Raw genomic sequence first — 520865 nt, 5'->3', positions numbered from 1 at the left:
ACATTTCTTTTTCCAGCAGAATTCAAAAGGTAGATTCAAAACTGAACTGACCCTTAAAAAATGCAATTAAGTACATTGTTTTTCTATTATCGTTCTCGCTGCTTTTAAGCACTAAGAGGCCCACAGCTTCACAGATGTTGAGGCTTTCAAAATGGGCACGTCAATAGTCAGGAAGCTGAGGCCATTTTCTTGGTGTTGAAGCTCTTCTTCAATTCAGCAAGCTCTGAATCCAGTCTGCAATGTGTGTGTTAGCAGTAACGCCAGGAGAATGAGAGAATTGTATTTTATCCATACCTATTTCTGGTCTAGAGAAATACGGAAAATGGAAAGTTCAGAAATATTTCAGGTTTTCTACTTGGTTTCTATATAACATTTTAGAGCTTATAGGAATATGCAAAATGGTGATTAAAAAAACCCAAACCAACCAGATGCACAACAACTTTGATACGTTTTTCCAACAAGCAGCATCACCTCATATCACAGGGAGGGACGATGTCGTTAGACATGGCTGAGTTTAGCAAAACCGGCTGGGGATGCACCTGTAATATCCCTGGAAGGAATGGGTGAATGGCGGGGTGTCTCTGCTGGAACTCATCATTATGACAAGTCTATGCTGTTACAAATATGTTAACATCCTAACCCCAGGATCCAGAGGGGACTGTTCCCCAAAATTATCCCATTTACCTCTTCCAGTTCCTTCCCATTTCCAAATCCTCTCACAGGCTAGGCAGCCATGGTTATTAGTTCTGTTTTCTAACACAGGTTTCTCTTTTGCTGTTTGACATGGTTTATGTGTGATACTCTAAGAAATGTTCATGGCTCGATGTTTCCAAGTGAAAGAAACCCTTCAACTATTTATGAGTGAGATGTAAAGCACTGCTGTTTTTCTCAGGCAAGGTCTGAGGACCCATTGGGGTACGCAACTAAAACTGATAAAGTAAGAGAGAGCCCCAGAGAGCTTTTAAAAAGGTTTTAGAAGGCCATAGACTACCCATAGGCTATGTCTCTCTATACTAGAAAGTAGAACAGAACCAGGGCACTGGTCTGCAATCATGTGTCTTGTTCAATTGTTGCAATGCTCCGTGGCACAGATTTGGTCCATGCCAGCTAGCAAAATTGCTGGAAACAAAAAGGATTGGATGCCTCAGACCTTTCCTAATGGGTGGTTCAGATATGACCATCGTGTCTGGAGGCAAAAGGGAACAGTTTAGATTTGTGTACGTGTGCCAGGCCATGCTGCGTTGCTTCAGGTTATGGAAAAGTGTCTAGCCTGTTTTATTTACTACTAGAGATGTAGCCTTGGACTTTTATTCTTAGTGCTGCCACTTATTTTACAGAATAGCATCACCGTGGGACTCTGCACCTCTGTCATGCTGTTCCTAGGCTGCTGGCAACTTTTAATGCTAGGTTAGATGCATCTGCAAAATATACAGTCACAGCAATGCCTGTGGTGTGGACTTAGCCTGCTGGTAACCTTCAAAAAGTCACCTTTTTTTTTTTAATTTTTTTTTTTTTGCATTGTTTTCTTTATTTTAAACCTCCTTGTAACTGTAAATGCCTTGGTAGCACTCTGCTGTAATTCGGTCAGGCTGGTGAAGAGACTCCCCATGCAGGAACAGCAAGTCTGCAGACAGCAGTGCTGCCCCCACCATTTGTTGCAGACAGACCTGCCAGGAATCAGGCAGTTTGTCCTTGTTCGGTAGCTTTACCAAAAACCAAGGAAATCTGTTAAAGAATTTATATTAGTAAAACATTGGTAAAACATTGTCAACTACTCACTTATCTAGTAGTGAAGAAAAAATACCTCTACTAACTAAGGTGCCACAGAGAGAAGGGTACTCACGTGAGAGGTTCCCTGGGTTACAATATGGAGATTTCAGATTTGTGAAACATCTCTGATAACATTCAGCATTATTTTCCCGTCAGAACCTTAAAGGGGAGGGTTTTAAAAATTGTTATACCAAAGTTATTGTGAAAAATGTTTTATTTTGTGCCTCAGGAGAGGCTAAGATTGTGGATTTTTGAAATACACAAGAAGGGCATGAATCACTTAACGCCTGTTGCCTGGTGGTTTACTCCCTGGGAGAGAGATGTGTGAGTAGAACTCTGGCAGAGCATTCTCCACCTCCTGCAATGCCCCTGCATTCAGGGCTGCCGGTCACATGGATATGTCCCTTATTGGAGTCCTCAGCAATGAGATAAAAGAGGTTTCAGAGGGAAGTTTTTCAGCCTTGCCCAGCCATGCTCCTTGGCACACATCCCTTCCTCCTGGGGAAGGGCAGCCAACTGGATCCCCAACAAAGGCACCACTTCCAAAGTGGTTTATAGGAGTGCCAAAGAGAAGCACAGTTTTTAGCAGACGTGCTGGGAGAGACTGAAGAAAACAAAGGCCACAATTTGTGTACCCCTTCTTTCCTTGTTGTAACAGCTTGCAGGTATGCAGGGACAGAATGAAGGGACCTGGAAGGGTCAGGGACAGACATGCATTAAAGCAGTGATGGAGGACCTGGCCAAAGGCATATCTAGCCCAGGTTTTGTGTGTCAGTGAGCTGAACAAGGCCATTACAGAATGAGTAGATGCTGCAGAAAAATGGAAAACCACGAGAGGGGAAATAGTTGCAAGATGTCAACAAGATGTCCTGAGGTGGTAGTGAGAGCTCTCAGTGCAAGTGCTTGCTCCAACAGGCAGAGACCGAGGCTGACGTGTTGTGGGAGGACCAGAATGCGGGGGACCCCAAAATGGATCTGCTTAGGCCAGGAGAGGGTCCTGCAGTGGCAGGAAGCAAATGAACTGGAAGTACTCCTCTGGAGAGAAGCAGATGAGAGGTTCATAAGGTCACAAACAAAGGACTGGACATGGGTCTCCATCAGATGCTGAACAAGCTCAAGACCAGCATAAAGAAAGGCTGATGGGGCAGGATAAGGACAGGGAAAGATCACTCACCAGTAACCATCACAGGCAAAACAGAGCAGCTTTGGTGTACACCCAGCACCCAGACAGGTTCAACCCACCACAGAAATATTGTTGCTCTTGTGATTAAAAGAAACTTTGCACCACAAATAAAAAACCTGATGCGCAGAAAAAGAAAAAAAAAATTCTACCTGTTTTTTTTGGTGTTTGTTTGTAATGGCATAATGACCATCTGCTTCCCAGAAGCTGTAAAAAAGTTTTCTGTGGACATGTTTTTATTGCAAAGAATGTCAATGTGTTATCTTTCCTGTTATCATGGCATTGGATTCTATTATCAGTTACTACTGCAAACTGATTGGTTCCTAATAATAGAAAATAGGTCATAAATGAATGTCCTAATTTTTTTCTGAATTGGGGACCAAAAAAGTGGAGCAGATTTAAAAATACTCATGAGGTTTATATCCTACAGGGAAAGATGGCGATGATCGTTTTTTGGGCCAAAGCTGCCTTAAAATGTTTGTGAGCATGTGAAAATTTTCACTGCTACTAATAAATGGCTAAAAATCTGATTTTCCTTGTTTAAAGTAAGAAAATAAAGAGGTTTTGATTAAATATTAGAAAAAGGTTCTTCACCCAGAGGGTGGTTGAGCACTGGAACAGGCTCCCCAGGCAAGTGGAAGTGGTCACAGTACCAAGTGTAACAGAGTTCAAGAAGTGTTTGGACAATGCTCTCAGGCACATGTGATTCTTGGGGTGTCCTGTGCAGGGCCAGCAGTTGGACTTCAATGATCCATGTGGGTCCCTCCAACTCACCATGTTCTGATTCTATGATACAAAAAGTGGTTCAACTTTTAGGCTGGTTGTATGGCTGTGGTCACCAGGCTGTGCACAAGGTTTTGCTTGTTTCTCAGACATCAGGACTTAAATGTCACACAGCAAAGTAGCAGCCTCTGAAGCCCAGTCAAATTGAAGTTTTGTGCATGAAGAAACACTAAATTGTTTGAGACTTTACTGTCCCTCATTACTGACTAGATTAATGTCAAATAGCAGCCCACTGCTTACCAAGGTTTTGTTAAACATTATCGTGTTTTTTTAATAAAGTGGAAATCTACTCTTTAGAAAATCAATAATGGTAATTGTCAAGAGGAAAAAGAGTATTTACAAGAGCATGTAGTAACAAAACAAGGCGGAATAGCTTCAGAATGAAAGAGGGCAGGTTTAGATTAGATATTAGGAGAAAAATCTTTACTGTGAGGGCAGTGAGGCACTGGAACAGGTTGCTCAGAGAAGCTGTGGATGCCCCATCTGTGTAAGTGCTCAAGGCCAGGTTGAATGGAGCTCTGAGCAAGGTTGTCTAGTGGAAGGTGTCCCTGCCCACAACAGGAGCGTTGGAATTGGATGATCTTCAAGGTCCCGTCCAACCCAGGTCATTCTATGATTCTACGATAAATGGCCACCCCAGAATTTCAGGCTCTCCTTCTCCTGTGCTGATGCAGAGGCAAGGAAAGCAACAGACAACATGTAGCAGCTGAAGCCCCGTCAAGGTATTTGTATATGGAGAAGTATCACTGTTCAGTAAAACAAATGTTTGTTTCCACCTTCCTTTAAAATCACAGAGCAGGGACAACACTGCTGTTCCTCTCAGTGCCTGCAGGCACAGAGCACAGTGGAGATGTCTGTGAAGAGCCAGGAGGCTGCTGGGGTGCAGTTCTGTGTTGAAGTTCAGTGCGAGGACCTTGCTGCTTTGGTACAATCACTTTGAAAAAGAATCCTGGATGAATGGTGTCCTTTTCATAAGCCCCTTTTCCTGCCCATATTTCACAGGCAGGTTTTTCAGCCATTTGTGTTAGTCTGAAGCTGTTTTCTTGTTCTTTGGTTTCCTTCCAAGTATGATCTCTGAAAGCTCTTTGCTAGCTCCCATTTGTAGGCTGTGAAATGCATGGCAGGTAGTGGGGAAAACAGGAAGTTTCAACGTAATTCCCAGAGGTGATGTGTGGGATTGAAACCAAAAACTGCTTTATGTTTGTTTTGGCCAATGTAGCTGGAACCTTGTGCTGTGGAGATATTAATGTGCAGCAAAACATTCCAGTGTGTATGCACCCATGAACCTGCTGACTTCTTGTTACTGTATTTAAAGCGATGCTGTAGAAAATAAAACCTAGTTTATCCAGTGAACTTTAACAGCACTGCATCTGTTCAGATGACGCATTTTCTAAGAATATGCTTTTTTTAGAGCTCCTGTTACTTATCTGATCACTCCATGGGCCAGGACATAGAATCCTTCATGCAAATACAGTTTCCTACATTCCCTGCTACTCATTTATCTGACAGGAGGAAAAGGAAGAGTAACAACTCTATGAATTCACCCTCTTCAGCACACTGAAGGTTTTTCTCCATGGAGTTCTTCCTGGAGTTACTTCCTGCAGTACAGCACAGGCTGCACTCCAGCATGGTGGGATTTTGTATATGTCCTTTCATCCATTTTGGGCCTCTCTTTGCAAATCCTTTTGTCTGCCTCACCTCCTCTTGACCTATACTCTAATTTCTGGCTTTGGTCTTAAACGAGAAAACAGGAGTCAGTATCTTGCATGTGTTCACTGTTCAGCTCTGTGGCCAGCATGAGGAAAACAGGATTGGAAAAAAAAAGGACATTAGCCAACATCAAAGGCAAAACTCACTCTGATCTGTAATGAAATAATCTCTAGAAGTTCCCTCCATCCCCAGAATTAGTCTGGACTGTGTTCTGAAGCATGAGGAGGCAGAGGTATAATCCTAAAGTTATTCTGATACTGCTATGAATTTGGGTCTTCCTAGAACTGCACAATGCATGTCAGCAGTTTGCTCCTGTTGGAGAGTAGCAATGTCTTGTGCCTGTCCAATGGAATTTCTGTGGCTAAAACATCATAGTTGATTTTTAACATTTTTTTCAGCGATGATCACCTGAAACTGTACCCATTACATATAACAACTAGCACTCATTCTGCTACCCTCTCAAGCATTTAGAGCTGGAAGCCCAACTAGAACTTGGCAGCCCAGTTTGGAACGGCAGCAATGCATTATGGAAGAATGTATTTTCATCCTTCCTGTTCAAGAAACGACTGGATGTGGCACTTAGTGCTATGGTTTAGTTGGTATGGTGGTGTTCTGTCAAAGCTTGGACTTGATGATCTTGGAAGTCTTTTCCAACCTTAATGGTTCTGTGATTCATATTTTTTCCCTCAGCTCTATACTAATGTCCTGGGAAGGTGTGGGAGATAATTGATTTTTGGTAGGGGGTGGCTAGAAACTGGGGGAGGAGGGTGTTCTTTCATCTTCACTGTACACTGCACAGTTATAAATAGTAATTTGTATGAACAGTTCAAACCAAAAAAAGATATGCCCTACCACAGCTTACCTTAAGGTTTTTACCTGCTAATTGAAATTTATCTTCCACTTAACTGCCTTTCAAAGTCATTAGCATTGCTCAGCTGGGGAAATAGCGAAATTGTAGCTGAGACAGGTGGACATAAGAGACAAGCATAAAAAGCAATCAAGTTCTTTTCGGTAACAGAATATCCCAGGTTTGCAGCACAGTTTAAATATGTGCTGGGATATCCAATGCTGGCTGATGAAAATGTTTAATAGATTCCTGAGGTAAAGGGCAGAAGGACTTATTATGTTCTGTGAAAACAAGCAGGATACTATCAAAAGGAGAATAAGCAGGACTGTGACAAAATACATTGTTATTGTAGTTAATGTAGGCATGCCAAAGCCATCTTAAAACTAACAGCTTGGCAACTTTATTGAGCTCCTCAGGTAGATGTTGCAGCACACATTGGTTTCTGCACTTACACAGCTGTCCTGCTAACAGCATGCAATATCTAGCTTAAAACCAGCTCTATCATGGCCATGGGACTCAAACTTTGAGTACAAACACAGTGCTGGTTTCCCCAGACAACTAAAATGACCCCCTAAACCTTCAAAACTAGTTTAGATGTCAGGACAGAAAGAGATTCTAGTCCATACACGTTTGTGGGCACTCTTCCTGCTGCCACCAAAAGTGGGAGCTCCATACCAGACTGACTAAGTCTTCCCTTCTTAGCATTGCTATGTATTTTGAAGAAGGAAAGTCCCCATGATGTACCTTGCCAAAGCCACAGAACATCATAGCCACTTCTAGACTGGCAGGAGACAATGCTGGTATGGCCCATCCTTTATTCCTATCATGACCCTCGACCCGGTTCAGAGAGCTGGTCCTGTGTCAGTCACTTATGACAGTGAGACCCAACTTCCTTTGTGCGGATGCTCAGAGAATCCAGTCTGAGGGTCGCCTGGGCTGCAGCATTTCTGAGTGTCTCCGGTGCCACTCTATCTGCTCTTCCAGCTCACGGAGTCCAGTGTTGGAGCATGTGTCATTTCTAAAAGTCATAAAATACTTGTTTGTGGATGTGCAGGTAGCACATTCCTAGCTTCTGATAAGGATACTGATGCTTTTCATAATCTTAAAATCAAGTATCAAACACAGTTAGAAGGGAAAAAGGGATTTTACCTCGGTATTTATTTTAAGGATCCTTAGGTGCACCATGTCCAGGTGGAACACCCCAAAATGCACACAATCCATCGGGCATAACATTATAGGTTTTACTAATTAGCATATCTATCAAAGATTCCCCAATGAGAGGCTCAAGTGAGCCCCCCTCCCTAAAGAACCTTCCCCTGGATGGTTCTATCTCAGTTTACAAAATGTGTTCTGGAGAGGACCTTGGGGTCTGGGGCTTTCTGATCCCTAACTACGAGGCTTCTAAGATGTTTAGTCTCCTAGATTGACAAATAAGTCTAAGAATGTAGGCTAAAAAACACTAAGAATATAAAAGTTATAAAAAGGGGTATAAAAGAAAAGGCAAAAAATCATCATGGCATCAATACCTACTTTTCAACTTTCTACCAGGAAATCCCCTAAACTGCTGCAGAGACTATAGTTTGAAGACTTCCGTTTGCTTACAAAAAGATGAGAGTGGGGGCTGGTGGTGTAGAAGTTATTATTTTTGCTCCAAGACAGGAAACCAAGCTTTTCTTGTAGTCTGATTCCATCCAGTTGAGCTTGCTGCTGTCCTCACCTTATTGCAGGTTTGTCTGAATAGTGTCAATTCTTGTCCTGGTTAGAGATATCCTCGTAGTTCTGTCACCGGTTACAACTCTGGTCATAACCACAGGGGAAACTACAGTGGAGACACTGCACACAGCTGCTGGTCTGTTACATACAAGCCCATCTAGCCATGTTCCAAGACCATGATCCAGTGCTTCTGCCTCAGCTTCCCCCAATGGACATGAACAGCAGCATTTATTTGCATCACTGGCATATAGCTTCTTGTGGTGGCTTGAGTCCCCTCATCTCCTTTCTTTCCCTGTTGTTCATATTCTCCCTTCATTTGTTCACACTTTTCTACTTGTTTCAGGTAAGCCAGCACCATAATGGTCTACACAAAAGAATTTTCAGATTGCAAGCTCCCCAAATGTGACAGCTGTTAATGATACGTCCTCCTAAAAATCCATTCTTAAATCCATACACCCTTAGACATTCAACCAAATGCTGGAAAGTTTTGCTTCAACATGTATGTTTCAGTTCATGTACGTTTCCCAGAGCATCTGCAAGTTCTCTAAATGTATGGGATTTTAAAACACTCTGCTCTGTTTTGTGCATTTTATCTGTAGATCTTGAACTATTTTAGCATTTTTTCTCTCCTCCAACACTTTTTTCCTATGCTTAGGAATGAGAACTGAGGGCAAACTGCTTGGCTGATGAGTTATGGGAGAGAGTGAAAGAGCAGAATGGGAGTAATTTTGAGGGGTTCAGATGACCTACGTGCATGTGCCTTGAATAATCTGGGCTTATGGATGCTTCCAATGTACCCCTTCTTGCTCTGTCCCTCTAAAATGAACAAAATGCAGCTTCATAATGTAATTACCAATATGTGGCTGAGCTGTTAAAGGAGTAAAGCTTCAATATACTTTGCATCATTTGCATCTTTTCATGCCAGGAACAAAATCTAATTATACAACCTCATTTATAAAACCTGTTCATCCCTACATAGGAAAAAAACCCCAAACAAACCACTTTTCATTTCTGTGGATTGCAATAAATGACACTCAGAAAGGAATTTTAAAACTGCACACCAAATTCGGGTGCCATGTATGCATTACTTCTTCCAAAGCACCAGAGCATGGATTTACATAAGTAAATCCTGTCCCTATGTGGCTGAGTTTGGCCAGAGACCTCTGCAGCATCTTTTAGGTCATTAGTTCAGGTTATGCAGAGGCTTTGGAGATCACACCAGTGAAGTGTGAGCAGCAGCAACGAACTCTGTGCTCCAGTTTTACACAGCCACATAAAGCAGCAGGGGAAGCAAAGATGACAAATCACACTTGCTGTCACTTCAGTGAAAAGATTAGTATTAATGGATTAGGAATCCAATTAGCCACTCCTTTTAGGAAAAGCTGGCATGTTAAAGGTTGCTGTCTCTCAAGAGAATAGTGGGGTGCAGATGGTGGAAAATCCTGACATGCTTTGATGCAAAATAAAATTTTGGCCCCATCATTTTGTTTCCAGCTTTGGACCTCCTGAGGAAAGCAACTCTGTCACTGGCTGGCTGGGCTCCTCCACACAGCCACTTCCATCTGTAGCCATCTTTCCACACTAATCGAACAGATTTCTTATCCAGATTGGTATCTGTTTGCCAGACAGTGTTACAGGCCTGTCAACAAATGGACTGCAAATCAGCTTTATATTTGTTTAAATGAAGTTTCTTCTCTTGTCTTTCACACGTCTTCACTGAAGCTCAAGGTCAGCAGTTAAGAGGGTTTTTAAAAAAGAAAAGAAGATGTGTTTCTTTTCCACTTTCTGTCTGCTTGTAGAAATTTATCAGTTTATTTTTTTTCAGATGCAATTTAATGCTGGACTACTTTCAATATTGTATCTGTTACATATCAGTATTTCCTATTCATCTTCTGAGAATTCCCTTGTACCCTTTAATGAGGAATTCAGAAGGCTTTGTATTTTGTTAAGTATGTGCTAGACCAATAGTGACCGGAAAATTTGCAGAATTCCTAGATATTAATCTGGCCTCTGCTGGGCTTTGCAGTGGTTGCAGAGGGATTTGTCAGAGAAAATTAGTGCTTTAGTCTGCCACACAGTGCCTCTGGCATCTTGGCACTCCAGAAGACAATGGACATTTCTTCCCCATTGTAGATCCTGTCCCATTCCACAAAATGCCCAATTCACTGCAGATTTTTCTCCAGGTCTTAAGGGTGACCAGCAGTGATATTTGATTGGTGGTGGCAAGGAAGAAAGTTTCTTTCTCCTTCCCTCTTTTTTTCCTCCTGCTTATATTGCCCATATACTACAGGAGTCTTTGCAGAGTACCTACCTGGATTTGCCAGCTGTTGCCAAAGTACTTTGAATCATGGCTTGTGTGACATTACTGATATAGGGGGGTATAGGAAGGAACCTAGAGAAATCTAGATGAGTCCTTTTAATCCCTCTACAGAGAACAAAATTTGTGGAGGCATTCTCCAGGAGTTCAGAAGGGAATTAATAGGCATATCACAGAAGCATTTCATAGGCAAAAACCCCTCCCAAACTTGCCATGGAAGACCACCAAGTGTTTACTGTTACTTTAACCTCAGATCCAGGTATGAAACAGGGTGTCTAGCATGGTCCTTGATGGCTGCCAGCTGATCCCAGGCTCACCAAGGAGATCGGCTTTCAGATTGTCTGATTGATCATTTTTGCACACAACAGATGAAAGGCACTGTCAGAGGGTGCTGTTCTTGGGAGCAGCTACAGTGCCTTATTCTCCTTCCATTTTCTCAGGGTCAAAAGAAGATAAAGCACTGAAAATTCAATCCCTGAATGTCTCATTCGTTCTGATCTTTATTCAACTGTACTATAATGAGGTGCTTAAGAATTCCTTAAGTCTGACCAGTTTGTTTCCTATACCTGATATTAAATACTGACATTGACTTTTGTGGAACCAGATGCAGACTGCTGTTGGTCTGCCTCAAAATAAAATAATATAATGCCATTAAAAAGAGAGCTATTATTTTAATCAAAATGGGATCAATTTTCTAAATACCAGGCATCCATGTACTCCACAACATTCTATGACCATGGAAGTGCTATGGAGCAGAATGGATCCACACAAGCTGTGCTGCCTAAAGCTTCCTAGGCCCCAGAGATCAGTATCCAGAGACCTAACAATGCCTTTTTCCTGACGGTCATGACCAAAGACTATCAGGTTTGTAAAAGTGGTAGAAAAATAAATGTTTAGTTGATGGCTGGGGTTAAACCATGACAGCAGTGCATGGAAATATGTAAACAGGTCCTCCAAGGTAGTTAAAAATGAAAAGCACTAGACAAAATAATTTAAGATGAAAGATAATAATTTATGTAATTTTTAAATTGTTTTGGTTAAATAACCTGTGCTGTAAATTGAACAAATTCTGTATTGAACAGCCAGTAAATCCTTCTTATAGTCTCTAGAACTGATATAATTATATATTCTTGTAATTATAATTCAATATCTGTTAGCTTGTTACACTGTCTTTGGACAACCCAGACAAGAATTAATAATGTCTATTTAAAACCTAATTTAATTTTCAGTGATTAAAAAATAATTAACACCAGTTCAGGCAATCTGCACATCACATTTCTTGCCATCACTTTAGTTTTCTTGGAACTGAGAAAAATAACAGCTTTTAAAATTAAATAAAACAAATGTTGCTTTGGTCTTTCCAGGCTGTTCATGGAAAATCCCACTATCTTTATGTTTGTAATTAGTTGCAATAGTTTCAGTGAAATCCCTCACTTCATATTTAAGTGGAAATGGAACACAGAACTGCAGGAGGAAGTAGGAAGGAGGCTGTTGGGGATCTTTGCCGGGTCTGGCACAGCCAGGTATTCCTGCCAGCTGTGCTGCACCATTGCCATCCCATGCTCTGCACTGGGGTCGTCAGCTCCTCCTGGGCAGAGCCCAGCAGCTGGAATACATGGACACACAAGTTCAATATTGATATTTTTGCCCTTTTTTACAAGCAGAGGATTTGGTCTCTGGTTTATCTTTTTGGTTCCTTTCTTGTCTGGCTCCAGCGTTTCCTACTTTCAAATATGGGTGTTATGATAACCACTTTCCTTTGATGTATGATTTCTCCTTCCTTCCTTCTTTTCTCTTTCTTCTCTCTCTCTTCCTTTCTGTTTTTCTGTTTGGGCTATGTGTGATTGCAACCAAGTTTCTGCTTACAATGATTAGGTTAAACCACGCCACTGCCCCACACATCAGCCCAATTTACTGCAAAAGCTAAATTCTGATTTGAAGCATGTCTTTGATTCCAGCAAGTTTAATGCAATTCTCATCAGTACAAGAGGAGAGACCTGTGGCTGTCCCAGCAGCCTCCCACCCTGAAATCCCTGGGACAGCAGACTATGTCCTGCAGAGCCCTTTCACACCAGAGAGTAGCAACATGGACCTTGAGAGCAGAAGGGGGCAATTGCTACGGGATCCTCCAGAGAGAATTACCTTCTCATTTTGTGCCATACAAATGTAACTCTTTTCGGCAGCACAGAGTTGGTACACTTTAAGCAGCTGATAGATTTTCTAAAGGAGTCAGCACTAATAATTGCTCTGCAAGCAAATACCTTTGGTAATAAATCTTTCTATTCACATGCTCTAGAAAACAGAGAAGGAAAGGGACGAGCAGACCTGATTCCTGTCACAGTTGCTTTTATCACTGCCCTGCTAAATAATCTCTGGTAAGTTGTTTCATGGTTGTTTTCTGATCAAATCTTTGTCAGTGTAGAATAAGAATTCCCAAATGGCACAGTTTTACTTATAATACTGCTAGTAAAATTGTTTACAGAGAAGGTTCTCAGGGGATTCATTAAGCAATAAATGTGGCTTTCACAGCAGTTAGGTATGGGCTTTTTGTCATCTGGCCATTAAACCAGATGATGAAAGGAGTTCACCAATGTGGGACTCTCTTTAGAAGTAACTTGCATTTCAGTTTGATGGTCTTCCCTGGCCATACATAGAAATAATGGTCGTTCATTACATACAAATGGGTATGTTTGGAAATGTGGAGTGAACATATTTGATGTGGTTTAACCCCAGCCAAAAACCAAGCCCCACAAATCTCCAGTGGGATGGGAGAGAGAATCAGAGGAATAAAAGTGAGAACAACTTGTGGATTGACATAAAGTTTAATAGATAAAACAAAAGCTGTGCACACACAACCAAAGCAAAACAAGGAATTCGGCCACCACTTCCCGTGGGCAGGAAGGTGTTCTGACATCCCCAGGAAAACAGGGCCCCATCATGTGTAATGGCTACTTGGGAAGACAAACACCATCAGTTGGAATGTGTCCCCTGCCCCTTCTTTCTTCTTTCCTTTTTTTAAAATTTGCTTGCCATGATGCCATGGAATAACCCTTTGGTCATTTGGGGTGAGCTGTCCCAGCTGTGTCCCTTCCCCACTGCTTGTCCACCCTCAGCCCCCTTGCTGGTGGAGTGAAAGGCAGAAAGGTCTTTATTCTCTGTAAGCCCAGCTCAGCAATAACAAAAACATTCCTCTATCATCAACACTGATTCCAGCACAAATCCAAAACACAGCCTCATACCAGCTACTATGAAGGAAACTAACTCTACCCCAGCCAAAACCATCACATTCTCCACCCCTTATTCCATACTGTTTACATCATGGTCAGATCCGACATTATCCAATACAACGTCATTAACCACCATGCCCCTTTATATCCTTTGGTATAATAAATAGGTACCATTCCTTTAGTTTGTAGATGACCCCTGTAAAATGTCCGTAAAATGTCCACAAATGGCCACTGAGTTTGTTTGGTTCATGGCTTTGGGCTCCCTTGGCTATGGTGATCCCTCAGGGTGGGGGAGGTGGTGTGGCTTTGTTGTGTGGAGTGGCTGGGCACCAAAGTCAGCTTGGGTTGGGTCACTGCTGCGCTTGCACTGCTTCTTGTAAGGCTTCTCCTGCATTGGTTCAGGTGGATTTTGATACAGTAATTCCTATAACAACAATTTAAAGGTATATCTATTACAATTTCCATTCCTGGTCCCCTTGCACCACATTATAGGGCTTAACATTGCAGTGAACAGTGACTAGTAAAGCACAAAAGTAAATGTCCAGTAGTTAAAAGTAGTTAATTTTCCTGTCTTTCTTTGTATCTATAATTAGTCTCTGAGGACTTTATTGCCCTCAGGCAGAGTGCCTGTCTCCAGCAGTTGCACATAGAGTCACAGAACTATTTAGGTTGGAAAGGACGTTTAAGATCATCAGGTGCAACCATTAACTGAGTCTGACTGACTCCAACATGCACATTTCTTACCGTTCCCACATCCTGCACTTTTTAGTTTCTTTCCATGGCCCATTGCTTAGCAATTGATTTTACTTCACACAGTGAATTCTCCATAAATAAAAGGTCGGCAATAACACTTTAACATAAACACTCAGTTATTGTGATTCTCTATTTAGTCATTCAATCAATAACTTACAGTTGGTAAAAACATCCATCGACTCTGAGACAGGAAGTTCCTGCACTCCCAGCCTGAATCGTTTCCCAGCAGTTGCAAGAAGACCCTACAGCCAAGTGTCAGCAGTGGGAGTTACCAGTGGGTGTCACAGCACCCTGTGTTTCTTTCTTTCTGAATTACTTCTACCTTGAAATATCAACTGGCAGGCCCAAAGTGAATTGTCCTGGATAGGCGTTCCTGTATTCATTTCTACTGATACCAGAGAAATTATCATTTCAAAAGCCAGTCTCTTACTTAGGCAAAACTACCACAGTAGACAATACTGGCATACCATGTACTGGGGTGTTGGCAGAGAGAAGCTGCTTCAGGCTGCAGCAAGACTGCTTTTTAAGTGAATTGCTTCACTTCTGCCACTGCAGGATCATGCACAGCACTTTATGCCATTATTTTGTGTTGGTTATTAGTACCAAAACCTTTTGTCACTTTAATAACTTTGACTTAATTTGAAGCATACGCTGTGAGTCTGGAATGCAAAGTATATCTTTAAAAAACAGAAATTACTGTCACTGGGTGTTAGTGGATGAGAGAGACGATATTGATGCCAAAATGCCAATGATCTGTGCTTTAAATGCTTGGTGTGATCACTTATTAATATTTAAAGTACCTCACTTGGTTTTGAAGCAATATTGTCCAATGCTAAGAATCTCAAGGAACAATGATAAAGAGAATGTGACTGAAAAAATGAATGAAAGATAACAAGCAAAACATCAGAATAGTTTATAAGCATATGACTTTGGGGAGGAAATTTTATCTGATACTGTTAACTGTCAAAAAGGTATCTGAAGCCCTGATTCTGCAAAAGCCATGTAGTCCTTCAATAGAGAAAAGAAATACAGAATAAATCTGGATTTAGAAATACAAAATGTATTTTTTAATGTTTGAAATACGTTGTAGTGTTGAGATTCTCTATGCCTGTAAATATTTTTGCTATGTCTCTTCAGAGACCTAAGTTCTGACAAAAGTAGTGGGTTCAGAGAAAGAGTGGGTTTAATTGGAGCATAAGCTTTTCACATTAAATTCACACTTCACATTAAATTCTGCATTTTCTAGAAAGAAGCTTTTATATATATGGTAGTAGAGCCTATGTATATTTTCGTTGGACATCCTACACCATAAAAAAAATTCCAGCACCTAAATATGTCTTATAGGTAACATTTTGTCATCAGCTGAAGTGGATATGCATGTTGAAACAAATTTGATGTCCATGTCTGATGTTACTGCATCAATTCAAAACCATTTCGTAAGTCCTTAAGGAAATCCATACATTAAAAACCCCTCATATATGAATAAAAGAGTGCTATTTAATATACATACCTTCTCTGAATCATTACTCTACAACTTTAGGTTCTGTGTTTGCCTCCCACTAAAAGGGAGTTTATTCTACTGAATCAAATATTATAGGAAGAAACACAAGCATAAGCTGCCAAAACAATTTGGTAACTGAATTTTCAATGAGTTTTCACAAATTTCCCATAACAACCAAATATGTCTTTCAAGTGAAGTTATACTCGAAAGAAACCTGGGGAATACTGTGACTTGCACTGGTTTCTGTAAATTGCAAGTGAAAAGGACCAAATTAACAATTTTTTCATCACAGAAAATGTGGAGTAGGATCAATGGTTCCTTATGTCTCTTGCGGTCTCCACTGGTCTCAAGAAATTCAGAAAAGCACAGAAACTTACGTTGTCAGTGAAAACAATGCCATTAACAGCAAGTCTGCAAAGAGCAAAACCACAGAAGTGTGGCCCGTCCTGACAACTTTCTGTATAAAACATGTTTTAAATCAATGGAATTTGAACTTGTGCTTAGGCTGAAAAGGGTCAAGATGAACAGATATGGAACCGGCAAAGTGAAATAACAGAAATATAACAACCTGACATTCCACATTTTGTGTTCTTGCTGAGGTCAGCAAAAGAAGTGGGATTTATTTTCTTTGTATCGTACACATTTTTGCATCACAATGTCAGTATGGCTGCATTTCTAAAAGTCACTGTAATTTTTTAACCATTCCTTTACAATGGTCTGAACTATTCTAGTGAGACAAGCCTTTCTGCTTTTCTTTCTTTTTTTTTTTTTTTTCCCTGTAAGATGTACTGTGGGGATTTCTGCTGAATGAGTGATTATTTCCAGCTGTGTTAATAAATTTTCTGAAAAGATGACGAGGAATTGTTTGGATGTTGTCTTTTAACTGTCCAAAAATCAATTTTGAATTTGAAAGGAGGTGTCTTTTGTTGTTTGCAAAGAACTAGCAATTATACAGTGGGAAACAAATCTTTATGAGGAATGGAGGAGGAGCAGCCCTGAAACATTTCTGTGAATCATATCTTCTTCAAAAGTTTTTCCTTAAGAAGGGTGCAGGACTTGATGCCATGTTTGGTTTATACTTACCCTTGTCTCCTCCCCCACAGGGAAGCCACATGGTTTGAATTAAAGAAACAAAGTACAAAGCAATAACTGTATTTTAAAATGTTGCTCAGGAATGTGTCCATTAGTGAGAATAGCTAATGTAAAGGAAGAGCTTTATATAACAAAAAGGCTGAACTCCAAAACCATTCCTTGTCCATTCAAAAATGAAACTTGCATAAACATCTATTTACTATAGATAGTACTATCAGCTCTGGAGAGCCAAGATTTTAATATGAATTCCTGTGGTTTGCTTTTATTTCAGGCAGTGTTTATCAAAACAGACTGTTTAGAGTAATTATTTAGTCCACAGATATTTGTCTCTGCATCCAATGAACCTCTACAGTCTCCACTTTCAGATGTAAATTATAGACCTGAGGTACAGATCTGGTTTAGCTGATCTGATCATACTGAGAATGGTTATAATTTTTTCCGAAGAAAAGTTTATTCCAAAGAATTTGTTCCATTTGTTCTGGTTGTATTTGCAGTAGTCTTTACTTGGGTGAGGACAACAAGGTGTCTCACCAAGTGAAAAAGAGTTGTATAAATGCAGTGGAGGGATTCACACGCAGGTAATGTCTTAACATTACTCAAATGCAATCAGTGGTAGCAAGATTAATATTTATTTTAACAAAAATTATCTGAACAATTGTCTGGATCCCAAGAGAAAGTGGCAGTGGGTAAACCCCATTAATCCCGTGAGGAGATGTACATCCTAGCAAGGAAACATATTTCAGTGTTTCATTTAGCCACAAGAGTATTGCATCAGAAAAACAAAGACTTGGGTATCAAAGTTAAAAATTTATGTCTTCAAAACCCCTGAAGTACTTCTGTTTAGAGAAAAAGGGAGTTTCTCTGTGCCAATTTTCCAGCAGTGAAGTTCCCTCGGGAGTTAAGTGTATGTTTTGTGTACAGTCTGTTGCTACCTAGCGCATGTAGCTAAGCTACATTGAGATCTCTATTTTAAGCAAATACCTACTGAACTCAGTGGTAAGACCAGGTACATTCGGTATTCAATGAATCTGGTTCAATGTACAAGATAATTTGCCCTTTAAACAATAGTTCAAACACCTGAGTAAGTTCAAGTTTTCTGTTCATGAGTTTTTGAACTCACCTCTATTATGAATGCTTAAATTAGCTACATAATGCTATAGGAGGTAGTTTTAACCTTTTCATTACAAAATGGGATGGCTTTATGAAGTAATTAGAGAAAGGCAATAACTTAATGACTAGACCACTTGTCTAGATTGGGGGAGGAAAAGAAGACTTAGGTTCTTCCATCTACTCTTGTGAATCTTTAAATATCCAAAAAGTAAATGGGTTCCCCAAACCCAGGTGAATGCTTACACATCAAGAGCGGGAAGAGACACAGCATAAATGTGTAAATATTCAATGCAAAGATCAACACTTCCAACACAAGGAATTAAGAGAACCCCATCCCATGCTGAGGCCAAAGGTGGTACCTCTTCTGCAGCTGTGTTGGCAGCTCTTCCCTGTGAACTGAACTGCTTGTAACAGTTCAGGTGCCTTTTTCCTTTAGCTGTTGTGGGTTTCATGCAAGGATTAGGTCTCAGAAGTTAAATAGAAAGCCAGTAATTTAAAAGCCAGGATTATTTTTGGAAGCTCGTCCCTAGTACGTTGCAGCTGGATCCTCTTTCCCCTCTCACACTGCAGGTCAGTTACATTCCTGCAGTACAGCTAAAATACTGGTAATCCTTGGCCAGAGTGATGGGGGGAGAGAGAGGACAGGACAGCTGGATGAACTTGCACAGAGGAGTCAGCAATGTTAAACTGAAGAAAGAGAAACCATAGCTGTACCTGAAAAAGCTGGGGGACAAGGAGAGAAGGGAGAGAGCAATCACAAGAGTTGCATTATACAGTCCATTCTGAAGGAAAGAATATGGGGAGAAAGAGAAACGATCAAAATGTAAAACGGCCTTTAATTGTTTTTTAAAATTTGTATATTTACTTACTCAAAGTCTTCTTAGTAAGAGGAGGTCATGCAGTCAAACTTTTTAGAAGGGCCTGTTGCAATAGGACAAGGAGTAATGGTTTTAAACTGAAAGAGGATAGATTTAGATTACATATAAGGAACAATTTTTTAATGGTGAAACACTGGCACGGGTTACTTTGAGAGGTGGTGGATGCGCCAGGGGGAAATATTCAAGGTCAGGTTGGACAGAGCTCTGAGCAACCTGGTCTAGTGGAAGATGTCCCTGCTCACTTCAGGAGGTTTGGACTACATGACTTTTGAAGGTGCATTCCAACCAAAACCATTGTGAGATTCTAGGAATAAGAGAGAAGGGAGGAAGCTGGAAAGTGACGAGTTGCTTGAAAAGGAAAGAGAGGGTTAAGGCAGTAAGAAGAACCTAGACTGGAAATGAAAGATGAAACTCAGGGACAAAAGGACCTTTAGTTCTGGATCAATTACAGAGGTGTCTGACTTGCCAGGGGACAGCCTTTTCACTTCAGTCAGCAAGTAATATCCAACACTCTTGTCAAATCATCTGCTACAGTTAGCTGCTGATAAGGTGATAGTAGAGGTGGGGGAAAATTCTATTTTTTGTCTGCATTTGCAGGTTCTTCAAAAAGTGGCAAAATTACCTAGGATGTCAAATAACCCACACAGCAGGTGCGCTTGGTGCAGGCAGGGGTTCTACGGAAGTTCAAACCATGTTTCTTCCAGGCACTGCTGCTCAGACTATCTGTAGATGGAGCAAGGAAAGACTGCCTATGTTTAATGGGAAAAATGCAAAGAAACCAGATGGATTTCACCAAAGCTAGGTAAAACTTCTCCTTCCATGCCCTTTGACTTGTGTTGTGCAAGACAGCATTGCGAACTTGCTGGCACAGATGTTTCCTTTTACATGTGTGTCTCCAGTGATTTTCAGTCTGACATGAAGCTGTGTAAGCAGGACCTGCTGGAGCCCATGTCACAGAGCTGACTCAGCTTGCAAACAAACACTTTTCCCTATTCACCAACCCTGCAGAATTAGATGGCGTTCCTGGAGGAATTCTGCAAGTTTCTTGACTCGTGCCCAGAAACACAGGTTCTGCAGGCTAGATCTGCCCTTCAGCAGTGCTGTACAACTGGTCTTTTCTGTAATTCTGCCATCTTTTCCAACCACAACATCTCTGCGAGATTTTTCACCTGTTCTTGCAGTTATAACTTAGTTATAAACATTTCATCCACTTGCATGAATAGTTTGTTGCTCTGCTGCTAATCTCTACCTTATCTAACCATTCAGTGGGTACTAAACTGATCAACAAAAACGCAGCGCTGAAAGTATAAACCCTGGTGAGGCAATCCAGATATTAAAGACATGCCACATGCCTGCAGCATCTGATGCTATCAGAGCTTTTCCATGAGTTCCCAGTCTTACATGCATATTTCTGTGAGCTGGATATTAGTGGCAGCTTTCTGCATCTGTCAGATGTTAATTCAGAAACAAAAAAGAGATTGTAGTTCCTGTCTAAAAGGCTGTGGGACACTGGCACGGATTCAGTGAGCAGTCTGCCCTACCATGAAACCCTGTTGTAAGAAGGTAGGAGCAGGGTCCTGATTCACTTATGGACAAAGTTCTGCCTCAGCAGAGAATGCAAGGGCATGTAGAGATGTCTTTGGACCTATTCAACCTGTAAGTGTGCACATCTCTACCACACCACAACAAAAGGCAGGGCAAGAGAGGTCCAAGTTCATTCCTGTGTGCTGAAGAGGAACTAAAGGTCAGTATTGCCTTTAATAAAGGCAGTGAACACCTGTCCAGATAAACTCAGTGTTAAATGGTAGCAGGCCTAGAATGCTTTTCATCTATACGTCTCGGAGCACTTCAAGAGGTAAGCACTGCAATTCTGAGCACAGAGCTTTGAGTAATAAAGCCTTTTCACAGACATATTTCTTGTAGATCTTTGCTGAAGTCACTTCTCTCCACATGGCGTCAGTTTAAGATTTACATGCAAAGTACAAGAAGAAGGGGAGGCGGCTGCCTGTTGTTGTTACCAATCCTGTGCTGACTGCCTCTGCACTTTGCAGCGTGTGGTTTGAGCTGCAGTCGTGCAGCTCTCCTGTAATCACCACAATTTCCTGTTGCACTCATTTGAAAAGACAATGTTCCTGAGGAAGTTATGAAGACGGCAAGTAAGTTGCTGCCCTAATTTCTGCGTGTTTGATTAAGAGTGCTTTCTTATTTATGCTGGTTAGAGCTTATTTACAGTGCTTCTCAAACATTTGGAGGGATGAGAAGGTTTGTGCTTCCAGAGAACATATGGGCAAAACTGTGTATTTTGCAGTCCCCTCAGCATGTTGCCCAGAAACAGCTGCAGAAGATTCAAGGCAGCTCTTTTTTTACTGGTGCTGAAACTGTGAGGGAGGTAACTTAAACACTGAGTTGCCAGACACTGCTGCAGTTGGGATGTCAGATAAGAAAATGTAACTATTAGTAAATCTGCTGTATGACTGCAAATGTTTCTTAAAGGCAGTAACTGAAAAAGCAATTTCACATGTTCAAGCCAGCGCTATTTTTTTAAAGGGCTGAATTATTTATGCCTTCAGATGGACTCTCCCGGCAGTTGTGAAGTGTGTGCCAGAGAGCTCCCTCGCAGTTCACAAAACAGGGTTCTCAATAGGAAGGATGTCTGTACCTTTTTGCTGACAGCCACGGCTTCCTGCCTTTGTTTGGGGAGATGCAGTGGAGAGAAGCAGCAAGTTTTCTGTCTGTCTCATGAGCAGATAACCTGCACAGCTTGCAGCAGGGATCAGGGGACTGGTTTGACTTTGCCTGCCCTCTCTGTCTGATAACAGTTGCCTTGCTGGTTACAGCTCCCATGTGTACAGAGGGCTGGATACAGCTCTCAAGTAAGGGGATTATCCAGAGAGAATATTAGGTGCTATCCTTTTTTTCTGGGCACACAGGAAGTGTTGTGGGAAAAGCTGAGTTGCTAGGCAGTTGTTTTGCTGGTAATGTGGGAACTAAGCCAACACAGAGCAAGCCACAGAGGGGCTGTTCTTTTCAGGCCGCAGAAGAGCAGAGCCTCAGCCTGTTCTTTGCACTCTGAGTTTTCCTCTGTGTCTGAATGTCTGGAAGCCCTTGGTGCCATGTACCACCACTTCTAAAACTGATAAATCAATTGTGGCACTCTTCTTTCCACTCACCCAAAAAGTTTTAATTTCTTTAACATGTCTCTGATCAGTTGGTAAGTTTCAGTTTACTCAAGCAAATTTTCTGTTGTTACTTCTAGAAAAAGTGAGATTTAGAAAAGAAAAGAAAGCCATTAACTTGAAAAGTAGCAAATGCAAAAAAAAAAAAAGAGAGTAAAAATTATTATGATTTAGTGTGTGAAATGAATAACAGAGAAAATAAATTCTTTAGCTGTATGCTCATCAGTGATACTTCAGGGTTTTTTTGCAGCATCACTTTAAGGATTCATTCTGCTTAAGGTCAAGTAAAGTAATAGACTCCCCTATACACTTAGACTAATTTAAATCATGAAGTGACATGTGAAGGCCCAAGACAATCCCCGTAGTTTATGTGAAGAATTGCAAAATCCAGACACTTATAATGGTAGCCTTAGTAATAGGGACGAATTTCCATTTCTGAGACCAAGTAGAGAGAAATGTACAGCCCTTGGGCATCACACTGTATTTCAGAGAACTGTGAGAGTTAGGTACTTCAGCTGCAAAATTAGGAATACAATGCCAGACAATGGGAAGCCAGAAAGCTGGTCTCCAGGAGAGACACAGACACTGTATGGACACTCTGATGTAAAGAAGAAAGAGGGCATTTTTCAATGCCACTATTCATCTTGTCTCCCCTGTCTCTTGTGAGTCTCCAAAAGGCTTTGTGTCACAGAAACTACCACTAGATTTGGTGCTCATGGGCATCACCACTGACAGTGCCAGCAGGGTCTCACAATCAGACAAGTGTGGAGAACAGGATCTTGCACTCTGAGTCACTTTCTTGCTGCCTGGTGGCAAATTTTATTTTAAAGGATTATTGTAGCTTAGCATTGGTGGTGCCAACCCAAATCTGCCAGTGCCAAGCCTGGCATTGATGTGAATGGTTTGCCATGAATGCTCAGGAGGAGAATGGGTTTCATGCAAAAGGGAGCTCTCATTCCTGCTGCCTTTAATGCACAAGCTCTTTGGCAGCCTGAGAAACCAGAAGCTGGGTGTCATCTTTCACCATTACTAAATGCAACTTCCTTCATTTGCTTTGATGGGCTTCAGTCAATATTTCCTAAGCAGTGGCTAAGAATATTATGGCATCTCTTCAGCTCATGTTTGTTAGTTTCAATTTTTGCTGGCATAGTAGCTGAATATAAAACCTCATTTTCTTCACACAATAATTCAATTTCTTTCTTACTGCACTTCATGAATAAATCAATGTATGGAATTGTATTACAGAAGCCCTACTAAATAATAAATAATGCATTTGGTCTGCCACATGATTCTGTGCTTGTCTCTTTGCCCAGTGCTCCTCTAATTCACAAAATGGGTTTTGTATCATAGTGCATGTAAGTTAAGATTAGATCCTTTGCTGTACCTTTCACAAAACGCATGCTGACTCTGAACTAGATGCTTTTGCTAAGAGTTTATACAGAGCAGTATTATACAGAGCAAAAATATTTATTTATTTTACAAAGTCTCTGTGAAGTTTTAGTTATGTTACGTTTTTGGGGGTTTTTTTTTTGGTACGAGCTAGTGAAGTTTGGAGTCAGCAAGCCCCCTGACTCTGTCACATAGATTCTGTTTTGTAAGAACTTGCAAAGGTACTAGAGGAGCTAAGAGTTTAACTGTTCTGTGTCTGTTGTGTGCCTCATCTATATGAAATCCATTCATATTATCTGTATGCTTCAGGAGACCAAACAGCTCTGCTGCAAGGGGTCTAGGGAGAAGTTTGAGAGAAATGCTTGTGTCCCAAGTGCTGTTTGGACTATCCAGGTCCTGAGAGCTTGCAGGGGTAACTGCAGCCAAAACCAAAACCCAATAAGGGAATGATTGTTTCTCTTCAAAATCTTCCACTACATCATCTACATGTGCATTATTACGCTCAAGCTAAATAGAAAATTGACCTGAAAAAATCCATCTGGTATTGACAGTATCATGAGTGATTCTTCCCTAAAACTCACTTGCCTCTTGTTTATCTCAGTGACAAATGTTCCACCAAATCTCCTGTTTCTTCACAGCAGCATAAGCAGTGAAGGGAAATCAAGGCATTAGTAGAACATGCCAGAGATACCTATGGCAAAACTGGACTGTGAGAAAATGGTGAGCCACAAGCTTTTGGCACAAAGCCAGAACAAAATGCAGAGGAACATCTACAGGTCCTTAAAAAGTTCTGTCTTGAATATGCCATGAAAGGGGTTAAGGTACCCTTGATAGTAGAAAATCTCCTGACCTGTGAAAAAGCAGAGGCAGGGAACGCTGTGAAGGGGCGTGCACACTATGAGTGGGAAAACCCCCAAAACTTTGCAGAAAGTGCAAGCAAACAGATAAAGTGGAAATAAAGCGTTTTCTGAGGAACTTTGAAATTGCAGAATTATCTTCAGATTTTTCAAGGTGAGAGAGATATTCAAAGTAGTAAGGACTAAGAAGGAAGCACTACATGGCAGACTCTGAGCTGAACATCTTATGATCTCAGGAAAAGACACTCTAAAGACAAGGTAATATTCAAAATATAGACGTCTACAAGAAGAATTATGATGATGAGGATTGCATTGTAGCAGAGAAAGTTAAGAATGCCATCCATAAATCAGTGAAAACAAAAGGTCCAAAGAGTGGATGGCTCTGAGCAAAATGATCCAGAGGAAGAGGAGCTGGTCTGTTCGGGAAGTTACATGTGCTGTATAATACACAGAAAGAAAATAAATATTCTTAAATAAAGAATGAGGGAAGTAAATTCTGCTGTTAGTGCCTAAGAAAGGTGAGCTGCTAAGCTGCAGAAGCCACGAGAGATGGCTGATCAGTGAAATCAGGGCCTTTTCCAACAGCTGTGAGCTGTTAGGTCTGCCTTAGTAAAGCACTATGTGGTTCACAAAGCACTGATATGGAATCGGTGGAGGCAGGTGAGGTTGGTTCCCAAAAACTTCTCAGGTGTGGTAAGATCAGGGGTCTTGACAAACAACACCAGCTAAACAATTGGTCCAAAGTGGTAACTGGCAGTAGATAGGATGTCTGTTATCACCTAGCACTTTCCTAGCCTTTCTGGAGAAACTCATTAATGGAATTATAATTGCAGAAAGAGTCACAGCAAGAAGATTTGTTTTGCGAACACAGAGAATAGAGGTTTGAAGAGTAAAGGTAACAGCTTCTGCAGACTGGTGAGTTGAAGTGCTGATCAGTGAGTAGAAAGCTTGGCAAAAACAGTGGCAGTGGAGAAATGAGAATTACATGGATAGTAACAAGGCAGTGCTGTGGCTGATGTGGATCATCTTTTGTGCAAAGGCAGCTTGATCACAGAGGACAGAAACTGTTTAAGGAAACCATGAGGGACTGTGCAGTGGAGGTGCTCTTGGCTTATGCAAGGTCTCTACAGAGGGAGAGGTTAACAACTTTCAACCTGTGATTTACAAGTCTCTGGTAATGCATGGACTAATGGGCACTGGAACAGGGAAGGGGTCACAGCATCAAGCCTGCCAGAGTTCAAGAAGCGTTTGGACAATGCTGTCAGGCACATGGTATGATCCTTGGGGTGTCTTGTGCAGGGCCAGGAGTTGGATTTGGTGATCCCAATGGGTCACTTCCAACTCAGCTTATTCTGCAGTTCTATGAGTCTAAGTCTATTGCAAAACCTGTAAAAAAGCAAGTTTCACTGTCAGTGTTTGTGAATAGTCTTGAGCAAACAGAGCAGAGGATTAACAAAAAAGGATAGAAAGAGTGGCATGTGTTCCAATTTAGTTCCATCTATGAATGACTGGAGCAGATCTGTTAAATCTTGCAACTCTCCCTGGACCCTGTAACAGAAGAGCTCTAATAATAAAGATCTAGTGTTTGCCTTTAATCAAAAATGTTGTTACCAAAGTTTTTAAAGAGACGGTATTTTCCAATGTACATCATCAGTTCCTAACTTGGAGCTGGACTAAACAATGCCTTTATCACCCTCCAAGCCATTTCAGGCATTGGTTTTGCCTCCATCTCCTTCTCAACAGCCTGCCAGGAGGCAGAGGATCTTATCCAAGAACCATCACATCTACTGCTGACTCTGATGGAAATACAATAGCATTATCATTAAAATAGTGCTGAGTTGTGTGACAGGATAGCATTTGTTAAAATATTCCTCTGCCTTATTTAATTAACTTGTATCTCTTAGTGTCATCATAGTTTTAATTTTTCCATCTGCTGCCCTTAGATTTATGGGCAACAGCATGGTGTCCCTGCTGAAAGAATTCCTTGGAATAGTTTGTGCAGTGATGTTTTGTGAGGGACAAGGACACAGGGCATTGAAATCTTGTTAGTCCTCACTTAAGCTGAAGTGTCTTCTGAGAGGTTCTTAAAAGCAATAAAATGTCCATAAAGCAGATTGGTAGGAGGAGCACACAATGGATGAAATGCACAGGGGAGAAGAGGTTGTGCAATAAAGACCTCAGTAAAGTCCTAAGAATTAAGTGGAGGTAGCTACCTTCCTTTTAAGCTTCTCACTTTCATAACTCCCTCTTCAAGCAGAGGTGTAGTTTTGCTCCCTTTGTCCATCACCATCTACATTCAGAGCTGCTTGGTGGTTGTCTGTGCTGTAACTTCCCTTTCAAATGCTGATGACACATTTCTGCTCTCATTTCCTCCTCTGCACACACACGTAGGTCACACAAGCACCCCACAGTTGTATTCTAGGGAATCCTCTGAGATAAAAATAACAGGAGCTACCCAGGGGAAGGGATGAAGTAAATGAGTCCAAGGATTGGAGCCTAAAGTTCTAAACAACAATAAGAATTTTAAAAGTGATGCTCTAGGGAAGTAAAGACACTTTAGAAAATGAGAAACTGAGCCTTCATTTCTGACTGTGGTTTTCAAAGCAATAGTGGTTTCCTTCCCCCACTCTTCCCATCACATTAGCATGTATTTCCCTCAAAATAGCAAATTATGATGACTAGAGTACAGAGGCAGAGCCAAAAGATTTACTAATATATATTCTATGCATACCAGTGGTGGTGATGTCATAGAGAAAAAATGTCTGGGATTATTTTTCCAGTTTTTATAGCAATAACCAACAGAGGTCAGGGCATTTCTTAAAGATTTAGTGACTGTTTGGAGTTAATATCCTTCACCTTACTTATGGACCACCATTTGCTCCCATCCAGCCATTAATCTGCTGGAAACACTCTGCACAACAGTCAAAATTTCCTATGGAATAGCAGCACAAATCAGTGGAAATGGTGTTTGGAGAGCTACCCTGTACCTAAAATGCACGTCACGTGCAAGAATAAGGGCAGGAAACAAAACTCTCCCGGACACAGGACTGGCCTGATTTTTGTGGGACACAACCCTGTCCTTCTGCTGGACATTCAGGGAAACAGGTTGACCTTTTCTGACCCCCTCTTACACGGTAGCCTTGTCACTCAGATCCAAGTTCCAGCAGGAAACACTGCTTGACACAGCAGCACCTCAAGATATCATGGGGTAGGTAAGAGGTCTTTGCTGTCACTGTTGACACTTTCTGCACGTTTTGCCCCACACAAGTATCAGATATTGCAATAACTTAGCTAAATGTGTCCTCATGGATGAGTGATGTTTCTTTCTGCTTGTAGTTTGTTCAGTCAAAATTATGAACCAAATCCCTCTCTTATCCCTGAAAAGTCACAGGCAGAGAGTAAATGCAGTGTAAGGAAGATGGTCTCAGGCAAAGCACAGATGGAGTCTGACAGAGGAGAGCCATGGAAACTACATAAATATAGGCAGAATTGTTTATAAATCTTTCCCTTTCTTGGGTGTGGGTGTGAGCAATTGCATTATTTGGAGACCTTTCTCTTTCATAACACTTTTTTATACCCAGCCGTGCAGTAGGTTCCTAGGGAAATGTGGCAGTGGGTAATGTGATTTAGCTACTGGCAGCAACCAAAACAGCCCTCCTAATGTTGCCAGCTGACTTTGTAGCCAGTCCCATTCCATCATTCAAGTGGTTGCAATTGGAGCTTTCAGCACATAATTCAAAGCTGGTGTGATGTGGAGGGTGTTAGTTTCAAATAACAGAATTCAGTTTTATCGTAATTTACAGAAGAGAGCATTATAAAAGGTTAAGCACAATAACTCTCGTAAAAGAGCTCTGTTTTCAGGCCAAGAGTTGTCTTTACTCCTGCAGAGATTTTGATCCTATAAAAGTGCATCTTTCCATCTTATGTAAACTGCCTGTCACCTTTCAAAATGACGCTGTCCACACTTGTTAATTCAGTTTTCGAAAGCTCCCAGGGGTAGAGCTGGAGGGGAGCAGACAGGGCCATCAGTTCAGAGGTCCCATTGCAAGAAAAGCTTCTCTGAGCAAACACCCAAGCAAGGCAGATGGTGAGAAGGTAAAGGCATGAACCTAGAAGAGGACATCCAAGTAGAGTGAGGAGGAAGCAGCAAAGAGAATGTGATTAACCACATAGGGGCAGGGAATGAGGAAAAACCAGCCATGCTCATGAGGGAAGCTGAGCAGAAAAAAATATGAGCAAAGAGTTAGTCTCAGAAAACCTCCCACAAAATATGTGCCCAAATGATAGAACTTCTGGTATTGCCTGAAAATTTTGAGCAATTGTTTCTTAGAGTTTTGAATAAATATTTCTAAAACACAATGGTATGACTTTGCTATTATTATCTTATTATTTAAAAGGCTTTTGTTCTTCTGGACAGAATCCATATAAGATTAGCAATGTGTATTTAAATCCTTTGTTTTGGAAATTATCTTACACATGTGAAAGAAACACATCTCTGGTGAGCAGTATTGCTGGAGATGGTGAGGAAGAGTAACCCTGTGTTGGTATTCCTGCTGGCACTACTCCAGAGGTCCCAGCCAAGAGACTGAGATTATACAGACACAGGGTGTCAGAAAGAGCCTGCTTTGGAGAGGGGCTTTTATTCTTCTTTCATTCCCTGCTTTTAAGCCTGGGAAGCAGAGCAGATGCCATAAAGGCCACACTTCCTGCATCAGGACTCATGGCCTGGCACTGGCATCTGGAGAAGCACATATCCCGGGCCGGAGGCCAAGTGATGTGTAACACCTCCACAGGGTTCTGTGACTTGGTGTGGGGCACCCTACTCATCCTCGTCCCACAGGGCCAGGAACCAGTGAGATCCCATGGCTGTGGCTTGGGGAGATGGGGAAAAATTGCATATTGTGAGTTAGAATATGGCAGAAAATAGTATTATGAAAACTTCAAGCAGCATGCTCTAACATGGCAATGTGTTCTGGGACTGTCCTGGCTGGACACTCTATCTGTGTGTCTAGCCAGCACAAGTGTCCACTCAGACTCTCCTTGGGTTTAACCGAACATTTCCTGGAATTTCACATTAGTTGCATCAGGAGGAAAAGCTTTTGACAAGCATTAAATCAAAGATAATTAAACCCTCTAAACTGGAAATTGTTTTATTTGTTTAACTGTGATGACCACAGGGCAGTTCAGTGGAAAGTCAGGAGGCAGGCAGGAAACAGTCTGCTCTGCTGGCCCAGGCTGGGGCCATCACTGGGCAGCAGTAAGCCCTGAAGAAGCAGGGAAATGAGTGGCCAAACCAGGGAACAGGGCTGGACACCTGAGCCATGGGGCAGGACAGCGAGCCTTGGTGCAGGGGAGAGCAGAGGGAGAAGCTGGGTGGGAGAACTGAGTGCTGGTCCTCGTGTGGATTACTGGAGTACAAGTCCCTCCTCTCCTGTTGGTACCTTAACCTATCAGTGCCTCTGGTTTTATTTCTGCTGTAGCACAAAAGGAAACATGGGTTTCACCAACTCATATGGTTTCTAATTTAGGTTGCAAATTAATGCATGGAACAAATAAGTGGATATTTAGGCAGGATGTGAATATATAGTTCATTAGCTACTTTGAAGTATATTCTTTATGGGTGTCCTTAGTACACTATATATATATCAGTGACTTACGCTGCTTTCCCAGGGACCATTCAAAACCCTTGTGCAGATGAGTTGGTGGGCTGCAAATTCACACTCTGGCTACTGCACACTGAGTTACTCACTGCAGACAGACCCCAACTAAAAGCATCCACACTCCTTTGCATAGATTAAGTTAATTTGCTTGAGCTTGTAGTTCCTCTATGATCAGGCATCAACTGCAGTGGGTAGCTCTAAGTGATTTCAAAATAGAAGCAGAAAAATAGCAATAACTAATTGAAATGGAATCAATTTCCATTGATGGTCTTGGCAAGGTTAGGTTTATGGTGGTGCTTGATCTCAAAGGTATTTTTCAACCTAAAGGATTCTGTGGTTCTGCATTAGTTGTGTCATTGTAGACATCCTGTCAGATGAGCTTGGTCAGCTCTTGAGTGGACACACACAAAGGCCAAGTTCCAAGTCTTTCTTAACTCACATTCAGGACACCTGTCACATGTGAGACACAGTTCTTTCACCAATGTTTGAGCAGTATTTTGTGCTTTGGCTGGAGCAATCTGCCATTTATGTTTCCTAAACCTTTCTTGCTTCTTGTGTGTCAGGGAGCTTTTGGCTCACATTGCCAGGACTTGAGGAAGTAACTGTGAAGCTGAGATAGGAGGCATCTTTCTGTGGGTACAAAAATGCTGCTAGCAAGGATTTTCTTGCTATTTTCTCTGAGAGACTTTTCTCTCTCACAGAAGAGGTAACAGAGTTATCTAAACAACCAAACACCTGCAGCCTTGAAAAGTCTTGTTTATGGTACAGCAGAAAATATTTTGACAATGGATGTTTTAGGATTTTAGCCAGTCACCCCCAAGGGCTGGCTGATCCTTTGTCCAATTAGACTATGAAGAAAAAAGTCTATAAAAGAGTTTGTAAAATAATTAAATAAATCAATCATGCTGCACAATTCCTGCCTGCTGGATCTTCTCTCCTCCTCCTCCTCCCTGCGGCTGCGGGACACGGTGATGTACCCTAGGGCCTAGGCCTGTGGTAATATCTTTCTTCAGCCTATTCCCTGTTTAGCCCAAGCTCCTGGATTTTGAGAGCTTGCAGAGATAGAGAGCCAAGAAGATTCTGTGGAGACAACCAGTCCCTCTTTCCTTAAACTTATGGAGAGCCATTGCTTGGAGGCAGTGTTCAGGGAGAGCAGTTTTAGTGGGATAAACAAGCACTCAAAGCAGTTCCCTGTACTGAACACAGAAGGCAAATAATGGTTAACTTCTTTGAATTAATCATGGTTATAAAGGCAGAGATAATTGACTCTGTGTTTAATTAGGAGATCATATCTGCGAAAAGGGAGGTTTCATGTGTTTATAGTTTCCTGTAGTGCATAAATGCCGAGACCAAATCGAATAGCTTGGTAAAAGTAAATGCTGAGGTGAAGGGGTAAAAACACACAGTATGTAATGCACATGAGCTTGTGGTAGCAGGAATTTATTTTGCCATGGAAAAAGACTGAAAGCGCTTGTGATTGATGCTGTGTAGGGCTGGGAGTGGGACTCAATGATCTTTGAGGGTCCGTTCCAACACAGATTATTCTGTGATTCTGATGAGTCGAACTTGATCAGTAGCATGAATAGAAGTGTAACATAGTGAGTAATTCCTTTTCCATGTAGCCAAAAGGACTTCCCAAGTCCAAAATATGTTCCATGCAGATTGAAAAATTGCTAGCAATAACTGACCAGAAAGAAAAAAAGAGAGTCAGAGTGTTCAGTATGTACTTACATTTATGAATTAATGATCTTTCTGGTCTCCACTCTCTATATTCGTGTTGCAAACCTTGTTCTGTGCAACCTCTGCTTGAATGCACCACCCCAGCATGATTACAGTGATACTGCAAAACTCCACATCAGAACTGCTCCCAGTTGTGGATGAGTTGTACAGGTGTGGTGTCAAAAATAAGCCAGATTTCATGAGCTTCCCATCCTGTTAGGAATGTTTGGTGGGTCTAACATCACCTAGTGAAGCAATTAGATGGATTCAGTGCTCCATGACAGAGGCTATGGAGAGTGCTTTCCAGAGGGAAAACATTTGGGGTAGTGCAAAGGAATAAAATTCCTGAGGGAGTGTTGGTGGTATTGTCTCAGGTAGATCTCAAGGGCTTGATCTTGGTCTAGGGTTTGGGGTTTGCCTTACTCCATTCCTACTTTTTTACTACTAAGAGAGAGATACTGCCCTGGACTGTGGTGTTATTTCACAGTCCCCTGGTCAGCATACTGAGATCCTGGAGAGACTGTAGACTAGTTTCCTGACAAGTGCTAGAAGCTGTATTCTTTGGGACATTTGAGAGGATGCTGAAGAAAATAATGTTAAATAAAAAAAACCATGATATTTTGCAGGGAATTAACTATGTCACCAAGTAAGTTGTTTCTAGATGTACCTTTTGTGTTTCTTTGAGCCACAGAAGAAAATCAGAAGTGAAAATAATATTGTAGAGCTTTCAAAAAAAGGAAGTGTTTTTTTTTAGTTCCAGCAGTACTAAAGAAGATTGAAGAAGGAGAAACTGTATTGTTGCCATCATTGTTTTTTAACTGAAGTCATACTGTACCTAGCAAGGCACTTAGGTAACACTGTCTAAATTGTCTTTGTACTCAGAAAAGGTCATAAGTAAATTACTTTGAAGCTTAATCAGTGGAAGTATGGACAATTTCTGAATTTCATTATAAATCCAGTTTAAATCCAATGAGGTCAGCAGTTACTTGGGATTTACAGTAGAGTAAGTGTGTGCAGAATATGGCTCTGTGATTTTAAATGCTTCATTTCCACTGTGCAGGTATTATACACTTGTCAGCAACTTGCAGAGAATAATTTTAAAGAAGAGACTCAGAATGCAAACTCATAAAATACTAGCTATAGGACAAAAATTGAAAACTTTAACGTTGTTTGATATACAAAATGTTTTCTAGTGTTTCTACAAGTGTCTAAAGCTAGTGAATGTTTCATGTAGGGATTACAGTGAATAGTTTTGTATGTAGGACATTTTAGAATAGGATGTAAGAGTACATACTTGTTTTCTTTATAGTTGTGGTTATCTTCTTGATCCATTATATACTTTTGTGATCTGTAGAGAAAGCCATAAATCCTTTGGAGGAACAGCAGCTCTCCACGGGAGCCTGGTTTTTTAAGTTCCTTTTGAGCTAGTCTAGATCCCTGGGTTTGCTGGCTTTGGGGTTTTTGCCAATTGGATAACAGAAAGCACTTTCACCACCTCAGATGGCACAGAAGAACTGGCAGGGCCCTTTGAATCAGGATATAAACGTGCCATCGATGATGCCAGAGAAACAAAGGCAGCAGGAGGAGATGACTTTCAGCACAAGTGGTCTGTTCCTTTTCTGAAGCAGCTGAGAATGAAATTTGATTTGAGGTGTAAAACAAATCCTGCACTTCTTCATAACTGCTTATGAAGAACACAGTAAAAGGTGAGAACTGAACATAGAATAAAAACCATAAAACCATAGAAGAGAAATCACATTTGGCTTCACAAGACTTACATGCAGGTCTGCGTCAAAACTTTCACAGAAATCTCAAGATTTAGATCCTAAGCCTGATTTTTTTCAGTACTAAGAGGAATGTTGTAAAATATAGAAGAGGGTAAAGAAACCAGAAAGTTACTGGGGCAATAGGCATGTAGCTCATGTAAAATAACATCCCTTTCTTGGGATTCCTGCCTGGCTTTCTCTAGGTTGGGCCTATAGAGACTTACTGCTACTGAACAGACTGCAGCTCCTGCCTGTCTGCACTTCCTGCACTGGAGCTCCTTACTGATTCATGTATAAGAAATGCTCCAAACCTGGCCCTGGAAGTAAAAAATAAAATGACAGAAAGGTTTTGTTCAGTGTCCTTATTTTGAGAGATACTTTAGGCTGTGCAAAATTCAAAGGGGTGGGTTTTCCTGTTTATTTTCTAATGATGAACTTTACAGTGTGCAAATATGGGAGATGAAAATACATGAGGTAATTTTTCCTGCAGAAGCATCATGGAACAGGCAGATAAAACAGTACAGGAGTATTTAGGAATGTTATTTAAAGGTAAAGAGTTGAACAACGCAAGTGACTGTCAAATTCATTGCCAAACATATCAGCTTTTGCGCATGCTCCAGAAAAATAATCATAGAAGTATTTTTGTGAAATCTCTTCTGTTTGTATGTTTTGCTATCTCACTACAAATAAAAAGAATGCTCTTCCTCCTGGGAGAAATTAGTGTGACAATCACTTTTTGAGCCAGACTGCTTTGGAAGACAAGGTGCAGCTGTGCAGCCTAAGGAGGAAAGGACACTGGGCGTTTCCTGGCCCAGGAGCAGTATGACTCCCATCAAAAAGCCCACTGCCCCGAGGGTAAAGTTCGTCTGTCTTTTGGCTGCACAGCTTTCTACACCACAGCGGCTCTGCCAGGCAGCAGGAGCAGTGCTGGGGTGCTTCCTGGCAGGCCTCTCCATCCAGCAGATCATCACTTGATGCACTGGCATTGAGGTTTTCCACAGCAAGATGTCCATTCTGCTTTCAAGTTCAGCAAAGGAGCAAGTGAGGAGGCAGCCTGGCTCAGAGCTGGCTTTACACGTGATGTGGCTCTCTGCCTGCTGGCTCAGTCTGCTGCCAGGCCATCCACGTGGACTTCCAGGCAGCACAGGGGGCAACTCTTCCCCTGGAAGATGAGTCTGGGAGGCAGCTGTGGGGGAAGCTTTGGGGCCAGGGACTTTGCCAGGAGCCAGGCTTTCCAGGACCCAGTGCAGCTCAGGGAACAGGTTATCTGCTAGGACACCCGGGGATCCACCTATCTCAACTGAGAGCAAGGCCATATCCAAACTGATCCTGATTTATTTTCTTCAGCAAAAAACATAAAAAAGTGTTATTGCACTGATGCTAGGCATCAGTAAGGGCACTAATAATGCAAATCTAGGAATGGTGGGTTGAAAATTTATCCCTCACTTCTCTAAGATTAGTCTAGTCCTCCTACACACGTAACACTTCCTATCAGTTTCTTCATAACCTATCATTATGAATTACCCAGTGATTTGTTGATTTGGCATGTATGCAGTGATTCCTCTGGTAAAGCAAGCCAAGAGAATTCATTTTTGACAGGAAGTTTCTGAAGAACTAGAGATGGAGTGTCATTAGAGATGTATTCAGATGTATTTCCTTGTGAAATGGGCAGATACATTTTAAAAAGTCTTATTTGACTAGGCTTAATGCTGTATTGTCAGTGCTGACATAGCTTGTGGAAATCAGTTTAAATTTCATTTAGAGGTCTGAGAGATTTGTTGATAGTGGCTCTTCGTTTTAATTGCAAGAACGTCAATCTACATAAGTATATGAAATTACTGAAAACAAAATAAAGCATAAGAGCATCAGATGCTTGGGTCTCATCTGCATGTTCTGGTGGCAGGTCTGGGTATAGCGTGAAGAACATGACCAGAGCAGCTGGTTTCCATCAAATGGCATCATGATGGCATAAAGGAAGGTGCACTGGGCCCTGCTGGCTCTATCGTTTATGCTCTGCAGCTCAGCTGATGTAATTTTCTCTGATGGCTCTCTCTCCTCTCCGCAGTGTCCTGGGGAGCTGCACGGCATTGCCCATTCACGCTGCACTTGATGGATAGCACAGCAAACACGAGTGCACCATCCAAAAAGGCAGCAGTGCTGGCTTCCCGTTAGTATTCCAGTGTATCCTTTTGGGGAGTTCTAGGGGTAAAAATCACCAAGTCTGGAATCTGTTACCTATTAGGGAGTTGTTATTTACAGGTGTGGCAATGTTGATGTAAGACCTTGTGATACCAGAGGCTTTGCAAAATGATGCCATCTGTCCACTGGAAATCAGGTTAAGATTAAACACACGTCTCTCTTTATAGACCAGTGACTATGTGTCAAGGGCAACATCTTTTGTTCACTGACCTGTAACATGATCTGTAAATGCATTTGTCTCATCTTATGTTCCTGTGTGTCCTTTGTGGGTTTTTTTAGTGTACTAGCACCCATGTAAATACACTTCATGAAGCAAGCACCTTGATTAGATTTAGGCTTGTGTAAATATTTTATTTATCCTAAATTATATCTTTCAAATAACCACATTTTCTTGCTTGTGCAATATAAAAACTTGCCAAGTGCCTCACACACTGCTGCTCTGGTGCCAAATTATTACAGTTTTAACTTCCCCACAGAAATATTTGTGTGCGGAATTGATTTTGTGCATGTTTTAAAACTGCATCATGTGGTAAACACACTGTTCAGTGACTACTAGAATTTATTTAGCAAAACTGTGTGAAAAAAATGTAAATATTAAACAATTGTGTATCATTTAAGAGCCAAAGCTATACCTCATCCAGATTTACCAGAAAAAATTTGTCTAACAAAAAGCCCATATGTAATAATGACATAAAGGAACTAGAGAAACTTTTATTCATTCTTAACATAAATGAAAATAACAATTTCTGAAAGTCAAATCCTTGATTGCTTCTGCTTAAGTTTAGTCTTCTTTAAGAACTGCAAAAATATTTCATTAAATCCCTCCCTCTCTTTCCCTGAGTTCTTGAAACCCTGAAGGAAGCAGATTTTAGACATGTTGTTAGATCATTTTTCCACAACCAAATAATTATCTTTTGTTATAATCTGTAAACAACTGAAATGTGGGTTCTTTTTTAATCTATGTAGCCAGGATGAAGTCAAATACAGCTGCTGTAAGTAACATTTATAATGGATGGTACTGCAAAAAGAACAACATTGAGTGTCACCTTGACTGTCTGGATATATTCCCTATTTTTTGGTATGAATAAATTGAGAAAATACAGGGCATAAATGCTCAACATGTTTTTTAGACAGTAGATTTCAGTCTAATTGCATTAATAATTATATGCAAAAGATCATTACACAACACATCAGTCAGAAGAGCATCATCCTCATGGCATTGCTGAGGGCGGGGAGATTACAACAACTGTCTTGTGCCTTGTCTAAGCTCTTTCTTTTTATTTGGCTCTGGCTTGAAAGATACAAATTCTAGATTAGAAATCCAGTGTATTGTAGGCTTTTGTGAGTAACCCAGGTTAGTTTTAAATTACATAGGTTCTGTGGCTTATTCTGTACATCCTCAGATTGTTACCTACAAAGCCACTGCAGGGAAAAAAGCTGTGGACCCCTGTGCATGCATCAGATCTAGGGGGAGTCCGTGGCAGGCAGAGCATGGAGCTGGCTCCAGTCCCCTTGTGGTGCCAGTCTGTGCACACAGTGGCCAGGCACACACAGTGCTTGGGATGTGACCCAGGCTGTGAATTACTTTTTAAAAGGTTGCATGGTGGGAATTGTCTTCAGCTAGAAAAGGGTTTGCTGTCTCAGCTGAGGACACTGATCCAGATAGAAAAGCATACTCAGGTGACGTCGGTAAGTGATATAAACCTGGTGAAATAGTAAGGGAATGCAAAGCCTTAGAGCCGTACCTGTACAAAGAGCTCGTGTTGTCTCCTGGGAATCCAGTCAGACACAGACCATGGACACCATTCTCAAGGGAGGTTATAAAAAAATGGGGAACTTCTGGTTCAGATGACACTATACTTTCCACCCAGTTGACTGTGTCTTCTTGCTGCAGGCTATAAAGCTGCATCTAAATCCAAATTAGTCAGAGCAATTGGATTTTTCCTTACAACCTGAAAACATGCATCCCAATTCACTTTCCTATGTGGAAAACTGCACCCTTCCCAAATAAACCCTAGCTGGGTTGCTGGAACTCTGCTATCAGGAAGGTTTTTATTGGTGTGCCCTGAAAATCTGGAGCCTGTTGTGCTCAGTGCCCATATTCTGTTTTATAGCAGGATTTTTCTTTCTTCAGACAGAGTTGGGAACACTGACATTCACCCAGCGTGTTTCCTCTGTGCTGAATTCCTCTACGTTGAATGACTAACAAGAGACCAAGGAACACTCTGAAGATATCTTTTCATTGCTAATGCTCAGATTTTCCATTCACTGCCAAGACACAGCATCCATTTCCAGCAGTAAATGTCATGGACACAATAGCTCTGCTGTCGGTGTGAAAACCTAACTTAACTAAAGGGGGAGGCATAAAAGATCAGAGCATATCCTCTGTGTGCAAAACGATACAGTCCAAAGTATGCTGCAAACTCCCAATTTGAAATAGATTAATTAGACAGGGTTGTGTCCTAAGGCTTCATTATCTGCCTGCATCAAATGTAACCTTTTTTTTATTATTATTATTTGAATCATCTTTACATGCTGAGGCACTAAAGCTGATTATGGTCCTTACTTGGCCAAAAGAAGGCAGCATTTGTAGGAAGATTTGCAGGCTACAGACCTGGCTGCACAGTCTTCACTTGGATGAACAGGTGTTGGGTGAATGTTAAGAGATACTTCTTAGCTTGCAGAAGACAGCATTCCAGAGGCCGTGTTCAAGCAAGCAGGAGATAGTATAGGACAAAGGAAAGCAGAGCCAACAAAGTCTCAGTGAATGACAATGTGGAAAACAAATGTTGGGGATCATGTCTGAGGTCAGTCACTGAACCAGGAGCAAGATCCAAATCAAAATCTGAATCTGCCTTGTAGATTGACCTCCAATGCATAGCCTGTAAATTCATTTCAGAGTGGTGTAATTCCTCAGTGCAGAAGTGTTCCATGTGTATGAGAATGTTTCCCCAGCTTTATATAGTAAGGGACAGATAAAATCTGATTTGAAAATAATGTAGCGTGCAGTGAATAAATTATATGCTCCGGCATTTGGTGGTGTTTGTGAGATATAATTCTATTCCTAGTGCAGTGTAGGCTTAAATAGCCAAATGGTGTTTATAGGAGATGGGCTGCTGCATTCCTTTTCAGTTTGCTAATATGCACAAGTCTGCTGAAGTAAACCAGCCCTGCACCAAATAAACACATGGGACTCTCTTCATCTGTGGGATGATGTGAATAAACCATCATATCTTCAATGGAGATTTATGCATCATATCTTAAATTGTGAACAAAAATCAATTTAAACTGACTATGCTAATTGAAACACTTTCAGTCTGTATGCCTTAGCTTACTGAGTTGAAACTTGACCTAAATCCGTAGCTGGAAAATGTTTGTGATGGACACTGTAAAATTCTGGCAAAATAGTTGAGAAGTACAGTTTGTTTTTGTAAAGACTTTAGGATCTTTGTTTTAAGAGTGTTTAAACCATAAATGCTATTAAGTGTTTGTTTTACTTCTGTTCAGCACTTTCAGGGTTGCATTAAGAAATGGGGACATCACTTTGATTTGATTATCATGGAAAATTTTATTTCATACAGTCCTCCAGGCAGAGCACAAAAACATGAGTTCTCTGTGCTGGTGAATATACTACAGAAGTGGGGCTACCATGCTGTGTAGTGCCACCACCAAGTAGTAAAGAGGTAGGGAAAATATCATCTTTTATGACTGAGCTGATGACACTAGGTCACTGGAAAAAAAAATAAAGCTAAGGCAATGGAGCAAATGTTTGTGATTCTTCCTGTTTAACGTAATTTTGACTGCTACTAATTCTAAATCCAAAGCACTTTGGGAGACTGTGATAAAGATTTGCTCTCAATTTTACAGTGGTTCTCTTTCTCTACAGTGACCTGAACAACCCTCCCAAAACCAATGTCTGAACTTGTGTAGCTGCAGTTCTTGCAGTTTTAGGAGGCATCAGGCTTTATTGAGAATCTTGCTTTCAGTCTCCAAAAATTCAAATTCTGTCTGGATAAGGAAGGCGTTGAGCCAAAGCCCTTGATCCTTTCTTCTTGGATCTTGCTAGGGTAGTAGCTCAGTGTAAAGCTTCACCCAGTTCTGCTCAAACAGCTCCTCCCTACCCTTTTACTGAGAATCATTTTAGCTGAGATTGTTGGTGTGATCAGCTAATTAAGCCAGACAGAAGCAGGCAGAAAGCCAAGGCATGATTTTTCACTTGCAGCATCTTGGTCTTGAGAAGGAAATTGTTAACATGTGGTTGCTATCTTGCCACTTGGAAATACATAGTTGTGCTTGAACACTGTTTCACTATGGAGGGGGACAATGTAAATGGAATTGCAAGACCTCCTAACGGGAACAAGGACAGATCACAAAAAAGGTAACTGAAATAGCTGCTTGATTGTTTCTATTAATGCCCAGAAGGGAATATGTCCATTATTTTTTTTCTTTGGCTTTCTATTTTATCTTTCATTTAACAATGATCCATATACAAGTAAGAGTAAGGACAATGCAAATTGAAGGAAGGAAATAAGTGTCTTTAAGCAATGTCCTTTTGCTTTCAGACTAGCTGGGATTGTTTTTCATCTCTTTCAGAAATCCCTATGTATAGACAGTGAGCAGGGTTGGCTGCTTGGTTTGAATTTCTCTTTGTTTACTGTGACAAAAAAGACCTCAGCTTGTAAGCAAGCTGCAAAGCACTGAGCAAGGATGTGTCCTGAAGGACAAGAACAGCTGGGCCCTCTGGAGGCTCTGCAGTCTGCTGGGTTGTGTGGTCTCCAGGCCAATTACGCTTACAGTTCTATGTATGTGAATTATCTGCATATCCAATTTTATAAATTATTCCGAAGAGGAATTAGTATAATGTTACTCTCCAAACTTCCCTCCTACCGTCTCCAAGATGAAGACATTTTCTCTCCAAATCCTCAGGTTTTCAGAGCTTTCTTCTCACCCTTTTTCTCTTTTTCTCCTTTCTTTCTACGGACTGCCCAGATTTCATGAAAGCAAGCAAGAAAAGACTTATCAATCCACTTATTTTTCTGCCTAAAACTTTTGCATCAAAGAAAGTTGGAACAGTTTCTGAACTAAAGAGTTTTTGAAGAGAACATGAAAACTCTAAAACCTGATACTGTCACATTCCTACTACTTCATGGTACATGTATATGTTTCTGTGTAGCACCCAGAACATTATACTTGACTGTAGCTATTTAGTGAGAACTGACAGAATGCTTCATGCTGTTCAAGAGGCAAACAAAAATTCAGACCTCCTACCAGGAGCCTGTTTCTTATTTCTGAAAAACTAACTGTGCCTCAATTTTGGTCTGGAAGTTAATGTTATTTCACAATTGTCTTCTTAATTTCCATCATTCCTATTCTGCAGATGTGGAAAATCACCTTCTTAACTATATCTCCCATGACTCCCTTCATTACCATTTGCTAAGGTTGCAGAATCTGTTATGAGCTTGCTGCTAATTTCAACTCCCCTTTTTTTTCCTTTTGGGAAAAAAAAAACCAAAACCAAACACAAATTACCCCCTGCGCCCCCCCCCCCCCCCCCCAACAACCCCAAAAAACAACCCAAACAAAAAACCAGTCCATCTGTATAGCTGCTGAACAACTTACCAGCAGTATGAAAGAACTCCTTTCAGAGACCCAAGCCAATACTTCTGCTTAGGTCAGCCAAGAGGAATTGTCTTTTCTTAGGTACATCCTATACCAGTCTCTTCTTTCCAAGGGAAAACAGTTTTCACTAGTCAAGCTGATTCTCTGCCAGCCAGAAAAACCTGGGCTGTTTGAAAAACTAAAGCTGTCCTTAATAAAAATCTTCTGTCTAATATAACCATTCTTTCTCTACTAGCCATCTGGGTAGTATTAAAAGGTTCAGACAATAGTATTTAATTGCATTAAGAAAACACTAATTTTCTAAAAAGTGCATTCATTTTTAATTTTATCTATTCTTTGAGACTTTTTCTAACAGCCATGCACAGCATAGAGGTAACTGAACTGCTTGGATTCTCCCTGTTTATTTTTAAAGGAATTGAAACTGGTTAATAATAGTGACAGCACTGTTGCAACAAAATCAATTTTAATCAAAACTTCAGTTCATTGAGCTATGAATAAACAAATCTATGGGTGGCAAGCACATTTAGCACTGTCTAACAAGGAAACATTAAAACTGGAGAGCCCTGGACTCCCTCCCCAACTCCATAGTGAGCTGCTGTGTGCTCAGTTTTCCTCATCTTTGAAATGGCCACAACAGGACTCACTCCCACGAGTTTGGAAACGCTGTCTGAAAGTGCAAGGCAGAATAAGAGTGAGACATTTTGCGGAGAGGCTGTATACCATGAAGGCCTGAAGGAACAGATATTTTACACCGTCTCTTTGAAAGCCTCAACACACACCCACACACGGATTGTCATGAATAACTGATGATGCACTTGCCAGCTATTCTGCAGATACAAGCAAGCCAGTAAATGAGTTGCCTACTCATTTGCAGTAGTTGAGCAGGGCTAAAGCTGTTGGCAGTGCCTGCATCAAAGCTGAAATACGATGAAAGGATTTGTGTTGTGTGTCCTGAACAGGGCAGGACTGCATCATGCTCATTTGCCGTCCAGCAAATGCTACTTCCTGACACCATGACATGTCTCAGGGGCAGGTCTCCCTCTTTGCTGTGCCGAGCAGTAAGTCCAGCCAAGTCTGCCTCTCTTCTGTTTAATCTGTAACAGTGTGACCAACTGTCAAATCTCAGGAAATTCTATGGAGCTGGTTTTGTATTTAAAAATAGAGCTGATAAGGGTGTGGGTGGGGAAAGAGCACATTCAGAAATCTGGCTTTTTGTTCTTTGTGAGAACTCTCTCTCTCTCCCTGACAGATTTTGCAAAGAGCTTACCATATGGGGGATGAGGGCTTGGGAAAACCTTACCCTGATCCTTCAAAACTGTCCTCTGCTGGGATGGTAAACTGTATGATTTAAGTTGTACAACTAACTGGACATTCTGTTCTATGGTCCTAATGTGCTTATTCATCCTTCATACAATCATTAGAGTCTTTACTGAGGTCCGGTCAGTCAAATTTATAGGACAAGAGGTGATGGCTTTAAACTGACAGAGGGTAGCTTTAGATTAGATATTAGGAAGTGGTGGGTGCCCCATCCCTGGCAGTGTTTGAGGCCAGGTTGGACAGGGCTTTCAGCAACCCAGTCTAGTGCAAAGTGTCCCTGCCCATGGCAGGAGGGTTGGAACCAGGTGATCTTTAAGGTCCCTTCCAACCCAAACCATTCTGTGATTCTACGGTTCTATGAAATTACTTTTCAAGCCTTTGCAACTGGCTTTGCAAGCCCTGCATATGTATCAAGCAGAGCTTCCCCACAGACCAGTGCCACAAGGACCTTGAGCCCTTGTTCTCTCCAACACTGAACTAGTAACTCTTGCATCTGCCCCTTTTTTCCTGGTAAATCCAACCACAGAACTTCTAAGTCCATATTGTGCTGCATGGAATTCTGTATGGAATCACCACCAGGAAGGGAGGATCTGTAGTATGCAGCAGCCTGAGGCCTATGCTGTGGAAATATTTGATGTGGCTGAGTTTCAGGGGCTGTAAAACCCTATCTTGCAGTCACTGTTTGGGACAGTAAAAAGAATTTCTGTGAGAAATCCTTGCAGCTGGAGATATGGTTGATCAGGTCTCTACAAAAACCATCCATCTTGGTGACAGTTCACTAATATTTTAAATAAATGAGCCTTTAGCAAAGAGTCTTTTACCATATGGTCCAGTTTGAGTATCTATATAGACTTCATGTAAAATTATATTTGAAAGTCATATGAAAAATTATGCTAAAAAAACAGTGGGGGAAAATAAGGGACTCCATTAGATAAGGAAACAATTCACAGCCTCTCAAACTAGATATCTGGATCTGCTTATACAACTTGGCTCACTTGCTAGCTCAATGGAAGTTACTGTATTTACTAACTTATCTGCTCTTTTTAAAGAAGGAGCTAATCTTCCAACATTTTCTTTTCCTCTCTGTTCATAAAAATTTGAACTCCCAATTCTGTTCTGTTTTGTTCATGATGGTGAGCTCCAAGAGGGTTTCGGTATATTTTTGTTCTTTGCAATTTTTACATTGGGAGCATGTGCCTGATGGAAACAAAATGTTGATGATTCATCCACATTTTAGAACTTCTCTGTGCTTCAGAACTGATGTGTATATTTTTCAAGGTGAAATTTTGTTCTGAACATTCAATGTGCCTCATAATGGCATTTTTTTCTGGTGATTTTTTTATGCTTTTGTAGAGGCAGTTTCAGCAATTAAAGCATGACACAGCAAATGCTAAATATAGATTTGAGTGGAATGGTTGGTAGTTTTTGTTTTACACAGCTTGGTTTTCTTATCTCTGTGCAAGGGAGACTGGTTTACTTAAATTGGAATGTATAAGCTCAAAGATATATAGCACTGAGTACATATGGTTATGTTGTAGAGCCTTTAGAGTTTGCAACGTACTTCTAGGGCTTTAGATATTTCAGTTTACTCTAGAGGTCTGTTAGAGTCAGCTTTCAGAGGTTATGCGTTCCTGCCTACCAGGAACATCTGAAAACAGTAACATAAAAATGCAGCAAATGTGTTTTGGGAAGATGTGATTCAATTTATCATTTTTTAAATTAGCACTTGAGTTCTACCTTAATACAATGCAAAATGCATGGTTTTCTTTTATTTTAATCCAAATTTTGAGAGTTTATCATTGCTGCAATTATCTTCAAACATGGAAGTGAAAGACAAGTAGTATTTGCATGTATTTCAAGATACTTCATTGTAGCTGTCTTCTTATGATTTCTTATTTTTCTTGTTCTATCTGTTAACTGCAGTGACTGTGCTAAGTAAAGATCTTGTTACGGTGACTCCTGGAGATGTGCTCCAGCAGGGCCAACACCACGAAAGGCTCAGTTAACATATTGTCAATGGTGTCATTGAGCAAGGACTTCCATGAATGAACTGGTTTCATGGAGCATTTGCTGGGGTAGTGTGCAGATGGGAGTCGTGTATGACTGCCTCTTGCACTTTCTTATTGCATTTTTGTTGCTCTCTGTTTTGGCTTCCTGACTGCTTGTCATCTCCTGTTTCAGTATATTTTTTTTTGTAATTTTCATATCGGAAGCATGTGCATAATGGTGTTTTGGAAGGATGCAGCCAGATCCAGATTTTTAGTTAAGCTATTTATCTCTTCCTATTAATGCATTTTGTTTGGGTCTTTCAAGCTTCTTACTTTGTGAACAGATGGCAATTACTTTTCCTTCAGAAGCCCTGGAGACAATCCCATGTTCTGGGTTGACCTTCTGATGCTTGGCGCAGAAGATAGCAACACCAAGAACTAAATGGTCAAAATATAGAGCATATTTGTGTCATACTCTCCTGCATTAACCAGAAAATTGCAACTGTGATTCTTCAGTTTCATTTTAATTCATTTAACCAGATATTCTTACTCACAATATTAGAATGGTACAGCAATGCACCACATGATGTGCACTTCTTAAACCATGGGATTCCTAAATGAGTGGGACTGTCCCCAAGAAATCAAGCAGCAATACTTAAACTTCTATGCTTCTTTTACTCATATATATTGAAAGTTACATGCTCACTTAGGAGCTTGATTTTTTTCTTGTTTTCTAAGTGACCAAAGATCAGGTTACATGTTTACGCCTCCCAGATCAATTTGGTCACTCAAGTAATGTGTTAAAAGTAGAATGATCTTACAGCCAAGCCAGAGCTGCAAAGTTACTTTTAATAAGCACTCTTCTCCGTGTTAATTTTAAGTCAAAAGCAAAACAGTCTAAGGATACTGTGGTGGTTTGTATGTATGTCATATACTAACCCTGAGGTCCCATAAAACAAATCTGGCAGGCACTGTGGTCAGTACAAATCAGTACAGCCCAATTTGTGCATTTCAGTCATTTTCCACCTTCTTGGGTAAAAAGGGTTTATCTAAAAATGTGTGTTCTATACATTTATTAGTTTACTGTGAGAAGGATACAAAGCACAAGACATAAGCAAATAATGCTTTACAGTGCCAGGCATACCAAAACCAGAGTGTTTTCTAAGGCTGCCTGTCCTGCACACAGGGCAGTTCCCAGCAGTGCCATGGCTGATGGCTGCTGGTCCTTCAGCGTTGTACAGGGAGCAGGCTGGTTCTGAGACATCTGCAGGGGTTGTGCTGGCTGGTATAAAAGTGCCCAATTAAACTGGATATTATTCTACCAGCATAGAATACCTTGTCATTTTAGTTGTGGAATTCTCACTGCTGAGAGAAAAAAAAAGTATTATAATAGTGATACACTATTCTAGCATACAGTATGTAAGGAATTATTGTAGAATTCATGTCAGTGATATTTGTAGAATAAAAGTCAATGGAGAAAAAATGGAGTAGGGAGATTCATTAAGTTATAGTATTTATAGTTACAGCATGAAATAAATTTTTCCATCCAACTTTTACGTATGGGCATATGACAGTACAGAGCTGACTAAACTAAGCACTGGCATAACTCCATTGACTTTACTGAAATTTCATCCCTTTGCAGCAATATTGGGTTTGGCTCAAACACAAGAGACCAGATAATTTTCTGACTGGTAATGTTCATAGGTTGTATTTCTGACTTGGAATAAACAAACAACATATTTCAGGCTATAAGCAGATAATGACGGCCACTAGGAAGAAATTTCCATTTTCAAGTATTCATACAATGTTGCACTGCTGGCTCGTTGCGCTGTAGTGTGTTTGGCCTTCCTGTAACAGTTACTTGTAATTTAAAATTCTGATTTATTGCAAAGTTATATAATTCATCAGGGATGCTTGTTGCAAAAGGAAAACAGGATTTACTCCTTCCAACACTGAGGTGGAAAAAGGCCACCCAAAAAACAGAACCCGAACTACATGGTCTGATCCTTTGTTTCAGTGACTGCATACAAGGGGGTGCTTTTTTATTAACCTTTAAAGCAGGTAGGTTTAAACAGGTCAGGCTAAATGCTGTTTTAGTGCTTCTAATACAGCAGTTACCTCACATTTGAGGTGGAGCTTAACATACATAAAGAAGCTTTGAAAACCCTGCAAATTATTGTGCAGTGATATCATCCAGTTTTGGATGCGTTATCCTTGTGCACTCGTTTGTCTGTGTGTAACATGGAGTCAAACAAGTCTGCCTTGAAGTAAAATGCCTGCTATAAAAACCTGAACATTGTCAGTGGCAGCTGGATCAAAAACCTGAACTGCAGCACTGCTGAGGCCTCCTGGGCTTTAGTGTTTTAGCACAGAGAAGCAAATACAAAAAAGTATTGATGCTCCTAAAATCAGACAGGGTGTTCACAGAAAGTGAAGGTCACTCAAGTGGGCTCAAGAACAAGAGAACTGGAGATTCTGGGAAAAAGTCGTGCAACAGAGTAGGAGAAACAATTTTTTAAAAATATTTTTTGTGAAAGCATAATGTCTTGAGAAGAAGCTGGATATGTTAGTGAGTCCTGGTGGGGACAGGGGAAGAGGCTCTCCCCTGTTCTGGTACAGGCACTTAAACTTTATAGGAACCAACCCTAGAAGCCTGGGAAAAGACCTGCCTCTGGCCTGTAGGTTTTTACATATTCTCTTCATCTCCTCCCAAACCATTTATATTTCCTCTTCTTCTCTACTGCTTTTGGGAAGAGGAGAGGATGGAGACAAGGGAAGACAGAATAGCAGAACTCAAAAAATTTTGCCTTGAGAAAAATGTACCTGGGAAATTCCTGTTTATCTTCATAAGTTACTGGTTAGGTACCACTGGATGCCACTCCTACATATGTTCTTCCTGCACTATCTGAGTTGATAACACAAAGTTGATTTAATTCTCTGTGACTTATTTTAAGTTAATATGACACACAGAGAGAAAAAAAGGTGAAAAATTCCTGACTCCAAAGGGTCTTTTAGCAACGACACAAATAATTTCTCAGGTGAAAATACGACTCTGAAAGCTGGAATAATAATAAGAATCTGCAATTTCAGGAAGTTGGTAAGAACCATATCTACGGTTTATTAGCTATGTTTATAGGTATGGTAACAACGAGCCGTTTGGTTTGACTCTCTCCCATGGTGTAAGCTGTTTGTGAAAGCGCAGTGCAAAGCAGACTCAAACAGTATCAACTCGTGCTCCCCTGTGCAACGTGCACTCCCATTCACTTGTAGAAAAAGCAAAAATAAGAACATTGTATACACCGTGTTATTTCAAGATGCCTACTTCACAGATATTAGGTGACACAATTTATTGTTAATTCTGTGCAGTGCACTGCATGTACTTTGAGGAAAACATTTCACTCTTTTGTAGGCCAGCATGCCCCTACCAGCAGGTGTGCAGTTCCATAGGTAAGCTAATCTGTTCTTAATTATAGTGACAGCCAATAGAGTCTAACATCTTGCTTTGTAACATACATAGTTATTTTTTTGGAAAACAGGAGGAATTGCTCTAAGGCTTCTTAAAGGCTGCTAAGACTTTGTTAGGATGCAATGTTCAACCGAAACAGTTGTGGGCGGAGGGAAAGAATTGCTGTACTTAGTGAAGCAACTCAATAGCTGAAAATCTGTGATTTTAATTTCAAAGTAATTTACAATGTAGATGTGCTTGCAGAAATACCGCTGTTGTTTTTTGATAGAATGCACACATGCTTGATGTCTTAATTCGATAGGGGAAATGGTCTGCATTCTCTTAGAACCACGTTTAGGTATTAGCATTTGGGATTTTTTAGTAATATTTTAATTTTATTAAATGTGAAAGCAAGTGTGTAGAATAAGCATTTAACTTATTTTTGGCTTTAATCAAAGGAAAATGCTGTTTTCACAGGTTATGCTTCAGCTTAATTCCACTTCGAGCATTATGTTTTCACAGAGGGGGGAAAAAAATGATGGGATTTCTGAACCTGGAGACAGATCACAAACCCTTGGATAAGACATGCTCCAATTGACCTTAATGAGACGGCATCTGCCAAGTACCAATGCTTAAGCTGTTACTTTCTATTGTCACTTTCCTTTGTTCATTCTGCCAAGAAGGTGGAGTTTGTGTCAGAAAAAAAGAGGTGGGGAGAAGGCTTTTCAGACTCTAAGAAATTGAGTCCATTCATAGTCTGGAGCATCACATTTCACAATAATTACCTGGGGATGCAGGCTGTTTCCACTTACAGTTTTATTCAAATGTAAGGTTACATGAGTTTTCCTTCATACCAAACTGCTGTTTTCCATGAGTATCAGCAGTGAGGCAGCACTGGAACACAGATTGTCACACTCCTAATTCTTATCAACCCAGGAGATGTAAGAGGTGACAAGCTTGAACTCGATGGTCTTAGAGGTCTTTTCCAACCTTAATGACTCCATGTTTCTACGCTCATGCAAGTCACGTTAGTGTAGGTGCGCTCCCTTGGGCACAGAGGGACAAAGGCATGAGAAGTGGACCAGAGCCACTACTGCCCACCCCTCCACACGGCTGGGCCTCGCAGGTGGGACAACAGAGAGTTGTTAAGAAGAGCAGCTTGGGATGTCTTCAGGGCCCACTGCATTTCCAAGCTGAGATCCACATGAAAATAGGGGATTGCTTCAGCAACATTAAATTGCACAAGCTCTTTTTTTTTTTTTTTTTGCAGGAGGTCCAAACCAGTGATCACACTTTTTCAAGAGATTTTTGAAAGTCTATAACAAATACTGCTCCAGGTCTAGAACTGTATACAGAAGCAGACTGCAGATGTAAAACATTGCTGGATAGAGAATAAAGCATTAACCAGCTAACATTTATATAGAGAGTTAAACTACTGGCTTCAGTTTGGCCTGGTTTCCAGACAGATACACTGTGGTCATTTGTAGTGAAAAAGTTTTACTAATTACATTTAGTTTCTATAAAAATAACTTAAAATCCAATCATAACAATGAAAGTGTCTCAGGTTTTGTTATCTGACTGCTTAAACTTAAGCACAGTTATTTTTTTCTTTCTGCTCTGAGCAGTAGCACTGTCAAAGCACAGATGTCCCAGTGGAGACACCTTGGAAGACACAGCCCTGTGGTCGGAGGGGATTCAGCCAGACTACCTGGTTGTGTTCTCCCACCCTCATTTTGGCCTTTTTATCTTTTTTTTTTTTTTTCCTTCTGTAGTATTGTTCATGACTAGACAGGAGATACATAGGAAACTGTAAAGCTTCCATGAACAGCAATACAAATTACATAAAACCACTGCAGTGACATTTATTAGAAGACAGAAGAACAGTTACCACACCTTTTCCAGGCATGCAGCTTTCTGCAGCCATGATACGCCTCTGGATTCTTGCAGCTGCATTTCAGGACAGCACCACAAACTCCAAAGCTAAGCAGTCATGAGGTAATTTTTCTTCTTGCCTGCAGCTAGATACCTTCCCCTTCTTAATATTCAGCTTCCTTACAGCTCACTGCATCCTTCTGCAAATATGCTAAGTACTCGCTCTAATCCAACAAAATAGTATGCTACAAATGTTACATGCAGTCAAGTCTTTTAAAGAGGTCTTAAACTAAGCTGTTTTTGTGTTTCATTGTCTTCAATGTTTTGCAAGACACTTTAGCTTTTATGCTTCCTTCTAAAATTCATGTTTACCTACCATGCATCTGTCTCACAAATATTCTTCAGTATTGATGTTGGCTTCAGGATTGAAGGCTGGATGTTTCATTGAGGTGTTGTCAACAGTAATTTAGTTCCTGCTTTGGTGTTCTACTGTAAAGCAGTATTTGTGGCTTCTTGAAAATGCTTCTGACCTTTTACCATTCAAGGACTTCTAGCAACAGTCTGAAGGTTTTGACAAGATCTCCTGCAGTTTTACTATTTGGGATTTTTATTCAGTATTTGGTAACATTTGAAGTCTGTGTTTCTACAACTCTACCTACAGAACACCCACTGACAGTTACACTCTGAAGTTAAACAAGCTGGTGAGGAATGCATCATGTCAGGTCTTCGGTGAGTGCGCAAGGGCTTTACACAGATAAGAAAGAGGATGAAATAACAACATGCAGCATTTCTATATGCTCATGCCAGTACTTCTGAGGCCTCTTTTTGACTGAGTACATTATGAATACCAAGCTAGGCATAAATAAAACATGACTTGTGCTGAAATAAAACATATAACTTTCAGAATAGATAAAAGCTATTCTGTGATCATCAGCTACTAATTAAAAATGCATTGGGTCAGCAGGAAATGTTTGAACACAATTTTATTTATTGATTGCAAATGTCTCCACACAAACACAGAACTGATCCTGTTTCACCTCACTTCCCTAAACTATAATGTCCATCATAATCTACAATGCTGTCTGAAGCATTGCTTTTCTTCTTTTGGTGGGTGTGTGTTTTGTAATCTTGGTATGGCTATGCTGAAGTTAGAAGCTATCCAAATGTTTTCTCCTTCTCTTTTCGTCTGATGACATGGATTGCTGATTGAGTCAGGGTACACTAGTTCAGAAAGTAGTTTATAATGGGGACCGCTGGGCTGCAGTTGCAAGCAACAGTAACAGTAAGGCTACTATTGCAGGATTATCTTTTGAAGTATTTGGAGCAGACTCAAAGCAGCGTGGAGAAGGGATGCACCTCTCACTGGGTTTGAATTATTGCTGACAGGAGCATTTTGTTCCCAGTCCTGTGGCTGAAACTTTATGATGCTACTGTGGATCTTTTGGTGGAACTGACCGTTCAAATGGATGTTACGATTGTTCTTTATTTCCACATCGTCTTCTTACTAAAACAAAAATAAGTAGAGGTAAATTGTGATTTTATTATGAACTCTACTTGCTAAAGTCTGCGCATACTGGCCTTGGGTATTTCCATGCCGCAACTCTGAAGTCAGGCGTTTCACTTTCCTTGACCGATTACCTTTACACCACGCTAAGCGCTGTCAGTTCAGTGCTTTCCCCGGGGACGGGCACACGCCGCTGCCCACCAGCCCCTTCCCCGAGCCCAGGGCGAGCGGGCGGCGAATAAGTGACCTAACCCGACTCCAAACACACCTCCGCGGCCCGGCGGGGCCTGAGCTGGGCGGGATGGGCCGGCCCGTGGCGGCCCGTGCGGGCTCGCCCCCCGCCGCAGCCCCTCGCTGCAGCTCGCCCCGTGGGCCGGGTTATGTAAGCAGTTCGTCCCCGAGCAGCAGCCGCCGCATCTGCGGCGCTCCCGCCCCTGTCCCCGCCCCGCTGCCAGCGCCGGAGAGGCAGGAGGCGGCGGCCGCAGCGCAATAGAGCAAGTTTTGTCTCCGGCGAGGGGGCGGCCAGGTCCCACCGCGCTCGGCAGCGCCGGCAGCATGGCCGCGGTGCCCCTGGGGCGGGCGGCAGCCCCCGCCGCGGCGGCAGCGCCCCGCTGAGCTCCCCGGGCAGCGGCAGCCGGAGCGGCCGCCTCCGCCGCCCATCCGGGCCGCTCTCCTGCCCGCCGGAGAGCGGCGGTCCCCCGGCCCGGCCCGGCGCGGCACCATGTGGGGCGGGCTGCACCCCCAGCCCGGCTTGCGCGGCTACAAGGCGGGTAAGGAACGCTAAGGAGGGAAGGGGCTGGGGCGGGGGGGAGGCACAGGGGCCCGCGCCGCTTCCCCTCCCCCGGCCCGGCCCGGCTCCCTCCCGGGTCCCCCGGGGAACGCCGGAGGAAGCGGCTGTGTCCCCCCCGCGCGCGGGAAGCGGCGCGGCCCCTTCCCCACGCCCGGCGCCCGGAGGAGGACGTGGCGCCCGGAGGGGGCGCGGGGGCCGGCCCGGTGCCGCTGGCGCCGAATCGGCCCCAGCCGGGGGCTCAGCGTTTCCTTAGCTGGACCTTGCAGCAGATGACAAAAGCCGAGCTTAACCTACATAATCTGTTTCTATGTTTTGGGCTTTCTCTTCCGTCCCCGGTTTGTGTTAGCGTACCACCGTTAAGCAGAGGCTGCAAGCGTGCTGCTCTTGATGCTTTTTCGTTTTAAATTTAGACCGCAACAAATGGGTCGAGTCCTGTTTTTTTTTTTTTTTCATCCACGACTTTTCTGGCTGTGGATTAATTAGAACCTAGTTCCTGCAGGCTGGCAGGGATGCGTTGAAATGTTAATGCTTGGAGTTAGGTTGTTCCACGGGCAACACCTCTGTGCAAGCGATGGGCTGACTTCCCCTGTCAAGGCTGTCAAAGTGGCAAACTGATGAATTGGCTGCAGAGCCGTGTGAGCATTGCTTTTGGGCAGGTAAGGCAAGGTACCGGCTCTTTAGGATCCCCTTTTCAAATCCTTTTCAGGATTTGAAAATACTACCGACTGTATCACCTGTCTTGCTCTGGCAGGACTTCTGCAAATATTTTGTCATGTTTTGATTTATTGAAGCAATTGATCACAAGTGGAGGTCTGTGGTTTGGCTCTGCCATTGCAAGTGCAAAGTAGTGCTGTTGGAGTAATTTTTCTCGCTTAGAAATTTGGATTTATGTTTTAATTTTGGGTTCGCAAAAGATGACTGTATAATATGTATACAGTTAGCTGACATATTTAAATGGTGAGATTGTTTTGCTTTCGGCTGACAGGGTTTTTCTTGCAAATACAAGAGCTGCTAAGACATTCTCAGCAGCTGCCTGAATCTCTACAAGTAGGCTAATGTTCATCCCTATAAGGTGAAAGAAGACATTGTTCTTTTTTTTCTGTACTGTGATTAAGTTATGAATTTCTATGTATAACACGTTTGCCTTGTTGAAGCATTTTTAAAAATTATTTAGTGTTTCCTGCAAAAGAATGGAGTTACATTATCTTTGTGCTACAGCTCACAAAGATAGTGGGTATTCTGAACAATAGGTGTGGAGATTTCAGTTAATTTGATGGAAACTGCAGGAATTTAGAGTGTTTCAGTTCTTGATTATTTGTGTTTGGGACAGGAATATTAAAAGGTTACATCACCATGTACTCTGAAACTATCTTCAGACTGTTGCAAAGGTTGTTGGTGTTCATTTTTCACTTGTTTCAGAAAACTTTAAATTGTGACATTTTATACATTGCTTTTTCCCTTTTGTTTGGGATCAAATAAGGTGTCTTAGTACGGTGTTGAATTTATCAGCAAGTCTGATCAGTGAATTATTGGATTAATGTTTTGCTTTGCTTGTTTGTCAGAATTGTCTTTATGACTCGAGAACACATTTTGTGTATTGCTTCTAGTTCCTCCACCCATCCCTTCTTCTCCTTTGAACTTTTATTAACCCTGAGTGTTTATGTTTCTCTGTCAGCAGTAGAAGTATAAGGTAGCAAAACTGGTATAAAAAAGATCTCATTTGATATAAGATAAACTAGCAGAAAGTGGTGGTTAGTTAGAAAGCAAGTAGATAGAGGTTTAACCTTGAGAGATGATGTGTACATTATAATTTCCAACCCAGAAGTGCCCTCCTTCATCTGTCCTACTGGGAAACAGTTGAGAAGCTGTTTTGTGAGGTTTGTAATCTATCTGAAGATGTGGAAGTTAATTAGCTCCATGCCGGTATTTTATTGAAGGAATGACAGCTACTAAGATCCTGTGTTATTGTTACTGCCATGTTAGATTTTTTTTTTAAGGAAGCTGTTAATGGGAAAAGTATTTTGTAGTACAACAGTAGTGTCCTGCTAGGAAGCAGGAGTTTAAGCACTTATTTCTTAAGTTGAAGGAACCTTTCTTCTGTCAAGATATGTTTAATACTTCAATGGCAACTACTTGCTGTAGATTCTGATTGGTGTGGGAGCATAATAGTTAATGACTTGATAATTCTTGGTAAACCGTATTTTTTACACTGAAAAGCCTTCTATTTTGCTAGTTGTACTTTAGTTATCTGTGGACATGGGTATTTAGAAGTCTTACTTTTGAAAATCATTGAAAATCATACAATTCCCTTACAAAGCTAGGTGCTTACTGAGTTATTCTATTTACCAAGTGGAATTACCAGTTTTTTAGTAATAGATGCAATTTAATTCTGGTTATCTTACAATGTAACAGGCAAGGACACTTCTGGAGCATATTTAATTTGTGACCTTCAGTTTTATTCTTTCTTCTCACTTCCAAATGGTACTTGCTTTTTGGTTCAATAGGAGTGCCTTCTCTGAAGAAAATTTTGCTGTCTTGTTTGCATCCCACTGAGATTTTTTTTTTTAGAGAGGTCCTTCTTGTTTAATCAGTAAATTTAAGAACAAAGTTTGCTGCCCATGCAAAATAATTTCAGCTCCTTACAGTCCCAGTGCCTGTCCTGAAAATTAAATTGCTGTTTTTGAAATGTGTATGATTGACTTAAGTCTTTCAGTCTTCTTGTACATGTGACTGTTTATGAAACCCTTGCAGCGTAGTTTGTACCTCTATAAAGACAGCAGTTACCCATGTGCTGTAGGAATTTAACTGCAGTGAAGGGTACACAGCATTTTAATCCCTTTGCTTATTTATCTAGACCAGCCTTTGAAATGCACATTTGGTTAATAACTCTTTCAAGACTATGAAAGTGTTCATCTAGATGTGTTGTTCCTCTGAGGCATGCAGTCAGGCCGTGTGTGTCCCAACAGATGCCTGTGGAAAGTGAAAGAAGCGCTCTTTAAAATGAAATAACACATATTTATTACTTTTAGTAAGCTGTGCCACCATTAGTCAAGCTTCTTTCCACTGTCCAGTATGGCTTATTGGTAGTATTGGACATCAGAAGGATGTGGTCTTTTCCAACCTTAATGACTCTACTAAAAATAGTAGCCTACACCCCTCTGCTCCTGGGGCCCTGGCAGTGTGATTTGCCCTACATTCTTGTACTTGAGCCTCACTGGCAGCATGACACACGTGGGTCTGAAAGATTGTTTAATGATGTCACAAAGTGTCAGCAGCAATAAGGTCCCAACACCTTCTAAGGCCTGTGGGGCACTGCCTTCTTGGGGTACCCATGGGCTTCACGGGCTTCCTAACCCAGCTGGGGTGGGGAGAATGGGGCTGATGACACTTGTTTTCATCCTTTGAGGTGGAGGAAGAGACAGAAATCTGGTGGTTTCGTTTCTGTAACAAGTTTTCTTGGTCTGCTATTAGAGATCTGCAGCCAGGGATGTTACAGCTCACGAAGTATATTGAAAAGGCAGGTTTATCTTTACAGACTAGGCAAGGCAATAAATGGTGAGTTAGTCGAAGCATACATTTCAAATTGGTTACCAGTTATAAGTGTATAAATGTGTTTGTATGTGGTGCATTCTAAAGATTGTTCACCCAAACTTAAAAATATAATGTTCCAGCTGCAAGACTGGCTGCTAGAATGGCCTCTGCTGTCTTTCACAGATCACTATGAGGTCAAATGACATTCTGTGTTTGAGTGATGGTGAACAGGAGCTACTTACTTCCCTTCAAAAACAATACCTTTTTTTTCCCCCTCCCTCCAGGTAACTCACTTTTATGGATAGAGCATCCACTCTTTTAATGTGTGCAGAACACTTACGTCTTAACTGTTTGGCAAGAGAAGAATGATAGATGTGAGGGTGTATCGTAGTGTTGGGTTTGGAGGTTAGCAGTTGTTCTGATCTCCTGTATGTTACACTTTAAATGACTGAATATAGACTTGTGGTTGCAGTAATTCTGTGCTTTTAAATTTTTAATTAAAGGAAGCAGTTATTACTTAAATAATTTTGAGAAGAATGCATTTGTTTTAAGGGGTTTTACAGAAAAAGTATGTAGTAAAAAGCAGCCTGAGGCATTCCATCTGCCCTAGGGGGAGGTGGTGAGGGAAGTGCTAGTAGGAAAATAACACCTGTAGATTCTCCAAATAATATCTAGAAGTTATGTCAATCAAATACTGATTCTTACACTGCAAAATTATTTATGCTAAGATTTTAGCCAGGCATTTAATACCTGTTAAAGAACCTATGTGTTTCATGCATGGTAAGAATACCTGAAAGCCACCCAAATTGCATGACTTGAGGTTGTAGCCAGAGGTGATGATCTACCATTGTTGAAAGCAAAGCTTGTTTGTTGTAGACAAGTTAGTTAAGGGGAAGAGGCATAGTGCTATACTTGTTCAATATCAACTGCTCTGTCTTCTGTACTCTTTGGATGCTTATTTTTGTCATACGACTTGCCCGTGGTTTAATAGTTAGAGAGTTAAACTAATTGTCATTTCCTGTGCTGGTGGTTCTTTGGCTGAAAAAGTGCTGACTTGGTTGTAGTTGTTAGTAATCTCTTGGATGGCCAAATGTGTCTTAAAATTGTACACTGACTATGAAACAGTCTCATTGTGGTTGTGATTAGCTTTAAAACACATTCAGGCGTATTTACTGTGATTCAAAAAGTAGCTTTCTTACTGGCTTCTGCCACGGGTTAGCCTTGGCTGACTGCTCAGTTGCTTGCTGCTCCCAACCCTCAGTGAGACAGGAGAGAAAATAGGAGGGGAAAAGCTGGAGTTGAGATGAAGACAGAGAGATTGCTTGCCAGCTACTGTTACAGGCAGAACAGACTTGGCCATGGTGTCAGTCCATGTTGACTCCTCACACTCCTTCCTTGTGCTGTTGCCCTGCTCCAGCCTTGTCTCTCTGGGGCCCTATAGGGTGCCTCTGCTCAGAGCCTCCTGCTCCTCTGCTCCTGCTCTTGCCTCTGGGTGCAAAGGGCTGTTTCTCACACTCTCATTCATTGCTCACAGGGAGTGTTTTGCTCTTTCTGAACAAATGCTTTCCGTGAGGCACTGCCGTCATGGCAGCGGGGCTCAGCTGAGCCCTGCTGTGGCTGCCTTGGAGCTGTCTGGAACCAGCTGTGTCCATTGCCCAGCAGCCCTGGACACTCCTCATGCAGGCCTTCCGGCAGCCCCCACCAGCATCTGGGCAGCTGCACCCCATAAAACTTCTTCAGGAGGAAGCCATTATGTTTTGACGTTTCTTTTCTGGAATAATACTAAGTATAGTGTCCTGAAGTTTATTCCTGCCAACACTGAGGGAAGGTATACTGAAGTATAATAAGGTTCTGGCTCCTGCCTTAGGCTCCTCCATGAAGTTTCTTGCTGTCTAGGGTAAGTTGAGGAGGCACTAAATGTGGCCTGTGGGACGCTGCAAATCAGCTGCAGAGGCCCAGAGGTGGCTGGCTGGGGAGGAGGAGGAGAACATACAGCAGGGAATAACTCATGTAAATATGCTCACAAGTGTGTTAGTCCTGACACATCATCCCTTATATTCCCAGAAACTGCTGACCCTTGTGGAATTGCCCCTGAGGATGCTAGCTTTCCCTGGGCACTGTGCTCCACAGCATCTGGCTCGGCTGCCTGAGTGCGAACATCCTATTGATTGCACAGCCACGCTCAAGTGACCTATTTCTCTGCAGCCGGCCGTGCTGTAAATGACACTGCATCTTTCTGTTCCTCATTCCCCAGGGATCTCTGCTGTTTTTTGAGATTCAAAAGGCCCATCTGTAAAAGGAGTCAGTAACACAAAGAAAGGAAGGTTGAGTTGTGAGAATTTTTTATTCTTTTTTCTTTAAAGGTGTGATAGTTTCTGAAATGTGGGGGAATATGGCAGGTAAACTCCTCATTTTGGCTGAGGGCTTGCATGCAGGTGGATTGCAGGGCATGATTTCATTTTGCAGCTAAGATAATCTAGTGAGTAATTGCTCCCACCTTTCTGTGTACCTCCACTCATATATCCTTAGTGCATCCAATGTGCCAGCTCCAGCACTTGTTCAACCTTACAGCAAACTAATTGGGGAAGTTGGACCAGGAAAATACTGAAGTTAGATACTGAAGGGGGTGTTTACAGTTGTCTGACCCTGGTGTCAGGCAACTGACAGGAATCTGTCCATTCCACTGCAGGAAGTATCTATCCTGATGTCTGGCAGGTGTGGGATATTTAGAGTCAAATAGACTAGCTCTTCAATCGGCTGGTGGACAGTGGAAAAATCTCCCAGCACAGTCTTGGTTTGCTGCTGCAGATGCCATCAGGAAGTATATAGGTAATCCCCCAGACTTACAAGGTAGGCCAAGGAAGGTTAAGTGAGGATCAGGAAAAAGTGACATTAATTACATTGGACAGTGTAACTTCCACCAATTAGTGGACTGACAGGTTTAAGCAAGTCCAGAATAATGGATAATGACTGCAGAGGTGGTAGGAGACTCTCTCAGTCTTGCTGAGGAAGGGCCAGTGCAAGTAGTGTCAAATAAAAGTCATAACTCCCTCTTCATTTGTTAAAATAACTGAAGTAGACTTAGCAAATACAAGTAAAAAAGGAAAAGATGCTTTTCAAGCTTTCAGCTTCCTGATATGTTAGTGACCAGTGATGTGGTATTCAGACAAGAAACATTCTTGAATGATCCTGGAGTCAGATCTGAGATTCCTTATAAGGTATCCTTAATGTTTGTTTTACTCCTTTTGTAGCATAGTTTCCAGATGGTGTGGAAAGCTGCAACTTTTTTGAATGTTTCGAACCAAATTAACCTTTTTTTTTTTTTCAGGTCTGTCTTTCTTATAAGATGGTGTCTTCTCTCCCAAATGCCTACTCTTCCGTGAAGCCATTTAACTTTCTGGCAATTCTCAATGCCTTTGGAGTTATTCTTATAGTTGAGAATTAGTGCTTTGTATAAAAGGTCAGTGGCTAACACTGACCAAAGGCCTGATGGTTCTGCACGTAATAAAAAAACAAAGTACGAAGTATAGTGACCTTACTAAAAGCACAAAAACACATTGAAATACCATTGCTTAAAACTTTATCATTTTTGCTACTTAGCAAAACCAAAGCTAACCATTGCAGTCTTAACTTCTTTCTGTTCTCTTCATCATCTGAAATACCAAACTGAACAAAGGCTTTTGTGTGGTTGGTAGAATTATTGTAATGCAAAGCTTTACATCAAATTTGGTTGTAGTTGTGAAGACAGAAACACAAGAAGTGCTGGTTTTGAGTGAAAGTATCCTGAGTAGAGTTGATGGTGTATTGTGTGAAGGATTTTTTTTTAACTACTACTTTTCAATTTCCAGGGTATTGTCCTTCCTTATATTGAATAGGTGTGAGAGGAAACTGTAAAGCTAAGTGTGGGGAAAAGTTGTGCTCTGTGACATGGGCACTGGAAGTTTGTAAGGAAGCTCTCCTAATGTCTTACATGAAGACAGAATTTCATCCTTTCCACTGAAATTGTAATAATATGGGAGCTCCCTTGTATAGTTCTGTTACTCAGTGCATACTTCTGTTAGCATGCACTAAAACTGTAGCCTGGAGGCTCAGTTTTCTGATACTTGGACATTAAAGTAGGTGCTGTTGTGTTTATAATGCACATTAGACCTCTTTAACAGTGCTAGGATTTTTTCCTTCATTTTTCATACTTGGGCAAAATATTTCAGTAAAATTTTATTTTGGGGGAGTCTCTGTTTTCTCCATTTAATTTAGTGTCAGGTATATCTTTAGAACTGATATTAAACTACAAAGAGGAGAAGAATGATGATGCGCTTTTCTTTTTTAAAGTAAGACTGCTAGACTCTTATTTGTTCCACTTTGCAAAGTGTGGGAGCTACTTAAAACCATTTAGTATTTTTTGACTCATTTCAGCAGTTAGGATTACTTCACTTTTCCCTACGCACAGAGGAGATTGAATTAAGCCTTTAAACAGAGAGAGAGGACAAAGGTAATTCTGTAAGAAAAGTGTTAGAATGACAAACAGCTTGGAGAAAAACGTAGCTGCTTTTGAATACCAATAAAGCTAAGATGTAAGAAGGGGTGAAACAGATGATGACCTGTGATTATCAGGTTTTTTTTGACAGCAGGATTCAGCTGATCAACTACAAACACACAGCTTTTTTAACAGACCATAGGAACTGGCTGCATGTCCTGAGGGCTTGGTGTTCAAAATTTATATTAACTTTGAACATAACTTAGTGTGTTTATTTTCTTAGACTTTGCTCTCTTCATACTGCAGTTGACAAACTTTCCAAATTTAACAGGTAGCCTTCTCTTCTGCAGTTGCTATATGGAAGTGAATGGAAACTAGGAATATCGTTTTGTGTTTCCGTGGGGTGAATAGTGCATTGAGTCCAAAAACAAAGAGGCAAACCAGCATAGCAGGCATGAGGTAATAGTTGTAGTCTGTGTGCCAAACATGAAATAAGAAACATCTGCAGTTTGTATTTTGAAGTTCTGTTTTATGCAAATGTTCTATCTGGAAGCAAAAATCTCACAGGAGTGCCATCAACAATTGGACTGAGTTTTTGGTCTTGTTCCTGTCAATGATGAAATAAAAGCAAACCTCTTTCTTTCCTGGCATGGTTTGGAATTTAATCATTGGTTTGATGCTAAATAACTACAGCTAAATGTTGTCTGTGTTTGAATTTTAAAGTGTGCTATGAATTTGAGTTTGGTTTACATACTTTCTAGAGTAGAAATCAGGAAGGCAGAGCCCAGTATTACATTCTTGTGTCAGTTGAAGGATTTTGCCACCTTTTTAGTTAACAGTTGAACACAACTCTCTCTTAGCTGAACAGATTTTGTCCTCCTCAGTGAAGGCAGCCAGAGATTTATGCCTGTCTCGCTCCAGTTTAGAATCTGCCTTAATGTGCAGTTTGGCAGTAGGATAAAGCCTGGTTGCTGCTAGGCATCAGACCTGTACGTTCCTGCTCCCTCCTTGGCCCTACTTCTTGTCTGACCCCTTGCTGAGCAAGTTTAGACGGTCAAATTAGCAGATAACCTTTTCCATAAGTGAGGATAGTTTGTTCCTGAACCGCTTTCTGTAGGCTCTGGAGTGGCAGGGCTTATGCTGGCAAGGCAGGACGAGTGTGTGTCTGGGCAGGGGGAGCAGCATTTGCGTAGCAGCTGACCAGTAGATCCAATTAGCTCTGATGTCGAACAGCATTCCCAGCTCAGACCCATTTTAGCCAGCGGCATAAGCTGGTCAGCTGGACTCCTTGATGGAAAGACAGAGCTGTTCGCCTTACTTTCTGTAGACCCTGGTGGAGAGTTATAGAGACTGAGCTACCTGATTGTGTCTTTAAACTGCCATGGCAAGGTTCTCAGAAGCTCATCCGTCAAATTGTCTTATTTATTACTTTTAGTTGCCCTTGTTTCTTCTAAATTGCATACTTTCCTGCACATGATACCTTGCACCTTGTTGTTGCACAGTCCTGTACACATTTGTAAAGTCATAAAAATCAGACTTTGTGAAGGTTCACTCTGAAATACTGTTTTCTATAGAAGACAGATGTTTTATAGTTGTAATTATCTATGATGAGAGATTGTGCATTTAGCCACTTACGTTGGAGAGAAAAACCAAAACTGTTTAACCTTTATTAAGGAATTTGAAAAGCAAAAGAAGCTGGAGGTTTGGTGACAATCTACTTGAAATTTAGCTCTCAAGAAACTGAGGCAGAAGTTTATATTCCTTAAAATATGACTATAGTCTTTTTTTGTAAGTGATACTGCCTGTCAGGTCTATGTGTACTTTGAGGATTGTATTTTGAGTATTTTCTTCAGGTTTCTTTCTTCTGTTTTTTTTCCTCTACTATTCTATGTTTTTCTCTCTCTCTAGTAAGTGAATTCTTTTGCACATTAATAATACAGAGGACAGGCATTAGCCTTTGTATAGCAAGCAGCGTTATCAGCCTCTACAAGTAAAAACGTCAGTAAAAAGGTCTCTCTCAATATTCTTCTGTTTGAACTCTCACATTCCTATTTTTCTTCCCCTGCTTCGCTCTATATCTGTACATTTTTATCTTTCTTCATGCTTAGAATTGTTCTAATCAGTTTCTAACAGGAAGACTATGAGAACTTAGTTACTTGCAGGCTCTCTCAAGAAAGCACACTAATAAAGGATGTGAGTCCTTAGGATGAATCATACTTTAGCTGACACTGTAAAGTACTTTTGAGAAACTGAAATGTAAAAATTTAATAGTTCAGGCTGTCATTTCATCCCACTTTGCTTCTTATTGCGCTTTGATTAAACTGCATCATCCACCTACTCTCAGCTGCATTTGTGTGAGAGGAGGAACTAGGACCTTCTGGTATCTTAGTTCATGGCCAACTGGTAGAGCTGCGAGTTTCCACCACCTCCAGAGTGTTTGTAAAAAAAGGATCCTGAAACTGTCATCTGGCCACCTTCCCTGAATGCATTGGAAACCTCTCTTTCCAGTGTTCTGCTCACCTTGGAAGAGAAAAGGTGCATTGTAGACCTGGAGCTTGTTTTGGACATTTGTATTAATAAAAGTTGTAATTTGCTTTGCAGAAGGACCATGGAGATGAAGTGCACCTGGGAAGTATGTGTCTAGGAGGTTAAGGTTGGGATGCGATTTTTTAAACATTATTTTCAAATGAATTTATGAAGTAGTTATTTGTTGAAGTAAGGTTTTTCTTGCCTGTGTCTGGAAGGAACACTTACATGCCAGGATCTTTTTATTGTGTCAGGATATCGGATTGAATGACTGCACCTTATCATTCGCTTCACCTTAGACTGAGGGAGGCTGCTGTCACACCATTCTATTGCTGACTCTCAGCTTTTTTTAAAGCCCTATATAAATGTGTTAAAGTATGACATCTGCTCTTGTGTCTTTTGGAAAGGCTTTTTAGCATTTTGGGTTCCCCTGCCTCCATTGCCTTTTCTCACTGTGTTGTCTTTTCAGCAGTTAAAAAAAAATAGAATATTATCCATGAAGACTTGCTGTGCGTGAGGCAGACCCTAGAGTGAGATTTTCTTTAATCTTGTGGCAGTAAGGATCTTGCAGGTATGATGAGTAAACAAACATTTTCCAACTGAAGTAAGTTTTTTCCTACAATACAGCAAATGGGTCACTGAGAGACCATTTGTGGGTTTCTTTGTAGACTTTTCCTTCTGAAAAATGTGTGGTTATGCAGCCCTATGGGACAGGAGGGAGAGCCAAAGAGAGGCTATGGCACTTTAAGGAACTTATTGAGAAGGGAGGTGTGTGTAGAAGATGCAACCGGAATAAGTTCAGCAATGTCAGGCGTTTATATGAGTGGGTGTTGGGAGAACTGGCTTGAAGGTGGGTTGACTTCTTTCAAAATACTGTCATGGGATCTTTCAGCATAATTATCAGGGTTTTGGGTAAAGGTACAGATGGTGAGGGTAAACTAATTAACTTTGGCAGTGTCTTTGGGCTGAATGCTGACTCTTCCCTTGAAAGGGCTTCAGGCAGACTTCAGTGCCATGCAGGCGTGAAATACGATTGTACAGCCTGGTCACATCCATGGTGGCTAGAATGAGCTTTGCATAGTTAGGTTTGATAGTGCTGTAGTGAGATCTTCTTCAGAGTCCTTTATATAAATCTGCACTGGCTGTCATGAGTGATTCATTTCTGGTCACAATCCATTTCAGTCACAGTGTGGAATAGAAAAATCAGTATTCTTAATTTCGTATGTATCTGGTGTGAAACCCAGTTAAGTCTTTTGCTGTTGCTTTCCATTCAGTGTCTAGGTAAAGTAACAGTATCATAGCTGTCACTTAAAATAATAATCTTTACATTCAAGCATGTTAGAGGTATTTTAGGAACCAAATGTAAAGACAGTGATGTTATTATTTTGTGTATGTATATCATAGGGGATCTGTGCATGCCACTGAAATTAGGAGTGGTAACAATCCAGAATTAACTGGGAGCCTTTCAGACAGCAATAGATGACAGCATTCTGTAACACACAGAAAAAGATTCATGTTTTTGTGGAGTAAAATTTTGACAACTGTTTCCTTTTAATAAATAATCTACTTCCTGCACTTTATATACTTAGTTGTAAAGAGATCTGTTTTAAAAGCCTAGGCTGGAAACAGAGGACTGTGTTGGTATTTTTAACTGACCAAATTTAAGGAGGCATTTAACTGTTTGTATAAAGAAGGCTTCTTTTGAGATTTTTTTGTGATCTTACGTGTATTTTGTCATGTTTGTTGGTGGAAATTGCAGCCCGGTAGGATGACACTACATTTTTCTCTTCTAGTGAATCCTGTGAAAGGTAGATTTTTCTAACCCAGTGAAGAATGATCATAGACAGATGCTAATATACAATTCAGCAGCACAAATACTGATTAGAAATTTTTGCTTGCTTCTTTACCCCACTCTGTATTTTGGGCAGATGGACACTGGCTGCTGATTGGCAGGTTTGAGATTAGAGCAGCAGGGTGAGGCAGGTGTGCTGGCTGAGTGGTTCGGGGACTGCTGTGTATCTTCCCCTTTTACACTTGGTTCTTTTAATGTAGGCTGTTTGCTGAAAGATGATGCATTTGCAGAGAGCTGCTCAAAAAGGAGATGGGGAGCATAGAACAGGGTGCATAGTGATTGGGGATTCCTCAGGACTTGGCTCAGAAGGTGAGTTTCAAATAATGAAAGTAATATGTTAATTTTTAAACAATGTCTTGGACTAATGAGCTCTATAAGGTCCTATTTTATGGGTTACTTAGTGTTGAGGCTTAATTATTGGGTTTGTTTCTACTGTCTTGGTGCTTGTATTTGGTTGTTTATGATACAGCTTTTCAAAGCTGATTGAACTCACCTTCTCATGCAGACACTTGTATATTTGTAATGGCCTTCTATGAAATAGAATCTCCATTAGGCCTGCAAGATATGGATATCCCGTGGAACATTAAAGACTGTAGACTCCTGGGTTATGTCATTAGCTATCCTTTTTAGAAGAAGAAAAGGAGTATGTTTAATGTCAGGGGTGCCAAAGAGAAAGTATTTCTTGAAGTGATCATGTGCAACTGTGCTGTGGGGATACTGCAACATGCATATTTCAAACCAGGAGTCCCGTGGAAACGAAGTATATATGGACAGATTCTTGGTAGATGTTTCTGAGATGTTTATTTCTCCCGCCGCATGGCTGGGGCTCTGCTCAGGAACTCCGCAGTCACGGGACCCAAGGGTCCTTGGCCACCCTGGGGAACACAAACCAACCAATGGGGAATGAGACTGACCAGGGGCAGGGAGACCCCGTGCCTCCCCCCCACGGCCCATCTCCCAGGGCTTCATGGCAGGGGAGGGACCCCAACATCTCACCCATTTTATTTTAATAAAAGGAGAATGAAAACAACTGGATAAACATAACAAGAACAGTTTCAAGACAAAACAAGCCACCCTCCTGAGTCTTTAAATGTCCAAACAGATTCTCTGGAACATCTTAGGGCTGACTGAAGGGAGACAGAACTCTCCGGGCATGCTTTGTGGGGAAACTGAGGCAGGAGAGGGTTTAATTTCTTCCCTCCCCCTTTTTATCTCCCCCTCGGCATGGGAGAGGAGTTGTAGGGAAAGGGAATTGTATAGGGAAGCCATGGGGTGAAAAACGGATTAGGAATACACTGGGGATGGGGTAAACTTAGGAAAGGGTTCATATTGGGTATAGGGTAAAAGGGGAAAGTAGGCTGTGAGTAGGGAAATTGCTGGGATGGATATTGTTTATAATTTTGTGCATAACGGCTGCCTTTGACGGGAATACCTCCAGGCCCAGTAACATTCGCTGCTTGTAAACCCTTCTTTCCTTGCACTATATCAAACTGTACAACTTCTCCATCTCCTACACTTTGCAGGTAATTTTTAGGGTTATTCCTTTTAATGGCAGTTCTATGGATGAATAGATTTCCCCCTGTATCATCTCGTGTTATAAATCCATAGTTGTTTTTTACATTGTACCATTTCACAGTTCCTGTGACTTTCGTGGCTACAACTTGTCCTATCCCGTGCTTGCGTGTTTGTCGTGGCTGCTGGTCCCGCGTGGCCGCCGCCTCGCCGACTCCGACGTCTCGGCCGGGCCCCCGCGTTGCGGCTGCTCCGCGCTCTCCGAGCGGCGCAGCTCCGGTGCGTGTCTGGGCTCTGCACGGCCCCGCGTTGCCATCGCTGCTGGCTCCGTGGCCTGTAAGTGGTTCCGCTCCACAAACTCCACGCTGCTTTGAGAGTGGCCCCGTTCCAGCTCGGCGCTGCGCGGCTTCTCATGTCGCTGTGGAAACCGCCGCTTCTCCCTCCGCAGGGCTCTCCGAGCCGTGTGCTCAGAGCGGGCTGCCACGCCGATGCCCGGTTCCTGGCTGCTCGTGGCCCACGGCACCCGCGGCGCCTGCGGCATCGCTCCCTCACTCGCGGTCGCGTGGCCGGGGACCCCGAGACAGGGATGGGGTCCGCGATAAGGCGCGCGCTCCCGAGGGGGCCGGGCGCATCCAGCGCAGGCAGCTCCATGGGCACGGCTGCAGTCTCGTGCTCCCGGGATGGCGGCCGCGCAGCCTCGGCCACGGGACTAGTATGATCCTCTGCTTTAGGGGTAATGGGACCGTACAAATGCTCCTCAAGAGCTTCCCTGATTATAAGGTATGCACGGAAAGCTTCTCTTTGATCCCATACTTTATCCCAGATCTCGTCCCAGAAACACCCCTCACAAGATACAGGAGGTTCGATATTAAAAAGTAAGTCTCGAGAAATATAGGAGAACCTTTTGAAAAGCCAGATGAAGAAATGTTCTAGATCTCCCAGTTGCACTACTTTTTTGTTTTGTTGTTCAAGGATTCCTTTTACTTCTAGATACATTTTTTTCTGTGGCTCAGAGAGCCCCATTTCCCACGATTCTTCCATAGTCCAGAGAGAATATCCAAACCAAGATGAGAAGAGAGAGGTCTAGAGTGGTTATTTTACTCACGAATCTTCTTCAGGGATCGGTATCTTGCCCGCATTCCTCCACCAGTTGTGCTGTGGGGATACTGCAACATGCATATTTCAAACCACGAGTCCCGTGGAAACGAAGTATATATGGAGAGATTCTTGGTAGATGTTTCTGAGATGTTTATTTCTCCTGCCGCATGGCCGGGGCTCTGCTCAGGAGCTCCGCAGTCATGGGACCCGAGGGTCCTTGGCCACCCCGGGGAACACAAACCAACCAATGGGGAATGAGACTGACCAGGGGCAGGGAAACCCCGTGCCTCCCCCCCACGGCCCATCTCCCAGGGCTCCATGGCAGGGGAGGGACCCCAACATGCAACCATGATCTGTTGACATGTATAAATAGGTTGAAACCCACATATTATTTACCTACTAAAAATCTAAACCAAGTGTCTTTCTTGGGACATACTGCTTTTAAATGCAGAGGCTTCTCCTCAACAGTAGAAATCCAGTGAAAAAATGGCTGTTCCACCTCACCCCAGCCCATGTGCATGCCTCTGTGTGCAGGATGGCTGTAAGGAAAAGGCATAATCCTGGTGATGGCACTGTGGGTGTACTCCTGCTGCTGTTTGCAGCCAACTGTGCATCCCAGGGGAAGTGAGAGGGGAGTGCCTGAGTGAAGAGACCCTTCTGGAGCTCAGAGCACAGTGCAGGTAGACGTGTATATTTCCCTGGAAAGCCAGGTGGGATCTGGCTGGCCTGTGCTGAGCCAAAGCTTGGAAAGTCTTGCTGGCCTCATGCTGGTGTGTGTGTAGCTATGGATGTGTACCGGCACTTACCTCTTCAGGCCTACCAGCTCAAGGATCAGGCTTCACGAGTTAACGTAGAGATGCTGAACTGCCCTTGAGTGCAAAGAAAGCATTCGTTCTGTGATGTGCCAGCATGTCCTCCTGGACCTGTGCTTCAGCACCACACCCAGGGCTTGGTGTGTCCGCAGGCTGGCTGTGTGTAGGTGTAAAACTGAGAATACATTATAGCAGGTGTTTTGTGGTGCCTGTTATTTTCTCTCCTTACAGTACCTGCAGAGATCCTGGTGGGAATGACTGTCTGCCCCCTCTAGTATGTTAACCCTGTTTGTTAACTGAGTCTAGTTGCACTGGGTTGTTGCATATTTTGGGATATATTGCAACACTATGTTTGGAACATGAGAGACTCTTGAGATGTTTGGAAAATTTTTTTGGAATGGAAGGTGGTAAAATGCTGGAAGAACCAGAGAGGTTGTGGAATCAGTGTCCGTGGAGGTGTTCAAGACTCAGCTGGATGGGGCCCTGAGTAGTCTGATCTAATTACCTTGCTTTTAGTTGAAGGTTAGAGAAGGTGACTTCTGGAAGTCCTTTCTTAAATTACTCTCGTTCTGTGGTATTTTTAGCTCTTGTTCCTCAAAGTTCCACCGGAGTGAAAAGTATCTCTCCCTTTTGGGGGTTTGTGTATGGATGGTTGTAGGTTCACATGCTGAGCATTTGTCTGACCAAGAGATCTGAGGGGTTTGACACTTAATGCTGTGTTAATGCTACCACTACTGCATATTAAATAATCAGCTGCATTTCTTTTAACACCTGTGTAATGCCATAAAAGCTGAAATGTTACCAGAGAGTTGTATAGTGGAAAACAGCATAATAAAGGGTAAATCAATCTAAATTTCTCTTCTATAAATGTATTTTAAATGTCTCCTAAATCAGAACTGTCTCTGATTTAATTAGCTTGGCCTTCTATAACTCAGTTTTACTCTTGCTGGAATAGCTAGATGCTTCTTGAGAAGGATGAAGTGGAATTCTTGTGGAAAGTAGCCCTGTGTCAGAGGGAGGGATGGTAAAATTATTGTTCCCAAAGCAGCCAGAGTATTAGTGAAAAATGTGCTGGATGGTAGGAGAAGAAGAAATGTCCCAGTTTCCCACTAGCTGTGTGCAAAACTGTCACACTTCAGTACATTAGCTGATGACACAGAGAGGGTGGCATGAAAGATGACACCTGGAGTGGTATTCCCTTAGAATCTTGGCTGGGACCTCTTTACGGGGTATGACTGATGAGCCATGGGCACGTGTGTTCATGTCTGGCTCCTCTGGTCTTCCCCCTCACCCTTGGACTTGAAAGATACTGGAATAGTTAAGAGACTTTTGGAGAGGAAAAACTAAGTTTAAGGAAGAGAAGGAAATACATTGCACAAGGTATGGCTGAAGTGGAATGAAGGGGAAGGAGAACTGGGTGATTCTGAATCACTAGGAGAAAAGGTAGGCAAATGTGCTAAAGGGAAGAAGAGGCAGTAACCTCAATGGAGAATGAAGTTGAGGAAAATGAGATGGACAGGCATATTTAAGGCCTTCAAGGACCAACCTACAAAAAAGTAGACTGTTTTAGATGTCATGTTGCAGTTAAATAGTGCATGCAGTAAGGAATTTGTAAGTATTTACTGTGTTCCTCAATTTTCAAGTGGCTTGGCAAGCAGCTGTTACCACTCTGGCTAGTAGGTCTAGTGATTTGGCTGCTATATGGGGAGCATGTATGTATTCATATGTGTGGGGGCAGGATTATATATACACCCACATATATTAATTTTTACATCATTTTCTGAACTATTTAATTTACTGGAAAACAAGTACAGCTGGAAATAGCAGATATCATTGCAGAGGTAAATTGCTGTTATGACTTTGGATGGACACTGCTCTAAGTGTTTAAATGATCTAAAAATAATGGCACATAGCATAAGAGACATTATATGTGAGCTGATACTTCTTCATGAGTCATTTCCTGCTGAAAGTGCTATACAAAGCTAACTGCTAGAGGGGGTGTATGTATGTATGTGATTATATATAATGAAGAGCAGCCGTGCTTTTTTCCGAGATTCTTTATGTGCCTCTGCTGGTTCAGAGTATGAATGTGGTGATCAGTACTCTGCCTTTGAACAATGCTCAGATTTAGATATTGGCTATTGGAAATTGTAATGGTCTTCTGGGATTGTACTCTGTGATAAGTTTTCCCTTGAGGTTGACTGTGAGAGTATGTGGCCTACTTTAAAAACTCCTTGAACAGATGAACTAGTTGCTGCTCTGAATTGTGTTTTCAAATGTGATATTTTAACGATTATTTAAATTAAAAAATAACCAAAATGAAACAAAGCACTAGATGGATACACGTCTCACAAAGGTGGCTTGTGTGCAGCTATATAAGGAATTACTTTAGATATCAGTGTTGGTGATTCCATTGCCGGCTTTATCACCTAGGTCAGTGGTTTATTCACAATACAAAGTGATTGTATCTCAGTGGCCAAGTCGTCAACTGGTTTCTGTCCTAACATTAATTCATTTCTTTGTATTTGAAGGCTTGCAATGCAAAATTCTGCTGTGAATTGAGAATCAGTTCTAGGATAGGAATCGTATGATAAGTGTCTTGGCACAGAGTACAAAATAGTTTAAGGATCATGTTTCTAAATAGTAAAAATACATATGTTGGAATTTTGAGGAAGCTTTCATCTAGCAAAATGATTAATTAACAAAAAAAACCCCTCCAAGACACAGACACAGTCTGGCTCAAGTTTGATCTATGAAACATAGGATTCAGTTTTCATCTTGGCAGGTATTTTGTTGCTGACATTTGTATTGTATCTCTAATGACAGACTTCTGGCTTTTTTTTTTCATAGGCTCAGATTATTCCTCAGTGGGATGGTTACCTGGTACTGAATCCCTGTGGCAGTCCTCAGCGATTTCATCAAGCAGTCAAAACAATCCTGTGAGAAGACACAGCATAGCTTCTGACAGCGGGGACACTGGGATTGGTACCTCCTGTTCTGACAGTGTGGAAGGTGAGTTGATACTGCTAAGTTTTGGATGTTTCTGAGAGAGAAACAATCCAAAATGTTTTAAAGGCGTTTTTCACAAGCTAACTGTACTTTTGCAAAGCTGTTGAGTGCTTGCAGTTTCTCCCTTGCTCGAGCCAAGTAATTGTTTTGGTGAGGGTTGATTGATTTAGTTCTACATGAGTTGTGTGCATTAACTTGCATCTCTGCCACAAAGGCGGTACTTGTCTTACATGTTTTGGTAATTGCAGTTACAAGAACTGCCAGATTATACAGAAAAGTAATGTCCTGTACTACAGCACTTGATAAACAAGAGGGGAAAAAGCAGAAACTTTTGAGGGAGTTGATAAAAGGACAATGCTTTCTGGTATTCATTGTGTGTGTCACATAGTGTGTGTCAGCAAAGAAAGTTTGCTCATTGTGCCGTGAGGAAGATGGGGCGTGTTGTGTCTTCTCATGTCCATTTCTGGTGGGAAGGAATTTCCATTTTATTGCACGGCATTTGAGGCATAGTCAAGGATCTTTGAGAAGAATCAACAGTACCTAAAGATTGTCAGAGCTTAGTTTGGATTAAATCATGATTACTCAAAGGTCATCTTATCAGGGAGGGTTACAGCCTCTAAGGTGGCAGTGTCTCCGTAACATCGGCACTCTCCTTATGCAACGTGTCACTGGAATTAAGCCTGAATGAGAGAGAGCAAGGCTGTAGTAAGACTTGAGGTTTCCTGCTTGCATTGACTTATTTTCCAGTAAGATTTTCAAGACAGGTAATGAATGATGGGACTGTGATATACTTTTCTCCAGCATCTTTCTATGCCTGAAATTTTTCAAAGGGGGTAGCTGGAATGAGGAAAAACAGAAAGAATTAGTAGAAATGAAGTAAGGAATGCTGAATCAGTGTAAGAAGTCTCCGTGGAGGACTGAGCATTCCTGAGAAAAGGTCCAACTGCCTCAGTTAAGTCTATCAGGCCTCTTTTGCACATGAGAAAATCCTTTCCGCGCTCTTTCTGTTGCATCTGTCAGTTGGAAAGGAACTCATAACTTGCTTTCTGCTTCCTTTCATTTCTAAACCTTTCTAAAGTTGTTGGCTTTGGCGAAATCAAGGTTTTGCTCAGATATTCAAATTCTTGGGTGTAAAACTGAAATAGTAAATGGGTATTAATGCAGAAGCTTTTTTTTTTTTCTTTTCCCCAAGGAATATAGGGGGGATAAAGCACTCTCATGGTGTGTATTTATATATAGATTTAATCGCTCTCAGCCAAATGCTACACAATAGTATTTTAAGACGCAGCATTTGAATTAAAACCATGCTCTCCCCTCCCCCCTTTTGAGGGCTTCCCCATTTGAGGGCTGGGATGAAGGAGAGGAAGTGAAATGGCAGCTCCTCATTAGATGTTCTGTTCACCTCTGTAGGCAAGAGAATAATCTGTTCAGGGCTGGGTGGGGGGAGACTGTGCTGAGGGAGAGGAAAATACAGAGGAGAAAGGTTGCAACAACAGATAATTCATGACGTTTGTCTTTGGCAATGCTTGACAATGGCCAGTTCTACTGTATCCTCAATGTTATGCATTTCCTGCCACCTTGTTTGAAAAACTTTTAAGTGGCAGAAAAGACAGTGTTAAAGAAAAAAGGAGGGAAGCCTAATGGTGAAACGAAGATTAATGAGTAATTGTATGACAGGCTTGCAAATTGATTGTATGTGTATATTTTTACTGGAAGAGGTCATTGCCTGTGGTACCAAGTTGTCTGCATCTATCAAGCTGACCCCTCGACACATCCACAAAAAGAAAAGAGTATCACTGTCATCTGTGGGACTGTCAGGCCAGACTGGTAATTGCAGACTTGATGCTGGCCATCTGCTCTCAATGTGGTGCTTGGGAAGAAGCTCCTGGGGATTTTTCAGAGGGGAATTTTTTCACAAGTTGGCAGATTATTACACTTCTTAACAATGCTCAGAGAAAGAATTGTGGCCTTGCTATTTCCTTTCTATTATGCTCACAAAAATTAAAAACTTAATTTAAGAATTACCATTAACATCTCCTTTAATTCTGAAGATTGCACCTGAGTTTGTTTGTACAGATATGTAGTTGCTAGTAAATACACTTATGCAGGAAATGGACCTCAGGTGCACTTAAAATACATTTTTACTGGAATTTTTTCGTCCTATCTTAAATGTTCTTTCAAATTCATCTTCTTACTCATACTAATTTCAGGAGCATTCATTCTTTTTGAAAATGCAGGGTTTAAAGAATAGTGACAAGTACCTCCAGTGTTTGACTCAAACCTGCGTGATTTGGAGGGGAGATGGGTTTTGGCAAAGACAGGAGAAAGAAACCTTTTATGTTAAAATGTGTACAATTGATTGTATATTATGTTGTGCAAAGGCAGGAAAATGAGGAAATGAAATAAGCAGTGGAGTTTCACTGTTGAAATTGCACAATGTTGATGTGCACTGTGGGAGCTGAGGAGAGAAATTTATAAACCCTAAATGTGGGGATGCTAGTTTGGGTAGATCTGACACTCGATTCAGAGTGCTCTTAAAGATTAAAAGGTGTTTTATCTCTATTTAAACTACAGTTAATGTGTTTGGGGTTTTTATTTGTTTCCTGTCAGTAAGTTGTTCTGGATTCACATGAGCTTTTGGACTTCATTGTGATACCTCTGTATAACTGTTCTTTGAGTGCCACTTACAGAAGAAATATGAAGTGTATATTTTAAGTGTTTTTGAGACTGTTTTTATTTGGGTTACCTAATTACAGAATCAGGGACTTGGCAGAAATTAAATGGTCAGTAGATGCCAGAAGAGCTCTTTCCATTGAGCATATTCTGAGTTTTGCCTTTTGGACGGGAGGGACAAGAACTAGATACTGATGTGGTAAGATACAAGGCCCATGATTCTTGCAGACCAAAACAGTTTCCTTCATCAGATAAACTTGTTGTGCAGCAGAAAGTGCCTTATAAAGCAGATCTTTCTCCCTTATTTTGACATGCAGTTCATGATTTAACGTTTCTGGTTGCAAATTAATGGCGTGAAAATTTATAGAATGGAAGAGAGATTGGATGCAGAGAATCAGAGTTACTTTTTTAGGAGTTGATGTTCTGCTAGTTTACTTTAATAAACCTCCTTTTTTAACAATCCTCCTACAACTTCTCTGGAACACTTAGCTGATAAAATAGAAACTTGTTTTAATGCTATGAGACCCAGAGTAGTCTCTTGCCTACCATTTTTAAGGGAATGTATTTTCTTTTTAAGGGATTAAAAAACCCTGATTACTTCAGTTGAATTGAACTGAATTGGGAACATGGTAAAGCCAGCATCAAAGTTATTTGGTTTTGCTGTTTTAAGCATTCTTTCTTCCAGCAGGTCCCAAGCACGGTATTCTAGCGCCTTTTTTTTTTTTTTTTTATTTTTTTTAAATTAAGGAGAAACAGAAAAGTTAATAAATATAACTATTCAATACAGTGAAAGGCTGAACAGAATTTCAGGAGGCAAAACCTAATTATGAAGTATCTTGAGGGGTTTTCTTCTGCTGCTAGAGATAACGGAACTCACAATGTGTAGGTCAAGCATGTAGATTGTGCTGTCAGTTTGGGTATCACAAAAGTGCAATAGCACAAGGATCCTAGATCTTGATTGCTGGCAGTGGTCACTGTCTGCTGTGTTCTGTGATTTTGGAAGATGATTTATGTTCAGAGAAGTTCTTGATCTTAATTGAGTTGAGGTTAATCTCTATGCCCTTGGATCCTGGCAAGTATTGGCATATATTTGGTGAAGTAACTTGATTATTTGGAGGGTAGAAAATAATTATCTTTGAGGCATTTTTCCTCGTTTCCTTCCTCTGTGCGTGCCAAGTCTCATGTTATGAAGCAGTGTCCAGCCCTCTGTGAGTCAGAGTTACTGTGTTCCTTGGATATTATCTACCCTGACAATCAGAAATGTGCACTTCACTTAAGCCTGTGTTAGACTCTAGTCCTTGTAAGTGATATTACCATTGCTTGCTAGAATGAAGCGTCTGTATAGGTGATGGGAATATAAATATTAATGCTTAGAGTTTGGCTGTTTATTTTTGGGGGGTTTTAGGATTTAAAAAAAAAAAGAAAGGGCTATTTCAGATTCTAGTAGACTATTCCCAGGATTTAACGATTAGGAAAGAATTATACTAATAATTTTCCACTAAAATAAGATGGAAAAATTGCTTCAAGTGACAGTGATGTACTCCGTGTGAACTTGGGTACTCTGAATTTGAAGCTGGCTTGAACTAAACTAAAGGCACTTATTAGTTTCATATATGAATGTTCTGCAGAGAGAAACAGCTGCTGCTTTAACTTCATGCTTTGCCTTCTTTTGTGATAGTTTCTCCATAGGAACAAGCCCTCACAGTATGCTCAGTTTTCCTCACATAAAAAATGCCAGCAGGATTTTCCTCTGGCTAGTGGGAGTGTTCTGCGCAGTGAACTTGGTGCATTTTGCCTTCAGCTAACATCAGTAGTTGTTTTTCAGAAAAATTACTTCTGTTGTTCTAATTGGAAATAACTCAGTGAAAATAAGTTCTGCTTACTTAGAATTTAGTGGCATTCACTTGGTTACTGTGCGAAAAGTTATTTCTGTCATACGTATTTTGGAGCTATGTCATTGAGTTGTACCAGAATGTATAGGATGGTGGGATGGGGGAGAGGATCAGAAGAGCAAAAAACAAGAAAAAAACCCCCAAACTTCAGGGTTGAGATAAATACAGTTTAATAATGAAAAAAAAAAGCAAATGAACGTTGTGATGTAAAAGCACCATCAGGAGACTGATGCCTAGCCAGTCTCTGAGCAACAAATACTTTGGAAAAAACCTGCCCCTCAGTTTCATTGCTGAGCATGACATTATATAGTATGGAATCTCTTCGGTATTTCAGGTCAGCTGTCCCAGCTGTGTCCTCTCCCAACCTCTTGTGCACCCCTCACTGGGGTGGCAGCGGCTGTGGTGCTGTGTAAGTGCTTCTCAGCAAAAGCTGAGACAGTGCTATGTTACCAAAACACAGCACCATAGGGGCTGCTGTGAAGGAAATTACCTCTCTCCCGGCCACTGTACAATTTCTGCCTCTTTTTCCATGTCATTTGCATCATGCTTAGGTGAAATATCAGGTAGTTGTTTTTAATGTCCTCTTATCTGTATTTTTGGTGGTAGGTATCTGGCATTCTGATGAGAAAACAAGGAACATCATACAATTATCTCACCTATATTTAGGTTAATGTAATGAGACCTGGGCATGCCAATCATTATGCATTCTTTGTTGTGGGATTTCAGGGAGGACTTTTCACTTTTCCTTGCTACTATAATGTCAAAGAAAACTCTCTGGCCAGCATTCAACAGCTCTGTAGCTCAAGGGGAGCAGGAGTGAGATCAGTTTCAGAAGAGCAATGGAGAGGAACAGTTGTAGCCTTAGACTTTTTCTGTGAACACCAGAAACATTCTGTAGCTAGTCAGTACTTAATGTACGTATTCAAGTAGCCTTTGCAGCCTTATCTGAAGAAATCACAGGACTCATTTTTAATCCTTTCCACTATGGACAGAATAGTGCACTTAGTGACAGACTGTAGGCATTTGGGATGTAGGCTGCAAGTTCCTTGTAGCCAGAAAAAACTTGTTGCTACTGCCTGGAGTTCTAGCCTGGGGCTTGGCAGAGAAGACTGGTTATATTCCCCCTAGAAAAGTTTGTAAAACTCTGGTTTTTTTAACAGTGTTACAAGACTACCCATTTCTGGAGGGCTTATACTTTGCTATTAGTCATTACTCAGCAGACCTGTTTCTACTATAATGTACGCACAGATTAAACTTTCTTTTAGTGTAAAGTCCAGTTAATGTATTTAATGTCATCCTTTATTTTAGCCATGATTTCAGTGTACTGATAATAAGTAATTTCTGTAAAAGTACCCTTTGAAGTAGAACATAAAAGCTCACTGTTACAGAGAACCTTTTTCAGGGCTTTGCTTGTGTTTCTGTGAGCTTCTGTGATAAGTCACATGGAGTTTTTACATCAGTTTTGGCAGTATAAAAGCAGCAGAGAGGAAGAACAATGTGCAGAGACCACTTGTGCATGAAGCATGGTTACTCCATCTCACTTCCTTCATCTCTGACTTTCTTCACGTTAGGGGAATTAGGTATCTGTAAGAGGAAGTGAGAAATACGCAGCAAATGACAAGTCTGATTAGTTAGCCCAGGTTTGGGGTAGAATGAAACAGTTTGAATAGTGGGGACTGGTAATGGAGGGGCAAGGGGGTAAAGGCTCAAAAACGCTTGCCTGTGTGCTCATGGGGTATTTGTTTGCAGTAACCTCACTTGAGTGGTAGTTGTTAATAGCTGGCCTGTTTTTTTTCAGGCAGAATATGTGCAAGTTTGTTGCTTTTGATATGTTAAATTCCTTGGAGAAGTGTGATAGTTTTTTTTTAAAAGCAAAGATTATTTTTATACCTGTGCTTTTTTTTTTCCTTTTTACCATCTTAAATGCTTCTTACCCCATCAAATTTAGAAGGAAAACTGGTGTGTGTTTTTCCCAATGTGAAACATGGTAAAAGAAATCTCTTGGGGTTTTTGTTTCCTTCCTCTTAGAGGGCTGAAAGCTAAGATTTTGCTATGACAATGACTGCATTTGTGTCAGCAGCAGTTGTGAAAGTCAGCCTTGTAGAAGTGTTGTCAGCTACAGAGAGGTCACTTCTTTGCCCCTGGAGCATGTTCTTCTAGTATAGTTATCCTGTACAATAGGTTAAAAAAGTTTATGCCTAATTCAGCTTATATAAGTAAATACAACTTATGCAACGAATAGCTCTGTAGTGAATACTCAAGCTTTTTCTGCAGAAAAACACTTCTGAGGCATCCTAAGTAGGAAATGTTGTTTATATACATCTAAACAGTATTTTCTGTGTATGTGTATATTGTTTTTAAAATGTCTATTAAGTAGCAAGATCAGAAAAAACCCAGAAGGCAACATAGGTGTCTATGTAGGAATAAAATGAAGTCTGTCCTTAAAGGCAGAAAGATGATTGGCAGGAAAAAATGCAGTGTTCTATTACCTCTAATGCAAAAAATGTCTCTGACATCAGTCCTCTTTGCAGCTTTTTCTAAGTTTTTTGTAATAACAATGAAAACCAGAAAATATACAGGAGTAACTTTTCTAATTTTATGTCAATTTCTCCCTAGGTAGTTTCCAGAATTCCTGTGATGTTCAGGAATTGCACCCTCTTCTCTTCCCTGTTCTCTGTGCTGCTGTTCTTCCTGGTGCTTAATCCTTGTAATAGAAAAAGTGGTAGCAATGAAATATGTTTGCAAGGAATTAATTACATTTCTGAATGACATAAACATAAATTAGTATCTCCCTCCTTGTTAACTGTTCTTACATTACAATTCGTGCCTTGTTCTTCAATATGACTGGATTATTTTTTTTTAAACTCTTACGGCATTGAACAGAAAGTTTATATTAGGATGTTGCTAACAAATTGAATGGATTGCAGAGGTTCCTGGGGTTTTTTTCCCAATGAGCTTAGTGTCCCGGAAGAAATTACATTCCCATTTTGAGATCACAGCATACTGCCTTTGGCGGTATGGCCCTGAAAAAGGGATGGAAGTGGAAAAAAATTTGCTTTCATCTTGCCAGATAATAATACAGGTGTGACATGGCAGTCATCTCTTAAATAAATGACACACCCGGTCCTGAATGCTAGTGTCAAATTCTACCTGGTTGTAGATTGGCTCCTTGCAACTCAACTCGTACTTGGTAATTTAAATGGCACTGCCTAGCTCATGGGAAGATAGGAAGCAAATGGTTTAGTTCAGATGTTTTTAATGCAAAATTAATAAGAATTTTAGCCTCCTTTGAGAAAGAATTTATGCTGGGTATTTTCATGCTATTGAATTATAGAAATGTGGTTTGGAAAAGACTGCAGGAGGTCTCTGTTTCCAGCCCTATGCTCAGAGCAGGATCATCACCGACACGAGACCAGGTCAGCCCTGACTTTGTCTTGCTGATTCTTGAAAACCTTCCCAGGTACCTCAACCTCTTTGAATAACCTGTTCCAGTGTTATAATAAGATGTCCTTGTGAAGGATTTTTCTCTGATGTCCAGCCTGAACCTACCAAGCTGTAGTTTTTCTATTGTTGGCCCTTATTTTGTCTGCTACTACCAGGAACAGTGTGGCAAATAAATTTAACTAATTTAACTACCTGACATTTATGTATTTTTGGGGGGAAGGGGGCGTGGTGGAGTGGGAGTGGGTTGTTACCATTTTGGGTTTTTCTTCTGGCCAAAACTGTGTACTACTTTGTATTATCTGCTGTAGGTTTTGGCAAGTCTGAAGGCTATAAAACAGAGTTTAAACATCTTTCATTGAATGTGTCCCTGTTTTTGGGCTGCTATTCTTAAGCATACAGGATGATTTTAGTCTTGATGTCGGTGAATCAGAAGACTGTATTATGTGCATTTTTCTTAAGTTGTATAATTATGATAAACTCTTAGTGGCACAACCTTTTTCCATCAGGGATTAGTCTATCTGTGTCAAAGGCTAAAAATATTTTTTATTTTCAAAAATAGAATAGTCTTTCTTGGTTGATGTAAACAATGACATTTATTGTATGAAGTGGCAAGAGGTTTTCAGTTTTCCTGTTTGTAAGTTTTATTCTGTAGGAGCACCTAGAGATTTGGGACAGGATTATAGTTTATTGTTCTATCTTACATAAATTCTAAAGAAACAAACACTTTTTAACTGGGTGAGAGGTATTCCTGGAGTAAGCTTTTCTTTAGAGAGATGATATGGTTAAAAGTACCCCTTTCTTTCTCATTGCATCAGCCGTCTGCATGCAGTCATACTTTGCTGTTGAGAGTGATGGCAAGGTTTTAATTTCAATTAGCTCAGCTAGAAAATTGAACTAAAAATATGTTCAGAGTGCATAGAAAGGGAATTGGATTCGCTAGGGCATCCATAATGGGGTTGTGGTTCTCCTCATGTGTTAGAGAAATCTTAAAAGCCAAAAGAAGTCTCGTTGAAAAAATTTTAGAGACTGTTGGGAATTCAAATAAGATGCGCAGAATTTTTGCTTTTTACTATTTTGCCCTATTTAGACAAGGAGAAAAAATGCTCATGATCAAAAAAGAATCCCATGTGAAGAAAACACACTTCAGAGGGGTTGGAACAAGATCATCTTTGAGGCCCTTTAAACCCAAGCCATTCTCTGATTCTGTGAAAATAGCTCAATTTTTTGTGGCGGTTGCTTGGATGTCTGTTGTCTAATACAGCTTCTGAAAGGTTCTGAGTAAAATGATTCATGGCTTCTGTAAAACTGGAAGCGTGCTCTCCCTGGAACACATGGTCTGAATGGGATCTTAAGTTACTTTCTCACTCCTTTCAATTGATGTCGATGTCCCCAGGTTCAGTATTCCTTTTCAGATCTCGTTACTCCTCCATCTTCTCTCTCCTAGTGGAGTTCAGGGAGAAGAGGGGGGAAAACAAGTTTGACTTCAAGCAGCCCACAGGATAGATATGCTTTCCACATTCAGGCCTTTACATGAAATCTTTCTCACCTTGATCAGGTATTCACATGATCTTACTAGTTGACACTGAAGAGAGCGTGACAGAGGACTTCAGTACAGGAGGTCCAAATGGGTTAGTTTTACGTACACAACTGCTCCAGTTTGTTGCTTTTCTATTATTTCAGTGTCAGTCCCTGTTGTCCATTCCCCCCCACCCCAAAAAAAAAAAGGTAATTCTGGCCAAATTTCCTGTTTTAGAGTCTGTAACTTCTGCTGTTCCAAATGGCTCAATTCTTGTAGCCCTGGGTCTTCACTTAAAAAGAGCAGTATGTTATATAAATAAGAGAAGGAACAGTCCATGATTTATACTGGTAGTATTTCAGCTCTTAGAATATCTTTATGAGATAGTGCAGTAGTATTTTCTTCCTTCTGTTCCTGATGATTTTTTTCCTTGCTTTCCTTTGTGAAATGAGGTCTGGAATAGTTGTATTGTTTTTGTACATGTTAAGACTGATATCAGTAAGTGATGTAACCAGACTTTTGTGGAATACAAGGATATGGTATATGTGTAGACATGATGAGTGCATAACAAAAATTGAAGGTTTGTGTTTACCCATGAGTAGAATTTAATTTTTTAATGGAAATTAGCATTTATTTAATCCGTAATGGAAATTGTAATGGATTCTTTTGGAAGGAGGTGAGGAATGTGAAAAATTCAGAGTCTATTAATTATATACTTCTAAAGTTTTGGAATGAAATGGGAATTTGAAAGTAGGTAGGAATATTATGGCTATATATGAATATTTACTTTAGTTAGTTCTGGCAGGTAGCATAGTCTAGTAGAATTAATAATACATGTGACTTACTGCCAGAAGTTCATGTTTAAATGGTTCTGGGAGTACTGTACTCCCATGAGAATAGTATACCCTTAATTTACTGTAAAAATTAAAGAATGTTAATTAGATTGGTGCTTACATGGGTGGGTGTTATTCCAGCTGTTGAGAAGTAAGTGTGGGACTTGATGGAGCAGGATATACATGGAGTTCTGTGTTTCAGAAGTCTGATACCAGACTTGGAGAAGCATGGATTCTTTTTTTTTCCTTTTCTTCTGAAGCTTGCTGATTTGTAAGGCTGGTTAAATCAGTTTATTTTATTACACGTGCTTATATAAACAGATTTATTCATATGCATTATGCAAGAGTTTCTATGTGGATATCTCTCTCTCTCTCTATATATGTATATGTACACACACAACAGTTACCATACTTGTTTGTCCAACATCATTAGTGTTTTTGGCCTTAATAACTGAGAATATAAATTAAAATCTAGAAATAATGTGCATTACAAAAGATAGGGTAAATAGAGATATTATGATTTTTCTGTTAAGAAGCTGTTCTTGCATTCAGTGTTTATAATTGTTATTGATACAGTTGTTTCCACTGCTTCATTATTTCAATATTGTAATCATGTCTAACTTGCCTGTAAGTGTTAGCCCAAGATGCAAAAGGGAATTTAGCAGTGTGTGGTTATAAAAATATTCTGTGCCAGGTGAAGCATGGTAGTTTTGATTATGAAAAATCATTTGTGTTGACCTCTCTTCTGAAGCTGAAGCACATCAATAACCTTGCACCACTTGAGTGGGGATGTGAAGATCTGTATGTAGCTTCTAAAATTGCTACCCTTTGCAGAGTTTCAGATTTCATCCTGGTAGCTAGGATGTGGGCTGAATGCCATTACAGTTTGCTATGTTAGGGATTTACTGGTGCTATTGGGTAACCCCGAAGAACACTGTGGATACCGCATTGCACAAAATTGCTGTCTTGTGTTTCTCTGGGGTGGAAGATGACTTCAGCTATTAACATAATTAGACAGATTTAATTTTTTAATTTTTTTAAAAATTCAAATGCTTTCTGTAAGTATGCAATTCAGACTTTCTGAGCTAGTTGTTATGGAACCAACTTAATTTCAGAGCCAGAGATCGGGTCTCAAGTTTACCGCACCAACTTTTATGACAGACTTTGTTTGGTCCATGTTTGTTCCAATCAAAAAATAAGATCTGAAATTGAGTGTACCTTTTGAAAAGAGTTCTGTTTTTAATTTCTGGAATGTGCTGTCCTAGTAATACCTTAACTGAGGTGTTTCTTAATAGGCTGGAGAGTGGAGAAGAAACAATTTTGTTTTGGTTTTTTTGTGGGGATCAGAGCACTGCTAATGTGCTTGGATGCCATAGTGATAAGCACTGTAAATACCCAAATGTATGAGCCAACAACTGGAAATAAATTTATAAACACTAAATTCTTTCCATTATCAAAGTCAGCAATTGAAACATTTTCTGCTCTCCCACCTCTTGCTCTGTACTTTTAACTGTGCACATCAGAAAACAAAAAGGACATACAAACTCTGTCTTCCAATTTTCCTGGGGAGCAGAGAGAAATGATCACTAAACCCTCTGAAGGAAAATGTAATTCAGATTGTTTGTGTTCAAGCTTGTTGTCTATAAACAGTGAACCACTCTTCTGTTGAAATAAAGTCTAAAACCAGGTGGCAATGCAGGTAGTAGCACTTAAAATAACCACAGTTTTTATGTCATGTGTTATGCTTTGTGTAAGCATGATGGGCTGTGTGCAATAGTGCTGGAGATTCTGTGGCTATTCAGGGAGGTGTGTTGGCAGTGAACCAGCATCCCATTCAGGTGCCAGGTAAATCTTACGGTTGGGAATTGAGATGCCACATTGATTTCTAGAATTATGGTGATCAAATCCCAAAACTTGCACCTAGGAAGGACTTCTTTTTGTGTGTGTGTGTAGTGCCTTCTTTTTGTTTTGAATACTTTAGCATGTTGTATCTTAAATGACTACAGAAATCATCTCACATATGCAAGTTGGAGTTGGGTTAGGGTTCTGTTATCTGCAGTAGATCAAGTCCTTTAATCTGTGGCTGCTGATATAATTCATAGCAAGTGTGTTTCATTCCAGGGAGGATGAATTCAGTGGACCAAATGGTGCCTGACATATATACAATTTGGCAAAGGAACTTCTGGTCTTTCAGGATGAGAAACATTCTGTTAAAGCATTTTTCATAATTAATTACTTACATTTTCTTGCTTTTATGATTTAGTTGGATTTATTGCTTTCATTTAATTAGTGTGCTAATCATAAAATTTTCTAGACTTGTAATGTCTGGGCACTAAACTATCTTTTCTCTGGCATAGGAAGTGGGGGAGAAAAAACAACTTTAGAAATGGATTGCCAGTGAAAGAATGGGGAAATTCTAAACTGCTGTTAATTTTTTAAAAATTTATTTTAGAAATTATTTACAAAGCTAAATATTTTCATTAGGAAAGCTGGGATAAAAGACTCTACTGGTCATTATGCATTTCTCTCCTGATTCAGTCTCAGTTTATTTAAGCATTGGTTATAGTTAAAATCAGATCTTTCAGCCAGTCTTGTCAAAGGGCACAAATGACCTTTAATTTTCAAGATACTTCTAAAAGAAAGTGACATACAGGTTCATTTTAATAGTGTGTAACTGTCATTATGTTACAGACAAACTGCTAGCAGGTGAAAAAAACACTCCTAAGAATTAATGTGTGCATGAAGTTTGGGGTTTTTTTCCTCCAGCCTTTAAAACTGTCCTTCACAGCTTCTTTGATGGTGGACATATAAGGAAGTAATATTCCCTTCTGGAGTGGAGGCTTGTTTTTTACAATACAGAAATCCTCCAAGGAGTGTGAGATTTGGTTCTAAATACACCCTCAGAATTAACACTCCTAATTTTACCTGTGTAATATTTCACATTTGCTCAAACTATTAACTGTCCTCCAAAAAACCTCTGCAGTTAAGTCCTCAGAGTGTGTGAAGGTTGGGGGTCCTGGAAGAAGACTTGTTTATGGGCAGTACAGAACTGTGAATGCCTCTCCTATGTTTTGTGTTGTAGGTAAATTGTGTATTAGAATTGGAACAACTCTATGTTATTAATAGTCTTAGTATCATGGCTTCACAAGTGTGCCTGAAAAAGATAATGTTAAAAGTTGGAGTCAAAATGGTGAAAGCCAGATGGTGCACAAAAGCAAAGGGCTTTCCACATCTGTTTATTATCCTGTAATGAGTTTTGTGGGATGGAATCCAGTAACTCTTCCATATCTTCTTGTTGCTGCTGTTGCTTTCAGAAATATTTCTGTTAGTAGTAGGAATGTTGCTGTAGGAAAATGCTGAGGATTCCATGTGGGTCTTATCCTCCTTTCCCCTGACTTTATTACTACATAGTTTTTCTTGAATTTGTGAAATTTAAAAAGGTTACCAGGGTAGTCAGTACTGCTTAGTGTAAAGAGCAGTGGGAGGAAGCAGGTAAAGTTTACTAAGTGACATTAGACTAGTTGTTGTAAGAGTTTGTCTCCTGTTCTTCATTTGGAAAGTGCGGATAATGGCGCTTAATTTTTCGAGTATAAAAAGTGACTTCTTCTGTAGGATATAGAGCTGTGCTAAAATCCAATTTAAAGTTAATCCTCTGTGACCTGAGCTGGGTTCCAGATGGTGACCTACATGTGGAGTAGGCTGTTAATTTGTTATCAAAGCCCTCTGATGTGTCCAAGAAACTTTAAGGGAAGGTGAGATTATTGTATGGTAAATAAAGGTTAGAGTAGCAAAGCTAAGAATATAAATGTTAGAAAATAGAGTGCTAAAGCTACTTCGGCAACATTGTATTTTACTTCTTTCTGTATTTACTTCATGGGGTTTTACTAACATTTGTTTTCTTTTTGTTTTCTTTTTTTTCCAATATTGTATTTAAATATTGCGGTTTTTCCCAAATCTTGTTAAGTAATTATGTAGGCTGCTAGGTCTGCAACAGACCTACTCCAGTTGAATATTAGCTACTGTTAACATATTACCATCTCTTACCATTTGGGGAGCAGCATCTGAAGGGGAGAGACTTCGTCCCAGTGAGTTAAGTTATTCTTGAGGCAACAGTTGAATTTTTGGGATTGCTGGGGATGATTTCTGGCCCTTGGAAGGGATTACTGCTTGATATGGGCCTTCCCAAAGTGTATTAAGTAAATTGCTTGTCGCCCATTAAGTGCTTCCAAGAGGTGCGCAGCAGTGGCAGTGCTGCAGCAAGGCAGGCTGGCTGCGCTTGGCGACCTGGCCTGACCTTGGTCTGCAGCAGGAGGAAGGAGTCAGACAGGGACAGTCTTGCTGTGAAGCAGTGAAAGCCATCAAGCAGTATCCTCCTGCCTCACTGGGCCCATGGCAGCCTCGCTGCTGTGGCTGCCCACAGCACCTGCTGCTGCCTGTAAAAGGATTTCTTTTTCCATCTGGGTAATGTACCTGTGTTCTAATTGTACAGAAGTCTGTGTGATACTTGGAAGAGTTACCAGTTAAAGGGCTGTCAAATATTGGAACAGACTACCCCGGGAAGTGTTTGAGTCACCATCCCGGGCGGTTTTCAAAAGATAACATGCAGATGTGGTGCTTGAGGCCATGGTTTTAGTGTGGGACTTGGTAGTGCCAGGTTAATGGTTGGACTCAATGATCTTGAAGGTCTTTTCCAACTTAAATGATTCTGTTCTATGATTATGGATTCAGGATGGAGGTCCCAAAGTGAGAATACAGAAGTAAGTGAGGAGGATGACTACTATGTGCAAGGCTCAGCTGGGGGAGACCAGTGGAAGAAACGAGGTTGAAGTGTGAGACTGGGAGAAAAAATGAAGGCACGTTCTGTCTTCCCCACTTGCATAGCCTGGCGTAAAACTGGAGGGTGCTGGTCCTGTTAGAGCTATTCCTGGTGGGCTGTGAACCAAGAGATCCACTGCTCTGTGGTGTGCAGAACAGGTACCAGTTGAATCTAAATATTTTAGTATTAAATTAATTTTTAATGATTTATTTCAATATAAAGACAGTCTTAGTAGGAACAGGGATTAAACTGTCATTAGTTGATAATTATCTCAAAAACACAGCCAGAAACTCCAGTCTCCTTGAAAGTGGGATTTAACCTTCTAAAGTTACTTGACATTGAATTGAGGGCTCTGTTTCTACCTGTAGTTATGAAGAAAATGTGAGGTATTGATGCACACCTTGGTCAACCACAGAGTTTTAACTCTCTGAAATGACCGTGCTCTCTGGGAGCCCTCAGGTTTTGCTCTGGTCCCGTGTGTTAGAGGGCATCTCTTAACTCTCCTTGTGTGAGTCTTCACGTGCAGGTCCTTTGCCCTTCACGTCTTAGGTGAGGTAGTTTTGCTGCTGAAAGGTGTCAGCCTAGCTAATCAGGGAATCCTGTTGTAGGAGATGGCAACAGAGGTAGGTTAGAGAGTTGGGATAAAACAAAGTTTCCTGTGGAGACTGAGAAAGCACAACTTGCATTTGTCTTGGTATAGGAAGGGGGTAGGTATGTATCTGGTACTGGGTGTTCTCTTACAGAGAACAAAAATACCTTGAATTATCCCCCTCTGGAGGGCAGGGATGGATTTCTGTTCTGATGGGTTAAGTTACTCCAGTTTTTTTGAGTCATTCCTAGCTGGGGATGAAAAAGTAATGCCAGCGAGAGGGGGTATCTGGAGGCTGTTGAAGTAGATGGTATTTGTGGCGTGGGTATTGGTATCTCGCAGATACAGAAAGGAAGGAGAACAGATACATTGTGACATCCAGAGTATTTTTCCCCTTTAGCCATTACTTTTAAAGAAGGTCTTGGGGGGATATTTGATTTCTTCATGTCTTCACTGTTAAGTGCTTGTTGTTGGAAAATGGAATTGGAAGCTGTAGATGACCTTCATAAAAGGGCAAATGCAAGTTAAGATCTACACTTGTGAAAAATGAGACAACCAACCACAAAAGAAATTCCCTGTGGCAGTATAGGTTCTCACTCATACTTTCATTTCAACGAAATCAAGTTGCATGTTTGCGTGACTGCTGTTCTGGAATATTGCTTTATCCTCTTATCTGGGGGGGTGAAAATAGAGCCCATTAATCTAAAAATTGTTCTACTTAGTTATATAACTGTTTCTTAAAAATAGCTCTAGATGGCTGGAGAAGATAGATGCTGTGGGATACAAATTTCTCTTTCGCTTGGCTTGTGCTCTTTTGCATAGAGCATCCATATTGCATGCATAATGTTTTTGACTATTTTGTGGTGGCCAGCTGCATGTAACTCACATGTACTCCACAGCAGCCTGTGAACATCCTGTAGCACAGTTTTCTCTCAGGTGCTGTACTGAGGATGGGGCATTTTTTTGTGTGTGTGGCACTTACTGCTGGGAAAGTTTAACTTTTTGAAAGTGGTTGTTCAGAGCATTCTTTATTCTGTTGTACTTCTAGAAATCGCTATTATGTTTGGCCGTGGGTTTGTGATATCCTTGGTTAAAGAGGCAAAATATAAAATCAAAAGGTTTATTGTATTCTGGTAAAAATGAGTTCATTCTTTTAAGACATACTTCTATCTTAACATGCTCAGTTTTCTCATCTAAAGAGATTTTTGTGTAAGTTAGGTTAGCCTTTTTCTTTACAGATTAGTTTAGCAGATGGCCATTGCAAGCTTGGACCAATAGCAGTCATAAATAACTTTTTTTCAGTGACTGATATGGAGTAGAAATTTGCTCTTGGGCTTACCTGCTGTTTACTTTAGACTATTTGCTCAGATAAAATCTGTGAAATATTTTCTGCTTCAGTTAAATATCCCATGGTATTGTATTTGTCGCTTGTTCTTTTAATGAATCTGTACTTTCAGATTTCTCTAACATTGGCATCTGGAATAACTGAGTAGAGGAAGGAAAATAAGAATAGAATCTTGCAGTAGTTGACTTTGCTGTGATTTATTTTTCTCTGCTGAATAATCTTTTCCTGTAAAACAAGTTTTGCCTGCTGCTTTTTCAGCTGTGTGCCTGTTCATTAGAGCTGCCCTTGTTGCACAGGACCGATGTCTGACTTCATTTTGGAGTGGCAGCATCCCACCTCTATACACTGCTACTTTCCTTTACAGTCCCCTGTTACATCATCTTCTGAATCTGGGTTTCATGTGAGTGAGCTAAGTTGACCCAGATCTGGCTCAAGAGTAGAAGTTACTAAATTTTTTCGAAGACGCTTCTCTTTTGGAGTTGCGGATTCCCCATCTGAGTATTATTAGCCTAGATATTGCTGGGTAAATTGGCACTTCACAGAAATATTAATAGGCAGTACTCTTTTTTTGTGTCCTAAAATATCAGTTAGGCTAAGATCCCTTGGGCAGGACAGATATACTTGGTGTGTATCTGATATGTTGGGGGCATAGGGGTTTTCTTTTTCCTCTCTGCATGTATATACCTAATGAGTATTAGGACCTCAGGTTTACTGTACCACTCACGTATACTTGCCTTTTTCTGTTTGTGGAGTTTGTATTTGTTTTCCCCTATCAAAAATTGTTGCACTGCCTTGGTGCAGTCTCCTTGAAGTCAACTGTTGCAAAAAACAAAGTACTGTTAAGCGTTTCTGTTAAGCTTTATTAGTTGAAATACATGTAAAATTTTATTGAGTCTTATAATAATTGATACTGCCAAACAGCTAGTTTAAAGAAATTTTTTTAAAGCAAAATGTGGATCATTTTACCCAGTATTTTCTTGCACAAAAAAACCCCAGCTATATATTTCAAGGGAATGTGTGAACTTTTAACAAGGAGTGTTTTGGATGACAGGTCATTCTACCAAATGTATTTTTAACTTCAGTTAGTATTGGGAACTTTGGCCTCAGATCTGGCTGCTGTGGCACATAGGAGAAAACTAACACTTTCTACAGAGCTTGTCTCGTGTGTAATGGTTTCTTAACTGATCATGCATGATCAAAAAAGAAAATGTATGATCTCTGTGTGCTTCGTTTTGGCACTAATTGTGGTTTGATCTCTCCTGTGCAATTTTCTGGGAAGATGCTCAGATTGCCTCTTAAATTAGATGACAAGTGATGGAATTAAGAACTTGGCACTTGAAATGGGATGTGGAACGCAGAGATTGATTCGTAGTGCTAAGGTGAGTTCATGTGAAGGTGTGGCCCACTGTGTCACTTAGTTGTGTGTTCTTGCTGCTAGAATCTTAAGAACTTCACTACTGAGGTTTTTGCCAGGTCTGCTGTCTCAGAAGGCTTGGTGGGAACCTGATGTTAATGCACAGGGATGACCTCTCAAGCATGGGACAGCACTCTTTAAATAAATCAAAGCTGGTGAGTGTTGGCTGTGACCTCATGAGACTTGGTCAAAGAGCAGACTTGTGAAAGAGTATTTCAGTACCAGAAATACTAAAACTTAAGTAGTAGCTCGTAGAGCGTTTGTTCCTTGTCAGTACTGTGTTCTAGGGAAAATACTGAATTTTCAGGTAAATCTAAGTGAATCAAGACAACCTTTCCCATGGTAAGCTGAAAACAGGATGTGAATAATGTGAAAATAGGGAAATACGAGTAATTTTCTTTGAGTAAATACTTTTCCTTTGCTCAGTAAAGAGGTATAATTTTGTTGTATTCAATGACAGTCAGTTTCTGTGTTAAGCTTTAATAAACTTTAGAATATACTTGTTTCCCCCTTCCTCTTTTTTCATATTATTTGCAGATGGACACTGTTGTCCTCATTACTTGTCTGAGTAGGATTGTTGCTACCTTATCACCTCTCTAGCAAACAAGGGAGAAGGTGTGTTTGCCTGAAGGGCATGGAAAAGAATGAGAAATCACAGATGGGGGAAATGTTAAGTTCATGAGCCATAGAGGAGGAGGATAATGAAGATGGATACCAAGTGGCCAGGTCTTTAGTAAATTAGATGGGGTATGTTTGGCAAGTTTCTGTTCAAGTATGTTCATATGTATGTAGCATTCCTTTTGTTCGTAAGGATGTCTAAGAAGCTGTTTGCCATTTGCTGGAACTCAGTGTTACCTCTGCGTTTCTTTCCTTGCATAAGTGTCTATGCCATCCTGGTACTTACGTGTGCAGCTTTTACTCTTACTAGCATGGCTTTCTGCTCTACTTACTAAAAGTCCTTTAAACTTGCCTTGTAGTATTTTTTGATTTCTCTACATTGTAGGAGGCCTGTGAGGCTGTCCTATCATTTATTCCTTCTTCCATCTCTCTGCAGTAGCACTGCTCAGGGATAGTAGCTTTACCAGTATTTGACCTGAAGGAAAGTCCTAAAAGCAACAAAATTGCTTCACATTTTTGAAATCCTGTCTCAGCTGCAACCTTATAAGTTCACATTCATATTATTCAGTGTCGTACTGTTCAAATTCTTGGTGAATTATATAGTTTTTTAATTCCTTCAACTTCTAAACCTAGCGAGGTTTTAGGTAGAACTTGCATTCATTTGGTGTGCAACGCAGTAGATAACGGAAAATCCCACACAATTAATGTGAAACAAAGTAGAACTGACTTGGAGTTTGCAATCCACATCTTATGTAAAAGAGTTCTGATTGATACTGGCAGTACAGTGATGGTGATGGTGGAAAGCAGTGAACTTCCTTCTTTTTTCCAATTGACATTAATTGGACTTGCTTCTGAATACCACATGACTGTTTCTGCTTTGAAGCCATAGATGTGACACCACCATCTCAGTTTACTGGCAGTAAGTATTTTAGTATTTAATATTATTTTAAATTAGCATTAGTTAGTATTGTTTTGCCTCTAGTAAGTTTTTTGTTATTCTTTTATAGTTCCTTTTTGTTTAAACACAGAATTTTATAAACAAGCAATATTTAAGAATTCTTTCTCATACAAAACTTGTTAAGTGTCTGACCAGTTCTCTGCTGTGTCTGCAGAGCTTCCTTCTGTGCTTCTGCCACAGCCTTCTCTGATGCATGTTCTTATTTATCCTTTGGAAAAGAGTTATTTGCAGAGATTTCCTTCCTTCATTCACCTCCTATTTTGGCATAGTAAACTTGAAGGAATATGAAGAGGGCTTGTAAAAAGAATGGTGAAGAATCTGGACAGTACCAAAAAAACCCCCAACAAACCAACCAAGCCCCAACCATTCCTGTGACTGCTGCTGCACCCTGGAAAGGCATGCTTTTGCTTCCGGAGAATGATGAGTCAGTGTGCTTAGGGCTTTTTGCTAGGACTGTCCTCCTGCCTGACCACTTTGAAATGTCTCACTTGGCTCATCTGATTATCTCTGCTGCATTAAGGCTGGTCCAGTCTATGAATAGGTAGGCAGGGAGCAACACACATGTAGCATCAATACTGCTGTCATGGTACATCATCCTACTGTGTTTCAACCAACTCCCAGGAGAGTCAGACATTTCTGTTGTTGAAAGCCACTGTTTTGGAGATTTCTGGGAAGCAGCCACATGCTTGTGTGGTAGATGGAAGACTCATGGCCCCTTCAGTCTTGTGTTGAATGCTGGAATTGTCTGTGGCTTGTTGCTGGGGTCCATGCAGTTAAGAGCTACAGAACAGTTCAGAGGAACGGACATCATATAATGAATGTCAGAGCTTTTGTTCACTAAACTGCAGCGAGATTCAAGACCTTAAATGTGTATAATGGAGGCTTGACATCCCCTGTTTACCTTCTTCTTAGTTAATAAGAACAATTTAGTTTCTTTTCCTGGACTGGGATAAACTATGTTAGTGTTTTGGGGGGTGGGCGGGAAGGGAGGACAGGAAGAGAAGGTCAGCTGTTTTTAATACTGGTGTTTCTCTCCATGATCAGGGCATTCTAATTATACCTTGGATAAAATATCAAATTTCAAAGTCCTTCACACGAGGAAGGTTCTCTGTTTTCAATGGCATTAGATGAATGTGCATCCCATAAACACATGTATCAAATGCATTTTGGTTTTGATTAATATTGGGTAACTATATTGGCTGATTACTCTGCTCCTGTTTGATAATATCTTATTGGGACCAGTGAAGAATTTGTCCCATGCAGAAGCATATCTTAGATGGGAGCTCTCATAGCACTGTTTTCATTTTGCAGCTTAAGAAGTTGTTTAGGGTTACAGTGAACCTTTTCTGACTTGTGTGTTTTGACTGACTGTTGGGCAACAGATAAGGATTTTAAGTAGCTGAATGAGGCTGGTGTGTCTGGCCTGAGAAATTACTTCAGGGGTTTTTCTTTCAGTAATTTAAAAAGCATAGAACAGGAAAATGCAAATGAGTAGGAGGTGGTCATTAACTTTATATTGAAGAGTTTCTTTCTTCTACCCCTCCTTCAGAAGAAAGTGCCTGCTGTGCTTTCTCTTTGTGATTAGTTTTTTTATTAAGACCAAAATTGACTCTATTACATTATTTTCTATGCCAGATAAGCAGTAATTAAATATTTCAGAAGTTTAACACAAGATGGTAAGAAAGCCATATGAAATGTTCTTCAGTTTTTTATTCCATCTGCTCCTGTTATGTGGTAGAAATCTTGTAATGTGTTTCTAAAATAGCGTATTTCAATTCTCTTATTTATGTGGCTTTGGAAGTGCTGGATCAGGTATTAAAATGTCATGCCTGTTAGAAAAGTACTCCAGGGAGTTTTGTGGTGGGCCCCAAAAAAAGTTATTAGGATAATTGAAATGAAAAATTTGTCATATAATCGTACTTCTGCTGAAAGGAAAACCAGTAGCATCTAGCTACTTTTTTATCCTCCTGTCTCTTTCGGTTTTCAATAATGAGACCAGTTTTAAGCTTTGAAAGACTCTGGAGACACACAAGCCATGTTTAAGAGTGTTTGTAATCTTCAGATAAATACCAGATGAGTGAAGTATACCCCAAGTAATCCCAAAGAGAGAGTGCTTTCAGTTCTGAACTGGCATTTGCTTACCCCTGCCTGTATGGAAGGGAAAAACCTGCTGCTTGAATAAAGTAGTCTTTGGCAGGATTTGGCCAGATGGAGCTTATTCCTGTGTCTACAGAAGAAGTAATGTCTCTTAAGTTTCATGATGCTTTCTGTATTCTCTCCTATTTTCAATGAAATCTACAAATTTCCTGCTTTTTGTGTTGAGGGATGTTTCTGAATTGCAGACTGGTTCTCTTTCCAGCTGAGCCTGCAGGCAAGGCAGACTTAAGCAATATGCTCTTAAGAAAATGTGTGAATTTTCTCATATGTTTCAGTGAGCGTTAATGGGAAGACTAATTAGGACAACTTGAAGCCAAAATTACTGTGTTTCTTTTTGAGACAAATTATTAGAGACATCCATCAGCTGTACTTGGATATAAGTGGCATTCCAAATTCAAATCTGATGGAAGAGTTTAGAATTGGAAGTGAGGAAAAGAAGTTTAAATCTTAACTAAAAATTAATTAATTTTTAATTTAATTAAATTTAGAGTAGAAAATGTAAAAATAAAAATGTACCACATGTTAATAACTCTAATAAATGAAGGAGATAATGCATTTACAATTATTAATGGTTTTAATTTTTGTTTGAAGATCATGTATGGGTAACATTAAGTCAGTATTTTAGACTGAAAATGCTGTATTACATAGTACTATATATATTTTATTATTTTAAGTTTTATAGATACATGTGTAGAGGATTTATTTCTCCTTTCTCTTGAAGATGTAACATTTCTAGTCCTAGAAATCTGCATAGCCTAAAACATAGATCAGTTCTTTTTGAATTCTAATATACTCTTATTTTCTTCGGCTATAAAAAGGCCTGGGACTGCTGCTGGACTGACTTTGTGCTGTGTCAGATTCAGCTTCTAGGTAAGGCTCAATACAAGTTAGTTTTCTTGAGTGTTACAAAGCCAGCAGCATCAAGATAAGGAGTTACCTGTACATGAGGAGATGCATTTCTTTCTGCTTTGCATTTCCATCCCTGCTTTTAACTGAGAAGGTAGGAGGGAAGAGCAGGAGTCTCTTCCTGCTCTTCTGCTGCATATTCTCCAAAAGCAGGACTCCAACCTGCACTTTCCATCTCATGATATATATGTTTGAGACTCCAGCTCCATCAGGTCACATACCTTTCTTGCTTTCTTGTCACAGCTTTGACATCCTCAGACAGAGGTGGCCATGTATCTTTATTTCCATAGCAGGGCTGGACGGGAAGCTGCAACCCCTGCTACACAGCAGAGCCAGATGTACCCAATTTGTAGTGGCTTCTGATGCAAGTGTCTGATGTGCCATGAGAGAAGACAGGAGGCAGAGCTGAAAGAAGCCGATACTGTACCTGGCACAGGCAAATAGGTTACATGTGGTGGACATATCACAATTTGGAAATGAATAGTGCTGCAGTGTCACCATCGCTGCTGTTGCAATATCTGTGGGCACTGTTGTGTTTGGTCAGAAGACTGTGATTCCATCTGCTTGAAATGGGTTGTGTGGCCTTCTGTCTTTCTCTGTAACATGTCCCACCTCTTGAGCAATATCAAGACAGAACAGCCAATAGAAATGATTCTCTCTGCAGTATAGAATTTTTAAGGAAGAAGTGCAGGGAGGAAGGAAGGTCTTTTGTCTTGCATGCAAAAAATGTTACCTCCACATAAAGTAGCAGCATGATTAATCAGGTAGCAAGCTGGTCCATTTAACTTTATCATAGAATCAGAGAGTATCCTGAGTTGGAAGGGACCCACAAGGATTGTCGAAGTCCCACTCCTGGCCTTGCACAGGACAGCCCCTGAATGTGTTCTCTGGCCGCCATCAGCACCCTATAAATAGCTCTTAAACTTGGTCCACTTCAACCAGCACTGACAGTTCTGCCAAGTCTTCTTACAGAGAGTGATGTTCTGTAACTACCATGAAAGTAGGCAGCTGGGTAGAAGCAAGAAACTGTGTGGTGTGAGCTTATGCACTGAAACGAGAGGGTACGTGGTGAGGCAGGGACTCATTGGGAGGCAGGAGGGCTTCAGCAAGATTTGCTGCCTTTCTAGGAGTCCTGGCATTAACTATGTAATAAATAGGTATCAATCAAGGAACTGTTTATTCTTTTGTGGGCTATAATGCATTTTTCTCATAAAGAGTGTGACTGTAGGACTGTATTAATTTGTATTGGGCTGCAAGTGCAAAAAGTGAAGGAAGTCTGATCCCAAATAGGGAGGAATATTCAAGTTGCAGGTAAGGATATTTTTACTTGGATACATGGAAAAAGAAGTGCTACCATTTTTGAAAGTTGTTGCGCTGTTGGAAGCTCTCTTCCTTTTCCTCTCTATGGTGTGGTATATTGAGTCAAATACGTGCTTTCACAGTATGCTTAATTAATAATAATGTGTTCTGGCTTTCACCAAATCACATTAACCTAGTGTAGCCATTGAACTGGTTATGCCAGTTGTACTTGTAGAGCAATTTTTTTTTACTTTTAAATTATCACAGTATGAATTCATATAGTAGCTGACAAATCTCAAAGAAAGAGGTTCTCTCTAGGTTAGCATAGAAGAAATAGGGAGAATGTATCTGTCTTGCTTTTTGGCAAAAGGGAGACTAAAAGAATCTTTTAATTAGAGCAATTTCATTCTGTCTGTCTGCCATGAACCTGACTTCGTGGGAGCTGATCCTCTAATGAGAGAATTAGGTGTTTATTTCTGGTTGCCCACAGCCTGTGATGCTAAGCACATGTTGGTGGGTGTGTGAGAGCTCTCAGCCAGTCCCCAGTAATCTCTCCTTTTCCTCTCATATCTTTGTTCTGCTGTTCCCTCCTGAATATCATCTTCCTGATATTTTGACTTGGGAAAGATCTTATAAACTGATACACATTTTCTCTGTGGTGTTGTATTTTGGTGTGTAAGTATACAGACATTCACTCCTCCTGCCCCCACGCCTGGTGGGATGGGGAGAAGAATTGGAAGTGTATAAGTGAAAAACCTCATGGGTTGAGGTAAAAACAGTTTAATAATTGAAAAGAAGAAAAAAATTGTAAGGAAAGTAGTAGAGAAATAAGAAGCAAGAAAGGCTGCAAATGAAAACAGTTGCTCACCACCAGCTGACTGTTGCCTGAGCAGCAGCCCCCCAAACCACCCTTCCCTGAAGTTTTATTGCTGAGCATGGTTCCATAGGATATGGAATATCCATCTGGTCACTTGGGGTCAGCTCTTCCAGCTGTGTCCCCTCCCAGCTCCTTGTGCACCTCTGGCACCTTTGCTGGTGTGGTGGGGTGAGAAGGTGAGAAGCAGAAAAGACCTTGACTATGTGTAAGGACTGCTCAGCAGGCACTAAAATATCCCTAAATCACCAACACAGTCTCCAGAACAAATCCAAAACATAGCCCCATATCAGCTACTGTGGAGGAAATTAACTCCTTCCCAGTCAAACACAGCACAGGAAGCATACTTGGAAATTGGTGAGATCCAGAAGGGATGAATAACTCTGTCCAAGTGACCATTATTAAACTGGCTTGTCTCCAGCACTGCCATTTTACAAAGTGCATTTATTGAATTGTTTTGCCTTTAAAAAATGAGAAGAGGGGTGATGGAAGAGGAACCAGTCTTGGGGCTCCTGAACACCTCTACCATTTGTGGTATAGAAGCTCCTTAGTATTATGTGGGGTGGGTGAGAAATCCAGCCTGGCAGCTTAAAGCTGGGAAATGAGCAATGGTTTCTTTGGCTCACAGGCTGAGAATTCTATCTGGAGCTGCTGTTTCCAGTGCTTAGTGCACTTTTCTTTTTGTAATCATGACACCTGAACAAAAGATACTTAAAAATCTCTCACTTTAATTAGTTTCCATTCTCATGGTTTGGAATGGTCTAGAAAGCCCTATTTTGTCAAGAAACCTCTTTCCTTCCATTTTGAATTTCACCTTGAATTTGATATTTTATCCTATCTGAATGAATGTTAATGAGCTCAGTGTTGTACTTATTTACGTGATAAATTTCTCTTCACAGATCATTCAACTTCAAGTGGTACATCATCATTTAAGCCCAGCCGATCACTGGTTTCTATTCCCACTGCCCATGTGATGCTGTCTAGTGCCAGCTCTTCACTTTCCAAACACAGGGAAGCTTTCAAGTCTGATGGCTCAAAATGGAGTACAAGCTTTGTGCGGTCAGGAGGAGGCAGAAATCAGGGAGCCCTGGACAATTCTCTTGACATGAAAGATACAAGACCTGTAAGAAAATGGTCCTCCTTGTCTAAACTCAGCTCACCAAATAACTTCAGCCAAGATGGAAGTAGTCATTCAGTGGAATACAGAGCTGGTACGGACAAAGCCGTGCCACCTCAATTAAGGACAAATGGGCCAAGTTGTTTGCATGACAGCATGGAGTTGCTAAAAATTGAGGACAAAGAAATGGGGAAAAAACGATCTTCTCTACTGGACTGCAAATACAAATTTGAAACGTGCAGCAAAGATGACTTTGTTTCAGATTCCCCAAGTAGGAGACATGCCTTAGACTTGACCTACAGTGCCTTACCTGAAAGCAAACCTATGGCAGGCGGCTGTGAAGCTTTTGGCCAGAGATACGCGACGCTGGGACAGCAGGCTGTGAGCGGAGCTCCCATACAGCCGGCAGTGAGGACTCAGATGTGGCTCAAGGAGCAGTTACGGGCAAATCCCCTGGACTGCAGGCCTGCTGAGGAGCCCTATGGCGTGGCTGCGTGGCACAGGCAGCAGCTTGAAGACTTCAGAGTAGCAGGTGACCAGCCTGTGCAGGTAAGCCTAAAGCTTGGTGTTTGCTGCCATCATGTGGCATCCTGTGTTATACCTGAGGAGTAACAGGCAGTTTTTAATGAAACAGGAAAGGAAACAGGTCCTCCTAACCAGGTGATGGTATTTTTAAGCTTTGATTGGGTATGTTGCTGCTTGTTTCTCAGTAGTGGTTGTTTGTTGGGTTTTCTTTTATTTCTGCTGTCTGCTTACAGTTTACTCTGATTCATTGTGCCTGTCTGCATGGGGCTAACATCTTTATCTGAAGCTGGATGTGGGAAGAGGCTCATCAAGTAGCCTTTTCATTAGTTTTAGAGTAACTGCATAGTGGGGGAAATATGAATGTATTTTGATCTGAATGAGCTTACAAAGATGCTGCATTTATATATTCAGGAAAACAAGAATGACTTTTGTGTACTGCAAGGATGAATGAATATTCAGTCTCATTATGCCTAGCACTTAAAAACTGAATTCAGTTTAGTATTAATGCTTCTTTTTTAACAAACTAAAATCAACTAACAGTAGCCAACAAATCTGGTTTATTTAAATAAAGTAATATATGGGGTTGATGCATCATACTTGAAATATTTTCATATTGAGAATATCAAGCACATAGTTTTAAGAGATAGGTAACCCTTTTCTAACATGGCAATTCACAGTCTTTGTTTCCAGCTCTTCCCCTAATGGGGAAGTACAGTTTGTGAATGAAGGCAGTATTTAAAATCTACATGTTCTTGTTTACCTGTGTTGGTAAGTTTGGCTTGGCTTGAGAAAAAAAATCCTGAGCAGTTTACTGTATGTAAATTTGTGTGAAAGGCATCTTAGAGTTAGACTAGGATGTTACCTGAGCAGAGATAATCTAGCTGTATGTCAGATTTCCTGTTTTCTTCAGCCTGAAGTACTTTAAGTGATTTACAAAGAGTTGTGCTCAAATTTTGATGTTCCTTCTGCTCTATATTGAAGGAAAGAATGACAAGTTTAGAGATTCTTAACATCCAGTTTTGCTCTTAATGGTGATCTGGTTTTGTTTTTTGGTGGTGTGGTGAATTTTTGTTGTGTTTTTTGGTGGTGTGGTGAATTTTTGTTGTGTTGGGGTTTTTTGGGTTTGTTTTTTGCTGGTTTGTTGGGGTCTTTTTTAACTTCAGAAAATTGAAGCCAACTAATATGGCCAAACCAGTTTAGTAAGCCCTAAGGGTTTCTCTAAATACCTGACATTTTTACAGGTAGCCAGCCTTTACCTTTATTGCTGCAGAAACGCTCATCTTTCTCTAAGCATTTTAAAGATTTTGGTGCTGATAAACTCCCCAGGTAGAGAGCAGAGGCTGATGGGTTCCTCTCAGAGCCAAAGGGACAGAGACTGGCTCAGTGCTGAGGCTGGGTCCAGGGCACTGCCAGCTGGGCTCCTGGCAGTTGGCAGCTGCTGGTGGCTTTGAGGAGCACATGAGGGGTTTGGGAAGTGACAGCAGGGTACTGTGAGGGAGCTTGGGCTATCCATTCATGCAGGTCTTCCCAAACACCTGAGACGCGCAGCTGGCTGCAGCCACCAGTGGTGCTGTCTGTGAGATTTGTGATCGGATTGCTGTGCCTGGTGGTTCTCTTCTTGAATTTAAATATACAGAATGACAGAATGTTAAGGGTTGGAAAGGACCTTAAAGATCATCTAGTCTCAACCCCCTCTGCCATGGGCAGGAACACCTACTAGACCAGACGGCCCAAGGCCTTGTCCAGCCTGGCCTTGGACACTGCCAGGGTTGTGGCATCCACTGCTTCCCTGAGCAACCTATTTCTCTGTCTTCCCACCTTCACAGTAAAGAATTTCTTCCTAATATTCAGCCTTAAATTTCCCGTTTTTCAGTTTGTACCCATTACTACTCCTTGTCCTATCACTACAGTTCCTGTGAAGGAATTCCAGTAGGCTTCCCTCAGATACTGGAAGGTTGCTGTGAGGTCTCCAAGCAACCTTCTCTTCTCCAGGCTGAACAACTCCAACTTCTTCAGCTTGTTTCCATAGGGCAGGTGCTCCAGTCCTCTTACCAACTTCGTGGTCTCCTTTGAACGTGCTCCAACAGTTTGATATTCTTCTTTATGTTGGGGACACCAGACCCAGATGGGGTCTCACAAGAGCAGAGTAAGCTTTATTTACTTATTTACTTCATTTAGGTATGTGTCTCTTCATCATGTTGTACGTGCCTTTACAACACTTTGTTTAGGATGGGTGTTTTAGAAATTTATTTTTTGTTTATATCAAAGCAACTCCCAGCTTTTGTCCTTCATTTCTCACTCTGGTCATGTTTAAATACAGTATGAAGGCAAAGTTAAATGTTTGAAACAAATGAAGCCCTGTATGTGTTACCACAGTTACTTAAAAAGCTGTGTTTGGAGGACAGAGCCAGCAGGGGGAACACGAGTGTTATTTTTCTTTGACTTCGATTCAAAAACGGTGCTGCACCTTTCTGGGTTTTTGAGATTTGATACTTTGCCAAAAACTGGCTTGTTTGTTTGTTTGTTTCACCTGTAGCTTTTACATCTCCGTGGAGGAAATTCCTGATGGCCTTAGCAAACACTTTGATTGGTACAATCTGGAGTTGTGTTGCTGACCTTGAAATAGGATCTGTTTTATATCCTCAAGTGAGATGTGGTTGTGAAATAGAACCCAGAGAAGGTTAAAGCATGTGCAAGAGCAGTGAGCCTTTGGGCTCTTAGAGGCATCACCTGCTGTCCCTCCCTGCCCTCTGTGTCTTTCTGACAGAGGTTACAGCTGTAAGGAGGATAGATGCCAGAAACAAGAAACGAGAATGGTTCTTCCTGTCTTGGCACCTGTTTTCTAAAGAAACCTCAGCATCATTCTGCTGTGGCCTTTTTTCAGAGATCACATGTGTACCTGGAAACTGGTATTTTATTATTTCTGAGAAACCAAGAAAACTACAATCCTAAGTGGAATATATATGTAAGAGAGTAGAAGGCATAAGAGGAAGCTGATAATTTATAAAAGGGGCAGAAGCCACAGCTCTATAGAAATTTTTTAATTTTTCTTTTCCTTTTAGTGAGGATCACTTTTGCTGTTTTGCTTTTAACACATATATATGCTGATGGAAGTGGTTTTTCTAGGACTGTAGTGGTTTTTCTAGGACTGAAAAAAATTAGTTTATCATTATTTTGCTTTAAAACTATTATTGCCATGAACAGAGAATACAACAACCTTTGCTTTAACACACAGCAGCATTTCCCATTTACTGAACTAGGAGGCCGTAAAAATCTAAATTAAAAGGCTCTATGCTTTCAAGCAATGGCATTTCTTTAAGTCTGATCATATTATATATCCTGCTATGTGAATGCATGGTGCTAGTCCAAAAATTAGGTTTAAAATAAAAACATGCCTTTAAAATTGTTGGAGATCATATAATAAGAAGGAAAGCTTCAGAAGGTTGCATATCTACATATTAAATTTTCACAGTGTTTTAAGTATCACAGGATGAATCTCTTTTTTTTCTAGTGTACAGAGCATCTGTATAATTTCTTCATGGTGCGCTAAATTGTGTCAGAATATTGCAGAGATAATAGGTGGAAATTGCTTAAGTGCATCTTTTCCCTTTAATGTACCAGGTTTAGTGGGGTTTTTTAATGAGGAAAACACTGGACTGATCATACCACGTATACAAAAGTTGCTGGTAATTAAGTTTTAATGCAATGAGAAATTTAGAGTTATTATAACAGTTTTCACTGGAAAACAGAAAAGGAAGAAAGTGAACTGCATGCATATCAAAACATTGGTAAACAAAGCTATAAAACTTCAATTGAAAAAAAAAGTCATAGCATTTTTCAGATAACAGTGTTGCCACATAAAACTTTATTCTTAAATGTCAACTCAAAGCTGGGGTTTTTTACAATCCTGTCAGATCAGAAAATTAAAAATTATTAATATCAACATTTTTCCTGTATCACATTTTGATGAAACCATATTTCTTAGGAATATAAAACTTTTTAACATGAGAGATTATCACTTTTAGCTAGCAGAGTGAGCTCCTTTACTGTGAGCCATAACTAAGGTTTTATGGTCTCTTCCTTTTGCTGTGAAGTTGGTAGCCCAACAAATGGGATTCCATTCATAATAATGTGCTTGTAGGTTCAGTCTGGAGTAAGTGCTAGCAGATGATGAGAAACCAAACTTGGACTGTGCTTGACTGCAAAAAGAGCCTTGGCACTGGTTAGCTGATAACTTTGCCAGCTTTATATGTCATCTCAGGAAAACGCATGTTTCAGTTTCAGCAGCGTATTTCAGCATTTGTTGGGGATTCTGTCATGTTCATTGCTGGCTGAGAGGAGGCTACTGGGATTGTATCTGGGAGTTGTTTCCCCATACTTTAATGGCAAAGTTTCTCACAGACTTCCTTGGTACGTAATTTTTGATCTGGAAATACATGATAGTTCGTGGCAGTAGGCTCATCTTCCTCAATTTATTAAAAAGGAATAAGTGATTTTATTGTTTTGTCAGGACCAACTGTTGTCACCATGGTTTCCCTAAGAAAAGGAAACTTCTGAATATACAGAAGGTCATGTAGACAATAAGCTTTTGTAGCCTCAAGCAGTATGTCAGTGAATAACCATTTTGTTGGGAAAACTGTTCGTACTCTGCTTTGGACTAGAGTGGGTTTCCTGTTTGTTTCTGTGTTTTTGGTGTGCTTTGAGCCATCTATGTCAAGCATCAGTGGGAATTCTCCTAAGTAGTACACAACTATGTAACCATTACCACATATATCTCTTGTATAGAAATTCACAGATTTTTTTTTAAAGCGGAATATTTCAAGATTATCAAAATAAATGATGAAGTGCTTATGGTGATGTAGCTGTGCAAAGTTTTCTGCTTTAAGGGTAAACAGATTGGAATTCATACTACTATAACTACTATCAACATTAGAAAACTATGGGTATATAGTTTGCAGAAGCTATTTCAAATGTTTATTGCGCGTATTTCAGAGCAGGTGAGAAAAGCGCTTTCATTTTAACTATCTGTGCTGCTCTAGGCCATTGTGCTGGTTTGGCTGGGGCAGAGGGAATTTCCTTCATAGTAGCTGGTATGGAGCTATGCTTTGGACTTGCACCAAACCGTAGTCCCATGCTAACTACTATACTGTGAAGAAAATTAACTTTATTCCAGACAAAACCAGCACACTAATGCTCTGTAAGCTTTGGAGCAGGTAGCCTAGAGTGGAATGTGCATACCTATTAATGGTAGGACTCCCTTAAGCTTTTGGGTTTGCTGGGCCTTTTCCTGTGAAAAGTCTATTCATAGATCCAGTTTAGATGAGTCTCCTGCAGATAACTGAACCACCCCACAACAACAGTGATCATATGGAAATTCTGAGTGTGAACATGTACGGATCAGCTCTGTAATATACTCAGCACTCAGCAGTGTATGTGCTGAATCAGGGATGTGCCTTTGGCAATAGGAAGCTGGAGCTGGGGCTTCCCCCACCCATGAAACATCATCTGCCTCTTTTGCACGTGTTAATATGCATATGGCAATAAATTTACTGTTCAATATGTATTTGTTGGTGCACACTGTTCCCATGTTTCACTTGGGGAAGTGAGATGCTGAGAGGAAGTTGTTTGGCTCCAATATAATGTATGAAAATCTGCTTCTGGTCCCCTCCTTTCCCAGCACTTCTCATGTATTTAGAGCTACCTCCTGGCAAATCATTCCAACAGAAGTGTGCTCTTGTTGGTCACTCTCCTTCCCAGGACCCTGTGGGGAAACTACATCATCCTGTAAAGAGCCACAAAAGAAGGTCGTGTAAGAAGTTTTTGCTGCATGCCTAGAGGTGAGGACAGGCTATGGACTGATGATTGCACTGGCAAGTAACAAGTGGTCTGTCAAATACCGCTGGAGGGCCCTCACACTGCTCACTTGACCTGTGCATAAGTGGTAAATCCTCTTACTGAGGCTGTAACGCATCTTGGGTCTGTGCAGATGCACTTACTGCTGGTGTATGTGCTGGTGTTAAGGGTTTTCTGGGCAGAGTTACGATAACCTTGGGTAATGGCCCTTTGTTTTTCAGTTGTTTTGACAGCTGCTTGTTCTGATATGCTGGATAACAGAAGGCTTCTGGCTTTTTGGTGTTGCAGTGAACCACAGGTGGTCAAAAAAGGTCTAACCAATAATTATGTTTTCATATTTAACTTTCACTTATCCCCATCTCTGCTACTGCAAGCTGCTTTGCAGGGATATCTTCGTTTCCATTTACAGCATCTGTGCTTTTCTCTCCACGTGTTCTGTCAGCTCAATGCTGGCATTTTGGTTTGCCTTTCTTGCTGTCATTTCCTATTAAGTGTATGTTCTACAGAAATCCCATTCTAAAAATGTGATATCTGCTGTCCCCTTTTTGCAGAAATTACATTCCTTGAATGCTGCAAATAATTTGTAGATCTTTAAATAACAAGCAGCTGTAGCAATGAGAAACTACAGTAGCTGCTGATGTATTCTTGGATTTCTTCAGGTACTCAGCAAGGCTCTAGATGCTTTCTTCACTCGGTGGCAGATAGACACTTGTGCACAGCTCTTGGGATTGCTTTCTGATAAATTTAGGGTGTGAACACATTCTCTTACTGTCAGATATTTCAGCCTTTGCAGTCTTTGCATACTTATATTCAGGTAGTCTAAAGTGTCTACATTATCATTGCAAAATCCTCAAGGCAAAATCTGAGAAGGAAGCAGAGCCTTACAAAGGTTCACATCAGCTTCACAAGGATAAATGCAAGCACTAGAACCAAGACAATGAGCAGAAAGTTGAGTAGCAGGTTGAGACCTCTGTTGTTGGCAAGATCCATAATGTGTATCAGTCTGCCCTCTTGTGCCTGCAGCAGACTCTTAGCTGTAGATTAGGGTTGCTCCTTCAGTACAAAGCCATGTAGGTTCACATGAATTTCATTGTGTCCACAGCTCTTTACCTGGTTTTACTTTCTGCCACTTAAGGAAAAAAGTATGCTTACAATTGCTAGTTGTTTGGGTTTTTTTCTGGAAAAGGATTCTGGATGCTCCTACAAGCCTTTTTTCTCAAATACCTTAAAAATAAAATGAAATGAAATTAAGGTTAATGATAACTTTCAATCCAGTATTGAAGAATTTCTGAAGAACTAATAATTGGAGGAAGGACTTGAATTTTTTCATGGAATTTGGCACTTCATTGACTTTTTTAATGTGTGTGGTACTTTTCAGGCCTATTGAATTTTCAAAAGAATGACTGTTCTGAAGACTTTGTCTGTTTCAGTAATAGGACTGTTGAAAATTACTTCCTTCTAAAATACCTCTATAGGTACAACATGCCTCTCCCCCCCCCCCCCCCCCCTCCCCCTTTCTTATCTGGGCAAAATGTTTCTCTGTTAATAGAAGTATTTCCTACCCTTCTGGGGTTTGGCATCGTGCAGTGCAGTCGTGTTTAGCCAGCAATGTGCTGTGTAAGGTCCACTGCACTTTTGCAAACACCTTATGAAGAATCTGGATGGAACTGGCAGAGGATGCATCCTTGGTGCTTTTATAGCACATATGCAATTACTTATTTTATGTTAGCATTAATAACTTAACAATTGAGTTTTATTTATAGAAATATATATACATAAATGAAAGTAACCTATAGACCCACTCAGCCCTAACACTGCAAACAGTTGCCAAAACTTCATTTTAGTAATCAGCTACATTTTTAGGGACGATCACAAGAGGGCAGTGTTTTATAGTTTTATACTGATACAAAGATGTAACTTCTGTCATTATTTTACCTTTAAAAAAAAAGACTTATAAAGCAATCAGTCAGATATTACAGTAAATATAGGGCCTATGTTAAATAATTTAAATTACCAGGGTTCATATTGAGGTGAGTATCAATTTTTAAAGGAATACTTATAAATATGTTCTGGTTTTTTGTGTGGCTTTTTTCTCTTTTTTTCCCCCTATCATGGAGGTCAAAGCTAAAAGGACTACATTTGTTTTAAAATAAGATATCTCTGGATCTTGCAGGATTGCACAAATAATTTTCCAGTTGTATTCTGTGAGGCACTACTCATTAATAGCCATACAAATACAGGTATCTGGTCTGTAACCTATAGTGTATTAGTATGCTTCCAAATATAAACAAAAACACTCTCTAAATTAATGTGTTCAATTACTCTGCTCTAATTTTGGCAGAGAGGATATAGATAAAGTATGTTTCAGCATACTTTAAACAGTATATACATTTTTCATGATTATTGTTTTCTATGTATCCCAGAACGGATAAGGTTGGAAGGCACTACAGTCTCCCGGCTCAGACAGAATCATCCTAGAGGACATGGCACAGGATTGTGTCCAGGTGGTGTCTGAACATCTCCCTCTCCACAGCCTCTCTGGGCAACCTGTTCTAGTGCACAGTCACCTGCACAGTAAAGAAGTTCTTCCTCACATTCTTGTGGAACTTCCTGTGCATCAGTTTCTGCCCATTGCCTCTTGTCCCATTGCTTGGCACCACTGAGCAGAGCCCGGCTCCATCCTCTTGGCACCCCCCTTCAGATACTGATGGGCATTGATGATGTCCCCTCTCAGTCACTTCTTCTTGAGGCTGAACAGGCCCAGCTCTCTTGGCCTTTCCTCTTAAGAGAAATACTCCAGTGCCTTAATGATCTTTGTCATCCTCTGCTGGACCTGCTCCAGGAGCTCCATGTCTCTCTTGTACTGAGGAGCCCAGAACTGGACACAGCATTCCAGGTACAGCCTCACTGGGGCTGCGTAGAGGAGAAGGATCATCTCCCTTGACCTGCTGGGAATGCTCTTCCTAGTGCGTCCTAGGATACCACTGGCCTAGTTGTACCATTGGCCATTGGTGTAGCTGTAGCAAAACTTACAAAAAAATTCTTTGTGCTAGGTGGGTGACAAACATTTTGTGTATGGTATGTGAATAATTTTGTTTAAGGCTGTTTTACTCTTGTCTTTCCACTGAGTTCTTCGGTTCTGCTCGGAAGGGAATTTGTTGCTTAATTGATAAAGAAACATGAGTATCTGCTGCCTTCTAAAATACTTTACTGACTAGTTTTGGTCAGAGCAAAGTTTCAATTTTTAAGTGGGTTGTGTTTTCACTTAGAGAATAATATCAATTATTCAATTACTGAATCACTTATTATATCAATTTTTGCTGAGGATCTGGCTGAGGAAACACATCTTTAAAACCAGCATATTTTGGTTCCTGATTCAGCTACTTCTCAGTATAAAATTGCCATGGAAGTTGGTCACTATTGTTTTTTGGATGAAAGGTAATAGCAGATTGTTGCCTGTTTAGCTGTCTTTATTCACTATTAGCGTGTAAGATGACCTTTGGAAAAAGATTTAGGCTTGGGTGGAGTGGAACAGAGAACTGAAAACTTAATCCAAGGTACATGCTGTACATATTTGCAATTTTTATTATGGGTCATAAAAGTGGTGAACTTTTTGATTACACTTGCATAAAATTCATTGGGAATACTTACAAACTTAAAAGCTCTACCTACTGAGTGGGAATCAGGTGCGTGTAAGTGACCTGGAGATCGCAAAACAGCGAAGACTACTCTTGAAAACCAAAACAGAATAAACAGAGATGTAGAGAATTAGAAAGCTGTGTGATGACTAGATTTTTTTCACATAACTGTAATAAGTAAGTAATAGAATGGATGCTTCTTTCTAAACAGAACTGGATATATTTTATGCATTAATATTTTTCAAGCAGTCCTTTTATTAAATAAAAATACAGTAGATATTATTTTTAAAGCTTATATAAGTCTACAAAGAAGATTGTACTATGTACAAAAGGGGATTTTTTTTAAATCTCTGGGTTCAGTTGACAATTGGTGATATCGAGGATAGTAGCAGATTTTCTGATCAACAGAAGCCTAAGACAAATGAACAGTATAGGCAATATATCTGCATTGCTGTAAAATTGCATAGGGCTTCCAGTTTATTGATAATTTGGCTTTATTCTTGTTTGGTTATTGTTTTAAAATAAGTTACGGGTTTTCAGGTACATAGGAGGAGGGTGGAGGGTTTGTTTATATTGAGCTATGTTTTTTAGCAATGCTTTACTCTGACTCCTTTTTATTATTGGCTTGTGAAACCTATAATCCAAACATGTCCTCAGAATATAAAAGCTGATGCTTTACTCTTAACACTTTTTTCTTCAGCAAATGTTCAGTACTGTTCAAAACTGTTGTCTATTTCCAGTTGAAGTCTCTTGAAACACATCCAAAGCAAGCTGAAGCTAGAAACTCTATCCATCACAAAAATACAGATTTGAGAAAACAAGAAAATGAAGTAGGATTAAAAGGGGAAATACGCTTGCTAAAATCTCATGTGTTTGTGAGAGTGGTCAGAATGTATGAAATGGAAATTGAGATTTACACTGACAGTTCAAATCAGTAATGCTCATATACTATCTTGCAAGTGTGGGGATGTGTTGCCAGTCTCACCAGTGCTTGCCCTAATCGTCATGCAGTAACTATCCTAATTTCCCCTAGCTGTTAACCTTATTTCGGAGTCTGGTCTCAACATACCTACTCACCAGATAGGAAATTCATCACCACTGGATTTGCTTGCATTTCAATGAATACAGAATTCTTTCAAAGATTTCTTCCCTTCCTACTCAGCTGTTCATTGTCAACTTCTACTGATGAAATACTAAGTCTTAAAAGCAGAGTACAAGATAAGCTTGTTTTGATTTTCTGTATTCGTCAGTAAGAATGTTTACATAGAATGGAATAGAAGGCTATCTCTTTTAAAAATGGATGTCTGTCTGACCTTGGTCTGTTGATTCTTGAGCTTTCTTTAAATTTGAAAAGTGTATCAAATTTCTAGGAATTTTACTTGTAATAGGGTTGGAAGTTTTCTCCTCAGTCTTGTTACTCACAATTGCTGGAGTAGAAGTGTCGTCTTTTATGTATATAGCCTATGGTTTACGTGTTGGAAAGATGTTTCTGCAGTGGTTTCCCCTCCTGTGCATCATTCTTTATAACTTACTTTTTTATCTGTCATTTATTTTAGGAAGCTACTTGCATGTTCTCTAGCAGGAATTTGCAGCGGAAGGTGGAGATGTTACTTGTATTTGTATGGATGCACTTCAGTCACAGCAGTAATAGTGATCTAGGCTTTTCTCTTTGCCACATTAGATATAAGTCACCTCATGTGACATTGGCATATTCCAAGGTTTTTGTCGTTTTAAACTAAGGAAATTATTACATAAATTAGAACAGGCCTTAATTAAGTTGTCTAAAGGCAAATATTAAGAACTCTGAGAATCCAAGTTGTGCCAGTTGTCATGTCAGTTAAATGACTGTGGAAAACAGAATTTTTGATATCAGTTACAGTAGTGTCAATTTTTTTCTGCAAAACATAATGAAAAATCTTTCCAGATGTCACATATATAAGATCCCTTAAATAGGGAGAAAAACATATGAAATAGTTTTTCTTTCTGGATTAGAAGAGATTTTTGGTTTATTTTCATATTCCTTTGAAAAACACTTAAACAATTTGAATGCCTTCAGGTGATAATGCGGAAATGCAGCACCTTGAACTAAGCAGAGCAGAAATTTTCCCAAGATGTGTTGAGGGCCGTGTACCTGTAAGCTCCTCTTTGAGCAGGAATGGTCCAAATTTGGAACCCTTCCAAGCGCTTAAAAATTTTTAGAGAAGCCTGAAAACACTTAGGCCCCCAAAAAGTGGTGGTGCTGTTTATCTAACTAAAACACTGAATTTACCAGCTGCTGGCTGTTACTGATGGGAGCAGATAATCTGATTTGCCCATACTTTACCCCACGCTCTTGATTGAGACTGACAAATTGAGTCATGCACAGCTTTGTAACTACAGGCTCTAAACACTGTTCTGCACAGAAAACGTGGCTTTAATACATGTAGCAGGCAGTAAGATAGCAGGGCACCGGTTGGCACACCCTCTAGTCCAAGTGCTAGCCCCTGTCACATGAGGATCCTTGCACTGGGAGTTGCAGGTGTAGGTCTCTCTTCCCCCTGGGGTGACTTTCCTAGAGGACAGTGCAGAGAAGCGCTGGAACTTCAGATAAGCATCACAATGATACAGATCAGCAAGAGGCAAATTAAAATCAGGCAGAAATTCACAAAGAGCTCTTGGAGCCTTTGTCGTGCTTGTGGGTTGACCTCAATAGTTGAGGCTCTCCTCAGAGCAGAGCGGGTTATGTGTTGAACCTTCTCCATGGCAACAAGAAAGCAGAGGGGACAAATCAGAGGTTTTAGGAGTGCAGGAAAGAAGAGCAGTGGTCAGGAGCAGTGCGAAGTGCCTAATATCTTCTCTTTTTGTTTTAGACAGCCTTTGCGGAGCTGGAAAGCAGGAAAGCAGAGAATTAGAAGTGCAGAAGTGTTTTTACAAGTGCAAATGGAGATTGTTTTACAGTTCTAAAAAGTCTGAAACAAATAGATTGCCTTTACAGTGTTTTTAGGTAAAAACAGGATTTTAAAAATTTGGGGTTTTAAGTTTAGATTTGTGCTGTATTGTGCTTCTCCTGAAGGCTACTGAGCACCTGCTTCTTAGCAGTGTTGAGTAACTGTACTGTGGAAATTGTGGGTATCTGGGTTTTGCCCAGATTATTGCATTAGATCCTAAACTCTCTATCTCACACAGTCTATGAAAAGGCCATGGCTGATTGCCGTCCCACACACACCCCTCTGCTTTATTTGTTCATGCACACGTGAAAGCTTGATGATAAGAGTAAGGTCACAGACCTTTCAGTCAGGAGATATGGATAGTCCTGCTGGCTGGTCCTGACAGGGCAGATAATCTGATTTACCAGTACCTTTTTCTGGAAGGGAGGAAAAGAAATCTTGTTGAAATACATCCATTCAAAGTAAAAGTTCTGTATGGTGGGCAATTAAAAGCTGTTGCATCACTGCTGTAGGGAATTTTAGTAGCATAGTTCTCAACAGACAAGACAGAGTGAGGGCTAAATCTTTTTTTATGCATGTAGGACAATGTGTTACAAATGTGGGTGCAAAGGCAGAGGACTGCTATGAGGAACAAAACAAAGAATTTACACAACTTTTTCTCTTAAGTGAGTGTTACATTTAAAGTGCATTTTCCTCTTCTTTAATGGCAGATGGAAGGACCGGGTATCAGTTGTTTTAAAACTCCAAGTAAGTAGTTGCATTGTAAAACCCTTCTGTACCCTTCCGTGGCAAGAAGCTAGCTTTGTTATATGCTTGTTTAGCTCATGGTGAGTTGGATTCTGAATGTAGGTGGTGTCACAATGTGAAAACTTGGTTTTTAAAATAATGCTGATATATGCATCTGTCAAACTTTGTTCCTAAAGCTGCGCTTGCCCCTAAGTGTTTTATGAATTTACGTTGTGTTCGTATTTTTCACAGAAGGCCTCTCCTTGTCACCGCTTTAGTTTTTTTGCTTTGCAATCAGTGAAATTATGTATGCAACATAAGGGAAAATAATTGCTTAGATGTCTGCTGCCCAAATTACATGATGATCCTGACTGAATCAGAGATACTTTGTTACCTATGAATTTGTCTTTATATGTGGCTAAAATCTAAAAACCTTACAAGGAAACAAAAGTGTCTTTCAGGCTCTTCCTTTTTTAATCCCTCCATATTGGGCTGTAGAGTCAAATGGTACTGTATGAACAGAATACATGTGTTTTCAGTGGCAGTGGTGGTATTTAAGAGAGACTTTCAAAAGCAATCAGATTGCACATGGTTATTTTAATACCTTTAGAGGATTCCATGTGATGACATCTCCTTCTAAAACTGAACTTCAGATTTTGTTATGATCTTTTGAGCTGTAGTTGATCTTAACTTCATTGCGAACAAAACATACACCAGGAATGTACTCTTGTAGTGACTATAATTTTTCATCTTTGTTTGACTTTTTGCTGTACCTGTTTTCATCTATTTAAGCAGTTAAAGTGCTTGCCAAGTATATCCTGCTTAGCTCTTTGCTGGTCACAGTCTATCCCAAGTGCTGTAAAAGCAAGACATGCACAGGAATTCTCAAGTCTCTTGGCCGAATTCACATTCATTCTCCCAGGCCAGTACAGGCTGGAGAGCATTAGACTGTTTATCTTCTTGCAGACATGTCCTGGTAGATGAACCACTAATGGATTTACACGGATAGAGGAGAGTTCCTGTAACCAGCTTGTGTGACAGACACTGCCCAGAGAACAGCATTTCCTGCGGGTGACTTCATCACAGCATCTTATGGCATTTTTTCAATGCCAGGTGTGTGCAACTCTCGGTCTTTGAGCTGTGTGTGACCTGCTGCAGCAACATTTATCTTTCCTGATTGGTATTTTTCCTTGGGGTCCAAAGAAGGATTGGAACAGCATTGATGTGTACCTGTGTACATGCACAATAAATGTACATTCCATTTCATGTGCACTGCATTAGGTGTAACTGCAGTGGTGCTGGCACCTGCACTGCTGTGTTGCTGCATATGTTTCACTTGCATGACTCAAGGGGCAAGGCCCTGGGGCTCTGAAGTGCTTCCATAAAAAGCAGTATTAGCTGGTTGGGCATCACAGATGCAAGATCAAAATAGGTATTTGGACATAGGTGACCAGACAGCTGATACAAAGGGATCTTAAAAAATGGAACGTAGCGTAAGTTAAAATCTGTATACCTATTACAGCTAGAAAAAGCTGTAGAGAAGGAAGGAAGGACAAAATAGACTAATTTGAGTTTCTTGATTTAATAGTTTATATGTTTTTGGAAGTTTTTGAAACATCTATGTGTTGTTTAACTTAATGCGCCTATCTGTGTGGTAAGTTTTTTTGTAAGCAAGGGAAGCCAATTCTGTGTCTGTATTTCAACAAGTTTATCTTTACAAGTGCTCAAGTTCAACTAATAAACACATACCTTGCTTATTAATCCTCCATGGCTCTGTCACCCACCTAAAGTCTGCAGAAAGAGAAACAGATTCAGTAACACAGCTGCATATGGGTGGCTATCAAGGTCAAAATGGACAGCTTGGAAAATAATTACACAGGAACAAAGACTGATCATTGTCACAAATAGTAGCTGCTCTCTGCTGTTCAATCCCCCGTGTTTTAGGCCAATATAAAGAAGAGTTGTGCATATGCACACACCACTTCTTGAAGCAAAAGTGCAGCAAAAGGGCAAGTTATATTTGATATTTTAGAAGTCACAAATGTTACTTGTGCGACAAGGCTGAGCATCACACAAGAGGAGCAGTTGGCTGCATTGCTGTGCAGTTGTGTTTTATCAGTGCTGTTAATGCATGTGCAAGGCTTGTCTTAGGCACAGAGTGAATCTGCAGGAAGAGGTCTGGTGGCTGACCCTGTATGTTACTATGTAGGGAATTCCCTATACCTCATACTTTAGAATGAGTCACTGATCACAGTTATTGCTTCCCACTTCACTGACATGTGACTGTTTCCCTGATTTGTATTAGGTTATTTTTATCTCTGTTCCTGGGTGCCCTTCACAATGAGAGGGGGTATGTGACCAGAGTGAGAACTGTGGGCCACGCTCATTCCTGGTGCAACTGCGTTATCCTTTGAAGTCACACAGGATAAATTTGGCTCCCTTGGAAATGCCACAGCCTGTTTCCTGTCATATGTTCACTAAATGCAGCAGTGATATCAGTGGAATAGAAGAGGTCTGACTTATTTGAATTCTTGCAGTTCCACATGACCAAGTGAAGCCCTGAGGAACACTGTTAAAAAGTTATGTTGCATAAGTCTATTGCATAGATATTTACAATGACATGTCCCAAAACCCCAGTAATTCACTTTTATCCATTGAAAAGACATCTTACTAACCATAAACATACTGATGGAAAAAGTACTATAAAGTTATGTTGATTGAAGATTTAGACACTGACTTGTGGCATATAATGTCATTTTTCAATCGTAGGGAGAAAACATTTCCTTGGAATGGGGAAAGAAGCAACAGTTCAGCTCATAGTTTGATAGGTGCTGGTAACAGGAAAGCAAACTCACGTCTGTTTTGTACTGAAGTGTCATCTGTGTTTCAGAGAGCATAGGGGAAGGCTCACACTTGAGATGCTTTTTTCCCCTCCCCCTCTTACAAATTGTTTATACAGTCTTCGTTCTGAGTAGCTTTGATGTTCTTAGTGTTCCAAGAAGCAAGACCAACAGTAAGAACCTCTACTTGTATTTCAAGTCCATGAGAATGTGAATGGTGTAGGTAGTAACAAGGAATTACATTGGTCAATAGCTGAACACACCAGTCATTTTGTGTTTTGGAATTTATCCATATATCTTGTGGATAACTGGGACTTCTATGTGTGCTGGTCCATTAGAGTAGCCTGGGAGCTAGTGCTTTGGGCTAGTTTTAAAGTTGGTTAAATTCCCTGCAGCTGCTGCAGGACCACGCAGTGGGATCTTGGGCAGGTGCTTTGGTCTCCATACTCATGGGCTCCCCTCATCAAAATAAGACATAAAATAACTGTATACCATTACCAGTCTGTTGGTGTGATTTGCCTTTTACGCAGTAAATTTATTCTGGGAAATGAACTCCATACTCTGCTGCCTTCACTGAGTACCTAACAAGTTGTTTTCATGCTGAGTTTTAGCTTTGGTTGTTCATAATGTCCCTTTAACAGGGAATGGTCTAAGTGCAGTCTGAATTAAAGTAAAAATTGAAATACATCTAGCATGTATAAAAGGTAGAAGGAGAAGGGGATGTTCCAAATTTTTTTTACCTTCTAGCAGCTCAGGAAACAATGACGTGGCATTGATTGAGAAGGATAAAATAAATAAATTCAACTTCCGAGAAGTTACTTGATGCCAGGAAAGTCTTGTTAAGGCTTTTTTCAATCTCCAGAAACCAAAAGCAATTTTCAGTTCTAACGTGTCTTGTAGTTTTAGGGAACAGAACTTTACTTCCCTGCGGGATTTTTTATTTCTCCACCTGGGGTACTTTTCTATTCCTAAATCAAATTATTCTTAAAGCAAATAAAAAGTTGCTTTTGTAGTTCTGTGGATGTATCCCATACATTTTTGTTTGATGATGGTCTAAAAAAGTAGTGACAATCACCTGTACGCTACCAGTTACAAACTGATTTCAGTGAGTTTCCTGCTGTATGATGGAGGCACTATATTCCTAACTTCCTCAGAGGATGAGAAATAAATGCAGCTTTTAAAAATAGAAATGTGGTATATACATAAATCTTAATCTCTCTTAAATACAAATAAAAATAGCATCGTCATCTTGACAAATAAGTAGCAAAAAAAGAACAAGAAAGAAAAGTGTCTGCTGTAAATTAAATGCCTAATTTCACATTGATTTGTAATACTTATCACCTGCCCTGTAGCACATGCTTCTGTCATGACTGTAGGTTCTTGTTTTTCAGGGTTTGGATGTCTGTGACATGGGATGTTATAAGTGTGAAATTCTAAAATTTAATTTAACAGCTGAGCCACTCTCTCATCTACATTAAATTACTGAACTCTGACAGGATAAAATTGAGATGATGGGGCAGCTAACCTGCTGTAGCCATGGGATGCATTCCAGCTGAAGAGCTGCCTACAGCAGTTAAGTGTCTGTGTCTATGTTTAATCTATGAGTGTATGCATAAAGTCTGTATCTTTAAAGATCTGTATATGCAATATTTGTGGTAGAAGAGAAAGATTCTCTGGGTGGTACAATAAACCTTAACGCTTCTCTTCACTTGAAAATACATTTTATGTATAACTTCAGCCTTGAAAAAAAATCTGTCTTGAAATCTTCTTGCACCTTGTAGGCACTGGGAGCTCTGAAGTGCTGCTTCTGCCTACTGAAACCAGCTTCTAGAGAGCTCTGTAACAGATTGTTTGCCTTAGGAGTAACAGCATGTCCAGACATTTCTATCACTTGAATATTCAAAACTGGCGCAGAACTGCTGAGCACAAAACCAAGCACCTGCATGTATCTTTGCCTGATGCCTACCAGTCACTAATAGGAAAAGGAATTAGGTGTATCTCTTCACTAACAGGGAAAACACACCTCACAAAATTAAAGTCTATATTAAGTTTGTCTCTTCTATAACCAGAACCATATAGATGTGAGTAGTAAGGTGTGAATTGATGAAAGGGGGGAATGTGATTGGAAAGAGCATAAGTACCTTAGAGACATACATATTAATGAATCATATTTCTTTTAAAAATATTTGTAAATGTAAATATTAAATGTTCTCTATGTGACATATTTCTGTGTGAGATGCACTTTTTTGTCAGTGATTTTAAAGCTGGGATTGTATTTCATTGTACAACACATCTGTGCTTCCCTTAGAAATAAATGGGTTATTTTCTGCATTTGAAACTCAGTTCATGATGTTACAAGTCCTAGCTAAATTATTTATCTGTTATTAGAAGCAATCTAGGATAAGTGTGTTAGTTACAATGAACAACAGGAGAAAATAAACTTTTAATGGATGTCAAAGCAAAAATATTACGTGGATTCTGTAGCTTGAACTGCACTTAGAGTAACATGGTATAATTTTAGTTGTAGTGCTACTATAAATCACTTAAATTTTTAAATTAAGGGTAATTTTTCATCATACAGCAAAAAAAAGGTTTGCTCTCTCAATGTGTTAGATCAGAAAAATGTTTTTCCGAGTTAATGGTGGAAGGGCTTCTTTACCCTTGCTGGACTGTGAATAGGCAGCTTTGGGAAAAGAAAAGCCTCTACAAAACTTTTAAGTGAATTATTCTCTTTGTAGATTTTGGATTAAAAACCAAAAACCAAACAGACAAAAGAAAAAACAATCAAAAGGTATTAAATTTAAAAGGAAAGACAAAGGTGTGAGAAACATGATGAAACCTTCTCACCTTCTTGTGTAATACCACCTGTATAAATCATCTACCCAAGGACAGCCGGTGTCTCATGAACATGTAGGAAATTCTGTTGCCTTTAGTGTTGCTGAAAGACTCCCCCCACACAGCAGTACATTTTTGACTTAGAGCTGTAATGCCTACATTTTCATATTTTTGATAAACAGTTAAAACCAGCTGTTAGTTTGAGTAGAGGAGTTTTTTGTAGAAAAGTACAGCTACAGCATGCCTTCCTGCAAGAATTAAAAGCATTACACAGAAGAGAGGTTCCTTACCCCAGGTGTGACTTAGTGAAGCGCAGAGGAGCTTGCTCCGGGCTGTGGGACGTGCTTGTAGATCTCTGGCAACTTGTCCGAGTCTGTGACCAAGTTGTGGAAACAATTGAAGTAGGTTGAGGGGAAAAAATAACAAAAGTCTCAGAGGCAGGACTCATGGTGTCACTCAGCAGCTCACGAGTTGATTGGTCCCATGTGCCTTCTGACACAGGCAGTGGCTCCTCTAAACTTGTTCCTAGCAGCACCTTTCCTTTTGTGAAAGGATCTGAGTGCCAGGGAGATCACCTGCTCAACCACAGGATGAGGGAATCTGGCAAGTGGCATGCTTCAGTGGGGTAGTGAAGGGAGCTGCTTGCTGACTCCCTGCCTTTTTTTAAACAGGAACTTAAATGGGAACTTATTCAGGCAGCTGCTTTGGATGTGTCACTTTTGCTACAGCAATGTTTCTTCGTCGTAAAAAAACCCAAATAGCGAGGGCTGTCATATTTCTTGTGGGTGTTTGACTTGGAATGATTTTCTTTTGTACAAGGTATTTTTAAAACTACACTTTCAATATATATGGTTTTGATAATTCTGTTACACAGCTGGTATTCAGTTTATAGTGTATGATGAGTGCTTTCCAATATCATCTTTCTTCTCAGTGCTTAAACTGAAATAAATTTTCTGTATTTCAAGTCTCTCCCAACCTTTAATATGTGGGTTAGAGGATTTTTTTTTTCCCAAATAAGATCTGGCATATATAAGTTCATCTCTGAAATTTATCATTACGATATATTTTGAAGTATTTATCTTTCATTTGAAACACAATTCCACATTTTTTCTTCCCCTCCCACTTTTTGTGGCTGGAAACTATTTAAGTGAATTTTTTGAGAACGCTTTCTCTTTGTTTGGATAAGAGTAGCAGCTTGATGCTACTTTACAGGTTATCTTATGTATACTCTCCTGTGTTGAGAAATGACAACATAGTGCATATACAGAGTAGGTTCTGTGCATCCAGGAAGTGAAGGATTTACTGGATGTGAAAGGATTAAGCTGTCAAGTGTACGAGCATCCAGCATCAGGCTTTCTGTGTGGATGCAACTGACAGCATGTGCTTTTTCCTGATTTGGAAATTGCAAGCAGAAATACAGAAGCTCAGCCTAACTGAACACTTATGTGTGATTCAGTTTTGACAATAATTGTTTAGCATAGATGAGTGCTTGGCTTTAAGCAGGACCCCAGACAGGGAGAGTTTTTTGGCTTAGTTTGGTTTTTTTTTTCCCTGGAAGCCCTGCTGTGGTACATCGTTCAAACCAGAGACAGAAGGGCGTTGGTGGTGATGCACCACCCTGTTTCAAATGGAGCTCTATTTTTATTTTTGTGAGTACAGTTTAGCTCTTTTGCAAATTGGTTATATCATAGTTGAAGTTAGCAACTTGGTTTTAGTATAATAAATCTGCCTGCTTTCAGTTGTCCTTTAATATCAAACCCAGGAAGTCTGGGGTCACATATTTCAGTTGAAAGTTAATTGAATATCTTCACAGTGAGGAGTGATGGTTCTTTACTGGTGTAAAGTGTTTCATAATTTACTTATAATGGCATTATTAACATTATAAATCTCTCACAGTCAAGCAAACTATTTGGCTTTTTTATGAGGGATGTTTCATGTTTTTATTGCATGCTGTCAGCCAAGAAAAGTGCTAGTATTGGATCGTTTGCTTTTTCTAAGATGTACTATGAAACTTGTACCATTGAAATTCACCCTCTGTATTTTGTTATGAAGTCCAACACCCAGCACTGCAGCAGCTGCAATGCCGTTCCACCCTTTTACCAAACTGATGTAGAATTATCATGTTATTTAGTTACACTACCCCAAATTTTTGGCTCTTTTTGTTAATGAATTGGAGCTTTTTAGAAATGAGATACATTAAAAGAATTTGGTTTTGTGTGTGAGCTGCTGACACAGTCATAGCTTGGTCTCCATTTTAAAGACTGATACTTTAATGTACAAATTAAGGCACTGAAAAAATACTAGGCTCTCATCAGCAATATAATACACATCTTCTCTAAATGTCTAACTCTGATAAGAATTTTAAGATGGAAAATGTATTTGCCAAATAGCAATAACATGTACAAGTTCAGACCCCATGAGGGTTGTAGATCTTGTATTGATGTTGGTTCTCTGAAAACACGCTTGTTTAGGAACAGTCTCTTGAGAACATTTTTGTAGTTCAGGTTAGTATCATTCCCTTGTGTAACTCATGGAGGTTTTGGTGTGATTCTGAGGCAGATGCCAAAGTACTGCTTATGGGACATGTCAAGTCTGACAAGTACAGACACAATATATGAGCACGTCATTGTGCTGTTTTCATTCACTCCTGGGTGAACAGGTCCAGACACCCGTGGATATCAGAAAGGAAAGGCTTTAAAAAAGGAATCTGTTCTGGAGGTTTTGGTCTGCTGCATTTTGTTCTGGGGAACAAAAATGTGCAGCTGTTGCCTGCTTGACCTTAAATGGAGATGATCTGGGCTTTCTCCAGGGGGATTAGGAATCTACCACTAGAACATGTTTCTTCTCAGAAATTATTTAGAGATCTGGTTGATGTTTGGGATAACGTCTAAAAAGAGACGTGCTGTACTTCAGCATACCAGCTGCTATATTTAAATAATAATCGTAAGACTTCTATTCACATTGGTAATAATTTCCTGGATTATTTTTGCCTTTCTTGTGCTAGTTTTCAAAATTTGAGCTGTAGACACTGGCCACCTCTATAATCTGTAAAGAGTTTGAGGTGTCACTGTCTGGTCCACTGATAATCATGACTCTACATAGAAATGGGCTGCGACCCAAGTCCAATTATTTATAATATACAAGTAAAGAAATTCAACAGTAAGTCTGAGTAGTCTGGTTAGTGAGTTGTTTCATGACTCTGCTGCTGTTTTCTCTCACACTGCAAAAGTACCTCTGTGATCTCACGTGGCAGAGGTTCTTGTGTTGCACATTTGGTTTAACAGTAACGCAAAACAGAGAGAAGGAAGAAGTGAATGCTCCCACAGATGTGCACTAGTTTGTGTGTATGTGGGACGGAGTAGCAGATGTTGGTATTGAAGCTGAACTCTAAAATAAGATCTTTCCTTTTTGTAAGCAGTAGTTTTCTGGCCTGATTCTGCGATGGGTAATTGCTTGTAGCCATCCAGATCTCAGCAAATATGGCTTACAGGACCCTTTTTCCTGTTCTCTAAGAGAAAGGACCCAGCTAATGTATCCTTCCCCTTTGTGCTGCAAGCCTAATACAGCCTAAAGGGAAATGTGAGTTTTTCCTTCCTTCGAAAGTGCAGGAAAATCAACATTTTCAGTGCTGATGTGAATAGCATTCCAGAATCACACCAGATAAGGCAACAGCCTCATCAATTCAGAGATAATAGGTTTTTTTAATGCATTTGAGGTTTTTTACTTGAATTTGATAGACTTACGGCCCTTTTGCTTGTATGTTTTACCTGATGCCTCCTTTAATGATTATCGGACTTCAGTGAATCTCACATCTGTAATCTCAGTATCTTCTGGATTTATGTGGAGGAAGTTGCCTTTCTGAGACTGCAGATGCTCCTGCTTTTCTATAGTGAGACTTACAGTCTTTATTAGTGTTACAGGAAAGAGCTCTGCTGAGAAATCTAGGCTTTGCATCATGTTATTCTCCTCTGGGACAAGATGTATTTACATTTCCTAACCATTGGATAGACATTAAATTAGTTCGATCTTCATGGTTTTTTTCATCTCTACAAACAAGATGAAATTACTTTTTGAGGCTGCAGCTTTTAAAGCATACCGTTGCAAAGTGATGTAAAAAAAAGTACAAAATAAATCATTAGAAAACTATACAACTTAGTCTGAAACATTTCTCTTTTTGGGAGTGGTGAAGGCTCTGGTAGTCGTCTGATTTTTTACTGACCAAAGACATTTTTTGGAAAGGTCATCTTGAATGTTTTTGTTTCAGTTGCTGTTACTGGCATGAACCTTAAACCATTAAAGTAAATCACAGTGTGCAGAAGTGTGTCACGCCTGTTTATTGTCTTTGGTGCTTTGACCCAGTGTTAGAAGCGAAGGGAAACAAAAAGTTTTGCCTGGCTCTTGCTCTGAAAGTTGACTGTGTCCTTCCTCTTCCTATACCACCTTAGGAAGCACTTATTTCACATGGAGACAATACTATTAGCACAGACTTGACCCATGTAGATGTTTGTTTTGCAACAAAATATTGACAACACAAAAACCTCTGTTCTTGTAAGTACTTGGTGGCTTTCACAGCAATGAAGTGTACCTTTTCACTAGGTTAATGAAGGTCATATAATTTACTAGTAGCAGGTATCTGCAGTGATGCCAAGTGTCTTCAAAATAGCAACATGAGACAGGATAGGAAATTCAGTGATCTTCATTACAGTGAAGGATCTTCATTTCTGTGAAACGCCTGGGAAAACTGTGTTTTAGTGCTTATTGGTAAGGCTGAACAATGTGCTTTAGGTGGTGTGCCGAGATCCTTATACCTAAGAAACTGTGTTGAGTGTCTTTCAGATAAACTGTTCTGGGAAGCACAGAGATTAGTTGTGTTATTTGACATGTTGTGAGTGATAGATGAACAGCGGGACAAAGGCACATGAAGGAGAGATAAAGTTGGAAGACCGTGTTTCAGTTGCCAAGTGGTGGTGCTGGATTATCTCCACTTGAAAGGGTAACTTCAGAACTGAGGAGAAATGATTGGGCTTTAGCTTTTGCTGCTACCTGTTTTCAGCTGAAAGTTGTCCTAACAGAAATGCATAAATATTACCCAAACGATGAATGCTTTGGCAGCATTAAGAAGCTGAAGGATTCGCTTGTGCAGAGTATTGCAGTGATCACCCTCAGGTAGTGTGGAGGGGCAGCAAGTAGACCAGTGGCCTCCACATCTTGCCTCACTGGGATCTTCATTCAGATCAACATGGAAATGGCATTAAATCAACCTTTTAAAGAGTTTTCAGGCTGATTTTCAGGTGTCCCTGCTTTGAGAAGTGGGAACCAGAAACACCTTTCTTTCTCTTGCTTGGTGTTACATTCTGGTGTTACAGAATGGTGTGTGTCTTTTCTTCGTTTCTTCTGTCCGTTGCTCTGCAGTTTAGTTTTTTTTTCCCCTTCCCTCTACGGAGTGACTATAAATAAGACTAGCACAATTCCCATGGTGAACAGCTATCTGTTGCTTCATATCTTTGTTTCATGCAATTCATAGCTAAAACACTAAGGGTTTTTTTTACTTCTTCAGAAATCACTGAAGTCTATTTAAGAAGCAGAATGTCTTTTCTCTGTTTGGAAGTGGAGTGCTGATTCAAAATTACTTTTGCAGGAAAAAAGCATTCAGCAAAAAAGCACCCCAGAAAATTAAGATCCTGAATTTCATTACCTGAGAATTTGAGGTACAAAACTTCGTATTTTTCTTTATTCTGTTGCAGAATGTACCAAATAAAAACATGGGTCCACTCCTTGGTTCAGACTAGCTCTGAATAGCAAGAAGAGATTTCCTGGTCTTGCAGATATTTTCTGACTGTGTATTTTGTTTCAGGCAGCTGCTTCCTCATGGAAGTTCTGCTGTAAGTCACTGGAGCATGGAAGCTTTGTCAAGTGTGGTCTCACAGATTGTTTTGGCTGTAGCTGCCTGACCACTGAGGTCATGTGGAGAGCTTTTGTCCTGCTTTTATGACTTTGTTCTTACAAAAGAAACTATTTGCTTTCCTCTTTTTGTGGCCTTTATTGAAAATGAATTGGTTCTATGATTTTGAAATACAGTCCTCTGTATCAATTGGTTATGTGAGTACTTGGTATAACATTATCGTTGACATCTCTTGAATTAGAAAATGAAAACAAAGGTAGTTCATTCTGAAACATGAATTTTCCCACCTTCTAAATGAGCCTACTTCAATCAACACATTTTGTTTTCTTTAGGTAGAGATAGTCTCATTTGTGTCTGTTAAAACCAGTATTTGGTTTACAAAATGGTTTCCACACTAGAGAATCTACTGTGTTTTGGTGCTCTTTGAAGAGACATGGACAAATTGTCTTTGTTCTTGTCTCAATTTCCTCTCTGTAGAATGAGAATAATAAGTCTAGTTTCTTTTTAAGAAACTTGGAGACCTACAGGTGACCTACAGGTACAAGTACTAATTGCTAGTCTTGAAAGTGATACTTATTTTTTTTTAGTGTGAACTTCTAGCCTTTCTGCTTATATAAAGAAGGTGCTAGGGCTCCCCATGAGTTTATCTTGCAAGGAAGGAAAACACCTTCACACACTGACACGGATGTTTGGATGCACCCTTACATCATACTGCTGCTTTTGCTAGAGACAAGTGTGTTTCAAGTACCCCTCATAAACTCAAGTGGAAAAGGTTCAATCTGGATTGAAGCCAAACAGTTCAAATATCTGTCGCTTACTTCACACACGAATTATGGGACTACCTTCCATGGTTGTGTGGTTCCTGGTTTCACACACAGTCCAGTGTTACATTGGCAACATTTCTTCTGTTTATCAGTGATGCAGAAGTTTCAGGCTAGGATTTTCAAATGTCTGACTTCTGAGATTCCAGGGCCTGATTTGTCAGAGGTGCAGAGCCTCTGTAAATGCATCTGAAATTGAGACAGTCATGCAAGTACATGGTGTCTCCTTGTGAGCCTTAAAAAAAAAAAAAAAACAAAACAAAAAAAACAGGTTTTTTTTTTTATTTTTCAAAATTCTGGGGCAAGTGACTGAAATATTTATGTGATGATATATCATATATGTGATGCTGTACAGGGATGGTGGTAAAATCCCTGCTTGAAGCAATTTAATCTTCACGGTAGATCCATGTGCTGTTCTGCTTGGTTTGCTGGCTGAAACAGCTAATTCCTTCTGGGAAGAATTCCTGCAGTTGGGACAGAAAACATGAGTATGGCTCTGATTTTCCCACCCATGGAAGTTTTTCAAGGTAGTCACCAATAAATGTAAACGAGTACTGTACTCAACGTTGTGCAGAGCTCTGATGTCTACAGATCTTATTAACTCTGCACGAGACTGTTTTAGTAGAGAACTCGGTTTGCTCTGCCAGTCCCTGGTAAGGCAACTTTACTAAATCCCTCACTTGCCATTGTTTATAGAGTATTCTTGTCTTTTTTGCCTTGTTTTTTAAATCTGTGTTTGTGGTAATAAGAGCTGGAGAAGAACAAAGGTGTGTGTGTGAGAGGATGTCTTTGTTACTGCTAACAATTTTGGTTTATCAGCCTAAAAGGAAGTGGAAAAGTGTATTACCTAATCATTCCTTCCCCATTAGCTATAACATGTGCAGAAGTTGCATCTGCAAAACTTGAAGTGCACGTGTTCCAGTAATTTCACTCCATTCTTTCTGCAAGTGCTCATAGAGACCAGTCCTGGATTATTGTTTTTAAATAAAATGTACTTTTCTTGAGTTTGTGGGAATACTTGGATTTGTTCTAATACAAATATTTTTAACGTTTCTGCTTTATTTTTGTGGGATTCTTTTGTTTCTTTTAAACTTTAATTTTCTTTTAAACTTCTTTTAAAGTTAATTGTGCTGAGTGTTACAGACATGGCTCATGTTTCTTGTAAAGTCATGAAAAGCTAAAGCAAATGGAACACAGGAAAGAAGAGGCTCAGTTTTCTCATTTAGGGGCCAACACCCTTCACAGAATCTAGACATCTGCCATTTGAGAAATCCAGACACTTGATAAAGAAATTGCAGAGCATCACTTTTCCCCAAATGTATGCTCCTGCTTCACATTAAATTCATAGTGGCTTCCCTCTCTTCCAATATGTTTGCATGTTTCATTAAGAAAATTTGGTGCTCTGTGCTTATAAGATTTTTCTAAGTTTCCGTTTCCAGTAGGGTAAGTGTGGGTTGTGGCTTTTTTTCTCTTATATTCACCCAGGTTGCACTCCCTTTTTGTTACTTTTTTGTTGCAGGAGGACTCCTGTTAGTTTCTGTGCAAGATTGATGGCCAGCTCTGCTCATCCTTACAAAGTTTGTGCAGGCAGGCAAAAACCAGATGCTTTTTAAATTGCTTTCTAGGTCACTTTTTACATCCACCTTAGCCATGAGCAAGCATGGTAAGTGAGCAATCAAGACTGGCACTCAGTAAACTGGTGTTTGTATGTATTAGCAATGGACATTTAATGATCAGAACTTGGTTGAGGATTTCTGAGATACTTTACGGGTCCTTCATGGTTATTTGTGACAATTATTTCTTTTTTTTAAGCTACTTCTGCCTTACGTGTACAGTTCATGATTTTTTGTAGTGAATAACATGTCCTGTATTTATGCAGCGTGTAAAACAGTGGTCTTTTTGAATAACTGTAGTCACTTTTTGGTCATGCTGCTTTTCAGGACAGAGTAAGAAACAAAAAGAAATAATGAATTTAACAGAAACTTCAACTAAAAGCTTTAAAAAAAAAAGTTGTTCTTGTGGAAACTCCCTTTCATCTCCAGATGTTTAAATTTTTTCAATAGTAAAGAGCATTTGAATTTAAATGCAGTGGGAAGATAAAATGAACACTTAATAAAACAAGTGCTTCTATACTTAGGAAAAACCCAGTCGTTATCAGTGGAAAATTCCAGGCACTGTTGCTTTTAACGTCATATTAAGTAGCACCTAGAAGTGTTTTGTGTTCAAAACATTTGCCAGAATATAAATGGAAAGGATTTATGACAAAAATAATATTGGTGTTGCATGGAGTATGAAAGAATGTTATAACAACACATAAAAGCAAACCAAGTGTGGTTGTTCAGGGGAAGATAAGCAGAGGAGGGCGTATCATATCCTGTGTGCAGCTCCGAGAGTGCCAGTGTCACCCTTCAGGAGCATAGTAACTTAGGGGGCAGAGATGAGAGTCAGGAAAGTCAGGGAGGAGTGCTGGGTGGCTGCAGCCTCCTCTAGGAGACTGCCCTTGTCTCTGCGCTAACAACATGCATCCCTAGGGATCTTGCAAAGTCTTTTCAGAGTTAATCTATTGACTTCTTTGTCGTTGGAGGCTTTTGCACAGTACCATCAGGGATGGTAAGAGGAACAAAACCTTGCCAGTTAAGCAATGACCAGAATTTCAGTTCCCTTCCCTCACTAGTCCCCTGTTATATTTCTGCTTTATTCAGGATCCCCTGCTGAATGCAGGTTCTGAACACAGAGATCTTACACGGGCACTCTCTGACTGTAGGCTAGGACTATACTGCTGGTCCTGTGTGTGCTCTCATAATTCATATAGACGACACAGAAAGGACTATTTTGAAAGGTAATAAAGTGCAGAAGACTTTTAATCTGTTATGCCATCTTGATGTGCAAGTTCCTTTTCTTGAACTGATGGCTTATCTAAACACCAGGTCTTGGCCAGCAACTTGACAATGTCATAGCAACTGCATTGTAGGGTTTTTTTCAGAAGTTTAGAAAATATTCAATCTATACACTGGTACTTTGGGAGGGTTTGGCAGTGCCTGGAGTTGAGATAATTCAGCTTGTGGTCATGTTCGTACTAATTCAGCACAAAGCTGTGCCACTGCAAAATGTGTTGTCTTGTATACTGCTTTCCTGCTTAAGAGTATGTGCCAGTGCTGGATCTCACATGGCCTTGTGCAATGAATCTGATAAGAGTCTGACTGAGATACAAATAACCTTCATGTGTGTGGGATGGAGGGAAGAGTGTAGGACTGGGGCTGTCAGGAGGGAGCTGAAAGGTATGAACATTTGAAGTGGTGAGAAGAGGCAGGAGAACAGGCCCCCTCCCTTTGATAGCAGTGTACATTTATGCCACATTTAAGTGACCACGCAGTTGCTATCAAAACCCTGTAACTATGCCATCAGTAGAAAATCTCTGCTTGTTTTCTATTTATTTAAAATTTTTTCCTCCATGGTGAATAGCTATCTGACCTTAGCCTTTGTTTTCTCCCATCTCTTGTAGTATCCCAGCAACCGTGTACTTGCTATGCTTTGCTCTTAATTCATTTGGAAGCTACTGTGCCAAGGGACCATGTCTTCCTCCCTTGTTGTGGTTATCAGACCTAACCTTGATAAAGTTCAGAAGCCTCAGCTGCAGTATAAACAATGTTGGGGAAGAAGTAAATATACAAATAACAGTGACTTGTAGGACTGTCATGTTCCTCCCAGGGTTATGAGAGTAGAATCTGTGAGGTTTGAATTAAGTGTGTTGCCCTGTGTGCAATGGGGATTTCATTTGTGAAGGAAGTTCGAAGAAACGTGCTTGTGAAAGTGTAATGACTAGAGCGAGTGCTGCTTTTAGGAGGCATGTGAATGCTATTACTGTTTATTCTTCTCCATTTTGAAAACTTTCCATTTTCTAAAAGTTTATGATGATGGTGGTGTCTGTAAATAGCATTAGTATTTTAATTTTTCATTGGAAAAGCTTTAAAAAGTCATATAACAGATGTAGCATCCATGCAGTTCAGGTCTGGCTATGTATCTTTGAGGTGATCCCTTTTAAAATGAATTTTGATTCTTGAATTTTTGTCTGTTTGGTGCCTAACTGTGATTATTCTGCTCTTGGCATAGTGTAGGCAGTGTGTCTTTAGTCACATGTATGCATAATTTAACCCTAACACTGAAAGGAAGTCCTGATGTGCAAGTAAGGACTGGCTTGCCCCTTTATTTCTAAACTTAATCCAGTGCAGATTCTAAAATTCTAAAATTCTAAAATTTGTATCTTCTCTCAGTTGTTTGTAATATGCTTTTGCTACTTTTCTCCATCTCTTTAGTTGGTTTGATGAGGTTTTTTGTTATTGTTTGCTGGTTTCTGTTTGTTTGTTTGTTTTCTCCTGATACTCTTACCCCAAATTACCATATCTCAATTTTCATTCCATCAACCTTAGTTTACATGGACTCTCAACCTAGGAAACAAGGTATTTACTGTCTGATTTCATGTCTCTTCAGCCTTCATGATATTTAGCTTTTTATCATAAATCACTCTTCCTAAGATTTTTAGTCATGAAAGTTTCTCTTTGAACATGTTTTACCATTTCAGTGACTTTCTGGTTCTGGGCACTGTACTTACAGACATACTCTTGCAACTGGGTTTATGCCAGAGCTGTTTAAAGTCACTATTTTATCCTTCCCTCACCCCCTTTTTGTGTGCCCTGTCACACCATATATATGCAATCATGACTTGCATTAAGCTGATTTTCAGGCAGGTTAAATTGTGAACTCCTGTCAAGTTTATTCTCCGCGTTAATTTTGGTCCCTCTTATATTAACTACTTTGCAGGTTGCATGTCTGTATAAAGTATGTGTTCGGGATTTTTTTTTCCAAGCCTTATTGATTTTTGTGTTGCTGTTGGCAGTGCTAACCTCTCTACAATACACCTGTATTTCCTAGTACCTCACCATTTGATGGTGTTTCAATTTTGATTTTAACGATGTTTTCCTCATTAAAAAAATTCCCCAAAGAACACCACATGTACCATGGCTGAAATAAAAGTGCAAGGGCATGATTAGATGTTCTTTCCCCCGTGACTGCTGGAAATTTGTGAAAGCATAGCAAAATGTGATACAGCCTAGATGTTGCTGCCAAGAAATGTAGTGATTATATCCTGCTGAACAGAAACACTATCTTCCCTAAAAGGCAAAGATAGAGCAGAGTTATGCAGTAGATAGGTGGTGGTGAGATACAGATACCACAAATTAGGGATTCTTGTCTGTAGTCTTGTTTTTACCCAGCTCAGAATCTGTTATATTGTGGAGGATTCAGCTTTGTAGCTGTTTTTCTAGTGCATTTCTGCAAGGCATAGCCTTTCTGTATAAATGATTCCTTAAAATTAGGGCCTTATTCCATGGTTGCAGCCTTCTGTTGCTTTTCCTGCATGAGAGCCACTATCCCTGTCATGTTTTGCCTGCAGAAGGATGGACGATCTTTTGAGATTGTCTAAATTATGGGAGCTGTTGTGAGCTGAAACACTCTGCCTGATGTAAGGAAGAAATCTGAGTGGAGAGGAAGGGATGGGTAAATAATTTTTTCCTTACCCAGGGTGGGGAGCAGTTACGGAGCTCCTCAGTGACTGCTGCAGTCACTGTGCCTTTTCCTATCGCAGGTGACCCATACGCAAGAGGCACCTCTGTGACAGTAGTGCATTTGAGCTTACTGCTGCCACATCCACCTCTTCTTTCTCCCACATCATCCATCCAGTGATGTCCCTGAGGTACAGCCTGAGGGGTCACCCTTATGTGTTCCCTCAACTGTCAGTCAAAAGGGGAATCCTTAGCTCCTGCTAACATTGGTTGTGTTTATTCTTTGCCTTGGATTAGCTGTGGATGCAAGGAATTCTCCTTCTGTTGGGTAATGCCTGTAAAATGCAGCAAGAGAAGAATGATCCCTATGGACAGGAGTTTATGATAGTGTAAGGCAGTGTAAGCAGTTGTCCAGAAGGGATCACTCACTTGGCATAATTCTTGATGCTCTGCTAGTTGTTAGTAATGGACTGTGAAAACTTTACAGTTGTAGTATGGACAGCACTAAATTATTTAACCTGCAACTTTCACAAAAAAACCCTCTTTCAAATACGTTGATTTTTTGTGGGTTTTTTCCTTGAGCTTAACTATTATATTGACATTTTTGGACTTCGCCTTTACTTTGTGATGTAGTAAATGACATCATTTGAAGTGCTACAGCATGTTACACATGGAATGCTGGGCTGCTCTGTGTGCTGAGACACTGATCTGCTTCAAGCAGAAACTATGGGCATATTTGAGAAGATAATTTTAATTAGCCCAGTTAAAAACCCAGCCATATTTGACCTAAGCTGTCTAAATGATGTTACACTCTGTTCACAGAAAAATTGTTTTTCCACTGATAAATAAACATGAAATTATCAGTCAGCAATGTCTCTTCCAGCAGTAAGTATTTGCATCTAGGTTAGTACAGCAAAGATTTTTTTTTTTTTTTTCCCCAGCAGCTGACTTTCCCTCTGCAGTGACTTGAAGGCTTGCCAAGCCTTTGTCACAAAACAAGCTAGTGAGGACCTTTGGATGTCACTGTGCAAAGGATTCTGTTCTAACTGAACAGATGTTTTCAGGACAAGGGTGATACTCTCAGAAGAGGTGCCAGGTGACAAAAATAGTTGTATTTTGTAGGACAGATAGAAAAGAATGCTGTCTTTCCAGATGGTATTTTGTTTTGTAGCTGTGGACGATTCAGGTTAAGGGCTTGGAGTTGTGGCTGGCTTTCTAAATATGACTCCTGGAAGTGTATCTGGTCTCACTATTTGGTTTGATATCCTTAGGAGACAAGGTACTCAAATGTAAGCGGGCTGCTTGTGTGTTACCACACAATTCAAAGCAGTTAGAAAGCTGTCTGTAGTAGTCAACACCATGTGCTCATAAATGAGTGAAGTGTCTTGTTATTTTGGGAAGTGCTAAGAGGTATTTTTAGTGTATTCTTTTTTTTTTTTTTATTGGATGAAACATGATATCAGAATCAAACATTTTTGTTCTGAGTGAAAAATTGAAGCACACAATATAATACAAAGTAATATTTCATTTGTTGTTATGTATATATATACAGCATGTATATACTCTATAGGATTGGGTATGTTCCAAAGTTAAAGCATCTCAGTGAGTCATCTATGGAGGCTTTATGTTTCAGATTTAACAAAAACCCTAAACTAACACTCTATTGTTGGCATCTATGTCACGAAAAATTACTCTGTTCTTAACTTTGCAAAACTCATTGCATTGCTTTTCAGCAGCCACAGTATTTGACTTGTATAGTTACTTACTGTACCAAATTTGAAGAGTTTTTTTCCAACTTCAGTGCAAATTACAAAGTTTGTAGAGGTGCTAGATTGTAAGGGGCTTGCATTGAAGAACTCTCCTAGAGAAACCACCAGTGACTTCCAGAATGTCGTCACTTAAGATAGGTTCACATTTAAATAGTTGTCTTTAATCTCTTCATTTTTATAGTTCAGTCTTGAAGAGAAAATTCATCTTGCTCATTAAGTTGATTTGGCTTTAGAAAATCATATATTTCCTGTTCATCATGTCAAATGCTTGTGAGTTTCCTTTGGAGTAGAGAAGGACTGTGGCTCTGAAAAGTAAAGATCTAATCCCAGCTGCAATAAGGACTGTTTCTTTCTTCTTTTTTGACTTCAGTGTAATGGTGTTGAAGTGGATGTAAGAAAGCATTCATCAGCAGTGTAGTGGGAAAAGCAAAGGAAAAAAATTCATAACATGAAGTCCAGTGATAGTTCCTGATGTTGTCACTTTGTACTACATGTCATGGCATGGGTCACTAAGAGACTTTCACTGGAATAGGTTTGTGCTGGTGCCTCTTAATTTAGCCAGTCATATGTATAACTAATACAGAACAGTATGTGACAATCCCAAGGTATTCTGTAAGCACCAATGATGACTTTGAAATGATGTGGTCTGGATGGAGCAACCCAGGCAAAATAAACTTTAGATTCCTTAAGCCATAAAGACTCTACATGTATGTTACTTACAGGAAGAATCATGACTAAGTGTCTTGAGTTTTATTAGATCACTGCCCAAACAAAAAAAAAGATTACCATTTTAGACTTCTTTTAATTGGCATGCAGTATTTAACGTGTAGGACTATTGATGTTCTTTGGGTTTGGTTTTTGGCTTTTTCTTTTTTTTTTTAATCATTCATAACTGATCTTACTATTGAAGCTATCCAGTTTGTTAAGCAAAAGAAATATTCTCTGAAGCAGATAAATGGGACCTGAGGGCATGAGAGATGAGGTGGGGGTGTAACAGTCTTGAGAGATTTTTAGAAATGGTAAGTCTTGTCATCTTACCTGGTTTTAAGTTTTAAATTAGAATAAATGGGCAGAAATACATCAGCAGGCAAGCTAGGGATTGAACTGAACTAGACTGAATGGGAAAAAATACTTTTTAAAGTTACAGAAGAGATGTTGTGAGGAGTTGGCTCCTGACTTAAGTACCTCATGATATTGGGGTTTAAGCAATGAATTCTTTCCATTCAGTGTTACAATTCACTTACAAACTTCTTGACCAGAAGCAGGGAGCACGACTGTTTAACTTACTTTAATTGTTGATGATATGTCTTGGTCTTAATACGGTTTTTTGTAATTTCAGATGAAATTTAAAACATTGTAGAGCTATAAAAGAAAAAATAGCCTAAAGTCTATTTTTTTTTTTTTAATAGCCATGTTTTTTCGCTTTTTTTCCTTCTGCTCTTTTTCAAAAACATAGAAAGACAGCATAGTCCAGGATACTTCTCAGATAATAAAAAGAGTTATCCTTTTTCAGTGATTCAGAAAACTGGTAAAAGATTAAATGGTACTTCATGGCAGTTGATGCTGGGATCCCTGTTTGATCACAGAAGCTCTACCTTAAACCTTACCTTATGTGAATTCCTGATGCAAATATTTGTAATAAATTTGTAATAAATGCTTTCTTGATTGAACATCCCAGTTAGTTTTTTCTTTTCTTCCAAACCATGATGTTGTTGGTTCACGTTCATTTCAGTTGTTGCAAGACACAGAGTATGGTTTTTATGAAAATGAATAGAAAGCCTGAAACCTGTTACTTGTGAAACTTTTATTGTCAGAAACAGTTAAAATTTAGCCAGAATTATATTCCCATATTCTGCATTTTAAGTGCACGCACATCAAGGGAAATTTCTCTTTCTCTGTGTGCCGTTGTTACAGGTGGGAGTTGACCGGGTCAGTGGCAAGTGTCACCTGCAGTTACCAGCAGGTTTAAAGTTATCCAGCAATGTCTTTGAAGTGCTACAAGGATTGCAATAGGATATGAACATTTTATGGTCTTCCTCTTGACGATGTAGTTAAATTCTTAACGAGGTATTAATTCCAAACTGCTTTCAGAGCTATGAATTGTTTACTAGAGAAATTATAAAATCAGTGACACTGAGCTGAAGTTTGTTTCAAGAAATTTGTTTATAAATCCAGTTGTTTTATACAAAGCAAATCTGAATTTAACTGAAAAACAGTCCTTAGGTTTCTGTGAGAGCAAACCACTTTGTAAATGCTGTAATATGTAGGACATTATTTACCTTCACTGTTTTGGGGGCTAATCCTACAATTATTTTATGCAGGTTTCACCTGGAACATCTCGTTCAAGTTACCCAGCTACCAGCTATCAGGACTCCAGCAACTGGGAATCTCTAATGAAAATTAAAGAGGGGCTGCTAAGACAGAAGGAGTTTGTGATTGATCGGTAAGTACTCTGCTCCTGCTGCATTCATTAGACTAGGTTAAGTAAAAGCTATGGTGTAAAAGCTGGCTTTCAGGAGAACTACTTACTCAGTAAAGTTGTTAGGTTTCAGTCCAGCTACTATTTATGCACAAATATGTAGGAGCTAGTTCTGCTAGGAGAGAAGACTGGCAGCTGGCCTAAAGTCTTACAGAAAGTTGGAAATGTATTTAGGAGGTTTAATGCCTCTGGAGTGGAAAAGGAACAGTGGGCCCAACAGCCAGTTCTGCTGTCAGATTCCCCTCTTAGCTTCTTACTGGGCTGCAGATTTGTATAGGACATCTTTCTGCTTTTATGGTCTTGGAAGTGACTTGCAAGATGAAAATTGGTCAGCTACATCGTGCTGACTTTCTTTCCATGACAAGTACAGAAATGCAGTGTATTTGAAGCCAGTTGATAAAGCTTTGAGAAACTGGCCTTTGTAGTAATATTCAGTGGTAAAATCCTATTCAAATCCTCATACAAATTGTTCAGATAAAAAAAAAATACTAAATCCAGAATCTTTATGTCAATAAATACATAACTTTTTATTAAAATTGCTGTCAATGTGAATGGGCCTTAATAGCAATTCACCACTGTTAAGTTTTTAGTACTGGGAAGATTATGCTTGTGCAAGATCTGTTCATTCCTCTATTGCGACAGAGTGAGGAATTGCAGTGGTTGAAGGTGTTTCTGTCCCTTGGCAGTCTGGCCAGCACCTCTGGAGGCATTTCAGTGGTGGAAGTTGGCATTGGGTTGCCTGGTTTGATGTGGGATGTCAGTGTGTGTTTACCTGCTGCTGCAGCAATGATGGGACTCAGTTAGGAACTGGGCTCACCATTCCACTCTGCCAGCTCTCCTTCGGAGGTGATGATCTCCCAAGGGGGTAAGCAGTTAAAATGGAAACATCCTTGGCTGTTGTTTACATCTCCTCTGTCAGAGCCTTTTGATCAGCTGCTTGAAGGCCATCTAAATTACGGTGTTTTTTTCCGGCTTGCTATGTCAGTTAGTAAAGCTGTAGTAGGAAACCTGCAGCCCACCTCCTGGGCCCTAAGCTGTCAGCAGTGTTTGTGAGTACATTGCTCTTGATGCCTGGGATGGCCTTCAGTGCCTCTGCTGGGGCTTATCATCCTCTGCACTCCACATGAAGGCTTGTTATACACTGGCAGCTAAAAATGCAGTTGGTGTTGCTCTTCTCACACTGGAAATGTGTTTACAGTCAAGGGAGAAGTTTCTGAAGGGACTGCTTTTAAGCTGGCTGCCTGCTAATGTTGCTTGATACTGTCCATGTGGAATAAGAAAAGCTATTTCTTGACATCCAGTGATGGTGTGCTAGTTCTTTTTTTTTTTAGAAGTAATTTCTTTTGTGTGACTTAATGATAGTGAATACAGTTCTTTCAATATTTCTCACCAGAAGTCTGCTTAGATAATTTCTTTTCATTCAGCTGAAAAGGCAAAATACACTCAGTAAGCTATCGAAGTGCGACAGACCACTTAGTGATGTTACATACTTAAGCAGATACTTGGTGTTAATGTTGTAATTTGTAATAATGCAGTGTAACAATACTTCACAGAACAGGCTCTTTTTCGAATATTGAATTTCCATTTGAGCAAAATATTTGCCTGAAAAGTTATTTTAAAATGAAATAGAAACATTTAAAATAGATGGTTTGTATTTTTAAGATTAGTACAAATCAGTGTTGCATATTTACAAAGTTTTTACAACAGATTGCTTAATTTTTTATTTTTTTAAGAGCAGGTAGTGCTTTCTGTGAAAAATAAAAGTACTTTTGGTTTCATTCATGAAGAAAATGGTACATATCTACTGTGCAAAAACCTTGAAATAGAACTCCGTTAAAAAGCACTAGTGTTACATTTCATATTAGATGGGGTGTTAAGGCTAAAGTGTGAAAACTACCTTTCTTCAAGGCCCAAAGTGGCACTGGGTGAAAACGTGATATTACCTATATTTAACACATGGGAACAAGAACTTCCAGCTCTTGATCTTCCTGAACTTAAATTAAACTTCTTTTCAGAGTTTGAATTTATTTGGGAATAGTGACCTAAAATAAAAAATACGAAGTTTGCTAAAGTGTAGTTAATTCAGCATGGTGGTAGTTAAATTACAGAATTTATGCGTTGGTGAAATGGAGGAGGAATTAATTTGTTGACTGAGGTTAGGTAGTAGGTGTTTGAGAGGGCCTTTGTACCTGTGGTTTTCGTGGAGTTTTAAAAGGTGTAATCTCCTTAAGACGTATACTGAATTTACAGACTGGTGGTTGAGGGGACAGAAGCTCCGGAGAGATGGGTTAACCTCCTGCTGCCTGGTAGCCAGAGGAGTGGGACAGCAGCTGGCACGGTGCTCCAGACCCAGCTTTTTGCTGCTGGCAAGTACAAGGAACAGCCGGATGAAAAGATGCACACCAGGAACATCCCCCTCTTGCCCTTGTCACCAGCCTCCCCTTCATCCACAGGGTCATTAACCATCTTTTTAAGGTTAAACACTCTTTTGTTGGGAATTGTACTGGTGTCCCACTTACTGAGGAAGTGGAGGAGATTAATATCACACACCTTGTTCTGCGTAGTAGTGCTTAAATCTGTTGATAAGTAGGAAGTGGATGCTCTGTACAGGGTAGTATTTTTAAGCTGTTCTAGCTTTATCTTGTTAAAAAAGGGAAGAAGAGCAGATGAAGGAAAGTGAAACGTGCTGCCTGCTTTCCTTCTTTCCACACCAAGACAAAAAGGCAAAAAATTCAGCCCTTCCAGATTAGATTATTAAATTTCCTTGTTTTGCATTGGAAATTTAACAGATAGGAATAGTTGCAAGTAAGTTTCCAGTAGTTATGAAAACAATTCAAGGCATAATGCTTAACAGTGTAAATCCATATTATTTGGATACTTTGGTGTGTCACTAGAAATTCAAGTATTTTTAAGTTTTTAATATCCCAAACAGTCACTTGAGCCTGTGAATAGAGCAAGTAGCTTGATTTTTGATCTGTATGCTGTGTTCAACAGTAGATTTAATAATGGATAAATGAAATTGATTTATTTTGTATAGTCTGTTCAGCATTTATTTAAGTAATACACAGCATAATTGAGTGGGTTTAAAAGTGGTTCTGGTTTGCTTTTTAAAACTACTCTAGGAGTCACTGCTAGTTTAATCACTAAAAACTTGAAATGCTTTTTAATTCTGCTCTTAAGAAAATGAGGAGGAGCCTGTACTTTTAGGAAGAGAAAACCTGGTGCGAGGAAGCCAGCCTGCACTGTATGTGCATACCAGAACACAGTGGCACTTCTTCAAGGTGTGTGTCTTGTTTTCTCCACATAAGAACTGTTGGTACAGGCCATGAATGAGGACTTAAGGATTTAGTCTGTAAGAGGAAATCTGCTGCTGTAACACTTATTACTATAATGTTTGTCACCTACTGTACAAAATAATTGGATTATATCATTGCCTTACTTCTCTGGCAGCTTAGTATAATGGCAGCATTATATTTAGCACCAGAGGGAGCCAAGAGTGTTTGTATTGGTTTAGAAAATTACTATGTCACATTTTAATTCTTCATGTTGCTCCTCTGTTCAGTACAATAACACCACTAAAATTACAGTGTTTGGTGCAATGCTGAGTGTCTCTTGAGACTGACCTGCCACTGTAGATGTCTCTAGTGTCATCCTGGCAGAGTTTGCCTGGCAGGGGCAGCATGTAGTAGGTACGTGAATAAATGCCAAATATCTGGACATATGACACAAGCTGCTGAGAATAACACTGGGCATGCAGTGTTCTCTTGCAGGCAGCATAAGAGCATTTGAACAGCTTTTTAAGGAAAGGTAGGTTTGGAAGTACAATTTTAGTGAATAGCTGTTATCTCTCAGAGCAGAACAACATTTAGATTCTTAAAACAGTTGCAAAATCATTAATTTTTTAATCCGTATCTGAATTAGGATTAGATGTTTTCACTGAGCCAGGAGAATTAGATTTTCTTTGCTTTGTATTAAATTGTCCTGATTTCAGTAGATGACATCAAACTGTATATGCTCTGACAGTGATCATTCTAATGCTAGTATAAAGCTGTAGTTCTTTTAATTTCAATTGGCTTGTTAAGATCTTCATATCCACTTAAGTGATAATTTGATGCCATTTTTGAGGAACCTGAAGCTTTATACTGCCCAGGTGGTGAGTGTGTAACAGGGAGTCCTGTGCAGGGAGTGGGGCTGTGAGGAACCTCCTCAGAGTGCTCTGCTGTGTAAAATACACTTTGCTTCCAATAAAAGTGTGAAAAAGATGCTTTTATCTTTTTCCAATACCACTAGTCACCCAGGTAACTTGTGGATGAGACTTCTGTGTATCTTGAGCTGGTAAACTTTCAGGAAGGTTTTGCTACAGAGTAATTATTTTAGCTGTTTTAAAAGGTCACTTTTTCAGATGTGAATGCTAGTAACATTGATGAAAGTAGTTTCATCTAATAGCCTAGATCTTAGCAATAATGAGAGGATGTAGGGTTAGAAAGGACCTGTTTAACCTGACTGCCAGGCCATAGGGAAGACAAGTTGTAGTGCTGTCACTAAATGCTTACACTACTGCAGTATCTGCAATACCAGATGTTCTACAGCCTTTCTGTGTTGAGCAGTCTGATGTTTATGTAGGTCAAATGCTAGAAAATTTTTCCTAATATGATTTAGTCTTTCCTCCTAGGTAATGTTTTCTAGGCATGAAGTAGTTTTTGTTATTCTTTGAGATCTCTCCAGCTGATGAGCACATCTTCCCTGAAGTGTCCAAACTGGCCATTGAGGCCTCCCTCGGGCTGAGCACTTGTCTCTCACAGGCCATGGTTGTGTAATGTTTACTTTTTGTGGTACAACATTGTGGAGTTTTGGTCAGCTGCAGTCCCAGATACTTCTCTGATGAGCTGGTGCTAAACTATTTTATATTGTGTAGATTCAAGTATTTTTAGGAAGTTCTAGTATTTTGCAAAGCTGAGAACAGCAGGGGAGGTGCATGAGTTGCTCTGTGTTTGTCCTGTCAGGAGACTGCAGAAGTTGAAGAGCTCCTACCATGGGAAGGAGAGTGCAGTCCTCTCTCTGAAGAGACATTTTGTCTGTGTCCCTCTCATTCCTCACCCCCTTAATTAAGTAGCTCAAAGCTTTTGAGAAAGTAGAGTTGCTGTCTGTGCTCTTGCCTGCCTTGCTTCAGCACTAGTTCACCTCCTGTGGGTCAGGCAAGCATTTCAAACTTTATGCAATTCAGAAAAGTCATTAAAAAATACCACACAAACCAATCCATCCAGATCAGAGATTCATGTCTTGACTCCCAAAGGTAGTGTTCCCATCTTCCTTCAAGGTAAGTTCTGCTGTGACTGGAAGAAAGGTTCACTGGTAACAATTTTACAAAAAAAGGAGACTTTATTGCATAGGAAATTTGAGATCTTTTCTCATAAGCTTTGCTGATGTTGGAGTTCTTTGGCATTATCTTCCAAATTCCGGAAAACGTAGTCACATTGTTTTTAGGACTTTGTGTACTAAGGATCTCTTTCCCTATCAGTATTCTGCACGTCTGGACTTGGGGTCCCAAGAGATTGTGCCTCTAAAACAAAGGGATATAATGATTTGTATCCAACTTCTTAAGCAACAAAACAAAGCAGTGTATGTCCAGCTGCAGTATGGAATAAATTATAGTACAGAGAGATCCATGTTGTATTTTGCTTTGCATCCTGATTCTGAAGAAATCCGCTCAGACATTTGCACCTAAAGCAGCAAATTCTTGTAAACTTGTGACTTTTGAAGGTAAGCATCAATTGTCATTTGGTTTCTTAAGAAGTTACTAATGACCCTTCTGTGGTGCAGGAAGCTCTGTTCTAAAGTCCCTGAATTGTTTGAAGTTACTGGATCTGGTGCCTTGATTTGGGGTATGGGACTTAGATTTATGCTAATTTAAGAATTAAAGTTAAAAAGCATAACTTGGAAGTTGCGGGAAGGAAGTGCTTCTCAGACAGATGTGTGTTTCTTTCTAAAGGCTCTTTCAATGTTAGAGTAAGTTAGAGTAAGTAAGGGGTAAGATGGGCTTATGGTGAATGGGTGAGCTGGTCCCAGATTCAAGAAATACGGTTTATTTCCAGACAAATGCATGTATGAGTGTCTGTATAAGTATGTGTCCACACTTGTCCTGTGTGAATGTGAGAAAATCATGTGAATGTCAGTTACGTCACACAAATATTTTTGACACTTAAGGAGAAGCAGTTTGTATATTAAGCAGTTTATTAGTGCTGGTCTCTGAAAACAGTCCAGGCTTGTGCACATTTTGTGTGTGTGTGTTCTCTGCTATCCGACATCTTCTGTGCTGTCTTGAGTTTTCAAAGGCAATTTTTTGAGCTAAAGGACAGAACTGCAATTGAATCAAAATAGAGACTTCCCCCTCTTCCCATTGATACTTCATTCTTATGGCTCTAACTTTCTTTGTTCATTTCAATGGGTGCAGTTAGGGTCAAGTAGCATCAGAAGTTTTCCTCTGAGTTCTAGACAGCTTTGTAAGTAGAGCCATAGAACGGGGGGATTACGAATGGAAGTATCTGTGGCAGGCAGAAAGACAGATAAGGAATACTACTCTCTTTCAGTACCAAGGAAATAGTTACACAGAATCAGCATCTTTGGTAGCCTAGTCTCTAGTGTCTCTATCCTACATGCGGATTTCATGTAGGAATGGTAGCTGGTAATTCTGGGAAAGGCAAGAGAATGGTACAATCTGCCATAACAGGTTTTTCACTTTTCCTTCCTAACAAAATATCATCGATCTGCAGTAGTGAAACATGGCTGAAGCCTTGAAATTTTGTTTACAAAAATAAAGAATGTTCGAGGTAATAGAAGAAAAGGGAGCAAAATATGTGTTTACAAGACCTGGAAATAAGCCAAAGTCATTACTTTGTGCAAATATAGGGCTTTCTGTAAATAATCTAGCTAGAATGTAAATAGCTAGCATGTAGGAACTGGGACAAAATAGCTGGTTTAGGAGACCATAGAGCAACACATAGCCACCACTTGAGTCTTATATGTTGGATAACCTGTCACTTCTGCTGAGCTCCCTCAGAAAGAATGTACCCGGGAGCAGCACAGGGAGGATTTGATCTCAAGTTATTTATAAATGGCTGGAGGTTCAAAAAATGGGGTGAAAAGGCATGGTCCAGGGTATCAGTGAAATTAAAAAAAAAAAAAAAAAAGAAAATATAGCAAGCAGGTAGCTTCTGAAAGAAAAAACCCACCTTTAAATCATTATACCTGGAGAAAAAGACAAGATTTCTTCAGTGCAGAACTCTTCTGGGTAATTGCAACAGTCTTCTGTGTACCAGGTGGTCTTTTCCTGTCTCAAGAGGAGTTCAGATTCTCTTTTTGTCTGTTTGTTTCTGCACTGCCACCCCCAGTTTCTGGAGACACCTTGAGGGACAGCTGGAAAGATTTGTGTCAGAAGAGTTTGTGAAAACAATATTATTAGTCTCATGTTTGTATTAATTGATTGGATAGAATATTTACAGTTTGTACATATTTAAATGCCATTTCCTTTTGATCAGTTTAAATAAGGAAAACTAAAATGTCCCTTGCAAAAGGATGTTTTTTATTTTAATTTTGCCTTCTGTGACTTTTTTTTTTTTTTTAACTTTTATTTATTTTTTTTTAAACAAACTTCTCAGCTCTGAGTCCTTTTGGCTGGTTGATGACTTTGGATCAGGGTACTGCCTTCTCTTCTACTTCAGTCTGAGTGTAAGGGAAGGGATGGGTCAAGACAGACACTTTAAGTAAAATAGTGTTTTTTTCCTTTTGGACAAAGGACCTGAATGAAACCGTATGAAAAGTGCCATGACACTTACATAATACATCAGTAAGCCTTCCTTTGCTGTCAACATAAAATTGTAACAGTTATGGGGAAAAAAATGAGGAGATTGTGAAGGAAAGTAGTTTCTGGGGTACCTAGGTACAGTACTTTCACTGAACCTGGTTGTGTGAGGTAGGGTCTGGTTTCTGTGCACTGAAGTCTCAAGGCTGGGATCCTGTCAGATTCCCCCATGCCCTGAGCTCAGGGCACAGCCTGCTCCCACTTGCACTCGGATGGCTTCTGGAAGCACTAAAGGTTGAGGAGCTCGACAGAAACTTGGAGGCACCTAAATGCTAAAGGCTGATTGTATTTAATTTTGTTTTTTTAAAGTGCTGGGCTGATAGATTGGTAACAGGGAGGCTTGTGGGGTCAGCGTTCCCACTGTAATAGGCAACCTGTGTTTTTGAGAGCAACTGAACTTTATAAATTCCCTTTAAATAAAGCTCAGAGTATCTGGTTATGCAGCAAAATTTTTGTTTCTGGGTGCCATGAGGCTAATGCTGTTTTCAGAGAGGCAGTTACGTAAAGAAGTCGTGGCATCTACACAACCTTAAAATATTTCTAGAGTGTGTTTTGTTGGCAAGGTTATATAATGATGGAGAGTCTCATGCTTTGCAGAGTGAAAAGAAGCAAGCTAGTTAAACTCTGTATTCTGTCTCATCTCAGATTGACTTATCTCACCTTTTTTTCCAACAGGGACTTGGTAGGGTAGGGAAAGGATTATTAAAGGAAATACGGTAGCATAGTTCAAACTACACTGGTAGTTTAAAAATATTTTAAAAATTTTTTAAAATACTCCAGGCTGTAGCGTCCAGGCTCTTGAAATCCTGCCTGGGAAGGAAGGCACTGCTAAGTTAAAATCAGCCATAAACAGAAAATCATATCGTGCTTTCAAGGGGTATGTGACAAGTGGATAAATAATTTTAAAACGCGTGGGACAACAAAATTTTAATAGTTCTGTCTAGGAAGTAATAAGGTGATGAAAAATGAAAATTTGCTTCAGTTCATAGGTTTGGATAACTCATACTAAATAGTTTTGGTCTCTGTGATCGGGCATGCACAGACATTATCAAGGTTTTATATTTTCTCATATGATAATACAAACTCTTGGGCTTTTTTAAGGTCTGTTACAAGTTAAGAGCATATTCTTTTACCTAATCTTCCAAAACAAGTTGGAAGCTTTTTGTTTGTAGTGCCATCTTACAGATGACAACCAGAACTGCACACAGTCTTCCAGTATCGCATACTCCTTCTGTGTTTGTACAAGCTTGTTCCATCTAGATAGTAGAGGGAACAGGGGAAGCCTCAAAATCACTTGTGCTGATACAAAGTATTTTAAGGCTTGCTATGGAGTCACATAGATACATTCCCTTGCTCTCTTCTTATTCATTCACGTTGAATGAATTTTTCTAAGGTACCAACAAATGGCAACTTATATATACACTGGTTTTCCATTCATTACTGTTCTTTATAGATACAAAAATAGGGAAATAGAAAAAACACATGTTACCATGTCTTCTTTTTTCTAGCTGAGAAATGTGTAACTTCTACTACATTCAATATTTTTCAAATATGAAATTCCTCTTGTAAACCAAATAATAGGGGTACAGTTGGCTAGGAGAATATGAGTAGCTAAAATGGTCCCTTTAACTGTGTTTTGGCATCCTATTAAAATTTGCAGTTGGCATCTTTTCAACTAACATATAATTCATGTTGGTTTATAGGTTGTAGAATGCGTATTTTGTATGCACATGCTAATGTTTCCAAGATGCTTTTCCTAAACTCAACCCTTCCAAATTTTAAAAAAAGCAACAGATTTTGATAGTTTTCTGTATACTTTGCAAGATTTGCTTTTCCAGTATGTGCACAGGCAGGTCTTTTCCCTTGAAGTTAACCTGTATTTGCTGTTTATCTCCTTCTAAGGTTGGGTTTAGTCATCTGGGTTCAGTGTCATTGTTTCCAGAAAAGCCAGTCATCCTCCATGCTTGGAAGTGAAACTCTGAGAAGAAAATTTCATGCTTGCACGCTGATATATCCTAGGATAAAAAAGAAGGAAAAGTGAAAATTAGCAGAGTGCACAATGCTGGTTTTAAGTTGAGTGAGACGGTCTCTGTGTGTTTCTGGTGGGTGCTGACAGCTCCACTGTGGGGTCAGGTTTTGAGGTGCCTGTTGCTCCATGGAGAGTCACCGCACACCTTGTGGGGCTGTGACTTGGATTGGGGCAGGAGCTGGCAGGTGTTTGCCCTGCAGTTGTGCCTAGTTCAAATGCAGTCATGATTTAAACAGTGATATAATTTGTGTTATAATTAAATAATGATACAATGCTGATACTGTTTCTGCTGTACACTGGCCAGGCAGTTGGTGCATGGTACTTGTTTTAGCACACAGTGCAGTATTTTGCCCCAGGGGAAGTTACATCTTATGTAAAGCAGTTGACTGAGAAAGTCTTAAGCAAAAAGCGAGACCTTGCAGGAAAGCTGTGCTGACTGTCTTGTATAGTGGCCTTTTCTTCTTAAGTTCTTTCTGTTCCCCTTAATTTGTAAATCTCTTCAACTTTTGTCAGAAGTCAGCTCTGGTAAAGAGAGGAGCCAAGCAGGAGAAGTCCAAGTAAAATGAAGGTGCCATTTTTGTTTGGTTTTGTTCTGCTTTCTGTATTCTTTTCCGTGCTTAGACTTCCAACCCTAGCAGCAAATGGCAACAGAAGCCTCCCTCAACCCCCACAAAATTGATAAGAGTTTTCAAATCATATTTCTACAGCTGCAGTCTGGCTGCAGTGGGAAAAAGCCCACAGCTAGTGTGGATCCAGGATAGCTGGATACCATTGTTAATGTATTCTTCAGTATAAGTCTTAAGATCTGTGTTTTTCTAATCTCTCTTCCATTCCTTTTTTTTTTTTTTTCCAAATTAAATTTGTGTATTACAGGCAAAATCAGCAAATTAACAATTTACATCAGAAGATAAGGGAGAATGAAATACGAGCTCAACATGCAAGACTGAGCCATCTTGTGAACTATGAAGAACCATACATGACTAACTTACAGGTAGGATGAATACTTTCATTTCTGCAAAGCTTTCCACTGCCCAGTAAATGGCACCTAGAAGCATGCTCACAATTTTCTGCAGGCCAAAGTGTAGAGCTTTTGTGACTGTTGATGGCTGTGTAATTGCATAGCTGTGAATTGTACAGAGAATACCCTCTAAGTGTTGTAGTTTACCTTATATTTGCAGAAATCTGAAGTTACATTAAAATTTTGTACATACTCAATTTGAAGTCTGATAAAAATGAGATAGCAGTGAGGGATTGTGACCCTGCAAGAGTAAGGGTTTAATAGCATGCATGTATGGTAGTCCTGCAGGGAGATAGTAGGAGAGAAAATAGTTTGATAGGAGAGTATCTGAAAATAACTAATGAGAGGTTTTCTGAAGTGGAGGAGGTACTGCCCAAAGGATGGTTAGACTTTATGGATAAAATAGATGGAGGAGATGTGAGAAGGCAGACAGACTGGTGGAATACCTCTTGACAAGACACCTGAAAAGGATATGGACTAGTGCTCCTAGGGAACACAAAGGGAATGTCTGGTGGTGTTTTGAGTATACTTGGCCTAATTTTCATCTAACTAACACAGGTATCAAGTAGCATAAGGATGACATAGCAAAGGTTCGCCAAGAAATGCAGATCAGTATGAGGGCTGTGGCTGCTTATAGCACACAAATTCCATCTCCAGGCCTTGGCATATCTAAAAGGCAATGCAGCTAGAGAGTGTGAAAGGCAGATATGCAGCGAGAAATAGCTTTTCTGTCCCTCTTTTATTGTGTTATCTTTTTCTGTCACAAACACTGCACTAGGATCTCAGCTAGGGTACTTCAGCATGACATTATTTGTGTACTTGGAATAACACAGCTGTACATCAGGTGAGAATGTGGTTTGTGTGTCAGCAGAGGAATTCAAGTGGAGCCTCACTGTGAACTTAGGTATACAGAGACTTTTTGAGACATGTAGGAATGTGGCTTTTGATGCTTCCAGATCTTCTTATACAAAATACTTCAAAATCTGTCTAGATTAAGAATTCTTATTTTTTGGGGGGGCAGGGGAGAAGATGCAAACAAAAAGCCCAGACAAACAAACAAACAAAAGAAACAATATTGCAGAAACTGAACTTTTAGTGCACATCTTAGTATGTTATGCTTCAAATAAAGCAGCAGGTGCATTCCTCTTCCGTAATTTAAAGAGACTTGAAAGTTTGAAAGGTATTTGGGTTTCTGCTTGATTTGTGTGCCTTCTGTAAGACAAATTTATAAAAGGAAATCTAATGACGGTTTTAATCTCTAAATACTTTGCTGAAGGAATGTCACTAGTTAAAGAAGAATACAGACAGTATTTTTAAAGGTAACCAATTTATGTTATTAAAAGAATATTGAAACTGAAAGCCTAATGGGATGCATCTCATTTTTCATCCCACATGCAACCGACTTCCATTTTGTGCTTGTCTGTCTCTGGGCAGTGGAGATGGGAGTTTTGGTATACAGAACAAAAGATAGGAGACCTGCCTTCTGACTGTAGCTCTAGTCTCAGGATTGTTCCTGCACCATTCTCACCCCAGGAGTGATAGCTCTAAGGTTTGACTAGTACTGATATTCTGCTTTAGGAGGGTCTTGAGATTGAAGCATCTCTTACTACAATATATTCATAGGCATTTTCTTGTGTGTTTCTTCCCAGGAAGTGGTATGATAATGCAGTGGCAGTGATTTGTTTTGAAAATGCTTTTTATCTGCATTTATAGGGATTTATTTTAGGAGAAAAATCACATCTTCCATAAACCTGAGAGGGAAAGTGGCCACACAATGTTCTTATGCATTTGTTATGAGTGTAAAGGTGTCCATCTCCTTTGTCTTTTTGCTCCAGATTCCTGAAAGACATGCTGTTGCCATGTATTTTAACGTTTAAAAAATCAAACCCCACCCTTCCTGACAGCAAAAACAATGCAGGACTGTTTTCTGCTCTGCAGTTCAAGCGTCCAGTGTGTGTTCATTTGTGTGATTATTTTATTTCTTTTCATAAGCAACCACAGTATGAGAGCACACCACTGCAACCTCACATTTCAGAAAGATCAGCATCCCACCTCGAGGAGCTTGAGCGAAAGATCGCAGCAGCTGAGAACAAGGAATTACAACTCAGTGAAATTGTGAAACAACTTTCAAACAAATCTAGTGAGGAGAAAAAGAAGATGGAGGAGAAAGTAAGTGTCTTTCCGTTCCACTTTTCTTTTTGTCACTGTTACAGCAGCATATGTTATGTTTGCTAGAAAGCAACTTGGTACGTGGGTGTCTGAGTTATTTTCAAAAGGTAGCTAAACTATCTGTGATAGAAAAAGAGGATTAATGATTTCAGGTGTTGTTAATGGATAAATCTGGACTTGCAGAGAATATAGCCTAAAAAGTGAAACTAGGTAAAATGGTAATCATGGTAACAGTTTTAACCAGGTATCAGTTAAGCTTTTGGAAATAGAAGAGCCACTCATTCTTGTAGCTTGAAGTGTTTATTAGAGTAAATAAAACATCATTGAAAAACACAGATTGTGAAAATTAAATCCTTATTTTTAGCATGGTTTGTAAATGTGGTGCTCAAGCTTTGAGATGCACTTACTAGCCTGTATATGCCTATTTTGCAGGAGTGCTTCTCTTGTAGTTTTCTTAGGATGTACAGAGTGGACTTTAGTCTGAGAAAAAGACAGCTGTGTTCTTGGAACTGTTTTGACAAAGGGTTTCTTTCCAGGCCGAAGCAATTCCCAGGGGTAGTTTTGAATGTACTCACAGCCTTCCTTTATTGCAAGCAGGAATGTGCCATTGACCAAGGGGTTCCTAATAAATGTTTTAGAGATGCATTGTCACTGTTACCCTCATCTTCTTTAATTACTGGGCTTAAATTATATTAAATCAGGTTAAAGGAATACAAGCAATATGATACCATCAGGTGTCAGGTGGGAAGACAAAGAAGAATGCATAATTCATCTCAAAATTCTCCCTTACCATTTCCTGTGAACACTCAATATGCTTTTCACTGAGGCAGGAAGGGCAGAAGTTGGATACTGCTGCTTCCTCCTGTCTGAGCTTTTCCTGCCTGTGTTCCTCACTGTGTGGGAACTGGCAGGCAGTGGCAGTGGTGAGGACCTGTGCAGCAGTACTTGTGCCAGCAGAGTGGTCTGTAGGTCCCAATTCACTGCACAGTCTTGATTTGCCTGTTAACCTGTCCATTCTGTTCACTGAACAAAAAGCTCTCAAGGAGAGAGAGGGCAGGGAGGGACAGTGGAAAATACTCTTTTTTTCCTGCCTTTCTTTCCACTTTTTTGACCTAGGTAATAAAGCAAAAGAAGGATCAGGAATATGAACAAAGGTAACATAGGACAAAAAGTGTTTTCCAGACTTATGGAAAATCAAGGTGCCTGTAGAAAAGGTATTTAAGAAAGCAGCTATTCTGATGCCTTCTGATGTGATTGTCAGACTGCATCAAAGTCAGGGTTTTGGCTTCCATTTTTGGTAGGTTAAGTTCTTGGTCCTTGTGTTTTAAGTTGTTTTCCTAGTCCAGAGGAACTAAAATATATCCTGATTGTTTGTTGCACATGAACATCTCAGTGGGTGAAAGAATTAACAGTATTTTAAATGTTGAGCTGTTCGTGTTTTCAGTTCATAAGGCACATGGATGGTTCTGGGCAGAGGTGAAGCAGCTGTAGTTTGAGATCACATGTGGGCCTGTAACTTGAAGCTGTTGGGATTAATAATTTTTGGGTTTGTTTTCTGCTCTTAGCCAACCCTTTCATGCAGGTGAGAGTACAATTCTTGGAGAGTCAACAGCCTCTGCTTCCAAAGCAGGTTTATGTTTTACTGTTATCCTAAAGCATGTACTCTTTCTTTGTTCTAGCTTAAAACTAGAGACCGATATATTAATAGCCTGAAAAAGAAATGCCAGAAAGAGTCTGAGCAAAACAAAGAAAAACAAAGACGAATTGAAACCTTAGAAAAATACCTGGCTGACCTTCCAACACTGGATGATATAGAAGGGCAGACTAAACAGGTAAGGTAAAGGGGGTTTGTTTTACATTTTAAAAATTTAAGTAAGCTCCTTAGTGCCTGTTCTCAAGTCTTTTACTGTTTCAAAATCTCTTTTTTTTTCACCTTTACATTTAGGAAGAGAAGTATTTCAATCTTTTAGAAAGCTGTAGGTATTAGGATTTCTCACGGTCAGATAAGCAACATGGGTGTGAAACTATGCAGCAGGTCACTGCAAGGCTGTGGTCTGCCGCAAGGCCTTCTGCTGGTGTGACACTATGTCTGACTAATGTAACCTTGTGTTAGCTGCAAATTCTAGAAGAGAAGAACAAGCAACTTCAAGAAACCATGGCTGAGTTGGAAAAGAAGCTCGGAGAGGCCCGGTCACAGTGCAGAGAGAGAGAATTACAGCTGGTGGCTCAGAAGAAAAAAGAAAAGGAGCTGGTCACAACAGTGCAGAGGTATGAACAGCAGCTCAGGCTGTGCCCTGGAATGGGTGTGCTTCCCCACCTGATGTCAAGACCTAATGCTATTTACAATCTTAATCTATTACAAGGCTAATGATTTTTCATGGCAAGGGTTTTACAATTTGCTGTGTGGCAAGTTGTAATTCATACCACAGAGAAGTTACCTCAGGGCATTCTTTGCTATCTGTCTTTAAGGATGTGGGACACGCCAGCAATGGCATCATAGCCTGCTGGCACATAGAAGATGGAATAAACCTGTGTAGCAAAAGGATGTTATATAGAAGCTGTCAGTAAGGCTATAACTGATCCTGTCATGAACTGTGGGAAAACTCCCTGGATATTGGCTGATGGGTATATGAGGGAAGGGTCAAAGATTTCAAGAAATTCCAGCTGTTTCTTATCTTTTCATCGAGGGTACAGGTATTTACAAGGAGATTTAGCTGTAGTTAGTATGTTGTCATTGAACTTGCCTAAGTATGAAAAAACAAATGGGAAAGATATCCAAGACTATCCAGGTAAGGCATGGAGACTTTGTTACTATGTTCCATTTTAGATCAGGGGAGCTACTTAAACAATTTTTTTATTTAAAGGGAAGAGGGAAGCAGGAGAGAATCACTTTTGAGTATGTGTGGATGTTCCTGCAGTTGGTTGCCCCTCCATTGGGTAAAGCTGCATGCCACAGGAGTCTGAAAGGTTTCCATGATGAAAGGCGAGCTGGCTGGGACACCTTGCCAGCCAAATTGTTGACACATTTTTTCCATCTTACCAATGGAAGGCGTTCGTGCTCTCATAATCTGGAGGGGGATCATTCTGTCTTTTTTGAAAGCCTACAGATATTTGGGGTGACCTCTGGTTTCTAAATTAGACAGCAAGATTAGCACTAATAAAATGTATTTCCTTTCTGAGAGAAGGTGAGCTGACAGAGGCTGTAGCTACACGTATGAGCTTGAGTTGAGCAATGAAGGGTCTGAAGGCCATGCCCTCCTGTGGGTGCATTCCTGGCAGGAATGGCCTTGTGCCCTTACAAGTCACAAAGGGCATGACGGGTGAGGACACCAGCACTGGGCACAGCCTCTGATTCTGGACTCCACTTCGAGTTGTATGTGCCCCGGTGAGACAATCTGATTTAAAAGCTCCCAAAGCTTTGAAGGTTCACAGATGCCTCTGATCTATGCTGGAGCTGTGCTTTTTGGGAGACCCAGCACAGAATATGGTGCATAAAACCTGCATTCATCTGCATGAATCTGTCCTTGTCAGGGCCATGGCAACTTGAGTAGTTTAGAATTTTTGCATCATTCGTGCACTGTTGGTGCATGAATTACATGCTCATTGATAAGACTGGATTCTCCTAGGTGTAGTTTTACAGTTCTGGTTGGAAGATGGCTCAAGTTTCTAATTTTTCCCTAGAACACACAACCCTCTGGTTTGTATTAGCCCACTTAATCTTTCTTTCATGTTGAATGGCAGTTTACAACAGAAAGTAGAAAAATGCCTGGAAGATGGTATCCGGCTTCCTATGTTGGACACAAAACAGCTTCAGAGTGAGAATGAATGTCTCAAAGAGAAGAATGAGAAAGCTAGTAAGGTTAGTCTGCAGATAATCTGCTGATGGCATCTTTAATCTTAAATCCTGCACTTCTTTCTTTTTTTTTCACTTTAGAAATAAATATCTCACTGAAGAATTACATATTTGTTGCTAATTCAGATGACTTTTCAATACCTGTCTGTCTCTGTTCAGTACATTTATTTTGCATGAATTTTGTGTTAGTTGAACAGTTGAACTGTCTTGTCATTTGTGTTTTTAAAGATGCTATTTAAAATCTATGGCTACACGTAGGCTGATTTTTAGACAAGGATCTGAAGAGATTCAAGCCTTCTAAATTACTCTATTTTATATTCTAGGTCATAGACAATCAACAAAATCAGATAACTGGACTGATTTTGGACATGCAGGTAAGGAAAAGTGTATATTCTCTTGTTTACTGTGTGCATTTTTAGTTCATAAGAATAATATTGCTAAAGTTGAGTTTTATTTTTTTTATCTCTCTGAATAGGAGTCAAAGGGAGAAATTCCAAAAACTTAAGTCTTACGGATGGTAGTCGACCCATGCTCTCTTGCAGGCTCGCATTGTAGTCATTGTGTTTTTGTGGTTTAGCACTTAACTGATACTCATCAAAAAGTGAAAAACTGTTGCTATTCTGCTGGTCTAGTGTATCATCCAAAGTACAAAAGCGATGTTGCTTAGGGGCTTCATTGTTCAGTTTGTTAGAAAAGACAGGTGCCTTTCTAAATCATCCCACTTCACATTTGACATCATTTAGGCAAATTGAACCCTGTTCAACTGGTTTCTGACACTTAGATACCTTAACTGTCTCCGTGGATCTTGGGCACCTAGCTTGGAGCCAGAGATTTTTCTAGACAGCAGAGGTTGTCAGTAAGGAGTCAGCTGCAGCTTTCTAGATCTGATTAACAGAGTGTTAAGTTACTCATTGACCACTGTTTGTTGTGGAGAAAAAGAAACATTATCTAGCTTTTAGGGAGAAAGTATTACTTGCCATAGAAAAAGCTGAGCATTTAAAAAAGCCCAAACATCTACTTTCAGCAAATCTTGAAGCCAAACTCTAGTTTCCACATTCCTCTTCTAGAATGTCATTTGCCTATTAAAAGTTGTCTTCCACCGTTAAATTGCTTCCTTTCTCTGCCACAGTAAATAGGAGGCCTGATTCCTGTCAACAGCCATGTATTTGTTTGATTAGATTGCAGTGTATGAAGTGTATTTGTAGAGAAGCAGTAGGAGAATTAAAGTTGCAACATGATGTATGTATGTTAACTGAAAAGGAAATGGAATCATTTAAGCTTCTCAAGGTTTGAGAAGACTAATTTTATCAAACTGAGGTGGAGCAGACTGGTATATGCAAAAATTGTGACACAGGCAAATGTTGTTTCAGGTGTTACATAGTTAAAAAGAAATTCAGCTTGAACTTCATAACCTTTCTGAGGTTCTCTGTCCCTTTTTGTTAAGATTATTTACAGATGTACTCCATATATATGTTGTGCTTATCAGAAGTACACGCAACTTGCTAAATGTATTATCATCAACCTAAATCTTTTCCCATTTCCTAAACTTTCTGGTCTTTTTCTCACCAACACCTTTATCTTGAGACTAGTGATCTTCAGTGTTTTGTGTGTTTAGCGTGACATGACTTTAGGGAGCTGGATTGGGAAATGCTGAATGTGACTGTCTGTGAACAGGGTACTGTTCTGTTCTCCAGGACTTTCTCTTACTTTTCCTCTTGAGGTATTTTATATAAGGACAGAAAATAAGATTTGGAAATGGTGTCAGCCCTCAAATTACTTGTAGATTATAGCAGCTTCTTTGTATCCTTGATCTCCCTGGCCTTCCATACTTGTGACTTGGGAATCATTGAAAATTAGTTCATTAGAAATTGAAATCCCTTATCAGCACAGAGGTGCAATTTATCTTCAGCTAAGATGATCTCATTTTATTCCCTGTCTTCTGCCACATTGTAAACTTATGTTTGAGAATGTATTTCAGTTCACTCTTTTTAACTTGCAAGCTGAAAACAAATTCTGTTTCAGACAGCAGTTGTATAAAGAAGTATTAGTTTCTATTTGCTCATAATCATGGTGAAATTATTTTGATCTTCCTTGTATGGTTTTTCTTCATTGATTTGTTGTTCCGAGTGAGAGGGATTAAAATTCCGGTTGGTCTTGACAAGATGCTGTACTGCACATATAGTGCATCTTTAGAAAGGGAAAAATTGTAGATGGCAGAGGTGTTTTAAAAAAGAAATTCGTATTTACATGATTAATTTAGATATCACAAAACTACTACCAAAAAAGAGAGTAGAAGTAAGTCAGATTGTACAATGCCTATGTTACCCGAAGTACATCTGTCAATCTTGTCAGTCACAATAAACCCCCAACTGTGCCAGGCTGGGAATATTACCACCAAGTTGTAACTTTGGAAAGCATATGGAGAAATTAAGGGTGAAGTACGGAGAATTCATAGCACCATGAGGAACGTGGAAATCCTAGCACTATAGGTTCAGCCAAGCTGTTAAGCACATGTGCTTTTTCTGAGCTTTATGATGAGGGTAACAGAGAATGAAAGATCTTAGGTGTATCTCTTAAAAATAAACACTGATTTCTACTTCTAGTAGTTCCCAGTACATGGAGCTCAGTTCTTGAGCTGAACATGTGCACATTGCTTAGAATATTCTAAAAGTTGTTTTTTGCTTAGTTTGCAGAGTCATGCAAATTTAATGGCAGACGTAGTTCTGCAAATACACTGGGGAAGGTTAATAGTTCTCACCCTGTCTTCCCTACCACCTCCTACCCTCCAGAAGGCTGCACAGTCAAACTTTTTTGTCTGTTGTTGATGGGAACATGAAACGTGTAAGTGGTTGTACTAATGCATCTATCCCAGCTGGGGCTCTGGGTGTCCCTGAACTTGATCTTCATCAAAGACTGTTAAAATTGGAAGATATTTGGAAGCTGGGAGGGTGTTTTGGGCAACTGCATTACCCTGTTCACTTCATGCTTCTTAAGTATGACATCTGTATGCCACAGATGAAGCTAGAAGGACCTTCAGTCTAACCTAGTGATGGCTGTTTTTCTCAGTAGATAATGTTTCTAAAAAGCAATGATTCAACACCACTACAGGTTCTGCTCATCTGCAAGCACGTAAAGGAAATGCCTGAAGCAGTTATTTCCTTCCCTCTCCTGACCCGGGGTTTCCTTTGCCTCCTTCCCCCCACTGGCGTGTGTAGCTGTGCTTTCTCAAAGAGCTTATCTTTAGGATACACATTACTTCAGCACTTCCTTTAGAGGGACATGCTGTGGGTGAAAAGAGCAGCAGGTCAAGTGTATGAAAATGGTTTTAAAAACGAGTAGTCATTTCTGGGTTCTGTCTGCTCATTCTTAATGCTGACATGAAAAGAAAGTGTTGAGGGTTTTTTAGTCCATATTAAGTCTGTAACTGTTATCACCATTGTTTTCCAGTTTTGCAAAGAGTATCACAGAGTACTGACTCCCCACTGCTTATGTGGTGTCAAGCGGAATGTGCAGGGAAATTTTGTCAATGCAACACCTCCTGTGACCAGCCAGGCCTTTAAAAACTTGATTTAGTGTTGGCCTTGCCTTGCCTCTCATTACTCCCTGCCTTCTCGTCAGCACTGGTAAATCTTACAGGTGGCAAGTCGCAGCTGAAGAGATCTCTCTGAAAGCATCAGGAGTTTATATAGTCTCTATTCATTGTTAGTATTCAGATAAGATGGCTTGAATATTCCTCTTTCTGAATTTTTCCAGATGACCTGGAAAGACTTATCTACAGATTTAAAAGCCAAGTAGTGGAATAAATATGAGTACTTTCAAGAGTAAAGACACCTGTGGTCATGCTGCATTCACTCTGAAAGTTCCATTTTGGCAGTATCTCATGATTTCTCAGTTTGGACTCTGTGGTTGAAAACTGGGGAATTGACAGTGGGTGATTCCATATTTTAGTGGTTTCTTTATTTGTTGTTATTTAAGATCATTAACCTGTGTTTTCATTCATTTCAGTCTATGCAAGAGAAGCTTTCACAAGAAAAGCTGATAATTCAGAAGATGACAAATGAGCTTGAGGAAAAAGACAGACATATAGAGCAATTGAATAAAACTCTCTCTGAAGTAAGTAAAATAGCACCAGTAACCCAATCCCTGACCACACCAAAGCCAGGAAGAACCTTACAGAATGATTAGAAGATCCCTTGGTAGGGCTTTATGAGCTTAATTACATACTTGACTGTCCTGGCTCCCATACAGATATATAATGCATACCACCGCTACCTCAAGAAGTGAGAACTTAAAGGGTGAAGATGGCTAAGTAATGGTAACATGAAATAGCCATGTAAAAGCTGTCTGTATGCTGTTCTTTGGAGGAGTACAGAAATACCCATTATATGTTTGGAAATTAATCATTTTGAATTGTACTATTTGTGGTTTGAAACTTTCTGCTACAGTGAATGCTGCAGACTGACTTTACCATTTTTTCTATTTGCTTTTCACAAAGAACCAAAGACTGATGGAAGAGAATGCCTGCCTGAAGGAGCAGATGCGGCTGGTGGAGCAGTCCAGGCAGCCGGTGTCTGAGAAGATGCCTGTAGCAGACCAGTTGTTCAAGGAAATGTCCCATTGCTTGTTTGACTTGAAAGCACTGTGCAGTATTCTTACCCAGAGAGCTCAGGGCAAGGAGCCTAACCTTTCCTTACTGCTGGGAATCAGATGTAAGTGGTGTTGGCTTTCCACTGTTTAATAAATGTTTTGACACAAAGGAATAACAGTTTAGCTAACGTGACGCTTGGACTTGCCAGCTGGACAAGCTTGTGTCCCCTTGCTATGCAGATGGAGCAGTAGTGCATGAACTCATGGAGCTCCTGGGAAAAGCTGGGCTCCTGTGCCTCTAGGCCACTAATTGCATGTGACTACACAGGGCCTTGCCAAGTCAGGAGAGCAGGTAGCTGGCTCTTCGTGTGCACCCAATCATGGATATGTTTACTGCTCTAGAAAAGAAAGGTGTGCAGCCAGGTGTCTGTCCCTCCTGAGACACACTGCAGCTGCTGTGAGGGTTAAGAGATACTAAACACATCTTGTGCTTTTGTTTTAAAGCCCTTGGGGTCAAGTGATAGCAATATCCATCTTCTGTTTGAATATGTATATGTCTGGTTTGGGAGTGGGGGTGTCCAGGTGTTTTAAATAAGCCTTCTGCCTGATAACTTCATCTTTAGTGCTGTTCATCTAGTCTTCAGCATTTACTAGGCTGTTAAATTTAACCAGGAAATGAGAAGCATGCCCTAAAACCAGTCAGACAAAGTTTCTGTTAGGCCTTTCCTTCTAACAAGCTGGTTTTGACCTGAATGTATCATATTCTAATGTTTTCTGAATGTTAATTAGAATTCATCAGGTGGACAGGTTGCTGAACTGAACCATCACAAGGTAGAAAGGTAAAGTTCAGTGCTTGTGCAACAAGAGCTGCTATACACCTGCTAGCCCTCTTTTCTGGTTGACTACAGCAGCGCCCAAAGTCTCTAGAAAATGGTTGCTCTATCCATTATTTTCCACTGGTGCTCTGATTCCTCAGACTTCAGCAAGTCTAGCTCTTGGTGCAAACAGAAAAGCATGTCTTTCAGAGAAACACTGATGGGCTCTGAATTAGGTTCACAGCCTACATTTTGTAGGCTTTTAAGCACACTGAAGCATGCTGTAGTTAAAATGACCTGCTGCTTATTTCCAAGTGGTGACTAGTTGCAGTATTCACAGGACACAGCTGCTGGAGCTTTAACCTTGGGTGTTGTTTTTCGTAGCACTGAGCTGTTCATCTGAAGAGAGTGAAAATTACCACAGCACAGAGACCCTTTCGAAGAAACTCTTGGACGTTTGTCAGCTGCGGAAGGATATTGATGAGTTAAGGACTATAATGTCGGACCGTTATGCTCAGGACATGGGGGACAACTGCATCACTCAATGACAACACTCCAGCTAGTAGCAAATGACTTACTGAGTCCTGCTGTGTCACAGGTCTTTGCATTTCCATTAAGGAGCCATATGGGAAGGCTGCAAATAGCACCAGACACGCATCTCTGAGGGCTGTGTGTGATTGATCTCGGGAGTCTGGTGTGCAGGGGGCAGTCATTGTGTGAACAGTGGTACAAACTGCAAGAAACCTTTCTCCAAACTACTGAATGTAGGAACAAGCTGTGAAGAATGATTCAGTTGGACACTCTGTTTCCTTCATTTGGGCTCATCTTATTACTTCTCCTAGTTTTTGGAATCAGAGCTTCAAAACAGCCATGCTGCTACAATGCTCAGTCCTTTCCTTCATCAAGGGTTTGTGTGGCATTATCTGTGTTCAGATCTTAAGGGAGAGGGTCAAAGAACCCATAGCTGTACATGGTGAAGCCCGAGGCTTCTGCCACTGCACTTCACTCTAAGAATTGCAATTGGAACAATCTTGAAGCACTCAAAAAGTACTTTCTGTCCTAATTGTCAAAAATTAGCATATAAGAAAAATGTTTTTAGTAATAGATGTCTACCTTTTTTGTCCAGTAGCAGAAAAACACCAAGTTTAACTCCTTTATGCAAACAAGTCCCTAAAATGTAGATTATTTGAAACACCCTCATGTTGCTCTAAGGAATTTCAATAGTACAAAGTCTGTGACAAACCCAGAGAAGCTCTAAGGCATAAAACTGCAGCATACTCCATGGCTGCAAGAAAAAAAACCCAAAACAACCAACAACTGTATTTTAGCATTTGTACTTATTTTTCCCCTTAGGTCTTTTCCATTTCAAAATGTTGCTGGTCTGTGTTCTGTTCCTGAAGGCCTCTGGTAAGATTGTGCACCACCTCAGCCATTTTTACCACAGCTACAAAAAGGGTATTTGACCCTTGGCAAAATTAAGGCTCAAAACAGAATGTTTCCAGTTAGCAGTATAAAGTACTTGGTTATCTGAGGACTGAAAAATTTTCCACATTGTTGGGGAATTCTTGATTTCTCCATTTTTGTAGGAAGTAATTACATAAAATAGTAACCTCATGTTTCACAGCTTATTCAGTGAGTGTCACTTGGCAGTGCTGTTTAGCTCCCATGAGACAGATGACATTTCCTGGAACATCACTGCAAGTTAGCTGCACAGTTATGCATGGTGGAAAATTGTATTTAACTGAAGGAAACAAAAACTTGCGAAGAGCAAAACCACTTTTAAATTACACTGTTAAGAAAAATACATGCATCACTTACTCATATGGTATTACAAGAAGGTTTCAGATGCCTTAAGGTGCAAGTCAGTCATCTGATCTGGAGTGGGGATAACAGCAGAAATCTCTTGGAAAGCATAGCAATTCGAACCAAGTTAATTCTAAGGTAACATTTTTATGGCAAAAGTGAGTATCTTCAGTTTTCTGATTTGGTGATGTTTTGCTTTCTGTTCATTGTTTAACAGTTACTGTTCATGTTGTTTTTATAATTTAGTGGTTTAATTGTTTTTAGCTGTATGGATTTATTTATTTGACAGTTTTCTCTATTCTGAAACTAGACTTGGACTAATTTGTGAACAGTAGTGTTGCTATTTATATTACTGTTACAGGGAGTCATCAGATGGATTAATCTGACTGGTTCAGCTCCTGTGAGCACTAAAACAGTGTCTAGATGAAATCTCAAGTGATGTTATCTCGTGTCTACTTCGAGGAAAAAAAATGAGGCCATTTTATTTTAAATTTCTGTGCTGTTTCTGTAGGCACACTGCTGTCTCTCCACCAGGGCATGATTTTCTGCAGTTTTCCTTATGCGTCTCAGTGGTGTGATGCAGGTGCACTTGGAAGTATAATTGTGCTCTTCTCATTGGTAGGACATGTTCTGCTAGGAGTGGGGAAAAGATCTGAACTAATCTCCATTCTTAGACTGCAAACAGTTATCTGGTTGTTATCTGAAGGAATGATTCATTCCGGTAGCTCATTAGCAATATTAATTCCATATTAATACACACCTGCTGCATCGAAGGTGTACTTTTATACTAGTGCAAAACTGAAAACAAGGATCTTTGTACCAATGGGCTTGCACAGTTTGCTGTGCCTCTTGACAGTGCTGGCTTTTGTGACTAAGGCCTCAGCTTGTTCCTTGGGTGTGGTTGGTTGGGTTTGTCCCTGCAGTGAAGTAGTCTTCAGTTTATGGCATCTGTCTCCTATCAGAATTCAACAATAGCATTTCACATAATAAATAAAAAATATTAGGGAGAGAGGAAACACCCAAGTTACACATTATTGCTTCCTTAGATGGCAGTGTTGTACCTATAAAAAATTACCAAAACCCACATTTTTCTACATTTGATAGAAATAACAAGGAGTTTAATAGAGCAATTAGAGGGGAGCAGGAGATCTTTTGAGTCACTTTGAACTATTAAGCTTGTCACTTGGCTGGTGTGCCTCCACTGTCCCTCCTGCTAAATGGTGATACTGTACTGCAAAGTTGAGATCAGTAGTTTATATTTGCAAAGCACTTCAGAGCTTTTATGCTCTTCAAGTATTAGTTGAAAGTCCCTCTGGGAGGAGATCCCATTTTATTCATAATACTTTGACTGCAGTGCTGTAATCTTGTGTTCTAATGTTTTTGTTACAGAACCTGTAATGTTTATGTTGACTTGAAAGCACTTGATTTTAAAACCCCCTGAGTTTATCTGCCTCAGTCAACTTAAAATAGGGAGGTAAATGATGGATGTATGAGCCAAAGATGTAGACTACCAATTGACTATTCACAGCGATACAGTATTTTGCTTTGATTTCTTAAAATTTGGCCTGTTGTAGTGGTAGCAATTACTATATATGCATCAGTTTACAGATGCCTCTAAATGGAATAAGCTTTGTCTAAGATATGCATGACTGTTTAATTGGTTAAAATGTAGTGTGTGTGGTCTCATTCAGCATATTTAATACAGAGGTGATTAACGAATGTTAACATTGGAATTGCTTCGATTTAGTCATGACAACTTTTTGCTGTAGCTATTAGACAATCCCAAGGGCTGAAAAACAGCTGCAGATGAATGGGTACTGTACCATTCTGGCTGTCAGCAAACTGTACAGTAACATTTTGTACAGTTTCAGATTGAATTTATATGATCCTCTAGAAGATATTTACAGTAACTACTGTATTTAAGAATGTATTTTGAAAAAGACATGGAAAGTAACCGTCTTCAGACAAGCTATAGATGATGTATTCACTATATAGAAGTATTTACTATATAGAAGTAATGCAGCTCAGTCATGTAAATGTGATTTAGGTTGCTGAACTCCGCTGTGCAGCTTTGTGGTATGACAGGTGTGTGAAATTGTGGAGATTTGCTGTAACCACCCACTTGGGCTCCAGCATTTGAAACTGATGATGGGTGGTGAAGTCATTCAAGAGCTGAAGTTCTGTCCTTTTCACTTCAAAAGGTTTCCTTCCTTCTTTTGCCCTCACTACCTGTCTTTTGTTTCAAACATTTTTTTGGACATTTTTCTTGGGAAGGGTAGGAGCACAGGGAAAGGAAGAAAGCAAACTCTTTCCTCCACGACCTGCTGCCATAGCATGGGCAGTGACAGCACACTGCGGTCTCTCCACCAGGGCATGATTTGTTCCAGTTTTCCTTGTCCTTCTCAGTGGTGTGATGCAGGTGCAGTTGGAAGTATAATTGTGCTCTTCTCATTGATATGACGAGTTCTGCTATGAGTGGAGAAAAGATCTTCTGAACTAATCTGCATTCTTAGACTCCAAACAGATCAGTGGTTGTTATCTAAAGGGATGATTTATTCTGGTAGCTCATTAGCAATATTAATTCCACAGCAGTATACCTTTGTGCCTTTTTAGCCTGAAGTAAATGTATATTCCCTTTGAACTTCAGATAAGTTGTTAGGATGCTGATGACTGCACCTTGTTTTCTTCTCACTTGCCATTACTTTGTTAATAAGCTTTTGTAGTAAGAACTCTTGCATAATGTCTAGAAACAGAAGTACTGAAACTAGGTACTAGGTGTACACTTCGAATGTTAGGCTGGTTGTAGTATGCAGCTTCTTTGAATATGATGTGTGAGCAGGAAACACAAATCATAATGTGTTCTTTCTGTGTATATTAATTACAGTATATCATTGGTTCAGTGGGGAGGAGTGTCTGGAGCTCTCTTTTTAAAGCACAGCTGACATATGTACTGGATCAGTCCCTGAAGACTGGTAGTTTTGTAAATTGGGTTCAATTTTTGAACTGCTCAGAATACCTCATATGTAAATAGAGTTGTCATGACTTAATCACAATGTGTTCATTGTAAAAAGTAAAGGAGCCACTGGCTGGCTCAGCTTTAGGCTTGTTGTTCTTGCCTCTTTTTGTAATTTTTTTTAAAGTAGGGTTTACAGCTAGAATTTTGAATGCCAAAGTTCTATTTATTAAATAATAATAAAAGTTTTCATTGTTAATGACTGGTATTTTTCCACTGGAATTTGTTTGTTGATGTTTGGGATTTGTATCCACAGAGCAGAAATAAATTTTGTTACAAAAGTGAATTTTTCATGGTTCTTTTTTGTCCAGTATCTGGCATGTGACAGAAGTGACCAAAGCTGGAGGCAAGAAAGGAATCATGAAACATCTTCCCAACATCCACGCCAGCTTCCCTGAGTGGTCTGTTCTGCTGTAATACCAGCTGCTCAAAGTCAGGTTTAGTTTCAAAGTACCACGACTAAAGCACTGCTGACAACGGTAGTAGTGGATGTTCTGTTGCCTTTAATTCAACAAACAAAATACGATTCCACAGGTGGGTAAAAATGAAGCCTTAAACAATAATGCTGCAAATAACACCGCAGCATCTTGAATGAGCACAATTTACAGCAGGTAAATCTGCAGTAGATTGCCTTCTTTATGTAAATTAAGTCTGCAGGATGTGCTAACGATGCTGGGTCGTTTGTTTTGTAAATGAATGGGTTCAGTATACTTGGAAAATTTCCAAATGGCAAGGGAAAGTGGATAGTATGAACAACGGTATTTAATTACATTTTAGTATGTGCATATTTCTTTTCATGCTTTGTCTCAGTTACTCCCCCTTTAGGGGCAGCTGCTGCTTTTCTCCTCCTTTTCTTGGTGTCGAAGGTCTGAATTTTGTGGAGATAAAGGCATGCTTCAAGTCATGGAGACTGCTCTGTTTGTTGAACATTAGGTTCAGCTAATGTTTTGTGGCGCCTTGATGAGCAGTTTGGCAGCTCCCCTGAAGAATGCAACCTTTGGGTATTAATAGACCAGAAAACTGATTTAATGGTCTGTGTACCTGTGAAAGCGTTTGCCTCAAGGAAGGCAAAAGGAAACCATTGTCTGGTTCTGGTTTAGAAAAAAAAAGTCTCCTGCTGAGAGACTAAATTGTAATGCTGAAGGTGGAAACCCCTCCCAGGCCAAATGGGTTGTATTGAGCTTTGAGGTTCCAAAGGAGGGTGTTTCAGAGCCCCACTGCTGTCAGGCTATATTGGGGTGGGGCCCCAGCCATATCCTGTCCCAGTGCTGGGCCAGCTCGCTGCCAGCCTGGCTCCCAGGGCCGAGCTCTGCCTTGGGGGAGCGTCAGGGGCCAGCTCCCAGCCCCAAAACTGGTCAGTGTTTCAGTGTGGGCTGAGTCAGAAGCCGGATTTTCCTGGTTTCTCAAGAAGCTGACGCGCGCTTTGCAGCCCTGCTGAGATGCATTCCCAGGAGCCAGGCAGTGTGTGGACAACAGGACTTAATGGACCAATGCATTTCCTAACCTTCTGCTATTTTTGATCTCGTAATGGTGAAATGAGATGATGCCTAATTTATTGTAAGTTAATTGGGGGCAATCCAGCAAACAGGGAGGGAGAGGACTGATCAGAGTGAGTGATGACACAACTTTGAGATGATCCATCTTCCCTCAATGCAGAGACACTTGAGCTGTTCAAAAAGCTCTGTTTTAAGGTGGTCTGAAAGTAATGCTGGTGCCTGGGGCAAGTCCAGACCTGCAGGGCAGCCTGCAGCAGGACAGGATGGGCTGCTGAGGACCTCTGTCCTGCTACAAACATACCCTGGATGTGAGACAGGCTCTGGAGTCTGACACACCCCACTCTGGTCCTTGAAAGTCCCATTCAGGCACTGTGGTGGCCGTCATGCCTTGAGCACAACCACCCAAGTCTGCATTCAGCTGAGCTACTTGAAAGCTCCCACGGGGTTTTCAAACTGAGCTTTCTCCTCAGGAAGCTCAGGTGTGCCACAGCAAGTTGATGGCTGTCACCCTCCTGTTAATATAGGCAACACCTGCTTGACCTCTACATCAGAGTTGGGGTGGTAGGACCCAGTTCGTGGAGCCTTCTTTGATCAGCAACTTTTGCAATAAGTGGTTTATTGGCAGGTTAAAGCCACAAAACAGCCACCTCCCAGCAAAATCATCCCTGAAGCACTATAACCATGTGCTTCAGCAGTTTTCATCCCAACTTCTGCACCCTGGAGGGGATTTCATCACTTTGGGGAGAGACAATAAAGGTCACAGCTGGGAGGGAGCTGTGCAGTGGGAGCTCTGCTGGAGGAAGGAGCGCTGCAAAGGGCCTTGATTGATGGCATAATCCCATCAGCCCCCAGACACACCTCATTATCCAAGCCAGTGACAATCAGATCATTAGTTACATTATCACCCACTGCCTTGGTGCCCGGGAAATAGCGAGGATAAGTAATGGGATATTTTTAGTTTAAATTGTGGTTTGAACATTTTAATTAAAAGCTTATTATAATCAATCTGTTTCTAACATCCTTTCCTTCACCCTCATTCATAAAAATAAATTATCACTGTGGAAAGCCAGTGTGTGAGTATATCCTGCTCCTGGCCAGTGGCAGCTTCAGAGCCTGGGTTTACTCTCCATGTGGCTACGTGCACTGGGCCAGCCCACATTGCGTGCACAGGCAAAGCTGGTCGCTGGGGCAGTTCACCAGCCTTCCCATGCTGGCCCAGTATGAGGGATGTTGCAAGTCACTTAAGCAAAAGTGATGATCTGCTCAGACATCCATTTATATCTTGGAGGTGAGAAGAGCTGGAAACACATAGACTTTCACCAATCCTAAAAGAAAATTGTCTTCTCAAAGTGCTAGCATTTTTTAAATGTCCCAAATCTTCCCCAAAGTTCTGCTGCAGTGGCTGTAAAGGTCAGCACAAAAGGTAACCCCCAAATGGCTGAGAGAGCAGTTAACAACATGGGGGTACCAGGCAGCTTAACACTCAGTATTTGCAGTGTTTTACTCCGAAACACATTGAGAGTGTAAGAATAAATACAAAGTTAATCATAAAAAAAAATTTAAAATAATTAAGTCATTGGCTAGACTTTGCCTTGACCTTCTCAAGGCTCATCACTGGTCCCAGCCTGCATAAACAAAAGGAGACTTAGGCTTTTAGATGCTTCATTTGGGCATTAAACTTTTTCCAGCAGTTCTGGAGTTCAAAGCAGTAATACTTCCCCTGCCAAAGAGAAATCAACAGTTTTAACTGAGGAATTTTCTTAATTGTTTAAAAAAAAAAAAAAGTATTTGTAGTAATTATCTCATCGGAAATCCACACTGTGTGATGTATCAATCAGCAGGGCTAATACACTTGCAAACTCTACAGTTTTCTGAAGTCCCAGTAGGTGATTTGTGCAATGTGGAGTTGGCAACAAACTATTTCCACAAATCAAACAAACTTGGTTTGTAACATACATTGCAAGTGGTGACTTAACAAAGCAAAAGAGTAAGTCCAAGACCTTGACCTTGATAAAGTAAGAACATCCAGTTCAGGAAAGAAATAGAGTCTCTTTTCCAACTATGGAAACAACTGCACTGTTACAGGCTTCCAGATAAATTAACCGACAGCTGCAATAGGATCCATAATTCATCTTGTCTGTGAGGATGATACAGGAGACAGTGCTGGAAGGCTCCCTAAGCTCAAGGTGCTATCATCCCCCACTCTCCCCTTCGCCACCAAGCAAATGATTTTGTTGTAGAAGTCTGTCAAGTCAGTCATACGTTTTCCCCTTCATAAATCCATGCTGATTACTCCCAATCACTTTCTTGTCTTTAATGTGTTCAGAAACAGTTTTCAGCATAACTTGTTCCATCCCCTTCCCAGGGATCAAGGTGAGACTGACCAGCCTGTGGTTCCCTGCAGCCCTCTTCCTTTCCCTCCTTGAAGATGCCAGTGACATTTGCTTTCTTCCTGTCTTCAGGATCCTCAGTGCCGTGGCTATACAAAGATTATAAGGAGTGGCTTCGCAATGACATCAGGCAGCTCCCTCAGTGCTCATGGGTACTTCCCATTGGACCCAAAGATTTGTGCATGCCCAGACCTTACCTGGGCTTCCTCCATAGTGGGTAAATCGTCATTGCTCCATAATTCCAAGCCTGGGAGATGATCTGGTCTCTGCTGGCTGCATTTAGTGCTGCTGCTCCCTTTTTTTGTGTGTACACCTTTCATTTACTCAAAAGTAAGAGTCTTTCCCTGACTCTTGAGGGTTGCAGATGCTGCTTGCTCAATTAAGGGAGTTAAAACTTCAATGAGTTTAGTAGGTGATGATGCTAACATGATTTTTTTCCATCTTTCAAACAACTTGACCCCCAAAAATGAAGTACAACACTCTGAAATTTCACTGTTATTCTGAACTTAAGCACATGTCCAGCAAAAAACCACTAAATCCAAAGAGCTGTGGAGGCTGGATGGGCCATTTCTGCACTTACGCGCTTTTCCCTCCCCATTTGCCAGCTGCCTCTTTGCCCCTCTGTTCACGGTTCAACACTGGAGCAAAGCCTTCCCAAACCTTTGAAGGGGGCATACCGTGTTGTGGGGCACTCCTGACATGATTTGCAGCAACTGTGTCTCTCCAAGGAACTTTTCTTCTTCTAAAGGATGGGAGTTGGGCAGCATAAGACAAAGAAACCCCAGTGTCACCTTCCACTGCTGGGCGCTCACAGCAGGCAGCCCAGCCTGCTAGGCTGGATACAGAGGAAAAAGATGAGTTGTTGCTTCTCTCCCCCAGCCTGGGGTGGAGTGATTAAGGAAGCAGTGAATTGAGTGTTCCAAGCACATTTGATTGCTTGTCATGACCTTGTTACACAGGTCCTTTTGGAACATCACTTGTTGGCTAGAAGCCACACACACACGCAGATGTATACAAACACACAGAGCCTGCTTTGCAGCTGGATTCCCTACAGTACTTGAATTATTTGCATTTTGGTGGTGCTTAAGCCAACATTTCTCCGTTGTCATCTATGGTAGGCTGACAGAAGTCCCTCATCCTGTGTGGCAGGGAACAGGAGGCTTGGATAGATGCCAAAACACAGAGCCAGGGGAGCGCAGAGGAGCTGGCAGGGTCCTTACCCGAGGAGAAAAGGGACAGGGAGAAGCCTTCACCCATGATAGATGGGTTCCACGAGAGCAGCATGGCAAGAAATCAGAGCTGAGCCCTGCCTTGGACATTTGGAAACAAACCATTTATGTGGCAAGCCAGTCTCCAATTATTAAAATGGGGATAAAAGGAGCTCTCATGGAGAAGCAGTCTGAGGCAGCAGTAGTGACATTTTCTGTGTCTTAGGTCTAGGGTTTCACACAGATGTCCAGAAAGAATATCTAAAAATATCACACCACCATAGTACAATTATTTATGTGCACATTAATACAGAACACCACATGGTCTCTGTCTAATTAAAGCAAAAAAATCTATTACATAAGCTGACCTTCAAATAAAAAGAAATTTATTACCTCTGCACTTACATGCTCTAAATCTGACTTTGGAATGCTTTGAATTGTTTCAGTGTACCTAGTGAAGCATTTGTTTCTTCTTGACACAAACTAACCAAGAAGAGGTCAACCTTGCATCTATGGCATGCCTGAAATATGTTTCAGAGGCACCATGTCCTGGAAAATAGGCACAAAATGCCCAAATGCGGTGCTGGCTGTTCTGTTTGGGCTGAGCTGGACAGTTCTGGGCAAGTAGCTCCTCTCAGTGTCTCAGTGTATGTGTATGTCAAGTGGAAATTACACAGGCTCCCTTGGAAAGCATCTTGACACCCCTGGATGAGAATTTCCACAAGAACGAAACAGCGTCTCCTCCAATCAGCATTCACATACAAGTCTGTGTAAGTAAAATGCTAAAAAATTAGTTGCTAAAAAAATTAGTGCTTTTCAATCTGATCACAAAACTGAGATACTACATCTCCTGTCTTGAGTCCCCTACCACCCCATCTCAGCTGTCCCACTTCCAGAATTGAGATTAGGGGAACTGCACAAAACTAAATCCATTCCTTATACAATAAGTGGGGGAAAAACCCCAGACTTTAAAAACGTTCCTAACTAGTACCTGAAGGACCTAATTCAACCAAAAAGTTGTAGTTTCATTTACATACAGCATGATTTCCCTGGATCCACAGGTTCTTCTGCAAGAAGGCCTGGGATTTTTTTTCTCTCCTTCTGTAGAGCTAGCACAATACTCAAGTTTTCTTTCATCAAGTACCAGACCAGCCTGTTAATCATAAAAATCTCTGCTGGATTCCCCGCATCAGCATCTGCTAAGCTGTGGTTTGGAGATTGTCACCTTGTGCTTGTGCACCATGGTGGAGTGTTGCTGCCTCATGTGCCTGCAGAGGAATGGCCAAGGGAGTGGAAAAAGCTACTGCTTTGCTCAGGCATCTGGCTTTTTTGGGAACTGGCCCGTTGGGATGTCGAGGGAGAGCATCACTCAGCATCTCGGGGCTGTGTTGCAGGGATTTGCTTCCCGCCCACTGCAGGCAGCTGACACTGCCTTGCCTGCCCTTCCTTTCTCTCCATCCACCCCTGAATTTACAGAGCAGCAGCTCCCAGCACCCCTTCCCAACCATACCACGATGGTTTTTCCTCCCCACCCTGCAATGCTGGTGCCAGCAGCTCCCAGTGCCAATGGTCGCTAAGGCACGGACACAGCAGGGAGTACCACCGCAGCCACGGCTGCTGCTGCCCACTGGTGTTGTCTGTGATTTAATTCCTCTGACTGAAAAGCCCCTGCTCATGTGTTCAGTGGTCTGACAGTGCTTCAGGCTGTGTATGTGTAAATGGAAAATGAATTAGAAGATATTATGAACAACTTCAAAAGCTCAGGCACAGGTGTTTGATCCTTGACAAAGAGTGGACAGATTATACTCTTTCATTACCAACCAGGAGAAGAAACATCAGGATTGCAGAAGAACATGCAGGAGGAGTCCTGGCCAAGCAGACAGAGATCTGCAGTGCTGATGAGAACAGAACAAAATATACAGGATTAGTTTAAGTGTACAGATCTTGGATCATGACAATCACAAGTGTTTTATTTGCAGTTCTATTTATTTCCTTCAGATAAAAAAAAGAAAAAAGCAGTTGCCTTCGTCCCTTTGCTTCACACCTGAACACCAGCAGCTTGGGATATTATCCCACTGTCAGTGCATAAGGTCTAGCAGGAGGTCCTTCTACCTGTGTATCTTACTCCATTTTAGGGTCCAGTCTTTATCTGTGGCAAATGAAGAATTCCATCCCTGTTATGAGCTAGACTTCCTGCACTCCCCATGTGAATGATATCTGATGCACCTCAGCAGCAGCAGATGCTCCCATGCATCAGTGATCCTTCACTGTGCAGGAGCATCATGGAAACAGGGGTTTGGCCTCAGTGCGGGCAGGCAGCACCACTCAGTCCAACAGCCACAGTGAAAATATTCCTCAGCCATGACTCAAATTTTCATTAGTACTTAGTAATGCTTTTCCTAAGAATTGACAACCTTCCTCTAACTCCTTACCTTTGCAGTACAAGGGAGCAGAGCAAAGCCTGAAAGCCTGAGTGCACATCCCGTGTCTCACCTCCTGTGATCCTCCTCAGTGCCTGTCAGGCCCTGGTTGTACCATCAGTGTGTCCATTGCCTCTGCTGCACCCACTGCAGGAGCTACAGGGACATGACTCAATCTGGCTTGAGGCAAGGAATGGAAAGGAGCTGTGTGAGCTCTTGTTGCCCATACTTGGCACAGACAAACTGAAAGCAAGGGTCAAAACCAATCCTGACTTAAATCCCTGTGCATTTTGCTCCTGTGCACCTTTCTCTTGACCTATCAATTACTCTTCCCACCACTTGACATTTTGCTAGCTAATGAAAAATGTGTCTGGTCTTCTCCTAAGGCAGACTCAATAGCACAACCCTTTCCATCTTCCATATGCAGAGGGAAAAGGTCACAGCCATTTTAGAAACATCCAAGTGTCTCTGGCTGAAGTGTCCCATCAAAGAGGGATAGCCTTGAGGAGAACACCTTTTATTGGCTAATCTAGCCATGAACTGCATCTTCAAAATGGAGGTTTTTATTTTTGAATGCTTTTGGTTCAGCATCCAGCATGTGCTGCCCAGCAAGGAGTCTGTCTTCACTGCAGACCACACTTCTACCATTGCTTATTGAAATGGTGTGAGTACTGACCAGGAAGAAGAAAACTTCTTCTACAAGTGAACTATCAAGTTATTGCAAAAGAGAACCTGGAGAAATGACTGTGAAGTCTTGAAGACTCATGTCAGTTTGTTAGTATGTAAGCATCTGTAACTAACAAGATCATTGTGAACTCATGGTACTGCTCTTTCAGTCAGTACTACAAAGTCTCTTTAAAGCAAAACAAAATTAGACTGGAGAAAAACATTCAACTGTACTACTAGTAAAATACTGTATTGGATTCATGAGGAAATAAAGTGAATTCACCTGAGGAATAAAGACTATCCACTCGTGCCAAGAAAATCCTGTGCAGTACAGCTTCCTCATCCAAAATGCAGGTGGTACATTTCTAACAATCAGATCCTGTTCTTGCACCAAAGGGAGAAGGGAAAGGCCTACAGACATTTCAACAAAAGCATCACTAACACAGATGCAGCCGGTTCAGTGCATGTCAGGAGTGCTTGTGCCTGGGTGCCTCACTACGGCTCATGGAGAGCTTTGAAGGACAAGGGACCTCCTTGAGATGTCCTCTGCCATTCACAGAGTTGTCACCTGCAAATGAACACACTGCAGGACAGGAAGGGAGATTAAACAAAGGGAAGAAAACCCCAAAACACCCAACTTCAAGAAAAACCTTGAAAATTAAAAACCTGGATATTATGGGTCTGGTGCTTGGAAAACCCTAGACTAAGGCAGGATGTGTGTATGTAGCTTCCTTTCTGCCCAGCAGTTTTCTCTGAATACCCAGTAAAACTGTTTAGAGGCCTGGACTCTACAGTAAGAAAAAGAGGGATTGGATCACCTTTTTTGTTGGGTAAACCTTTAGATCCTGGGACGGTTCGAGCTCTCCTCCATTACACTTCTGCAGACAAATATTTGGAAAGAAAGCCACACTGGCCTCGGGAGACCATGGAGAGGGCAGGAGCTGAACATCCCACCTATGGCTTGTGTAGCTTCTCCTCATGCTGCCCTATTCCCCACTGTCCCAGCCATCCTGCCCACCCCCGGGCTGAAGGGCAGAGCCCAAGTCCCCATCACTCCTGCCCACACCACCACTGTGCTCTGGGAGACACCGTACCTGGCTCTGGCAGCAGCCTGACTTCTGCTTTTTGTCAGGAGGGAGTGGGAAGAAGGGAAGAGAAGCAGCTTGTCAGGAGCAGGCACAGCTCATACACATTTGTATAGCAAACACTGCTTCTCCCTCACTCAATTTTTGTCCCCTCTGATGAGGGAGGTGATAAAGAAGGATGGTCAAGGACACAAAGTTGTTCCTCCCTTGGGGGCAAGCACAGTGCGCTGCTCATTCTCCAAAAAAAAAAAAAAAGAAAATAAATTCAACATTTGTGCAGGATGACCCAAATTTCTCTTTTAAAATATGCATGAAGCTTTAATCTTGTTCTTTCCTCTGACATATAATTTAAATTCAGAGCAATGAAGGTGTCTATATCCTGGCAGACACTCAGCCCATTTCATTTAAGGCATTCATAAAATATTTCACTCACTGAGGATGGCTGACACTACAAAGAGCAATTCCTACATAACTGTAGAAGGTATTATGATACCATTGACATATATATATATTATTTGGCAATAATTTTTTTTTTTTATTGCCAGGGCAGAAGATGATAAAAGAAAAAAAATGTAATATCGAACAGGAGTACAAACAAGTTCACGTGAAGTGCCTAAGCCTTCACCCTGTAAGCTACTGACAAAATATAATCTGTTTGCTCTACACATTCATGCCAGACATTTCTCTTTTTCAGGCACCACTTGAACAGCTCTAGATGTAGGCACTGGGTTTGCAGTAGCCCACGTTGCCTGTCTCAAAGCACCGTCAAGGCCACAGAAAGAACTTGCCATAAGATAGATAAGCCACCACAGCGGGAATGTGAGATAAGCACAGAAGGGAGGAATTTGCAAGAGGCAGGTGCAGATTCCAGGTCTGATGGTGAGATCTGAGAACATGAGGCTCTCCATCACTCCTCATAGCTTCCAAGAACTCTTAATTTTTTCCATGTATTGCACACATTACCTGGGCAGCATCCACATTTTTAAAGCAGTGGAGAGAGGAGCTCTGAATTGGTAAGTCTGTCTTGACAGGTCTAAGTCCAGTCCATCTAGGCCCCATAACCATGATTAAAAAAGGCATCTGAAATCCATTAATATAAAATCTGCTTGCTTGCCTCAGTGTAATTGAAATGCAAATCTCAGCAAAACATCATGGCTAAACTAATGGTTTCCTCTTTCAATCACACAATGATGCCATTCTTAGAGAACAATTTGTGTGACACAAAGCACCCAGGCTCTGGATACCCCAAAATCTACCAGCACTTAAGCTTACAAATGTTAAAATTATCACATCAGAACATGAGAAATTAATTGCTGATAACAGCAGGACTTATCTGATGCACTCAATTTAAAACATGCTTCTTTGTAAATGTAATGAATTTCCCATTTAACAGACTTTTACATGGGACACAATTGTAGCAACACCTTTATCACAGCAAACATTTGCAAGCGCTTCAGAAAAAACCACACTAGTGCTGAAATAATGTTTGGGACAGCAGAGAATTCATGAGATGGAATAATTTTAAACAAAATTTCCAGTCCAAACAGAACCAGAAACAGCATATTATTTCATTTTTTAATGCATGACACCAAAAAATTGAAGAGTCTGACTCGCTAAATATCAGTATTTCAGAAAGTTCACTGCAAATCAGAATTTAAAAATCTGGCATATGTAGTACATTCACAAGTGTAATATATTATGTACAAATATGTAATGTAAGTGCATGTATATATACACATATATTGCAGTAATTATGTAGGCACAAAAATGTCAAATTTAAAAAAAACCCAAACCAGCCAGAGATTTTTGGCAAAAAATGTAAAGATGCTTGAGTACCTATATAAAAAGCACATTCGAATTCAGTCTTGGATCATTCTGTATTTGTTATCTATATGCTTATATCTAATAGGTTTTTTCTTGTTTTAGGGCCAGCTCTTCTAATACTCTTCAGTTTCTTCAATGCAAGTTCTTTGCACCTTAGTTCATAAAGGACTGAACCACATGGATAGAAAAACTGAAACAAAGGCCCTAACCCAGAGTGGTTCTTATTAGTGAGGGCCTTGGAGTTTCAGTAAGATATTAGAGTGTTAGAAAGCACTATGAATGTGTCCTACAAGAAGGTTGTCTGCTTGACCTAATGCCCACAGTCACTTTTTGTGAGGACAGGGATGAAGCAGACAACTGCAATTCCAACCTGCCAGTAACAACCTGCCACAGCGATGGAGAGCTTCTGTGTGGAGCTGTGACAGTGCTAAGGAAATACGGAACAAGACCAGTGAAAAGTTGCCATAGAGTTCCCAGCCAATGCCACCTGTGTTCCAAGAAGAACAGGACAGCTGTCAATCTCTGAGTAACGACATCGCACATCAGAAGCACGGTGTAATTCTTCAAGTTCTACTTCAAAACTTCTGGGACTTTTTTTGACCTCTGAAAAGCAGGAAGTAGATCAGGGCAAATTCACCTGCGGCATAAACCTATTTATTTCACTCGATTTAGATTAGATATGAAATTGGTTCCTACCAGGATTTTAAATGATGATTAGATTTGAAATGTCACTATCAGGCTTCAAAAAACGAGTAGAAAGGAAGTGGTGTTGAGCCACCTGGAGAGCAGCCATCCATCTTCCTGAAAGAAAATCATTAAATTCTTCGACCAGAAACCTATCAAGGTAGAGGACTTCTAACAGAAGGACTTCTAACCTTCTGGGTGTTGTACTTTCTCTCGCTGAGAGTTGCAGAACTTGCCCAATTTCATTATGGTCAGGATTCAAACCCTGTGTCCAAAGATCTGCGGCATCTGTACAAGACCTGTAACAGCTGCTGCTCGAAGGAGGGCAGTAATTTCTCTCTTATGTGCTGCAGCTGGCTGACAAGTTTGTGACACCATTCCAGTTGCTGGCAGACAGCTGTTCAGCAACTCTGCAAGTAATATAAAATGTGCAGAGGTTCTTGTGACTTGAACATCTTCAGCCCTCATGTCAGCCTTTGTCCAATTTAGCCAGGCAGATCTCACCACTTCAGTGGTGCTCATCAGTGGCACAGGTGGGAAACAAATGCAGTTTTGACTTATTTTGAGAGTTGCTCAGCATGATCTAGACTGAAACATCTTTGCATTGTAAATGAATCATTATGGGGGGAAGCAAGTATTAAGACCTAATGACTGCCTCCCTGTACCCCTGAACCTTGTCTGCAAACATATTCTACTTTAACAGCAAACAAAAACAATGATAAATCTTTAAAAATTTGATAAACCTCCTACCTTTAAAGCCCTATGAAATCACTACCCACCCTAAGCTTTTCTGACAGGCAGTATTGGAAACTTGGTTTCAGCAACTCCTTTGACAAAAATCAAAATTAATTGCCTTTCTTGTGCCAGCAGACACATGTTTCCCTCCCACTGAAGAAGATTAGAGGTGCTTTGGTGTGGATGCCTTTCCCCCAGGTGATGTCATTGTGGATTTGTGCTAAGCTCCATGTTTCATTGCCTGTACCCAGCCTCACTCACAGTGTAAAATACACAAGTGCTCAGCCATGATCCACCTCCCCTTTCCCACAAAACTGCAGCCTGTGTTGCAGAGCAGGTTAATGAACTGTGGATTCAGCTCTAAGCTTACTCACAAATTCCTTGTGAGCAACAACAGAGATGTTTTTCTTGCCTGAATGCTATTTTAACCTTGCAGAGTGCTGTTCGGTGTGTGTGCATCTTCTCCAAGTGCTGTGTGGATGGTAGTGAAATGTTTTGGAGGCACAACTGCCCCAGAAGGCCCCCGGTGCAAAATGGGTTGTCTGGGAAAGAGTGCACAGTGGGCACATGGGAATGCTGGGGAAATAGCAGTAAAAGGGGAAACACTGTTCCATCAAAGTTTGGGTGAGTAAGTTTTCAAAACATATTTAGGGACTGACAAATTATAGGATCAATATTTGGACCAGAGGTTTTTAAAAATTGCTTCAAAGTTGTTCAAATTTGGCCCTCATAAAAATGAAACCTTTACCATAATCTATGATAGGAGAAAACTTTGAGGTCAGTGCTTGGTTCCTATTGAAACAGTCCAGCAGCAATATCTAGTATGCTGAAACAGTATTATCATACTCTCTCAAATACAGTTATGAAATAGGTAAAAAGCAGGGATAAATTAATATCTGGAGTCATATCCAGCTTTCCGAGGTGGCAAGGAGATCACTAGGAATGTTAAAATCAAATCCACAGACAAAAGGCAACACTGTTCTATCTCATTACACTTATTTTAAAGGATTAGAATACAGACATTCACCCAAAGAGTCAATCTTGTTGAGAAAATAAGGTGGAAAGGGTAACTGCAACGAGTTAAATTTTTAGAGAGGCATTGAAACTATTTAGATTTTTCTCTTTGGGTGCACAGAGCAAATTAAAAAATCACAAAATAGTAGAAGAAAATCAGGAACATGGAAAGGAAATCTGCATGTCTGTATGCCAAGGTAAAAGGTATTAATAAAAGAAAGGAAGTATCTTTATGAACAAACAAAGCATGGTGTCCTTCTAATGAGGACTGCAAACTCTGCAGCGCACAGACAAAAAATGTGCAAGAAACAGCTTGTAAATGGTATTAAAAATAAACAAAAACCCCCGATGACCTACCCAACACTTTTTTGAACTCATTAAGGTTAGAATCTAGAGGACATACAGATGACCAACATGTGATAGAATTTTCTGGAGAAAATAAACCATGGTCAAACACCTCAGCGAGTCTTTACATCTGCAATTATCATTAAGTAGTTTGAAGAGGTTCCAGTGCTAGACCTACTCCCTCTTTTTGAGTAGAAGACATGGGAGATCTTTCTCCAGATGCAAAATTGGCAGAAGGACTATGGAATAATGGACAAAGTGAAGAGAAAGTGAAGATGGGGCAAAAGGACAGAATAAGCAGTAGCAAATGGCCAGGACCTAATTGAATGTGCCCTGGATCTTTCCAGAAACTCTGAGATACAGTAGCTGAACAGCTCTAAGTGGTGTGCACCCTCTCTCCTGGCACGGAAAGGAAGGGGAAGGTGGAGACATGATAACAATATTCCTAGGAGGTGCCAGGGCCACCACAGAGCAGGGATTATCAGATAACAGGAAAAACGTTCTGTGCTGCAAAGAAGAGCAGAGCTGATATTTCCCATCCTTTCCAATACAAGTAAATGGGGCATCAAGTGATGCTAGTGAGTGTCAAGTTCAAAATGAAAAAAGTGAAGAGGTTGATTCCCACAGAGGACAGAGAGAAGATGATAAATTCCTGGTTGAATGACATTATGGAGGCTAAAAATGCTATATGGGCTCAAAGGAGCACCTGGAAGACTTTATGAAAGAAAAATCCATCACAACCTATTACACAAAAGTTACTATCTCTGTCTTGAAGTTCTCCTATGGCATTTCTGCCTGCAGCTAAAAACGTGGGTTTGGAATTACTGCTCTCGGTTTACCTTGACCTTATCCTCTCCTTTAGGCATCTGCTGCTAAAAGCAGGAAACCTGGCTATGTGTGTCTTTGCTCTTTTGCCAAGAAAAGCCTCTCTTTTTCTCTGATTACTCTAGCCAACAGGAAGCAGAGTACAGACCTGTCCTAAGAGGAGAATTAGAAAAATACTACGTGAAGTTAAAGAAATCTTTTATCAAAGTGCAAGACCAAAGTTCCTATTGCACCTGTGTATGAAACACTGTGTAGGCAGTTTCTGTTTGCTTTTAATCAGATCCATTTTCATCTTTCACTTTGGAGTCTCAAACCCATTACTAAATTTCAGACAGAGTGCTAATCACTGGAACCAGGCACATGTGAGCTTTTTTCCTCAAAAGAGATCAGAAATGAGCACAAGAAGGCTAGAAGTTGAGATGTATTAATTAGTCCTTCCAGTGGCAACCTTATCCAGAAGATGTCACCAAAGCACAAGTAGTGCTCAGAGTCCCTAGAACAAGGAACATAAATGGAAGGACTTCAGACTTGTATAAAAACCACTGAAAAATCAAAAAGGATGTTGAGAGAACACCTCAAAACGTTGTGTGATAGCTGACCCCAAGCCACAGCAAAAACCAGGTGGTTGGTCAGGGTGAAACCAGTGCCTGGAGCAAAGGCTCTCAGTGCTTCAGAGAGCTTGGTCTAGCATGGCAGAAATGTGGATACTACTGCAACCTCAAGCGGATCAGCAATTAACAGATGATATCTGAGAGGTTAATATCATTTCACTTCTTTGTGACAGCTGAGTGCAGGTATGAGCCAGCACGACTCATCCTGATTAATGCACTGTTGTTCAGAACAGATCCTATTGCGGGGAAAAGTTCAACATAAAGAACACAGACCAGGACATCAACCAGCAGGAACTGTCCTGAGCCCTGAGCCTTGTGTTCAAGGGTTTTCTTGACCCTCTCTGGCAGCAGGAGACGAGCCCCATTCCATCACATTTATCCTGCTCTAAGAAGAAACCAAAACAAATCTACCTGATAATGGTAAAATCCACAGGTGCTTTAGGACTGACAGTGTGTTAGAGCGTATCACCACCTGCGTACCACTCTCCACAGACCTCCCTGACTAATGTGTTCTAGGAGCAATTAGAGTATGAATAACAGAGCTTTTAAACTCAACACACCTTTATTCAGATCTTGTTTATGACTGCCCAGTTTGCACCATTTTGAGCAGAAGGTTAAAAATAAGACTTGCTCCAGTGGTATTTGCACTATTATGGGAAAAGATTTTGTAAGAGGTGCTCCTAGGAAATGATGCATAATAGTGACATATTATGAGAAATCACATTCTCCTGATATCATTTGGCAGGTTAAGCCTTATTTCTAGGAAACAGGCTAATGGAAACTGTGTCCTTTTGGATTCCGTATTAATCAAAACAATGTCATGAGACCAGGTCTACCCTAAAAAGTAATCTGAAGGTATATCTGTATGAATTTCCAGTGTTCTGAAGCAAGCAGTAGTCTAAATAAATTTTGTTATATGCATCTATAGTTCATATATATATAATATATATAAAATATATATATATACAAGCACACACTATTAGGAACAATTCATTGCCACAATTAGATTTTCAGTCTACCCAATGCAATAAGGAAGTCTTCTGTGAAAATTAGTGCTACTTGAAAGTCTGTACATCTAGCACCTGCTAAACAAAACAATTTTTCAATTTCTAAAAATTTACAAAAAACAATTTAACAAGTAATGAGGTGAAAAGAGAACTTCTTTAAAAGCAGAATTAATTTGGGATTCAAAAAGTGAATAGCATGCTTCTTGGCTGAAGATGTTCAAATTGCAGACAGGGCTCTTAAAAAAAGTCAATTCATGGCATCTGGTCTTGTTGCTCATGTCTGAACAATCAAGCCATTGCTTTGTTTCAGATAAACAGTTTCCTTAGTGATCTCAGAAAGTCAAAAACCACGGCAACAGAAGAAGAGGCTTAGCTGCACACACATGGTTAAAGCAGTAATAAAACTGCTGTTCTACTACCATGTTGGATCCCAAGTCATGACAAACAGACAAAATCAGCATCCTTAGACACCATATAGTCCTGAAGTCCCCTACAGGCTATAAATTCAACAAGGTAAGAGGGTCAGGAAGTTAAAAGCATTCCTGGGAGAAATCGGCTGTGTGGTAAATGTAATTCTCCAGTGCTTGTGTTGAGGAGCTGCCTGGTTTGGAGAATCCTTTCTAGAAAGCTCCTCTGATTCACCTCTCTTTCTGAAAAAAGGATTTGCTTTCTGTTTCTCTAAGTGAGAATAAGCAGAAGTGGAAGGAGTGGAGCAAGCTGATTTTTTAGCAAAAGCTAGAACTGGACATCAGGTCCAGTTATTGACAAAGATTCTTCTCTTTGTCACATATCAAGAAGGTCAAAAACTTCGTATAAGTGTAAATTGACATCAAAAGCTAATGCCTGATTAAGCATAATTTGGGAGATTAGGCAATGTAAACAGGCATCCAGCCTTTCTGTGTAGAGCAAAACCAGAATTTTAGCCTCTGGGAATCTCTGTTTGCAGGTCTACCAGGCAATAAATCACTGGAAATGCACAGACATTTTTATGACAGTAATCCTCCTCCATTACATAAACTCATTTCTTTCTCTCTTTGTCATAAACTAAAAGAGGATGCTTGACAATAAACACTCACAATTCTCATTAATTGGCTGCTGTTTGTGCAAAACCTCCCTGGTCACACATAGACCTGGACAAGGAGTATAGTTAGGAAGTAGGATGCTGTTGGCCAAGCAGAACCAGCATGGTTCAACTAGGTAACTGAGGAGATATTCACAGTTTTCAATTTCAGTAAGATTTCAGTGTACACTTCTATGAGCAAAGATACATACAGAGAAATGAAAACAAGTCAAGTGATGCTGAAATCCACTTTTCTTTCTTTTGGTAATTTGCAAGTAGATCCAGATCCTATTCTGTGTAGACATCACAGTTGGCCTTGCTGGTAGACCCCAAGACTAACATTTTTTTTTAAAGTACTTCCAAATGCAACTGGGGAGCTACTGTAAGCTATGAAACTATGTGCAATTGGAAAGTCCCATTTTATTTCACATGCTGGTCAATTACTCTTCTGTATTTTCAACCTGTGCTTATCAGTGTTTGCAGGTTATACATATAGCAATTAAAAAGAAGTCATAATTAAAAGAAAATTACTAGGTCTTTACACCCAGTTTTATATTCTGTTCTGTGCTGTTGTCTATATTCATGGAGCATAGAACATTACATACTGCTCCTTTATCATGTTTTATCATATGTAGCTGCCATACTTATTTCTTGTACTCTAAGGAGTTACAGTCTTGGAGTTTCCATAGCTGGTGTACCCAGAGGACAGACTACTTAAAAACGGTATGGAAAATGTAAGGAAATAAGTGTACCTTTGATTAACTCAGAGCCCTCCTTCTTGAGGAGGTTACATTAGAGCTGATCTCTCCCTTTCTTTTCTGAATGTTTCCACTGCAGGCAACAAAAGAGAAGCATTAGTTCAGAAGCCACACTACCATGGTGGTGATGATCCACTGCCAAATTTGGCACTGGTGCCAGGAACAGAGATTTGAGCTGACACTAAGTCACAATGTCTTTTAAATTTATTTGGCATCAAACATCAAAAAGGTTTGTCATCAGTTTCCTGTAACACAAGTACAGCAGCCTGACAGGAACAGTAAAGGCTGTAGCACTTTTCTCTGTCAACCTGGGTTCTCAGTGTTCATTTTTCAAACATAACTCCTTTATCTGTGTTGCTCTGTTGGAGGAGGTGCAGAGACAGTTCCTACTCAAAACACAGTGTGTGTGAGGCTGCGTGAGCTCTGCCTCCTGGTCCTGGCTGTACAATTTGCTCCCTTAGCTGAGACAGTATAGCAGTGATCAGAAATAGCAGAATTGAGTGTAATATGAGAAGAATCTGTCTTTCACTGGTGAAAAACATTGGTCACATCTCTGATGAGACGCGACTCTGACAGTTGTCATCCCATCACCAGTACTTCTTACACCAACCTGTGGCCCCTAAATCAGGAGTTTGTCAGGGACAGGTAGGTATTTTCTCTCAAAGTGCAGAGAGGAAAAAGAATTCTGAACAGCACCATAATTAGAGACTACTATTAGGAAAAAGGGAAAAGAAGGTTAACTGAGTTCCTGTGACCATTCAGATTGATAAGGATTGATAATTAGGATAACCTGTGGATAACTCACAGGCTTAACCTGAAGTATATAGTTAAGTACATGACTGCATGGAAGCCTGTACTGTCAGCCACTGAGACACTGGAGCATCCTGGTATTTAAAACATTTTGTGGTACAGAATCCTGTCTACTAAAAACTAGTCTGAACTCTTAATTTACTTTATAAGCAAATCAATGAAGAAATTTATATTTCAGTAATCTTCTCTTAGCATGGTTTGAAATAAATCATAGTAAGCAGGAACATACTAGGCAACCTATACACTTTGACATCTCAACTTACACATCTGTCTTTTCAAAAAACAAAAAGCAGAAATATGCATGATCGTTCCTTTTTATTTGGTAAATGACAGCATCGTTTCATATAAAACAGAAAAAGAACCATGCTGATCAGCCACCCACACACTTTCTTTAAAGCTCTTATGAATTGGATCAACATTTAGAAAGCACAGCAAGTACTGGCATTTAAGTAATATTATAAAAACAGTCAAGCTGTGATAGTGAATATGTATCCAGCCTTTGTGCATTAGCTTCCCTATGCACACACAATGTTATGAAATGCTGTTCAGAAATACAAGAACATGATTTTCATGGGAATTTCACAATTAGAAATCACCTCTTCCTTTACATACATGAGCAATGCAGTTAAGCTCCCCCTCTCCCCAGCACCAGCTATTCATGGAGCTGCTCCCTCATCCTGCCTCTGATTACACAGCTATGCTCCAAGATCAGCATCTGCATCTTCCGATGCAAAAGGCTGGCCCCAAGCTCCTATACAGTCTACTTGGTCCTCCCACACCTGAATTTAAACTGAATTGGATCCTGACATACCTTGGGAGCAGCTACAGCTATTGCCATGCCATATCTCTGCCTCAGCCAAGGTTCATTGCTTTATTGGTGATATCCTCCTGCATACAGAAAAAGACAAATTAAATATGGTAAGTCCTTTGCAGGATTTGCTCAACACCAAAACATACAGTTACCATTTCATCCTTTTTCATATACAAGGCAGTTGCATGAATACAAGTTTGGGTTGGTTTTGTATTCCAGGTATCTCCAGAGCCACTGTGAACAGGCAGTGGTGGTTTCTCATTCTGCTACTCTGGCTCTTATTTAAAATTTGTGTAGTGTTTACATTCTTCTACACTGATTTTTAATGTAGTTGTATCTTGAAACACATACATGCACACAAACAGCTTTTAGGCTGGTCAAGATGCATTATTATTATCCTTTGAAAGAACACCAAGTGTTTAATGTTTACCCTTTTTATTGCCAATCCCTCTTTAGCACCAGTCTGATCTTCTCCACTTGATGGGATGTTGTGAAGGGGAAGGGGAGGAGGTTTTGCCTTGAATTTTCAGTAGAGATTAAATTTAGTAAGTTTTGTGATATTGTTACTGGTCCAACTGAACCTCTCCTAACCAGTGAGGGTAACCCTCGTGAGATGCATTGCCCAGGAGTATGAGCTGGCTTGCCTGCTTCTGAAGCACCCCAGGGAGGGCACAACCTTCCAACAAGAAGCCACCTCATGTCTGGCCCAAAACCTGAGCAGGAAAGCTTAACATACACACCAGCATTAGCATATGCAATCCACTTGAGTCTTTAGCTCCCTCATATTTCAAAGCTGGGATACTCACCTTAGAACAACAGAGCTACTGCAGTGGTTTGGGTAGTCTGCTTCCCACTGACATCCTTGTGGTCTCCTCTGGAGCACACTGGCTGCTAAAGCAAGGCAACTATCAGTCTTTTCTGTGAAATCAACCTTGCTTTCAGTTTGCATCCCAGTGTCATTAGCATCAGAGCTGTTGGTGAGCTGTAATTCTGATTTCTTTGATCTGTTTTGTTTGCCTTCATAATCGAAAGGCAAACACACACTTGTCGAATGAGCAATTGCAGCATTCAACCTTTTTTAAATTCCTTCAGGGAATGCCATGGCGTGGAGCAAGGTCTTTGTAGCCCCTCATACCATCAGGATGTGGGAGGGAATAGCACCCTCGGCTGGCTGAGGAAAGAAGAAGATGAACCCACCTGGTACTGAGTCTGGGAGTAGAATGCCCAGGACTGCAAGGCTTCCCAGGGTGCAGAAAGGACCTCCCTCTCCGCACTCCCCAAGGGTGGCCACCGGCTCTGGGCAAGACCATGTTTCCTCCCTGCCAGCCGAAGACGTGCATGAAGGCTCACACGTTTTATAAACCACATTCATGGAAGTTGAGGAATGGCTGTGGCCATGGCATATTCTCTCTTTAAATAGAAGTGATGATGCCTTCAGTGGGACACTACATCCTATCATCTGCACTCCAGACAACATCCATCCACTCACTGGGTGACCCAATAGGTTTGATCTGCTTGGGCTAAGCAGGTACCATGCAATTCATTTTGCTCAGAAGCGGAATTTAAAGCAGAGTTTAAAACTGCAGACCCAGAAAATTGATCTTAAAAAACCACTCAGCCCTGTGAAGAGCTCATAAACCTAAAATTAAAGCTTTAAAATAAATGCAAAAGCCATCATCTACTGCATTATATTTCTCACTTACACCAATTTAAAATTTTCACACCGAGATAATCCGAGTAGCCCAATTCCATGTCAGTAATATCACCTACACTAACACCCTGCAAGCACAGCAACAAACTCTCCCAGGCAGGAGACCAGGTGCCAGCACCAGCCACTGAACTTGAAATCAATTTTGTCTCTCAAGTGTAACTTTATTCTTGTACTCTACGAATATATCACTGTGTACAGGGACAGCTGTACACACATTTTACAAAGATAAGTAAGATGAAACCACTGACTTAATAAATTCATTTTTTATAGACGTACAGTACTTCTGTGCAGCTGTGTAACATAGAGTGGGACTGAAGCAAAGTACAGCAAAGCAGGAAGAAAGAAGAGATCTTTAAGATCTCTTAGAGATTCTTTCTCTGAAAAGTAAATCCCATTTCTGTCATGTGAGCTTTATTATCTCATTGAGGGGTTGCTTTGAGGGTTTTAACCACTGCTGCCTCAAGGCTTCATTTCTCACTTCCTATCCTCTGTGCAGGCAAACTGTTATTTGCATCCCCTGTTCTTCTCCCATGTCACAAAAGTTTAGATTTTCCTGGCCTTTAAATTGTCCCAAAATAACCTGAACTTGGAATACTCTTGGCATCTTCCAAAAATAGGGAAAACAGCGTTATCCTTCTCTGAGTCAATAGATGTAATTAATTGTTTCTAATATTGAACAATGGCATATAAATTCACTCAAATGTTTAGTTGGAATTGAAAAAGAAGACAATAAGGACTTAAAACTATTTTCAGAATAAAGATAGCTGACTGCAGAAGCCAGCAGATAACATTCTGCTGGCAGCAGGCGGAGGTATCTGCATTTATTCTAAAAACTAGCAAAACGGGAAGATGCAAATCTAACATACCACTGAAGTAGGAGAAAATGCCCTCTTATAGCCTTCTGTTTACAATCACACTGTTAATAATCTGATCACCTGTTCTTTCCCCCCATTAGACATTCTCTAATTCACCACGAGAGTTGGTTAATGGCTCCCTCTAACCCCAGGGTCACACATCCCAGCTTGAGATCACACTTTCAGCAGAGGCATCCTCCCCACGAGGCAGATCCCTCAGCATTTGCTGTGACCTTTTGATGCTTTTAGAACAAGCAGAGGCGTTGTTTAGGCAGAGGTGCTGTGGTCGTCTTGCTCTAATGGCACCGTTATCTGGCACCGTGCCCGGCATCTTTTGATGCCTCGTTATCTTGTAAAAGCAGAGCAGCCCCACACGTGGTACAGTTTTTCCGATGAACAAGTCACAAGACTTTCAGAGGTACAACTGGTGAAAGGCTGTTGAAATGCTCTTAGAATTATAATGACAACTTATCAATGCTTGGAACAAAATCATCCTTTTACTGATTAATTCATAGGCTCCAGGAAGAGTGTTTGCTTGTGAAACTTCCTCTGCTTTTTCAGTGTCATTTCTTCTTTATTTTCTACGGGTGATCTGTAAAAGGGGAATGTTAATAACAGCAGAGTGTGGACTCTTCTCAATTTAGCTCTGTTATCAGATAGCTTTCTTGGGAGACTAACAGATAAGAGCAAAACATGACTTTTCTCACCAAATAACTACTGCTTTGACATGCACAGTTTGAGAGATAAGCTGCCTGTGCATGTCACAATCTGCAGACCTGTGATCTTTCTTCTACATCTCTGCTGCCCACTGGGTAGCCAACTCTAAAATGTGGGCATCAGCCCCTCTGTGACCATGCAGAAAAGGAAGCTCTTTAGGTCTCTTCAGCTGAGCAGAGATTCCCTCAAGTGAGAGCTGGTAATGAAGGAGAGCTCCAGATAAAACTGCACCTAGCTTTTATCCACAAAGAATAGGGAGAGTCTATATTTCTACCAGCAGCCATCAATTAGAGATCCCTTATTCAGTGCGCTCAACCTCAGGAAAAATTAAGGTCTGACCTAGGCTGCTTGTTAGCACATACTCAGCTGATAGACTACTACCTCTAAAAATTGCATTCTAAGAAAAAGGATATGATGATCAGAGGACACTCAATATTAGGAAAGAACTTTTCTGACAGGCCTGAATCACACTGTCCGAGGACAAACAACTCCACATCTTTCCAAAATAAGCTGCAACACAGCTTGTTTCAAGCAGAGGAATGACACTGAGGGTGCCACTGTCACCATGTCTGGCTGTGAGTCCTTCAGAAGTCACAGTGACACCCTCCCTGGCTTTGAACACTGGATGTTAAAAGCCAGAGCGATCTTCACACTTCAGGGTGCTGGACAGCAGGTGGTTTGCATATGTGTTTAACCCAAGAGGTACAACAGCAGGGTTTATATATGATAATTAAAAGATCCTCTATGGTAAAGAAAAAATGCCCAGAAACCACCCCTCTCTGTTCAAAACCCAGGATAGGGGGTCTTTGCAGAAGAATTCCTGTGTAGAAAAGTCCTGTATGCTGAGACCTGGCCAGTGCCCAGGCATGTTCTGTTTGCAAACAAATCACTGAGAGAAGAAAAGGACACAGTGACATGCTTCTGAGAAGTCAGATTAGAGGCTAGGAGCACTAAACCAACGTTTGCCTTGGCTGGAAGAGGAGCCTTAAAGACAAGTTGCCAAGTTTTATCTGTGGCACTTGTGTCCTGCTAGGGAAAGTCCCTCAGGCCCACACTATATGACAACACTACGGTGACCATGAGGTTATCAGAAGTTTCTTGTTTTCAGGAGTGCTTTTCTCTTCAGGTCTAGCTACAAGGCAGGGTGAGGGCTGGCAAGAGATCACAGCATCTAGAGGAACTCTTACCTCTTGAGGAAAGGAGCCCAGGACACATTTGCCAGCCTTTTGAAGATTCATTTCTAAATGGAGACAGAAAGCACTTTGCGCTGTGTCCCCAGGACAGGGATGAGCATTTTGCAGTGTTGAAACCTTTGTATTACTCACTGCTCTGGTTACAACTTTCCACCTTTTACTGTATCTGAATCTGAAAGCATCTTCACTTGTCCTTTCAGTTACAAATATTGAACATTATATTTTGGTTTCTTTGCAGAAACCCCTCTGCTTACTGACCATTATTTATCAATGATAAATTGTCTGCAGATGCCCAGTATGTGATTATGAAAGATTAAACAGTGCAGGCACAGCTTTCAGAATCCCAAATGCCAGTGGTGATGATGCACACAGTCATGGGTTTATCATTGAAGAGGGCACATCAGTAATGCAGTTGGTACTACTCTACTTTAAAATTCTCTGGTAATTAACAAATCCTGGAAATACCTTGGAAGTTTTGGAAAATAAAAAAAACTGTCTAAAAATCTTTCTTGATGATACCATTCCCTAAATTGAAAGGTTTCTTTAATTTCTAAATTCCCACTAATCTTAAATAAAACCAACATCTTTTTGAAAACCCAAGCCATATCCCTAAAAGTTGAATAACATTGCCAAAAAAAACCAAAACAACAAACCAAATTATTCATATTGCAAAAAGTAAGCAAGCAAACAACTTTCCCATCTCTAGGATGAAGGACAGGAATTTCTCCCTAACTGGTTTGATCCTTATCTTTCCTGACAGCCACAGAACACGGGAAGCACAATCAGTGCTGCTTTGTGTTGAGTTCTGCAGCGGGTGAGTATTGACCCACTGCTCACCTTCCACTGGTTTCTTTGACATTTTGGCCAAGTGGATTTTATGGAGTTGTCTGCAGCGTTTTTGTTTATTTTGGTTTTCTATTGTGTTGGGGTTTTTTTGTTTTTTTTTTTTGCCTCCCTCCTCCTTAATCTTCCTTATGCAGCCTTTGAAAAGGCTATGATAGAATGATGCCACACTGGTAACAACTACAGAGTGTAAACAGATGTAGTGAGCTCTTTCATCTCAAAGCTGTTTCCAAGAAACTAAGGTACATATTGATTAAGAACATGAATTGTACACTCTCATTTGAACACTGACTGTGCAGCTGAGAAGGCAAAGGAAGTACTTTATCTTTATATATTGAAGATTGATTTTGTTCACTCACACTGAAAAATACTTTACTCTAAAGGATGTCTTGCCAGTACCAGTAGGATACTTAGGCTTTTAGTCCCATTAGATCAGGCATTGGCTTATTTCTAAATAGAGAGAGTTGGAAGAGTCCAGAATGAAAAGACTCAGGTGCATAGCTCCAGAAGCAGCTCCACAAGTTGGACAGATGCTCGCTAGAGTCCAAGCCTTTTTATCTTTTTAACAATAATTGACCTCAATTAACTGCAAGAGTTTTCCAGCTTGGTAAAACCCAGAAAGAGTGAGGTGGCATAACTAATACAGGAAGGCAAATATTGTATTAGGATATGAAATACAGTGAGCATTATGCACATAATCTGAAAATCACAGCTCAGTGCTGACTTCTAATGAGATTTTGCAATTGTGCTAGAAGAGGCTTCCCCAACAAGGGAGTAAAAATCTGAGCTGTTTATCATTTACTGATGCACACTACAACTGTTAGAGACAGCTTCTTCAAAATCTAATATTGCAATATCTATTTTGACAGCCGTAATCTTGGGTAAACAACACTGAACATAATGTGATTAGCAGTTATAATTTCCATTTGATGTGAATGTAATAACCCTAATTCAAATCTAAACCAGAAAATGAGGAACTGTGAAATTTTCACCCAGACAGCCCTGGAAATAAAGAGACAACCCATCTCCATGGTGGGAACTGTCCAGGGCTCTTGAGACCAAATCACTGGAACCTCAAGAAATACCACTTCCAATAAAGACAATATAAGCATCTAATATAAATTTAACTGTAAATTACAGAGGGCACATGTGTTAACAGAATAATGAAATTTTTTATACTGCATCAGTTAGCATAGGAAGGACTGAATCCTGAGTAGCAAATGTGTTATTATTGCCAAGCAGCACTCTTGGAAATCAGAAACAACAAACAACTGGTAGGTTATTGACAGTGTGGTCTAATCAAAGAGATTTTCTTATCCTTTCTTTTATTTCAATTTTCAGTGGTTTTTCTTGTGTTGCATTAAACAACCTACCTAAGTAATGCAGCTTCTTCATCATGTTTTAGGAAACCATTCAATTTGATAGGTAATAATTACAAATTTGCCTGCAGGCTAAATTTTTTGCGAATTGGTTTATTGCTACTGATCTCAGACTCTCTCCCCTCTTTGATATTCAAGCCTTTCAGGCACAGTTATGGGCAGATAATGTTATATTACCTACTTGTATAAAGACTTTTTTTTTCCCCACAGAACCAATCTCCCCACATTTCAGACATTCCTGACAATCCCTCAAAACTTCTTACCCTTCCTGCAATTACACAAATTGGCCAGAAACAGTTCTCTGTAAGTCAGATATCCGGGCCCAGTCTTAGTGCAGTTGTACACAAACCAGCCCTGGCTGAGCTCTGCTTAATCACAGAAAGCAGCACATATCTGAGGAAGACAAAAATCTTTCAGAGATTTTTTTTGGTTTTTTTGTTTTTTGGTTTTTTTTCAAAGTGAATACAATTTCTTCCTCTCCCCAGGTTTTCTCACAATCTGAAATTAAAGAGCAAATTTTACTCTCTGAAAGATGTAGTTGCTGTTGGGGAGTGAAATAAAATAAGCCTCAAAACTGAAAGGCGTGTACTGGAAAAGAAGATAAAGGTTATGTGCGAAGGTTTTCCAGTGGTCTTATGTGATTCATTATGCATGTGATATAAGATTGCAGATAGAAGTTCAACCCTCAACTTCAGAGGTCCTGTGAGAGCATCAGCAAAAGATAACTGATCCATGTTCTGCATATGCACTGAGGGAAAGTGACAGTAATGGCTATGACAAATGGTTATCCAAGGAGACTGTCAAAAACCCTGACTCGGGACCAAAGCCCTACACAACCCTGCAATGTACTCTGTACACATAGGATAAATTAATCTTTATTTAATAAAGTCAGGGAGACAGCTCCACTAACACCTCATTCCTATGTGTCAGTCATTGACCTTTGCAGCAAGCCACAAGCATTGTTAATTAAAAGAAAAAGAGCAGCATAAACATTTAGGAAGAATTCCACTGTGCAGCTCAGGTAGCAGATGTGATGTTCTAGCTCCTGCCACTGTTCCCAGAGCACACATCAGAAATCTCTTGCTAGCAGTGGTGTGCATGTACCTGCAACTTCTGCATTGTACATTATGTCCTGTTCCTTATCTTGCTTGTAGGGTCTCATTGTGCTGTGTTTTGCCTATCCCATTCCTTGTGACTCAGGACGAGCTGGAGTATGATATGTGGAAACCACATCCAGAGAAGACTGATGCATCCCAGATCTTACATTGGTGTGGAGTTGATGTGTAGGAAGGGCATAAATACAGCCAAAGCCCTTCTGACTCCCAGGTCAGACGTAGCCTCCATCCACCTTCCACGGCTTCTTCCCTTCCACCTGTTTTTCCATAGCATGTGCCCCTTCAGCCCTCCTGTTGTTGTTTCTGCCCCTTCATAAACAGTTAGGTGGTGTTTAAATTGTACATGCTGAGCATGACTGCAGTGAAAGAAGGGAGATCCATATACACACACCCTCTTGTATAAAGAACATACTTGTCTTATCCTGCAAGAACCAGGTTAAAATCTGGACACAAGATGTTGCATCACATAAAAATGCAAGAAGCTATATTTTCAAGAGGTGCTGCATAGGTCTCGGGTTTTCATATGTATTTAGCATTTTAAAATTTCAAATTAATAAAATGCTTTAATTTAGCATTAAAGTCAGTCAGAAAAATAATTTCTGTGGTCTCTTATCAAATGTTAATTGTCAGAAAGGCTCTAGCCAGAAAAGATTCTGCATCTCAGTATTTCAGTTTTCTGTTGCATTTCTATTAAAACCAAGTCATGTCTATAGGGCACTAAGGCACTCATTCATGAACTTCTTAAGGAACAAATCCTCTGTTTGAACAAGTGCAAATGAAAAGTTAAATCCTGAAATTCAATTGCATTCTGAGTTTTCACTGCAGGCCACAATGTCCTAATAACCTAAACATTAGAAAATTAGAAAATCTACATGGCAATGTAATCTCCATGGAGAAAGAAAACTCCAAATTCAGCACAAGTGCTTTTCTCTTAATACTGAGCACATCTTATTGGAATTTGTAATCCCCCATTGTAACCCTGTGTTCACTATTTTGACAGAATGAACTGTGTTTTCAAACTATATAATTTTGACATCAAAACAAAACTAATCAGCAACTGCAACAAATAGAAAGCAGATGAAAACCACCATTTGATCCCATAGGGAAGAATGGTCCACTCACTGCTGCTGTGTGGTAAACAATTAAGTGAACAGAGGCAAATTCAGATTTAACCCTCACTTCTCTGCCTTTAATCACAGGCAATTTGAAAATGTTTCAGGCTGAACAGCTGATGGACAGGTTACAGAATGCTTTCGTTAACCCTCAACAATGTCCTCAAACTACATGTTTTCCCAAAGTGAGGTAAGGAAATGAATAGATATTAAAGTAAGGGAACTGAAAGTTATTGTTTTGTAGCAGGAACGGGAAAAGTGTTTTGGATGGAGTAACTGCAAGAAATTTAAAAACTCAGTGTTGCTGTAGAAAATAGACAAGGACTAACTGCACAGTAGCAGCCCCACACATCATGGCAATTTCTCCCTTTTTTTTTTAACCCCCAGGCAGATAGATCAGGTGGAAATAGAGAGTTCTGGAAAGAGAGGTAAACCTGGAGAGATTTCCCAGATTAAAGACTTTTGTTTTAAACTGTTGGAGTCTAAAATGAAGATGTTTTGTTGCTGTTGGGACTGGAGTACAATTCTTTCATATAAGGGCTCCAAAACCAGTGAAGATAATTGTAAATTTGTTCTTGTTCCTTTTTTTTTTTTAAATTTGTAACCCCCAAATCAGTCCAGTGGAAAGGGGCAGAGAGTACTCTAAACTGATGAAGGGAAGGAAGTAAAGGTGCAAAGGACTTGTGACGCAAGAGACCTTAAATGCTTATGTATTTTAATATTTCACTGATTTTTTTGCTGTTGTGTTAATAGCTGGAACTTCAGGTTTGCAATTTAATACAAGAGAAGAATAAAAAAATCAGATCTTAAGACTCAAGCAAACAAAATTCTTCTAAATCTTGGAACATTTAGAAGTAAGACATACAGGAATGAGGGCTTTAATGATCTTTCTATCACTGCTTTTCATATCTAAAGAACAATATTAGAAGTTTTGAGTCTGAGGGGAAGACTGTATTGTCAACCTGCAAAAGGACAGCTTAAGGAAGTTGAGTTGGAGAGAGACCCAGAATACATATTTTCCACCAAAAGTGGAATTCAAATTATTTGTTTATTGTGGAAAATAATGTCAGAACCAGACTTTCTTCATTGGAGGGAATGAGGGAGTAACTCTGCATGAGACAGGACACTGGATAAGGAGCATCTTCCTCCTTCCCACATGTGAATGAATGCCTGTGGTAAACAGGTGCTTTTTGGTGGCAGTTACTTCACTTATTTGAACAATATCAGCTTTGAAACAGCCAAAAAAGGCAGTTCCTGGGGGACCCACCCTCTGCTCAGCATGAAGAGCATGGTTCTCTTCTCCAGGCAGACTCAGTGTTGAGCAACTCCTGCATAAAGACAATTGCAGCTGACCTGCTGTCCAGGGATACCAAGCACTTCATTTCCAAATTAGCTATCTACATAAATACATAAATGTCTCTCTGCTTTTATATTTCAGGAAAAAAAAATAGTTGTATTGGAAAATTGTGAAACAAATGCTATAATCATTTCTGCTCAAGAAGTAACTTCCAGCATTTCAATTTCCTTGGCTGTGGTGATTTGTTTCATGTTCATGTTGCCATCTTTAAAATTTTTATAGGTCTTTGCAACAGGGGAAGTATAACCCCATCATGTGAAAATCCAAACAGAACTGAAACCCTGTACATCTGGTTTATGTCCTGTGGTTTAAATATTCACATACCAGTAAAAGGCTAAATGACCAAAAAAAATCACCGTAATTGCAAAATTTAGCTCTACTTCACCATTCAGACTTTACATAAAGAAATGTAGCAGAAATACCAAGATTTGTCTGAATATGTCAGCCTGTGTGAGGGCACCAGAAGAAAATGAAGGGTTAAAACAATAGGACATAGCACTCGATAACCAAGTACACAGACACACACAGAGCAGTCAGCCTTGTAAACACAGAGAAACGTGTCGCGGTCGGGATGCAGGTCTTCTCATCTCAATGTAAACAAGACAATGGCAATAAGGCTACATCACATGTGACATTCCCACCCCTCTCACACAACCAGAAATCAAGTTGCAGCCAGAAAGACAACCAAAATAAGGTAATGAAGGCAATGGGTAGCAACAGTACCTAAGATTAATGGAAGCCAAGATAAGCAAGGCTCGGAGGCACAAGCTCATCCCATAGTAATTGTCGAGTTCTCAGAGGCACATCAAGTCTGTCCAGAAATGAGTTTTCTTTCCCGAGAGATCTGTTGAGGAAACTGAAATCCTAGTTCTTCATGTTGTTCAGTTTTGATTGTGGGCAGCTTGTCATCATCTGGGTGTAAGTGCAGCCCATGAGACAGTGAGTGAGACTTGTTATTTAAGGTATCTCTTTCCCTTTCTGTACAGTCTTACACAGACTTCTGTTCCATTAATTTACTACAGGATTTCGGGTACTAGAGGCTTGCTCTATTTGAAAGGAAATAAGTGACTAGCTTCCTTTAAAAAGAACCCCAATACAACATCCATTTGTCTGATGCCAGTTGAATACACACTTCAGTGATACACAGCGAGGAGCCTCTGCTGCTGGAGACATTTGTGCTAATTATTTTTCCCCCTTCTTATCAGCAATGGAAGTGAAAAAGAAGTGGAATTGATCTCTTAAGTGCTGTGCCCAAAGAACAACCTTTAAGGAGAAACTACTTTAATTAAAATAAGATGAGCAGCAGCACTTCAGGACAAAACCGCACAGCCATCAAACAGAGCAGTGGCTTCAGGACTGCAGAGTTCACAGTAATTAAGAAGAGAGATGAGCAGCTCCAGTGGGAAGAGACTGAGCAAGGCTTAAGTCACACTGTCACCCACAAAATTATGTCAGTGAGACCCACACACAGTTTAGTCTTGACAAACAAAGCTGACCAGAACTTGAGAGAAAGTTGGTATAGGAACAAGTTTACTCATGGATAAGATGCAGAAGGAAGAGAGAAAGTGATCAAGGAATTAAATTCTCCAGGACTTAGAGGAGAGCTGGAGGGGGGCACAATTAAGAGCATTCAGAAGATAAGTTGTGAAGCTGAGAAGGGCTGAACCATAAAGACAATCTTCTAGATCTCAGGGGAGCGTACAATTGCCAGGCTGGACAGATGATGTCAAGGTGTTTGCCAGTTAAACAAAGGGAGGAAGTGCAGGACCAGAGATGTGTTCATAAAGATCTTCCCAAGGGCTGAGCAGGAGACATCCTGAAGCTTCAGCAACATCTGGCAGCTGGGAAGAAGGCAAGAAGATTAGCTGCTGCCCAGCCAGCTAATATTTGCACAACATACCTCCAGAAAAGGTCAACATTTGAAGCTGTCTGTTACCCAGTAGCTTCCAGCAGAAGTTATTCCAGGTGTACAGATGCCTGAAGGCATTGTCCATCACGGGATTGAGATGAGAGGGAGGCATCCAAAATGAGAAAGCTCATTTAAAGAGAAACATCACCTGACAGCTCAAGAGAGCAATGCATTTCAAGAATAATCTGTGCATATTTGCCACAGGTCTCTTTTCTGCTTAAATGCAAAATCTACTAGGTTGCTCCTATTTTTAAATACAATACAACACAACACAACACAATACAATACAATACAATACAGTGAATATCATACATTCATTGGAGAAACAGATATAAATGTGGAAACCTTGGTAAGAGCAATACAGCACTTATGGCATTAGTTTTTAACTTGATAGCATGTTTAAATTTTAAAACCTATGTCATTTAAAATAAGGAACGGGACAAACATATTTCAAATACTTACTCCCTTTGACATTTTCAATTGTGTCCTTTAAGGGCTTTTAAAAGTCTAGGACTTTTATATCTCAAGTATATTCCAAGCAGAGATGTAAATATACAGAAAAAAAATGGATATTAAATCATGGCAGGTTAAATTATTAAATCATCTCGGTGACAAGACCCAGAAACAAGACTTGGCCCTGCCATCACTCAGAATTAGAACTGATCACTTGCACCAGCAAAAAGATGTATGAAGGCCAAATGGGCACAGTACAAATGTCACCCAAAGGATGCATGGAGCAGCTCTTTATATACAGCTCTGCAAGCACAATAGAAGCATTCAGATCTAGTTACGTGTTTCTCCATGTGAAAATTCAAAGTCTTGGTCTTTATAAGAAACAAAGAAAATATTCTTTCCCTTGAAGCCCTGCTGGAAAGTCCAAACATCTTCAGAATGCAAATAAGCACCACCTTCTGCAGCCTCAACAGACTGGAAAAAATTCTGCTTGTATCTAGGTAACATAAATACAAATAACTGTATGTTAAACTGCGAAAGTGAAAATCACCTTTGTGTATAGAAAAGCCAGGTTCAGGTCACCAGCTGTAAGCAAGACCCCAACAGAAAGATTTGTTCTGTGGGGCTCTGAATGAATGCCGCTTGCCTCAGAAGGTACAGCAGCTCCCAAGGAAGATATGTTATCCCAGCAGGTGTTATTGCAACCTGAGGGCAGTTTTGCATAAACATCTTCCATTTAGGGATTACACCTTCTGCCCTCTACAATGGATGGTGAGACCATCTGGGTCATTTTCTGTGCACCACACCTTTCATTTTAATGGAAATCAGAACGCCCAAGCATTTCAGCTGTGTTGTTTTTTCAAAATGCATTAGTGACATTTGCTGATTGGAGTAGTTCTTGGCTAGTGGCTGAAAGCTAAAAAAGTTCAGTGTGCTCTAATACGTTCTGCTTCACTCTTTTTTCTTTATTTTCTTTATCAAATATGTGCATCCTTAGACTCTGGTGTTAAAGACTGATGTATCAGTAGGCAAATGGAGAGGAAGAGATCAGAGCAATTGCAGCGTTACTGCTTTAGGAACTCACAATTACATAGGTTAAGCCATCACACAAGATGTCCACAGAGTCCCAACAAATTTTTCCTTTATTTCTCTCCCCCCTTCTTTCCTCCTTCCTGATAAATGAGCAGTGAAAGAAGGGACACGTTTATTTCCTAGCTCTGCTGCAAGCCAAGTATGAGGCAAGCAGGAGAGAAAATGTTAAGCATAAGATCTGGGAGTTGTTTTTGTCCAGAAATGTTGATATAACAAGACTGATTTATTTTATAAGTCTTAAAATTTTTCCAAACAAAATATTTTGAAATAACCAACAGAAGGTCCCTGGCATTTCTCATTACATTAAAGTGTCAGTGGCAAACTCTGGATGCTGCTCTTACAGTGCCTCAAACACACCAATCGCCATTCAGCTTGTGCAAAGAACAGTCAGAACACAGCCAGTATCAACACTGGGAAATACAGAAAAAACAAACTAGGATGGGTTATTTTCTCTCTGCTCAGACAAATGAACTCTTTCATGTTCACAGATTGCAAACACCCAATGCAGCAATAACGTTCCCTCATACATTGACAGACTTTTAAAAAGTCAGTGTGGGGTGGGGGCTATTTGGAGGAAAAAAACCCAAAAAGCAAGGCAACAGGAATATCTTGTCTGACAACTCAAATGAAACCCTTTTTCATGCTATCATTCTTGCCTGAGGAGTTTTTCTTCCATCTTGAATATCTGGGAATAGTTGTTCATTGAGGGGCTTTAGCAGTGTTTGCTTTAGGTTCGCACACATCCAGCTCAAGCACCCCAAGTTGCAGCTCCTAAGGAGAAGCCACCTACTCTAGTTTCACTGGGCTGTCAGAGCACCTTTCCTTTGCAGACCCTGCTGATCAGGAGGAGAGCTAAAGCCTTGGGCTTTGCAGAGTTTTGGCAGCAGGTGAGGTCATGAACCTCTCTCCTACCCCTCTTTAACCTCTTAAAAAACCCTCCCAGGCCATGGCCCCTCTGCCCCAGCCTTTCTTTCTTTCACAACTCATGTTCCTTCTCCAACCCTTCTCCATCCCAAGAGACTCCCTCTCTTTCTCTCCCTCTGTCCATAATCACCACTTTCCTCTCTTCCCCACTGCCATGTCTTTACCTTTCACAACTGTGAGTCTTCTCCGTCACCATCACATGGGGCTGCAGGGCTCTGGACCTGGCCTTGCAGACACCTTCTTGCCTAGAACACTTACCATATGAGCAAGGTGCGAGACTGAATTTCATGTGACTGGAAGTCTTTTGGGCTGCCCAAGCCTTTTTTTGGCCTTTTTGTATCTACATTTTGCTCCAAGTCTCAAATGCTGATGTGGAAAAGGTCTCTTGGCACCATGTATGGGCAAAAAGAATGGAAAACTCACAAGAAAAATGCACAAGTTGAAATGGGAGTGCTACGGTATTCTTTTAACAAATGTGTAACTTCTCCCTGATATTTCATGATGCACACTCAGAACAGAGTCCATCAGTATTCCCTTGTCATAATAAAATAGCTGTGCTGTAGCTGACAGGGATGTTTACCCTTCTACAGCAGTAGAGACAAGTCTTTGCTAGTGTAGCTGCTGCAATTACTTTCTTCAGATCAGCAGCTTACAACAATAATTCCAATTAAAGTAAACCTGTGGAAGGTGCAGGGTGCTGGCTCTGCAGGGCATGGCCCTATACCTAGTAACAAAATCTGAACTCAAATAGCTGCAGCACGACAAGCTTTCTCATGCTGTCTTGAGCCTACATCCTTCCTCCTACACCCAGGGGAAATAAAAGGAGCTCAGCTGAGTCTGTGTCTCCATTGTCTCACAGATATGGAGGTCTGTGGTAGAAGTTAACATTGAGGCTTGGGGGCTGAGGGCTCACAGTCCTCCTCCCAGCCTGTGATGACAAATGCCAGCTCAGCCACAGTTCACTGTTTGCATCAAATGCAGCTCAAAGGAGGCATTTGTACAAGGAGAAAGAAGCAGTTATACCTTGGATAAGCACTTCCCTTTATTTTTCTCTCTTTTCTTATTTTTTTAATGGATGTAAGCCTTTCTTTGGTGACACCAGACACAGAGAAGCTGGAGAGGAAAACGAGCTTCAGGAGAGGAAGCCAATCTATATATGTAAATGGATCATCAATGCCATCTCTGTTAATAATTTAAATAATTACAAGCTGGAGAGGCATTTTGCTTTTTATGCTTGTCTTTTCCATGAGGACAGAATGATGTGGATTACCCTCACTTGCTCAGTCCAAATGTCACCTCACAGCTGGAAAAAATACAACTACTTTTGTGGCTGACTTGTTAGAGCCAATGACCTGAAGGGTACCTCCATCAGTGGCTCATCCTCCATCAGCCACTCTTCTTTCACCTCCACTGCAAGTCAACTGGCAGACAAATGCACATTGCTTTTTGAATCTTCTATGACCAGTTTCATACCATACTGGTATACCATTGGCTGAATATCATATAGTAGAAGAGCAGGCATTTTATTTCTATTTTAGTTTTTTTTAATATCGCCAGTTGCAATGGAGTGGGGCTGGAATCTGACGTTCATGCAGAAACTGAAAGAAACTCCTGTTCAAATATTCGGTGACCGGAAGCTTCCACGTTGAGGCTAGGAGTCTCTTTGGCTGGACTACAGCAGCAACAAAGCTGCAAGATGTTTGTATGCAAGGTCAGTGAGTAGGCAGAGGAGCCACGCTAGAGGCCAGACTGGGAGGGAGAGACAGGATAGCTAAGGATCTTGAAGCTGTGAATGAATTCATTTAGGTCAGTGATTCAGAAGGGAGTGTGACTAACTTCGACCAAAAAGGTAAAGGTGAGCTTAGCAGTTGTTTTGGCCACATGGAGATTGGTGGATTTGGTGATTTGGGGAAAAAGATTGTCAGACAAACTGGATAACAGAGGACAGGTAGTAGGAAGCTAAGTGCTATCCTCTTCTTTCAATATATACACTGGTTTCACTTTAAATCCCTGTTTCCTTCTGTTGTGTGTTGTCTTAAAGCTCAAGACTAAAATAAAGACGCAAATTTTACATTTTCCAAATTCTTTGCTGGCTGGTGTAGCAGTACACACCATCCAAAGAGGTTGTGTCACCCAAGGATGCAAAGTCAAAGCAGGTCCTGCAGCATCAAGGTTCCTTGTCAACTTAGTTATTAAATCAATCCTGCTGCAACAGTTTTAAATGAACAAAATTGTGGGTACTGTTTTGTGGGTACTCTCCTTTCTGTTTAATGACAGTGTAGGCTCACAGATAACATATGGAGACATAAAGGCTCACGAAATTTACTCCGATGGCTGCATACATGTGTGACCTACATAACATCTGGAAATCTGTGTAATGCCAAAAACTACATTAGATAGTTCAAGCCACAGCTCACAGTGAGTCACATAATGAGGTTCTTCAGATTATTGTGGTGACTGACCCATTCCCTTCCCCCCTTTCACTTAGGAAGTTCATTTAGGCAAGCAGTCATTTTAAGAACGTGCAAACCCTGACTGCTGGTTTCTATGGATCTGGCAAGCAGCCAGGCTTCTGGGATGCTGTCTACTATAGGCAGTGGGAAGTTAAATATGCATGCCCTCACATAACATTGATCCATGGTTCCACAGGCATTCTGCACCTGTAGAAATCCCAGCCCAGCAATTCTGCATGCAAAGTGTCTCTGGCATTGTCTTCAAATCACTTAGTGCTTCAGTGCTCAGTGATCAGGTAAACTCAGCACATGTTCATTATCTTTCTCTGCTTTGGTAAGATCTAGAATAAAAAAAGTCATTATTTAACCATGGTAAATCCAGTATTTTGCTCTTGACAAGCATGTACATATTGCACATGGGAAAGAGGAGCTGATTTCATACAGAAAACTCTGCAGCTATGTTAAAATCTGATGAGTTCGCTGCTATCAAGATGTGGGGAATAAAACACAGTAGTTAGTATAAATAATGTATTTAGCAGTAAGGAATTAATAATGCATTATTAAGATCAGGGTAGCACTAGGCAATTGCCAGAGGACATAATACACAATAAGGAGTCAAAAAAAAAAAGTCAACTATAGCTCAAGGTTATAAATCAGAACCTAAGTAGAATAAAATTTATAAATCCAATAAAAACAGCTTCACCTACTCTCAACCTACAAATATTTGTATAGTATGTAGGATTGACAATATCTGTATTCTTAAAGAGATTCCATAACATTAGACTATTCATAAAGGGCCAAATTCTGACCTCATGAATACCAGAGGAACTTGGGGCATAATTTTCAATTAAAAATGGAACTTCTAGGATAAGAAAAAAAAATACCCCCAAATAATAGCAAATGTATGGTTTTACAGCAGAAAGGACTGCACAGAATGCTGACTTTTCACTTCAGACCTCAAGATTTTCTTTGAGCCAGTTCCTTTCCTCCACCTTGTTGCTGTATCAGCAGTGGTAGCAGGGGCTCTTCCTCATGGAGGGATATGCCTCTGTGAGAGGAAGCACAATGGTAGTGATCCCTCCCTGCACCCAGCCAAGTGACCTCAGTGGGATCACTGGGCACCTGTGGTGTTTTCTAAGGCTGTGGAAGATGCTCTGTGCCACCCAACCAGTGATGTGGCCTGAAGGAACACTGTGGGCCTTTTAGTGAAACTGAAATACCAATTGAAGTGCAAGTTATTTGAGGGCTACCGCTGGCTTTTTGTAGCCAATTTGTAGGGTTTTGTCTCCTGTTGGTGGCTTACAGCCAGTCCATGACTAATCACTGATTAGTGATCCCAGCCCTGTAGAATTAATATCTTCCATATAGCAGGATTTTTAACAATAAATACCACACTGCATGAGCCTGCATTTCAAATTTGAGGAAAAGGATGGCAAAGACAATGCTCTACTCCAATATTATTATTGCTACATTGCTGGCATTTGGTATCCACTTTGCAGCTGCTCTGGGAACTGGTCTGTGGCTGTGCAAGCAGAGGTGTTCCCTTTCACAAAGGTTTGGCTTATTCCTTGTTTATTTGACAATTGTTTATAATTGCAGAGCAGACATAACAAAACAACTTTTCTAACTGTAAAAGCACAAGCTTCCTTGTTTGTATGCCACAACATATTGCTGCTAAGCATTCAGCTTTGGGTTTGTAATGTTTTGGAGAACTAGTTCTAAATAAACAAAAACAAAGGGAGACTGTCAGCTTTAAGCTGATTGAGTGTCCTTCAGTGTTAAAACGTGTTTGATTTAAGAACAGAAAGATTCATTAATGCCTATTTATGATCTATTTTTAGGGTAATTCCACGCAATTACTATTCATATGACTCAAGCACCCAGGCTGAATTCTAGCCAGGCAATAAAAGGATAATTTTGTAATGCCAGAGAGTCTCTCGAGAAGATTTGGAGGAAAAGGCAAATCAGCTCTTAATATGATAAAGCTGTGCATGCTAACTCAGTTTCTGGAGCTCTCTATAACATAGGAAACATTCACAGAGGAATATCAAACATCAACCAGCCCAGGTGTGCATCACCGCTGGCTTTGTAACATCTGGGCTCTGTGCAGTTGCAGTGCAGGAAGCAGCTGGAAATGAGCTCACCACTCTCCATTCCCTTTTATACTCCCAGCAATGAAGTTATGTGAGAAATACTGATGCAAGTTTCCCAGGGAGACACCAGGCAAAGAGGGATGGAGAGGTGCCTATGCTGGAAAACACTCTTAGAAGTAAATTAACACATGTTCACAAAATCCCTTGCTCTCACACACCAAAGATCTTCCTTTCCTCTACACGTGAACTTTCAATGACTCAAAGTCTTATTTTCTTTCTTATCCTGATTTTGCTCCTCCTGACACTCCTTTCCCCTCAATGCCTAAATTTTTTCTCAATCCTTTCTTTTCAGGACTCAGCTGGGCATAGTGTTACAGTGCAGGTCAGAGCAGCTGGGAGGGAGGGCTGGGCAAGGCAGCTGCAGGCACTCTGCCAGAGAAACCCTTCAACATCATGCACTTGTCAGATTAATTCTACACTGATTAACCTCCCCAGATTAATTCTAGACTAATTAATAATTTCTGGAAGGCAGTGGAGAGAATGCTTTTGTCTCCAAATGAGAGCAGTGACTACCAGGCTGATAGCCTGATTCCCTAAGCTAGCCCTAGGGAAAGGTTAGATATGAGTATGCAGGAGTCCTCTTATCCTTCTGGACCAGTGCTCTGGGGCCAGGCAAGATACTTGAGGATGCCTAATAGCATCTGTTCTTAGACACCTTGGAAAGAGTTCTAGGTTAACCACCTCACAAGGGAAAGAAGTCCTCAGCACAGCAAAAAATTATTCCCTGCATTCAAGATTTACACTTCTGAAAAATCATTTTAGGCTAAGACAGCAGAAAGGAAACAGTCAAGAAACCAATAACCCTGCTTTCATAAAGCATTTATTTTTTTTATTTGAAAACATTATACAGGCATTACATTGCCACAGCCAGTCCATATAGGTGCATGCAAATATCAAAATGGAGAAAGGTTTATTCAGCTTCTCAATGCAGGATTTGGGGTTGGGATTTTGTTTGCCTGGTTTTGGTTTTGGTTCATACTTCCATCTGTGTGTCAAGATTAGTGTGCTTTATTATGGCATTTAACAATAAAATCCTACCCATGGGGTAAAATTTATATTTGTAGCTAGCTTAGGAATACCAAATGGTTTCAAAAAAAAAAAAAAAAAAGGAAAGAAAACGATACTACACGCTTGTCAAAATGTTAATAGCACAAGTTAGCAATCTCTACACTATACATTGAAACTTCTTCTTATGACACAGTGGTGCAAAATTTTCAATTGCTCGGTCTATCATTGTGTGTTTCAAAACTTTATAGCTGGAACAAAGACAAGTCTGTCTCCCAGTGAAGGTTTTCATCTGGTAGCAGAAAATTACATCAGTCTTGCTAAGGGCTGCCCAGGGCCAGCAGTACGAGAGAGTTTCGGTTTGTTCAGGCAAGGAGCTATGCAGAGCTAGAGACGTCCTACGCAACACGGAGAGTAGCTGCCGTTAGATAGCTGAGCCTTTGCTGGTGCGCACTGAGGGCTCCGACTGCAGAACACAAGCAGGTAGAAGGAGTGTTTTCCTTCACTAGACCTCAGTTTTTCAATCAACACAGTCATTTGTAAAGCTATACTACTGTTTTCCTTCGAGGTCCATCCAGGACTAGCGTACTGGTGCTAATCCAAGCATCCACCTTGTTTATCAGGAAACAGCCAGTGAAGCAGCCCCTGTTTGCACATCAAACTCCTCCTGCACGGGTAGCACAGGGGATGGTGGCTGGTTGCACAGTGCACACTGAAACATTCATAACTTATTCCTGTACAGCAGAGCCTGTTAGAATAGCCTGGTAAAATTGCTCCAGGTGGCACCTCTCAGCCACCCGTGGATCGCAACCCCTTGTAAGGAGAAACTCCCAGCCTCATGACCTGGCTGGGAGCTGCCTCCTGCCCAGCTGTTTTACAGAAGACTCTAACAAACATCAACAAGTTAGTGTCAGAAAAATGAGGAGGGGGAGGCTGAAGGACTACAAACATTTGGCTTAAAAATAAATACTAATAAGAAATTAATCAAAACAGTTATGCAAAAGGAAGGAACTGTAAACATGAAATAGACACGCACACAATCCTCAAGGTTCTCAGACCAACATGGGGACTAATGTTCAGAGAAAGGTATTTAATTGGTACAAAAGGTAGCAAAAAAGACTGAGATGACAGATGCCCAGCAGTGTGCTTCTGGGTACCTGAGGGAGCCATGATTGTAGTTAGACCCCCTTCTCCTGGGGAATGTACAAAATCTACCTTAAGTTGAGGCTCTCACAGGGCTTGACCCAAGGATCTTACCCTGAAGTGTCAGGTAATCTTTCTTGTGTGTTTTTTATTTTTTTGATTTAGACTTTCCTTAATATCCCCAGGATACAGACTGTTTTTCTGCAGGAATCCAGTGTTTTTTTTTGTTTTGTGTTTTTTTAATCCTCAATAGTTTAAGGAAAAAAAGTTTGGAAACATGAGTGCTAAAAGAGATTAAAAAAACAGAAGGCAGGGGAAAAAAATCATACATTTGTTAGTTTAGTACCAAGGCATCTTAACCAAAGCTTTTGGGCCAGTTTTGGGCATGATTTGGCAATACTGCAGACCCTTCCCTCAGGTGCAGCAGGATCATGGCAGACAGCCTAAACACAGCGGGAAAGAAATCACCTCTTCTCCACAGTAAGAATAAGATACAGCATAGTTCTGCTGTTCAAGAGCATTTTGGTATCTGCCACTTCATGTATATTACACATATACACACTTCTCTCAGTCTGCTTCGGGGAAGTTCCTTCTGTATTAAAGCAGAACAGGACTATAAAAAATGAATATTACCGCAGCAGAAATTCATCCTGCTTGGTTGAACTGTGTGACCTTTCTAATCTCCAGTGTATAGATTGATCTTTCCCTTCTTTTTAAAATAGAAATAGGTAAGCTGTATTTTTCAAACATGAAGGCCTACATTTTTGCTTGAAACAGTCTTTTTCAGCAGAATAACATTCAAATCAAATTCATCTTCTGTGCCCACAAGCAAAATATTCATCAGCCATGCTGTAAACTCCATTTTCAAATACAGTGAATGTATACACACTTTTACAGCACTATTATGTACTTCTTAAATTCCTTCTTTCTGAAGATCCTGAAGCATTTTAAAATAACTTGGTCCCATAGCACCCCTGTGAGGTAGGTAAAATGTCATTATTCCCGTATATACCGATTGGGAAACTCAGCCACACAGAAGGTAAGTCATGCCCAAGGATTCATGCAAAGATGTGGCAGATCAGTGAATAAAACCAAGTTCTCCTAGGTCCCTCACCTGTTGTTAGACACAGGAACACCTCTTCTTCCTTAATTTTAAATTAAAATAGATAAAGGATACTGAAATAAGGATTTCCTTGTATTGGGCTCTCAGAAGAGCAAACACACAGGCAAAGATGGATTTTTTCATGGTGGTGACTAAGATTTTCCCCCATTCTGATAAGGCTTGTGAGGCAGAAGTACAGTTGTATACAGAAGTGTGGAGCACACCCTCACTATTTTCACACATCCCCAGGAATGTAAGAAAACTGCTGAATTCTTCTGCTTCACAGTTAATGAAAAATAATTGGCTGCACCCTGCCAGTAAAATGAACACCAGCAGATGGTCCAGTCTTTCTGCTCGTGAATTCCTCACTTAATCTTCCTGATTTTTACAATTTGTGGGTTTTGGTGAAAAAACTGACACATTTCTAAATAGCTATTGTTAGAATAATGAACCACAGGAGACTAAGCAAACTGGAACAGCAGAAGGCGCCCTCGATGCACTGAGTATCTAAAATAAGTGCCCTGATCCACATGATATGTCATCTTTCCATGGAGAGGTACAATACTTAGGAAACTAGAAAATGCATTTTTCTTTCTACAGGTTAAAATTTAAAAAGTAAGAAATCTGTATTGAGTCACGACTACAGAGAAACTGACTCCCTGTCACCTGATGCAGAACCTCGGCCACTAGGAAATCTGCCATGGATCATAGAGAGGTCAATGCTTGAGTACTTCATTTCTGCAAATATAGAAAGGCTAAAATGCTCACCTTATACCTATTCCTAGAATAGAGACGGAAATTTTAAGTTGTCCCTTCTCTGGATTCATGGATCAGATTACCTAGAAAGGGCAACTAGACAGATAGCACAGATGAACTCATTTTATTTCCCTCACCAAATCCAAGGTGCTAGCAAAAATGTGTCAGGCTGTTGCTACCATGACTAACCCATCCGCTTTGTGCAAACAAACAAATCTTAGAGAGAAATTAACAGTGACTGCACAAAGTGTATTTGCTGTAAAAAGGCGTTTTTTCCACAACTGGTGTGGCTTAGGCATAATACCACTCTGTGTGTAAAACACCCTTCTGTGAATTTCTTTTTTGTAATTTCATATTATACATTGAATACCATCCACAGGTAGTTTGACACTAACTGATTCATACACAGTAGTTTGTGTTGAAAACATGCCACTCATTTCGTAAACAAGGGACTGGCATCTCCTTGCAAGGAACACCCTGGAACAATTAATTTGTGTTTTTATGAGCTTTCCTTGTTTGCTACCTTGCAGCTCACCAGTGTAACTGCACCTGGTAAATACCTTTCTCTATGTACAATACAGAGATAATGGATATACGAGCTCCATTGTCAGTAGGCGATCAACAGCCGTGGGTTTAAGCAACTCTAACGTGGGGCTCCTCTTCTGTCTCCTGCCCCAGGCTGGTGTATGTCACCGAAGGCTCCATCTGGCCGGTGGCTGGCAGGTCTACAACAGGTCCGGAAGGGTTTCGAAACTGCTTGTACACCCGAGGATATGGAAAAAATACACCCGAGGATCCTGGGCTACGTACGTGGATGTGGAGGAGTAGAGCATCAGCCCAACAAGGATAGTGAAGAATGACAACAAGTAAAGTCCTGAAAACTGAGCAGAAATAACAGTAGAGTCATTAGACACAGCGCCAATTACCCTGAGTTCATGAAGACCCACGGACAGGGGTAGTGACAGATCCTTGTTTTGGCATGCACTGCACAGAACAAACTCCCTATCATTTGGATGTTGAATTTTTATGGGAATGACTCTTTGAAGGTTGATTTACTCCCATCAATGTCCCTGTCCTCCATAACCAAGAGCTAATTGGTGCTTCCCCTGAGCCAGGCATGTCAAGTATTGACCGCTGGGACTTGGGAAAGCTGAGTTTTGGTCACTGATCCAAAACTGATTTTTTTCATGCTTTTTGATAAGCCAGCTACTCCTCCGAATCCATGTTTCTCCAGCTCCAGTGTGAGGTACCTTCATCTACAGTTGTCAGACAGGCAGCGGACAAATCTGAAGTTAGTTACAGCTAAACTACATGTCTGTGAAGCTAACATGCTATTGGAAATATAAAAATATAATTAATTAATAATTTCAATAACAATTTAAAACATAAATATATACATCTATATATACTTAAAGATATATTTTTAAAAAGGCACTTAAAAACTACCCCATCTGCAGCTTCTCTTGCTTGTGAACAGAAAGGAGGTGCTAGAAGATCCAGTGTGAGTTTGGACAGGATGAACTTCAGCTGTGAACCGTGCTCTGGGTCAACATCATGAGGTTTGAAAGTACACAGAGAGGGCAGTTAACTGAAAGCTCAAGTACACATATTTTGGCACACAGCTTCACTAGATCAGAGGTCAGCCTGAATTTTTTGACATATACAGACTCATGTCTGAACTAAAAATACAACACAAAGAACATTTTTGGCAACCTGTTAGCCCTTGCAGATAAAGCTAAAGGCAAAGACAGGGTTTCAAAAGCACAGACCATTGGGTACTAGCTTTAGATACTGGGTTCTGGCTATTGGGGACACAAAAATGGCATTAAGCCCATATGACTTGTCTGCTGATCCTAGACTACCAGTTATTTCTTCATGCATGTTGTGTGTGGGAAACCATGAAAGACAAATTGCAAAGCCACCTTGTTGGTGATATAAATGATTTGTATTCAGTGGAACTTCCAGAAGTGCCTGTATTCTGCAGCTGTCAGGAGTCTGTACCTGAACACCATCAACTACCTGCAACATGCTATTAGGTGCTCCGTGAGGTACTTCACAATTTTATGTAAAGGCGTCTGCAAGTCTGTTTGTTAATCCTGACTGACTCTGCCTTGATGGATGCTCCATTTGTTTCCTCTGGATCACTTTAGCACAGCACAAAATGGACAGAATGGACTATATTATATTGGAAGTTTTTGAGCAGTTCTTCTTTTTATGCTTAAAGAAATTATCATTGTGGAGAAAACAAATTTTACTTAAGCTAAATTTGTAGTGGTGTTAATTTGTTACTATTTCATAAACCTACAAAACCTGCATCCAACTTCCTGCCTGAGGAAGCATGTGGCCTTTTTGCAGAATCCTCAGTATCTCTGAAAACTTTGGACATATAACCCATGGTGGTACATCTGTGTGCGTGTTTCCCACACCCAGTATGCATGTTTAACAGGGAAAGTACCATAACGAGGACAGTTTTTAAAGCATGTCAGAAAGATTAGAGGGTAGGAAGAGTTTTGCTTTTCATCAGCTTTTAATTGTTTTTTCCATGTATGTCACCAGGTCCTCACGTGTTGTCTGGCGGCACAATTTGATGAAACCACCCAGCTGTGCCACCAGTCACAGAGACAGTGACAAGCCTCACCCTGCGCTGATGAAGGATTTCTTCCATGTGACACTGCTCTGATAGGGCTGCTTAAGCTTAGATCTCCCCCACGTGGCAATCAAACACAAATCAAACACAAAGTTAATAATTTCAAAGCAACTTCTGGTTGATTTTTCTCCCTCCATTTTCTGTACAATTTTGTTCTCAGCACTTTCTTCCCCACTTTCACTTTGCATTTGACCTTGAGTATCACTTGGCAACAGTGAAGTTGACTATGTTCAAGCAAATCTCAGGAGCCAAATGCATCTAGTTTCCCATCCCTGGTTTCCCACTGTCCCTCATTCCCACCTTATGCTTGAATTTCTCACCCTAGCCAGCCAATTGGCTTGGCCCACTGCATAGCCAGAGTGCCAGCCAGATTTGTGATTGCTTTGTGTCCTGCTGTGAGGAATCTGTGGGACTTCCAGCAGCTAAATGTGCTCTTTTTCTTGTTCTAGGAGCTGCCCAGACAAAATAAATTCATTTTTGCTTTAGTTCATGGCTCCAGCTCTACCATTTTCCTCTCCTCCTGGCCATACCTCTCATTCCTCTCTCAGGGGCTTCCTGCCAGTGGGCTCTTTTGACAGATAATATTCTTTCCATGGTAGTGTCCTCCCTAGTGGCAGCTCTCCAGCCTGGGAGAAATGGTTTGGGCATAGCTTGGGGAAATCTAAACAAAGGTCTGTGAATCATTTGTCTTTGGTATCTGTGCACAGCTAATGCAAAGAGACCTGGACTCTGACAGTCCTATGACAATTCCTTCATTTTTACCTTCCTTAGAAACAAGGTTCAGGCTGAATTTGTTTGTGCAGCAGCTCTCTGCAGCACTGAAGTAGAAGGGTAGTTAGTGAGGTTAACACAGAAATACATACTGAAGTATATGACAAATCCCTGGTTTTTGTCAATACCCTGTCAGACTGATCCAAACCCCTTTGAAATAAATGGGTATTTGCCTCCTATTAGAACAGCAGTGAATCCAGCAGTGCGATGGGAAGATGCAGACTTAGTTCCCCAAAAAGAAAATTTGTTGTTCACTGTATTGTGTTACTCAGACTCCAGCTGAAATCCACAATTTATGGAAGATTTCCAGGCACACTCTACTGCTATGTAGGTCCTGGAGGTTTTTTTTATCTTGAGCTGCAAACCTCATCTACTGAGATTTGCTATTAATAGACAGGAAAACAAAACACATTCAAAACCAGCAGAAAGAGCTATTCCTAAGGAATGAAGTGAGGGAAGATCACTTTTCATTGCTGCTCTGTGGAACTGCAGTTCCAAACTGTAGGTTCTTGGGAAGTGTGTAATTCCTCTATCTGCCTAAAAAGCTACTTGAGAATGATACTGTGCTCATTTTACTGAATGATCTCTTTTTACAGAAACATATTTCCTCTAAGAAAAATTATTTTTTAAATATCCAGATTTGTATGCCTCTCCAAATCCTTCTTCCCTCCCTGCTAAGCAGGATAACTGTAAGTTGTTCAAGGAGTAACATGGTCAGAAACTGGTTAGCTCAGATTAGCGAATGAGTGTCACACACCTTCAACAGACTGAAAATCAACTCTTGTTTCTATATCATTAAACAGTTTTACTATGGATTTTGTCTCTACATGTAGGTACCTATGTAAATAAACTTCCTTATCCATGAAGCTTATGGAGAGACCAGATGACTTTGTGGTGGGGTCAATTATCTAACACTCTTGAGTCCCTAGGTTTGATTTTCAAGTTGTGAATTTCTTTTGTGAACCACAATGATTTTAGATGATCTTCAGTTTCTTACCCATTTAAAAGAGATAATAACACTTGGTTACTGAATAAATATGAGTTTACAGAATAAAAATGGGGAACAGGGATATCACCCTCTGAGGAGAAGGCAGAGATCTCCTTTGCAGGGAAAGTGCCTTACTTACAACAACATTTCAGATTTCATCACTGACATGAAAAGCATCTGCCAAAGCTTTTTTGAGCAGTCAAATAAAATAGTTAAATCAGCCCTACAGATCTCACCATGTCTGCTCTGCTCTGACATCTGGGTGTCTATAAATGATTCCCCAATCAATACTGTTCAATATGGATCATACAATGATATTCACAAATGTTTAAAAATTATGAAAACACAAAAAATATAGTATTTTTGTTGCAAGTGAATCAAAATTACGAGTAAGTCAAGCATCACAAGGTTTCTAAAATAAAGAAGATGAGTGTAAAGGCACCTGAAAATTCAGGATTTTTAAAAATCCAGAATGAACTATTAAACCTTTCAAAATTTACTCCCTACTAGTTTTTATCCTCTACTTTTTATTGTCTGTCCATGTGAAACCTGTCTTTCACATATCCTTAAATCACTATGGGCAAAACACTTCTACTATTTCCTCTTGAGACTCTTATGCTTTAAAGTAATCTGCTTGGAAAGGTGGGAGGAAAGGAAGCTTCTTGATGGGGAAACAAGAGTGCATCTGATTTCGTTGTCTTGAACAGTGATTAGACAGTAACAGAAGAAGAAAAAAAATAGAAAGAAAGACTGTTTAGAAGGTAGTAGATTCATGCCTGGCTCTAGAGAGAGTGAGCCATTCTTCAGTACACAGGCCATGAATTTAGAAGGGAAAGCCCAAAAAAGGCATGGAAGGAACCACATCTAGGGAAGGCTGTGCCGACTGACTGACTCCTGCTGAGGGAATCAGCAGACAAGTAGTTCTGACTGTTACAGATGTCCATGTCCATGTTACCACTGACACCAGGGCAAAACAGTATCCTAAGTGACATAATGAGACAGATGTGAATCCGCAGAAAAGCCCACACAGACAAAAGAATTCAACAATTTGCTAATTTTGGGTTTTCGCTCAGCCGTTATGATAATGATCATGAACATTATTATAACAGTTATGAAAATGCAAATTCTGTTTTACTCAGTCCATTGAACTGGAAATAGTTGCAGGAGAAGACTATTTGAGCTGCAGCACTCCAGCACTCCATTTGTATTTCAGAACAGCAGCCACAGACTGAATCTCTTGGTAGGTAGTACGAACCCTAGCTCCTAGCCTATGGCAACCCAACTGTGCTTTTTAAGTCTTTCAAAAGGTTTTTTTCTTAAAGTACTAACTGAAAATTTATAATTGCCATGTTTCACATATTCAGTGATAAAGTATGAAATGGAATAACTACCTTTTTCTCTACCTCATCAGGCAGTTCTCCACATTTTGGCATAAATGGATAAAGAAATCAGGTCCATTAGCTCAAGTTTTAAATCTCAGAGAAAAGTGACCTCCTCAGAATCACACTGATGAAGAGGGGGAAAAATGTACTTAGCAGGTGGAATTCATCAGTTCCATATTTCTCCTGATACCATCCATGCTCTCTAGAGAGGCAGTTCCCACCACCTTCTTCCTTCCCATCAGTGGGTCTGTGCAATACAGTGAACTCTGCTTTCCAGACTAATTCAGTTTGTAGCATATGCTGCACAGCCCATCAAAGCTAAGGCCAATAGGTGTTCTTTCACCAACTTATGGCTTTTTCCCCTGGGTGATTTCACACATGAATACCTGAGCAGGCTGAGTGAAGGGAGTTGAAACCAAATTTCTCTCATTATCTTTTATATAGCAAACAGACATTTCCACTCTGTTTGATAAATTGATTGAGAGGCTGAGCTTCTTTCCACAATTTTCTATTTTTGTCTCCAATATAGCAAATGAAGCTCACCGTGACCTAGTGCAAAGTTGCACTGTGGGATGCACACACTCTCCAGCCAGCAGCAGTACCAGAAGGCTGAGGCAGGGCTCTGAGAGCTAGGAGTTCACACAGTGCTTTCACTTGCATGGCTGGATGCTACAGCCATATTACTTTATTAATAGTAACAGGAGCCAGCATCCTAGTCATAGCTCACTGTGCTCTTTGATGACTGCCTTGGATCACACCCACGAGGATGTGACTGACTCTGTCTTAGATCAGCACTGTGACTTAAACTACTGCTGACTATTTTTGTCCCAGCCTACAAGGAAGATATCTCTTTAGGATTCAGGGCTTGATCTGCTTATCAACAGAAACCAAAGCATCCCCCAAGAGTGAAACACCGTACTTTGTAACACCAAATGGCATCACACACCAGAAGGGCTGCTGTGAGTTTTCCAGACTGCATTGAAACAGATAAAAAAAATTCACCTGAACCTTTATGTATCCTGCCAGATCTCTCAGTTTTAAAGAGATCTCCAAAGGGACCCAAACCACTGAGATATGGTTTAGTGTGCCTTCCCTGCTCACCAACTGCAGAAGCTGGAATACTTGAGCAGAAGTGTTGGTTCTCTTGCTGAGAAGGACACCAAGGGGTGCTGGATAGCTTCAGTAATGATGATAACTTCTGGGCAGCAAGTCTGTCCACTACCATAGGATTGCATTATCTTCCCAATTTAATGACCTCCAGCTATTTCTCAGGCAAACCATGAAGATAAAGTCTTAAATGATGACTTAAAGTCCTATCTTGCCCTCTGAACACAGCTGGGATGAAAAGTGAAGTGTGTAGCCTGAGCAACAGTGAAAAACCTGACACTGCCCTCCTTGCCATTTAGTGAAAACAAAGAAGTCAAAGGAAGTTTTTCCTGTCATTTCATGCATGGCAGAAAGGCCATACTTCTCAATTCCTGATGCTTGCTTGCACCCTCAATATGACCTAACTCAGATGAAATGCTGTCCATTACTATGGCTTATGCTGAATTGCAAATGTTGCATAGAAACCATGATGAGAAGATGACACATTTTCTGTATTTGCAAGTTGATTCTGCTCTACTGCTTGCTTGTTTTACTCCATGTAAGACATACTGATCAATGCTTTCTGTCATACAGCAGCACCCTCTCTTCCAGTTCTTGCATGATATTTACTGGTGAGCACAGTTCAATTGGTAAAACGGTAGTCAGTGGGAAATTCCTAAGCTTTCTTACCTTTTAGATGCTGAGGTTATCTACAAGGGAGAAAAATGAGGAAGGTTTACTGGAAAACTGTCACCACAAATTCTGTTAAAATTTAGGAAACGTAATAGATTTCCTGGAATTCATTGGTGGAACGAAACAAACTTATGGAGAAAACTGATAGCATTGGGAAAAATCTCTGAGCTTGACATAGGCAGCTGTAAGGCAAATACTGATTTTGCACAAAGCTGCATGATTTCATGCTTCTCAAATGCTATAATTAGAAAAAATTAATGATAGCCTGTCCTTTCTAAATACATGCCTGCTAGGGCAAAATGTTTGTGGGAAATGGCTTATCTTCCTTTCCTGAGTGCTGGGAGGGATGGGAGTGCTGCTTTCTCTTCTGTTTCCCTTTGTTGCCTCTGCCGTAAGATGTAGAGAAAAAACGAGCCTGTGTTCAGTACCCCTGCGGTACCAGCAGTCTGTCTAATTAAAAAGTGCAAGGTAGAATGAGTCCTGCAATCTGTTTTAGTCTCATCTGTGTAGGAAAGAGATTTTTATGTGAAGTTAAAACACTTTTATTACATTGCTCTAATTTCCTGTGAGCATCCTTACTGTGGCGTAAGGGGGCTTCATTTCTTGTTATTTTATATCAATTACTTGGCAAGAAAGTGGTAAAGGACATATCCTTTAGGATGATCTTAATAGAAAAAGGAGGAGCACAAAAGAAAAGCTTGTAAAATCAATTTCCCCTCCCCACTTTTACCTTTCAATATTCTTTGTTGGTTTGCCCTACCAGCTGCCAGCTGCCATGTGTGTTTTTGGGTTTGTGTGCAAGTATTTAATATATTAGCAGCTGTCTGCTGTAATTGATTCTCTATTACTGTACATGAGGCTAATTGTGCTCAGTGTGCTCAGAACCAAGGTTACAATAACTGATTCATCTTGGATTCTTTTTTCACATTTTTCTGCTGAATCTAACAATATATTCCTGTAGAAATTCCCTCCCAGATGGTGTCCTTTTCTCCTGGCAATACAAATGGGGAGCACTCCTACCCTGAGAAACAAGGACTATGCAGCTGCAGTTATCACCATGAGTGACCATGCCAGCTGTCTGGAGGGAGTGTGACATGGCTGTTTCACGTCAGGGTTCTCTGTAGTGTAACACATTTGCTGCTGGCAACAAGAGGCCAAACTTCAGGAGCTCCAAGAGCTCTCAATTGAGTCAACTCCCAAGGCAGGCACATGAGGCAATCAGAATGGAGAGCGTGTCCTAAACTGTCAAATCCAACCCCCATTATTGCTTACAATCAGATCCCATATTCCATCTGGCAAATCCTTCTCATGCAAGCATTATTAGGGCTTTTTTTCACTTCCCACTAACCTATTTGAAATTGTTCTGGAACCTCCCTGCTATGATACCCAAAAAATCCCCCCTAATTTCTACACATTCTCAGTTTCCGCCCATATGTTCTTGTATCATTAGATCACATAATTCTCATTTTCTCCCTGTGAATTTGCAGATTAATTCATACATGTTAAGGTTCCATAGTCCCTTCCAACCTGTCAAAGCTATGTTACATACAATAAAGATTTTTTGGGGATCTGCATATTCAGTACATTGTTAGCAGACACATGGTTGCTCTGTCAAGGCTTTGCAGCAGATAAGAGAAACAGCCCTATTTGGTGCTCTTGAGCTGACAGAAAAAAAAATCTATAGCTACAGCTAGCAAAGTGCTGTCCCTGAGATGCTAAGTTGTCCTGTCCTATGGCATTAGCACTTCTCCATCAATACCAGAAATACCTAGACAGACTCATTTGGAAACAGCTTTGTCACAACCGTGCTCAAATTCTTCCCATCTGTTGCCACAGACACTGCCTCGCACTCTGTGCTTCACAGCATTTCTCAGTGTCAGCCAGTTCTAGTTGCCTGATTATTCTAATTCTTCTTCCTACTGAGGGTGCCAAATCTATTACTACAGTCGCTACACAAGACTGGTCTTCAGACCAACTCTTTGGGACCTCCATCAGTGAGCTCCTTCAAGCAAGCTATTTCTCTCTCAGTGCATTGCCTTGTCCTTTATACTCATTAGCCAGTTTCTCACCTGGCTTCCAATCTTTACACCACTAATTCTGTTCTTTATCTTAACTGATAATTTTCTGTGCTGCACTGTTCAACAGATCTACCATTTGACTTCTCTCTACAAAAATCTGTTAAATTATCAGACAGACATCAGATTTAGAATGGATTATCTGTCTTTTGTGAACCAGCTTGCATTTCACCCAATTTTCCATCTATCTCCATGCCCCTAATTATGTCTACTTCCGATTTTATTGTCTACTCCATATCAAATTATTCCAACTGTCTATATTCATAAGCTTTGAAGCATTCAGATTATTGCATTCTGTTTCCACTTCTGACGTAGTAATTTCCATTTTTATTAAAGATGGTGCATTGCCTTCGCACTTAACTCTCATCTTTACTGAATATGACAGAAGGTCCCAATTTTATTTTGGTGCCAAGAAAAAGGTAGTTTAATTTTGGCCTCCACTGTCCTTGCATAGCAAAACTATTTCTTCTCTTAATATACAAGAAGAACTTTTCACTGCTTTTTTCTTCATTGCCAAGCTTGGTTTATCTTGTACAGTAATTAGACTTCACTCCTTTTCTTTTTTACCTGCACAGTATTAGTTTTCTTTTGTGATTCCTTGTTTTCTGTTTATTTCTAACAATTTTTTAAAGAGATCGTTTGTCCAGTTGCATCTGGAGCTCTCCCCTACAAATTGTCCTCTTGTCCTTAAGATATAAAATTCAGATTACTTTAAGTCAAAGCTATTAAAATCTCCTTCAGACCCATTATGAGCCTTCTTAGCCTTCTACCTTGCTAAACTTAACCCATGTAGGTGGTGGGAATAATTCCAGTAGTTTAGTCCAGCTAATGAAATTGCTTGTCAGCAGTGCTGATTGTCCAACACCTATCCCATACTATGGGTTTGAAAACTCCCAGTTTAGTGGGAAGGGGGAGTTTAGACAAAAAGAAGATATTTTTTGTAGATGTTCTAGAAACTAATGAAATACTCCACTGCTTAGATTGAAAACATGTAGAAGTGACATTTCCTAACTGATGGTTTTTTTGCATGTTGATCCATTCCTCCATTTTGGTAGGAAGTAGAAGCTGATGTGGATGCTTTAACCCTGTGTGTCTGTAGCATTCACTGATTTGGCTGGTAGGAGGCACAACTGGAATAAGCACTTCAATCCAGTCATACACCAAAACAGATTTTACGTATGTTCCTTCCCGGCAGCTCATAGACCATGGCATAATTTGTAAGCCAGACATAATCCTTTGCACACTTCCACCTTCTTTTCCGGTCACTTATTGAAATAAAGATGAACTAAGTTCCATAACAAATCTCCAATTTTATAATGAAATGATTGTATTTAACCCTTAGCACTTTCTTTCAAAGATGATTCTGTCTACATCTCTGAGGAACTTCAGTCTTTATTTCCATATGCAAAGGTGAAAATAGCATCCAATTAAAAGAATCATAATTTGAAAATATTGCAGATTTTCAGTAACTGAAACTTGTTTTAGCTTTTGAATGCAACTGCTGCCTTGCTAATTCATGACTTTTTTTTTTTGGCTGTCTCCTCTGGGTTGCAAATTATTACTGAGATATGTAACTCAACACATTCATTGTACTCCCTTGTCTTCAAATGTATGCTTGTCTTGGGAAATGCTGAGGTTGTCATTTATGCTGATTTTTTCCCTAGCAAGTAATTATGAAACTTATCCCCTTGGTCTTTGTTTTCATATTCATTGAACATCATTAAGAAAAAGTATGTTGTCAGTAAGATCCATATCTTTAGACAGGATGAGTTTATTATGTTTTTTCTGCCTGCATTTTTTCTTGTGATAAAGAAAAAGGTACTTATTTGCTACAATATTTTTTGCTCTGCAGTTTGCAATCCATTTTCTGGTTCTTTGATATTATGCATTTTTTATTCTGTGATCCCCAAGATTTCCTTTTTCAGCCCATATTCACCATCACCTTTAAAATCAATATGGTTTCGTTGAAGATTTATTATCCAAGAGTTAATTCCAATAACAAGAATATTTCCCCTAATGTGTTCAAACTCTCATACTGTGTAGGAATTAAAAGATACTTATTTCCTTCAGATTGTAACAATTATACTTCACAATCTACTCTTGTGGTATATTTAAGAGATCTCTGAACAACTTTTTACTTATATTAGAACACAAAACTAATTCAAACAAGCAATATGAGATGGCTGTTACTTGTTTCCAAGGGCTCAAAGCCCATTGTTACAACACCTGGCTTTGTGTACACCTTCCAGTTAATAATATCAAATGAATAACTTCAAATGAAAATGACTGACACGTGGAGGCTACATGCTAAACATAAGGATACCACTGCATATTCCAGTACCATGCTGTTGCCTCCCCTTGGCTGTTCTAGCCCTCACATGTCTGAAGTGTTGTTGAGCTTGAGTGCAGAGGTGGGAAGAGAAGGGACTTCTGGGATCATCTCTTCTGACTTGGACAGCAGTGACTTCAAATTACATGCAAACTGAAACAGCATCCTGAACTACCCCTCCTCCCCACCAACACACCAATTCCCTAATAATTTCTTCACTAGTCCCATAAATTTTACATTTTAACACTTGAGGTATGCAGGAAGATTGTGACACTGAGACACAGAAAGATGTGATTCAAAAGTTACCCACAATAAAAGGGGGGTGGTGGTGGTGTTTCCTTTGGAGTACTCTGAGATCAAGATGTGCTTACTCAACATTTCTGTTTTGATAATTAGGCCTTTCCAACAAAAATGCATTTTCCTAGAAAACTTCAAATCAGTTCTGTTGTGTGCAGACTTCTAACATGAGACCAAAGGAAAAAAATCCCAAGCTAAAAGCACTGAAAACAAGCTAGAAAACTTGACATTTATGATGAGCTAGTGTCTGAAAAAATATATTTGAAATTGAAGCTTTTATCATAACTCCTGCAATACGAATGCCACATCATTTACACCCTTCTTGATGGCTTCCAAAGAGTGAGTATCCATGTTTCACTATTCATGCTTTGCAACTAATGAATCTATTGCAAGATAGCACTGTGAAAGGAAGACATCCTTTTAGAAATGCAGCATTTTGAAAAAGCTGCCATATCTGCGCTGTGTTGTTAAAAATTTATCAGGCCGTGCAATATCTTGGTGGGAGGCATTTAGTTTTCCAGCTTCTACTCTTTTCTGTCATTTTACTTCATATCTTTTTTATTGTATGCCATCCTGCACCACCACGAAAAGGATGAGTGGATGGGGCCCTTTCTGTCACAGTAATTCAAATGCGACCTAAGACACACCTAACTCCTTTCCACCTCAAGCTTTTAAAATACAGACACCTAACTATTCTCTAATTGACTATAATTTGGAGGAGGAAATTCAAATAGCTAACTAATGAAATAAATAAATTTAAAGAAATGTGAAAAAGAAGATTTTGAGATGCTGCTTCGATGAAAGGGGAGCAGACTTGTTGAGAGGGAGTCCCCATGTAAGAAATTTAGTACTTTGGAAAAGGAAAGGAAACATGAATTTCGGTTTTTGCACATTACCAATGACATAAAGAATTAACAAGTAATATCCTCATTATTATCAAAGGCTTAGAAGTATTCACAAGGATAAAAGCCCTGTGCAATTAAATTCCATTCAAACAGAAAATTTATGGGCCAAGCAGCTTGCATACCCAATTTCATCAGGAAAGTACCTTAAAGTATATGACTGAGGAAGTAATAGTGTAAAAAACTAGTATTTTAGCCTGTACTGCCTGTTCCACTAGAAATAATGATGCACCACTGACAGTACCACTGACAACACCACTGTCAAAGTTTAAAATAGGTCGGTGTTAGTTCCCTAACAAGTGCAAGCAAAGAATAGGATCTTACTGACTTCAGCTTATGCTTTCAGGGAAGTTTAAAAAAAAAGGTGAGAACATAAACTGAAGTATTTTCTTAGTTAGATCAGAGGTTTGGGAAAAATCTCTCAGATGTTTATGGATGTCTGCGAAATAAAAATCAAAGTAATAAACAAACAATCCTCCCCCAAACCAAACCAACTTTATTTAACTCCTGCTATCAACCCACAGACTTTGTATCCATCCTGCTTCAACAAAACTCAGGACTGCCTGAAGCATATAGAGTCACAATAAGGTTTCATCTGTATAGTCATGAAACTGAATTTTTTTGAAGATTATTCCTTGAGTGGCAGGCTTTCCTAATTTAGGAAAATGAACTGAAGTGCACCAAAGACAGCAGGAGATCTCACACTGGCTTCAGTGAGATTCATATTTCTAGCAAGGCTCACATTTTCACTACAGTGAAGACTATGTAAATTCCAAATTCACAGGCATTGCTTAGGATCTGTGCTGGCAAAAAAGAACCTGGAACCCCCTTCCCCCAGACTGCACCCTTTCTTCTCCATTTGGTTAAACCCCAGTCTCCTGCATGGCTTATTTCTTGATGTAATGGGAAGGCTGTCATCTGCTCCCTTCCATTGGAGGGATGCTGTTAGAATTAGCATTGAAAAGTAATTTTTAGAAACATTAGTGAATATCAGCAAATGAGGTTTCACCCAGCATAATTTCACATTTCTGGTTCTGAAAGGTTTTGAGTATCATGTTTATCTGTGCATCCAAGTCCTTTGCACAGATACTCTCTGAGATTCTAAATCAAGATGCATGGCTTCCCTGATTTATTATGAAATACATGCATTTTCTTCATTAGGGAATTGCTACTATATCCAGAAACTCTGGGTTTTTATATCTGCATCTTGGATAAAGTAATGAATGAATTTGCCAATGCATAATATAATTGATTGTGCTTGGCTTGCTAGGTAATGATATAATATAGTGTGACTCAACCTGCTGGTCCAGGACACAATCAGTATTCATGCCCTAGCTCCTGGAAAATATAAAATAAACTGCTTAGATTATTTAGTGAGAACCCAATTTGCTTAGAATGAGTACAGACAACACAGAGCTTGCAAAGGAAAAGTAATAAGTCTAAAGTTCACATAACAAAAGAGCTAAGGCTAAGACTGAAATGTAGAAAAGAATAGTCTTAAGAAAAAATGCCCCCATGTTTATACAAAAGTTCTAACCCTGTGCACCCGGAGAGGCAGCCCTGAATTTTTTAGCACCACTCGTGTCCACGTATCCATAACAAAGAACGGACAAGGACAGTCCTGTTACTTGTGCTAAAGAAGGAGGTAAAATGAGAGCAGACAGCTAGGAAAGTTTTGAACATAAAAACTGTATAATACATGTCAATATGGTGAGAATTAAAAAAAAGTATTGAAGATATGGTGTGGTATACTTAAATGCTATGGCAGTGGTGGATATTGAGCTACCAAAGTGGGCAGACACATTTCTCCATCTGCTGGAATATTTGGAATCAATTACCGATTACAGAAGAACTAGAAAGACAGCTTTTATTTGGGGGATGCAAGAAATTTTAAGAATGATGCATTACAATCTAGTAATCTATCTCCAATTGAAAGCTATATATTATTACATTTTAATGCAATAAAATCTTGAACATTTAACATCTTGAATTACATGTATATCACCAGAGTTGTGTCAAGTTAACAAGCTGAATATCTGGCTTCCATGGGCCTGGGAAGTGTTCAATGTGCTAGGAAGATGCCTGCATGTGGGGTAAGACTAGAGATGCAGCTGTTTATCAACTCACTCATGTCTTGCATGTAATGATGTTGCAAGGCTGTATTATACAAAAATGAAATGCTAATGAATCAAAATACTTCAAAGGCAATCTTCTCTTTAGTTTGGTTTCAAAGGCTCTAAAGCCCAGTTAAACTTGTTTCCTGCATTGTCCATGGATTTTCATAGATTTACTGCTAAGGGTGCAATAAACCTGTCTGGTGATAAAAGTAGCAGCACAGGGAAAAATCACAACTGTTTCTTGAAAGCCTCATAAAATGATATTCTGCAAGGGACACTAAACCACTCAGTTGATCCTACTTCAGCATAAACCCATTTGCTTCCCAGTGAAGTGGGGCTGTGCCCATTGGCCCGTGCAGCAAAAAGCAGAAGCAGCTGCATGAGATGTACAGCTGGGCTAGGAATGAAACAGCTCTTTAAAAGCTAGGAAACAAGCAAGTGTACACAGTCCTAGGAGGGGAATTAATTTAGATCACTTAATGCTAACATATCAGACTTCATTATTGAGTGCAAGTTACACATTTCACAGTTCTGCTTCCTCAGATAAAATGCTACCTGATAGCAAGCCAGAAAGGAAAGGAGGAGGTCATCTAAGGATAAAAACATGGTAAGTAAAGAGGAAACCAAATAACTAAGTGGAGTTTTAAATCTAGATCTTCGCACACAGCCTCTCTCTTCAAATTTTATCTGCAATGTAAGTTTGAAGGGTGTGAAAGGAGACACTGACAGCTTGAGAAGTTGATGCTACATTTCAGGTAAAGGTCCTTTCACAAAGCCCTGATAAAGGTCTTCTCTTTATCAACACTTCAGCTGGGAAGAACAAAGGAGAGACACATGAATCGTATGGATCTCAGGATGAGTACAAATCACAAAAGAAATGCAGTGATGAAAAATGTCAATGCAGGCTTGCTATCTATGGGGTAACTGGCTTTCTAGAGAAGCAGAGACAAAAGCATTGCACCAGGTGCTGGAGGGACCAGGACCTCAAGCTGAAGGGGCTGTCTCAGAGAGGATGAAATCCAACCAGATGGAGGGACCAGGACCTCAAGCTGAAGGGGCTGTCTCAGAGAGGATGAAATCCAACCAGATGAGGTGCAGAGAAGGACTTGCTCTGATCAGTGAAGTAGGGACTGAGAGAAAATACGATTCCTCTCTACTGATGTACCAATGGAATAAATGCCATGGAGATGAGCATTCTTCCTGCTAATGGATACTCTTGGTAGGAAGATGAATGGACCAAAACCAGGCACAAGTAAATTTATGCTGGAAATAAGGAGGTTTGTAACTATTGGAGAAGTAATGTTCTGAAAGTCTGCCAAGGACAGCAATGGGGGCAAAAAACCTAAATAGGTTTAAGTAACAGTCTGATAAGAGTTTATGAGAGTGACAGCATGATATATACATCAACCATAGGAGAATGAGATTTTTGGTTTTCTAATAAGAAGAGCAAGGGGCAGAGGGGACCATCAGTTACTTCAGATGTGGAACTCAACCAGTTTATCAGGACACATGCTGAGATGGATGCTTTCAACCAAAAAACATTTCAGTTCTGAGCCTTCTACTCTTGAGCACTTTTTCCATACAGTCTTAAAGAGAGACCAAGATGCCACTATGGATGAGAGCTGACATGCACTTACTGCAGAAAGATGGGTGTCAGTAAAGCTGAAAATTCTGCCTTCCTGGCTCTGCTAATGTATCCATCAACTAGACATAGGGAAGAAATCAAACTTTTTATGTGCCTTTTGCCTTTCAAGTGCCTGAACTTTAAAGCTTGCATTTGCAAAATTGCCTTTTTTGTTATGTTTGAGCAATGCTGAGCACAGAGCTGTCCAACCTCTGCTGCCTTTTGAGTCTCTCCCTCTATCAGAGTTTGATTTTGCTAGTACCACTGTTTTCAGAATCACATTTGCCTTTTACAGTGTAATTCAGTAATTTTTCTTAGAAGCAGTGGACTAACACCACTAAATATATTTATCTGTGGTACCAAATAATATTGCTAGGAACAGATAACAGTTTTCAGCTTATACCTAGTGTCAAACACTTTGGGTTTGAAGCATGAGGCAGAAAGAAGGAGAAACCACATCACCATGAGACAGAGCTGCAAAGCAGCAGACAATTCCCACATTGTGTTTTCAGTCAAATTTTTGTTTCTATTCTTGCTTCTCTTCTGCCTTCAAAATTCTCAAAGCCAAAAAACCAAAATAAAAGACAATAGTGACGAACAATTTTGTGTTGGACTCTGAAGCTTTGAACTTTCACTGTCTCATTCAGATTCATTCAGGTACTATTACTATCACAAAATCTGATTTGAGTTGATTAGACACGCAGAATTTTAAGCCTTCTTTTGCCTAACACTTCTAACACAATTTTAGCTATCAAGTAACCTCCCTCCTATGAATATATGATGATACAAAGCAATTGCTTCCAGCACCACAATGTCATTTTCACAGGATGGACACTGTGGGGGGGATACTTGTCAATAATGAAGTGCCATTCCTTGTAACTGGAGGTCAAATGTGGTTCTGTACAACATGGTGTTTTAAGTATTAGAGGACCTGGGAGGTCAAAGTTTGACTTCAACACAAATATGCTGCACATTTTGGCATTTACAATAAGAGGCAAGCCACTGGTATGGCCAACAGAAAGGTGTAATATATGGACAATTTAGTTATAAATTCAGAATCAGTATGAATGAAACAACCTTATTCCCAGGCAAAAAAAATCTATGGGAATTTTGGGAGAGTCCTTCCCTTCATGCTGCCACCTTAGGTCTGTTCACAGCAGTTGAAAGTTACCTTTGATAAGTAAGATGAAATTATTGATGCAGTGGCTGATGCTTTGATAAGTAAGATGAAAATAATGATGCAGTGTAGCCACTGCATCATCAGCCACTGAATCATAGCAGGTACTCAAATCTTAAAACTTATAACAGAAAGACCAAATGAGCTCAAAATTATAAAATAAAATTGTTTTTAGTGTAGGAAGCCTGAAGTAAAAAAATCAACTTGCACTTTTACTGTTTAGACCTAGCAAAGCTTGGAGGCTTCTTTTGTTTCCTTGTTATGCATTGATGTTTCTTCAGGCATACTGCTATTCCCCAAATACATCTCTCATTTCCACATACCTTGTAGTGGAAGAGGAATAATCCACAGAAGAGGCTGTACAGGTCAGCTGTGAGTAGGGAGAGGTTGACTGCAGTAGCACTGGTTTTCTTTATGACCACTGGCATAAAGCTGTAGAGGCCAAACATACAGGCACTAAAGCCGACGTACAGCAAACCTGCAGAAGAGAAACAACAAGCAAAGTGACCTTCCACAGCCTGCAGAAATGACTTTGTTAGGAGGAGGAGGGGTGTGTTTTAGGAGAAGAAAGAATAATGCTTTGTCAGAGAAACATTCCAATTAATAGTATACACATATATAGAGAGTGAAAACCAACAGTGGAAATGATGTCCTTTGGGATCTCCATAACAGCAGAGTTCTTTCAAATTGATGTCTTATACTTCCAGTGACTACTTCATGTCCAACATGAATTTGGACATAATTATGCATTTGGACATATCAAATCTAGTCTCTTAAGGAGCTGAATGTCGCCAACATCAAGTGAGTTCATTTGAGTTGGATGGAGCACACAGTATTTTCTGTGAATGGACCCAAAAAATGAATGCAAAATTATTTGCAGAGGAGTTAATGAGCAAATGGATGAATGCATGAGGACAGCACTCAAGTGTCAGAGGTCCTAGTCCTACTTTGCCACCAAAACTGACAAATCACTTTATAGTTTTGAACCTCTGTTCCTCTACTCCTTTTTGTCTGCCTTCCTTAATAAAGCTTTTGTGAGCTGAAACTCTTTCCTGTCACATGTTTACAGATTGCCTCACACAAATTAGATTGTTAGACACTAATATAATAAAAATACATTACAGTGAAAATCTAAATAAATTTAAAACCCTAAATAACTTACTGGAAAAGAATTAATTGATTGAGTTATTACTTGATAAATCCCAAGGCAAATTAATCAATATGAAGTTAAAAAACCAGCAAACATTTTACTCATCTGCTCTCATGCAAATTATATTTCTTAGGCTGCCGTATGCTACAGAATTCCCAATGGATATGTGCATGAGCCTAAATTTAGACTGATGCCAGCTCTTCAGAACATGTTGTTATTGGCTAAAAGTTGTAGAAAATCTGATTGCCAAAGTCCTCTAAGGGACTAGAAAGGATAAAAAAAAATAAAAAGGCCATATAATGGACATGTATCAGCATATGGGTCCATCTAGTTAAAAATTCTTTAGAAAAGCTATCTAAAGGACAAAATCAGCTGTGACAGATTGAATCCTTTAGAAATGTATGAACTGAAGTGTACATTCAACTGAAAGAAATTCAGCAGACACAAACTATCAGTGTCCATACATGTTATGGCATGATAAGGAATTTGAGTTTATATTCAGAATATGGACCATCATGGTAAAAAACTGATTTTACCTATAGGTAGCAAATTCATAAGGCATGCATTGTAAACTGGTAACAGAATTAAGTTCTGGGCAGCGCTTGAAAGGTGCTTTATTCAAACTCTGCAACTCTTCTGTAGCAGGCAAATGATTGCACCATATGGAGTGTAGTTTTGGTCAATGGGAAATTGTTTGCATACAGGAGCATTAAGCCAGCTTTTCTTTCAGGCTTAAGAAGAACAGGTCAGGCACTAAAGCCATTCTGGATCAGAAGTCAGCATTGTCAAAGAACACTCTGCAAATCACCAGGTGGTCCACCAAGCCTCCTGTTGTCTGGATTTAACACAGCTTTGCTGGTTTATGTACTCAACTTATGGTATAATTTTATGGTACTGCCTCGGCGTTCACATTATTTGACAGACAACTACATGGACTTCACATGCTGCTTTTCCAAAGGGCATTTCAGTTCCAGTGGAAAATTGCTTGAACTGTAGCTGTCTTAGCAGAGGTGAATATAAAGTGGCATTTAATTTACAGCTTAAAAATACATGTAAAATCCACCAGCTGGGTGGCATTTAGTGGTGATAATAAAAACTGAAATTAACATCATATGATTTTCAGATATTGCTTCTTAGAGGGCCGGTTCTGAGACTAAAAATATGTTTTAAGTCAGCAGCTTGAAGCCTCAGCCTCCTCAGGTACCCATGCAGTGCAAATAGCAGCCTTGGGAATTGCCACTAGTGCTGCAGTCCCAGCAGATTCCAGAACCTCTCTGGGCAACTTGCTCTGCTGCCTGCCTGTCCTCAGTGTGAAGATTTTCCTTTTATCCACTCTCAATCTGTCATTTGAGCTTCTGCCTGTTGTCTCTCATCCTCCTGTGAAGACCTCAGCTCTGTCCTTTTGATAACCTCCTTGTAGGTAACTTCTTTTCCACAGGCTGAACGAGCCCCAGTCCCTCAGTATTTCTCCATTTCTCTTTAGACTTGCTGTCTTCACACAAATGGGCAGGATCTGTCCCTAGGGACCATTCTAAAATAGCCTAAATAAAGTACTACTAAGACCAACCTGAATTGAGAACTGCTGGTCTTGTTCCTGAGCATGCTGGTTGAATGTTGCACAGTGCAACGATGCACAAATGTTGCCTTTGTGCTTTTACTCCAAAAGCAAATGTTTAATTGGCATGAAATGGAATCAGTTATGATCTTTCATACTATCTTGGAACCAAGACCATTCAGAAATATTCAAACCCCCAGTAACAAAGGGAACTTCCTTGGAGCTTCAAACGGGCTTTTCTCTTAAATAAAACTGATGTGAATTTATTTCTTACTATTTCATCTATTGCTATAAAACACATCATGGTCTCATATGAAACCACTCAGTCAAAAATATTTAATCATCCTCCTTTCAGTCTGGTTGTCAGCAAGTATTAACACTTAAAACCTCAAGGATTCAAACAGAGCTACATTGATTCACACTAAGTGTGAAAATGATGATATGTATCAGGGCAATTTCCAAAATTAACACCAGGAGGGCCACAGCCTGTTTTAAACATGATAGACATAACAGATTGGCTTTAGATCTTTATGTTTAAAAACCATTTGCATCAGTTAAAAGGTAGCTCATCCAATCTCAAAAGCACAATTATGGCAGATGGCAACGGGCCACCTTGAGTTATTTATTAGGTTGCCTGCTGTGACTTTATCACCACAATTTGGATGGCTGATGATTTAACTCTGCTGGACTGCAGGTTTGAGTCTGTCGCAGTGGATAACTACTCTGGACAAGGCTGTGAACTCCCTGACACAGATTTGTCAATCACTTCTCGACAATCTTGTATCACTGCCAATGCAATGAAAAGTACACCAGGTGCACTGAAAGACACAGGAGAACTACAGAACTGTCACCATTTAATCCATGTTCAACTACACCACATTTCCAATTATTGCTATAAGAAAACAAGTACATCTCTATGATGCTTTTGCTAAGATGATCTCAGCCTTGTGAAGCATAAGGACTCTTCAGTATTAGTAATCAACTTTCAATGACATTTTAGCGGCATTACAGATGAAGTAAGACCTTATTTTAACAGCACATTTCACTGATATTGAGTTAGAACAGAAATCTCACAGAAGTATATACGACACTTACATGGATAATAGATTAATTCACTACGACCACTGCTAGTTCCATCAGTACCAGATTAATTATGTCCCTAAGCTCCTTCTCATGAAATATAAACAAACATTGATGCAATTATGCTAATTATCTCAGATTAAAGAAGGCCAATACACTTATAGTACACAGTTGAGAGTGTTTCTCCATGGATACTTTAAATTGATTTGTCACTTAGTTTTTCAGCTCAACCATCAAATTTCCAAGATTTCCAGCTGCAGTGTTTTGTGAAAAATGTGCAGTATTTATCAAGGTTTAGGACAATGAAAGGAAATTGTGAATTAAGTTTAAAGAAACCAGCTGTATTCCATAATTTGTATCCGCTCCCCTCAGGGATTCCCCACATAATCAGTTGGTTTTGCACACTTCTGAGTTTCATTTTGATGTTCAGTCTGAAACTAGGCAAAGACCGATTGTCAATGGACTGCCAAAGCTTGAATCCTCTGCAATCAATCAGATCTATGCTACTAGTATTCTTTTCTTTCTTCTATTGTCATAAATAGCGGAAGAGTGATTACAGGGACTCCCCATAATATCGATTTGCTTTTAAAACAAATAATTCATTGGACGAATTAGAAGGGAGACATAAACTCAGCTTCCAAACTGAAACAGGAAAATGCAATCCCTGCTTGGCAGAACACCATAACAGCTTCACCGGGCACGATGCTCCCAAAGCTTGCCTAAAGGACACATCTGCTATATTCTACCAGGACTATTTGGAAAGCAATTAAACACTTCCATACAGAAATGCTCCCCCTGGAAGTGAGTTTATGAGGCTATAATACGCACTGCAAGTACTTTTTTAGGTTTTTTTGTTAGGTTCCATTTTCTTTCTTTGGCTTTTGTTGAAAAGGTTTGGCTCTTAATGACTACCTCATTTATTGTCCCATGTTGCACTGAATCTTAGAATTGGAACCCCATTATTGTTTTACTTCATGGCTGTCTGAATGATTACCTTACAGCATTCATAAGCTTAACCTAATGGTGCAAGGAGGGCATAACACGGTGCTGAAGGACAGACCATTTAAGAACAGTTATGAGGCATGTGGCTCAACCCTTGGCAGTAAACAGTAGAAAAGTCACAAACATTGGCTCCCCTGAAACCCTGTGGCCACCTCCCCAAACACCGGTTGTCTCCATGCCTCCTTCAGCAACTATCTTCAATGAGGTAAAGTGTGTTCTTACCTATTTGCCAATCCCAGGGGACTTTCAACAGCTCTTTGTGTTCCATGATTGCACTAGAAGAGAAGAGAAGGCAGAATTTGATGGAGGAGAACAGAAGTTAAATTACTTCCACTCATTCAATTCAAATGCTGGACAAAACAACATAAATAACTTTATAACAAAAAATCCCTGTAGGAACCGAATGCAATCAGAGTTTGCTAACCCACTCTGGCATTATCCCTGTGCCTGTGTATTTGAAAGATCTTCAGGGCAGTAATCAGATGTGATAGCATACAATTTGCCCTGGTTTATTTCCAGCTTTATATATACACCTGCTCTACATGACCATTCCCCTAAATGCTCAATCCCCTTGTACTCTTCTGACTTAATATTCTGAAAGCTTTTGAATGTTAATTATTAATAATGTATCTATCTGAGTTATTCACACTTCAGAGTAGCTCTGCAGTGTAAAAATAAATAGATATCACAGACTGGCTTTGGGAAGCATACTGTGATTTGTTACACACTGAGAGAAACCAAATAGTCGCAGCAGTGAAAGTCAGGATAATAAGCAAAGGATGGGCAAACCTGCAAAAGTCCACTTTCAGTATCTTGTAAATCTTGCATTGTACATTAATATCAAAATCACAGATCCATAAAATTCTAAGGTGGCAACAAGTCCAGGCAAACAGACCCTTGGAGATAAGGTATCTCCCAAGCTTGGTCTTCACTCAGGTAACTGCTTTCTCTATCTGTGTGATTTTCAGATAAATCCTGCTGTGCAGAACTCTGCATGCTGGTCTGAGCCCTATTTTAAACAAGTATAAAACATGGAATTATACAGATTGAAAAACAAATTACCTAGTACAAAAGGTGGCATGTGGAAGACCAAGTCTAATAATAAAACTACAGGAGCTCAGCACCTTCCAGATTAATCTAGTCTAAAGAGTTGCATGCTGGAAATTCTAATTTGCTTGCTGCTGATGTGTGGCAAATCTAATACTGTGTACAGAATAATAAGACTATTTTGTCTGCAAAATAACTAAATTACAGATGTCTTTGCATGCATAAGGCATATGTCTCTTTTATCAGCAATTCCTGAAGAATATAATGAAAACAAACTGCAAAGTCTCTTGGTCTGGCAAAAAAAATTTCACATAACTTAAACGTAGGAACATTGCTTTCATATTATTGCTTAGCCAATACAAAAGAAGTATAAAACAATATGCTATGGCTTGTGATTCCTTATGATCTGTGAAACAAAGAGGAGTGAGAGAAACTTTGCCAGAAGTGGCCATTTAGTGATGCAAGAGGCACTGAAGAATTGGAATCACAAGGACTTTGAAAGGTTGCAGTAGTTGGAGGAGGTCCCTGACGACTGAAAAGAGAGAAATGCAACATTCAGTTTAACACAGAACAAGAAGTATAGCCTGGCCAGCCTTATGCTAACCTTCAGGAAGATTATGGAGCAAATCTTCCCAGAAGCCATTCACAGGAAATGAAGATGATGCCACTGGGAACAGCCAGCACAGACTTCTCAAGAGCAAACCTGACCCAACTGACTGCCTTGAGGTGAGGTGACTGGATCAGTAAATAAAGGAGAAGGAATGGATGAGAGGATGTGTTGTAACCTACTGTAACTTTAGCAAGGTTTCCAACATGATTTCCTTAAAGATCTTTAGAGACTGAAGAGGTATGGATTAGATGGGTGGCCTATCTACAATGTCGTCTAAAGAAAAGGGTGAGAAGAAACCTCATGAATTTCAAGAAAAGCAAATATTAACTCCTGCACCTGGGGTAGAGCGACACTATGAAACAGTACAGGCTGGGAGCTGACCAGATAGAAAGTTGTTTTCTGGTAATAAACCTTAGATTCCTGGTGGACATCAACCTGAATTCAAGTCAGCAATGTGTCCCTGGAGCAGAGTAGGCCAACAGCATCCTGAGCTGTGTTAGTAAAAGTCTGGCCAGCAAGCTGAAGGATGTGATTTGTGAGACAGCAGCCAGAGTACTGTATCCAATTTTGGGCTGTCCAGAACAAGACAGACATTAACAAATTGAAGGGAATACAGTGGAATTCTATCACAGTGGTCAGGCAGGTTGAGCACAGGATGTAAGAGGAGATGCTGAAACAGCAGGGTTTGCTTAGTGTGAAGAAGAGAAGGCTAAGCTGGGGCAAAGGGGGACACGACAATAAATTTTCCATCTTAACTACATGATGTGTAGTTACAGACAATATAGCCATACTTTTCTTGGAGGTGCATAACAGAAGGATGAATGACAATGGACACAAGTTGCAATGTGGAAAACTGATTAAATATCAGGGGGAAAAAATTAGTCAAACACCAGAACAGGTTGCCTATCATGACTGGCAGTTCCATTCTTGGAGATACCAAGAAATCAAGGGAACAAGTTCCTAAGCAACTTGATGTAACTTTGGAGTTAGCTTTGAGTAGGAGCTTGAATCAGATGACCTTCAGGGGGCCATTACAAAGTGGGCCACGTTATGATTATGTGATTCCATCAGATAACCTTAGCTCCATTTGCTGGGTAGTTGTGACATCCCCAACTCTTGTAAACTAATATTCTTCCTCCTTGCTTTAATCACATTCAAAATACTAAGCTTCTCTTTCCACCATGTCTGGGTAATCAGCCAATTCATTAATTCACTGTTTCCCCTGACACCTTAGCTCTTCCTTTGCTGCACAACAGGCATTATATATGTTTATTTTACGTTACAGTCTAAGACTCCTTCAGTTTAGAGGAGCTAAAGGTCCTATATTGCACCAAAGTGGCCAGTAGTCTTTCAAAGAAAGAGCTCTTTGAAATAAGTGATAGATTTAGTTAGATTAAATCTCTGTGAACACTTAACGGTGTGACTTCTGCTATTCATTACAGGTAAAGGTAAGAAAAAGGCACAGGTATGAACTAAGTGTAGTTGGGTCTCTGGAAGGTGCCCAAAAAGCACTATCAGCAAAAAGCTGCAGAGGCCAGTGGAAAAAAACCTGTTGGAGCAAGATTTTGGGCCAAAGGTTGAATAGAAAAACCTTTGGGCTTTCAGCAAAGAATTGGTTTCTTACTGTTTCCTTCCACTTGTGTCTTCTTTATACAAAGATGCCTTGTTCCAAGACCAGCTTCTCACCAGCAAAACGGTTCACAGACCCTGAATTGTGACTAACTGCTTGGGTCACGAGGGAGTAATGGCACAACGATTAAATTCTGGAATACTAGACATTTACATGACAGTTTACACACATAGAGCAAGACAAGGGCATTGCTTTGATGTCATCAGAATCAGTTAGTATCTACTTAATCACAAACACATAAAAAAATGCTTTAGCCAAATATACTAGGCATGTTTACATGCTCTTAAATTCCCTCTTTTTGAAAAGGGAACTGCTTGTATGGCAGCTAGTTAACATAAATAATTTTAAGACCCTTGTTCAGATCCCAAATAAATAGATAAGCTTTCTAGCTAAAGAAATAGAACTATTGAAGTAGGAATTGATGGGCTGCGTTTTTTTGATCAGTCTTTGTTCTTAAAAGCAGAGTAGCTCAGATCTGTAGAGAAGCAAATTGTTTTGGAGTAATAATAAAAATCATTCTGTGTTATAAGCACGGGTGACAGACTTGCACAAAATGCAGCAATCTTGCATGGCTACTTTTACATCAGTCACAGTACTACAACACTGGAAGCCACCTTCCAACTATTAGGCTTGCAGCTGAGATGCTCGTTAGGTACACGTGCATATAGACCAGACCCATAGATCCTGAAATCCATGCAACAATCTCCTCAATACTAAATATTTTTGAATTGAAAAGGCCATTTTCTTAAAGGCTTTTTCATTATTTCTGCCATATCATAATGTAGTTACACAGAACAAGCGAACCAGTAAAATACTTTCTGACGGGATGTGTTTTCTACCTGTTTAGAAATCAAAGCAACTTTTTAAAATTATAAAACAGAACCAGAGGAAGCTGTAGATTTTGTTATTCATAGATTAGATTAACACATGAAGTATCCACTTGTCTTTCAGCACTAAGATGATAGGACGTGTCTTCTCACTCTTCATGTGACTACTCGAAGACACTGGTCCTTGAATTAGAGCACTTCAGTAAAAATTTGTGTTACTATTCAAATCACCAATTTGAAATATGAAAACTAACAAAAATTCCAAGATTAGAAGACACCTGGTCCACAGGAAAGGGCTAATTTTGAAGAGGTGGTTAGTGTATCTCAATGCAGGCTACAGCTGCACTTATTTGAATGACTTTGAGGCTCAAACCTGCTCACTTACAGCTGAATTCCACTGAAGAAGGAGCCAAAGAGTCCAATCATGCCCAGGAATTCCACTCGACTCAGATTTCGGACGATGTACTCCTCACAGACGTTCGAGATGCCGTAGAGTGTTGCTCCGCCAAGTACTAAGAGATCCCCTATCAGTTTATTTTCACCTAGGGACAAACAGAAAAAAATCAGAATGCCTCTAAACAACCATCTTTTGTCCAAAACCATTGCAAGTTCTTCCCTGCAGACTTAATTCCTTAGTCACTAAGTAGCCCTTATATAGGTTAATAAAATGAATGCAAATGTTCTGTCATTTTAACAGTTTTCATTCAATACACCAGCCAAGTCTAGAAGAGACAAAGGGAGAGCATATTCCTTGCTGTAGAAAAAAGAAGCCAAAAAATGCCGAAAAACTTGTAAAAAAAAGTATAGAATCCAAGTGACACTCTTCAGAGACTAATCCTTTTTACTTTATTATTACCACCTTTATTTTTTCTTTGCAGAGAGAATGTGACTCAGCTCTATAGAGCAGTTTGCATCCCATCTTGAAATTCAACCAGTCTAAAACTTGTTCAGTACTTAGATCTGAGGACAACTGAAAAATTCTGTGTACCTGTGAAATGAGTGAAGAAATCATTACAACCCAATATTGACCTCATTCTCACATGGAGCTGTTTGACAAGAAAGAGAGGAGGAAGGATGGGGTGTAGACAGGGTGATGATAATGACAGATTTTTAAAAGAGGTTCAATTAACATAGCAGTACCTAACTCATGCAAAGATCAACAAGATGTATTGTCAATACATTCAGGTATATAGAATTACTAAAAAACTTTTTTATCAAAGACTGTTTGAAATCTTTTTAAGTCTTGGAAGATTTTATTATTGGGTGTTGGGGAGAGCTACAGTGACATTTGATCAAGTTCCAGCTTGAAAACTGAGGCCCTAGCTTTGCAAACTGGTGCATGCAATTCCCTCTGCACATATGGCTTGTTAAATGATTTCTACAAGAGCTACAGCTTCACAAAGCTGTCAGATATTGCTGCAGAACCATATTCTGAAAGGCTGGATATAATGGATTTTTCTTTGAAAAGTTTCAGCAGAAATGCGGAAGTACTAAACTGTATTTTTTAAAAAAGAAACCTCATTTTCTTTTAAAATATCATGACTTATTTTTTATGTCCCTGCCTTTTAAAGTTTTATTTCAATTGATTTGTAAAATATACAATGAAGTAAATTAAAACGGGAACCAAACATTCTGACTGGTTTAAAACTATCTTTTCAACATTTTTCTTTAAGGAGTTCTTTTAAGCCTTCAGTTATCATTACAAACTGGAGTGCTGAAATTTCTATGGAGAAGAAATTTATGATGATAAAAATGGTCACAAGAGGACAGACCAAGGGTTCATGAATCCAGTATCCTGTCTCCAACACAGGCTATGAGCACCAGAAAAGTGTAAGTTGTTTAAGGACAGTAGGAATGGAGTAAAGTGTAAAATATTCCCAGTAATACTCTCATAGTTTCCAACATTTTTCAGCTCAGATGAGATGTGGCTTCTGTGTATTTACCAAACATTACTAGATTTGTTTTTCAGATACTCATCCAGCCTTTCACTGAATTTCTGTTTTGAATGTTCCTTGACTGGCAACATGTTTATATTTGACCATTTTTAAAGATTTGGTTGCTTTGTTGTTTTTTTATTTTTCTTCTTTTAGCCTTCTTTTGCAATCAGTAGTGGAAGATGTTCTTAATTTAAAATAGCCATCAGCACTTTACAAAACTTCTTCATACCCCTGATGCATTTCATATTTCACAGTGGCTCCATTGATTCCTCACTGAGCTCACTCATTTGGTATTTATTGCAGCTACTCACTGACAGTTCCGGGAAGTATTGCTGAAAAAGCTTTTGACCTTAGAGCTTCTTCTGGGACAAAAATATCATCCTTTTGCATCTGTGAAACAAAAGTAGCTCAGAGGCTGAGCATTTTCGCACAGATGGGATGGCCTCAAGCATCACACCCCGACAGCTCTCCCCAAAGTGCTCTCATGCTGAGTGTGAGCCTCAGCCTTCAGGGCTTTCCCAGAAGAGGGAGCCAAGATCTGTTCAGAGCACCGGACTCTGACACTGGAACCTCCTCTGGTACTCAGCAGCACAGGGTGGCTGAGGAGAGCATAAACAAATAGGGAAGCACAGAGGGACTTTTATCAGCCAGCTCTCAGTAGATTAGGCATTTTCTGAGATGGAAGTTACATTAGACCATCAAATTTAATAAACCTTGAGGGATTCTTCATCAATTTGTGTAAAATCCATGTATTTTTTGCCTACTATTAAGAAGTACTTCATGTTTTTAACTTTACGCTGGACACCTCAAAATTATATTGGTCATCCCATAATTTTCTGAGAAATATTTAAAAATCACTCTGTATTGACCCTCTCCATATCACTGAAGACTTCATATACCTTTACAGTATCTGTCTCTTTCTTGCCTTTTCTGAGAGATGGAATGTCCTGGTCCAGCTACAGTCTCTTCATCTGAATCCATTTTATGCCCTTGAACAGCTTTCTCACCTTTCTCCACAGCTTATACAGGCTTATTTTCTCATCACTTCTTTTTGAGATGCAGTGACTAGAGTAATACATGGTACCCAAAGGGTTAGTGCATCAAAACTTTATATCCTGGTGAAAAAATGTTGTCAAATATGTTTTTGCTTTCCTTCTTAGCAATTACTATTCTGGTTGTCAAATGCCTTATCTTTGTTTCCTTGAGAGACTGAGACTTCGGAACTTACCCCCAAGACTGACATATCCCTATAGACTTATTTTCATGGAAGTGATATCCACATGGATCTACTGGTTTCATTGCTAAGGAAATATGGGTCAACTAACTAGAGGCATTCTAAAGACTTTTAGGATAATAAAGTTGTATTTGACCAATTTAATGGTGTAGGTCATTCTTCAGAAGACACACAAGGCATAGCCTGGAAAAACAAGCTTTACATTAATGATTGTTACCATATTTAATATTCTGTGGAGAAGTCATATAGTCCAGAGCAGAGTTAGTGTTTTGGGAACTAGTTATAGCACTACAGTAAAACACAAATTTTTAAAATGTGAACTGTGTTCTGGCACGATTTCTTTTCACGCTCTCACTACACCTCTTTGTCACATTTTTGCCCTCGCCCCTGCCATTAAGAGGTCTTCCTCTTTGCTTTTGGTTGTAGTTACTGACGAACATAATATCTAAAAATCATTCTCAGCATGTTCCATTTCAAATTGAACATAGACTCACGTGTATTAACAGGATTGATGTGACTGGTTTTCAGAGACTGTTGCACGTTAAAGCTAGGATGTGCTTTGAAAACCTGGATGAAACACAGACCTCTGTGGCTTGGACCACTGTGTATGGCAAGAGCAGAAGTATGAAAGTAACTCATGGGAAGAATAATGTTATTTTCAAGTATACTTGGCACGTAAGATGATAAAGCACTAAATACTTGATAGTAATTGTTTTTCCCATTGAGTAAAGTGCACAATATCAGTACAGATACAATAAAGAGGTAAACGACCATATATTTATTGAAAATTGAAAGCATGTATGCACATTATACCTAATTCCTGCAGATAGTTTGGAAAACACCTGTTAATCTCTCAGTGATACATTTTAAATTCATGTTCCCTTACTGTAAGTGTTGGCAGGCTAAATTGCCTTATTCTGTGGGTCCCTAGCAGAGCCTTATGGCTCTTCTAATGCAGTAAGCAGTGTGGTCAACAGGGGCACACAGGTGTCAATAGTTCTTATCCCCCAAAATATAAGATAAACAGAGACATTTACTGAGGACTAACAAAGCATCATTGTTTTCGGTGTCTTCCTTTCTTTAGTTTGCCCAGTCCTAGGAAACATCCTATAAATGGTGCACAATCTCTTAATGAAGAGTTTCAATTTTGTTATTTTTCCTCTGCCCTTAATTCTTCTTATTTGCACATTTTAATGTATAGTTTTACCCTTTCAAAGAAATTAAACCAGATGATATATTTTACTCTTTTAAAGACAGCATTATTAATAACATCATTATGCCACTAAAACAAGTAAAAAATCAGCCGTGTCTCTGCATAGCAATAAGCATGGACACAGTTTTTCATGTGTAGGTCCAAATTAAAAGGCAATAATGCATGTTAACAGATTTTTTCTGGACAAATTTACTTAACAGCTACACCTATGCTTTAATAACGAACATGGCAAATCACATCTAATTACTGCGGCTGGATGGCAAAGTGTCAGTGTTCTTCAATCTGTTCCTTGTCTGCTTCCACTGCCCCACATGCTCCTGCTGGTCCACAGCTCACTTGCACAAGCATGTTACTCTCTATACTGCTGGGACACAGGATGCTTCTTCTGGAACCCAGGGTTGAAGTCTCAATTCCTCTGAAAACAACCATTCCCAATGCAGCTTTGGCTGGCTGATTACACAATACAGAGTACACTATTTCCTTTTTAGCTGAGGCAGGGCTACTTCTGGAGGAGACCAATGAACTATAAGTCTCCTTTCAGGATTAAGGACAGAGATAAAAGGGGGCAGGGAGATATGGTGAGCACTGTCACAAACTCCATTGTTTTATTTAGTAGCATTCCGGCAAATGCAGTTTTTACTGCATTTGTATTCAGAAAGCTGAGTCAAGAATTTTAAATCCCAGTGTATTATGCTCTGCTCACAATTCAGTGCTTTTAATTAAGAATGAAAACTGTGCCTAATTGACAGTCTTTGAAAAGAATTTCCAGCCTTCCCACATAATTTGGCTTGGCACTAGAGAAATCAATGTGACAGGGCAAGTTGATCGATGAAATCTAACTCTGTCTAGTCTGCATTAATAGATACACACACATTATTCATATGATGCCACACAAAAAAAAAGAACATTTTACACACAAGGAGGTTCTTTTCAAAAATGTTACAGTCAAGTCCCAAAAATTTAGTATGAGCCTGTGTGCAAAACCCAACTGGTAATACATAGGTTCGGTGTCTTTTAGCACCTACCCAGTGACCCCACCTCTGTAGAAAAGCAACCAAACTTGAGGAAAAGTAAGAGCACACAGTGGATGTGAGAGGTGCTTACAACTCAGAAATGTAGTCAGTTTGGAAGGGAAGCTATTGAGGTTTTCAATCCAACAGCTAAGCCAAAAGAGAATGAAACTACAAATATTTAGCTTGTCCCCGCAGCTTGCACAAAGGGTGACCTGTGTTGTAAGAAACCTGTTTGCAGCACTGCTGACTTGTAAGTGCTGACCCATTTTTGCCCTTCTGACAAGGAGGCAACTGAATGGTGCAGTGCTTCGGATCCATGAAGGTACAGAGCTTCCTGCCAAATTTCCCCCTTTTTTGGCCCCAGTCTGACACACAATGGTCAATGGTTTCTCTGAATAGAACTTGGCCATACAACCCATCCATTCTTACTTACCTGCTCCTTGCTGTCTCCCAACGAGGACATCTGCTCCTGCCATGCAGCCCATGCCCAGAATGCAGACCACAATCCCAATGAAATGTACTGCCTTGTATCGTACCAGTAAGAAGAACCAGGAGAGGAGTATCACCACTGGGATGACAAAACAGTCTAGGAGCTGTCAAAAAAGAGAAGAAAAATCAACAACACATCAACCTGCAAATACTTTGCCCTAAAGTACTAGGATAGATTCCAGCAGAGGGAAGCACGGTTATAGTTTGTGATAGCACTTTCTACCACAAGAAAGTGCATTCAAGTGGCTCTTCATACATCAGACAGAGGGTAAGACAGTCCATGACAATTCCATGAATTCAGGAGAGCTGTTGCTCTATGATAACAGTCAAATGCAGTGCTCTTGCATTCAGATGCATATTTCAAATCCATGGGAAGAAAACCTGGGCCAAAAGACAGTCACACCACTCCATCTGGTCCTTACCTCTGGTGATTAATAGACAAGTCAGGGTAGTTTTCCTGCAGTCTAGACATATGCTTTAATTCAGTAATTTCAGGTCCAGATATTAGGAAAGTTCATAATACACAAGTTGACCAGATTTATTAAATCTTTCCATATAAATCAGGGGTTTTCTGCATGCAGAATGCTTACAAAAAATCTGGCCCCTGTGGTGACTGTTATATCTGTGAAAATAGAGTTCCATATGCCTTTGAAGGAAAAAAACCCCAAACCCCAATCCCCCATCTTGCGTGCAGTGCAAGAAACTCAGTCTTCTTGCCAGTAGACCCTTGGAAAGAGCTTTCTCAAAGAAATGTTATGAAACACAATCTTTAATTTTTTTTTTCAGAGACATCCAGCAATAAGCCCAGAGAAGCTGTGACAAATAAAGAAATGCACCAAATGTTTTTGAGAGGAGCTTGAGATTTTAAAATTAAAATATATTTTAGAAACTAGTGCATGCCGCCAGGAAACAAAAATCCTGTGTAAGAAACACCCAAAGAAACTTGACTTTAATCCTACTTCCTAAAAGGATACAGGTAATGAAGAACTGCAATTCTGTAGATATATATACACATATGCATATGCATATGCATATCCATATATATATATATATATATATATATATATATATATATATATATATATACCAATTTTTGGACTAAGGATAATTTCCCTGAAATTTTCTTTGAAAAACAAGAGTGTGCCGTGAAAACCCATTCATTTCAAATATTTCCCAGACAGTGAGAGGCAAAACCCTTCAGAAGAAAACCAGTTTATCAGTGGGACCATGCTGCTCTTGGCAGGCTCAAACAGTCCCAAAGAGCTGCAGAACAGATGAGGGAAATTACAAATGGGAACAGTTGATATTAAAAGCAGGTTCTGCATTTAAAGTGAGAGCTAATAATCTAATAGCCATGGTCAGGCCTCTTTACAGTGAAAACTTTCTCCAGCAGTCCTCAAAATGCCATCCTTCACTGTCAGAACACAACAAGGGACAAGGTCTGAAGGAACTGGAACAAGCTTCTTCGCCTGCATGGGGCATCTGCTCTGCCCCTGCAGCGCCTGGAGCACACCCAGTGTGTGCCCAGCTCACACTCGGCAGCTGGGCTGGGCAAAGACATGCATGTGCAACACACCACACCCACAGGAACAACTCCAGAAGCCATCCTGCTGGGAGCAGCCATCTCCTGGGGCAGGGAGGTCTGGCAGGAGGAGTACCAAGCACTCACATTAGATCCTGGGCATCTGAGGGAAGGGCACCCTTCGGTGTAACCTACAGGATGTGGGAACAGCTCAACAGCTCCTGTCTCACTCCACACTCATGCCATCATGCCTGCACTTGCTGGATGTCTGTCCTTCAGCAGCTGCACTGGCACACACTACACCCATCACCTCTGCTGAAGGTGCAGAAAGGTGGCACCAAACAGCAAGGAGGCAGGCACTTCTTACCCTGCTCACAGCTATCCCTGAAGACTTGAATGCCTCTGTCCCATCCCTTCCCAGTGTGGCATTGGACAGGTGAATTTAACTCACCATTTTCTGACCTCATCACAGTTTTTCATTACATAATGTGTGGCTTCAAAGAAGATGGAGGCTCTTTCTTTAACAGAAATCACATGGAGAATCATAGAACCATAAAATTATAGAAGAATTTGGGTCAAAAGGGACCCTGAAGATGATCCAGTCCCAATTCCCCTGCCATGGGCTGAAACAGCTTCCACTAGACCGAGTTGCTCAAAGCTCCATCTAATCTGGCCTGGAACACTTTCAGGGATGGGGCATCCACAGCTTCTCTGGGCAATCTGTTCCAGTGCCTCATCACCCTCCCAGGGAACAATTTCTTCCTACTGATAATCTAATCCTGCACTCCTCCAGTTTAAAACCCTTACCCCTTGTCCTGTCACTGCATGCCCTTGTGAAAAGTCCCACTCCAGCTCTTCTGTAAAACCCTTTTATGCACTGAAATGCTGCTACAAGGTCACCCCAGAGCTTTCTCTTCTCCGTTCTGAGCAATTCCAATTTTCTCAGCCTTTCTTTAGAGGAGAGGTGTTTCATCCCTCTAATCATCTCTATGGTCACCTCTGGACCTGCTTCAACAATTCTATGGGCTTCCTGCAATGGGGGCCCCAGAGATGGATGCAGTATTCCAGGTGGGGTCTCATCAGAGTGGAGTAAAGGGAAGACAAGGGGGAATGAACACAAGTTACACTGGGAAAGGTTTCATCTCAATAAAGAAAGAATATTTTTTACAGTGGGAACAAACTCCCCAGAGACATGGTAAAGTCACCAGAGGTCTTCAAGATGTGACTGGACACGGTCCTAAATAATCTCATCTAGGCTCCCTTTCCCACAGAAGATTGGACCAGTTTGGAGGGCTCTTCCAAGCTGGGCTATTCTATGAGTCTAAATTGTTCTATGAGTTTAAAAACTGCTTGTACCTGCAGCATGTGTACTTCAACATGCAAATTCCCACTAACAGTATTCTAGAGGAAGATTTTAAAAATTCCTCTCATTCCATAAATATTTAAACATACCTATGCTTTCAAGTATGTGAATGTGTGTCTTTTAAGAACTAACGTGAAAGGACGCATGAACAGAACCTGTCACAAATAAATGATGCTGATAACAGCTAGCAAATGCCTCCTTGGGCTGGCAGTCCAAAGTCTAATCCACAAATTGCTATTTGGAATGCTGCAGCATTAACAGACACAAACATGAAAGGTAGATAGCGTTCACTGGCATTATATAGTTCTTAAATTGTGCTTAGTTTATACCTTTAATTAAACAAAGAAGTAGACAGAAATAAATAAGGTCACTAGCATACAAGCAATAAGATAACCTAGTAAATATTGCTTAACTCTTTTTCAGGTATTGCTTTATATTTCACTTCTCCAGCACTAAATTTGTCCTGCCTTTCTTTTTTTCCACAGATAAACCTGTCTAGTAGAAGAAAAAATGCACATATATTCCACAGACAAAAGATATGAGATTGAGGATTACCTCTTCTGCAGTAAGGCTTTTTTACTGGTGGAGTTTTTTGCCATTTTTTCTTTCTTTCGTTTGTTATTAATTATTTCAGCTATTAAGAAAAAGTATTATACTTAATTGTAATTTTTTTCTGTCTACAAAGCTTTTATAGTAACAAAGACAGATTGTGCTTAGCTGAATTTCATTTATAGTACATAAAGGTCAGTTGTTTATCAATATTTCTCAAATAATCATCTCTGATGTTTTCCTTCTTTTAAATTGTTTATTTAAAAGGTAGTACCTACACCCTTTCATTAAGTTGAATTAATGAGTGGTCTGATTTTAATGAGCATTCCTGTTAATCACAGAAGTTATTATATCTCACTAACCTAAAAGAAAACATATTTCCTATGTTGCCATGGGGTCATGCAGATCATGTTCTTTGACACTGCTGTGTTTGTGGCTTTCTTCAGTCACAGCTCCGAATGGGGCTGCTTTAGAAGGCAGGATACAAAAATATGTAATCTATTGATATACTGTCCTATAGAAACTTCTTTTTATTGTAAGAATGTTATGTTATTGTAGAAACTGAAGATTATTATTTGAATCTAAAAGATACCACACTGCATCTAAGTCTGTTGATGAAACACAATGTTGAAATCTATTTCCTCTGATTACTTGTTTGTTAAATTATGTTGACTTTATTATACTTGTGAATCGTAGACAAATACTGTCCTGCTAACAGTAAAAATCCAGTCTCTGGTGTCACAAATGCAGCATGTCTCTACACATCTACAGCAAGAATGTACTGTTAAATCATTGGAAGGGAGAGCTGGCAAGCTTTAGAATAAAGGCCTCTAATACAGAGTGTGAACTGCTGATCTGTAGTGATATCAAAAAGAAAAAAGCTGGTCAGCAAACTCCCTATGGGAACAGCTGAGCTGAATCTTCCTTTTTAAACATTCATTGGATTTTTTCCCCCCAGTTATAAGCCCTTTCTTTTCACATTAGGGGTTTCTCATTAGCGCTGCCCTCCAGCAAATCACGTGGAGAATCAGCTGCACCCTCTACTTACCCTGCTCTCCAGAGCAGAGGGATCAGTAAAATCAGTGTCATATCCGTCAAACATTGTATGGCCAAGTACACATGATGGCTATAGAATTTCAGCATGTGATCTGGAAATTTTAATACAACAGCAAGTGCTAGATGCAGTAACAGACACAGCTTCTGTTACTTACTTTGTGTTTTTCAAAGGAAGAAAGGGTTCGTGGCTTGTTCAAGGGCTTTTTCTCCTCCAGTTTTTACACCACCTTCACAATATCGCACACATTTGATTCAACAAAAGCAGATGAGATGTGAACCCTCACAGAGATGGATGCCAGCTGCCAGGGGAGCTGTGTTGCAATTATGCTGCCCTGCAACCAAAACCTTCTGCAGGAAAGGTGTGGATGCTGGCAGCATCTCTGACAGGGTTATTTCAAGCAATTCAAACAAAAAAGGGAGCTCTGTTTTTATCTTTCATGTTTCTATTTGCTACCTCATCACAACTTAACCACTTTTCTTGCATGGCTTTTATTTAATCACAAAATTAATGGGAAATCATTAACTTTTCATTCAGTCAAAATGTATAGTACTTCAGGTATGGAGACTGGTGAAAGAATCAGTGATGTAATTTGTTCTAAAAAAATGTAAAAATGTTTATTTCCATGATGTGGAACAAAAGCCAGAAGACTGCTCCCAGTCTTCTCCACTTTGCGCACAAGATCTCCAAATTTTCTTGATGCTTCTAGAACTGTTCCTATCAGTTTCTTTAATCTTTAATTCTCTAATCTGTTCTCAGTGTTTTCTTTTTCCCTGTGGACACAGAAACTCACTTAAAACTTCGACTAGTGAAAGAACCTTCACCTCTATCTGACGTGTACGTATCAAAACCTGAGAGGAGGATTCTCACAGCTTCAGCTTTCTGTGTACATAGAAAGAGTTTAGGGGCTCCTTGAAGTTATGTTAAATGAAAGGTGGTGGTCACATCCAACCCACAGTTCCTCTGCTCTCAACTCTCTTCACAAGGCCATGCTTTAGTACTAACATGAGTAATCACATCTTGACTTTAAAAAAATACCTCTTCATATCTTCTCTATACATGAACTCCAGCTGTGCTTATAAAGATCTGCTCAAATACCAGGAAAACTTACCTACAAACCGACCACGGGAATGGCCTTTCCTTTCATTGACTTCTTCCTCTGATTCTACATACTACTGTCAGAAAAAGATCATTGTAAGGCAGTTCTGCCAGCAGTCATGTGTTTCTGCAGAATCACCCTCCACCCCCATTTTCTGTTTAGCTTCTCTCAAAATAAGTTGACTGGATAAGGGCTCGGCAGATCATTTTCTCAAGGTTACTCATTAGAAACTTCTCCACCTGCTGTAAGCTATGTGGGGGATTAGATCTCAGCCTAAGAAAAATCGTGCAGAAAAACCTCTGCTTTTGCATGTCACCTGCCAAAATACGCAAAATGGGCACAGGACCCCAAAATCTCTGCTCTTGTAATGGGCACAGCTCCAATGAATTTAACGAGATTTTGCATATTTATGTTTGGCTCTGGGTGAATTTTGTCAGTAGAGGCAGGAGCTCTGGATACTGAGAGCTCTGTTGACTTCAAACACACACACAGAGATATCTCGTGGATGCTGTAGGGCCTGGTTTGCAAATCACACCTACGTAACAAGTTAAAAGACAGAACAGTAACTCAAAGTCTGATAATAAATCAGATACAAGATACCTTCTCACAGTATAAAAATACATATATATGTATAGTATGCAACACTTCTGCAAAATGCTGATCTGCAAACTTTATTAACATTGCACTATTTCCTCACTGCCCTGAAGCAGAACAGGAAAGTATGGTCAATCTTACATTCATAGGCTGGGAGGAGGAAGGGAAGGAGTGGAATTTATCTCTGCTTTTGGGATAATTCACATTAGCAGCCACCAGACAAAGTGGATCAACAACTTCAATATTACACATTCCCTGCTCCTTGCCTCCCAGATTTGCTTCAAAACCACCTCAAACCTTCTGCCTCAATGTACATTGAGTCCACAGGGACCAAGAACAAAGTAAAGTCTATTGCCATCCAGCTCTCCTATAATAAGCACTTACTGCTGACTCCTTTCCTTTTCTGGTGGCAGTTGTTGAGATATGCAAACTGCCAGAGGTAATTGGAAGTGTGATGTACTGCTGAGCCTCACAGTGATCTAAGAGTAGTTGAGAACATCCACATCATAGCTTTATAGCCTGTCTCCTGGTGTCTATAAATCCCAGCTTTTACTACCTTTGTTTTCATCATGCCAATCAAAGGCTTGATTGCCCAAGAAATAAATTACCAGATGAATTGCTGTTCAGAAACATCTCTCTCTCCTTGACAGTGCCTCTCTTCTTGTGACATTGTATGTATACTTTGCAGTACTATTATGCAAGGTGTTGCAGAAATAATCCAGATTTCTGTGTGATGTCATAACACAGAGAAAGGATAACATCACCTCTAGAGAGTGCAACATGAGTGTAATATGGAGATGGATAGAACAATATATTGCAGCAAGGAGAGCTAATTAACGTGGGGAGAAGGGTGAGGGCAGTCTGCCTCATAATGCAGCTTGATATGATGAGAAAGCACTTGCCTGGCAGAAAAGGTTACAATTGTTAGTAGCATAACAGGCTTAGTGGAAGATATTATGGATTTGGGAGGATATGTGTGTGTGGTACACTGTAAATGCAGTACAGGCAAGTTGAAGTCAAAACATAGTTTCAAGGAAATTTAATATCTAGATCTAAATAACTGCAATAGCTTCAGAATCTTTTAATTCCCTCTGCGGGAAGCAATTTTATCTGCTGTGTAAAAGGTGTCTCTAACAGTTTTTAAAATATCCTTTTTGAATAGTTATTAAACCTTCCATAGGCCTACACTAGGGCTGTTTTAAAACCCATTAGGATAAATATGACACACATTACCACAGGCAGTCCTGAAAGTTAAGTACATAGCTTTTAAAACAAGTCCATGGGATCAGGTGCCAGTGTACAAGAGAGTGCTTAGTGTATGTTCTGGATCTGGTACAGCTGACAGACAAGAAGGCTGCAAAATCTACTGCAAGTTAGAGTAATACAACAAAGAGAAACTAAAGATCATTACACAAGTTTGGGCCATCTGGGAATCAATACACGTATGTCTGATAACATTAAGTGTGACTGATCTCTGGTACTTCTTGAAATAGGTGGGTTTGGATATCAAATTGATCCATGTACAAACTCCTGTGCCTTTTAACTGATGTATACTCAGTTTTTTTAAGAGTACCCTCTAGGGAACAGTTTTCATGTACTGGCCTGGCCTAGTTTCATGTACTTTCATGGCCATAGGAAGCTTGAGTTTCCATCCCTCCAGCCAAGATGGAGTAAAGTGAAGCCCTTTCTGTGGGCCACTGCTTTAAAAGCTATGACTTTAGGAAAAAGGTGGCTCCACACTTAAAATTTGCAAAGCACTCCAGGCTTTCTGCAAGTACTTGAAGCATGCTAAGATCGTATCTAACAAATTGAGTTTCTTGGGGTACTTTGATGTAGGAATACTTAGCTTTTGAGTTTTTAAATGGAGGCAGATATTTAGGCATCTATCTCCATGAATACAGAATCACTCCAGGCATGCAAAGAACCAGAGCTTAAAGCTACCAAAGAAGAAGCAACCTAATAGGTTCAAACATATATTCATGCCCCAAGATTGTGCTCTGAGCAGCAGGGGAAGGGATAATAGATGTCCACGACATTTTAGATTTGTAGACAATTAGGTGTGAGCTTCATGCATTGTTCCATTGAACCTAGTTGTCCTTGGATTGCACCGCTGGTGCCTAAGGGGTAACTTGGATTTTATCCTTATCAAACGACCTACACCTTGATGACTGAAATATAAATAGAGCATTGATTTTCAATCTAATTTTTATGGCACTTAATTTATAAAGGAGGTATTTTAGTTGTTTGTTGGGGTTTTTTTTAAAGAGGAAAATGGTGTGTTTCTAGGCTTCACAGTACTTTGCTTTCATCTTATGATGAAACGGACTGTCACATTCTCAGATAGTAATTATAGGGTACATGAAGATTTGAAATAATCAGAAGCATGTCCAAAAGTAAAGGTTAGGGACCATATTAATTTCTGATTTGTGCCTACATGTTCTCATTCACTGTGATTCTGAAGGCATTCAGAGAAAGATATGTAGGAAGGTTTATTAAAAAATCTCGTTTTCCCAGATCAAAGACAAAAATCTTAAAATATAGGAAAAATTTGGATGTGAAACACTGAGGAAAAGTAGGGCACCATTTTTAGTCTTTTCCTGGAACCATGATGAAATAAGACCAAATATATTAAAAAAAAAAAAAAAAAGATGGAGTAAAAACTAGAAACTCTGACAGTTCCATGAGTTTAAAGCTACTTGTTGAATGAAGAAGCAATTCAGTTTTTGTCTTTGAGGCTTTTAGTGGCTGTAAAATCAGAGAATATGAGGTTTATGTGGATTTAAGCTTTATTCTATACTAATGTTCTTTGTTGAAGCTGAAATCAAAGCATTTGCAATAAAGGTATATTTTTACTGCTAAGTTTTGGCTTTCTGCTGGGACCAGTGTAATGTTTTTTTGCTTAAAAGCACCACAAGCACTGTACACTTGCATGTTAGTTTTGCATGACGGAGCAGAGGTGTCATGTGGAAAAAAAGGATATTCTGTAAAACTGATTTCCTACGGAAATGGTCCCTGCACCACCACTATAAAAATACTGCAAGATTTCTCATTTACTCAAGTGACAATTTCAAAAAGTCTTACATTTTCTCCATCAAAAAAGCCTTGGTGTACAGCCTGTTGAGGATAAAATCCCCCAGAATTGACTTGAAGGGCTCAATTCTCAGCCCAGTGTATACACATGCACAGCTCCCACAGACTTCAGTCAAAGTCATGTTGATTTGCGGCAGGTACCAATAGTTTCCTGGGTCTCAGTTCTGAAAGGATTTGAACATTTTTTGCTACATGCCACCAAGCATTTATGGCCTTACAGGTAGCTCTCCTGCAGGATCAGGCCTTTCAGGACAGAGAATTCCTTTCTCTTGAGAGTCCTGTTTGCTTCTTCAAAAATCAAATTCTAGGAAAAGCTTTCTTTTCTTCATCTTCTATTTTCCACTTTTTCAGTCTTCATTTCATACCATGACACACTTTGGCCAATGCTGAATAATCCCCTGAACTGCTTCTGTTTCATCTTTAAATGCAATAGGGGGTTTGGCTACATTTCAGAAAATGTGTCATTTGATTCAACATCTTAATATATTACCTCATACTTGTCCCATTCTCATCATCTCTTTGGGCTTGTCACTTAAAAGCTCATTCATATTAGGGCATGAAATGAATTTAAAATGCAGCAGGTATATCCCAGTCACTCCACATGTATCTGAGCAAACAAGGACAACTATGGGAAAAGGTGACACTGATTTCATTCCACTCCTGAAAAAAAGCTTGACAACATTTGAGTTCCTACCTGTTCCTTCTTTCAAGCTACACAGGAAAGAAACCTGAACTTTGTTGTAATTTTGATGTGGAAGAGGTCTAAAAATGGACATGACATTGTCTGTGCCCTCTGACAGTTCTTCTGATACACCACTCCCCTCTCTCTCTCTCTCTCTCTCAGTTTAAAAGGAGAGCATGGATGATTTCAGCTAACAAATTCCCTGTCGAGGCACCAGCAATACCCTTGATGCTCTTGAACTCTCCTGCCTGCTTCCCCATCACACTGTAACTTTTGATCTCTTGACACAATACACTAAAGGCCGTGCTCATTGCACTGATGGCTTGAGGATCTGCATCTTCTGGAAGTGGAGGTTCATAGGTCTGGCCAGATGAACCTTTGATATGTGCTTGTTGGTGGCTTTGGGAGATGGGATTTAATGACCTGAATCATCCTGCTCAGTCTGCTGTTTATACACGCTGTGAGTGAATCATGGTAAAGAAGCAATTCAGTTTGCTTTTCTCTTCGAGGCTTTTAGTGGCTGTAAAATCAGAGAATATGAGGTTTATGTGGATTTAAGCTTTATTCTATACTAAGTAATCAGATTTGGAAAAGTGTTAAAAACAATATTACATTGTCTGGGCATGATTCAAAGAATCCTCAAAGCTGGATTCTGATGCCAGAGGCACTTGTGAATATTTAGCATAAACCTCACATTCAAATTCCTTGAATTCATAGTTTTCTTCTATTTTTGCACCTTATTCAGCTAAAGAAGCTCAGGATTTTTCAGCTATGGAAGAAATACACTCTTAATTAGCTTTGATCCTGCAGAACATTAACTGGTGTTCCTTTATTTTATTAGCTCTAATGCAACCTTCAGGAGAGTAAGGTATAAAATACATTGAACACTACCTAGTGTTGCTCGGTTATTAAAAAATAATGTAAAGAGGTACTAGACTTGTTCTAGAACAAGTAGCAATGAAGTATGCAATGATTTCCCAAGACAGACAATTTCCAGTCTCTTAAAAATGTTTCTATTATTCACTTTTCTGCTTAAATTGGAAGCCTGATTCTTTTGTGTTTTTAGAAATAAAATACCCAGGTTGGATCTTTGAAGAAATTGCTACCCTATCTTTTGTTCACTGCACATATAATTTTTTAACAGGGAGTACACTTTTTGATAGCTTCAGTTAAGCTGTTATATAACACATCTGACGGCTTGCATTAAAGTAGGACTACTTCATAAAAACTGCATTCATTTTACTTAATGACAACTTTTGCACTCTGATCTAATTCTGGGATCCTAAACACCCTCCATTTGGTTTGCTTGGCAAGGCTGTGACAGCAGTGGGGGCTACAGGAGTGGCTTCTCTGGGAAGATGCTAGAAGCTTCTCCTGTATCGAACAGAGCCAATGCCAGTTGTCTCCAAGATGGACCTGCTGCTGGCCAAGGCTGAGCCCATCAATGACAGTGGTAGCACCTCTGAGATAACACAGTTAAGCAGGAAGAAAAAAAAGTAACCCTGTGCAACAGAGACTGCAGCCTAAGAGAGGAGTGAGAACATGTGAGAGCAGCAACTCTGCAGACACCAAGAGTAGTGCAGAAGGAAAGCAGGAGGTGCTTCAGGTGCCAGAGGAGAGATTCCCCTGCAGCCCGTGGTGCAGACCATGGTGGCCCGATGTCCCTCTGAAGCCCAATGGAGGTTCATGGTGGAGCAGAGATCTGCCTGCAGGCTGTGGAGAACTCCAGGCTGGAGCAGGTGACTGCCCAAAGGAGGCTATGATCCCATGGGAAGCCTGTGTTGAAGCAGGCTCCTGGCAGGACCTGTGGACCCGTTGAAAAAGAATCCCATGCTGAAGCAGGTTTGCTGGCAGGACTTGTGACCCCGGAGGGGACCCACTCTGAAGCTGTCTGTTCCTGAAGGGCTGCACCCTGTGAAAGGGACCCATGCTGGGGCAGTTTGTGAAGAACCGCAGCCTGTAGAAAGGACTCACATTGGAGAAGTTGGTGGAGAAGAGTCTCCTGTGGGAGGGATCCCACATTGGAGCAGGGGAAGAATGTGAGTGATTTGATTGGTAATAAGTTAAACTAATTTGCTCAAATTGAGTCTGTTTTGCTTGTGACAGTAACTGGTGAGTGATCTGTCCCTGTCCTTATCTTGACCAACAAACTTTTCGTTATATTCCCTCTCCCCTGGTCCAGCTGTGGAGAAGAGTAATAGACTGGCTTTGGTGGACACCTGATGTCCAGACAGGGTCAACCCACCAGAGACCTTTAGAAACTCAGATCTAATTAAGGAATCCTAAAAGGAGTGCTTGTGTTTTCTCCAAGTACAACACAAAGTGAGAAAAACATTTCAGCCAATCTGAAAATATTTCCTTGAAGGACTAAATTATGTAGATAATGCCAAAAATGTGATTATGAATGGTTTAGCACAGAGAAATAAAATGAAAGTAAGAATGTTTATGTGCAGTTTGGAAAATACTGAGTAATAAAAGTCCAACATGAAAAAATGTCTTATGAGTCAGCATTAAAAAGCACAGAAAAGTCAGAGGTAGCAATTAGCTTTTGGTTCACTGAAGCCAATGGATACTACACCACTGACCCCATTGGACCTATTGTCTTACCTCATAAGAGGAAATCCTTTGAGTCCTTACCTGTACACTGGTAAGAGTCGTGTATTGATAAGCTTTGACTACCAGGTAGTTGGCTTCTATATCTATTATTCCCAGGATCATGTACTTCCACCATCTCCTCTTCAAAATTGCCAGCAAGTTTTCTTCTCCTGTGGTAGTAAACAAGAAAAATTATGTAAGAGTTAGGGTAACATGCCCCAAATACCTGCCTGTCCAGAGAAATTATCTAGGTCTCTTGCATTTACACTACGCAGTTGAAAGCTACCATATACAAAGAGGTACTGCAAGGAAGTGAAAACTAACACACCCTATTTGTCTAGCAGATATTGAAAGAGACAGCCTGGCAAAGTAATATGTGAGGGTCAGACTGACACTTCACTTAAGATGTAAACACCAGCAAGAGAAACAAGCGCAGCTTGAACAGACCAGGTATATGTTCCTACCTTTAGTTTTACATATACACACATACATGCACATATAAAGTGCTAAAGAATAGAGCAGTTTATACATTTATACTTTCCATACACACTGCTAAAATATTGTATGCTCCACACATGGTGCAACAGGTTCTTACCAGACTGGGAGATTATCAGTATTTGTAAATATGATGGAATATTAGAGCAGGAGAGTAACAGCACTACATTTGGGCATATGACAGATCCTGTTCCAAGGATGGTTATCCTGATCCTAGAGATTCAAAGTATCAGACTTGTTTAGATAAAGGCTGCACTGAGACATATTTTGGGTGACAGTTGCTCTACTCCCAGAATCTTTTTTCTTAAGTAGGCAGGTTTGCTGCCTTCTATGGGAACACTGTCAATCATCCAGTATTTAATCTTCACCACTTGAAAACTGACACTACAATACAGCCTGCAGATCAAACCCACAACTTGCAAAAGGTCAAAGCATTCCTCATGGAAGGCTAGGGATTATTATTGTTCTCCATTCAAAAGCAAACAGCTCATTACTGAGGGTGGGCAAACCTGTAACTTGCTTGCACTACAGTAAGTTCCACACATGATGAGACCTCACTGTGAAGGGGCAGACTGTGACTGAACACAGCCGGACTGGAGGTCTTTCAGAGTCTGTAGCCTAAAAAGGAATCTAAGTAGGGTTTACTTGTACTGCTGAAGTACTATAAATGGTATTTGAACTATCTTGAAAGTTTCAAAGAAAACCCCACTATTCTGAGTTTTTTCCATGTTGCTGTAGCTTTTCTAAGTGCCCCTGATCATCAAAATGGGTGATGGAAAACACAGAAGAAAAGGATCATTATTGACCATTGCCACCTAAACTTGCTCAGGCTTCCCAATCCTCCTTCAACATTTTCCGTCATCACAAGTGTGTTCACTCTTTGGTTCAAATAGACCCAGTAATATATGGGCTGCCATACCAGAGTAGAAACAGCAGGCTCAGATCTTATAAGATTCAAACACAGAAAAACAGATAATTACTTCAAGTTAATTCAGAAATCATAGATGTTAAAGCTTGGCCCTGCTGAGTGACTTGGATGGGTATTTACCTGAGCAAAGCATCTGAATCATTTCACTTTTGCTCATTAAAAGGTGCTCACACATACACTCTTCCAGTGGGATATTATTAGGCAACAGCCTAATTTTTGTTACAGTGATAATGACACTGAGTGCAAAACTGTAAATGCTAAAAAAGTCTTCTTTCCCTTTCCTTCCTCCCTCCCTTCCTTCCTTGCCTCCCTCCCTTCTCCTCCTTCTCTCTCTTTCTTTCAGTAAGCAGCAGAAAAATAGCAGAAACAAGGTGGTGAGTAGAGCAATGTTTAAGACAATGAATAAAGAGTAAGCACATTCAATTATACTACACTTCCCTGTTACACTGACTAAATCCCATCCTTCAGACATAATTATGACTACATCTATGTACTTTTATGATGATTTGAGCATACAGAATTATTTTAATTATTGTTTAAATTTACTTAGGGAGAGGTTTTTAAAAGAGCATTTGTGATTAGGTGTCCTAATTTCTACTAAAATCAGTGTAAACCACGCAGATAAATCCTTTTCAGGTATTGAAACTGCATCTCAAGTTTTTATGCTGCCCAGACAATGCCTTTAAAGCATCAGCTGGAAAATAACAATGCAATAGAAAGATGGGGTTAACATTTCAGAGTGATTTTTCATTGTAATTGTCAAGAGAAAGCCAAAAAACCTGAGGCCATCAAACTGCAGTCTCTATTCCAACAGTAGAAATCCCACCTGAATCTTTTTTTGTTACAGTAGGACCATGATGGTACCTACAAAAGCAGAGAGAAGCAGCAGGCTCAAGAACTGCAATGGCAATAGGTTGCCTGAGCCACGACTGTGGATACAATTTAAGGACTCTTGGTGCCTTTGGTTTGCCAGTGCTTTCTTCAATTTCCAGGCACAGGTCACTGTAGTGCTCAGACGTGGCCAACTAAGTGAGTTTTAAGATTGAAGCTTTGGCCGTGACTTCTGGCTAATGGGTAAACTTAGAGTTTCCAGCAGTGGAAATTAAATCTTCTACACTTCAAACTGACATGCATAGTTCTCTCTTTTGGTTTCGATTCTTTCTTTGCTCATGATAAAAATAAGAAAAATACTTGGTATATGTTAATTTATCTTTGATATAGAGCTCTGAGATATTCCAAACTGCAAAAGAGCAGTTTCTGCTGAGAATTCTCAGCAGAGCAAAAAGCAGTGCCAAAATTTATTTATGCAGGTACTGTACAACTCTGAAGAACATCGGTTTAGTTTCACAGCAAGTGCCTTTGTCAGTGGAAAGCAGAGTGTACACAAATATTTAGCATGAGACAAGTAAACTAGAAAATTTGTTCCTGGAGAAAAATCTTGTCCAGTAGATGCATCTTCTTCTGTGGAACATACTTAGTCTTTGCTTCAACTCATTTGCTGCATCTCATGCTACTTAGAGTGGAAGAAAGGTCTGGCTTCTGACTAGGGTCTCTCTGTCCACACTATTTTTTTTTTTTTTTGTTTATTGTTAACCTATCAGTTGTGAAAATCTGCAAGCATTAGCAAAACTGATGAACTTGGGTACATTGAACTGATCACAAGTGGTGTTGCCCAGGCCTCAGTATTTGGGCCAGCTCTGTTTAATATCTTCATCAAGTGCTCCCTCAGTCAGTTTGCAGACAATACTGAGTTGAAAGAAGATTGTAGTTGTAGTGAGGTGGGGGTTGGTCTCTTCTGCCAAATTACAAGAGATAGGACAAGAGGAAATGGCCTCAAGTTGTGCCAGGAGAAGCTTAGGCTGCTCATTTCAAAAAATTTCTTCATGGAAAGGGTTGTCAAGCACTGGAATAGGCTTCCCAGGGGAGTGGTAGAGTCCCATCCCTGGAGGCATTTAAAAGGTGTGTGGACGCAGCATTTAGGGACGTGTCTTAGCAGTGGGACTTGGCAGTGCTGGGTCAACAGTTGGACTCAATGATCCTAAAGGTCTTTTCCAACCTTGACAAAATTCTATGATGCTACAAAACCCCCAACACATACTTAACGTGTTGCTAATCTAGGGACTTCTATTTGTTTACCGCTTTCTATTTCTTTGGCATCATCGCCACAATTCTTAGAAGGGAATGAATCACTTCCAAAGTGAGAGACAGGCAGAAGAAAGATGATCATCTGCAGTGACTGTCAGTCCAACGCTATGGGTAAATCAAGGGAGAGGCAGGTGGAGCCCTGGTTTTGACAGGTGGCTGAAATAAAGTCACCATACTCAAATGTCCCACTTTAGCAAAAAACACCCAGTGGAAAGCAACAGTGGAAGATAACCTGGAGAAGGTGTGGGGCTGCCAGGAGGACAGGACCTCTGAACAGCAATCACAGATGGCATCCTCAGTGAATTCAGACAACAAAGAGAAGGGAAATGGGAGTTAAGGAGATAAGTGGGAAGCCTTGACTTCGGAAGACTATATGGAGAAGCAGAGAGAATCAAGAGCTGTATTCTAAGGCTCACATCCGGAATAGAAATAAACATCACCTTTGCATAAAAACAATGAGGGGAACAAAACCATCACACCTTATTAAAAACAAAAAAACCCCAGACAATCTAGGTTTTTTTTAAACTTATTTCCCTTGATCACAACTCAAAGCAAACTAATTATTCATGTCTTCTGAGTTGTAAGCATTGTAGACCAGAAGGACCAAATGCAGACGCCTACACTTGCACTAACTGGTAAAGCATTTTAAAGGGTTTTTTCCAGCTAACTTTTTTTAAACGTGAATTCATTAGAATGAGATACACTAGGAAGAGAGATTATTTCAGATCATGTCTTTTGTTATTGCAATACTCTGTGACTAGGACTTTCAGGTGGTCATATAAACACATATTAAACCATAAAGTGTGCAGGTTAGCTGAAGGGCAACATTTCCTGTGGGGCAAAGCACATATTGATGCCAGTGAACATGCACAGAATTATGCAATCTTTAGACACTGCCTTCTTTTGATGGAGGTCCTCCTTCAAAAAACACACCCCAAACTTCTGTCAGCATTTGAGCTTCTGAGATTATAAATCTTCATATTCAGTCTAATCCAAATATAATGTAGATTTAAAAGTAAATTGCAGATTCAGAATGCTTCAAGATTCAGAAGTCTAACAGTCTTAATACAGAGAAATAACACCCCTCTCTTCTTGCTCTTTCTAGAATGATATTTTAAGTTTTAATTTTTATACTAATTTTGCAGTGACACACACTTGACAGTTATATATACAGAGGAGCTCTCTGTGTTTGGAAAAAAGCTACAGCTTTGCATCTGCTGGCTCAAATTAAAAATCAACAAATAAGCTGCTTTGTAGAAGAGATGGTTTTACATCTTGTAATAAGGATTTACCCCTGGGGGGTTACAAAATTAAAAATAAATTAGAGAGAAAATTGAAAGAGGCTTTAGCTGTGTACTGTCTACCAAATATACATATATACATGTACAAAACCCTTTTTACATTCACCCACACAGCCGCAGAGGTACAATAAAAAAACCCAACAACCATTAAGACAGCAAATTCCCAATTATTTGTGTATAGGCTTGGGACACAGGTAGAATAACAGCCCTGCTAGACCAGAAAACCAGCATATTGCTTCTCTTTCATCCACTGCAGTCTCTCTCTTTTACTTCAGATGACAACTTGCTATTTAGATCAAGATCATCAAAGGAGCTGTGCTCTCCTTCTTCCTTACAGAGTTTAGCAGAGACATCTAAATGAATGCAGGAGACTTTCAAGGGGGAAGGCAGACTGGGGAGGGAGGGCTGCCAGGCATGCTGGTCCTCCCCTGCCTCTCACAGGAGTGCCAGAGTCAAGTGCTACACAGTAAAGAAGCAAAAGTCTCACAAAGGATGAAGATTATACCAGGATTTACTTATTACCTCTTTTCTTTGCAAAAGAATCTCAACTACAAATTAAAATTACAGGATAATTGTTTCTTTTTAGTTTTCACCCTTTATATCCAGTCTTGCAGAGACAGAGCTTCACCAGTACAAATGTTGTTTCTCTACAGACTTTGTAGTCATCCAGCCCTGCTGCGGGCCCAGGGGAAGGAGGCAGTTAAATGGGGTTGCACTGTATAGGGGTAACACAGATAGCTGTTTTACAAAGCCAAAAGGCTCCCATACCTGAATAACAAAACTTTGCTTCTGCTTGGTCAAGTAGCTGGTTCAGGAGGCTGAAGGCCTGCTGTAGAATACTTTCGTCTCTGCACAACAGCTCAAAAGAACTGTTACTCTTCTGTGTGTCTTTAAATCCTCTGACCCAAAAAGGTTTCTTATTTCCTCATATCCACTTGTATTACTGATAACTACTTTATGGGAATACTGTTGCCTAAAGGCAAAACACCACCACTGCTAAATTATTTACACAATAGAGAAAATGCACTCTTTACAGGAATGCTCCTCTAGTCTGGCTTCACAACACACCTCTGTTCCCCTCACAGATGACGGCTTACAGGCTGCACTGCTTTTGTCCTATGTCACGTTTTCAGCAAGCCTTTGCGAGACTAGATGGCATCATCTCCTTTTGCCTCCTCAGAACATCTGATCTTATCCAACCTGTTCTTATTCACAGCTCCCTCCTGCTTCCTCTCTCACAGCGGGAAAACTGCGTTGGTGTAACAGCCCTGAGCTGCTGCTGCAAGCAGCTCCCACATGTTCCTGCTCCTTGCCCTGTGCCAGCTGGTGCTCATGGGGCTGCACAGTGAGTCAGGGCAAAGATCTGCCTAAACCCAAAGATTTGGGATTTTCAGATTAATTTTTAGACAGTGTCCTGAGCAGTCTGCAATCAAATCCATATTACTCTTGTGGGAGGCGAGGACCAAGTAATCAGATCCAGGCAAGGGACAAGTTTCTCCTTGCCTGATACAGGGCAGGCTTAGCCTATTGACATGCCCTAACATATCATTACATTTACTAAATTACATCTGAAGTGTTTAGACTTTTTATTTCCTTTTAGAGATTTTGCAGAACAGTCTGTTTTGACTGTGGATGTAAATCATAATAGTTGAAGTCACATCTAAGAATCTGAACATCCATTTTCATAAAACATGAAAGGATTCATTTTTGATGCCTTAATTTTGATCCAGCCTAAGCACTGTTGTTAGATCTTATAAGCTTCAGATGTCTTATTTCATGAGATTACTGGTCATTACTTTTAGGGGTAAATTAAAATTTAAACTGCACAAACGAAGTAGCTGATCATTTTACTCATGCCTCAGTTTCTCTCCTCCTGCCTACCCACTAGATATGGTTTTCCCTTTGGTGGCAGACACAATGCTTGGTGTCACTACCACAGGTTACTTGAAGGAACAGTCCATGTCCAGAACTGTGTAAGACCTGAAGAAAGCTTGGAACAGTGCACTGTTTCAAAAAACAAAACTCTAAATTCCCAGCCTTTTAAAATGTTAAGCTAAAAACCACAGTGACGTTTCTAATACATGATTTTTTCATCTAACTTGGTTTATCTCCCAGCCTAAACTTAGCTAAGCACTTTCCCTGAAATGGCAGAATGTGTCCCACTCTGTAATGCAGAGGGACACGAGCACACTGAGAAGCTGAAGCCTTCCCTCAAACCTGAGAGTTGATTATATCTTTCTGCATGAAATCTTCAAAATTTATTTCTGATCTACAATACTCTCAGATTTAAGTCACCTCTGAGCTAACACTATAGTCTGTCAACTTTTGGCTCACTCTCACACAGAACTACTTCAAAACAAGCTGCTGGATCTGTAGGTCCCTTCCAGCTGAAATACTTCGTCTTTTCTCTTTTCTCTCTTTTTCTTTTTTCTTTTCTTTTCTTTTCTTTTCTTTTCTTTTCTTTTCTTTTCTTTTCTTTTCTTTTCTTTTCTTTTCTTTTCTTTTCTTTTCTTTTCTTTTCTTTTCTTTTCTTTTCTTTTCTTTTCTTTTCTTTTCTTTTCTTTTCTTTTTCTCTGTAAGCACTGCAGTCCGGCCCTTTTTCATTGCTTATCCTATTTTATCTAGTATGAAGCTAATTACAGCAATACAAAGGTTTTCAGAAGAAAAAAATCCCCTCATTTTCAAATTTACTAGAGTGTAAGTCAAATGAAAGAAATCTATATAAATATCTCTGTATATCATTTATGAATGTGTAATTTGCATGAATAGTTTATCCTTCTGGATAAGCTTGGGCATCTTAATCATATTCACAAGACTTATTTAAAGTCAAATAATCATAAAACAAATAATATTCATTGTTTAAGGCAGAGGAATCAGTTAGGATGCATGAGTTTTCTTTTTTTTTTCACCTCTCATCAACTCGTTAGAAAATGTTGGTCCAGCCACCTACCCACTCTGTGACATTTTTTTCCCAGCAGACAGATATGAATAATGAATTACCTACTTGTTATTCGTGATTCCTACAAATTCTATTCCACAAATCATGAGATTTGACTGAGATAGTAAAAAAAAAAAAAAAGACCCAATGCAAATTGTCATTACTATTAACTATTCATAAATCAAGCAGAGCCAACTGAAATTGAATGTGTACCCTTTCTTTAAAAGACAGTAAGGAAAGAATAAGTCAAGGAAGTCAAGGAGTGTGCATCTTTCTCTATTCTCCATCAGTAATGTCTGAACACACTGATCCAATTTAAATCTAATTTGACAGAGAGTGCAAAGATATTACTTCCCACAGATCTATTGTGAATAGTTAACTGCACAGAAGAAAGAAAACCTAACATTGCAACCACTATGTACAGGCTTGGAGGTACTCACACTACTTACTAGGCACCACAGTCTGGACTCTGTATCTTCTTACACACCAGCTCATTCACAATGAGCCACAAATCCCTGAGAGATCAGGCAATGCCGGTTCTGGGGATCACCAAACTGCTACCTAGTAGCAGGCACTGGAATGAAATATGAGCAAGGACTGTATCCAGGATATGGCACACATGAAGGAGAACCTGTTTTTTTACAGGCTATGAAACCTAGAGATATCTACTAAGAAAGAAACCACTCTGCTGATGACTACCAAGAGGCCAGTACTATTAAGAGAAATAAGGCTATTGGTGAACGACCGAAAATGGGAGTGCTGTTTCCTGTGGTACACACACACTACAACACTGACAATTCTTGCTAGTTTTGTGACAAATTAATTAACATTTAAAAGGGCATTTTAAAGAAGAATAGGATGGGAAGCTGATGATAAAGAAGCAATGCTGGCAGAATTAAAAACTTCATCTGGAGTTAATAATGTTAACCAAAAATATGTAAAATTCTAATAACCAGCACTATTTCATGTCATTGCCCAGGGCCAGCGGGAAAGCTGAAGAGGTCAGAATACATTAGGGCTGGCTGGCTCTAGAAAAATATGGCTTTACAGATGCTCCCTGATTTCTAGAGGAATTCCAGTGTTCTGTGTTAGAAGTCTGCAAACATACACTCAGTCCTCTTGGAGTATTTATTTGTGGTACAGCCATGGGAAAATCTAGAAGAATTATCCCCCTTTCGGAACTTTCCTGACACCACAGTTGGTGAACTGGAATAAAGTTTGCTAAACTTCCAAGTTACATATTAAATATTATCCCTGGAGGAATATAGAAGCTTTGGGAACTTCTCATCACCATGGGTAAAATCCTCACTTTAGAACAACCAGAGATTATTCAAGAAATGCCACTAATTACACATGAAGCAGAAAATGTAGGAGCTGCCACTAGTTAAAGCAATTGTGAGGCCAGTCACCCCAAGGTGACCAGCAGCAGAGGCCCAAGAGAAACGTGCAAGACGCACCAACCCATTGTGGCTCCTTCATTGTTGGCCACAGTATGAGCACCTTGTTTTATGCATGACAGTAATTCCAAAAGCCTTATTCAAAATGAGTAAACCCAGTTAAGAACAGAGAAAATGCAGGCATGAGCATAAAGAAATATGTGAAACACAATAGCTTCAAATAACACCAAGAGCTGGTGCATTCGTTTGCCTATGTCATGATACTTACAGGAGTTATACACACCAGAAATCTCAGTGTTGCATCTGTAATGATCAAAACTACTAAAAACTCTCATTGTTTATGTCCTTTGCAGTATGACTAGTGAAGTATGACACCAAAAGCATAAAACACCACTGAACCATGCTAATTAATTAGCACAAAGCATCATATTGCTACCATGTCAACTAGACAGCTACAGGCAATTCTGCTGAAGAAACTGGCTATTTGTTATCACATAATCCTGAACGAGGTACTCAGAATGACCATTATGATTAGACATGAAGCCCGACACATTTTTAGATGACACGTTGATCGGAGCAGGTGATATTTTGTTGCATACCTGTTATGTACCTAAATCAACAGGGTCTTGATGTGACCTTTGAAGATTTAGCAGTATTAGTATCGGATAAACAAATCAGAATTATACATCCATATGTCTACATAAAGGAGAAAGTGATATGGGAGGCAACAGAAATGATGGAGAGCAGCCCTCCATCCTGTACTTCTTGCCTCCTCAGCTGGCAGAACTGGGCTAGAAAAACTTTGCAATGGGGTCAGGACTGTAGCATTTCTGACAAGAAAAATACAAATTTTCATGATTCAAACTCTATAAAAAGAGAACTTAGTAGGTTTACGAAGCACCTCTAAGAGGTACATAATCAGAATAGTCAACTTTTGTGTATTTTTTGCCATCTTTCACAAGCATGGTGGCCATGATCAGCGTGTAAGTGCAATCATACCCAGAAGGTGGTGAAAGTTGATGCAATACAGTTCAGGCATTGTTTTGCTCTAGCTAGAACATTAAATGTTAATTGAATCATCAGTGTGTACCAGTTTACCTTCAGTAAATTTGTCAAAGCAGCTTTGTATCAGAGACTGAAACTCATCTGGTCCTGGTTTTGCGCAAAATAATGACTGGAATACAAAATGGAACCTACAATCTACAGACAAAAGAAGTGTTGTGTCCCTGCCTAAAGTAGTCTTGAAGTCTGAAAAATAGAGAATCTAATTACTGTAGCTGTGCTACTGAAACAATGAAGAGGTTGAGAGTGAGACTGATAAGCAGTTAGATGATATGCTACTAAGCTGGGGGTCTGCAGTCCTCTCAAATTCTGGCAAAAGAGTACCTGCTGTGTGATGTGCAAACTGAGAGATATTCCATCAGTGCTATTACAAAGTGACCTATGCATCTGATAGTGCTGCTAATGACTGGAGATTGTGCTCATGCTTAAGGTATCAAAAGAGTAATTACCTGCAGATAACATGCATTATCTTTCCATGGAAGAAAGTGATAGCCAATAAAAGTATGATCTAGAAATCCAGGATCTCATAAAATACATACAATAAAGTAGTGTAGTTTAGATCCTCAGGTATTGTACAGTAGGAGAGCTAATGCCACTGGGCTGCTGCTTAATCAGTTAAAGACTAGTATTACATTTGGTACTTGTTATCCTACCATAAAAAGAGAAACTCCACTAATTCATCCAGAAACTAAGCTGTGCATCTTGGAAAAGCCAAGCATGGTTTTAGGAAGAGCTGGTTCTAGGGGCAGAATCTGGACTCAGCACATAAGCTGGTACTTCCCAGAATGGTGGTTTTGTGCCCCTTGAGTTTCAATCCCAGGAAAGCTAGCAGTTCTGGAAGGCAAAAAGAGATCAGTGTGGGAGGTAGCAGTTCTGGAGGATGCAGCCAATTACCCCCATTTTGGTTTCTGAATAAATGCAAGTAGATCACAATGATGAATTAAGATCGCTCCAGAAATAATCAGCTCTTGGTGTCTGTCATCCCTGGAAATCTCTGTCACTTTCTGCACACTCTTCTGTAATGTGTGCTACTCAATCATGCAGTGCTCAGCAGGGTGCACTGAAAATTAAACATCTCCCACTCCTCCTCACCAAGAATTCAAGAGAACGTGCATCTGAAAACACTGCTGAGAAGTATACAAACTTTATGTAGCAACTGTGAGGAGTGATTGCACCTCTCTTGATTCCAGTTGATTGCCACAAAGCTCAAAAAATCTTCAGCAATAAAAAAGCAGTGATACTTACAATGAAGAAACTTATTATAAAAAAGTGTTTTCTTTACATGACTCCTGACTTATAAGAAAATTGCTGAATAGTTCACTGGCATTTATCTGTCCTGCTTGCACTTTACAGCTATTGACCCAGTAGCCTTTCCACTCAGATGAGAAGTAACACCTAACTAGAAATACGTCCCATGCATTTATAGGAGAGGAAATATTAATGTGCTAGGAAGATATTCTGGCTGGTAAGCACAACATGAAATTCTATAATGTGAATCTCCAGGTTAGAATAAAAGGAACTTGCATCCTATGCAATTAACATCCAAGCAGAAAGCCATCAACTGATCAGGTAGCCAACCATTAACACATGAATTATGACCATGTATGCCCCCTTACACATCCAACAGAACCTTTACCATTTATTACCTGAATAAAATCTGTCATTTTATTCAGGAGCCCACCTTTCTACACTTGCAAGCATGCATATCTGACTCAGACACATATCCTTTGACATCAATCCAGTTGTGCAAGAGTTATAATTTTTCTTCCTTTCCCCCATTCCAGAGCTGAAGCCCAGAGGCAGTTCCATCATGCAACTGCTCAGCACATGAAAGAAGGGATTCAGTGCACCTTCCTAGCACAAGCTACTAATAAAAGTGACAGAGCACTGAGGGCTGGGAAGCACAAATGGAGCACCAGCTCAGTTGGTTACAGCATGGTGCCAATAATGCCAAGGTTCTGAGTTTGATCCCTGTATGAACCATTCACCCAAGAGTTGGACTCAATAGTCCTTCCATCTTGGAATATTTTGTTATTCTGTGTCTGATTTTTATATTCTATATATGAGAGTGTTTTACTGATGCATCCAATGCTGTGAAATGCATCAGCACAATGATTCAAGAAAAGGAAACCATTCCAAAAGTAGCAATCACCTTAGCAATCCCATCTCTCAGAAAACTCATCAGCACAGGCAGAATGAAGGTATATCACACAAGATCAGGCAGCCAGAAAGGGTGAACAGGTTGTCTGACCCTCTCAGAGAAAAGATGTGTCAGTGTGGAAGACTCAAACTTCATCATAAAAGCCATGACGGGTAAGTATAAAATCTGGTTTGTCAGCAACAGTAAAACATCTTCTGTGAGAGAAGTAGAACAAAAAGCTTTCAGGAAATGCAGTTAATAAAATAATTCCCATAAAACATTGTGTGGCATCTAGTATCAAGAAAACCTTCTTGTAAAAAAAACTGGATGGAATTTTTTATGGAAGAACATTCATAGGTGATGAACCTGCACATGAACTTGACAGGAAAAGGAGGTAGCACGTGCTATTGAGCCCTGAACTATAGATGGGAAAGCTGAGAGTTCTGTAGCCCATCAAACAAGAGTGAAGGTACCATTAAACATCCCATAACTATTCCCATTCTTTGATATTTAAATATGCACTACAATTTTCTTTAATCGTGACCTTTATTTCCTGCAGCCTTGTGCCCAGTGAGTGTAATCTGGGCCAGGATGAGCTACACCTGCTTTGTTCAGTGTGGCAATGGCTCCATGAAGTGCACAACAGCAGAGAGTCAGGGCCCTCTGTGATGTGGGAGCAGCACTGGCTGTCCCCATCTTCTACACTGAAATATATTCCTGCGTGAAAGCTTAGCCCTTTCAGCAAACTTTTGACAGCAAGACAAGCCATATACATAAAATGTGAGCAGAGGTTTCAGGTGAAATTTGTGCAGGGCAGCCCAGGTGAATTAGATCCTTTGGGATGTTCACACAATTGTGTGTTTCTAGTTGCAAGCACCAGGCTGAGCTCTAAAGAAACTCTGAAGAAGCAATTAATGTTTGAAGGCATAAAATTCAGGATGCCAGACAGATGGCAAAGGAAGAGGGAGAGAATGAAGGTAGCATGTGGACATAACTATGTTGCTTGGACATATTCCTTCACCTGTTGAAATAATACATTCAGAACTTGCACAGGAATGGTTGCTTATTTACTTTGCTAGAGGTGATATTAGGCTTATGGAAGTAGAAACATCCCCAAAAGATCTGGGAGCCACCACAATTTATAGGCCAGTCATGAGATCTCTACCGATCTCCTAGCAAATACTGTTGCTGACTATAACCACAAGTGCACCAGTAGGAGTTCAAAAAGCCCTTATTTTTATTTTGTTTTCCTGCTCTCCATTTTTCTCTCTCAAGATTTTCATGGAAAACCACAGCCAGCCTTTCCATGGTCTGACAGAATGCATCAATTTATTATTCTGCTCTTTACCATTTTCTATGCATGTGTAGTAACACTCACATATTCTCAATAATTTCAGCCTTGTAATATTCAGCATTTGCATAGACCTTTGCTACTTCTAAGTGAGCTAGAAGACAACTCCAACATCCCAACAATGGGATGATTTAGGCCTGTTTATGGGGTTAATAACGATTTGGTTTGGTTTTAAGCATATAGATTTAAATTTGTTTTCTAGATAGGAAAATGTAACAAGCCATTTTTAGTTCAAAAAATAGAAACCATCAGTGCTGTCTTGTGTTGTGACAGCAAAAGACTACAGAGCTCCCCTGACTACCTCTCTATTTTTTGGTCTCTTCTTATGCCTTGCTCTATTTAATGTTGCTGAAGAGGAATGCATAATATCTGGGCATAAAACCACAAAATTTCTCCTTTAGGAGAAAGAATGGGCCAATATAGTTCATCTGTATGATACATATGTCACCTTTACGATTGTATCCGAGACAGATAACATCCAGGAAAAATAGCTTTAAATAAACAAAGAAAGAAACAAAATCCTCCAATATGTAGGTCCAGGAAAGCATATGCTTTAGCATATGTGTAGTCAAGATATTGAACTACATAGGCTCATTTACTGCCAAATTCTGAGCTTCTTAAATGCACAAGATCCATAATAACTATTCAGGTCTGCTGTGATCTGTCTTATGCATCTCCTCTAAAAAATTCCCACTTCAAAATAAATGACTACATTTATAACTGCTTACTGGTTTACATAACTTGCAGATAGGAAAGGCTAAAAAAAAAATCTTCCTGGGATTCAGACTTCTGTATCAATTTCACCAGTCAAAAACCAAAAAAATTTGCTTAGACAAAATGAACATATTTTTATGAAAACAGACTACTATCTCCAGTGAGATGAATACGTAAACATTTTTGCATTAGAATTCTGATATTTGTTTTACAAGTTTGAAGTTTCACTTTGATTTTTAGTTGATTGACTTTGTATGGTTTTATTATTTACAGACTTTTTAATAACTTCAGAGAAAGTCAGGGGGAATAATGTGAACTGATGGACTCATGGTTTGATATTTGTGACGTAAAACCTGTCAGTAGAATAGTTGAAATACTTAGTATTTTTATCACATTACTTTAATAAATCATACAATAAACAGAGATTCTTTTATTTCAAAAAGAAGGTAAGATGTATCAAAATAAAATAAATAAAATAATATTGGAACCAATCATTAGTCAGAATATATATGGAATGTATTCTGAGATGTGGCTTTATGTTCTCAGTTCTTGCTTCAAACCTTCTGCCTTCCAGCACGCAGTGCCCTGTCAGAGAAGAGGGCTAAAACAGACTGATGGCTTCACCCAGGCAGGAAGAATATAATTCACACATTATTCTTTATCATCTTATAGATACCATATCTATATTTACCTATTGCAAGTACAGTGTTAGGTAAAGAATTTAGACTAAATATTGGAAAGGATTCTCTTTTGAAAGAGGGTTTGATACCAACAGGCCTTTAATAGCTCTTGCAATCAGTATTTTGTGAGCTGGAAACACACATGCAGATGTTTCCAAGTGTTGGTTTGATCTGCAGTCTGAAAAATTCCAGCATTCAAACGCAAAATACGCCCCAAAATAATTAAGCTCTCTCCTTCTTTTTCCAGTTCACCTTGCATATTACTCCCCCATTTGTACTCTTTTTCCCTACACGCCCACTGCAGCTTTACCTTTGCTTTTTCAAACTATTTTGCTACATTTGAACATAAATGTATCCCACATTTACACGCCTACCCTTGTGGTTAGCCTGCAGCAATTGAGGCTTACACCTTCCACCACACCACCATTTGTTTGGCAAGTGGCATCAGCCTTGAGCCTGCTATTTCACCTTCTGCGTCAGGAGCTGGCACACGCCTTTATGGCCGTGCTCACAAACTCAGCAGATTTACCTGCCCCCAACAGAAAAGAGCAAGCCTGGCTGTGCCCAGACTCTACAAGAGAGCAGCCGATCCCCTCTCCTCTGACAGCTTCATTGACAACAATCTAAAACCCTTTCCAAATATTATACAAAAAATAAAGTTTTCCAGCCAGCAGAAGTGAAGTGGACACAACTCTGAGCAACCTGATCTAGCTGAAGATGTCCCTGCTCATTGCAGGGGGGTTGGACTAGATGGACCTTCAAGGTGCCTTCCAACCCGGACTGTTTGATGGTTCTATGATTCCAAATGACTCAGCTGTTCACAATATCCTCAGCACCTGGAGCATCACAAAGGCTCTGGTTACCCCTCATCACCCCCACCTCCCTCACCAAAAGGCTGCTGCTCTCGAAAGCCAGAGAAAGGTACTCAGCCCCAGCAATAAACACAACATAAAAATTAGGATTTTGGTATGTAATTTTAAGAGCTGCTTTGCTGATACATGTGTTTACACTCACCTCACTGCAAAATACCAGTAAGTGCTTAAAGAGCAAGACAAAGGACTGGACAACATTTCTTCCACCACAAGCCTGCCTCTCTCTTGTCTGTAGAAGAAAAAATGTATGCTGAGAAACAAACTGCAAGACCAAGGAGTTGCAGTTGGGACTCGACTTGGGAAACATCAAGGGGGAAGAAAAGTTCCTACATAACCACAGGAGTCTGAAATGCTAATCTGGCATGCCTTTGGTATTTTTATTCTTTACATTTCTATTCCAGTAAAAGATAGTGGGTTTTCCTTTTTGCTTAATCACTGCTTCATACTGCAGCATGAAAATCTGGAAACCTGGGGTTTTACACATAAACTTTATTTAGATGGGAGTGAAAGGAGGTGAAGGATATTGCCTGTGATCTGAAAGGTGACTGGAGTGGTAATTATACAGAGAGAATTGAAGAACTACATTTTAAACACCACAGTGCATTAGTACCACTACCTTCAGCTGAACCACACTATAATTTCATCATATGAGATGAATGCAAGCTTTCCTATCCAACTATTCCTGTTTTTCAATCCTACTTTTCTTGAGGCCAGTCTGGGTATGAAAAAATCAAGCAAGGGGGAGCCCAAATTCCCAGGCTTCTGGACTAAAAAGGAGAAATTTCTTGTTATATAGGTTATATGGGAAATCCTGATTTGGAACATGCAGGTAATGAATGTCTTGCCAGGTGAAATTCTCAGGTAATAAGTCTTCTAAATATTTGAAGAAACATATTTCAATTTTTCCTTTGTATCTCCTTGCACAACAGATCTTCCTGTGGAAATGTGTCATTCCTGACTTTCCAGTGGCTGTCTGAGAAGGCCATCAAGGCCCAAAGCCTTTCACTCACCCAGGGTTGGAAAAGCTTTTCTGCTATTTCCTGCAATATGTAGAGCTTCTGATACCAGGCTGTCAACCTTGTGCATACTCTGCAAAGTCTCCTGCTCTTCCTCCACACAGGTCCCACTGCTACCTGTCTGCTGGAGCTGCCTGGCTCCATGCTCTCCAAGACACCTCTCTTGTCAACTCCCCCATCCAACCCTTCCCTGATTTTATAAATGACATCTCAAAAAATGCCCAATTCTCATATTCATGTTTAATTCCTCCTCCTTAGATAAGCAAGGCAGTTCATGAGAGCTCCCATCGACATCCCCTGAGCTCTCATTTCTCATCCACTTCATGTCCTTCAACACAAGGCAGACTGAGAAAAGGAAGAAGTGTCTTCCCAAATATTGCTATGCCTGCTTTATAGTTTTACCTTCTGTGTATCTCCTTGACCAACAGCCTGAGCAGCAAGGTGCAATTTAAATGAACTGTTGTCATTTATACATGAGCTGTCATTTAGCTGCTCATTAGAGGAACACAGCTTTAAAAGATTGTGATGAGCCTGTTAGCTTCCCTTAATAACATCTTTCAAAACCAGAAGCAATATTGTTCTAAAAAAAGCCTTTTGTACTTCAAATTCTCATCAACTCTATCAGTCCTAAGAGCATTAGCCAAGGTTTGAGCAGTTCGTCATCTCTATTACATTCATTTACATGCTATTGTGCTTGACACTGGACAGTAAGGGTTTATTCAGCAATACTTCATTTTTTGATCTGGTAAATTTACTACAGGCCTTATTCTTTAAATTTATTTTATTTTGTTTTTATTTTTTTCCATCACTTGCCTTCTTTTCTTGCAGCTCACAGCAACACAGACCTTTGAATGTAAAATAGTATGGGTAACATTGTTCTTTCATTTATTATACCTCCTGCTCTAGTTCTCTTGACCAAAGTCTCCCTCTCCAATAAGGAAAGGACCTTCTGTTTCCTTCGGATGTTGATGAAAAAGCTTTTGTACACAGGCACCATTTACTGGATCACAGACATCAATCACATTTCTAGTGTTGGGTCTATTATCACCAAACACAGAAAACTGGCAGGTGGACCGGAAAAGACAATGTTTTCCCACTGAGATCCACACCCATGTATGGTCCAATTCAGCAGCATGAACTTGCCATGACACAAGGGTCCCTTCTGGAAAATGTTCATCTGAACCCTTGGAAATGTTTGTGATCTGCGTGTTGTTTAGCAGCTGCCTGTATTAGGCAGCTGTTATGGACTTCACCAGCATTTGGGGGTACTAAAGGCAGTTGTTTAGGCTGTGTAAATTAATTTGGTAGAAAAGGATATTGGTTTAGGCCTATGGCTGACATTCTCTTCTCCTCTCAAGATAAATGATCCAGTAACCACGCAGAAGGCAGTTAACAGCTTCCTTTTTGGGTTTTATGGAAAACAAACTTATTTTAACATCACCATAATTATGGTAAAGCCTTTCTATAAAATGCACACCAATGTATTTAATTAAGACAGGTCATTTGTCTAGCTAAATCTGCAAAATTGAAGTGCTAGCTTCTACAGAATAAATATATACAGAAACACTGAGCCTGGGCAGGGCCAGTAATTATTTTTTTCTGCTATTAGTCTGCAGCGCCATGTATGTGATCAAGAAGTGGACTTTGAGGCACCTTCATTCTCTTTTCCTACAAGTATGTTTGAAGGAAATAGGAAAGTGATCCCACACTGGTTACATGCTAGATTATAAGATTGAATGGGGAAGAAAATGATCTGGTCCTTATGACTGTCTCCTCTTTTACAGCCACGAATTAAAAATACATTTAGATTACTTCACATTTGGACTGGTCCTGCTACAAAAAATAAAGGCAAGCAAATTGCATCTGCTAGGTCAAGCTTCCCATCCCCCATCCCTGAAAACCAAATGTCACTTGTCTGTGTTGATTCTCACAGAAGGCAAACCGTATGTTACATTCCCAGTGTCCGTACACTTCTGCAGCTTCTAAATAGTCGACTCCCCCGAACGGCTGCTGGCCAGATTTTGGTTCTCTTCCAGCATCGAAAGGCAGAGAGGTTAGGAGGTGTCCTGCTGCTACTTTCCTTTCATTTAGAAAATGGAGAGGTTGTCTGGCTGCCAACTTGTCAGTGCAAATAACTCCCCTCTGCAGACCTTATCAGATGAATCCCAATGTGAAAACTTTTTACATATGAATTGCTTTGCAAGGAAGGCTCCACTCTTTTCAGAACTAATAAGGAAAAGAACAACATAAAGGAAGTGAAAAAGTAAAGAACCTGCACTGAGAGGTCACTTCAAAGGAACAAAAGTCCACATGGCTTCTTTCTCCTGTTCTCTTTCTTTCTTTTTTCACAATTGGCTCTCCAGCATTTACATGCTGCTCCCCTAACTGTGGCGGCTTAGACACCACAAGCCTCATCAGTGTACGATTAATTACTCCTGTTAATCAAAGCTGAAAGGCCGAAGGAACTACAGTGCCCATGGAAGGTCTTACTCTCACCATGCCAGAAGTCCACTGACAGCCTAGGTGAGCAAAGACAAGAGCTCATAGCTATCTGATTTACAGCAGCCTAGGCAGAATGGCCAGCTGACAGGAGTGTCAGTCTGTAGAAGTAACACTTATCCTGGAAAATCACCAGCACTGCAAATGGTAGCCAGGACTGTGGTTATATTAAATCAATATTGTCAGTTACATTATTAAATATTAATCTAAGATATTAAAAAAGGGAGCATTCCTCTGCCTCTGCCAGAGACAGCTTGTGTAATCACACACAAATCACTTCATTTCAGTTCCTCTCCAATTCCCATCTGTAAAACAGTTAATAATATTTTCAACCACTTAAAGCAAGCAGGCTCTGGGCAGGCTCCCTGGCCACCTCTCATAATACACATCCATATCCTCACAGAGATTGGCACCTCCAGAAGCCACTGTCATGTTACAGAAGAGACATGGCACTGAAGCTCCAGGGTCTCACCAGCTCTTGCTGGTTGCACAGGGGGAACAGATTGGGCTAAAAGAGCAAAAGGATAGACTGGAGTGCTTTGGGTAAATTTTTTGTGTTAAAATCGGCTGACTCTGAAAAGCACTGTCCTCAGCCACTGAAAACAGCTGTTGAGACAGACACTGAAGTGTTATTATCTCTCTTGGAGGATTCATAGAGCTGAGGGAATGCAATGCAAGGACGGGTGACAGTGACACAGAGCTGTCAAAAATAAACCATGCAGAACCACACTTATTTCTGAAAAAGGAGTGTTAAGGACAGGAGAGAGGCGTCAGGTATCACATTTAGATACCCTCCTTAAGCAGGGTCTTCCTAGACTATGTTGCCCTGGACTGCATCTAGATGGCTCTTGGTTGATATCCTCATCTAAGGACAGGTATATACGAAAGAACGTAGACAACAAGTGCAAGTAAACCACAAAAATGCCATCTCAGCACATACATCCTATTTCTGCCAACAGTATTTTAGCACCCCATAATACTGCTGAAGCCTAAACTCCTGATTAAAGTTAAGCACTTGCCTAAATTGCCTGCTGAATTGAGATGAGCTGATGAAATGTGATCCCAGAATATAGTAGCTGAAGGACAAGGAAACTTTGAGCCTAGACAGTCATGGAGAAATCATGTTCTTTATGCTCTTGAGAAATTCCTGTACCATGTTCATTTCTGTCTTCCTTAGTACATGATATGGATGGTAAGCCAGGTGAAGTGACACTGGCTCAGCAGAAGGACACTAGGTGAGGTAGTGCCCAGGCCTGACTTCACAGGGTGTCCTTCCTGAGCTGTCTGAAAGCTCAGTAGTATCACAACATCGGTGCTCAGAAAACAAACACGGATTTTCTCATGCATCTCTAAATAGCTTACTGGGTATCAAGTAAATAATAAGGCTGTTGAGTTTCACAACTGATTGAAGTCTCTAAACTATGGTGAAATCAAACATTAAGCCAGATTTTAGCACTGCTACAACTTTTGTTTATGGAGCAACCAAAGCCACCCACTTACTGCGTAGGGGGCAAAGTCTCTTATTGCTACACGAAAAAATCAGCTTCCCTTTAATCTCAACAGCAGACAAAAGAGATTTTTGTTCCATCTAGTATGTTCTGTTTCTGTGGAAATATTGTCATCTGTATTCTTCTATTTGATCTTCATTCCCTTTTTAAGGCTGGCTTATGTCTTCTTGGTGGCTTATGCCAATTTCTTACACTATATTTTACCTGGGTAATAGTTTAATAAATTCTTTAAGAAGCTACTGATTGACACAGATCATGGGGCAGTAGGGACATCAGCTTTCTGTGGAAGTCATGTGCTCACACTGACTTACCCCATGATGGGGAAATGACCCAAGAAGAGTCAAGCTTGGACAGCAATGCATAGAACAACTCTACAATAATGCTTGTTTCTGGTGATAATTACAGTTCTCTCGGAAAGGAGTCTGTGTTTTCCAAGATTTTGTGATTTTATGGTGGATTCTTAGCCATAAATTATTAAGAATTTGTAGAGAAAAAAAAAAAAGAGAAAAAAGGGACACTGTTGATGCGTTACTGCTACTTTCTTTACTATGGGTGATCCTGTCCACTAAAATAAATTTGAAGCTGAAAAGAAACAAGCAAGCTAATATCTGTAATACAATAATTGCCAGCAGGGCATCCACTGCATAAATCCACATGTGAGAGATCTAAATCATAAAAGACAGATTAGCTTTCATTACTTCTGTCTTAACATGACAATTTCAATGGCCAATTATTTTCTAATGTGTTTGCCATAGGCATCATACAGAATTTATGTCACTTCTTTAAGCCGAGACTCTCACAGATGTCAAGGTTTGTACATGTTACTACATCTCATCTGAAGGCCAGGATGAGTAAGAATAAAGCCTTCAGAAATAGCTATTTATGTGGGGTGCTAAGGCACTCAAAAATAAAGAGATGAATAGTTGCAGGTCAGTGAAAGAAAATTTTAGTCACTAATACAGTTAGTTGAACAATAAGGCCTGAGTGCAAGATGTGAACTTCAACTGGAAAGTCTCAGCAATTAATGATTCCACATCAGACAGGGTCAGACTGTTCCTAGTCTCTCTCAGAGAGAGAATGGACTTCCCTTCTTTGGGAGGCCTCTATAAAGGACATGCGGGAGATGCAGGACTGATCTCCCATCCTGGGGAAAGGCAGCAGGAATGAGAAGGGCTGTGGGATGCCTACACTGATTTGAAGACATGGATCTGGTATTCCAACACATGGTAGGAACCACTAACTGGGAAAACACTTGTGACACTGTCTTCATAGGTGGGTTGTGCCATAAGGAAGGGTTGTGTTTTGAAGGAACTAAGGAATAAAAAGAGGATGTATCATCTTTGGAAGGAGGGTCAGGTATCTCAGGAAATATTTAAGGGGGTTGTTAGGGCATGTAGGAAAAAATTTAGAGAGGCTAAAGCTCAGTTAGAACTTAATTTGGCAACTTTTGTGAAGGATAATAAAAAATGTTTTTACAAATATATTAATGGCAAAAGGAAGGGCAAGAACAACCTCGGTTCTCTACCGGATGCGGGAGGGAATTCAGTGACCGCAGATGGAGAGAAGGCGGAGGTGTTTAACGCCTTCTTTGCCACGGTCTTTATCAGAAAGACGGTTTGTCCTCAGGACAACTGTCCTCCTGGGCTGGTAGATGGTGTCAGGGAGCAGGATGGTCCCCTGTTATCCAGGAGGAGGCAGTCAGAGAACTGCTGAGCCGCTTGGATGTTCATAAATCTATGGGACCAGATGGGATCCATCCCAGGGTGATGAGGGAGCTGGCAGATGAGCTTGAGAAGCCACTCTCCATTGTTTACCAACAGTCCTGGCTCACTGGTGAGGTTCCAGACAACTGGAAGCTGGCCAATGTGATGCCCATTCACAAAAAGGGTAGGAAGGAGCATCCTGGAAGTTACAGGCCAGTCAGTCTGACCTCGGTACCCGGCAAGGTAATGGAGCAGTTTATACTGAGTGCCATCACACAGCACCTACAGGATAGCCGGGGGATCAGACCCAGCCAGCATGCGTTTAGGAGGGGTAGGTCATGTTTGACCAATCTGATCTCTTTCTATGACCAGGTGACTTGGCTGGTGGATGCAGGAAAGGCTGTAGATGTTGTCTATTTGGACTTCAGCAAGGCCTTTGACACTGTCTCCCACAGTAAACTCCTGGAAAAGCTGGCAGCCCACGGCTTGGACAGGAGCACTCTTTGCTGGGTTAAGAACTGGCTGGATGGTCAGGCCCAGAGAGTGCTGGTGAATGGTGCTGCATCCAGCTGGTGGCCAGTAACCAGTGGTGTCCCTCAGGGGTCTGTACTGGGACCAGTTCTGTTCAATATTTTTATTGATGACATGGATGAGGGTAGTGAGTCTTTCATTAGTAAATTTGCAGATGACACTAAGCTGGGAGCATGTGTCAATCTGTTGGAAGGTAGGAGAGCTCTGCAGAGAGACTTGGATTGATTGGATGGATGGGCAGAGTCCAATAAGATGAAGTTTAACAAGTCCAAGAGCCCAGTCCTGCATTTTGGCCACAATAACCCCCTACAATGTTATAGGCTGGGGACAGTGTGGCTGGACAGTGCCCAGGCAGAAAGGGACCTGGGGGTGCTGGTCAACAGCCAATTGAACCGTGAGCCAGCAGTGTGCCTTGGTGGCCAAGAAGGCCAATGGCATCCTGGCCTGTATCAGGAACAGTGTGGCCAGGAGCAGGGAGGTCATTCTCCCCCTGTACTCAGCACTGGTGAGGCTGTACTCACCAGTGTTAGTGCTGTGTCCAGTTCTGGGCCCCTCAGTTCAGGAAGGACACTGAGACGCTTGAGTGCGTCCAGAGGAGGGCAACAAGGCTGGTGAGGGGCTTGGAACACAAGCCCTATGAGGAACGATTGAGGGAGCTGGGGTTGTTTAGCCTGGAGAAAAGGAGACTCAGAGGTGACCTTATCACTCTCTGCAACTTCCTGAAATGTGGTTGTAGTCAGGTGGGGGTTGGTCTCTTTTTCCAGGCAGCAACTGACAGAACAAGAGGATGCAGTCTTAAGCTGCACCAAGGGAAATATAGGTTGGATATTAGGAAAAAGTTTTTTGCTGAAAGAGTGATAAAGTACTGGAATCGCCTGCCCGGGAAGGTGGTGGAGTCACCATCCCTGGATGTGTTTAAAAAAAGACTGGATGTGGCACTCAGTGCCATGGTTTAGTTGAGGTGGTGTTAGGGCATGGGTTGGACTCGGTGATCTTGGAGGTCTCTTCCAACCTGGTGATTCTGTGTGATAAGGATACATCACCCTTCAGCAAATCACAGCTTAACCTGGTGCTGCCCAAATACAGCTGCTTAAATTGGTCTGCACCCATTGTAACTCAGGCTGAGGCGAGACTCTCACCACTTCTGGGATATGACAGCAGCAAAACAAAGGAGAAGACAACAGTTTTCTTTTGAGAGGGATTGGCTGGAGAACTAGAGAGGAAGAGAGCTGGGAGCACCAACTGAAACACCGTCACATCCAGACATCAGCTAGCAGCCACCCAGATACTGCTCTGGTTTTGTGAGGGGACCTCCCCAAAGTTGCTCCATCTGTACTTATTTCACTGCCCATTTGGCTGATCCCAGTACTGCTGCCCAGACTTGCTGCCCATCAGTGAGGCCCAGAGGGCTGTGTTGGGAAAGCGCCAGCCTAAAGGGGTTTTATTGAATTGAACAGAATTACAGTGGAGGTACCAGAGGTGAGGAACTCGGTGTCAGTCTTACTTCTACCATTTACTGTATTGTAATTTTTTTTCAGTTTGTCTTTGTCCTACCTGTAACTGTAACTATTAAGATACATCTACAAATGCTGGTCCAGACCTTTAGACAGCCCTTTAAGACCTAAAGGATTATTCCAATCTAATAAAATACTCTTTTCTCTGCAGAAAATGACAACCTTCTACCTGCTCACCTGACACTGGCACCATAAGCCACTGTAATCAAAGTCCAGGAGCAAGCTCGACACAGAGACTGAGGTTTCTTTTGCTGCTCTCTATCAAAACAAAAAACGGAACCAGAGACAAATTTTGCTGCCTAGGACTAGTGTAATTTATCCACAGGTTCTTTCATTCTTTTCAGTGCTATGTTTCCTTGACCTATATTAAATTGTTCAACAGATTTCTGACTTCTTTGAGTAGTGTCTGGCAGCTAACTGCTACCCAGACCAAACTTCTCCCCAGCCCAAAATGACAGCATATCATTGGTTCTAGTACCCAAAATCAGGTAAATTTCTGAAATTAGGGAAACCTTTTAAATGCTCTGCATTGAAATTAAGTGGTGAGATTCAGCAACTATTGTGCAGTTTTTCCTTCCAGCATCTCCTTCTTATTCCCAACCTGGAATGCTACGAAAGGCAATAGCCAAATCGGTCTCCTGTGGGATGCAGTCTTTAATTGGGAATGGGACCAATTTCCTTCATGGCTGTCCTCAGAGGAGGGAAAGCCCCAATTCAACTCTTGCTTTTCCCTCCGATGGAGTGAAAAAGAGAAGGGAGCCAGGGGAAACAATAGCTTCAATCAGCCATACACGAATGAAACAAAGGGAATTTTTTTTGCTGCACAGCCAGAAGAGGAGGGGTCTGACTGGCATTCAGACTTTGCAGCATCTCTATGGGAGAGAGGTCTTCTGCAGTCATTACTCTCCTATGGTGCTTGTTATTGACAGCGCTTTCAACTGACTCTGGCAGAGAATAAAAGTATCCCTCTCAATAATATAATTCACTTTCCCTGCTTGCTGTTCCCCCTCTCTGTGCCTCATCCAGAGCACATGTGCAGCTGACACTGAGTGAACACGGTGACCTCCTCTGAATATGCATAAATGCTAAGGATTGTCTGATTTTTTTTCTCTGCTGCCATGGCTGACTGAAGCAATAGCCTGGCCAGCACTTTGCTGATGAAAGAATGCACCAGTTTGCAACTGTTAGCCCATGGATGGCCAACTCATAAGTCTGGCATCCAGGCTCATATTTAGTCTCACAAGCAATTTAGAAAGCATATAGTTCAAACTGATGATAGTCAAATAATGTGCATCTGCTTTTATTTTCTTAAAACAGCTGAGAAATACATCAATGTGCTGAGCATGGACTACATAGCAGGGAAAAGAAAATTAATGTTACCAAATTATTTTTTAGAATTTAGCTCTGTAGTGCTTGGCAATCAGAGTGTGCATGACTGAAGTATATTGGATGTAAATGCAGATTAAAGAACAGGCTTTATTCCCACTGGACCTATGTAGATCCAACACTGCTGAACTTCTGTAGGTTATACACATGAAAAAGGCAGATTCACCATCTCCATTCCTTTAAAATAAAAATGGGGGTGTCCTTGCAATGATAAGAGTAAACATAATTAATTTTGCTCTTGATTGTTGAGCACAATGCTCTTCAGTTGCTTTCTGCTTTTTAGCACTTATGATTATTATTTGAAAGCATTTTCTTTATCCATGAAAAGTTAAAGGCTCACTTTTTATTTTTAACAGAAATTGACTAGTATATTACTTAGACTTTAAGACTGGAATATCTAAAATAAGCATAAAACTGATTAAAATACCAGAAGAAACAATACAGAGATCTGCTGAGGCTTATTTGCTCTTCTGATAGTGATTGTTATGAGGAAGACAAAGAAAATTAACAGTGCCATTGTCTGATGAGCGCATTTACACAGGATTTGCTTCAAGGACTTTATAACTCAGAAGTAAGGGTTCAATTAATCACAGACAAAATTTTAAGAAATCAGTAAGTCAGTGAAGTATTTGGGAATGTCACTGTACATTTATTACTCATGGTCTGCCTCCCTTGTAGGATAAAGCCATTCTTAAGTCATCTTTATACTGCCCTCCTCCCACTTCTATCAGTGAAATTTGAACATTTCTTATATTCCTTTCATTTGTGCTCTTATTCCTGCTAGTAGGCTCACACAATCTGTTGGCCCCTGACTCCTTGGCTGTTCCAGCTGGAATAATGCTTCTAAATGACTGCAACCACCAGTGCCACCAACAAAGAGACCTGCAACAACTTCACTCTTCTTGGGCCTGTGATGCTTATCACTTGCAACAGGTCTCCTGTAAACCCCACCAAACACACAATTCTCATCTGATACAAATCATTGTAGCTGAATTAGAGTAAGGGTTGATTTATACTACGTCATCCATTTCTGTCCTTAAGTCCTGAACACAAATTTTCCTGTAAGCAGCCAGAATATTAACAAAATTTTCCTTCCAAAAGCTTAAAAAATAATCTATGTTTCCATTATAGCTTGCTTGTCATTACTGTTGATTAAAGTCTTGGAGCTTTCATAATAAGAAGGCAGTTTAACAGAGTCAAACACAAGAATATCACACTAGGAATGAAGGATCAGAAATCATCTCTGGTCAGTATTACTGCTATTAACTGCCCCATGCCCTAAGGAAATGAAAACAGCTGCCCAGTAAGAGAAAGCAGATGAAGTGGGCAGATGGAGAATGGGAGAAAAAGAGGCAAAAAAAGAGCATTTATAAGGATTTGTGTCAGGAAATGGAGGTAAGGAATTGATCAGCACTGATATTTTTAGTGAGGTTTCAGCAAACCTGCTATTATTAACTATAATTAGTTAGATAAGGGGGAAAAAAACAGATGAAAAAACCCCACCAAGTTTGTTTGTTCTACCAAAGTATAATGAAAGAAGAGCCACTGGCACAGCTTTGTTGTCCAGGAAGAAGTGGGCATCTGCTTCTGCTGTGACCCCAAGAGACACTTGGCCTCTTAGAGTCTGCACTGCAAGGTCCAGATAAGATGCCTGAAGGTTTAGCCATCGCTTCTGAAAGACTTGGGAGATTGGAAAGAAAGAAAAAAACCCCTCTAACAAAACTAAAAGTAATAGGCAAAATCTGATAGGAGTGTTCATTACCAAGGCTAAAAGTTATTGAAAACTTTATTAATAGAGAATTCAGTATGTAATCTTCTTTAACTGTTAAGCTGCCTTAAAAATTTGTGTGGCATAGCAGCCATGTAGCAATTCCTCTGTTTTGTGGCAAGACAAAAAGTGTTAGTGCCAAGTTCTGTAAATAATCATTGAGCAGTGGTAAGAAATTAAATAATTCATGCTTATTCCATTGTTAGATATGTAATCCAAGGCAATGAAATGTCATATCATGCATGGCTACATAGTATATGACTTGAAAGAACCTACACCAAATTTATTTTGATGTAAAAATTATATATTGCAATTCACATATAAAACCCAACAGTTTTGTTTTGGAAAATATTGAAAGGGTAATCTTGGACTTTTAAAGAATGAAACAGCGTGAAACATTCGAGAAAAAGAACAACTTCCTAAAACATTTCACTGCTGCTGATCAATATTTTCTTTGTAAAACACTGCATGCACAAAACCATTCCTTAATTCTACTTACAGTATCTGATATTTTCCTCAACATATGGTTTTTGGCATCAATTAATTCTGCTTTTATTGGAACCTCCATCGAAACCTGAACCCAAGAATTCACTTCATACATCAATATTTGAAAATGTGGCTTATATGTATCATAAAAGTTAAAGTCAAAAGGTATCCTTTTTCTTATTTGTACCTTATTCTTAGAAATTTTTTTTTCTTATTTGTTTCTTTGATTTTTTTTTTTAAGATCAGTGGCACAGTATCTGAGAACTTCAGGCTGACAAATCTGGTACCATAAACACAACAGAAAAACAAATCCTGTTTCCTCAGGCTATAAATAAGAGTTACTGCATGCATGAATTGTACCCTGCAGTTTGCAAGAGAAACAAAAATAAGCATTGCTTTCCTAGAAATCATGACCTTTCGGAGCACTGAGATTTATCACCAAGATATCGACAAACTTCCTGTATAGTAAGAACTTTTTCAGGGGAAATAAACTCTTTTCAAACCCAAATACCTTTGAACTGAGGCAAAGCTAAAGTTCAGAGTTTGTTTTTCAAATCATATTTTAATGAAAGAACTCAGCAAAATATAGAGAAATTAAAAACAATTTGCATTTTTAGCAATAAAATTTGAAAAGTAATCTAGTAAACAATACAAACCAACCACATCTATAAAATATGTCTTCTATACAGCTGCAAAGACAATTTTGGGTTTCACTAGAAGAACACGAAGGAGCTGCTATTTAACGCAACACCTGCTTATATCTTCAAGTGCAATTTTTCATTTGAACTGATTCTAGTACCAGCTGATTGTATTCAAGCACACAGCAGTAAACTAACAGGTGAAAAGAAGTAACTGAGCCTTCAAAAATCAGTGTGTGGAAATTGTCCTTTTAACTAGTGTTAACTGAAGACAAAAAAAAAGGTTATCTGAAGTTGATTTTTAAATCAAGGGTCTAGTCTAGTTGTTCCCAATGAAAAAACAATCCTTATAGCATAACTGTGATTACTTCCAGGATGAACGTGTCTAAGCCAAAACTCTGAGTGATCTCTGTGGACAGAGCAACTACAGTAACTGGTATTAGTAATAGCTTTTAACGAGACTGTTAAAAATCCCAACCAAACCAACCAACCAAATGTAAGCTTCTTTTGTTTTTCTTTCATTAGCTAAAAGGAACAGTTTTCTCTGCTGAATAGGTGATTAATGGTCTCCCACTAGAAGGCAAAGGATGCATTTTGACAAACAAGGTGTGAAACCAGGCCTGGTCCCAGCCATGGGCTGTCTTTCCTGCTTCCACGCTGCAGGATCCTGCTCACACAGATAGAAGATGAAGCTGCTTCTTGATAAGAATAACCTTAGCTGAGCCCAGATTTCTTGTGGGAATAAAAGTGCAAGAAAAAGGAAAGACAGAGCAATACTGAATTTGATGTGGGACAGATTATACTCCAAGGAAGGCACCTTCCTGTCCTCTTATGCTGGGAAGCAGTAGATACAGCTAGAAGTTCTGGGAAACTCCTTTCATGTGAAATTCTGGATTCAAACCTCTACTGCCTTAAAATCTTCTTATTGAACACTATTTTGCCTGATTGGTGTTACCTGTTTTATAGCTCAGGATGTGAAGGACTATATTGTGCATGATTTTCTTACATAATTACATTATATAAATCTGCACTACACTAACACAGAAGTCAAAGTGTTTCACAGCATTATTTGAATAGACCTCTTTGTATTTCAGACATACTTGCATTCCCTGTCTGTTAGATTATGACATAATAATCTATTTTTTAATAGGGTGGTTCCAGTTTCTTGGTCAAACAAGCACGTTTAACATCCATTACAAAAATAAATGCACTTCTAAAAAGTTTAGTATTTATCTATTGGTAGGCAACACTTCTCAGGTGCCTATGTTCTAAATTTTAAATGAGGATAGCAATTTTTATTGCTTTCATCTCAAAGAGCTTTAACTGATGAGACAGCTGTGAATGGAAACCTATCCATAGAACCTTATGTTGAGCCAAGTACTTCCAACAATCCACTACACAGACAAACAGAAAATGCTTTTTCTCTCTGCTCATAAAAATTCATTGTATATTAAGCAGCTATTCTACAACCAAACGTTGCCAAACTGCAAATCCCTAATAATCCTCAAGGAAAGTTTCAGAATATTCTTTGCAATGCAAATATGGAGGAACCGAAGTCAGGAGTAACTGTCTTCTGGAGTCTGTCCCTTCCTGATTGTAACTATATCACACCTGGCTCAATTACAGCAATTGCTTTCATAGAATACCTGGCTGAGAAACTTGGCCAGTTTTAATAAGCATTTTGTCTTGGAAAACTTAAATGGGCTGCTCTCTTTTGTTCTTTGTTTCATTTCCTCTCCTACATTACCTTTTAGTCTCTCAACTTAGAGTAACTGCATCACAACAGAACTTCATGGGCAGAAGTGACTGTCTCTCAACCACAATTTGTTGACTTTTGTATTGGAGCGCACCAGGAAACCACCCAAGATGTGCTTAAAAGCAATTAGGGTATTGGCTATATTGGGAGGCCCTGAGGGTTTACAAGCTCTCTTATCATGAGACCAATTTATGGATGCTTAAGTTGTAATGAAGCAGAAAAAGTGTAGAAAAACAAACGATTTAAAAATATTTAAGCCTCTGGAGCACGCTTTTGACATATTTTCAAAGTAGCAGAGTATTCTATGATTTAATAATAGGCTTGTTTCTTGAGAAACACTAAAAACTGCTTTAAAATTAAACAGTACCATGTAAAAGCTGAAAAAGCAGGACTATATCAAGAGAAAACAGCAAGGGACTTAACCCTCCATCCAGCCCAGAAGCAATAATCCATAAGTGCTACAAAACTCTAGGTAATAGAGTTGAAGTCCAAAATTTGATCTTTAGAGAAGCTGTCAAACAAAACCTCATTAAATCCACAAGCACTGAAAGTTCTTGAATAGTAGACATGATGCTATAATTTCAAGCATCCCAGAAATGCAATGAAGTCAAAAGTTCAACTTTTCCTTACAAATTCTGCTGTTATAATACTGATTATGGTGCTCAGAAGAATAGTAGCATTGTTCACAAATATATTTATGTTTTGAATTTAGCTTTCTAATTTTTTTTTACACAAGTAGCAAATCATGAAGATATGATGCATTTAAGAAACATCTATTAGTAGTTTCACGTACCCAAACAACAGATTGGAGAGCTCTAAAAGACTCTCAAGAACGGAAGAGATCAGGCATAAGAAGTGTTAAGAAAGCATTTATGTAACTAAGCTGTAACCTTGAAAGTCAGAAATCTAAAAGATAGTTAATACGTTCTTTGATATTGTTTATCACAACTTTGTGCAAAATGCTGCAAAGGTGGTACTCATAAATATAACAGAAATTGAATTCTCACACAGATATGAGTTTGTTTGGAGTTTTTTTTCTGGAAGACACAGAGGCAGTCCTGAGGGGGCTATGATGGAAACTGAAAGCCAGCTGCTGGGGCAGTGCATCGGGGGGCTGCAACGGGGGGTGCTGTTGGGATTGCTGTAACAGACTGAGTCATTCTCTGCCTCTCACCTTCTACTTTGTTTAAAACATGCTTTTAAATTCCCTTTGAATCGAGCAATCAGTACTGACTTCTTTTTCCTCCCTAGTGCATTTAGATTATTAATGTGGGAAGAATGCCCACAGAAGAACACTGATACAAAGTCATTCTAGGCCACTTATTAAATTTTATTTTATTCTGGTTGGATGATGAGTATTGACCAATTTGCTTGCAGTTAGCTCCTGGTTTATTTAATTCCTTTCAAAAACCTGTTCACTAGCATAGTGAATCTCCTTTTGGCTATTAACACTACAAGGAAATATCCCATTTTGGTTTTGTGAACACTATTCTCACCAGAGTTTAACTGCAGAATTGATGTTGTACCAGCTGAATTGCACTAGAGATCCAGAAACAGCAGAAATATCATTAGATGGTGGTATAGGCCAACTGGGAGGGAAGCTGGAGATGTGGAGTAATGCACAACAGGAATGGCCATCCAGTCTCCATTCCAGGGCACAGAACAAACCTAGCAGCACATTGCAAAGCCAAATGGACTTAGCTTTCTACTCAAAAAGGTACTTTAAATTAAAAGTTGCATCTTCTCTTCTCCAAAATATTGCCCTATTTATAGACTAATCTTAATTCTATAAACCAGCACAAACCAGAAGGCAATAAGAAGCTCATTTGAATAATCTACTATCGAGAACACCTCTGATTTGCAGAAATGGTCCCCAAACTCTTTGAATCCAGTTCTTTCTTCCTATTTATTGCCTAATTTGCACCTAGCACAGAAGTCAGCAGAGTCAGATTACTAAAGAAAACAGGAGTTTTACAATCTTATTTTGCATTAGAGGACCCTCTAAGGAGAGCATGGAAATAAGTACTCACAGGAGAGGAAAAGCTGTAGGATCCCCTACTTTTGTTCACAAAGAGCACCCACTAGAGAGACTAAAATGCTTGTGTTTATACAGTGCCCTTAAGTGTTTTTACTTATTATCATTTATGTGATTACAAGCTGTGTTCATAGCAATAAAATAAGGCTAAGCTTGGGTAGTACTAATAGCCCAACTAATTACACTGCTATAAAAGGTTTATGGGTGGTATAAATTTCAATATTATTACTACCATGGCATGACACTCACAGGCTTTGTCTAAAGGAAGGTGTTAGAAAGCCAATCTCCATGTGCTCTATTTTTGCTCTAATTCATAAGCAATTAGCAAAGCCAACAGGATACAGGACCATCCCACCTGGCTGTAGGGCCAATTTAAGTCATGTCTAATCCAGAAGTTACAGTAGAAAAGCAGTATCACTATGGATTCCTGTTTAGAGATGGAAAAGATCAAAAGGGTTTTCTTCTCATTTCTATGGTCATTTAAAATTCCAGCAGTGTTCCTTTAGCTGTGCCCAACCTTGTCAGACATCAAGAGCAATCTGAGATCTTCAACTGGAAAATGAAAAACTCTCTAATCTTCTGCTTTGTGAATTTGCTCTTATTAATAAAGAGACATGACTCTACTTTCATCTAAACTCAGAAATGGCAGAAGATCCATTTAGGCAGGATACACACCAGCTTTAATGATATTGCTTTGTAGAATACTTCACAGGTTCTAGGTCATATTACAGAAAAATTCAAAAGCGCCAGAATGATGCTATTTGGTGTTAGAAACAAAGAAATCTTCCCAGAGATTATATGAACTCCTTGAGTAAAAGTAGGCAGCTGAAGGCAAAAGATATCATGGAACTGAATCTCCAGATTTCTATAGGGTACAAGAAAGAAGAACTTGAATCCGTTCAACACTGTTCTACCTCCTGTATCAAAAAAGACCTGAAGAAAGTGGATCATTGCTGTTTCATCAGTAGGGGAAGGAATCTTCTAACAAGCTAGCTAGAGTTGCCAGTGGGGCATTTGAACCAAGCAGGAAGTGTGAAATGGAAACAGAGGAGTGCCTCTCGATCATGTGGCTTTTCTTGCACGTTACCACAGAAATTGAGCTTTCTATTATGATGGATTTAACAAGGCAGCTGGGAATGGCAGGGAAGGAGGAGCTGCTCACTTACTGGAGACAGAAGACGAAAGGCAGTCTGCCAAGACCAGACAAAAAGATATGGACAGTGATCATCCAGAATCAGGAAATGAGGATTCACTGTTACTGGAAGGAACAGGCTGCCACTGTTGCTGAGTGGGAGGGTGCAATGGTAAAGTCATTACAGCTGGTTTTAAAATGAACAACTGGAGCCCTTGCTGGGGCATCAGGCCACCAAGACTGAAAGGGATCTTATAAATCGGATTGGAAATGCATGTCTCCCCATACATAGCTGTACCGATGTTACCCTTTGCAACACTAAAGCCCAAAGACCTGCAGGGTATTCTGATACCGGATTCCAGTTACAATGCCTTGTGACCCACAGTAGTCACGTAAGAAAACACAATTGCTTCAGTATGTTCCTAAGAGTTCATTCTACAAGACAACTGTCAAAAGTGACAAATAGCATCCTGTCCTCCTTCACAAGCTGTACCTGCTGCCAGCAGATTTTCTTCCTTTTACAAGTGGAGGGAGCAGACAGCCATAGTAAAAACACTTCAGCAGGCTGTGTGCTTTTGGTGGCATGGGACACTTCTGCACTCAGTGAAGGCTGTACAGTCTATTATCCTTCTAAAAGCTTGGATCAGTAGGCAAACTGCATGCATTGGGCATAACATTAGGAGCACTGTTCAGTCTTTTCACCAGTTTGCCATTATTTTTTCTTCCTCTGGCCAAAAAGAGTGCAGGCAAGTGTAATCTCCTTTTCAGAGTGCCAACTACCAAATCTATCAATCAGGTAGGCACCCTTCTCAGTACAGTCAACCACAAACACTCAAAAATTTCTTCAAATGAAATATCTCATTCAAAATTTGAGAGAGAGCTTACAGAATCTCATTATGCTGAACATAGTAAACTTTGTATTATAAAAAGAAATTGAGATTCCATGTTCGAAAACTTTTCTTTGCCACCATGTAAGAAACATACTTCTTATTAAACTCAGAGGAGGTATTTTCAGTTGACAAAACTAAATGAGGGTTTTAAGAAAGAAACAGACACACATTTATTATCATGAATCTCTTTACAACAGTGTTCTACAAAGCTGGCAGCACTGTTCTGTACAAAACACAATGCTTGGCAGTTCGCTTCACTGCCTCTGCTGATTTTCGTTCCTGTTCACAGCAGAGAAACAAGAGTAAGATTAGACTTCAAACAACTTGTTCAGTGTTACACACTGAATCAAAGCTAGAAATAGAATTTTGACACTTTAAACTTGTTGTGTAATGCATTTGAACATATGGCGCCTAGAACAAAACAGCTTTTAAAGGCACCCAGCTACCGCAGTAATGGACGGATGGACAGACAGATAATCTGTGTGCTTCTGGTGTGATTTACTGCCTTGTAGGAACCTGTGCTGCACAGCACTGAATCTGCAAATTCCCTGAGACTGTGCTTGACTGAACTCTAACCACAAGGGGCACACCTTTCAAACATAACTTCATTGGTTCTATTTCCATGGCAGCAGCTGTGAAAAGGTTATGCTACTCAGATGAACTGCACCAGTATTTGTGATGAAATGTTTAATCATCAAATCCCTATCAGATACTATTCATATTTACTATATTTCAAAAAGATAGAAATGCAAATTTGTCTGTGTTACTAGAGCACATAGCTCAAAAGCTGATTGGAATCTTCTGTGTTAATAAAATGTCTGACTTCAAAACAGTCTATGTTTTCTCAAAATTCATCTATATGAAAAATTCTCATTACAGCTTATACATAAATCAAATCCTTGTGAAATTTCATTCAATTTCTGTCTGTATTTTGGATACGGACGCAATCCATTACTGACATAGTGAAAATGCAGCTCTGTGACAGAGAAAACATTCTAAAAGGCAGGTACTTTTCTTTTTTCTCTTGCTCTATAGTACATATTTCACCTTTATACTTTTGATTGTTTCAGACAAAGGCCCTGAGAAATTACCTCATAATTTGGTCTTATTGTATCATTTCTTTTGATAACAGCATGCCTTGTACCACCCAATGTTGCTGCTTGATGTTGATTTCATTTCTCCTCCTAAAAATAGTAAACAAGTTTTATCCATATGAAACTGTATTGGAATAAAAATTGTTTCTAACAAGTAAACATGGAGTAAGTACAAAAGGAGTTAATGCCTCATTCAGAATCAAATGCATTGTCTGAGGATAATTTCAAAGATGTGATCAGTTAAGAAGTATTTTCTATCTATAGAGAATACTTGGAATGCATTGATGCCTTGGAGTGGATCCTAAGACTTCAACATCACAAAAATGCTTATAGGATGAAGACATGGAAGCAGGGAGCAGAGCCCAACACAAATGAAAAGACTCTAAAAGAGGAAATCAAAACTAAGAAGAGAAATAAAGCTTTGGATGGCACTGATAGTAGGAAAAGCAGCATAAAAATTATTTTGGTATGGCAGGGATAAATGGAATCAGCAGGGAATTCCTCTGATCACAGATGTGACACAGGGCTCTCAAATTACACAGAGGATGCGAACTGCTGTTCTCTAGGCATGCTGACTCACTCAGCTTTCTGCAAGTCTACATCAGGGTTTTGGTCTCAGCTCCCACGGCTCTTTACTTTACAGCTTTGTTTCCTTGATTTACATGTCTGTTTGTCTGTTCAGGCAATCCCTTCACAGATTTCTTTGTGTGCAACCTCCAAAATTTCCCAGAAGGCTACAGAAAAATCATAATGTATGTATGTTCTGAAGTTAAAATAAAAAGTCGGTTTCTGCTGCACTTTGCTTTTTGCTAGGTTCAACCAAATTCTAAACATAAATTCCATGTTCAGTCTTGTGGCTGTCTCTATTTCAGCTTTAATCTCATTTGGTCCTTTCAACCAGAACTGGACAAGATCAAAAGACAATTTTTCTCTGAACCACTGTTCCCTGAGGGAGTCAGTAATTAGAAATGGGTACCATCAGCTTTTGTCCTTAAACAGCCAAACCTGTCCCCCCACCCCCCAGATTTGCAATTTGGGTATGGTTGGTCTGGTTAGTAATAATATAAAACCCCAACCTGACTGCCCAAACAGCCAGCCACCATGTAACTGTCTGGAGACTGTGCCATCTGCAATTTCAGGCATCCAGAGCATTTGGTTTCACAGCCTGTGACTGCTTTCAGGTCTGACAGAAGCAAATCACAGATTTCTGTTTCCATATGCAGGAACTGAAATCCTTTTTACTCCTCTTGGTCATCTCACCACTGAAAACAGGGCAGTTTGAGCATTTGCTGATGATCACTGAGCAATGTCACTTTGTGACTCTGGTGCCATTCAGAGTTGGGAAACTGGAGATCAGTTCTTCAGGAAATAGTCCTTGAGGAACTATTCCATTTAAGCGCTCCTGTCTGCAGTCCCTTTCCCCAGCAGTTCCCTCACAGAGTCCTTTTGTCAACCAAACCAGCAAAACCAGAGTTCCAGCAGTGATATTTCAAATCCTTTCTGCAGTGACACACGGCTAATTGAGTATCACTTTCCCATGCTGGGAACACTTGACCACTAGAGGGGAAGAATAACCTAGGCAGGTCTCAGGAAGGAGTCTTGGCAGTGTTGGTGGAAACACTCCTGTGTCTTCTCTACTAAGAAGAAAAGGCTGACTGCAATCTTTGGAGTGTCAGGTTGGTGACTGTACAGTTCTGCCACACACCCATTGTCTTGGTGCTTAGGTCATAGTGAACAGACCAATACAACAAAAATAATCCTCTTGTTAAGGATGCTCCTGCACTGCAAGGATGGTTTTCAGAGCAAATATCTGTGTTGTCTGAGCTTTCCCATCTTGCAGATGTCTGACAACATTCCTAAGAACTTCTTCTCTGACCATGTCTCCCTGAAGCCTCACCAAACTCAATTTTTCATGTTAATATTTTCCTTACCTACTAGATGGTACCCACTTTTGAGAGGAAGCACTGGTTGTGCTTGGCAAAAGATTTACAGAAGTATAAAGCTCCTAATTGTAAACCTTGCAACACAATTTCTTGTATCTATATATTACCTCTGGAAGATACTTTTCTAATACTGGTTCTTAAATTTAGTAGGTGACTGCTATGCAGTTGGTCAACTGGGTCACAAAATCTCCTCTGCAAATTTAACTTAGGAGGTCTTACTACTTTTTGTGATCATATAATTATCACTAGGCAATATAATTTTGGAAGAAAGTGAATAAAAAACCTTTCTTGCTATCATTTAAAGCTCTGAAATGGTTATTAACAGTGTATCTATTAAAATACTTATTGTCCTTGTTTTGAAGTTAGCAAAGTTAATAGGTAATAAAATTAAGTTGTAACAAAGAAATTTAGTTTACTAAATTCCTTGAAGGGGAATGCTTTAAATGCTTTATTCCTGAATGGCACTGTTGATATGGGATATGATTTTCAGTTGAAAATCACGATCAGTAATTTGTTCATGAATCTTCACTGAAGATATAAATTTTGGCTATAACTAATTAGTTCCAACCTAACAAACACTAATCTTTGTCTGTGAGACTGCAAAAGGCAATGACAAACATCACTGCTATAGATCCCATCACCTGCTATGTCCTTAATTCTACAGCTTTTTATACCTGCCAATAATCTCTCTCTTTCAATACCCAGAGAGAAAATTTTTTTCCGTGAAAAATTCTGCTTCTTTTAAGTGTTGCTTACATCTATAATCAATAATTGGTAAAGTCCACTGAATACAACTCTGTACACAACAGATTAAATCCATAAAACATGAAACAGAGCTCAAGAAAGTACAAAATAAAAGCAAAGTGGAATGTATTATTACTACAATAGATAATTTTTGAAAAAACCTACTCAAGCAGTTTATGTCTCAATATTGACATTAACAGAAAACAAACTGTTCCCTCACCAAAGCAGGATTCATTAAAATTATGGAAGTAAACAAAAACTTCACCAAACACATACAAAGAAATGCCTCTGTAATGCACATGACGGCTGACAATGAGTTTCTATTTTTATATCACTGTTCAAAATATTAAGAAATAAGGAGATGCCATTTTGTCAGGTTACTGGCAAAATCTGAAATATTGGAATAAAAATCCTGATTCTTTTGTGAAAAGATTGAGAAGGAATGTTGATAGAACCTGACAATTTGCAGTAAGCAGCTTCCAATCAGGAATGAGTTGCTGTTGTACTATCATGTGGGCATGTAACAAAAAATGAAGATAATTGTGAAAATTTCAAGCAGAAACATCCTGTGTAAATTTGAAGATGTGATTTTCTTCCTTGTGGCAGTTGGCTTGTGTTTATTTGACTGTTTAAGTTTGAATTTCAGGTGCACATACTTAAAAATGTTTTTTAAAATAATTTTAAAATACTTTTAAATACCTGCTGATAGAGAGCACCTTGTGCTTTTCTATACAGGTTCGTTGACATAGCACCTCTACATTTTAGACTCCCTCCTTTTTCCATGGAGGGGGCTATCAGTGTCTTCACTGCTTGACAACTGAAACAACCACCTTGGTTTTAAATCAAGGTTGTTTTTACAAAGGTGATTTTAAAGAGACATTAATCAACCATAAAGATGACATGTCTTCACACAGCTTTAGGTATGGATACAATCTTTATAGACAGAGACACTGAAATACAGCCTGTGTATGAAATGAGTCAGCCCTGCTAAAAATGTTTCTATCATCAAGGCATAGCAACAGTGCAGTCCTTTCACAGACACTCTGAGAACTCTTCCTTGCAATCATGCACTTCTGTTAATAGAAAAGTAAATGTGTACAAGGGGAAGTAGGTAGGTATACATGCCCAAACTTCTGTGTTGCCTTGTATCTTACGTTTATTTCAATGGGCTCCTGAAAAGCTCTTGGTGAGTGTGCTCTCTATTTTGAAAAAAGATTCTGTTGAGCAGTCATTATATTACTGGCAAAAAATACTATCATAAATACCACAGTCATTTGTCTTCTTAAAGGCAGGTTGTTCTGAGATATGACTTGAGTTCTCTCACCTTGAAGCAGCAACACATTTCTTTTCTGCAGTGTGCCATATCCTTCAAAGAAAAAAGAGCCCTACTTTCTCTTTTATTGGTTTTATTTTACTCCATGCTTCAGAGAAATATTCTTCTGATAAAAACAGACTACTTTATATTTTCTAGGCAAACAACAATAGAAGAAACAAACACATTCAATATCCTTGCTAAATGAAAAGTGGCTGGATTCCCACATTTCTAATACTGCATTCACCAGAGTAAAAAACAGGTGGGTTTGAGTGTGCAGATCTCAGGCAATCATGCACTGCAGATTCACAAGCATTCCCAAGTATTATTTTCCATGCAATTTCAGTGTTACAGTTGCAGTGTGGGGAGAAATGCTGAGAAAAGTTTTAGTCCTGTTTCTGCTCAGTAGCTTCCAGTGATTATTACTTTCCCTATAGATCACGTGACAGGGACGTGACAGTGGTACATGCCAATCATGCGATCATCTAAAGAGGAACAAAAATATGCTTTCTGATGCAAGGTTCTTGGCCCTTGACAGGGTTTCTCCACGTTGCCCACCTGACATGCTGTGGTTCCTCATGCACCAGGGCAGGACCATTTCCAACCTCCCCTTAAAATTCACTCAGACTTCCTACTGTGAAGCTGTGTCTGAAACTTCAGCTCCTGCCAGCCTACCACTCCCTCAGCTACCTGGTTTTCTTAGAAAGCACTCAACCCAATGATCTCCCAGTGATTGCTGGCTGCCTGCTTCAATGGCCAAGTTCATTCAGACCTCTTATCTCCAGCTTTAGCAAGGACCAGTTCCCAAAAAGCATTTCTACATCAGGTTTGGCTCAGTCATGAGAGCATCAGAAATTCATTGGAATACTTCAAGTGGTTTTGCTGCTCTCTCCAGCTTTGGAATACAATCTTAACACAAGACATTTTGTCTTAAGACAAGATTTAACCCACAGTTTCAGCACACTATTTCAATAGACTCCACAGGGTCCTTCAACAGCATTCATGCATTCTGGAATTCACCTCCATGCCTGGGAAGAGCTCACTGGCAACTTGGTTCCCATGGAAAGCTTGACAATTGGGAAGTTTCTTTTCCCCTTGTGGCATTTCATCTCTTTGAATTGCTATAAAAGCTGTGAGTGACATGAAATATTCCTGGTTATGCCATGGCCTGTTTCCTATCATATGCTTGCCCAAACGAGCATGAAGCCTAGCTCAGGAAAACATGAATTTCTGGGGTCTTGAGATGATAAGCTGTACAAAATAATTCTAAAAATAAATTCTACTGAAAATACATTGTTTGAGGTTTTTATATATACAGATGTATATAATTAGATGTGTGTGCATGCAAAAACCCCATCAATATAAACCACCTCAGGTCCTTTCAAATGGAAACAAACCTCTTACATGCCAAACTTAATAAATGAAGGCACTAACTGTTCTTTTTCTACACCAGGTTGTTTAAATCTTAATAGGAAACTATAAAACACATTCAAACCAAAGATTTCAACTAGCAATGAAAACAAACAGTGTATATCAAAATTTATGGTCATGAACATGCCACTCCCTCCCTTACATCATCAATGGTGCAAATCAGTGCAGAGCCATTTTATTAAAAAAGCAACAGTCCACCTCTACTCTGGGGTGTTAAAACCTCCTTTAGAATTAGGGAAAACAAAACCAAGTAGCAGATCACAGTCAAATAATCAGATTGGCATGGACAAGTGATATTGTGTAAACATTCTAGTAGCTGCACAGAAGCAAGTTCATGAATGTTTAACTCAGAAAAAGCACAGATGATTAATTTTCCTTTGAAACCTTATTTGCTGTATTTCTGTAGCAGTTACAAAAATATCCCTGTGAATTGACTGTCACTGTGATATAACTGAAAACTAAGGGATAAGTGCTCCTTTGAGACATGCACATGGTCTCTCCCCTCCCCTGTGTATTTGAAGCGCTCACTACTGCTGTCAGCAAAGCTCCCACCTTTACCTCAAAGCTCCCTCCTCTCATCAGGGAAATGTGTGCAAGAAATGGAGGAGGCTGACAGCATATATTATCCTTCTCCTTTTTCCCTTAATGTTAAATCAGGAAAGATAGTGTAGGGGGAGGTTCTAACAGAGCTGGTTGCTAATGACCTTGAGCTGCTCTGTTCTGCAGTGAATTGGGTCTAAAGCATCCTCAAGGTTTGTGAGGCAATGTTGCAGCCAAAGGGTAAGCTAAGAGGCCCCTGCATCCTGAGCACATTCCAGAAGTGACTTGGTGTTCCCACCTGTGCTTGGAAGCTCATGAGCAGAAGGGAGAGTACACAGCACAACTGCCACTGGAATGTTGAGTGCTACATTTGTAAACATTCTTTCAGATGAAGCTGCAATTATTACTATGGCACTATCATCCAGAAATTCAACAGGAATTCAAGGTGACCAGATGCCAATAGCTAACAGTTCAGCCAAATATAAAGGAAAAAAATGCTTACAAAGTGGTAGATAAACTTACAGGATATTTGTACATTTTTTGCCTCAAAGATATATTTAGTTGTAACAATAAATATATGCATTACACTGGTAATTAGGAACATGAAAGAAGAGAAAATCACTGCTTGTGTTAGGACTAAGTATTAAGTGTGAGGCAGAAGAATAAGTTGAGAATACAGCTTTATTCTACTGGCATAACTTTTTATTCCCTTGTTTCATGCTGCCTTATAGTCCTTATTTTAGAAAAGGTGGTACTTGCAAACATTCAGAAAGGATGTGATCTTCACAGGGACTTTGCTGCAAGTCTTGTGTACAGTTTACAACTGGGCTCTGCAAAATGGGATGCTACTGAGTCTTTGATTTAATGAAAACTTAGGAAGTCAATTCAATTCACTGCAGGGACTGCTTTGTTCTTTCATTATGATTCTTTTCTAATGAGAAAGACAATCACAAGGATAAACTCTATTCCTCTGAATTTTTACACTAATTACATACAAAGCACCATTCTGGCAGAGCAGGACTTATCTCCTTCAGGCAATACAGTATCATCTTGTAACCACACTTCAACTCTCCCGTATGAACGCTGGAGCTACGTGGGCTGAATGTGGATCCTGCTACCCTGGCTAGCTGCTTGGCTTGATGAATGTTTAAATATTCCATAAATCACAGGGAAACATTGATACTGCATGAAGAAGCAGAGACAATCCTTGCATTCTGCTTACAGCTGTAGGATCAAGGGTGCACTATTTTATCAGAACCATTAACTTTCCTCATTGAAGTGGGAAGGGATGGTTGGTTTTGTAAACAGTACTTGAGATGTTTGGTTATATACTAAAAAGAGCCAAACCCATATACTAACACTACAAAGGACAGTTATCTCTTAATTCTTTAAAAAAATCAAGTGTTTGTGATTCAGCTCACATCCTTATGAGACAATTTATTAATTGACATACTGTGAGGCAATCTGGGCTACATAGGGAGCTTCCTTACCCTCAAACAAAATTACTGAGAACAACATTCACCCCTCTGCAATACCCTGATGCTGTGGATTAAGTTTCAAAGCTCAATCTGTGCTCATTGCCATGGTATCTGAGTACTTTCAGGGCTGTGCCATACAATACCTTGCTTTGTACCTGCTCAAAAGCCTTGATTTTTTCACCCACAACATTTATGTCCCTATCTGAACCTGTGGTACAAATACATGCAAAGGCATCTGCAGAGATGGGGACAAAGATCAAGCAACAAGATGCATGAGTGGTACAAACTGCACTTCCTCAGAGGTTCCTCGAGCCTGCCCACTCATCCTTCTAGTCATGAGGTTTATCTTAAACAGAAACTCACCTACTTGTGCTCAGATTAGCACTGTCTTCGAAGGACTGGCAGGGCTCCTGGAAAAGTAAGCAAGGGGGGAGCTTCCCAGGCTTAGCAACAAAATCTAAATCCTGATCCAAACATAAATGCTTGCAAATACATGTTGTAGATTTGCCTCAAGTCTCAGACTTAGGTGCTGGAATCACTAAAAGAACCACGACAGTATGAAACACCACATTGTGATGATTTTTTGGTTCTGCTAAATTCCACTAGCTACCTGTGATTTTGCAGCTGTGAGCTGAGTAACTGCAATGTTTCCCATTTTACTGCATCTGTGGTTTCTATTTACGGACTTACTGGCATGAAATGGCCACAGCTGGCTAAATGTTCCTAAAATGAATGTACATTTACCTCCAGGGTAAAACTGCCTTTTTCTGAAGTAGTATTCTCAGTATAGACATTGCCTCACAGCAATGATGCAGCATCTTGATGCAAACATGGTTCATCACCCAGGACTTTGGCCAGCCTAAAGCTCAGCATCCCGTTCACGCTCACTGCACTTAGTGCCTGTAGGGTTTGCTCTCATAAAATATACACCAGTCTTTGAACCACAGTGCAAATCTGAATGCTGTGTCTGGAAGGTACTGGTTGAGGGCATAAACTTGGCAGCCAGAAAGATGACCGGGTCTGAGCTTCCCGAAGAGTGAGTGATCTGAACTGCCTGATTTGAATCCTCCAGGGACTTTTTTACAAGGACAGGTACCCCGAGTGCAACTTTAGAACAAATTCACTCTCTGTGTGGACAAGACCTCCCATTCCCTTTTTTAGGTCAAGAGAATGGTAAGAGAACTCCCTTTTTTTTCCTGTGTTCTTGTCTGCATCAGCAGGCACAGGGAAAACGAGGTGTTCCTATCCTTTCACACAATGCCCTCTTGCAGCTTTTTTCTCTGATGGCACAAAGGATACTTCCTTGAGTATCAAAGCTATTTTGAAAGCAACCCAGTAAAACAAGAGGTCTCTCTGGGTTGAATTAGCTGCATCAGGGATCAAGAGATACTACTACAGAGAACACTACAGCATGGATGCTTGATTAGACCAGGCCTTTATTGCTTTGGGGTTATCATGATTATATTAGTGATTGCATCATTAAACCACGACATACAGTGTTCACACTTAACTGCTGCCACCTGCATCCTAGAGGAAGAGTGCTTTCCAATTTTCAGCTTGTATGTGCTGTGGGATGTACATGATTTATTCCAATGATACCATGCAAGAGCATAGAATGTGCTGCTTTGGCCAGGATTAAAAAGAAGGAAAGATATTTTGTAACACAGGATGCATGCTGTGGGTTTGGACAGCAAGTGCCTAACCTAACAATCAGGAGCACCTCACTGAGAGAAATAACTCTAGCAAGAAAGGGCGGAGAGGCCTTTAGAGCCTTTACCTGCCATTTTATTTGCCCTATGTTTGGGGCCAGGATTCCTCTCTGTAAGTGTTTATTTGTTCCTTGTTAAACAGCTGTCAAAGCAAAACACACCTGATGAAAACAAAAATTGACTAAGCCCTGAGATGCCTGGTCCTTTGTGTGGGTGGAAAGGAGCAGCAGGGCCAAAGCAAAAAGCATCTGTCTGCTGGTCAGTGTGACAAGAACAGCTGACAGTGAAAAAACCCCCTGAGGATTAAAAAATACCATCCAACCTCTCTGCTAGGAATAGCCAAACAAATCAAAACAAAAGACAGAGGCCAAGTCTATTGATTTTAATCCTATCTTTTTATCCCCAACATGGTCTTTTTTTTTTTTTTTTACCCTGACTTTCTAGCTATGTGTAATAATTATACTGCGCTGAAATTGCATGTGTTTTAGTATTATGGCTAAGAATGGAAGAAGACTTCATTGGACCAGGAAGGGAAATTCTATGGTTTAGAGCAACTGTCATAAAGAATAAAATCCCAAGGTCCTTTATGAAAACTATACATACCTGAAAAGTTTGATACCTCACTGAATTGTTATCACCTACAGAGTAAAATAATGAAGGTTCATTCAGCAGCAGCAGCAGTCAACATTTTATAGCAGGAAATTTTAAAAACTCAATTGAAAGTAGAATGAAAATTCAAACACAAACACAATTATTATGTAAATGGAACTGAACAGAAATCTGGCTCTAGTCATACTGTTTTTTTCCAGCTAGCTTGCTGTGGTGTCCATGATGTGATAGGCAAATCCCAAATACATAACAGATCATAATCCTTGCTCCTCTGAGCATGCTATCCAAAACTGAAAATTGCACATTACGAAAAAAGATCTCTGCAATTTGAAGTGCCTGTAAATAGCCAGCATTCTAGTTTCATTTCTCCTAAAGTACAGAATTCCCTCTGAATATGAAAAGGGCTCTTCAAAGCCCAAACAAAAGGACTATTTGGCTGACCATTTTCATAATAAACATATCCCACACGGTTTGGCATCCCTAATTAGAAGCCCAGAGTAATTAGGAGAAAGTGCATTGCAGACAGCAGTGTGTAACACAGCAGGGAGATTCTGCAGTGATGCTATGAGAATACCAAAGACCTGAAGGTCATTATTTTTCACTGGTTCCAAGCCCTGCTTGCTGCTGTGTTTCATTTTTACAACCCAGAATGAGTGTGTCCCCTTGCACTGGGAGGGCTGTGAGAATCACAGAATCAGAGAATGTTTTGGGTTAGAAAAGACCTTGAAGATCATTCAGTTCCAACACCCCTGCCACCAGACCAGGTTTCTCAGATCCCCATCCAATCTGGCCTGAAACACCTTCAGGGATGAGGCATGTAAACCTACTTTCTTTCAGTTTAAACCAGTTCCCCTTGTCCTATCTCTATATACCTTTGTCAAGTGGAAGAGATGGGCCAGCTGGACATGCCTTTCCCTGTGCTTCAAGGGTAATGTCACAGCCTCTTGCAACATCTGCCACATGTTTGCAGGCCAGTGTGGGGGCTCAGTTGTTGCCTTGAGGGACCAAGGACCCCTTCTATCACAGGCAGATAGGACCATAAAGCTGCTTGGCTGCAGCTTTGAACATTTTATTTGACTGGAGGGATAACCAAGCTCTTTGTTTTACAGCAGTGGCATGAGCATGCTTAGGAAACCGAACAATGATGAAATGGATCTTTTCTAATCAAAATCACTGCCTGTCATCCTCAGTGAAGAGGAAATTCTGAGGGGATCGATGCCTTTCCAGAAGACATTTCATCTCAATGGTACTACACATATTGTCCGAAGTACATGATAGCAAATATAGTTTGATCAGCTTAAATCATATACTTTCTTTGTTTCCCAGACAAACAAGATTGTTCTTACCAGCAATCGACAAAAAAAGGTGTTGATATTAAAAAAATTCTGTTATGTCTACCTAAGTTAAGTGCATAAAATACCTTAGTATTAATATACCTTTACTAGTGGAATGAAATTAAGTAAAAAGAGGCATTTACCGTTTCTGTCATTCAATAAACAGCTGACAAGCACTGCAGTGAAGAAAAGCAACTCCTATATAGCATTCTATTTTCCTTCAAGTGGTTTTGGTCAATTTTGGTGAAGTAGGAGGGATGCTGGGGAGGGTTGCCGTGTATCTAAATGGAAATGCACACTTGAATAGCAGACACATCAGGAAATTACATATGGCTGAGATACTAATGGCATAAGCCAACCTGAGATAGAAATGCATAAAAAAATGCTATGCCAGTAACAGGTCTGCAATCTTACCAGTCTCACAGGACTCTCTTGCTTACTCAGGGGCACCGATTACCTTTGATTATATGTCAAATGTAAAACATTACAGTTACTGTAGGGAAAACTCTATTTCCACTGACATGTGATACAACCTCATCACTTGGCCTAGAAGCAGAATTCATCCAGACATACAGAGATTCATAAAAAGTGTTTCTGAACTAGCAAATTATTGCCATCCCTTAGTACTGGTGGGCTGAAAATACTCAGTAACTTGTTGCAGTAAAAATCAAGGAACAGCTTTCAATGTGGAGCCCTACTCATGCAGAATCTGGCCCTCAAGGCTTTATGGCTCCCACCTGTTCAGAAGACACTTCCATTGCTCCCTCATTTCTTGTTTTCCAGAGTAACAAAAAAATAGCAGTTTTGTATTTTTTCTGTTTTTAATGATGTCTAGTAGATGTGTTGTTTTCATTTGTAGCATATGTGACGTGGCTTTTAGAAGTAATTTATTTTTGGTGGCAAGCTGCTGATGCTTGCACCTATGTTGGCTGTTAGCAATTAACACCTTCTGGTCCACTATGGACAATTTCCCACTTACTGCTTTTTAAGGTGCTAAAACTAATCTACACCAACTCCATTTCACCCATTTGAGGCTTTTCTTACTGATAGCCAAGGTTTTTCTTTTCCTCAACTAATAATGACACATAACCCAGAGGACATAGGGAAATATCCCTACAAGATTTTGTTAAGAAGAATCCTCTGCTGACGAGGAGACTGAGGTGAGATAATATGTGTTAAAACCTTCTCAGAGGTGTTACCATGGACAAATACAAGTTTTGGCTGTGAAAACAGCAGGCGTGAGAGGAAGCTACCTCAAGAGAAGGAATTGAGGATGTCCTTGTTACCTGTTAAATGTTTGGCATATCAGCCAGATAAAACATAATGACATTAATTGCCTTATAATGCAGCATAAGTGACATTAATTTTATAATGGCATTGTTCTCATACAAAGAAAACTCCTAAAGAATAATATCCAGACCTAAGCACTGGTGCGTTAATGAGCATTGGACGGGGCACTGCGGTGGATACACACGTGTGGCTAAGTGGCTGCTGGCATCTCTGCATGTCTGAGTCTGTGCCTTCCTAACTGCAAAGAACTTCCACACTCACCTCTTCAGCACAAAAATGAGTTCAACTTAAAATTACATACAATAAAAAAAAAAACCCACAAAAAACCAAAAACCCAAACAAAAGTATCCAGGAAAAAAGGAAAATTTTTCTAGATTCCAGATTCATAGTTGCACTTGTTCACCTGATAGAAAGGGTAGATGGATTTCTCCATCAGAAAAATCCAAGTTTAGACAAATTCTTTCACTTTTTCATTATCTGTGGCTGAGTAGTATCCATGTTTCAAGGCCCATATGAAAATATCACAATCACAAATCTCCTTCAAGGCTTTTTCATTTTTATTTTTTGGTCATGAGAACAAAATTGCAAGAATGATGAAAAGCCTTACTTACATGGAATTCACTGCTTAAAACTATTGAGTCTACTTTTACTCCTTGAAACTTTTCTTTTTTTTGTTTTGGTGGGGTTTTTTTTTTTGGTTGAGTTTTTTTGTTTGTTTTGTTGTTTGGATTTTTCGTTTTGTTTTTCTGGTTTTTTGTTTTGTTTTTGGTTTTTTTTTGTTTTTTGTTTTTTGGGGGAGGTTTTTTTGGTAGTTTTTTTTTGGTTTGGTTTGGTTTTTTGTTGGGTCTTTTTTATCATGGAAATTAAGATTTAAACACTCAGAGATTCTGACACCTTCAGGACTGTGCCTCTCAGCACTATCTGATAATATGTGGATTCAATGCAAGGTGACGGTCCTAATCGTTGCATCCATTAGAGTGAGCACTGAGATAAAATTATTTTGGAAATATATCTCAACTCACAATATAAAAATGTACTGGAAGCTGCTGGTTCCCATGAGCTAAATTTAGGTGCTGGAAGCTGAGCATTCACTGCAGAAGGCTCAGGAACTTTAATCATCTGCTAATGACAATTTTCAGAAACCTGTGCAAATTCTACCTTTTCATTATCACTCAGGGAGTATATATGAACAGTGAGGGACAGCTAAGTCAAAGGGCAACCAGAGTAAATCAGAATTTTGAAGAAGCCTTTAAAGAAAGAGGAACTCTTTACATCTGAGGAAATGATAGCTTTCAGTCCTACAGTGAATTCAGGGTTTTTTTGGCTACCTCAAGTGACACCTCCTTAAACAGTACATTTCTGCAAAAATCCCAAGGATTAAGAAAGCAAGGAAAGAAAAAGACAAAGGGATGCAGTCATTTTTTACTACAAATCAACTTATGATGGCTTGAATTCTGAAGGAGAAAGAGAATGATTTAAAAAATTTTCAATCTTGCATAGAGAGTAAAAGAACTGTACTTGAAAAAAAAAGCCTTCTGATGATGTCAACACTCAGCACTCAGAAGAGAATCATCCCTTATAAAATTAGTATCATTATTATGTGATTTCCATCTGTTAACGAAGCCAAATGATTAGAGCTGCTAGAGAAACTGCCTTAATGGAACAAACACAGATAATGGATTTGAATAAATACACAAGCAAAAAGACAATGTCAGGCTCAGTCACTTGGCAACATTAAATGCCGAGTAAATAAATAGGCTGTGTAGTGCTATACCATCCAGCAGAAATGTTATGCTGAATGCCTGGATCACTGCTTTCATGGCTTCTGCAGCCAATTTTGATTTGGATTTTCTTACATGAAACCATCTTTTTGGGTTTTTTTGACAGCTCCTTTTCCAGACAATTCCACTGGTATGCTTTACGTGAGTTCTAGTTGTTTGTACAGTCTGTATTCAAACACCTTCCCCAGCCCTCGTCACTTGTCCAGAAAATATTTTCCACATATCCCTAACACTTTCCCACTTACTTCCCAAATCTATCTTATTGGCACAACAGATATCTCTGACAAACTCCCTTTAGTCCACCACTGTATTTTTGAACAGAGTCAGAAAATTATTTATAAAGTACCTTTTAAATACATATTTATGTATAGTAAAGTAGAGTGCCTGTTAGCAATTTTTAGATGTCAATATACACCAGGCATCAAGCATTATTCCAAATTAGCCTCTGTAATGCACAGCAGAATGCAGTATCTATATGGGTATACCCTTTCACGAGCCAGCGTTTTCAAAAAAGTAAAATCTATTTAAGAGTTATAGGGACTTGCCTTCCACAATACCTAAATCAGTCCAGAGAAGGACATTTCTGGGACAGAACTTGTGAACATCTAGGCAATCCTACACTCAGAATAATTATTTTTAAACACAGTTCTCCCGAAAGCTGCTACTAATAACACATTTTAAACCTTTGGCAGAGCAAAGTATGTGGTGATGTTTCCCCCTACACAAACTGAAATACCAAGACAGAGAAACACTGCCTGAGCAATCTCTCCTTACATAAGAGCCAACATTTCCCTTGCAGATTGGCTCTCATTGCCTCTGAAAAATGTCAGTGGGGACCAATGTTTATAAAACTTACGTTGTAATACACTTAAGTGCTTTGTGCTGGAGTACAGAGGTATATTTTTGACTGTTCATTTTTTGCATAGAAATTAAGTCCTTGCTGCTTTGGAACACTTTTAGCATTGTATCACAAGACTGTCCTATGACTGAAGAGCTTAAGCTTCAGGGTTGTTCCCAAAACATTAAAAGATGTAACATCAAAGAACTATTCAAAAATCATTGTTCCTGTAAGAAAACATGAGCTTTTCAGTATGCTGATAAATGTACCATGGCCTAATACATTTTGTAGTTGTTATCCTCTGCAGAGTCCTACCCTTGTTATGTCAGGAGAACACATGATATTTTTTCTCTTTTATTTGGCTTCTAACCTACGTGTTCTGTGAAGGTGAATAAATACAATTGTTACAAAAAAAAAAAAAGGGGCTGAGAAATTTACTTAAATGCATTGACTTCCCACACCTCATTTAGACACGAAATCTCAAAGGAGGGAGATGTGTGCAGGAAAGGCACATCCCCCCGTATTATCTATAGACTGTCAAACAAAGGATCATTAGATACACAGTACAAAAGCACGCTATGACGCATTTCTCATTTTGGAGGGCAGATTGATTACACAGGCCCTGTGGCAAAGCAGTGTCAGGGCCACAGAGCTGCTCAGCCCACACATCACCCCAGAGACAGAGCACCCCGAGATCCCTCCCTTCATCTCCTAGCTCCCAATAGCTAAAAATTGGCTGCTATTTCTTTCTTTCTAATAAGTGAACTACTGAATTACCATGATCAGCAACTAGAACTAGCAAGCTCTTCTTTGCTTGCATCTGAGCTCTCCTTAGTCTACATAAGATGCAAAGCATACTATTATTTCCCAGCAAGGCAAGAATAATCAGAATTCAAAAGGACTGGTGTTTCTTTTAGCTTTTAGGTAGCATCCCAGTCCTTAAGATCATATGATTCATTCTTTGCTAATGAAGATTTGTTGGGGTTTTTTTCAGGTCATCCCATGTGTATTTCTAGGTAATATGGAACAAATTTTAGTGGGATATGTGTCTAAATCATATTGCTTATTGTTGTTCTGCAAAAGACTTTATCCCCACTGTTTTCTACAGAACAGTTCCAGAGAGACACTTACCTTGTCTGACAGCTAGTGTTGTCGTGTAGACCAAGAATAGAAGGATATAATTGAGGAAGCTCTGAAAAACAGGTGTGTTGGCATGGAAATCTTCTGACAGATACTTGCTTGTGAGACCAATGCCACAGATAAGGAGGGAGAGTACCTGGCCAAGTGCCACAGACAGCAAGAGATCCCTGAAAGGAATGAGAATAACAGACATAAAACACCCAGCCTCTTCACTAAGGAGGAAATGCTCATACTCCTCCAGGAATCATGTTCAACATTTCTGGGACATGGAAGAAACATGATGCTTCAGTCAATGAGGGGACCTGCTGGGTAGAGCCAACATAACATTTCCATTATTTCTGCTCTTATCATGGGCGTAAACATTGCGCCAACACAGTAGCTTTTATTCACATGTTAAAGAACAGCAGATGGCACATCCCTTCCATTTAATTTTGCATTTCACATTTCACAAAGGATAAATGATCATTTAAATCAACCAAAATACAACACTGCTTCCTTTGAGCATCCTCCTTAACAGAAAGACCCAGGAGTATCATTCAGACACAGCGGGAAACACAGCTCTTTCAGGACTTAGCAACCAAAGAGAAAAAGAAGATAAAGGATCATGTTTCACCATCAAGATGAATATACATTTCATCATATAAACTATTCTTTCCAACTACTATGCAGATCTCTTTATATTTTCTTTAATCTTTCCCACTGCTTACTTTCTCTTCTGCTTGATGGTAACAGGAGGTTCCAGTTTTCCCCTTCCTGTCTCCTGGTTATTAGAAATGTATTTTCTGTTCTGGCTTCTAGCTTTAATCTGTTTTTCTTATTTTTCATCTCCAGTATCCTCTGCATTCTCCTATTACAACGCCATTCTCTTTCCCCACAGGTCTCAAATAGTTTCTCCTTTTGTGCATGTTCTCTGTCTTCCTATAATTTTCTCTTTACTCAAGAAATTGCTATATCTGAAAGACCCTTTCCCTCCAAGTATCTCCATCTCTTTTACTCTTCTTACAGCATTTATCATCTAACCACACAGCCCAACTGAGTACAAAGAATCCTCCTCTAAATTTTGTCACAATATCTCCTATACCCACAACACAGGAATATCTGTATTTTTTAAATTACCCCTAAGAGTTTTCCCAGGTTCCCCATGTGTCAATACTCTTGTGCTGACCAGGCCTGCTCCACAGCTACACCTTCCCATGCAGAAGAATGAAATGCAGAAGTGTTGGTCTGGTAGAGAAGCAAGCAAAAACAATGCCAGGGGGAGAAAAAGGGCATCCAAAGGGGACATCTAGTCTGACCCCTGCCCACTGCTGCTGTTGCTGTCACCAGCCCCCAGAAAAGAGGGTCTGAGCTCCCTAGGGTAAGACATGAAGGAGAGGAGCATGCTCTGCAATGTCTCGTTTGAGCCTGGAATGAGGAAAGGGAACTAGGCAATCCTAAGGGAGTAGAGAAAGGAGGGCAGCACCCTGCTCAGCTATAACAGTATTTCATGCGCGTTCTCTGCCAGACAGGAAAAAGAAATATTGCTTCAAGGCTGCTTTGCTTTCCCTGACAGATTTCCCTGACCTCAGCTCTGCATGTTTGGCAGTGATGAGCATCTGTGCTCCCACAACTTGGTAAACTCAAGTGTCAAATTTGTTTCCCCTTTTTCTCATAAACAATCCTCCCACTAATGTGTCACGGTGTCAGTCATTGCATGATTTAACCAAACAGACACTGGAAAGCACAGGAGGCTGGGTAGTTATATTCAGCTAACATACCTCGCTGACAAACAGCCTGACACACAGAGTAAAGAACAAACTTTATTGTGCTAAACTCTGTGTTTTGATGGGAGACTGCTGGATAAGTAGCAAGTAAGACTCTACTACTGCTACCTCCACTTTCACATTACTCACTCTACTGTCAAACACAACCATGGGAAACAAACACACTTGACAGAGGTAACATCCAAGACCACGATGCAAATGCTGCCTACACTATTGATCCTCAGTTGCTGCTGTTACCTGCTCTGCTGTTAACATGGAATAGGAAATTTGAATAGTGACTGCAATTTAAATCCACATATTAATCTTGCATACGTGTTTACAGTTCTTCATTTAGCTGGATATTGTTTCCTACATCCTTCTGCAATTAAGTTTCATGCAGGGTTCTCCTCTTGCCTACTGCCATTTCTATAGTTTCATTTCATTAGTAAATTAAATGTTTGGAAATCAGTAGCCTGCTTTACATGGAATGCAGGTGTGTCCCTGTATCTTGGCTGTGCCTACGAGTGAAAGTTGTATTACATTCATTATGGGACTGCATCTGCTCTGAAGAGAAGCATCTTGGATCCTATTTAGATTTACATAAAGCTAAATACATCCTCTCTCAGGAAAGGATTCTCACAATAACATATCTCTTGCTCCCTAGGGCCATTAGCTGTTGGGAGCCACACTAATCATTACATTTTTTCTGGCTGGTCAAAAGTTTGATGAGGTCTTACAAAAGGTGTATTTTTAGCTCAGCTCTCTATATTCAGGTGTGTCACCAGACCTAACCAATCAGTACTGACATTTGTATTAAAAATCCAACCAACAAAACCTGAAAAACACCAGGTAAATTTCAAAGCTGTGTTTGATAGCTGTAGCCCTCTCTGGTGTACATTTTGATTCTCTCATTGCCATTTTGCAATTTATAGAACAGCCATGTTTTTCCATAGCTGATTCTTTGCCAAGTCATTCAACCACATCTACAAGTGGCAGTTTTCCTAAAGAGTTGATGTCTCTTGATATATATATATATATATATATATATATATATATATATATATCTACAGCACATATATACATACATATATATATACACAAACACGTACAGCCTGTCCTCAGCTTCTGTATTTTACATTTCATAAACCTATCAACAAGAAAGTAATTCAAAATTCACGGTCTTATTCCTAAAAAGTCATTGAGAATACCTTTTTATGTCTTCTTTCAATTACAAAATATGTCCAAAAATCCACTTGCTATTGTATTATTGAACACAAAGGGTAATTGGAGCTCAGTAAATACAAACATGGACAAGATTCAAGACTGTGAAGCTAAACACTTCCAAGTCTGTAAGTAAAGGCTGGATGAGTATAATCTCTGTAACTTGAAAGAGCTTTTGAGTAAAAATTGTCTTTTGGACAAAAACTGAATGTAAAAAATGAAGAAATCTACTTTGTGGGAATCCAAGTGCAAGTAGTACCATCAATGTCATTGTCTTTCAAAACACTGACTACATAAATGATATTGAGTACATACATACTGCTTGTCTCTGATTTTTGCATACATTTTGTATTTCTAATTATGTAAGAAAACTCACGCCGAAATCAAGCTTCTCTTCCAGTTAGTATTTAGTTAAACATTTCACAGTTGATGGATGACACAGAAAGATACAAATCTTTTAATTCATCAGTGCAAAGAGTAGCATGTTAGATGTTTAAGCAGAACTAATTCGAATGCCCATGAAATACTCAGACTTGAAGCAAAGATGATACATTTTATAAAATTTAACTACTTCTAAGACTGTTCATTAAACTCTCCTGCCACCCCTAGAAATATGCCCTTTACAGACATGAATGACAAGCAGTGGCACAGAAGATTTGGTGTGCGCCCCTTCTCTCACCACTGTAGGCTGTGACACACTAACCATTACCAGGGAAACAGGTGAAATGAAAATTAAGTAAGAGAAAGCAAATCACAAGATCAATAAAATGCTCATTTTTGCCTTGGCCGAATGGAAGAGAACAACTCATCTCTCTCCAAACAGAAAAGTGGAAACAAATCTTAAATTACTTGTTTAAATTCGTGACAATGTCAGCAGCAATATAGAAAAATACAATTTTTTGATAAACCTAATAACCAACGTAAGATGCCTGAATTTTACAAAAAATGCTGGTAACATTAACTGCATTTATTTTTTTTCCTGCAAATGATGATCTAATAAGACAAGAGTCTTAACTCCTGAGCCTTTAATACCTGGATAAGAATAATATACCCATTCTCTTTTTTAAGAAGAAGCAGCAAGCAAACACTGAAAAGAAGATTTCAATGGCTGTAGAAAACCTACTATTTCTTTTAGAAAAAGTAAAAAGAAATTAACTCAGTGCTGTCATGTCTGGCACTCCTAAGTATCTTCCCCAAAAATCATAATACTGTTGAAATATGCAACATGGCTCCTATCTGCAACACTTTCTGTGTTGCTTTTCATGTTTCACGACTCAGACTGGCACAAAGGATGATTTCTTCCCTAAGCCTTTGGTCTATCGTGCTGGCTTCAGTAGCACATTCATTCACTGAGGAAGTAACATTCATTCATATCTTGAAGAAAGGCTGTGTAGTTTGATGGCCTTCAAACAGAACACCAAAAAAGGACGCTCACTACAAAAAGCTTTATAAAAGTGAGGGTTTCCGCCTTTCAGGATGCACTTTCTCTTTAGCTGAGTGCTATTCTATTTCTCTACTTGTATTCTATTTAAATCAAAATAAAGCAATTCTTCAAAAATCCCATTTTCCCTCACTAATACCAACAGTACCTTCTCAAACGAAGTTAAAACAGGGGAAGATCTTCAGCTAAACTTTGTAGCTAAACTTTGATCTCACAAATGCATAGAAATATTGAATGATTTAGGCCAGAAAAGGTCATCTAGTCCAACCATTAACCTAGGATCAGATGAGTGTTTTGAAGTGAGAATTAGGTCAGAATTACTCCTAAAAACTCATGTTGCTAAGTGGGTTTTTCATGGCATACTAACAGAAATTAAAATACACTTCTTTAGAAGTGGAGCCAGAAGACAAAGCCTCATCTTTACATTGGGAGCCATTTAATTCTGTTTAAATGTCTGGGCTGGTAGCTGCTGGGTGTCCTTTTAACTTGTTCCTCCAGGCATATGGAAATTTCTGTCACTTGAGTATCTCCTTTTTTATCAGCCATGACAAAGTCAAACTTCTGAAGGCAGACATTCTCATATCAAAGAACTCTGAAGCTAGTGCTTGGTTGCTAGCAGATACACACTGGCATAATAAAGTGTACTAAACAGCTATCTGCAGCTTCTCCTGTAATTATTTTTCACAAAATTAAAACATTTAGCTTCGCATACTAGCTCATTCCCATATCCTCCCCAGAACACAGAAACACAACTCACAATAAAAAATCAAAGCAGTGCAACATTCAGAAGGAGCCACGCTGGAGAAGCAATGACATGCAGAGGGTGGCCAAGTAATTTAAACATTTAGGCCTGTTTAATTGACACTAAATCCTGTTTTAAAGCACTCTCTATGTCAGTTTAATTTAACTGCTTTCTCTCCTCTCTTTTGCATGTTATTTGGTATCTTGCCATTGATAAGTCCCCACCGCATCAGTTTTAGAGTATCTCAGATGGTAAAGAACAGAGGCCACCACTACTTTTAATCTCTAGCATGAGGTGTGTTAATCCTTCAGCATTCCACAGGCTCCAGAAGACGAGAGATTGGCAGTCTGTTTCCTGAGCCAAGATTTCACTAGAGGAACACATCTGGAAAGGCTGCTTGATGGCACTGTTAGAAAAGGCCTGTAGGCAGGCTCGCGCTTTCTCCGGGACGGTAATGACTGCCACACGAAATTACCGCTCCAAATGTTCCAAGTGTGTATTTGAAAAAAGAAAAAACAGATACACTTCATTCAGAGACTGACGACTGCTATGCCATAGTGAAGTTGATGATGTCTGTCACAGCACTGTGATTTTGCCAAGCTTCTTCACTTGAGTGCATTTTACTGTGTTTCTATAAAAGCGTGAGGAAAAATAAAACAAGGTCTTAAAAACTTCACATTGATTCAAAGTAAGCTGAAGTTATGCCCCTATAGGAATCCAGTCAAATTTATTTAAATGTTTACAGGTGGATGTGGAATCTTATTTTAAGATTTGACTTATCTGGTCGAAATATTGACGCATATTACCATAGAAAAAACAGAACAGCACATGTCAAAATCACAGATACTAACTACCATCAGCAGCATGGAATGTGACTATTTTCACTGCAGCAGAGTTCCTAAGTTCCCACTCCACCCCCCACTCAAATAGCTGCTTAATGAGGACACGGACATTACTTCCGTATTTTGTGGTTTGCACTTAACACTGACAAAGGCAGCTTGTGAAAGAATAAATTAACAAGATTTGTTCTGGACAATCAACTGAGCTCTCACTGAAGGCTAAAGCTGCAGATTTTCTAATAGCTTTGAAGCATATGAAGTCTCCTATTAGTCCTGCATTGCCCTGAAATTGATTGCATCTAGAGAACAAGATTCTACACTAATTTTGCATGGAAACTTACCTTTTCTTATTTCCCCTTATTCTCACATGCCTGTTACACAGCGGAGAAATTCTACAAGTTGGCACATGCAGTCTTTCCCTCCTCTCTGCCTCTCTCAATAAGGTAAGGATTGCAGCAAGTATCTTCAGTTAATGCATCAAGGCTGCTGCACTCTGCTTTAGAGCAATTTACAGAGGCAGTCCCAATATTCTATAATTAAATGTTCACAGCACTAATAGCAACCAAGTTGCCCAACACATATACTGATAATAACACCATGGGCTGATGTGCCATGTTATTCTATTGGTCAACTACTCCCATAGTCTACATTCTCTGCAGTCATTCTAGATGATGTCTCAAGAAAATACAGTGGACTTGTATGTCTAAATAAAAGACACTTTTAATATTTCTGGCAAGGAAGAACAAACCAATGTAAAATATTTTCAGAATATAGGTATCAAGCCATTGCTGAAGAGTGAAATACCAAAGTCTGAATCCCAGCTAAAGCCACACACTGCGTTAAAATAAAAACAACACTAATATTATCCTTCAAATCAGAGAGTGAAACCCATGCAGCACCAAGCCCATCCATCACTTAATTCCTACTGAGTCATTATTTTGAAATCTTCATTGCATTTAAATGATGTACAGGCTTTGTATTGGATCTCGGCACAAAGGATGGGTTTTCCACAGAGTGAGCTGCAGAGTACCTCAAGCTCCCACTGAGGCTCAAATGAAATTCTCTGTGCCTTAAGCTGGGGGTAGGAGGGGAGCTCTGTGCTTTCTTGCTCTCATCATCCTCTCTTGCTACCTCCCCAGCGACTCCTCACTTGCATTGCAGCTCGGGATCAAGCTCAACAGCTTCCTTCCTCAGCAGGGCCCAGCACCTCATTGCAGCATCCAAGGGACAGCCCTGAGGGGCAGCAAAGGGACAGCCAGACCTGGACACACAGCCAGCACTTCCAGAGAGTTGAAGAAGTCCCAGCAGCCACTGCCTTGGCTGGAAGGACACCCTGGGCATGGGGAGAGCTGCCTATGTTTCTTATCCTTTGCTTTTTGGCTTTCCTAGTTGCTTTGAGGTTTTTCTGTTCAGGACATTAAGGTTCTAATTTGTATTCAAATACAACTGGGCTTGATTTTAAGAGCCTTTTGGGGAGATCACTAAAAATTAAGGTGTAGGTACATCTGAAACCTGTGGCTGACTCAGGCTCTGAAGCTTTTCAGTGACAGCTTGAGGGACCAGCCCAGATTGTTGACTTTGGCTGAAAACAAAGCAGAATCACATTCAGCAAGCCTAGGGAGTCTCTGAAGCAGTTTCTTAAGATGAGATTTTACTGAATAAATTTCCCAATTCTTGTATATTGCCAATTACAGCAATTCTTGAAAATGGGTTTAATTTACCATAAGCTTATACCCCAACTTCACACACATACACAAACATGGTCATAGATATGAGCATGTTTTTACAACACTTTAGTAACTGGAATTTTTTTAAGACTATTCTTACGCAGATAAAACATATCCCTGCACTTAATAGTTAGCTATATACTGTTGAGACATCTGCTGCACTGGTTCTAAATGCAAAGAAGGCACTCCTTCTTTAATTATTATTATTGAATAAGATATATGTTTAAAGATAGCAAAGGAAGGTGTGGTGACATGCTATTATCTTGATGGAGGCCAGTGCTAAATCATTACAGGAAAATTGGAGGCAGGGTGTGTGTCTGTGTTGGTCCAATTTGTTTACAGTCATCTTCATCCTACCAGTGAGCTAACAAAGAAAAAGAAAACATGCTTATCCTAAAAACATGCCTAGGTTTTGAAACAGCCATCTGCCTTCCAATCAGCAATTTCCTGGTTCCTTTTCAGGTACAAATCACCAGACTTGGAGCCCCAGAGGCTTTTTCTCTTTAAGAATGATGGTGTCTCCATATACAGTTCTTGGCAACTTCTCAGCCTGTACTGGATAGACTGAAAATATTTCAATCTTTTTGATGGAATCGAAAGTATAATTATAGATGACCATGCGATAAAAGGTATTTCAGGTTCTTTTAGCCAAATAAATTGACTGAAGCTAGCTTCAGCCCATACATTTTTGTAAATTTCACTGTCTACCCAAGTATGACTGGAGAAATTAAGATTTATAAATACATAAATATTTGATCTAGATTGGAATAATAAATGCCAGAATTAAATTTCCATAAAAGAGCTTACAGAACTAGTTACAAACACCAACTGCTGAGTATGGTACTTTTAAACAAATAACTTCTTCCATCATTATCCAGAAATTAATTCACAAGTGATATCTCCAGTCTTAGAAATAGAGTAAGAGACTCAATTATGTATTAAGAGTGAGCTATAATTTCTCAGGCTAGAAATCCATGTGACAGCTCCTGAAAATAATACATTTTTGCATATGAAATCTAGGCAGTCATTAGCCACTGCTCAGTTATTTTTAACATTCAAGAATAAAGGACACAAATAGATGTGGTTTTGAGATAGTTATTTGTCTTTACTCTCTTCTAAAGGCACCAATCTGAGCTTTCATATGTTAAAAGAAATGAGGATGTGGAAGGACTGACAGCTCTCTACCTCTTGTAGAAAAGAAATTCACTGTCAAATTTCATTAGCTCATCTCACTTGCAATGGTTATTACGCCTAAGGCTGAGGACATTATAAATACAGTGACGAATATCTTTGGATAGTATGAGAAAGAGTTTTAAAAGTTTCAGTTCAGTTAAGATCATCATTAGCTTCCAGTTTTCTCAGAAGAGCTGAAAGCCTACAGTAATAGACCTGGATGATTCCCAGCATCAAGAAAAATAGCTCACCAGTGTCCAAAGAAGTACAACATCACTTCCTACTGCTCTCTTGCCATTACTGTATAGTGCTAATACTGTTTAAACTGATGGGGGTTTATGGACTCTTAGAGCTATTGAGAGACAGTTGATAAAGGATGAGATGAAAAGCATTACAGCTCCTGCTATACCCCTGCCACTGATAAGCCAGTCTTGATTGAATGGTCTGATGGAAAACAATTTTAAATGACTCAAGATTCCTCAAGTGATAGATGCTACTGTAACTTAATTCAGTGTTGTCAGAAACACAGAAGTATGGGCTTGGAGTTCCTAGAAAATAGTATGTATCTGAGTCAGTATGATGGATGATTTCAGATTTTTCCTGATGCTCCCGAAAGTAGCAAAAATTGTTTCTGAATTTCTGTCCTCATAAAACTCATAACTCCAAGTATATGCATTTGTGAGTGCTGACTGTTCATCTACAATTAGGCAACTAAAAAAATTATAGCTCACTTGTAAAACTGGAGGCCAAAAAAATACAGGTACAAATATTGGAAGTGCAAAAATGCATCTATGAATATAATGGCTGGCTTTTGGAGATCTAAAACTAATAATTCAATTATTACAAGAGATAGAATTTTTTTATATTTTTTTAATATCACTGCATCTGCAAAATAAATAACAATGATTTTTCATTCTAGAGAGCATATAATATCTAATGTAAATGTTTAATTTAAAAATCAGATTTATCTGCCTGGATTCTGCAAAATGTTTTGCTTGGATAAAACTAACTACATTTAAAACTTTGGAATACAACTATTTTACTTACTTTTTTTTTTTTTTTGCAGCTCTTGAAAATTGTTCCAGAATTCAAAAAACCATGCTTCTGTGGGCCAAATTTTCTCCCCAAGCAGGCATATGCAATTCCCATAAATTTGCATCTTCTTTACAGTGAGTTTCAACTGTATAATCTACATGCTTGAAGCATGTAAAAGAAACCTTAAGAAAAATGTCCTGAAGTTGGCCCCTGAATATTGGCCCCTTAATTGCACCCACGGTACAGAAAGACAAAGGATACCCACATTAGCATTTCATCAAGGACAGCACTCAGCCATTGCACACTTTTCCGAATCTCCATCTACTTCAAAGGAGAGATGCTCATGTGCCTGTGGCTCATTCTAACTTCAGCTCTTCAAGGCTCTGACCTTCTTTTGCTTTTTCCCATGTGTGGGTTGTATTGCTGCTACCTCATTCTGCAGCCCCTCAAGCAGGAGTAATGCTCAACATTGCTTGTTCATGGATATTATGACAAACACAAGGACATTAAAATTTCATGCATTTTTTTTTCCCAACAGTTCTTTAATGCACGGAGGCCAGGATTTTCCTCCTTTGGGTGAGTGTCTTTCCCTATCCTCTTCTTGCCTGTGAAGCCTGTATACTGAGTTCAGGATGGCACAACTTCATTACGGAGAAACAGAAAACACCCCCAATAGATCTACCACTGATCTGGTGGTTGATACACCACAGGAAGCAGAATATGTGAAGCTAAGTCCTCAGAACAAGACCCCCGAAGCCACTCAGGCAAACAATTTAAGAGTTTGACTGCTTTACTGAGCTGGGTGTCACCTTCTGGAAGAGAAGTTTGTGCTCTGGCTCTAGAGAAATTGCAGAGGCACAGTTGGAGAGTGAATTCCTGGTTTGGGTCACTAACTACCCCAGTTATGGCTACAGTAATGAGGGGTTTTGGTAGGCTACACCCTTCCTGGCCCAGCTGGATCAATTGTGAGTGCCCTATTTACAGGACTTGGAAGGTGTTTTCTTCTCTGTCTGCTACTGGTCCTTTCTGAAAGCAAGGTCCCTCTAAGGCATTTTGAGTCCAGAACTGTCTCAGCAATAACCCAGGGGTGCTCTCACAGGTCCTCTCTGCCTTTTTACTCCTAAGATACAGAAGGGTCTTGCAGGAAAGGAAGCACTTGGTGAAAGAAGGCACAGCAAAGCCAGCCTTACAGGGAGGTGGAGAGCAAGTACTTCTCCCTCTCCTTGCTTTTGCTGTTTGTTCAATACACAGCCAAAACTACACAGGAGGTTCAAACTTCTGCATCTGCATTCTTCTGCATTCTGCTTATAATTCAAAAAGAAAAAAGCTATTTCAAGTGGAAATTACAACTGGAGAGAATTCAAATGAAAAGTCCAACAACACTAAGTTCTTCATTTTTAGGTACGAGTGTGGTGGTTCTGGTTTACTGCTCTACCCTTAGGCTCCAAGATAAATCTCTCCCTTCCTCTCTTCCTTTCAATTTGGTGAAACAGCATGACTGCCTCCATCAACACTGTAAATTTACTACAGACCTGACACACAATGATGGAACAGACTCAGCTGAAAAAACATAAGGTCACTGATTTCATTTTTGCTGTCGTATTAGAATTCAGAATTGCAAGGTGTTTGAAATAAATAAAAATAAATAAATTGTAAGTGGTCTGGGAAGTTGCCAGCTGCAGATTTTTAGAGAGTCAAGACAGAGAAATTCTTGGCCTACAGGATCCTGCTGCAGTGCCAAATGCATGACTGTAGTCACCTATGACCTAAAGAATGAGAATGATGAATCACTTAAATTAAAATGAAACTTGTGAAAAAAGGGGAGCTGTAAGGTCCTCTTGAAGGAAATTAACCAAGTGACATTTGCCAGAGCATTGGTCCCTGGCTTCCAGGTTGCACTCAAAACTACACACAGTGCTCAAGGTGGAGCCACACCAATGCAGAGTACATACAACAGGACAATCACCTCCTTCACCCAGCCTGCACGAGGCTCAAACTGCTCTCTCTGATGACGCTCATCTCCTGTGAAGGCAGCCATGGAGGATCCTGCTCCAGCTTAGGCATCTCTCCAAAAGGATGGCTTCTCAAAACCAGAATAAAAAGTCCATTGGTACGCAGGAAGGCTTCCTCACAGACCAGCTGCTTTTCTTCAGCAGAGGACCTTTTGCCTCCCAGCCATATACAAGAGCGGTCACAACCTTCAGCTGGCAAGTTTATTTTATTTTCCCTCCCAGCACAATTCACATCTGTGCTTGCACAAAAGAGAGCAGGGGGTCAGTCTAACAGTTGAAATGAAAAGTGTGAGGAAAAATCAGGGATTAAACCATATTCTGTGTAAGCATGACATTTGAGACACTCTGCTGTAAAGCTTTAGACTGCTACTGTTACAAAAATACAAGCATAAACCTACCATTAGCATTAAAAAGATTAGGAAGAATTTCCGTGTTATTTAATAGCATTTGCTCTGCAGAAATCACCCCTCTGAAAGGCATCTAAGGCTGTAGTTATAACTGAAGGATAAAATCCCAGTCATAGCTCTCCATTTCCTTGCCTTTCAGAATTGAAGTTAGCCATTAAATTGGATTTCACTGTAACGATATGCATTATGTTTTCCACTGATGACTTTTTATTCTGCCTAGCAAGAAATAAGACAAGTTGAGAAAAGCCAGAAATTCTCTCGTAGCTGCATAAGTGAATCAAGTGACACACCCATCATATACAGTACACCAGCTGGGCTAAGTGCTTATGTTCTTGTGGACCATCCTGCAACATCACTGTGTTGCTTTTGAGGAACACACACTGCTTAATTTATGTATGGAAGGGGTTATCTGACAAGGGCCAAGTGGGGCTGTAAAGTACCTAAATAGTTCAGAGGCGTAACAAAATAAACTACCTTTTACTTTACTTCCTTCATTTACTTATGGAATAAACTAAAATTTAACTCAGTTTGAATTAAACTAGTTTGTAAAAGTCCTGTTTGTAAACCCCAGTTTGAACACATGGATGATCCATGGTTATATCTGAGTTAAGCAGGCGCAACAGGACTTGCTGTGACTTGGGAGTGAGCTTTCCTAAGGCCACTGCACTCACCCCTCAGTTCCCCCCATGAAAATTTTGCTCAGGTCAAAACATCCCAATGGCCTGCCCAGGCGGGAGCAGGGAAATCCAGAACAAGACTGAAAAGTCGGTGGTACTTGTGAAATACCATGACCATGATTTACCAAACAGGATGTCATTGTGGTTCTTCAGATTCTGTTTGAAAGGAATAAGATGAACGTGTTTTTACAAACAGACTGTGTGAGTCAGCTGGTAGATAGGGCCAGGAACTCATAGATAGGGAAGTAACAGAAGAAACTATTAGTACGAGAAGATGTACTTCTTTCTTTCTTTTAAATAACAAAAGGGAGGTGCGTATTAGAGGGGGGCATAGAGTAGGCAATTCAGGAAGTCTGTACGTTCTGAGTAACTCTGCCAATGGAGAAAAGGAAGAGGGCAATGGGGCTGGGAACGTAGGATAAAAAAAGGGCTGCATCACCCAACAATTTGAGAGACCCCATGGGAAATGCCCATGGCCTCTCCCTTTATTCAAATAAAGTTACAGGACTCCTCTGTCTCCTTTTTGGACATAAACCTCTGGCATCATGGATTCATTTTCCTAACATGTTCTTTGTCAAGATTTATTTTCTTGGGAAGACAGATGGAAAGGACATCATAGAAGACTGTTTGCAGATGCAAAAATATCTTCACCCACCAAAACCAAATTTGACAGGAGAATGGCCCTTCAAATGTTCAAATGGAATTGATGAGGATGAATTTTTTTCCTTGTGAATATTTTCCTATTGCTCCCTAAGTCTGATTAGTAGGCCAAGCACCTGGACAGACATCAGAGGGCCTCACAGGGGAAATGAACAAAACAGTGGCAGTCAATGAGAAAATGTTGGTATCAAGTCATGCCACATTGCTGCTACAGCTTCCTTCCTGCATGCACAGGTGGGCAGTACATGGCCCTTCAAACAGGACAGCAATCTGAGACCCAGACACTATTTTTTGCTAGTTTACAGTTTACACTGTTGGGAAGTATTACAGTTTACCTGTGTGCACTGTATGACTACGTGAGGCACAGAATATCATCAGTATGATATTAAGGTTATATATAAATATATTTATTAAAAAATAATTTCAAGCCCAACTAATATGATTATGAATATGCAGACATGCTTAGAGATATCATGGGACCAGAAGAGACAGATTAATCTTGTAATTAATTGTGTGCTTGAATTTAATTTATATGCTTTTATTATTTAATACCTGAGTCAACCACTTAATTTGCCTGCAGATCACTTCCTTATATAATATTAATGAAACATTCTATATTGAAATTCATCAAACTATGGAAATCAGATATTAGGAAGACCCATTATATCATCAATTTATCCTCTTCAAGTTTAAAACAGTTCAAGACCTGTGGCTTCAGAAACCACTCATTCAAGAAGAACATAGCAGAATGAACAATGTCTTTTCGTAGTCAGAGATCAGAATTAAAAATCCAATTTGCACTGTGGAACAAACTACAGCAAGACTTTGAGAAGGAAGAAATAACAACAGTAATATTAATTTCAACACAAACCTTCCACAAAGGTCAATGATTTTACAGCTCTGTACAGATGACATTCTGAGAAAATGAAGATCATATGCAGTAAGAAACCTGCAAATTTGTCTGCACAACTTGCTTAAAACATTTCATGCCCAAAGATGGAGATGGGACTGCTTGGGGTACTGAGGAGCTGCTGACTGAGCACAGGGAGAGATCAAATCAATGAGAAACATCAAAGTAATCACTTGTTTCATCTTTGCTAAATTGCTTGCTTAATCTTTGGGTTAGTCTAATGAATGTTTAGGGCATTCCTGAACTACTCAGTTGGGAGGGTATTTCAGAAGGAGTGTCTAGAAATGAGAATGGTTGGGAATTGCCACTGTTTGAGTAGGGGAAGAAATAGCTAAAATGAGAACAACCTGTCCACAGGGTCCTTGGGGGTAATCCTGGGTCTGCCTGGGATCAATTACCTACATTTATCTCAACCCATGAATTTTTTATCTTACTTTCTCCCCTTGTCCTGCTAAAGTGAAGGAGTGAGAGAGCAGCTTGGTGGGCACCTGTCAGCCAACAAGGTCAATCCACCACAGGAGTGGAGATCTCATCACACCTCTCGTCTACCTTAGGACACTTCTGCCCTCCCTCTGCCTGTGCCCAGCACCAGGAACCTGGAAGGTGTAGCAGCAGCAGCAGCCATGCTGGGGCCACACTGTCTGCGGAGCTTGTCTCACACCAGTGTCAAACAGTTAAAAAAACCAGCAATCCTGCACCTCCTGACCCCATGGCAAATACCTCTCAGGCTTTCTATGGTGTCTGATTATTTTTGCAAGGTCAGACAGATGAAGCACTTTAGTAGTCCAGGATGGCTTGTGGGATGGAAACTATGGTCCTTGGTCCAGAAGTCTTACTTACCCTTGCAGTGGGCATCAGGAAAAGCAGGCAGAGGGGGATTTTTTCATCACACCTAGTCTACCACAGACCTCCCATGGATATCTTCTGCTCAATTTACTCTTCACTGTTGTGTCTGTTCAGGTCACAGAATCTCAGGGAAAGGACTCCTTTCTATATTAAATGAGCACCTACCGGAAAGCCTTACTTTATGTAGGAAGCAGAACAGGAATGGAGAGGCAACACAAGAATAGTTTCCGCAAGAAAACCCAGTGGAAGGTGCCTCCCAGTGTTGGAGGTTTCACCCCTTCTAACTCCTTGTAGGCAAGACTTTCTTATCCTGCAAAAAGTATGTTGCTTCATCTCTTTGTAACTGCAATTTATTTTTTACTCGGGAAAGCTGAAGCCTTAAACTTTCCTTTTTTCCATTTTCAGCAAACCTTTTGTTGTGTGACACCTTTTGGTTCTTTGCAATAAAAAATGCTTTCATTGCCTGGATATATTGATCTTCAGTTTCCTGAAGCTTTGTGCTTTTCTTCTACTGTTTCGCTGACACAGCTTAGGCTGAACCTCACAATCCCATTCCCCCTTGCTCCTGACTGAAGAAACAGTTCTCATCAAACTGGATTAAGCCCATCAGGCATTTAAAAATTATGTCGATTCAGCTCCAGCCTCCTCTTTTGTCCATTCTTTTAATCTCTTCCATCTTCCTCCCAGTGTTGCAGGACAGAAATTGAACACAATTTAGACTGGTTTTGTTTTAAAAGCAAACCTCTACCTTGGTGAACTTGTTCTGCAGATAACTGGCCTGTTGAGATAGGACAAGGGATAATGGTTTTAAACTAAAGTGGGGGAAATTCAGACTAAAAACTGGAAGAGGTTACACAGAAAGGTGGTACCAGCTTCATCCCTGGAAACATTCAAGATCAGGTTGGATATGGCTCTGAGCAACCTGATCTAGTTGAAGATGTCCCTGCTCATTGCAGGTGGGTTGGACTAGATGAGTTTTAAAGGTCCCTTCCAACCCAAACCATTCTATGATTCTATTTTGTGATGCAATTATAACAGTGGCAATTGTGATCTATACACATGGGATTTTATAGGCCATTTCTTTTTCTCACAAATATACAGGTACTGCAGTCAGAATGTAACTTGTGGAAGAAATTTACGTTGACAAAATTCAATGATGGCATGTCCAGTCTCACTAGAGGTGAACCTGATGTTATGTCTTTATTTCTTACTTCAATCAATTGAAAAAGGACACAGAGAAAACCAGATTCTTTAAAGTGAAATCTAAGTCAGGTTGAAAGTCTCAGCAGCCAAACATTTTTCTTGTCACTGTGAATACCCTGGAGAAAATGGCAACATAGACTGCCAGGATAAGTGCTTTTTTGTTTCATTATCTAGCAAATGAAAATCAGGTGTAATTTCATACCCAAAGTATGCAAGGTTTACAATTTGAGAAGAAACTCCCAGAGACAAAAAAAAGTTCTTCATACATCTGCTAACTCCAGATATATTACTAAAACCTAACATTTTCGTATTTTCGTATCTCAGATGATTTCCCTGGCTACCTGCTAAGTGAATCCCCTCAAATTCACCTCACTGCACTTATTATCTCAGAACTTTTAATGTTTAATATAATATTTAATGCTTAGATCACTTTTGAGAAGGGTAAACCATCACAGCATAGATGTAGACAAGACAGAAAGCAACCTTCACTTATTTTTTCATAATTTCTATTTGTTTCTTCCTTAAGAAATCTGTTTGAGTTTCTGAATTTTTTCCAACAAAATTCTTTTGATCCCAATTCTAGCATTCAGACAGCTTCACATCAAACAGCTGACTCGAGCAGTACATAGTTTTTAGAAAAATACACAGCTTGATACTTTTCATGCTATGATATTATAATTCAAATGGAAACAATCCATTCATGAAATCTAACCTTGGATATCACACACCAAAATATTCTACAGAGCAACTCTAGAACTGAAATCAGAACTTCCTGCACAAAATCGTCTTTCAGAAAGACATCCAGTTTTATTTGACTTCAGGGCATGGGAACCCATCAGATTCCTAATTAAGTTGTTTCAAGGAAACCTTATTTGAACCTTACTTCTAGCATGAATTTTTGTAGTTTCAACTTTCTACCACCAGGTCATATTATGTCTTTTGTATGCTACCTGCTGTATGAAAAGAAGTTAAAATGGGAAAAAGAAAAAAAAAAACCTATCTACAAACTACAAGTTTAGCTGATAAATCAGAAATAAAGCTCAAAATACATTGAAGAAAAATAACTTTCCCAGAAGAGATTTATGAGGGACCAGCAGCTGGCTGACCCTGTAACCAGTTGTGCTAGGCATGACCTAGCATCCTGGCTAAGCTGCTTCTGGTTGGGAAGCTACTGCAGAGGGGTTTTTTGCAAACAAAGGTTTTTCCAGTGAAGCTGTCTGTTACAGTGACAGCCAACGTGTTTGACAAGAAAATTAAAATGAATACAATTATTACAGGTATTCATCCTATTTTCTTTTTTCTTCCTTTTATATATTTTTTTCATCTGACTAGGTTGAGGTGTGTGTAAGTTCCAACAAAAGAACATGGATATAATAAGCTATAATGTCGTCAGGGATCCACATGTCCATTTACTTTGACCTTCAGCACAAGACAGACCACAGGACGTCTCAAAACTAATGCCTGTTTGAATCAGAGTGCATATTTTATAAAGGCATCCAATACTGTCCATCGTTCAGCAATGGAGAGACTTGAGAGTCTCGACAAGTTGCTCCAGAAATTTATTACCTAACTACTAAAATCTGTCTCTATTATTTCAAGGAGGAATTCATGTAGCATCAGCTTTTACTCTACCACAGCTTCCTGATGCTCCATTACCAATTTTTAACATATACAAAATTCTATCAAGTTACTCTCTAACCTTATTTTTGTTTAATTAAGCGGGCCAAGCCTTTCACTATAAAATATTCTTTCTTTTAGTACTCCTGTGGCTCTCACTTAAAACTTCTCTAGTTTATCACTATTCTTCAATCTTGAACAATGGAAAAGGATGGTGTCCCATAACCAAGACCTCCTCAATACTCCCTTGTTCACATATCAAAAATCTCATTATCCCTTTTGCGTCACATGCTCGTATTAGAGGTCATACCCTGCTAATTCCACAGACAATGTCTCAACCTTTTCTGACACTGCTTTCTAGGACAGAGCCAACAATTCTATCAACATGGTCCACAGTACTTATTCCTATATATAGTCCTTTTACTTGGCCTCATACAGACTCCTACTGCTTTCTTGCATTTTGTCCAATCAGAGCAGACCACGCTGTACAACAACTTGTTAACTATTATCACACTCCTTTAACTTCGTGTCATCTGCAAATTTTATGTGGAATAATTTTCTCTCTTCTTTCACATTCACTGATAATAATGTAAAATAGCCTATAATTCATAATCCTCCATGTTCGAGAAACACATTTAAGTTTAGAAACTGCCACTATGCCAGTTTTAACACCATCTAATGTGTGTACCATGTTGATTTTGTATCATTCTACTTTCTTAATCAAAACGTTGTGCATTAGCAAGTTGAAAATGCTGAAATAGATGATTTCAAGACTGTGTCTAAACTAGCAACCCCCTCAGAAAAGGCACAAAGCTATTTTGACAAAAGGTATTCACCATAAACCCACACTGATTAAAACTAATTACTTTAACCTTTCCTTAATATTTGATTAATCAGATGCCAGATCTGCTATGATATCAGATCAATGGCAAGGTGATAGGGCAATGAAAGTTGAATCACCTCTTTGGTCTTTAATAAACCAGTGTAACAGTCACTTATTTCCTCTTCTCTGGACCTCCTCACTGCCAACCAGCACCAGCAGCACAGAATGCTCCCTTTGGATGCAAATTGCACAATCTCACTCATTTCCAAGTGTCCAGCTTCTGGATTATATCTTCCTTAGCTATTGCTGGAACAGAAAGTATTTTGTTGTTGCCATACAATACACCACCTGTATTTTTCATGGAATCCTTCAACTTCTTCAATTTCTCTCTTGAAGCAAAATGAACAAACAATTTCGCCCCTTCCCTGCAAGGACAGCACAAGCACCTACCCCCAAACAAAACAAAACCACTTCTCCTCCTGCTTTCTGCCTCTCCTAGCCTCACATGCTTCCTACAGTCCTCAGCTTTTGCTGCACATCAATTCCCGTCTGTTCTCATTTTCTTTCACTGGTTATACATTCTAAGTCTTTTTGTTCATTTTTTAATGTAGTCATGAAAGCACAACTGACTGGAAGGTAGAATATTTTAGGTTCTTTTAAGAAACCCTATGAAACACTTTTCAGAAAAACTAAAAAGAAGACATGAGAAATAGGTAGAGAATGTGCTCAGTCAGAGAAATGCATTCAAATGCAAGTAATATCAAGACTGGTGGCATTTCTCAGCTCCATTAAATGTCACGAAACTTTCAACCTCAAGAAAAATTCACTGTAGTCCAAATCAAATTTGTCTTACTCTTCTCCCTCTGTCACAATTTTTCACTATATGGACTGAATACTCTTTTCCAAAACATAATTTGCATAGGGATGAATACTTTGCTATGCTGATCCATAGGGACTGTGCTTTTATAGCTCAGACTTTGAAGTTTTTCAAGATAGGTAAGAATAACACTTCTTAAACAATTCCCCACAGCAGGTAAAGAATGTTATAACTGTGAGAAGGGTTATTAGAGTTACACGAGTCTAACTGATCTGTCTCGATTATAATAAATCGACTCATTTTCTTTCAGCAAACTAGAGGTTTTGCACCTGGACATGTAAGAAGTCTATACCTTTTAAAATCTATTACAAATTGTAAAAATCATCTTTGCAGAAAGAATGAGCATAATTAATTTTAAAATACTGCTTGAGCCATCAGAGAAGGACTTAAAAGGAAATTAATTGCTGAAAAGTTCTTCTGAGGCTCTTCATGACATAGAATGAAATCTTGGTTTCCCTGAGATCAATAAGAGAGAGATCAATGATCACTATCGAACCACAGGGTTTTAGCTCCTTATTATGGCCTGCATTACCTTTTGAATTTCATTATAACAACAGCTGGATTCAAATTAAAATCATTCTCCCTATTGCTCCACTGAAATAATAGCTGTGTTGCTCTTTAGTGATCCAAGGGAACAAAACTTATTTTCACTCTTAAAAATAATGGCACTTGACCAGTAAAAATGTGAGTTGATTCTGGTTTACTTTTTCTCTAAAAATAATGGTTTATACTTTGATTTTGAGAAAGAGTGTGTAGTGAAAATAAAAGCCTAATTTACATATATTTTACTGAGAAAGCCAGAGAATCACAGAAATGTTGATTCAAAGGGATGCCCAGATGTCATCTAGTCCGACCTTCTGCTCTATCAGGACAGCAGATTAGATTAGTCTTAGTTTTGCTTATCCTAGACTTAAAATCCTCAGTGGATGGATAACCTATAACTTCTCAAGATAACCTGTTCCTGTACTACAGTACCCTCCTAGCAAAGAATTGTTCCCTAATGTCAAGTCCAAACCTGCCAAGCCACAATTTGCTCTACTGCGGCTTTTTGTGTTGGAGTGATTCAATGCACTGGAACCAAATATAAGGCCCAATGTGACAGGACACTGTTTGCCATACACTCCTACATAAGTTAACGGGAATTAAAAAACTCAGTCTGCCAACAGAAAGTGGTTGGCTTCTCAGTGGCTTTTTCCATGATTCAGCAGTATGTATTTACCATGAATAATGCAAAGGCCAGCAGTCCATATTTCCACAACAGCCACGTCGAAGCACTACATTCCCCTGTCAATGAAAGTCAAGGCTGCACTATGGGCTGAGTGCAGGGCTGGGCTCTGTTTTTGTTCTAAAATGGCTCAAAAGACTGACAGCTGTTTTCTTTCATTCATATTTCTGTGAATAATACCAATTCTTTTCACATGCAAGGCAGAACGCGACAGATGTGTCATCTTTTGAAACACAGGTATGTGCTGCTCATAGTTCCAAACGCAACTTATATCCCACTTGCCCCCCTCACGTGAATAAATGATCTTGATGTAAGTGAATAAATATGGCCTTACACATGCCTTATTTTCTACTTTCATCACACTCAGTTCAGTTTGCTGGCATGCACTAAAGGAAAGAAATAGTATGCCAACATGTGGAAACCCATAATCTTGATAAAGAGGATGTTGTTCAGCTTCCGTGGGAAGGTTAGCTGATGGAAAGAGATGAGAAAAAAGCTTCTTTATTCCCACTTAAAAAAAAAAAAAAAACAACTGTGCCCGCTACATGGATACACAAGACTGGCAGTAAACAGTGAAAAAAAAATAGAAAAACAGCAAAGAGATGAACCAAAGCATGCCCATGCAAATCTTACTGAGCTATCATTTAGAATGTAACTAAAATGATTTCTATTCCTGATTTTAGCAGTCCCAGGAAGCAAATTTCCCTTCCTAACACTCTCAGCTTTTTGAAAGGCTACATAAACACACAAAGAATGTCTCACTGCAGCCTGGGTTGATAGGCCTTCCTCAGCCATTATTGTATTTTGTCCCCCGTTTGTACTAAGTGTGCTTATCTGGTCAGCCCTGAGCTGAACTATGACCACAAAACCAGATATGCTTGCAGGGCAACTTAAATAAATATTAAAGCTTTATTTCTCTTAGGAAAAGGTGTTGAAAATGAAGGCTACAAACATTATGAAAGGGTATAAAAATGGATGTGATAAAAAGGGGGCTGAATCATCTGTGCCTCATCACTTTCAGGAAAAATCTCTAGCACTAGGGGAAGATGAAGCCTGAATGGGCATATCCCCGTCCTCTTGGGTTACCAGTTCCAACCCTTTTTTCAATTCAGACTTCACCCTTCACTTCATGAGCATCATTGTGAAAGGGGCCGTGATCCACATTTTCTAAAGACAAATAACACATTCCTGCCTTTCTTTATCCTCTTGACATTGGGTCTATTTCTAAAGGCAAACATGAAGCGACTTAGCAGACATAGTGAAAAAGATAATTGATTAACCATGGCCTGGATGAATTATCAGCAGCAATGAGTGAAACCCACCTGCATGCAAAAAGTCTCTAACACCACTGGACTATTTAAGTGTAATTTGAATGGTGCCGAGGCTTTCTTTGTTTAGCTTTTCAAATGAATGCTCTAGTCCACCTTAGAAAAAGTGAACAGACTTTGGAGAAAATTGCCAGTTGGCACCTTGTAAGAATTTGATAATCAGCAAATGAAACTTAAATACTCCCTAAATGATGTGAATCCTACGCAGCCATAAAGTCCTCTTCTTTTGGGGAGCAACAATAGCTCTTTGTGTGGAATGCAGCAATATTTCAATGAACAAAACTATGAATTTTCCTTTTGCTCTTAGTGAAAGGTAATGATTTTGCTGGATGAATAAGCTTTTGACATTTTAATGCTTAAGAGAAGGAAGTATTTGCATGTAGTGTTCTGCCCCCATTTTCTCCCTGGCTGATGCTAAGCTCTGGCTGTCCCCCTCCTCAGGCTTTTCTCAGAACTCTCCTCTTGCCTCACCAAAGTCAGTTTTCCCATGTTGTGATCAGCTCAAAGCACAGCTTTCTGGTCTGAAAAGGAAATCTTTCCACTTAGGAAAAAGGATGGTAATTATGTTAAATGAATGTTAACGTCTTGCTAATGAATGCATTGCATCTCTCCTAAACATTTCTGGAAGAAGAAGCAAGCAAAGAAACAAAAAATAATCAGACATGCCATTCATTTACCAGAAGTATTAATTACAAGTAATTAGAAAAAGTGACTCATTTTTGAAGTATACAAGATTCCTAAAAGGAAATACAAAGATTTCAGGGAGAGCTGAATAGATATATCTGTATCAAGTGGATAATCATGTGCAAAAATACAATATTGCATACACAAAAGCTTTAATTTTGAAGGAAAAAAAATCCAGTTATGACTTTTAAATTTCCACTGATGGTAATCGACAGTTGCCATAAATTTTATCAGTATCAGATTGTTTTCACTGTCCAAGATCTAGTCTGCATTTACATTGACTCCTTTACTATTGGATCTTGTTCACCCTTGTTAGACTAAAGATTTCCCACCATTTATTTCCTGCCATTTAGGTCTCCACTTACAGATAGCCCCTAGGAGAGTTATCTTTTCTCGCTAAGGCTTCTTCCTTCCAGCAAGCATCAGGCAGAACAGTGAATTAAGAAAAAAGCTTTATTTTTTTTCCCCTTTGAATACTGTTCTAAACTCTCACAGAATTTTAGTGACATCTCCTACATTGAGACTATGAATTTCCACAGTCATTGAATCTAGGTAGAAAAACTGAACAGAACAAATTCATCAAACCTCTCCCATTAATATTTTCCAGTCTCTTTTGATTCTTTTCTGAGTCACCTTCACGGTACCAAAAGCCTGGCTGAGCCGTGGCTCAGCTCCCAGCAGGTCAGTGTGACTGGGACACACAGCCTGGCCTGTTTTACCAATACCACCATATGTGCCAGGAAGCTCCAGATCTGCCCATCCCCTATGGTGTTCAATCAGCAGGCATACCTTATCTCCTTTTTTTTTACTGCCAGATCTCCCTAATACTAAGGCCCACATAATTTCCCAGTTTGCAAGTATAACATTTTTTACTCCACTGGAACACAAAATACTTTCAGCAACAGCAGATGAAAGCATATCTATGTATTAAACACTTCACCTTGTTAAAGCCCTTTCCCATTAACCATCTATAATATGAAAATTCACAGCTGTTGAACAGCACTGGGCAGCACTACAAAATCAGGCAGGAGAGAAAATGTCCAGCCATGCATAATGGGAGCTATAGGGGAACTCAGCTGGAGAAGCTGCTGTGCAGGATGGGACAATCCCCCCTGCCTCAGCCCACGTGTCTTTTTCAGCAACAGAGGTGGTTGTAGCATCCCAAAAGGTGGCACCGAGGCGCCCCTACTTACACATTCCAATGAATGTTTAATGGCTACTCTCCCTTTACTGAATCTTTAATGCCAGTGTGTAAAGCATAAACCAGAGAGCAGGAGCAAACCTGTCAGGCTACTTTAATCTTTGCTGTGTGTTAGTTTTTTTCAATACTGATCAAAAAACAAGAGTTTATATTCTAATATTGTTGTACTTAAATTCCTATCTTCGGGAGAGAAAAACAAATGAGGGGACTGGGGGAAAAATGCACTTACAAAACAAATTGGAAAATCAATTATTTTATTATAAGACACCATTACAGCATCATTTTGCTCTGAATGTGATACCAACTGAAAAAATCACTGCCTGGCATTGCAAAGGGGAAGTGGGAGATCCTTTTATTGGTTCTGCAATTCCTTGGGGCTTTATTCACTGTGTGAAGGACTTTCTTTGAAATGGGATTGCACTTTTCCTCAGAGGTCCTGGTGGGAATAGTAAGGCTTTTTTTTACAGAATTGCAGGATGAATTCCCAAAAGTGTTAGAGAGCGCTCAGAAAATGCAGTAGGGTTCTTAAAATACACATATAGCAAGACTTTATACAGGAATTCATTGTACATTCATATGCACAAACATGGGAACGTGGAAAATAGTGAATAATGCCAAGTACAAAAAGGAGGGAAACGCAAAAATGAGTATTTTCTATCACTGTTACTTAGTTTAAGCTCACGATTTATTTCATAGAAATGTTTTGTATTTTAAATCCAGCATGTTCTTCCAAACCACGTTACATTGAGATGTATGAGAGCCAGCCAACCAGGTTACTGATAGCATTGCTGGACTTGTCACTGTGACTTCCATTTGGAAGCATTTATTCTATCATGACTGCTCAGACAGAATGGAAAGACATTATCTGACATGAAGAAATATATCTATATTTGATCCTCAATAAATTTGAAGGAATAGGGTTTCTCTTCATGGTTCATCGCCTTTATCTGGGAGGCTGATTTTTGTACATGCAGTTTTATTTGTTCAGCATTTAGGATGAAAGAAACATGTTAAACCATCACTAGAGAAAGATTGCACACAGTCCCTGAAAGGCTTCTCCTGTCAAATACTCTGTCCTGGAGGAGGAATGAAGTCTGCACAATGTTGATTTGCTTTTGAGTCTCACTGCATACAGCGACTCTTTTTTGATAATTTTACCAGTATCAAACTACATGCTTTAAAATTATTTTATTATTTTATTATTTTAACATAATACTAATAAAATAATAATTTAATAATATTTTTATTTATTTTAATTTTTTAAAAATAATTTCCAAAACCCACGTTTTTGATGAGCAATCAAAAAAGTGTATTAATTTATTAATAAACATAGCTTTCAATACTCCTACAACCATCCCTACATGTTGTACAGGGACAGTGTTTTGAGATCACATAAACATCCCTGGGCTTTTGTCAGCTACAGCACCACTAGTTCCCTACTTGTTTTCATGTTGCTACCCCACAGCTTACCTGTCTTCCCCACTATCAGTTACTGTCAGCTTGGCTGCTTTGAAGTTCTGTACTCAAAACCCCAGAGACATGAACTGCATGTATATGCTATCAGTAATATTAAATTCTACCTTTTTGACCATTATGTATCAAGTTCTGTCCATTATGCTAACATAATCTCCCTGCTAATGTTGCTGTGGGGTTTTTTCCTCCAGTCTTTTACAATCTTTGGATTTGTTTGGTCATGTCTCTCTGCTTGATATCAAAAATAATATATATGTGTGTGTATTTATATACATATATATAAATCCAAATTATTCACCCATGTTTTGCACTCCAAATCTCATTATTAAAAAGACACAAATCTCTATTCACACTGAGACCAGAAGAAAAAACCCCAAACCAACTAAACATAGAAGAAAAAAATAACTCTTAGCTGAAATATACCAACAGGCCAAACTATGATTTGAAAACTTCCCCTTAAAAATTAGAATTATTTAAAGACAAAAAAAAAATTATGTTAATTTCAGAATCTGGAGAAAATGATTGTGATACATGTTTTGTATAGTTCACACATTGAAAAAATAATTGCTTTTCTCCATGGCACCCTCAGGACAGTTCAGGGGTGGTTTTCAGTGGACAACAGTGCACTCATGGTGTTGGCTAGCACAGCTCTGAAAGATTTGGTGCTTTTTTCCACAATTTATAAACTCTTAACACTGTAGGCCAGGTTGTTAAGCTTCATGTGTAAGTGATCCACTCCTTTAGGTCCACTGAGATATCTCAATTTCAACCAACTTGAAAATTATACTTCCTTACTTTTGTTGACATCACAAGTGGCCTTGAGAGGCATCATTTATACCCTGAGCACAGAACAGATGAGCGTAATGATACTTCTTTCATGCACTGCAAATGTATGTGTGTCCTGAAGGACTCTCAGGTGGCTCTGGACCTTAGCTAGTGTATATTTCCTGAAGTCCACATCAAATCCCCTATTTGTTAAGGACAACCTTTGTGTCTCTGGTGTCATCCATTCCTGTTTAGAATGGGAAAAGCCTGAACAAAATCAGAGATTTTTCTTTTTTCTGTAATAAGGAAGAACAATTTCCTGATGTCCTGTCCTATCAGCAAGTGTTGAAACTCTGCATTAAGCCACAGAGGCTCTGCTGTTACAGTGGGGCAGACATTGCCTAACTAAGCACGAGTAATGCCCTCAGCAGGGCAGCTGAGAGTCTTGGGAGAAATGCTGTGCGTCAGAAAGATTAAGGTGCTAGTGAAGGTAGTAAGGATGCTGCAGGGCCTCCAGGTTAGCTCTAAGGAATGATATTTGTATGTCTAATAAGCAGAATGAGTCAAAACTGACTGGTCTTATCCAACCTACTCAAGTCTTAGTCTACTTCCCACTCAGCTCACATGAAGCTGGTCACCCATCTCCTTGTCAGTCTTCAAAGCTCTCTTAGGCAACCCGAGTTCTGCATTTAGGTATTCCCTGATCTACTAGTTGCCCACCTGCCTTCTCAAAGTTAAAGGTTGGAGCATGCATCTGTGATGTGAGAGACTGGAGTATGATCCCTCATCAGCTTTGCTGCACCTTCTTTCCCGAGCATGGGCTTCTACTATGCCATGCTGATGCTGCAATCAAAGGCACACACAGAAAAAACTACAGTGTGAACAGGTGTTTGGGTATTCCTTTGGTTAAAGGAATTAAAATTTCAGTCACATGTAGGTTTCGGGGATTTCTAATTTCACATTTTTAGGATTCCTTTTAATGTGATCACTATAACTCATCCTCTCCCCAGGTGGCATTGCATGTACTGCTCTGTTCTTAGCAAAAATAATTTTTTTCTCCTTCTTTGTAAATACATATCTCAACCTGACACATACTCTGGGAAACAGAGCTGCCTTTTTATTACCCAGCCTCCAAAACAATATGCTTTCTCCTTTTTCTTATTAATGAAACTTGGAAATGAAGACTTAAGAGATGATATGGAAGAATAACATAAAAAAGGAATTGAATAGCAAGAGATTTAAGATTTTGTCTTGTATAGCTCCTATATTACACAATAAATTCTATTTGTATATCCAGAGCACTAGACTGGGCGACACAAAAAAAATCTGCAGCTTGAAATATACTTGAAAGGCAGGAAGTAAGATTTAACTCTGGAAATTTGGTGTTCTGATTACAGTGAATAGTAGCTTCATTTAACTCACTTTTTAATTACCATTTTGAAGTCTCTGCCCTTTATTTTTAGTGTGAGTGGTCAGCCTGTTTTAGAAGAAGCTGAGCACCAACATTCTTCTTTTCTCTATCCCTTTATATATCTAAATTGAGAAATAATTCTATGTCCATTCTGCTACTTCTTTTGACTATTTCATAGATGATATAACTAAGCAATAATACATGGCAGAAAAATACCTGTGGGTATCAATATCGCACCACAAAAAGCAGGATAAGATACCACATTTTAATCATCTAAGAATTGCTGCAATTGTCCAGAGATAGTTTGAATTTCCTGTACTATTATTAAGAAGAGGAATCTAACAGACATTGAAAAAATTAGGAAGACTGGAAGGTTGTTTGTGTCATATACTTTCACAATGGGTAGAGATGGCTGGGTCAACTTTTATGGGAGGTAATGGGTAGCCTGCTTTTCAGTTGTGCCCAGCCCAGCATAGCCTCTCAGAAATTCCTGCTGAAATCCTCCGCTTTCACCTTCTCTGAGAAGTTCACTAGAGAGCCTCAAACTGAGCAGATGAGGCTGAAGGCATCCACAAAGTCAAGTGCTAAACTCTGACCATCTACTTCAGCCAGAGCATTAATGATGAGAAGTCAACAGCATCACAGGACACAGCACTTCAGTTAACCTTTCATCAAAGGTTCACCCCACTCTTCCCTCATTGTCCCCAACAGCGGGTTTGCAGATTCATCACTAGACAACACTAAGAATGCTGTGGGCACAGAATCCTGGCTCACAGCCAAGGGACCATGAACTATTCATCCATGAATTATTTGCAACCGTGTAGAGAAAACTAGCTGGGCTTGGATCCAGACTAAAGAGGGTGGGAGGCATGTCAGTGCTGAACAGGAGCTCCACATGCACCTGTGGACTGCCAGACTTGTACTTCTTTGGGCTATTGCCACATGGGAAGGAGGGTACGACTGCTGGCCAGGGGCACTGGGGGTCCCCATAGGCAGAGGGCAGGCAGGCTTGTGTGTGGAGAAACAGGAGCATTCCTGCCTGTGATGGGTTGCCAGGCAATAACACAACTTTATGAAAAGGAAATCAGGTGAGAAAATTTCCTTTTGGACAACTCATGGTGACAGCAAGCGCAGAGTGATTTGGCTTACGAAAGGGAAGAGGTGGGTGGGCAGGAGAGGCCTGGGGTGTGTGGCCAGACCTCTGTTATTTGTAGGAGAGCAGATATGAGTTTCAGTCCATGAACTGCTCTCATTTTCAGAGCACAACCACTGAGCAACCCTAAAACTGTACAAGTAACTACAGAGAGCAGGCATTTGTCACTGGTCATTTATTTTCTGACTAACTAAAACACAGCAACAGCAGAGAAGCACAGGCACCAAGTCTTCTCAGACCAAAATTTTATCACATTTATTCTCATACAAAACCCTTACTCTTCCCCTTGCTTCAGTTTCTCCTGGAAGCAGCTGCTTTTCACAAGTACCACTCTAGTTTAGCATTTCATTGGGTTTTTTATTGTCTTTTAAACATATCTTCTGTTAAGTTTTTAAAGTCCAGACTATCCGAGGTCCTGAGATTCAAGGCCATTGCCACTATTCAGAATGAGCTTCAAAAAATGCCTGCTGTATGTATTTCCATGGTTGTGTTGTACAGGGGTGAAAAGGGACCCACTCCCCCACCCGGCAGTCTTCACTGCATCTACAGCAGCTCTGACGCTCGCAACTTGACAGCCTCATCTACTCACAGAGACAGTTGGATTTTCTTTTTCCAAAAGAAAAATTGTGCAACAGCACAGAAGATGGCATTTGTCAACACCAAGATAAAATATCCTGATGATGAGCCAGATTGTGCTCATGCATTCATACTAGCCAGAAGACAAGAAATAGGGGAAGAAAACCTCAAGAAACCACTCAAGAGACATTCCTTTTCAGGATCTCATAGCCAAAGCAACCTACGGTAGTCACCACTGCAGAAATGCCTACTGTAGGCCCAGGCTTGGGGGAGGGCCTTTCTGTTAAAATTAAAAAAATAAACAGCAAATACCACTTAACATGAGAAGCATAATTTTCACTGTAGGGGAAAAACAGTATATGTTCATTTGAATTTAAAAAGTAAACCTCATTTTTCTCAAATACAATAGGAGTTGGCCAAATACACTTGAATGAGGACTACCAAGCTGATCATTTGCAACATGTGGACCAAAACCAGTTTAGCACAGATTGGAGGAAACCCTGAGCAGCTGTAGACAAGCTAAGGTTTGTTTCAGCTGAACCCTGAAAGAACACTTGCCATCCTTCCATATTACGTATGAGTTAGCACTATATGCATGCCAAAATACATGCAATGCATGATATTTTATATTTGGCAATTTGGGCACAATTGTCCCAGCACATAAAAGCTAGTATGGGAAAAGAAAGAAGGAAATAAGGCAGCCCTGGTTGTTTTCAGTCCACCAACATTTCTTAACAGGGTTAGCAGGAGAGAAAAAGACAGGGAAAATTAGGGGAAAAGAAGAATAGGAAAAAGCCTTACAAAGGTGTCCTCCCACTGTTTTAGGGTGGATGCAAACAGTTCTGCTTCCAGCAGCAGCACAGCCCTACCCATGAGCCATGGAGCTACAAGTTAGCTGATTGCACTACACCCACTACACCAGCACCCAACAGAAGAGCAGATGTCATGTAGAGTGTAAAAAATGCAACAGCCCCTGACTGACAGAAAACAGCAGGAATACAGTGTCTAGCACAAGGACAGTGAAGTCGAGGTTAACTAGAAAGGGAACTGAAAGGGGATTAGTCCTAACTGACTGGACACATTGGTCCTGAGAATCATAGCAGGCTGTCATTAGGCACACCAAAAGCTATATTTGTAGGTGTACTGCCCTTTGCAGGTATCATCAGTCAAGTAAACAACAACAGAGACAAAGGAACCACAGGTGACAGCACAGCCATCAGGCACTGGGCACATCCCTAGCAGAACTACTAATGTGCCACCACATGTTAGTGCTCTGTGGTTTCCTCACTGTGGTACAGCAGCTGAACCTTGCTTTCAAGACTGTACTGTGAACAATGCACATTGCCGGCTTAATGAACAGGAGAACTGCATGAACTGTGCTTCTGTCCTGCCCTATCCTCCTGCCTGAACAACTGCTGAGTCAAGCTGCCATGCTCTTTGCTCTCACAGTGCTTCACAGGTCAGCTAAATTCAGGCTAGTGATGCATGCTCTGTTCTTAATTCAATCCAATACACACAATGGCTGCAGTATATTTGTGAGTAGACTCTTCGCTATGCTTCTGGTGTCTTTATGTTGCTCTGACAGTGACCAGGAACCATCTCAGCTGCACATCTCTGCTGGAGCACTCCTTAAGAACAGACAATTTCTCTGCTCAGCACTACTTTGCTGGCTCTTGACTCTGCCTCTGTCCCCATCAGTGTCAATACAGTCTGTTCAAACCACTGGCTCTCCACTCCTTTATATTGTTATCACACTGCTGTCACTTCATTAATGCTGAAAGACTTTGTCCAAGTTTTCATAAACAAAAGCCAGAGGACAATCATATCAGTTATGGATCAAATAATAGAGAGCATAAATGGCATTACTCATCCAACAACAGTGGAGAAGCATCAGATTATGCTAACAGAGAATTCGGTTCTTCATATGAAATTTTCTCATAACTGCAACATATCTCATCTGTCCATATTTTAGTAGGCTTTGATTTAGACTCTCATTGCATTGTATAAACAGACAGCACTGTAATCTGCAATCTCCTTACAGTTCAAACCCTAATTTTCCAGACACAGAAGATTAATTTCACAGAAGTCGGAGAAATATTCTTTCTGAGCACTTTTGTCTCACACCTTTTCTTTTTTCTTAGCTGCTATTCAAACAGCCATTTCATCTACCCTAATATGTATAATGCCTTTACAAAATGAAGACAAGGACTAGGAAAAGTGAATAAAATAGCCAAGTAAGAAGGCATTTAAAAGGAAACCTAGAAGTCATCAGGCAATGTACATTTGGAAAGACAATGTAAATAACTGCATTTTTACTATCCAAGAGAGGGGTCTTTTCCCACCCCTCTCAGATTCCCCTGACATGTGGCCTCTTCTGTTAGGTCCCATTTTCACAGCTCAGCAAGCACCTTCCACTTGTGCTCTCTCTGGCCTTACCCCTGTTGGTGCAGTGCACACTGCAGCCCTACCTTACATCCACCCTTCTCAGATTCGCCAATGGCTTAGGCAAAGGGAGTAAAAAAATGACCATTGGACTGCTTCCTTGTTGAAATCATGAGCGGGTTATTATTAAGAAAAGCCTATAGGTTTGGTTTTTTAATGATGAAAACTTACTTCATCTTACTTACTAAGAGAAAATATGTCTGAGGTAGACACAAGAAATGGAAAGGAGGTGCAGAATGTGTGCAGTAGCTGGTGCTTACACCTGGAGGCAGCAGGAAAAGTCTTGCACATAACAAATTTAATATCCAGCACCACTAAATTTTTTCATCCTAGCTAACTGCAGTCAAAAGCAATATACAGACAGCTGCAGATGCTTCAAGTACAAGCTTCAGATAGAAAAGATAACTATGAAGTTGTGCAGATGCTGAAAACAATTTCTCCAAGAGCTATTGATAACTGAGTTCTTCTTGCAGCACTGAGGCTGTTTTTCTATCTGAGAAATTGAAGGATTTTACCTTTGATCTCAAGAAGACCTTTAAAAAAATTCAATTCACAACCATTGTAACTTTAAAAATTTTTTACTACCAGATAATCAACTGTGCAGCTAGCATCATGAAATATTTTTCCATCTTATAAATAAATACATACAATGTTGCTATTGCAATACCCATTCTGATGATAGCCAAAGGGATTATAAAGGACTCAAAAGAAATCCATCATTTACTATAAAATCCTCTTTTTTTTTTTTTTTTTTTTTAAATAATCCTTTAATACAAAGACAAAGAAAGAAAATAAACTGGGTCTTATCTCCTCTGCTTCCAGAAGCAAAGCACACCTTCAAGTCCATCTTACCCAGCCTGGATGAAGAGGCACTTCCCCAAAGCACCCACCACATGCCCACTCCATCTAGAAGAAATTCTCCCATGGATCATCTGTGATCAGATGAACAAGATGTGTACAGACAAGAGAAACAGATGTGGATAATCTTCTTTAGAGCATTCCCTGTCTTGGGAAAATAGATTCTTAACTATATATTACAGGCCAGGGAAATAATACCTTTAAAGCAATATTCAGTTTGGGCTCCATTTTTTTATTCCTGTCAGAAAGGAAGGAAGGCCATGTACATCAAGGTGGTTGAAAAATGGATTTGCAGGAACAGCATGAAAGGGTCAGAAATGTTTAGTAGCTTGGTAGATAAAGCAGTTATTTTGAAAAGTAAGAGACGTTTGTACAAGTCTCATCATGGAGAGTAAAGAATGCATTAAATTTCTAAAATAAAACTATCTAGCAGATTATCCTAATAGAATTAATGTACCATTTTGTGACATATGAAGCTAAATTTTTGACAAACTTATTATTCCCTTCCTCTTCACTGTTAAGCAGCTCTGATTTGCATGCTTAAGAATCTCGAGTCTTCAGACCCAGAATCAATGGGATTTGAAAGCTTCATCCAGTACCCACAAGCTGTACATGTGTACTAGCACACAGAAGAGAAAAATTAATAAGGATGAGGTTGATTTTCCATGCTGCTAGGAGGGGACTTTGACTCCCACTTCCTCAGGGTAAAATCCAAGATTTTTCCAGTACTTCTGTAAGAGAATTTTCTTGACCTATTATCATTAAGGAGAGATCATGTAGAAACTGAAGGTTTCTAGGGTCAATCCCTCTCTGAGCCTACAATGGAAAGATTATCATTGACTTCAGTAAGAGAAAAATTAAGTCTTCCATTGATAAAAATGTACTTATTCTATGGCAAACCTTTTCCTTTCAAATTTCTGTTTATCTAGAACATTCACATACATTTTCTATATGAAAAACCATCCAACAACAAAACAGTTCTCAATATTAATAAGATGTGACCTGCTCTTTGCTATGAAAATGCAACACAGCATACACACAACACAGCACATGCATGTGACATGTATGCATGTACACTTTTGCTGCTCAAAATGAGCACATAAGGTCCCTACATAAATAAGCACACTGTGGCACCCATCAGGATTACTTCACCACGCAAGAACAAGTGGAAATAGACTTTCACTTGTACCTAACAGTGACTCCTCAATTTTTTTTAATTGCATCGCTGTCCTTTTTGGTGTCTCCTTGGTCAAGAGTGTTGTCATTCTGCTCAATTATTCACCTTTGCCATTTTACACGTTGATTTTGTTTCTTGTATGTGAAGAAAAGAGTGGAATGTGGCATTGCACCGGCTTTTATGGCCAGACTCAGGCCAGACTCTGTGACACGCCTGTTTGGCACCCAGTGCATTTCAGTTCAAGGATGGACAGGATGTGCTGTCGCAGTGACCAAGATTCTGGATGCCTGGACATTTATCCTCTGTCAGTTAAAACACCTGCAACTTCTTTGGCTCATCAGCACCTCCTGCCACCAGAAACACTGGCAATACCCACTCTTCTCTGTACATGCCTGAACTAGATGATGCCTTTTTTTTTTCCCTACACCAGAATCTTGCATTTGGATGACTGAATGCTCATGAGCAAAAGACAACAGAAGCTTATGGTGCTGAGTTGCCCAAAACCTTGAGGCCCTCTACTCCACTTAGGAGAACAGAAAAGGAGAGGAATAGATAGGCCCCCAGCTCTAGAGATTCCCCAAAAGGCAGCCTACAGTCCTTCCACAGTGACACCCAGCTCAGCCAGGGGGCTGCCGGACATCTGTAATTCTGCCCACTGTGCACTAGATGCCACTGCACTGATTGTTTTTAGCAGCCAAAGAGCCATTGCCTTTCCTCTGGGATCCACACTCTACCTATTAAGAGGCTACTGATTACCACTGACTTGAAAGTTCCACACACTTAGTCTACCAAAACTCCCAGCACTCAGGACAGGGCTACCTTTGTTGCACAGATGGCAAACTGGGGTACAGAGACTACAGCATGATTTAGCCGTGGGTTGGGTATGCAAGGCTGACAGTGCATGGACTGCAGCAGCAGCCACCTGTGCTCACCACCAGACTGAAGTCCCAGTGAGCAGATTTCTGCCTCTCTCCCTCTGCCACTGTTGAAGCCAGGTACAGATAAGAGATCAGCAAGGAGGCAGGGTGGAGCAGATGGAGCACAATGGTCACAGTAGTGGCACTAGCAATGTAACCAGCTAATTGCAAATAAATTCCACACTGCACAGAGGTTCCCACAGCCAATCTCAGTTTCTCAGCCTCCTATTGCCTGCTCAAACTCCTAGACATCTTCCCAGGAACCACCTTCACAGGTCTCACAGCCAGGCATCCTCTTGCCTCTGGGCACATCTCCACATTCCTTCAACAGCAAAACTTTCTGGTGATGAGGAAGGAGAGGCATCAGGAGAGATTTCCTAGGAAGGCTAGAAAATCTGCTTCATTCAAGGTTTTTAAGAGGGAGTTAAAGGCAGCAGAAGATGGTGTCCCCAGATTGTGACACATCCCACAACCCTACCTTCCCACTCCACCCCCCCTTTTACCCCCTTCCAATTTCAAAGCAGCTGTATGGTCTAGGATAAGGAAGAGCTACTGCAACTGCTAGTGGCTCCACAAAGCAGCTGAGGTGCTGGGAATCTCTGCAATAAACAATCTATTTCAGCCTTACTTTCCTTTGATTCTGAGAACGGATAAACAGATCATGGACTGACAGCAGTTGTTGCTTCTCTACAGATTTCCTCACAGGACACTGTCTGATCCAGACATGGCAGCTTCTCACAGATGCCACACAGCAATCCCAGATGCCTTCCACACTCTCCCTCCCACCTGGCACATTGAACTTTTACATGAATGTACTCTGGAAAGACATACTAAGCCTTGTGCATCTCCTTGTCCTATGCCCAACACAGTCAGTGATGGAGCATGTTTACCACCTGCTAAAGTTTGTCCAACACCTAATTAATAAACTGTCATGTAGCTCACTGGAAACAGCTGTTTACAGCTGCGGTGACAGGGTGCCACCAGTACTCTGAGGGCATCTCTTGCAGCAAGAGTGGGTGAGCCCTGGCTGAAGGGGGCACAGCTGTACAAATGTTAAACCCTGCCTTCTACTTTCCCCCTCCCAAGACAATCTAAACTCTTGGTTTGGGGACAGGCCAGAAAACACGGCTGTGCGTTACCTCAGTGCCAAGGAATACGGCAGCAGTCCAGCAGCAGCTGTGAGCATCTGCAGACCTGCAAGGCTTTTATATATTTGCTCTGCCAACTGAGCTCATTTGCAATTTCTGCTTCTATGGCACATTTTACTGTCTTGCAGGAGCTGAGCAAATGAAATTAAGGACTCTGACACAAGCAGGTTTCATCTCTAGGCTAAGCTGTATGAAATAGGAAACAACCAAAGTCTAAATTGAGATCTTCCTCGAGGTGTAAATCAATTAACCACAAGGTCTGTCAAACTTAGAGCTATGTTAAAAAAGATTCAGCAAGTACTTGAGTCAGCCATTACTTGCCCAAACAGTGAGTTTTTAAGATCTACTTTTATGGCCATGGTAATCTGCAGTTCTGTTTTTGTTCTTTTTTATTTCTGCTCAACAGCTGAAAAGTCTTGATTCTCTTTGCTGGGTGAATTTTAAAGTTTACTCTCTCTTGGGCAGCCACAGGGCAGGTCTCTTAGCGGAAAGAAGGTTGGTCCCGGAGGTTTCCAAAGGCTGAGGGAACAGTTTAACACAGTCATCCATGCTAGCCTAGACCTGGGCAGCCACAAGACCTAGGACTGTGCTGCAGGTGGGTGAATGAGCCTCACTGCTCATCAGACCTGATCCAGCTGCCCCTCTTATGTTGCCCATAGTTCTTTAATCTGGTGTAATCAGTCACTCATTGCCCTCACCACTGCATTTCCCCACAGATCCTGCATGTAGCTTCTTCCCAAACTTCCCCCTTCCCTCCTGAGCCCACTGGAGCCAGCAGTCATGTGCTGGAGCCAAGCTAGCTGTGTCAGGACATGGAAGCTGTCTGTATTGGGACATGTGCTCATCCAGCCCAGCAGTAAAAACAGCCATGACAGGTGCAGCTGCAGGACCACTGAGTTGTCACCTTCAGCCCACACTGGCCAGGGCTGTGCAACAACTTCCATTAGTGCTATTTAGAATCACAGAATTATTTACATTGGAAAAGACCTTTAAGATCATTGAGTCCAACTTTAAGTCAGCACTGCTGAGTCCACCACTAAGCCATGTCCCTAAGCTCCACACCTACAATGTTTTTTAGATATCTTCAGGGAGGTACAGTTCCCCGGGCAGCCTTTTCCAATGCTTGACAAGTTTTCCCATGAAAAACTCTTCCCTAATATCCAATCTAAAACTTCCCTGGTGAAAGTTGAATCCCCTTTCAGGTACCTGTACAGAGTGATAAGGTTCTCCTTTTCTTCAGGCTAAACAACCTGAGCTCCCTTAGCTGCTTCTAAGACCAGTGCTCGAGACCCCTCACTAGCTTTGTTGCCCTTTTTTGGGCACTCTCGGTATCTTCCTTGTAGTAAGGGGCCAAAACCTCTGCATTGTCACAACAAGGCTTACATTTGCACTCTGGAATAACTACTGTGTAATTGGTATTTTTTTATGATGATTATTAAAGTTTTTACCTGGGTGATATTTGTTTATTTTATGAATTAGCATATTTTGCATAGCTGATGTCAAGCATTGCTGTCACAGGTTTACCTTGCTGCCAGGTAAATAATTCTCTAAATGAGATTTCTATAAACTCTTCCACATAGTAAGCCTATGCACGCAAGTGTCATTCCATGAAAGCTCTCTCTTGCTCTTTGCTTGTAGGTGAACTGTATGTGCACACCCATCTGACATTCAGGCCATAAACAGCCCTTGCTGCTGAACAGGGAATTGTGGAAAAAAATACAAAGCAGCCTGCAGGAATGCATGTAGTATTTTGTAAATCTGTAGAAGAAGGAAGGCAAAGAGAACTGGGAAAGCCTGTAGGTAAATATTCTTAAATGAAACAGAGCAAGAGAGAGAGAGTAGTTGCTAGAACAATAAGGCTTTTATTTAACAGTATTTCTAACACCAGCATCCAAATTATGAATTTTACCACCCAAAACCAGAGTGACACATTTAGTGGGTCATTGCTTTGAGCCCTCTTGTAAAATCTACAATTCCGAACACAAATCGCTCTCATCGTGCATTCCAGAGCTCAAAATAGATTCAATCCAAGATTTCCAGTGGCAGTATACCAGTGCTGCTCTAAATATCTGACATGATTCAATGTCTTCTGTAGTGCAACCAGCTCTTACAGAAGTTTTACTCCGTGTTTTACTGCACTGCAATGCTTTTAGTCAATGTGTCTTATCCAAGTGCTGGCAACAGCACATCAGCCACACTTGAAAAAAATGCTACAAGTGCCAACTGGTAGGCTTTGTATAAACCTTTGGTTACCAGCTGTAATGCATTTTAGGCATGGAAATTACTTGGAGCCCAGGCCAAACAGAATAGCCTCCCACCTTCTTCTCAATCACCATTTCAACAACAGAGCGAGCACCAGAAAACTCTGCAAGTGCTTCTGTGCTATTTCAAACCAGGCTCAGCTTCTAACAGCTCAGTTAGGACCAGAAAACCAGTATGAGTCAACCAGAAGTACCAGCATGGACTTCACTAGCTCCCTCCAGCAGGTCTCTGGTGTATTGTACTTTGGTTTCTTCACATTCTGTAGTCCAGCAAGGGCATGGAAATTACCATGTATGAATCCATATGGACATGCAGGCTTGGGAGCACCTTGTAATATTTGCATTTAGATTCTTGTCCTGGTTCTGGACAGAACAGGGTTAATTTCTGTAGTAGCCAGGTTATTCTATATCACCTCATGTCATTGCTTGGGGCAGGGGAAAGAGACTCTCTTTGGGGAAGAAGGGGTTCCTCTCAGTTGAGTAAGCATGGTGGAGGGACCTATCTGGACCAGTACGACTGAGACTCAGAAGGAAAGCAAAGTCCTCTCAGATGAGACACCAGTGGTGGCCAGATCACAGGAGAACGTAATACTATTTTGCAAAAACACTTCTGAAAAAGAGACCAATTTTCTAAGCTACAGCCTGCAATGCCCACAGTTTCAACAATACTTTTGAGGTACTGCAAGAACAGTTTTGACAATTCCATCACTCACTGTAATTTTATTTGCTGATTGATCCATCTAGAGCCTAGAGTTACTTCTCTAAGGACTGGCTGTACTGTGGTCTTCTCTTTTTAATGTCCCTATAGATGCCTCTTGCTTTTTTTTTCCTGTCATCATTTAAATGAACACACCTGAAGAACAAGCCTTCTAGACTGCTGACCGTGAAGAGAGCTTTTGCATAACCATTTCACCTAAAAGAAAGACAAGGACTGACAACATAAAAATAAAAAAAACCCACCATACCAAATAGAAAACCTGACACCTGATTACATCAGTGAAATTCAGCTGAGAGCTTTAAAAATCCTAGATGTCATTCATCAGTGCTCTTTTGAACTCAGGACAATGCAGACGTGTATCATTAAAATGTGCCTGTTTTATTGACACGGGCCAAAAGTGAACTAGAAGTCATCTTTCCAAATAAGACTTATATAGGAATACATTCAGTCAGAAAAAAAAAAAAAGTTACATCAAAATTATGTACACTGTAGAACAATTTCACTTCTGCCCTGTGAAATGCAACACAGCTCTTTTCTTCTGGCTAAGTGTGTTGAGTAAAGAGGAAATGCATGTCTGTATGTAGGTCCAAGTTCACCACGATATGCTGGTACGTACTTGAAGAGATTATAGTACATTAGAAAATCTCCTGATTAGACTTCAGAGGCTTCATGCAACCCAGCAAATATACAAATGAATATGCGTTACAAATGTACATGCATACACACAAACACATACACTCTATTAGCTGGTGTTCGCCTGCCAATGCTCTTTGCACACCTAATTATAGCATTAGTCACCTTAATGTTTTCATTACACTTTCTAATGCATGCTGGGCTGCAGTCATCTAAGTCATACAGCTCCTATAGGAAAAATGTGTTTTATGGGACCACTGTCTCCAGTGTACAGTTTAATAATGTTAAAAAGATATCAACATAAAATTATTGACTAAATTTTTCATGAAAGGAGCATTACATTCCTACCTAATTGTGGTTTAAGCAGTTATTTCTCTATTATTACTATAGTGCTGAAACTAATGTTCAGTAGTCCATTGTACGATGCGATGGAGAACCCAAATGACTGTTGGTGCTAATGACAAATATCCTTAGAGAATAAATATCTTCTGGACACTGTGCCAGTTCTAATCTGACTGATTGTATTTCAGCTAGTGTAATGAAACCTTTTCTGGTGGTGTTTGAAAGAAAACAAGACTTCAGTTACTTTTCTCTGTCAAAGGAAATATTTTCAGGCTCTGCAACTTCAAATCACTACAAAGTGGAAACTTCCTAACTGGTGCTGGGCTTCAATGTCAACATACCTGGTGTCAAAAATCCAGCACATTTACCCTTGTGCAATTGCACAAGCAGTCAAGAGCAGTGCGCTGCCATGAACCATGGCTGGCTTTGCTGCACTTCTCCCTCCCACTAAAGGGCAGAGCAGTCCGTTCTCAGCACAACACAGAAAAGCCAGAATGATCTAAGCAAGAAAACAGTGTTTTGACTTCTTCTGAAATGCACATGGCAAATGTTTTACATTTCTTCTGCATTTAATCTAATGAATTTGAAGGCATTTCAGATATCCACATTATCTGTGTTCTGTCATGCATAATCCAACAGTGAATATTTGTTACATAAAGGGAGAAAATGTTTTGCTTTTCTTTCTCTTGCCTCCCATTCCCTTCCATAAAGTGCAGGAAGAGCTGGCCCAACAGCCTGAAGAAACAACTCTCACATCTCTCAGGAGGAAGCACAGCTTGGAGAGCATGCGCACAACCTCCCTCACACAGACAGACCAGGGTGCTTCTGCTCCACACAGATGCAGATACCCCCTTTTCACCTCCTCATGCTTTCCTAGGAAAGTGGTTTCCAACTTCCTTAGCCACTGCAGTTTCAGTTCCTCCGCACATCCTTACCTATGGTCTTATTTTTACTGCTCATTCTTGTATATCTAAAATCTACCCTTCCCTGCCTCCACTGCTCAAATAGCATATGCTCACATTTATGCCTCTTATCAAGTGTGATTTCTGTGACCTTCTAGCCTTTCTAATTCCACATTTTACTTATGTTATTCATAAGAATAGATTTTCTTCATAAACATCTTACTTGCCTTTTGCTTTGCTCACATTACCTCCTCTTTCTTCTGATCACACTCCTCATTTTAAAATACTCTTCCTAAAATATTAAATGTATCTTCTAAACACTCTTTTCCACCAAGGCTTTTTTGATTCCTGCCACACAGAGAAGGATGCTGTCTTACAACTTTGTTCTGCATGTTCCTCCTGCTGCAATCAGTGTCTTTGCTGCTGCACAAGTTACTTTAAGCCACTATCTGTTTTCTTCTAGAATTGCTCAACCTCCATCTTTCCTAATGACCACAAAATCCTAGGTGACCAGCAGATCAACCATCCCGTTCTGGCTTCTCTAGGTCTAGCACAAGAAAAAAACTGCAGAGAAAAGCTATTCTTACACATGAATTTGCAAAGATTTATCACCTATTTTACCAAGTACCAAGTGATTTCCCACTTATGTTTGTAAACAGCCCTTATGTTTTTCAGGACAATATGACAAATATTTCTTCCAAATTTGCATTGTGTATGGTGACTTAGAGAGGCTTTTGAACAGAGTGACACCTCCCACTCTCTTTTTGTTAAATATTTGCTTGTATGTGACTCATTTTAATTCATCACATTTCTCCACATTGATATTTACACTTTTTCCACCACTGTCTTAATCACAGTAATTTATTTCAAAGGTTTTGCCCAACTTAACACTGTCTGTGATCCAGTCTTGCAAAGATACAGAAACCCTTTACCCAATGGGCTGCCCAGGGAGGTGGGAGAGTCATCACCCCTAGAGGTGTTCAAGACAAGACTGGATGTGGCACGTAGTGCCATGGTCTGGTTCACAAGGTGGTGTTAGGTCATAGGTTGGACTCTATGATCTCAAAGGTCTTTTCAATCTAGTTAATTCTGTGGTTCTGTGATTTTTTTTTTTTTTCCAAATGGGCAGAACTGTACCAATTAATAGCTACCCATTCATAGAAGGGTTTATGTAGCTCTGTCATTAGTAACAAAACATTTAATTGAATAAAATGAGCTCATTTATTTTATCAAAGTGCCAGCGTTAACACCAATGCCCTTAAATTGGCAAAGAGACACACACCATAACCATGTTCTGGAAAAGCTGACACAAGGGGCAAAAAAAATCTTTTCCCTCCAATTTAAGTTGAACTCCTTTCACTGACTTGACTGTACTGGGTTGGACTGTACAGCTCCTTGGAGGCTGAAGAAAGAAGGTGTCTACCATGCCTGACATGTACAGTTTGAAACCTGAGGAGGGGAATGGGCAGTGATGTTTTACTGAGTGTACAGTCCCATTCAACGAATGGGCTAAAGTCTTACTTCATATTTTTCCGTTTTCAAAGTGAAGAGTTTTGCATCAGAATCCCCAAGGCACTTGAGAAATTAGCCATTGTTCATTTTCTAAAATTATATTATAAAAACAAATAAAAATATTTTTGTGGCCAATTCAGGATGCTTCAGCCAGGCTGTAAAACAAAGGGTGGTGCCCTGGGCTATTCCTTTGTCTAACAGATCATTTGCTTTGTGTAGGATACGTCTTCACAGCAGGGAGCACGTAGCCCAGATCCCCTTTAATTCTTCTTGACTAAACCCAGACAGCCCTTGCTCGGTGACAGAGCCACAGGAAGTAGAAATCATTGCAGAACACAAGCGATGATGATCTAGCCACTTAGTTAGCGGTAGAGATGTCAAACTGCAACCCACTCTCCAAATGTCCCTCTGACACTTGTCATAAGCATAAAATCAAAGACTTTTAAGTCCCATCAGAGCACTTGAAAGGGTGGCAAAATATGCCAAGCCATGCAAGACTGCCCAAAAACTTTATGGGGTCCAGAGGACAAACAGACAGTGTAAAATGGTAGTTAAAATATCAATAGGAACACGGACAAGGCTTTCCCCTGTAAATCAGATACACACACTGCCAGCCTGGTCTGAGCTCTGACCTAAGAGGTCAGGTTTTTGGGGGTGGCTGAGGACCACAGCTCTTCCACTGAGAGAAAAGAACAAACTCTGCAGTGATCAATGTTCCCACACTACTTACTGCAAAGTTACTTAACTGCTGAGGACTTAAGGACTTAAGTAAAGTGGAATAAAAAAGCCTCTGGACTTCTGAGAGACTTGTGCCCATGGATGCAGGAAACAGCTTAGCCATGGACCTTAAATCAAGCAAAATGAGAAAAAAAAATTAATGAAAACCAGAGATGACACTTCTTCTGCACCTCTTCAACACCTCTTCTATCCATGGGGGAAGCAACAGAAAGATATTAAAGGGTATTTACTGACAGTATGAAGCAGCTCTGAATTTTAAAAAATATACATATTTCTTAAAAAATTCCCCCAAACCTTAAACTTTCAAGAGTTCCACTTATGTTCAGGATATTGCAGACAATTCAAAACATTTCCTACATTTCCCATCACTCCTTGTAGATATTTCTCATCCAGTCCTCAGAGCAGTGCAATATGAAACCAGCACAGCCATATCCCCTCACAGACTAAAAAATATTTTCTGCCAAATCAGTTAGCAGCAGCCCTGGCGAGATTAGTTTTTCTCCATCTTATACCATACAATCTCTGCTCCTAGAAGTTCAGACAGCAACTGCAAATTTTCGTTGCCACACATGCTAGCAAGCTTCCACCAGCAATGCCTGTCTGATCCGAAAGGGTACCACAATTAATCAGAACAGAAGTATATCAGGCCAGCTGACAGAAAGGCAGGAAGAAAGAGTAATGTCCCAACCATGAAATAACACAGCAACAAATTTTATGTATGGTTTCATTTGTTAAAGTCCCTTTTCTTGCTGACATTTACACCTTTTTCTCTAGTTTAATTTCTTTTTTCTCTAGTTTAATTTCTTATAACATGAGAATATGTCTTGAAATTTCAAGGTCAAGTGTAGTGGCATCTACGTATATTCCTTATGCTGGGTTCAACTTGCAAAATTTCTCTACTGAAAAAATACAATCACACCAATACAGGTTATCCCATTTTTTGTATGCTAAAGTACATAATCCATTCTTTTAGTGGTGTAGCTGAAGTCACACAAAGGCAACAAAAATACTTTAATTGTATCCATATTATATATTACTTCCACAAACTTAATTTTGTAATCACAATGTAAAGGAATAAATTGCAACCTTTTCTTTTAAACCAGAACTGTGTACATGGTTAGACAAAACCTGTCAAAGCAGTTAACTATATCAGAAAGAACTGGGTAATTAGCTTGAAAAAAATACTTCCAAACAAAATTGCTGTGTACAGTAACTTCTCTTCCATAGTTACTAGAATGATGGGAAAGAGAGGAGCTGGGTGAACACTATTTCTAGATGTGGCTGATCTCCTATGCCGCACAGCCAAGGAAAAAAAATGAACTTCAGAGAAATGACCTGGAAGTAAATCATCCTTAGGCTTCCTGTTTCTAAGGGCCAAATAACACCACATCTCCTGTCAGGGGTAAAGTGTGCTGGGCTCTGACACATTTTTGCTCAAGGCCAAGTGTCTGACTCCCCAGGAAGGACCATCACCTCCTCTGCACCTGCATCCACACACACACACACACACACGCGTGGGGCCAGCATGTACCAGCGCTCCCAGCACCTCTACTCTGCAGCCCCACAGCCAGACCCCACTGGGAACACAGGCTTTGACCTTACATTTCTAAAACACATATCCTGATGTGATGCTAGGACATTTATAAGGTACCAAACACAACTTACTATCCAGAGGAAGTTTTTCTGAAGTTTTCCTCTTCTGCAAATAACATCTTTATCTTGAGATTTTATTTGTGTATGTCTTCATGCTGAAGTAATTTTCCTGTAGAACTCTGTGTTCACTCCTTGGTGATTTTTTAAAAAAAATCTCAAGTTGACTGCAAATTAACTGAAGTTATTTAGAAAAACAAGTCAGAACTCTCCCTAAACATTTGTAATGGACTGCAAATATTTGTAGGCTGGCTTAATCTGATCCCTAAGGTAAACTAGAAATGTTTGTCATATACATTTTAAGATTGTTCTAATTCATGGTTGACAGACAGGTTTTCACTTTCTGGAGAAGCTCAGCATTAAGTTCGTTTGCCCTTTGGCTTTTTAAACTGTGGGGGTTTAAAGAAGAAACAGCTTCTGAAGTTCTAGCTCTGGGCCTAGTCCATACATCTTCCTCTAAATAAATTTTTCATTTAAAAAGTTCTGAAATTTAACTATAATAGAACCCTTAACTGCCCAAAGGTAATTCTGAGGATCTTAAACACTAAGATGAAAAAAAAATGACATTGTGCACCTGAGTAGCGTGAGATACAGGGAGCAATTTTAAGATTACCCATAAACCAGCATACATTATGTATATAAACAATCTCAGAATTATTTTGTAATTTATGTTACTTGATTATATGCAACCTTCAGTAACTGATTTTGAACCCACATTCCAGTGCTCTCTACAATTTAATAATGTCAAAGCATGAACATACGCAATCTCTTGTTTCACCAGCATTTATACTCAGTCTGCACATACTCAGTCTATTACTTTCTTGATTGGAGAGAGACATCATGTATACTGCAGCAATCAATTTTTCTCAAGTTACAGACTAGAATTGCAAGAAATTCTTTCTCCATCCTGACATGAACAGACTCCTTTGTCAAGAAAGTAAATCTAAAAGGGTTCCTACCAACTTTTGTTTTCTTTTTTTAATCAAAAGTCTCTCTCTTCAACTCTACCTAATGTATAAAGTATCTGTTTTCAAGCTGAGAAACACAACTCTCTCCTTGAACGCAGTAAGTGGACAGATGAATCATCAGAGTTAACTGTGACTTCCTTATGTGGGTGGGATCTATCTTACCTTTATGATATCTAAATGTAGTAATTTAAAACTTCAGTAGCTAAAGATTGCTGCTTAAGTGCTTTCTCTTTATATAGACACACATGTATATCCCCATCCATATAAAGTAGTTGATGAGATGGATCATGAAGCAAACAGAGAAGGATTTTCAGAGAACTGATAGTTACCTTTGCATATGATTGTTTCCCTGAATCTCAAGACTGTGATGCACACTTTGATTAACAGAACATTATTTCCAGTGACTCCCAAGGTAGTAATACAGAAATCTGTGTTTACAGTGAAGTTCACCAAAATGCAGCTATATTTAATACATTGTTTAGATTAACCTACTACTGTTGCTTTGAGTTGAAGTGATAGAAACACCTAACACCAAGAACAGTATGTATAAGAATAATTAGATCAAGTTGCTTCATGAGTATAATCTAAGCATCTGCACTCCCAAATGGTTTTAAGTTTTCTACTAATTCTAGCCTTATGATTTACTGATACACTCTTACACAGAATGATCAGAGGATATATTTAAAACACGCAAACTATTAGTAAAACCTCCATTTCAAGCCCAGTTAGTCTTCCCAACAAGAGATTATACATTTTCCCTTCATATTTCATGTACTGTAGTCACTTGACAATCAAATCATACAAGCTCCTCAGGGCTGTTTAAGACTTACATTCGTATGTAGCTTATAAATGTGTTGCCCATTTTAGCCAATACTGTAGAGGAATGACTTTTCAGAGTCTGGAATATTTTCTTGCTGGCCCAGCTGACTGCAATAATCCATGACCAAACTTCTCACTTTCTGACAATCCAGGCTTTCTGTTAGCAAAGCTTTGGAGTTCCATAAAAACCAGTGCCAGCAGCTGAAGAACGCCGGTGGAATGTGCTTTCCACAAACCAAAAGGTAGACAGAGAAATGGGATGCCACAGTTGATGATATCTGCCTCTCATGATGAAATAACTGCGTGCTGTATTGCGTATGACCCTTAGGAGAACTGTAGAGAGAATCTCAGAGATGGGTGGCTGGAAGAAACACCTGCTGCACAGGGGCTTTTTAATCCTACAACACATCGTGGAAGATTTAGGCTATGTGTTTTGGGACCATGGCTTTGATGAAGCCGATACTGTGATAGTCTCTGGAGTTTTGAGGATAACACCCACAAGGCTGACAAGATCCCAGAATTCATAATCAAGTTCTTCCCTGTTGGCAGCATAGACAGTAATGACAGCAGTGGCTCTACCAACCTACAGTCACACCTATTGTAGCAGCTGTGGAGCCTGAAAGCACTCATGGGGTCCTGTGACTTCTCCTGACTAACAAGGCTTTTTTGGCTCTGCAGAAAAGTCATCAGAACCCGTGACAGAGAAGTTTGCTTCAGTATCTGGAAAGATCACAGCAGTTCCAGTTGTGAGTTGTAAAGACAATACAGACACGCCATTTTTTTTTAAGTGAGAACATCTGGAGATGACCAATATAATTATGTTTTTCCTGGTGGTGAAACAAAAGGTTAAGTGGCACAGCTTAACAGTTGATATGAACAATTTGTGCAGCTTGTCAGAACTGTGCATCCAATTGAAAAATCGACAATGTGTGGGGAAGGGCTTCTTAAATACCACTGTGAAACAAGTAAGATATAAAAGGTGTATTTACGAAGCTATTCTTTGTGCAACCCCCAAATAGTCTTCTCCCAGAAGGAGCCCATACCCCCAGAAGTGAACCTCAGCTGCTGGGTGATGTCAGGAGAGGCACTCCCATTGACTCCCCGTGGTGGGTGCCACCCCAGCAGCAGGCACACAAACAAGGAAGTGCCATCCACCTAGAATAAGCCACCAAAACAAAGAAAAAACAGCAAGCAGGAAATGAAGGAGCCACAACAACTTTGTCAGGAAGATGTGTGACAGTTGCTGTAGATGAGCAACTCCTATTCCTAAATCAGGGCAGAAAAATCCATTTTTGTGAACCCAGGAAGAGGAAACCCAACACAAAATAACTTGAGGAAACAAATTTTGAGTGCACATGAGCTCCTAATTCAAAAGAACTAAACGAATTAAAAAAAAAAAAAGGGGCAGTTAATGAAAACACAAACACAGCTCCAATGAGAAAACAGGTTGCACGACCCATTACCCTAAAAAAAATAAACAGAAGTGCTGTCAGCATGTCTAAGATATCAGCAGCTTCCCTTCATTAAACCTAATTGCTGTGCATTAGCAATTCCAGGTGACACACAGATGATGGAGCCTTCAGTCAGGCTGGAGCAGAGGTGGATTCCAGGCACCTACTTAAACTCCCCTTTGATCATTGATAACATCAGCCTTATCCCGTACAAGCCAGGTCAAACCATACTGGTGGCAAATAAATAGAATTTCTGTGTGTTCTTTGAATTTTAAGATGCAAACACCCTTCACCCATGCTTGGCCAATGGAGCAACTGGAGATGTTTCCATAGATGCTGGTTGACAGCTCTCAAATTGATCAGGTGAGTGGATGAGACAGCACTTCCTTCTGAGTTTGCAAGTATTGGGTGGGTTACTAGACTTTCCACACTCATGTGCAGACAATAAATTTACCACTGAAATAGTATTAATGAACTTAGGTTAAAATACTTATTAAGAATCAACCTACAGTAATGAACAAGATACAGCAAAGAACTGCTTGTCTTAAATTTTGATTCTGCTCCTTTGTGCATCTGGAGAGTATTAGTTCAGGAAATTATTCCAGCACATGATTAAATCCCTCTGTAGTGAAAAGAATATCAGTATAAGCTTAAAGTTAAGTGGATACTTATGTAGCCTTCCTAGACAAGGGAGTGCAAGTGGGGCCACAATCTTTAACTGTATATTATGATCCTATATTCTTCCAGTATTATGACATTTCTTAAAGGCTGATAAGCATCTGTATCACATGCACTCTTTGGCTGGAGTCAAGCATAACTCATGAAAGTAATCTCTTTTCACAGTAAATTTTACTTGCAGGTCCTTCTCTAAATTAATCAAAATTAAAGTGTCAGTGCAGGTTGGTTGCACACAGAGCCCATTTTGGCTGATACCCCCTGAATTACAGCTTTACAGAGAGGATTCTAATACAACCGTCAGCCTCTCTGGACTGGGAAATTCTGCTGTCAAAAGACCTGTGGGTACCCCTCTCCCAAAAGAAATGTCGACTGGATCCACACTGCAACAGCTTGTGCAGTACCAGTGCTTCTTCCCAGAGACTGTGAATGCAAACATTTTTCTGTAGTCAACCCTTTTTTCACTCTAGTTTTTGATCACAGCTACCTCACCAATGGCACATATCTCTTCTGGCCTCTGTTGTAGAAAGCTGATTTCCATTTTCCACCCCAACCTCTTAACATCTCAGAATCAATGATCTTGCTCAGAACAACAGTATCCTGCAAGACCAGCATTTGTGTGTATATGTATACACACACATATATATAACTCAAAAGAAAAAAAAAAACCACACAAGAACCAAAAGATGCTGCTCAAATGGATCAGTGCTATTCTTGTATCTGGCTTTTGCACAGCAAGATGATTAATTTCTATTTTTGGAATCAAAGCAACTGGCTGCTTGACAAAGAAACTCAGTACATTAAGGGAAGAGGAAAGTAAGTCCTTGAACTTGGCCTGTTGCTGTGACCAGCCGAGAGGAATGGAGGGATGTTTCTAGGTCTACCCAGTGGTCACCAAGTTACGTTCCACTGTTATTCAGATTGGAGGCAGCGGGATTCCCAAGCATGGTATGGCTTTCAGACCAGCAGGAACAGGGATGCTTTTCCAGTATGGCATACTGACCACTGGTGGATTCACAAGAAAAAACACCTTTCCTGAGCATCTGACCTAATCTTTACTCCTTTGGCTGAAGCTATTTAAAGACCAAAGAAAACAAAGGAAGATGAGAAAAGAACATGCCCTCACACTATTCATCTTACTCAGGAGCTTTCAGGCTTAACTAATAAGTATCATCAGCTCCAAACTTTAGCTTCTGTATCTTCCAGCAAGAGCTTTTAGCTGCTTATAAAATGGAGGCAGAGTACAGGTTACTTGTAAAGAATACTTCCCTTAGGCATCCCCTGCTCACCTCCAGGCAGGTCTTGGACTAGACCCAAGAGCGGGACTAGTTTGGGGCTGCTCTTTTATGCCACAGTCATGCATGAATAGGGGCCAGATACAAAGGCAGCACTGTATCAGCTTTGTTGGGGAGGTTGTAGCCTCGCTTTCCTCCTCCAAGTCATCCTCCCGAGGCCGGCAGCTCGCGTAGGAACACCGTGTTACGGATGGAGTATTTTTAAAGTTCCAAAAATAATTCCTGTGAAGAGTGAGAAATTACGTTTGAATCCCGACAGGGCAACAGACAGACTGAAGCTGGATGGAGGACATGTAGATCAGAGACAGAGCAGTCACGACAATGCTATTGAATATCAGAGGACCTAGACAAGGTAGAATATCTGCAGTCTGGGGGAGAAGGAGGCTTTTTTTTTTTCTTTCCTACACAAGGCTAAAAAGAGAAAAAAAATAGCAGAGGAGTCTTGGTAATCACAGATTTCTGAGTTATATCTGCACTGAAAGCACACCGAAGAAGTGCTAAATTTTGATGAAGTCTTCAAAGCCTGCTTATAAAGAGGCTGGAGGACAAAGAACACTGCTGTTAAATAAAAGGCAATCAAGCCTATCAGAGAGGCACACCAAAGGCATTTCATATAAACATCCCAAAAGGAATCTACTCAAAACTTAGAGATTACTTCGGAAAATTTTTGAATAATATGACTCATACTTAAGCAGGTAAATTGGAGAGCTGTAGACCATGCTCTAAAGAGCTGCTAGGCTCAGATCCCCATTGCTGGCTCAAAAGTTGGTTGCACGTTTGGTAATGTTGACAGCAACTTTCCTCAAATTGCACATTCTGGAGTTCATCCTCCCATTATATTTTCATTGCAGTGAAATTGAATTAAAACTGATGAAACAATAGTTGAGGATTACAGAATATTTTAAGAGGATGTTCTTTCACTTTGAGCTAAAATGAAACATTGCCAAGGGCTGGCAGAAAAACAGCAAAGAAAGAACATGATTAAAAAGGAAAGCACTATTACAAAGACAAATGGCACACTCTGCACGTCAGCTATTTAAGATATTTACAGACCTTGTAAAAATAATGCACTGAGCTACTGAAATGGTGGTTTTGGGCATGCATATGAGATTACAAAAAGGCACTGGGGCTGTTAAAGTGGGAAAACTCTTTTCCTCTAGGCAAGGAAAATTAGAGAAAGGCTTTGTACCATGCAATGCTGCCAATCCATCAAGGCAGAGAAAGAAACCATCCCAAACAGCAGCTCTCACCGAGGTGTCAGGGGCAACACGTCTTCACGCTTCACTCCCCCTCTTAATTCTCGCTGGCATGACCCATATGCCGAGTCCCCATCTGTGCTACACATGCACCATCCTGTTTCCCCTTTACTGGGTGGGAAGTGAAAAACAAGCAAGAGCTGGTCCAAAAGGCTAGAAACCTCTCTCACAGCAAAAAGTAACAAGCAGAAGCAGTTTGGTTTATTTCCCTGCTTTTTTGAAGGGCTGTGAAAATTAAAAAATGTATTAAAAGAATATAGGATTGTCCATTAATCCTTTAAAAAAGTTCATTAACACCTTGACTAACAGCTCTGCTCAGGGTGTTTTTTTTTTTTGGGTGACAAATCCTAACAGCATTAAAGTATGATTTGACCTTGTCTTTTTGCTGTTTGTTGGAACATTTAAACCTGAGAATCAGGATGCCATTTGGATCAGGCAATAGGCCTGGTGGAAAATCATGGAACTAGGCTTTCAGGAGAAAATATGGCTGAGTGCTACCCAGGTGTTTCTAACGGGATGTCCAGGTGGCAGCACTGACCTGCCCCTGAGGGGGACGCCCAGGCAGGCAGTGCCACCTCAGCAAGCAGCTGGGATGGATGGCAGAGAGCAGAGCTGGAAACCGCTGCACCACACTCCAGCACGGCTGTACCATAGCCAGCATCTCATCACTTATTAAGATAAAGAAAACCTATTTAGCTGACATTTGCTTTGTGTGCCATTAAGCCAGACTCTGCCTTTGCCCACACTTGCCCAGTTGGCACGTATGTTAATGCACAAAAGAGTACAGACAGGCACCCACACTGCAGCAGCCTTTCCTGGGGCTCCAAAAAGGAGCTGGGCCTGGCACCGCCACCCCAGGTCCTGCTTTATTCCGACTGTAAATGGCTTTTGCAGCGTGCCCAACTGGCACGTCCTTTAAAGTTGAGACAGGGGGTGGGATTGGGGGGGTTGGCTTTCCTAACTGAATTAATTGGCTCTGAAGAAGCCAAATTTGCAATTCAGAGCCAGACCTGTGTTAAACTGCAGCCTGGACAGGGGAAGTGGGAGGCAAGCAGCCTTTCCCACACCTTCTCCTGGCATCATTTGATGCCAGGCAGAGGCATGAGGCCAGCCAGGGTGAACGCTGCTCCTGCCAACCCAGGTGGCAGCTCAGCACCACCCAGGATGACACTTTCTGTCTTATATACAGCTCTCTTGGAGCAACCAGGCTGCTGTCACCTACTCGCTCGCCACCAGACCTGTAACAGCTGCCGAATAACAACCTTCTTTGGTCATTACTGCTTTAAACCAGGAGTTCAGAGGAGGAGGACAGATTGAATTACTACCTCCTTGAACTAGACTGCCTTCAACTAATATTGTTAAAGCCTTATGTGAAATAATACAGGATGAATTGTGAACCTCTTTATTGGTTTCTGGGTAGACAGCTTTAAATGCTAATCTCAGCTAATTAAATTACTTAACTTCATTTGCCTCTGCCAACAGGCCATGTGATAGGGTAACTTTGGAAGACAGTGCTTTTGGAGGCTGTGGCTCTTATCCTTTACACCGGGGCAATGTTAATCACCAGAAAATGTAATTACCTCATTGTTGCTATAGTCATCTGTATGCAATAAAATTAACCCCAGCAACAGGAAGACATAAAATATCCAACTTCTTGAATAATGACAAGAACTGTTGTTTAATCTCCTCTGAACACTGAAATCTTGGTTAGAAGGTAAAGCATACTGCACTAGAGGAAAATGTTTATAACCAAACTAATATTTAATATATTTATTAAAAAGTCTACCACACATCTCCACATCCCAGAGAAGTATCCAGGTGAACATATGCTGTAGCTGTCTCAAAATTTCAAAAGGTCCTTGCCAAGAACAAACACCAGCATGGAATTCCTCTATACAGGAAGACTTCTCACACTGCACATTATTGCACAAAATATTTTTCACATCTCCACTCTACATCTGGACAAGCTGAGGCAGAGACATGAAATCCCTTCTCCCTAGCTTTTGACAGAAAGACTATCAGACTCTGGGCTGAGGTCTCTCATGAGATCTTGGACCTTGCTCTTCTTGCACTTTTCTTCCACATAACACTGCTTTCTTTCTGCTGACCAACACCATGTTCAAAGCCTGAAAGGTATTGTGTCACTGGCAAGCTGTGCCTGTCAGTTGCTTTCATCTCTTCTACCTAGTGAGGCTGTCATTTGAGCTACAGCAGCGCAGTTGAAGCACCACCAACACTACTCTGCATCGATACTGGTATGACAATGCTTCTGGATGATCACTCTGTTGAAGTCAGGAATCGGAGTCAGGCACGGATCTTTGGCCAAAAAGTGTCATTTGAAAACACAAGGTGACTGGCCACTGAAATTTGTCACTCAGTTTCCATCTCCAGCAACTGCCTGCTCAAGAAAACTCCCTGCCATTGCCACCTGGCACATTGGTTGTACCAGTTACAACAGCACAACTTAGCAGGGGGGTTCAGTCTTCCATTTGCCGGAGCCATCGGCAGCTTCCCAAGAGTGCCTGCTTTCACTCTTTACTTTTTTTTTTTGGTTGGTTGGTTCGGTTTTTTGTTTAAATCAGCATTTGTTCACACTGCTCCCTTTTCCCAAATGTGGCATTTTTCACATAGTGGTTTTTCATTCAGCTGTCCCCTCAGCTCCTACACACTGCTGAGCCTGGCTCCAGCTGGGCTTGCTCATTCATTCAGTCTGTCCAGTGACCATCACAATAACTCTCACCTTCGCTGTAATCTCATAGACCCTCTACAGCCTTGCCTCTGTTAAACAACTGCTCACAATGTGAAACACTGAGGCCTCCAGCTCTGCAAACGAGATTAGCACCTGTCCTTTCCCACACCAACAGCAGGATTTGTGATGCTCTAACTCCATCAGTTTAAGAAAGTGATGTAGAACCCTCCTGGCTCCTTTCTCCTAACCCCTCCAAATCCAGCATCTAATCACAACTCTACATTACATGGCAGCCAGGAAAGGAAGTGCACACATCCAGGTGGTTCAAGATGGAGAAAACTTGTACTGAAAACAAGACTCAGTGAATCCAGAGGAAGCAACACCCTCCGTTGGCACAGCCTGGGACTCTCACCAGTTATTGCACAGCAGCAGGGCTCTGTCATAGCCTGCAAGTGATGGCCTGGCAGTGACATTTCTATTCAAAGTATATGAAAATATAGCCCTCTGAAAAGGAAAATATATATATATATATATGTGTGTGTGTGTGTGCGCGCGTGCGTGTGTGTTTATATTTGTATATATGCATAATGCCTAGTTTCCCTAGTTTATATATATGTATAATCCCTATATTTCCCTTTTGGCCATTTTAGGAGGGCATGGAATTCTCACAATACATTTCCTGTGGAGAGAAACAGGAAAAGTATTGAAGAGTTGTTACTTCACGGTATCTTACTAGCCAAGAGGATAGTGAAAAAACCTCTTTCTGATAATACATCACCACAAGGCACTTTTAATCAAGAGAAAACCAACTAAAATATTCAGCCTGGATTAAAAAAATACTCTTTTGCCTTAAATATGCAATCAATCAAAGTGACACAATTACCTGGCCTGAATTAAAACACTCGGTGATTTGTACCTCAAACGCAGACAACTCCAGAAATACAATTATCCTGTTAATATTCAGACCTAAAGCAAAATGCTTCTGAACACTTAATAAATCTTCAGATGGAAAATTTAACACTCAGTAACATGTTATATTGGTTTTGCTCCCAGACGTATAAGTACCAATTTGTCTCTTCAAAAAGAAAGGCAAGACTGACAACATTTCTTAATTGAGTCGGCAGCTTTGCCAAAACATTCCACACTGCTTCTTAATAAAGGGTGAGGGCAGAGCAGGGAAACCTTCTTCAGGCAGAAACAGTTGTGCCAGGCCAACTTTGAATGGACAGTCTGCACTGTAAAGGCCCAGGAGAAATCCCAAGGTCATCACAATCTTTTGAGGACAGAGCTAAGACTTGAAGACCTGGTGCTATTCTGTTCACATACAAGGATATTGGCTAAAGCAGAGTAAGGCAACTTGGCTTGTTTTTAAGTGATATTACCAAGTTGCAGAAGAGAGTTTCACGCATTAATAGTAATAATGAGATATATGCTAATTGTTTCAAATGTGGTACATGGCTTTTTTTTCTCCATTTTTTTTTCTTGTTATGAATTATCAAAAACAACAGTAAGTGTTAGAAATAGTTGTAATTAGGGTAAAAAGACATTCTTGCTTTCACCATTGAATTAACCAAATGCTCGCTCTCTGTCAACTAGAAATGAAAACATGATCACGCAGAGTACTAATCAGCATTAATAGCGAGATTAACTGTACTTAAATCACTAAGCTCAGTATAAATGTTAACTTCAGTTATGTGCCATGGACCATACATCACTGTCACAGGAAAAAAAAAAGCCAGTTTGCAAGCTGCAGATAAGAAGACAATGAACCAAATATTATTGTGATTGGATACAGCCCTCGCCAGAACCCAGCAATTTTAGATCAGTGATGGGGTTTTAACTGAGAGCATTTGAGCAAGTTCTTTTTCAAATTTCATAGAGTGATTTTGGGTTGAAAAAGCCTTTAAAGAGCATCTAGCTCCAATCCCCCTGCCATGGGCAGGGACACCTTGAACTATACCAGCTTGCTCAAAGCCCCACCCAACCTGGGTTTGAACACTTCCAGGGATGGGGCATCCACAGCTGCTCTGGGCAACATGTTTCATTTGTAAATTAAAATTGTAACACTTGATTGTAGCAGCAGTCACAAGATGTCTATGCATCTACAGCAAGATTGTATTCCTGAAGGAATAACAATCCCAGATGACGAGACATTGAAGTGAATTTGTCACATTTTAAAATGTTCTTTAGAGTGAAATCATAGCAGGAAGGGCTTTGTTCACTGGGGAGTACTCATCCATCATCACGTTCTGCCTCTAATGAGTGCACACAAATTCTCAAATGGTGGCAGGCAGGCAAACCAAAAGGGAACCTGTACATCACATTTGTACCAAACCATTTCTGAGTAAAAGCCAAAACCTCATTTCAACAGCTGCCAGTTCCAGAAAGTGAGAAAGGGGGTAAGAGTCTTGGATGCAGATGAAAATGAGTCAACTCCATGCATCAGTCCCAGGGAGCTGGGGACAGATACCTGCTTCATCCTGAAGGGATCAAACAAGACACTAGGCTACTATCTCACAGCAGCAACGCTGTGACACGATTTACATCATGATGCTACGGCTGAGAGGAAAAACTGTCTCGGTACTAGGATGTAAGTCAAACCTAGTAAGTGGTAAAGAGATTTACAAAAGATAAAGCATTTGACAAATACCCAAGTTGACAGGAAGGATGCAGGGAAGGGGAATCCCAGACTATTTAAAAGTCTTTTTCTCTGAGTCTACAAAAAGTCTAAGTATCCAACAATATGATCAATGTCTTCCTTTAGAAGGATAAGAGGTCATGCACTATGCACCACAAAGTTTCATTGGACAATCTTAATTATCATTTTACACACTAATGTATGACTTTGGATTAGAGTTCAGATTTGAATTTAGTAATTTAGCTGAGCTGTAGAAAGAACATGACCTTAAAATGCTTAGATAGCAGCCTTAGAGCTGTGGCAAAGTCTTCTTGAATGAAGAATTTTTGGTGTGTTTAAATAACATTTAGCATGTAAAGAGCTAAACTGATAACCTTTGCAAAGGTATAGTTTATTTAATAAGGTATGTTGTAATCCAGTGCTTTTGCACACATATATAAAGTAATAATCCTCTCCAAATCTAATCCAGAATTATAACAATGTAATCTTTTAATTAATGGATCTGGGATAAAATAAATGTTTGGGAGGTAGAAATGAAGAAATAGTAGCTACCCAAGTCACTCAAGTGCTACATAAATTTAAAAGAAAACCCCAAACAAACAGGAGATACGAAGAGAGAAGCCAGAACCAGGGCTAAGCATGGGAGGAAAAGGTGATAGTGTTTTTGTGAGAGGCAGTGCTATAACTAGTTTTGGAATGCTGTGCATCCTTGTGCTACATATCTTACAATCACAGAATGGTTTGGGTTGGAAGGGACTTTAAAGATGATCTACTTGCTAAGCTCATGTCATGGGCAGGGACACTTTTCACTAGACAAGGCTGCTCAAAGCCCTGTCCAACCTGGCCCTGAACACTCTCAGGGATGGGGAATCCACAGCTTTTCTGGGCAACTTTTTCCAGTGCCTCACCACTCTCACAGTCAAGAATTCCTTTGTAGTATCTAATCTGAACCTACCTTCTTTCAGTTTAAATCCATTACCCCTTGTCCTATCTCTACATGCCCTTGTATAAAGTCCCTCTCCAGCTCTCTCTTGCAGCCCCTTTTAGGTACTGGAAGTTGCTATGAGGTCCCATCAGAGCCTTCTCTTTTCCAGGCTAAACAACCCCACCTCTCTCAGCCTGTCCTCATACGAGAGGTATTCCAGTCCTCTGATCACCTTCGTGGCCCTCCTCTGGACTGACTCCAACAGGTCCACATCCTTCTTTGTGCTGGGGGCCCCAGAGCCTGTTGCAGTACTCCAGGTGGGCTCCCACAAGAGCAGAAAAGGGCAGAATCATCTCCCTTGACCTGCTGGCCATGTTCCCCTTGATGTCTTCCCTTGACCCCTTCTCCAAAGACTCAGAAAGCGCAGAAAAGGCTGCCTAATAAAAAGCCAGTAAAAAGGCTACAGATCTTGGAAAACACCTCATTGTGAAAGTGTAATTGGTTTAGTATTAAAAAAACCTGATAATACTCTATAAATGCTCTTATGAAAAGAGATTATTCCCTGGCAAATTATTCTTTAATTGAGAAAATGCAGAGAAAAGCCAGATAAATCTATCCTAGCTGCTGAGGCAAACAGCTGAGGAAGATGCCACATTTTCCGCCTGTGCTTTCTTCAAGGCAAAGCTGGGCATCCTTCCGGAAGGCATGCCTGACTCCAAATCAAATTTATGCTGTCACAAAGAGAAAACTCAGCAAAATTTCTGCCATGAGTTTACAACTCATGCTCATTGGCATGACTTTATATCTTACAGCCATTCTGGGCTGAGCACCTCTTCATCTGAGCAGACACCACAGGAGTGCCTCCCTGAAGACTGGCAGTGGAGACTCCTCCTTGGCTCTCACACTTCTCATCAGCAAAAGCACAGAGCAGCCAAGATAGAGTTAAATTAATTAATCAGACTAAGAGAAACCAACCAGAAAATAGCAGTTTTGTAACTTTTCAAAGGAAAATTTTATTTTTTAGTAGCTATGGTACATCATCTTTTAGGGTGAAAAGAGAAAGGTCAACAGTTTCCAACACAAATTCTTTATAATAACTGACCAAGAACATCTAAATCCCACTCTTGGACAAATTCACATATTTAAAATTTATCTCAAATACAGGCCTCCTTCACATTTTCTGTATATTTTTATTCTTTCATGGGTATGGATTACCAAAGCTAGTCACAGTATGGAAAACATTTCCATTCAACTTTTTAAAAACATTAAAGCAAATTTCACTCTGAACACTTGAATACTTTTGTTCAAAATTGTTCAGAATTTTTCTTTACAGTCTTCCTCTTACAATTATTTGACTGTTTTTTTTAAACTACAACCATTATTAATAATTGCAATAATTTCTATGCATAAGAAAGAAGCTGGAAGTCTTAGGTTTTAGGCAAGGTAGTTGTTGTTCTACATCAAAGATATTACAGTCTTGTACTGCTGGTCTAATTGCCTTCACTCCTTTCTGTTCTGCTCTCTGCTATAACAGCTCTATGCTTCATTGACCTTCTCTTATTTTCATAAACTGTACCAGCCATTTACCTTTATTTGCTCCTCTATTGCTACATTAAAACAATTCAAGAAGATTAACTATCAAAGCATAGGCTGCCTTTGCAGAAGTCATGCTATTTTGACCTCATCTTACCATAATTTTCCAGCTGCTTGATAGCAGTATTTTCTTTTTCTTTGTCAGTTTAATCAGATACTGAGACAGGGCTTGCCAGTTTATAATACCCTGGATCACCTTCAGTGCCTAGAAAAAATACAAACACCAGTGTGCTCCTTGCCAGTGCTCCAATACACATTGTTTTAATCAGAAATAACACAATTTCATTAGCCAGCAGGAACGTTCCCCAAAGTGTATTTTGCCAAATTCGGCACAGAGGCCAGGCTGCTGCTGCTGCTCCGTGTGTCTGTAGCAAACAGTACATCAATAGTTCTGGCTACAGTACAGAAAGGCAGCACGAAGAAACCAAGGCTGGTCCTGACAGAGCACCCAAAACAGGAGTTAGAGCACTGGCAACAGAGCTTGGGTGGGCACATGCTTGTGGTTCACTGCAATGTGCTGTGTACAAGCCCTCAGGGGACAGCCAGGGCGATGCTGCTGTGTGGTCCAGACAGTTAAAGGAATGCTGTCATGTTTCATAATGTATTTTTCTTTAGAACTGAGCAAGGCGTACAAGCCCCACATAACTATGCAGGAGACTTTGGACAGTGGTGCTTTCACACAGATCACGGAAACTTTAGTGTCTTATCAAAATGTGGGCAGAAAATTCCTGCTTGTCATTTTTAGAAGTTTCTAAAAATAAATCACAAGTACTGACAAGTTGGAGATCTACAGAAAGAAGGGATGCCTGTCAGTCATGACTGAGCCCACCAGACACCACACTACAGCATCTGCTCAGCACTACCTGCAAAAGGCAATGTGGTAAACCCATCTGAGCAATTAATACTTGCTAAGTTTGTAAGAGCTTGTCAAGAAAGTTGAAGGCATCTGCAAAAACAAAAAAAGCTACTACTCTTTTCAACATTAAAAGAAAAAAACACAGGTAAAGCATGGCAGGCTAAACATTTATCCAAAGCCATTTTCTTTTCTAGATTGGTGAGAAAACAAAATATTATTCTGTAGACGACCTGAAATATCTTTTTTTTTCCCAAATGAGTAAGCTAACTCACAAAAGAAGAAATTATTCATAGAGTATTACTTTAAAAAATTTCAGTGTGTGACAGCCTTGCCATGTTTCAAGTCTCTAGTCCAGACCCTAGAAGCACAAGACATTTTAATAACTTTAAAATATTTTATTTCTAAATCTATTCTAATATATAGCTGAATGGCTTTTGTAGAAGTCAAGCAAGCAGATATGACTCTCCAAAGTACTCCCTCTTATCCCCAGATTTAGCTCCCACTGACAGAGGCAGTCAGATAGGAAAACTTCAGCCCACTTGGTCAGAAGTTACAGCCTAGCAGAAAAAACCAACTTCAAACTGATACCATTAGGTAATATCAATGACAATTATGATAAACAATGAGATATATATTAAAAAAACCCACCACATATTTATATGATAGTGGTTTAGTGGAGTGGTACTGAATTGCACAAACCCTCAATGTGCCCCAATGCATTGAGCAGCTGTAAGGGATCTCTCACTTGACATACCTGTCACACAGTATTTCTGCAGCCACTAGAGACTGGCATACTAGACAATCATCTAAAGATTATTATAAGGGTATGGCAAAAATATTTCTGAAAGCAGCTGCTCTTAAAGTTATTAAGTTAAAAATTCTTTTATGCCAAAAATCCCAAAGAATCTAAATCAACAAACAAATGTTATTCTTTCAGGGCATGTTCACAGATGGAAGCTATAGAGGCTATGCAAATAAGAATTAACGAAGTAATACAGTTAATTAAAACTTCTCACTTTATATTCATAACTTTTAAAGATGACCAAATTTATTCTTCCTTCACGTGCTCTTTTTTAAGACTCCAGAGTAAAATGCTGACCTCTAAGAGATGTGTCATAGCAGGTTTGTTAACATTCTTCTTCATGAAGCCTGTGTAATACCTGACTGATTTTAGCAGTGTGATGTGTCTCACTAAATACACAACAGCTCAGTAAAATCAAATGATGAACAAATGCACATTTACACTGTCAGGTGTCTAATATGTAAATGCATTTATTAACTGGACTCCATAATCTGCTAAGAGTATGCACTCATTAATGATGCAATCACTAGGAAAAAACAGGCCTACAAATCCATCAGATAATTGTCTGTAAAATAATTAGCTGCTTCAGAGCATTTCAAACTAATGCACTCGAACTCCTTTAAAACCTTCCAAACAAAAAAATCCGAAAACCCAAACCTGAATTTCTGTGTGCCTAAGAGTATATATTTGCCACAGCTTTATTTAATTGAAGCAAAGAAGTGAGATATATTCATTCCATTAGAAAAACATACCAAATATCTTCCTCACCAATGTCTTAAGATAACTGAAAAATCTCATTTTAAAAAGCATGGGTTTTCAGACACATTTTTTATCCACCGCTCTGGACCATTGGTAAGCTGCACGTATAAAGTGGTGCCATAGCAGCTATAGAGACCTAGGAAGAACCTGGTGAAAAAATGTTCAGCTGGGCTAATTTGAGCCTACAATTTACACTTCAGGTGTAAAGTATCTGTACCAGTAACAGGGGTACAGACTATACCTATAAGCCTGTCTGGATGCCTGCCTACCCTGAAAAACCCTCCTTTCTATACTGTCTGGCTATGAGAGAATTAAAACCTCACCACACATCCACAACAAAGCAAGGCACAGAGGAGATACTGACCTCAATTGTCAAAAAAATGGCACTAGCAAGGAGAGGGAAAAGGTCACTGGGGCATTATACCCTCTCCTTGTGGCTCTCCTAATCAATCTAATGGAAATACAGGATGAAAAAGTTCAGGAGGTACATTTTTTTCAAGGTGGCACCTGGAAAAGTGATGTAATTTTCTCTTTGTAATTACAGCACCTGCACTGCAGACTGATAAAAGTTACAACATCAAGCATGGAACTACAGTGAACCTTGTGATTTATGTTCTCATCTGAGTACCAGAAACTGCGCAAGCATGTCATTATTTGTTTGAATTGGAGAAATACATGTCAGGGGGCAGGAGTGGAGAAAAGAAGGGGTCTTTGGGGCAGGAGAGCACACCAACCATCAGAGCCTTTCTCCTACTAAAGGAGAAACAAATTTCCTGATGGATTTGACTGGTAGTATCTGGAACACTAAAAAAAAAAAAAAAATCAGAATCTCCATCCTACAACTTGGATTTATCCTCTCTAGCTTATGCTAATATCTCAGAAGACTGTACTTTGAAAACTTCCTGTGCCATTGCTTATATGAAAATTACTATACAGGTGTTGTGTTCAAGAGACAGGTAAAGTTATTTATTCTTATAACTTGTTTTTACTGCAAATGTTCTCGTTCTGTGCAGAGAACACAAGGCTTGTTTTTCTGTAGAGCTCAAGCTAATTTCTTGTACATGTTAAGAATCTGCTCCAAGGCAGTAATGCTTTCAGGTGGGCTATATGGGAAAGATGACAAAAGTCTCATGATACTGCAGACTGTTTCAAATATTAGGTTTTAAAGCACTAGTGTACTCCTGGCACTCTTTTATTGTGAGCTGGGAAAGTACCAGTATTCATCAAAACACAGCAGGAGTCAGTTCTAAAGCCAGGTACCTGACATTTAATCTGCCAATAAAATGCTGCTGGTGCACAGTGTTTAGGGCAGCCAGGTTAGCAGATAAAGAGCCCTTTTCATCCTCTACTGTCTGTAATTACTGCATTCCTGTCAGGAGCAAGCAGAGCAGCCCCTGTCCTGCACATGCAGCAGTGCAAATAGCACAGGGTAAATTTAGCAAAGAAAACCCAGTTTAAAAGGAATCACCTACATCAGAAAACCTATTAAGGAAAACAGATTATTGCAACAGATCAACAATCACTCCTACTTAAGTGCAGCTCTTCATGTCCATTAATTCAAATCTTTAGCAAAGCAGTTGCTTAATAGCACCTGCCAGCAGACATAGAAAAGAGAATGAGGAGGCAGAAAACAGCAGACAAACACAGCCTGGCTATGCTTAAAATGTGGTGTAAGAGGAGGGTTCTGGCTCTGCCTCCTGAGATGACCACTGCATACTTTTTCCTGCTTTCTGCAGTGTACAAGGCTGGCTGCAGAAGTGAGCTTCATTGAGCCAAGACAGAGAGCTAGCGACTTAAAAATGAAAGCACAGAATATAGATTTAAAAAAAAAAAGAAAACTACAACATTCAAGAATTTTGTCAGTCTTTTACAGCTCTGCACTCTGAACACAAGATAGACAGAATTAGTCTACTGCAGCCAAGAGAAACCAAGTGTAGAATAACCATGTATGTCTAACTAATTTTAGTATTTTTTGGGCCACTGAATACAGGAGCTTTCAACGACATAATGAAATGATAGCATTCTTTAGCAAAGCAGTTGCTTAATAGCACCTGCCAGCAGACATAGAAAAGAGAATGAGGAGGCAGAAAACAGCAGACAAACACAGCCTGGCTATGCTCAAAATGTGGTGTAAGAGGTGGGTTCTGGCTCTGCCTCCTGAGATGACCACTGCACACTTTTTCCTGCTTTCTGCAGTGTACAAGGCTGGCTGCAGAAGTGAGCTTCATTGAGTCAAGACAGAGAGCTAGCGACTTAAAAATGAAGGCACAGACCCAGAAATCTGCTTTTGAACTATGCAGTAAAACATGAGTCCTCAAGGAATTCTGGAGAAACTAGTCTAAAGCATTATAGGGCAGGCATTGCCTTGCATAGTGGGCAGAAATCTATGGCACAAAAACATGTGGAATGTGCCAGGAGTGAAAATCTGGTAAGCCAAGAGTTCTAGCTGATCAGCAAACTAACAAACGTCTGTTGACTCTCTTGTGAATCCTTTTAAGAGAATACAGTGAAAACTCATCATCCTATGCCCAGGGAAGGTGCCCCCACTCACAGGGCTCACTAAGGCCATCTTCTTTATTCTTTCCTATCACCCTCAAGCAAGTTTGAACTCTTGGGTCAGTAAGGCGTTATGGGTTTTAGTCTTGCTCTTGTTGACAACTAACTGTGGTAGAAAAGTTGTGCAGGCAGTATTACTTCCTAGTATTATTCCTGGGAAAATTAGTTAACTAATTAACCTCTTTTACAGTCTTTCAAATTTCATCTTAAAACCACCTAAATTCTCATTTAGTCCAAAGAGCCAGATGTATTGAGCTCCTGGGACCTAATGCAGTTTGGCAGCCTGCAGAGAGCTGAAGGCAGACTCCAGTGGAGGTAGAGACACAAATGTATCATCTACCTTTTTTCATGAAAACATAAATCACAACTTCACCAATTTTAAATTCAAGGATGACTGGGTAGTAGGAGAGGAAAAAGACGTCCCAAGAAGGAAGGCAGGCAAACAAACAAATATTTTAAACTGTACAGAGAACATGTGCTCAAGTATCCTCACATCACATGAAAAAAAAAAAAAAAAAAAAAAAAATCTTTCTTCAATGCCTAATTTCTCCTGCCTCTTAGTTACCATCCCCAGTAACAACCTGAACAGCAATCCCTGTGTAGGCTTTCCATCAAAGCACTACACTCAAGTATTTTTTCCTCTAGTTGACAACACGAGTGACAAGAACAGTAGCAAGGCTCTGCATGTATCAAGTAATTTGATTCCTGAGGAGTCAGCAATCCATCACACAACTCTTTGGCTGAGCCCCCCCAAAAAGCTGCATAATCTATTTCTGTGACACCTCATGCTGAACAGCTTAGCACAGGTTCCAACATAGCACCAGTTGTCTTTGCCAACTTCCATCACGCTTGGCATTTTATGGATGCTCCTCTGAAAGTAATCAGTCAAAAAAAATGTGATAAATAGGTAAAGAATCTCAATATAGTAAACAGGGCCAAAAAAATTCATGTGAGTTGTACTTGTGGCCTTCAGGAAGATATAGTTTCTCAAAAAAAGTTATTTTAAGTGTGTAGCCAGCAGGAGTCAGGAGCTTATAAGGTCATGCAGAATCTGCCACCAGCACAATACATGCTTTATGCAAAGAAAAATTGATACTGCCTTAGAATGCAGTATATGAAAAAATTACTTGGTAATGGATGGGCCCTAAGAATGAGAAGGCAGAGCGAGAAATTTGTTGCCAGGAGGAGGCCAAAACTGGGAATGCTCTGCTGCTTTGAGAGAGAATGACAAATCTCACAAGGACAAGCGCCATCACCTGCTCTAGTGCTCTGCTGTTCGTAACATGAAAACTAATTCTGCACTAGGTCCCTGATAGAAAAAATACCTTGCAAAGACATTATTCAAGTCTTTTACATGCTTATTTACTTCTAGCTAGTTTACAGGAAGCACCATAATGAAGATAATAAATAAAAAGAAAAATTCAAAACAGGAAGCAGCAACATTGTGAGTTGGATACCAAACGTATGCAACCTTAACAGTGGATACTTTCTGTTCTCAAGCATTTCACTATGGAAACTTGACATTTTCTTGATAAAGGGAAGATTTTCATTGGACTTCCTTTAAATTCCTGTACAATAGTAATGGAAATATACACTATATATAGAAGTGTTTTGAGAAAGTCTTAGCAGAATCAGAACCTTGATTTCTACTTTTTCTTTTTTTAAATCACTATACCACTTTCCCTATTTCATAGGCAAAAAGAACATTTTATATACAAGTAGTCAAAAGGATGCTTCTAAGCTGTCATTGGAGTTCCTCCATCATGATCCATCACTTTTAGCAGATAATCTCTATTTCCATCACAGCTTCCCTGCAACTTGGCTGATTTTGTCAGGCATGTGACAGAGACTTCATTTATGCACATTTTTATGTAAAGTGATATCTGGGTACCAATTTAAAGCTTGAGGAACGGAAGCATCCTATAACTTAACAGGTAACAGTCCCACCATCTATGCCCACCCAGATGAAAGTGGGAATTCAAAATTATCCCTCTGACATAGTGTGAGAATGGAAGTTTTCTGTTCCAACTGATCTATTGCTAATCTTTGTCTCTTTCAATTTCATCTGAGTGACTGGAATAAAAATGCAAATCAGATTTTCACCATTACTTTCAGTAGGCATGGCATTTACAAAGAAATTTCCATTAGAGGCTCCTAGTCATGTACTGATAATTTCAAAAATAAATCCATTTCAGATTTAAAATTTCCATGGTCCATTTCTTCTCAACATTGTATGCCTTATTTGAAAATCTGGAGAGAGAAACTACAGTTAAGAGGGTGGAGGTTTTTTCAAGCCTTTAATACTTGCTAAATAAATGATAACCATATTTTCAAGCTATCAATCTCCTGACTTCTGATGCTTGGCATACTGAGGCTTTCTCCTCAAAATCAAAGCTGATAATCTTGCTACAGTCACGTGACTGAAGAATGAGGAACAAGAAGAGTCCAGATACATCCCCCTCTCCCTGTGCCCTGAGGCTTGCACTGCCTCCACACGCAACTGCCAGCACCTGCCCTACAACAGTGTCATGGATCCATCTTCTGGCCCCACCCTGGAAAAAGACAAATGACTGCATCAAGGACCAGCAACTGCACATTCAAAGAGTTCAAACAGTCAAATCACCTGAAATGATCCGATTACTGTCATTTTTATCCCTAATGTAAGTTAATTAAAAAGGAGTAAGGTTGTGTGCTATTTCTTTTTCCAATGTTCTACTTATCAAATGCAGAATTGACAACACTTGAGTTTGGGGTTTTTTTTTAGTCTTGCTTTTCTCATTAACTATACATCTTAACATTGTATTGCATTTTACACAATTTAAAAATACTGTAAAATGAGACAACGTTAGCAGTGTTGCTGGAATCTTTCTTTCTGGTGTTTAGTGATCTGTCTTTTTGCCTTAGTGTTACATTTACAGTTTAGTATCAGTACAGCTTTGAGCCTGAGCAGGTCCAGCTCAGCACCTGTTTCTTGTAGAAACAGCCTGATTTCTGATCATTGACTGATGCTGGGCATTCCTGAACAAATGCTCAGCCATCAGCACAATAGGCCTTCTGCCCAGGTTGTGAGGAAATTTATGCATCTAAATTTAAATGTATGTCTTCTTGCACTCGTACTATTCTCATGTAGGTAAACATATATGAGATAAAGACCAAGGGCAGGAAACCTCTCTTTTGAGGAAAATCATGAGCTGACATCATCATTAACTACTTTTATTAAGATTTTTTTCCAGTAAATGACAAACTAAGCAATGTTTTCACAAAATCCTTGACAGAGCCATGTGAGGACCAATTTATATTTGAAATATGATTTTCTTATTATTTCAAATATATTTATGAAATTGATTTAAGAATACAGTTAAAAACTAAACTTTCAAAAACATGCTACAGCAATAGTTTGCAATCAAAAGAGTATGTCAGGCATTAAATGAGGATTATATAAAGCAGATTAATCAATTTTAGAAGAAGCATATTGATAAAGTAAAGGAGTACCCAGTAGTGTTAGGTCAGCATGAAATGCAAATGGTTTATATTGAAAATATAGAATATAAATTATGTTTCTGAAATTGCACAAGAAAAAGATAAGCAAGTCTACTGCATATAAGCAGCTAATGAAAAGAACAAAATCAAGCCTATTTCAGATCATGGATTCAATTATTACAGTCATCTGGTGCCCAGCCTACAGAAGATGTGTAATTTTATTTCAAAGCCTGAAAACCTTTTCATGGAAAAGATTATTCTGGGAAGTATTGAAAAACACCTGTAAGACAAAACAGTCATTGGTCACAGCCAGCACAATTTCATGAGGGGAAGTCCTGCTTGTCAAACCTAATTTCCATCAATGACGGGGTAACTCACCTAGTTGATCAAGGGAATCCAGTTGATGTAATCTTTTTGGGTTTCAGTAAAGCCTTCGATACTCTCAGAATATCCTTCTGGTTAAACACATCACGCCATGGGGGAGCAAACTGGCTCATGCCTCAGGCACAAAGGGTTATAGGGAATGGGGTGACATCGGACTGGTGACCTGTTACTGATGGGGTTCCCACAGGGCTCCATTCTGGGCCCTGTGCTCTTCAACATCCCCATAAATGACTTGGACACAGGACTGGAAAAGATACTAAATAAGTGTACTGATGACATTAAATTGGGAGGAGCTGTCAAATTCCTCAAAGGCAAAGAGGCCCTGCAGAGAGACCTGAACAAATCAGATAGGCAATCACCAACCGTATGAAGTTTAAGATGGGCAAGTGCTGGATTCCGCTCCTGGGATAAGGCAACCCTGGTTGTGTGTACATACTAGGGAATGAGATAAGCTTTATAGTGAGATGAATTCCTGCTACCTGCAAGCAATTTTGGAAGTAACTTGTATCCCATTTTGAAGGGGGCAGAACAAGGAACAGCCACCAAAATGCAAAGAACAAGAGAAACATTACAGAAGTGGGTAGAGTCCAGAAAAGACCTTTCAATTTGCAATGCTGCCAATTAGTGTAAAAAGAGCAAGTCCTCCTCAGTATCCATAGTGATAATAAGAGCAGTCTGTATTCTGAGAATGAAGAGAGGAGAGTGACTGTAAGACCAAAAAGGTGTAAAAGTTCAATAAAAGTGCTCGGTATCTGATATTGGCTGTCAGTCAGGAAGAAGGAGCCTCGCCACTGCCACAAGGGCAGCAAACCTTTTGTGGAAAAGTCATCCTGTATAAAGGAGTCAGGTTCTTAAGAAAGCCATTGCTTCCAGCAGAAAAACAAAACCAAGACCCCTCTTGTCATTCCTTGAAGATTTGCGACAAACATATGGACTTGCATTTGCTTACTTGAATTGTGAATCTTACTTGAATATGTAGATTGAGTGCCTCCAGATTTTTATGAAAGGCCATCATTTTAAGCCTAAGAATAAACAATCTGGGCTCTTTTCCAGAAGATTTAAATTGTTTATTTTTTGTAAGAAGGAGAGCCTCCTTCAGGAGAAATCAGTCTCAGCCACCATATTCACAGGCAAACCTTCTTAGAGGAGTTTATGCCAAGCCAAATAACTTTACCCACAATGGTTCCAGGTAATTTGCCAGAGAAAATTAGATTTTCTGGAACTATATTAAATATCTTCACTGGCTAGAAATCATCCAGCATTGAGCAGAGGTTAACAAAACCCAAATCTAAACTTCAATACAACTTGTGAATCTCTATAAAAAGTACAGCCATCCTCACCTGTGACTCAAGAAGAGATTCTCTCAAGGAGAGTCTCCTGTGGTCTCAAGCAGATAACCCCTGCCCATGAACAGGGGTCAGACTCAAGCCACTACGTTTAAAACAGGACTTTTCCTTCTTTTCACAGGAACTGTTTCAGCCTAACAGGTTTGCAGCCAGCCACACCACAGTGCTTCCTAACAAGCGGCCAGCCCTGCAAAGCACTGCATCCACGGCTGTTTGGTGCCATCAGCAGGGGTGGTGGTTGGAACCAAACTCCTGCCATTGAAATTGATACCTGCTTCTAAATCACGGTTTGCAGACCTGTATGATGTGACTCATTGAATACTTGCTAAGACATTATCTGCTGCAGTGGGGATACTTGCAACACATGTATCAGACAACGATTAGCAGCATTAATGAAAACCAGAGAGGCACATAGACACAGATCTAAGCATTGTATGAGACTCAATTATCCTCTACACATAGGGGTGGGTAACTACTTGTAAGGCTACCCCTTCCACTAGGCATCCTTCTTCACTCTGCCAATAAAAGTACTGGGTAATAAAGCTTCTGGAAACCTGCATATTGCTTTAAGTCCCATTATCAGAAATAAATTTATTTTACTTTCAAAATCTGCATAATCTCCTTCTCTATTTTTATTCTTTCCAGTATTGGAAAGATACTTGACACTACAAGCTCTTAGCAATTCTCAAAGACTACTCAGAAATGCTATTGCATCATATATTCCAGGGGCATTAATTTGAACAATTTTACTGGTGGCCCAGTAAAATGCTTGAAAGCAAAGTTTTTTGGGGTTTGGGTTTTGTTGGGCGGGTTTTTTTTTTCACTTAGATTTGTCCTTTTTTTTTGTTTCTGACAAAACCACAATCTGCTCAACTGTTGCTTTAATTCTTTCACTGGTGTCTCCCCCAGTAACTACTGATGGTCTCTGACTTTGCCTACAAAAGTATGTTGCTAGCTTTCTGTATGTGAAGTTAGAGGAAGAACACCTTTAATTAAAGGGGAGACTATTCTCTTCTTCAGTGAAAGTAGGAAAAAAAAAAGCAAACAACCTTCCACAAAAACTACTAGAGAACAACATTAACATTACTAGCATTTTGAGAAAATTTGAGGAAAGGTAAAGAAGAATGTATAAAGAAGGTCGGAGGAATGGTAGAGAAAAATGTATAAAGAAGGCCTGAGCATTAAAACAAAACAATTTTTTTAATAATAAAAAAGTTATTATCTTTTTCCTTTGCCCACTACTGCATAGTATCTGTATCATTATAAGTAATAAGTGCCTTACAATAGAGTCCATGAATTTTTTGCACACAAGTAAGATACTCCAATACACAAAGTAAGGAAATCATTTAATGTACTCTTAGGAAAATGTGGAAAGTGACTGTGAGCCATGGGATTTTGGGGGGAGCAATATGCTATCCCCTTTTCTGCCAACACAGACATTGTATGAAAACATCTACATAAACTGCAATCACATTTCCAATAAACAGACAGAGGACAGCCATCATTGGGTCAAAGAGTATAAATTAGCTTTACGCAGTCTAAGCTGTAAAGCTGAAAAGCCAAATGCTTAACATCATGTCTCCCCAAAGCGACATTTAGTTCATCGTTCCCATCTTCATTTGCTAGCTCCATATGCTGGCTCTCACTTTCCAGATTTCCCATGTTCACCACTTCACGAGCAACGTCTATAAGTCCACACTAAAATCAGTCTGAAGAAAAACCCTGAGTAGCTGCATTCATGGAACAACTTCAGTCCAAGTTGTGGGCTGTTGGAAGACTAAGTGATGGCCTTGAAACTCAGGGATGCAATGGAAAGGCAGGAGAGCTGAGATGGGTGGCATAGCATTTAGGGAACACAGGTCAGCGTCTACCCAGTGACTACACAGCGGCTTCTTCCAAGGCAGGGGGGTCACCTTCCCATCCTTGCACACTACATGGTATGTGGGAGAAACCTGTGTCAGCTGTGAAGCTCACACCTGGCAAAAATACTTCCAAATCTGACAAAATGAAAATGTAAAACTTTTCTCCTAACTCAGATTCAGTGACATTCAGAACTAAACAATAAAACCACAATAGTGAGGATATCTTAAAGGTTGATTTGTCACTAGTGTCTTTATTTTATTTAGAAGCAAAAAGACACAAGGGTCTCCCCAAAGTTTTTGAGTCCATCTACGAAGTGACCTTCTGAATTTCATTGATGTTCAGTTTCATCCAGGTTCCTGAATTACCTCCACAGTTTTAAAGTGTATTCAGAAGACAGAAAAGATTGTATCAATTGAAAAAGATTGTATCCATTTCAATATTTCCTCTTTTTTTCAGTTTCATCATAGACAAACAGGACACTTAAGCCTTTATGTTGAATGGGAAAATCCCAACTAAAATGAAATCAAGTCTGTGGTGCTACAGCCAATAAGCCTGTCCAGTGGCTGCATGAAAATAAGAGTGTATCCTGGATGGTTGGGTTTGCTTGATGTAGGATTGCTGCTTATGGAAGGACTCTTAGAAGCAGAGTGACATTGCTGTGACGCAACACCTTTCATTTAAAGAAAATGACTAGACAGCTAAAAGCTGCTTCAAAACTCACCACAATTTTACAAATGCTCTTTTTGCCTAATTCTAGCATGTTGTACTTTATTATTCATGGGCATCAAAGCTCTTTTTAAATGTTCTTACTGATTGAAAGTCCAAGCAATCATAAAGCAAACTCTAATTTTGATTTGTGTGTTGTGGAAGTAACCAGTTTTCATTTTCATTTCAGCCCTTTGACTTAGTGACAGAAAAAAGCATCGTTCTGCAGAAAATGGAATAAAACAACAGAAAACTTGTTAAAAATGACAAGACTCCAAATTCTGTACCTGTAGCACACTGCAATAAAATGAAGTCATAGAAATGGCAGGGAGAAAAAACCTCCACCACTAAACACACAATGGAAAAAAAAGTGCTAACTCCATGGAAGAGAAGCAAACTTTGAGAAAAATGTTTTAGATCTGTACCATAAGATTAAAGATCTGCAGTGAACCTGACTGCCACAGCAATCACATGCACCAAACTGATATATCACTCCAGGCAAAGGAGGACCAGTACTGCTATTTAAGCACAGACAGCTGAATGCCAAAGACCGGCATTCGAACAGTGTCTGGTGGGCTTCCTTATTCCCCTGGGGTACATTATCAGGGGTGCTTCAGCAGGTTATGTAGCATCCCTTTCCACCTCCCAGCCCTGTTAGAAAAGGGGAAAGGGCAACTGGCGCTGCTGTCACAATCCAAGGAGCGCAACCGTGAACCAGCATGCTCCAGATCACCGTTGTTGTTTATATGAAAGCTTACCAAATCTGACTCAGCCTTAAGGGCAGACTTAGACCTAGGGTAAGTACAAAACTCTTTTCTCTAAATAACTCATCCTCAGAATAGTTTCTCACCCACCTCTGCCTTCTTATTTGCTTACATTTATTCCTTATTTCCTTCCTCTGCCTTCCCTTTCCTTAAGTTTCTCTTTACAAGCTGTAGCTCCTGCTGCCAGTGCAAATACATCCAATATGATACTACAGTTGGATGAGAAATGCTACAGCGTCATAGGGGCCCCTTGCTACAGCATCTTGCTTGAGGTACTGCTGTAGACAACCCTAAAGATTCAGAGAAATTGTTCAAACTAGTCCCAGTTGCACAAAGTAACATTATGGCTCGTGTAGTAATTAAACAGAATAGAATTCAGTACAGAAGAGATCTAAAATGCTCACAGTTTTGAAGATGTCCATGCAAACACAAGCACAACATGTGCACTGAACACATGCCAGGGAGAAGGAAAGGTCCCCCTTGGATGGTGAGGGCAGAACTTACACAGCTGCAAACCTGACAGTCACTGGTATGAAGCCAAAGCAGCAGCACACTGATCAATCAACAAAGTAAACTAAACTTTCCCTACCCCAAAACTTCAAGGGAGTGATGGAGCACTACTGCAACCTTGGCTGGCTCTCCTAAAAACAGCAGCAGCCTCCAGGCATCCAGTAATGTGCTAGCAGCAGCGTGGGCACCAGCCAAATCAGCCTGAGAGTGAGGAGCCCCTGCCTGGGCACAAGATGGAGTGTGAGGGACCACTTTGTGTCCTCCCTTTCAGCCCTAACCCACCTTAGAAATGGGAGTGAAGGGCATGAAGGATATTGACAGCACAAGTGAGAAGGTTAATCTAACAAGTTCATAATATTCCCATTTCCAGCCTTTTTTCCTTTTTTTTTTAATCTGTCGCAACAGCACAATTATCCTTGAGAATCTTTTGCCTTATGAACTCTACCAATTCTTTTTAACACTTGCTATCTACAAAAGCAAAATGACTCCTTCCTATTTGCATATCCTTTTAAAGTGATAAAACCTTTCTTAACAGGCTTTCAACACACAATAAATAGAAAAGACAGTCAGGCTTAAGTAGTAGCTATTACTCTTTCCTAAAGCATCTGGATCCTGTTTGTTAAAAAAAACCAGTCATGCCAAGAAAGGGATCTGAGGGGGAACAATAAGGAACCCCAAAACATACAAAAACACTACTACACTGATGCTTTTCATTCGTGAAAAATAATGGGGGTAGCACAAGATCCAATTAACTGTTCTAAGATCCCAGCTTTATTTCCCTTGATGCTGAAAACATTTCGCGAGGTTTTTCAAGATTTTCTTACAGGAGGAAAATCTTTCATATGAATATTGGACTTCTTATATCCCCACTGAGCTTGCCAAAATAATACAGCAAGGCATTGCAAGGTTCAATATGCCCTCCATAGCTGAGCTGAATTCCTGTTAGACAGATACTTAAAAGAGAAAAACCAAGGGAATAAAATGAGAACATGTACTAACAATGCTAACAGGAGTCAGCAGATGAATTAGCTTCACAAGGTGGAACTAGTGTACAACAGTGAAAAGATTAAACATCTTGTTCTCCAGCCTTGAAAATACCTTTCAAGATGACATGACAGAACTATAATGGTAACTTCTCTTTTATATGTTTGTATATATCAACACAGGAAGAGCCAAAGGAGCAGGGCTTTATAGATGACCTGAAAAAATTTCCAAACCTTGTGTGGGAAAGCAGCCTAAAAACAAAGCAAGAAATGGGGAACTAAGGAATAACTGAATGAGACAGCAATACAGGAAAGACAAGGAAAACAAAGCAGAAGTTGTTCGTCATTCTCTCAACCTTAAAAAACCATGCCTTAAGCCTTTTAACATATCTGTATTTATTTCAAAATTATTTATATTGCATCAAAAACTATCTATCTACATCAGCCCCATGTACACATATGTCAAGTCAACAAACAGGGCTTGGTTCACTCACATTGGCTGCTAAATTAACAAGGCAGTTCCAAAACTGGCAACTAAAAGTTGCCCTCAGCAAGTGGTGCTCCCCTGGCTGGTGCTGCACTGCTGTCTCCCCACTCCTTGTGCCCAGCCTTGGCTTGGCAAGCAGCGCTGAAAGCCGAGGTGGTGGCAGCAGACCCTGGCTGACCTCCTGCCCACCCCCACCTTCACACCAGCCAGCTTGTCCCCCTGGCCTGACCCCAAACCCTGCCCATACTGCCATGCCTTCTTTTCCCTCACAAACCAACTGGTATTTGTTTGCCTGGCCATCCCTATATTAAGGAGTAGTTTGAAGAAAAAAGATTTACTTCCCCCTCCTGTAAAAATTTCTACAGCAGCTTAACTTCAATTGCAACCTTCCCCACACTAAGAGGCAGTAAATGAAAGGCTGTACATGCTTGTGGTCCTGTTACAGTCAGTTATACTCCACACCCTCTGGAGAGGTTTGGGCTATAAAGAAACAATTACTACCTTTCGATCATGTTGAGTGACTCTGGGATAATAAACAGAAGTCACTGCTAGAAATATCAAAGGAACTTCCTTACTATTTACTGGGGGTATAAATGTAGAATGGAAACTGTTCCAAGACCAAAAGGATATGAGGGCTTCTGCTGTACTGACAAAAAGTCAATTTTTTAAAAAAGACAACCCCCAAACACAAAAGAAACAAATGTGAGAGAGAGACAAAGAGAAGGTCTTCCAAGAGTGACTCAGAGCATAACCTTAACTCAAAGCATGATTTTACCTTCTACTCCATCCAGCACAAGCAGAAGCTCCAGCTGGAAGGGGCAACTTTGCTCCTTCCTCTCACCCTCCTTCCTGCACCTGGACCTGGCACTCTTGCAGCTGTGACAAAGCTCAGGCCCCACCAGGTCACCCAGCTGAACCCTATGCAGCAAGACAGGGAACAGGGTTTTTTCATGGGCACCTGCTTGCTCCGAAACACTCTGTAATGCACAGCTGCTAGATTTACAGTCTTTTAGCTAACAAATTATTTTTCTGTTAAGCATCTAACATTTTTGTTAAGAAAATGTCAGCGAAAGATGTTTAAACAACTACTTGGTTTTGCTTTGAAATGAGAAACTTAGAAACAAATCTTCTCCACAGTTTTAGTTTCTGTGAATCAGCAGTTCCAGACAGAAAAAAAACTCTGGCTGGAAAATTCCTGACGAAGTTTATTTCGATTGTGCAGCTGCGCAGTTAGCGGCTGCACGAATACTTTATCTGAACCGCAGCACCCGAATGGTTTCATAGTTTCTTCAGCCACATGCTGAGAGGTTTGATAATTTATTACTTAAGCAAAACCCTATTGATTTACAAGTAAGGATTAAGTGGTATTTCAGCATCCTTAGTTGCCAAGGTTACTGTTGTCTTTGCTGTCAGAACTGGAGAGCAGTTGAAGTACTCTCTCCATCCCCAAAACCAATCCAAAACAAATCTTGCCAAATAAATGAAATGCATCAGTGATCCATGGATAAGCACATGCTTCTCCAATATAGGACCACCTCTTCAGTGCTCCTTGCCCCAGTATGAACAAATCTAATTCTAATCAAGCACTGGTGTCATGAGGCAGCAGAACTTAGTCAAGCAATGAAGTGGAGAAAATTAGTTGTATTAACAACTAATGTACACACGAGTTTCACATAATCCTGCGCAAACTAGAACTGAAAGGGCACTGTAGCAGAAACAACAATGTTGATGTCTGACCTGGCACAGTTAAACAAAGAGAACTATACTGATCCCCACACTCTATTATTATTGCATTAAGAAAGTAGAGAAAAGCAAGCCCAAAAAATAGCATGAGGTAGAAAAACAGTGTCTCATATGACCTTTTTGTGTGCAAAGACTTGAAAATGTCTATTAAGGTCACAGAATCAATATATTATTAATGACAGCATAGTCTTGGCAGTTTTATGCTCTTTGGGCTCTCACTGAATGACACCAGTCTAAGTCAACTTTTCCATTACTGGCTCTTTAGTACTTAGGATTTTTTGTCTAAGAACACTTGCCTATATCATAAAAGTCCTAGATATTATCTTCTATATTGCCTTGGCTGAGATGTTCTGCACCAGTAAACAGAAATGGCAAGGCTCAGCAAGTCGACAGCTAATGACATACAAGGAAAATGCAGGAGAGAAGCAGCACATGGTGCTCCTCTGCTGCCCCAGGAATGCCTGAAAGCAGAGCAGCAGCCCTCCCCATTCCCTCAACACACATCCTACTTGCACAGAGAGGAAAATTAGCCATCAGACAAGGTTGATGAGGCTCAGAGAATGCACAGAACACAGTGTCTTCTAATGCACCATGTATGCAGCAATCCAAACTTGAAGAAAAACTGGAAGAGGGTTTCAGCAATGAAAGAAACTAAGATAAATGTGGCCATTAAGTAGCTCTCTCCAAGCAGCTCCATGTAACTTTTGCATGTTGTTGTCTAAGCTAATCTTCTCCATGACTGGTGTTTAAAACTGTTCTAGCATCACTTACACTGCTGTAATTAGGACTTCTTTTTTAGGTTATCATTTCTGCTCCTTCGGACTCAGTCAGATCCACTTACATCCACTTAGTTACACGTAACTTATGCCACTTCATCCATCAGCTCTGAATCTGGCACAGTAACTTGCCTGCTTGTACATTTAAATTTGTGCTTGGCCTTTGATTTTGTAGTGCAAGTAGCCACTTGTTCCTTGCTGTGGCCCACACATCTCTCATTTCTTCTTAGACTACAACAGCTCAGCAAAACAACGTAAAAAGGGCTGATTTCAAGCACTTCAGGCAATGAGTACCTTCTACAGAAGAGTACTAAAATAACACCACTGGACTAGAATAACGCCACTTCCACATTAGGGCTAACACAAAAAGCCTACTGTTGATGAGTGATAGAAATGTAATTAGTAGGAGTTCACAGCATTGCTTAAATCACTATTATCTAGAAGAGCCCTCTATACCTGCAGTTGGGCTTTTGACGCGCTCTGAATTTGAGAATCGGCAGTAAGCAAAGGAGGAGTGGCCCAGAGGAGCTCACAGGCATTGTATGAAATCAGAGGGATGTCATTAGTTGAGAACACACCAGGCCTTGCTGCTGCTGCGAGCTCTGGCAGCCAGAAAAGCAGGTTTATGACCTGGAGCTTTGTAGCATGCTGGGAAGGGAGGAGGGGGCAAGGGGGGTTGTGCTCGAAAGGAGTGATGCAATTTCTGTTCATGCTTTACACGGCTGTTGAAGAGGTGTTGCTACACTGCCAGGCATCCCCAGTATGGGCTGGTACCACAGCAGGTGTCAAACTCCTTCTGTGCCACCTGAGAAGAACACACATCTCTGAGCAGTATTGCTGTTCTTTGTATCTTTTCCAATCTCGTGTTTTTCTGTTTATTGTGATGATAGCTACAGATGCTGACAATCTTTCCAACAGTATTAATTAAAGGTGATAATTATAAAATCTTCAGGAAAGTTCCTGAGGTGAAACTTGATGGTAACCCACATAGATTTTGCATCCAGAGTTAATGACAGGTAGGGGGGGAAAAAAGAAATCTCCAGGGTAAACAAAAGAATATTCTAGAAATTAGTGATGTAGCCAGACTCATTCTAGCATTTCATTAACCACACACCTTTGGTAACACAAATATAAATCATAACTCTAAGTTGCCATTAAAACTGAGATTTGTTAGATTTCTTTTATGTCTTCTTGCAATTTCTCTACTTATGAATTTAATATTGTCATATTCAAAATGTGCCTCATCTTTCCAATACAGTGCTTCTGAACTGCCAATCACTCTGACATTGGTTTTCTTTTTTTTTTTTCCCCCAAAGCTAGGCTGGAATTTTACAGGCCTCTACTTGGTATAAAGAATGTTACTTTGGTTTTTATCTTTCTGGCACATCAGCCTAGTTCTTTTACTTTACTAATTAATCTGTTTCTATTTTACATCACAGCATACGTACATTAAAATAAACTCATAACTGAAAGCAGAAATTTTGAGGGTTTAGTCCTTACAAAGCAGCCTACAGAATAAAAACTCATGTTCTCTAAGGAATACAAGTCTGGCAGTTCCAGCACTATTTTGAATATTTTATTTCTTTTTTCTTCAGGGAGTTTATTTTCTACTCTCTTGAGACCCAGCATACACCCCCCCCCCAAAAAAAGTCTTCCCTATAACCCTCAAAACTAGAATAAAAAATTACTCTATTTCTTTGAGGTTTTTAACAACCTTTGATCCTATTGGTTATGCAATGTTCACATTTTACTCTGGTGGGATATACAGCATAAGAAATATTTCTGCACTCCACGTGCTTTCCCCTAAGAAAGGATTTAGCAGAATACAAAGGTGAAACAGCAGGAAAATGGGGCAGCACCCACAGACCCTCCTCTGTTTGCCACCTGCATCAGATCACAAGGGAAAAAAGTTAGGTTTAGAGCAATGAGCAATACATGTCCTTTTTTGCTTAGAGCTTGCTGCTTGGCTTTCCAAATGCCTTCTTAGGGATCTTGGGCAAAAGACAGTTATGTGCCAAAGAGATAATGGACCAAGAGAAGGGGCATCTTAGTGGAATAGGGAAGCCAACACAAAACACTACTGAATCAGAGAGAGGAAAGTGTATGCTTACGGAATTACTGAGTTTGGAATCCTACTGACTCTCTCAGCATTTCTAAATCTCCAAGCTACAATGACAGTGTCTCTTTTTTTTTATTTTATAACATAGTGAATTTATACAAAATCTCCAGTTATCACAGCATTTGTAATAGCTCACAAAACAGAGCACTCATAGTGTTCTGGTCCTTCCTGTTCTGATGGATGGGTGGGCACTGCAGAGGAACAGTGTTGTCAGGAAGGCACAATGAGTCCTCCATGGATTTGACTGACCACACACCAAAATCCCAGGAGGGGATGTAAAGTTCTGCAGTTCAAAAAACCTGAAGGCAAAGCTGGTTTTAATTAAGCTGACATATTTTAGATGTTTATGCAAGATAACTTGAAACAGGGGATTTCAGAAAAAGGCCTGCGCTTCTTCACTTATATCAAATTTAATATGAATGATTTTCTTAGCACCCTGAAAGCTCAAACTGTTGATAGGAAAGGTAGTTTTCTAAGAAATTGCATGCAAAAGGATAATTATATGACATCTCACCCATTATGACCCTGAGATTCAGGAGCCATGAATCAGTTTAACACTGCCCTGTTCAGCATTTTTTTTAAAGTTCCTTCTGGTATGTCATATATGGAAAAATTGGCACCTGAACAAGCATCAAAGTCTCCCAAATCGGGGATTAGAGTGAGCACATCCTGAACAAACTAGACTTTGTTCTCAGTGTGACATCTTGCATTAATAGAAGATCATTTTCTCACAATCACCGCCATTCATCTGGAGTGCAATGGGGTCTGCATCGAACAGCTCCTCATTGAATTGCAGAAAACAGGGAAATAACTGCCGAGTTTTCCCGGTTACGCTATTGATATTTAAGGGCTGTTCTCTGTGGGGACGTAACAGCTTAACTCCAAAGAGGCTGTGACCTATTTCCATGATTACTGCTACACTAATGAACAAATGGTTTCTAAAAGGATATAGCCACAACACAGAACTCTGGAGAAAGATGGACACCCCAATAACAGGGTGGGTTAGACAAAAAACTAAGTCAAGAAAATGTGTTGCTTTTTAAAATCTGCACTGAACAACAAAGTAGATGTTTGTGTACACAACAGCAAACAAATACTTTCGTATTGATCCTGTGTTTTAGCTCTGAATCCTCTTGGCTTTGAAGCTATTCTAGCAGCACCTTAGGTTTGGAGGAGATGAAAGGGTAAAGATCTGAAAACACATATATTTCATGCCCTGCCCTACCATGGCTGTAGAGAGCAATAAAAGAAGTTCATACGAATATCAAATATTTCCTTTTCACGTGACAATGTCTTCAGTGCTGTATCTGTTTCACTAATGAAAGCTTAAATCATAGACAAAAATATCATTTTCATTGAGAATATGCCTTTTCATCCTATTGGGCACCAGGGATGGCAAGTCTAAAAGGTCAACAAGATCACGGAGGCCTATGAATGAGCTTAAAATAGCACTTGAGTTCATTCAGGCTCTGAGACCCCTGTTTTACATGAAACAAGCATCCAACTTGCTTTCTTCATGAAAGCACAGTTACATGATGCAATTCATCCTTAAGAAATCATGCTCAGTCTCTCATCACTTTGGATTGCATTTGAACAGTACTAGGTGTGACCCCAGTTCAGTCACCTATGTGAAAAGCCACTCTCTTGAGTGTGAGAACACACACATGGAAAAACTCTTAGATTACTAAAAATTTGCAAGTTTAATGTGAGGGAGCAGAGGCCTCTGTGCTTCTAACCACAGGCTGGGCTAATCAGCTAACAGATAAGACATTGATATGTGAAAGATTTGCTCAAAACAACAGAACTACCGGTTCTACCTCTGTATGTAACAGAGGTCAGATCTTCTCCACAGGGTCCTTAACGATCATTTGCCAGGTGAATGCCACAAAAGTGCAACCAAGTCCAGCTGTGCCTTCCTTAGGGAGGGGAACTCTTCACAACACATGATCTTTAAGAAGCTTATTATATCAGTTTCTTTCCTTTCCTATAATTGCCATGTAGATTTCCAAAGCATTTTACATCCACAAAAAATTTAAAGGAATAAACACTAACCATTTAAATATATGATAAAAAAAGAATTTGACCTTTCTGATTTCAGCCCTGCAGAAGTGCCTCACCTAAGATTTGCACATGTGCATACTCTGTAGTTCATGGATAAGTATCTCCAGGGGGTTATTAATCTCATGTCTTGCACAGCTGTATCCACCACTACAGAGGAAAATCCCAGTTCCCCACAGATCTCATTGACTTGACCAGATAGTCCATTGGCACTTTAAAAGCCTTTCCTGGGGAAAGCATTACTAGGACTGCTGTGTTCCCCAAGACACAGTTGAATCAGTACTTTCCAAAGAAAAAGTAGTTTGTGAAAATATAAAACCAGCTCCCCTCACTTAGGCCTTTCTTGACGAGGAACTAAATCAGCAAACCTCTACAAATAGTTTTTTCAAGTAAGACAATTTTTAAAAGGTATTATCAGTTCAGAGACAATTCCCTCTAGTCACACATTTCAACCACCAGCTGATTTTTTCTGCATCCCAAAAAAAAAGCCTTGCTCAAAAAGCAGCAGCAACTTCTTTGCAAAGTGGCCTGCAACAATTCCTACCCTGTGGATCAATACACTTACAGGTTATTTGGCACAGCTAACCAAAATGCCCCTTGGGTCATTTACAGGCTAAAAAGTTGGAGAGTTTGGAAGCGAGTCCTTAGCAACTTTCTCTTGATGATAATGGATTCGTTTCAATGAAAACCAAAGAATATGCAACTTCTATGAGAATCAGTGGAGATGTGTAGATGGCAAACCCTGGAACAAGGTATCCAAAGAAGCTGTGGATTCTCTTCCAGATCTTTTGATCTGAACTACACCAGGCCTTGAGCCACCTGCTACAGCTTTGAAGTTAGTCTGACTTTGAGCAGGAGATTGGACTACAGACTGTCAGAGGTCCCTTTCAACATAATGTGTCCATGATCCTATAAGGTCTTCCAAAATGGACTGATATTTTTTGATACACATTCTCCAAACTGAGTTTGTCATGGTGGAGGAAGCAGCAAACATTAAATATAAAAGTACTTGTTAAAGTTAACTGCTTTGCCTTCACCTCTATTTACACTTAAAATTTTTCATTGCTGCGGGGTGGTGGTGGTTATATATAAAAAGGCCTTTCAATATATGAGAATTGGAAGCTTTAAAATTTTTTTTAACCCATAGAACTTCACAAATATGCAAGAAAATGTATTTCTTTGAGCTTTTCTGTTTGAGTATAACATTTAACTCAAGGATAGAGAGCTTAAGTAAATATACATCTGAGGAATGTATGTATACGGTAAATTTTCTGAGACAGGTCTGTTTCATCTGCATTTGTACTATGAAGCCCTGACTTTTCTGGACCCTATAGGAGTTATTGTAACACAAGAGTTAAATAACATTCCAAATGTTCCACCCCAGTCACACTGAAGTTGGCAGTTTTCAGCAAGGATTGTGGAAGGCTTCAAGATTTCTGATTTGCAATAAGTCTATTCAGAGCTGTATATGATCTCACCTCTTCATGCTCTTTTTCTGCAGTCAAGATAAAGAGCATACATGTTCTTAGCCTAGAATAAGTCAGTGAAGCTGAGCAGTTCAGGCTTCCTCCCCTGTTTTTTAAGTAACCAAAAATCAACAGCTCGACATTCTTGGATACTCTTTTGGGCTCCTATGTTCTGGGGTGTTTTCTTGCTAAATGTCAGACAAGGGATAGATAACTACACATGAGCTATTTTAAAACACCCTTTAAATTCAATGGTGATAAATAAGTACTTTTAAGGAACAATTTATTAATTTTTTTTTCCTTCCCATTTGTAGTGGGTTGACACTGGCTGGATGAAATGCATCGATCCTACAGATGTCTTTTCTGCAGTGACTATAAGGAACAGTCCAGACATGAGCTCAGTTTAGGTGTCTACCTTTATGCTGATCCTTCCCAACACTTCTGCTAGTCTTAAACCATTACCCCTCCCAACAGATTTTTCTAATATAACAACGGTTTCTCACCTCAAAAATGTGATTAAATAAGACCCAATAAGATTCTCTGGGACAGAGAAGTTTTGGATGATTTTGCAGTACGCTGGCATACAAGAGTACGACTTTCCATACTTACTGACACTTATTCCCATGCTGCCTGAACTTGCAATTGATTACTTTCTAGAAATCATCTGCCACACAGAGGGAAAAGAAATAAGAACTTGAAATCATAAATGATTTGACAACACCAATGACTCAGAGTCATGAAACGGGAATCCCTTAAGCTTTTTTCTGACCTAGATTTCCTATTTCTGTTGTGAATTACCAGACTGCAGACAACCTTTATGACCCTAAACTCAGAAGCAAGGGATAATCCCTAAATGTTATGAAAAGACTGGTGTCTCTGGGTGTCCATCTTGACATAAAGAAACAGGGACAGACTTTCATGAACCATAAAAACTGAGGTGTCTGAAATCATAGTTTTTTTCTGAAATCTTAGAGCATAGACAGCTTACCTTCTTGGCACATTTGCATGCTAAAATTTCCTCATTGTACCAAATAGAAAATGGTCGTGATTCTATTTTTGCCTCATTCATTCCCTTTTACATTTGTGTGCTGCGCTAGAGCAGTGCAGTACAGCTAAGAAGATCACTATAGCCAAAAAAAATACTCATGCTGCTTCCCTTGACCAAGCCCTTGCTCTCAAAACAGCACCACTCGTTGGTTCACTCAAAATCCATCCGTGGAATTTGAAAAAAAGTTACAGCCACTTTCAGTGCAGCACACAAACAAATTACACAAACATTACCTGTATGTTCAAAATCCTGCAATAACAAAACTCTTTGTGACAGAGAAATTCTCCCCTTCCATACTCCATTTAACAGCCTGGTGCAATTAAAGATAAAAAAAAAAAAGACTATGTAGCAAGAAGAAAATAATTTCCACCTTTCTTAGTTCTGTCACAGTGCTGAGGTTTGTGCTATTCATCTCTGCCTCGAAGGTATCTCCGTCAGAGCAGAGGGATGCCTTTCCCTTGTCCTTTCTGGGCCCAGTCTCCTGAGACATAGACTTCAATAAAAGCTATTGATACTCAGCAGGAATGGACTTTTGTTAACAACTGGTGGCGAAATACAATCCTAAAACTAGTAACTTTGCTGCCAGCTAAGTGAAGGCATTAGCAGACTGATTCAATAAATCCAGGGGAGCTGCATTTAAAGTGCCAGTCTGCTGGGACCTCCTACCTCCCCCCCAAACCCCACATTTGATCCTAATCACCCTTCTTAGCTGCTTCTCAGATTCCTTCCTCCAGTCATTTGTAAGGTAAATTTACCAGTGAAAAAGCTACATTTTACTCCTCACATTTCATCTGCTGTTCCCAGCAATTTCATGGATGTACTGGTTTTGCTGTCACTGAAGTCTCCAGCAATTCCTTCAAATTCAAGGTTTTGGCTTAGTCTCCATGCCCCTTGGCCCGTTTATGACTTTCAGTAGTTCCCATTCAACACATCATCTCAATTCACACCATCTACTCTCCTCCTGCTCCTTCAGTGCCAGAGTCTTGTCTAATGATTCTTGGTACACTTCTCTGTAAAGCACCATGACTTCTCCACCACTTCCTCCCGTTCCTTCCCTACCCCCATTAAGTCTGGAAAGAATGCTATCTGTTTTATTTATTTGGTTTCCTGTGGGAGTACATTATAAGGCTGTTCTGTTCTGTGCAAGTGGGATGCAGGAAGGGAGGGTCTCTGCCTGCCTGTTCCCAGCTGCACACGCTGGGGGTGGAAGTCACTAGTGGGAGCGGGAAACTGTTCCTTCCCCAAAAGCAGTGGGCTATGCTAACCTGGGAAAAACCTTCCAAGCCACAGGACATGCGAAAGTAAGGCACATGGGAAGGAAGGAGGAAGCCAAGTGAGCATCCTAGAGCAGCAAGGAACTCTATGGAAGCTATTCAAGCCAGAAAGCCACCAAAATGAAAAATACTGACCCTGAAAGAGTGAGCAGGATTTGTTTTCTTGTCATAGAATCCCAGAACAGCTTGGGTTGGAAGGCACCTTAAAGATCATCTAGTTCCAACCCCCTGCAAAGAGCAGGGACACCTTCCACAAGACCAGGTGGTCTCAGCTCCATCCGACCTGGCCTTAAACACTTCCAGGGATGGGGCATCCACAACTTCTCATGGCAACTTGTTCCAGTGCCTCACCACCCTCACACACTTCTTTAGAACAGACTAGAATAGTCCTTCTATTTAATCTGTTCCTATCCACAAGTTCTGTGTTAACAGAGGTAACTGAGCCCTGGTCACTTCTAACATTCTTCAGTCAGTATTTGGGAAATTTGCTCCATGTTCTGACATCCCTGGGTCCATCACATGGAGGCTGTATCCAAACACTGCCCTATTTCTCTCTGAAAGATTAATTCTATCCATGGAGACCCTCTTACACAAATTTCAGTGAATGCTACTCTCTCTCCTTGACTCCAAACCAATTAAGACCCTCTTCTGCCATGTAAAAATTAAAATGTCACATATGTGATAATGTACACGTACCCATCTCGATCCTTCTCTAACGATACATCCTGTACCTTTCTCATTAGATGAATAGAATGTGGAGTTTTGCCCTCAGTGGCAGCAAACTTCTGAAGCTGCCTGTAGAAAAGGAGAAATTCTTGCAAATCTAGCATGATAAATAAGTCATTTAGATTTCTTTGCATGAATGGATTCATTATGTGCAGATTTTCAGCACACTTCTACAAGATTTTATGGACGAAAAAGTCACATCATTATTGTGTTATCTGACCAGAAAGGAAGCATGGACTGATGCCATCAAGGAAATAAATAAATTAATTTAAAGCTCCCTGTGTTTTTGAGTTAGAACCTCAGGTGTATCTAAAAGATACATGCAAAATGAGCAGGAATATACCTGGAGATTCTAAATGATTCCTGTGATGAATAAAATTCATCAGAAAATAAAACTGAATTTTTCATCACACTGCTGTCTCTATCATATACTTTAATCTGCTTTGGCAATTTTACTACAAGATCCAGAAAATCACTTTAAACTGTACCCTAATAGATCTTCTCCAAGACAAAGGGGAAAAAAAAGCCAGAACAAACTATTTCATTATAGCAAACAAGGAAACTAAGCAGCCATGGCAGTTTTCTGATTTAATTTATGTCTCAGATTAAAAAAGTGACTCATGTGAGTACTTACACTGGCAACTACAGGAAAAAAGCTAATTATAAATTGTATCTCAATACTTTTTTTGAGTTTTATGACAAAGAGCTCCTTATTTTCAAATCTTATTGCAGCAGAGTACAAAAGTTTTCTTTCAGATACTACTGACATCCGTGCAAAACGGATGACAAAACAGTAGCTCAGAGGCATATCCATGTACTAGAAAGGAATCAGACCACCACCACAACCATGAGTTTTCTAATTTCTTCAACAACAAACATGTTCTACATAGAAACACATGATCTGGGGCAAAAAATACCTCAAACACTGCAAAAGTGGTGCTAGGGCAAGGTAGCTAATGAAAAAAAAGTGCTTTATGGCCTATAAGACTAGTTAATCAGTGACTTTTTTATTAGGAGAGTCATACTTCAGGGAATGCAGCAATATGTTCTCCCCACTGTCATGGCACAGTGGGAGCCAGGACAACCGGGAGTCCACCATCAGGGCAGGGCTACCTTCTTCAAACTTTCCTTGATTAGTCTATGATGCTATTTCCTGTTGAAATACACCATTTCCAAGGGACAGTGAGTAGGAAATACTTTATCTGCTACCAATAGACTGAACCTGGCAAAACTGAAAACTCCAGTCAACAAAGGGTGTACACAAATTTTAATTTATTTTTTTTAATAAATCATTAATAAGAGTATAATGCCATACCATCACAATCGTACAGAGTTAACTTGTGTGCATCCTGTATCTGATGCTTAGGTGCCTCAGGAAAAGACAAAGAACATAAACAGAAAAATACTCCATTATGGGTATCCACCTCTGGCTTGCAGTAGAGCCTTTTGGTTTGCAATTCTTCTATTTCTTTCCTTATTTTGGCATGTGATTCATGGTAGGACTCAAAACACAAGCATGGTGATACTGCAGAACGGAGTAAGGAAAGGTGCTAAGTGGACAGCCTTCAACTGCAGCACAGGACAGAAAGCCAGCAGATTTATCCCCAAATCCATGAACACTGTACATGGCAAATTAGCCCTACTTACTCCCTGGCCACCTTGGTGTTGTACAAGGTTTGCAGGACTTGTTCACTCTGGTGATTACCTCCCAGTTGCATGCAACAGGTACACTGCCTATCTACCAAGTACTCAGTTCACCCAGGCTCAATCTAGGAAAGCACCAAAACAGTAATTCTGCTGAAGGCAATAGATCCAGTAACAATGCTTAAAATTAAGAGGATGCCTAAAGGGCTTTTGGATTCCTTCCTATTAGAGCTTCCTATCATCAGCTAAAAAAAAAACCCTCAAAGAACTGCTAAATCAAAGCATCCAATGTGAACAGAATTCTACTACACAGTATTTTGTTTCCATAACACACACCATGGCTGAAAAAGATACTAATTATGGCACTAGTGCAGCTGTATTAATTACAGCTGCATTAATTAGAGCAAATTTCTGTAATTTAACTAGGTTGGCACTTTAAAGTGCTTGCTCTATTATCACACATTTCAGACCTTTGTCCATTTTTTCTCAACATGTTGGTGAACTTTTAAGTTAGTGCTGTGGGGCTTACACAGGTACCCATTCCAAGGAGGTGATGTTTCATAAATGTTGTGTCTTCAGCTGCCCTTGAGTTATCAATGGAGCTAATAAAACTGGATAGAGGGCAGAGCTCAACCTGTTCCACTCTGCTGCAGCCCTCAGATCCCAGGATTTTGTCTCTCCTTTTGGGCCTGCCCTGACAAATGTCAGTCTACAACATTCTGAATTGCTAAAAAATCCTTTGAACTCAAAGTGATAATTTCAACAGCCACAAAAATCCCAGAACTTCCCTTTACAGGTTACATGAAACAGGGTAGGAGAAGGAAAACCTCTGGGTGAAGATTTCTCAAATCCTCAGGATTTGCCAAGCTTTGAATTAGCCAATGCTCTTATTAAAAAAAAATCAACACTGCAAGACATTTCCTACACAATAATGGGGTAAAGGGAGCAGGAGCCAGACCTCAGCACTTAGCTCCTTACATGTGGTCAGCATCTTTTCAAGACTTTTATGTTCCAAAACATTTGCCAGATGATCCCAAGCAAGCAGCTCCTCTGAGCAACTGGAGAGTTTGGTATATACTTGAAGCATTTAAGGTCTAGTAACACTATATATTAATAAGGAGCTGCATATAATATCTTCATAAATATAATTAAAATTTTAAAACCTCTGAATACATAAACAGAAATGAATGAACATATGCATTCATACTATTTCATTAGAATCAGTGTTGTACATAGCTATATATTCTCAGATTAATTTTTACCTAGACTACAATGACTCAAAAATACGGAAAACTGAAGACACTCACTTTCAAATGGCACATAGCCATAACCTAATCTAACCAGATTTTGGAAAGCTGTGGTGACTAATTAAATCACTGTCTACAGGAACATACATTAACAAGAAACCCTGTGCATGAGCATATGTGTCCACATGTGATACCTGAATTCATTTAACAGGTCTCTGCTAAAATGCATTTATACAACAAGAGAAAGCTAAACAAAAATACAATCCCAGGCTTGACTGAAGCAGCAGTGAAGAGGCTAAAGCTGTAGAGATAGAATTATAGCACGGAAAATTATTTTACCTCCAGGTAAGCAAATTGTCAGGCCAGGAAAAACTCACTAATAAATATTGTTACTGATAACACTAGACCAACTTTGCTTAACAAAATAATTACATAAATGTAAAGAAAAGTACGTGGTCTCAAGATACCTATTGGCCTGAGAAAAAATGTTGGTTGTAGTGAAGTTTGAGACATAAATTGCCTACATGTGGCACATAGCCTACGTGCACATTGATTAACCTCCTATAAAAAAAAATCCAAAAATGCATTTCCTGCATGTCAGCCAAAATGCACATCACAGGACATTGAGAACAGCATCAGGGATCCAGACAATCATTTACATGCATCTCAATAGGCATTAGGTACCCTACTCCTTTACATTATAAAACACTTATAACAATGTACATTAACCAGCGGACAACTTAATAACACAGACATCTGTCTGCTGTAGCCCTGATTGTCAGCCTTAAGTACAGCACTTAACATACCACAGATGATGTGCTATCTGAGCCACCAAGAGCAGCTGTTAACCACTGCCATGGCAATGAAGCAGCAGATATAGATAACCACCTGCTGGTCTGCTCCAGCTTAAACACAGGTAAAATTGTCATTATCTCCTGAGCAGTGACCGAGAGATATTATTCACTTGTGCTGCCTGGTAGCTTAACACTGCTTTAGATTTGAGCAGCATTATACTTAAGAGAAGATAAGGATAGAACTCCCTATGCCACTAGATATAGGTAAAAACTAATCACTAGCTTATACTTTTGTAACCCACACAAGTTACGTGACCAGGCTCCCTACCAAAATCCACTCCTGGCATCTTCTGAATTGGCAGCACAAGCCACTTGCTTCTTCTATGCTGTAAATCACTACCAAAAAGCCTTCAGGTCACTCTAGCTTGTCCAAAACCACACAAAACTTCAACTATTATAACATTCTTCCCCTAGAGAAGCTTAAATGTAGCACAGCCATTACTTAAAGCAGTAATGGGGAAAAATTTAATTGACCAGAATCTGTTCAGGGAAAAAGTCTGTGCAAAGAACTATGATTAATGCTCTTCAATCATAATATAAATTGGAGGCCCACAACTCCAGAAGCAAAAATAACCCACGTTAGCTGTTTGTAAAGGAGAGCTGGGTAGGTGATTTATCTTCTATGATCAAAACAATACACTGACTTTTTGCTTTATTAAAATCATTAAGTTTCCCTCATTCAACATTCTGAACTGCCTAGTGCTAATTCTGCCCTTCCCCATACATGTTAGTTCAGTGGCCACCTTCTTTTTTCTTACTCTTACCTTGTGTTGCTATTTCTCCTGGAGTCTTGACACTGAAGGCTGTGACACCCAGGGTCCACATCAAACCTTTAGCTCCAAAACACTTGGTTTGTCTCTGGCTATCTTTCTCTTTCCCATATGGATAGCAATCTCTACTGGTTACTCAAACTGAAATTTCTGCCCAGAACTGATGAAAAGAATGAAATGGGTTTCAAAATCCCTAGCTGGGAAATAGGAACAACCATGGCGTTAAATTTCACCTGCATTCCTTTATGGAAAAGGCACTCAGATGGTATTATGGTGGTGACATTTTCTACATCATAAAGGAACAAATCTTTGCAAAACAAACATGGAGATTCAAGTGGGAGGGACAGTTTCACCTAGTGGCACCACGAATGCCTGCTGCACTTCCAAAATACACCTAAGCTGTACACACAGGCCTACAGAGATTAAACCCCAAAGGGCAGACTGAGAACTGCTGCTCATGAGCAGTCTCCAACTGATCCAAACTGCCCCTAATAAAATGAGAGCAAATGCAAGGAAAAGATGAGGCTGACTCCAGTCAGGAGAGGGGTGAGGTCAGGTTGCTGCAGGTAAGGAGGGACTGCTTAAGGATGTTTCAAGAAGCCAAAAAGAGGCATCTCTCAGATAACTAGGTGGCCTGAGTAATAATCACAGCACTTGGATTCTTGCTGAAAAAAAAAAAAAAAAAAAAAGAAAAAAAAAAAATCTGATCGACTGGAATTTAATTGCAACACAAGACCAGTCAGGTTTTCCATCTCCTATCCAGATCTCATAGACTAACTATGGACACATTTTCATTTATTTATCTGTGTTGCTGACACTTGTTGATTGATACAGAAAAAAAAAAGAACTGAATAAATATTAGCACATGCTGTCTCTTCCCTGCAAAAATGAGAAGAATCCATCCCACTCCTGCTTCCTCAGAAACCCAGCAGCCACAGCACACAGTTATGGGTCAGTACAATGGAGCCTGCAAAAACTCTTTATAACCCTGTCACCGATGACTCTCCAGAGAAATTTAATCTCAAAGTCTGAAGAACAGATAACCAGAGACAGTCAACTAACAAACCAATAATTTCCTATCATCATCAGTGAAGCTAGTGCCTTGCATCCCAGACATGTACTACCACATCAGAAAAGGAAAAACTAGCAGATTTGGATTTTTTTAGTTGTTTTTGGTTTTTGGTTTTTTTTTTTTTTACTTCTGTAAATAGCACTAATTAAATGAAAATAGAAGAAAAGTTTTAAAGGATAGTGTTCTCCTTTTTTGTCTTCAGTATAAATGCCGGCAATTCATTAAAGAACATGTGCAGGGAACCAGAGCCAAAGCATTCCTACAATGGGAGTAAGTGAACAGGAGCTAAGGCCTAGTAATTATATAGGACAAGGAACCCTTTCACCTTTCCATTTTATGGCCCATTTTATGACTTTGGCATTACATGGGATACTGCTAAAAGGAAAAGAGAAGTGGTTATAACTACTGCATCAACCCAAGTAATGTACACAATATTCAGGCTCTGATTTTCTCTCTGCTTATTATCCTCTGGTGACTAAATCTCTCCTGTTCTGAGTTCCCCTCAGGGTGTTTGCATGAAGCTGTATACAGAAAAATCAAGCCACTACATACTGCACAGACTTCCAAGCAATACTAAAAGATCACTTTATGAACTGTAACTCCAGCTGAAAAAATGGATAGGACACGCTGAAACTGTCTAGCGACAGAAGAAGTCCTGCCCTGCAGCACAGGTAGCATCAAAGCGTTCTTCCCCCAATGACTGGCCAAAACTCTCCTAAAGGAGTACTATGGGCTACTTCTGTTGGGTGAAAGTATTACAGACTTGTTAACCTTTTCATTCGTGCCTTCATGTGTCAACATCAAATTCTACATTATAGCAGGCAAGACAAGCCAGTTCACATTGCCTCACCAGCAGGTAACCAAACCAACTCACTGCATGTGAGGTACTGGTAATTTTAAATTTTTTTTTTTTTACATTTTACTATTTAGTTTAGCTATACCATTTACCTCGGTAAATAAACTATGAAACATCTCAATTTTTAAAGATTTCAGTGCCATGAAGAAAGGCAAGAAAGATACTGAAAACAGGATTCTTCTCTGAAAGCACCAAACAAAGCAAAGAACTCCTCAGGTAGGTCAGAGACTAAATATATGGTACTCTCCTCACCCAGATGTTACTGGGAGGCTTTTTTTTTCTCTCCAGAGACTACCCACAATTGTCACAGCAAAAGCATCACCACTGAACATATTGAGGACACTTGATTTTATATTGCTACATGCCTAAATAAGACCCCAAAAGGTCAGTCCTAAGCAATGTAACACCATAACAGATGGGACTGAATAAACCAAATACAGCCAGAGATGCATCACTGAAAAACTATATCAAAGTAATAAATATCAGAGAAGACAACCCTTTGGTGGTTCAGACATAGCTTTCAACCACGTTTCACTAGAGGACATCAAGCTTATTGTCCAAGCTGCTGTTTCACACTACACTGGATGTCTGACAATTCCATTGTTAAAAAATTGCACACTGGAAAAACACAGAGCTGTAACACTAACTGTTATTAAAAGTTATTATTATTGAAGGCATGATGTTGATTTTCATGGATGAAATTTTTATTTTGTTTGTCCCACATTTTGGAGGTTTGTTAGTTGTAGCCAAGCTCAAATCAGGAGCCAAGATGACACCAAGGATCCATGCACTCTCTGTTATGCATATTACAAGAGCAGCTGAGAATAAAGTGATGTAGTTGATGATGTTCCTGCTCATTGCAGGTGAGTTGGACCAGATGGTGCCTTTAAAGGTCCCTTCTGACCCAAAATATCCTACAAAAATGCAAGCTCATATGTTGATAATTTGCTATTTAGATAGGGATTAAGTACACTAATTCATAAGCTCCCAAAACTTTATGACCTGCACAAATTAACATATCCTGAATTAAGCTGTCAAAATTCAAATGAGAAGTCTCTTTGAGATATAAGAAAGCTACAAACTTTGGGAAGTTATCTTTTCTTGTCCCTTGCAGGTACTAATACTTTTAGGAAAACTCAAATACATGCTGAAAGATTGTTTCTCTGCAAGAACATGACCTTTGAATACAGAGTAAAATTTCCAAAACAGAAAAGACATTAAGTTGCCTGACTCACAGTGAAAATCAACAGGAACTCAATGCCAGATTGTCATTTATGTTTTATTCTAATGAAAAGCAAGAGCTCAATTATAGGCCATCATGGAGCATCCTCAACATTCAAACCGACTTTAATGAGGGGAGGAGGAGAACAGTGTGGTTGGGCTTTTTAGTTAAAACTGCCACCCCCAAAACAAAAAAACCAGCTAAGTGTTGTGTACAATGCAAACTAATTACTTTCATGGGAAATTTAATTACTGTGACCCCAATCGGTAACAACTGTCACCTGATCAGAGGGACTCTGCCCTCCCCAAATCGATTGTGCCCATGAACACTAAATTGAATTCTAGCGGCTGCAGTGTGCAAGTGACCTCCCACTCGTTAGTAATTGTGCTATACCCAAGTGTTTGCAGGTAAGTACTGCTGTGAGAGTACCAAAGTCCTATACTCACAGGAAAAAACATATTCCTGAACTTGGTTTTCAACACTCACTCCCTATCCCTGCAAGCAAGCAAGCAAAAGTGGTCAACATCAGACCTTTGTCACTCTTTTTTCTTTTTTCTGACATGTTATGAGCAAACCACAAAGCCTAAGTTCTTGCACTAACACAGAGCTGGCAGCACCAGCTCTCAACTCCAGTCAATAGGCAGGCAGGCTGCTCTAAAGTCCCCGCACCAACCAATTTGAGATACATGAGCTCCTGGCAGCAAAATAATTATTTCCTCAGAGGTTCTTATTGTCTCCAGCGCGCCATGAATTCTGTTCAAGTTCAATGTCAATTTATCACTCTACATTACTAGCAGCAGCTGACATCATGGGTGCAATTGTTAAAGAAAAGGGAAATTATTTCTGCCCTCGTACATTTAGATTCCCTTCCCCCCAATAAGTGCAGTGAAGGGAAAAAGCTTTGAGCAATCTGAAATCGCAGAATGACTCTTTCTATAAAAGCATTGCACTTGTCCAGCAAACCTCTCTATCTACCACTACTGAATAATATCAGGTACCAGAGAGACCTGAAAGGCAATAGAGAGAGGAAATATGACCTGCAAAAAGGCAGTATTTTTAGAGTGCAATGTAGTTCTTTTCCCTCTAATATGCAGCACATTCTTTGGGCTCGATACAGCAGGGTGCTGCGCGTCCGGCCCCTCTCTAGCAAAGCATGGCAGTGTGTGCTACTTACTAATCACAGTCTGGTACAAAATAAATTGCTCTGCTGAGGGAAGACCAAAGTGCCAGCACCTCACAGGATGGAGCCCACCTGCCTTTATGTCACGACCCTGATACACTGCATGATACATGATTTTGCCTGGAAAATATATATATTTTTTTTTTTAATTAAGTGGAGCAGTAGTTGGCTTAAAGTTAACAAGATCTTCACAAAAAACCAAGGGACTTCTTACACAGGATGTGTCAACCTGTGTCAGTACAAAAGTATTTTACCTTCGTGTACCATCAATATTCAACTCCAAAAAGCAACTCAAAAAGCCATTTCAACAGAAAACTACAACACTGAAAGACAGGACTCCTTTAAAATAATAATTCAGAAAGTCAGTATTACTGTATTTTTCTCCAAAGGAATCAAGAAACTTTTCAGATGTTCACATGAAATTAGTGTCAAACCAGTGCTTTTTCATAGAGTCCAAAAATTCTGTACCTGCCCTTGAAATCTTGTAACCTGTTTGACAGTATAAAAACCTTGCCAAATAGAGTAAGCATTCCCTGGCAACACATGAGATGGAGGGGAGTTAAAAATGACAAGACTGAATTTGAATCACCACTAAAACGAAAACCAGCAACATCTATTTAATTCAGTGTGCTGAAACCTGCAGTGTGAATGGCACAATCCCACTGGCAAGCACCTGCAGTCCAGCTCTTCTCCCTGGTGCCCCCTGGCAGGACAAGAGATGGTGGGCACCTACTGAAACATCTTAAGACAACTTTACTGCAAGAGAGGTCAAACACTGGAATAGGTTGCCCACAGAGGTTTTGGAGACCTGACAGTACAACAGGCTTACGTAGCTACTCACAGTATTATTAAAATTTGATCAAAGGATAAAAAGTTCTCATTATCTTTCAATACCAGATATTGTCACAAGCAGCACAGAAATTCTCTTCTGCTAGGAAATTAATCTCCATAGCTTCAGAAACTTCAAAGATGCTTCATTATTGATTGCCTAAACTAACTTTCCATGTCTTGAAGGCATTTTTTCTTTCTTTCATGTTCACTCTGGCTAGATTCTTAAGCAGCAGCTTTGCCTGAACACAAGGTTTTGATATCCTAACAGATGTCCACCCTGACTCTGTATTTTAACATTACAAGCTAAAACACTAAATCCGTAAGTACTTAAATGCTTGTCACTTTGAATCCTGCATGACTCATCCTTCAAGGCAGCCTATGACAGTCCAAAATGCCAAAGTACTCCTCTGCCATACTGAAATTCCCTCCTTTGCTGCATATTTTCCAGTTTCTGATCCTGAGACTGGGTTGAAAAGGCAGCAGCCACCACAAAGCTGTAGCACAGTACCAAACGTCGTCCTGAGCAAATCCTTCTGCTTACTGACAGGGTAGGGAATTTGCAGGACATGCCTGTATTATCAGAAGCTCTACTCCAGTAGAAAGGGGAAGAAAACTCAGTATTTACAGGTCACTCATTCTGGCAACTGAGATATCATGTAACCCTAGCATGGCAAGCTCCCTCCCCATGTAAGTGATTGCAATTAATAATTTAGATTCCCAATAACAAACTGCAAACCCAAAATATCCTCACTGACAATCCTGCTATGCTGCTAAGGTTCACTGGCACAGTGGGAACTTACTCATCTGCCATCTGGGCTAATGAAGTCAGTAAAATTGTTGTCATTCTCTCGGTGGATCACCATAGCAAAGAGAAAACGCTCTCCGCCATGAGATTTCAAGTTAGATGGAAGCTCAGCAGCAATGAGATCCAGAAAAATCATGTCCTCTTCCAGACCTGGACAACAGTACTGCCATGCCAATGTAGCCTTCTGCCCACATCTGGAAAACATAACTCCTTCTATACTCTTACCTTTGTCCTGGGCCCAGTCTCTATCTCCTCTTTCCTGTTGTTGGATCTCTCTCCTTTCCCACACCCACCCATATAATCTAATTTTCATACAAATCTCCCCAACAAATTACCACTCCACAATCTGTCTCAGACTTGCTCTCATCCTCCAAAAAACAGTTTCTTCCAGTCTTCTACATCACGTCCTCTCTACATGTGAGGGAGGCAGGGAAATACATCACCCCACGGCAGAAACGAGCACCATGCCAAGGGGGACAACTGCCAGGCCCCCACCACAGGCAGACACATCAACCAACACACCTTCAGAGCCATTCCAATGTACCTTCAGCCTCGTGGAAGCTCTGCCTGCTAAAAAAACACCCTTATCTTCCCATTTTTTTCCTTTTCACACTCTGTGCTAGTTAGAGCAAACAGAGCTTGAGTTGAAGGAGTGGAGCAGAGTTCAAACAGTAGGGGCATCCACTGGAAGAGTGTGATGGGGAGCTAAAGGACAGCCTTAAGGTCTGCGATTCTTGGGTACACCTGGTGGCAGCATAAAGGAGATTTACCTGCATTTCTAAAAGTAACTGGATAATCCTTTATTATGAAGGGTAATGAGTAACTTACTATGAGTACTATCCATTCATCAAAACCAGACACGTAGGATTTTGCATTGCTATAGAAAAGCAAATTCATCCCTTCATTGTTTTTCTTTTCAGTAGTTACATAATTAGCCATTAGTACTACAGCTTATTAAAAACAAGCAGTAAAATGAAATACAGACAAAACCAAAATTCATATATGCTGTTGTAGTACTTATTCTTGAAGTAGTTAGTAATGCCCCTTCTCAGTTTGCATAAAGAAGCTGGGAAATATCCCATTTCCCACCAAATCAAAGCTTTTTCTGTATCACTTTAGTTTAGTCATAGCCAGGCCTAAAAATTTGCAAAGAGATAACTATATAACAAAGGAAATTTATGTCACATATAAGTTAATTTGCAATTGCATGTTATGGAAGAATTTTATCCTGCAGAGGAAAATAAAATTACAAATACATAAGCATTCTGAATCCGCAAGACTTTATGAAAGAAAAGCAAAGACAAGCCAAGTATTTAGACTGAAAACTAGCTGCTTCCTGAAGAATAAAAATTGTACTTCTGCTACATTAAAACAAAAAATAATAAATTGATAACTTTAAAAAGTTTATTTGAAGACTTGAGGCTTGACCTAAGGGCTGTTCTTACTGTTTGTAAAGCCAGGGCAATGCAAAGGTACAAAGGCGACTCCACTGCAGAGAAAAGAAGCTAAATTGGATCTCCACTGAATACTGACTTTTGTCTCTGTTATGTTATATATATACACACTGCATTTCTCCAGCTTCTTTCATCCAAAAGACAAGAAAAAAAAATATAGGCTATACAATAAATTCCCATAACTGCAAGATTAAAGATGTATAAACCTGTAACCTTGCAAAATCTATTGTTTCTCCTTCTCACCACAGTCTTTGACAGAAAGTTGATGTGCATTTGAAACATGCATCGATGCAACATCTTGGTAGTAAAGGTAAAGCCAAGCCAAAGGAAACACTATGGGAACACACACTTAATACACCATTTTCACTTCCAGGTTAAAAATAATGCCAGAGGTTCACAAGCAACTTTTATCAATGTAAAATCAGCTTTGCATTGTGGTTCATGCAACACTTTAGTGTGCATTTAGGGAGAAAAAATCCAATTATTTCCACCAGATATTCCCTAAAACACAGTTTAAGACAGTTCTGAGATTAAAGAAACTGAAGCCTTTTCATATGCTATTGACAGGTGGTGTTTTGGTTTTGTTTTGGCTTTTTTTAATGTGCAGGAAAACCCTCCAGCCAGCAAGGCATCCATGCAGCTGGAAAGGCAAGCATTCTCCTAAACTGGATTATGTGACAGCTGGTTACACCTATTTCTAACACTTGCCTCTGAGATAAAATGCAAATGCAAAATCTCCTGATTACTTATGATCATTAAAGAAACCATACAATTTTGGGCTTCAGGAGTCTATTGGCTTGGAGTCCTGCCCAAAATCCAGCATCAGTAAGTACACTGAGATGCATCCTCTTACCCTTAAGTTGCATTCAGCAATATTAACTTGTTTTCATCTTCCTTCCTACATTTACAGAGAAAATTATGTAAATGTGTGTGTGAGCACTCTAGAGAGAATTTTAGTGAAGTTCTACACAACTATGGAGAGACTCTCCTTCAGAAACCTTCCCATCAAATCCACAAATTAGAAACAATAAAATCTTGAGTAAACCCACTTCATACCAATGATTAAAAATATAATCAGTCCTTAACACAACAAAAGAAAACCAGCTGGGAGACAGCTGTAGCTGCTTCTGGTGGCCTCCAAATACTCCCAAATAGACAGGGATTATATTTATCACCAGGATAAATGAAAAAATTATTTATTGTTCTTGCCTGCAGAATTGGAAGCTACATCCTTCAAAAATAGAAAGTATAATTTAGAATACCTCTGTGTGCATTTTAAATGCACTGAAATTATGGGAAATCTGCAAGAGACTGATTGTTCTTTGCTTTTTATTTAAAAATTATTATTATTATTCTTAAAACATCTTGGTTTTGGTAAAGCAAAGAGACACATGTATAAGTATGAGAGTAACAAGATATGACAAACTCATTAATTGAAAGGAGAGAAGCATGAAGGTAAGCACAAAGATAACAAGGTGGTTAAGAAGCATGACAGAAAGGACCAGAGAACCTAGGGAGAGGTAGAAAGCCAGGCACAAAGACGGACAAAAAAAAAAAAACCCACACAGAAGCAGGTCAAAACCAGGAGTTCACAAGACAACCAAAAGGTACAACACTTAAAAGAAAATCAGAGATGGAACATGATGCCCCACATAACGTTCACCCTACTGCTGAGCAGGGAGGAACCCCAGGGAAGGCTCTCCTCACTGACCAGAGACAATATTCTCTCGCAGCAGGTGGGGCTTTCTCTGACAAAGTAAGAGCCTAAGTGACTGACCCACTCTTATTTATTAGCACCCTGACAAAGGGACATCCAGCACCTGCAACGTGTCCTGGCTGGACCCTGAGCACAGAATCACTTCTTCCTCTGCTGCAATCACCACGGAAAGCACAAATCACACTGTCCCCGATCCCAACCCCACTAAAGCCAAGGAAAAGGCTGTTGCTTCAAATTACAATGAATAAAATCTGAAAAGCACAAGAAACACAAGGTACTGACTCAGACCCTGCCCTGGGCTACTATCCAGGTGATGGGACCTGAGCTCCTTCACAGCTGCCTGCCTCACAGCACTGGTTGTGCTGCCTCTGCAAGTCTCTTCAGGGGCTCCTGAAACTGAGAGCACTTCAAACTCTTACCTTGCACAAAAACTAAGACATAAATACTTTAAATTCATTCTGCTTTAAAAGAGAACTGCAGGGCATTTTATAATTAGCTACAAACACAGGGAACCAATGCTGCTGTATATCTAGACATTTTTATGAAATGGCTAACTATTCAGAAAAGGTATCAGTGAGAATAAATCACTGTTTCCCATTGGTGCAGGCTGATTTCCTGATGCCCCAGGATTTAGAGCAGCCCGAAGACCTGCATTAGCTGCAGACCAAGCAACCTCAATGCCTAGCAGCTTTAATGCCAAAAAAAATCATTCTACATCACTTCAGCCACAGCAAAGAATGGCTTTGGAGAATTCACTGGACAAACAAGCAGTGGAATGATACTGGATAGGCAGAGAAACATCCAGCTAATGTTTCTAGCAATACTGTATTTATTACTGGCAACTACTGCAATATGGCAAGTGCTTCCTGAACATGTGGTCCTTGCTTACAAAGCTCAAATTCTATCTTCTCTGGTACAAAACACATAACTGAACATAAAATCAAACAGAATAAGAAACAACAAGAGGAAGAAAATTGTTCTTTCAGATCACAAGTTTTGATGTGGTCATCTACTGCATTTTAATAGCATCAAATAGAGTAAATCACTTCTACCAAAAAATATCCACAAAGATATACTTTGGGGGTCTATAATATTTCTTAGAAGTATTATTTGTTTTTTATTTCTCTGTCAGCATGCATATCACTTCACCAGCCTCCCTCCTATTTCCTTTCTCTCTGGAAGAGAACACTTCCTGCCTTGCCCTAGAAAGTATGAAACCTTTGGAACAGAAAAGCTCATTTTCCCACTTCATCAGATGCTGCTCCTGTTCAAACTCATCTCAAGAAATACTGCCTGTGTTAGTGGTCTGCACACTCTCTTATTTTCCCATGCCAAGAAGTCAGCTACTAATGCCGGAGACAGAATTTCTTCCTGCTTCTGTCCAGTTCACATGAAAGTCAGCTGTGGTTGTTGTATAAAATCACGTAGAAAAGCAGAAAAAAAAAGGGTGATGCCAACTTCAGTAAAAAGAATCTCTGTTCTCCTACGTAGTCCTTCGAGATTTAAAAAGGAAAAAAAAAAAAAAGAAGAAAAAGCAGCTGTAGCAACATTATTTTAAATTGAAAGCACAAATCAGATTCAGAATCCAATCTAGCCCATAGCCCATCTGTGTCTAACATCAGAGGCTCTGGCCACTCAGTTATTTTACTGCTTTCGCTAGGGATGCTGCCCACAGCACTTTCACGAGTGCCCACCCACTGGTTTGCTCTACCAGTACCAGTGCAGGCCTGCTCACATCCCTGCACCAACCCCTGGCTCCCACTACACGTACCAGCACTGACAGCTCTCCTGAACAGTGCTGGAGTGGGATTTTGTTTGCAGGAATTGGACCTCATACACCAGCACTGAAGCCTGACAGCACATGACTCCCAAACTTTGACCCACATGTTGATTCACAAGAGTCAAAACCAAAGGACAGAAAGAGCAGGGGAGTAGTTCAAAGCCACACGTGGTTGCCACTTGGAGAGATCAGCCTGGAGAAAGCACTCTAAAACACGTGCACAGAGTGTAGATGGAAGCAGCAGCCAGTTTCATCTTGTAAAACCTCCTCTGGGGAATGCTGATCCCCAAAATGATACAATGGATTATTTAGGCTTGCTGTGCGATCTTTACAGTCCCCAAAATTTGTATGCAGGCACACAAAGACATGTTTAGTCACGCACTCAGTACATCCAGGTGTCTACAGTTCACTAGTTACTCCCTTCAGAGAAATGTGTTTATAATAAATGACAACTTCCCTTTCAGTAAGATTCACACCATGTGATCTGTATTCAGTGGAGAAGAGCCAACAAGTGGGTTAAGTTACAGTTCCCCTCCTTGGGGGAGATCACAACTTTTTACTTCGAACATTTCGACAATGTAGAAAATAGTCTGATCTGTTATGCCTCTTTTCTCAAAATATGCAACAAGCACTCCGCAGTAGCGAAGCTCCAAGGAAAGGTTTCAAAGCTGTTGGTAGCAGCACGCTCCTCTGGAGACTAAATAGTACTCAACTTTGTTAAAGATAGAAACTGCTGCTCTAAATATTCTGAAGGGTAACAACCACATTTTACAGGACCTCTGTGGAAATTTTAAACAAGGCTTTAAACTTCCTCATGAAATTTCATGTTTGGTTTTTTTTTAGCGTTGTTTTTTCTGTGGCTGATTGGTGTTTGGTTTTAAGGCAAAGATTAAAGAAAATCCCATTTGTAAACCTGGAAAACTTGTAATGGGACGTAATAAGAGTCCTGAGAACTCAAAATTTCTCAAGATCTAAAAAGAGCATCATTACCAACCCCACAGCTCAGGTTTTGCACAGTTGTTTTTTTAGCTATCAACACTTGCAGCCACTACAGTATCAGAGAGCAGGAGACCCCACCTCTTCTCTACTGACTGACAGGATTAATTTGATTAACTTATCGATTGTATGTTTTATATTCTTCAGAGACTGTACATCTTCTTTTTTTCTTTTAGGGACATTAAACTACCAGAAAAATCTTTTGCTAAATGTATTTGGCGAGATAACAAACCGTTATTAGAATTAGCTACATTATTACAGCTAAAGACACGGGAGATCTTTCCTCTCCCAGATTTATAGTTTTATAATTGAGAATGTCAATTAAGATCTAACCAAGATTTAGCAGGCAGTAGCTGAGGGTAATTACTGCAAAGTCATTGAGGTAAAGATATGTGCCTTATTTTTCTAGCAGCTGAATTAATTTTATCTAGCCATTTTGTAGAGCACCCATCTTCTTTATGCAACTTTACTGCTTATTTGCAGAATACTAGACTTTACATTAGCAGGCCAGAGGATAGTATTTTCACATTATGGAAAATTTTATCGTATGTGTTGTTAAAAATTCTCCTCCCCCCTTTTATTTATCTGTGGGAAATCTGAATGTGTTTTCCTTTTTGTACTCTCATGATGTTATTTATGGTACCACACTTCCAAGCAGAAGAGAGATTTGTGTATTACTAGATGGGCACTTAAGTCTGGCATGTTGTCAGACACAAGCTGTATTGTAGGACTTCTCATTGTGATTTGTGGTTTTTTAGATGTGTGACTGTCAGCCAAATTAGTGCAAGTTTTCACCAAAAAAAGAGTGGATGGTGTCACTTAGCCTCCACACCAACTCAGTATTAAGGTCTCACTGAAAGCTCTAAGGGGCTCTGTTGATGGGAGACCCCCATTAAAACTACAAGAATTATTAAGTGATGGAAGTCTAGTACTCACTGCTGCTTCTCTATAAAACACTCACCTAAACTTACCCAAAACTGATAGAGATTAAATCTAAAGGAACACATTACCTATCAGCAACAACGATTAGGTCTGACAGCTTCCCCCAATAACTCACTCACCAGCACTGGAAAGATCCTCATCTGTCTCCAAGTATGAGGCAAAACATGGGTTTATTTTTTGCTGTTCAGAGCAGTAAGACTGTATTAGCTGTACAGCAGCCCAATATTATCACACAGCAAGACAGCATGAAATATAGCAGAAGTACAGGGGCTGAAAGAAGGAAATCAATGGGTATTTAAAACACCATTTAGTTGATTTACCTATGGCATGAAGCACTGTCATTTAAAAATCTCTCATGGAGATGTCTCTTCTCCAAATAAATGTCTGTACTGAGGAGATTATTTACTAAAAGGCTTTTAAATGCTGCCATTAAAAGCAAGACATTAAAATCAATTAAAAGGTTTTATAAAAACACCGATCTTCTTTCTCATTTCCTATGTTCTTGCCAGCATCATTTCACCCTTTCATACTCCTGCTAAAGGCAACGAGGTGTTTTTCCTCAATTCAAATAGCACAGAAGGAACCATACTCTAGCTATTATGACAAAACCTTGTTCTAGGCATCACTCAATTGTTCCCAGATATGGGAGGGTGGGTGTGTGTGGGCACTTTCATTTAACTTCAGAGCTCTCCTGCATAATGCAGGTTCTCCTTGTGTAGGTGTTGGGGAGGAAGTAGATTGAGTCTCATCAAGTAGAATTTGTCAAGGATTTTTGATTCCCCCCAAAAGACAAGAGCAACCTATTAATATTAAGTTAGGAGTGGAATGCATCCCATCTAACTTAAGCCATAAAAAACATGACTTCTCAGGTCACTTCTCACTCTTCCACAAAGAAGAGGGGAAGGCACATATATTTATTAAAAATGTACCTAAACTAGGAGCTTAGAGTCCATAAATTTAAAACAAACAAACAAAAAAATTGCACTGGCAATTTGTCAATGAAAATTATTCAGCTTTCAGCACTTTCTGGCTTACAGGGATAACTCATGTTCCTGATTGTCACAAGTCTCCTTTAGGTAGCTGAGCTTGCTTAGGTGAAAAACACATTTGCACCAAGAAGAAAGGATGGTAAAACTGATGGTTGCACCACAGCTGGCATCTTGAGATAGCCAAAAAAAATGGACCTTCCTTTACCCTTATTCCTTCTCCACCCTTTTTTGTTCTGGCTAACCTTTGGGGAACTAAAGTTCTCCTCCTCTCTTCCAGAGTGAAGACGGATACTCTAAGCAGCAGTTCTATATCTACAACAACAAAAATATGTCTACACGGAAAACTTCTCAAGGCTCCTCTATCCATCTGAACCACGAGGATGAATGTCAAAAGCATCATGGATTCAGATCTTACAATACTGGGGGGGAAAAAAAGAAAAAACAAAAAGGGAAGGGAAAAAAAAGAAAAAACAAAAAGGGAAGGGGAAAAAAAAAGGTGCAAGCTCTGCATTATTTTTCTGCTTAGCACATGAAAAAGAAGCAGCTAGAGATGTCTCAAAGGAGCAAAATCCAAAACTCCTTTTAAATCACAAACTAATTTAAGAGTTCCACTTGTAAACCTCAGAAAATCATCACATGTTGAGAGTTTGTGTGGTAATTTGAAAGACATGCAACTCTCCATTCATAGCCAAGCAGTTAGATAGTTAGATTAGCTGCTTTGGAAGAAAAATTCCACTCATTCACAGCCTTGGAGTACAACTGGGGCTTCCATAAGAAACAATAATTAGAGTGGGGAGAGTGAGACCTCAAGACAGCGCTTCGCTGCTAATTAAGTCGAATTTCACCCACTTGTTCTAGAGGCAGTATTTGTTCTCAGGCTGGTGGGCAAAGAAACATGTACCTCACACTCAGTTCATTTATTGTTCGCCCACTAGGCCATTGCCATTGTTTCACATTTGTGTTCGGGGGTAAAAAAACCAAACAAACAACACACTACTTTTTGTCTGTTGGGTTTTATTTAATCTTCCAAAGCAGCTACAAAACGCTGTTTCACTTCCTCGTGCAGTGGGTCTCTGCTATGTTTCTGCTTCCCAATGCTCACAACTCTATGGAAAAGTCCTAAAGGGCCCCTGAGTTCACGCAGTGTTTTGTGAGGATGCATCACTTTAACACAAGAGATTTAAAACCCCAGAGCGAGTCCTAAGAGGCAACTTCGCAGCAGCTCAGATTAAGCGACAGAGGGCTGGGGCAGCGGAATTTGGCGGCGGCCAGCCCGCTGCAGAGGCCTGGATGCACTCGCACAAAGGCATCGCCATTCTTTCAGCTCGGGTTTTATCAATGAACCGAGCGGATTCCAGGCGCTGTTCCCCGCGTTGCCTAGCGGAGGGACACTCAGTGAGGCTTTTATGGCAGTTTAGGTGCCACAAAGGAGGGTCCCGGAGGCTGCGCCGCTGAAAGCAGCCCAGCAGCACATCAAAGGAGGGCAGCTGAGCAGCGCCCGCTCCCATGCGCGCTCTCCCAGCCGGCAGCAGCCGCCAAGGGCAGCCCCGCTCCGCTCCCCGACATGGGAAACCCCTGCAGGGGAGGCCAGCCCGGGCGGGGATGACACCCTGATCCCCACCACGGCTCCAGGGGAAGGGCAGGCGGGCGTCTCTGGGGGGCCAACCAGAGCGCACTGCTCAGCGCCTTGTACCTGCCCCGTGCACAGCGAGGATGCCTGTGACAGATTATACTCCTGTGCCAGGGGAAGCAGAAAATAGCACACTACAGTCACACTGAGACCTGATGCTTCTTAGACAAATCCTTCATCCCTCTCTTTAATAACTCCAAAATTGCAGTTTTAACGAAGAGCTAAAAAAAAAATATCGATACCACAGCTACAAATGTTGGTTTATATCATCTGTACCTCTATTTTCCTCCCATCAGCAGAGAATTATTTCCTCCAAATGGGTTTGGGAGGGCTTTCTATGATTTAGTTTGGATGATATATCTTCTTCTGAAAGATTAGTCCACATACAAATAAGATACCTCCATCGAATCCTATTTTCTACTACCTAGTTTTTGTATCTATCTTATTCATTTTAATTATGTCCTTCCTTTAATTATGTCCTAAAAAAGCCTTCTGCTACAGCACAGAAAGAAGCAAGACTTTCAGATTTTGTCCCTTAAAAATTAAAACACACAAGTAAGCGCATAAGGTTAGTTAGTACATGTTCTTTCACATCCTTCAGTGTCTCTATGCAAAAATAAATATAATTTTTTTTTTTCTAAGAGCACACTGCAAGACAACACAGAACTAGGATTTCATAAAAAAAGATGATATCACAAAAACTTCTAGTGAAGGGAGCAAGGAGAAAAGGTCATTAAAAACTAAGGAACTTTGGGGGGCTAAATAAATCTTTGACATACTGGAGGGTACAAATCTCTTTCAATGTATTTTAGGGCTAATTTTTATTCTAGATCAGCCACTAAAATTCAACTCAAAATATAGAGAAGTAATATTTTATTTAGGAAGTTAATAAATCTTGTGTTAAGCTTATTACTATAGCACACAATGAACAGGCAAATTTTGTGTTGAAGCTAGTTTTCATGAGTATGCCACACCACCCCACATAGAAACCAAAACACTTGAGAATTATATTCTGATTTTTTACCTTCTTGAGACACCACATAAGATGCAAGTGTTGATTTTTCCCAGCTCTGTAGAGCCAAACACAAGAAATTTCACTACAAAACACGTTTTTCTAACATGCTCCACACTGATATTTATTTCCTATACGCTGAAGACAACCTTTTCCAAATATTTAAAACTAAAATTTCAGATTCATTAATTGCAGTTAGCATTAGCTTGCCAAGTGTTGTCTTTTCGTTCAAATAACAGTGTGCAGAAAATTTCTGTACCCTGAAATCTGAATCCCAATCTAGTTTATCTGGGCTTATGAATACACATATTAGTCTGTCATATCACGGCCAAACCACTACATTTGTAGATGGCTATTTCCCTCTGACAAGGGAGAAAATTGTGTTCCATCTCTTAAGCAGTAAAGATAAAAATGCCTCAGAGACGTGGAGCTGAGGCATGGAACAGAGGTTTCCTTAAGTTAAGAAGGATGTGGATGTGCTGCAAAGTAGGCAAAAAAAAAAATGCTCTTGCAGACACGTCTGGATCCAAGGCCCAGGTTTGTTTTACTGTTACCAGGCCAACTTTTAAATATAAAAGCTCTAGAAGTACTAAGTTTATAGTATACTCTCAATTTTACCTCTGTTAAGAGGGTACATTCTATTTAAAACCATGGAGGTCATTCTTACTGTGACAAGTGTTTCTAGTGGTAAGCAAACTGAGGGAAGGCAGTGAAGCTGTCAGCGGAATGGCTTTTCCTGGTTTTGGGGTTGAACCACGTGCATTTATGTGGTCAGTTAAAGCAATGAATATTTCAGATGAAATCCTAGAATACCTACCCTGCTGAGCTCACTATTAATTTAAGAAGTCGTAGCAGTCAAAGGATAATTGTATATAATCAGGCCATGCAAGCAAACAAGGAGGCAGCTTATTTACAGAGACTGTTCTGTTGGCAAGAAAGAAAGCATTACCAAAATTAAACTGATAGAGAACTTGATGCCAATATTATACATAATTCAACAGCATCCCAATTACATTGCCCTTTTATGTTTTTCTGAGCTTGCAGTGAGAGATGGAAGAGACTCTCCCGTATCTGCGCCATGGCCTTTCTAGCCTCTTGCTCTCCTTGCCAGCCAGTATTTACAATACAAATTAGAAGCATCTATAAATATCTTTCCTGTTTTTTCATTAAATAGTCCAAGTCTCCTGATGTAGGGCTAGTGTTTGCATCCAAGAGGGAAAGCCAGAAGACGGAAATGCCTTCCTCAAAAGGCAGAGACTGCATGTCAGAACATGGGTGAAAACTAAAGAAGCTTTTTTCTTTGTTCATACCACTGCATTGTAATTATTCCACTACAGATTAATCTTTCCAGCTACAAATAGCTGGTTTTACATATACCCTTGTTATGTTAAAACTGCTCTTCCACGAGAGGAGGTGCTGTGCCTCACCTGATTTTCTCTGCAGCTGGAAAATCCATAGCCCTGAGCAGAAGAAGCCAGAACAGGAATGCAAAGCCCTGCGTGTGATGACAAGTAAGGCTGCTGCCACAAAGACATCATTTGCAATCCAATGGTTGCCACATCAAACAATTTCAATCCCAAAAATCAAATCTTAATGCAAGTTTGCATTTATTTTTAATTAGACACGTTGCTTTTATGAGACATTCTAAACAGATTAAAGCCATGGGAAAACAGACCTAGCTCACTTCTGCTTTTCAGAGCCTCTTCAAGCCTGCACATTTAAGTAGGGCCAAACAACTCCATGAGAGCTCAAAGAAATTGGGGGAGAGGATACAGGCTAGTGACTCCTCCCAGCAGGCACCAAAAACCACTGTGCTATTTCAGTCTCAGAATCCTGAAGTACTTTACCCAAGAGACATCAGCATCTGACCCTTGCCTAAGAATATCTTCCTCTGTGGGAAGGGCAAGAAAAAGAGACAGCCAGGCTGGGGAGAAGAATGAAGGGGAAGCTGCAGGTGAAGGGGTGAAGGGAACAGCAGCCACATGGGGAGCAGGTGAAAAGGGACAACTAACTAGTGCTTCACAAAAGTCAAAGAATTAAAAAGACAAAAATAAAATAAAATTGTTTCCCAGGGCAGATGGAGCCGGCACAGTGCTGCAGGGCTCTGTGCAAAAGCCACCCCACGGGAGCGGAGCAGGGCCACGGCTGGCAGCAGCGACACAAGGGCAGCAGCAGCTCCCGCCGTGCACCACGGCGGCTCCTGACAGCTGTCTGGTGGCCCTAAAGTGGTGAGAACCCAGGGGTTTTAGTAGTGAGAACTCAGGGGGGTATCAAACAAGAGTGAGTTTCTTCTTGCATTGCCAGCAGAGGTAAAGAAGCTGTTACATACCATTCTGCTGGGCTTCAAGATTGTGCAGCTGGAGAGCAGTCTCAGCTTTCTGCCATCGCAGTAGCCTATCTCATCCCAGTCTTCATCAGCTTCCCGCTACAATCCCACTGCAACCTGGGGGAATGGCACCTAAGAAAAGCCCAAGAACCTGGCCCACCATTTCCACAAAAGGGAGTCCTGGCACTGCAATGGATCAAGGAGGAAGAAAAGAAGTTTCAGGACTTCTGTAAGGATGCACAGTGACGGCTGAATAGGATGCACTGCACAACACCAGGGCCTGTGTAATCCCACTGACGTATTCAGCACTGCTCACATATGCAGGGCTGCCTGAAGCAAGAACCCCATTGCAGCATTACATTGCATTAAGGGGGGAAAAAACCCAAACACATTTTATTGGAAAAAAAATTAAAAGATACTGGCTTGAACAGAGTTTCATGGGAAAAATGGAACAAGAGGCTACAGTTTGATAGTACTGGCAGCAGCATGGGTGTGGGCATACAAAAGTTCAGGTCTTTGTCTGGATCATAATCATCCTTGATGCAGAGCCACTACAAGTATGGCAGGAACGGAAACCTGCTCTGTCTCACATCCCCTGCAAGCTCTCATTCTGGATGCCAGTAGGGGGCTCTGACTGTCAGTGGCAAGGCAAGGCCAGAGGATGTTACTTTCTTCTCAGAATAGTACCTCCAGGGCTATTAGTAAGTTGAACAGGTACTACCTGGAAAACACCACCTGTCTTGGGGCCTTTCACAGTCCTGTGCTGACCAGAAAGAATGTAGATTTGAGAAAGGGTTTTGCACAGGCACCATGAAAAGGAAGGAAGGGAGGGATTGGACTGCTGTTTAACTGGTTCTTGTTTTTCCACACAGGAAAGCTGATCCTGGAGGATACAAACTGAATAAACAAGACCTTAGCCTGCAGGCCTTGAGCAGCAATACTGCACACTTCCAGTTTAAAACTCTTTGAAAAGGGAAAGAAGTAATGGCTGCGGAGCCATACACTGGGGGTTGGGTCCATTTTGATTACTTCTCCTGTAGCTGCTCCAGCTTGAGAAGTTCTGAAAGATCATAGTAATTTGCCATACAAAAGATGAAACACAACTATTTCTTCAGCCACGGCTTAATTATCAACAGTAGTGCCTGATGCTCCTCAAGTACTGAAATTACAAATGTAAAGCAAGCCAATATTGTATACCTATGGTCCTGTAGAGGTTACATTCATGTCTCTGTGACCAGTGGGACTAAATTAGTCACCCAAAACTAGGATATATAGCATGCACTGAGTGCACACAGCTATCAGTATTTCTGATAATCAGAGTTACCTAATATATTTTAGCACATTTGACTCTGATGTGACACACCAAACAATGCCAACATCTTGCCCACTATCTCCAGTAATTGTAGGTTTCCTCAGACATATGTTGTGTATAAGAATGTGTTTGTATCAAGGTGGCATTCATTAAAAAAAGAGAGACTCTGCTGAATCGTACCTCTCCTTTAGTTTAAGATTAAGAGAGAATATTGTGCATTTGATAACTTATCCCTTTAAACTTGTTTCCCTTCATGGGCTTTGGTTTTGGTGGTTTTTTCTTCCCTGAGAAGCAATATTAAAGGTAGGAGAGACTTTAGTGCCTTCAAGAAAAAAAAAAAACTTCTCAAACTTCTAGACATATTTTTCCAACCATTCTAATAATGTACTGAGGGAGTTAGGACTCCCTTTCCAATGAACAGGGCTTTAACCTACAGGAACACTTTTAAGAATATTTGCATTCACTACAGTTCAGGTTTCTGGATTAACAGCATGGGAAACATCTATTTCTCTTCCATTACCTAGGCAAATAGGCAAATACAGAGTGCAGTCTTGCTGTAGGTTGGTACACCACAGTAATTCCCTGTTGTTCTTTTTTAAAGTACAAAGAAAAGCCAAAGACATACACATTAATTGCCTAGTGCAAACCTTCCAGTAAAAACAAACAAACACAAAACAATTCATGCACACCTCCTGAAGACTATACTTCTTACATTCCCCAGGCATGCAAAAGCTGCTGGACACATGAAAACTACATGCACAGAGCTGGAAGGCACCACATCCCTGTCTATTCTGCAGTTGTTCTTCAGAAAAATTCCATGTCTCATAATGCTCAGGAAAGTGAAAGCCAGTCTAAAAGCATATACCAAGTTACTCTGGCTTTTTTTAAGAATAGGAAGAAGAAAACCTCTCCATCCCCTTTTTTGGGGTAAAAGCAAATACAAGTGCCTAAGGAGCAGCTTTAACTAGTCTTTCAGGCAATTTACAGGGATCTGTAGTCGACACCAGCCCTTAAAAGACGCGATTAATTGTCATAGCAACCAGGGCATCGAACCTCACGCACTTGGGCTGGGATACAGGGACAGCAGTGTGCCCTCTTACCCACACACGCATCTCAAAAGGGTAACGGGCTCCTCGAGGGGCTTCATTGTTTGGGCACAGTTAATCCTCTACAATAGACCCTCTTAACCAGGCATGGGGGACTCTCCCCTTACTCCCCCCCTTCCTTTACAGGAAATATTGAAACCATGGTGCTGCTGTGGCTGTGGAGGGAGGCTGCATGCTGGTGAAAAAGGAGGAAAGGAGAGAGTCTGACAGGCAAAGGAAACAAAATGGGGGGTTATCATGTATTTTGGGGTCCAGCTAGGAGTTCATCTTAAGAACTTATGTACTACTTTTTCCTGCATTGATGATGTATTTTCTTGACTCATACAAAACTGATTTCCCACCTCTTTCAGCACATCACCATGACTGAGTTTCTAAAAACAGCCAATGTGGTTATACCACAGCACACCCACAGGCTAGTTCATTGGCCATCTCTGCCTACCTAAGATCAGAGCAGAGCCATGGTCATCAGGAAACACGAAAACAGCAAGAAGCAGGTCCTTCCCTCCATGATAATTTATTTCTATGCCACAGAAGCATACTTGAACACAGACAGGTGTAGTAAGATGGAGGTTTTTGTTGTGTTACGTTTCTCCACTCCCAACAAGTGGGATTCAGTGGCAGAAGCTAGGCTCTTCCCTAGCTTCCTGCTCATTCATTCTGGTATCAAAACACAAATTGCTGTATAATGCACTGTAGCAAGGTTGCTGGGTTTGGTCATATTTGTTTGTGTGGTTTTGCTTTGCTGTTTTTTTGGGGGGTTGTTTTTTTTTCTGGGGGGCAGGAGGGGTGAGGTGTTGTTATTCTGTTTTCTTTAAAAATCAACAGAGCCTGTACTCCTACTAATAGACCCCTTCCCAGTCTGAACGTGATCATTCCCTTTTTCCTCCTTACCTGTGTTTTTGGTGCTCTAAATACAACAGAGCCTGCTTCAGGAGAGAAGAAATTGTTGTAAACTGATACATTGGAACTGTGCAGCACCTCTATACAACGGTACTGCACGTGAAAATATAACAGCTAGGAGGATACAGGATAAATTTGGCAAGCAGGACTAACAGAGAAATGCTTCCAGAAAACTATGTCAGTACAATCTTGTGACCACTCCCAAGGTGCCCAAATTGGTGGATATTTTGCTCTTAAAAAATTACTTTGGTAACTGAGGCTATGGGATTGCAGCTCAGAGGCACAGTTTTGGGAAAGCTTGTGCATGGCTGCTGGCTCCAGGAAGAAAGAAATAGCAATAAGCCTCTAAGAACACATCAACCAAATAAAAACAGCTATTCACACTGTACTATAGGAGAATGCAGCACATGCCATCACAGAAACTGAGACAAACCAGTTCAGTGGCCACCGATTTTGGCCATCACTGATTTGGCTATTTTTCTAGTCAGCCACAGCAAAGAAGTTACTGCACACCTTGGCAGAGAGGCAGAAGTGAGTCACAAAGCCCACAGGAACACTGCTGCACACCAGATATAACAATTTTAGATCTGCTGAACATGTGTCTCCTCTTTCAGTTACTGTGAAAAAAAAACTGCTTCATGGATAAGACTCCCCTTCCATTTTGTATCAACAGGGAAACACAGAGCATGCTTATACCAAGGTTTTCTACAAATGCCTATCCTCACTGAATTCAGGCCTACCTAAAAATAAGTAAATTTAACCTGTAACAAAGAAGACTACTGTCAATTTAGGGCTGTATCACACCTCCACCATCACCTCCAACAGCAAGTACTTACAGGTCTAACAGCACACATTTTTCCACAAGCTCCCTTCAGAGTCATGCTACCTGTTGTCTGGCAACCTTCTTTTTCCTTTCTGCATATACTGACACTACTTCCCTCCCCCCCCCCCCCCCCCCGAGTGAGGAATTGGCTACAGCTGATTGTTTACCAGCTGTCAATGCCTAACAGGTCTCACATGTGTTCATCTTTTCAGGAACATCAGCACTAGGGTTTGTCACAATGGAGAAGGCAGGTGTAGCGGGTTGGGTTTGTAACCGGGCGGAAACACCAATTTAGTGTAGTGGTTTGGTCCAAGATACTCATTACTGTTTATCTTCTGTGAGATAAGAATTAGGAGAAACGCAAAGCAGGCACCAAACTTGAAAGAATATAAAGAAGTTTATTAACAGACCTAAAAGAAGGAAGAAAAAAAAAAATCATACCACACCTTTGGAAAACTTCTCCTCCCCCCACCTTCCTCCCTTCTCCCACTGACAATGTAAAAAGACAACCCTTAAGATGTTCAGTCTGTTTGCCACTTCCATAATAACCTTGTTCAGTCCATTTAGGAAGAGGAGTCTCTCTTGCCCTGCTATGAAAACATTATCACAATGAGACAGCCGCCCACTTCCAAATAACCCTGTTCAGTCCATTTAGGAACAGGAGGAGTCTCTCTGCTCGCATGCGAGTCCCTTCCCCTGACTTGCAGCTTTTCCCACAACTGCTTTCGAAGGTCCACTCTTGAAGTTTTTGGGGTACAATTTTAAGGTTGAGCCGTTCAGAAACAAAAGTTCTCTTCACCCATCTCTGGGAGCATTTCATCTCTAAGAACAGAGGCCCTTCTCCTTCCCTGGGAGCAAAGGGTCTTCCTCATCTTCATCTTTAGGACTATCTCTGGGAGCATCTCTAGGAACTGAGGTTTTCTCCTTTCCCATTTGGAGCAAAAGTCCTCATCTGGTTCATCTCTCCCTGTCCAAACTTCTCATGAAATTACAGCTGCGTCAGCATCTGCCTATCTCAGCGCAGGTGCTTTTGCTTACGAGCTGAACACTCCACCCCCCATATCTTCATGAAATTACAACAGGATACTCTGATATATCATAGCTTCACAACAGAATTTCAGCTTTAAGCATCTCCTCTTTCTCTTCCCTCAGGTTTTCAGCTCTTCACAGCACTAAAAGGGTTAATCTCACCTTGGCCTTGCAGCTGGAATGTGGCTTATCACTGTGGAGGGGGGGGGGGGTGGGAGCCGAGCTGCCCCTGCTGCCCACAGCAAGGCTGTGGGGGGGTTCCACAGGTGGAACAGGGCCCATGGCTCCAGGATGGCCATGGCCCAGCCCGGCACTGGCCCCCACACAGGGCCCACCTGTCCCAGCACCGGAAACGAGAGAGAGCTGGGGGGGAGTTTGTCTATTCTTAAGTGTGTATCACAGACACGGTCACAATTTTAAGTGGCTTAAAGAATTGTCTATATTCAAACTGGCCACTGATAGGTTCTATCAGGTCATGGGGGAAGCTGTAAGCACTGCTTCGCGAGAGCATCACTTCCGAGACTATGCTAGCTAACCCATGACAGCAGGACAGCATGGGCAGGAGGAAGCTGAGGACTTTGGCAATAACCAGTTAGTTCAGACATGGTATTACAACACAGATGAGCCAAATAAAAAGCCTGAGACTATAGAAAGATATACTTTCCTGTCCTTCCTTCCAGTTTCTTTTACCTCCCATCCCTGTTTTCACCTCCTCTGCTCTTGCTCCTCTATGCTCCCTGCTCACAGCCTCCTTCCTTTCTTTCATCATCAGTCCAGGCTAGTCTAATCAAATGTTTGCTAAAAACCCAGCTACAACAGCAACCTTTTTCAGCCAGGTTAATGATCTGTGATTTTAGTGATCTGCCTGTGACAGAAACCAGACCTGGCTTAGCAAAAGCAGAAGGAGCAATTTGGCCAGGAGCAGGGAAGAGACAGAAGTGCGACCTCCTTTTGTCAGTTCATGATGCTCTGCTAAGAACAAACTCATTCCTCAGCCTTAGCTCATGTTTATCTTACCTAGCTCTATGAAATGACTGAGAAGTTGAATCTTCACATGAGGTAACTTGTGACCCTCTCAATAATTTCTAGGCATCAACAAAGGAGTGATGGATTTGGAAATGGTTTCTTCCCTCCATCACTGCTTCTGTTTGTTTTAAGTCTCCTATTAAACCAAATCAACATGTGTATGCACGTGCATTATTCATGTAGTGCACACATTCACATTGTAAGTATCTCAAATAATAGTCAAGATGCAAATCTCAGAAATTATTGCAAGCTTATCTCTAGCACATTCTTAGCTCCTTCCCTTTTGTTAGCAGAGTTTCACATACAATGTGATGAGCTTCAGCCAGGATCAGCTTTTCGCCAAATTATTGCTCTCTGCTGCCATATACGTCTCCAATGAAATCAGTGTAACTTGTCTCTGGAGCCAGGAAAAAGGGTTAGCTCACTAACACACCCTCTAAGCTCTGTGATGGCAACATTTTTGTGTCTGGGTAACATGGTTCGTGGGATCATCTCCAGGATGAGATGTGTCAGGAGAGTTTCAGCTGCCTCAGACTCCACTTGTTCTCATCCATGTACCAGTCTCTTTGTCCGTGTGTGTGTAGCCACAGGATAACCTACACTGGAGAGAAGATCCATCTGGAAATACAAACCAACAACAGCAGAAACTTTTTCCCTTTTTTTTCCCCATCTAAATCAAACCACCAACCTGTTTTTCCATGCCACTGTGCAAATGGTTCCACCAGCACAACAAAGAGGGAAGAAGCTGGGGACAGGGTCAAGAATATGAACATGAAGATAGGAGTGGAGCAAGGAGCTCTTCTGCCACCAGCCGAGCCTCATTCTGCCACCCCAAATTCACCTGACTCTGCCTTAAGTGCCAGGCCATTTCAGGTGCTGTTGGGAAACCTCCTCTTGTATTTTGACAGGAGGTACCCTCAGGAAAGTTAGTTGCCTTTGAAAAGCTGTCTGTCCCTCATCTCCCAATGCCTACAATGTACTGCACATATTAATCATTTTGTTTCTTGGCAAAGTTTGCCCATAAAGTTTCAGAGAAGCACTATAGTAACTGCAAACCAGATGCTTCTGAGTACTATGCTCTGTTTTATAGCACTGTGTAGCATTTTACAAGCATTAACTAATCAACAACACTTCCAGGTAGTTAAGTTTAATTGTCCCCGTTTTACAGGTGCTGAACCAGACCCAGCAAGGTTGAGAGATTCGCCCAGGGCCAAAAAACCAATTGGTGTCCAATTCTGAACTGTAAATCAGGAGCTACTGTATGTACTTCTCTCCAGGTCCTTTAAATCACGGTATTTCCCTTCATCTGCTGCTGCGATACAGCTTCTCCTGAAAACAAAACAGGCAAAAGCCCACCCCTCCTTGTCCTGCACTGCACAAGTTGGTCAAGATACATTTTGTCCACCAGCTGTCCTGTAACTTTTAGCCATGCACAGTGAGGATGACACAAATCACCCTGCTCTGGCTTTGGTCCCAAACCCCACAGCTGGATCAGGCAGACAGTATTCATGGGGCAACTCACCGTTTTTTTAACTCTGATGCCTACTTCTGTATCATACTTATATATGATATTTTTGGGGGTGATTTTTGTTCCCTCAGTTTGCCTTTATCACCTGGTTGATTGTTTTGTGCATGCTGTACTTCATTTCTCAGGCTTGAGCTTTTAATACCCAGTAACTGCAGTGGTGCACAAGCAGCAGCTACAGCAGCAACAGTTAAATAGAAGCCAAAAATTAATCAGATAAGCAGTATACTCAGTGAATACAGCAACCTTTTCTGGAAAACAAGAAGGAAAGACTGTCTGGAGAAGAGTGACTTTTACAGAGTTTCACCTTACAGGCCACTGGGTGAAACATTATCTCTGTGTGTATGCAGCTGCTGGAGATTTCTGCACATAAATGTTTGGTGAGCTGCTTAGAATTGCATTTAAAGGCTGGGCTGAGACCAACCATTCTCTAGAGTTCTCTTCCTGAGAGTTACAGAACATTTCTGGTCCAGCCAGAGGAAGGAAGGACATTATCCCCAAGCACCACTGGAGCTGTGATGGGAACAGAAATGCTGGTGTTAGGACTGTCTGAAGACTTGTCTCTCCCCGCCATCAGCGTTGTCTACCAGCCTTGAACTGCAGCAGAGGCAGAGGTGATCAAATACCTTTCTTACCCCATATTTCTTCTGGACCCCACTTCTCTCACCTCCCACCATGAGCTTTCAATAGCTCAAGCTCTGGAAGCAAGTGAATGAGCTCCACATCAGTTACCCATTTCAGCTGGTCTCTGCAACTGCTCCTCAGCCAAACACTGCTGCTTCTGAAAGATAAATGCACGCATGGCTGCTGCTCAAAGAAAAACATGAAAATACACTACATTTGGCAGGCAGCTTAGGATAAGTTACATTTGTACCTTTGTTCCCTCTCCCACTTTGGGCCTACCACACGGAACAGCAGCCAAAATGCATCTCAAAGATTAGGTCTGGTCTCAGAGCCCTAATTTTGCACACCTAAGCTGCTGCTAGTCCCAATGACTGGATTACGATCATGACTCATTTAATGCTTGATGCATGGCATTTTGATCAAACAAGTGCCCACATAAATGGAAAAAAACAATCATTAAAGGACAAAGAAAAAAGACAAATTTAAAATTGTCGGAGTGTAATGCTTCACAATAAATGGCAGCTAAATACTCTTGAGTGTAAGAGTGTTTTGGATGTCAGTAAGAACATTCATAAATGAGAAAAGAAATTGGTATTGATTCTGTGGGCTCATGTCTCAATGCAGCTATAGGTTGTGATGTAGGGATAAATCTAATAAATTAATCTAGCTGAGTAATAATAAGTTCCATTAACACAGTAATGCATACCAAATCAATATGTATGAACAATTTCAGACATCAAATTTAACAGAAATTCTTCTACAAGTTGGAATGTGCTAGAATTTATTTATTTATGATGGGAAGTTGATTTTTGGTAACTAAAACATCTCACATGCTTACACACAGTCACAGACACAGAAATTTTCAAGTGAATTACTAGGGTATTACTTGGTGTCTTAAACTCAAGTAACCTCCCTAGAGCAAGAGCAACTCTGAAGCCCAGAGATTTTGCTTGGTTAATATAAATCCAATGTTACTCTTCCATTTCTGGCAACCCTTCAACCACCATCACATGGCACTGCACCTTACCTTGACCACTCTGCCTCAGTCCTTGAGTGCATTTCTGGTGCTGAACAGTTGTTCTGCTGTCGCCTTTACATTTAAATGAGAGAAAACCTGGAATTTTCCTTTTTAGCGCCAGTAAGAGGTTATCATACATGTATGATAACCATGACACCACCTTGCCCCTGTGCTTCTAGATTAAATCCTCCAAGTGTTCTGGAATCTACTGAATGTCTTTGAAGATGTGATTCCCTCACCACAAACTGGACTCAAAAAGAAACCCCTGAAGTATACTGTCAAAAAAATGCTGGTGAGCAATAAATCAAAGCAAAGAAGCTTTGGCAGAAGAATGTGAGGAGGCAGCAATGGAACAAGGTCTCCAGGACTACCCAGAGGTGTTGTCTACTCTGGGACAAGCTGGACAGCACTTCTGCAAATGGTGAAAATGCAAATGGTGATGCTTTTTCTACAAAGCATCCCACTCAGCAAATCAGGCACCTGACAGCAGAGGTCAGGTATCCAAAATCTGACTGGAAGTTACCTGTGAATATCTGGTAGGTTACGCAGGAAAAGGAGGCACTTTAATTGATCATTACGTATATTTGGGTGATGGCTTTTTCCCCACTATATTGCATGAAGCTTGGAAACTTTTTCTGCCTGAGGGTACTTAATCCTCATACCCAGCCTGATGAAAATTATATCTACAACATTAAAGTTTTATTTCCTTCAAGTATCAAATCCCATACCCATTAAAATATTTTCCAGCTCCCTGCTCAACTCTTCCCAGCCTACTTGCTATTTGCTGTCCTTTCTCACTTTCAATCTACCCAGGACAATCCCTACAGACCCCAATATACTGGCAGCAGGGAGTTAAAAAAAACATAATCAAAAGCATTTCATGTCTGTAACAGCAGCAGCAGAGAGAGAAAAGGAAAGGAGCAACAGGAAAGAAACCCTTAGGTTCATTACAGTGCTCAGCTTCTAGTAAGAAGAGATTTCAGAAGGCAAATGGCCCAAAGCAGGCTGCAGAAGCCACCGGAAATACAGAGCTATTTAAACTCCATAAAACACCAGGGCTTAAAATAATCGCAAGGTAATTAATTTAATTTTAATAATTATTTTCTAGCATTTGCCTTACCATCATAGAGAAAAAAAAAAACCCAGAAGATCCATGCAGAATAATACTGCACCCTGGGAAAGCCACAGAGTGGCTGGGTAGACAAAGACTGAAATCTTGGTAAAAACCAGAAAGCATCGGACAGGGTACAGCTTATGCCTTACCCCTCCTTGGAGCATTTGGCCCCTACCTTTCAGTGACTCACATCAGGTCTCCTCTTGAAGAGTTAGACATCTACCTCCTTTCTTCAAAAAAAGGAGAGGGAACTCCCCCTACTTCTACTTTGCAGCCACCACTCTCATTTAGCCTATCCCAGCTCCCTCAAACTCCCCCTTCCCCTGAAAACCTCTGAGATAGCCATCCCAAGGCTACATTAAGGATCAGAATTTTAGTTATTAGGCTGGAGAGATCCAGGAGTGGAGCTGTGGAGCTCTCTTCTGCTTCAAAGAGCTGATTAAGAGGTATCAGAGCAGGAACAGATTCTGGTATCTCCCTCAGACAATACCAATGGCTTCTTCTCTATTTCACTAAAGAGGGGGAAACATACACCCCTCTTGACTCATATTCCATTTCTACCAAATGGAAAGCAGAAAAAGCCAACTGCCATCAAAAAATTATTTGCCAGATAAGAAAACTAAAGAGAATAAATGTGGCACAGAAGATAGCACCCTTTTAAAATCAGTGCAGCTGAATTACATACAATGAAGCTTCTGGACACACACACAACAGCTTCTTTGACAAATGAACACCAAAGAGGACTAAGTAAACTAATGGCCATCACTATAAATGTTTCAAATTTTGTTTTCATTCCATTATCAGCTAATACTGGCTTACAGGTTGAAATTAACACTACGGTTATAGTCTTGTTATTGGACATAAATTACTTAATTTATCTGTATTAGAGATGCAGCAATCTGTTGCAAGAGTAGCTTTTGTAAATGAACACCTTGAAGCCAGGAAGGCCTTGGAAGATGAGCTGCAGGGGAAAAAAAAGCATCTTCTAGTTCTAAACTTTCAATATTCAAAAATTCTCATGTCTTGCATTAGGACAAAACCATGACCTTTTGAGGTTCTTCATCCCAAGGGAACCTCACAGCACATGTGTTCACAGCAGCCTTCAGAGATGCAGCAAAGCAGAGTTAAACATCGTCTCCTACATAAGTACTCCCATCACCAGATTACCATGAAGTCTTACTTGCTCTCCATCCCAAAAAATCTGGTCTGGGCTGTGGAGGCTGGTGGGCCTGCTGGACAAGGAGCAAAAGGAGTCCTACGGTGGGATAAGTCCTAGGGTTCCTTTCTAGCTTAAGGTGACTGAAAAGCTTCCCCCAGAATGCTCGGTTATGTTAATATACCCCAGTTCTGCTCCCCTGGTTGGCTCTGTTGGCCGCCACACCCCTTGTTACCTGATACGCCCTCAGAGTTCCTCGATTGGTTCCCTCACCCTGGACCCCCCAATAGTTCTGCCCGGATTTTCTCAGGAACCTTGCACGAGTGCGGATGCTTTAAATCTCTCCTGCAGAGCCCCATGTGAAGACTCTTCCTGCTCATTCATCGTCGGACTGTTTTGCCAGCTATCCTGTGTGTGTGTGTGTGTGTGTGTGTGTGTACGTGTGTGTGCGAGTGTGCTGGCTGCACCGAGAGGCTTCCTCCTTGGAGGCGCTTTTGGGAAGGTCGCGGCACTTTACTATCCAATATCAACGCGACACTGGACATAAGAAACCTTACTGAACAGGCAGTCTTGAGACAGACCAATCTTTCTTGACAAGGTTTTGACTCATCTACATTTTCTGATGGGAAAAATGTTATAGCCAAAGAGAAGATTCACTACCCAGCTCCAAAGTTCCTTCAGGTTGCCACAGGTCAGACCTATCTGAAGGTGGAGTGTGATCTCTCACATTACATGGGGAACAGGCAGTGTGAGGAAGCAAAGGTGACCACCACCCTAAAGGGAATGTCAAATTACGGACTGAAGTTACTGTGTTGGCTACAAACAGAAGAATGGCTTAATACGTGTCCCTGTTTTTTACTGTGGAGCCTGCATGGTGTCATTTGTAGACAGACCTTTCTGGTGAGATCAAGGGTCACCCACCTCCTCTAGGAAATGATTTGGTTATTCCCATGTGCCATGGCACATCCCCAAAAGCAGGCACACTCCTTGCAGATGTACGGCACAGTGTTGCTATACCTGTGCGCTCGCCAAGCACGGCCAGGCTGTGGGGATGCTCCCTCCTGCACTGAGGAAAAGGTGATGCATGGGAGTCAAACCTGCTACCTCAATTGTTTGGTGTCTCTGAGAAAGATGACTGAGAGTGAATATGTATTGAATAAATGTTTTCTTAAGTCATGAGAGAAACCAAGTCAGAGAAAGCTGAAAGACTACTTCAAAACTTGAAGTGTTTTCAGGCAAAGTCTCAGTAGATGGATGACAGACATAAATAAGCACAGACAGGTAGAGTAGGCAGTTCACAACATGAATCTCAGAACCACCAATACTTACACACTTTATAGTCATGGCAATTTATGAGTCCCCATTCAGCTGTTCTTGCAACAGGTGATTTCAGCTGAGTTTGAGCTCAGCTCACAAGCCTTTGAGCACGTGATTTCTGTTGTTGTTGGGCTTGGGGGCTGATTTTTTATAGTTTTCTATGTCAAGCTTCTTCAGCAACTTCTTTTTCCTAAGCTTTCCTGGTAATTAGCCCTAATCAGTATTCAAGTGCTAATCTGTAAGGCTATCTGCTGACTTAAAGGAAGGGAACACCTCACTAATAGCTCCAGTGTTTCCCTCTGCCTGCAGAAACAACCCTGATAAGGACAGAGACTCCAGCCATCTCCAAAGAGACAGAGCCACAAAGAGCCCTTCTGATCGCTGCTGGCATCTGGCCTTCCCCTTATTAGCACATTAAAGCTGCTCTGTCCATCCCATAAGAGCCACTCTGTCCATTCCTCCCGCTTTCTCTATGGAGCCATTTATGGTGCTGCTCCTTTGAAACCCCCCTAGTTCAAGAGGCAGTAACCCCTTCCCAAAGCCCACAGCACAGCCAGTGTCAAAAATTCCCACTTACAGACAGGCACCCAGTAAGTGCCGGCATTTGGAACGTCATAGGTAGACAGAAGACACCCACATATCCTGCCTTGCCCAATTGTCCCTCCTAGGGAAAGTCTTTTCCCAATCAGTACCGGGGCTGTTGGGTTTGGATTACAGTGCACTTACCATATCACATCACTTCAAACAATTCCTACTTCAGAACAGGACCAGCAAGGCTTGTGTCTCCTAAAGTGCAAATTCTCAGGAGCAAAAACAAGGCACAAGGGACAAAGCTTTCCAATCCCAGCTTCTAAACCTGTTAGGAAATGACACTCAGACACTTTGAAACCAAATTTGGACAGATTTCCAATGCATGCTACATCAACAACATGGAAGCTTTTTGTACTTTAGCTGATCTTTGCTCTCGAATCAAAGCATTTTGAATGTACTATGGCATGCCAATAAGTAAGTATGCATTCACTGAAATTAGTTGTTTGGAGAAGGGAAAGGGCATATTTTTCTCCCATTTTACAGGTATTTCCCTTATGCACCCAAATTATTGGGAACACAGCTAATTTGCAGAAGTCATTTGCTTACAAAATGGCGATTACAAGTGAACTAATGAGAAAAGGAAAGAGTGGACAATTTTTCATCACTTCATTTCTTTATCCTCTGCCAGGATGCTTTCCTACAGGCAGATATGACCTTCCCCTTCCTCGACCAGAAAGAATAATACTAACAGGCACAAGAAAGCCAACCTAGTTGCTTTATCTATGCTCTGATCTCATTTTCTTTGACTTACTTCAGAATGGTATAAATATTCTTACCTAAAAGGAGAACTGTGGCTATCCGAATGGAGCTCGGGCTCATTTTTCTACAGTCACTGTTATTCTGGGTAGACTTTGAGGAGCTATTTGTACTTTTTAAGAAAAAAAATCCCAAAGGAAGCAAATTCTTTTGTTTTGAAGAAGAAAGCAAAGCAACTGAAGGTCATGAATACTCACTCTTTTCTTGGATTCAAAAATGATATGTTTGATCCTTGACTTGCTTTTCATTAAAGAAAAATGCCATAAATTATTTGGTTTGTTTGCCTCTCTGATCAGTCAACTGAAAGACATTTTTGCTTTGGGGCAATGAAACACATTGTCTCAATTTTATTATTATTCAGCTCCAAGTTCTTTTTAGTACATAAAATCCCTGTGTCTGATTTATTATGCAGGTGCGCATTATTAGAAAAAAAAACCACATTGGGTTATAGCTTTTGATACTTGCAGTGCCATTTAAACAGCTCCCATCTCTGAAGAGTTAGTAGCTTTGACACACGGTTCAAGTTCAAAGTTAGTCAGCTAGTGGGCCAAACTCTTTCTCAACTCCAGTATCAGGGATGAATTGGGCCAGTAACATACTAAAAAATCTAAAGTTTTACTCAGACTGCACCCAAACAGACAAGCTTTCTTTCAAAAAGACTCTAAATTGCTTTTTTTCAGATAATTTTGTTCAATAAATCACTGCCTAGTTTAATGAATTATACTTATTAGAAACATTTTTTTCTTCCTTCTCCTAAGACAGGAATTACACCTTGCACTGGCTTTATGCACAAGGCTGAAATTTATTTGATAAAACTAAATAAGTGAGCAAAGAAGCAGAGAAAGTCACACTGTTCCATAGACAGCTTTGGCAATTCACTAGTGCAGAGAACGTAACTACAAAGCTATTTAAGAGACGAGATGCGACTGAATGGCTGAAATAACTCTTATTCTGTTTTCTGACTCAAGTTGAGTATGTGTCTAATATTCTGATATGATTTTTAGGAAACTTCTGAGAAATACAAAGTGCCGTTCAGCAACTGCCAGCAAGAAGAAGCCCATGAAGACAACCTTGAAACAGCAAGATAAGGCACAGCTAGACTTTACAGCTAGTATTCCTTAAGGAAGCACTAAGAGATAGAAGTGGGTAAACCCAGAAAAATGCATGTGCCATCCAGCTTTCTAAAAAAAGTCCTTGTCAAGGAAAGCAATACAATAGCAGTGCCTTAGACATTTCTCTGGAGACCCGAGTTCACTGACATGGCTACAGTATTTTTTGTTTCCAGGAATAATCTCATTTACTTAGCTAAAATAACTTTGTCATAGTATGTAAAGATATTAACTCATTTTGCTTGCAGAAACTTTGTTTTCCCTCCCTGTCCTGCTGCCCATGACTACAGAGATAATGTCCATGTATAAGCAGGTATCTCACTAGTTGGCTCTCATTTGGAGACAATTTGCAAGAATCTCCCAAAGAGATTACTTGGCAACCTGCTCCCCCTGTGTTTCAGCAATGTTTATTGTCTGTCCAGCTCCTCTCAAGAGGTGACAGACTTCCCAACGTAAGATCAACCTGTAAATTAGTTCAGGTGCCACAGGTAGCATCTGCCAGGTGAGTCTCTGCCCTTCAGATCACCCAGGAAGTGTAAGGGAGACAAGCCACCTCTTGTGCTGGAATACAGCCAGATGGAGCGAGCTGAGACACACCAACAGGTATCTCTGAAATACGTAGGTGCTGGGGCGGAGGCACAGAGAACCACAGAACCCCAACCACATTATTTATTTTCTATCTTCCCACTAGAGGTGGGAGTCAATGAGGAGCAGGTGAGTCACTGCTTATTAAGTGGTCCTCTACAAGGAGATAGAGTTGGTGGAGTCCTATTTTGGCTTCACAGAAGTTTGGGGAAGCAAGCAATCAAGCAGCCATCATTATTCTTGTTCTCCCCTGCAACATAGCGGGGCAGGGTCAGTCAGGGACACCTACTCAGCAAATGTCACAAGGAAGGTACCAGACAGGGCCCTGCGCATGGGATTTATGGACCATGGGTGTGAGTCACAGATCCAGGAACACATCTGCAGTATGTAATCACCACAGCATTTCCCCTTAATGCAACAGCAGCTCAGAGCCATCCTCTCCCAACTAAGAACCACAGAATCATTAAGGTTGCAAAAGACCTCCAAGATCCTTGAGTCCAGCCATCAACCCAACACTGTCAGGTCCACCATTAAACCACGTGCCTAAGCACCACAACTACTTCAAGGAAAACAGCAAGTTTGATCCTGTTGCAGTAGGTCCTGTTCACCATCACTGGCAGCCCAGAATTTATATACAAACTATTCCAGTAAATCCCATAATTTTGTTGAGCATCTCCAGTCCTTCATAATTCTAACCATTCAATTTTGTGTTTTAATTTGCTTTCTTGTTATGGACAACTTTTTTCAGAGTGCAGTGTTTGCTGTGATCGCTGAAATGGATTTTTACAGGCAATCAGTTCTGCTTTCAGTGTGTTCTCTATGAAATACCCTGCAGGGTTTGTTCCAGTGTTTCTCCATTACCTCGAGATCTACTGAGTGAACAGAGAGGCGAGGTTGGAAAGTGAAGCTTGTAAAACAATTTTGATTTGTTTTAATTGTTTAATTCCTGAGTTGCCATGGAAGGCAATTGAGGAATCAGCAAATGTCTGGGTAACTGAACTGCTACAAAGAAAGTGAGAAAGAAACAATGATCAGTTTCTGCCAGTGTCTGTCTCCTTTCTCCTGCTGTCTTTTTCCTCCTTGACCACACCAGAGTCTGTCCCCTCCCTGAGCACAGACTTCTTAGCAGGGCCTCTTGTGGCAGGACAAGGGTTTTCAATTAAAAGATTAGATAAATGGAAGAAATTTTTGATGATGAGGCTGGTGAAACTCTGGAAGAGGCTGCCCAGAAATGTGGTAGATGCCTCAACCCAGGAAACATTCAAGGTCAGGTTGGACGTGACTCTGAACAACCTGATCTAGTTGAAGATGTTCCTGCTAAATGCAGCAGGGGTTGGATTAGGTAACCTTTAAAGGTCCCTTCCAACCCAAACCATTCTATGATTCCACCAGTCATAAGCAGGTTTCTGGCAGTCCCAGCTGTTGTTAACCTTTTAATTTTGATGTCTGCCTGAAGATCCCCTACTTTGTCTAGCAGAAAACAGAAACACAATGAGTCAGACAGGAACCTTTCACTTATGGTCTCAAGCAAATGGTGCCCAAGAAGTATAGATAGCGCAGAGAAAGTGTTACCCTCTTCCAGGAGAAAAACAATTGGAAAAGACAATGTTTGGTTTGTCCTGGTTTCCTACTTCTTTAGGGATATGGCATATATATTTCTTTCTTTCCCCCATGCTATTGTTCCCATAGAAGATGAAACTATAAGCATTGTGTTAGCATTCATTTCACTGTATCTACAGAAATACTAATGAAAGCTGTGATGTTACATGGAGACATTAGATCCCATGTAAAGTTGAAGGAAACTTAAGGAAATCTAACTTGTGCAAAATTTCCAGTGATACACAATGTGGGATTGGCTAATAATTAAAAAATCTCAGTAACAAGTCTTCTCCTTCTCCATAAATCACATATATTTGGAAAAATTTTACTCTTGCTTCATGTTTGAGGAGAAGATAAGAACACAATTACAAAAAAGTGACTGGCTCCTGTTCCTTAGGGTGCTTTTCTGGCCTATGGGAGATCTAATTTCTAGATTCAAGTTTATGAATCAGAACAGATTTGAACTTTGGTCACCAGAGCAAATTTCTACCCTTTCCCCCTTTAAAAAAGAAAAAAAAAAGGAAATAAACCAACAAAACCAACAAAACAAAACCCACCACAACCTAGGTATTCTCATTCCAATCATACAATCACATATAAAGAACAATAAATATTGACTCTTTATCTACGGCTCAGTCATGTACATGCATAAGCATGGTAACTACTTAAACTGTAGAAATTAATCCAACACCTCCTAGCCATGAAGACTGTGGTCAATTTGACGAGTCCCCAGAGATCATTACTACCCCTCTTGCACAGGAGAACCTATTGCTTTTGTATCTGATCTCTTCACCACATCTTCATATTTCTCTTGGTGCCCCTGGGAAAACATCTTTTCTCTAGCATCTTGTTTCAGGACTGGCACACACCTCAGGATGACCAAGCAGAAGGAGAGTGGGATCTTGCAAGCACAGGATGTGTAAGATGAATCGGACTGTCGGGTTGAGGAATTGAGTCAATCATACTGTACTGAGAGTTGCAAAATGCATATGTACAAGAAAATGTGTAATTGAGTTGAAGCAGCTCTTACTTGTTTCAACTTCTTTTCAACCCTTGCCATGCTCAAATAACAAAAGATAAATATTTCCTCTTCTACTGAAGCTTTGGGGAATCCTCCTAGAATGGTAAGTTAATTACCTGAGTGTAATAGGGATGTTCTGAGAGCAAATAGCTTCATGTATTTTTAACAATGTAACACTTGTAGGAATTGTAATTCCCTAATATTTAAATCTTGTAAGGGTCAACGACCTTCATCTTCAAACCTAAACCACCCATTTAGAAGAGCTGGGTTCAGTAGCTCATCCATGTTACACGAATCTGAAACTAAAGCCGGGACAATGAGGCCAACGCTGGTAGACACCATCCGATTGCTGCAAATGCTCTGTTTAGCACGTAAGAGTCATTAGGTAGAAGTGATGGCTCCAGCTGGCTTTTCAGACAGGAGCTCTTTCTGGAGAAGAGCAACCAGTTAGGCACTGGATGGACTCTGCTTTGTAGTAAAACCCTCTGCCCTAATCAAATGCAGTGCAAAAGAAACAACCGGCAGAGAGGGGAGCGTAAAGGATTAACTAAGATGGTTCCAGGGTTTTCTTGTGCCTTCGGTGAAATAATTTACTCCGAGTACCCTGCAGCTTTCCCATCTTTGCACTGACCACTGTGAGCCACACGCGAACCGAGCGGCTCGCCTCTCGCCAGCAGCCCCAGCGCGCCGCGCCCGGGGCACGAGAGCTGCTCGGAACCGGGCAAAGATCCCCCACGACGCCACCCGGCACCCCGGAGCATCAGGGCGCGCCCGGCCGCTGCTGGCGGACCCCGGCCGGGAGCCCCCGGAGCCGCCCCCTCCCCGCCGCCCTCTCGCCCGCCGCCCGCGCTCCAACTTCCCCGGCGGCGCCTCCGCCACCGGCCGGGCTGCGGCAGCGGGGATGTCTGCTCCCTCCTCCCACCGCCTCGACCTGTCCGTGACGGGCCAGGAAAGCTGGAGCCGGCGGGAGGCGCGGGGGCTCCGCGGCGGAGGTTGTGCCTGTGGACACGGCAGGTGCGATCGGCACCGGCACCGGAGGGCAGGGCGCGGGCTGGCGCCTCACGCCGCCGCCTCGGAGGCAACAATGGGCCGGGGGAGGCTCCGCGCCGTCGCTCCCTGCCCACCCGGGGCTTCCGTGGGGAAAGGCGCTGCCAGCCCAGCCCAGCCCAGCCCAGCCCAGCCCGCCGAGCCGAGCCGAGCCGAGCCGAGCCGAGCCGAGCCGAGCCGAGCCGAGCCGAGCCGAGCCGAGCCGAGCCGAGCCGAGAGAAGCCGCCCCGCCGGCGCCTTCGTGCCCCGCTGCTCCACCCCGCCGAGGGGCCGGGCTGGGTCGGGGCCCCTCCGACGGCTGCCCTCGGGACCTGCGCCCCAGGGCGAGCGGCACCGTACCGTGCCGCCAGAGCCCCGCCAGAGCCCCTGGCCTCACCTGTTCAGCACTTTCCTGATCCTCTGGCGCACGCTGGAGGAGGGCGCGGAGATGCCGCTCCTGCCGCCGCCACTGCCGCCCTCCGCCGGCAGGTTCTCGATGGTGGCCACGACATGGCTGGGCTGCGGCGGGTGGTGCGGCGGCGGCGGCGGCTGCGGCGGCGGGGGGTGGCGGTGGTGGCGGTGGCGCTCAGGGGAGAGCATCGCGGCGGGGCTGCGCCTCAGCGGAGAGCGGGGCGCATCCCGGCGAGAGGGCGGCGGGCGCTGCTGCCGCCGGCGCTGGCTCCTTCGGCTTCCGGGCAGCGCCAGACCCTCGCCCGCTCCTCCCTCACTGGGCTGCCATGCAGCGAGGGGCGGGATGCTGCCGCCGCCGCCAGCGAGTGCCGCTCACGGCCGACGAAGTGGCAGCAGTTTGGCGACCCTCCTCCTCCTCCCACACCCCCCGCGCCCAGCCGGTGCCTCCCCCCGGCGGAGCCGCCGCCGCTGCGCCGCCTCGATCCCCTTTGTTCCCGCTCGCCACCGCCCCGCGCTCCCCTGGCGCACGGCTGCTGCCGCGGCACGGCCCGGCCCGGGCCCGTCCGGCGCGGCGCGGCGCGGAGCCCCCTCGGAGCCCCTCGGAGCCCGGCGCGGCGGCGGCGGAGCCCTTGCGCGCCGCGGTGCCGCCGGCCGAGCGCGGCCGGGGCCGCCAGGGGGAGCCCGCGGCGGCGGCAGCGCCCCGCGACCCCTGCGCCCCGCGGGGCCACCGCGCCGGGACCCCGGGGCAGCGGGCGGGGTCGGTCCCGCGGGAGTCCCGGCCGCCGGGCGAGCTGTGCCGGCGTGCAGCTGAGCTCCGCGCTGGGAGGCGAGGGGGAGCCACGCCGGCGGAGCCCCGATATTCGCCCCGTTAAATGCTCATCGGTTTCCACAGGGGTGTTGTCTTTTTGGGGTGGTCTTTTTTGGGGTGTCGTCTTTTTGTGTTGGGGATGCTCACAGCTGGGCGGCACGGCACTTCCCAGCTGGCCGGTGGTGTGCGAACACCCGGCAGCTGCCGAACACTTGTCCTCTGAAACGCGGCACGGCCGGTGTCGTCTTCAGCGACCTGGGAAAAGTGTAAAGAAAAAATCGCCTCTGAACAACGCCCTGGCTCTTACACTGCCAGAGGCACGTAAGGGACTGAGGGAGGCATGGCAGTCGCTGTAAAGTTCAGAGCTCCATACATTTTTCATAGAGACAGTGCACTTGAAGTTCATGCCTGGGCGAGGCTTGTTATAGTGTTGTGTTTCTCTCTTTCAAATACTGGGAGATTCCCCAAAGAGAAATGGAATGAACGTGGGTTCAATATTTCTTACTCTAAAGATAAAGATATTTCACTTCAAAAATTGAATTAGGCTCAGAGGAAGTGTCTTTTTTATCGAGCATGTCTCTCTGAAACTTACTACATGATAATTTTGCTGTCCTGTAAGTTATATACATGTGATATTTCACCTTCTTCATTCTATTGTTCCCCTCTACTTATTTTTGTCAAGGATTCTTTCTGTATATTTCTGTTTGTGTGAACCGTACACAAAGCTGTGAAGATGAGATGAACATTCAAAAGCAGGGAAATATGGTGGTAAAGCCATGCAGTGTCCCCCAGGGAAATCAGATAGATGTGATCCTTGAAATTACATTTGCCTTTTTTTTTTTTTAATTTCTAGATTTCAGGTCGGTAATGTCTGTTTGTAGAACTCTTCCTCTTGCCAATATCAATGTTTAATATGTCGATTTACTCTGAGTACCTCAGCAGCCTCCGTCTAACAGGTCTTCAGATGAGATCCGGTGGAGCATGTTGCTTTACCAGAGGAATGCTTTTGAAGATGGGGCTCGCTCACTCGAAATCCTGTAAAGTTCATTCTCTGTTCTGGGCAAAAACCCAGCTGTTTTCAGCGCAAGCCGAACCTCAGTTGAATCTGATTATGCTACTAAGAGATTCTCCTCTCTCCTATTCCCCCCATGGCAACCACATGTTTCCGTAAGTGAAGATGAGGTTCATTCTCTGTGGCAGTTCTTGGAAGTGGAAGGGACAGAGGCTCGGAAGCTGCAGTGCCTGCAGCCGGGCGGTACAAGGTTAGCTGCGGGGCTGGCTGCCCGGAGCAGCCGTCCGTGCTGGGAGCCGGCACCGCCTGGGTCCAGCTGTAGCATCCGCCGACTCGCACACTCATCTGTGTCCTACGTACCTCTAGCACCTGTTTGTTAACGTTTCCATGCCCTTTGTTAAACAGGCTGTTTCTTCAAACTGCGGCTGGATGAGTATTCTGGAAGTGCTCACTGAGACGGCAGGAGAGGGTTTAGGGCAGAAATGTGTTTGCTTCTGGGTGCTCAGTGGCCATTTCAGACTAATCCAACAGCTGAGCAGATCACAACAACAGTATTTGTATAACTTTGCTCCCGCTGATTAAACCAAATGAATGCATACCTGAAGTCCAATTTGGGATCTGCCGATAAACGGGGGGGCTGTAGGGAAGTCCTGTCCTCAGAGCACCCCCCTTATTTGGCAGCCCCCTATTCGGCAATGCAGAGAAAAACTGTAGGTCTGTGCAGACAGCCCTGCTGCCATCGTGACAAATGAATTTCTTGCACATGCAGGTCCATCATAAATACGATGCCAAACTTTTGCCGTGTCCAATGAAATTGTTTCCAATTACTTTTCACTTTGACTCACTACCACACCACACAAGTAGCATTACACCATCCCATGGCGTCATGCTTTTAATATTCCAGCTTAGCCATGCAGGGTTTTTTCTATGATTAGACAAAATTACTGGGAGGAGCAATTATACAGGATGCGTTCTGTTCAGTAATATCAGCAGTGGACTGCATCATACCATCAGTAGGGACTGATTGAGAGCAGCATTTTTTAACACTTTAATAATTGCTCAAGATGCTGTTCTTGTGGCTAAGTATCCCTCACAGTCCTAGCACGCCTGGCCTGATTTCAAGCAAAGTGCTAAGCATGCTCAGCTCCCTTGTAAGTGTTACTTCCCGTGTTGACATTCAACAGTGGCACGTCTGGCATTTTCATTAATGTAACAGCCAGCTGGAGTAGTTTTACCAGAATATAAGCACAGAATCTGTATAACTGTGAAAATTTGTTTTCTGTTAAGCATTTCACCTCCCAGGTGAACATACTAGAGGTTAGTCTGATGACTCTTTTTTGTCGTTTACTCTGAAGAAGCAATTTACCTTCTAGCATTGGATCTGATTTTAAGTGTAGGTTTTCCAGTATTGTCACGTGAGTTTAAACCCAGACTCTCAAAGGTACTGAACTGTCTCAGACTTTTTGCTCTCCAACAGTCTCCATGAATAAAAGGAAAAAAACTCTCCATGGCCACCAGGGTTCACAGGGGACCAAGTCCTTTTAACTTTTGAGTTTCTGTCAATAAAGGTATAGAGAGCTGTTGTAACAGCAACCTCAACGACTGCCTAACACACTGCCCAGGGGCCTGGCCTAAGCCAAAATCCTCATGCCTGAAGCACAATCCTTAAGCTAAATGGAGAAGTCCTCTCCTGGGGCTCAGATCTTTCAGCTGTGCTCTGATCCCGCTTGAGACCTGGAAGGACCTGTGGCAGGACCAGACGCTAACCAGTAGATAGAGGGACAATACAGTATCAGTAACACTTGTAAGTAGGGCAACAGTGCTAATAGAGAAGAAATTTTTATAAAGGGATGTGCCTACACCTCCAAGTAGGTTGAACAGTCTCCCTGGATGTGAGGACTTGTGCTCTCACGTCAGATTAGCCAAATTTTAGAGATTTTAAACTCAGTCTTTCCTTTTCCAGCTGAGTCTCCTGGAAATGCTGAAATTGCTTTTTCTTGCATCCCTTGGTTGCCAGCTCCAAGGAAAGAACCCGAAATTCAATGGTTGCAGTTCTGTGGAACAGCTCTGGGTGTTGTAACTCTCAAGGCTGTTTGTCTTGCTGTGGGGATTCAGTCAGACAAACCAGACACTGCCATCACATTTTTTCAAGGGTGAGAAAACTGAGGTACTGAAGCAGCTCTAGCCAACACAGGACGTGCCCTGTCATTTCTCAATCAACCCCCAAGGATGCCAAGAGGAAGAATCATAATCTCTTTTTCATCCCTCTGAAATACTATTATATATTTGCTCTTTGATTTATATCGAATATATAAATTTTATGGTGATACAATAAAATTTAATATTTGATATAACATTTTGTTTATCTTGAACCTTTTTATTTTATAAAAACATTGCTTGATTATGACTAAGAAATCAAATATTACTTTTTTTCTTTATTTCTGGAATGAAACAGTTGCATCTGGAGGGAATGAGATCTTTCATTAACACACTCTGCTGCAATACCAGATGGATCAACATTAGCTCAGAGCTGCTATTCATCCCACTTGCTCCTGCATGGTGCTCCAGAGAAGGGTTATTCATATTTGTGGTGAGTTTGGGTTGAGCACCATCCTGAAGCTGTAGTGCTTCTGTTTAGCTTATTTGAAAGAAACCCAGGTATCTCTACAGGCAGAGCTGCATCTGGAAATGCTGACAGCCTTTGTTATGGTACTTTTGGGGGACAAGCAACAGCCTTGGAGCCAAAGTGTTGGTGTGCACAAAAGCCCTTTGCTGAAAATCCTTCCAGGCCTCTTCTTGGGCAGAGTTTATTAGGAGAGTCCTAATAAACCCTGCTCCAACCACCTCCCAACACATGGGAAAAAGATTCACAGAGGTGATGGGTTTCCAACATGGAAGGTTGACTATGACAAAGAAAAGGAAGGGTAGAGCATATCAGCACAACCTTCATGTTATTCCCCAGCCTCCATGTGCCAGTGTCCCATTTTGGCACCATTGTTGCCATTGTTACAGATAATCATGGCCTCACAAGACAACTTCTTACGAGGTGAGAAGTCATCAGTCGTGAATGGTGAGTGTAGCATGTCTGTTCATACACGTTAGTGCATGAACCTCTACAGAAAGGCAACATAGCTGTGGGGAATATCAGTATACAGCCCACATACAGTTCCCAGGTGGGAACTCTGCATGTCATGAAACAAGAGGAGAGGAGCGTGGAGGCACAGACAGAGCTGTGCTCCCCACTGGTTCTCACTCTCTTGCCTTGCATGCAATGTGAGACACCCCACCTGCATCGCAGAGAGCGTGAGGAAGGTTGTGGGTGGCAATGCCTATTATTCACATCTATCATAAAAATACTTTATATTTTTCATTAGTTGCAGGAGGGCATATAACAACTGGCTATTAATTTTCATTCTTGTAGGGGAATATTCACACACACGCACAGAGACAGGAAGAATTGCATTGCAATACCTTTGGAGCCTGAGACCAAGCAGCTGCATCCATATAAAAAAGATAGATTATACAATACAGAAAAGGTAAAATTAAATAGAATTTATTCATTTCCATCACCTTGGGTGAGCAGCAAAGGCACAATAAAAAGTACAATAAATAATCTGCGAATGCCTGAGCTTACAATAGTACAAGGTTCACAAGCAGTTCAGAAGCAGAACATCTGGAATAGCTCAGTTTCTCTGGAGGAGAATGGGGAGAGCTCCTGCCTCACATGTGATTGCCTCTTCTTTGAGATTTCCTTGCTTCACTGCTGCAGCAATCATTTCAGCACGTTGTCGCAGCCGTGCAATCACCGGCAGCTTTTTGACAGTTGCAGACGTTTACCTACTTGTCCTCTTCCAAATTTGCATAAACATAAATGAATCCTGCAGAGATTAATTAAGAACAGTATTAACTTTCCTGCTTTGCTCGTAGCATAGGTCACTCACAGACTCAAAATCTCAGACTGGAAAGAGAGCTGAATCTCAAAAGCAACAGCTCATCAGCTCATCAGCTCAGGAAGCTGCGGGGAGGCAGGCTGTTATTTCCCTTGCTGATATTCAGTACCGAAAAAGCAAGCAGGAAGAAGTCCCTAACCTGGTAGCAAAAGAGAAATGAACTTACAATAAGTCGTGTGTTGCCAGTTTTGTCCAGCTCAATAGCACTTTCACATCTACTTTTTCTTTTCAATAAACCACATTAAAATTACTTTTATTTGTTTTATTGCGTGATTCCTGTCCTTCCTCATTGCATTATTAAATGTTAGCCCTCAGCATGCCCTGATTTAAGTGTCTCTACTTGTCCAGAAATAACAAGTTTTTTAAATAATCCTGTTCTTCTATGGAAAAACAATAACTCTTTTCAACCTGTTACTGTTCAGGAATCTGAAAATACGATACACAGATGAGAAAAATCAAACCAATTCCTTTTGATTTTGAGGAAGCAAGTCTTGAAAAGTCCATTCAGGGGAAATATGACAATCTAATATTGCTTCATTTCCTTACTTATCTGTACTTAATAGAAAACTCTCCAATCCTGCAGGATCTTCTCTGCCTGGCAGACTCAGGGAGCAGGTTGGAGGCATGCTTTGACACACAACTTGGGAAACATTTTTGGAAATGACACACCTCACAGCAGAGGTGGTTTATTAGTCCATTTGCATGCCAGATAATTAACAATCTGTCAGGGAGAGGCCTGGATTTCCAAGAGTGAAGTTGCCCTTGGAATGAGAGGCATTTCACTGCTCTGGTTTCAGCACACCATCTCCATATAGCAGTAGGTAGCTCAGTGGAATGTAGAGGCCTGTGATGTACATGAGATCATATAAGGTGATCTCAGGGTCTTCCTGGCCACACCCTCTCTGGGTAAGCAATGTCCAAACAAACACTCAGGGTGAGAGGCGAGAGATGTAGAACGACAGAATCATTTCAGTTGGAAAGGACCTTGAGATTACCAAGTTCAATCATTGACTCAGCACTGCCAAGGCCACCACTGAACCATGGCCTCAAGCACCACAATGTAACATGTCTTTTAAATGCCAGGGCTGGTGACTCAACCATTTCCCTGGGCAATCTTTCAGTGCTGAACAGCCCTTTCAGTGATGAAATATTTTTTAATATCCAATCTAAATTACCCTTGGTGCAACTTGTCCTGTCAGCCTGTTGTTTATTATGTGTGAGAAGAGATCAGTCCCCACCTTGCTACAACCTCCTTTCAGGCAGCTATAGACATCAGTAAGGTTCCTCCTGAGCCTCCTATTGTCCAGGCTAAACAACCCCAGCTCCCTTGGTTGTTCCTTGCAAGACTTGTTCTCCAGACCCTTCACCAGGTCCATTGCCCTTCTCTGGTCATGCTACAGCACCTCAGTGTCGCTCTCTTTTAGTGAGGGGCCCAGAACTGACCACAGGATTCAAGGTGTGGTCTCATCAGCACTGAGTACAGGGGGACAATCACTGGTCCTGCTGACCACACTGTTTCTGATACAGGCCAGGACTGCCAGATTCCAGGGCAAAGTGACACAGCAGTTTTTCTGGACAAGAATTCCATTTTGAAAAAGGATTTCAACATTTAAAGCAAATCACCTCAGGAGAAAAATGAGAGTTCATTTTGTAAGGGAGAAAAGCCATTAGATGGACTGTGGAGAAATTAAAGGGGCTTCCCAAACAGTAAATGTGTTAACCTCTAGAGAAAACCAACCATACATATTGTATGCCTTAGTGGTATTGTAATACATCTCATTGACAGACTTTTGTCCTAGTTAATAACACCAAAGGTCTCTGGGTTTCCAATTATTGCTGTCATATCTCCCATAGGGAAACAAAATGATAGGGCTGAAACCTAAATTAAACCCACTGGAGATGCAGGCAAGATCCCAGGGAGTGAAGCCCCAGCCCTGACCGAAGGCAAGTGCAGTGTGGTTCTCCCTCCTCCCCCAGGGCCATGGGGAGACATGTCCAGCTGAGGAAAGGCTGCAGAAGACAGGAGCAGAAGGGTTGTGTTTCAGGCAGTGATCATGACAGTGGTGCAGGTTTAGCTTTTCCCTCTTCCTTTCACCTGCGCAGTCTGGATATCTGAAATGGTACTGCTGTGACCACAGCTGTGTCTTTGCTGATGCTGCCTACCCTTCACCATCTATCCAAACTTCTCATGTCTTCTCTCTCTGGCCTTGTGTATATCCCACCTGCCTCAGCTCCCCTGCACAGTCCCACCTTCCCAGAGCTGATTCAAACATCTGTGACAGACAATGCAGCAACACTTCAGTTAATTCTACAGGGGAGGAGAACGACTGACCTTTGCACTGCCTTTCCTTCTTTCTATCACTTCTAACTTCCTGAGACTTCCCAGGACTGTCAGAATCCTGGTTACACCTTGAGGCTGTCCTAGAGTGTGGGAAATACAAGAACAAACATGCTCTTTTTCTAGTATAACAATGCTCTAAAGCCACCAAATCAGAGCATCTTTAGGGTAGAGGCTACAACAAGCCAGGTGCTTTTTTAACTCCATCAAGTAATGGCACAGGCTGCCCAGGATAGAAAGTCTCCATCCTTCGAGGTTTTCAAGATCCAACTAGTGAAATCACAAGGCACCCGGTCTCACAGGAGGTTGGACCAGAGTCTTTCTGTGCTCTCTTCCAAAGAAAGTTATCCTACAGTCCTATGAATTAGGATTTTAGCTGTGTCAAGTTATGTTTCAGCAGTAGGTGTAACTGTCAGGTCAGAAAAATCCAGAAGGGGAAATAGATGGGAAGAGTAACCTTTTCACTGCTTCTCATTTTATTAGGATAAAGCTACAAATAAACACAAAAGCATGAGGATCTATAAAGTGACTTAGTCCCAGATGGCATTCTTCAAGAATGAAAATTAAATGTATGTAAATAAAGCAACAACAAAGTGTTTGACAAGTGCAAATTCTTAATTACTCAAATTTATTGGTAGGAATAGCAGCGATTCAGCTCTCTTGCCATATTGCTTGATGGACTGGAGAGAGGAGCACCTCTTAGAGTTATTGCCTCAGTAAGATTCAGTATGTATGTGACTGACTGGCTGTTTTAGTGTATCCATCAACAGAGGTAACAACTAATAAAACCAGATAAAAATCAGAATACTTCCTTTGGAAGCAGTACTCTCTTGGGATATTTATTATTGGTTTCTGTTGATTCTTTATATCTGGTACATTTTTGTGAAATGTCTTAATCTTTTAAAAATAAAGATTGATCTCCAGGTATTAGCAAGTTCTCCTTCCAAAGTGTAAAGTGCCTTTCCATGTTATCTTTTTTTCATGTGTCACTCTGTTTTGCAGGCCTTGTTGGCAAGACACAACTGCAATTCTGCAAGTGAATGAGAGGAGGGATAGTTGTTAAGCCAAGTCCAAAAGCTAGTGTGCTGAAGGAATTAAAGATGAAATACATAGCTTTTGGGGGCAAGAAAATCACACCTGCTAGTCACACTTTGCAAATAGGTGAACTCTTTGGGTGATTAATGAAAGTTTCTGTCAGGTTGAAGGCTTCATTAAATTATTTTTTATTATATTAGTTCTGAATTACTGAAATAGCGGCAGGAGACATGATTAACAGGATGACTCGAGCTTAGGAAGGTATCACCTAATGAGGTCACTATGTCAGCATCATCAGCAGTGTTTAAGATAAAGAAGGATACATGGAAAGTGGAATTATTTCCATGGCTAATCCTGATTGATTCCAGAGGTTAGATTTGATGATTAGAGAAGCCATGTCCCACATACAGTCTGAGAACATGCTAATGGTTAATAAAGGATTATCTGAATGAACACTGAATTTTGAAAAGAGGTATGGAAGCCAGAGACCATGGGCAAAAGCGCTGGACCAAATTCAGCTCTTTTTGCTGACTAGGATGTTAACTTCTCTTGACTTGGTCCTTTTAACTTATTCTCAGAGCATGTTCAGCTAGATTCCATGGTAAACAACTGATGCAGGACTTGGGTGGAAATTTTACTTGGTTTGAGACTTTTGCTGCAGGTGCATAAGCTGCTCTGGTAAACACAGGTCTTCTGATTTCTACACACATTTGTACCAAACTGCAGAGCTCAAGCCTCGCCCTGCTCTGCACATAGGACAGAGAGCAGGGAAACAGGATGAATAATGTGCTTGTCCTGGTGTACAAGCAGCCAGGATTTGCTTCTTCCTACACTGGATTTAATGAACATGCCTATCATATTCTGGAAAGTATTTAACTGCCATGCCAACAGAAGCAAGAGGTATCCTCAGTGATAAGAACTACTTAGCAGACAGATATAATGCCTGTGTTGAAGTAAAAGCAAGTAAATCCCACCATAATGTGCTCCTGTACATACTGTGAAATCCTTCTCAAGGAAGCACAGCCTGAGTAACAGAGTTTAAATCCAGTTGAGATGACTGGGACTGCTTTTCAGCTTTCTCCTACTCAGTAACCCAGCACAGGAGCACTGGAGACAAAGTACTAGAAGGGTAATAGACACGCAAAATATTTCGCAGCATCACTTGAAGACTGACTTGCACCCATTAAAATTTATTGCCTGACAACTAATCCTGTAAACTACTTCCTACAGCCCTATGAAAAGCCTGCCAGATAATGCCAGCCTTTCTGCTTGCTGAGTCTTCCCCTTCCTTGGACAAGCAAAGACTTCATTTGCAGTTTGAGATTCAACTCCCTCCGCCTCAGCCTTTCCAAAGAATTTACCAGAAAGAAAAATGGGCAGCAAAGCTAATGTTACTGAAGGGAAAGTGTCTTTTCAAAGTCTGTGAAATGCACAAAGACATTCCAAATTTTACATCCAAGACTTCTAGTAAAGAGTGGAAATCTATGATACAAAAAACATAGCCCACCTTGTGCTTGAATCCCTCTGGATTTGAGTCTGAGTTCTTTTGAAGTTACAAGGAAGAGCAGATGGGTTGATGCAAGATGCAGCCTCAGTACAGTGGTCCAGGAGCAAAGAAACCACAGGTCCCCTGCAGTACAGCATCTGCCATTCAGTGAGTGTCAGCTGTTCAGATTAAAGAGAGGTAATTCTTCTGTTCTTCAAAATACCACAAGTGGTCAGTACAACAGCTGCACATGGGATAGTTATTTACTCCAGACGAGGATCTCCTGTATCATAAAAATCTGCCACATGTCCAAGCCACATGTCACGACAAGACAGTAACTTGGGTTGCATCATTCCGTGGAGGTCGAACACGGAGCACCATTTGACACTTTAGCGTGCCATAAATCGAGTCTCTCCTGATGGGAGAGAATTTGCTGAAAATCCTTGCAAGGCGCTTAAAAGATAAAACGAGACGTCTTCTGTAGTTTCAATGCTTCTAGATAGTTGTTTATTAAGTCTTATCAGAGAAACTGAGCCACTAGCGTGACCCAGGTACAGCATGGAAGGAGGAAAAGTAGGAGTGAGAGCGAGAAAGACCAATTATCAAGATTTACACAGCCTTTTAAAGACATTTTAACCAATAGTTACTAAAAACGTACATTATTTTTACTTTCTTACCAATTATTCAGTAAAATGACTAGGAACTGCGGAATTTTCTATCCAATCAATCCAAACTACTTTTACTGCAAAATATGGAGTGGTAGAAGAAGGAGAAGAAGTTTTAGAGAACAACAACAATCCTCCATTTTGGTATTTTTTACTCTTATCTATATACTATAAAGAGAAGCCTAAAACCTCTAAATTTTTCACCCTGTGACAATCTTACATAGTAGTCTATAACCTAATTCACACCACTGTATTTTCTAGCTGTTGTCTGACTGTTGGTAATTTTTTCCAAGGTTTAAAGCTATACCAGTGGTGTCCAGGGGGGTAAAAACCCTTAAAAACAGGCAGAGAAATATTCTCGGCACTCTGGGTTCCTGAGTCGAGAGTGTACAAAAGCTGTACTGAAAGCCATTAAAAGAATTTGGTGGATGAGAGGCTGGACATGACTGGGCAATGTGCACTTGCAGCCCAGAAAGCCAACTGTGTCCTGGGCTGAATCAAAGGCAGTATGGCCAGAAGGGTGATGGAGGTGATTCTGCTCCTCTGCTCTGCTCTGGTGAGACCCCACCCGAAGTGCTGCAAGCTGCTCTGGGGTCCCCAGCACAGGAAGGACATTGATCTGTTGGAACATTCCCAGAGGAGATACACCAAGGTGTTTAGGGGGATGGAGCACCTCTCATACAAGGAAAGGCTGAGAGAATTGGGTTTGTTCACCTTGGAAAAAAGACGGCTTGGGGTCACCTAACTGCAGCCTTCCAGTACCTGAAGGGAGCCTGCAAGAAAGATGGAGGGGACTTTTTATGAGAGCATGTAGTGACAGGAAAAGGGAGAATGGGTTCAAACTAAAAAAGAGGTTTGGATTAGATATTACGAGGGTTTTTTTCTGTGAGGGTGGTGAGGCACTGGGACAGGTTGCCCAGAAAAGTTATGGGTGCCTCATCCCTGGAGGTGTTCAGGACCAGGTTGGATGGGCCCCTGAGCAACCTGCTCTAGATGAAGGTATCCCTGCCCATGTCAGTTAGTGCTGGAACTAGATCATCTTCAAGGTCTCTTCCAACCCAAAGCATTCTATGATTCTATGAATAATACCATAATTCATTGTGGTATTTCCACAGCTGGACCAGCTGCTGGATTAGGAGTCCCTGTGGGTGGCATATATCCCTGTATACGGGGATGAGCACAAGGGTCACTGACAGGAGTCATACTCCAGTCGTTTTGCTTAAAATAAAAGAATTGTGCAAGTAAAATAAAAGCTATGTGCTTGTCTTTCCCAAGGGCCTAGATTTCAGACAGAGTGAGACATTGTCTTCTTGCTTTGTAGACTATTTCAAGGCTGCAGTACCCAGAGGAAGTGTTTACATTGAGTAGCTGGACATGAGCTCTGGAGCTGTGTCCAATGGTAATGCAGCAGTAATCTGTGCACAGAGCAAGATAGAAATCTTGGTAGGCCCCTTACAAGCTGTAAGGTTATGTCACAGTAAGCAGTGCAAGCAGCTGCAGCAGCTTTCTGAAAGGTCTGGAGGGTTTAATAGCTACAGTATAGCAACAAAACATACCCAGAAAATGTCAGCGTGACAATTTTGCAGGCTTTCAGCATAAAGCTTGGAGACCCCCTGAGCATACTCTGGAAGCCAAACCATATTTTTTTTTACAATCCCTACCATGTGCCTGAAGGTCAGCACTGCCGATGTTTCTGGCACAGAGAGCTCTTCGGGAGTCTCTTGTGGTGTTTCAGGATGATTTTGAAACAGGTAAAAAGGTTTTTTCAGCACAGGGTATTGCCTATATACAGCAAAAATTAGTGATGAGAAATGACAGCTAAATGGGATGGAAAATACAGGTTTACAACCATCACTGCTGCCCTGAAATTTTTCTCCTCCCCAAACCCTGCTCAACTGTGTGTGTTTTGCCCATTTCTATGCCCCTGTGCCGTCTTCTTCCCCTTCTTCCACCATTTCACTGCTTTTTGCAACACACAACATTGTATCAACAAGCTCCATTTGGCTCCTGCAAAGGAAGAAAACCTAAGCTTTGACTTTTTTCCTTTGCCTTGTGACATTGCCATTCTGAGTGCACTGGCTAAAAAAGAATCATGATTGGCATTCATGGCAGGAGCAGAACTAATGCAAGATAAATCAATAGGAACATGGGCTAAACCAGCTTCAGTACATCTATCATAGTAATTTAGCTAAGTTTAAATTAATTTAATTAAAGTGACTCACTTTTCTGGTAGAGACAAGGCTTTACAGTGTGCCAGCTTTAATCCATTGACTGGATTAAAATAATAAAAAAGGGGTGGCTGGTGACTTTCAGGTTCAAGATGATGAGTGACTGGTAGTGTCACAGAGAAGGAGCCATATGAAGGTATCTGGATGTGCTCTTAAAAGAAGAAAATTAATCAGAATGAAGAAATTTCCCTTAGAGTGCCGTGTTGTGTAGTAAACAAGGCCTGAATTATTAACCCTGCACATTATCAATATCCCTGTAACCCTTGCCTCTTTTGGACAATCACCTTTTAGGAGAGCAAAAAGCCTTGCCTGCTGACAGAGAGAGCATAGCTGATCATTGCATATTAATAGCTGGCCACTTCACAAAGTAAAACTTACTGGTTTAAATTGCTTTCCCCTTTAAAGCACTTGTTTCTAGGGTAAGTCTCACCCCTGGTGAAGGTGGAATAACACAGCTGTTAGTTTCACGTTAAATTTTTATCAGTTTGGGCACCTGGAGATCTAATTCAGCTCAGATTATTAGTGAGAATTTCCTAAATTGTAGTTTGAGTCTCCTAAACTCTCTAGGCCAGCGTAGACTCTGCTGCCTCTCTGCAATACTTTCAAGTAGACTGTTATGTACAATTACTGTGTCATGGGATATTTTGGGACACAACACCAGAGATTTCTGGTTGAAATGCTCACAGGCGTGGTAGGCTATGAAGCCCTGCCCTTTCCACGGAGAACATTTTGTTTATGGCTGGGGTCATTTTTACCGAACCCAGTTTTGTAGAACTTGTCAGTTGCAATAAGAGAAAGAACGACTTTACATGAGAACTCTTCATCATCCTTCCTTTCCAGTCGACAGATGACCTCCAAGCAAACATCATTTTCAAGCCCCTCCATTACAGTGAAGTTGACTTATTGTCATGTCATTATTGCTGGCAGTTCCTCTGCCTCCACTGTGACCACTCAGAGGCTCGTATCAGACATTGAGGTGATGTTACCAACTTAAAATTTGCCCCCGTAGAAAGGTTGGCAATTTTATGTACCGACCATGTAATGGTACAAACCTATTTGCTTTATTACTCCCCAGCTCCCAAAATAACATCTCTTTCTTCTCTAGTGCACAATCCACTTTGAAAGCACAGGTAATTTGTATGAACCTGATGGAATATGTTACATACATGTGGCTTTCAGTTGCTTGTCTTCCCTTCCTTCCTTGCCCCAAAACCATGAGGGGAATTTAAGTGCCTTGACAACTGATGGGGTTTTTTTAATTAACTATTGAAGATGGTTTACATGCAGTTTCTCATTCTAGGTGAGACTTAATTAATTTCAACAGGCTCTTATTTCCCAAAAAAAAACCCCAAACAAACCTATTCTGAACTCAATTGTAACAAGTGTTAAAATAATTTCAAAATCAGGGTTTTCTCTCTGAGAGCATGTAAGATTTCACTTTAGCCCACAAATATTCTCATACAACTACTTCTGTTTTTCTGATTGCTGATTTTATTTGGTTCACTTCTTCCTGTCTGGTTTCTGACTTTTTTTTTTTCCTCCAGAGTCTGTCTGACATCTAAGGAGCAAATCACAGCAAATAGCTCCTGTCTTGTCTAGCTAATTGCTACATTGACACTATGAGCAACAGCAAAAGGAATAAGATGGGAATTTGAGCAACAATAATGTGAAATGCTTGGTAAAACAGGCACAAAAGGAAAAAGACAAGACTAGGAAAAATCGAAACCATCAGTGTTGCACTCAAGTCCCTCCTACCATGTTTAACATTTCTTTCTCCTAGTAACAGAACTGATCATCGCAGTGCTTCCTCAGGACTGCCTGCTATATTGTATGCCACAAATCAGAACATTTTGTTAGCGTTGGTCTCCTTAATTACTGGCCACTGCTATTGCAATAGTAGTGTGATGCATTTATCCATCCTCTTCTAGGAAACATTTTTCTTGTGTCCTACTTGCTTCTCTTACCCTTCTTGGCAATGTGCAGTTTAGGATAAAATGGTTTTGTCTATCATAGCAAAGTCACATGTAACTGCTGCCAGCTTGAATTTTGTGTGGAATGCGTTTTAAAGGTTCACCAAGCTTTTGCCTTGATTGGCAAAAAATGGAATGTTCACTCTGAGTGTTTTCCATTTTCAAGAAACAATCTTCAAGCATATTTAGAGCTCCATCTCTTGTACCAGTCTGGATCGTTATGGCACAGGCTCAGATATTAGGACTCTTGGCAATAGCTAAGAAAATACATCTGGAGTGTTGTTCAGCTGGGCTCTAAAAGTTTAGACTGGTAAATGCAACCCCAAATCTGGGTATCCTGGACCAGTAAGCTCAAATGCACCGAAAAAATTGTTTTTAAATGAGGGAGGGGCTACTAAAAGTTGGACCATCATTTTGTGGCTTTGTAAGATAAGGTCCTTGGTGGCAGAACCAGTCTGAAGTGTTGGTTGCTTCCCTTTCCTCTTCCTCACCACCCTGTCTCTTCCTATTGTTTGCTCAAACAGATTTCTGCCTGAGGCACTGTTGTTCCCATAACACTGTGAATGTGATGAAGGAATCAACAGACCTGCTCCAAGAATGTTTTTAGTTGGTCATTCTCAAGCTGGGCCAGTTCTGTGCTAGGTTTGCATGAAGGTCTGGTGTGTGAGGAGAGCTGGGCAAGCGGTGGCAGTGGGGCAGCAGCCCCTTAACACAGCTGATTGTTCTGTGGTGTGGAGATTTTGTGTCACGAAACTACAGCTGGGGAGAGGACTGCCAAAAGGCTGGGTGCCACTAGAGTGCCAAGAGAGCCCCCATCCCTTGTGGTTTTCAGAGTTCTATTCATCCATTTGACAGAGTGGCACTGAATTAAACACTTGACTGTTAAGGTCAATTAAGTGACCTCATTTGCAGAAGTGTAGCTCCTACGTGTGTCAGATTCAGGGTTAGAAGCCAAATTTCTGGAGTTACTTTCGTAACACATGAGGCCAGGTTTGCCTTCTTGCAGAACGACACCTGGCAGAAAGGGGCTTTGTGCCTGCCTCAGGAAAATCCTGCCTGCCGGCTGAGGTTTGAGTAAGGAGATTATCTCTGCTTCCTCACCTGTAAAAAGATAATTACACTGCCCAGCTTTCTATAGAACCTTTGCATCTCCAGATAAAATATACTACAGAGAGGCTATACTACATGAATTATTCAAGCTAAATTAAATTAATGAAGACTGTGGAAACTCAGTTGCTTTTGTTTCTTTTTTTAATGTGATAGGTTCGGATTCTGCAGTGGCCTTTGTGGTCTCAAAATATTCTGAGAGCACTGCTAGCTCACAGCTCTGTTGAAAATATTTTCTTCATTGTCTGAAAATATATTAATTTAATTATTGACAAGTCCATTTGTGAGAGAGCTATTGAAGCGTGACCAGCTCACCACAGTGTTTCCTCTAACCATAGAATGCCACAGGGAATGAAAAATGAAAAGTCAATGCAATCTCTGTGAGACAGAGAGATGGATTTATGAGGAATTACAGGCTGGTTTAGAAGGAAAAAAAATTATCATTTGGACAACAATGTAGGATTATAAGGACAGGTCTTGCAGTGTCCAGGAAGGACCTAGACAGAACATGTACAATGTCACCCCAGGATGCCTTAAATCCTCTGCACCAGTGCTTTTGGGTTAGCTGTGCTACCATCCCTGCTGTGGGCCTCTCTAAAATCCCCTCTCCCTTTCTCTCTCCCCAGGATGTCAGCAGATACCTCCTGCATGAAACTAGGCAATTCTCACCCCATAATTTGGGATGCGGGGCTGCCAGCACTAGTCTTCTGGTAGCCTGCAACAGCAGCTTAACTGAAATAAAATTATTATTTATTTTGCCAAAAAGTTGCACAGGTCTTTGTAGGACAGATTCAAGAGAGGTGCCTTACACATTATATTTGTACTCATACTTAATTTTCCTTGGTGGAGCATAGGCAGACATGGCATTTTTCCCCATCATGGAGAACTGGAAGCTGGCTATCAGGCTTGCAGCCTGTTTCCTGTGATTCTTTTCTTTTTTTTTTTCAAACATATCTTTAGCCTGTCAGCTTTTCCTGGCTCGCATAATTCCCTCCCCTTTTTCAGAATCTTAGAGGTGTTAGGGACTCCTGTGATGGCAGGCTTGGCTACTGGAGGAGTCTCCCAGCCTGTCTGGGTAGAGACAAGACATTGTTATCCTCACTGCTTTGAAGCTGAGTACCTGAGCCTGGCTTAACCAGGTCATTATTTTACTTTTCCTTGCTCAGATCTGTAAAAATCCCATTATTTCCTGCTTTCAATTAATTCACAAATCCAGGCAAGCAGCAGTAGGAAATGTGGGGAGGAGACAGGAGGAGCAATATAGCATTAATCAAAGGGTCGTGCAGGCATTTTTCCAGTTTGCCTCACTTTGTTACCACAGAATTCCACGTGATCCTGAAAACAGGGATTCTTGCCTAGAGGTTATAATAAACAACCTGTCATCTCTGTGTTTCTGTTTATTTAAATTAACAAAGGGATAATTTCTGTCTGGCATGCAGCAGAGCAGAAAGGCAGGAGGGGAGCAGGCTTGGCCATGCCACCCACTTCCTGCTACTTAGGCGACGCTGGGTTGATTCCCAGTGCCAGGCAGTCCCTGCTGCCCCCTAAATTGTGCCTGAGGCTGTGGACACAGCTTGGAGAAGGCCTCTGTCCTGGGGAATGCAGGGGTTTTGTGATTTGTTGCGAATTAGCTGCCTACCTACCAGCCAGGCCAACAGGTTTATTTTTCCCAAAGGCAGACCTCAGACCCAGATCTCAGACCCAGACACACACTGCACTGCTGGAAGGGACAGAGGGAGGGAGCATCACGTGTTCAAGGTGAGGTTTTGGCAGCTGCCAAGAACATCCACTGCTTCTGCATCACTGGCATGAAAATAAAGCTGAATGCAGCCTACCTAAAATCTGAAAGGGAAGGATGAGGTTCAGGGAGACCCAGCTATCTATTTTCACTGCCTTCTCCCCTTCCTTTTTGTGTGTGCTTCAGGTTAAAAGCAACTGTGGTTTGGAGTAACTTTACTGAACCACTAAAAAGAGGCAAACTGCCAGGGGAGGACTGTCTTGTAGAGCCCAGCTCAGGTAGCTCTGTTGTGTTTCCATGGCAGAGTAACGTGGGGCTGTGGCCCAGGGGTAGTGGGACTCCAGGCTGTGCTGTGAAGAGGAGGCATGTCTTCCCCTGTAAAGGGATTCACAGCCTCTCCTCATGGGATACATCTTCTGTGTCTGTGGCTAGGCTGTGCCTGCCTCCCAGCACTCGGAGCCAGCTGCTAGCTACAAGGGTGCACGGGCTGTGGTGTGGCTCTGTAGCTGCTGAATGCCCACAGGGGAACTTTTAGATCAGGGTGCAATTAGAGTACATGTTTTCCTGTGGTCTGGTCCATGGTGGACAGTTCTGAACCTGCCCAACACCTCAGCCACGCACAGTGAACCAGAAAACAAAGGCATTACATTTTGGGAAACACCATGTCCGTCCCCCGCCCCCAAAATAAGTCCCAGTCATTAGGAATGTGTCTACAAAACCCATTTGATATTTCAATTTTGTTGAGGTGAAATATGAACAAAGTGGTGAGTGCATAAGGATGTTCTTGGTTAACTACCTGGTGAGGTAAGGGTGTTTTTTACTCTCCTTGTTTCCCATGCAGTGAGCACAACAGAGTAAGTGAGTTCCTCACACTCATTATTTGATCACCTCCAAAAATAGATTCCTTCATATTTCATCTACCAGAAAACTTGCAGAGAGAGAAAAGACCTACTTTTCTTTTTTTTTTCCCTGCCAGTTGTGCCTGAAGCAATGTCACACTCTAAGCAACTACTGGACGGCTTTCATACTTTCTCCTGCTTCACAAGGAGTTGGCTACACAGATGTCAGGGCCCTGAGGGCACCAGAAGCCTTACTGCACCTGCCCAGCCTTTGCTGGATCCACCTGGGGCCAGAAGCCCCATTTCAGCCCAGCCTAGGGTCAGTCCCTGCCCCACTGACACCACAGCAGTGCTGACTGTGTTGGGATCCCTCGGTTGTACATCGAAGCCTTGTCTCTTGTCCTGTCTCCTACTTCCTCTCCTTCAGCTCCTGATGGGAGCTCCTGGATGGTCCTTGGTCCTTTTTCTTCACTTCCCATGTCAGGGCCATTGGTGGACTTTGTTACAGCCATTGTCTCTGCCCACCATGGCCAGACCCTGTAGACAGCACCCACTGGTGAGGGCATGGCCTGTGCTGGAATCACCCTCAGGTCCCAGCTCACGCCGCTTTGGGAAGAGCTCTCCCGCACTGAGGAAACCAGCTCTGACAATACAAGGGTGGAAAAGTGATGGCAATGAACCACCTTCATCTTGCAGTATTTGTGTGTGCGAGCAGTAAGGAGCATTACTGACTCTGTGCTAAGTGGACAGGAAACATCTGCAGCTCAAGTCACATGCGTTGTGGTGGCTTTGCACAGGAGCAAAAGAGAAGAGATGGAGCTCCAACTCCAAGGTCTTCCTTTTAGAGCCATCTAAGAGTTTTAGAGCCATCTAAAAGTCTTTAAAGCACCCATTTAACTATCTGCAATTTTAGTTGTATAGCTTACTAGTTACCTGTTTTGTGATCATGCCTGGCTCTTGGCAAATAAAAGGCTAACATACCCAGTCCTCTCAAGCCTTTCCTCACTTGGTACGGGATTCATTCCCCTGACCATCCCAGACAATCCTCTCCAGTTTGTCAATCTCTCTCTCATACTGGGGGACACTGTGCTCCAGCCATGGCCTTGCAATTGCTCAACCATGAGGAGGTCCTGCTCCCCTCAGCCTGTGGTTTCCCTCTGTACAGCACAGCACAGCCCAGCCCAGCTGCCAACAAGTCTGGGTCAGCCAGGCCGAATGAGATGTTCCTGTTTTCTGTGCCCATTCACACCCTGTCCTCAGAACTGTTTCCAGATGATCCCATCTTTCCTGATGATGCTTAAAAATAACAGCAATGCCCACCTGTGGACCAGACATGCATCTCTGTGAGCTGATCACAAAATGGACACAAAGCTCAAAACCAGCTTGCAGAATACAAAGATAGTTATAGTGATGACAGATCTTGTGACAAGTCACCTTGCTGTTTCTCAGTTTTCCCAAATATAGAAACGCTGACATTTCTATCTTTTCTTTAAAAAAGAGTTGCATACCTTATGAACAAGAGAGCTGAAGCCAGATGAACCTCCATACCTTTCTTACATTTTATTACTTGTCAAAATAGCATTTGGTAGAAGCAAGACTGCGACAGAACACAGGTTTTTATAAATATTGCCTAAACTGCACCCCTAACTTTCTCTGCTTTCTTTCAGCCTCCTTTCTATTTCTTATTCTCTCCCTTTCATCATTGTAATTTCCTTCTGACTCTTTCTTTTATTTCTCAAAATCACTGGTCCTTCTCCTGGTTAATTTAAGCTTCTGAAATAGCTATGAAAAAGCTTATTTTCCCAAAGAAAAAATAAAATGCTGACATCAGACAATAAATCACTTCTAAGAATACTACTACTAGTATTTCATATTCAGCAGTAAAAGACAGACAAAGGGCAAAAAGAAGTTAACTTTTTAGAAGTTATTAATAGAAGCGTGGTTTAAGAAAAATAAAAACACACACACACACATATAAAAGAACAAGTAACTGCAAAATACCTTATAACTGAGAAACGGACATCAGGAATATCAGATTCTTAGTCTAGTTCTTCTTTCTCCTTATATGAGATAATTTTTTGTTCAAGCACAAAGCAGATATTCAATTTGTCTTTGATTGACCGCAGTTTTCCCCACTGATATTGAATCAGAGAATATCCAGAGGAATAAATTGAGGCTATGCATCGGAATGTGGGAAAACAAAGAGAGAGCAAGTATGACCGAAATATTAGGACTTATGTTTTATATTTGCAAAATCTTGTATTTTCCAAGTTCTACTCTGAGGTTGGGATTCTAGTGACTTAACCATAGCCATGCAGTGCCATCTCAATCTCTGTAGAGCGTCACACCAGTCCCCAGGTGCTGGTCCAAGCTGTGTGGCAGGTTTTGTGCCATGGCTCTCAGCCTTGTGCAGATGTTTTGTGCACCTGAAATGCATGGGTTCCTCTGTTCAGGCACTGCAATTGCAAAAATGTCAATGACAGCCACGCACACTCCCCGTGTCAAAAAGGACTGATACAGACCAGGAAACTTGCAGGCTTGTGTCTCTCAGCTTACATTGTGTGTCAGCAAATTACTTCAATAGTGCCATGAAGTGCAAAAGGAGATGGATGCATTAGGGATGAGCATGTGAAAGGTCGTCCCAGCACTGTGCACAGCCAAGAACAGGTCCTAACATCAGCCCAGTGCCCCTCTGAAGAAGGGGAAGGTCACACTGTTCCTGCAGTAGTGTGAGCCATGCCAGCCTGCTAAGCGCTACATGGAATCCCAGAGAAGCAGGTCAGCACAACAAAGAAATGCAACCCAGATACCTTGTTTATCTGCCAGGGAGTGAGAAAAGATACTGCTGTTGGTTTCAAATTAAGATGTTTTAGTACTCCATTGCTCTCTGGAGAGTTTATTGTATTCATCCATCATTATTGGTTAGCTACCTGTCCTGACATACATCGTGTGTGCTTTAGAAAGCTGAGATTCTTGGCATTTCCCAAATTCCTAGCATTTAACACTGATTCCTTATGGGACATCTGGATTTGCAGTGCCTTTAAGCAGTCACAAGTATTCCTCCTCAGCATTTCATGTAATATTGAGAGGATGAGGTACCATAATGAAATGAAATACAGTGTTAGCACACATTAAGAAATCACAGGGCTTCCTTGCTGGACACTTATCTGATTGATTTTGGAATCCCACAACTTCAAAGAGACTGAGTAGGAATGACAAACTGGAAATACCCTTTTCTGTAAAAGGAAGGGACATACCTACATTTCATAAGTCATTGCAATCCAGATTGTGAATGCCATCAGAAACAAAGGATGTGCAGTCTGTTAATTACAGATTAAATTTACTGACACAACATTCTTGGCTGGGAATACTTACATCACTGGCAAATTACTGCTGTCTTTAACAATGCAATTTACCAGCTACAAATTTTTTGCTATAATCTGCCCAGCGGCTCTGTGTCCAAAGGTTTGCCTGCCTCATGTGGCTGCTTGCTGGATGAGTGGAAGGAGTGGAAAGAGAGAAGAGGAGAACGGGAATTTTCAAGGGATCTGCTCAAGCATGCATTTATCCATGATGCCAAACCCCACCATAATCTGCCTTGTCCCCAGTGTGCCTTTACTTGGTTCAACTCAGGTGTTACATGGAGCCCAACTAAGCCAGAAGAGGACTCTTGCCCGACCAAGTTCACCACCCTTGGTTTAGGCTGTTGTTTTCTTCAAACAGCCTTTTTCCATAGAGGGGACCATAGCATCCACTATCAGAGAAACAGCACAATCCACTTTCTCTGGAAGAACCTCACAAAGAAAAAGCAAATAAAACCCAGAGACCCATGGGCAGAGATGCATCTCGCTCCTTGTCCATCTCAGTGAAGCCTAATGGAGCATGGCTGCAGGTGGAAAGATGTTGTGGAGGCACTTTTGTTCTGTTTACACTGTGGCAAACTTTGTTTTCCTTCCCTCTATGTAACTTCACTTGTGAGTTGTTAAATCTTCCTTGGCAGCTATGGGGGCTGGGGGTCTGGGGACAGAGGGCTCCTGGCACTTGAAGTGAGTGGATGGTGCATCCCGCCTAGGGGAGGGCTTGATGCTGAAGGCAGCCCACCTTGCACAGCCCAGCATAGACACAGAGGTGGCAGAAATTTGTTCCACACTGAAGAAGAAATTCTGGGTACCAGAAATTTCAGGTTTACTTCGGCCAGAATTGTTTCTGTAGTTTTGCTGGCTCACCTCCATGCCATAGGATGCACAGTGACAGTAGTGCCTGGGGCTGCCAGCCGTGCAAATCTTACAACCTCAGAAGTTGCCTCCCAGGATAGAAAACTAGCATTTCTTCTGTTCCAAACGCTATGTGACCACATTTAAGTTTTATTTCCTTTGTCTTTGGCTTCTCTGAGTGTCTGTAATACAGGATGGTAAACAAATGCACCAGTTTCTTTATAACAAGGCAGTGTGCTGACTAATGATAAAGGCTGATTGCATTTATCTTCAGGCTTCACTGGGGTGCTTTGGGGGATAACCAACCTCTTCCGTACTGCACCTTCTTTCTTTAGTTTCAACACATTTTGGGAATGATCAATGTCTCTTACTCCTCTCTCACTCTTTTTTTCTCCTCTTCTGAATGTCCAACTCTCTTTTTTTCTTTTTTATTATTTTACATTTGCCTCTTGAGAAGGTAAAAAAATCCATGGACTGGTGAAGCATGAGGTTCTTTTTTGAACTGTTTTGAGAGGTGAGTATGACATAAGTGAAATAATTACTTTCTCAAGTAAAATTGGCTCCCTTCTGACTGATTACTTTTTTGAAGCTACATTTCAATACAGCTCTGATCAGACCAACCGTTTTCCATTGCAGTATTTTTGCCTGTGTGTTATTTTAAGATTACCATTACCATGGGACTTGAATTCATTTGGAACTCATTAATAATCAGTATAATTCCCTTTCATTAGAAATCTCTTACTGGAGTAACTGCTTGTTGTGACAATTCCCACAAAGTCACCATCTTTGTAGAGATGCAGCTGGTGATGATGAAATAATATGTAACTTTGTATTAAACAAATATTCCCCAAAATAATAAAATTCCTTAACATATTCCATGCATAGTTAATAGGAGATCAGAAGGATGAAAGATACAGATAGGATCATTTTCTTGGATATCAGAATTCCCTTTTTTAATGTGGCACAGTAGAGGGATTTTATGTTGCATATATAGGCATCTTTCCCTGCACAGTGTATTTTTTTTGCCACGTATAATGGAACTCACAACACGAAATGCTGACAAAGCTGATGAAGACAGCATCCTTCCCAACAATAACACAATGGCTTGGCAGTTCATCATGTCTGAGGAGCAGATTTTGTAATCAAAGACATTGAAATCTTGTGAAAGGGAGGGTTAATAATAAAAAAAATAGAACATTTCCTTCTTGGAGCATGGGCTGCAATCTCTGTTTTTCTCTAAATTTTCACTGATTGAATATACCTGTATTTTGACCCTCTTTACAAGTTAGTGTTTTTGTAGAAATACTTGTACCAGGCTAACAAAGCTGTGCACAAGTATTCATGCAAGGGGTGTCAGTGTGTCACATTTCCCTGAACAATAACAGGCTGCAGAGTGGGAAGAAATTTTAAGCAGCTTTGAAAGAACATGGAACAATTCCTTTGTTTTGCATGTCTTCCATGTGTATAACGACTCTGCCATGTGCCAGAAAGCTAACACAATAGTTCAGCTAAATTTGGTGAGACTAAGAATTAAGAAAGACCCTTTTCTACAGCCACACTTCTGCTGCTAAGTTTTGAATTATTTTCTGGAAGACAAGGAGGAAAAGAGTAGTCAGCTCAAGTGGGTCTGGAAGCAAAACCCCTTATTTTAAGGAGAATGAGGACAGCAACAAGGACATGTCCTATGAGCAATTAATTCTCTGTTTTGCTGTCCAGCCTTGATCCTACGTCAAAGATGGGAAGTGTCTTGGGGCAAAAGTTTCTTTCAAATGTGTACAATTACTGGTGGCATTTCTGTTGCTACAGACCAGGCCTTTTTCCCAATAAACTCCTGATTGTCTCTAAGAGTGCTTGAAGGATCTGCTTTCAAATTACTTCCCTCATTTCTTCTACCTCTGTGACTGGATGCAGTAGAAGGCTGCCATTCCTATTGGCTTTAAATGCTTGATCCATGGGAAAATAACATCCACTGCACTAGTGGCTGGACTAAAGTGGCAATGGCTCTGTGCCAGGCAGAAGGGCTGCAACTCATCTGTCCAAGGATAATGCGGACAATTCTCTGCAAACTAGTCATCTAAACCACTCTTTGGCCCATAGCAATGAGTATTCTCTTTCTACAGGGGGCATTTTTACTGAGTTCATCTCAAATAACTGGGTTCCAGTTCCTCTTTCTGTGCCTTAGGGAAAACCTGGCTGACACCTTGGGTATGGGCAGCTGCCCTGTGAGAAGCACTGCCAAGAGAATTCAGTCCCATCCCTGATGATGGTGCCATGGACCTCCCTTAGCTTTTCAGCATGAGAAGACAAAGCTCCTGATAAAGCAAAGAGCTCCCTTAAACCCTTTCACAGCTCAGATGCATTGTGAGGAAAGAGACCTTCATCCTCCTAATGAGCAAATGTGTTCAGAGTAAACGCACTCCTTGAAGGGCGTTAATGCTTTCATCACCACTGGCTAATGAGCCTGAACTTGCACCTTGTACTAGATACTAATCAGATTCCTCTCTCTGTACTCTCTAAAGCACTGCAATTTGAGCTGCCAGCAGGCAGTGATGCTATTTAAAAATAACCGCACATGGGGGTTCTTATTCAATATTTCCGTCACAGGAGTTGGCAAAGGTCTAGTTCCAGGCAAGACTGGGGCTCATTTTAATATGCATTGCATTCTTAATTTCTTTTAAAGTTATTATTAACTTATTCCATTTACAAAATCAAATAAAAAGACTTTTAACTGAAGAGTGACTGTTTCTTGTATAATGTAATTTGATTTTTCTCTCCTCCAAATTTCAAATTACTTTATTCCTGTTCTTTTTTTTTTTAATCATTTGCATAATCTACAACACTTGCAGGACTTTCTTACTTTGCATAAATCAATTTCACTTCTTGTTCACTTCATCACTTTGAAGGGGATTCTTTTCTGCTTTACTGGACTTAAATTAATCCTCTGGAGAAAACAGTGTCATGACACGGCCAGCATCAAAATCTGCATAATGAAAGCAATTTTTTCCATTTAAATTGGCACTCAATAATATCACTGCTCATTAGCAGACTTTAGATCTTTTATTTCATTTTAAGTGAGGACAAGCATTCTTACCCTAATATGAGTTTCTTGCATAAGAATTTATTCAAAGACCTTTAAATTTATTGCAGTGTAAGTTAGGTGCCTAAATACCTTAAAAAATTAGCCTGTGTGATTTGTAGAGTATTAACACTGCTACAAAGACTAGCAGAATTTTCAGGCTTGATCAGAGTAGTGGTCTGTCTCATCTGGCTTCTCTCTGGGGTTAAAACTGATCTGAGAAGATGGTTGAATAATGGATAGATGTGGAATCACTTATGATGAAAGGGGAATTTCTGACTAATTCCAGGCACTCAGGAGATGCTTGGGCTGGTGATGATCTTAGATGAATCTTAATATGAAATCTGTACTGAAACTCTTGACTGAGAAAAGTGCTCAGTATAACCAAAGGAAAGCTTCAGAAAACAACAACAAAAAAAAAGGTCTTAGCCTGGAAAGGGGTGAGATGCAAAATCTGTGTTCCTTGATTCCTTGGAACCAGCAGACAGCTGCAAAGCTTCCACATCTGTTTCACTGGAAGTCTCCAGGGCTAGTTAGCCTTCCAGGGTAGATGCCCTCACACCTTCCCACAGTCGGCAGGCTTTATCATTAATAATTCTGTATTTATCTTTCACAGTTTCAAAAGAAATATCTGTGTTTGGGGGAGGAGGGACACTTCTTGCCCTTGGGCCTGTAACACAGCTGCAGGATGGTGCAGGCTGAGCTCCCGTGCGCCTGCAGCCTTGCTCGGGCTCCAGCCCCTGGGGCTGCCCGTGGCTGGCTGGGCTCTGTGGCCTTGCTTCGGGCTCTGACACGCCTGTTGTGCTCCACTCAGCTCAGGCCTCGCCAGACAATGCTGCTCTTTAATCACCGCAGGCAATCTGGGCGCCACACTGGCCTTTTCCATTCTGCCCTGTCACAGCTCCTCGCAAAATACATGTGTTACTGGTTTTGGTCCAGGTGTCAAAAATAACATTCTCTTTCTTCTTAAGATGAAGATTATTTTCTTTACTTCACCTGCAACTCATTGTTTCCATTTGAATATTTTACAGGATCAAGTAGCAATGATATCTGCTTGCCTTTTGTTAAGTTTCCTGCATTATGAATGAGATGTTGCTAAATACAATGATAAAGAGCATTTAAAGACTCAGAAGAAAATGTTGGTTCACCTATATCTTCTGCATAAATGTGTATTTTCCAGTCATTGACTATTTCATTGTCATTGCTATGATGTAGAAGGAACACAACAGAATAAATTGAACACAGGAAGCCTCTGATAAGAAAATATGTGTTTCAGAAGCAGCATTGAAGGTTATATTTAATTTGGTAACATTTGTGAAAGACTTTTTTAAAATTATTTTCCTGGATGGTATGTATTATTCCAAAATTCATGCCTTTGATTTTAGAAATTGTCAGAGGAAATGAATAATTTTCCCATACTTTTTAAATGTCTTGTCTGTCTTACATATTCAGTGCCAAATAAAAGATTCTGTTTATGCAAAATTTATTTATGCTAAAATCTGAAAATTATTTACATGCTAGAAAAGTGGAAGACATCGTGATCTTTTTTATTGCAAAACATATTAAAAACTTAACTTCTGTCTGACATATTTCAAAGTACACACTTCTGTTTTCTCTTCTGTCAGTCTTCCCCTAATTCCCTGATCTGCTGTGAAATAAACATAAGAGCAAAGAAACTGCTTTTGACCCTGGATCAGCATTATTTTCTAGTTCATTTATCAAAGTTTTTCAAATGAGATACCTTGGTTGGTCTGATGTACAACTGCATAGAATTAATTCTTTTTGGAAAATGTATCCTGTTTATCCCAGTATCTTTTGAGAGTTGCATTTGGGAAGGCACTTACATTTTCTGCACTCATTCATGGACAAGATGCCTAGAGCTGGGTCAAGAGGAGAAGAGTGGGGATAGTGACAGTCCATTGTTTGGACGCTGGGAGGGTGGAGAGGGGGAAGCTGAGTTTGATTCCTTCACCCTGTGTTGTTTCAAAGCTTATGTTGCATTTCCTGGATGAAATGGATAGTGCCTGTAAAGGCATGGTGTAACTTGGACCTAAATCTTCCATTTCCTTGGTAATTGTGCCAAACCCTTGGCAAAAGAGAGTAGCCGTTTTACTGACAGGCAGCGACCTTGCTCAGCCTGTCATCCAAAGGGCTCAAAAGAATGTTGGTAAAGTATTTTATACACTGCACAGCACTGGCCTGTGGACAGAGCCACCTGCCAAAGACAGGCTGCTCTCTGATCAGCGTTTTTTTCCGTCAGCCTTGAGCATCCTCCTGCTGACAACATTATCACTAGGTGCTCCGGGTCCAGGCTGCTGTTTCCTTAGTCCCTAACCCTCTCCAAGCGTTGTACAACAGGGCTGGTGGTTCCCCTTCATGTCTGTACTTGAAATATTTAATTTCTCTGGCTGGGAATTTTTTTCCTTCTACCAGCCCTTAGGTTTTCAGCCAGAAGAAAACCATTTGATCATTTTATGCCATTGTAAAGATCAGAACCCTTGGGGTGCAAGAAGCACATTATACTGCTAACCGTTAAAAATCCTACTGCAAAAAAGTTACAGACCTAGTAGAGCTGGAGCTCCTATGGTCAGGATGGAAACTCCCTGTCTCCCTGAGGTCAGCTGATCATAGCAGTTGGAAGCCAGAAAAAGATCCTGCTACACAGCAGTCACCAATCTCAGACCCCAATATTGTTTTCCTCCTTCTATTTGTATTAGGTTTTCAAATACAAGCAGAAAGCATGCTCTTTATCCCAGAAGTTTTCACTCTAACAGGTTGTTAATGAGCTATCAATTACTTATGCAAAAGGAAATACACACATACAAACACATAAAATACTATTCCTTAGCTGAAGGTTTTCTGTGCATAAATGTTGGGAGCTTTACCTTCCTCACCTGGATCACTGGCCCTCCATACATCTTCATCTACAATGACTCTATTACAAGGTCTAGCATGTAACACTTGAAGAAAGACTGTATATCTGAGGATCACGGGCTCATGCTCTAATCTCATGCAGCATTGGCAGTTCTCTGGGTAAGTTGATATGTAGCACTTCTATGCTATTGAGCAGTCCCAGTGTATTAATCAATCATCAAGCCCTCTTGTGAGGCTCACTAGCTGTTAATCTTATTTCTAGAGGCACCGTCTCCTTCTTGACTGAGGATTCTTGAATTACAATGGCTAAAAAGCATTTCTGTCCATTCACAAGAGGACCAGAAGCTAAACTTTCTCCCATCCAGCCTTTGTTATTCACACAGTGAGGACTGATCATTGTCATGAGCTTGACCTCATAATGAAATCAGTGACCTTGAAGGTGGCACAGGCAATACAAATCCTCTTGTTCACCCCAAGTTTAGAAGCCGTTTGCCTGACTCCTTTGATCAGCTTCCTCATAAATGAGGAGCCCCCAGCAAGACCTGCCTGAACCACTTAAATTGCTCCCTCCCATATGTCGCAGAAGAATCATTTGTGTGGCCCAGGAGGATCAGGACACAGATCACTAAGCTCAGTGCTTGGGCTGCTATGGATCCTTTTCTTTCCTCAGGCTCCTCTCCTACATTTCTCTGCATATTCCACTCCCCATTAACCCTGTAGTTGTCCCCGGGGCAGCCTCCAGCCTGGGGACTAGCATCCTCCTTCCATCCAATTTCCTTCCCTGGACCACCTCCTTCTCTGCCACCTGCCAGAGCTCCCTAAGCACAGGCTGGGCTTGTGTGTGCCGCCTGAGCAGAGCAGCACACAGAGGTGCTGGTAGTGGAAGTAAAAACCAACAGTAAAACAGGATAGAGGGCAATGTAGAAATGTGAAGAAATGTAAAAGCGTAAAACAGTACAGAAAGGAGATTTTTATTTTTTAAATGAGTTGCTTTTTTCCTGCGTGTGCGTGTATACACATTTGTGTGTGTGACTCAACCACGTCCAACAAGCTTAACATGTTGGAATTATCCTGGCTGCTAAGGGTTAAAGTATTTATGAACTTGTTAAGAGACAGGAACATTATGCACTGTTCACAATGTTTAATTTTAACTGCCATGCTAGAGAGAATCTTTGATTACATTATCAGATTATTCTCATTGAATGTTAGTTGTTGTATCTTTTTTTTTTGACAGTGCTATTTCTGTGTTAGAAAAGATATTCCTCCTAACTGACTGGAAATGGAGGACACTAATTAGCCAGGCTTTTCATGCAGAGGATTTCAGCTGCTGAAATCCTAGGCCCATATAGGGTTAAATGTCAGTCTAGAAGATTAATGACTTAACTGAGAACATTTTATCACAGATACAGAAAATAAATCCCTTTCCCGGATAGTCACAGACCGTGTGTACCACTGAGGAAGAGAACTGTGCAAACCAATAAAACCTGACTGCTCCTGCACCAGCAAACAGCAGCGATAAGACAAAAATCATTACGAGGATCAAAGTCGCTGAGCTCCTTGCCTAGCACTGATGCTGCGGGGCTGAAATACGAGGTGTGCTGCCTACCTGGGGTGACATTCTCCATAGGAGCTCAGAGCCTGTGCCCTCACCTGGCTTTCTCAGCACAGGAAAGGAGGGATATGTGCTTTCATGCCAGGTTTATGTGAATCAGAGTATCTTGTGCTGCTGCACAACAGCTCTGAATTAAGCCTTGGGTATCTGGTTTTTCAAATCTCCAATTTCTCCTCCTTCCTTAAAAGTACAGAATCTTCCCATCATCCCACCTTTCCCCACATGCTTTCCCTTCCTTACATGATTCAACATAGCTGGCTGTGACTATAATAAGATGCAGCCAATGATGCACCTACTGACAGTCAGTGGCATCCATAGAACATGCAGGAGCAAAATGAACAGAAATCTCTCCTGGAGCACAGACATTTAGCAGTGACAAGAACAGTGCGCTGAATATAACACAAACGTTTGGCTGCAGGAGTTTTAAGGCTTGCTTGCCTGCAGGTAAGGAAATTCATTTGATGTTTAGATTAGGTTCGTGTCTGCACACTGTAAGTACAGATTTAGTGGCTTTTTGGCCAGAAATGAAATCAAAGATGCTCAAACCCACCACCTTTGAAATGTAATATTTTCCAGGACTAAATCCTTAAGGTTTTAATTGTTAAACAGTCTAAAGTTTGTCTTGATGAGGACAGAAAAATAGCACTCCTTCACTCACAGAAAAATGTGCCTTGGCTGGGTGGGTGACTACTCTAAAACTACTGCCTCACTCTGAACATTGACTTGTTCAGGGGGAAAAGTGTATAAAAATAAATCCTTCAGGGCAAGAATTGAATCATCTCACATTACACTTTCAATTTTTCAATGCAAGACTGCTCTGTAATTTTGCAAAAGGGACTTTCAGTAGTAGGAGCCATCTTTACTCTAGCAAGATTCCTCAAGGAAAGCCCTGTACACCAATACCACAGACATATACAAAACACCCACCTACTTCAAAAATATTTGCAAAAATCTGCAAAAATGAGGCACTGAAGAGACAGTGTGACAGTTATTTGTACAACCTGAATTCCACTTGCATGACTTTGTGGCACAGTCTTACACAACTTTCTCACTTGGTCTTCTGCAGTATGAAAAGCATGGGAGAAGGTAAGGCACTTGCTGAGAAGGAGGTCAATATTTTATTTTATTTCCTTTTTTCTCCAGTTTTTAGCCCCAGGCTTTGTCTATTGCAGACGTTTCAAACCAGTTCTGATCTATTTTCCCCTGGCCTTTTCTTTAGCCTTATTATTACTTCTGAATATTTCAGGTGCTGGTTTAGTTGCACTTCCTTGTAGATGTTGCCTCTACAGTGGGTGGAGGGTTGAGGCACTGGGAGATGAAGGTCAGGGTGGACCTATTTTCCCTTGAGCAGCATGCAGAAGAGTAGGTTAACTGTTCAGGACATGTACTTCAGCTGCAGGTGTTGTAATAGAGGGGAAATGAAAAGGAAGAGCTCCAGGATCAGCCCATAGAAAAAGGGGAATGTCAGATACTTGGCAGTAGGCTGAAGTGACTGGACTTTGCAGTGATGGAGGAAAATAATGGAAAGCTGATTCATGAATAGCCAGACTCCAGGTGGTAGTGCTGCGTTACGGAGCGCCTGGAACAGAAGCTCTGCCTGGATGCTCTGGGGAGCTCCAGGCTGGGCCAAGTCAGAGGAATTTAACCTGTCCCAGTTCCATGTATGGATTTTGCTTCCCAAGAACAAAGCCTGTGCAAGAAGACTTGCCCCACCACGCAGCCCAGCACAGCTGCCTGTTCCTGTCACCGCTGGAGGGTCTCCTCATCAGGTCCCACCAACGGGAGAGCTGCACTGCGAGGGGTCAAGGGGTAGCATCACCTTGTGTGGGGAGGGCTCCTGCTGGGAATTTGAATCCTAATTTTCCTATACTGTTCCCTGAAGTAATGAGCTGCAGGAAGGAATTTTCTTTTTATAGAAAGTTACACAAAGGAACCACACAAGTTCTTTGGTTCTGTCTTTGCATCCCAAAATATACAACTTTCTTCTTGATACTGTATGATCTTCAGTTACCATACAAAAATAAATTATTTGCAGGAGAATGTGGGCAAGCTTGAAACTTATTTATCATCCAACCATTATAATGTGGTTGATGATCAAACAACCTGTGAAGCTGAGATAATTTTCTTCATCTTCAAGTAGCCACTGGAAAGCCTCATTACATGCCTGAAGTTGCATTGCTTAGCAACAACATTTCAGAAATTCAAGTTATCAGCATGATCACTAATAAGACGGTAAGCTGCAAAAGAATCCTGAATAAACTAGATTCATTTGCATTTCAAAATAAATGAGAGTAAATGTCAGATTGTGTTCTGGAGTATATGAACTCTTCTTAGCACAGATATATTGCGTTTACTCAAGCATTTGTACAGTAGACACAAATGTGAAATGTTTCTAAAATTTTGTGAATGCAGGATGTCTTTGGGCTCCAGATATTTTACCACTCCAACTGTTAACTGTAGCTCAAGAAGCCTGCTATTGGTAAAACATGCTGTCAAAGTGCGGCACACACAAGAACAATTAGAAGTGTTATTTTCCATGACAGGACAGGAATATGGATGAGGATAAAGATACAATTAACATGTTGCAGTGTACAGGATCCATAAAACCATAGTTTTGGGAACACTTTTTTTAATTTTACAGTTCCTCAGGGAACAGATTTGTTAAATGCCATATGCAAACTTCTCATGGCCTCTGTGTCAAAATGTAGACACTTAAGAGCGGCATGGTTCACAAATCCAGAGTAAATCTGGGATGCATCTGTAGCCCCAGATTTCTTGTGAAACATACAGAAAACAGAGTTGTGGGAGTGTTGAGTGAATGTGAAGTGAACAATAACCCAATATTATTGGTGACATGTTGCCTTTCTCTGACCTGGTTGTGGTATTGATCAGCAACCAAGACCAAAGTACCTGTCAGTGATCATGAAGTTGGTTTGAACTTGTTCTCATTTTGTCTCTAGAGAACTGATCTTGAAACACTTCCTTCATTTATTCACCCACAGAAACATTATTTGGGGGAGAAACCCCATTTATTGCTGGTCCTTTACGGACAAGCCCCACTTACCTTGAGGGCAGAGAAGGTCTTACCTACCTACTTGTAGTTAGTAGGCTCCTTCTCTAGTCAGCATGCGTATGGATATTTAGGCACTTCCAAAGGATGCCACATCCCATTGGTGTGAAACTTTGTCTGCAGAGGAAGCCTCCCAGCCAGCTTTGACTCATTGCTTCAAAATGCACACACTGAACTAAAGGAGAGGACCTTTTTTTTCTAAGAACACCACTGGGACAAAGTTAGATATTGGAGTTAGATGTTTCCTGCTCCACTTTCTCCCAAGAAAAGAACAAGGCTCATCCTCCAGGCTTTCTTTTAGTATTAGTTGCCAGCAAACAAAGACAAATTTGAAACCAAGTTTTCTCTAGTCTAGAGGTCATTCAGTGGGAGATCTCTTTCCCTGCAAGGGGAGAACCTGTATCCAAATGACAGGCAAACATATCTGAAAGGGAGAAAAAGAGCTTGACCTTGCAAAAAAGCCAGAGGTGAGGCTGTTTGGATACTTCAAGAATATGAAGATGCCAAGCTTAAATGCCACACTTCTTTCAAAGACTGTTTTGAAAACATTTTTTGTACAGTATGGAATTATTGGTTTGCTGTAGTATTCAGGTCTTTTCCAAACTAAAGATCTAGTCTACAGTTATTTCACCCTGCAAGCAGTTATTATTTTAATTTTATATTTTAAGAAGGAAAATAAATGCATGTGAAATGGTATTCCACTTTATTTCAAACCCTAACATTGGAAATTGTTTGGAAAATGCTGTAATTTTGAAAACTGTGAAACCCTTTGTATTTTGACACCCACACAGCACTTCTGGCCTACAAAATAAGGTAAGAATGGAAAATAGATCATTCTAAACTTCAGTCATGTTTAATGCTGAAAATAAAACATGTAGACAACCTTATAATTCTTATAAATAATGATTCCAGGGTCCAGAGCAATAAATTTGAAAACTGCGGTTTATGATAATGTATTCTGCAGTGACAGTAGAAAAATAGGTCATCATTTTGAAAAGGAGAGAAGCTATCTGTCATGTTGAACACACTAACAGGAAATCTGAAGTAGTTTCAGGGGCAGTTAGTCCAAGATATTGCTCCTCTGACCCCCATGTCCCCAAGCACAAAGTGAGTGAAGAGTTTGTGGCCTCCACTGTGCAGGCAGAGTTACTGCATGTGTCCATCTCAAGGCTTGTTATGTCTGGTGTTAAGAGTCCATCTATCTGTACATCTGTATCACAGATTATCAATCTGGGTGCCATTACCAAACCACATAAATTTTACTGTAAAAAAAAAAGCAAAAAGAAGGAGGAAAAAAATGAAACTAAAGAAATATGTTTAAAGAACTGGAGTGACTGTCCCTAGCTGTGTGAAAGGCATGGTCAGCTGCAAGTTCCTGCAAGGTACAAGCTACCAAAGAACAGTGAATCATGTTTTATGTTAAACACAGTTGCCCCCCATAGGTCTAATCTGCCAGTTTTTCTGGCATGTAACTAACACTTTAGTGGCTGGACTTCAACAAAAACCTGTGGATTACAAGGAAAAGTGTGTTCAAACTGTACCTCTCCACTAGCACTAGGTGATGGTCAAGTCTCTGGCAGAATCTGGTTTTACCTTTGTTTCCAAGTCTCAAGGATACATTTATCCCTGTAGGTTTATGGAGTGGGGGAGGGGGCAGGTTCAGTTCCACACAACTAGGGCAGGATGCTGTGCTATAATAAATATATAGCACGGGAGTCTGTGCTATAATAAATATTTGACACAAATCTTTTTCTAGCCAGACAAAGGCAAAGTTTTCTTCACCTAATTTGCTTTCCAAATTGTCAGTGTCTGATTCAGTGTCGTCTGACACTTTATTTTTTCTTTGATAATTGATTTATGTCCTGTACATTTTATCATTAAGTTAAAAAAGAGGAATTCACTAAATCTCATTTTATTATATTTTTGTTTTACTTTTTCCCCTTCCACACTCCCTTTTCAGCAGACAAAATCATCCTCAGCCTTCTCTTTGCTTTCAGCCTTGTTTATCATCTTTACTCGGTGTTCCTGAAAGTGCACTGCTTATTCAGTATCTCAGGAATAGTCTTCTTCTGCACTGATCTCTGCATAAACTCACAGTAATTGGCCTCCAGCAGCAAATTTAAGAAGTTTGTGGAAAATCTTGCATTTCAACACTAATTTTGAAATAAAAAAGTTAGTAGCAAAGTCAAGTAAGAGACATTGTTACAAAAGTAAATAAACTGATTTGTCTTTAGCTGACTTTGCATCAAATAGATGCCAATAAAAGGTCCAATAATAAATGTGCATCATAAAAATTTTACTTGAAACATTGAAAAGGACACTTTTGACCAGAAAAGAGGGGGCTCTGCTCACCAGCACTGAATATCTAAAGGTTGGTTGTCTCAGCCAGTACTTGGGACTTTTCTTGTAAGCAGCCTTGAGCAAAGAGTGCTTCCAGAGCACAATTCCATGCCCTAGTCCTGGATATTTTTTTTCCGTAGAACAGTGTCTGCACTCCTCCTTGAAATGAAATATCTGATGTCTGTTTCATGCATTCCATTAGCTCCTTCTGTGTAAAGATATGTATTAAGAGTCCGAAGATATTCTCACAAAGCTCACCTGGGAGGAATTTCCAATCAAATTTATAGAGGTAATATTGCTGAAAAGAGAGGCCCATCATACAGTGGGATTGTGCTATGCCTGAGTCATGCTCTTGGTTAGCCCTGGGGATATTGGTGAGTGAAAGGCTGGACATGACCTGGCAATGTGCACTCACATTTCCTCCAAGGAGGAAAACAGGCAGGTGCACTGGTCTTTTATAATGGGAAAACCCAAAGGAGGAAAGAATTGGAGGAAAGAAATCCCTGAGAGCTGATCTGTCAGAGACTTCTATGTCCTCTCAGTCTTGCAGTGGGAAGGAAACAGGACTTATTAAGTCTGGGAATTCCTTACCCCAGGCAGTAATAGCAGCCTATTTGGCATTATGGATTTATAGATAGGTAGATAGTATTTTTCACAGTTCCAAAATGGACATTGTGAGATTTTGAATTTCTTAGTACCTGGACTTCAGATATTCTAGAGGAGCAGAATTCACTCCAACTTTTATTAGCTCAGCTTTACTCAGATCTATTTAAAAGTTAAGTAATAGAAATTTCTCATTATATGATATACAGTAGTACATGGTTACCATTACAGTATCATAAAAATCAATATTTACTACTTTACATCAACATCATCTCGGTTAGATTGGGAGTGTGAATACTTAAGTATGGAACTGGGCAGCTGAGACTGGATATAAAAATCCATTTGGGTTTGAAGGAAGTTGTTATCAATGCCCAAAGAGCTTAACACAGGATTACCTCATATTTTTCATTCAAAAGCTATACTAGACTGCTCTGTGGTGGACCTGAAGAGAGCAAGCTGCTAATAATTTTCATTTGGACTGTTTTCTCATGGCTATCTTGTGGTCTGACTAATAGGACCCCCAGGGATTTTGGTGTTACTGCATGGATTTCCCACACACTATATGGTATGGGTTTGATTTTTTCCAGAGTGCAGATGGTTTTAGTTGTTAATCTCTGCAGATTCCTGCTGACCTCTTGTACGTGCATGGTTCTCTCCTGAAGAGGTGTTTCAATCTGCCTTGTCTGTCATTCCTCTTGCAGCAATTGGAAAATGTTTTCAGACATTCTGGAAATCGCCTTTTAGTGGTGGGCTCAGTTGCAAGAAAATAAGAATCTCCTCCTTGTTTTCTTGTGTTTTTCCCAGGGAATGCAGTTTCTGACCAGTAAGAATATTAATAAAGGTTGTGGGAGGTGGTGGTATAGGGCACAAAAATACTTCAGAAAATGCATAGTTCCTACTTTAGCAGTTTGTATGTTCTTGGTTTCCACCTTATTCTGTTTCTCTCACAAATAAACTATACTTTTTCATTTATCTTTTACCGAAGACTAAAATTCACTTTCTGTATCATTTCTAGACACACTTTTGGGGAGCAGGGTAAGGGAGCATACTTCCTTTTCTCACAAGAAGGTATTTTAAGCCTTTTGCTGCAAAATAATTATTCAGGTAGCTCCCCAGGAGCAATGTTTATCTTCCCATATTCCCCAGACACAGACAACCTTTTACTATTTCACATGGGAGACTCTTGAGCTCCATCTTCTGGAAAATGTGGGACAAGCTTGTTTTTCCGAGCTGGTTCCCGTGAAAGCTGGGCGGGTTTGGGGCAGTGGCCAGCAGAGCACTGCAGGGCAGATGTGCCCAGGCTGCCACCCAAGGCGAACACCCCCCTTGCACCTCCTTTTCCCGCGTTCTGGAAGGGGAACCAAAGCTTTTGCAAGACATTTGGAAAATACAGGGACAGTTCCAAGGCAGGTACCACCCAACAGATCTCTTGGGCTACAAGCTTTTGTGATTATTTTGATACTGCGTCATTACTGTGTCAATTAACTATTGTGTCATGGCTGGGTGGAATTGGCCTCGCACACACATTACTCTCAGTTTGAACATGGGCATTAACATGTTTCCTCAAGCCAAATGTGAGCATACATAAACATCTTTAACGGTGTTTTTCAGCCTGTTGGATGCTTTCCACGTTTTGGCTTCACTGAGGTACAGGTGATTTAAGCATTCCTGGCTGGCACTGACAGGCTGTTTCTCTTTGTTACAGGAGAGGCTGAATCAACACTTCACATGATGCTCTTACCTTGATCTCCCTTACTCAGCAACCCGACTTTTTGTGCTGATTTCAAAGCCACACGATCAATTGTAAGAATTCCCCTTTGTTTTTTCTGGACCATTCCTCCTAGACCAGAGTGAATGCAGCCTCCCTCCAACCCTGCCCTGAAACACTGCACAGATGAGCAGTCCAGGCTGAAATGCTGGCACAAGCTTTGCCACAGTGTGCTCCCTCAGGGACCACTGCACCATCAACCCTGAGCCAGAGGGAAGCAGGGGGAAGGTGGTCTCCAGGGAATCCTGAGTGTGCTCTGGTGCCAGCTGGTTGTTAAAATTGTTTATGCTGATTCTGTCCCAGAGAGGGATGTTGAAGCAGGACTGTCCTCCTCATGCACATGAGGGCCAGCACATGCTGAGGTACAGGGTCGGCACCCAGGGATCCTGTGGCATTTGAGCATTTTTGCTGCATGGCACTGGGTGTCTGGGGATCCTTTGCCCCCTGTGCACTCCACAGGGCCACAGCTGTAGTATTGCATGGGAACACAGTTGCAGTAGTGCAAGGAGCACAGGGTCTGAGGGGAGTGAGAAAAACCAGGAGATTTGGTGAAAACTTCTTGTGCTCTTCAGCAATAAACTCAGTCCTCCCTTGGGGCATGCCTGGAGAAATGCACTATCATTGCTATAGCGCCCAGAGGCACCAAAACTTAAGAAAGGCACATCAAAAAGAGATGGTTATTGCCCAGAAGAACAGGATGAAAGCTGGACATAATATGGGCATCTGTAGGTAGAGAGGTTAGGTCCCTAAATTAAGGCTGTTTAGGAAAGGGCAAATTTTAATTTTAAACACTTGACTTTCACAGGAGATGGATGGGATCAGGAGGGAAACTTAATGCCTTTAAAAGAAGTATGTATCCAAAATTCCACTGAATCCAAGAAAAATTTAGATTACTGTGGATGTCATGTAATCCAATCTGCTATTCAAACCAGAGTCAGCTTCAAAGTTACATAGGGATCCCAAGGTTGCCCGGGACATTGTTTAGTGAAGTGTGGCAAATCTTCAGGGTTGCAGAGGCTGCACCCTGCCTGGGCCCTGTTTCCAGCATGTGACCCACTCATTGAGACTTCTGTTTTCCCATTTCCCCCATACGTGGATGGAAAGTCCCTTGCTGCATCTTGTGACTGTTATCTCTGGTCCTATCATGGTACGTGTCTGTCTACCTGTATTTCCTCTGGCCCACTACTAATTTGTAACTTAGTTTCAGAAAGCATTCTTCATGCAGAGGAGAGCAGTGGAGAAGTCACAGTAGCTGAGTAACAGCTGCAGAGTCATCTTCAAATGTTTTGTTTCCTTCATCTAATTCTGGGAAAAAAAAGGAACCGAAACAGAAAGAAGCAGCGCTTTTACTGCCTGAATGTCAACAGCAATAAAATTTAAGCTTATCATCACCCTCAGAATAATTCAGTAATGTTTACTCTCAACACCACCATTACAATATTATGTAATAATACCAATCACCAACCTGGGGGAACTAAAGCTCTTCTGATACAGAGTGCTGACACTTGATCTGATACTAGAAAATCCTCTTTTATTGCCATGACTTGAACTCTTCATGAACACACATGACTTCCAGGAGAAATCAGGGTGCCATTGGGCCCCCTGGTTATCACATATTTAACTTTGAATAGGTGCCCACTCTATTTATATTGTGTGCATTATTCTGATTTAGTGTGATCAAGTTGTCTTATGGCAGAAATAGAAGAGAAATACCTGGAGTTATGTCTGAAGGCTAAAATGAAGGTAGGCTTTTGCGAAGAGTTCATTGACTGCATGGATACAAAAATCCTCTACTGAACAAGTGCTGGATGCCTGCAGAAGAAATAACCCTTTCTGACAAATAATCTCTGCATTGCAAATACCACAAAATTTTCCTCTCAAAGAAGGGAAGGAAAAGAGAAAAAGAACGTGGGTCTTTACAAATACTGTTACACTTTGACGTTACTGACATGAAATTAGTGAAAGTTCTAAGCCCTTACAAGAAAGGGGAAATCAAATTTGTCTGAGAACTGAGATGAAAAACACATTTTCTCTTTTCAATCAACAAAATGCAAGGAGTGAATTTTCCTTCCTCCCAATTTTTGGCAACATTCTCCCAAATTAGGAGCACTTAAGCTGATCAACATCTGCACAAATTATTCTTGGTCCCCCAAGGCTTTCCTCTAAGGCTTCCCTTCCCACAGGACAAGCTGCAAGCACCTGGGCAGGGGAATGTGGGTCAGTGCTGGAGGAGAAAGGTAACCTTTCTAGAGATGCTAGAACAAGGGGTCTCATGTCCTGCTTCATTCAGTCTTGTCTTTGGGGCTCTTAGTGTTGGCTAAGTGTACGTGTGCAGCCCTGGCATGTGGTATGGCCTGTGAGCACAACCATACCAGAAATGTTATTAACAAAATGTTCTTATATCCCCAGCACCCTCAGGACAATCAGGTAAGTGAAGTCCCGGACAAAATGTTGGTTGAAGGAAGAGATGAGAGCACTCTTCCCCTCTCTGTAAAGTACGCAGCAGAGGGTGCAGTCATCTACCTTACGTGCACCTACACAGAAAGATTGATTACCTGAGGAGGGCCATGCAACACCTCTTCTATGAAGACAGGCTGGGAGAGCTGGGATTGTTCAGCCTGGAGAAGAGAAGGCTCTGAGCAGACCTTAGAGCGCCTTCCAGTACCTAAAGGGGCTACAAGAGAGCTGGAGAGGGACTTTATACAAGAGCAGGTAATGATAGGACAAGAGGCAATGGCTTTAAACTGAAAGAGGGTAGGTTTAGATTAGCTATTAGGAAGAAATGTGAAGATGGTGAGGCACTAGAACAGGTTGTCCAGAGAAGTTGTGGATACTCCCTCCCCAGAAATGTTCAAGGATGAGGCTTTGAGCAACCTGGTCTAGTTGGAGGTGTCTCTGCCACCACAGGGGGTTTGGACTTGGATGACCTTTAAAATTCCCTTCCAACCCAAACCATTCTGTGATTTTATGATTAGACTCCTTTAGTAAAATAATAGCAGTGTCCCAAATAAAATAGAAGTTTTCTTTTTCCTTCTAAAAGGCACGATGTTTCTCAAGAGCTCAGGGAATGCTAACTGATTAGAAGTGTCTGGAAGTAGAGCTGGGAAGGGCAGCCAGTGGAGGGTGAAAGGGAGAGGAAGAAAAGCATTGTGGCCTTGGGGTGAGGTGGGATGGCCCCAGTAGAAGACAGACCTGCAGAAGCAGTGGGGCCAGGGGCTGGAAACTTGGGAAGAGGGAGATTGTCTTCTGTGGCCTGTCCTGAGGGAATCATGGCTCCCACATTCCCCACAGGTAGTGGGATGGTCTCAGGTGGAGGGCAGCCTGGGGAGGACTTGCTCCTCCAAGGAACTTCCTCTCCTACAGAACTCTGGGTTCCCATAATGGAAACCAGAGGAACTTTAACCCCTCTGTGTTGTCTTTCCCGTGCCATCCACAGTCTACAAAGTAGCTCAGGCCCTGCCCTCTCTCCCTGCAAAGAAAACAAGATGAAAGCCTCAGCCGAGAGTGCTGCTGGCATTATCCTTCCCACCACAGTTTCCTCTCTTCTTTTAAAAAGTGGTGCCTGCTGAGGGTCCAGGCATCCCTGTCCAAGGCTTCCCTCCTCACCACACTTCACACAGCATTTCAGATGGGTCAGGCAGGAAATGTGCTGTTTGCTGCAGTAAAGCAGCCAGGAATATAGATTTTTCTAGCCCTTTGAGGTGGTTTTAATTCATTTCCATTACTTTCCCACAGCAGAGGCAGGATTGCTTCCCTTGTGAATGCAGAGGTTTTCTACCTGTGTGGCCTTGATCACTTCTAAACTCAAGCATTTTGGCAAGGAAAAGGTGAAAAACACATTTTCTTTTCCCCACAGCATGAATCTACCAGTGTTTGCTTTTCCTGAAGCCAATATATCCAAAGGAAGAGAGGTTTTTAAAACCTGAAAAGTTGGAAATGAAGGCTCCTTGCCTTTTCTTTTCTAGTGCACAGAAATACTCTCCATCAGTGATGAATAAAGTCCACATGGAATTTCAGCCAGTGGCTTAGGTAAAATTTCTTCACCCAGATCTTAGCTGGTGTAAACATTCCTGCTTAACCCTGGGTCAGAAGTCTGAAGGGTCAGGAACAATAAAAATAAAACATCTAGACAGACCACAAATATATATTGCTCCTTCTCCCCACTTTTTTTTTTTTTTTGGAAAATAATTTTAAGAAAAAAAGTGAAAAAACTGTTGTGTAAAAGAAAACTCCTTTTTTGCATTGTTTGTGGCTTGCTGGCCTGGAAGTGCCCTGGGAAGTGCACTGCAGTGGTGATGCTGTCCCCTAACACATGTTTCTTTCAGCTATGTACAAGTTGTCTTCCTGACTTCAGAGCTCTGTTCCCCAAAGGCAGTTTCTCTTTTGCCTACTCATCTCTTTCAATTGCTATCTTTGTTTGCTTTACCTACATTTTTCTCCTTTCTTCTTTGCTGGTTTTTGCAGTAAATTAGTGTGCATGCTTTCCATTACATATATCATTTCAAACACAGAAATTTTCAATTCATTTTGTATATCCTAAATCTACTTGAGAAGCATCATGCCACACTCGAAATCCCATTTTTTGTGACATTCAGAAGCAACATCAGCAGTTTCAGCTACAATCCATTTAATTACTTTTTCTTTGATTAAGACAAATTTATTTCCCAGAGTTACGTGTTTGCACAAAAATACAAAGTACAGAAAAATCCTAAATCAACAAAATGACACTGGTTTTGAAAATTACCCTGGCTGCAAATATTTACCACTTGAACATCTGTCAGAGCTATATGTCCTAGAAACATTTATACTGAGTTTTATCCTAATGCAGATGGAAGGAAAAGAGAGAGAGGGAGCTTAGAGGCAAAATTACACAGCATAAGAAACACAATCTAATAGAGTGTCTAACGTACATGGATATTAATCTCCTGCTCTTTCATAAATAATGTTCAAGGTTTCCTCTGTTATTCATTTGGGTTTTTTTAAGTTTCCTTCCTCTGTTGCCTCAGTTCAAGAGGTTCAAGAAAAAAGAGATGCTGGTAAATTTCTGAACATAATTTCAAATAGAGATAAAATGGATATTTTTTTTTACAGGGGAGCCCAGATACCAGGCAAACTCAATATTACTTTTTATATGGAAAATTCCACAACAATTCAAGAACATGTGTGCACACCTGGGAATCCCAATCTGTATTGGCTCATCCCAAATGATCCAGCTGTTATCCAGCTGACAGCCTTCTCTTGAGGTGCAAACTTTAACTTCAGTTTCTATGGCCAGAATACCAAATGAGTGAAGAGCTTTCAGCTCATGTTGTAAATGCAGTGTGCTCTCAACAAACATTTTGAAAAGAAGGCATTGCCTGAATGTTCAGTCACTGAGAATAGGATTGTCCTAATTGAATAAAATACTCAAAAGGCCTTCAGGATGTTACCAATTCTTCAAGCTACAACTTGAGATGATTTTTTGGCCCTTGAGGTGCAGAGCATGTCAGCACTACTTTCAAGACAAATGTTTAACATGCTTAAGGAGATTTCTAGGTTTGCTGCACTAAGAACCTAAGAATGGCCCTGCTGGGTCAAACTCAAAGTCACTCAATATGTTGACTGGCAATGGCCTGCAGCAGGTGATTAGGGGAGACCTATGTGACAGTATATGGTACCATTCCAGCCCCTACTTGTATTCAGCACCTGAATTGGAGGTGTTTTCTTTGCATTTCTTTTAATTTTTGTTCAGAAGTTGGAGGCAGGTTTTAAATTTCACAATGACCTTAAGTCAAGTAAGGAAGACCAAGTCCCTGAATGGCCAAGCTGAGGCACGGCACGGTCAACAGAATTGCCTCTCTCAAAACTCAGTGGGACTCAGAGGCAAAATTGGACTGGGGAACTGGTGTACTCTGACCACAGTATGCATGCCCAGCTAGAGGACAAGACATGACTTCAAAAAAAATAAAAAAGGGCATCTTCTGTTGGCATCTGAGTGGCAGTAGGGTTATTTTCCAAAAGCATGTTTTCGAAAGCTGAAGGCTACTTTGGACTAGGGGTTTTTCCAGTATGAAATGGGAGCACATGGCCAGTTTTCACAGCTTCCTTTTTTTTGTAGGAAAAGTAGCTGCGAATTTCTAACCCTGTTTACAGTAGGGATACAGGGAACAACAGTCTCCATTTTCCTTTGTACCCACAGCAGCCCTTTGATTTTATCAGTGTTGATTTATAATGTTAGAAATTCTAGTGCTAAACCCAGGAATGTCAGACATTTCCCAAGACTCCTTACAGACCCAGCACATTCTCCATAGCTTTGAAATCTGCTACACTTGGGCAATCTTTTCTTTTTCCCCTATAATTAACTATTGCAGCACTCCATTGACCACAACTGCGTAATAGGTGGTCTTGGCTGAGTACTAGACCACAGGACCTGTAGCAGCAGGATCCAAAGCTGGGAGCTCCTTGGAGAAGGAAAGTTGCCCAAAGCACTCTGATGCTTGTGGTTTCAGGTTTGCTGTTGCTCTGGGCAGTGTAAAGCAAGGTACTCTGTTAAGGACAGCCAAGGCTCCACACAAATTTTTCAAAAATGGTCAGTAATGTTGACTGTCCCAAGAGACCTGAGTTTCTGGAAGAAGATTCTCAGTGCTTCTTAAAAACTCATATTTATTTCAGGCTGGGTCCCTGAGAGCATGAATGGGTCTTGGAAGTTCATTTTTTGCAAGCAAGTGTTTTTTGGATGCCAACTCAGCATTGTGCAAAACATAAAAAATAGTATTATGCTCTAGTTATGGAAAAAACCTTGCCTTTTAGGGTTTTTTTTTTCCATTTTATTTATTTATGGGGATGGGGATGGGATGTATTAGACCTGCAGTTTCTCTCAGCCAGAAAATTTTTATTCTTTAGTAATTTAAATTTCTGTCTTATCTCTAAACTTAACACCTTGCTATACCCATCCCCACTCACAGTTGTTTGTTGATAAAAAAAAAAAATGTGCTACTGAGCAATTTGTTTTGAACCTGCTCATTTTTTCCCTTTAAATATCACTAACTTTCATTTTTTGCATGTTTGCAAATTCTGCAGTATAGGATGCCCTCCTGTTGCCCTTCTTTCTGATATTAAGAAATTTGCTCCATCCCTTTGCAAGTGACTTTCTTCTATCAGCCTGCAAACAACAAAAGAGGCTTTAAGGATAAAAGGAAGAGGAAGCCAGATTCACTTTTTAATAGTCTGGGGACTGGACACTATACCCTAGAACGGTGGAGCTTGACTGCAAAAGCCCAGAGATGATGGAATTAAGGTCACACATGTAATGTTATGTTCCCACAGGACAGCCCCGGGTGAACTTTCATCACGGGTCTTTTGCTAAAAAGATATATAAAAAAAAATCCCCAAACATGATCTGGAATCAATATGATATTCTTTCCTTTTCCTGCTTTCCACTTTGCTGCTTTCAGTCTGACAATACCATAACCTTCACAGTCACCTCTGCAGAAATCCTGCTCCCTCTGGAGCAGCAGTGGATGCTCTGCAGTCATTTGCTTCTTCGCTAAAGTCAAATAACAAACGTTTCACATCAGAACATTTGTACCTTCTGGTTTATGCTTTTTCTGGCTGGTTTATGCTTTTATTTCTGAAATCCACAGAATTTTGTGCCTTAAAAATAGTAAAGATTTAAATCAAAGAATTTAATTTTCTCAGCATATTAAGGCTCAATTGTTTTCAACAATTCTTCCTAGAACTTCCTCTTTTTAGAGCAGTGATGGTGCCCTCTATGTTCACATTAACTCCTTAGCACTTAACATTAGCACTTCTTTCTACACAAATGTCTTCTCTTAGAAAGCTGGAGTTTTGCTTAAGATACGATACACTCTAAAAAACCCAATTGCACAACAATTTACTCTTTGACCCTTCAGACATAATCTTCTTAGATGGTGTGATAATATATTCTTATTAATAGAGTTGATAATCTATTTAGGAATATTGTGGTTCTGCATCAATAGAAGTACAACCTTTTTTTCACCTGGAGAAAATAAACATATATTTTTGGAAAGTATTGTTCTGAACATGTCAAAGCAGCAGTATTTATTCAGTATTTGTATGCAGTGAAAATTGAAGGTGCAGGATGATCATGCTCCAGTATTCATTTCCTGCATAAAAATAAACTGTGCACTACAGATCAGAGAGATCAGATGACATTTAATTGATCCCAATTCAAGAGGTGTAATGATCAAGATAAGCTGACACAATGCCCTGAAGAATAAGACTCTGAACAATTTAAGGTCAGAATAATGTTATGATCAGTCGCTTGTGTGCCTGTTGTCAGATAATATGTTCTGGCTGTGGAGATTTGAGTTACCTGAGCCATCTCTTTTACAACCATAATAAAAATGAATAAGAGTAGGTTATGTCTCCCATTCAGTGATTTAATGTCAAAGCTGATGCTATCTGGTGGTAGATGTCTTACTGTAAAAGTCCTGGTGACCTATATTTTCTAGTTGTTAGTTGCTTACAAAACAGTAATTGAAGGTAGAATTGATTCTTCCACATTGGACAGCAGAATGCTGATGACTTGTAGAGGAGATGTTCTCTTTGGGTCAAAGGGGTCAAAGCAAGAGCTGATCCTTTGGGATACAGTAACGCTGGGGCTACCCATGCAGGTTTCCCAAATATGCTCCCTTTTTTTCTTCTGGATACTTTGTCCAAGCAGAATTCGGGCATATCTACCATCCATCTCGTCTTTCTGGACCAGTGACCTTCACCCTAGAGCTACTGCATAGTAATTCAAACCAGGTGCTGTCCCTAGGTGATAGGAACAGGCATGATGCTTCCATGAAACATGCAATCACAAAGGTTTGCTGTTCCTGTGTCGGCAAGCTGCATTAAGCCTTGGGCTGACAGCCAAGGTTGCACTTCTGGTCCATGCAGAAACCATGGACACAAAGTGACAGGTGACAGCAGTGATATTTCCTGGGAATACAGGGCTGGTTACTGCCCCAGGCACAGTGTGCTTTGAGATAGGCCAGGGAGAAGGGTGGCAGCCAGAGGCCATCAAGCAGTTTATGCTGCCCTGGTAGTACTGTGAGTGTCGGGTGTAGTGTGAGGAAATGGGATTCCAGCTCAAAAACATGACAACTCTTGTTCATGTTTCTCCAATAAAGATATATGTAGTACCCTTACAAGCACTAATACCAATTCTTCAGGTGGTGAAAAATGCAAACAGCTATCAAGTTCTGCTACAAGCAGATCCATTCCTATTCATTGTACTAAGGTTTGGGATCAGATGTGCAACAACTTTAAGTGCCTGAAGATGCAGGAGGCTGTTATTGAAAGCAATAGGAACCAACAACAAGGTGATTTGGAGTTGTGATTAGAATGGCCACAGCTATACTGGTAAACTCCTTAAAAATTGAAAAAGGTGGATAAACCTGCCCCACACACCAGAAACAATACAACAGTGAGCCATAACAGTTGTGATGGCTCAGACAGATTTTGGCAGTGTTTGAAGTGGGAGAGTTTTGCCTAAAGAGCATTTACACCTTCCCAAAAACTGTTTTAGCTGCATACTGCAGGGGGAAGTAAAAGATCTCCTGAAATCTCCAAAACATAAATCCATTTCCAGGGCTTTATAAGATGCTATAACAAAATCCACTCATATCACGTAAAGAAAGGCCTGTGATAAATCAATACCTTAAAAGAGCCTGTCTGGGAGCTCTGCACATTTTGAAACATGGCACATCCTCAGATGTGGCTATGTGCCTCACACACTTGGGGAGGATCTGTGCTGAGCCTGTTTCATGCCCTCTATTAGCAAAGGCTTGGCTTTTGCAGCTGAGGAGCCAAATCCCTCTCTGCCACACACTGCCAGCGGGCAGGCGGAGAGCACAGTTCCAGGGCTGTGCTCTGGTGATCCGGCAGATGAGCCCAGCAAGGAGTTAGAGGAGAGGTTGCAGCTACAGGGCTAGGTGCTCCCATGTCTCCTGCGGGGTCTGTGCTGTGAAAAGGGCTGGAGAAGGCAGGGGGCTGATGAATGTGCTGAGGCTGAGCAGCCTTGCTCTGCCCTCAGCTACGGCACCCTGTCCATCCATGCTGTGCTTAGTTAACATCACCTCTGAATGCCAGCATCTGAGATGCACGGTACAGCCCTTCCTGAAGCCAGAGCAGGTCTCCCACTGGTCCCTCTGTACCTCTTTTTGCCTCCTTAGAACACTATGAGAAAGAGTTAATTTTATGAATAAAACGCCTGTGACCCTGAGACTTCTATTCTTTTTTCCTATAGTTATCTTTCCACAGTTTAACACAGCTATTACAGTAATGCTTTGGTGGCTTGCCAAGGGCTGCAAACATCACGTACAAGGAGCTTTCTAACAGCTTGCAGAGATGATTGTTCCTTTCTTGTGTTGCTATCCTCGTATATAACTCTGACCTCACAGGTTTATAGCACAGCAGGGCAAATATCAAGTTCCAGGAAGTGGGGTGGAGTGCCTTAAGACCTGAAAGCATTGCTTCTGCTTTGTGACTGGGATTGCAGCTTTGCTGTCCACTGCCACAGATGTTTACAGTTACTTTTAGCAAGGCTTTAGGAGGTGTTTCACTGATTATCTAGCCCCTCACTTCAAGAAAAACATTTTGGTGCTGAAGTGTCCAAAGCAGGACAATGAAGCTGGTGATGAGTCTGGAGCGTAAATCATATGAGGAGCATTTGAGGGAGCTGGGGTTGTTTAGCCTGGAGAAAAGAAGGCTCAGGAGAGGCATCATAGCTCTCTACACTGCCTGAAAGGAGGTCTTAGCAAGGTGTGGTTCAGCCTCTTCTCCCAGACAGTTAGTGACAGGATGAGAGGAAATGGCCTCAAGCTGCTCCAGAGGGGTTCAGGTTCAACATCAGAATGAATTTATTCACAGAAAGGGTTGTCAAGAATTGGAACAGGCTGCCCAGGGAAGTGGTGGAGTCACAATCCTGGAGACATTCAAGAAATGACTGGACACAGCACTTAGTGTTATGGTTTAGTTGGTATGGTGGTGTTCGGTCACAGGTTACACTTGACGATCTTGAAGGTCTTTTCCAACCTTAATGATTCTGTGATTCTGTGTTTCTAATTTAATTTATTTTTAAGTCCATACCTAGGACAACCTAACAGCTCTGAGAAGCTTGGTGTGCAAAGTGACTTCCACCTTCCTGGTCCCCTAGAAAACCAGCACTTTACAAACATGAAAAAGAGCAGAAATTAAGAGCAAGCTTCTCCACAACCTCCCTCACACACTGCACTAGCCTGTGTGCAGTGCAAACAGCTGCAACCATTGTTCCCATCTCTGTACGTGCCTTGTGAAGGCAAAAGACCCTGTTAGCAGTCTCAGCCACAGAAACAATCACAGGTCTTGCTTCTACTGCAGGAAAAATGGATTAATTTGACCGTGGTCACAATAAAAACACAGGATAAATTGGGTAAACACAATCTCAGTGTATCAAGATTTAAATGCCACTAGCAGTAAAATGAGGGAGAGCAGGAAGCAATAAAACTCAGCAGTATTAAACTCATTATATGGCACAACTGTTGTGGTATTAATGAGCTTGTTTTGCACATAGTGTGTGCAATGCAGCTGAGCTGGTGTCAGTATAATAGGTTTTATCTTTTTACTCCCATTCCTATGCACTTTTGAATTCATACTGGAGATGATGCATAAATTGAAATTTAATTTTCTTTTCTCTTTTAATTGAAAAGAAAGACATCCCCCAAAAACTCATCTTCCAGCACTGCTGTCACCTCCCACACATTTCACATATTTTAAAGATTCACTATGAATAAAACCACACACATTCAAAGTAAGTCAGCTTTTAATTTATTTTGGAAAAAAAAAAAAAAAAAGGCTTTTTAGTGAGGGTAGACTACTTAATTGGAAGAACTTGAAAACATTACTAGCAAGAGCTGCAGCACCACAGGCTCCTACTGGGAACCTGTTGCATGGAGAGGAGCTTCCTCCTGTGTTTTTGCCTTTATGAGGGGATCCTGCAGGATGAAGGGCCTCCAAGGAAAGAAGCTAGTCTTCAATGTGTTCTTGTCAAGCAAGTTTGAGTCCTGTGAGAGCAGAAGGGACGTGTACGACCAGGTGGAGGCTTTCTGCCTACACTGGAAGAGTGGGGTTTTCCAGAGGTGGGGAAAAGGTGACAGGTGGTTTTGTCTCCCAGCTGTGGCTCCTTGCTGATGCACTGGCAGGCACCACCCTCACCTCTGCTTTCCCCCTGAGGTATAACAGGCAGGCACTGCCCAGCTCCCTCCTGGGCAGTCAGAGGACTAAGTCAACACAATATTCAGAGGAATTGCTCTGAGCTGGAGGAGGCTGCAGACTTGCAGAGCAGAGATTGTTGTAGCCAGCCTGCTAAATAAAATGTGGTCAGAAGCAGCTACACAGAGATAATTGGAAGGTAGTGATCATCATCAGACATGCTGTTTTATGCGTCCTGAATGTGCCTGCACAGAGAGGCTCATCAGACTGAACAGGGCTTCAGTAGCGAAGCCAAGGGTTAGGAAATGGTGCTGCCATTGCTGGACAGTCCTGCTAGTCCTGTGCCACCATCCCTGGTGTTGAGGCAACGGGATGGGCAGTGAGCTAAGCCCGCCCCAGAGCTGACACAGGGTTTGCCAGTGAGCTCCTGAGACAGGTTGCATGGGCTGTTAGCTGCTGCATGAAAGGGATTACAGGTGTTTTGATCAGATAAAAGTACCTTAAAATATATAAGCCACTCATAAAATTTGCAAGTTGAGTCTGTGAAAATCCAAGCTTCTGCTATAAAAGATAGAGAGGACCAGGAACTGCTTCTGTTGTAATGAGACTGCCAAGGCCTTCTCCAGGGCAGTTTCCCAGACCCTGATGTTTCCTCTCCAACCCTGAAGGGTGTAGTCTGACAGTATCTAAGGCAAAACACTTGGCCTCATCTCTGAAACCTTCCCGAGTTTCCTTTCACACCTTAAAGCCCCCAGTTCAGGGTATTGAATTACAGCAGCCCAGCTCTGCAAGAGAGACTTAGCAGGGATGAAGTGCTGGAAAAGGACCAAGAAAAACTGAAACCCAGGTTGGACTAGGTGATCTCCAGTCACCTTCCTCCTGAGCAAAATTTTGTTGCTATTCTGTAATTCTCATCACCATCTTACTCTGTTTTCTTTTAGTGTCACTGTACTACCAAGAATCAGGACCGGCACAGCACTTAATTCTGTGTAAGACCTTGTTATTTTCATAATGCCAATATCTTCTGGGGTTCCAATTCCAACAGCATGACTCCTCTGTCATGCTAAAAACAGGAGACTCTATTTGGATGTCAACTTTAAATATTGCAAATTGCAGAATGACTCATAACATCGGTTTAACAAAAGCATCCTTGCACTGCCAGATTTAGAGACAACCCCCCTTGGAAATTTCATATTCAGACACTTTTGTGCTTGCAAAAACATACTAGGCACCAACAGAGTAGCAACTTTTGCAGAATTATAAAATATAAAGCCTAATGGGAAGCTTTTAACTTTGATAGCTGACTCAGAGAGAAATTTTCCATTAAAATTGCAACAAACACCTGCAGCCAAGTAGTTTGACAAATGTTTTGTTTCAGTTTGTCAGCTACTGGGCTTCTAATGTTCACAGAATCACTGAGGTTGGAAAAGACCTCCGAGATCAAGTCCAACCTTTGACAGATCACCACCCTGTCAACTAGACCACAGCATTAAAGGCCGCATTCAATCATTTCTTGAACAACTCCAGAGACAGTGACTCCATGCCCTCCCTCCCTAGGCAGCCCATTCCAATGCTTAACCACCATTTCTGTGAAGAAATTTCTTCTGATGTCCAGTCTGAGTCTCCACTGGCACAGCTTGAGGCTATGTCCTCTTGTCCTATCACTGTTACCTGGGGGAAGAGACCAACCCCACCTGGCTACAATCTCAGGCAGTTGTAGAGAGTGATAAGGTCTCCCTGGAGCCTCCTTTTCTCTAGGCTGAACAGCCCCAGCTCCCTCAGCTGCTCCTCACAGGACTTGTGCTCCAGACCCTTCACCAGCTTCATTGCCCTTCTCTGGACACGCTCCAGCCCCTCAATGTTCTTCCTGTGGTGAGAGGTCCAGAACTGAACACAGGATCCAAGGTGCTGAGTACAGGGTGACAATCACTCCCCTGGTCTTGCTGGTCTGACTATTTTGATACAAGCCGGGAAGCCACTGGCCTTCTTGGCCACCTGTACACACCGCTGGCTCATGTTTAGCCGGCTGTCAACCAGCACCCCCACTACACAATAACATAGTATAGCTACCACCATGAACTGTATTACAAAACCATTTATGAGTCATATTTTGTTACATTAAACATTCCCCCAAAAGTGTAGTTTCTCTATGATCCATTAGGGTCTCCTACTATACGTCGGCTTTTTGGGGGGACAAGGTAGTATTTTTGCAGGCCAGAGAGATGTATAGAAAACTGAGAACTGACTAACTGCACACAGTTGGAGAAAATATGCTATATTAAAGCAGTAAGGCTTGTCAGGGAGATGAAAGAACCCTGGCTTGTGTGTACTCAGCCAGTTACACAGAACAGCAAAACCCTCCAGGCAAACAGTTTCATTAAATATTAATTTGTGAAGCACTTCAAAGTTTAGGTTGAGGCATGCTTCTGTATAATACATCATATTATTTATCATCTAAAAAAGTTGTTTTGGACGCAATTAGGGAATAATCCTACAGCTCTCAGCAGTGATTCAATGGAATTCAAGGAGGTCTCACATCATTTAACAAAGACAAACATACAGCAGAGGAAGGGCTTGCACGTCTCTCTCCAGTTTGGCAGATCAGAGGAAAAAAAAGTTGTGGGCTTTAAAATGTGGCCTTTGATTGATTTGCTTGAACATTTCAAGCCTATCAAAGTAGCTTAGCTCATAGAAGACAGCTAGGAGTTGTTTACACTCATCCATGGTGTGCTGAAAAATGGACAAATGGTAACCTTCACAGCAACATTGGTTAGGTTTTGCATAGCATGTACAACTCAGCCTTATTCTCCCTTCCTCACCCTTGAGGTGAAGCTGCTGCTGCTGCATTAAGTGCTTGGGAGCAGCAAAGAGAACACCTTTCCAAAGCAGAGGACTGAGGGGAGATGTGACCCCAGAGAAGATGACAGCATGGAAGAAGCCAGCATGAAGTAGAGCACCTGTCCCCGTGCCCCCACTGCTCCTCCTGCACAAGTCCAGCCGGCAAAGCAGGACAAAGCCTACCTGCGAGGCAGCTGGTACCTCGGGATCAGCAAACAAAGACTAAAACTGTCCACACCTACCCTCTGATTTTATAGGTATACCTATCTCTCACTGCCAGTGAATAAACAGGACTAATAGTGAAACATTATTTCAACAGTAAAGACAAAAAGATGCAAATTGTCTTAAACATATGGGACTATTTAGGGCAGTTAGGATTTCACATAAAAGCTGAATTCATGAAATACACAGGAAATCAAACTAGCAGGTTATATTTGCTTGTCATTTTTGTGAACTACTTTAGGAAGCACTTACAGATGTGCAAGTGTGTAAGAGTATATTTTCTTCTATAAGGAATGACCTTTACCTTCTATTTGCTTACCAGCCTTCAACTCAGTGCAGCATGCTATGCTGTACACTTGCTAATGCATGCTCATACAAGAAGTCCTAAAAAGCACTATAATTTCAAGAATTGCTTTGTAGGCCTATTTTCTGTAACAGCTGTATTATTGTCCATGTCCCCAAATTCCCTGCTGTAAAGCAACTATTTCAGAATCTCATCTAGCTCCTTTACTAGATCAACTACCAGGCACCACTGGAAGAGAAAAAAAAGAGGAAATATATAGAAACTTGAATCATTTGTTAATGAATAGCAGTTACTGTGAATGGGAGCTCTCACACTGGTGCAATTGAAGACGAATTTTCTGCCATACAGAAAGTTCTAATATTCTTTGCTATTGAAATGGCAAATTAACTGCAGCAAGCCTCCATTGCTGACTACTGAAAACCAGCTGAGGTAGGAGAGCCCAGCAGCACCAGACCAAACACTGCTCTAGAACCAGCTCCAGCTGAGGTTGGAAGGCATCTCTGGAGGTGATCTAGTCCTACACTCATCCCCGTGCATACACACCGGTTTTGAAGGAGACTCCACAAGCTCTAGGGGCAACCTGCTCCACTGTCTGATCACCCTCATAGGAAAACCTTTTTCTGATGTTTCAACATTCTCCTGTACTTCAATTTATGCCCATTGCGTCTCAGTCTGCCACTAAGCACCAAGAAGAGCCTGGCTGGTTTTACTCCCCCTTCCATCATGTATTTGTGTGTTGGTAAGGTCCCTCCTCAGCCTCCTCCAGGCTGAGCAGTTCCAGCTCCCAACCTCTCCGTGTACAACAGATGCTTCACTTCCTAATCATCACAGCCTTTTGGTGGACTAGGTTCAAGTCCAGGTCTCTCTTGCACTAAGGAAGCCCAGCTCCAAACGCAGAACTGCAGATGTCTCACCAGATCTGAGAGGAAAGGATCACCTCTTCTGACATGCCAGCAACACTGTTCCTAACACAACCTGGGAGACTGTTGGCCTTTGTTGTAGGCTGGCTCAAGGTCAGCTTGGCACCATGATTCCCAGAGCATTTTCAAAACTCACCTGAACACAAGCATTCCCTTTCCTTCTCAGCATCCAGGCATCACCACAACACACCCTCACTTCCCCCTGCTCCACAGCAGGACTGGCAGGAGGCCCAGCACAGCTTGTGGCTCAGGACTGACTCAGCAGCAGGGAGAGGAAGCAAGCTTTTTAGTAGCCAGGAACAAGTTTAGCAAGTTCCCAGAACTATCAAAGAAATCCTTTTACAGTAAATGCTTTACTGTGGAAGTTTTCATAACAGCATCTAAGAAGTTGGAAGTGATAGACGAAAAATTTGCCCGGTTCTTACACTACAGAAAGCAATTAAAGAAGAGCACAAAAAATACAACACTTAAAGTTCTCTATTTCCCCAGAGTGGTGTAGCAACGTAAATCAGGCTACAATCGCCCCAGCCAAACCTTCAAAATACTGATGTATCACCATAGCCTGTAGAAAGATTATAGTTTTTTTATTGATTTATTGTTTTACAGATTCAGCTTTCAATAATAAAGTTCAATAAATCGATTCCCTAATCATAAAAACTCATTTTACACATTATGTACAGGTACCCAAACATGTCACAGCAATACCACAGACCTTCACACAGAACAAGCTGGGGAGAGGCGCTAAGGGCAAGGACATACATTCAGAGATCAAGTCGTGGATATGCACAGTGCTTTTGGCACACCTCACTGAAGATTGCCCACACAGGGACAGTAAAATAATCCCAACTAAGTGATAACGTGGATTAGTTCAACTACATTAATTCCAGGAGGAACACTTAATTCACAATTAAACTAGCCATCAGAAGAGATTTAAGTTGAATCAAATGCAGCTGAACTAATCATTTTAGTTTTATTAAGCAACCCCCTATAGACAAACCCTAGGCATTGAGATCTGTCTCCAATATTAAACACATCTTTTTAGCTGAGAGATGCAGAAGTTTGAGGACTGAGGGAACTCAGGTATGAGAAGTATTCTTTGGCAGTTTGATACAAATATAAAAAATACATTACTTTTGAGGGCTAAACTAAGCTTTTCCCATTACTGCCAGCACCAGAACTGCTTCAGTGACACAGTAACACTTACATATCATAACGTAAACACAACCTTGCATTTAATGAAACAAAATTCGTATTACAGATAAACATCAATACTCCAGATACCCTTCAACAGGCTACCCACTCCCCACAAAGAAGTTGAACTTAACACTCAGTGAGAAAACTTGCCCACGTCAATGACAGAGCCCAGGAAACATTGCACAACTGTTCACCTTCTCTGCAATACAGGACCTGGCACACACAAGAGGCCGGTCTACAAAGTGTACTCTGAGTATTCCAGCTCCTATGGAAAGCTATTTGATGTCAAAACCCTCAGTTAATTTATTGAATATCCCTTTCTCTTTTATGAGATAAAGTAGACCACAGGTCTCTTTCTGTAACTGCAATCTAACCTTAGTATGATGAAAAATTGCAGCTAAGAGTTTATGCAATCTGCTTTATAACATTACATCAAGCAACAACAAGTTAAAATACACCATTTCACAATGAGGCAGACATTCATTTAAAATCTGGCAATTCCCTTTTAAAAACAGTTGTTTTCCCTTCTAGTGACTATGATTTGGCTATCCCAAAGGAGATAAAGCCAGGCTCATTTTGGAGAGTGGGGGGGAAGGGGAAACAGGAAACACTTCCAGAATGAAGCATTCAACAGTTCTGCAGCCTGCAGGGCAGAAGGCTGCAGTATTAATGTTTGTCTCCAGTAATACAGATCTAAAGATATTGCTTTGTCCAAATGCAGCCATAAGCTTGCCATTTTAAACTGCTTCCAGCAATAGGAATGTAACTCAAACAGGGCATTCCACCATGAAGACCATTTAGCCAGTATCTCTACTTAGTTATCTCAGTGCTGAAATACTGCAGTACAGCTTCACTGCATCTTCCTTCTTGTCCACTTCAGACTCCCGTTCAAACTTCTAATGCTCAGTCCAGAACAAATACAAATAATAAAAGGCTTAAGCAGACTCCCTTGCTGGGCACACAAGTACAAGCAGCAAATGACACTTAGCCATGGAACTTGGCCCAGCCCATTTTCAAATCTTTCAGCAAATGATGCCAGAGCCTTATTCTGCTTGTTTGCTTGAGTGAGCATGTTATGGGGAAAACAGGTATACAAACAATACATAGTACTGTTTATCCTTATTCCCAATGGAAAACTGACCTGATGCTGAGATGTTGCATTCACTCAGGACTGCAGGAATACTTTCATTCCACCACTTAAAAAAAAAAACCACTGGATAGAGCAACACGGACTGCCTAATCCACTTACCACAGAAGCTTCCATCCCTTTTTATGGAATCTTCTCAGTATTTCTAGAACGTGACAGAACGTGACACCTACAGCTGGCTTAGTCATCCCAGCCAAGCTGCAGTCTTTATTTTCAGTTAACAAAACCAACCTCTCTAGAATTCACATATTATATAGTAAATATATCTGAAGATAAACCATTAGCTCTGAAATGCCTGAGCATGAAGAATTAAGAAGAAACAAAGATGGGAGTTCCTTCTTGGTTTTAAGGACCTCCAGGGCATAGAAGTCCTATTTACATTGTCCTGTAGATTTCACAAGACTTAATTCTTGCACATCCATTTTGACACTTGAATGTCAAAGTGAGGCAATTCAGCTTTGTTTTTTAATAACTGTCTGTCTTTTTCAAAGATCAATCTGTGAATTGTCCTCCCCACAGATTCTCAGGCATTCACACAGACTCTCTAGAAAGGTAAGACACTTTATTGAATTTTTTTGATAAATTAAGAAAGGACTATGAACCAGACTTATGGGTCACAGGTGCTTGTAAACAGACATCAATTCCTTCCCACAGAAAGCCTGACTCCATGCACTCAGCCCGAAGTCACTTTCCCCAGCGTTGCTCACAGGCTGCATAGTGATGGAGGGCAGAGAAAAAGTCTTCATAGCTGATGTTTACGTGGGAAGGCAAAGAACTGAGAAAGCAATTTAGAAACATTAAAATAAGCTTTTATAAACATCACACTATTCATACAGCCACTCAGGAACATCACTAAAAGAAAGCTATTGTCTGAGTAACCCTGTGAAGTTGTTCTCAACATAGTTATTGTCACTCATCTATAGTAACTAAACCAGTCACCCTCTAAAACCAAAGCCTCCCATTAGAGCACACAGGGCCCTTCAAATCAGTGAAAAGCTGGAGCAGCACAGGTGTGCCTACACATTTCAAGGTGCTATAAATGCACTCAGATTTAAGAAGTTCAGCAAATCTGGTCAGTTCAGTTATTGCTAAAATTGAAAAGTAATCCATAGGTGTGATCTCCTTATATTATCCCATTTCCCTTGTATCCTAAATTTCCCTGTCAGAAATCTGAAAGCCACAGAAAATCAACACTGATGTAAGGAACACTGTCAAATGGGACTGGACCACAGACTAGGTGGTGACAGAAGTTGTTCCTTAAACCTGAGGCATGAAGCCTGCTGTTGCCTAGTCAAGGCTAAAAAACCAACAGTGAATGTTTTGACAGGTTTCATTTAATAATTTTAAATGCCCTCAAATCAATCTCCAGACACTTGTTCAGCTGGATCTCTTCTTTTGGGCAGTTCCATAAACTACGTCATAAAGACTCGTTTGGCTAGATATTATTATTCCAGTGTGTTTCACAACATTTATAAGCAACTCACATGATTTCTGTCAGTCTGATGTGCCACGGAAGGAATCCTAATGTGCTGTCCACAGGACCAAACTTCAAGACTAAATCAGGATCAGGAAATCCATTTGTACCTGTAATAACAAGTTACATTAGGTTTTATTAACTTCATCAGAGGATTTGTTTTAGTTCTAAACCCTAAGGCATCTGCTTTTTCACTAAATGCTTTTTTTTTTTTTTTAATGAAGGTCCCAAGGACAAGTTAACAATTAAAAGCCCAAGAGGACAGACTGGTCTTGCAACACCTGAATGACCAACTCAGCAAAAGCAGTCACTGCAGGCCCAGCTGGAGTGTTATTTTTACATCAGGTAGTTTTCAAAGACTTTGGACAGAAGTTACAGGAACAGTTACATTGTTTTGAGTCACAGCAAACCTTAACAATGCTGTTTAATCTGACTTGTTCTAGTTTTGTCTTGGCAAACTCGATTTTAGTAGCACAGAACATGCTGTACCCTGACTCTACCTACTATAGTCCTTACTTAAACTATGTGGAGCTGCTGTCAAGCAGAGTAAAAGGACTATTAACACCAAAAAAAAAAGCTTAAGGAGGTTTCACTGAAGCACACCTTGGTATTACAGACCATCAAGAAAAAAAACACCCTGTTAGATGACTTGTCTCTTTCTCAGTATGGGACTAGACAAATTTTAGAACCAACTCACTATGAAATTTCAAGCAGACTGCTGCAGCTGACATCTTTCTGGTTAGAGGAAGAACAAGGCAGTATTTCATTTTGTGTTACTACGTGGACAACCTGACCCATTGCAGGGCAGAGCTAGATAGTACTGATGAACTTCACTAATAAGAGTGCCTGCACTCTTACTACCGATACCTTTAAACCCCAGGCAGCCATTTCTTTCATGACAGCATGCTATTCATCTTCAGAGGCTGAAGACAATTAGTGACCAAACACCACTGCCTCTGTCTCCCTTCCATATACTTCCGCAATGCCTAAGCTACTCCAGGCTAAAATTGACAGACAGGAAATAGGCTTAGAATGAGCAGTCTGAGTCCAGCTTTCCCTGCTAATTCTAGCATGTTGATTAGAGCAACATGTGAAAACCAGCAGAGCACCCCAAGGGGACCCAAGAAACTAAACTGCTCCTCTTGCACCTACCTAGCTCATCTGAAAAGCATTCCAGCAGTCATAATTCTGTTTTGCTATAATGCTGCAATTAGTCATGATTATTGTAGGCTATTTCTTGTCACCCCTTCCATTACCCACTAATTCTTCAAGCTAAATGCAAGAATGCTTATACTGGGTAATGACTACCTTTAGCAGATAAAGTTTAATACAGCCTACTTGCTCCAAACTTCAGATGTTATTTCTCAATTCTTTCCTCATTTGCTTAAAAAAAACCCACCACTAAAAAAACCAGTCAAGAGCCTTTTACAATTTTCAGATTAGTTGTAGAGGAACTTAACTTCAGGAATAACAGAAAAGGAAACTAAGGTCACATTTAGCTCCGCCCAGGTTTTGAAACTGAAGCTAGAGATTTTTCAAAAAGTTCACATCCTCCCTCCCCACTGAATCATCACAACAGTCATCCTTTTACCAGAGGTAAAGAAGCTATTTTCCCAAGCATGTGCATTTCTAAGGAAGGATGAAGTTTTTAGATAGGAGTATCTTGTGCCACAGTCCAAATCTTATCTCAAAGTCAAGAAAAAAATTGCAAAGCAAAAGCCACTTATGTGTTCAGAAGCTAGCATGTTAGTATGAAAGAGCTTTGCAGGGAAGCAGTGAATACTTAGAAGTGGGACTCTGGAGGAAGTGCAGCTTTACTCATAGGCTGATTCAATAGCTGAGTACTCCTCAGCTGGTACAGCAGCAGGATCTTCAACACTGCAATGGCTTTTCAAACAGGAAAAGACCTTCAGAGAGCCCAGTTAATGCTAACATTTCCTTCTGGTTCCTATCTGAATGAAAATGAAAATGCACACTGTAGTATTACTGTCAGAACAGCCTACTAAAAACCACAGTACTGTGCCTTCCACTCGGCATCCATTTCTCCACCTAAATGTATCAGCGCTACAGATAATTTACATGTGGAAGCTCCCTCAGAACTGCTAGAGTTACAGCAGTCAAGTTTAGCACACACAAGATAGAAGGATTTGGGAGCAGACTTTAAAAAACAAAAGAGGCCAAAAGACTTGCACACTCAAAGGATGGGAATCTGGCAACATCCCAACTAGGCAAGGAGTTCTGTGAGGGGAACATGAAGGAATTTTAGACCTGATAACTCTACCTTTCTCTTTTCCACATAGATTTTACAGGGCAACTTGAGTAGCCTTAATTGGTAGCCATGTTCTTTGCTGGAAGGCAGACAGACAGCAAGTAGAGACAATATTAAAATGCAGCTGGCACCTACTTTTCTGAAAACAAGCTGATTAGCTGAGGCATTGCTCAGAAGAAAGTACTCTTACACTGCAGAAAACTCAAGCTGTAAGAATTAAGTGCATGACTGAATTAAGAACAAGAAAAGCCACATGACAAGCTAGAACCATACCATTTTAGGACTAGGCTTCAATAACTGCACCCTAAACATGAACAAAAAGTTTAAAAACTACATTAACAGGTATTTAAATCAAAATGTGAAACCCCAGAGATTTACATAAGGCACTATGAATGCAAACCCTAAAAATAAAACTACTCAAGTATTGCTTTTCAGAACACACTCTCAAATCAGTAATGCACAGATGCTTACATTCAATACTGTTCCATTAAAAATGCACACAAACGAAATTTGCCTACAAGTAAAACAACATTTCAAAAGCTGCTGCTAAATAAGTCATGAAAGAATACTTCACCTCCAACAATGTCCTAAACATTAAATAAACAAATTAATAAGTAGGACTAGTTACAGATATTAGCCTTAGTTATTAGCCACATACATTAAGTGGCCTGTTTCAAAGTTCATAGTTTTGACAGATTAGATTTCTCTTCCTGTGCTCAGCTAGCATTTAATACTTCAAAAATAAATCTGCTAATTTTAAGACTGGACCTAATACCTTTAATATACCCAGACAGAAGATGCCCAACAAGTTTGAAAAGCTCCAGTTAAACATCACTGGCCAAAATACACACACGGGTAACAATTGTCACCGGTTCTCCATTAGTGACTGTTCTGAAGAAGTGATTGTTAATTTTCTTTAATTGCCTTTGGGGTATAACAGAATAGATGTCCTAAGTTCTTCTTCAGGTGCCTTATTAAATACACTTAATTCCACTACGGGAGGATGCTAACAGGGATGGAATTCAGTTAGAAGTGACCAAACTGCCATGGAAGTCCATTCACAGAACAATTCAGCTGACCACCCACACGAAAAAGAAGAAATCACTCTCTAAAGTCCAATTAATGGGAACCACAGTACAATAAAGTGCCTAAAGGCATCCAAGTTCAAGTGTGCAATCTGAAACCTGAACCCTGCCAAGCTAATTACAGATGCAATTAACATGCACAGATCACCTAGGCAAGCTGAGCAACTCATTATAGCTCCATAGTACCACTGGAAAAGTGGATACTAATTCTAAACTACTTCTCCCAGGTGTGATATTAGGGCAGTCCTGCCCTTTTCATAGCTATTTCATGGAGCCACACATCTCAGTGCAGAGTCAGTAATCTGTATGAATTAGTAATGATGATAACTAAGCTAGTGTGGGTTATACAGCAGCAAGAGAACAGCAAGTGCTCTATCATTTGCACTCAGGGTGGTAGTCAGGCAGCAGGAACAGCTTAAATCGCTGTAACCAGATCTGGAAAAGACTCTGCCCACCCACGTTTGCAGCCTGCAACTTGCAGGAAGTTAACCTAAGTTAGAATAGCCTAGTTTTAGGTGATCCCAACAGTACTTTTTTTAAAAAGCTCATTGCAGAACATACCAGAGAGGCTGTAAACTCTGAAAAGCCAAAACTCTACAATTTAGCTTAATATTTATGCTAAAGAATTTTTTCTGCTTAAAGAAGCAGCTCAAAAGGCAATAAACCAGTAAGAAATTTTTAACAGAAGCCTAAAAGCAATAATCATAACTTACTCTGATAGACTAAGCATCGAGATGCATGCATTCCAAGCTACAAATATACTAGAAACTAAATTGTTATGAATTGAGTACTCTTTCCCCTCCTTCCCACAGACCATATTATACTTACTACTTAATAAGTTGTCTAACATATTCACATCCAGGTCTGAATGTGTTCTTTGCTGCTGTGCTACCAACTGACAGAAGTTCTGAGCAGCTTTGACTATGTCTGCTTTTCCATCTTCCGGAGACAGCACCTTCAATGTAGATTGGCAATTTAAAACTGAAAGTACAAAACATAGTTTAAAAGCAACAGAAACAGAAATTGTTTTGTATGTGCTTTAGACAGTCATAGATACAGTTGAAAGTAACTTGTAGTTTACTTCATATATTACAACTAGCCACAGATATACCTCATCTATCTCTTAGAGAAGTGGGTAAGAGTTTCCTGGATTTGCTGTATTACTAAAACACAAGCTTAAGACAACTACTCAGAGAAGCCTTGTGAGAAGGGGTTTAATCCAGTCTTGAAATGTAGTTTTCCAGGAAATTTGGATTGGTTCTTACACTGTCAGGCAAAGCACTGAGAGGAAAGGTGCTTGGATAGCAACTTAAGTGGTTCAGGGAAAGGAAAGAAAAAACCCCAACAAACTAATTTCTACCCTAGAAGAGGAAGGTGTTTTTAACAGCGACTGTGTACATTCAGGTGACACAATGATTAAGCTGTGCCAAGATCTCTTTCTCCGTGGGAGTGTAGTTGGCTTCAGACCCTCTGTAGCTTCGGCTCCAGAATCCCAGTGGTCGGCCCCGAGTCTCACCAGGCACCTTCTGCCAGAGGCTCCAGGACAGACCATTGTTCCCGGCTGCAGAGTAGAGCACATTCTTCACCTCTGGTCCTGTCCTGACTGGGCCAAGGGCTACGGCGTGAGCAATTTCCTGTTTGATCTGAGTGAAGGCTTGCTGCTGTTCAGGGCCCCAGTGGAAATCATTCTTCTTGCAGGTAACCAGGTAGAGAGGACTCACGATCTGGCTGTACTCGGGAATGTGCATCCTCCAGAAACCTATAGCACCTAGGAAAGCTTGTGCTTCCTTCTTGTTGGTCGGTGGAGACATTGCTGTGATCTTATTGATGACCTCAGTGGGAATCTGACATCATCCATCTTGCCACTTTACTCCCAGGAACTGGATCACTTGAGCAGGTCCTTTGGAGGCATGGTACCCCAGAGAGAATAGTCTGACAATGGGACTCATTTCAAGAGCAGGCTTATTAACACCTGGGCTAGAGAACATGGCATAGAGTGGGTGTACCACATCCCTTACCATGCACCAGCAGCTGGGAAGGTTGAGCGGTGTAATGGACTGCTTAAAACCACCTTGAAGGCACTGGGCGGGGGACTTTCAAAAACTGGGAGATGCATTTAGCAAGAGCCACCTGGTTAGTTAACACTCGAGGTTCCACCAGCCGAGCAGGCCCTGCCCAATCCAAACCCCTACAAACAACAGACAGGGATAAGGTTCCAGTGGTGCACATGAGAGGTATGCTCGGAAAAACTGTTTGGGTTAATTCTGCCTCGAGCAAAGACAAACCCATCCGTGGGGTCGTTTTTGCTCAGGGACCAGGCTGCACCTGGTGGGTGATGCAAAGGGATGGAGAGACCCGATGCTTACCTCAAGGGGACCTTGTTTTAGGGTGAACTACCCATGGCTCTGCACTTGTATCAGTATCAGCATGTATATATGTATATAATTTGGGTGATGCATGTATTTATATGGTTAAAACGGTTAAGTTTCATGTAACATGTTAGTACGGGAAAAATTCGGGGTGGATAATGTTGGGGTTTTAGGAGTTCTCCTGGGGTTTTTTTTCTGTTAAAGGAATTTTCCCCACACATGTTGCCAGGGGGACAAATTACTGGGTGCGTACGGAAAACAAAGGACCTGGCCACAGGTGGAGGGGTGCATCTCTTTCACCTAGGTTTGTGGGCAGTCGGTCCCGGCGTTTGGACAGAGGGAGGCTGCTTCTTTGGCTGCCTTCCTTCTACCAGAGAAACCCCGGGGTTCCCAAGCCTGCCCTCCCTGCCCCGCTGGGAGCCGGGCTGCAGCAGCCCTGCCCCGCTGTTGCTCTGAGCCTTCACTACTCTGTGGCCCTGCTCGACCTGCCCGCCCAGACCTCCGGGGGGTTTTCCACCGCTGCTCTGCAGTTTGGATACATCGCGTCTGCCACCCGGGATTTGTGCTTGTCCCTGCTGTTCCAGTCTGCCGTTCCAGCCTGCTGTTCCTGAGGGTCCGGCCGGACACCAGGATCGGCTGCCCACGGGTTTGTGAAGCCTTTGTTCCATCCCTTCCCGGGATCCCAGGCCGCCAGTGCCGCGTGCTCCCCGAGCTCGCTCCGGAGCGCCCCCTGCAGCCGCGGGGGAACCATCGCACCTGCCCTGCTCACCGGGAGCCGCCAGCGCCCCTGCCGGCTGCGAGCGGAACTGCACCCGAGGGGAAAAGGGCCTGACAGCCGAGAAGGCTGGCACTGGGTTTGTGATTGCTGTTACTGCCAGAGTTGTTGTTGTTTTGTTTGACTGGTTATACACATATAGATATATAATAGTAAAGAACTGTTATTCCTATTTCCCACATCTTTGCCTAAAAGCCCCTTGATTTCAAAATTATAATAACTCGGAGGGAAGGGGGTTGCACCTGCCATTCCAAGGGAGACTCCTGCCTTCCTTAGCAGACACCTGTCTTTCAAACCAAGACAGTGTTTTTAACAGCGACTGTGTACATTCAGGTGACACAATGATTAAGCGGGGGGCCTCCCTCAATCTCATCACAGCATCTTGATGCAAGAGTTACAATAAGGATCTAAGATTGCTACATTGAAGCTAGGAACAACAGTCTAGAATTCACCTATTCATCTGTAATTAATTATGTCTGTGAATTAAGAGGACATTTCACAACAATAATTATCTTAATGTCTACACTGTTGAGACGCAAGAGTCTTCTGACACTATATGACTTGCATCATTGTCAGTTCTGGTAAGGTACCTCAGAAGTAAACTTGCCAAAGAAGCTGAAGGCCACAGATGGTGCACTATAGCTGGCTTGAAGTTAAGTGGGTTAAATACCAAAGTGTCAACACTTTAGACTGATACCAAACTTATGACAGCTATAACCAGATACTTAAAAATAACATTTCTTTAAACTGCAGAACCTGACTGCAAAGGACCACACAGCACAGTCAAGATTCCTAAGAACACCTAAAAACCCCTCAGTTCATCTATCCAAAGCCACCATGATGAAAATAATTGTTCCTTGATATTGCTTGATTTGCAAATTTGCATCAAACCTATGTTGAATATTTAACAGTATCTCTAAATGGAATACACGTAATTTTGTTTTTCAGAAGAAGTGAAAAATTGCAGGTAATAGTAAACTGCATAGATGTCAGTTTGTTGAGTTGAAAATATGAAGCATCTGATCTGACTGTGAAGCAAAATTCTTCTAATTGAAGAATGAAAAATTTAAAAAGAGAACAGAAAACACCTCTGCTTTTCAGTGTCCAGCACAAAAGGTTCCTGAGATTTAAACACACTCTTTCCATCGGCAAGTCTGAGAAGTCTTTCAGTAGTTTGTTTGGTGTGAACGTAAATATCCCAACTTAGGTAAGTGTAGCTAAGTATGCTGGAGTTTAAGCCATTAATAGCCTGTCTACCCCATTTTCTGCTGGTTATTTCAACCTTCACAGGAAGAAAAAGAAATAGCATGAAACCTAGGTTCTTCTACATAAATGCTAGCATCTTAGGCTAAGTTGTTCATAAGGCAAGTTCATGCTACAACAATTAAGTCTATACCAGAAAACTGGCACAAAGGAGTTTGGTATCCTGTCAGCTCTCGTAGGGGGAGCAAAACCTGCAAGCAGCATTTTAAATGCAGCTAAATGTACTACAGCTTGTGCAGTCTTTTTGTAAGTCTTTGAACTATCCTGGTCTTAAAACCTAATGGTTGTTTAGCTATTATGAGACGTATTTAAATATCATGAGTTCTAGTTAGGAGAGCTGTATCAGCCCATCCCTTTAAGACAAAGGCCTGATTTAAGTACATGCCAGTGATTTACTTTATTTTGAACACAATTCTAGCATTTGTCTTAGGCAGCAGAAGAGTAAATAAGTACTTATAGCAGATACTACTGTATAAGGAACATCAACCTTGAAACATACTCCTGCTTTCCACACCTATATACATGCAAAAGCTATCACTGCCAAACTTTTTTTTTTTTTTAACTTGTGCCCTTTACCTTCGTGATGGCACTATACCTTGCTATGACAACCAGCAGTCTTGCTCTTTCCCCTCTTCCTTCCCACTTTGAGGTGTATGTTTGGACAGATGGACGCACACACATTGTTAACTTGACATCAGTCCCCTTACACTTTAGCGCTTTTTCAACTCTCAGCAAAACAATTAATTTCATTGAAACAGTGGGGAGTTGAGGTACACTGATGCATTGAAAGGGTCATGTCACAACAGTCGGTCTGAAGGAAAGATCAGGCCATCCAATAATGATTACTACAGCAAGGAGAGAGCAATGTTTTCCTGTTAGTTTAGAACAAATAAGCACAGTGGAAGTTTAATACTAGCCCAGGAAGGTTGCATGTTTTCTGATAATAATTTCTTAATGAAGAAAAAGGTCACTGTACATAGGAATATGTTTAAGTAAAAGCAGAGTTATGATTGATATACAGCTATTTAGAGGCATACCAAGCCCCTCTTGTAGTTCATCTTACCTTGACCAGTTTTGTCTTGATTTGCAAATTTCACGGTGTACTTGGAGACATCTAGTCCCAAGAGTTCTTGCTGCTGTTTTAAAATTTCATCCATCAATCTTGAATTATTCCTCTTGAAAATACCTTTAAAAAAAAAGTTGCATGTCAGCCAACTCCTAACTGACACTAAGCAGGAAGAAAAAATTAGTCAGTGCCAGTTTCAGACTGGAATTCACAAGTGTGGGTAAGAATTCAAAGCAAGTGCTACTGCACATGACTAATCTGAGTGACCTTGGGAAATCAACTCATGTGCTTTTGTTCTCCTTACACCCAGCCTGACTTAAGTAGCAAGTTGCAATTGCGTAAGGGATAGCTTAAGACTTACTTCATTGTCCTTAGTATGCTAGAAATAGAGAAAGCAATAATCAGCACAGAATGACCAAGTCAGATTAACACCAAATTTCTTTAATGCCCATGTTGCTTAAGTCTGCTACATCAGTAAGGCTGCAGGCTAACAAAGCAAGTCACCACTAAATCAGCATTTCAGGTCTCAGTAACTGTCCACTCTTAAGCCATCCAATAACATGGATTTCCCAATAAGAGAATTTCACAAGCTGTATATTCCAAGGAGTTCATGCAGTCCCTAAGGCCTTTTTACACTTAAATATTTAAGGCAGACACATTTTGAATGCAGGAAATTACAAAAGCTTGCTTCAAACATACTTGGGTTCCTGTACTAAAATAAATTGTAGCTTTTGAGAAACATAACTCAATTATTTCAAATTAAAAGCCACAGTAAAAACTAAATGTTATAGTTTAAGTATTTACAATCCAAAAGCACGGCTAGGCATATTCAATCAGGAACTGGATAATGCTTTTATCACGTGGTGTTCAGAGGTTTTTACTCATCTTCATTCAGAAACCTTATGTCAAACACTTTTGTTGACCAGTCTAAAAAGGCCCATGCACTACTCTTACAAGACAATGTAAGACATGCAATCTTATGATCAGTCTTAAGATTCAGCACCACAACCTAATTGTAGGATCTGGAACTGCTACAACAGTTCCCACATTGGCCAAACAGTGCATAAGCACCAGATTAAGACCATAATACACTAGGAGTTAGTTTGCAATATGAAGTGATACAGTGCATTTATTTAATATGCTAGCCTTTAGGCCTAATGAATTAGTATTTTTCTACAGGCTTCATCGGAGATTTTAATACGTGGCAAAGTATCTATTTTTCCTCTCATCCTGGATACTTCTGGTACAAAAAACCCCCTATTTCATTACAGAAGTGTTAGTGATGTTTGTAACTGATTTCACATGTTTACAGAAAAGCAAGTTGTGGTAAGGCACAAACCTCTACAGAAAAAAAAGCATGTTAGAATACTTTCACTAAGTTTAAACTAAAGTTAAATTGTTGCTCTTCGTGCTCCCGCTTTCTAGTGTATACTTACACACAACAGAAATTGAGAATGCTGCTTTAAATAATGCTGTTTGACACAACTCTGCTTGGCTTGGTCTGTTTCATGCTGGGGTTAGCACAGATTGTCTTCCTGACACCCAAGGTCAGCAGTGCAGCCACTGTGATCACTAATCCTGCACCGTCTTCAAGGAAGATCTGTACAGGGCTGCATGTGCCTCACCTCTAAGAGTCACCTGACTTCCATACACTTTTAAAGAAATAAAACTATGTTCAATATCCAGACAAACATGTGACATAATTAGGAAAGGCTCCCAATCTGGGAAATCAGCTGCTGCTCTTTGTCCCCTTCCCCACTCAACATTAATGATATCAAATCCTTTCTCACAAGAAGTTTTTGCCTTGTCCTGCCAAAGACTGGAAGAACTCATTTAAGACTCCACACCCCAGCTCTAAAGTAAATTAGGACATTGAGGACAACAGGTAGAAGAACTGACCAAGGTGTTCGCTTCTCAGTAAAAAGAGACATCAGATAATGGACTTGGTCCAGCTCCAAAATGAAGGCCCTTAACACACTCAACAGGTACAGAAGACTTGCTAAATAAATGTGTTCTTAAGATTTATCTGAGTATCACTCTTCTATTCTGCTCATTTATCTCACCCACCCCCTCAGTTGTTCAAACCTGGTGACTGCATGACTCCTGGAATAGTGGTTTAACAAACAGGAAGCGACTGTAGCTGTACCATGTAGTTGCAGTATGCCTTCCTTGGAAAGGCCTCCACACCTAAATTCCCATTGATCCATCAACCTTGACATATACGCAGTTTTCCTGAAGAGAAGATCCTGAAGCACAGCAGAAGGTAGTAAAAATTCAAACTAAACCAGATTTTAATTAAAAACCAAGAGCATTTGGGAATATTCCTTCAACATTTTGTCTCTCAGTCAGTGCACAAGAGACTTATGAATGCACATCACTGCAAACACAGTCCTGCCAAATGCAATGTTCATAGGCCAAATTCACATTTGACTTCAAGAATTTTACATGGTTGTGACTCAGCTATATGCTCCTTTCCCTTACAGTATCTCAAAACCCCATTTATCTACAAGGCTCATTTTTTTTTAAACTTTGGAAATGTACACAAGTTAGTTCTGGGAGATGCTGTTGCTTAATTTAAACATGACAAATACAGCAAACAAGTGCATGAGTAGACCAACTCAGTAACAGAATTATAGTGTTCCTAGGCAGTGAAATTTAACTCTTGATTTACTGCTACCCTCCAATTTTGTTCACAGTCCTCCACACAAGCTGAAAGCAAGTCCATAATATGATTTTAACATTACAAAAAAATAATGTTTGACAAAGGGCTACTAAATTTTAGCAATACAACAGCCGTTTGCTGTTATATGAAAAAAAAATTTGGCACTACTCCTGTTTCTAAGATGGAACACAAACATGAAATTGTCACTATTATTTCTCACCACAAGATTTTCTGGTTTTGAAAAGCAGAGACATTGCTTCAGTCAGAACTCTGGAACCTTTACAAACGTGTAAGTTCCTGCAAATGAAGTGTTCTAAGAATTACATGTATTTAAGCACTAAAATTCCCAAAGCAAAACAGTATAAAACTCCTGGTCTTGGTTTGTTTAACTACTGAGAACTTGTGAGCTGTTTTCAGGGATAATACTTGTTTTTACAACACAAGCTGCAAACATGCTGTTGGTCATTTGTTTCTGTTAGAGCTGAGGCAAACCAGAAGCATTCCCACAGTAGTCCTCCATTACACAGGTCCTTTCCAGGGCACACACCTTTTGCTCAGATTTACAGCAGGTACAAGCCATGCCCCTTTGCTTGCAACCGTGGTGTTGCAACATTTTAGGGTTAGATACTGACAAATGAAGTTTGTAATTAAGAGGCTGCAAGTTCAGCAGGTGTAAAAGTAACAAGAATTGTGAAAAGGAAGTAAAAAACTGGCACAGAGAAACACCAGGTGAGGTCAACCATTTGTTTGTCTGACTAGACCACCACAGTCACCAACTGTTAATGCCTTGATGGCATCTCAAAGTTCAACACTCTCAACTGCCCTGCTTTTTAAAGCACCAGCAACTGGTAAAGCACAGAAAAAGAGTTAGCTCTTCCTTGCAAGGGAACACCTTGCCAAAGTGGAGCCTAGTAAAGAACATATCTCCACAACACTTCAGTTATTTGCTTTCTCAACTCCTTTACAGTGCTGACAAGGAAAGAGTTATCAAGAGTTATAATTGTTATCAGGTAATAATCTGTTTAAAGCATTAAAGTATTAACATTTTGAGAAATATCAAATTGTAAGCCACTTCAAAGAACGCATATGAAAGAAATTGTTTTAATACTTGAACAACTTTTGCCTACATCCTGTTGGATCATGCTGGTTGAAAACGGAGGAAAGCATGGCCATTACACCGGACCTCACAGAATAAGGAATGCTAGAAAAAAATATCTTGTTTATTCCAAGAGTCTAGGAAAAAAATTAATTCAAGTTTGAATGTAGCTGAAGTCACTTAAATTTCAGTCAGATAAAGGTCACTTAAGATAGTGCCAACCAAACAAAGAACTTGAGTTAGAACTTAGAACTTCAAAGGTGACCATTCCTCACTCATTTCTTCTTGGAGGAATATTCTGCACTAAGAGAATAGGAGCTCATCAGCAATTTAGATAAAAGATACGTCTTCCGTACTTCCCATTCCTTTAAGGAGATTACCTCCTACAGATTAGTGTTATCCCTTTTAATAAATGTGGTCTGAGAACTCCTCTCAACTTGACACCAAAACGCAATTGTTGAATGTGAAATTTCACCTGGGTGAAGGTCCACAGCAGGTGCCATGTGATACTGGTATCTCACAAGTGTTCCACTGACATAGAACTGCAACATATTTATCTTGCTCAGTGAAATGAACACGCTGCACACTCAGAAAATTTTATGGATTGATCAAATCAGTTAAACTACCAAACAATCTAGAAGAGACTATAAGCCTGTGTTTGGGGCTAATGAAATAATTTCTTTTGCATACTGGAGTACTCCATCCTTTCAAAGAATTTCTAAGACAAAACTGGCCAGAAGCAAAGCAGTTCACTGGAAAGCTAAACCCAGGATGAATAAACTCAAGTTTTCAATATAGTCACACTATGGGCTTTAAGAAACGTTCAACCTGAACCGTCTACCTAGAAGTCCAAAGTACCCAAATGCCAAGATTCAGCAAACTCCCAAAAAAGCACTCTAGATTTGTCCTAAACTATATCAGGAAAGCTTCACTTATGGACAGAAGTAACACTCAAGCAAGCTCTCCCAAATGGCAAAACAATTACCAAAAGAAAGTTAAAGTATATATCACCAGTCAAAAGCTTCCGCTCCCCAGAAGATATTGTAAATGCTATTATATTATTGCATTACCAATGCTTTCTGACTGCAACAAGGCTGCAGTATTTCCTCAGAGATAAGGTCTTGACCAGCATGGCTGGATTTCTACCAAGTAATAGGACTGGCAATACAGAAGGCAACAGAAATAAATTCTTGATCAAAAGCCCGAAATTTTAGTTTGCATTATTTAACCCAGGTTTGCACAGTAGCATTAAGTTTATTATGACTTTATCATGCTGCACATCAATGAAAATTGGGAGAAAGGGCTTCCACACACCAGGGGCAGTAAAGCCAGGCCACCTTGGGCCTCCAAACATGCTGAGGCAACAGAGAATGTCTCAGTTCTGAGCCCTGTGCAACTCCAGACAGGTTGCCTTTAAAGTTACTGGTGCAGCTGCTGTAACAAAACAGTGTCAGCTGGAACACACCTACTTAACTCTGACTCTGAAGAACACCTACCTGTTCTGACCCTACATGAAATACCTTCTATTTAGTTTTGTAAAAAATATAGTCATGCACTCCTATAAACAAATAAACAGCTTATCTAGCACATCTTTAAAGAACTTCATGCTTCCCTTTCCTCCTACAGAAGGGGCAATTAAGGACATATTTTGAATTTAATCCTTCTGCAGGAAACTGACCCACTGTTTCTTGCAGAGAAGGCAACCATGGAAGACCACACTTGTAAACAAGGTTTCCTGTTGCAAACAAAAGAATCTCAGTACTACAGATATGTAGTGAAGGAAAAGAAACAAATTAACATATACCTCACCACATTTAACACTGATCCAGAGCACTCATAATTGGTTTTCCTTCTCCACACAGCCAGCACCAGTGGGAACTTTGACAAATCAAGTGTTGGTACAATTGTACGAACACAGAACCTTACAGAAGCAGCTCAGCAGTCCAAAAGCACCACTCACCATCTGAGAAGATGAAAACAAGTGCACACTGTAATTAAGGGTCACGCTCTGCTACTGATAACAACAAGCTGTACCTGACTTTATTCACCTTCACTATTATCAGTGTTAGTGCTGAGGGTTCCAGACTCCATCACCACTGAGCATCAGATTTAGCAACAGCTGCATGCAACATCCTACTTAATGACAAGTCTATCTGGAAATGGAAATATCCTCAATCAAGGCACCCCAAGGAGCTTAGCACCAAAAGGAAGGCAGCATATGTGCTATTACCAGCAGTAAGCATACACTAGAGCTGTATGAATGACTACTTGCTTGCTCTCTGAAGCTGAAGTCAGTTTTAAAAGCTCAGCTGTGCACAAAGCAGTTGTAGCTGCTATCTTGGACAATCCACTGAACACCTGTGAAGAACATGATGTGTAATGGCAGGCTGTTCTCATCAACCCTGAAAGTTTGGCAAAAGCCACAGATTTAAAATATTTTAGTTGCTCTGCCTTCTTCAATTTTGCTCCAACAAATTGGAAATCAAGCTAGCAAATAAACTAACATATTCTGGTATCAGAGGACCAATAGGAGAACTACTGAAAAGTATGTTTTGAAATCATGAGATAATAGCTGTATTTCCAGATCTCAGAGGTAACAGCAAAACCTTTTAACATGTAACTTTAGAATGAAAAATTAAAATCCACATTCATCACACAACCTGCACTTAGTACAACAAAAACAACCAAACTAAACAAAAGAAAAAAATTCCCAACACCGAAACAAAAAATAATATCATCCCAACACAGAACAGAAGTGAGCAATTTACACATGTAACTTTAGAATGAATGAAACAATACATGGAAACAGCAGCAAATAACCCAAGATTTTTTTTCTGACCTGCTAGCAACAACAATTGTTCTGCAAGGTAATTTCAGCTCTTCAGGGGACAAAGCCTTATAATTTCTGGTCATCTTATTTACAGTCTTGTAATAGTCAGTCTTAAATCTGAATGAATTTCAACACGTGCTGGAGAAGCAGTAGTAGCTTCTCAAAAAATAACATTTCAGACATCGCTACAGCTCTGGCTCCTTCCTGTGAGACAGGAGCTCAGCAACATTGGAGCTCAGCATTGGCTGGTGCCTTCTCCCTCCTCAGTGCTGCACAGGGAACAAGATGAAAACCAAGACGACCAAGAAACATGATTCTCAGCTTGATCTGTACCTCAGTTCAGTTGTCATATGTGTAATTTGTGGAGCACAGTGCTGGAATCTAAAAAGGAACTAAGCACATATGTAACACACTAGGCAATACTGCCCATAGCTTATTTAAGGTTTGACACAAGTTAAAGATCCTGTACAATAAAAATGTCTCTCCAAGCTATGAGGGAACTCTCTCTCTTCCTTGGTACTAGTGTTTGCTCTGCAGCATTTCACCTGGTTGAATGCTTTCCAAGTTGGGAGTAAAAACTGTCAACATACAAACAACTTTTCAGAAGGTGCTGTTCTCTGTGTGCTTGAGATGTTATGCAAATACTTCATATCATTCTTTGACTTCCAAATGAGGAAGTGTTCTCCCTCTGAAATACAACATAATCAAGTTCCACAACAGCCCTGTACAGATGGCCAGTTTAAACTTCTAAGTGACTGGTATTAAGCCCAGTTTCTTATAATGATCTTAGAGAATTTAGTGAAAGTGAAGTCTTTTGAGTCTTTTATCACATAGGAAGGATCAACCATGAAACAGAACTATAAATAGCAATGGTTTAAAACAAAGTGAACAATTTTTAAAAATCACCAATGCCTATGCTCAAGGAAAGGCCTGCATACCTCATATGCCTTTGCACACTTGATGACAAAAGACTTCACCTACTTATGTGGGATGCACTGCTGAACATTTCCTGAAAGAGCACTAAAAGACAACTGTACCTCTAACCTGGCATAAGTTTACAGAGTTCACCTAACTTGCATGACACCTCTAAACAGCCATTGGAAGTGGCTCAAAACAAGTTAAATCCTGGTGTCCAACAGTCTCACCCCTGACAGATCTCAAGAGCACAGGGATCTTCAGCATGAAGTTTTTTTCCTCTGCAGAAGACAGAAACAGGATACAGTCCACCTCATGTATTGTTAGCCCTTCTGAGTTAACAGCTTGTCCAATACAAGTTAGAGATCACCTCTCAATAGCTGGACAGAAAGCTTCACCTAAGAATATCTTGAATATGCTAGTTTTAGCTCCCCACTAGGAAGGGAGAGGTATGAGGAAGACAGACTTGTTCCATGATTTCCTCACAGTATGTGAAATCCAAACTCTGAGCTTATCCTTATGATAATAGGTGACGTGGAATCAACATATCTGCAAGAGCCAGAGTCCAATGGTCTTACACCTGAGACCTAGTAATAAATAAAATCACACAGCAGATATGAAAAAACAGAGCTTTCAGAAGCACAGGCTCAGAGTTAACTCAAATGCCAAGCAGCACCAAATGCAGACCACATAATTTAATTTTACAATACAGACAGCACACAGGACATACATGCTTACGTTTAACTACTTGTCCATCCTGTTTCTTCACATAAGAGTACTTGAAAAGAGATGGCTACTTTCATTCATCCACTTCTCGAGGTTCAGACCTAGCTCATAAACAGCACTCATAAGAGCAGGTAGCCTAGCGCTCTTCCCTACTAACAGTCCGTGCCCTGCACTTTCAGATGCCAGCAGTTCCTGTCAGCCCAGGGCTGAGGACAAGGCTCTAGAAAACAGGCAGGACCGCGTCTGCCCGACACAGGAGCTAGGCCAGAAGAGCACTGGGGCCATTCCCCAGGCTCCCCGGGGCCAGCTCTGCAGCGGCCAAACAGCTGCAGGGGATGGGAAAGGAGCTGCCAGCAGAGAGGCTGGCACCGGACTCGGGAAGACCCCAGGACAGGGCGGCCCCCCGGCTCCACGCCAGGAGGCGCTCCCAGGGCGGGCACCGCCCGGGGCCGGGACTTGGGGCACGCCGGCCACTGCTCACCGTTATGGTCGTAGACGCTGACGTAGGAGATGCCCACGGCCATGCACCACACGACCAGGCTGGCCATGTCCGCGTAGCTCGGCTCCTCCTCGGTCACCACCAGCCCCACGTGCACCGGCAGCTTCCGCAGGGCGCGCCCGTCCGCGCGCCACCGCTGCCGTCCGCGCGCCGCCCCGCCGTGCGCGGGTCCCCGCCGCCGCCAGGCCGCGCGCGCCTCGCGGAACCCGAGCGCGCGGGCGGCGGGCGCCAGAAGCGCGCAAGAGGTGGCGGCGGCGGCGGCCGCGCGGCCGCGCAAGCACGCGAGAAGCGCGCGCTGCAGACAGAGCAAGGCGCGCACCAGCGCGTGCAGCGCGCGCCACGCCAGGCCGCCCGCCCCGCTCATGGGACCGACCGACAGGAGCGCGCGGGGGAGCCTCAGCCGCTGCGCGCCGCCCGTCTCGCCATCCCCTCACGGAGCCCGCGTCCCCCGACCGGCAACCGCCAGCGCCGCCATCTTCCCGCCGCCCCGCCTGATCTTTCACCTCTCAACCCGCCACACGCGAGCCGCTCGTTGGCCGCCGCGCGGGCTGACGTCACTTCCGCCCGCGGAGCGCGAATGACGTGGCCTGTAGGGAAGGGGAGGGCGGGGCCAGGGCAGGAGGCGGGGCTGGGAACGGCCGGGTCGGGCCGGCCCTGCGGGAGGGGCGGGGTCAGGGCGGGGCCGCTCCCCCTGGCGGCCGCTGCTGGCGACGGCCCCGCAGTGCCGGGGGCGGGACGGAAGGCGCCGGGGCGGGGCCGGGGGCGGGAGGGAAGGCGCCGGGGCGGGGCCGGGGGCGGGAGGGAAGGCGCCGGGGCGGGGCCGGGGGCGGGAGGGAAGGCGCCGGGGCGGGGCCGGGGGCGGGAGGGAAGGCTCCGGGGCGGGGCCGGGGGCGGGGCGTGACGTCTCCCCGCTCGTGTCTGGCTCCGGGGCTCCAGACCTCTGCCCGCAAGGCTGGCGAACCTGCGGGCTGTTTAAGGGACCGATCTCCAAGATTCTCCCTCTGTCCCATCCCAGCCTTGGTCTTCCTAGCGTCGGCAGCGCCTTGTTCACGCTGGTGTAGGAAGCAGGGGTGGGGGGAGGAAGCATCTGAATGCCACAGAAGCAGCCGGGCCTCACGGGTGTTTTTCCTGAACTGGAGGTTGCACCCTCAGAGCGCGCTGCAAATGCTCACCGGGCGGTTCCCCAGAGCGGGCTCGGGAAACGGGGGTAGCGCAGCCCCGGAACCGCGCCGAGACACCGAGGCCTCGGGGCTGCACACCCCGATTTACAGTCTCCCACAAAACCTGCGGCTCCCAGGCTTTTCCTGCCTTGGCTTGTAGCGGCCCACAGGTCCGAAGATGGAAACACCGCTGCAGGTGGAAGATTAAGTAAGAGCTAATGCCTGCCCGATGCTGTCAGACTGACGGGTGGACTGAGATGCCACGGAGATGTTTAAAGCACTATATTAAAAGAATCTGCCAATATAAAATTGAATGAAGAATTCTGTATCACGAAAATATTTCTCTTGCTCAGAAAATAACTACTTCCCAGGCTTCTAATACAGACCAGCATTAGCCAGCAGAAATAACACAGTCGAACTGCAAGGAAGGCTTGTGCTGTTTCATAAATATCTAAATCTTTAGCTACCAAAGATTTGGGTGACTGACCATAGAATCATAGAATCATTAAGGTTGGAAACGACTTCTAAGATCATCAGCTCCCACTGTTAACTCAGCACTGCCAAGTCCATGGCTTAACTATGTTCTTAAGTGCCACATCCGCAACTTTTGAACATGTCCGCGGTGATGATTCCACCACTTCCCTGGGAAGTCTGTGCCAATGCTTGACAACGCTTTCCATGAAGAAATTTCTCACGATATCCAATTTAAACCTCCCCTGGTGCAGCCTGAGGCCATCCCCTCCGGTCCTATCACTTGTCACGTGGGAGAAGAAACTGACCCGAGTCTTGCTACCGCCTCCTTTCAGGCAGTTGAAGAGAGTGATCAGCTCCCCCTGGAACCTCCTCTGGGCTAAAGAACCTCGGCTCCTTCAGCTGCTCCTCACAGGACTCATTCCCTAGGGCCTTCACCAGCTCCACTGCCCTTCTCTGGACATGCTCCAGCACCTCAATGCCTTTCTTGTAGTGAGGGGCCCAAAACTGAGCCCAGCATTCAAGGTGTGGCCTCTCCAGTGCCGAGTACAGAGGGACAATCACTGCCCTGGTCCTTCTGGCCACACTGTTGCTGATACAGGCCAGGATGCCATCGGCCTTCTTGGCCACCTGGGCACACTTTGGCTCACACCCTGTTGACCAGCACCCCCAGCTCCTTTTCTGCTGGGCATCTTTCCAGCCACTCTGCCCCAGCCTGTAGTGCTGCAAGGGGTTGTTGCAACCCAAGGGCAGGGCCTGGCACTTGGCCTTGTTCACTCTCACACAGTTGGCGTCAGCCCATTGATCCAACCTGTGCAGATTCCTCTGCAGAGTCTGATGATAAGGGAATGTAAAGAAAAATGAGTCTATAATAGGTCTCTCTATACCGGTTGTATAGCTTAATGTGTTGGGTGACCTAAGAAACCCATGTGTCAATCACATTTGCTTAGGAGACATAACCAAATAGCTGCACTCTGACACCTGAGAAATCAGCCTCCGTGGAGGTGAGTGATTACACAGTTACTGAATGCCAACGGAAGATAAAAAATAATAGAAAGTGCTTTGAAAAGTAATTTCCTGATGTAATTACTCATCAGTTATCATCTGAGATCATGAACTAACTTAAGTGACTGTTTGTAAGTCATTGGTTTTAGTGGTCTCACTAATCCAGCTTTGTTTAGTTTTCAAGCACTTTGGGAACTGCTTGATAAAATTTGTGTGTATATCAGAGTTAATGCATTAATTATATAACATTAAGTCATTTTGTGTGTGTGTGTGCACAAACGTCTGGAAAGTTTCAGCTAGTGAAGGGGGACACTTGCAGTGTGTACTTGAACGTTAAGTACACCTAACCTAAAAGTATATACACAGCATCTTGAGCTATATTGTGGCAAATTAGGTATTCAGATACCAAAATAAACTCTTACAAAAGCTTTATCTCACTTCACCTTATCCTAATATTTGCCAGGATCCATTTCCTGAGAATCTCCCTTCTTTTGTTTACAGCAATAGAGTCCGGTCAACTTGACCTCAGTGTTTTCATTTCTTGCTATTAATTAACTTCAGAACTAGTATTAAATCTCATTAACCAGGACACTGATTCTTCTGTTTATTTCACTTGCTGTGATGAAGATAAGCCTTCTGTGTTTTGCTGGAGATCAGCTAATTTAGTCTCATGTTATTTAAAACAGTCTAAAATAAATAAAAGAGGGAAATGCTTCAGGAAAACTGAAACCGATTTCTCAAAAGCAAGAATTTCTGAACAATCCCAAGAAATTGCTCACATCAGTGTAACTCTGCATGTCGACCTGCAGACCCATGAGTTTAAATGTATTGAATGCCAGACTCCTAGTAATGGTGTCTTGTGGTATTGCAGAATTTTATTTGTAGGGGTTTTATGCAACTATCAGAATGTTCTACTATAAAAGGTCCATACAGAGTTACAGACTGCTTTTCTAAGAGCTAGTAATTGTATTCTTGCTTTCCTTAAACTACATAGTACTAATGGCATAGAAAAACAAATCAAATCTTTTTTTTTTTCTTTTTTTTTACAATATTCAGTTTCACAATGGCACCCTTACTGTAGCCCTTCTGTCACTGGCTATTACCTCTTGTAGTACAAATAGGCCACGAAAAGCTAATGACAGATGAGAAGACTGCTTGTCAGTAGAAACACTGGTGCCAGTGGGCAGCTCTAGACAACTTTCAGGTTCACTACAGATAAACTGCGGCATTAATCTAATTCATAATCATAGTAGTCATCATCTGTGTTCACTCCAACACTGGAGGCCTCATTGGGTTTCATTTTCTTTCTATCTTCTTTGCCTCTTTCCATTGAAGACAGATTGTCTTCACACTGCTGCAGAATCTTCTTGGAAGACATCCAACTTTCTCCTCGGCTTTGTGCTGGCGCTGCACACTGCCCTCCCCAGACATCTGTCCCTTTGGCCACCAGTGCTCTTCTGGTTCTGAGAAGGTCACAGGTGCAGTTCCAAGGGTTTCCATCCAAATACAGATGACGAAGACGAGGTAAATACTCCAAGACTTTGCGATCCAAGAGAGAAATCTTGTTATTCCGTAAATTTAAAACCTGGAGCTGTTTCAAGTCCTTCAGCTCTTGTTCTCCAACATCCTCTATGTCATTTCCTTTTAGATCCAATCTAGCAAGGGTGTCTGGAAGTCTAAATAAAAATAAAACAATACAAAGGTGTTATGTTCATCATACTGTTTCTGTAAGTGGTATTTGGTCCAGGCACATCTGATGTACTAAAATAAAGTTATCACTAAAAAATGCAATCTTCTGCAAAGAAAGATGTTCGTATTGGGTTTGGGTTGGGTTTGTTTATTTGTTTGCTTGTTTGTTCTTTGTTTTTACATTATAGGTGTACTGTGTCTGCACCCTAGAACTGTTTTCCCAAATTACTGCAGTTTTGACATGTACTGACTGTTCATGCAGTTGAATTAAACAGCAGTCCTGTGCTGTACTGTGGAGAAAATTAGCTGTTTAATTTACTGTCAAATTTAAAAATGCTTTTTGTACTCTTCAATGCCAATGACCAAACTATAGCACCATGAAAGACCAAAAGTTTAGACAATTGTGGCAACACTGCTCCTTCAGGTACTTCTATATATGATTTGTTTAAAAACGTTTTTTAGTTCATAAAGAATTATAATTTTTCTTCCATTTTGTTCTCCTGCTCCCATCAGACTCAAAAATTAATCATCACAGCAGTAGTTCATCTGATGATAATCTGTTAAGAAATCAGCAACAGGGAAAATATAAGTGCTTTCTGACAGTCTTTTTAAATAGTACTTTTGAGACTTAGAACTGGTTACATTTGGAAGAAGAGAAAAAGCTGATAATCTCTGGATATGATACTAGACAGGTCAGTATAATTCTTATTTTAATATACATTACAAATTTATATGAAAATACTTTAATTTCAAAAGTCTTGCTCACTTATGACTTTTTAATTTCCCTCTGATATAGTTAGTGACAAGTGCTTAACAGAAAAGCATTGGCATGGAATATCTTTAATAAAATTAATTTGAAAGTATCTTAAAAATCACCTCACTATGGTAGCATGCAAGGTGATGAAATTAAGTCAAGGTTACAGATTTTAAGGAAACTTACTGAAGCTCTCAGGGAAATTATAATAATACTACCAAGATCTATCTAGAATAGAAGCAGTACACCACAAAGGTACCTGGTAATGGCTCATGGGATAGTTTATCTCACTGTAATGATATGAGATACCTTTGAAAATCAGTAAGAGGGTACATCATGACCCTCACTGACTGTTTTTTGTGAAGCTGACTTTGAACCTCTCAAGCTGAAAGATGGTTCCCAGATTTGTGAAAACCTGACAAGTTTAATGTCACTATGTCAAGAGTAGGGCAGTTCTGTATTGTGCTGTTTTTCCTGGGGAGATGAGAATTTCATGTATTGAATGGTGATTCACTTCACAAAAACTGACCTTACCAAATGCTTGTGACTGCAATAAATCTGTTTTGAAAGCTAACCACAGCAGTTATAGTTGCCCAATATGTAATGTCAGAAGGGTAGTCTGGGGTAAAACCCTAGTGCCACTGATGTCAGAGGCAGCGGGAAATCACCCAAGAGGTTTATCCAGACTGATTATAGTCCAAAGCCTGACCAGCAAGTCCTTAAACCTATGAAGAGTCTTATTGTACTAATGTTAGACTTAAACTTTATGGCTATATTGTTTGACTTCAGGCTGTGTTGATCTAGAAAAAATAACGCAACTGAGCACGTGATGAGTGACCCTACAGCTGGAAGAGGAGCCATGCTCACTCAGGAGCTGACCATGACAGCCACACTGTGCTATTGCCACTCTAAGGAATATCATCAGATTCTTCCCTGCATTTTCACCGCACCCTGTGGGATTTCATGAAGTACAGGTCTTCTCTAAAAGTCCTGAAAATACTTGGACTTGTGGATTATTTTCTTCTCAGAAGAGAAAGAAGCTTTCTTTCTCCTCTTTTCTGCCAAAAAGCTGCCAAGACCTATTCACTTTAGCATATCAATCATATTTTTTTAACCTTTTACACCTGACATAGTTCTCAGATAAAAGTCAAAAGTAATAATTTTTTTTCCGTATATCCATGTGTACCTGGTCATCATCAGACAATTAAATTAAGTATATAGATTTTATATTTTGTCATTTCCTTCACCTCTTTTATGTTTACAGCCCTCCCTGGAAATCTGTATTTACTCTTGGAATGAAAGGTCCCCAAAATCTCCTTAAAAGTCATACTATTTAAAGGCTAGTAGAGAACTCCATGCTGTTAATTCTCTTGACTATGAAGGTTGTAAAATAAGATGGATTAGACAATACTAAAGTAACTAGAAAGCATTAAACATTCCTGTCAAGCTAGACTGAAATCAAATATTTATACACCACTAAATCACTTTCTGGTTATAAAGCTGTTGCCAAATAGATTCAAATGCTAAAGGACATGATGCTAAATGAATTGAAATTTTGCTGCATTATTTATTTAGGCTAGTTAAAACTATCTACAAGCCATAAAAATAAAGTCTAACAGTCCAGTTTTGTTAAAGAAGTTGATGTTAATGGAATTACTTCACTATTTTTATGCCATCTTATTGCACAGATTTTTTTAATAATAAAATTGCCACTTTATATCAGAACAGCCACCATTTGGCTTAATATGCCATCCCTGATAATGGCCAGTTCCAGCACTCAGATGAATGTGAGACATCCTCTAAGAAGAGCATTAATGAACACAGTGTGCCCAAGGGATGTTTCTTCTGTACTCTGTTGACTGGAATTTTTCTTATAGCCTGAAGCTCGAGACTTTATATGCATTCCAAATACCTTGTAATGTGTGAATTTAATGAAGCTGGGAATGCCAGTATCACTAAAAAAGTGCATTCTTTTTGATCAGACTCAGCTCCCAAAATCTTAATATTTTAACAATAATAAACTTGGCATGGTTTGGTAGTAACATCAGCTTTAAAATTGCTATCTATCCTTTTAATCAAATACTCTATTATTTTTCTTTTGTGGGGGCAGGTAAATCTAAGTAGCAGTATAACCTTGGTAGTAAGTCTGTTACATTTTCCTAGCAGGTTCTCCTTATTGGTGTGCTAATTAAAAAAAATGGTCTCGGGGCAGGGAGAGATGCAAAATGAGCAGATTCATTGGGGGCCACAGATGTAATGAGAGCAGCTCTACTTCTACTCTGAGACTGTTAACAGGAGTGCTAATTAGTGCTAGTTACGGCAGTGGGTTTATGGTATGGACAGACTTCTACCATGACTGGGTCTGAATACCAATTTTTGGCTCTCGTTCTCATACTGCAGGGAAGGAGAGATGACACCTTGGAACCAGCTGTCCTGAGATTCACTTGCCTCAGCGGAATAGAGCTGAGGAGATTCTGTTCCAGAGCCAGATTGGAAAGCTGCGCACACTGCTGGAGAGCTCCCGCCTCAAACGTGCTGACAGCGTTGTTGTCAAGAAACAAGTGCTTCAGGTCTTGAAGTCCTTGAAAGTCCTGCGCTGTCACCGTCTGAATCAGGTTATTGCTGCAGTCGAGTTTCTGCAGCCTGCCAGGCAGCCTGAGGGGCACGGTGTGGAGCTGGTTCTTAGAGAGCTCCAGTGTTGTTAAGTTAGGAAGAAGCTGGGCACCATCTATTGACATCAGTTGATTTTCTGACAGAAGGAACTCAGACAGGTTTTCTAGGTGTTTCACATCTTGAAGTCTCACCATTTTAAGTTGGTTTTTCTCTAATTTTAGTGACAGCAGGGATTTAGGTAGGTCAAGAGGCACTTTTGTCAGAAAGTTACCACTTAAGCTGAGAAAATGTAGACTTTGGAAAGATGCAAAGAAGTTGGCTGGGAGCATATTCAGTTTATTATCAGCCATGCTCAGATACTTCAGCCTAGGAAGCCTGAGTGGTGCAGACACAGATTCCATGTTGTTGCCATCCAGGATCAGACTTTGTAAATTGTAAAGGGAAGAAAATGCACTCAGAGGCAGAGTTGCAATCAAGTTGTTCCGAAGATCAAGCACCCTTAGTTTCATCAAACCTGCCAAATCAGATGCATGCAGAGCACTTATGGAGTTATCAGCGAGCTTTAAAATTTCGAGGCCAGATGGGAGAAAGGTGGGTATTTGCTTTAGCTGATTTTTGCAGAGTTCCAGGGACTTCAAGGTACTCAGAGCTTTGAAAGTGTTGTTTTCTATTGATTCTGTGCCACTGCATGACAGGACCAGCTCTTCAAGGACTGTCATTCTCCTGAAGTCAGTAAACTTAAAGAGGAAAAAAAAATTAATATGACAGTACATTTATAGATATCTTCACTGGTTACTCCTTCTGGATGCTTGGACAATTGCTAGTATATACTGAAAAACAATGTATTTAGAATGAGAAACTAAGTGGTAATGGTAGAGTTATTACTATAAGTACCTGTGGCTTGCCAGTATTTACTTACATTTCTAGAATTTTGTGGTTTAAGTCTGTGCTGTGTCAGGTTTTGCACAACCACATACATTTGAAGAAGGAATATTCCTTTTATTTCCTCCTGGTGGATAGCCTATATAAAATGGAACACTAATATCCCCAGTGGCAGAAATCTTTGCAGAGAGTAGATGGTTGTTAATGTTCATTGTGCTCAGTGGTGCTTGCTAGAGCAGTTTTGAGCTCATGATACAGCCATTTCCATATATCAGCAGTACTGTCACTGCAGCATGTATTCCCCAGAGGGAGTACACATGGATATCTTTACCTCTTGCTCCTGTGTTGGCAGAAAACTAAAATCTGACACCGACACTTTTCTCTACCCCACTACCTCCTTCTTTTTTAAAATAAAAGCCTCACCTATTAAGATTACCAAACCAAAAGTGTCAGATCAACCTGGCCTGAAAAATCACCTCTGTGGAACAGATTGTTTTTACAGAAACTTAGTTTTTATTAGTTGGTAATAAACAGATGCTTTGCAGTGGTAAATGGTACTTAAATGTTGACTATGGCTAATATCAAGAGGCACACAATTGTTTCATTATTTTTCTGCTCTGTTGGAACGTGCTTGTTTGCAAAGCTTGCCATCTTTTGTCTCAAGTTAAAGCAGCAAACCTAAGTGAATCTGGCAGCTTTCTCTGAGCTGAGATAGGAGGAAGCATGCAGTGAGGGTGAGCCAGAGAGCTCTCCAAGCACACCAGTTGTTAAAACTGGTTTTCTGAAATTGCCAGATATACTTCCCACTGACCTCAGTGACTGAGTCTTAAAAAAACATTTATATGGGAATCCCCCCAAAAAACCAAGATGAGCAGGTGTTCTGCACAGGAATAGTGCGAAGGAGTGTCCTCACCTGTTTTCCCTTCCCATGTCCAAAAACATCTCACTACAGGTCTCAGGAGTACCATGCCAGTAAGAGACACTAAAGTAACACTATATTCTTTATGCTATTTCCCCCAGAGCATGGTATTTTACTCTCATTGGGGGAAGCTATAAAGCCTATTGTACAGCATAACCCCTCATCCCAGTCAGGAATCTGCATGGAGGGCAGTACAAGTCCTTTTGCAGTACAGGTGCTGGGTAGTAATTTTATTCTATAATCCTGGTTGGGTACATTTGGCTATCATACTTGTGTAAGTGAAATCAGTTCATAAAGCTGACTGTTAAAAGATGTCTTACAGCTTCATTTGTCCAACTCTTGCATATTTTTGGGCTGTATCTCTTTATCTTAGCTACAGACTGCATTTTAATTTCTGTTAAAATTAAAACCTGCACAGCTGTGAAAGACAAGTCGGATTTCATTTTGCTGTGGTATCCTTAGTTTATCTTTCAGATTAATTTTATTCTGTCTTGCAAAGCAATTTCTGAATTGCAAAATTTGATGCAATTAGTGAGAGAGTATAGATATGGAACCTCTATTGAAGCAGGTTTCTCTATCAATTATATTTAAATTCAAAGAGGGAATGTACCCCCATTAAAAACCCTTATATTCTCAACAGTAAATAACAAAGTTGTCTAAATTATATATTTTTTTTTCTGTAATGCAGTGTTTTGTGCATATATAGCCATATAGCAATATCAGAACTGCTGATGTCCAGTTTTGGTCATGATTAGGAAGGTGATCTTGTACATAGGAAAGAGCCACATTGGTCAAGAGCACAAAAACATAATCACATGTAATTATAAAACCATCTTATGGAAATTGAAACAATTATGAACCTTCACAATTCAACACATTTTCTCCTGTAAATTCAAAAGCAATATTTTCTGCTTTTCCTCAGTTGATTTCTGTATGTCTCTAAGAGGCTTAATTTTCATCTTATTAAGTGACAGAGTGCTACTTGAAGGTCAATGTATACACATTTACTCTGTAATGATGTTAGACTTCTTAATGTGGATTATTATAATTTCTCTTTTCCACCTATTTGGTATGCTTTGCTAAGCTCTGTGACCGTGCTGTTTTGAGACTTAAACATTTATCCATGCTTTTACAAACTACCCAGTCTTTCTAACATGAATTAAGACATATTTGAAAGCCCACCAGCTCCTTTTTTTTTGCTAGGAAGTGGTGTTTTATTCTCTAACTGGATTGCCTGTAAAGTGATACTATTATAGTTTTATATTTTAAAACATTGATCTACTGAAAGTGGATCTAATATGCTGTTATTTTAATACAAACATTTTAAGGAATTTGTCATTTTAATGACTTTTTCTTTTTTTTGCTTTTCAAGTTGCTGTGTGTGACCTGGGATTTGTTATAAGCAGTTTTTTAAGAACAGTCCCCTATCCTGGGGGCAAAGTAGATGATTTTCTTTTAACAGATAAAACCCCACTTACTAATATAGTTAGAAATAAACTAAATCTTAAAGTGAGAGTAAACAGGTTATCATTGATCTTCAAATCAAGGAGGAAGCAGAAAATACTGAAAAAAAGATGCTAAAATTAATCTAGTTTTGTCTATGACTTTGTTTATAAAGTCTTTTTATAGCAAACCCTGGGTTGTAAAATTACCAAAAGCAAAAATCCCAGCAACTGTTTTCAATGCTGATCAACTCTGTTAAAACAAATACAAAACTGACCTGTGTAAAAAAAAAAAAAAATCCTTTTTTTTCTTTTTTTCTTTAAAACAGACTGATTTAGTATACAAACATATATTCCTTTAAAATTATTATTTCTTCACAATTTTAATAATAATCAATGCAAATTAAGGTGCAGAAGTAATTGAAACAATATTTTTTTATTCTTCTGAGGCACCTAATTGCCAAACTACAGTATTTGTGAATGCTTACACATAAAAGTTTCTTGGAGGTCAGCTGTGGGAAGTCTAGGCTTCCATTCAACTTCTTTAGGAAAGTACTCTATGAGTAGGTAAATAAAGGAATTTTAAAAACTAAGCAAATAAAAAACCCCCAAATCGAACCAGCCAAACAAACAAGAATCCCACACCAAAACCCTAAAGTCCTATAGAGTTCTTTCAGTGCTTGCAGACATGTATTTTACAAGCTGACATGTTTCCCCAAGCACTATAATATGTGCCAGTGGAATTGCTCAGGTGTGTAAAATTAAGCACAGGTATTTATGATGTCAAGACCTCAGAAGTATAATTTGTTTCATGGGGAAAAAAAGTAAAAAAATATACCCAAAGACCCAGTATAATCTCAAGGAAACAGCCTGCATAACTACAGAGACATAGCGTGAAAGGACTTTTTTCCTTTCAGTGCAAAGTCAGTAGTAGCAGTAAGACAGACTCACAGCCAGTGGAATTAATGTATAAAGTGAAAAACTCTCTTTTTAGATTGTTTCCCACACCATTGGTTTTGAATTTATCCCACCACTTCATTCACTTATATCCAGCATTTAAATGCTTTATGACACTTGTCTTTTGCTCTAGTCAGAACCTAAAGGCCACTTTACTTGTAACTGAGGAGTTGCTGACAGGTATGGACAACTAGCCTAAGAAAGGGAAAATGTTTCATCTTACTTGTCTTGGAAAGAAAATAGTGGGGAGGAGGAAGGAAGAATTTGCACAGAAAATGTATTTCCTAATACAGAATTCATTTGACAAATCTTTTGTTTGCCTAGAATATAGCTAAATCACACCAATGTTTGGCTCTTCTGGGTATGTGAGATAAAACAAGAAAACCAGAGATATTAGTAGCTGCTAAAAGAGTAAACTCTTTCTCAGAGATAAACTGTACAATCACTGACTATTTCTCAGTGGGCAACAGGTATTCCAGATGCTGCTCTAAGCTGCCTTCCAGCCTGTTTTATGTAGTCCTGAGAGCGAAATCAAAGATGCGTTTCAGAGCAGTTAAATTCTTCGTAAGATAAAATGTATCTCATTTGAAGTGCACATTTCTTATTATTTGTAGTAAATTGATACACAGTAAGCATGTGTAGTACAGCTGGTTATATTTCCCTTGTGCCCATCTATACAAGATGAATTTATTAAATAAAGGTATTTCAGGGTAAGAAACAAAGAAGTACCATTCCAGAGTGCAGTGCAAAATGATTGCCTTTAATAATGCAAACCAGTGATGCCTCAGGAAACCCCAAATAAACTTTTTCAATAGCACAAATAGCTGGCAGCTTTGGTTAGAAGCTGCTCTCATTTTTTGGGAGTTATTAAATAGGCCTGGCATTGCTTTTATAGAAACATCTCATGCTTGCTTTAGACTCAAACTTACTTCCTCTGCCATTTCTAATCGCAGTTGTACCTAACACTTGCAGCTCCAGAGGGGGAAAAGAGCTTCAATTTCATTCATTAGGGAAATTTTACTAATGACATAAAACCTTTCATTTTAGTGTGAAAAAGTGTTCTATTGTGTCAAAAATAGCAAAAGCTTTTAACAACTTACTCTGAAAGTCAATGGTTATTTGACCATATATAAAAGAAGTCAGCCTTTGGCTGCTAGGTGTAAAGCACTATTTTTTTTGAGTTTCATACAAAATATCATTGTGACAGCATGAACTAGTGCTTGGAGACTGCAGGAATGTGAAAACACTACAGGAATATATTTACATATCCTTAAAGAGTGAGTAAAAATAAAACCAGATCTGGCAGCACTTCATCAGTTTTTAGAACATGGAATAAGATTCTCTCCTCACTAGACACCACCACCATCTGGGAAGTCCAACTTTAAGTTACAGTGCACTACAAAAAGTACTTTTTCTGGATTTTCTTACCTGGAGTTGTTTAATTTTGCTATGGCTGATGTAGAGTCTCCTGGTGGTAAAAGGAATCTCTCTGGGGATCTCTGTAGCTCTGTAGCATTGCACTGACTGGGCAGGGTCACAGCTGCATCTTCTTGGGCAAGTGGTACTTAGAGCACTGTGAAAAGACGAGACGACTAAAAGGTAAGATAAATACATCTTCCAAAACAGGAATTCTGGAATTGCATTGACAACATACAGCTTGAATTAAGCACCACGGGCCTTTTATACCATGAAATTTGATAAAAGGATATTATGACTGTGTATTTTATCCCAGTGAAAAAACAGCAAAAACAATACCCTAATTTGCCTGGGTTAAAATGTTTGCAGGCATTACAAAGAGCGAGAAACTTAAACAGTGATAAGGTGCCTTTACATTTGTAGGTATGTGAAATTAGTGTTATTTATTACCTGACAGCTAATCTGCAAACATCCATATTAT

The 520865-nt window shown here is 40.6% G+C and overlaps 5 protein-coding genes and 3 long non-coding RNA genes across 9 annotated transcripts; 2 read left to right on the top strand and 6 right to left on the bottom strand.

Moving 5' to 3' along the window:
- Window positions 1-13340: 13340 nt before the first annotated feature.
- Window positions 13341-37682, bottom strand: LOC125322493. Its single transcript, XR_007202030.1, has 2 exons — window positions 37393-37682; window positions 13341-13971 (listed from the first exon to the last, which is right to left on the bottom strand). It is a non-coding gene; the product is annotated as an uncharacterized LOC125322493 (long non-coding RNA).
- On the top strand, window positions 20984-160751 carry CEP85L (centrosomal protein 85 like). 2 transcript variants are annotated; one of them, XM_048296230.1, is made up of 13 exons: window positions 20984-21037; window positions 70838-70999; window positions 97230-97996; window positions 133163-133284; window positions 144081-144198; window positions 146218-146394; window positions 148074-148226; window positions 148508-148662; window positions 150136-150253; window positions 150571-150621; window positions 154253-154360; window positions 154743-154956; window positions 156034-160751. In XM_048296230.1, the coding sequence occupies exons 1-13, from the start codon at window positions 21025-21027 to the stop codon at window positions 156195-156197; spliced, it is 2322 nt and encodes a 773-aa protein (XP_048152187.1). In that variant the 5' UTR covers window positions 20984-21024; the 3' UTR covers window positions 156198-160751. The 2 variants fall into 2 exon arrangements, with proteins under 2 accessions (XP_048152187.1, XP_048152188.1); XM_048296231.1 differs by lacking the exon at window positions 20984-21037 and adding an exon at window positions 51913-52162.
- On the bottom strand, window positions 50855-51697 carry LOC125322494. The gene is made up of 2 exons (XR_007202031.1): window positions 51527-51697; window positions 50855-51392 (listed from the first exon to the last, which is right to left on the bottom strand). It is a non-coding gene; the product is annotated as an uncharacterized LOC125322494 (long non-coding RNA).
- PLN (phospholamban) lies at window positions 107388-117377 on the bottom strand. Its single transcript, XM_048296232.1, has 4 exons — window positions 117082-117377; window positions 112866-112907; window positions 110730-110806; window positions 107388-110327 (listed from the first exon to the last, which is right to left on the bottom strand). Exon 4 carries the CDS (start codon window positions 110202-110204, stop codon window positions 110046-110048), a length of 159 nt encoding a protein of 52 aa, XP_048152189.1. The 5' UTR covers window positions 110205-110327; window positions 110730-110806; window positions 112866-112907; window positions 117082-117377; the 3' UTR covers window positions 107388-110045.
- A 39530-nt stretch (window positions 160752-200281) lies between the features above and the next one.
- On the bottom strand, window positions 200282-430910 carry SLC35F1 (solute carrier family 35 member F1). The gene is given in 9 exon segments (XM_048298393.1): window positions 200282-204277; window positions 204280-204366; window positions 221897-222051; window positions 226583-226635; window positions 230860-231016; window positions 236305-236464; window positions 248951-249078; window positions 301028-301203; window positions 430478-430910. Coding segments are annotated over 9 exon segments (1278 nt in total). The 5' UTR covers window positions 430681-430910; the 3' UTR covers window positions 200282-204118.
- Window positions 430911-469138: 38228 nt separating this feature from the next.
- LOC125324084 lies at window positions 469139-477256 on the top strand. The gene is made up of 2 exons (XR_007202795.1): window positions 469139-469259; window positions 476284-477256. It is a non-coding gene; the product is annotated as an uncharacterized LOC125324084 (long non-coding RNA).
- An 11332-nt stretch (window positions 477257-488588) lies between these two features.
- Window positions 488589-507442, bottom strand: NUS1 (NUS1 dehydrodolichyl diphosphate synthase subunit). The gene is made up of 5 exons (XM_048298375.1): window positions 507059-507442; window positions 498346-498468; window positions 493704-493856; window positions 489532-489631; window positions 488589-488822 (listed from the first exon to the last, which is right to left on the bottom strand). Exons 1-5 carry the CDS (start codon window positions 507438-507440, stop codon window positions 488732-488734), a joined length of 849 nt encoding a protein of 282 aa, XP_048154332.1. The 5' UTR covers window positions 507441-507442; the 3' UTR covers window positions 488589-488731.
- Window positions 507443-510845: 3403 nt separating this feature from the next.
- On the bottom strand, window positions 510846-520605 carry LOC125323502 (nephrocan-like). The gene is made up of 3 exons (XM_048298535.1): window positions 520397-520605; window positions 514604-515505; window positions 510846-511388 (listed from the first exon to the last, which is right to left on the bottom strand). The coding sequence occupies exons 1-3, from the start codon at window positions 520580-520582 to the stop codon at window positions 510941-510943; spliced, it is 1536 nt and encodes a 511-aa protein (XP_048154492.1). The 5' UTR covers window positions 520583-520605; the 3' UTR covers window positions 510846-510940.
- Between the last annotated feature and the right edge of the window lie 260 nt (window positions 520606-520865).

The sequence above is a fragment of the Corvus hawaiiensis genome, chromosome 3 (assembly GCF_020740725.1).
Source record: "Corvus hawaiiensis isolate bCorHaw1 chromosome 3, bCorHaw1.pri.cur, whole genome shotgun sequence".
In the NCBI taxonomy this organism is placed as follows: domain Eukaryota; kingdom Metazoa; phylum Chordata; class Aves; order Passeriformes; family Corvidae; genus Corvus; species Corvus hawaiiensis.
Note: the sequence above shows the minus strand (reverse complement) of the source record. Positions and strands in the feature narration are given on the sequence as shown.

Coding starts and splice junctions, on each gene's coding strand:
- CEP85L (XM_048296231.1), top strand. CDS start 52,114: ATGTGGGGCGGGCTGCACCCCCAGCCCGGCTTGCGCGGCTACAAGGCG. Junction 71,000..97,229: donor CTGTTCTGACAGTGTGGAAG/GTGAGTTGATAC, acceptor TTCTCTTCACAG/ATCATTCAACTTCAAGTGGT. Junction 148,227..148,507: donor TAGAAGGGCAGACTAAACAG/GTAAGGTAAAGG, acceptor ACCTTGTGTTAG/CTGCAAATTCTAGAAGAGAA.
- PLN (XM_048296232.1), bottom strand. CDS start 110,204: ATGGAGAAGGTTCAACACATAACCCGCTCTGCTCTGAGGAGAGCCTCA.
- NUS1 (XM_048298375.1), bottom strand. CDS start 507,440: ATGAGCGGGGCGGGCGGCCTGGCGTGGCGCGCGCTGCACGCGCTGGTG. Junction 489,632..493,703: donor GTTAGACAACTTATTAAGTA/GTAAGTATAATA, acceptor TTGTTATTACAG/GTACAAATGGATTTCCTGAT. Junction 488,823..489,531: donor ATCAGACTGACAGAAATCAT/GTGAGTTGCTTA, acceptor TTGCTTTCTCAG/TTCTTTGCCTTCCCACGTAA.
- LOC125323502 (XM_048298535.1), bottom strand. CDS start 520,582: ATGTATTTATCTTACCTTTTAGTCGTCTCGTCTTTTCACAGTGCTCTA. Junction 515,506..520,396: donor GCAAAATTAAACAACTCCAG/GTAAGAAAATCC, acceptor TTCCTCTTTAAG/TTTACTGACTTCAGGAGAAT. Junction 511,389..514,603: donor CTCAGCTCTATTCCGCTGAG/GCAAGTGAATCT, acceptor ATTTTTATTTAG/ACTTCCAGACACCCTTGCTA.